The sequence below is a fragment of the Macaca mulatta genome, chromosome 7, assembly GCF_049350105.2.
Source record: "Macaca mulatta isolate MMU2019108-1 chromosome 7, T2T-MMU8v2.0, whole genome shotgun sequence".
Classification (NCBI taxonomy): Eukaryota; Metazoa; Chordata; class Mammalia; order Primates; family Cercopithecidae; genus Macaca; species Macaca mulatta.
In genome coordinates, this window is record NC_133412.1 from 53,188,163 (window position 1) to 53,754,974 (window position 566,812).

The following is a 566,812-nucleotide window of genomic DNA, read 5'->3' on the forward strand; positions in this document are numbered from 1 at the left end:
ACCTTGGCCTCCCAAAGTGCTGGGATTACAGGGGTGAGCCACCATGCCCAGACTCTGCGTCTATTTTTATGGAGCTCCCTTGGGTGGGAGGGGCTACAGACTCAAGGGAGACTGCAGGCCACCCCTTCCCCACTTCCTGGCTGGGTGGGCTTCCAGCTCAGGAGTCTGACTGGAAGGACGGGACCGTCCTGTCACAGAGGCAGGTCTGAGTAGTCCAGGCCCAGTTTTACCCTCCAGCAGGTCCCCTCCCATTCATTTGTCCAGCTAGCTTTGCCCAAAGCACAAGTGATGTCTATGTGGACTGTGTCCCCTGCCCCAAGGGGAGTCTGGCTCCAGTCCTGGCCTGGAACTCGGACACCTTAGTATCAGAGGCCACATCTGGCAGGGTGGACCAGCATGGTCTGCCCACAGCCAGGGCAGGTACCATGTTGGCAGCCCCAGACCTGACACCACTGCTCCCGTGTCCCCTCTCCACTTCCATCCTGCACACTACATACACTACATGCTGTCCCTGATGAATCCAAGCTGTCAGCTTCCGTCAGCTTGGCTGGGAAGTCACGCTGACTGTAAGAAGAATGGTGCAGCCTGAGTTGGGGGCTAAGTGGGAACGGGCCTGGTGTGGGGTGGGGGAGGTGGGGGTGAGGCCGGTGTCTGGCGCCTCTCTGCTTATCTTCCCTTCTCCCTTGCCGACAAAGGAAGCATCTTCTCCACGTCCCTCTGCCACGCCGGGGACATAAAATACTGCCCCAGGTCTGTCTTTCCTTGGACGTAGCCCACCTACCTTCCTGTGGGACTCGGGGCTTTGTTTTGTCCTGTGGCCCACATGAGAAGCAATTATCCCTGCTCTGCTCAGCTGAGAGAGGACAAACTGAGGCAGAGCAGGGGAACAACTCTGTCATAGTCTGCCTGTTAATGGCAGAGTCAAGACCATTGAGTGTCAGGTCCAGTGGACACTAAGTGTGGAGGCTGTATTAGCCTGTTTTGTGTTGCTCTAGAGGAATACCTGAGACTGGGTTATTTATTTATGTTTGTTTATTTATTTATTTTTGAGAGGAAGTCTAGCTCTATTGCCCAGGCTAGAGTGCAGTGGTATGATTTCAAGTCACTGCAACCTCTGCCTCCTGGGTTCAGGCTATTCTCCTACCTCAGCCTGCTGAGTAGCTGGAATTACAGGCATGTACCGCCATGCCTAGCTAATTTTTTGTATTTTTAGTAGAGGAAGGGTTTTGAAATAGAGTTTTGCTCTTGTGGCCCAGGCTAGAGTGCTATGGTATGATCTCAGCTCACTGCAACCTCTGCCTCCCAGTTCAAGCAATTTTCATGCCTCAACCTCCCAAGTAGCCGGGATTACAGGTATGCACCACCATGCCTGGCTAATTTTGTATTTTAAGTAGAGATGGGGTTTTACCAGGTTAACCAGCCTGGTCTTGAAATCCTAACCTCAAGTATTTCACCCGCCTTGGCCTCCCAAAGTGCTGGGATTGCAGGCGTGAGCCACTGTGCCTGGCCCTGAGACTGGGTAACTTATAAAAGAGGTTTATTTGCCTCACAGTTCTGCAGGCTGTACAAGCATCTGCTAGGCTTCAGGTGAAGCCTCAGGAAGCTTTTACTCCTGGTGGGAGGCAAAGAGGGAGCAGGCGTGTTGCATGGTGAGAGAGGAAGCAAGAGAGGGGAGGCATCAACCTCTTTAAGCAATCAGCTCTCCAGTGAACTAATAGAAAACTCACTCATTGAATCTGGGAGACGGAGGTTGCAGTGAGCCAAGATTGCGCCACTGCACTCCAGCCTGGGCAACAGAGTGAGACTCTGTCTCAAGGAAAAAAAAAAAAAAAAAAGAAAGAAAGAAAAAGAAAAAGAAAATTAGAAAACTCACTCATTACCATGGGGAGGGCACTACACCATTCACGAGGGATCCCCCACCACGACCCAAACACCTCACACTATAGGCCCCACCTCCAGCATTGGGGATCACATTTCAACACGAGACGTGGATGGGACAAGTATCCAAACTATGTCAGAGGCCTCACCCTCCCTCTCATCAGAGTCTTCTGTCCTCAGTTCAGGTGCATGCTGGCCTCCATGCCTGGCTTCCTAGGAAATCATCTTGCCCCTTGAGACCAGCCTGGGCAACACAGCGAGACCCTGTCTCTACAAAAAATAAAACTAGGCATAGTGGCATGCACCTGTAGTCCCAGCCACTCAGGAGGCTGAGGTGGGAAGATCACATGAACCCAGGAGGTCAAGGCTGCAGTGAGCTATGATTGCACCACTGCACTCCAGCCTGGGCAATGGAGCAAGACCCTGTCTCTAAAACAAGAAACAAAGTGCACCAGTGTGTGGATACCAGCTTCTCCTGGTGTGTGGACCTGACCTCACTCGGCCCCATCGGTGAGTGGGAGGCTACCTGCTGTCTTCCAGAACATTCCCACCACCACGCCTGTGTCCCTCCTGCATTCTCTGGCAGGTTTTGTGAGAGGGCCTGTCACCTACCTCTCTGGCTGCCCTAAGGCCCAACTCAAACCTTCCCTGTCCCTGAGAACCTTTTCCTGAAGAGTCTTCCCCCAGTCGCAGGCCCCCTCATTTCAGAGCTTTTGTTGGGGTGAGTACAAGGATCAACTCTCTGCTACCAGCCTGGGAGGAATTGTCCCTAGGGTTGGGTCTCTGGATGGCATATGAGGATCTACAGCAGGACCCAGATGCCTGTAACCTGAAGGGCAGGCCCTTGGCTGCCCCAGCTTCTCAGAGCCCCTCGTCTAGCCTGACTTTCCGGGACAGGCCCGATCCCTGCATCCTTTGATCTTGGTCCCTACTGGGATCTCTGGTTACTCTGGCTTACCTACTTTGACTCCAGAGGTAATGCTGACATCCCGCATGAGACAGAGTGACAGACTGAGACATAGGGTTACCTGGCTTAGTCACCGTGTCCAAGCAGAGCTCAGGTCCTGGCCTGGTTCAAGGTCTTCCCCAATGCCCTTCTAGCTCTGGTACCCTGCAGGGTCTACCTTGGAGCACCTGGAGCCCGAGAAGCTGCCCCTCACCTTTGTGATCCCAGGGACCCACTCCCTGATCATGATGAAGGAGGACCCAAACCCGCCGAGGTGCCTGAAGGAGCAGGGTCGGCCTCTGCCTCCCACGGCCTCTCTGATGGGGAGGATGTTATCCCAGCAGCGTGAGGTGGGAGCAGAATCGGGAGGATGGGGGTTTTCTCTGTGGGTAGCTCTGGGCTCCAGGGTGGAGCTCTTTTAACCTGGCCCTTCCCCTGTGACTCTCCTTGGCCCCAGGCAAAGAAAGCAGCTTGCCCGAGGTCACATGACAGGAAGGAACAGAGTGGAACTTGGGTTCTTTTTCACCCAGCTGCAGTTCCCCCTCTCCCCTGCCACTTCCCCCAGGTGATGGAGAACCTGGCATGCTGTGCCCCATAGAAGAGTCCCCTTTCCTTCTAGTGAGGGATGGTAACCAGCTTGGGGCAGGAGGGATGAGGGGGCAGGGGGCTCTCCCAGCCCTGCCTCACATTTGAAGGATAGTATCTGGGCGGCAGCATTGTTTAGGCTAGACCAGGCGGCCCCTAGGTTTATAGCCTGGCCTCGGGCAGGATGCTGCCATGCCACCTTCTCTTCTGCGCATCCTGACCTGGCACCCTACCTAGTTAAATGTCCTCAGGCCTCCTGCACCTTGGGCATTGCCCCCACTCCCTGCACAGGCACAGCTGTCCTTTTCCTGGACTAATCTTCAGAGATTCTTGTCCAGCCCACAGCTTTGCTGGACATCACAGGCTGGGCCAGGCCCCCTGCCCAGCACTAACATCTCTCTGTGAGTCTCAACCAGACTGAGCCGCAGCTTCAGGGTCAGGGTAGGCGCTGACTTAATTGATGTGACCCAGGACAAGGGGGTTTATTGATGGTGTCACATCTGCTTAAGCTCTTGACCTCTATGGTCTCTTTGGGGCACGATACCCCTCTGTCCCATGCTTAGGTGCCCACATGTGGCCACAGTGCCTTTCCTACCTCATCCCTACTGGAGGCTGGTGTCCAGGCACCTGTGGCTCCAGGCAGAAGGCTGAGTGCAGAGCCAGGCCGGGGCAGATGTTCTGCTGGGGCTGCAGGAGCTGACAGCCCTGACCACCCAGTCTGTGGCCATCCATTCCCCTTCACCGTGGCTGGCCCCTCATCCACCATCCTTCCAGGGGCCAGGCCTGGGCCCAAACTGACTTTTGCCTGCTCCTGGTCCTTCTCGTGTTCTTGGCTGAGCATGATGGTCTTGCCCATTTCCTTGATTATCCTCAATCAGAGGTTTATAGAGCCACTTGGGGACATCACATCTCCTGTCTACCAGGTCCTCACCAGAGACAGGACTGCCTTGGCCCGGGCCTGGGATAGTCAGGGGTCACACTCGCCTGTTGGGACCTAGCGTCAGTGGCTTCAATGTGGGCAATGGCCTGATGGGCGGCTGCCCCTTCTCTGCTTGGGGGAGGCAGGAGAGGAAGGTCAGGCAGGGGATCTGCTTCCTGCCCACCTGAGGCTGGTTGGAAGCAGGGCGCCCACCTGTACCTGTCTCACCTTGCTGCAGGTGCATCGGAGACTGAACCCCTCTCCTGATCTCCTGCAGGTGCAGATTCCAGGTTTCCAATGGGTGTTGGGGTGGGCTCCAGTGCTGTCCTGGCCCTAGGGAACCCTGGGCTCCATAAGGCCTTGGCCTAGCCAGATTGTTTTCCACACTGTCACCTCCCCAAACATGGGGCTGCATGCTCTGTGCCTTGGGTGGGACATTGGAAGAAGTTCCACCTTCCAGGTTTGGATCACAGTAAAGCCTCTGCCATGGGGATGTGCTGGCTGAGACAGATGGGGTTGAACCAACCCTGTCACTTTGGCCTTGGGCAAGTCACCTGTGCCTTGCTTCCCTTTCCCCAGCAGCCAGACGGGGATAATAGCACCTATTTCACCCGTACTCAAGTGCTCACTTGTTAGCGGGAATTGAGTCCCGGAGGAGGTGCAGGCAGAGCCATGGAGGCAACACTGCAGCTGGACCTGGGCCTGAGTTGCAGCTCCTGGCTGTGAGATGTGTCTCTTTCTCTGTTTATTCATCTGAAGGACAGGGCTGTGCTCTTCTGGGGTCACTGTGACAATGCAGCTGGCCTGTGTGAGTTGGTGGTGGCCTCCTGAGATGGTTTGAGGTGGACTGGAGGTGTGTCTTGAATGCCCCCTCACCCCTGTGGGGAAGACCCACTTAGGGAAGACTCATGTGTCTGTATGGAGGAAACCAGGTTCCCTGTCCCTCAGCTGTCATCTGTCCCTTCCCAGCCCCCTCTATTGTCCTGCAGACTCTGGCGGTGGCCATCCAGCCTGGTGGCCATCTGGCTGGTCCACGCTTCCAGGTGGACCCTCTCTTCTCATGTGGTGCAGGTCCCATTGCGTCACTTCCAGACAGGCCACGCTAGCCCCAGGGCCTCCCTTCCCTGCTACCCATTCCCCACCCCCAGGTGTGTGCCACCTCCCTAAAGCCCGCTGTGTTCACCAGCTGTGTTTGAACTCTGTCTCTGTGCAAGGCCTTATGCAAAGCCTGAAATAGCCTGGCTTGTAGAGGGCCAGGAGACCAAAGCTTTAAGACAGAGTGGTGGTCTCCCAGACCCCACTTAGCCTCAGCTCCAGGGCTGTGTCCATGCTGTTCCTGGCTCCAGTGATCCAGTTCTCTCCCAAGAGCCTGTAAGGGCTCCTGTGGTGATAGAGGTGGCTGGAAAGAACAGGCTGCCATAACCCTCCCTCCCTGAGAAGGCCCAAAGGGGAACGTTTTAGGCTTCAGGGCATCCCGGGGGGCATCTTCCAGGGACCCCTCCTACACCCTGCCGCGCCCTGGCTCTCTAGTCAGAAATTGCAGTTGCTTGGACAGCGGGGCTGACCCAGGACAAGTGCATCTATTAGGCTGGTCTTCGGGGTGCTGGGGTGGGGGCAGGGGTGCTTCAGGGATAGGAAGGAGAGGCCTGTGTGTTCCAGAAGTACAGAGGAACCTGGTGCTGGCCACAGTCAACCCTGATGTGATGATCTTTCTACCCGCCCTCTTTGATGTCTTGGTGCTGGCTGCTGTCTTTGGCCAGGTAAGCTCATGGTCTGGGCTCCTGGGGTCCCCTCACTGGGCCTGCCCACTCCTTGCAGGTGGGGGAGCCTTCCGGCCGGGACTATCCTTGGCTCCCCCTTCCAGGTCATAGGTTCAAAGACCATTCCTGGGTTCCACCACCATCAAGCCTCAACGGTGTCCTGATGGGCACAGGAGCTGCTGGGGCTTTCTAGGTTAAGGGCCTTGCCTATCCTGGTGTTCCCCTCTGCAGTAGGGCTGCAGGGGTCAGCCTCAGTCTCTGCCCTGCGAGCCTGCCTTACCTTGCCCTGGTGGCTCCACACCTGCCCTGGAAGACCCCCCACACCCACTGGCTCTGATCCACTGTAGAGCAGCCAGGGGCCCCGTTGCTCACACCCTCTGGCCTGAGGATGACTGGCTCTGTGGCTGGGTTTGGGGGGTCAGGGAGGAGGGCAGGCCTTGCCCTCAGCAGCCCCCATTCCCACTCTGACCCCTTTTCAGTTTCTCTCCTCTTGTGGGCTCTACCCTGGGGCCCTCCCAGCTCCTCACACCAGATGACCATCTAAATATCTAGAAATCAATTTTTTAAATACTAATTTTGGATTGCTTCCTGGCTTTTCTGTACCCCCAAAGGGCCTGCGTTTCTCTTAGGACTGACAGTCTCTCCAGCCCTATTGGGCCAGACCAGGCGGGCGTAAGGGTGCCCCTGCCCCAACCCTCTTTGGGGTGGGCTTCTGTCCTCTTCCTGCTGCCTCTGCAGCTGAATTCCTGCCCCAGGAAGATAAACTTAACCAAGCTCTGTGGGGATGAAGGTGCCCTGCAAAGCGCCACGGGAGGATTGCCGGGCTGCCGCGTTCTGCTGTCTGAGGTCCACCATGCTGGGTCACGCCCAGAACCGGCCTGAGTACCCCCACCTCCACGGGCTCTGTGATGTGTATGTACAGGATCACGCCTTGCCCTTTCCTCCTGGCTGACCCTTCCCTATCTCTCCGCCCCAACCCCGTGCCCTGTGTGTGAGTACCCAGCTCACTCTCGTTCCTTCCTCTCCAAAGCATGGTCCCTGGCAGCATGAGTGGCAGGAGGGTCAGCAGAGACTGCGGACCCCTCAGCTGTGCCTAAGACCTCAGCTGTACCTAAGACTAGGTGTGTGTGCTGGGGGAGGCTCTTGGCCACCATTTCCCCCCTCTGTAAATGAGACCGATACCTGTGGCATGGAGGGCGGGAGGCTAGTGTGAGTGCCAAGCACTTGGAGCAGGGCCCTTAGTGAGCATGGACGTGGGAGCAGGGGTGTTCCTCGACTTTATGCACCTTGGGGATGGGAGTGGGGCTCCCTGCGTGGGTTGACAAGGCATTGCTTTCCCCCACCCCACCTCTGTCCCAGCCCTGCAAGTCCAGTCCTTGGGGGTCTAGGAGGGAAGAAGCCCCTGGCTGTGAGGCCTCGGGCTGGACCCTGGCCCTCTCTGGCTCTGAGTTCCTGGGAAAGTCGGTGGTGTTGGAACTCCGGATTCATTCCTCAGCGTTGAGGCACTGTCTGTGGAAGCCGTGGGACAAGGTGAAGGCGGGGAGAGGAGAGGCTTGGAGTTTGGGTTTCAGCAGAGGGATCAGCAGCGTGAGGGGTCGCCTGTGTGTAGAGGAAAGGGAGTGAAGGCCAGGAGTGAGGAATGAGTCTGAGTGCACCCAGGATGGTGCTGCGTCTCCTCCTACATCCACCTGGCCCTGGTCGAGGGAGAAGAAAGGTCACAAGACAAAGGGGAAACTGAGTTGGGTCCACACATGTCCTTCCAGGACCTGGAGGTGCCACTGTCTGGCCATAATGCAGTGGGAAGTTGGAGAAGGAAGATTCCCTCCCCACACCTCCTGTTCTCTGTCCCAGGTCTCCTGGCCCCCTGTGCTCCTAAGTTCCGTCTCTGTCAGCCCCCAGCATCATTTCTAGGGTTGGTGGGAGGCAGCTGGGAACAGGCTAGGGGTAGGTGGAGCCTGCTTGGGGGAGTCTGCTTGACTGCCTGGGCCACTGCCCACGGTTGTGGGGAGCTTTTCTGGCACACTGACTGCACCACCCAGGGCTGCCAACGACAGCCCCCTGGGGAGTGTTTGCAGAAGGCCTTGGCAGTGGGGGGGGGGTGGACTCCACCAAGAACAAACACCTGGGGTGGGATCAGGGAGAACCGCCCTCCACTTACCTGTCTGGAGAGGATCCTCTGTACCACACTGCACATCTACGCTCCCCGGCTGAACACCCCAAGGGAGGCCCTCCACTTTAGCACCTTGACAAGAAGGGCAGTGTCACTGGGATCAGGCCCAGCCCCCGGCCCCAAACCCCACAGCCCCAGCTGCAGGCTGAGGAGATGCTGGGCTTGGGTGGGGAATCAGGGATATAAAGGGGCCTGCTCACCCCTCAGCTTGGCTTAAAGACTCAAGAGGTCAAAGGCTCAGCCTGCCCCTCAAGAATGAGCCTGGGCCCAGCCAGACACTCACCAGGACAAGGGCCAGTGTGACCAGCAGGAGACCCAGGATGAGGAGAGCCATGGCATAATCAGGGATGGAGGCATCCAGTGGGCTGGAGGCTTTGGGGCTAGGGGTGCCTGGAGCAGAGCAAGAAGGCCATGGCCAGGCGGGGCCCTGCTTCCCAGACTTCTGAGAAGGCAGAATCTGGGCCCAGAAGGTGCTGCGGGACCAGAGAGCTGGGGCTACGAGCACCTTGAAGGGCTCCGTGAGGAGGGGAGGCAGGCTTCAGATCCGGGCATGTGGAGGCAGGGAGCCCAAGGGAGGAGGCAGATGGACAGAGGGAGGGGGCCTGTAGGGGGAAGGAGGTACTAACCGAGGTCTGGGATGACCACCTCTACCAAGAGGCCCTCTGCCTCCCCCAGGATGTGCAGACCCTGGCGCACACAGTCCCACATGAGAGCCTGGGCTGGCGCTGCCCTGAAGAAGGTGGCACCCACTCTGGCGGTCAGTGGGTCTGGCCTGGTGGGAGGATCATCACAGACTTCAGGGGGCTGGGCAGCCTTGCGGGACTAGGGGCGGTCATCTCTTCCAGCCTCCTGCCCTCAACCCCAGAACCCAGGTCTGAGCCCTGCATCACCCAGGGCCACCCCAGACCCACCAGAATTCCTCCACCACCACTTGGTCAAAGTTCTGCAGAGGTCTGAGGACGAGGGTCAGCTGGGGGGTCAGGAGAGGACGAAGAGGGTCACAGCTCTACCAGAGCCTTGTCCAGTTATCCCCCATCTTCCTGAGGCCTCTTCCCCGACCCCCCCACTTTATCCCGCCACTTCACCCATCTTGTCAGCTGCCCCTGAAGTGCGCAGAACTCAGGGCTGGTTTTGTCCTCCAAGGCCTTGGTGTAGGGCTGGCCCAGGATCTGCAGCCAAACTTCATACAGCACCAGCTCCGCCTTCTCCCCTAGAGCGATGGGGATGGAGGCGGCATCAGCCTGCTCTCCCTCTCCTGGAAGCCCTGGGGTGGGGCGCGCACCCAAGCTCTAATGCTCCATCCAGGGGTCAGCTGCTGCTGGTCTAAAAACCAAATTTCTTGCTGCCTGTTTTTGTGTGGCCCACGAGCTAAGAATGGCTTTTACATGTTTAAATGGTTGAAAACATGGAAAGTAGAATCGTATCTTGTGACACATGAGAAGTACATGACATGCAAACTTCCACGTCCATAAAGAAAGGTTTCGGGGAACGTGGCCATGCTCATTTGTTGACATGTTGTCTAGGGCTGCTTTCTTGCTGCAGGGGAGGGTCTGAGTATGTGATGATGGAGACACAGTGGCCTGCAGAGCCTTAAAGAGTTTCCATCTGGCCCTTTACAGAAAACGCTTGCTACCCCTGCACTGATCCATCTAATGGAATACACTGCTCACTCCGAGAGTTGATCCTAGTAGGAAATGTTGCTGACAATCTAACAGATGCTGCTTTTATGTTTTATTTTGTCGCTGCTCTGGTGGGAGACATGTAAGCAAATTCACCCCCTGGGAGGAGGTCATGGTGGGGCTTGTGGCCATCAATGGTGAAGCCTCTTTAAGAGGATGCGTGGGGAGCTCTACCGTCTGCTGAGAGGGTTGTGATGGGCCCTCTGTGTTGAGGAATGAAGAGGGAACATGGTCTGTCTGCTGGGAACTGGCTTTCTGGGGAGCAGAAGAGATGGTGGTTCGGGCCTGTGGAGGCAGAGGCCCAAACCAATCTGGTCTCTGGGGCAGCCGGCAGGGAGAGTAGTTGTGTAGGAGTGGCTTTGAGGGCAGAGCCTGAAGGAGGGCACCCCTGACTGCACCCCCAGGAGGCTGCGGTGGTGGGGGTGGGGCAGCACTGTAGGAGGATCAGCACCTTCTGTGACTGAAGGGTCCTTGGAGAGCAGCTTCAGGCTGTCTGCACCTGGAGGGGACTGATTTGACCCAGCACTCTCCTAACTTGAGTGTGGAATACTCTCCCTGTTAGGATGGCTTGAGCTTGCAGAAGTCATCCTATCAGGAGGCCCCAAGAGGAGATATGGGTTTCTTGCAGCCCCAGCACTAGGGCAGAGCTGAGGGGTTTTGCCTCTGACTTGGTGGGACAGATCTTGTCATGCATGTGAGGACTCAGTGAGGTCCTGGGCAATCAGGGAGGTGATGGGACCCTCTTATCCCTCTGATCTTGACTGCTTCTCGCCTCTGTCCAGCTCCTTGCTAAAGCTCTATGCCCCATTCCTCTCTGTGGCCCCAACACATGAGCAAGTATTGTCTGAAAGAAGTTTTGCCCATTCTCTAGAAGAGAAACACCGAGGTTTAGAGAAGGGAAGAGCCCGCTGGCCCAGAGACACACAGGGATCGCAGCCCCGACTCACCATTGGCCACGATGCTGGATTTCTGGAGGATGGGATCTGTTATGTTTTGGGCCATGTGATTAGCCAGGCCTTGGAGGTGGGTAGGGATGGGGGTCTGGAACTTGTATTCGATATAAACGCCCACCCACTGTTCAGCATTGCTAGAGAAGCACAAGGGGAGAGTGCAGGGGTCACAAACTTTTTGCCAGCACGTTTCTAGAAGCAGGTAGAGTCCCCAGAAATGCACACCCTCTGGTGTGGGGCTCCCTACCTCCTAGGCAGAGCCAGCTTACATGGCCAAGCTACAGCTACCTGGGGCAAAGTCCTTTCCCAGGTAGCCCCAAACCTACACCCCCATATTTTGGTTCTGGGTCAGAGAGTTGCCTCCTTATGCCCCAGGGCAGCCCCCAAGAGAGCAGCAGGGCAAGCTGGATGGATGGGACGGGGACTCGACCCACCTGAAGAGGAGCAGGGGCCTCTCCTGGGGACTCGCCTTATAGAATCCTGACACCACCGGTGTGACCTGTGGGAAACCCTGGAGGTCAGGGCGAGCCTGGGAGCTGTCTCTCCTGAGACCCAGTGTGGGATGGGGACCAGGTGAGGCGGGAGGTAGGACCTGGGAGGGAGCCACCCTTAAACACAGCGTCCTGGGTAGGGGTGTCTGCTTACAGAGCCTGGCCATGTTCCCCTGCGGACAGAGTCTCCTCCTCCTTCAGAGAACCCTCTCCCCCAGGGCATGCTGCCCTCTACGCCCTCTTTCCCCCACAATGCTGGGTACTGCCTCCATGCTGGAAGGCCTGCTTTCAAGAGAGGCATAGTGAGTGTCCCAGACCCCAAAAGGGGTGGAAAAGGCCACCTCACCTGTTGAAGGATCTGCCTTTCCAGCAGGACAAAGGAGACAGAACCCGGTACGAGGAGCTGCGGCAGGAAGGGCCTCATGGCTGTGAAGCGGATGCTGATGGTCTCCTGGGCCAGGGTGATCAGGTCGGCCCCTGTAGAGCCATGGATGGGAGTTCCGGAGGCGCCAGGCCCCTCCTCACCCACTGCACCACCAGGTGCTTCGGGGTCAGGGCAGGAATTGGATCCCTCTAGGGAGTCCACCCAGTGCTCCCCCTGGGCAGGTGAAAAGGCACTGTGGTAGGGGTGGCTGGGGATGGGACTCACCATCAGAGATGAGGCTGTTCTCAGCCAATGACAGGTTCCCCAGCATCTGCCCTGAGGTCTTCACTTTGCGATACAAAGCCCAGAGGACATCACAGGGAGAGGGGCCTGGGGCACGGCCCCCAAATACAAGAGAGGCGTTCACCACTACAGAGCCAGGCCTGTGGGGGCAGAGCCACATCCTCAGCCAGGGCCAGTGGGGGGCATGAGGGGTCCTGTGTGCCCGGTGGGGGCCTGGCTGGTGCAAGAGTTGGCATCCCAAGGGAGGGAAGTCCTCAGGGGAAGCCATGGGCCACGCAGAGAAGAGCCTCCCTGTGTGACTCAAGGCAAGTCACCTTACCCCTGAGGGCCTCGGCTGCCTCCTCAGTAAAAGAGGGATAATGATCCCTTTCCCAGAGGATGGCTGTGAGGCCTGAATGACTCAGCCACCAGCACCCAAAGCAAACACTCAGTGAAACTCAGTTCCCTTGGACACCCCAACAAGCCGGCTGTCATGGGAATACCATGAATCCCGCCCAGGGAGCGCCCAGGGCAGGGTTACTCAACCAGGCTGCAGCTGGCTGTGAGGTCTCAGGATGATAATCTGGATCACACTGAGAAAAACATCTTTGGCTGTATCACAAGGTGCAGGGGCTCTGGAGAGAGGGAGGTGACAGGCCTGAGGAATCTCTGAAAGCCAGTGAGAAATGGACCAATTGCCCTGGCCTTAGTAGGGCACTGAAGGAGCTTTTGGGGAGAGACCAGGAGACAAATAAGAATCCAGTAAAACTTTTGTCCTTCCCCTGAGCACTTGCTTGCTGTGCATGTTGGGAGTGGGGAGAGAAAAACCTCTCTTCAGGCGCAGGGCAGGGAAGTCATAGAAAGTTTCCATTTGTTAAAAGGGAAAACAGTCTGAGCAGCTCAGGAGCATGGCCTGGAGAGAGAGTGAGCTTCCTGTCACTGGGAGCATTCGAGCCTTTAAATTACTTACAGGATTCAAAGCCCACACTGAGCTCACAACTCAAGTGGGGCTGCAGCGATTTGGACCTTCTCAGCCTTTGACTTGACATGGCAGGGCTGCTCTCTGCTGGCAAATGTGGTCTTGGGTCTCCCCCAGCATCCTCTTCCCCTAGAGGCTTAGAGTGGAGGGCCCTGCCCAAGGGATTTACATCCCTTTGCATGTCATTTACATGCCTGCTGCCCTTGCTGCCCCTGCCTTTCCCACTGCACTCAGACAACGCTTAGCATTCCTGCCCAAATCCTGCAGCTGGAATCAGGGATCAGGGCAGGTCAAAGGGCATCTGAGGTCACATAGCATAGCCAGTGGCAGAATCAGATGTGGGCCTCCTCCCTGCCTGTCCAGGGCTCTTCCTGCCCCTGCCCCCAGGTGCTCCTGAATTGGGGGTGGGACGGGCAGAGCTAGGCATCTGAGACAGCCCTTGTGGCTGAGAAGGGTCAGAGCAGCTGGTGGATGACAGGTGGGCCCTGAGAGCCATGTGCACTCACCTGAAGACCAGGACACCGATGCCCTGGAAGCTGGGGAAGGCCTCGTGGTAGAGGGGCTGGAGCTGAGGACAGGCAGAGGCATGGAAGGCTGGCACGTGCCACCCCAAACCTTCCCTCCTGCCCTAACCCACTCCCTATCTGACCCTACCACCTACCCTTGTCAACCCTCCATCATCTTGGCGTGGTCCCTGCAATGGTCCCTCACAGACCACCTGGGATTCCCAGGCCCCGCCCAAGCTGTTCCTCACACACTGGCCAGAGATAACCTGCCAGTCATCCTCTGCTGAAAGCCTCAAGGTCTGTCTGGGCGCCATGGCTCACGCCTGTAATCCCAACATTTTCGGAGGCTGAGGTGGGAGGATCGCTTGAGCCCAGGAGTTCAAGACCAGCCTGGGCAACATGGCAAAATCCCTTCTCTACCAAAAATACCAAAATTAGCCAGGCATGGTAGTGTGTGCCTGTAGTCCCAGCTACTCAGGAAGCCGAGGTGGGAGGATGGTTTGAGCCCAGGAGGCAGATGCTGCAGCAAACACCCAGCCTTCCTAGGTTTTTCCCTCTCTACTGTTTTCTTGAAAATCGCTTTCCAATGCAGTCATTCTCATCTCTGCATTGGACAGCTGCCATGTTGGCCTGCCATCCAGACCTCTCTGGCTTGGACGACTACCCTGCTCCTAACAGGCCTCCCCTCCTCCCTCTCCCACCCCTGTTTCAAATTATTCTCCTCACAGCCCCTCTCGCTGGCGTCCCTCTGCTTCTGCTGCCTCCGACCACCTCTTCACTTCAAGGTCATCACAGGTGCCGTTCTCTGCCTAGAAAGCCCCTCTGTGTTTCATCTGGCCACCTTCTTGTCCCAGTCAAAATTCCCAGTTCTCAGAAAGGTGTTGTCTGGGCAGCCACCTCTCCCCAGCAGCTCCCTCTCACTGCCTATCCTGTCTGCACTTCTCCTTTCCATAGCTTATCACAACTACGACGACATCTGGATGTGTTTGATCACTCCTTGTAGGGCTGTCCTCTCCTCCAGACTGCAGGCTCCCTGAGGGCAGGGGGCATGCTTGCTTTTGCTTACTGTGGTGTTCCCAGCACTTAGCACCATACCTGGTACAGTAGGTGCTCAGTTAGTGGTAGGAAGAAGTGAGTTAGTTGAATAAATGAAGGAATGAACCAATAAACTAATGGACAGAGACTCAGAGTTCCCCCTGGATGCCAGGCAAGAAATGGCACTTGCCGGCTAGGGCATCCATGGTTCCAGAACCAAGGCGGAGGCAGATTTGGTTTTGGCTGCAGGAACTCTGCCTCACTTTGCCTCACTGGCCACCTGCACACCGGAGGAGGGGCACTTACCTGGTGGTGGATGATCTTATGCAGCAGCTGGTGCTTCCAGGAGTCAGGGTTCAAGAGTGCAGCCGAGAAGGCTTCATTGGTGATTGTGAAAGTCACGGAGCGGGTCATGTGACTGGGTCCTGGGGTAGAGGAGACTGAGTCCTGAAATGAGAAGGTCTGGCTGCGATGAGGCAGGGCAGAAGACTGGATGGGATCAGTACCCCCAGGGACCCTTGAGGAACTGGGGCTGGGTGGGACAGAGGGAAGGCTGGAGGAACATCTGAGAGGGAGGGTGGCTGTGGGGGCTGAGCTGGCAGGGACCCCTGGCCCAGGCTGGACTGTCCCCTGTAGAGTGGCTGGTTCTGCAACCATCAGGGGTGGTGGGGTGGGTGGGAAGCTGGAGGTATCAGTGGGAGAATCTGTGCCTGTGCGGGGGAACACAGACACAGAAGGCTCTGCAGAGTTTCTGGCTCTGGTACTTACAGGGGAAACAGGGGCCAGGATTGGGGATAGTGATGCAGTTGGTGACTGAAATGGCCATTGTGGTGGGGAAAGTGACAGTAACAAAGATGGAACGGTGGGTAGTGGGGACAAGGACGGGGCCAACACAGGTGAGAGGCGTGGGGAGAAGGACAGTGGGGTCTGTGAAGGTGGTGCTGTTGAGGGTGATAGCAACGTCAAAGGAACACTGGGGCCACGGCCTCCCGGGTGACCCTGATTCCCCTATGAGGACTGGGAGGTCATAGCCAACCCTGACCCCCCTGGACCTACAAGGGTAAGAGGCTCTGTGACTGCCAACATGTTAACAATTGACGCACGCACAAGTGGGCTGGTGGGTTCTGAGGATACAGCCTTCCCCGTGGTCCCTGGAGCCAATATCAGCGATGGGGAGGCTTCTGGGCCAAAGCTGCTAGCCCCTGACACAGACGGCATCCAGGCATAGGGACTGAAGGTGTATCTGCTCGGGAGCCAGGACATCCGCGGTGGGGATCCTGATATGGGTGCAGGGGTGGTGGGGGCAGAGGATGTTCCAGTTGGCTGCTGGGTGGGTCTGGGGGTGTCAGATGTCCTCAGGGTTGCAGGGGCAGGAGTATGAATTGTCACAGACAATCCAGGGGCCCCACTGGACTTTTGCCCAGACCCGAGGTGCCTTGGGCCAGGAGAAGCTGCTGGTGGTAATGTGGCAGCAATCTCTGGAGATCCAGGAACCAACGTCTCCTCTGCAGGTTCAGCCACAGGTGCAGCCACAGAGGATGCTGGCTGGGCCTCAGGGGTTCTGTGGACTGTAGGCCAGGCCAGTGCTGATGGGGCTGGTCCAGGTGGGGCCCTGCCCAGGACCCCAGCAGTTCCTGAAGGGACACGCTGGTCCGAGGGGAAATCCAAAGACAAGGCGAGAGGAGCTTCCTGGTCCCCAGATACCTCAGGAGAGAGGGCTTCTACCCTTGTGCTGGGAGTCTCCCCTTTCCTCTCCGCTGAGAGAGAGGCTCCATCAATGACGGCTTGCAGGATGCTCAGTGACAGGAGTGTCTTCCTGCTGTTGCCTTGCAAAGCGGACATGCCAGGGGCTGAGGGAGGCCAGCCGGTGTCTTTGCGAGTAGAAGGAAGGCTCAGGGAGGAAGCTGAGACCATCCAGAGAGCTGCAAACAGGAGAGGACTGTTCTGCCTGCCACGCAGGGGGCTGGAGGTGGGACTGCCCACAGCCTGTTGGACACCGCACCCTCCCTGTTACCTCCCTCATTTGGGAAGAGGCCTGCGGAGATCCAAACCCTGGCCCAGCTCCAGCCCCAAACCGCTGAGCTACCCAAGGCAAACGCGCTGATCCTAACCCACCAGAGCTGAGGGAAGCAGGAGGGGACCCTGACACTCCTCAAGGACCCCTCCCTGTGCCTCCCACCTCAACACCACCCGTCACAGTGTCCTTCCCCAAGGGCCTCAAGAGCTCCCCAGGGCGATGCTGTCTCCAGGTTGGGGGCCCTGGACTGTTCTGTTTGAATGACCTGTGAGGTCCAGGCCAGCCTGAGGGTACCGGGAAGTGCTGCCCAATCCTCATCATAAGACAAGGCTGTTGCCTTGTCGCATCCTTAGAATACAGGAGCCTGACAGCTGGACCTAAAAGTATTTTGCGGGGAGGGTGGGGGGCATCTCTGAAAGCCTTGGGGGCTAATTCCACACTTACCTACAAGTGTACACTGAGATCCATGCGGGGTCTGCCCCGTGCCAGGCTCCCCAAAGCTGCTCACCCCGAGTGCCCCTGGGAGCCCCAAGCCTGGGGGCTGAGGAGTGGACCTTGGCTATGTCCTGGTATCCCCCAGGCTGTTCATGGCCAGACCCACATGAGGACAACGAAGGCCAACCCAGTGTGGAAACTGATTGAGAAGAAGGACCCCTGGCCCAGGCCCAGCCTGCCCCGCCCTACTCCCTTACCAGCCAGGAGAATCCCAGCAGCCAGAAGCCACTGCACGCCCATGCTGAAGTCTCTCTAGGTTTCTAAGGCTTCAGAAGCAGGTGGCAAACATGAAGACACCCTCTCGAATTTCCCTTCAAAAAAGGACTCATGTTGCCCAGCCTTTCCCACGTTTCCATCCCTGTGGCTGGGGGTGCAAGCCTGGCTGCCCTAACTCGCCAGGTGGCCTCCAGTAAAGCCCTTGACCTCTGGGGCTGCAGAGTCTTGAATGGGGGCAGCCTGTGCCTGCCCCACAGCCTGGGAGGTTATGGGCCTGAAAACACATTGAGGAGGAGTTCAGAGTCCTGTCCAGTCTTCAAATGGAGGTGGTGACCATGCTGGTGATGGGGGTATGAGTGTGGGTTTGGGTGTGATGTGGAGTGACTGTTGTGAGGACGGTGGCTGCAGGGATGCCGGAGGTGCTGATGGTGGTTATGGTGGGAGCTCTGTGTCCAGGTGGCATGGAGCTCACTGGGGAGGGGTTGGTCCATGTCCCATTCCCTGGCCATCTCCCATCCCAGTTTGGTCCTGCTCCCATTCCATCAGGCTGCATGGGGGTTTGGAGAGGGGAAGATCAGAAGAGAACAGTCCCCCTCCCACAGCGCTTTTCCCGTGTGGAATCCTGATCAGAGCCCTGGACTGGGCAGGGTGAGTGTGGAGGTGGGTGTGCCTGGGTAGAACCGTCCTTCCCAGGTCCCCTGCGCATTCTTCTCATGCCCCTGCCCTTCCGCAGCCTCCGACACAGGAGAGGGCCATGGCAGCCCTAAGAGGCTTAGAGAGCTGCCAAGGGACAGGCAAGGTGGGAGGCTGGCGCCCTGTGGGATGGCTCAGGTCTTAGACTTAGCCTCCCATCCCACCTGCTGGCGTCCTGGGGAGTTTCCAGAGCCTCTCCCACCAGGCTCCTGGCACCTGTGTGACCCTGCCATGATTTGTCCCGGGTCACCAGAGCCTCATCTGGTGGGAAGATAATGGCTGGAACCCTTCAGTAGGAAATCAGACCTGGAGAGGGCCTTGGCCAGACTCCCGTCCTCCCCACCCAGGTCCTTCTACCTGGATACCCCTTCCCCCATCTCCTGGGTCCTCATCTCTTGTCCCCTCCAGGTCAGGCTGGCTGGAGTCAAAGCTGGGGGACAGGGCTGTCTCCCCTCCCCGTTGGAGCTATTTTCCAAGGATGGGGGAAAGCAATCCTCCACAGCCCACCCTTTCACCCCCAGGCCTGTAACCTAGGCTGTACACACCTCCCAAAGCAGCCCTTCTTCCTCCCTCACCACAACTCATCTGCTTGGAAATTGCATCCTCCGCTGTTTCCTGGCTCCTCTGGGAGAAGTTGTTAAGAGGCCAGCCTGGCCAGGTCAGGGTGGGGACGGATGGCTTCCCAAGGACAGGGAGGGAGGCAACTTCTACCTTGAGTCCTAGTTTCATTGGCCCCTATTCTCCTCCAAGCCCTTCCATGGGCCACCCATCTAGTGGCCCGTGACCCCATCTCCAGGCCAGCCAACCCACTCTAGCACCCCCATTCTGCCTCCCTTCCCTGTGACCCCAGGATACCCAGGTCTCACCTGGTGGACCTGGTGCTGCTGAGAAGCCTTTGTCTGTGGAGGCGCTGGTGTCCCACAGAGGAGGGGTGAAAGCAGCATCAGCACCCTCTGCCCAACCTCTGCTGGACCTGGAAGGGCCACCCCCTTCCCTGGCACACTCAGCGCCTGGAAGATCTGGTCTCTAATGGCTCTGCCCACACCCTAGGACACTGGGTCCTCATCTCCTGTCCCCTCCAGATCAGGCTGGCTGGAGCCAAGGCTGGGGGGCAGGGCTCTGGCATTGCTGGGCCTCTGCTGGAGAGTCTGTCAGTGCTGAGGCCCGCCTGGCAACAATGGGGAAAAGAGCAGCTCCCTGGGACATGATGAGCGATAAGGGACAGAAACACACCTGAAGGCCATTCCTTGCCATCGGGCAGAGGGCTCAGGTTCCAGGAGTGGGGAGGTGAGGCAGGAAGCCAGGTGCATGCCCCCTCCCCACCAACACCCTCTCCTGACCAAGGACAATTTTGGAGAAAACTCAATCAAGAACTGGAGATCCGGCTCTCTGTGGACCAGGGTCAGGATTCAGTCTATGTCTAAGATCAGGGCTCAGAGAATGGCCAAGATCAGGGCTGAGTCTGTGACAAGTGTCAGGGCTCAGTGTGGGGTCAGGGGTAGGCAAGTCTGGAATTTGAATGTGTGCCAGGCTAGACCTGGGCTCTCTCTCACACTGTTCTTCCCCTGCCCTAGCCTCTCGTCAGAGGGCATCCGAAGACCTGAAATAACCCATCCTGATACCTGAAATAAATTGAATGGGAACTCTGGCCTCACATCGATAAATGTTGCAACAATAATACTTTGGAAACAGCCGCAGTGTCCAGGACAGGATAGGGGTTGGGCCCCGAAGGTTGGGTGATATTCCTCCTGTCATGAGCCAACTTCAGCACCCTGGGCCAGGACTTCCCTGGCCCTCCAGTCCACGGCAGCATTCCCCTCCTCCTCTGAACTCCAGAGCCTTGCCAGGCCTGCAGTCCAGCTGCAGTTACACCCTGCTGTACCGTGGTAGAGTCCTGCCCCTCTCCACACCCCTCAATGCACCTCCCTGCACAGCTGAGCACAGAGGGGACCCTTCTCCCACTGACCGTTCAGGGCCGTGGCTTCCCAGCTGCTCCATTCCACTTGGCTCCCTGGGGCAGGAGGAGGGGGCTGCACTGGGGGCTATCCTGTGTCCCTCCTTCAGGACTGGAGGAGGGGCTGTGTGGAACCCCAAAGGGTCCTGGAGAGTGGGGTGGCAGCAGGCAAGGTAGGGCCCCAAGGGGAGGAGCAGGATAGAGGCAGGTCACTCGGGGGCTAAGCCAGGAAGACATTTGCCTAGACAAACGGGCAGTGGGGCCAGCGGATGATGCACTTTGCTTGTGTACCTTCCAGGGCAGGCTTGCCCAGCTGCAGGAATAGGGGGCCAAGCTGGCCTGTTCTTTCCTGCATCCCAGCCCAAGCTCTGGTGGAGGTGGGGTGGCATGCCATCTTACTCTCCTGTGTGGCCCTTGGCAAGTGCCTGCCAGATCCAAATCTTAATCTTCCGTCTGTTACCTCAGAGAGAAGTGCTTTGAAGGCCTGGGGACCCGGGCCCATGGATCAGGACAGAACTTGGGGCTTATAGGAAGAACAAGGAGGAAAGGGTTGGGGAACCTGGGACCCTGCACATCGTCTGCAAATTCTGAATTCTCCAGGTGGCATTCAAGGCCTCGGTGCTTCAGCTGCAGCCTGCCTTGCTGACCTCAGTCCTGGGGCTGGGTGGACCAGGAAGTACTCACAGTCCCATCTCTCCCCCATCCCTCCAGTCACATGCCAGAGCCCTCCAGTTCCCTCCCTACCCCAGGGATCCAGCCAAGGCTCCCTGAGGGCCTGGAAGGGGCTTGGGTTTACAGCCCTGCTCACTGCCTCATCACTCAGATATCCAGAATGGATGTCACACACATCTTCCAAGCAGGTTGACAGGGTCGGAATTGTTCTGTGAACCGCTGTTGGGGGCAAGGATGAGTGGATGTCCCTGCTGAACTAGGCAGACTGCCTGCCTCCCTGCCCAGCCTTAGTCCCACTGGCTGCCTGTCCCTTCTCCCTGGGAATAATGATGTCCCAGCCAGGAAACCTGGCCCCAAAACCAAGACTTACCCTTTGTCTCCAAAGGCACTTCTTCCTGGTCAGGGTCCTGACACCAAATGTCACTCACTCCTCCTGGACTCTCAGGCCAGGCTGGTATCTGTCCTGCTAGAGCCTCTGCCTGGATCCTGTACTCACAGTGTTGAAAGATCATTTTTTTTAGAAAGGAAAATCTTGACTCTCACATAGATAAAAATTGAACATATGTAAAAGATAGTATTTAACTCATTATTAATGAGGGAACCTGAGACGTTATAATCGGTTCAAATGAGAAGTCAAAGAAGCATACATTTATATGGAGTCAAGGAATGTTGAAATAAATTTACAAATAGATGTAAAGCTGACTTTTTTACTTGGGGGAGGAAGTCAATTTAACCTCCACTGGACCATTTATTTGCATGATTATAGAGTTGAATTATTTTGCATTGCGATCTGTCATCTGCAAGGTACAGAGTTGTAAAACAGCTAGAAGGCAATGAAGGGCTAGAATAATTAGCCAGAAGGGTGTGCTCTAATCAAAACAATGCAGTTTTCCACTGGAGACATCCAATAGTGTTTTTTTCTTATTCCAAATTTTCTTACAGTGGTCTGTCTCTCTGAGCTGTGGGGCAGAGGAACAGGGACTTAGGAAGTATTGGAGATGTCAGGGAAGGCTTCCTGGTGGAAGAGAAGACAGGGGAGGAGAGGAGAGGGACTAGAAGAGATCACTAGTTGTCCCCAAGTAATCCTCTTGTTTATTAAAATAATTAATTGGGAGTCATGACTGAGGTGGCTACAGCACACTGAGTTCTTTTTTTTATTGTTAAAAAAAAATTGAGATAGGGTCTCACTCTGTCACCCAGTCTGGTCTTGAACTCAAGTGATCCTTCTGCCTCAGTCTTCCAAAGTGCTAGGATTACAGGTATGAGCCACCATGCCTGGCCATACCCTAGGTTCTTATGTAAGCAAACTGAAACTCCGCTCATCATGAACAGCCATATCCTTACAAAATCAGAGACTGCCAACTAACCCCTATCTAGGGACTTCACCAATCAGAAACCACCAACTAACCTCTAACTAGGGACTTCACCAATCAGAAAACACCAATTATCCTCTAGGGATTTTACCAATCAGAAACCACCAACTAATCTCTCACTAGGGACTTCACCAATCAGAAAACACCAATTATCCTCTAGGGATTTTACCAATCAGAAACCACCAACTAAGCTCTAACTAGGGACTTCACCAATCAGAAATCACCCACTAACCACTAACTAGGGACTTCACCAATCAGAAACCACCACTGACTTCTAAGGACATTAAGGCCACTGCTCCACTTTAACTAATCAAATGCTTTCTTTTCTTTCTTTCTTTTTTTTTTTTTTTTTTTTTTTTTTTTTTTTTTTTTGAGACGGAGTCTTGCTCTGTAGCCCAGGCTGGAGTGCAGTGGCCGGATCTTGGCTCACTGCAAACTTCGCCTCCTGGGTTTACACCATTCTCCTGCCTCAGCCTCCCAAGTAGCTGGGACTATAGGCGCCCGCCACCTCGCCCGGCTAGTTTTTTGTGTTTTTTAGTAGAGACGGGGTTTCACCGTGTTAGCCAGGATGGTCTCGATCTCCTGACCTCGTAATCTGCCCGTCTCGGCCTCCCAAAGTGCTGGGATTACAGGCTTGAGCCACCGCGCCCGGCCTCAAATGCTTTCTTTGCCTTGCTTCGGTGTGCACCTTATACAAGCTTTCCCCTTGGGCTCCAAACCACCCGCCGTCTGGCACTGCCTGATTCTTGAATCACTCTCTACTCAAACTCCTAAAATTTTAAGTGCTTAGGTTTATCTTTTTTCTTTTTTTGAAACGGAATTTCGCTCTTGTCTCCCAGGCTGGAGTGCAATGGCGTGACCTTGGCTCACTGAAACCTCCGCCTCCTGGGTTCAAGCGATTCTCGTGTCTCAGCCTCCCAAGTAGCTGAGATTACATGCATGTGCCACCACACCCAGCTAATTTTTATATTTTCAGTAGAGGCTGGATTTCGCCATGTTGGCCAGGCTGGTCTCGAACTCCTGACCTCAAAGTGATCTGCCTGCCTCGGCCTCCCACAGTGCTGGGACTATAGGCATGAGCCACTGCACCTGGCCAGGTTTATCTTTGAACACATCCTTAATTAGTAACAGTGCTCCTGGTTTTTAACTGGGCATATGGTGCTCCAGAATAAAGACTATATTCCCCAGCCTCCCTTGTAGGTGGGTGTGCCTGTGTGACGCGGTTCTGGCCAATAGGATAAAGTGTCATGAGGCTGTAAGTGCACTAGACATCCTTGTTAAGCCACCTTACCAATTGTGAACTGCCACCTTCAGAGTTGTTTTGGTGTGAGAGTGAAATAAACTTCTCTCTCATTCAAGCCACTATTATTTGGGGCTTTCTGTTCTTCCCTGTCCTCGCCTGATTTATACGTCCATGCAGGGCAGAAGTCATGCCTGGCGCACACCCGCGCCCCACCTTGGCAGCACCTAACTCAGCCAACGCAAGTTGGACTCACTCAGTGGAGAAGGAGGGCAGTCAGTGGGCAGGCATTCCCTTCCAGTCAGCCTACCCTTCCAAGCCTTCTTGGCCTTTCATGATTTTCCTTTCTTTACCCTTCTCCATGTCTGGAGTGAACACCCTTCACTCCAGACGAGGGGACCTGTTATTCCTCCCAGGCTCATTCCTGCCTCCATGCTTTTGCTTCTGACTCAAGGAGCAGGCAGTAGGAAGACTTAACCAAGGAAAAAAAATGAGAAAAGCTGAGCAATTTTTACCTTTAATAAAAACTGGCTACCAAAAAACCCCAAAATCTGTTCGAAGGCATCAAAGAGTTAACACAATAGTGAAGAATTTCTAGACTAAGACACAGGAAGAGACAGCCATCAGAGACATAACTCAGCACTTGGAGCTACTTTTCACATGCGGTTGTTCCCCACTTCTAAAAAGGCAGCTGAGAAGTTGGGCAGTACACTTTGAACAGCCTCTAGGTGCAACGGGGACAAAAGCTGGAGTCCAGAGACTGCCAATGCCTGGGACAGGGTATTGTGTGTAGCTGTCATAAGCCCACAGACCATTAGGTGGGGACAATGAAAGGCTATACCTTGAGAGTTAAGGTAGTCTGAAAGCAAACTGAACCTCACAGAGACTGCAGTCCAGCTTTGAGTCTCAATTCCCCCAATTTTTTATGTTTATATTATTATTATTATTTTTGATACAGAGTCTCATTCTGTTGCCCAGGCTGGAGTGTAGTGGCACAATCTCAGCTCACTGCAACCTCTACCTCCCAAGTTCAAGGGATTCTCCTGCCTCAGTCTCCCGAGTAGCTGGGACTACAGGCACCTGCCACCATGCCCAGCTAATTTTTTTGTATTTTTAGTAGAGACAGGGTTTCACCATATTGGCCAGGCTGGTCTTGAACTCCTGACCTCAGGTGATCAACCCGCCTCAGCCTCCCAAAGTCCTGAGATTATAGGTGTGAACCACTGCACCCGGCTTCAATCCCCAAAATTGAATTTAAAATTTTTGGATTGCTAGTGCATTCAGGTATGTGGAATGGGAGAACAGAATTGTCTCTGGAGGAAGACAACATTATCATAAGCCTCAAAACATTACAAACTGATTTTTAAAAAATATTTGGCACACAACTAAGGTAGGTAGACTCAGTAGGACACAACACAACATGAACCAAGAACTATCAGAAAGAAGCAACGATAGAAACACACTTGGAGATTCCGGATATCGGAATCAGACACAGGCTACAAAATAACTATACTTAATATGTTCAAGGAAGTAAAATATAAGATGCAAGAGTTTAGAAAACTACAAAAAAAAAAAAATAGCACCACAGGTACTTAAAAAGTAAATTCTAAATTGAAAAGTACAATAGCATTAACTTGGGGCACAGTGGCTCATGCCTATAATCCCAATACTTTGGGAGGCTGAGGCAGGAGTACTGCTTGAGGCCCAGGAATTTGAGACCAGCCTGGGCAACACAGCGAGACCCCATCTCTACAAAAGTCAAAGACTTAGGTGTGGTGGTGTGTGCCTATAAGTCTATCTACTCTAGAGGGTGAGGCTGGAGGATCACCTAAGCCCAGAAGTTTGAGGTTACATGGAGCTATGATCGCACCACTGCACTCCATCCTGGGTGGTAGAAGAAGACTGTCTCTTAGAAAAAGAAAGGAAGACAAAATACAATAACTAAAATTAATAATTCCATGCATGGTTTCCAGAGCCAATTAGACACAGTTGAGAGACAGTTAGTGAACTGGAAGATATTAAAAGTAATGGCTGGCCAGGCGCGGTGGCTCACGCCTGTAATCCCAGCACTTTGGGAGACAGAGGTGGGCAGATCACCTGAGGTCAGGAGTTCAAGACTAGCCTGGCCACCATGGTGAAACCCCATCTCTACTAAAAATACAAAAATTAGCCGGGAGTGGTGGCACATGCCTGTACTCACAGCTACTCAGGAGGCTGAGGCAGGAGAATCGCTTCAACCCGGGAAGTGGAGGTTGCAGTGAGCCGAGAGTGTGCCACCGCATGCCAGCCTGGGTGACAGAGTGAAACTCCATCTCAAAAAAATAAAATAAAAGTAACTCCATCTCAAAAAAATAAAATAAAAATAAAACTCCATCTCAAAACAAAACAAAACAAAACAAAAAATCGCAATTACTTTTGCACCAACCTAGTAATTCAGAAGAAAATATTCAGAATGAAACGTGAAGGGACAAAAAAGAAATAAAACACACAGACGAGAAAGTAAGTGATACAGAGGACACACTAGGGATCCTCTATAGGTATATTTTCATAGTTTAAAAAATATTCGGTCATTATTTTTAAAAATTAATGCCAAGATTACAGGGATAAGCCACCACACCTGACCCAAATATCTTTATTTCGTCTTTTTATCTGACAGATATTTTCGCTAAGAATGGAACTTGAGGCTGGCAGTTATTTTCTTTTGGTACATTGAAGATGTCATTCCATGGTCTTCTGGTTCCTGAGATTTCTGTTGAGAACCTGTCAGCCTAATTGTTGTTCCTTTGAAGGCAACTTGAATTTTTTCTCAGATACTTCTCGAGAGGGAGGTGGGGCAAAAAAGGGGTCATACACTCCCAGAGTGCTGGATTACAGGGTCTCACTTTGTCACCCAGGCTGGAGTGTAGTGGTGCGATCTTGACTCACTGCAGCCTGGATCTCCTGGGCTCAAGCAGTGCTTCCACCTTAGCCCTTCAAGTAGCTGGGACCACAGGTGCACATATTTGACTAGGCCAAATACCGTTAATCAGCATCCCAGAAGAAAAGGAAAGAGGGGCCAGGCACAGTGGCTCACACAATCCCAGCACTTTGGGAGGCCAAAGCGGGCAGATCGCCTGAGCCCAGGAGTTCAATACTAGCCTGGGCAACATGGTGTAACCCCGACTCTACAAAAAATACAAAAATTAGCCAGGTGTGGTGGTGCACGCCTGTGGTCCCAGCTACTAGAGAGGCTGCTTTGGGAGTATCACTTGGGGCTGGGAGCTCTAGGCTGCAGTGAGCACTCCAGCCTGGGCAACAGAGCAAGACCCTGTCTCAAAATAAACAAATAAATAAAATAAAGGAACGGAAAGAGATAATGAGGCAGAAGCAATATTTTTACAAAATAACGACAGAGTACTTTTTAAATTATGAAAAACAATAGTTCACAGATTTAAGAAGCCTCATGAACCCCAAGCAGGACAAATAAAAATAATAGTACACCTCGACACATTATGGTAAAATTGCAGAAAACAAAGGCAAAAACATTTTTTTTATCTTGAAAGTATCTGAACCAGGCATGGTGGCTCATGCCTGTAATGCCAGCACTTTGAGGTGGGTGGTTTGCTTGAGCTCAGGAGTTAGAGGCTGTCCTAGGCAACATGGTGAAACCCTGTCTCTACAAAAAATACAAAAAATTAGTCAGGTGTGGTGGTGTATGCCTGGAGTGCCAGCTACTCGAAGTACTGAGGTGGAAGGATTGCTTGAGCCCAGGAGGTCTGGGCTGCAGTGAGCTGAGATTGCACCACTGCACTTCAACCTGGGTGACAAAGTGAGACTCTGTAACCCAGCACTTTGGGAGTGCATGACCCCTTTTTTATGTCCTCTACCAAAAAAAAAGGATCTGAGAAAAAATTCAGATTGTCTTCAAAGGAGCAACAATTAAGCTGACAGTCAACAGAAACCTCAGGAACCAGAAGACCATGGAATGACACCTTCAATGTACCAAAAGAACATAACTGCCAGCCTCAAGTTCCATTTTTAGCGAAAATATCTGTCAGATAAGAAGACAAAATAAAGATATTTGTGCTAGGTGTGGTGGCTCATGCCTGTAATCCCAGCACTTTGGGAGGCTGAGGTGGGTGGATCACCCGAGGTCAGGAGTTAGAGACCAGACTGACCAGTATGGTGAAACCCCATCTCTACTAAAAATACAAAAATTAACCAACCATGGTGGCATGTGGCTATAATCCCAGCTACTCAGGAGGCTGAGGCAGGAGAATCGCTTGAACCTGGGAGGTGGAGGTTGCAGTGAGCTGAGATTATGCCACTGTACTCCAGCCTGGGTGACAGAGCGAGACTCTATCTCAAAAATAATAATAAAAATAAAATAAAATTTTTTTTTAAAAATTAAAAAGTAGCCCTAGAGAGTAGACTTTTAGGACAGGATTCTGGAACTCACTAATCAGATGGCAACAGGATCCATTGCTGGTGGTAAGTGGGGTAGTGATGTGCTGGTGTGCTGTAGCAATACTGTCACTAGGAAACTCACCTACTGTGGATTGGGATATGGTACAGGTGGAAGGGCAGGCATTGCTGATGCAGTAGCGCCAGAACAAAGTTCTCCAAATCTGGTTCCTGGATCATCACCAGCAGCACTGCTGGCATTTCATATCAACCTAGAAATGCAAATTCTCAAACACCACCTTAGACTTATTGAATCAGAGATTCTAGGAGTGAGGCCATCGATTTGTGTCTTAAGAAGCCCTCAACATGATTCTTATACATGCTAAAATTTGAAAACCACTGTGCTCGCACTTGGACAGTATGGGGGCAACTGTAATTATAAGGATTGTGGAATTGTTGACTTATTTGATTTCTTCAGACACCTTGAAGAAAGGAATGACAGGCTTAAACCTGTCAGCTCAGAGCATGTTATGGAAGCCAGAAACGCTCTTCTCCTGCCCAGAGCAGAACAGGCTGAAAATCAGACATGGAATTGAACTATAAGGATGGTGGAACTGCAAAAGGTCAAGTGTAATGGGCCACTTAGGCTAAATTCAGGGCCTCTGATAGAAAAGTACTGGGGCCAGGCATGGTAGCTTATACCTATAATCTCAACATTTTGAGGATGCCAAGGTGGAAGAATTGCTTGAGACCTGGAGTTGGAGACCAGCCTGGGCAACATAGGTAGATTTTGTCCACAAAATATTTAAAAATTAGCTGGGTGTGGTGGCACATGCCTGTGGTTCCAGCTACTCAGGAGGCTGAGGTGGGAGGATTGCTTGAGCCCAGGAGGTTGAGGCTGCAGTAAGCCATGATCACGCCACTGCACTGCAGCCTGGGTAACAGAGCGAGACCTCATATAAAAAAAAAAAAAAAAAAAAAAAAGCCAAAGAAGGGGCTGGGCACACTGGCTCACACCTGTAACCAAACACTTTGGGAGGCTGAGGTGGGTGGATCTCTTGAGTTCAGACGTTTGAGACCAGACTGGGCAACATGACAAGACCCCATCTCTACCAAAAGTACAAAAAATTAGCCAGGCATGGTGTTGTGCACCTGTGGTCCCAGCTATTCAAGAGGCTGACATGGGAGGATCACTTGAGCCTGGGAGGTGGAGGTTGCCGTCAGTTGAGAACATGCCACCGCACTCCAGCCTGGGTTGACAGAGTGAGATCCCATCTCTAAAGAAAAAAAGAAAAAAAGAAAAGAAAAGAAAAGGGATCCTGATATCTGATATGGAGAAACTTAAGTGGATATATCTGAGAACTTTGAACCTCCAGTTTTCACTGAATGCTCTGGGGTAGAAGAAAGAGGAGAGGAGACTGGAGAGGAGGGGAAGGGGAAGGGAGGAAGGGTAATGGGTTCCTGATATCTGGTATGGGGAAACTTAAGTGGATACATCTGAGAACTTTGAACCTCCAGTTTCCACTCAATGCTCTGGGCTAAAAGAAGTAGCCCCCTTTCCTTGCTAAGAGAAGGGCAGCTGCCTCTTGCCTGGAGACTAGGCAAAGAGCCTCCAGCAAGGCCTTACAGCAGGAAGAGATGTATCGTCATTGCTGCCCCACATTGACACCAGGCTATGGTCATTCCTCATCATGGCCCAAGGTCACAAGCACAACCTGCTCTGGGAGAACGATTTTTTTTGGCCAAAAATGTTGCAGGAGCTTCCAAGTACACACTTCTGCCAAGTACTGGCAGAATCTGGGAGAGGAGGTGGAGGAGTAGGCATAAGGGTGTTGAACCAGGGGGAGACTAAAGGCTGTATACATGATAATACACTGACCTGGGAGCACTCTCAGGATTTAATGGCTTGGCAAGGACACCTGGGGCTCCAACATACTGCTGGAGTGGCTCCTTGAAATGTGGATGGAACAATTGCTGCAGTGAATTAGGTAGAGATTATAAAACTATATTTGCAAAGCATCAGAGAGGCCAGAAAGTACAGGAAGGTAGGAATGTTGGAATGGTTCATTATATGCCAGCAGATTCAGAATCCACCACTTGACTATGTGCCCTTGGTGGCCTCACAAGAACTCCCCTCTCTAGGCTACCAAGGAAGGCACTAGTGAGAATGGCACCTGAATCTTTCCGAGACTCAGTGGCAATATCCTTTGTAGGCCAGGATCGACAAGAGGAGATGCTGCTACGAGACCAGGCTTCGTGGTGTCAGTGGGAATGGTGGAAGGCGAGAACAGCAGATGCCAGGTGGTGGCACTTCATTATCATCAACAAGGTGGATGTAATTAACTTAATTGGTAGGAAGGCTAGAGTGATAACCAGGATGCCTTGACCTCCAGGGATCTGTTGTGTTAGCTAAAAACTTATGGCATTCCTGCATACTGCTGCACTCCAGCCTGGGCAACAGAGTGAGACCCTGTCTCAAACACAAAACAAAACAAAAAAAGTGTTGCTATAATGGCACCAATTGTATATGAAGTTCCTGAAATTCTGAGTTCCACTAATATTGTGTGATTTAAAAAATTCTATACTTAAAAGCAACACACCAATAGAGGCAAGCAAACCATGTTTTGCACGAAACAATTGTCAATGGTGATGGTGTGTGGATCTCCCCTTTCAGAACCCTGAGAGTCTCAGTACCCGAAGGGCTTTCTGCAGACAAGATAACTGTCAGAATCACATGGAGAAGATCAGAGCCTGGAAGGAAACCTGAGAACTTTTTATTTCAACCTTCTTCATTTTGTATGGAGACAAGACTGAAATTCAGAGAGTTCTGGTTTCTCAACGCACACCACTAGTCAATAAACACACAGAGCCAGAAGCTAGATCGAGCTCAGTGTTCTTTTAAAGCTACTACTTTTACTAGCTTACTCTGCTAGTAAAGCTTACAACCTGACAATAACATAATATATACACACAAATACAGTTACTTCCAAAATAGATTTCGGAGGGGGAGCAGGCAGACCCTGCATTTTTACAATTTATAATTTAAGAATTGCAAAATCTGTCTCCAGTATTCATAACAGGATGTCATTAACCAATCCCCACAGTGGGTTGGACGTCTAGGTTGTTTCCAACTATTTGGTTTTATAATTATCCATTATAATGGTGAAAAATTGGAAACAACCTAAATGTCCAATAATACAGGCATTAATTCTCTAAAAAGTGAATATCAAATAGCCATAAAAAAGACATTAAAGATCCAGAAGTGTTGCTAATTGAGCAAAAATACGTTGAGGACCATTTCAGGTCAGATGCAGTGGCTCACACCTGTAATCCCAGCATTTTGGGAGGCTGAAGCGGGCAGATCAGTTGAGGCCAGGAGTTTGAGACCAGCCTGGCCAACATGGTGAAACCACATTGTAAGGTACATGGATGTGCTTTGGTCAAGGAATAAGCTGAGACAGATATCCAGGCCTGCATGACTCACCGGTTTGGTGTGCAAACGCACACCTCCACTTGTAATATAACCTGTTTGTGTAAGTTCATACTTGGCTTTATGCCACTATTGTCTGTAAAAGGTATAACTGCCCTATTGACGTTGTGCATAAGAGACATGGCTTTTGGGGGCTTGGCTGGTCTCGGCTCAACATAGCTTGACATGGTGGGCACACTGGCGCCCAGAGAAAGAGAGAGCGAACAAAAGCTGTCCATCTTGCAGATGGATGGGAGGGAGCCAGGACACAACTGGGCTTGCTCATGCTGGAAGAAAGAGTTAAGCTGCTAACCCTGAAGGTGAGGGAAAGCCGGCTGCACAGCTGTGCGTGGGGGCAGCTGGCTCAAGCCGCCAAGACAGGGTGAACGGTAAGCTGCTAATAAGAGGGCTAGTGTAAGGAAGCTGTTAAAGAGAGCTGCTGCTGAATAAAACTGTCTTTCACCTGATGTTCTTTCCCTTGAGTGTTCTTTCCGCTCACCCACCCACTTTCCTCAGACCTCAGCATGGACTAGACCTGGACCCCGGGATCTGACACACATCTCTACCAAAAATACAAAAATTAGCCGGTGTGGTGGCACATGCCTGTAATTCCAGCTACTAGGGTGGCTGGGGCATGATGATTGCTTGAACTCAGGAGGCAGAGGTTGCAGTGAGTCAAGATCTCAGTACTACACTCCAGCCTGGGCAACAAAGCGTGACCCTGTCTCAAAAAATAAAAAAGTTAAAGACTGTTTGTACAGTATTAACTTTTTCAAAATATTTACTCAAGCATAGAAAAGTCTAGAAATGTCATCAATGGTGATTTCAGGAAAGAATTATAAGGTGACTTTTTTGGTTATCTGCATTTTTTTCTTTTTCTTTCTTTCTTTCTTTTTTTTTTTTTTTTTTTTTTTGACATAGGGCCACCTCTGTCACCCAGGCTGGAGTGCAGTGATGTGATCAGAGCTAATTGCAATGTCCACCTCCAAGGCTTAAGCGATCCTCCCACCTCAGGCTCCTGAGTAGCTGGGACTACAGGCGCACACCACCACACCTGGATAATTTTTTTATTACTGTATTTTTTGCAAAGATGGGGTTTGTCATGTTGCCCAAGCTGGTCTCATGTGATCCACCCACCTCAGCCTCCCGTTGTGCTGGGATTACAAGTGTGAGCCGTGTGTGCTGGGCCTGTCTTCTTTTCTATAATGACCATGAGGCCGGGCGCGGTGGCTCAAGCCTGTAATCCCAGCACTTTGGGAGGCCGAGATGGGCGGATCACAAGGTCAGGAGATCGAGACCATCCTGGCTAACACGGTGAAACCCCGTCTCTACTAAAAAATACAAAAAACTAGCCGGGCGAGGTGGCGGGCGCCTGTAGTCCCAGCTACTCCGGAGGCTGAGGCAGGAGAATGGCGTGAACCCGGGAGGCGGAGCTTGCAGTGAGCTGAGATCCGGCCACTGCACTCCAGCCTGGGTGACAGAGCGAGACTCCGTCTCAAAAAAAAAAAAAAAAAAAAAAAAAAAAGAAAAATGTTCAGAGAAAAAGAATACAAAATTGTAAAAATCATATATAACTAGTTTTGTTTTGTTTTGTTTTGTTTTGTTAAAGGCAAGAAAGAAAGTAGATTGTCCAGGAAGATAGTTACTCCCACTTTATATTTCTTTGGTGAACTCATCAAAAGGTCCAGGAGTAGAATCACGGGTCAAAGTACCCCGGCTTTAACTTCTGGTTCAGAGAATCCTAACAACTTACATTGTCACCGGCAAGGTCGGTCTTTGACCACAGGATTAACTCTCAAAGCAATTCTCATCCGACATTAGCTGCTTAGTTTTCCACTGATATGTTGACTCCAGGAGGTTCCTTGAGTTCTGTGTGTTCAGCTGGCCTCCGGTGGCCCCATTATTATTTTCTGCCAGGTAAAGGTCAGCCACCTGCACACAGATCTCATCACTCATGATATGCTGCAACTGGAATCAAACAAAGGCAAGCTGTTAGTGAACACAGAAAAGATTTCTCCATTATACAGTCAACGTGCTTTTGACTGATCCAGTCACTCAGCTCAAAAGAGGTTTTGGTTTTTTTTGGCCAGCAATTTTTTTTTTTTTGAGACAGAGTCTTGCTCTGTCGCCCAGGCTGGGGTGCAGTGGCCGGATCTCAGCTCACTGCAAGCTCCGCCTCCCGGGTTTAGACCATTCTCCTGCCTCAGCCTCCCGAGTAGCTGGGACTACAGGCGCCCGCCACCTAGCCCGGCTAGTTTTTTGTATTTTTTAGTAGAGACGGGGTTTCACCGTGTTAGCCAGGATGGTCTCGATCTCCTGACCTCGTGATCCGCCCGTCTCGGCCTCCCAAAGTGCTGGGATTACAGGCTTGAGCCACCGCGCCTGGCCCTTGGCCGGCAATTTTACAAAATTAATCACACAAACCACTGTGTCATTTTCTTGGAGAAAAATCAAGCCAAGATTTTCAACCACATTGGTGATCCATTGTAAAACTTTCATACCTATTTAAAATAAAAACCATAGAGAACTCAGGTTAATGTACTATTTATTTAAAATTCTAAGGATATTTAAATAATTTTTCATGGGTCATACTTTTATTACATTTTAAAATCATTTAGAATTTGCTTTCACACATATTCTCCCTCATTTGATCCTCACAACTGCCCTGGGAAGCAGGTTGGAGACAGAGTAGGGGCCTGTTAGGAGACAGATTTACACAATGCATAAGAAAGCTCACTGTGAGCCGGGCGAGGAAGGGAGCCTTGGAGAATCATGAATGCAGTATCTATGTCTATATTCCCAGCCCAACTACAATGCCTGAAATTCATTAGGTATTTAAGAAATAGCTGCTGAATTATTGCCTAGGGGCACTCAGCTGAAGAAGCAGGATTGAGACTAACAGTCAAGCTTCCTGACTCCTAACCGAATACTTTTCCAAACACACCACCTATTTTTCTATATCTGATAGAAAGTATAGTGCTTAAGATGTACATAATGTGAACTCACTTTCAATACAGGCCAATCATGATTGACTATCAGTAGCTTTTGTGACAAACTTAGTAAACTAGAAATAGAAAACTGAACCTTTCAGAGTTCCCATTCTCATGTCACATGCTGTTTCTGTTTTGAAATAAAAATCCTTCCAAATGAAACTGTATCCATCAAAATGACAGAGAAGTGAAAAATAGATATAAGAATAAAACATTAATTTCAATATTGATTTGTCTATTTTGCTTTAAAATTATCATAACCACCAAGCCATTCTATTTTTAGGAAGATACATTCTTTTTGAAGTGTTAGAAACCATGATAACTATTCTTAAGTCCTAAATGACCAGCATGTGTATTAGTAGATAACTGGACACAGTGCAAGGTCAGAAGGGTGACTGAGTGTGGCAGAAAGGGCAGTATGTCCAGCAACTGCAGATGGCTAAATGACAATGGGTTCAGATAATGGATTCTGATACAACCATTCAAATAATGCTTATGAGTACTTGATAACATAGGGAAAAGCTTAAGATACAGTGTTTGAGAGAGAAAAGGAAAGGTGGAAAAAAAAATAGATGGAAAGCATGACTTCAATCATGCATACAGATGCTTCCACTTTATATATTTTTTTCTTTTTTTTTGAGACAGAGTCTCACTCTGTCGCCCAGGCTGGAGTGCAGTGGCATCATGATCTTGGCTCACTGCAGCCTCTACTTCCTGGGCTCAAGCAATGCTCCCACCCAGCCTCCTACGTATCTGGGACTACAGGTATGTGCCACCATGCCCAGCTAATTTTTTGTATGTTTAGTAGAGATGGAGTTTTTCCATGTTTCCCAGTCTGGTCTCAAACTCCTGAGCTCAAGTGATCCACCTGCCTCAGCCTCCTAAAGTGTTGGGATTACAGGCGTGAGCCACTGCCTCTACTTTATACTTTCTTGTTGAAGTAGACTGTATTACTGATGCCCTACTCACACCCTCTTTTTGGATATCTGGCCCCTCCTCGAGTCTCTGGAAAGGGCAGCACTACAAATCCAGGGACAACTAGGGAACTCCCACCCTCACTGCTAGGCAGATCAGATTCTCTCTCCTGCTCATTGGAAATGATACAGAGTGTGTTCAATAGATTTTTTGCAGAGGAGAATCTATATGGAAACGTCCAGTAACACTGGGACCAGGGGTACTGCCAGGGCAAGCCAAAGCCTCAGAGGCTGGAGGAGCCCGGAGCACATGCCGAATGCTTATCTGCAGAGCAAAGCACAAGCATGGAGCAGAAGTTCAGAGTGAAGGCATGCAGGAGGGAAAAATAACCTCTCAGCCCAATCCTTCCATGGTGTGGTCCTATTTTCAGTTCTGTATTTAGATGTCTGTGAGGTTGCCTATTGTACTCTGAATACAAATCCCTCTTAAGCCAGCATAGAATAGGTTAAGATAAATGTAATGACTTGACTTGGCTGGAGTGCAGTGGCATGACCATGGCTACTGTAGCCTCAACTTCCTGGGCTCAGGTGATCCTTCCTCTTCAGCCTCCTGAATAGCTGGGAGGGCCACTACACTGGGAGTACAGGCATGGGCCACCACGCCCGATGAATTTTCTGTATTTTTCTCACAAAAATATTTTTCAGAAGAAATCTTAGGTTTAATACATTGAAAATCCCTGATTGGTTTTTCTTCATCTTTTCTGTGAATGTGTAGGTGTTTCAGTCTCTTGTATTTCTTCTTTTACACAGGATATGGGCTGTTTGAAAACTATTTCATTATTTTCATCATCATCATTCATTTCAGCCACTTCAGATTTTCGCTCCAAAAATGTTAATGTACAAACTGGTGTGGGGCCCTGGGTATCCACAGTCTTCTCAGGAGTGTCAGCAATACCTAAAACCTTTTTCTTCTTCTTACATAAAACCTGGCCTTTGTACATGTCTGACAATTTGTTTTTGAAATACCTTCTGTTTTCTATAAAATCAAAGAGGAAAATCATACTCAATTCCTTTTTAAGCTAATTTCTTCCCGAGTAATCCTTGTTTCTTTTTAAATCGCTCCTCCATCCGTAGCTTTTGTGTAAGTGCCAATTCTGATTATAACGTTTCACTGATGGATATGATGGCTGTTTAAATGGAATATTCCAGTCTTGAAAGAGTTCTTTCTGTACTTTTTCAGATGGCATAAAATGACTCTCCAAGAGTCTTTCACCAAACAGGTAGTTGTTCATTGTTTCAACTTGGCAACATCCTCAGACTCAAACTCCACAAATGCATAGCCTTTGCTATTTCCAGTCCTTTTCTTTCTGGATAGTCTGAACCTTGAAACAGTGCCACACTGGGAGGACAGGAAAGGATCTGGGTTTCATTCAGTAGGTTAGGTAGGTGGCGCACATAGACTACTCCAGGAGAAAGTTGTTCTTGTTTGTTTGTTTGTTTGTTTTTGTTTTTGTTTTTGTTTTGAGACGGAGTTTCACTCTTGTTGCCCAGGCTGGAGTGCAGTGGCAAGATCTCAACTCACTGCATCCTCTGCCTCCTGGGTTCAAGCGATTCTCCTGCCTCAGCCTCCCGAATAGCTGAGATTACAGGCATGCGCCACCACACCAGGCTAACTTTTGTATTTTTAGTAGAGACGGGTTTCTCCATGTTGGTCAGGCTTGTCTTGAACTCTCAACCTCAGGTGATCTGCCTGCCTCAGCCTCCCAAAGTGCTGGGATTACAGACATGAGCCACCGTGACCGACCAGTTGTTCTTGTTTTTTTTTTTTTTTGTCAGGGTATGCGCTTGCAAACCTGTGCCACCTCCTTCTGAAACTCAGCATCTACCTGCAGGTTCGGTAACAGGATAGGCGCAGCCAGGCTGGAAAAGGCTGCCATGCCAAAAGTGGCCAACACCAACTCCATAAGGCACTCCCGGAAACACCCAGTTTTTTATATTTCTAATATAAGCAGGGTTTCGCTATATTGTCCACGCTGGTCTAGAGCTCCTGGACTCAAGCGATCTGCCTGCCCTGGTCTCCCAAAGTGCTGGGATTATAGGCGTGAGCCACCGCACCCAGGCTTGACTTTGAAATATATGTTGTACATCCAGTCAGCAGTGAACTCTGGGGGAACACCAAAGGTGAGGAGAATGAGAGAAGAGATACCTCCAATTAAAGGAGTTAAGAAAAGATGCTTGAACTTATGTTTTAAAAAGCCACTGCAGGTTGGGCACAGTGGCTAGTGCCTGTAGACACAGAACTTTGGGAGGCCAAAGTGGGTGAACCGCTTGAACCTAGAAGTTTAAGACCATCCTGGACAACATGGCAAAACTCCATCTGTACAAAAAATGCAATAAATTAGCCGGTCGCCGTGGTGCCTGTGGCCCCAGCTACTCCAGAGGCTGAGGTGGGAGGTCGAGGCTGCAGTGAGCTGAGATTCACCACTCCACTGTAGCCTGGGTGACAGAGTGATACCCTGTCTTTAAAAAAAAAAAAAAAATAGTCACTGTTTTGGGGTTTTCTGCATGAAATCTCTGTTGCCATTGGAAACAAAAAGGGTTGAGACAGTATGTATTACTGATTCAAAATCATAATCAGCTGCTTAGAGTAAATCATTGTATCTATTGTTTCAAAAACCAACCTCAGGATTGTTAAAAGTTAGTTTTGGCCGGGCGCGGTGGCTCAAGCCTGTAATCCCAGCACTTTGGGAGGCCGAGACGGGCGGATCACGAGGTCGGGAGATCGAGACCATCCTGGCTAACATGGTGAAACCCCGTCTCTACTAAAAAATACAAAAAACTAGCTGGGCGAGGTGGCGGGCGCCTGTAGTCCCAGCTACTGGGGAGGCTGAGGCAGGAGAATGGCGTAAACCCGGGAGGCGGAGCTTGCAGTGAGCTGAGATCCGGCCACTGCACTCCAGCCTGGGGGGCAGAGCGAGACTCCGTCTCAAAAAAAAAAAAAAGTTAGTTTTATTGGATTTTTCTTTAAGCTGGGCTGGTTCACTCAGGTCTGTCACTTCCAAGCCCATATTCTACTTAGTAACCCTATTTGGAAGGAAAACTGCAGCTAAGGTTATGATCCATCCTGAGATGAAAAGTTTCACACATATACACGACACATACCCCCACCACAGTATGATGACACAGCGACCCAACCTTGGGCAAATGGTACCACTGCCAGCAAATGCATTTTTTTCTTTATTCTAAATTTTTTTTCTTTATTTCTTTTAACGGCAGCAAATGCATTTAACATTTTATTGAGATTCTCAACAGCTGCCATTTGATTTGCATAGCAAATTGTTTACAAAGTAACTTTTTTCCATTTTTGATATTTTAATGAAAATTATGTTCTTCAGTTTTAAAGCCCCGTCCCTCTCCCAGAGAAAGATTAATAACTAACTACCAAGTAATGATCATTTAGGAAAAGAACAAAAGCAAAAACAACTTTTAAACACTTCTGGAACATGGGTAAGGGTCCAAAGTCAAGACCTTCTGGGCCCAGTGGAGGTGCTAGGCTGCCTCAGGACACCATCAGCACTTCCCCATCCACAACATCCTCAACAGCGGGGAGCCATGCGCGGACCCCGGGGGCTTCCTGTTCCACAAGCTCCCCTCTCTTTTTCCTCTCCACGCTTGCTGTTGGGCCTCCCCTCCAAATCTGCCTAACAAAGGCAGCAGGGTCTTTAATACTGTTCAGCTTTGTCAGTGGAGACAGGGTACTCTAGAAAACTGAGAGATTCCCTGGTCCAGTCTGGGGGAGGAAAAAATATGCAGTGTAGCATAGGTGGTTTCACTTGTCCACTTAGACACATGCTCATACTTATTCGATGGATGTATCAGATGCTTCAAAAGTCCTGATGTGTAGTAGAACAAAAGTTGCTTGTAAAAAAGAAGTTGCAAAATTATAAAAATCTCTGCAGCAGTTCAGGCTCCTGATGACAAAGCTGGTTCTGATAAGTAGTTATTTTGACATGCACAGCAGCTTTCCCTAGAAGTCTTGTGTTCCAAGGGGTTCGTTTAGATCACAGGAAATTGAAATCGAAGTTTAAAAGGCTCTCTGCTGACAAAATGTGGTATATCCATCAATGAACTTCTACTCAGTAATGAAAGAAACAAACTACTAAAACCTGTTATACGTCATGGACTAACCTCTAAAACATTAGCTAAGTAAAAAAAACCAGACAGGAGACCACATATTGTATAATTCCATTGCTTTGAAATGTCCAAAAAAGGCAAGTTGATAGAGACAGAAATGGTCTGATTTACCTCAAGAGGTAGGGATTCAAGCTCTCTGGAGTACATGTGATACAGACCTGAGAAAAAAGAAGGAAAAGAAAAGAAATTTAAACATAAGTAGATGAAATAATACTTCTCCCTGAATATAAAGAAAATCGCATTCTTTTTGTAATAATTCGGAAGACAAAATATGAAGAAAAGTCTTTAATTTTGCCACTCAAAACATTCTGGTTTGTTGCTTTTTATATTTCTTTATGGGTATAAACATTTTTAAAAGTAGAATCATAATATATAGTCTTTTGTCACTATGTTGTGGGCATATTTGTATGGCAGTAAATATATCCTCGGCATCATCTGTTTTAAAAGCTCAATGTATATATTAAGCTAATCATTGCCACCCCTGAAGTAAGTTGTCTTTTATATATATATATATTCTAATGGACTTGAGCAAGCATTTTTGGACTGAATTCATAGAAGTAGAATTTCTGGAGGAAAATAACATATAAAACAGTTTGAGGATTTTTAAGAAATTTTCAAATTATCCTGCAGAAAAATTGGTTCAGTTTATACTGCCACCAACAGGAGCAGAGCTCCAGTTTCCCCCTTCCATTTGCCCTCTTTGCTGGTATTTAAGCAGAAAATCTCATTGTTTTCATTACATTTCTTTGGTTTCTAGTGCTTTCAATTTTTCTTTTCTTTCTTTCTTTTTTTTTTTTTTTTTCTTTTTTAGATGGAGTCTTGCTCTATTGCCCAGGCTGGAGTGCAACAGTGTGATCTTGGCTCACTGCAACCTGCATCTCCTGAGTTCAAGCCATTCTCCTGCCTCAGCCTCCCAAGTAAATGAAATTACGGGTGCCCACCACCATGCCTGGCTAATTTTTATATTTTTTAGTAGAGACAGGGTTTCACCATATTGGTCAAGCCGGTCTTGAACTCCTGACCTCAGGTGATCCACCCGCCTCGGCCTCCTAGTGTTGGGATTACAGGCGTGAGCCACCGCACCAGCCTTGAATCTTTTTTATATGCTTATTGGCCATTTTTATTCCTGTGGAAAGTGCCTGTTTTCCATTGCCTATTTACTGGCCAACCTCCAAAGTCACAATTCACTTAATTTTTATCCTGTTGATTGAAAGCATTTTAACTTAGTGATTTTAATGTAAACAGGAGCAGGACAGACTGTAATTATCTAGATCTTGCTCTGTCACCCAGGCTGGAGTGCAGTGGCATGATCATAGCTACCACAGCCTGGTACCCCTGAGCTGAAGCAATTTCCCTACCTCAGCCTCCCAAGTAGCTAGGACTACAGGTGTGTGCCACCATGCCCAGCTAATTTTTAAAACTTTTTGTCGAGATGTAAATTCGTTATGCTGCCCAGGCTGGTCTTGAACTCCTGACTTAAAGTGATACTACCACCTTGGCTTGCCAAAGTGCCGGGATTACAGGCGTGAACTACTACTCCCGGCCAAGAGCTCATTTTGTTTGCTAGTGGTGTTCTTGGTATCTTTTCATATTTGAGGCATGGGTGCTAGTGCTGAAGTATTACATTCACCATCCGGGGTTTACAGGACCTTTGTTTTAATATTGAACAGATAGAAGTGTTTAGTTCCGCATTTTTGCAGGTATACAGAATGTGCTTACCAGGCCTCTGCTTTATACCCATTGAAAGCAAGAAGTAATACAGTAAAACTTTGCCTGGCTAGAGGCTGTGAAAGAATGGAGTATTCTGGTTTAATTCTATTAACTTGGAAGTATGAAGGTTAAAAGAATCCAAAACTTACATTTCCTGTTGAATGCAATTTGAAAATATAGCCAACGATTCCACTTTTCTTCTCTAGTAAGTTTGGACATTCTGATCTACTTGGTGTTTTATTATAGAACTGCTAGTGTGCCTGTGACTTACGTTGTGAAGATACGTTTTTAAAACTTGAGAGGTAAGAGGGTGTAAATCGTATTGTATGAGATCAGGCTGGATGAGAACTGACACTTGTAAATATACTTTTTAGACTGAATCTCTGAATGCCACTTTTTTCTTATTTAACTCATAAAAATAAAACACATTGGATGGAGGGTGGGAGTAGGAAAGAGATTTATGTCTTTTAGTTGTATGTCATTCTTTCATGTCAAGACAGAACATTTGGTATCCCTGGCTTTGGATCTACAGAAGGAAACACATTTTTCTACCTACTATATGCCAGAGGTTCTTGAACATCTGGAGGGATTACTGCAGCACAGATTGCTGAGCCCTACTCCAGAGTTTCTGATTCACCAGGTCCAGGGTGGGGCCTGAGAATTTGCACTTATAAAAAGTTCTCAGGTTCTGCTAGTGCTGCTAGTCCAGAGACTACATTACTGAGAGCCACTCTTGTCTACTAACTGTAAATTGTAGAACTTTAGGAAATAGCTTAGTTTGGTGTGGGAAAAGAAGCTCACAGGTTATGGAGCAAATCATGAAAGATTCAACCCTTGATCCCAGCCTAGTGTGGAATTCAGGTACAAGCAATACACAGTGACATAACACAGTTCTTGGTTTTCATGACTATAAGTCATAGCCAAGTATCAAGTGAGAAATTCAGTTTCATTTGCAAGGTTTAGAGAGGCCAGGTGATTCTAGAAAAAGAGGCCTTGTATTTGCTTTAAAATGGAAAAGAGCTTTGAGTGCTTATTAAATTGAAAATTTTGTGTTTTTCTTTATTTTATTTTATTTTTTTGGTGATGGAGTTTCGCTCTGTCACCCAGGCTGGAGTGCAGTGGTCTGATCTTGGTTCAGTGCAACCTCCGCCTCCCGGGTTCAAGTGATTCTCCTGCCTCAGCCTCCCGAGTAGCTGGGATTACAGGTACCCACCACCATACCTGGCTAGTTTTTGTATTTTTAGTAGAGATGGGGTTTTACCACTTTGGCCAGGCTGGTCTTGAACTCCTGACCTAAGGTGAGCCACAGCACCCAGCCCAAAAGCTTTGTGTTTTTAAAGATATTAGACATGTTTCTTGTTTTAAAAAAAATCTTAATAATGTAGGAGAATAAGAAAAATGTTTTTCCAAAAGAGAGAAATCATTGTGATTATTTTACCTTATTGGAATGTTGGATAATATAGCCTCCTTCATTAATCATCAAACATACTATGGATTTTCCATTTTTATAGGATTTGTGTCTCAGTTGAGGTAATACTGGTAATTATTGTACTCCATTTGAAGATGAAAAATGTAGGCCAAAATCATAGACCATGCATAGAAGCTGGATAATGAAGACAGCACTGAGGAACATGTGGACACACACACAGAGATACACATATGTACACAGAATAAACACATATATTTTTTGAAGTTTATTTTTAAAGTTTTAAAGCAAAAGCTGGCCCCTCTCCTCTCCTGGAATGGGCAGCCCATCCCATCTCCTGGATTAAGCAGGCCCCGCCCCTCTCCACAAGTGGGTGGGGACAGCAGTTGCAGAGGCAGTTTTCCTTGTGATGCCACAGGTTCCTCTGGACACACTGCTGCCTAGCCACACCTCCTTTCCCTTTCATCTTTCTCATTGACCAATGGGCTTGGAGCATTAAGGCCACGCCCCTATTCTGTGTTCTAGTGGGGCCCTGGTTACCCCTCCTCTGGCTCAGTCACACAGCTGCCTGGTAGATAACTGGAGGTGTTTGCTGATGTGGCCCCAACCCTGCCTCCCTCCCAACCCTGTGATGTTAGAAGAAACTTGTCAGAGCAAATTGGGAGCAGCCAAGAAAAAGGTAAAACGAACCAGGTCTTGGCCCCTCAACCCAGCCAGAGATCCCTTCCAATGACCAGACCTCTGCCAGAGTCCATACCACTCCTGAGGCACACTGGGCTGGGTCCCTCCACCCCGGCATCTCTGGGCTCCCCGCACCAAAGTCTCAGGAGTTAGCCCCACGCCTTCAGCAAGCAGCCCAGCTCCTGCCCTCTCCAGTCACTCCAGGGTGACTTTGGACGGGTGACTCCTGGGGCTCCCCACTCCATACTCGGCCCTCACGCCCTGCTGCCACAAGCCCGACCTCCCTGGGTTCTTTGGGCTCACCTCACCAAGAACCTGGGTCTTGCAGCCCCAACACCCGCCCATTGCCAGTCATCCCTGGGTGACTTTGGGCTGGTGATTCCTGGGGTTCCCTGCTGTAGACTCTGCTCTCCTCTCCTGCTGACCCAAGCCCAACCTCCCTCGGTTCCTTGGGCTGGCATCTCCAAGGAGCTGGGTCCCAGCCCTATGTCCCCCTCCCCCATCATTGATCAGCGACTCAGCCATTGCACTGATGTGGTTCCCCCTACCCTAGGAGGAGTGGAATGTAGTGATGTCACAGTCCCCCTAGGAACTGTCATTACTGCTGCAAGACCGGCCTTTGATCTTACGCTCTGGTTGCAGCACAAATTTCCAGCTAGAAGGGGAATGGGGACTACAGGACCTAGGAGCAACAGGTTTCAGGCTGCCTTACTCCCTTCATATAGACATTGACAATGTGAAAAGCCTACACTTCACCCATGAGCTCAAAACGTTGACAGTGTCTCTGGGCGGCAATGGGAGAACAGGTTTGGGTTGGTTTTCTCCCAGGCTTCTACTCTCCAGGGAGACTTTAACATTACTTTCTGAGTTCTCCACCTCATATTCTTTCTCCATGGTTCTGGGACCAGACTGCCCTTCAGTCAGTGATCTCTGAAGTGAGATTTGCTCATCTTCTGTGGAATAGATCTTGGGAAACTGAACTTGACAGCTTGAATCTTCCTCATATCATCTCAACCTGGGTACTTTGAGTGCCACAGGATAAATGTGGGAGATCTTTCTGAAGCATCAGTTTCCCTTGATTCTCTTGAGAGAGAAAAAACATTAATGTACTTAGGGATGACTGTCACATACGTTTCTAAGAGTATACCAGACTTCTCTCTGAAATGAGGCCTGGGTGTCCTCTTTCTGATAAATTCCCAGATTTAACAAAAAAGCTGCCTTCTGCCATGAGGACACATTGACATAAAATTTGAGAGGTACTGGTGTACTTCTTCACACTAACAGATGTGTGAGGATGTATGACTAAACCACACAGCGTACAGTTCCTGCCTACTTAATGTTTACTTTTCTACCTCTGCTTCTGGTTTTGGTCCCTGGAAGCTGCTGAATCGTGGCAAAATCCCAGAGCTTGGAGTCAGAAGACTGAATTTAAGTTCCATTATTGCCACCCCCCGACTTTTTTTTTAGCCATAATATCAATCCCTCTCAGTCACTAAGTTATTGTGACAACACCTTGTACAGTTGTTGGTGGCATTAAATCAGATGGTGTATAGGAGTATTTTGTAAAAACTGTAAAGGAGGATGTGGCTGTAGGGGCTGGTAGTCCTCATGAGTATGACTGCTCTTCTTTCCCACAGCTAAAAGAATATCAGCAGAGGAACAGCCCTGGTGTTCCGGCAGATGAAAAAGAAAAAAACTGGCCGTAGCCCTGAGACAACCACTTCTGGTGGTTGCCACTCACCTGGGGATGTGAGTCTTGGCTGGCCAGGCTCCTGGGTACAGGGGGTCCAAGGGGCAGTAGAGGGTAATTGTTAAGATTGCCGGGTACTGGTTAAGAATTTTGGGTTTGAATCCTCCCTCTCCATCTGCTAGGAATCTGATTTATGGCAAATTGCTTGAGCTCTTTGGGCCTCTCTTTTCACATCTGTAAAATAGGGGTAGTATTGTTTGACTTCCATTTGTGAAGTTTAAATGAGATTTCTTATTGTTTTTATGTTAATCTTTAGTACATGGCCTGCTGTAAACACCCAGGACACCCAGGAAATGGTCATTGCTGTTTGATTTTCCTCATCCCCAGTCTCAAGGGGAACCTGGGCCAGTGAGCACAGTCACTTGCCATCAGGCTGTCCCTTTAGGAGTCACCAAAGGGGGCTCCAGTGTGTGGCGAGGAAACCCCAGGCACTAGGAGTAAGAGAAGATCTAACTTGCCACCAGCTTGCTGGGTGACCACAGAAAAATCACTTCTTCCCCTGGGCCTCAGTTTCCTCCTCTGTAAGATGATACTGGATAAGATCAGTGTCTTTCAAACTTGCTTTTTAGCTGGAGCCCCCTTAGTTCAAGTGAACCCTTACTCAGAAGTCTGGTTTTATTAATGGAGGTGGAGGTCTGGAGCATTACCAGATTCATCGCCCACATCCTGGGACTGAGGAGAGGGGTCCAGTGAGTGTGTTAAGAGCTGCATTGGTCAGGTGACTCCACTCTGACTGCATCGCTCGCGGACTTTTCCATCTATTTGTTCCTGCCCCTGGCAAGGCAGCAGGTGGCCATTTGGAAGAATGGCACAGGCCATGGTTTTAGTCTCCTCTGCTCTTCCTCAGCATTTCGTTTTCCTGAACCCACATCTTCCTCCTACCCTGACTTTCTTGCTTCTCTCTAAGCCACTTCTGTCTTTCTCCCCCTGCCCTTGTTTTCCCCTTGTCACCTCCTATAGATTCAGGACATTCTGAAGGTGCTGGTGTCCAACCTTAACCATTCCAGTGGGGTAGCGCTCCCCCATTGCACAAGTGGAAGGTGAGGCAGTGCCAGGACCCCTCTCTGGCTTGCTCTCTCCAGCTGTGCATGCCCCTGAGGCTTCTCCGGTTTGGGGGATACTTTGCCTCTGGCTTATTTTATTTTGCTGCCATTAACCTTCAGCCTGTTTATGTCTTCTTCTTCACCTGTTTGATTGATTGGGTTTTTTCCTTCCCTGCATCTTTTATTATCTTGGAAATGGTGAGACATACCTTAAAGTTTAAAAGTAATTTGGGAATAATGTACAGAGCAGACATGTGGGATTTGGGGCTTTATTTTATTTTATTTGAGACAGGGTCTCACTCTGTCACCCAGACTAGAGTGCAGTGGTGTGATCTCGGCTCACTACAACCTCTCCCTCCCAGGTTCAAGCTATTATCTTGCCTCAGCCTCCTGAGTAGCTGGGATTACAGGCACCTGCCACCACACCCGGCTAATCTTTGAATTTTTAGTAGAGATGGGGTTTCACCATGTTGGCCAGGCTGGTCTTGAACTCCTGATCTCAAGTGATCCACCTGCCTCAGCCTCCCAAAGTGCTGGGATTACATGCATGAGCCACCATGCCCGGCCCTTTGCTGTTTTTATACTTTCTCTATATCCATAACTGTTTCCCTGTACGTTTTTTTTTCTTTTTTAATTTCTCATTTCTATTACCCCTGCATCATCTGCTACCCTGAAGGATCTGGAGGTAAGAGGCCCTGGGCCGAGGCGCAGTGACCCTGCAGGCCAGTCCTCCAACCTCCTCTCACAGCGGGAGCTGGGTGCCCCTCTACCAGCTGAGACAGCCCACACACACCCCAGCCCTAATGATTGTTCTCTCTACCTCTCCCCGCAATCCTCCTCCTACTCCTCCTCTGTGCATGTGCATCAGAGCCGGAACCAAGAACTAGCAGTAGCCCTGGACTCAAGCTCCGCAACCATCAATCAACTCTATGAAAACAGAATCATTGGTAAGAGTCCATTGGGGTCCCCTGATTCCATGCTGCCAATCCTGGGCTTTAGTTTCCCCTTGGGGCTCTGAAGAAAGGGGCGGAGGGCCTCTGGTGCCAAGGGCAAATGGGGAGCTGGAGCACCCAGTCCTCACCTGGGGGAACCCCAGAACAAGGAGCATGCAGCATGGCTCTTCTGTCGCTGCCCTCTTTGCCAACTCTCTCTTCTTCAGACACCCCTGCTCCAGTCCTTGCCACACACACCCTGGGGTTGTCACCTCTCAGGGAAGTACTAGTCTGACTGGTTGTCAAGGACCCCGTATTTCTGTCCTGACTCAGTCCCTAATTTGCTCCTTGAGTCTGGACAAGCCACCTCTCCTCCTTGGGCTCCTGTTTCTGGAGGAGGTAGAGCATCAAAGGTCTCTGTTAGTTCTGAGAGTCCGAGATTTCAAGGTCCCTAGAACGGAAACCTCAGGGCCAAGGGCTCCTGTCTGTCCTTTTCTGTCCTGTATCTCTGCTGTGAAGAACCGTACCTGGTTCATACATGCTCATTAAATGTTTGTCGAATGAACGCATCTTTCTAAATCACAAGCTGGCGGAAGGGTGGGCCTTTCTCAGACTCCGTCTCTAGAGGTTTGTGTTACTGTCCTTTTGAGAGAATCCAGATTCAGACTTTGAGTTCCGTGGCTGTGGGCAAAAACCAACAAAGACCCAAATCCTCTGTCTTTGGGAGCTTGAGGAGAGTTGACCAGTTCGTGTTGCCATTGGGTCTGAGAACTTTGCCTTTAAAATCCATTCCTGGCCCCTGCCTATTGCTTCCTCATCTGGGGAATAGAGTTGAGGGGGCCCCCCTCAGTCACCTGAATTTGACTGTCCCCACAGAAACAACAGAAGAAACAAGTGGAATATCAGCTGGAAGAAGTAACATGATTTCTTTGCACACAACATGACTGCTGGGTTTGGGGGGCACTCAGATGTAGAGGCGCCAGTCCCGTCTCACCCACTCCCAGCCTGGGGAAGAAGACTCACCCCTCAGATTCCACCCCATGCCTGCAGGGTCCCTGAAAACCTGGTCCCATGGGTGTGCCTGTCCTGGGGCATTGGTGGCATGCTGGGGGCATGTCTCTTGCTGTGCCATCTCTGCCTCCCCCGGGTAAGAGCTCTGTCTTCCTCTTCCTACAGGAAAAGAAAGCAAACAATGACATACACAAAGCACAGACGGAGCAGTTAGAGGTGAGTGGAGGGTGGGGAGTTTTCTCCTGTCCTCCGGAGAATGTTTCTTTCCGTCTCTTTCAGCACTTGCTTGGCTTTTCTCCCAAACGTTCAATTCCAGACAATCAACATCCTCACATTGGAAAAGGCAGACTTGAAGACCACCCTTTACCATACTAAACGTGCCGCCAGACACTTCGAAGGTGAGAACGTGGGCACCCCATCATCCTTCAACCTGGCACTTTGACAGGTCTTTAGGGGGAGTCCTTTGGGCCCCATCTCAACCTCTGCCATTACAGAAGAGTCCAAGATCTGGCCGGCCGCCTGCAATCCTCCTTACAGCGTATTCAAGAATTGGAGCGGGCTCTCTCTGCTGTTTCTGCACAGCAGTGGGAAGAGGACAGGGTGAGTCCAACCAGCTGCCCCGTCCCCTGGCAGCCTGGCTTCCCAGATGGAGGAGTGAGCCTAAAGGTCCCTTCTGCAGGATGCAGTGTCCTGCCCAGAAGGCAGCATGCTCATTTCTCACTGCTTTTGTGTATGGTTGTTAGAGGCAGCCTGGGGCTGAGTCAGCTGCTGTGGGTGAGTTGGGGGCACTGTGGGGAGTGAACACTGGATGCAAAACTCGGAGGCCAAGTGCCTGCCCTGCCCTTACCTGGCTGTAGCCTTGGCCAAGTCCTAGGTGGGGTATTGGGTACTTGTACTGTGAAGGTACAGAAGAGGACCTTTAGTATGTCACCATTTCTGTAGAGAGAGGAAAGATGTGTGTGTGTGTGTGTGTGTGTGTGTGTATGTACTATGATAATATACATGAAACATGTCTGCAAGGGTTCATAAAAACCTCAGGAGAGAGTAACAGGGCGGCTGGGAGACACTTCCCTTCTGTACCTTCTGAGTTTTGAACTATGTGAATGTATCCTCTTTCCAAAAAGCGAACAAAAGATTAATTTCCCACTTCCTACCTGTGCCCCTACCCACAACAAGAAAAATGGGCTTAGAGAATTGGGTATACCTGGATGTTCAAATCCCAGCTCTGTCTGAGTGATCTTAGACAAGCACTTAACCTCAAATACTGCATGTTTTTCATGTACACAATAGAGGTAATCCTAGTAACTGTCTCATATGATGGTTGTGAGGATTAAATAGGATTGTTAGCATGGTACCTGGTGAAGCACTCCGTTAAGGTTCAAACAGTGGTAGTAATAACACTAGCAATATTATCTGATCTCTCTGGGCCTCTGTTAGCCAGCTATAATTCAATCTCTTTCCCTGTCCCTTCCAAGTTTACTGAGTTCTTTTAAAAACCAGGCCACGGGCTTGGAAATGCCTTGATCTTTACTGACCGAGTTGTATATTGAGCCTAGCCCTAGCCCTTTTAAGGGGCACTGCCCGGGCTCGCCACATCAAAACTTCTCACTCTTCACCATCCAGTCCTCGAGCCGCAGTGAAGCCGTCCTCCAGCGGCAGTTCCGGCAGACCTTAAAGGAGCGGGCGCTGCTGAACGCACACGTGACACAGGTGAGGCTTTGCAGAGGGAGGGATGTGGAGGGAAGATGACCCCAGGGGACCAGGAGCAGGTGAGGACCAGTGACAGCCCTTCCTCACTTCTGTGGCCATTCTTGCAGGTGACAGAGTCACTTAAACAAGTCCAGCTAGAGAGAGACGAATATGCCCAACATATAAAAGGAGAGAGGGCCCGGTGGCAGGAGAGGATGCGGAAAATGTCGGTGGAGGTGAGACCTGACCCTTCAGCCCCCACCTTAGATGGGTCACTGGATCTTTCTGGGCATCTGTAAAACGGGAATGGTGTGACCTGGGAGCAGGACGGGCATCACAGGGCTGTGGGGTGGCTTAGAATGCCCCAGGCAGGTGGGTGGATGGAAGGGATTTGAGGCAGTGGAAAAGAGGTCTGTGCCAGGATTCAGCATGTCTTGTCATCTCCGTGAGCCTCAGGGTCCTCATCAGCAAAGAGGGAGGAGTGCCCGTTGTCAGACACCCACAGTGCTCTCTATCTGACATGGCTGGGAAATTGGCTTCCATCGGGTGTGAGGAATCATTAGCAGTGAGGCCAAGTTTGGGAAGCCTCAGAGGAGCTGTGCGTCAAGAGTAGGGTTGGTTTTTTTGAGAGGCGGGGGTTGGGGAATCCAGAGGCCCTCATTGTCTGCTTCCTTTCTCAGCTGAGCCCCCATCCCCAGTGCCCCCAGCAGGGCCCTCTGAAGTGGAGCAGCTACAAGATGAGGCCAAACACCTGAGGAAGGAGGTGGAGAGTTTGGTGGGAAAACTCCAATCCCAGGTGGAAAACAATCAGGCCTTGAGTCTCCTGAGCAAGGAGCAAAAGGAGAGGCTTCGGGAGCAGCAGGAGAGGCTGCAAAAGCAGGAGGAGAGGCTGCGAAAGGAGGAGGAGAAGCTGCGAAAGCAGGAGAAGAGGCTGTGGGATCAGGAGGAGAGGCTGTGGGAGAAGGAGGACAGGCTATGAAAGCAGGAGGAGAAGCTGCAAAAGCAGGAGAAGAGATGCACACTCTCCCAGAACCACAAGCTCGACAAACAGCTGGCCAAGCCACAGTGCGGCTTCAAGGAGCTGGTAGGTTGCCCCACCTGGGGAGCCTGCCCTCATCCCTAGCCCTCCAGGCCTTTGTTTCCCCACCTGTAAAATGGGGCAGAGTAACCCTCACATGACATGGTACTTCGAAAGGCACCTGTGAGCCAGAGCTCATCAGGCCCTGCTCTGATGGCTGTGGGGGAGAGGGGATGATTTTTCTAACCTGCTTCCACCCTTCCCGCTGACATGGGAGACAGACACCAAGTTCTGGGGTCTCCAGCTGCAGTGGATGGCCACTGATTGCTTCTCTCTGTCCAGAACATGAGAACAAGAGCACACTGCAGTTGGAGTAGCAAGTAAAGGAGCTGCAGGAGAAGCTGAGCAAGGTGAAGGAGATGGTAAGCTCTGCCCCATCCAAGAAGGGCTGGGAGACAGGTACCAGCCTCTGGGGAGGGGAGGTGCCAGGCCAAAGGCAGCTCCAACTGTGGGGCAAGTGACCTTAGCACGCTCCAGGGCAGCCCTATGTCTGTTTGTTGCCTCCTGCCCTCTGACTTTTAGAGGTGGGTAGCCCTGGGCTCCTCCCAGGTCTGGACATCATCATCCCAGCTAGAGGCATGGATTTCCCCAATCACAGGGGAAGAGACAGTGGTATAAGAGGCTTCTTATGCTGGGCATGGTGGCTCATCCCTGTAATCCCAGTACTTTGGGAGGCTGAGGCAGGAGAATCACTTGAAGTCAGGAGTTTGAGACCAGCCTGGCCAACATGGCAAAACCTCATCTCTACTAAAATTACAACGACAAAAAATTAGCCAGGGATGGTGGCACATGCCTGTAATCCCAGCTACTCAGGAGGCTGAGGCATGAGAATCACTTGAGCCCAGGAGGTGGAGGTTGCAGTGAGCTGAGATTGCACCACTGCACTCCAGCCTGGGCCACAGAGTGACGCTCTGTCTCAAAACAAAACAAAAAAGCCTCCTTAGATTAGAACTGGATTCTGGCCTCAGTCCCACTGGTCACCATTCAACTACTTTTCATCTCTAAGTCTCTGTTTCTTTAGCTTCAAAAGGAAGTTAGCATTTTTCTTATGGAGGTGCTGGGGATTAAATGAGAGAACACATGGAAAGCATTAGGCATGGAGCACACTTAGCAGATGGTGATTGGCTCCCTCCAGTCTGTGGTCTACAGTTTAAATGGTGGGAAGAAGACATGAGATTTGAGGCTGGGGAAGGAGGCATGGGGTTCTAGGCAAGGGAGGAAGTCTCTAAGGCCTGGAGCAAGAGGCCAGGGGCCTGGGCAGGTGACAGAGCCCCCACAGTGCCCTTGTTACCCTATTAATGGGCCCAGAATCTGGAAGCCAGCCACCACGTGCCCTCCTGCCTAGGGCCTTCCTGCAGCTGGAGCTGAAGAGCCAAGAGTCTCAGAGTCTGCACAGCAGCAGCGAGACTAGTACCTGGGTCACCCGCAGCAGTACGTGGCCCCCTATCAGCAGCTGACCTCTGAGAAGGAGGCGCTGCACAGGCAGTTACCACTACAGACCCAGCTCATGGACCTGCAGCAGCAGGAAACTCGGGGCAAAGCGGTGGCTGAGATGGCCTGCCAAAAGTTGCAGGAGACCCAGGGGAGTGAGTTGCTGAGGACGGGGCCCCCGAGGGGGACGACCTGGCAACCTCTGTGCCTTCTCACTCTGTTTCCCGTCCCATTAGGAGCACCTAGAAGCTGCCAGCCAGTGGAACCAACAGCTAGAGACCCAGTTGAGCCTCATGGCTCTCCCTGGACAAGGTACAGGAGACCACTCAGGGGAAGAGGAGAGAGCCCCAGGAGGAAGGGGGGACTGTCAGCAGCATAGGATCAAGGAGCTGGAAGAGACCTTTAGAACATCTGGTCATTTTGCCAACTGGGTGTCTGCACTAAGTTCGGCATCAATCGGGTGACCTCCTGGCAGCAGGGGGCCACCAGGTTGCCTAAGGATGAGTGAACTGGCCCAGATCAGAAAGGGAGCAGGTCAGAACTCCCGCACCAACCGGTAGTGTGACTGTGCCTGGGCAATATAGCAAGATCTCGGTTCTTAAAAGGAAAAATAAAGAACAGCAGCTCATTCCCCTCTGGGGAGGGGCTGGCTCAGGGTTACACAGTGAGGGTGGGGACAGAGGTGGGCCCACAGTGCCTCCCTTGTTGGGTTGTCTGAGGACCCCTCTGGCCACCTCCCCACAGGAGATGGAGGAGGACATCTGGACAGTGAGGAGGAGGGGGTGCCTCGGCCTATGCCGAGTGTCCCAGAGGACCTGGAGAGCCGGGAAGCCACGGTGAGTCTCACTTTCCCTGTGCCCACGTTGCCACCTTCCTCTGTGGTCCCTCCCAGGCCCCCTTATGCTCTTGGTTTCCCCGCCTTCTGATTTCTCTGGACCTTCACCCCTTCCGGGAGCCAGTGGTCAGACACCACTTCACCTGTGACCAACAGGTGCACTCTCTGAGGCCCCAAGGGAAGGGGCTGTGCTCCACCTCCCTGCCCCATTTGTTCTGTGTATGCCCCTACAAGAATACTCACCTCTTGCCTTCAAGTGGCATTTTCAACTCCGCTGGAGCCAGTTTCCAGGAGGAGCAGGCACGGCTATGTGGGCAGCGGAAGGTGTGAAGGCTGTGCTGCCTGCACCTGGCTCACCTGGTGGCCTCGGCCTGGAAGGAGCCAGAGGAGAGGCCCCAGCCTCAGGGACTGTGTTTGAGTTTGTGTGTGGGGAGAGCTACTGGGCCCTGAGGGAGGCCATGGAGAAGGTGAAGGTGAGTGAGTCCTGGCATGGGCCAAGAAAAGTGGAGGTGGGGCAGGACAGGTCACTCCCGAGATATGACCAGATTATTTTGGCTGCAGAGTGGCTTTATGGACCTGCGAAAGGAGAAGGTGGACAGGATGGAGCAGGTGGAGAACCTAAAGCTTGGATTCATCCAGCTCTCTGGAGCAACAGATGGCATGAGTGAGCGGGAGGCCACGGCATGGGCACAGGGAGCTGCAGGGCCATTGGAGGGGCCCCGGCGTCTGAGCCCTGTCCTCTTGCAGGAGAGTACATCACCATATATGGGAGCCAAGGGGCAGTGCCAAACACGCGGCACCAGGAGATGGAGGATATCATCAGGCTGGACCAGAACGAGGAGGAGATGAAGGTAGGGCATGCAACATCTTTGCGGGGGTGGGGGTCAGCATGGGCACTGGCGCTGGATCCAGAGTGGCATCTGAGGACCCCTCCATTCAGGTGAATCTACTGGAGCTGCAGAAGCTGCTGTTGACACTTGTGGGTGACCATGAGGGACATGACAAATTCCTCCCTGCTGCCCACAACCCTGCTGATGAGCCTGCTCCAGGGGCCCCAGCCCCCCAGGAGATTGGGGCTGCTGAGGAGCAGCCTGGTGAGTGGAGCCCTGAGGCGGGGTGGACAGGCAGGAGCAAGGGAGGCTCACACTGCACTCAGACCCCCACCTGCCTCTCTCCAAAGATTTTTATGAGGTGAGCGTGGTGGACAGCGTGGAGCCTGCACCAGGAGAGGCCAGGGAGGGTTCTCCCCGTGACAACCCCACCTCACAGAAGATCGTGCAGCTGCTTCCTGTAACGCAGGACACCCAGGAGCACCCAGGCTTGGCCAGCAAACCCTGCATGCCATTCTTTTACTGGGCAGCTGAGAACAGAGATAAACATCATCATCACCTAAGAGCTGGTCAAGAAATTGAAAAAACAGCAACCAAAAGTTATGGGGTTAATCTCCTACACAATTCATTTACTTCATTTGAATGTTAGAGCTCCTCATGTTTATTTATGTTTCTAATTTACAGTTTAAATTTATTTGTAGAAAGTTAAGGGAGAGTGGGTCTTTCCCTGATGTTCACTCTGGCATCCTTCAACATTTTTGTTTTTAATTTGATAATTGTAGGTCATTAGCTCGCATATCGAGTTTGCCTTTACATGGTGGGAGTTCAAACACACAAAGACCCACTATTTGCACAAAACTATTCTTGCTGGTTTGGAATAGGCTGCCATGCTTTTTAAATGTTATTGCAGCATGTATACTCATTACAGAATTCAGATAAAATTTGCTTATGTTCTGCTATTATGTTTGATCGATTCCTAATCACAGTGAGCTCTTCATTAGCTCAATACGTGGTTTGCCCTCAAGTGCACACTGTTTCTTACTTTGTAATATGCCACTGTGAGTACTGACATTTAGAGTTGTTTAAAGGCCGAGAACTGGAAACAGATTTTCCCCTATTTTCTGTGTATTGGGGATGGGAGTAATAACATTTTGGGGAGCTTTTTAAATCTCACAGAAGAGGAAAGTGGCCTGCTCTGGCAGGTGTGTGCAGGATAGAGTGTGATTCATTTGTTCTGGTGCCAGGAATGAGCGCGGTTCTATGGTAGTTCCCTTAGGATTTGTACGTGCTCTGGGCTCATGAAGATATCGCAGCATGAGCTGCAGCGGTTGGACTCTTTCTCAATGACCTAAAAGGGATTATTTCTGAGGAATGAAAGGCTCCCGCCATTGACTGTGGATGTGGAAAATCTTTTCTAGCTTAGAGCATTTATATCTACAATACATTTTAAAGTCAGAGTTCATGTTACCTGTTTTAATCACATGACTACATGTCCCAGTACACAAAAGGGCACTGCTTGGCATTCTTCTTAGTGTATTTAGTGACGATCATAAGAAACACTTTCAGAGTTTAAATGTCCCTGGAACAGGCATACAGGCTCTAGTCAAGAATGAATTCGAGTGAAGGAAAGCTGTGTGACACCTGGCATTCCTCTATGTTCACGGAGCTTCTTTGAGGCTAGAAGACTGATTTTACCATCTAGACCTCTCTGGCTAATACCTATTCTTCAGCCACATTGGTTAATCTGACATAGGAATTACTTCTTTTCCTTGAATGGAAAACACTTTAAAAATAATAACAACCATTTTAATAAAGTAATACATGTGAGAGTATTTGTTGAAACAAAAAGCAGTTTTAGTGGACAGTGTTATACTACATTTGAAAATCAAGAAGTTTATGCAACTTAAAATATTTACAAACTGCAATGCAATCCACTGTTTGTGAATGTCAAAGTATTATGAGTAAAAGTATCTACACAATCACAGAATTATATTTCCTCACAAAGTTCTTTATGAAGAGTGAAATATGTTTTTGTACCTCTTGGTTTCAGTTAGAGGCATATTTTGTGCCATATTTATGTGCCTATACAGGATGAATGAATTATTTCAGTCATACATTGCCTAAATTGTAACTTTATGATGCTTGGGAAAGAATCAACAGCTAAAACTTCATGAAGTTCTAATGTCTATGTTCGAAAATATGTCACATTATTAGGATGTAGGGAGAGATGTGTGTGCACTCCCTGGGATGGGCATTTCTAGTCACTAGATCATCTCCATTTTCAGCATTTGACATCCTCATGATACTTTTATAAATATGACATTAATAGGAGAGCAATAATATGATTTTACAGATGGAATAACAGATTTGCCTGCATTCACTGAAAGAGTGCAAATATTGGGTCCTTGTGACTTCAACTGACTCTTCCAAATTGTATGAATTTATCAATGTATTAGATAAACCCAGTTTCAGAATGATAAAGAAAAACTGTTAGACCAAATAATGTGGCTAATTAACAGTGGTACAATTTCTAGCCTATTTAAAATGGACTTAAGGTCCTGTTCTTGCCTTCTATTTTGTGAACTTGCCGCTTTTGCATTATTTGAGTTCACTTGAAAGACTGTTACTTTAAGTCCATTTTAAACCCTCGGGCTAGAAATCTTACCACTGTTAATTAGCCACCTTCTTTGGTCTAACAGTTTTTCTTTATCATTCTGAAACTGGGCTTACCTAATACATTGAAAAATTATTTCAAGGAATTTTCATAGTTCAAATCACTTCACTTTTGCCTTGATAAATATAAATGACTAGGAATGTCCTTCAGATCACGTTTAGCATCTGTAACCAATCTGACAATAATGTGCTCATCAGGTACCTATGGGTGAAATCACACACTGGCATGTTGAAGCTGGATGTCAGTCTGGAAAAGAAATGTACTGTATTAACCAAAATACCACTCTTTGTGTAGATATTTTGTCCTATGTTTCCGAAAAAGCTAGAAAGAATGGAAATCCTATGATAATAACTTAAGTCTTCAAAGTGCATACAGTCTCTTGCGATACCTCATTCAGCCAAGTATTTATTCTCTTTCTTATTCAGTATAAGACAGCTTTCAATTTGCTTAGAAGGCAACATTAGAAGGTTAGAGTTCATCAGAAATATAGAATTTTAAAATGTGAGTTCAACTGAATAAATATGAATTTCTGTAGGAACTAAGGAATCAAAATACATATTTAAAGATTGCAATATATGGTCATTATTTTTAGAGTATCTGATTAAACCTGATAGGTTTTCCAGAAATGAAAAAAATCAGCTCTAAAACCAAAGCAGATTTTTAGAAAAATGTGAAAATGTAACTCAGCCCTATCCATAATACTTTCTCTAAACCTTTATCTTACAGAGTCACTTTAAAATAATATAACTATTGAAAAATATAACTGCTATGTTAATGTTGTGAAATAAGTTAAAACATCTTAAAATATGAATACTGTAGTTTAAAACAAAGAAACTGGGGGAAGGAAAAGTAGAGAAAGAGATGTCAATTCCAGTCCACAGCTTTATTTGCCAAGTTTTCTTAAAATGACTTTTACCAATTTACGAATTCCTGTCAACAGAATGTATAATGGAAATACTGAAAGACTGTTGTCTAAAGTGCCATTATTGACTGCTACTGTGATGCTACTGTAATGTAATAAATTAGGAAATTGTTGCAAAATGCTGTTTTTGCCTTCAAATTTTGTGTGTCTTGTAAACTATGTTGTTAAAGGTATTGAGTGTGCAAATCCCTGGCACGCTTGGCATGAGATCATCGGATTTTATTTTTACAAAATTGTAACTATGCAAGTGTGTTTATTGAAAGGACACAAACTAAAAAGAAGTTACAGGAATTTTAAAAGTGGGATGAGAAAGTTATTGGGATGAAAAATGTAGAAAAGTTGTGGCAAAAGAAGTTGTGGAAAAAAAGTAGAAAAATGTTTTGTGAAACATGTTTTAAAAAGTTATGAAAAGGAAGTCATGGAATTTTTTTTAAAAAAGTCATGGGAGAAAAATAAAAGCAGGCCCCTGTCAGCATAACCCTGGAGAAGTGGGGCTGGAGTCTCCACCACCACCATGTATCAACCACCCCTTCCCAGTCACCCCTTTACCATTAGGGTAGCAAGACAAGACCCCGTCTAATGGAGGGAGACAAACAGACCCTTTGCCACCTTGACCAGGGCTGAGTCCTTAAATTTCTGGACGGTGATGTTTGTTATTTAAGAGCCAGAGGCTGGTGGAGCTGGTTTGTTTGGAGGAGGCCTGATGGCCTCTCTACTCTCACCAAAGCAACTTTTCCCTCAGGGGGCTCCCATCTTCTTATTCAGAGAGGCAGCTGAGGCGGGACAGTGGGGCTAAGGGTAGAGTAGGCGAGGGCACGGGCTGCTGGGGTGGCCCTCCTTCCCCAGTGTACATATACTATCTGTGTAACATTTTGTATATTCTGGGGGGTAGGACCACCCCCTGTATCATACGTAGCAAAGGCTGGAGCTGGCATATGAGGAGGAGATTCTAATTGTTATTTACAGCTGGAAAACTTATTTATTGATATCATAGGATGGAGGAAGGAGGTGGGGATGGGGTCCTGCCTTCCTTGGTGGTGCGACTCCTGTTTATTTTGCTTTTCATTTCGGAATAAATGGATTTAGCCATACTGCGCAGCCTGGTGGGTTCCCATTTCCCTCACTGGGTCTTGGAGTTTGTGCCACTGAACGAGGAGCCCCAGAGTGTCTGAGCATGTCCAGCTGGGCTGTTGGGGACTTCCAGGCCTGTTAACTGTATGCTGTCTGGTGACACCTGGTGAATTTCATGGGGCCTGCTATGGCGCCTAGCCCTGACAGCCAACAGGCTCAGAAGCCTAATCTAGCGGTGGCCAGGAAGACAGACACCAGCACCGAAGGCCACTGACTTCCATCCACCCCAGGCGTCTTCCGTTCCATCCCCTTGCCTCCCTCTCCTGTCTGCACCCGGTGGCCTATTCTGTCTGTCCCTCCAGAGTGCTGGCTGTCCCACAGGCTCCTCCAGGCTGAGTTCATGGCCCTGCCCCCTAGTGGCCAGAGCCTGCTTCACAGGATAAGAGCCAGCTAAGTTCCAGGGGCTTTCCAGGAAAAGTGTCCCTTGGAAAGGCCTTTTCACTACTCCCAATAGCACCCTAGAAATGGCTTGGCCTTTTCCCTCCCCTGAACTCCACAGAGAACACAGCCAGCAGAGGACACATTCCCCGCCACCCAGAAATGGGTTTGATTCTCAGCTGAGGGATGGCAGGACTGATAGAGACTGTCAGGCCACACGGCTGCCTGCACAGCACCCCCATGCACCCCCATGCTTGCTCATATATATATATATGAGTATTTATAGATATTAATAGAACACAGCAGGGCATACCACAGAGTATTTATAGATATTTATAGAACAGGGCAGGGCATACCACAGAGTATTTATGGATATTTATAGAACAGGGCAGGGCATACCACAGAGTATTTATAGCTATTTATAGAACAGGGCAGGGCATACCACAGAGTATTTATAGATATTTATAGAACAGGGCAGGGCATACCACAGAGTATTTATGGATATTTATAGAACAGGGCAGGGCATACCACAGAGTATTTATGGATATTTATAGAACAGGGCAGGGCATACCACAGAGTATTTATGGATATTTATAGAACAGGGCAGGGCATACCACAGAGTATTTGTAGATATTTACAGAACAGGGCAGGGCATACCACAGAGTATTTATGGATATTTATAGAACAGAGCAGGGCATACCACAGAGTATTTATAGATATTTATAGAACAGGGCAGGGCATACCACAGAGGGGCACAAGTTTTCAGGAACGGTCACACCTGGATGTGTCAGCTCAGCACTACAACAGACTAAGTCACAGATGAAGGGGGCTGGCTTTGGGGCTGGGGAGCCACTGTCAAGTCACAGGACACCCGCCCAGCAGGCCTGGAAAGGGAGGCCTCCGAGAAGAGGAGGATCTGTTTGGAGGTTAAAGTGTGGCTGGGGCTCTCAGGATGGGGTGGACTTGCCTGACCCAATCAGCTGGCAGTTGGAGAGAAGTAGAGCAAAAATAGGAGAGAGAAAAGCAAGCAGAGAGCTGGTGAGGCAAGCGCAGAGCACTGGCGCGCCACAGGAGCTGTGGGAGGGCCAGGGAGGGGAGGGCGCAGGTGTGGGTGTGGCAAAGGTTCCTGGAAAAGGGGCTGGAAGGGAAAGGGGAGGAAGATGGAGGGAGGAGCCAGAGCTTCACAGGTAGTGCCTGGGGCTGTGGCAGCCCTCCCCAGCCCACACACGCTGGCCTCACCTATGGCACACAGGCAGTGCGCCCACAGTTCAGACCAATGCTCAGCCCCCTTGGGCTTCCCCCTTCTCTGGTCACCCTGTCTTCCAACCCACTGGCCCAGGGGCACCTCTTGTTTGGGGAGCCCCACCCAACAGCCAACTGGCCTGATAAGGAACACTGCTTGAACCAAAATGGTGAAGCTATAAGGGATGGATGGCTGGAGTGAGTGCCAGAGGCCCCTCTGAGTGGTCAGAAAGACCAGGGTCCTCTGAAGGGAGCCTGGGGAAGGCAGGGAGGGCAGGTAGCTGGATGCCACTGGCCATAGACTTATAAGTCTAAGACGGGAGCCTCAACTGGTTGCGGGGCAGGGGGGCTGCGGGTTTCATAGGTGAGGCTGGGCCCTTCCTGCTGGGAAAAGCAGAAGAGGGAGAGTCTGTGGCAGGAGAGGCAGGTGGGCTCACTAGGCAGAGCTCAGCTGGGCCAACAGGCACTGTGGTCCCGTTGGCTGAATAGCACAGGTGACCCCTAGGAGCAACTGGCCAAGGTGCGTGAGCCTGCTGGCCAGTGGTAATGCTTCAGCGGGGGCCAGGGACCCTGCCTTCGGTCACACACTAGCAGCTATGATGGTACCTGGGAGGATGGGAAGGGGGCTGTGTGTCCCTTCCTGGCCTGTGAAGTGTGTTGTGGGATGACCATGTGTATGGGACTTTAAGATTTTATCCTAGATCATCACTGGATTGCCAACAGATAGAGGAGGTGGGACCCCGACTATCACCGCTGCTCTGCAGTGGATTCGGCTCTCGGCACTCCCAGGCTGGGAGCTGGATGCCCTGCCCTGGCAGCATGACTCAGACTGCATGACAGGTATGGCGTGCCCAGGATGACGTTCCTAGACCTCTGGCCTCCTCAGAGTCCAGCCCCACACAACGCCCTCCAAGCTCCCAGCCCCTACACCATAAACCATGAGCTCTATGCCCTCTCTGATGGCTCCAGAGAGCACCCATGTCTGCCAGCTTGGGCATGGAGCCTGTTCCGAGAGCACCCAGGCTCAGCCATGGAGGCCATGGGCAGTGGTGCTGAGTCCCATGGCTCACAGGGAAGGGAGGTGAGAGAGCCACAGCACGAGGACAGAAAGAGGAAAGAGCAAATCTGCAGCTCCAGAAAGGAGGGGCAGGGAGCCTGGATCTGAGGTCCCAGGTGTGCCCCCCTGTGGAGCTGGTGCAGTGGGGCGGGAACACCATTCATGTAGCAGGTGGCGAGGCATGTACCTACCACGGCTGATGCTCCTCAGGGGCCACTGATAGTGATTCTGAAAGACAGCATCAAATCAACATGGCAGCTCATATGCATGGGTGGGGCAGGCCTGGGGTTGGGGGACACACACATGCACTTGCCGGGGTGTGCACACACATGCTGTGAGGCCCCACTGTTGGCATGCACATGCTAACACACATGCTCACAACACGCATACGCCTCCTTCCCTGCCACCTCCCAGTGCCCAGCACCCTCACTGGCTGGCACGTGCAGCACAGATCTGGGGTGTGCAGCCACTCGGCACACTGAAGCACACACATGGGCAGAGTCACAACACAGAAGCTCACCCACACACAGAGGCATTTGCACCAGCTCCCTGCACACTCATGCTGGCATGCTCAGAGGACCATCCATGCTGCTCACGGAGACAGCGCTTGCTCGCTAATGTTCAGCTGCCATTTCTCTACCTAAGAGCCTTCCATGGCTCCCTACTGCCTACAGCATTGAGCCCCAACAAGTCATACTCTTCGGACTTTGAAGTTCTCCACCCTATGCCCCACCCTCCCCACAGAGCTCTTTCTCTTTCTGTCTCTGTTCCCTGCTTTGGCCAGTGGGTGTCCTCAGTGAGTCCCACACTAAACCTCTGCCCACACTGCAGCTCTTTACCCAGACACCCTCCAATTCCTCATCACATAAGCCTATCTCAGTCATGCCCTGGACTGCATTGAAGCCAGGCTGCCTTGAAGAAGCTCTCCCAGACTGCCCTTTTCCCCAAGGCAGGATCATGACTTGCCAAATGTTTCACATGTGTTAGCAAGACTAGAGTTGGAGCAGACATCAAACCTTACATCCCATATGTCACACCTCACCACAGACCTAGGTTCCAAATACCCTGAAGAGTCTGAACTCATGTTGGTAGTTAGCAAAGTGCTCCTATGGCCACATCTACAGTTAACACAGTATCCCTATGACCACTGTCTCCCTTGATCCCCACAGCCACCCTGGGAGAAAGGCAGAAAGAAATCATTTGATAGAAAGGACGCTGAGGCTCTGGGAGGGAAAGGGACTTGCCTGAAGTCCCAGGGTGAAGCAGCATCTCTAGACTCCCAGTCCAGTGCTCTTGCCCAATACCATGCTGCTTGCCTCTACCCATCTCCGTTGGTCATTACCACATCCTAGGGCAAGCCCCAATCCCTGCCTCATTTTGGTTTATGGGCGCTGGACCCACAGCCCCACTCTCCAGCCATTTGGAAACAAAAACAGATACTATTGTTCTTCCTTAGAGAACGTGGCCAGTGGAAACAGGGCACACTGGGAATCAGAGTGAATGTCCTTGAAAGAGGGCCATGGGTCAACAAGACCAAGCCAGAGGATGTAGAATGCTTTTCCTTAGAAATCTTTGGGAATGAAGTGGGCTTCAGACACTCCCATCCCTTCCCCAGCAGCCACCCCTACCACATTGGTTTAGACTGGGTAAGGTGGCGGGGGGGAGGTGGATAAAAAATCAGATTGCTCATGGCCCCCAGGCTCCTTCCCCAGCTGCTTCTGTCCTAGCCCAGGCTTGGTGCCATTCTCACATTCTCACACTCATGTGATGTGTCACACACATCACAAACCTTGATGGTCACACAGTCACAGCCTGGTCTCTGCTCCTGTGGTCCAGTGGCTGGACACCCCCTGGGATGGCTCAAAGGAGTCAGGACTTGGAAGTGGGAACATCAGGGTAGCTGAAGGAAATCCACACACCTAGCGTATCTCAGGGTTCAGACTCTCTGACCTGAGGTAGGCTCCCCAGGGGCTGGGAGAGGAGTTGGAGGGAATGGAGGATGGAGGACAGCGAGGAGGAGGAGGAATGCAATGTGTGGGGCGGCCACCAAGAGTGAAAATAGAGGGAAGTGCCATGTACATGCTGGAAAGAAGGGGGCAGGTGGGACGAGCCCCATAGCCCCCTCCCCAAAAACAACCACCTCCGGGAGTCAGCGCTCCCTGGGGGGCAGGCTCCACCAGCCCTCAGCCATACGTGGCTCCGGCATCCATGGTCCCAGTGCCTTGGAAGGAGAGGGCCGGTTCTGGCAGCCAGGTCCGATGCTCTGGAATCCACTCCCATGTCAGGGGAACATCTGACCCCTTCCCTGCCCAGTTCAGTGTTGTGGGACAGGGCTGCTGTCAAGACAATCCCCAGTCCTGCCCTCCTCCCTGAGTGGGCCAGATAGCCCATGTAGCCTCTTCCCCACTTGCCATTGTGGCACTGCCAGCCTGGTACCCTGGTGCCCATTCAGTCTAGTCCTTCGTATTGCTGGGGCACGGGGAAGCTCTGAGTAACGTGGGACTATAGAGTGCGCGAGGGTTGCTGATGGCCGGGTCCCGTGCCCTCCCCATTCCTGTGCATTCTTGACAAAGGCTCCCAGCAACCGAGGGTACACAGCAGCTGTAGACACCAGCCTGATGAATATCTCATTGTGGGGAGGGGGCCATAGCAGGAGTGGGGCTCCAGGGAAATACAGAACCTGGGACTGGGAGGTGTTGATGTGAGAGGCCCAAGAAACCTCTGCTTTGCATTTGCTGAATACCATCTGCGCCTCTCAGGAGGGAGAGTGCCAGGCTCAGGAGGTCCCTGCCCAAGCAAGGGAGCTTGGAAAGGGGGCTAGGGGTGGGCTGTGCCATTTTCAAGGGCTGGCGGGGGGACCAGCCAGCCAGACCCCTCTGGAGGTACTTGGGGCAGTACCGCCTGCCATGGCTCCTGAGTGACAGAGTCAGCTCTGCGCCCCACAAGACCGCTCCCTACTCAGAACTCACTGTGATCATGTGCTGGATCCAGATGCCCATGCAGCCTCCTGGCAGGGGCATCAGTTGCACCACCTGCCCAGGGAGGCCCACGGAAGAGTCTGCGCCACTCTGCCCTGCTATGGAACAACTCCTGTTCTGCCTTCGGGAAGAGGTGTTCTTTTAAGCGATGACTGGGCTGGCCCCCATGGCACAGTTATCACAGAGTCTGCTGCTACCCATGGCTGAGAGCTCTAGTTCTTCCTAGTGGTCTCTGAAGCCACCAGGACGGATGAACCGTGGCTTCACCCTCTTGGCTGACTCAGCTGCCTTTCATCAGCTCATCTGCCCCTAGGATCCACTGTCTCTGGCTGGCACCTGACCTGAGCCCCAGGCTCACACCTCTGCCCACAGGCCCAGCAGCTGCTTCACCTCCAACTCCAACCCTCTGGACCAAGCGTTGCCCCTTGCCAGCTACTGGGGTACCACTAGTGCCCCATCTCCAGACCCTTGGGTCTGGCTGTAGCTTTCTTCTGGAAGCCACACCCCAAGACCCCAGCCCTGCTCTAGGGCCCTGTATCCCCAACTTCCTGCATCCTTCTTTCTCCTTCTGGGAACATGAACTTGCTCTGCCAGCCTGGTGGCTCCTGGAGGGCAGGACACCAGGGCCTGGACCATGGCAGGACTGGGAGTGTCTGCTGCCAGCGATGCTGGAACCTGCACCCATGTCCACATGATGTCTGTGGCACAGCGGCCACCTGAGGCTGTGGGCATCTGAGTGGTGGCTGCAGAGTGAGGCCCTTACCTCTGCCTGAGTGAAGTTCACCATGTCCTCCCCTATGCTGTCCTGCTGGGCATGGAACAGCCGGCCCGGCTGGGGGCCCGGGACCACACCATAGAGCAGAAGCTAGGAGTTGGTGTCTGCGCTGGAGCTGGCTCTGAGGCTCTGGCTGCTGAGTGGCTGGACGGACCCTTCCAGATGCAAAAGGGGCCATCACCCTTTGAAATCCAGGCACAGGCCTGTCTCTCCAGAGAGGCAGCGTGACCCTGGCGTGCCACCCTCAGCTCTGCCCCAGCTCCTGGCACACCCCGGAATGCCCACAATCAGCACACCCGTCCAGCCAGACAGTCAGCGTCTGGCTGCCCTCCAGCGAGAGGAGCACTTGCTTCTGGGCCATCACTGGGAAGAAGTGTCTGGAGGAAGTGTGCTTGTCATCAGAGAAGCCGAAGTAGATGCCTCCATCCAGGGCTCCTGAAGACAGAGTCATTGGGTCCGGCTGGCCCGAGCTGGCTCCCCATCTCAGGGCACCCCTGCAGGCAGCAGGAACCCAGGGCCTGGCCATCAGCACCCACCTCTCTGTGAGAACAGCACGAGCCCACCGCCCAGCTGGGCCTGCATGAAGCTGCGCACCTCGGTGCCCGGCGCTGCCCACAGCACTACCCGCCCTTTGCTGGGCTGCTCAATGGTGTAAACCAGATGCTCAGGGGCCCAGAGTAACTGTCCATGCTCCTCAGGGCCTCCGCAGGGATGGGCACAGTGGCCCCCTCCCACATCTGGGGACACAGGCCTGTGAAGGTTCTGCCTTGCCCTGCTCACCCACCCCTTCCTCCCCAGCCCTAGGCTGCCACCAGGGTTCCAATCCTGCTGCGGCTCAGGCCCTCAGGTGGCATCGAGGCTGGCACTGCTCTGGCTCCCCTGCACAAAGGGCCCTCCCCACATTCACCTTCCCTGTCACCCCAGGGAAGGCCCCAAGGAAGGTCACCCTCCAGGCCCAGCTTCCTTGCTCTCCATCTGCCCTAGTCCTGCGTGTCCCTCAAGGCCAGCTTGTGTCCCCTACCCAGGAAGGCCCCAGTTCTTACCCTCACCAAGTTCTCACCCCCAGAAATCCCCAACGTGGACCAACAGTGCTCCTTAATCTGTCTCACTGGTGGGGCAGGGGTCTCCTTTCAGAGCCTCCGTGTGTGCCTGGCCAGGGCCGGGCACAGGTGGGAGTGGTGATTTTAGAAACGGGCCCTCCCTCCGGCTGAGGGAGGGGTGGGTGGCGCGGAGAGTGGGGGGCTGATGGTTGGCATGTTCTGCAGCACAGAATCAGCGCTGCGATGGGCCCAGGTGCTTCCAGAGCAGTTACGGGCCCTCCTCATGTTGGGCGAAGGGGACCCTTTTTCAGGCCTCCCACTTGCAAGCAGAGCAGGCGCCTGTTCCTGAGGTCCTGGTACCAGTCTTGGTGGGTCAATTACTTGTGGGCAGAGCTGCAGTGGGACTCACATGCCCGGGAAACAGAGCTTTCTGGCATTCTTGGGCTTCCTTCCCTGGCCCCAGGGAGCCCTCAGGCTGAGTCTTGGCAGAAGGGGCCATAATGTGGGGGACAGGGCCCCATTGCTGGGCTCCCAGACCAAACACGGGTGGATGGCACCACCTGAAGGCCATACTGACACACAGCTGTCCTGGCTTGTGGTTCCAGGGGCCTGTGGCCTCTGCACCATGAGGCCACCCTCTATGGGCACATCCTAGACTACCAAAGCCCCCCTCAGCGCCCCATGTCAGAGACAGCCCAAGTCAGCTCTCCTGTGGAACCTTCAGTGACTCTTGCTGACCCAGGAGGACGCACCCCAGAAGCCGGCATTCAAAGCCCTGCCATGTGGGCTTAGTGAAGCCATGCCCTTTCTGTTCTACCAGAACTACTTTCACAACCATAGAGAAGTTCCACCCCATGTCTGGGCCTCAACTTCCACCTCTGCCAAATGGGGGCCCTGCTCTGCTGTGGCACAAGGGGCAGGAGTTTGGGGAGCCAAGCCACGGCCTTCACTTGCTGGGGTGAAGGTGGGAAGCTTATTGGCTCCTGCCCTGACACCTGCCCTTATGGGCTTGTAAGTGATTCTGTCGGGAGTTCTGGTCCTGAGCCACAGGAGAAGGAACAGCAGAGCCACCTGTGGCTGCTCAGAAGTCTGCCTACCTTACTTGCAAGTGTCCATAACAAAACCTCCCACCTGTGTTCTATTTCAGCACAATCTCACAACTCTCCTTCCAACAACCCCGTGAGGCATGCGGCAGCGTCCCCATTTTGCAGAGGAGGAAACTGAGGCTCAGACAGGGGGAGCTCTGTGCTGGGAAGTAGGGGACGCTGGCCTCTTTCTCGAAGCAGACATGGGGGATGGTGCCAGGAATACTCTCACCTGCAGGCCTGTGTTTGTAGTGAGGACCGGGGGTTGGTCATTGACAGGCAGGACGGTGACAGTGAAGGCCACAGGATGGCTCTAGCGGTCCATCTCGGAGGTGTCAGTCATCAGGACAAAACTGTCTGTCAGTGTCTCGCTCCCGTCGTGCACGTAGCGGATCAGCTGCTCTTCCACCTACGGACAGGCCCAGGGCTAGTCAGGCCCCAGCAGCACCCTTCATGTCCTGCCTTTGGGTGCAGGAGGAGACTGACTCTTTTAGGGCTTCAGCTTCCATTGGTGGAAAATGGGGACCATAAGTTCTGGCTCCCAGAGGAGCTGTGAGGAAGAAAGGAGATACAGTATTTAAAGCACAGGGGCTTCTGAAATGTGACTCCCCATCTCCTCTCTGTGTATAACCCCCACACTGGGAGTACCCAGGGTTCCCTGGGTACTCTGTGTCCCAGAGCTGGGCTGCAGCCCCTGGGCCTCTCTCACAGCTGTACCTCTCTCCAGGAGAAGGCGCTGAGGGTCCTGGCTTGAGGTCCGTCCTCCTTCTGCAGGGCCCCATGCCAGGGTGGCTCCAGCACCTGCAGGCTGAGGCCTGGGAGACTGGGGAAGTAGGGCCCGGTGACACGGAGCAGTGGAGGGGCCAGGGTGAGGCTGCCACCCATGGGGACACTGAAGTTTTGCACCTCCAGTGGGATGGCAGCGGGCAGCACCTCCAGCTCCACGTGGACGCCCTTGAGGGGAGCACCCAGGCCTGAGGGCACATCCAGCGAGAAGGCATCGCTCCAGGCCTCAGGGCGGGATTGCAAGTACAGGACTCTGCCCGCGTCCACTGCCTCCTGGGAGAAGCTCTGCACGGGGTCCAGGCTGGGTGGCTCATCTGCCAAGATGCCACGAGACACCATCACCACACAGCTGGCACTCGGTGGACTCTTCACTGAGAATATGATGTCTGCCGGCGGCACTGCCTCCTGGGCTGCCTGGTTAACAGAGGTCATGAGGACTCACAGGGGGCCACAGAGGCAGTCTCTGAGGGGCCATTGTGGCCCTAAGCAGCCAGAACATGCTTGATCTTGCCCCACTTATTCCTCCAGATACCACTGCTCATTTAGACACACAAGCACACACATGGGTTCACACACACAGCAGCCAGGCATGCAGCTGGTCACATTTTTTGTTTTTTGACAGTCTCACTCTGTCACCCAGGCTGGAGTACAGTGGTGTGATCACAGTTCCCTGAAGCCTCAACCTCCCAGACTCGAGGGATCCTCCCACCTCAGCCTCCCAAGTAGCTGTGACCACAGGCACGTGCCATCATGCCCAGCTAATTTTAAATTATTTGTGTAGAGATGGGGTTTCACTGGTTTGCCCCGGCTGCTGGTCACATGTTAGTACCCACCCCACACACGGTTACAAGGGGTCAGTCACACAGCTTGAGATGCACTCCCTCGGGGAGGTGCCTAATCACATATCCCCAGACTCAGTGACACAGACACACAAGTTCATCATATGCTGACACAGTCACACATGTACATATGCGCGTGTACACACACACACACACACACACACACACACACACACACACACACAGGCCTACCTGCTCAGGATCTGTTCAGGTCTGTGGCTGGTTTCCAGGCAGTGCTTCCCCAGCCCCTGCTATTACCACCCAGGACCATCAGAGGGCGCTCTGCCCCACCCCTCCTGGAGGCACAGCTGCCTTTAGCCCAGGCCCTATGGAGCTCAAGCCCCAAAGGCCACATGGGCTCCCTCACCTGATGGGCCAGTCACAAGAGGCTAAACCACTCTCAAACTCACATTCTTTCTATGCCTTTGCCTGGAATGTTCCTTCTGCCTGGAATACCACTCCCCATTCTCTGCTCCTGATGGCCTGTGCTCTTCAGAGCCCGGCCCAAATGCTGCCTCCTCCTTCGAGGCCTTCCTAATGCAAGATTTGCTGGCTCACTGTCAGCCTCAAGCTCCAGACATGCAGACAAGAAGGGTCTCCGAAATGAGCAGTGTAGGAGAGTAAGGCCGAGAGTGGGCAAGGACTGGCCTGAGGTCACAGGACAAGTCAGCGAGCCTTCTGGAGGGCCCGTGGCTGCTCTGTGTAGCAAGGGTAGAAGCCCTTGACCGACCCTCCTAGTCCTGGTCTGGGCTCTGAGAAAATAGCGGGGAACATGTGGATCTGAAGAGCAGCCACCTGTCTCCACGGCCAGCAATCCCCAAAGTTCAGGACCCGTGATGCCCTCCCAGGAAACTGACTGCAATGCAGATTCTTGGGCTCCACTTCAGAGATTCAATAGGGCTTGGTGGGGCCCGGAAATCTGCATGCTCAGCCACGCCATGGACACGAGTGGACATGAACTCTGGAGGCACACACAACTCCCAGGAGGATGGGTGTACAGCAAGCTCCCCAGAAACTCTTGGGAGCACAACATATACGGGAGCACATCTGAGACCCGTGCACACATGCAACTGGGACCACCACAGCCACAGCCCAAGTCACATGTGTACCTGGCATGGAAGCTGGGCCGGAGGCCCTCTACCTGGCCCACACCCCCACTCACCACCTCCAGCTGGTCCCTTCTGATCTCAGCTGCCTCTCCCTGGAAGACATAGATCTTCTTGTGCTGGACCAGCTTCAGTGGGGCCAGTGGGCCCTCTAGGCAACGGTCACTTGTAGGGTGGCATCCGTGTGCACTGGCCCCACTTCCATTGAGAAGGTCAGGGTGCTGCGGGGGCTGAGGCTGCCATTGAGGTCTTAGAGAACAGCCCCATCCAACAGGTCCTCCTGGGAGAAGGCTGTGGCTGGCTGAGTGGCCCAGAGCAACTGCCCCCAGCGAGGGCTGGCTGTGACATGGTAGTGCACCTCATCCCCACTGCGGATATCAAGGTTGGTGTCCAGGTGGAGCTTGGCTGTGTCGATGGTGCCCTGGCCTTGAGGGACCACGAGGCCGGAGCCTTTGGCCACACAGAGGTAGGGCTCCAAGGCCTGCACCTCCAGCAGCGCAGTGGTCTGGTGTTGCCCATCGGACATCTGCAGCTGGATCCAGCCATGATCAGCCCAAGTGCATGAACAGGACTCACCTCTTCCTGAGGCCTCCTGGGTGATTTCCTCGCCACGTAATTCTATCTCAGTTATGGCCCGGGCTGCACTGAAGCCAGGCTGCCTTGAAGAAGCTCTCCCAGACTGCTCTTCATGACTTGCCAAATGTTTTGCATGTTAGCAAGACTGGAGTCGGAGCAGGGATCAAACCTTACATCCCATATGTCACACCTCACCACAGACCTGGGTGCCAAATACCCTGAAGAGTCTGAACTCACGTTGGTAGTTAGCAAAGTGCTCCTACAGCCGCATCTGCAATTAACACAGCATCTCTATGGCCACTGTCTCCCTTGATCCCCACAGCCACCCTGGGAGAAAGGCAGAAAGAAATCATTTGATAGAAAGGACGCTGAGGCTCTGGAAGGGAAAGGGACTTGCCTAAAGGCCCAGGGTGAAGCAGCATCTCTGGACTCCCAGTCCAGTGGTCTTGCCCAATACCATGCTGCTTGCCTCTACCCACCTACATTGGTCATAGGGCAAGCCCCAACCCCTGCCTCATTTTGGTTTATGGGCGCTTACCCTACAGTCATTTGGAGACAAAAACAGATGCTATTGTTCTTCCTTAGAGAACGTGGCCAGTGGAAACAGGGCACACTGGGAATTAGAGTGAATGTCCTTGAAAGAGGGCCATGGGTCAACAAGGCCAAGCCAAAAGATGCAGAACGCTTTTCCTCAGATATTTGGTAGTGAAGCAGGCTTCAGATACTCCTGTCCCTGCCGCTGCAGCCACCACTACCACATTGATTTAGACCAGGTCGGGTGGGGCGGGGGTGGGGGCGGAGGAAAACATCAGACTGCCCATGGCCCCCAGGCTCCTGTCCTAGCCCAGGCCTGGGTGCCATTCTTACACTTGTTGCAAGCTCCCCCCAACACATCACACACCTTGATGGTCGCACAGTCACAGCCTGGTCTCTGCTCCTGTGGGCCAGTGGCCGGACACCCCTTGGAATGGCTCAAAGGAGTCAGGACTTGCAAGTGGGGACATCAGGGTAGCTGAAGGAAATCCACACAACCAGAGCAGATCGGGGTTCAGACTCTTTCACCTGAGGTAGGCTCCCCAGGGGCTGGGAGAGGAGTTGGAGGGAATGGAGGATGGAGCACAGACAGAAGAAGAAAGGAGGAGGAATGCAACGTGTAGGGTGGCCACCAAGAGTGAATATGGAGGGAAGCGCCATGCAAGTGCTGGAAAGAAGCGGGCAGGTGAGAGGAGCCCCATAGCCCCCTCCCTAAAAACGACCACCTCCGGGACTCAGTACTCCTTTGGGGGCAGGCTCCGTCAGCCCTCGGCCACTCAGGGCTCCAGCACCCACGGTCGCAATGCCTGGGATGGAGACGGCCGGTTCTGCCACAAGGTCCGATGCACTAGAATCCAGCCCCATTTCCCTCCCGGCCATGCCCGTCCGGCGGCCTCTCCCACCGTATTCACCCCTTACTCACCTGGGGACCCCGGGCAGGGCGCGAGGGCACCTGCTGGGGGAGGGCGGAAGGGGTCAGGGGAAGCCCCCGGCCTGGAGGGTACAAGAGGCGCTTCCCCTAGGGCGGACCCAGCAGGCAGAGGCTGGGGGCACGGCGGGGGCTCCGCGCTGCGTCGTGGGGCTGGACTCGGGCGACCTGCGGGCGACAGGGAGCGAGGAAAGGAGAGAGGAATGATGAGTGGCCCCGCCCACCCTGAGGCCCCGCCCCAGCCCAGTGCCAGCCAGGCCCATGCATGCAAGATCCTCCCTGCCTGCCCGAGGCGGTCGCCGGAGCTTAAGCCCCGCCGCCAGCGGCACCAAAGTCCCAGCTCCACCCCGCCCGGCAGGCAGAGCTCCACGGCAAGCCCCGCCCTCTCTAAGCTCCGCCTCTTGCTTCAAGTGGTAGCCACTCTGGGGAAGGGGCGCGCCACTGCCTGGTCTGGTACTTCTCCTGTAGCCCGGGCTAGGGGGCTTTGGGGTCGTGGGAGCCGGCTGTGGTACCTGCGTCCGGCCGGGACGCTCTGCACCTGCAGCTAGGAGTCATCTACAAACCCCGTGGGCGTGCTGACGGTGGTCGTGTTAATGTCATCGATGATGCTGGGCGCCTCCCTCAGCACGTGGTGCATGCGCAGCATCTCTTTGCACCGCTGTGCCTGCTCTGAGGACTCCTCCATCAGCTGTTCTGGTTCCCACGGGAGTACAGGTTGGCCAGCAGCTCTGAGAAGATGAACTCGTTGGTCTGAGAGTGGGCAAAGAGGGAAGGAGGTTGGAACCTGATGCCTGTGCCGCCCTGGCCGCCCCGCCGGGCTCTGCTGGGACTGTTTGCTGGACTTGGAACCCCGAGTACAGCTTTTCAGACACTGCTTCTACACTGCTTACACTCCTTCGAAGGTCTGCCTCCCCACCGCCCTTTTCTCACTCAGATGAGGACACTGAGGTCCAGAGGAAAAGTCACCTGTCTAAGGTCACAGATCTGGGAGAGGACTCAGGATCTACCATGCCACCAGGACATCTGTCTACTCAGTTTTTAAAAATTTTTTTGGAGCTAGGATCTCCCTTTGTCGCCAGGCTGGAGTACAGTGGGCGAGATCACCGCTCACTGCAGCGTCAACCACCTGGGCTCAAAGTGATCCTCCAACGTCAGCCTGTCGAGTAGCTAGGACTACATGCACCTGCCATCACCAAGCCCAGCTAGTTTTTTAAATTTTTGTGTGGAGATGAGGTTTCATTATGTTGCCCAAGCTGGTCTTGAACTCCTGGGCTGAAGCAATCCTCCCACCTTGGCCTCCCAAAGTGCTGGGATTACAGGCATGAGCCACTGTAATCCCACATTGTATTTCTGTGGGACAACTCTGGTCTGGACCGTGCCTCCCTTTCTGAGGCTGGTCCCATAAGGCTGGTCGGCATCTCCCCCAGGCCAACATGGCCACCTGGGTCTCCAGTGCTACAGGAACCCCCTACTCCCATGAGGCGGCACATGCACGTCATGAGGTGGATGATGGTCTGGGCATGAGGTCCTGCATGTTTTTGTTGACAATGGCCATGTACGAGTCCACCAGGTTCTGAATGGTCTCCACTTGCTGCTCCAGCTGTGGCCCATGGAGTGCATGAAGCTGTCGGAGCCATTCCCCTCGGTCTTGCTGGCCTGTCATGAAGAACACAGGGCATCAGGGTACACAGGCCATGTAGCCAGGCTCCAGGCATCTCCTGCAAGGGTACCTGGAACATTGATGCAGAGAGAGAAGCAACTGGCCTAAACAGACACCCAGATCCCCACATGCTCTAAAGGGTTTCAGGTCTCTGCCCATCCCTTTATCTCTCAGGACCCCAGACTCCCCTGATTCAGCCTCATTTGTTTCTGACTATAGTACCCAGAGTTTGCCTCAATTTCCCAATCCAGAAATGAGAAAACAACATCTGCAGGTCCTTTGCTTAAAGACCTGGCCAGAGCTGGTGCCAGGCTGCAGACGCCTGGCAGGAAGCAAGAGAAGGTCACACTCACTTTCTTCTTGTCCTGGGAGGCCCACACACAAACATTGCCACCACTGCTGGCACCAGAGAGCACAGCCAAAGTAGACACACACAGCGGGGAAAAGGGGATAGGTTGAGTGAAGCTGGGACACTGCACCCCAACTCTAAGGCTCCTCTAGACAGTGCCACAGTGAAATAGGGGAGAAAAGAGAAAGCAGTCACAGGAAACCAGCATTATAGAAAGGGCATGCAGGAAATACCATCTGTGGCAGAGACGGAGACACAAAACTGCCACTGGAGAAGGATGGGAGGACCAGAAAACTTAACTCTGATCTCACCCCCAGAGTAGATAGTGGGGAGGATTCCTGGTTATTTCTGAGCCAAATAAGGGCTCAGAAACATGGCATGAGTTGGCATCACTGTGGATGGTGCCCCAGGGCCCACTAGTATCAGCAGCTTGCCCCTCCCCTCCTTGCCTTGCCGCTCACCCCAACACACTCAAGGTACATGCCAGCCCTCAGAAAGGAGGACTTCCAGCTCTTCACCTCCTCCTGTGTCTCACGGGCCAGCTGCTGATAGTCCTTGTAGATATTCCTGCAAGACAGGGCAGGCAGTGAGGGCAGATGGGCAAAGCCCCACTCTCACTGGGGGTTAGGGGCATGCCTGGACTTGGAGATCATCACACCTGAGGCAAGTCCTGGCTTGCTCATTTCCCAGCTGTGTGATTCTGGGCAAATCCCTTCCTTTCAGCCTCAGTTCCCTTATTGGGAAGATGGGTTAATAATAATTCCTGCCTTGTTATGGTTTGGCTGTGTCCCCATCCAAATCTCAACTTGAATTGTATCTCCCAGAATTCCCACATGTTGTGGAAGGGACCCAGGGAGAAGTAATTGAATCAGGGGGGCTGGTCTTTCCTGTGCTATTCTCATGATAGTGAATAAGTCTCATGAGATATGATGGGTTTATCAGGGGTTTCTCCTTTTGCTTCTCTCATTTTCTTCTGCTGCTGCCAATGTAAGAAGTTCCTTTCGCCTCTCCCCATGATTCTGAGGCCTCCCCAGCAATGTGGAACTATAAGTCCAATTAAACCTCTTTTTCTTCAAAGTCTCGGGTATACTTTTATCAGAAGTGTGAAAATGGACTAATACAGTAAATTGGTACCAGTAGAGCGGGGCATTACTGAAAAGATACCTGAAAATGTGAAAGTGGCTTTGGAACTAGGTAACAGGCAAAGGTTGGAACAATTTGGAGGGCTCGGAGGAAGACAGAAAAATGTGGGAAAGTTTGGAACTTCCTAGAGACTTGTTGAATGGCTTTGGCGCAAATGCTGATAGTGATACGGACAATAAAATCCAGGCTAAGGTGGTCTCAGATGGAGACAGGAAACTTGTTCGGAAGTGGAGCAAAGGTGACTCTTGTTATGTTTTAGTAAAGAGACTGGTGGCATTTTGCCCCTGCCCTAGAGATTTGTGGAACTTTGAACTTGAGAGAGAAGATATAGGGTATCTGGTCGAAGAAATTTCTAAGTAGCAAAGCATTCAAGAAGTGACTTGGGTACTATTAAAGGCACTCAGTTTTATAAGGGAAGTGAGCGTAAGTTTGGAAAACTTGCAGCCTGACTATGCGATAGAAAAGAAAAACCCATTTTCTGGGGAGAAATTCAAGCCAGCTGCAGAAATTTGTGTGCGTAGCAAGGAGCCTAATGCTAATCCCCAAGACCATGGGGAAAATGTCTCCAGGCCATGTCAGAGGCCTTCACAGCAGACCCTCCCATCACAGGCCTGGAGGCCCAAGAGGAAAAAGTGGTTTTGTGGGCCAGGGCCAGGGACCCTGTGCTGTGTGCAGCCTAGGGTCTCAGTGCCCTATGTCCCAGCCACTTAGCCGTGGCTGAAAGGGGCCAACATACAGCTCAGGCTGTGGCTTCAGAGGGTGGAAGCCCCAAGATTTGGCAACTTCCATGTAGTGTTGAGCCTGTGAGTGCACAGAAGTCTAGAATTAAGGTTTGGGAGCCTCCACCTAGATTTCAGAGGATGTATGGAAATGCCTGGATGCCCAGGCAGAAGTTTGCTGCCGGGGCCCTCATGGAGAACCTCTGCTAGGGCAGTGCAGGAGGGAAATGTGGGGTCAGAGCCCACCCCACAGAGTCCCTCCTGGGGCACTGCGTAGGGGAGCTGTGAGGAGGACAACTGTCCTCCAGACCCCAGAATGGTAGATCCACTGACAGCTTGCACCATGTGCCTGGAAAAGCTGCAGACACTCAATGCCAGCTCATGAAAGCAGCTGGGAGGAAGGCTGTACCCTGCAAAGCCACAGGGGTGGAGCTGCCCAAGACCATGGGAACCCAACTCTTGCGTCAGTGTGACCTGGATGCGAGACACGGAGTCAAAGGAGATCATTTTGGAGCTTAAAATTTGACTGTCCTGGCCGGGTGCAGTGGCTCAAGCCTGTAATCCCAGCACTTTGGGAGGCCGAGATGGGCAGATCACGAGGTCAGGAGATCGAGACCATCCTGGCTAACACTGTGAAACCCTGTCTCTACTAAAAAAAATACAAAAAAAAATTAGCTGGACATGGTGGCAGGCGCCTGTAGTCCCAGCTACTCAGGAGGCTGAGGCAGGAGAATGGCGTGAACCCAGGAGGCGGAGCTTGCAGTGGGCTGAGATCCAGCCACTGCACTCCAGCCTGGGTGACAGAGCCAGACTCCATCTCAAAAAAAAAAACAATTTGACTGTCCCACTGGATTTCAGACTTGCATGGGCCTTGTAACCTCTTTGTTTTGGTCAATTTCTCCCATTTGGAACAGCTGTATTTACCCAATACCTGTACCCTCATTGTATCTAGGAAGTAACTAGTTTGTTTTTTATTTTACAGGCTCGTAGGTGAAAGAGACTTCCTTTGTTTCAGATGGGACTTTGGACTGTGGACTTTTTGGGTTAATGCTGAAATGAGTTAAGATTTTGGGAGACTGTTGGGAAGGCATGATTGGTTTTGAAATATGAGGAAATGAGATTTGGAGGGGCCGGGGTGGAATGATATGGTTTGGCTGTGTCCCCACCCAAATCTCAACTTGAATTGTATCTCCCAGAATTCCATGTTATGGGAGGGACCCAGGAAGTGGTAACGAATCATGGAAGCTGGTCTTTCCCGTGCTATTATCATGATAGTCAATAAGTCTCATGAGATCTGATGAGTTTATAGGGGTTTCTGCTCTTGCTTCTCTCTCATTTTCTCCTGGCACCACCATGTAAGAAGCGCCTTTCACCTCCCGCCATGATTCTGAGGCCTCCCCAGCCATGTGGAGCTATAGGTTCCATTAAGCCTCTTTTTCTTCCCAGTCTCAGGTATGTTTTTATCAGCAGTGTGAAAACGGACTAATACATGCCTCTTTGGATCACTGTGAGGATTCATCAAAACATTATCCTAAAAAGAAAAAAAATAAGTTAAAAGTCTTTCTTAAATATGACAAGCTTATAAAAATTAACAGAAGCGTTATATTAGAATTTCTAAAGTCATTTCCATTGAAATCAAGAATAAGAAAAACATGCTGCTTTCCTCAGTGTTAGTCAACATTATTTAAAATGTTTAGCTAATTAAAGTGAAAAAAAGAAAACAATTGGTATGTATATCATACAAAAAAGGTAAAATTGAATATTTTCGCACATAATAGAGAACAGAGAAAATTTGATTTTAATAAGATAAATACTACTACCATTAAAATAATTTAATAAAATATCTTAAATCAAGATATACACAGTACATAAAAAATATTAGCCTTTCTCAATATGAGGAATAACTAGTCATGGATATAAATTTATTTTTAAAATAACACATAAAAGCATTATATATTACATAGGAATACATATAAAACCATTATCTATTATTTAGAAATGCAAAAATACATTTAAAAAATGTTTAAATGCCTGGGAATTATACACACTGGCTCCTAGACACTAGCCACATATTTAGAAAGGGGGAAGATGAAAGAATGTCATCACATTCTATAAATATGTCAAAATGTTAAAATCTAGTGAGTATGAGAGGAGGGTACATGTTGCCTGGAATATTTTGTATATTTCTCTGTATATTTGAAATATTTAATAATACAATTTTAAATTTGAAATAGCTTCTTTAAAATCATGATAAGGCTGGGCCTGGTGGCTCATGCCTGCAAATCCAGCACTTTGAGAGGCCGAGATGGGTGGGTAACTTTAGGTCAGAAGTTCGAGACCAGTTTGACCAATATGGTGAAACCTGTCTCTACTGAAACTACAAAAATTAGCCAGGCGTGGTGGCATGCACCTATAGTCCCAGCTTCTTGGGAGGCTGAGGCAGGAGAATTGCTTGAACCTGGGAGGCGGAGGTTGCAGTGAGTCAGATTGTACCACTGCACTGCAGGCTGGGTGACAGAGCAAGATTCCATCTCAAAGAAAAAAAAAATCGGCCGGGTGCGGTGGCTCACGCCTGTAATCTCAGCACTTTGGGAAGCCAAGGTGGGCGGATCACGAGGTCAGGAGATTGAGACCATCCTGGCTAACATGGTGAAACCCTGTCTCTACTAAAAATACAAAAAAATTAGCCAGGCATGGTGGCGGGCGCCTGTAATCCCAGCTACTCAGGAGGCTGAGGCAGGAGAATGGCCGTGAATCCGGGAGGCGTAGCTTGCAGTGAGCCAAGATCGCACTATTGCACTCCAGCCTGGGTGACAGAGCAAAACTCTGTCTCAAGAAAAAAAAAAAAAATCATGATTAAAAACAACAATAGGCCAGGTGCGGTGGCTCGCGCCTGTAATCCTAGCACTTTGGGAGGCCGAGGCGGGCGGATTGCCTGAGCTAAGGAGTTCGAAACCAGCCCGGGCAACATGGTGAAACACCCTCTTTACTAAAATACAGAAAAAAGAAAAAAGAAAAAGAAAATGAAAACAAAACAACAATAATAATGGCTAAGAATGTTTGTATATGAAGTCATTTTTAAAGACAGAAAACAAGATCTAAGCAAGTGGAGTGACATGCTAGTACTCCAGAAAGGATAGTGTTAATATTAATTTTTAGAAAAATTAATGTATGTGATGCAATCCCCATTAGAATCACATTGAATTACGTCTTGGTCCATTTTGGCCACTGTAACAAAATACTATAGATTGGATAGCTACTAAACAACATAAATTGACTTTTTCTAGTTTTGAAGGCTGGGACGTCCAAGATCAAGGCACAGGCAGGTCAGTATCTGGTGAGAGCCCATTTCATTGTTTATTTACGGTGCCTTCTTGTTATGCCCTCAGTGGGGGAAGGGACAAGCAAGCTCCCTTGGGCCTCTTTTATAAAGGGACTAATCCTGTTTATGGGAGCTCTGCCCTCACGACCTAGCGACCTCCCAAAAGCTCTACCTTTTAATACTGTCACCTTGGGGGATAGGATTTCAACATAGGAATTTGGGGAGGGCACGAACATTCAAACCATAGCAAGTCATTTTACAAAAGTACATGAAACGAACGTGAAGTTCAAATGAAAAAATAAATGAATAGGCAAGAAAACTATGAAAATAAAAAATAGAAACAGGGAGAATTGCCCTACCAAATTATTAACCTACATTATAAAGTCACTATAATCAAAACAACATTAAAAGATGAATAAAAATGTCTCTGTGGATCAGCAATTGATCCCAAAATCAATGTAAGTATATATAAGAACATAAAATATAGGCAGGGTACTATTTCAATTCAGTGGGAAAAGGTTAATTTTTTAAATATAAACTGGCCATCAATCTAGAAGAAAACAACTAAATCCACTGTCTCATGCCATTCACAAAAATAAGGTTCTGATGGTTTAGACATTTAAATACAAGGAATAAAGAATATGAACAAACAATGCGCAGCAGAGAAACGTGTTTTATAATATTATGAAAATACACTCAATGTCATTAGAACTCAGGAATAAGCAAACTGAATAATCTGTGGTTTTATCAATAACTTGGAATATGATGTAGTTTTTAAAAATATTGATCCAGAGTCTCACTTGCTGAGACAGAGAGATGAAAAAATCACATTGCTTAAGTGTGATTTTTTTTTTATCAATCATAAAACACACTGTACTTGGATATACCAATTTTTATAGGTCTGTACAAGTATAAGGAAAGATATGGACCAAGGGACATCGAGCTGTTACTATTGCTTGTTTATGGGGTGAGGATGGAAGGGACTGGAAGAAGGTTATTAATGTTATTCTTATATATATATGAATATATTTTACTTTTTAAAGTAAGAAGACTTGCTGATATAATTTAAAAATAATAATTTTAAATATTTAGGCATATTGAGAAAAGAAAACCAAGGAGGCTTTGCAGACACCCCCGCCGTCGGGAGCCCGGTACTGTCAGCCATGGCTAACCCCACTGTGTTTTTTGACATCGCCGACGACGGCGAGCCCTCGGGCCATGTCTCCTTCAAGCTGTTTGCAGACAAGTTTCCAAAGACAGCAGAACGCTTTCATGTTCTGAGCACTGGAAAGAAAGGATTTGGTTATAAGGGTTCCTGCTTTCACAGAATTATTCCAGGGTTTATGTGTCGGGTGGTGACTTCACATGCCATAATGGCACTGGTGGCAAGTCCATCTGCGGGGAGAAATTTGATGATATCTTCATCCTAAAGCATACAGGTCCTGGCATCTTGTCCATGGCAAATGCTGGATCCAACACAAACGGTTCCCAGTTTTTCATCTGCACTGCCAAGACTGAGTGGTTGGTTGGCAAGCATGTGGTCTTTGGCAAGGTGAAGGAAGGTATGAATATTGTGGAGGCCATGGAATGCTTTGGGTCCAGGAATGGCAAGACCAGGAAGAAGATCACCATTGCTGACTGTGGGACAACTCTAATAAGTTTGACTTAGGTTTTATCTTAACCACTAGACCATTCCTTCTGTAGCTCAGGAGAGCACCCTCCACCCCATTTGCTCACAGTATCCTAGAATCGTTGTGCTCTCACTGCAGTTGCCTTTGGGTTCCATGTTTTCCTTGTTCCCTTCCATGCTTAGCTGGATTGCGGAGTTGAGTTTATGATTATGAAATAAAAACTAAATAATCAAAAAAAAAAAAGAAAAAGAAAAAGAAAAAAAATGAATTGGCCTTAAGAGGTATAATGGCTATTATCCTAGTGTCATGGTAGAAGAAAGGAGAGGATGGAGAGAGATTAAATAAATTAGTTGTTTACTGAACTTTTTTTTTTTTTTTGAGACAGAGTCTTGCTCTGTCACCCAGGTTGGAGTGCGGTGGTGTGATCTCGGCTCACTGCAAACTCTACCTCCCGGGTTCAAGCCTTCTCCTGCCTCAGCCTCCTGACTAGCTGGGACTACAGGTGCCTGCCATCACAGCAAGCTCATTTTTTGTATTTTTAGTAGAGACAGGGTTTCACCATGTTGGTAAGGCTGGTCTTGAACTCCTGACCTCAGGTGATCCACCCATCTCAGCTCCCAAAGTGCTAGGATTACAGGCATGAGCCACTGTGCCCAGCCTGAAACTTGTTAAGCCCAGGCAGAGTTCCTGGGGCCCAGAGGGATACACGAAATATAAGGCACAGACCTTACTCTCTATTGGCATGAAGTCTGATCGTGGATGAAATTAAAATACTTGAAACCATTTACATATAATGACACAAGCCCCTCCAAAACTGTCCAGTTATTTGTGTTTTATATAACAGTAGTTTCCTTTTCAATAGGTGAAAACTTAAATTTTTTTAACATGTTATAGGGTTGGGGTTGAAAAATTGATATGTATGTTTTAGAATCAGGAGTTGTAGAAATAGGAAAACTTGATGAGACCTGAAGAAATAGATTAAAACCTGTTTGTTTGGGGATGTTTTGGAAAGTTCTTGAGCAGATGTGTTACATATGCACCCACTTTGTGGGACAGTGCCTTTGCTAAAGTATAAATGATTATATTTCTGTAAATGGACTTTTTCCCCAAATTTTAATAATTTAAGTGTTCTTGGCATGAAAATGTGGAGGAACATTAAATTTTGCTTTTAATTTTAGTAGCATAATCAGAACCAACTCTGCAGCTCACCCCATGTGAACTACTTTTCCATGCATGATCAGGGAGCTGCTCCTTCACAGTTACTGTGAGCTTTGCTTCCTGGGGAGAAGCTCAGAAGAGGGAGGTCAGATGAACCTCAACCCCCATCTCCTTGGTTAGTTTTGGAGTTGCAACTGGCACTCATTTCCTCTCTTCTCCACTATGTATTCTAATGCCCTTTACCCTTGGCTATGACCTCTGCAAGTTTTGGATGCTTACTTGGTGACGTGTTCCAGACCACATTACTGCAGGGGCTGAGTCGTGAGTAATCTCTGGCCAAAGTTGCTATACAAAGGGGTCCCTTCACAGTACAGGTGGGTATGGGAATACTGAGAGGCACCCAGGTAGGTCACCTGAGTTCCATATGTACACCATGCCTCTGCCCATTGTATAAAAATGTTCTTACCTTCGCTTGCTGATCAAGATAAATTACTCCTGCCAGGATGGTGACTTCTCTTCTCACTTGCTCATCTCTGGAGACAAAGAGCCCAAGGTGCCCTGGAAGGCTGCCTTAACCTTGTGTTCAATGGAACTCTGGATTTGCTCCCTGGCTAGAGTGCACCCACTTTGAAGACCGGGAGCTCTAACCTTACAGAGACCACAGTTGTGCAGCCAGGAAGTGAAATGTCCCCTTTGAGTCATTAGAAGGGATGAGAAGATGGTAGAAAGGAAGGCACTCCTGCTCCTGCCCCTTGGTTCCTGGGTCCATGCATTCTTCTCACTGGAGACACAGCTGCATGCGTGAGGACAGGCCTCCCCAGGTCTTTGATTCAGTGCATATGCTGCATCCTGGAGGATGACACCCGCTTTTACAGAATATTGTGTCTGGGCTGGCACTGAAGTTGGGCAGTAAGAAGGTTATTGCAGTGCTCTTTCAGGCTGGCTGCTTCTGGATGGTTGTGGTACAACAAGTTGGCCCTGTGGACATGGGCTTCCTTTAGTGTGAAGTGCGTCTCCTGTTGGATGTTATGTTGTGTGGGATTCCGTGCCTATGGATCAGATATTCCATAAGCTTCCAAATAGGGAGCTTAGCAGGCTAAGGCTGCATGGGCAAGAAATGCAGACTTTTACCAGTATAGCTATCTATTCCAATAAGAATTAATCACTGGCCCTTCAATGAGGAAAAGGAACCAATGTAGTCAACTTGTCACCAAGTGGCAATTTGGTCTCCTCAGGAGATAGCGCCATATAGGAGGGTCAGCGTTGGGATCTATTGCTGGAAGATTGGATGTTCAGAGGCAGCCATAGCTAGATCATGGGAGTTCATGCCGTTGGGCCCAGCTCTGCTTCTGTGGCAGCTTCATTCTGTGGCAGCTTAATTCTGGGGCAACTAATGACAAAGGCTGGATAACACTGGCTGCCCAGGTCATTTTTGCCTACTTGCTTATTTAGTGCCTCTTCCTTGGAGAATGCTTTCTGTAGAGTCATCACTTTCTTCGTGCTTCCAAGAACCACACAGACATGAATCTGCCTATCTCCTAAGAGACACGGTGTTAAATCCAGTGTCCTAAGACAGTGTCCCAAGACTATGAAGTCTTGCTCATCCAGTCTTATATTCTGGCCTCTTTGATGTAACACCCTCAACATGAAATCCCAGGAGTTCTTCCCTTGGCTTCTGCCAGTCCATGGTGGCTAATTTTTCTAGCTGTTTTGGGATGTGATCTTTTTCTTCCATGATCAGTCACAGCATGTCCTTGGAAGTGGTATGCTGGGGTTTAGCCCTGTTTATTCATCCGGCACCAGGAGAAGAGGTAGTATTCTGAGGGGACACTTGTTGTATTGAAGAAAAGAGGCCTCTGCAGTGTCCTCCTTCCTGGGCAAAGGTCTCAACTTGTTGTGGGGTGAGGCACTTCTGCAGCCTCTAAGGGCTTGGGAGTTTGCAGAGCCACAGTCTTCAGGGGTCCTTCACCCAGATGTCCTTATCCCATGTTTCAGGGTCCCAGCTTTTCTCAACTAGGGCCCTGACCTTAGTGTAGCAGACCTGCCTTGCCTGACCACTCATTGACTTTGTAGTTCTGCAACTCTATGAAATGTTGACTTTATACTGCAGTTATGCCCACTTTGCACTGTTGAACACAAGAATGCTGTGTAAGCTACCAAAAAGGACCTTTGTCTATCATACTTATTTTTTAAATCCAGGTTAAGGTAAAATCTACATATAGTAAAATTTAGATGTATACTTTGATCAGTTTTTGACAAATGTATATACTTGTGTAAGAACCACAACAACTGAGATAGAGAACATAAGCATCAGTCCCCAATATTCCTTCAGGACGCTCCTTTGTAATTAATCTTCTTCCCAACCCTGGTGCCTGGCAACCACTGATCTGATTTCTGTAGCTGTGACTTTTTAGAAGTATCATATAAATGGAATCACTCATGAGGTCTTTTGCACCTTGCTTTCCTCATTTTAACACATTTGAGATTCATTCACGTTGTTGCACGTATGAGTACTTCATTCCCTTTTGTTGTGAATAGTATTCCATTGTATAGATGCATCACAATTTGTTTACCCATTTCCTATTAGATGGGCATTTGGGTTGTTCCAGTTTTGGGTAATTATGAATAAAACTTCTAAAAACTTTCACATTCAAGTCTTAGTGTGAAGCTATGCTTTCATTTATCCTGGATAAATAGCCATGAGTGAGACTGTTGGGTTATATGATAAAGTGTGTGTTTCAGTTAATTTAAAAATACTCGCAGGCTGGGGGCAGTGGCTCAGGCCTGTAATCCCAGCACTTTGGGAGGCCAATGTGGGAGGATCACTTCATCCCTGGAGTTTGAGACCAACCTGGGCAACATAATGAGACCCCCATCTCTACCAAAAATGGAAAAAGTAGCCAGATGTGGTGGCACATGTCTGTAGTCCCAGCTACTTGGGAGGCTAAGGTGGAAGGATTGCTTGAGTTCAGAGGGTTGAGGCTGCAGTGAGCCCTGATCATGCTACTGCATTCCAACCTGGGCAACAGAGTGAGACTTTGTCGTTTGTCTGTTTGTTTGTTGACGGGGTCTCACTCTATTGCCCAGGCTGGAGTGCAGTGGCGCAATCTCGGCTCCCGGGGCAATCAGGGCAATCTCCACCTCCCAGGCTGAAGCAATTCTCCTGTCTCAGCCTCCCGCTGAGCCTTACTGCCTGGCTAATTTTTGTATTTTTAGTAGAGACAGTTTCGCCATGTTGGCCAGGCTGGTCTTGAACTCCTGACCTCAAACAATCCATCTGCCTCGGCCTCCCAAAGTGCCAGGATTACAGGTGTGAGCCCCGGTGCCTAGCCAGACCCTTGTCTTTATAAAAAAACAAAACAAAACAAAAAGAAAGAAAGAACGAAAGAAAGAGAGAGAGAGAGAGAAAGAAAGAAAGAGAAAGAAAGAAAGAAAGAAAGAAAGAAAGAAAGAAAGAAAGAAAGAAAGAAAGAAGGAAAAAGAAAGAAAGAAAGAAAGATGTAAGTTCAAAAAAAGTTAACGACGAAAAGGGAAGAGATGTGGCTATAAAATAATGGCAAGTGGGAGACTCATGGTGATGGTCCAGTTTGAGTATCTTGATTAAGGGAGTAGTTTTGCAAGGCTACACATGTAATAAAATTGCATAGAACTATACACACACACACACACACACACACATCACACAAATGAGCCTATACTGGTAAAATATGAATACATTCTATGGATTGTACCAATGTCAAATTGTTTTGTTTTGTTTTTGAGATGGAGTCTTGCTCTGTCACCCAGGCAGAGTACGGTGGTGCGATTTTAGTTCACTGCAACCTCTGCCTCCCGGGTTCAAGCAATTCTCCTGCCTCAGCCTCTTGAGTAGCTGGGATTACAGGTGTGCACCCCCAGGTCCCGCTAATTTTTATTTTCCTTTTTTTTTTTTTTTTTTTGACGGAGTCTTGCTCTGTCACCCAGGCTGGAGTGCAGTGGTGCAATCTTGGCTCATTACAACCTCCGCCTCCCAGGTTCAAGCAATTCTCCTGCCTCAGCCTCCCAAGTAGCTGAGACTACAGGTGCATGCCGCCATGTCCAGCTAATTTTTTGTATTTTAGTCGAGATGAGGTTTCACTGTGTTGCCCAGGCTGGTCTTGAACTATTGAGCTCAGGCGATCCACCCACCTTAGCCTCCCAAAGTGCTAGGATTACAGGCTTGAGCCACCGTGCCCAGCCCTTTTTTGTTTTCTTGAGGTAGAGTTTTGCTCTTGTTGCCCAGGCTGGAGTGCAATGATGCCAGCTAGGCTCACTGCAACCTCTGCTTCCCGGTTCAAGCACTTCTCCTGTCTCAGCCTCCCGAGTAGCTGGGATTACAGGCGCCCGCCACCATGCCGGCTAATTTTTGTATTTTTAGTAGAGACAGGGTTTCACCATATTGGCCAGGCTGGTCTTGAACTCCTAACCTCAGGTGATCCGCCTGCCTCAGCCTCACAAAGTGCTGGGATTACAGGTGTGAGCCACCACGCCTGGCCAATTGTCATTACTTTTCTAATTAAAAGTGGTACATCATTGTTGAACATATGATTAGCAACCACAAAAACCCACTGAATAAATATCAAAGTGAATGTCCTGCCTGTAGGGATTCAAACAACAAAACTTTTTCTTTTAATCAGTCTTGGAAGGATAAAGGGAATTTAAAATAAATAATATTTACACTTAAAACATGGAAAAATCATACATTATTTGCTAAGAGGTTTGGCAATAACTTGACTGTCGTTTGCCTTAAAGGTGCTTGCCAGCCTGCTCTCAGTGGGAAGACCAGGTTAGACCCTTGTGTAGGACAATCAGATTATTTCCTGGGTCTATCTCCTGATCATTAACAATGATTGTTGAATAAGGACTACTCCTTTCCCTCACGATCAGGAAACCCTGAAGATAAATCTGTTCTGCTCTGTTTTCAAGGCTTTGTGACCACCCAACAGCCTTCAAAGAGACTGTGGCAGCCTCAGCTGATGGCTCTTTGCTTCGTATCATAAAATCCCAAGAGAAAGGTGGTGTGTAAGCTTAATATTTGCTCATTTCCCTTAAGCAGTCATAATACTAATATTCATGGAGGCCTGCGAAGAGCCACTTGATGTAGAAGCCAGGTGACTATAAGAGATAGAGGAAATTTACCTGAATTGGTTCAAGATGTGTGTTGCTAGGAAACTATGTCCACAGGTGAATAATCATATTGATTCTAGGAAAATGGTGACATTAAGTAAGTGAACAGACAGGTGCAGCCACACAAACTCCATTTAGCTTTTTTATACTCCTTAGATGAAAGGCTTGCTCTTGTTTTGTATTAAAGTTGATCTTGAGGAAAGAGAAGAACAAGGAATGATTATTTGCTATGATCATCATAATATTATTACTTAGATATATTTACCAAGGCCTTTTGCAGACATTATTTCTAAATTTTAAAACAACTTTTCCCTTTTTACAAATGAGGAAATTGCAGCCCAGAGAGGTGACATATTTCCCCAAAGTCACACAGTAAAGGGCAGAGCTAGAATTTGTAAGTCAGGTCTGTCAGATTTCGGCCTGGGCTCTTGTCACCACAGCTGCCAAATGATCACATCTTTGTGGTCAGAGGAAAATATTAAACTAAAATAAATGGCTGAGCGTGATGGCTCACACCTGTAGTCCCAGAACTTTGAGAGGCTGAGTTGGGAGGATCCCTTGAAACCAGCAATTTGATACCAGCCTGAGCAACATAGTGACACCCTGTCTCTATAAATATTAAATTTAAACAAATAAGAAATGTATTTGTGGCGAACAGAAGGATGCTGAACATAGCCTTAGATGGATTTATGTTTGCAGTGAAAATATTTTCTGGTGTTTTCCTAATACATAATAGCGGAAAATACTTGGGGTCCCAATTAGATTGGCACCACACCTCCCATGTTTCACTGACACTAAGTAAGTGGACAGGTGCAGCCACACAAACTCCCTTTAGCCTTTTTATGCTCCTTAGATGAAAGGCTTGCTCTTGTTTTGTATTAAAGTCAATTTTGAGGAAAGAGAAGAACAAGGAATGATTATTTTGCTATGATCATCATAATATTATTACTTAGATATATTTACCAAGGCCTTTTGCCTTGGGGTCCCAATTAGATTGGCACCACACCTCCCAAGTTTCACTGACATGAAGTAAGTGAACAGACAGGTGTGGAGGGCAGGGCCATATCTCTGTTGTGTCCATGGTGCCCTACTGTAAAATGGGTATAACAAGGCTTCCAGGTTTGGAGCCAGCTGGCTGTCATTTGTTAACTATAATGACATTGGGGAAGTCACTTAGGACATCTGAGCTTCATTGATATCTATATGGGGATCATGGCACCCATGTTGCAGACATGTTTAAGGGGTCTGAATTTTATTGCACAATCCTGGGGGTAAGACTCATATTATTTTTCTAAATCAAATTTAACCTGACTTCAAACCCTATATGTCAGGGTGGGGCAATCTTTCCTTTGGGGAGTTGGGGCGCTGCTTTTGGGATGTATGGAAAACAGAGAACGATCTTTATTATTCAGTCCATCTGATTGCCACTGAGATGCTTGTTGTCTATGCCAATGTTTCTTAGAATTGTCTTAGAGTCTCCCTAAGGCAGGCAATTTCATCCCTCCTCTGAAGTTCAGATTCTACTGTCTCACAGCTGCTCCCAAGGCCATGGCTCTTGGTGGCCAGTCCTCTGGTGGCCAGAGTGGGCCAAGAGCTTCCACCACCCAAGGAAATTCCCTTTAAATCCCTCTTCCTCAGTTCAGGGCAACGTTTCCCAGTGTATAGTTGCCCTGTTATTGCTGCAACATAACATGGTTTCAGAGGTATGCTGAGGGAGAGACTTTTTTAAATTTCAAGAGTTATATATTTACTGTGTATTAACAATTTGAGCTAATATATTAAACTCATGATCTATAGCTTCCTTTTAAAATAACTTTAAAATGTCAGTCAATATAAAGTGAAAAATAATGATTTCATAATATTGCCATCAGTAATAGCAGATATTGCAAAAATCTTGAAGAGCTACAGGGATTTCTGAGGTCTGTTCAATAGAAATATCACATGAAATCAAAAATGCAACCACATATGGATATGTACTTTAAAATTTTCTAGGAGCCACATACAAAAGAAACAGGTGACATTAATTTTGATAATATGTTTTATTTAACTCGATATGTCCAAAATACTATAATTTAATATGTAACCAATATAAAAACTATTTGAGATATTTTACATTCTTTTTCCTTTAATGCAAAGTTTTTGTTTGTTTGTTTGTTTGTTTGTTTGTTTGTTTGTTTTAAAACATTTTTGCTCTTGTCACCCAGGCTGGAGTACAGTGGTGTGATCTCGGCTCACTGCAACCTCCGCCTCCCAGGTTCAAGCGATTCTCCTGCCTCAGCCTCCCGAGCAGCTGGGGTTACAGGCGCCTGCCACCACGCCCAGCTAATTTCTGTATTTTTAGTAGAGGTGGGGTTTTGCCATGTTGCCCAGGCTGGTCTTGAACTCCCGGCCTCATGATCCGCCCGCCTTGGCCTCCCAAAGTGCTGGGATTACAGGCGTGAGCCACCACGCCCAGCCAATGCGAAGTTTTTGAAACCTGGTATACATTTTATACTTACTGCACATCTCCTTTAGACTAACCGTGTCCCAGGCACTCAACAGTCACATATGTCTAGTGGCTACTGTACTGCAGGACGCAGGTTTAGGGAAGTGAGGACAGATTCTGCCACTTAAGCCTCCAAATCCCACAATGGCTGTTGCCAAACATTTTTTTGGCTCAGGTACCTCCAAAAGAGTTTTAGAAACCTATGTGTCCCCTCCCCACCCTCCTCTGTCTCACAGACACACATTGCTAGATTGATAACGACAAGTTCTGTAAGATTAAATAGTTGTTAAGGGTATAATTTGCAGTATCTTCTAAATATTGACTTTAGGCCGGGCATGGTGGCTCATGCCTGTAATCCAAGCACCACTCCAGCCTAGATGACAGAGTGAGACTCTGACTCAAAAAATGAAATAAATAAAAAATAAATATTGACTTTAAAACAAAATTCTAACAGCATTTTTAGAATAGTCAATGGAATGTAAATATCATAGCACTCTGTTCCCTACCATTGTCCAATTATACAAATCATTAAGGTCTTGCTTTTCTTCATTTTTCTTCTTATACTTGTATTTCTATTTCTCTTTCCTCTACCTAACTTTATCTAAAGTTCTCTTATTGTCTTAAATGAGCCTCTCCGCAAAAGGAATTTATATATAAATTTAAATTTAAGAATGACTTCCTGTGACCATAAAGCTGTGTTATTTAAACAGTACAATTATTTTGGAAACCCTTATCTAAACAACAGAACTGGTCTTGCCACCCGCTTCGTTCATGTAGCCATGGATGAATATTTCAGGTGGGAACAAAGATCAGACCCTACTTTTACCCTGGGGTGTAAACTAAGCCCAATGAAGGTAATCTTCAGAACTTGTTTAAAGATGTGTTTCTGCTCCTTAATAACTATTTTTGTTCTCAGTAGGTAAGGTTTTGGTTTAATCTTGACACATTAGAAGGAGTCAATCTGAGAAGCTTGGATGGGAGGGCAAGGACAGTTAAGAGTCTAGGATGAGTATGTTTCTGGGTATTCTCCCGTTTTGTGGAATCCTCTAATTACTAACATCCAAATAAATGCCCACTCAAATCAATAAAATCCTATACCTAAACTGATTGGAAAGCAGGAACAATGTAAAAAATATATATATATGTATAAACGAGGACTTCATTTTAAATGTCTTCTTCCATGAGTTGCAAGAAGCAGGGCCACTAATCAGGATTTGATGAGATCAACAGGGCTTTGTGTGCCCCAGCTTTTCAATGGGGAAATTACATAGTGGGAATGCAATTTTTATTTAAAATGGACACATAAAGACCTAAATGGTGGGTGGATCACAGACTAGAGAAAAAAAAGATTTCGGGGCACCTCCAATGGGACACAGGATCTAGGAGGAGGGCTACATAACAGTAAAGTTGAGCTTGTTCTCTGTGCCCTCAGATGTTAATCTTCACAGCTTCCAGTTACATCCCTCTCGGATGCGAATAACAATATTTCTCAAATTCCCATGTGGGCTGTTAATGACATGTTATAGAAGCACAAACTATTGGAAATTTTTTGTTTTGTTTTGTTTTTTTGAGACAGTCTTGCTTTGTCGCCCAGACTGGAGTGCAGTGGCGTGATCTCAGCACACTGCAACCTCCGCCTCCCAGGTTCAAACAATTCTCCTGTCTCAGCCTTCTGAGTAGCTGGAATTACATGCATGTGCCACCATGCCTGGCTAATTTTTGTATTTTTAGTAGAGATGGAGGTTTCACCATGTTGGTCAGGCTGGTCTTGAACTCCTGACCTCATGTGATCCACCTGTCTTGGCCTCCCAAAGTGCTGGAATTACAGGTGTGAGCCACCGCGCCTGGCCTGAAAGTTTTAAAATTGGATTTCATTCTTACTGATTTCTCAATTACACATATTTCAACAGGCTTTGGCATCTAGAGTTAATAACAACCGTTGCTCACCAAACACCTAGAGTCTGTTGGGCACAGTGCTAAGCCATTATATGTGTTATTTCAGCCAGGAGTTTGAATATCACACCTTGGAGAGAGTTTGGTGCTGAAAACTGGCTCCCACAACCTAAACGCACATGATACTGACTGAGTCTCAACTCAGTGGATTAAGTTTCAATGGGGAACATGCCCTCCCAGTGATGAGAAAAGGGTTGTCCATGAGCCATCCCTCCAACCTGGAGTAATAATCAGAAAGTAGCAGACTGAACATGGAGCCAGGAGAGAGAGGCAGCTGGTGCTGAAGGATCCTTCAACCAGACAGGAGGACAAGTCCCCAAACAGCCTTGGCTGACTCTCTCTTGCTTGCAATTCTTGGGCAGAATGTATGGAGAAGGCAACGTGCTGAGATGAGGAGGAAATGCCCAGAATACTCCAGGCTTCGTCTCTGTCATTCCTAGAAGAGCCTGCACTGCTTGGCTCAGCAACCCAAGTGGCCTCTGAGGTATAAAACCAGAGCAGAATGCTTTCAGGGTGCCTCAGCTGTGGTGCTATATTAGTCCAGTTTGTGTTGCTATAAAGGAATATCTGGGTAATTTATACAGAAAAGTGGTTCATTTGTTTTATGGTTTTGCAGGCTGTGCAAGAAGCATGGCACCTGCATCTTCTCAGCTTCTGGTGAGGTCCTCAGGAAGCTTCCACTCATAGAAGGCAAAAGGGGAGCCAGCATGTCACATGACATAAGAGGAGCAAGAGAGAAAGGAGAAGGCGCCAGGTTCTTTTAAACAACCAGATCTCATGTGAACTAACAGCGTGAGAACTCACTCATTACCATGGGGAGGACACGAAGCCATTCATGGGAGCTCTGCCCCCATGACCCTAACACCTCCCACTAGGCCCCACCTCCAACACTGGGGATCACATTTCAACATGAGATTTGGAGGGGACAAATATCCAAACTATATCAGGTGCAAAGTAGGGCACATACAGATAAGTCAGCATCTACTGTGGGCAGCCTCCCTGGGCCTTGGGGGCCAGCACATCATGGATCCTAGACTTCTGTTGGCCCTTGCTGCCTGTCTGGGAGTAGTAAGTTGCTTTGCCTGACATGCTGCCCAAGTGCCGTGTCTCACCAACACTGGCAGCTGGGTTTGGGCAAAACCTCCTGCTAGATCTAGAAAACTGCTAGATCTAGGAACCTTAGTAGTAGTAGACGTTGGTGAGTGTTTGGAGTTCTCCCCTGGGATTAATAAGTACACAGAATTCCCCTGCAGGGATTGATACCCATACACAGTATTCTGCTTAACAGAGACCCTGGTGGTGCTGATGAGCACCTACTCCCCACGCTCCACCACACCTTCAGGGAGTCCAGAATATCTATGTCCATCAGAAAGTCAGGCTCTTCTTCGGGACAATATTAGACTCTAAAAATTATTATTATTTTTTCAGACATAGGGTCTCACTCTGTCACCCAGGCTGGAGCGCAGTGGCACAATCATAGCTCACTACGGCCTCCAACTCCTGGACTCAAGTCATCCTGCCTCCTTAGCCCGCTGAGTAGCTGGTACTACGAGTGTGCACCACCAAGCTCAGCTAATTTTTTTTTTTTTAAGAGAAAGGGTCTCACTACGTTGCCCAGGCTGGTCTCAAACTCCTAGCCTCAAGTGATTCTCCCACCTCAGCCTCCTAAAGTGCTGGGATTCCAAGCATAACCTACTACGCCCAGCCCCCTATAAATTCTTAACTCACAGTCATCTCCATCCTAAATTTGATGAGTTTAGATCTTCTTCCTTGTGTCTCAATCATTCCATCAGATTTTTCAACATATTTTTGCTCTTTTCTAAACATGTAGACAGTGTTACGTCATGTACTGACAAATAAGGATTATCAACAGACACACGTAATGCCAACGATCCCACGGCTTTCCTGGGAAGATGAGTCTCCTGCCCCTTCCTTTGCAATGTCTTCCAGATTTCATCTCCACTGTACTTATAGAAATGATGTTCTCAGCCCTCCACTCATGTCCCCCGACCGATTCTGGCAGTGAGGCCTGCCCTGGGATTCCCACAAATCTGACAGAAATTTATGTGACCTCTTTGCTAGGTCTCACTGGTTATTAGTGAATATGTGGTGTGTTATCTTCTCTTAACTACCTTGTCTTTGGGGGCAAATGCAAAGCAATTCTGTACACCTCACCTCTCTCCATCCAAGCCAAGCCAAGCCAAGGGCCAGAGTCCTCGGGTGACTGTCCTGCCCTGTGATCAGGCACACTTTCTGGCTCTGCTACAAGGCAAACTTGACCTTCTTGTTTCTGCCAGCCTGCAAAAACATTAACGATCAACTATTGCTGAGACCAGCTCGGTCAGGGAGACCCTAACCCAGTGGTGCTAGAGGAATTAAAGACACACACACAGAAATGTGGAGGTGTGGAGTGGGAAATCAGAGGTCTCACAGCCTTCAGAGCTGAGAGCCTTGAACAGAGATTTACCCACGTATTTATTGACAGCAAGCCAGTGAAAAGCATTGTTTCTATAGATTAGAGATTAACTAAAAGTATTCCTTACAGGAAACAAGATGGGCCAAAATAAAGGGGTGGACTCTGGCTAGTTATCTGCAGCAGGAGCATGTCCTTAAGGCGCAGAATGCTCATGCTATTGTTTGTGGTTTAAGAATGACTTTAAGCAGTTTTCCACCCTGGGTGGGCCAGGTGTTCCTTGCCCTCATTCCCGTAAACCCACAACCTTCCAGCGTGGGCATCATGGCCATCACGAACATGTCACAGTGCTGCAGAGATTTTGTTTATGGCCAGTTTTGGGGCCAGTTCATGGCCAGATTTTGGGGGGTCTGTTCCCAACAAACTATCACAACCTTTATGCCACATTTATCAACCTTAAAGGGATGCCTGGACTTTGAAAGCTTTTTAGCATGGTTGGCTGCCCAAGAAGTCAAAGACCAGACCAGCCAATTGTGTCAAAGTTGACCTCGTTCTTTAGAGCCATAACTAATACTTGTTTGTTTGTTTGTTTATTTTGAGACAAAGTCTCGCTCTGTCACACAGGCTGGAGTGCAGTGGTGCAATCTCAGCTCACTGCTACCCCTGCCTCCGAGGTTTAAGCGATTTTCCTGCCTCAGCCTCCTGAGTAGCTGGGACTACAGTTGCATGCCACCATACCTGACTAATTGTTTTGTATTTTTTTTTTAGTAGAGGCAGGGTTTCGCCATATTGGCCATCCTGGTCTCGAACTCTTAACCTCAAGTGATCCACCCGCCTCAGCCTTTCAAAGTGCTGGGATCACAGGTGTGAGCCACTGTGCCCAGCCTACATTTTTATTTAATATGTTTTAAGTCACTGTGCTCAACTAAGCAGTAAGATTTGGAATGTGATCTACAGTTCTTACTTTGGGGCATCAAGGAAAACTTCCAGCTCAGTGAACAAACAGGCAGTTTAATGTGGTATAGAAGAGTGGCTTTCAAACTGGCTTCACGATAAGAAATTCATGTTAAATGATAACCCAGTGCATGCACGTGCACGCACACACACACACACACACACACACACACACACACTCCTACATCACTGAAACAGAATTATCTTCAAGCAGTGCTGCACTAGAGGAAAATGCACATGAAAGTGATTTCTTAGGAAATATTCCCAGGGAAAAGAGAGAAGTGAGAAAGTAGGAGTAGAAAGAGGCCACGTAAGGGTACAACATCAAGTCAAGTCCCAATTGGAAGGCAATTTTGATTCATTCCCACAGAGGGCTTGGGGGAACATCATAGATCACACCTCAAAGTCATCCCAGTGAGACGGCAAAAGAGCTGGAGTATATCTGTCCCCACCCTCATCAGTCATTGGTTAAGGGCTGTGCCGGGAGGGAAGGGACACAAATTCTCAGGCGCTTCTGGCTCTCTTGCACCTTCCAGCAGAATGCTGGCTTCTGTGAAAGAATGCACACTGGAATCCAGCTGGTCTACAAAGAGATGGCAGAGGGATCCCAGATGACATAGGTAGAGCAGGGGCAGCTTCTGCTACAAACACCCTATATTGCTTTTGTTTTCTGATATTTTTCACAGCAAAGCAAACTTTCTTGTTGCTCTGCTAACTTTGTTACCGCTCACCCATCTGCCTTCCATCTTCCAGCATTTTGTTGCTAGTTCTTGTCTGTTGTTGCCTCTTCTGTTCTCTTTATCCTTCCAGTTTTTATAAGATTGTTTTTTATTCCTTTTCAGTCATTTCAGAGAGGCTTCAGGATGGAGCTGTGATAAACACATGTGTTCAGTCCACGATGTTTAACAGGCACTGCCTCCTGATTTTTCCATATGAATTACTGAAGAGTAGGTAGCAGACTGTCTTGATGCCCTTCCCCATGTCCCCTGAACTGAGCTGACCTGACCTGCAGCTGCAGTGAACTTAGGAATCCTAAGCATGCTGACGGCTTGCCCACTCAAACACCTGCCTCATTCTGCTTCTCTGAGGATTTCTTCCAGTACAACAAAAGCTTGCCCAACCTTCACAAGGCATCCTAGAATTGCTGGGGACAGAACACCCCTCAACCCATGAAGGATGAGGATCAGTGGATTAATATCCAACCATCCCATACCTTGGTGGGACTATTATAAGGCATTCTGTGTGGTTCCTCAGAGGTCCCAAATGGGAAAGAGCCCAAATTGCCCACAGTAATAATCCATTCATCAATTCAGTTTTCTGTTTCACCTCTCTCACTTTCCACACTCACTCACTTGCTCTACCTGGGATCCTCTCCAAGATAGACTCTTGTATCCAAAGCTTTGTCACAAGGTTTGATTTTGGAGGAAGTCAAATTAAGGTAACGGGTACTGGAAGTGACTATAGAAAGTATATTCTCAATGGTATGGTGGCAACAAAAACCCCACTGGTGGTGGTGAGTAAGGTGGTGACAAACCCTGGCACTTCGAAGATTCCATACCTACACTTGACCCATGGTGTACTTGGATGAGGTAAAGGTGAAAGAGAAGCTTAGCTTATGCAGTAGTGCTCATCCTCCTGAAGGATGTGGGGTTGTGATAGTCACAGGAATTGAAGAGTTGTCTTGTTCTTGTTAACTGCCTTAGAAGAATTGGGAAAAAAGAAAGACAGGTTTATATCATCCAACTATCCATTCACAGCATAGCAGTGAAAGCCAGAAGGCCTCCTTGGAAGGATCTAAAGTGATCTCCATTTCCTTAGCCAGGTATGGTGGCTCACGCCTGTAATACCAGCACTTTGGGGGGCTGAGGCGGGTGGATCACTTGAGATGGGGAGTTCAAAACCAGCCTGGCCCACATGGTGAAACCCCGTCTCTACTAAAAATACAAAAATTAGCTGGGCATAGTGGTGCACGCCTGTACTCCCAGCTATTTAGGAGGCTGAGACAGGAGAATCTCTTGAACCCAGGTGGCAGAGGTTGCAGTGAGCCGAGATCATGCCACTGCACTGCAGCCTGGGTGACAGAGAGCCAGATTCCGTCTCAAAAAAAAAAAAAAAAAAAAACTCCATTTCCTGCAACTGGGGGCAGACTGTTCTAAAAAATGACACTCAGGGGTTCATTGCAAGAGTAACAGAACTACAAAGCTGACTGAAGGCACAGTCCAGGCAGTCCTCTGATGTAAAAGACAAAGCCCTAGAGGAAGGAAACGGTCCCTAGAACTACTGGGGTGCAGGCAGGCATCTGGGTAGACATGCTTGACAACCTTGAACCCCTAGATTCCCTGAACCCTCCAGGTTAGAAGTATCCTGCACCCCATTAGTTGAAGAGAACAGCTTCCCACTGCCTAGAGACTCTACACAGTCCTCCTCTGAAGCAGACACCTCCAAGATCGCTTCAAGGTCTGCTACTGCCTGCCCTCATTGCATCTATTCCAAAAACTAGGAACAAGTCTCAGCAGGCCCTGAGCAGGGCAGCACAGTTCTTGCTGTGAGACATGTGGCAGGTTGTATTTTCTAAAGAAGGCTGCAACAATATCTCTCATCCCAATTGCTTTGCTACGATGCAAACTTGTCATTCTCCTACGAAAAGATGAAATCTAATTTCTTTTTTCTTTCTTTTTTTTTGAGACAGAGCCTTGGAGCCTCGCTCTGTCACCCAGGCTGGAGTGCAATGGCACGATCTTGGCTCACTGCAACCTCTGCCTCCCAGACTCAAGCAATTCTCCTGCCTCAGCCTCCCAAGTAGCTGGGATTGCCGGTGGCTGCCACCACGCCTGGCTTTTTTTTTTTTTTTTTTGTATTTTTCGTAGAGACGGGGTTTTCACCATGTTGGTCAGGCTGGTTTTGAACTCCTGACCTCAAGTGACCCGCCTGCCTCGGCCTCTCAAAGTGTTGGGATTACAGGTGTGAGCCACCGTGCCCGGCTGAAATCTAATTTTAATCCCCTTGAATCTGAGCTGGACTTTACTTGCTTTGACCAGTAGTGTTCAGAAGGGATGCTGTGTGATTCTCACAGCTGAGTCATAAAAGGTGATGAAACTTCTATCTTATTCCTGGGGACAGTTGCCTCTGTGGCATTGAGCTACTGTGTAAGAAGACAACCTACCCTGAGGCCACCATGCTGAAAGAAAGCAAAGCCACATGAACACTGAGTAAGCTGGTTGCTTTAGCAAGATCCTTCATACTGATAGTGAATGTGTACTTCTATCTTTCTCTTGTGAATGCAAACTATTTTTGCAATAGTCTCACACTAAGTGCCAAAGACTTGTTTTCGTTGAATGCATTCTCTTTATCATTCACGACCTGGTCCTAGGAATTTGTTAAATGCTCCTCATTTCTGTTACAATATAGTCTGCAGTCACCTTGATCATCTTGACATTCTATAGAACATAATCCTGGCCCATTATATTAATGACAGAATAATAATTGGACTTAGTTTTCAGGAAGGAGCAAGTATTCTGGCTTGAAATACTTCATGCTGAAGGATGAGAGATAAACCCTACAAAGTTCTGGAAGCCTGCCACGTCAGGGAGTATTTTAGAGGCCCAAAGATCTAAAGGTATGTTGAGACGTCCTATCTGAAGGAATATTTTACATTTCCTACCACTAAGAGAGAGGCACAGCACTTGCTGAGCTGCTTTGAATTCTTGAGGCAAAAGCAAAAACAAAAAGACACAACAAAACCAAACCAAAACTACCCTTGAGAGTAACGCTCTGATCCATTGTATCAGAAGACTATTGGCTTTGAGGAGGTCAGAGGAAGCATCTGAATAGCCTTGTAAACACTTAAGGCATCAATTTAGAAATGACACCTCGCATGGCTGGGTCATTGTCCTTGAGGATGCAGTATGTTTGCTGAACCAATGATCACCATATGCAATCACTGTGCTGTTTCCCCAGCATCTCGAATACACAGGAACGCTAATTAAAGGGTGCAAGTAGGATGGACTTAAACACACTCCCTTTGAGCCACTAGTGGAAATTATGTTTTTAATTCTTATAACTTCAGGCTCTTCCTGATGAAAAGCCTTGGTCTCAGGGTGTGTGGACAGAGGGAGACAGTAAGCGTTTCACTGCATCAATACAGTGTCACCTGAGGACTTGGGCATCTCCATGCTGTCAGATCAGCAGGCAAAATGGGCATGATTACACTGGCAGGGGTGACTGACTTTGATTATCTTGAAGAGTTGGAGTTGCTGCTACACAATGGGCCCAAGGAGGAAGATGTCTAGAACTTGGGGGATTCACTTGGGGACCCCTTAGTGTTTCTATGCCTGATGATAATAGCAGAGAAGCAAGTGAAGCAACCATGGCCTGACAAGGGCAAGGTAATCAAGGCTCAACCACTCAGAGATAAAGGTGCAGTCATTCACTGAGCAAGCAACGATGACTAGTGGAAGTGCTAGCCAAGGATTCGGGAAATCTAGAAGAGGTGGTGGAGCAGAGGGATGATGAGTATAGATTATAGCCTTGGGACCAGCTGTAGCAGTGAAGATTGTGACTTGTTCCACATATTCTTCTATTTTCAATCATTTTTGGAGATTGCAGCCAGCTACAACCCTGAAATGTCAGTAACAGAGCAAACTCAGGGTGGGCATGAGAGGATCTGCTGAGAGCAAGGAGTGAACACAGTAGTCACTACTGACACCCTGCCCACGGCCCACCTGTTAGTTCCCCTGTAGCTTGCAAACATGTCCATACACACTGACATCTTCATACCACGAGTGCCGTAACTCTGCTTCTCTGCTGAGGCCCTTCTCAGCCCGTAGTGAGAGTAGCCTGGAAGTGCTGAGGGTATAGTGCCCCCAAGGTCAACCTTTAATCAATAAGGTTCAAGAGTTAGAAGATAAGCACTCCCAACTTCCCCATCCCTCAGTGAATTCCTCCTGAGGCATATTCTATATGGTTTCTCAGAGGCTCCCCAGTGGAAGTGAGCCCCAGTGGCTTAGGAAAATGGAACCTACTAATTAAGGTACCCCCTTTTAATTTTTCTCCTTTCTTCCTCTCCCTTTCCTCACTCCATCCCATGAAGTTCCTGAGATCACCAAATAAACTATCTGTAATCAAGTCTTTATCTTAGTCTGCGTTTTGGGGAACCCAAACAAAGATGTAAGTTTTCATCATAAGTTTGCCTGTCTACATTTATTTCTTATTTGCTACAAATATTAGTAATTTTCTTGACAAAAGTAATATGCTGTCAGTTGATAGGCCTAAATAATACATACTTGTGGTGATACCTGCAGTAAAAATGTGAAGAGCAATTTTTAAAAGTTATTTTCACTAGCTTATGAAAAATAAAGAAATTGAACTTTGAAAAAAATGCAGCAGTACATCCTAACATCATATAAAGAGGAATATTTTCATAACTGTAGAAATGGTTGGCAGGCTGTCAACTATCCAGGGATTATTTTGAAATTGCTGTCATTGGCCAACTACTATGACCAATGAAATCAACATTTTCACGATGCAGGCAAAATAAACATCAAAAGTCAAATTTAATAGGTGTACGTTTTCCTTTAAAAGTTGTTGAACTATCTAGGATACTCAGCCCTTTATTTTTCATTTTACAGCAGAGTTTTTACATATGCAAATACACATACACACATTTGCATTCAGACATACATGCACATATCTTTTTGTATTTTAAATATTTTCAAAGTGTAGCTCTATAGACTTATGCATTTTAACTTTGGTAATGGATGCAGTATTCCGTTTGGAATCCAGCTTTTGAAGAAATTCATGCTGAGGGCAAGTATATAGTAATTCTTTATCTCTTGCATATTAGGAAACCCTTCAGGAGGGATATTACTAAGACAAATTTAGAAAGACCTCCACATTCAGAGACAAAAATGTCAGTGGCATACTGAGAAAGCCAGTGAGTGGTCAAAAATCAGGAATAAACAAGCTTTGCTCATTTGAACCTATATAAATATTTGTTGAATACATCCTGTTTGTTTTCACTTTTGATGGGATATTAGTTTGTGAAACCAAATGATATCCAGATTCTTTCTTCCCATAGGCTTATGAATACCCAAATATGGCATATTTGCCTCCATATTACAGGCTTCGTTGAACATCAATTGTTTCTCTCTACCTTTCTCCATTTCAATCATGTGATTCTAGTGTGAACTTCTAATTATGGACCCCTGATCTCTCTGTTTCAGTCATAGGGCAGGAACGTTGTTAATTACCATGCATCAAGCACTGTCTTTCATAGAGGCTATGAAAGCTAAACCAATCAGAGGCCTTCCCCAGAATTCTGAAGTGGAGTTCCATAGGGAGGAAGAGCTTTCTATTCTAGTGATGATGTCTGGAAGCAGCCATGTACCTCCACCACATGGAGAAGGCTAGTATGAAAGAATGAAGTCGAATTGTACAGACACATGATACAAAGTGCCAAGTCCCCAGTTCTAGAGCTGGAGAATCCCACTGGCCAAATCTGTGCCCCCTGTCTTCTGGGGCTTGGTCCTTCTCTCCTCCCACTTTCTGGGAGTGCCTCTTGTATCTCTCCCTTCGTTCCTCTGTGGTGCTCAAAGTAAGCCAACGTGGGTTCCCACTGTTTACAAACAAGGGCTCTGATAAATGTGCTGCATTTACTTTTGTTATTTTATCAAATAGTTATAAACTCAACTGCTTAACCTGCTGCTTTTCCTTTTTGATATCTCAGTAATTGATTTCTAAGGAATAAACGGTATCTTGCTGGAATTGTTTTCACCTGTTGCTCTTTCACCCAGCCTCACCCAGCTCAGATATTGACTAAAGCTGTTCAACTCAGCTGACCTGGCTACGGAGTACAGAGGTAGGTGGGCACCATGGCTTGGGTGCAAAAGAGACCTTAGTGCCCCAAATTGTAATGTTTGGTTACCAATGCCTAAATGCTATCTATATTTTGGGACTGCATGATCAATTCCCAGGATACCCTCACCTTTTTACCCCAATGATAAAAACCAGAGATCTCAACAAAATAGCTCTTATCTACCATGCTGCAGACAGACTGACAATTCTTTTTTTCTTTCTTTTTTTTTTTTGGAGACACAGTCTCACTCTGTTGCCTAGGCTGGAGTGCAGTGGTGCGATCTCGGCTCACTGCAACCTCCACCTCCTGGGCTCAAGCGATTCTTCCACCTCAGGCTCGTGATTAGCTAGGATTACAGGCGCACACCACCGTGCCCATTTCATTTTTGCCTTTTGTATTGTTTGTAGAGATGGGGTTTCACTATGTTGCCCAGGCTGGTCTTTGGTTCCTGGGCTCAAGCAATCTGCTCACCTCAGCCTCCCAAAGTGCTGGGATTACAGGCATGAGCCACTGTGCCTAGCCAACAATTCTTACAACTATTTTTTTGTTACAATTCTGAAGACCTGCTTCAATGTTGGTTTTAGGGTTTGGTTTTGTTTTATATTTTGCTGAGTACTTGCTTTGTTTTTAATCATTTTAGAGCCATTTTGAGGATGCATAAACTTCAACTGTTCTTTAATTGTCAATTTCTCCAAATTAGGCTGGGCGCAGTGCCTCACGCCTATAATCCCAACTCTTTGGGAGGCCTAGGCGGGTGGATCACCTGAGGTCAGGAGTTCAAGACCAGTCTGACCAATATGGTGAAACCCCATTTCTACTAAAAATACAAAAATTAGCTGGCGTGGTGGCGTGTGCCTGTAGTCCCAGCTACTCGGGAGGCTGAAACAGGAGAATTGCTTTAATTTGGGAGACAAAGGTTGCAGTGAGCCGAGATCGTGCCACTGCACTCCAGCCTGGGTGACAGAGCCAGACTCCGTCCCATTAAAAAAAAAAAATTCCAAATTTTAGGTTTAAAAGAGGCAGTATCTGATTGGCCTCGCTTGGGTCATGTGGCCACCTTCGCTAGAAGATGTGCAGGGCACACCCAAAAATGTTATCCACTGGGGAGTGTAATTCTCTCTAAGGAAAGTCAAATGCTGTTGGTAAGAGGAATGGATGCTAAGCAGTAAAATAACCACAAATGCCCACTACAGGGAGCATATGAGTATTTTCACCAGAGCTAAGCAGAACATAATTGGATAGTAACTGCTTCCTAAAACACCACATTCACCTGCCATATACAAACAGTTGAGACTACTTCTCTTGAACTTCCCACTTTCATTTTTCACTTCATTTAGCCTAAGGCAGGATTCCTGGTTTCTTTTTCCCTCCCTTATTTATTACAACAAAAAAAGACCACATTTTCTTCTTTCTTTCTTTCTTTCTTTCTTTCTTTCTTTCTTTCTTTCTTTCTTTCTTTCTTTCTTTCTTTCTTTCTCTTTCTTTCTTTCTTTCTTTCTTTCTTTCTTTCTTTCTTTCTTTCTTTCTTTCTTTCTTTCTTTCTTTCTTTCTTTCTTTCTTTCTTTCTTTCTTTCTTTCTTTCTTTCTTTCTTTCTTTCTTTTCTTTCTTTCTTTCTTTTTGTTTTTTGAGACGGAGTCTTGTTCTGTCACCCAGGCTGGAGTGCAGTGGCACAATCTCAGGTCACTGCAACCTCTGCCTCCCAGGTTCAAGCAATTGTCCTGCCTCAGCCTCCCAAGTAGCTGGGATTACAGGCACCTGCCACCATGCCTGGCTAACTTTTTTGTATTTTTAGTAGAGACGGGGTTTCACCATGTTGGTCAGGTTGGTTTTGAACTCCTGACCTCGTGATCCACCCTCCTCGGCCTCCCAAAGTGCTGGGATTACAGATGTGAGTTACCATGCCTAACCAAAAACGGCCACATTTTCTAAAAATTTCAGAAGAAAATCTTCCTTTAAAATATTGATAGATTTATCTTGTCCAATGTGGAAAGCTATGCATTATATACTGTTAAGTAATAATAATCAAGCAGCAGAATAGTATGAAATCTCATTTTGGTAATTTAAAAAAAAATTTTTTTTTAATTTTTTAGAGACAGGGACTTGTTAATGTTGCCCAAGCTGGAGTGCAGTGGCTACTCACAGACATGACCATACCACACTACAGTCTCAAACTCCTGGCCTCAAGAAATCCTCCTGCCTCAGGCTCCCAAGTAGCTGGATTAAAGGTTTTGAAATACAAATAGAACTGAATATGTACCAAAAAGTCTTCCTAGGTATGCACCAAACACATAATGATGGTTTGGTAAGCAGAATAATGGCCCCTCAAATATGTCCACATCTTAATCTCTAGAATCTTATTTTTTTTTTTTTTTTTTTTTTGAGACAGAGTCTCGCTCTGTCCCCCAGGCAGTGCAGTGGCACGATCTGCACTCACTGCAAGCTCCGCCTCCCGGGTTCACGCCATTCTCCTACCTCAGCCTCCCATGTAGCTGGGACTACAGGCACCCGCCACCGCGCCCAGCTAATTTTTATATTTTTAGTAGAGATGGGGTTTCACCGTGTTAGCCAGGATGGTCTCAATCTCCTGACCTCGTGATCCACCCATCTTGGCCTCCCAAAGTGCTGGGATTACAGGCGTGAGCCACTGCGCCTGGCCAATCTCTAGAATCTTTAAATATGTTACCTTATATGACAAAAGGAACTTTGTGGATACGGTTAAATTAAGATCTTGGGATGGGAAGCTTAGCCTAGATTATTCAGGTGGGCCCAATGTAATGACAGGGGTCTTTAGAAGTGAAAGAGGGTGGCAGAAGAGTCATTTCAGAATGATATAGTAGGAGAAAGATTCTACCACCATTGCCAGGTTTGCAGATGGAAAGAAGCCACAAGCCAAGGAATGCAGGCAGCCTTAGAGGCTAGAAAAGGCAAGGAAATAGATTCTCCCTTAGAGTTCCAGAAAGGAACTCATCCCTGCCAGCATCTTGATTTTCTTCCAGCGAGATCCATTTCAGATTTCTGACCTCTAGGACTAGATAATCAATTTGTCTTGTGTATTGTTTTTTTAAGCCACTAAGTTTGTGATAATTTGTTACAGCACCAATGGAAAATGGATGCAAGTGGTTGCTCCTGAGAAGTGGGCTTTTTGGGGGCAGGGATGTAGGAGGAGAGATCAATGTATATTAATACTTCCAAGCTGGGCATTTTTGCAAGAATATATTATTTGTAAGTTAGACACTAGTATATATATTTTTGATTATACTATACAAATAAGTTAACAACATATTTTCAGAAGGGTTTACTGAATTTGCTGAAATTATCAGTTTCCCTAAAAGAGATTTGCTACTTAATGTTCATAGATATTTTTAAACAAATATAGATTTGTATTAAGAAATGTCTCAGGCCGGGTGCGGTGGCTCACGCCTGTAATCCCAGCACTTTGGGAGGCTGAGGCAGGTGGATCACGAGGTCAGGAGATCGAAACCATCCTGGTCAGCATGGTGAAACTCTGTCTCTACTAAAAATACAAAAAATTAGCTGGGCATGGTGGCACACGCCTGTAGTCCCAGGCACTCAGGAGGCTGAGGCAGAAGGATCACTTGAGCCCGGGAGATGGAGGTTGCAGTGAGCCGAGATCGCACCACTGCACTCCAGTCTGGCGACAGAGCGAGACTCCGTCTCAAAAAAAAAAGAAAAAGAAATGTCTCTAGCTGTGTGGACGTGTATATGTATCTGTATGCATGTGTCTGCACGTATACACACCGTATTTATTTATTTGACCAAGATGAATGCACGTGTTCATTTGTGATCATTAAGGGAGCATTTTGCTAGGGCAGCAAGCTCAAAACAAATCACCTGTTGCCTCTGACAGCTGAAAGCCAGATGATGCTGAGGATGGCTGGAGAGGTCAGCTGTGACTCTTTTGCTGAACTGTTGGACAAGAGTAGGCTTGAAGTTGATAACCTCTATTCCTCTCCTGGGCAGTGCTTCTCAAACTTCAAAGAGCATAGGAATCACCTGGAAATCTTGTCAAATGCAAATTCACTTCAGCTGGGCTGGGTGAGATTGCCAGTCCATACGTCTAACAAAGTCCCAGGTAAGCCGATGCTGCTGGCCCACTGACCACCCCCTGGGTAACAAAGCTCTATGGCAGTGGTCTTTACACTTTGCTGCATAATAGAACCACCGGGAGCACTTTCAAAAGTCCCTTGCCCATGCAATACCCCATACCAATTAAATCAGAAAATCAGAATCCTTGGGAGTGGACTCCAGGCCCCCAGGTAATTCTAATGTGCGGCTGAGTTTGAGAACCAGAGGTCAAGCACAGAGATTCTCAAACTGGAGTTTGAATCGGGATCACTTAGAGGGGTGCTGGGCATCACCCTCGAAGTTTCTGATTCAGGAGTTCTAGGGTGGAGTCCAGAGGTTCGTGATATTAGAGACAGAGGGAGAGGAAGACGGAGTTGGGTGCAAGAAAGAGAGAGAGGTGGTGGAATGAGCAAGAGAAGGAAAAAGGGAGAGGGGAGGAAAAAGGACAGGTTCCTAGAAGAAATAAGACAAATATTCACATAAACAGGAAACAAGATTAACTATGACACAAAGCCAAGAGAAAGAATCCAAATATTCTGGGGGAGAAGACTTCCAGCAGAGGTGATGAGAGGTGCTCCCAGGGGTGTGGAACTGATGACCAAGAAAAGGGACTGGGTTTAAGGAATGCTTTATGAAGAGGATCTCCAAGGGTTGGCACTCAAACAACAGCTGGGATGTTGTCACACAGAGATGGGACAAGGCTATTCCAAGCCAAAAGTTCAGGAGCAAGGGCCGGACATGGTGGCTCACACCTGTAATTCCAGCACTTTGGAAGGCCAAGGTGGGTGGATCACCTGAGGTCAGGAGTTCCAGACCAGCCTGGACAACATGTTCTCTACTAAAAATAGCCGGGCATGGTGGCATGTGCCTGTTGTCCCAGCTACTCATATTCAGGAGGCTGAGGCAGAAGAATTGCTTGAACCTGGGAGGTGGAGGTTGTAGTGAGCCAAGATAGAGTCATTGCACTCCAGCCTGGGGGATGCAGCAAGACACTGTCTCAAAAAAAAAAAAAAAAAAAAAAAAAAAAAATTCAGTAGCAAAAGGTGAATACTCGAAAACATAGGCTGTGTTCAAGAAACAGCAAGATCTGGTCTAGAATGGAGTGGGGATAGAGCATGGGGGGCCGGGGGCAGGAGCAGGCTGCAGGGGAGATCTGGGCCAGGTCCCATAGGGCCGCAGACTCCAAGCAGAACATGGAGGTCATGCTTAATTTAGTAGACAATGGGAAGCTCATGAAGGTTTTTAAGCAGGAGCACCCTATCACTCAGGAAGGCGTGAAAGAGCTACAATGAAGGGGCAGAGGCTGAGGCTGTTTGGTAGCAGCTGCAAGAATTCAGGTGAGAAACACCAAGTGCCTGGATTAGGGCTGGGTATGGAGGTAAAATGTCCTTAGGAAACATTCACAGATAGAGATAAGCTCTGCCACTTAAACTGTTAACATAGGTCTGATCTTCATTAGAATTAGAAGATACATGAATTGTGAGTGCCTAGAAGTTCCTGCTAGATGAACATTAAACAACTACAGTCTAACCAGTTCTGGAAACATCCCGAGCTGGGTGAATGTGTCCAAAGGTCCCAAGCTGGACAATTAGAATAGAGGTCAAGCAGCCTTATGTCGAGTACATGTTTAAGAAGGAATGAAGACAAATGCACAGACTCCTGTGAGCAATCATGAGGAAGGTCAGGGGCATTTGTTAAACAAAGACCAACAAAGACAATCTCAGAGGCAGAAGTCGGGGACAGACAAACCCATGCACCTGGGATGGTCCCCAGTGGGCCCCATCTTGGGTGCCCAGTGAAAGATGAAAGGCACAGAGGCCCTGCCGCAAGCCAGGTGGGAAGAGCTGTAATCACCTCTGATGCCTGCTGAGACCTGAAACTCTGCTCTTTGCCTCCCCAACCAAATAATAACCTGAGGCTTCTCCTCAGCCCTCCACCACTCTCTCCTCCACAGTATCTGACTGCAGATCCAAAGTTCATGACAAACTGGTCACCTCCACTAGGAAGGAAGCAAAGACAGCTGTAAAATAGGATGAAAGTTTGCTTATTTTAATAGGAAGAATAAAATTAAAAGTTTTTTTTTTCGGGGCCAAAGAAAATCAAGTACTTTGCTTCAAGAAAAACTGGGATCTCTATGCAGAAAGAGACAGGTCTGAGTTTGACTCCTGGCTCCATCACTTAACAGCCATATGAGCTTCCTGAACTTGCATTTCCTATCTGTGAAATGACAATGCCAGCCACTCACAGGCTTCTTAGTGAGACAGGCATGAAGGTGCCCAGGGCAGGGCTGGGTCACTGTGGGCCTTCGGCATCAGTCCCTTTTGCCAGAGGGCAGCTCTACTCATTCTCCCAGTCCCTGGCAGTTGTCACAGTCTCTGCCCTAAACCCCCTTCAGTTTCCTTCTCTTCTCTTCTCTCTTCTGAATCCTCCAGGCCAGATGCTCTGGAGTTAGCCACTGTCTTAATTCCATCTGCATCCCCTCCTTCCAACACCCAGTAGGAACTGTCACTTAAAATCATACATGTGACAGGCCGGGTGCAGTGGCTCACGCCTGTAATCCTAGCACTTTGAGAGGCCGAAGCAGGAGGATCATGAGGTCAGGAGACTGAGACCATCCTGGCCAACATGGTGAAACCCTATCTCTACTAAAAATACAAAAAATTAGCCGGGCGTGGTGGCACACGTCTGTAGTCCCAGCTACTTGGGAGGCTGAGATAGGGGAATCACTTGAACCCAGGAGGCAGAGGTTGCAGTGAGCTGAGATCATGCCACTGCAGTCCAGTCTGGCAACAGAGCAAGACTCTGTCTCAAAAAAAAAAATCATGCATGTGACAAAATGCTTAAAACATGGGCTATGTCTTCAGACACATGCATTCAAATCTTGGTTTTGCCTGGTACAAAGACAGCGATCTTAAGGGATCTCTGGTGATAATCCTGCTTATCTTCCAGGGTGGTGAAGATTACATGAGTTTTCCATATTAAATGCCAAGCATATTTCCTGGCTTGCAGAAAGAGCTTGGGAAATGCTAGCCATTGTGACTTTCAGTTCTTTCTCACATGTGTCCCATCTGGGGCTGACCACCATCACTGCACACCTTCCCAGCTTCCCGGCTGCTCTCCTGTCCCTACCTCTCACTACCCTAATCAAACCTACATCCTGTTGCCACACTCCGCTTCCTCCCATGCCCCTTGGGCCCTAGTTCAAGAACCGGCTGAGGCCAATGACATTCAGTCCAAACCCTCACCCACCCTTCCCCTAAACTCTACTTCCTACCACTTCCTAAAAACACACTTGCCACTCCAATCAGCCAGCTCTCCTGTCACCCAAAGGTATAAACTACCTTGGCTCTGCCCTTCCCAGCCTCTGCTCAGCACAGCTCCTCTCAGCTGCTTGCTCCTTGCCCTATGCCTTTCCAAATTCTACTCCCTTCTACAACCTCCTGCTTTGGTGTCACCTCCTCCAGGAAGCCTTCTCTGACCTGACCTCTCCACTCCACGCTACCTTCTCTGAACTTCTGTAGTTCTCATCAGCACAAAGACAGCTATATCCTATGAACCCTGAGACAACTCTACTGGCACAGGTTCATCTAAAGTAAATATTTGGTGATCAAGTGATTCCAGTTTAAAACAGAAAACCAGGAGGGAGACAGGGCAGTTAAACAGCAGGTCGGGATCCCAACACTTATTAGTAACATTGGAGACAAATAGAGTAACTATTGCAAAGAGCTCAAGTTTCCAATTACTATTTTAAGAGCCCAGGATGACTTCATACCACAGAAAGTCTCTAGTCATTAGCTGGGTTACTTGTCATTTATGTTGGTTTCATAAAAATAATCACTTTGAAAACATCAGATTGTTTTCTCTAATTCCAGGAACGATTTGGATGTTTCTTGCACAACCAAGTGAAGGTGACAGAGTGTGGTTTGCAGGGGTCTCCAGCTCCTCCCTGTGTAACTTCCATCAGCTTTCCAACCTCTCCAAATATAAGTAAAAACTGTGCTTACTATGCAAATGCAGCTCTAAGCCCCTCCTACACCACAGTTCTGGAGCTGACACTACACACAGTGAGGACACTAAAAGGCTGATGAGTACACTGACTGCCTACAGACAGAGCAAAGGGATGGCGCTGTCCCCCACTCTGTCTTGGACACCACCTTCTCCTCTGAAACAACACACTCCTCCACCTTGGAAGGGTGCTCCCATCCTCTCCCTATGAGGTTGTATATCTCACCACTGTCCCGAAGGGTCTGGGTCAAGTCTTCCACCAGGGCTGCTGCCTCCTCACTGTTTTCAGGCCAATGCTCTTGCAGCCAAGCCTGAATTTCCTTGGCAGCACAGTCAACATCTGCTCCTTGGTGTGTACCTCTGGCCTCAGCCAGTGATGACAGAGCTCTCAGAGGTGGCTGAGTACATCCTGCAGTCCCCTGGTTGCCTCTGCCTGGGGGCTGCCCTTGCCGGCACTCTGGGGAAAGGGCTCAGACTGAGGGCTATCCTCCTGCAGTACAGCTACCTGCACCCAGGAGTCATCCTCCAGGATCATTATGGTGACCTCCTCCTCTTGTCTTTCTTCCTCTTTGACAGAGCAGAAGCATCGCCATCTTGGGCAAGCCTATTCTAAATCCAATCAAAAACCTAAATCCAACGGGCATCAGCCTAATGGCTAAGGTCAGCATGACCATAAGCCACAAACTAACATCTCTCACCAGAAACATTCAAAACTCCTTCCCAACCAGAGACATGCTAGTCCTGAGACAACCCACCTCTTGCCGGAAAGATGTCAGCCCCAAGATAACCTCCCTTCTGCCCAGAGACGTTCCAAACCTGCCAAAACTTCTGCCCCACACAGAAACATTCCAAGCTTGTGATAAGCACCCTCACCCTAAAACCAATATATACTCTTAGTCTGGAAGAGAAAGGGCTCCTGACTGAAATTGGCCAGAAGCCCCTCTCAGGTTTTATCTAAAGTAAACCTGTCTTTAACTGTCTAGCCGTAGTTCATGTTTTTTTTTTTTTTTTTTTTAATCTTTCTTTAACTCTTACACTCTTGAGGCACCTGGACCAAGGGGCTCAGCGGAGTGGTCACTTTCGATATCTCTGTGGCCATCATCCAAGGTCCTGGGGCAATCACTTAGGCTTCAAGCCTTGAACCTCAGTCTTCTCCAGCCAGGCTCTGGGGTAAGACACCTCCCTCCTCAAATCGCAACAAGTAGTCCTGCTGAGAAACAAAAAAGAGAAACATAATCACTAAGTAGACTTTCCTAAAGCAATCTAACTCACAAGAGCCCAGGTCAGACCACCAGGTGGTCCTTACATATGCAAACCAACAGATGCTTCCTGTTGCTCTTAAAGGAAAAATGACTTATTCCTGAAAACATCTCTCTCTGTGGTAAGAGAAGTTAAGAAGTATTACAAGTGGCCAGGCGCAGTGGCTCACGCCTGTAATCCCAGCACTTTGTGGGGGCTGAGATGGGTAGATCATGAGGTCAGGAGTTCGATACCAGCCTGGCCAACATGGCCAAACCCTGTCTCTACTAAAAATACAAAAATTAGCCGGGTGTGGTGGCATGCGCCTATAGTCCCAGCTACTCAGGAGGCTAAGGCAAGAGAATCACTTGAACCTGGGAGGTGGAGGTTCCAGTGAGCCAAGACCACGCCACTGCACTCCAGCCTGGGCAACAGAGCAAGACTCAGTCTCAAAAAGAAAAAAAAAAAGTATCACAAGCACAAAAAATACAGCATTGTTCCTTCCAAAACACCAGAGAATGAGTATCAGAAATGCAAAGTCCCCAGAAAAACCCATGACTGAAATACTGAGGACTCTCCTAAGTCAGCTCTGACTTGCACTGTGTGACCTTGACCTAACATACAACTTAGTCACTCAATCTCAGTGACCACTGAATAAAGAGAGATAATAACACTCATCTTTTTATTCTTACGGGGGCATCTTAAGGATTAGCAGTGGATCAGATATCAAAGCACTTTGAGCTTCATTGGAAGAAAGGCAATATCTCGACTGCATTATTACCATACTTCATGAAGATTAAGACATGCTCATATATCTCCAATCCAGTCTTGGCCCCTCAGTAATTTATCTTAAAAATGTTAGATATAAATTCCAAATTTATCTTCAAAGAATCAATATGTCAGTATGTTCAATTCTTTGCCTTCTACTTTTAAACTTAACTTCCTTGCAAAGCAATCTTTTTTGCCTATTCCACCCTGACTCATTCAGATTACCTGCTACCTGCTCCACCCTGACTCATTCTCCACCCTGCATAACCATTTTTTTCCGGCCAAAGCACTCACCCTGTCACTCTCTTTAAATTAGCCAATTGGAATTAGTTTAGCCTGTGCGGTCTAACCCTAGCCAATAGGGGAACAACACAGCAGCAAGGGCCATGTGTGTCAGGGATAAGAACCCCTTCCCCTCCCTGGTCCAAGTGTGTGCTCACCATTGCTCCATCTGTAAGGGCGCACCCTTCTATAGAAGTAACTTGCCTTGCTGAAAATTCAAAAGAAAATTTTATATTAGAGTGCTATTTCTTTTGCGGCACCAAAACTTTATATATAACAACAACAAAAACCCATCTTTGCAAAAAGAAATTTATTTGCAAGGACACAAAACCACAACATCATTTCTAATTCCAAAAAATTGAGTCCTTAAGAATCCACCAGCAGGGGAATGGCTAATAAACTACAGCACATCCGTATAGTAGCACATATCAGAAACTGTGGTATAATAAAGGCTACCTTTGGGTGGTAATGACAGGGAAGGGGCTCAAAGGAGTCACCTGGGATGCTGGAAATTTTCGATATCTTGATTTGGCAATGGTTGCATAAGAGCAAACATGAAATTTAACATCTGTGCATTATACTATATGATTTTTTAATATTTTAAAAATTATGCTCACAAAGATTACTAATCACTAACGATTTAAGATAATCCTTCTGATATGAAAATAATGGATAAACGTCACTGGGCATGGTGGCTCACGCCTGTAATCTCAGTACTTTGGAAGGCTCAGGCGGGTGGATCACAAGGTCAGGAATTTGAGACCAGCCTGAACAACATGGTGAAACCCTGTCTCTACTAAAAATACACAAATTAGCTGGACGTGGTGGTGCACACCTCTAATCCCAGCTACTTAGAAGGCTGAGGTAGAAAAATTGCTTGAACTCAGAAGGCAGAGATTGAAGTGAACAGAGATTGCACACGGCACTCTAGCCTGGGAGACAGCCTGAGACTCTGTCTCAAAAAAAAAAAAAAATTAATTAATTAATTAAATAATGGATAAACACAAAACCAGCAAGGCAGAAAAACCACAGACACAGTAAGTCCCCAATTCCCTTTAAAAATGAACTCATACACAGGAAAAAAGAACCAGATGGCAGTTAGAAAATATCGAGAGCAGTGGAATTGCAAACGACTTAAAATAAATATTACGAAAGCAATACAAAATTATTTTTAGGCCAGGTACTGTGGTTCATGCCTGTAATACCAGCACTTTGGGAGGCTGAAGAGGAAGATGGCTTGAGGCCAGTGTTACAGGAAAGGGGTCCGGATCCAGATCCCAAGAGCGATTTCTTGAATATCACACAAGAAAGAATTCAGGACAAGTCCACAGTGCAAAGTGAAACCAAGTTTATTAGGAAGGCAAAGGAATAAAAGAATGGCTACTCCATAGGCAGAGCAGTCCTGAGGGCTGCCAGTTGTCCATTTTTATGTTATTTTTTGATGATACGCTAAACAAAGGGTGGATTATTCATGCCTCCCCTTTTCAGACCATATAAGGTAACTTCCTGACGTTGCCATGGCATTTGTAAACTGTCATGGCACTGGTAGGAATGTAGCAGTGAGGAGGACTAGAGGTCACTCTCGTCACCATTTTGGTTTTGGTGGATTTTGGCCGGCTTCTTTACTGCAACCTGTTTTACCAGCAAGGTCTTTATGACCCATATTTTGTGCTGACCTCCTATCTCATCCTGTGACTTAGAGTGCCTTAACCATCCGGGAATGCAGCCCAATAGGTTTCAGCCTCATTTTACCCAGCTCCTATTTAAGATGGAGTTGCTGTGGTTCACACCCCTTTGACATCAGGAGTTGAAGACCGGCCTGGGCAACAGCTTGAGACCCCGTCTCTACAAAAAGGAAAAAAAAAAAAAATTAAAAATTACTACATCATAAAGACTCAGATGACAATCCCCCTCAATAAAAAGGTGGGGGGAAAGTAGGAAGAAAAGCTTAAAAAGAAAGAAAGATAGAAAGAAAAAGCTATTGGGAAAACTGAAGCTCTCAACATGTATTTTACTCAAATGACTAGAAGAAAGAGTGGCATATGGTAAAAGAGAACCCTTCCTACTTGGGAGCCTGGGAAAACTGTGCCCGGTTAGCTAAGTTGCCGTCTGACTTGGGGCATCACACGTCCCTTCTGAACCTCAGTTTCCCCATCTGTAAAACGCGTAGGCTGCGCGGGATGTCGTCGAATGTCCCTTCCCGTCCAAAGTCTGCGCTTCCAGGTAGGAGAGGCAAGGAGAGCTCCACCAAGGAGAAGCGTCCGGGATGGTTCGCGGAGCGCAGCCGGGCGCCTAAATTGAGGCTGCCCGGGCCCGCGGGACACGAAGGGCGACCCAGATGCCCCAGCCCAAGCAGGGCTGCCGGCAGCTGGCTCCAGGCCCGCTATTCCCTTGCCTCGGTCTACTGCCCGGGGGCCGCGCGGCTCCAGACCTGCATCTCCAGGTCACCTCTCGGGATACCAGGTCCTGCGGTGGCGGCTGCTCCACGTGCAAAAGTGCCCCCGGCCTTTTTGATGATATGCTAAACAATCGACCCGGCCCCTTGCACTCTGGCTCAAGCCCGTGGAGCACGGAGAGTCCTGGGCGGGACAGGTCCGCCCACCGCCGCGCTCATTGGCTGCCGAGAACGGCCCTGGGAATTCTGCCTTTCTATTGGCGGAGACAGCACCCAAAGCCGGAGGGCGGGAAGGAGTCTGGGCCCAACGCATTGTGGGAGACGTAGTCCGCCCGGAGACGAACCGGACCAAGGTCCCCTGAGCAGGGTTGCAGTTGATAGCCTGGGCAGTGCCCGCAGGCCAGAGGCAGGAAAATCCGCAGACTGGCCGTCAGGACCCCAGTGTTGGCCAGAGCTGTGACCTGAGACAAACCGTTTCACTTCTCTAAGTCCTCTGTGTATTTGTCTATAAAAACTGAAAGGTGGATGGACGGATTTGAAGGTCGTTTTCAGCTACGAACCCGTGGCAAGGATTATTGTTAGGCGCCCCCGACCAGCGAGAGAGGACTCTGGGCAGGAAGGGAATCCATGCAGGAAAAATCCCTCATCGCCCAAGACTGGCGCCTGTTTCCCAGTTTGCAGCTGTACACTTGCACCCGGCCTTGGTACACCGCTTTGTTTTCGCACGTGGTATACCTGTGTTCGGAGAAAAGCTCTGCCCGCCTCCTCTGCCGTGGAACTCCTATTCTTTCAGCTCCTCCTTGGTGGAGCCTGCCCTGTCATCACCTCCCTAGGCAGAGACACTGCTCCAGCACACCTGTTGGACGTCTTTTAAATTTTATTTTAAAAAATTATATATATATATATATACACACGCACATAGAGAGAGAGAGGGAGAGAGCACGCGCGAGAGAGAGACAAGATCTCTCTATTTATATATATATCTATAGATAGATGGATGGATAGATAAATAGATAGATAAATAGATAGATTTACCTCTCTCCTTGAATTCCTTGCTTGAGCCCAGGGTCTCCTCGAACTCCTGGGCCCAAGCAATCCTCCCTCTTCAGGCTCCCAAAATGCTGGGATTACAGGTGTGAGCCACTGCACCCGACTGACTCTCCATTTTAGTACCGACCACCATGTTGCTTACCTGTCATTCTCAGCATGGGGGAATGGAGGGTGCCAGGGACTGGGAGGATGGCCTGTATCTTGGTGTTCCTAGGGCTGGCGCTGTTGAAGAAATGGTTGCCCGAACCCTGCTTGAAAACAGGTGAGAAACTGCCTAGAAACTCAAGTGGAAAATCTCAGAATGGAGAGAGGCACCCTTAATGGCCTGTGATGGAATAGTTGTATATTTTGCACAGAGCAATTACTGGAGGCACATGCAGTGAAATAACTGCCTTTTTTTTTTTTTTTTTTTTTTTTTGAGACAGTGTCTTGCTCTGTCTCCCAGGTTAGACTGCAGTGGCACAATCTCAGGTCACTGCAACCTCCACCTCCCGGGTTCAAGTGATTCCTCTGCCTCAACCTCCTGAGTAGATGGGATTACAGGCCTGCACCACCACGCCCAGCTAATTTAGTAGAGACAGGGTTGCACCATGTTGGCCAGGCTGGTTTCAAACTCCTGACCTCAAGTGATCTGCCCATCTTGGTCTCCCAAATTGCTGGGAGGCATGAGTCACCATGCCCAGTCCTTTTCCCATTTTAATTGGATTTATTTGTAAGAGCTCTTTGTATATTAAGAAAACTATCTCTTTGACACAATAGTTGCTACTATTTCTCAGTTTGCTTTTTGTTTTCTGTTATAGAAATTTGAAGTTTTTATGCAATCAATTTGTTAACCTTGTCTTTTTATAGCGTCTGAGTTTTGTGTTAGAAAATCCTCTATACCACTCCAAAGAAGTGAAATTCACCTGTTTTTCACTAACTAACCTCTTTAATCCAAATACAGAGATGCAAAGTGAGGTTTAGCTAGTGAATCTTATCCAGTACCCTGGTAGTATCTTTATCAGTCCAGACTGACCACATGCAAACAGCACCACCTCCATGCCAGCCTGAGAAGTCTGCACTAAGCCCCTGGATGCAGAACTCCAGGCCACAACCCCACCAGTGATATTTGGGGGATGACATTGTGTTAACAAAGATGAGTTTCCCCACATGTCCATCCTTACCAGGAATGGAAATTTACACAAAAGAGAAAAGATGCAGGGGAGGGTGGGGATGCACAGCTGGAACTTTCCAGCAGCCCAAGAGTTCATTTACCTCTCTGTTCCTAACCCATGTCGACCCTTGACCACAAGAACTGGCACTAGCTTGTCACTGAAGGGTCCTAGAGAAGCCGTCTCCTCTGTGTCTGATTCTGGGAGGTTAGTTCTTGCCAGTGTTAAGGACCTATCCTACATGAGACAGAGAGGAAGTCACACTTAAGATCAATATATGGCATAATGATCCCACTGAGAAGGGCCCTGGTAGCCGAGGCAGTACGCTAAGGCCAGCCTGCCACAGTGAGGCAAGCCTGGAAACAAAGCCAAGTTCAAGGTTGCTCCCCCAAGAGATTCCTTTCTCTGTTGGCCAAACCACAGGGGTGAGAGAGGCTCGGTTCCACCAGGAAGCATTCTTGGTTAAAAGCTGGAGAACTAATCTGGCTAACTTAAGTAAAAGAGACCTATTGAAAGACTGTCAGGGAACTGACAGAATAGAAGGAAGCTGATGGATCAGGCTTGAGAACAGTTAAGAACCGAGAAACAAAGAGGAAGGCCCCAAGAACCACAACAACAGTCTCTTAACAGAAACGGTTCAGCCTGCCCACCCCAAGACCTCTGGTGGTATTGCAGCCATCTGTGTTTCCCCGCCCTTCTCACCCAAATGTCCACATACAAGGAAAGAGCATTTGGTTGGCTGAGTCTAAGTCACATACACACTCCCTGGCTGCAGCAGGGCGAGAGAGGATCCGATCTGGATCCTAGCTTTTCTTACTAAGACCCCACACAAAGGCAGATTCTCCACTCTGGAGACTGAAGGTCTATTAGGCAGAAACAGTGTCACTACTTGTTTTTAGACTCTGAGCAGGAAGGGACTTCACCCCAAAGAATGCTACGCCTAAGGCATCTGGGGGCCCTTACCTCATCTAGAGTTGATGAAAAATGGTGTGTGTGGGGACCGGCAGAACTGCTTTTCCTAACAGTTCTTTCCATAACAGTTTTGATTGGAAGTTTAGTCCATTAACATTCAAGGTTATTATTGATCTGTAAGGACTTACTCTTGCCATTTTGCTATTTGTTTTCTGGTGGTTGTGGTCTTCTCTTTCTTCTTTCCTTCCTTCCTGTCTTTCTTCTTGTGAAGGTGATTTTCTCTGGTGGTATGATTTAATTTGTTGCTTTTTTGTGTGTGTATTAATTGAGTGTGTGTGTTTTTTTTTATTTGAGGTTCCCACAAGGCTTGCAATACTATCTTATCGCCCAGTGTTTTAAACTGATAACTTTACACTGCTTGCATAAAGGAACAAAGAAAGAAACAAGCAAAAAGAAAACTAACCAAAACTCTACACTTTAAATTTGTCCCTCTGCTTTTTAACTTTTTGTTGTTTCTCATTGTACTGTGTCTTGAAAAGTTGTTGTAGTTATTATTTTTGTTTGGTTCATCTTTTAGTTTTTGTTGTTGTTTTTTTGAGACAGAGCCTCACTCTGTCAGCTAGGCTGGAGTGCAGTAGTGCCATCTCGGTTCGCTGCAACCTCCACCTCCTGGGTTCAAGTGATTCTCCTGCCTCAGCCTCCCTGGTAGGTGAGACTACAGGCACATGACACAACGCCCAGCTAATTTTTTTTTTTTTTTTTTTTGTATTTTTAGTAGAGATAGGGTTTCACTGTATTAGCCAAGATGGTCTCAATCACCTGACCTCGTGATCTGCCCGCCTTGGCCTCCCAAAGTGCTGGGATTACTGGCGTGAGCCACTGTGCCCGGCCTCATCTTTTAGTCTTTCTACTTAAGATAAGAGTTGTTTGCACACCACAATTACAGTGTTATAATACTCCGTGTTTTTCCGTGTACTTACTATTACTAGTGAGTTTTGTACCTTCAGATAATGTCTTATTGCTCATTAATGTCCTTTTGTTTCTGATTGAAGACTTCCCTTTAGCATTTCTTGTAGGATTGGTCTGCTGTTGGTGAAATCCCTCAGCTTTTGTTTGTCTGGGAAAGTCTTTATTTCTCCTTCATGTTTGAAGGATATTTTCACTGTATATATTATTCTAGGGTATAAGGTTTTTTTTCCTTCAGCCCATCACATATATCATGGCACTCTCTCTTGGTCTGTAAGGTTTCCACTGAAAGTCTGCTGCCAGATGTATTGGAGCTCCATTGTATGTTATTTGTTCCTTTTCTCTTGCTGCTTTAGGATCCTTTCTTTATCCTTGACCTTTGGAAGTTTGAATATTAAATGCCTTCAGGTAGTTTTCTTTGGGTTAAATCTGCTTGGTGTCCTATAATGTTCTTGTACTTGAATATTTATTCTCTGTTATTATCCCTTTGAATAAACTTTCTACCTCTATTTCTCTACTTCCTCTTTAAGGCCAAGAACTCTTGGCTTTGCCCGTTGAGACTACTTCTAGATCTTGTGAGTGTGTTTCATTCTTTTAAATTTTTTTGTCTCCTCTAATTGTATATTTTCAAATAGTTTGTCTTCAAGCTCACTAATTTTTTCTTCTGCTTGATCAATTCCACTATTAAGAGACTCTGATGCATTATTTATTATGTCAATTGCATTTTTCATCTCCAGAATTTCTGCTTGATTCTTTTTAATTATTTCAATCTCATTGTTAAATTTATCTGATAGAATTCCAAATTCTTTTTCTGTATTATCTTTAATTTCTTTGAGTTTCCCTGTAACCACTGTTTTGAATTCTCTGTCTGGAAGGTCACATATCTCTGTTTTTCTATGATTGGTCCCTGGTGCTTTAATTAGTTTGTTTGGTGAGGTCATGTTTTCCTGGATGGTCTTGATGTTTGTGGATATTCAATGCCTGAGCATTGAAGAGTTAGGTATTTATTGTAGTCTTCTCAGTCTAGCAGTGCATTACCCTCCTGGCTTTGCTATGTGCCAATACACATGGAGTATTCCAAGGCAGAGAGGCTCTCTCAAGCCTCAGTGTTCAAGGTGTTTACTGGAACTTCATCACAGAGGCATGCTTGATTGTCCACGTGGATCTTCTCAGTTTTCAGTTTCCAGTCCTTCCAGGGGTGACCTAAAGTCTGGACTTTAAATCTCCTAGTAGGTATTCCTGGCCTGGCTAGACCCCACCCTAAATCTCATTATTAGACTATCCGTTATGACCCAAGAGCCCCAGGCAAAGATACTCCTGTCAGGCATTACACATTGAAGATTACCTCCCAGGAGTCTAGGACAAAGGACAGTCCTCTTTTTGGTCAAGGTTAATTTTTATTTGAAACTGTATAACATGCCATCACTCTGTTATCCTTTCTGTTTTATCTTCAAAATAACCCTAATTGGTGGGTAAGGATGTTTATTATTATAAACAAGATCTCAAGAGGGAAGACGCTTGGGCAAGGTTGCGCAGTCGATCCTGGACTCATGGTACAAGACTCTTTCCACTCTCTGAGAGCCCCGAGTCCTGAGAAGAAGATGGAAACAAGGTGTGTATATGCGTGTGTGTGTGCACATGTGTGTTTGTGTGTGTAAATGTATATTTAATGAGTATGTGTGGATATGTGTATGTCTCTGTGTGTTTGTGTTTATATGTGGATGTTTGTGTGTCTATAAGTATTGTTATATATGTGTGTATCTGTTCAGTGGTGCACATCTGGAATGCCAGCTACTCAGGAGGCAGATGAAGGAGGATCACTTGAGCCTAGGAGTTTGAGACAGAGAAAATTTCAATGATCTTCTTGCAGTTAGGAAAAGAAACCTGGGGCTGGACATAAAAAGACATAAAGCACCACATAAAGAGGCAGAGAAATGTCTAATGAAAAACAAGTGATCAAGAATTAAGTAGTTCATCTATAAAGAAATATAGCACTTGGCCGGGCGCGGTGGCTCAAGCCTATAATCCCAGCACTTTGGGAGGCCGAGACGGGTGGATCACAAGGTCAGGAGATCGAGACCATCCTGGCGAACACGGTGAAACCCCGTCTCTACTAAAAAGTACAAAAAAACTAGCCGGGCGAGGTGGTGGGCGCCTGTAGTCCCAGCTATTTGGGAGGCTGAGGCAGGAGAATGGCGTAGACCCGGGAGGCGGAGCTTGCAGTGAGCTGAGATCCGGCCACTGCACTCCAGCCTGGGTGACAGAGCGAGACTCTGTCTCAAAAAAAAAAAAAAAAAAAATATATATATATATATATATATATAGCACTTTTGCAGCAGAATAAAACTGCAAGATAATTTCCTCTAGAACCCTGATAATCTTTGTGAGAAACTGTCCATCGTATATGTTAATCGCCCAAACTTGCAGGACTCTGTGCAACAGAACTGGCTAGTAAAATCATTTTTCTTAAATTCATTATGCTACAAGTGGCATTCAACTCTTTCTCAACCAAGATTTCACAAACCTATCTCCAGCTTCCAGATGGTGAGGGAAAGTGTGATCAGATTTTATGATAAATTGTGCCTGTCTCTGAGCCCATCTCCTCCTATTGAAGAGAAGGAAAATGAGGCAAGCACATTGCAGCCCTGCTGACGAAAGTCACAAGATAAGCAAATAATTATTATTTAAAACCAGAGAGTACTATAATTTATTCACGAATGCCACACATTCTATATTAGATCTTTCAGTTCAATTTACTTGTATTCTTCGAAGCAAATTTATAAGATTCAAATTATTCAGAAAATACTCCCAAGCTAATAAAACACTTTAACCACAGGAAGTATCATGCCTCACAATATGGTGTGGTGGTGAAGGGTGCAGGCTTTAAAACCAGAAAACACAGGTTCAAGTCCTGGCTGTATCACCTTGGCAAGGTTACATGGTCTTGCTGTGCCTCAATATCTCCATCTAAAATGTAGGGATGACAATAATAGTGTCTATTTTACAGAGTTGTTTTGAGGAAAATAATATATATAAAGCACTTTGAACAGCAGTTATTGCTATATAAATGTTTGCTATAGTTATTCTAACATTTCAGATTATAAATATCTACCCTGTTACTCAGATAACAAGAGTCCCTAAGCTGATAACATGATGAAGAGCTTTTGGGTTTCTTAATTTCCATCAGTTTTGTGAGGGAAAAAATACTACATGAAGAAGAGCAACTAAGCAGGCATGAGAAGGAAGCTTGGCTTAAGATTGGGGGGCTTGGATTTATTAGGCTTTTGTCTTCTAAAAATTTCCTAAGCTCCATTGATAAGAAGATGTTCAATATCAGTCTAGCTAAAAAGGACAAATAGACCCCACAAGACACTGAGTTAGAACCAAAAGTAGAAGGGTAATAAATGAAATACGGAAAACTACACAACCAGAAAAATAAACAACTACCAGTACCCAAAACAAGGCTAAATCTCACAGGATTATGTTGAATGAAAGAAGCCAGCCACAAACGCACACATACTGAATGATACCATTTACATGAAGTTCAAGAACAGGCGAAACGAATCCATGGAATCATGTGAGATTTAGCCATGTTTTGGGTACCACCAAGATGGCACTTTGAACACTGTGTTCTAACATGGTGTAAAGGACAGAAAAACAAAAGAAGAAAACTGAGCTAGGTAGCTCCCTCAAGCCCTTTCATAAGGTCACTAATCCCACTCATGAGGGGGCTCCTCCCTCATGACTTAGTCATCTCCTAAAGACTCCACCTCTTAATGCTATCACACTGGGGTTTAAGTTCCAACATGAATTTTGGAGGAGACACAATCATTCCAACCATAGCAAATATACTTCACTAAAAAAGAAGAAAAGAAAAATCTTGTCTCTAAACATAGTATTTTAAGAGTTTATATATTTACAGCCCAGTTTTCCACTTGCATACATACATATTTGTGACCATGAGTGTCATTCTTCGCTGAGAAAAGTTTCAGTAAGTTAATTTTTTCTCACATTATCTATTAATATCTTACTCAGATAAAACCAAATTTCTAACCTCGATTTTAGGTTGAGATAGAAACCCATAGTCATTTGTTGCGATGTGAGAATGACAGAGACAGATATTAACTAACAGAATCCAACTATTAAAATAAATTTAAGGGCACAATTCTCTACTGACTTCCCCAGACAAATCATTACTTGGATAGCAATGAATCAACTAAAAATGGAAGTGAGAACAGTTAGAGTCCTTTTTGCAATGGATGGATGTTTATGAGACTATTAAGTGAAGAGGGTTCAGAAACAAGGGGGTAAATGGCATGCTGATTTGGGGTTGAATGGAGTAATGAGATGATCTTGGAAATACAAGAATCGTGCTTAATGGGACTTGTCTACTTGCAATTCAATAAACCAATATACGTAAATTCAAAGAGACAAAGGACATGAGCACTCAGAACAAAATTATAGGAATACAGCCAGTCACAGTGGCTCATGCCTGTAATCCCAGCACTTAGGGAGGCTGAGGCAGGCAAATCACCAGAGGTCAGGAGTTTCTGACCAGCCTGGCCAATGGGGTGAAACCCCATCTCTTCTAAAAATACAAAAATCAGCTGGGCATGGCGGTGGGTGCCTACAGTGCCAGCTACCTGGGAGGCTGAGGCATAAGAATCACTTGAACCGGAAGGTGGAGGTTGCAGTGACCCGATTGCCCCACTGCACTCCAGCGTGGGCGATGAGACTCCGTCTCAGAAAACAAACAAACGAACAAACAAACACAAATTTGCAGGGATAAATTTAGCAAAGAGGTGCCAAAGTTGAGATAAGGGTCACTGTTCCACGTCGACACCTTTAATTCTTGAGTCATGGGGATGGCAAGCCAAGAACAGAATCTTCTGACCAGAAGCTAAAACCAGCCTTTGGGGTGGATTCAGAGAGACTGTTCAGACTCAAGATGTGAAAGCAGATGTTGCCTGGTAGAAAATATCCCGAATGCAAGGGCATTTTCAAAGACAGTGGTGCTCGGGAAAAGAGAATGCTGTGTTTAAAAAGGAAAAAAATTTTTTTTTAAAGAATAGAAACAAGGAAGGAAAAGTGACAGACAGTAGGGTGACCATACGTTCTCAGACCATCCAGGCTCTGAGGAGGGCGAGACTAGGCCAAAGTTACCCAGCAACAAGGTACAGCTAAGGTTATGTCTGCTGTCCCGGTGCAATTATTATAGTGCCCCTTTCACTCTCCGAAGTGTCTGGATTTCGAGATAAAGCTTATGATCACCCTACCAAAGAGAAGAAATTAGCCAGAAGACCCATGTGTCCATTTTAAACGGTGTGGACTGGCCCACAGCCCGGTGCCGCTGCCCAGATGAGCGGCGTGCACCACCTCTGCCTCGCCCTACCCCGCCCTGCCCGGGGCTCCAGGAAGGCTGGAGCGGAACCCTCGGCTCCCGCGCTGCTCTGGTGCCACCTGCAGGTTACGTGTGGGAACTGCTTCTCCACACCCTGACCCTGGACAACCTTGGACTTGGCCAAAAGACATTCCCAGCAGGGGAAGCCCCGACTGGGGAGTTGGCTGGACCCTGAAGTCCACTTTACAGAATAAGATGGGCCCAGCTTAAACCAACAGAACCCAGCTCCTCCTCTTCCTACCCACTCCTGTCCTGTCTCATTTTGTAGACGGGAAACTGAAGCCTAATTCAGATTTTTCATTGGTAGGATTGTGAAGCATACAGTTGGAGCCTCCCAGGTGCCATTCCCCACATATCTTTCCCCTAATACGTTAGGATAGTGGGGAAGCAAGAGAGCTTAAGCTCACTAAGCTCCTAACGTGTACAGGCCAGTGTGGGCACTTTTCTCTCCAGCCTCGCACTTGATGGGAAATAGGTGATCACACAACTAGGAGACAGGATCAGAGTGGGCTCGCGATGTGCTCACCGTCTGTCAGCTGAAACTGGAACCCAGTGTGAATATGTCAGTCTAAATGCAGAGCTCTATGCATGTTCCTCTCTATTCCCTTGGTCACCAACACCAATTCCCAAGGCAGAACCCCAGGAGGGCTGGACGGAAGGGCCTGGAGGTAATAGAAAACAGCTCAAGAGTGGTGTACATGTCACTGGAATTTGGATTCCCCTGTGTTGGAGCCTGTGAATTGCTACCAGCAGTAAACTGAGGACATTGTAGGGTTCACCTTCTTTTAGGGATCACAGTTCTGCTTGACCTATCTCCAGTGTCTAAAAACTGTTGTTTTATATATTTTGTTCCATTTTTCTAGTTGTTCAAGGTGGGAGGCAAATCTGGTCCCTGTTATCAATCATGGCCACATGTAGAGGTTGCAGGATGTTGTTTATATCTGTATCTTTACTTTTTTATTTTTTTTTTTTGAGACAGGATCTCACTCTGTCACCCCAAGTGGTGCCATCTCACCTCACTGCCACCTCCACTTCATGGCCTCAAGTGATCCTCCCACCTCAGCCTCCCAAAGTGCTGGGATTACAGGTGTGAGCCACTGTGCCTGGCCTAAAACTGTATCTTTCTTATTATCAGTGAAGTTAAACAATTTTTCCTGTGTGTCAACAGCATTTGCGTTTCTTTTTCTTTGAACTTTCATATATGTTTTCAATTTTTCTTAGAATTGTTGGTCTTTGTCTTCTCTACTTTTGAAATAGAATGAATATGATATTAATTGTACTTAATGATGGAGTACCTGTATTGATGATAGTCTCCCAGCATGCACAACTACAAAGCTGGACAAAGTACATGAAGAAATTGTCTTCAAACATTGGGCAATAGGCAGTTCCAGGTACTATCCGAGAGACGGGAATCACATGAAGTTACTGTTACATTTTTCTGGTGGGGAGTTTCCAAACCCTCAATGACAGCACCAGGAAGCAGAGTCCAAGCCAAGAGAATCAGTCTTGTTTGGTGGAGGAAACAGAGACTGCCGCTCAGGGCTGCTAAAATGTGTGTGGCAGAGTATCAGAAAGGACAGAGTTGCAGAGAAGGAGCCCCAGAAATCTTATAGAGGTTGCTGCAGGTCCTTGGCCAAATCGCACACTATGAATGTGTGGACTGAGACTCTGCAAGGCCCAGCACAGAACAGCCAATGGGGAGCTGAAAGCTAAACAGTAATTTCAGTGGTCACAGACTGCTGGAGATACATCTGAATTCTGGCTCAGCCAGAGTCTCCAGTCTTGGAATCTCAGGTCTTGATGAATATCCCAGACATTCACAGGAGGGTCCAGAAGGCCATGCCTTGGGATTAAGGAGGATTCCCTAGGAATAAGGGCAAAACTGAAAAACAGCTCACCCTAACAAAACCTAAAATGGAGCCTTGACACACATGATCAAGTTAACCCATCAGTGATTTAATTCCCTGCCAAAATACAACAACACTAGAGTAGGATAACATAACCCACATCTTTACAATGAAGGTTGACAATGTCCAACAGCTCAAGAAATACTTACTAGATGTGTGAAAAAGTGAGAAAATACATCCTAAAATTAAGAGAAAACCAGTCAATTCAAACAGACCCACCATGCATGGCGGCTCATGCCTATAATCCCAGCACTTTGGGAAGCCAAGGCAGGAAGATCACTTGAGTTCAAGACTTCAAGACCAGCCTGGGCAAAATGGCAAAACCCCATCTCTACTAAAAATTCAAAAATGAGTTGTGTGTGGTGGTGTGCAGGGGTCCGTAACCCCCAGGCTGTAGATGGTACCAGTTAGGTACCTGTTAGGAACCAGGCTGCACAGCAGGACGTGAGTGGTGGGCGGTGAGTGTTACTGCCTGAGCTCTGCACCCTGTCAGATCAGCAGGCATTAGATTCTCATATGAGTGTGAACCCTAATGTGAACTGCACATGTGAGGGATCTAGGTGTCGCACTCTTTATGAGAATCTAATGTCTGATGATCTGAAGTGGAACAGTTTCATACCATAACCACTGCCCCGACTCCATCTCTGGAAAAATTGTCTTCTGTGAAACCAGTCAGGACTGCAGGTAGCACGTGCCTGTGGTCCCAGTTACTTGGAAGACTGAGGTGGAAGGATGGATTGAGCCTGGGAGGTGGAGGTTGCAGTGAGTTGAGATCATGCCACTGCACTCCAGCCTGGACAACAGAGTGAGACCTTATCTCAAAGAAACAAATAAACAAAAAGGGCCAGGCATGGTGGCTCACACCTGTAATCCCAGCACTTTGGGAGGCTGAGGCAGGCAGATCAGCTGAGGTCAGAAATTCAAGACCAGCCAGGTGAGGCAGAGGTTGTAGTGAGCTGAGATGGTGCCATTGCACTCCAGCCTGGGCTACAAGAGTGAAACTCCATCTCAAAAAAAAAAAGGAAAAAGAAAGGATGAAAGGAAGAAAGGAAGGAAGGAAGGAAGGAAGGAAGGAAGGAAGAAAGAAAGAAAAGAAAGAAAGAAAGAAAGAAAGAAAGAAAGAAAGAAAGAAAGAAAGAAAGAAAGAAAGGAAGGAAGGAAGGAAGGAAGGAAGGAAGGAAGGAAGGAAGGAAGGAAGGAAGGAAGGAAGGAAGGAAAGGAAGGAAGAGAGAGAGAGAGAGAGAAAAGACTTTCTCTCTTTCTCACACATTGGAATTATCAGGCCAGACGCGCTTTAAAGTAACTACGTACATACATTAAATAATTTAGGGAAATAGCAATACCTGTGAAGGATGGTGAAAAAAGAATTTAGAGAAATAAGTTTTAGTATAAGTATGTCCTAAATATGCATGGTACATACTTACTAAAAAAATAGTTTACTTTTTATCAGAAATCTAAATTTAACTGGGTGTCCTATATTTTACCTGGCATCTCTACCCCAAAGCCAAGCAGGAGAGAGTCCAGAGTCCTACCTTCCAGCAGGCGACCTAGCCTAGGACAGGGCCTGGCCAGGGGCAATTGTGCATTGGATGGGTTTGAGATGCCAGTCATTCATGTGTCAAAGGTTTGCCAGGCCAGCATACAATCAATATTATTTTTATTTAATATTTTTGTCTAAAGCAACTTCAAAAATTTTAACCTTTTATTTGGAAATATAGATTCAGAGGAAATTTCAAAGATGGTACAGAGAGGTTTCATGGACTCCTCACTCAGTTTCCTCCAAAGGTTCTATTTTATATTAGTGTAGAACAATATCTAACAATGTCACATGTCTAGGTCTATGCCATTTTATCACATATGTAGACTCCTTTAATCACTGCTACAATCAAGATACAGAACTGTTCCACCACCACAAAAATCCCCCTCCTGCTATTCCTCTGCACTCATTCCTGGCTCTTCCCCTCCACTATTCCTACTCCTGGCAACCACTAATCTGCTTTCTGTCTTTATAATCTTCTCACTTCAAGAACATTATAAAATGCAAAAATTAGCCAGGCATGGTGGCACCAGCTTGTAGTTCCAGCTACACAGGAGGCTGAGGCAGGAGAATTGCTTGAACCTGGGAGGTGGAGGCTACAGTGTCCTGCCACTGCAGTCCAGCCTGAGAGACAGGGCGAGACTCTCTCAATGAATGAATGAATGAAGGCCTGGCATGGTGGCTCACACCTATAATCCCAGTGCTTTGGGAGGCCGAGGCAAGTGGACAAAAATTAGCCAGGCATGATGGTGTGTGCCTGTACTCCCAGCTACTTGGGAGGCTGAGGCATGAGAATCACTTGAACCTGGGAGGCGGAGGCTGCAGTGAGTTGAGATCGTGCCACTGCCTTCCAGTCTGGGCCACAGAGTGAGATTTCGTCTCAAAAACAAACAAACAAACAAAAAAACAAAGGAAAAAAGAACATTATTGTAGATAATATAAATGGAATCACACAGAATGTGGCCTTTCGAGACTGGCTTTTTTTTTTCCTACTCAGCAAATGCCCTTTAAGATCCATCCAAGTTGTGCATGTTCCTTTTTATTGTTTTTTTCTGTTTGAGATGGATTCTCGCTCTGTCACCCAGGCTGGAATGCAGTGGCGCAATCTCAGCTCACTACAACCTCTGCCTCCTAGGTTCGAGAAATTCTCCTGCTTCAGCCTCCTGAGCAGCTGGGATTATAGGTACCCACCACCATACCAGGCCTTTTTTTTTTTTTTTTTTTTTTTTTGAGATGAAGTTTTGCTCTTGTTGCCCAGTACAATGGTGCAATCTCGGATCACTGCAACCTCTGCCTCCCAAGCTGAAGCAATTCTCCTGCTCCAGCCTCCTGAGCAGCTGGGATTACAGGTGTTTGACACCATGTCCAGCTTTTTTTTTTTTTTTTTTTTTTTTTTGCATTATTAGGAGAGATAGGGTTACACCTTGTTGGCCAGGCTGGTATTGAACTCCTGACCTCAGGCGATCTGCCTGCCTCGGCCTCCCAAAGTGCTGAGTTTACATGTGTAAGCCATCATAGTATTTCATAGAATGGATGTATCAGTTTGCTTAACCATTCACCTATTGGGGGGTATTTGTTTGTTCCCAGTTCGGGGCTATTACAAATAAATCTGCCATGAACAATCATGTGTGAGGTTTTGTGCAGACATCAGTTTTATTTTCTGGTACAAATGCCCAGAAACAATTCCTGGGTCATATATTAAGGTGTATGTTTAATTAAAGAAGCTGCAAAACTATTTTCTAGAGTGTCTGTACCATTTTGTATTCCCACCAGCGATGTATTGGAGTGAGTTTTGTCTGCATCCTCGCCAATATTTGATATTATCACTATGTTTGATTTGAGCTGTTTTAATAGATATGTAGTGATATCTTACTGTGGTTTTAATTTGCATTTCCCCAGTGTTTGGTGTTGAAGATCTATTCCTGTGCTTTAAGTCAACTCATTTTTAAAACCTAAATAAATGTATTTAAAAAGGAAACTTTTGCTTTGGGAGGCCAAGGCAGGCTAATTGCTTGAGTCCAGGAATTCAAGACCAGCCTCAGCACATGGTGAAACTCCATCTCTACTAAAAATAAAAATATCCGGCATGGTGGTGTGCACCTATGGTTTCAGCTACTCGGGAAGTGAGGCAGGAGGATTGCTTGAGCCTGGGAGGTCAAGGCTGCCATGAGCCATGATTGCTCCATTATACTCCAGCCTGGGTGACAGAGCAAAACCCTGCCTTAAATAAAAAATGAATAAAAGGAAATTTGTGATTAGTGGTTCTCAAAGTGTGGTCCCTGAGCCAGCAGCATCAGCATCACCATCACCTGAGAACTTGTTAGAAATGCAGATTCTCAGGTGCCACCACAGACCTCCTGAATCAGAACCTCTGAGGCGTGGGTTCAGTGATCTGTGGGTTAACAAGCCCTCCCGGTGAGAATCAGTCTCATTTACTACAAATAGAAGGTAATGGTAAAAATAAATGCATCTGCATATCACCTGAAATCCTCTTGTGGGCCCCAGGTTCACACACCACACTTCCGGGCAGGAACCCCACCCACAGAGGCTATGACAAGAATGCTCCTGCCCCTGGGGCTGTGCAGTGACAGCTCACACAGCTCCACGTGGCAGTTCTGAGTTTGGGAAGCGCTGATGCAGTCCTACTACAGCCCTTCCTGCCCTTCAGTGGACTGAGAAAATCCAGGCTCTGAGGAGGGTGAGACTTGCCCAAAGTCACCCAGCAACATGGTCAGTCTCCTTTCCCAGGGCCCTCACAATGCCTGGCCTGTTTAAAGCCTGACTCTATTCACTGCTGGGTGAAAACTCCAGCTCCAAAACAGAATATGGGGAAGGATACTATCTTGGGCAGCTTATGTTTATAGCTGCAGATACATGGGAAAAAAAGTCCAAAAATACTGTTGAAGCTGTTATTTAGGGAGAGATGGGGTTTGCTGGTTTTTTGTGTTTTTAATTTTTATATTTCATAATTTTTATCACAATTCATAGTACACAATCAAAATTTATTAAATGTTAAAAATCGACATGAAGCCTGATCCAGTCATGGCCTATCATTGGCAGAGTCAGGAAGCCTTCCAGATAGAGCAGCCCCGCACCTGTCCCAGGTCACACTCTGGGCACATACTAGGTCCTCTGGACACCCTCACCCCATGGCGGCCTCCACATCCATACTCACCAGCACCTCCTGTGGGCGAGGCCCTCCCCTGCATCCAGCCCTGGGCACCCCCTAGCCCAGAGGGCACCTCATGGTGTGAGAGTCCGCCTGTATGTCTCTAAACAGAGGAAACTCCTTGGGACATGTGTTCTGCTTGACCATCACCCCGGCCTGGTACAGAAAGGTGGACAGTGGGTATTTGGTGAATAAATGAATGAATGATTGGAATGAATCCCCAAAATGGTGATTTCCTGAGGCCCGTCTCCAGCTGGCCTAGGTGGAACCAGTTCCACTTTTCACAGCAAAGCCAGGTGTGAGGAGCGGGGCAGGTATGTGTGAGGGGCCAGGTTCTCGAAGGCTGCATGGACACGGGGCTTGTGGCGGGTCTGGGGGTGACAGTGCTGCTGTGGGAGCCTTGGGGAGGGCTCATCCCTGGAATCCCCCAGGGTATCCTGGTGGCCCCAGCTGCTGCGTGGTGTGAGAATTCCCGGCTGGTGGGGACACACAGGGACTTGTTTGGATTGGCCAACTGGTCCAGTCCAAGGAGCTGCGCCTCCAGCCCCTCAGGGAAAAACTCACTTTTGATGTGTGACAACAGCTGCAGGCAAGGGGAGGGAAAGGTATGCTGGGCCTCGGACTTAGAAGCCAGAAGCCAGTTCATGCCCCTGCCTTGGTCTACGTGGGAAAGGGATGGGACCTCAGCTAGCTCCAGGGTCCTGGGTTATAGTCAGAACCCTCCCTTATGCACTTAGTGACTTGGGCTGACCCAGCCCCTCCCTGAGCCTCATCGGTGAAACCAGGGCTGGGCCAGGGCTCTCAACACCTCCCAGCTCCAACCTCTGGCTTTGTCCCAGGAGGGCCGGAGATGAGAGAGGTGATCCAGGCTCACCTGTTTGCCTCAGCCTCCTTGTGGAGCCTCCCTCTTTCTGCCAGTGAGGTGGGTGGGGCCAGAAGGAAGGGCACTCACCTGTGGGTCTCTGACTTCTCTGCCCAGGTGTGCCTGGAGAGCCTGGTCTATACCCAGTGCTCTGCTACACCTATGGCCTGGCCACAACCTCCCTGCCTCCAGAACAGCCCTGGCCCAGGGAAGAAGCTGGTCTCTGCATCGAATGATAGGTAGAAAATGGAAGTGGGGATGACAGCTCTGGAAAGGAGCCAAGGACGAGGTGCCTTCCCAAGGATGTGGAGGGTTTTTCCAGAATGGAGCTTGACTGGTGCAGGCAAACATCAGGAGTTGGGAAGGGTGGTTCCCTCTGTGGGAGCCGGGGCAACTTGCCTGGGCCAAACGGTGGTAGGCTGTGGGTAGGGCAGGCAGAGCTGGGGTGCCTGGAGCCTGGGGTCCCTGTCCTTGCAGAGGACTGGAATACAAAACAAGTGTCCCCTGCCCTTTGGCTGGAGGTCATCCTCTACTTCCAAGCCCAGACGCACACCAGCTGCCACAAGCCCCTGAGGCTCTTCAGAGGACCAATGGGCAGCCACACCCACTCTTGGCCAACTTGCTGGGCCCACCTGCACCCTGGTCAGGGCCCATGACTGAGGGGACTCCCTGGGGACAATGGGGGCAGTCTCATGCTGCCCTCTTACAGGTGGATCAGTCCCTGGGATCTGGTGTTGGGCTGGAGTGGGCTGAGGCTGTTCTCTGCCAGGGTGCCTGGTGGACAGCAGGTAGAACAACTTCTCCTTGGCTTTCCTGAACTGCAGGACACAGCTGAACACTGCACATTACTCTGGATGCCTTCAGATCTTCAGGGGACCCTGGGAAGGAAGAGGGGCTGCCCCTGCAGGGGGCCAGGACCCTGGCCCATGCTTGCTGCCTGCAGCAGGCACCTCCTCTCCAGATTGATATCACCTGATTCCTGAAGTCCTGGGCTACTGACCAGAGAGAGCCCCACACCCTCACCAAGGCCTGTTCTTACATCAGAGCAGCTAGTACATGAGTTCGGAGCTGAAGGGCGTAGAGAGAGAACACAGGGCTCTGTAAGAGTTCTCGCCTCCCTGCTGCAGTGGGACCCATAGAAGGCCCCCCAAAGATCTGCAGCTGCTGTAAGTCACTGGGAGGAAACTGCGGCAGACATGTGTTTCCCCAGCCTGGTAGATGCAGAGGGGTGTCGGGGCCCCCGAGTGGGAGGCCCAAACATGGCCTTGGATGTGGCAGTGCAGGAATTCTAGCCAGCTCTGGGGCCCTGGGCAAGTCATTTAACCTCTCAGAACCCCACTCCTGGTCACCATGGGGCTCTTGTGTGGATGTAAAGGACCCTCAGGCCACTTATGTCCCATCAGTGGAAGCCTAGCGTGGGTGGAGACCCCCGAGACTGAACTCAGTGGTGGGATCCAGCCTGCCCAGCTCTCTTACATAGAGCCCAGAGCCAGCAGGGTGGGCTTCCTGGAGACGCAGGCACTCCTGTGGGCTGGGGAGCATGAGCAGGGGTCCCTTTGGGAAGGTGGAAGAGGCTGTGGTCAGTGGAGGCCATCATGAGGCAGAGCTTGGGCAGAAAAGGCATGATGATCTCTGAGACCCGACAGAGCCTGGACTGAGGACACTGTGGCCACCTCCTCCAGGTGCCGCTCAGGTGGTGGAAACTGAGCTAGGGCTGGGCCCCCTGGTCCTGAGTGAGGCCTTGCCAGTCTTGGAAGCTCTGCCAAAGGTGGCTTCAGGTAAGGGCGCATCTGAGGACTTTTTTTTTTTTTGAGACAGGATCTTGCTCTGTCATCTAGGCTGGAATGCAGTGGCATTATCATGGCTTACTGCTGCTTCAAACTCCTGTCAAGTGATCCTCCACCTCAGCCTCCCAAAGTGCGGGAATTATAGGCCTGAGCTATGGAGCCCGTTTTAAATCTTAATAAATATCTGCTCCTGGTCTGCTTCCCTGGCTGACACACATGCTGGCATCTTGCGCCCAGACAGACACGTTTCTGGACTTGGTTCCATTTGTTCTGATGGGCTCCTCTCTCAATGACTGCATGTTACAGTATGTGGCTATTCTTACACATTTCTGTAAAGACCTGAGCGTTAGTATATTAATGTCAAAGTTCTACTGGTTTTCGAGGCTGGGTGGAATGTTTGGGCTAATTACGTTGTGGGCATCTTGACAATATAGGCTTTCCCTCCGGGAACGGTGATTCTGGGACGCAGGTTTTGCACATTCTGGTTTATTGCTTGGCTCGCTGCCACAGAGGGATGGCACTGCTCCACACGCCATGCCCAAGAGATGTCCCACCTTATCTTTCTAAATCAAGCTGAACATTCTCAGCTGACAGCATATCATCGGTGCTGCGGGGACTCACTCCCCTCAACCTGAGATGAAGTGAGGCGGAGACTATGGAGCAGATCCGTGCTGAGTGCATTCGCCCTTCCTGACCCGCACTGCTGCTGGCTGGGGCTGTGTCTGAGCTGACAGAGGGCATTGATTTGGGGACCGGGCAGGGGGCAGTATGGGAGCAATGCCCCTCGCCTCCCTTAGCTCCTCCTGTCCCCCCAACACTTGGTCACCAAAGTCCCTGACTTCCAGGCCCCAATCACCACTAACAGGGTACTGCATGGGAAAAAAGTGTAGGCCCAGAACCTGGAGTTCAGGTCACTCCTCCTTCCAGTCAAAGTCTCTATCCCTCCCAAGTGATTCCAGCCTCATTCCTCCATGGGCCAAATATCCTAACCAAAGGCCTGGACAGGGGGTCTTTATCCGCGTGCCCAAAAACACATGCAGAAAGGCTCTGCATGCCCCCGTGGCCTGCCAGAGGTAAAAGCCTGGCCGTCAAAATGCACAATCCTGGTTCTTGCAGGAAGGTGAGGAGCGGAGGAAGAAAAAATCTGTCTCATTCTTTTAGCAGGTACCTAAACTTGGGAAAGCCACACCCAGTACATATCTTAATCCGGATACTTTTATAACTGATTACAGCGGGGTCACAAGCACAACTGTTTTCCAACATCTTTCAACTGGCCACATAACACAATGTAATTTATTTTTTTCTTTTTATTTTTTAAGGCCAGGGGGAGTAGCTCACACCTATAATCTCAACGCTTTCAGAGGCTGAGGCAAGAAGACTCCTTGAGGCCAGGAGTTCGAGACCAGCCTGGGCAACATAGCAAGACCCCATATGTAACAGAAAAATCCTGTCTCAAAAAATTTTTTTTGAGTACAGTGGCATGATCACAGCTCACTGTAGCCTCCAGCTCCCGGGCTCAAGCGATACTCCCACCTCAGCAGCTGGGACTCTCAGAGCACACCACCACATCTGGCTGATGTTTTAATTTTTGGTAGAGGTGCAGTCTCACTATGTTGCCCAGGCTGGTCTTGAACTCCTGGCCTCAAGAGAGCCTCCCAATGTGACCTCACAATGCCCTGCGGTTACAGGCATGAGCCACCATGCAGCTCCTGCAAAATCTAACTGTTCTTCACGTGCTTCTTTTGGACCTCCTAGCTAGACTGTCATTGGCAAATACTAGTTTATTATTTTCCCACATTTATGTTAATGGATTTCCCATGTTTTATTTGTCTAGACTAGGGTTTCTCAGCAGCAGCACTATTGACGTTTTGGGCTGGATAATTCTTTGTTTGGAGATGTTTGTGCCTCACAGGATGTTTATCAACATCCCCAGACTCCGCCTGCCACATGCCAGTAGCACTCCTCAGTGTGACAGCCAAAATGATTTCAGATATTGTCAAATATCCCCAGGGAGGCAAAATCACCTCCAGTTGACAACTGCTGACCTAAAAACCTCTGGAACAATGTTAGATCATGGTAATGATAGCACATACTGCTCCTGACCTTAATGGGAATACCTCTAGCATCAAAGTATAGTAGCACCTGTATACTACTGTCTGGGCTGTTATTAGTACACTGTATTAGTCCGTTCTCACGCTGCTATGAAGAAATACCCAAAACTGGGTAATTTATAATGAAAAGAGGTTTAAGTTGACTCAAGTTCTGCATGGCAGGGGAGGCCTCAGGACACTTACAATTGTGGCAGAAGACACCTCTTCACAGGGCAGCAGGAGAGAGGAGAACTGAGCAAAGGGGAAAGCCCGTTATAAAACCATCAGATCTTGTGAGAACTCACTCACTATCATGAGAACAGCATGGGAGAAACCGCCCCCGTGATTCAATTATCTCCACCTGGTCCCACCCTTGACCTGTGGGGATTATTGCAATTCAAGGTGAGATCTGGATGGGAACACAGAGTCAAATCACATCATATCCTTTATATTAGCATACTGTATCAAACTATAATTTTCTTTCTTCATTTTTTTTTCTTTGAGACAGAGCCTCGCTCCAGCTCTGGCTGCAGTGCAGTAGCATGATCTCAGCTCATGGTAACCTCTGCCTCCTGGGTTCAAGCAATTCTTGTGCCTCAGCCTCCCAAGTAGCTGGAACTACAGGTGTGTGCCACCACACCCAGCTAATTTTGATGGTTTTTTTTTTTTTTTTTTTTTTTTTTTTTTTTTTTTGAGTACACATGGGATTCAACATGTTGACCAGGCTGGTATCAAACTCCTGGCCTCAAGTGATTCTGCCACTTCGGCCTCCCAAAGTGCTGGGATTACAGGCGTGGGCCACTGCACCCAGCCTGAAGTATAATTTTCACAATATGAAAAGCTTGACTTTCACACAAATAATGAAGGAATATGTATAAGGTATTTTCTTTAATTTATAAGGGAGTCAGCAACATGGTGAAGCTAGTTCAAGGAGTGTTTTGAGAGTCAGTGTCTATAGTGCTCCAGGAAGGGCATTCTGAAATGCATTCTGAGATAGAGACAAGCCTGTTAATACCCTAAAGGGAGGCTGAGCATGGTGGCTCACACCTGTAATCCCAGCACTTTGGGAGGCCGAGGTGGGCAGATCACCTGAGGTCAGGAGTTTTAGACCAGCCTGGCCAACATGGTGAAACCCTGTCTCTACTAAAAATACAAAAATTAGCCAGATCGGTAGTGGGTGCCTGTAGTCCCAGCTACTCAAGAGGCTGAGGTAGTAGAATTGCTTGAACCTGGAAGGCAGAGGCTGCAGTGAGCCAAGATCATGCCACTGCATTGCACCCTGGGCGACAGAGCAAGATTCTGTCTCAAAAAAAAAAAAAAAAAAAATCATATTGGGAAATAAAACTGTCCTCTTTGGGAGTTATCTTTCCTACTGGACAGAAATCTGTAAGTTAACTTATATACATATTCTCCAGTATAGTCATAACATATTCTCTAGTATATTTCCCTACACTAGTGGTTTTCAAAGCATCGTCTCTAATTGGAAGCATCACCGTCACCTGGGAACATAGACATGCAATGCTCAGGCCCCACCTCAGTCCTACTGAGTTAGAAACTCTGGTGTGGGGCCCAGCAGCTGGTTTCACAAGCCCTGCAGGTGATGATGATACACTCTAATGTGTGAGAGCCAAGGCTCTAAATAGTCAAATAATCTTTAATTATAAAATAAGTATCTATGAAACAATGCTACAGTATGACATTAAAAGGGCACGGCACCCACCTTTAACTTTATTTCTGAATTTAAATATTTTGTCTGTCTGATGTTAAATTTGCTGTTTTGTTTTTCAAATACTCTTAAGACAGTTTTCATCTGTTCCTAATTTTCTCTTTTTAAATAAAAAATGGTTTTCCAAATCTATCCATTTTTCTCTTCTTTAAGCTATTGATAGGATGGAACTAAAGTTGAGCCATTATTCTGTGTTTTTTTTGATATGGAGTCTCACTCTGTCACCCACGCTGGAATATAATGGTGCGATCTTGGCTCACTGCAACCTCCACCTCCCAGGTTCAAGTGATTCTTGTGCCTCAGCCTCCCGAGTAGCTGGGATTTACAGGCACCCAGCACCAGCCCTGCCTTTTTTTTTTTTTTTTTTTTTTTTTTTTTTTTTTAATTAGAGAGAGATTTTGCCATGTTGGCCAGGCTGGTCTCCAATTCCTAACCTCAGGTAATCTGCCTGCCTCGGCATCCCAAAGTGCTGGGATTACAGGCATGAGCCACTGCGCCCAGCATTTTTTTTTTTTTTTTTTTTTTTTTTTTTTTTTTTTTTTTTTTCTGAGATGGTCTCCTTCTGTTGCTCAGGCTGGATGGAGTACAGTGGTGCCATCATGGCTCACTGCAGCCTCCACCTCCCAGGCTCAAGAGATACTCTGACCTCAGCCTCTTAGGTAGCTGTGATGACACGTGTGCACCAGCACAAGTGGCTAATTTTTTGTAGAGACTGGGGTCTCCCTATATTGCCCAACAGATCCAGAACTCCTGGGCTCAAGTGATCCACCAGCCTCGGCCTGCCAAAATGCTATGATTACAGGTCTTATGTTCTTAAAATTGTTCTTTGACATGGTATAGGATAGTCTAGTAACTTAACATACTGTTGTTTTCAACAGGCTAGTGCTTATGATTTGTAAAAGAACTCTTCAGAAATGAGCTCAATTTTACCATGAATTGGGATACTTTCCGTTTCTTTCTATTCTATAGAGCAGTTTACTTGTCATGAGCTCTGTCTTTCGAAAACCTGAAACCCTGCAACAATCAAATCAGCTGCACCTGGTGCATAGGATAGGCATGGAATTGAGGACAGAGCTCAAACTACGGTCAGTCCTCTGTATCCTCGGGTTCGGGATCCTTGCATTTTACCAACTGTGCATCAAAAATACTTGGAAAAAGGAAAACAATAAAAAACAAAAATTTATAAATACTTCATAACAGGTAATTACAAAGCATTTATGATTTATGTTGTATTAGGTATTATAGTAATCTAGAGATGATTTAAAATCTACAGAAGGATGTGTATAGGTTATATGCAAATACTATGCCATATTATATCAGGGACTTGAGCATGGGTGAATTTTGGTATCTCTGGGGTCTTGGAACCAATATCCTGAGGTTACTAAGGGATGACTCTATTCAATTTCTTCTCTGGTTATTAGTCTATTCTCTAATGTATTTTTGTTGTTGTTTTGTCTTTTTGTTTTTGCCTCTTCAAGTCAATGTCAGAAACTTAGTTGTTCTAGACTACCCATTAACTCAAAGCTACCAGTAAGCTGACTACCACTGCAATCTAAGCAACCGATTTTTTCCCCATCAGATTGGCAATAATTAAGCATCTATTCATGTTGAAGCTGTAAGGAGTTTTCCTGAGCATGTTAATTATGACAGCCCTTTTTGCTAGGCACCTAGATGATTCATCAAAATGAAATAAAATACCCATGCACTTGAAGAAGTTATCTGGTTATTTCCTTATCTGGGTGCAGGTTATGTGAGGTCTACAGTTGATGAAAACTTATTAAGCTTTTTATTTATAATAGGTACAATTTTCTGTATGTGCAGCATATTTCAATAGTTTTTAAAATGTCTTTTGCCACAGCCCGCAGCTGTGTATAATGCTATTTGCTTAACAGTGGAAAACATGGCAATGACCTGAATCTGAATCTCCCCGGCTCCCGGGATCCTGCCCCCTTAAGTTAAACAAATGAAATAACTCCCACTGTCAGTTAAACTGGCGGTGGGCGCTGGTTTTTTTCCAGGGAAGGATTCTGGGAGAGGAGGAGGAGAGGCCAGCTTTTCGCCTGGGCACCTCCAGGGGGCTGAGGTCCGCTCTCTACCTCACTGGACCAGCCCCCGCCCTCCCAGAGTCCGTTAGTCCAAGTCACCTGATCGTGGAATCAGCTGACCCCACGCGACTGGAAAAAGAAATTTCCGGGCCCTGGCTTCCTGGCGGGATGATGAGGCACCAGGGGTGAAGCAAGGCATGGGCTGCTGGAGCGGGAATGAGGGGGCGTCAGTGGCTCCGGACACGGGGCGTGGGGGTGGGGGAGGTTGTCTGCCCTGGCCTCTCGGCAAACACAGTGTGTGCGAGCCTGAGGGCTGCAGGTCTGGTAGAGAAAAGTCCACCGCCATCCCGCTCCCGACACGGGGGCGGGGGTGGGGGGCGGGTAAGACAGAGCAGGCCGGCCGGCTCAGAGTCCCCCTGCTTCCCTGGCGGGAGGAAGGGCCCCGGTCTCCCGGGACAGGAAGTGGGGCTTGTTTGGAGCTCGGAGTCCTTTCAGGTCTTCCCCAGCCCCAAGAGGACCTCCCAAGGACACCGTCTTCCCCAGCCCTCCTGTGGGACTTGGACACTTGCTTAGAATCAGCCTCACTCTTCCACAGTGTTAGGAAGCCCCTCCACTCTCTCCAGATCCCGAAAGTAGTAGTTTGGGGTTGAGACTTACCTGTCCATCAATCTAATCCATCCATCCATCCAGTCCATCCATCCATCCATCCATCCATCCATCCATCCGTCCAATCCATCCATCCGTGCATTCTAAGCACTAGTCCATACCATGAAGTGTGCTAGGCACTGGGAGGACTTGAGCTGCCAAGGGAAGGAGAAATCGGAGGCTTGAATTGGCAGTCATAGTTAAGGCTCCAGGGGCAGAGACCTAACCGCGCGGTGTGTGTAGTGCTAAGGGGGCTCCCTGAGGATGCCATCAACCTTAAAGGCCGATGGCAGGAGCTGGCTGGCTGAAGTAGAGTTTGTGTACCAGGGGTTGGGAGGCAAGGGTGGGAGGCATGTGTCTTCAGACAGGGAACAGCATGTGCAGAGACCAGGTTAGAGAAAGCATGGCTTCCCAGGAATGAATACATTTCCCATAGCTGGGAGAGGATCATCTGGAGGTTAGGGAAAGATGAGGTTGCATAAGTAAAGATCAAATCTTCCTGGCTCTTGGATCACCACAATCAAGATAATGAACATATCCACCCGCCCCAACAATTTCCTTGTGTGAGGGGCTACTTTAGGAAGTATGATCAAGAAGGGCCAGCCTGGCAGGGTGCAGTGGCTCAAGCCTGTAATCCCAGCACTTTGGGAGGCTGAGGTGTGTGGATGACCTGAGGTCAGGAGTTCAAAATCAGCATGGCCAATGTGGTGAAACCCTGTCTGTTCTAAAAATACAAAAAAGCCGGGTGAGATGGTGCATGCCTGTAGTCCCAGCTACTCGGGAGGCTGAGGCAGAATTGCTTGAACCCGGGAGACGGATGTTACAGTGAGTCAAGATTGTACCATTGCACTCCAGCCTGGGAAACAGAGCGAGACTCCGTCTTTAAAAAAAAAAAAAAAAGAGGGGGGCTGGTCTGATGAGGGGTCACTTGAGCCGAGAGTGGAATGAAATAAAGGATAGCAAGCCACACAGAGAATGCAGCAGGCATGGCGGCGGGAGCAAGGCTGGTGTCCCCGAGCAGCAGCAGGGAAGCCGGAGTGGCTGGAGTTGTGTGGCTATGGGGAAGAGGGGAGAGAGATCACCCATCTGTGTGGGGCCCAGGACTTTGTTTTATCCCCTGCTGTACCCCCAGCGCTTAGAGTGGGAGCTAGCACAGAGAAGGCGCTTGATTGATGTTTGCTGAGCAGACGAATGCCTGGAGTAGACCTCAGAGCAGGGTTTGGTGGCAGGGTGGGTCAGGGAGAGAGTTCACTCAACAGCCTGGTGATAGGGGAGAACAAGAGGCCAGAGGGTATCCATCTATGATGGGGACCAGGGGTCCCTGCTGGACAGAAGTGTGGGAGACACGGATCCTGGCCACACCTCAGCCTTCCCTCCAGCCTGATTACCTGCCTCCCTCCCTTGCAGAGGTTTCAGTTCTGTGGTGATCTGGACTGTCCCAAGTGGGTCCTGGCAGAGATTGGCACGCTGGCCAAGATGGTTGAGTGCACAGGGTCTAGTCTGGGTGGAGGAGGGGCGCTGGGCTGGGGATTGTGGGTGTAGAGGATGGTGAGGTTTCTCTAAGGTTAGGACCTCAGTGCTCTCAGCCTGTGCTACCATGCTTTGTGACCGTGATCAGCGGCTGGCCTGCTCTGAGCCAGTCCCCAGGAAGGAGGGGTGAGGTTTGCCAGCCTGGCTGATGTAAGGACTTCCCTTCCAGTCCTCTGTGAAGTTGCAGCTGCTCTGCAGCCAGGTACTAAAGGAGCTGCTGGGACGGGGGAATGATGTGAGCACAAGACCCAGCACCCCATTGTCCCATGACCTTATGACCCCCCGTGCCCTGAAGCTCTGCACTAGGCCCGGGGAGATGGGTGACCCAGCCTGTCAACCTCTCTGGGCACCTCCCATACTTTTTTCCAGCCTGTCTGTTCTTATTGCAGGATCCAGGCTGAGGGTGAGGGGCTGGTGAGCACGGGCCTGGCACCCTCTGAAGGTCTCCTTTCCCTATAGTATGAGAAGATCCTGAAGCTCACAGCTGATGTCAAGTTTGGTGAGTACCCTGCTGAGTCCATAGGCCCCAAGCTACCCTGGGACTTCAGCCTGGTGCCTGGCACAGAGGGGCCCTCTGTACCCACCCCTCCCTGCAGCATCCTTAACTTACCGTCCCTAGTGGAGGAGCATGAGGGAAAGAAAGACATTGACAGTCCCACCTTCCTGTCCTCTGCCAGCTCCTGGTGGAGCAGGAGCAGTGCCTGTGGCTTCAGGAGGCCTGGGAGCTTTGAGCTGAAGTTAATAGGGCAACTGGGAGGTGGCTGGGGCCACAGTGACAACCCTTGTCCCACTCACGGGTGCATCAGAGTCAGGCGATATGAAGGACACAGTGGCAGTGCTGAGTTTCATCCTCTCCAGTGCGGCCAAGCACAGTGTCGATGGCGAATCCTTGGCCAGTGAACTGCAGCAGCTGGGGCTGCCCAAAGGTATGGGCTGTGGGCAGCTGGGCAGCCTGGGGGCCGAGGGCTGCTGCCAAGGTCCTGTGACCCTGAGATGTACTCTGCCTTGTCTGGGCCAGGAACCCAAGCCCAGCCCCCACCTGCTACCTCCAGAGCTACTCCATTCTATCCCCAGAGCACGCGGCCAGCCTGTGCCACTGTTATGAGGAGAAGCAAAGCCCCTTGCAGAAGCACTTGTGGATCTACAGCCTACGCAGCAAGTATGAGGCCAGCCAGGGTCCAGGCTCCTTCTAGAAGGCACACACAGCACACAAAGTGCATGAGTGTCCAGGGAGATGACTAACCATGGTCACATACCAAGCAGCTGCCGAGCTGGGACCTGGCCCTGGCTCTCCTGACTCTGCGGGCTGTGTGATGTGTACCTACAGGATCACACCTTGCCCTTTCCTCCTGGCTGACCCTTCCCTAGTCCCCTGTGCCCCATGTGTGAGCACCCAGCTTTCTCTTATTCCTCCCTCTCCGAAGCGTGGTCCCTGGGAGCATGAGTGGCAGAAGGGGCAGCAGAGACTGTGGACCCCTCAGCTGCACCTAAGACCTCTGTGTGGTCTAGCTGTGTGTGCTGGGGGAGGCTTTTGGCCACCATTTCCCCCTCTGTAAATGAGACCGATACCTGTGGCATGGAGGGCGGGAGGCCGGTGTGAGTGCCAAACAGTGGGAGCAGTGCCCTGTGTGAACATGGATGTGGAAATGGGTGTTCCTTGACTTTATGCACCTTGGGAATGGGAGTGGGGCTCCCTGCGTGGGTTGATAAGGCATTACTTTCCCCCACTCCACCTCTTTTCCAGCCCCAAAGTCCAGTCCTTCGGGGTCCAAGAGGGAAGAAGCCCCTGGCTGTGTGACCTTGGGCTGGTGCCTGGCTCTCTCTGGCTCTGAGTTCCTGGGAACGTCAGCACCCAAGGCATGCCCTCAAGTTTAACACCTTGACAAGAAGGGTGGGGACACTGGGATCAGGCCTAACCCTCTGGCCCCAAACCCTGTGGCCCCAGCTGGAGGATGAGGAGATGCTGGGCTTGGATGGGGGAATCAGGGGGGTAAAGGGACCTGCTCGCCCCTCAGCTTGGCTCAAAGGCTCAAAGTGTCAAAGGTTAAGCCTGCCCCTCAGGAAGCAGCCCTGGCCCAGCCAGACACTCACCAGGACAAGGGAAACTCTGACGAGCAGGAGGCTCAGGATGAGGAGAGCCACGGCATAGCTGGAGATGAAGACGTCTAGTGGGCTGGAGGCTTTGGGGCCAGGAGTGCCTAGAGCAGAGCTAGAAGACTATGACCAGGTGGGGCCCTGCCTCCCAGACTTCTGAGAAGGCAGAATCTGGGCCCAGAAGGTGTTGTGGGACCAGAGATCTGGGGCTAGGAGCATCTTGGAGGGCTCCATGAGGAGGGGAGGCAGGCTTCAGATCAGGGCATGTGGAGTAGGCAGATGGACAGAGGGAGAGGGCCTGCAGAGGGAAGGAGGTACTGACTGAGGTCTGGGATGACAGGTGTGCAGACCCTGGTGCAAACAGTCCCAGGAAGCTTTTACTCCTGGGGGGAGGCGGAGAGGGAGCAGGCCTGTCGCATGGTGAGAGAGGAAGAAAGAGAGAGGAGGCATCAGGCTCTTTTAAACAACCAGCTCTCCTGTGAACTGATAAAAAACTCACTCATTGAATCACTTGAACCTGGGAGATGGAGGGTGCAGTGAGCTGAGATCGCACCACTGCACTCCAGCCTGGGCTGTGAGTGAACTCTGTCTCAAAAAAAAAAAAAAAAAAAAGAAAAGAAAAAAAAAAAGTAAAAGAAAAAACAAAAGAAGAAAACTCGCTCATTACCATGGGGAGGGCACTAAGCCTTTCAAGAGGGGTCCCCCACCATGACCCAAACACCTCACACTATAGGCCCCACCTCCAGCATTGGGGATCACATTTCAACATGAGATGTGGATGGGACAAGTATCCAAACTATGTCAGAGGCCTCCCCCTCCCTCTCATCAGAGTCTTCTGTCCTCAGTTCAGGTGCATGCTGGCCTTCATGCCTGGCTTCCTAGGAAATCATCTTGGCCCCAAGGGGTTGGGAAGGGCCACTAGGCTGAGGGCTGGAGCCCTACCTCTCCTAGTCCCAGCCTGGGTCTCCATCACTGGCTAGCCCACTCTGCTTGCTGCGTTCTCTCCACACCTGTTCCCTGCAGCCCAGAGGTCAGTCTGGGTGCAGGCCTGGGTAGAGGTCCAGAAGCAGACTCTGCACCCCCGGAGCTCATACCTCCTGTGCACCACGGCAGCCAAAATGCACCAGCATGGCCAGGAGTGCTGGCTTGTCCCTGTAATCACAGTGTTTTGGGAGGCTGAGGTGGAAAGCTCTTGAGACCAGCCTGGGCAACATAGCAAGGCCCTGTCTCTACAGAAAATAAAACTAGGCATGGTGGCATGCGCCTGTGGTCCCAGCTACTCAGGAGGCTGAGGTGGGAAGATCACATGAACCCAGGAGGTCAAAGCTGCAGTGAGCTATGATTGCACCACCACACTCCAACCTGGGCAACATAGCAAGACCCTGTCTCTAAAACAAGAAACAAAGTGCACCAGCGTGTGGATACCAGCTTCTCCTGGTGTGTGGACCTGACCGTACTTGGCCCCATTGGTGAGTAAGAGGCTGCCTGCTGTCTTCCAGAACATTCTCACCACTACACCTGTGTCCCTCCTGCATGCTCTGGCAGGCTTTGTGAGCAGGCCTGTCACCTACCTCTCTGGCTGCCCTAAGGCCCAGCTAAAACCATACCTGCCCCTGAGAACATTTTCCTGAAGAATCTTCCCCCTGCAGCAGGCCCCCTCATTTCAGAGCTTTTGGTGGGGTGAGTACAAGGATCGACTCTCTGCTACCAGCCTGGGAGGAATTGTCCCTAGGGTTGGGTCTCTGGATGGCATATGAGGGTCTAGACCAGGATCTAGATGCCTGTAACCTGAAGGGCTGGCCCTCAGTTGCCCCAGCTTCACAGAGCCCCTCATCCAGCCTGACCTTCCAGGACAGGACTGACCACTGCGTCCTTTGGTCTTGGTCCCTACTGGGAACTCTGGTTACCCTGGCTTATCTACTTTGACTCCAGAGGTAATGCTGACATCCCCCATGAGACACAATGACAGATTGCTTACCTGGCTCAGAGTCACCATGGCCAGGCAGAGCTCAGGTCCTGGCCCTGTTCAACCTCTGCCTGCTGGGTTCAAGTGATTCTCTTGTCTCAGCCTTCCGAGTAGCTGGGAGTACAGGTGCATGCCACCATGCCCAGCTAATTTTTTGTAGTTTTAGTAGAGATGGGGTTTCACCATGTTACCCAGGATGGTCTTGATCTCCTGACCTCGTGATCTGCCCACCTCAGCCTTTCAAAGTGGAGAGATTACAGGCCTGAGCCACTGCGCCCAGCCTCCCTAACACCCTTGTAGCTCTGGTGCCCTGCAGGGTCTACTTTGGAGCACCTGGAGCCCAAGAAGCTGCCCCTCACCTTTGTGATCCCAGGGACCCCCTCCCTGATCATGATGAAGGTGGACCCAAACCCGCTGGGGTGCCTGAAGGAGCAGGGTCAGCCTCTGCCTCCCACGGCCTCTCTGATGGTGAGTATGTTATCCCAGCAGCGAGAGCTGGGAGCAGAATCAGGAGGATGGGGGGTTTTCTCTGTAGGTAGCTCTGGGCTCCAGGGTGGAGCTCTTTTAACCTGGTCCCTCCCCTTGACTCTCCTTGGCCCCAGGCAATGAAAGCAGCTTGCTGGAGGTCACCTGTCAGGTAGGGACAGAGAGGGATCTGGGTTCTTTCTCACCCAGCCGCAGCTCCCCCTCCACCTGGCCCCTTCCCCCAGGTGATAGAGAACCTGGCATGCTGTGCCCCATAGAAGAGTCCCCTTTCCTTCTGGTGAGGGATGGAAACCAGCTTGGGGTGGGAGGGATGAGGGTTCTGGGGGCTCTCCCAGCCCTGCCTCACATTAGAAGGATGGCATCTGGGTGTCAGCATGGTTTAGGCTCGACAAGGTGGCCCCTAGGTTTATTGTCTGGCCTTGGGCAGAATGCTGCCATGCCACCTTCTCTTCTGCACATCCTGACCTGGCACCCTACTTAGTTAAATGTCCTCAGGCCTCCTGCACCTTGGGCATTGCCCCCACTCCCTGCCCAGACACAGCTGTCCTTTTCCTGGACTAATCTTCAGAGATTCTTGTCCAGCCCACAGCTTTGCTGGACATCACAGGCTGGGCCAGGCCCCCTGCCCAGCACTAACATCTCTCTGTGAGTCTCAACCAGACTGAGCTGCAGCTTCAGGGTCAGGGTAGGTGCTGACTTAATTGACATGACCCAGGACAAGGGGGTTTATTGATGGTGTCACATCTGCTTAAGCTCTTGGCCTCTATGGTTTCTTTGGGGGCAAGATACTCCTCTGTCCCATGCTTAGGCACCCACATGTGGCCATAAGTGCCTTTCCTACCACCATCCCTACTGCAGGCCACTGTCCAGGCACCTGTGGCTCCAGGCAGAAGGCTGAGTGCAGAGCCAGGCTTGGGTGGACATTCTGCAGGGGCTGCAGGAGCTGACAGCCCTGGCCACCCAGCCCATGGCCATCCATTCCCCTTCACCGTGGCTGGTCCCTCATCCACCGTCCTTCCAGGGGCTAGGCCTGGGCCCAAACTGACTTTTGCCTGCCCTGGTCCCCCTTGTGCCTGCCAGGGTCTTGACTAGGCATGATGTTCTTGTCCATTTCCTTGATTATCCTCAATCAGAGGTTTATAGAGCCATGTGGGGACATCACATCTCCTGTCTACCAGGCCCTCACCAGACAGAGGACTGCCTTGGCCCGGGCCTGGGATAGTCAGGGGTCACACTCGCCTGTTGGGACCTAGCTTCAGCGGCTTCAATCTGGGCAATGGCCTGATGGGCGGCTGCCCCTTCTCTGCTTGGGGAGGCAGGAGAGGAAGGTCAGGCAGGAGATCTGCGTCCTGCCCACCTGAGGCTGGTTGGAAGCAGGCGCCCACCTGTGCCTGTCTCACCTTGCTGCAGGTGCATTGGAGGATGAATCCCTCTCCTGATCTCCTGCAGGTGCAGATTCCAGGTTTACAGTAGGTGTTGGAGTGGGCTCCAGAGCTGTCCTGGCCCTAGGAAACCCTGGGCTCCATGAGTCCATGGCCTAGCCAGATTGTTTCCCACACTGTCACCTCCCCACACTTTCACCTCCCCAAACATGGGGCTGCATGCTGTGTGCCCTGGGTGGGACATTGGAAGGAGTTCCACCTTCCAGGTTTGGATCACAGTAAAGCCTCTGCCATGGGGATGTGCTCGCTGAGACAGATGGGGTTGAATCAGCCCTGTCACGTTGGCCTTGGGCAAGTCACCTGCGCCTTGCTTCCCTTTCCCCAGCTGCTGGACAGGGATAATAGCACCTATTTCACCCATACTCAGGTGCTCACTTGTTAGCAGGAACTGAGTCCCGGAGGAGGTGCAGGGGGAGCCATGGAGGCAGCACTGCAGCTGGACCTGGTCTGAGTCCCAGCTCCTGGCTGTGAGATGTGTCTCTCCCTCTGTTTATTCATCTGAAGGACAGGGCTGTGCTCTTCTGGGGTCACTGTGACAATGCAGCTGGCCTTTGTGAGTTGGTGGTGGCCTCCTGAGATGGTTTGAGGTGAGCTGGAGGTGTGTCTTGAATACTCCCTCACCCCCTTGAGGAAGACCCACTTCGGGAAGACTCATGTGTCTGTATGAAGGAAACCAGGTTCCCTGCCCTTGAGTTGTCCTCTATCCCTTCCCAGCCCCCTCTAGTGTCATGCAGGCTCTGGTGGTGGCCATCCAGCTTGGTGGCCATCTGGCTGGTCCACACTTCCAGGTGGACCCTCTCTCCTTACATGGTGCATGTCCCATTGTGCCACCTCCAGACAGACCACGCTAGCCCCAGGGCCTCCCTTAACTGGTACCCAGCCCCCACCACTAGGTATGTGCCCCCTCCCTAAAGCCCGCTGTGTTCACCAGCTGTGTTTGAACTCTGTCTCTGTGCAAGGCCTCATGCAAAGCCTGAAACAGCCTGGCTTGTAGAGGACCAGGAGACCAAAGCTTGAAGACAGAGTGATGGTCTCCCAGAGTCCACTTAGCCTCAGCCCCAGAGCTGCGTCCGTGCTGGTCCTGGCTCCAGTGATCCAGTTCTCTCCTGTGACGTCTGTAAGAGCTCCTGTGGTGATGGAGGTGGCTGGAGAGAACAGGCTGCCATAACCCTCCCTCCCTGAGAAGGCCCAATGGGGAATGTTTTAGGCATCAGGGCATCCTGGGGAGCATCTTCCAGGGACCCCTCCTACACCCTGCCCCGCCCTGGCTCTCTAGTCAGAAATTGCAGTTGCTTGGACAGCGGGGCTGACCCAGGACAAGTGCATCTATTAGGCTGGTCTTCGGGGTGCTGGGGTGGGGGCAGAGGCACTTCAGGGATAGGAAGGAGAGGCCTGTGTGTTCCAGAAGTACAGAGGAACCTGGTGCTGGCTGCAGTCAACCCCGATGTGATGACCTTTCTACCCGCCCTCTTTGATGTCTTGGTGCTGGCTGCTGTCTTTGGCCAGGTAAGTTCATGGTCTGGGCTTCTGGGGTCCCCTCACTGGGCCTGCCCACTGCCTACAGGCAGGGGAGCCTACGGGGCAGGACTGTCCTTGGCTTCCCCTTCCAGACCGTGGGTTCAAAGACCATTCCTGGGTTCCACCACCACCAAGCCTCAACGGTGTCCTGATGGGCACAGGAGCTGCTGGGGCTTTCTAGGTTAAGACTCTTGCCTATCCCGGTGTTACCCCCGTGCAGTAGGGGGGCTGGAGGGGTCAGCCTCAGTCTCTGCCCTGGGAGCCTGCCTTACCTTGCCCGGGCATCCCCAAACCTCCCCTGGAAGACCTCCCCCCCACACCCAGTGGCTCTGATCCACTGTAGAGCAGCCAGGGCCCCCGTTGCTCACACCCTCTGGCCTGAGGCTGACTGGCATTGTGGCTGGGTTTGGGGATCAGGGTTGGGGGTGGGCCTTGCCTTCAGCAGCCCCCATTCCCACTCTGACCCCTTTTCAATCTTCCTCCTCTTGTGGGCTCTATCCTTGGACCCTCCCAGCTCCTCACACCGGATGACTTTCTAAATATCCAGAAATCACTTTTTACAATACCAGGTTCGGGGCTAGGAGTGCCTAGAGCAGACCAAGAAGGCTATGGCCAGGCAGGGCTCTGCCTCCCAGACTTCTGAGAAGGCTGAATCTGGGCCCAGAAGTTGCTGTGGGACCAGAGAGCTGGGGCTAGAAGCATCTGGGTGGGCTCCGTGAGGAGGGGAGGCAGGTTTCAGATCAGGGCATGCAGAGGCAGTGAGCCCAAGGGAGGAGGCAGGTGGACAGATGGAGGGGGCCTGCAGAGGGAAGGAGGTACTGACTGAGGTCTGGGATGACCATCTCTACCAAGAGGCCCTCTGCCTCTTCCAGGATGTGCAGACCCTGGCGCACACAGTCCCACATGAGAGCCTGGGCTGGCACCGCCCTGAAGAAGGTGGCACCCACTCTTGTGGTCAGTGGATCCAGCCTGGTGGGAGGATCATCCCACTTCAGGGGGCTGGCAGCCTGAGGGGCCTAAGGGAGGTCACCTCTTCCAGCCTCCTGCCCTCAACCCCAGAACGCAGGTCGGAGCCCTGGGCCACCCAGGCCACCCTGGACCCACCAGAATTCCTCCACCACCTCTTGGTCAAAGTTTTGTAGAGGTCTGAGGACAAGGGTCAGCTGGGGGATCAGGAGAGGATGAAGAGGGTCACAGCACTAACAAAGTCTTGTCCAGTCATCCCTCATCTTCCCGAGGCCTCTTCCCCGACCCCCCTACTTCATTCCGCCACTTCACCCATCTCGTCAGATGCCCCTGAAGTGCCCAGAGGTCAGGGCTGGTTTTGACCTCCAAGGCCTTGGTGTAGTGCTGGCCCAGGATCTGCAGCCAAACTTCATACAGCACCAGCTCCGCCTTCTCCCCTAAAGAGATGGGGGTGGATGTGGCATCAGCCTGCTCTCCCTCTCCTAGAAGCCCTGGGGTGGGACACGCACCCAAGCTCTAATGCTCCATCCAGGGGTCAGCTGCTGCTGGTCTAAAAACGAGATTTCTTGCTACCTGTTTTTGTGTGACCCATGAGCTAAGAATGACTTTTACATGTTTAAATGGTTGAAAACATGGAAAGTAGAATCTTATCTTGTGACACATGAGAAGTACATGACATGCAAACTTCCACGTCCATAAAGAAAGGTTTCGGGGAACATGGCCATGCTCATTTGTTGACATGTTGTCTAGGGCTGCTTTCTTGCTGCAGGGGAGGGTTTGAGTATGTGATGATGGAGACACAGTGGCCTGCGGAGCCTTAAAGAGTTTCCATCTGGCCCTTTACAGAAAACGCTTGCTACCCCTGCACTGATCCATCTAATGGAATACACTGCTCACTCCGAGAGTTGATCCTAGTAGGAAATGTTGCTGACAATTTAACAGATGCTGCTTTTATGTTTTATTTTGTCGCTGCTCTGGTGGGAGACATGTAAGAAAATTCACCCCCTGGGAGGAGGTCATGGTGGGGCTTGTGGCCATCAATGGTGAAGCCTCTTTAAGAGGATGCGTGGGGAGCTCTACTCTCTGCTAAGGGGGTTGTGATGGGCCCTCTGTGTTGAGGAATGAAGAGGGAACATGGTCTGTCTGCTGGGAACTGGCTTTCTGGGGAGCAGAAGAGATGGTAGTTTGGGCCTGTGGAGGCAGAGGCCCAAACCAATCTGGTCTCTGGGGCGGCCAGCAGGGAGAGTAGTTGTGTAGGAGTGGGTGCGAGGGCAGAGCCCGAAGGAGGGCACCCTGACCACACTCCCAGGAGGCTGCGGTGGTGGGGGTGGGGCAGCACTGTAGGAGGACCAGCACCTTCTGTGACTGAGGGGTCCTTGGAGAGCAGCTCTGGGCTGTGCATACCTGGAGGGGACTGATTTCACCCAGCGCTCTCCCAACCTGGGTGTGGAACAGCTCGCCCGGTTAGGATGGCATGAGCTTGCAGAAGTCATCCTATCAGGAGGCCTCAAGAGGAGATATGTGTTTCTTGCAGCCCCTGCACTGGGGCAGAGCTGAGGGGTTTTGCCTCTGACTTCGTGGGACAGATCTTGTCATGCATGTGAGGACTCAGTGAGGTCCTGGGCAATCAAGGAGGTGACGGGACCCTCTCATCCCTCTGATCTTGACTGCTTCTCGCCTATGTCCAGCTCCTTGCTGAAACTCTATGCCCCATTCCTCTCTGTGGCCCCAACACATGAGCGAGTATTGTCTGAAGAAAATTCTGCCCATTCTCTAGAAGGGGAACACCGAGGTTTAGAGAGGGGAAGAGCCTGATGGCCCAGAGACACACAGGGATCACAGCCCTACTAAAAACACAGAAATTAGCCGGTATAGTGGCACAGGCCTGTAATTCCAGCTACTAGGGGGGCTGAGGCACAGTAATTACTTGAACCCAGGAGGCAGAGTTTGCATGAGCCATGATCTCACCACTGCACTCCAGCCTGTGCAACAGAGCGTGACCCTGTCTCAAAAAAAAAGTTAAAACCCATTTGTCCAGTATAAACTTTTTCAAAATATATACTCAAACATAGAAAAGTCTAGAAATGTCACCAATGGTAATTTCAGGAAAGAATTCTAAGGTGACTTGTTTTGGTTATCTGCATTTTTTTTTTTCTTTTATTTTTTGGACATAGGGTCTTGCTCTGTCACCCAGGCTGGAGTGCAGTGACCCGATCAGGGATCACTGCAGCCTTGACCTCACAGGCTTAAGCCATCCTCCCACCTCAGTCTCCTGAGTAGCTGGGATTACAGGCACATGCCACCACACCTGGCTAATTTTTGGATTCTTGTATTTTTTGCAGAGATGGGGTTTTGCCATGTTGCTCAAGCTGGTCTTAAGTGATTCACCCACGTCGGCCTCCCAGAGTGCTGGGATTACAAGTGTGAACCGTGTGTGCCAGGCCTATTTTCTATAATGACCATGACCATGGATTTCATGTGCCAATATTTTTCTAACTATAATATTTACAAAGCATACTATGAAAATATTCAGAGAAAAAGAAGAATACAAAATTGTAAAAATCATATATAACTAGTTTGGTTTTTTTTTTTTTTTTTAAAGGAAGGAAGAAACAAAGTAGATTGTCCAGGAAGATAGTTACTTCCACTTTGTATTTCTCTGGTGAACTCATTAGGAACTCTAAAAAGTTCCAGGAGTAGAATCACGGGGTCAGAGTATCCCAGCTTTAACTTCTGGTTCAGAGAATCCTAACAACTTACATTGTCACCAGCAAGTTCTTTGACTACCTGAGCAAATCTCACCTTAAATCAATTCTCACCTGACATTAGCTGCTCAGCTTTCCGCTGACACATTGATTCCAGGAGACTCCTTGAGTTCTGTGTGTTCAGCTGGCCTCCCGTGGCCCCATTATTATTTTGTGCCAGGTAAAGGTCAGATCTGCACACAGATCTCATCACTCAACGATATGCTGCAGCTGGAATCAAACAAAGGCAAGCTGTTAGTGAACACATAAAACATTTCTCCATTATACAGCAACTCAAAAAAGGTTTTGATTTCTTTTGCTAGCAATTTTAGAAAATTAATCATGCAAACCACTGTATCATTCTCTTGGAGAATAATCAAGCCAAAATTTTCAACTGTCTCAGTGGTCCATTGAAAAATTTTCATATCTATTTAAAATCAAAACCAGAGAGAATTCAGGTTAATGTACTTGTTGTTGTTGTTGTTGTTGTTTTTTGAGACAGAGTCTCACTGTGTCACCAGGCTGAAGTGCAGTGGCTTGATCTCAGCTCACCGCAACCTCTGAATCCTTGGTTCAAGCGATTCTCCTGCTTCAGCTTCCTGAGTAGCTGGAATTACAGGCACATGCCACCACCCCCAGCGAATAATTTGTATTTTTAGTAGAGACGGGGTTTCACCGTGCTTGCCAGGATGGTCTTGATCTCCTGACCTTGTGATCTGCCCGCCTCAGCCTCCCAAAGTGCTGGGATTACAGTTGTGAGCCACAGAGCCTGGCCTAATGTACTGTTTATTTAAAATTCTAAGGATCTTTAAATAATTTTCCATGGATCATATTTTTATTACATTTTAAAATCATTTACACTTTGTTTCACACATATTCTCCCTCATTTGATCCTCACAACTGCCCTGGGAAGCAGGTTGGAGACAGAGTAGGGGCCTGTTAGGAGACAGATTTACACAATGCATAAGAAAGCTCACTGTAAGCCAAGTGACAAAGGGAGCCTTGGAGAATCATGAATGCAGTATCTATGTCTATATTCCCAGCCCAACTACAAAGCCTGAAATTCATTAGGTTTTTAAGAGATAGCTGCTAAATTATTGCCTAGGGGTGCTCAGTTGAAGAAGCACAATTGGGACCAACAGTCAAGCTTCCTGACTCCTAGCCCAATACTTTTACAAACACGCCACCTATTTTTCTATATCCAATAGAAAGTATAGTGCTTAAGTTGTACATAATGTTAATTCACTTTCAATACAGGTCAATCATGATTAACTGTCAGTAGCTTTTTTGACAAACTTAGTGAACTAGAAAGTTGAACCTTTCAGTGTTCCCATTCTCATGTCACATGCTCTTTCTGTTTTGAAATAAAAATCCTTCCACATGAAACTTTCTCCATCAAAATTACAGAGAAGTGAAAATAGATACAAGAAGAAAGCAAAACATTAATTTCAACATCAATTTGTCTATTTTGCTTTAAAAGTATAACCACCAAGACATTTTTAGGAAGATACATTCTTTTTGAAGTGTTAGGAACCATAATAACTATTCTTAACTTTAAGTCCTAAATGACCAGTATGTGTATTAGACTTTACACTGGACACAGTGTAAAGTCAGAAGGGTGACTGAGTGGGGCAGAAAGGGCAGTATGTCCAGCAACTGCAGATGGATAAATGACAATGAGTCCAGATAATGGATTCCTATACAACCATTCAAATAATGCTCATGAGTACTTGATAACATAGGGACAAGCTTAAGATACAGTGTTTTAGAAAAAAAGGAAAGGTGAAAAAAATAGATGGAAAGCATGACTTCAATCTTGCATACAGATGATTCCACTTTATCCTTTTTGTTTGTTTGTTTCTCTGTTTGCTTTTGAGACAGGGTCTCACTCTGTCGACCAGGCTGGAGTACAGTGGCATCATGATCTTAGCTCACTGCGGCCTCTATTTCCTGGGCTCAAGCTATGCTTCCACCCTGGCCTCCTAAGTACCTGGGACTACAGGTATGTGCCACCATGCCCAGCTAACTTTTTGTATTATTAGTAGAGATGGGGTTTTGCCCTGTTGCCCCGTCTGGTCTCAAACTCCTGAGCTCAAGTGATCTGCCTGCTTCAGCCTCCTAAAGTGCTGGGATTATAGGTGTGAGCCACCACCTCTACTTTATACTTTCTAGTAGAAGTAGACTGTATTACTGATGCCCCATCCACACCCTCTTTTTGGATATGTGGCCCCTCCTCAAGTCTCTGGAAAGGGCAGCACTACAAATCCAGGGACAACTAAGGAACTCCCACCCTCACTGCTAGGCAGATCAGATTCTCTCTCCTGCTCATTGGAAATGACACAGAGAGTTTTCAATAGATTTTTTGCAGAGGAGCATCTGTATGGAAAGGTCCAGTAACACTGGGACCAGGGGTACTGCCAGGGCAAGCCAAAGCCTCAGAGGCTGGAGGAGCCTGGAGCACATGCCGAATGTTCATCTGCAGAGCAAAGCACAAGCATGGAGCAGAAGTCCAGAGTGAAGGCATGCAGGAGAGGAAAATCACCTCCCAGCCCATGCAGGCCTTCCATGGTGTGGTCCTATTTTGAGTTTTGTACTTAGATGTCTGTGAGGTTGCCTGTTGTATTCTTAATACAAATCCCACTTAAGCCAGCCTAGAATAGGTCAAGATAAATGTAATGACTTGACTTGGCTGGAGAACAGTGGCTTGGTCACGGCTCACTGTAGCCTCAACTTCCTGGGCTCAGGTGATCCACTTCTGCCTCCCGAGTAGCTGGGACTACAGGTGTCAGCCAACTTGCCCAGTTAATTTTTTGTATTTTTCTCATGAAAATATTTTTCAGAAGAAATCTATATACATTGAATATCACTGACTGCTTTTTCTTCGTCTTCTATGAATGTGTAGGTGTTTGAGTCTCTTATATTTCTTCTTTGACACAGGATATGGGCAGTTTGAAAACTATTTCATTATCTTCATCATTATCATTCATTTCAGCCACTTCAGATTTTTCATTTCTTTAAAAATGTTGATGTAGAAACCAATGTGGGGCCATAGATATCCACTGTCTTCTCAGGAGTGTCAGAAGTGCCTAAAACCTTTTTCTTCTTTTTACATAAAACCTGGGCTTTTATAGACATCTGACAATTCATTTTTGAAATACTTTCCATTTTCTGTAAAATCAAAGAAAGAAAATCATAATCAATTCCTTTTTAAGCTAGTTTCTTCCTGAGTAATCCTTCTTTGTTTTTAAATTGCTCCTCCTTCTGTAGCTTTTTTGTAAGTGCTGATTCTAATTATACATTTCACTGATGGATATGATGGCTGCTTAAATGGAATATTCCAGTCTTGAAAGAGTTCTTTCTGTACTTTTTCAGATGGCATAAAATGACTCTCCAAGAGTCTTTCACCAAACAGGTAATTGTTCATTGTTTTAGCAACTATCTTGGCAAAATCCTCAGACTTAAACTCCACAAATGCATAGCATTTGCTATTTCCTGGCTTTTTATTTCTGGATAGTCTGAACCTTGTAACAGTGCCTTGCAACTGGGAGAAATAGGAAAGGATCTGGGTTTCATTCAGTAGGTTAGGTAGGTGGCACACATAGACTACTCCAGAAAAAAGTCGTTCTAGTTTTTGTGTGTGGTTTTGTTTCTGAGATGGAGTTTCACTCTGTTGCCCAGGCTGGAGTGCGATGGCATGATCTCAACTCACCGCAACCTCTACCTTCTGGATTCAAGTGATTCTCCTGCCTTAGCCTCCTAGGTAGCTGAGATTACAGGCATGCACCACCACACCTGGCTAATTTTTGTATTTTTTGTAGAGACAGGGTTTCTCCCTGTTGGTCAGGCTGGTCTAGGACTCCTGGACCCAAGCAATCTGCCTGCCTTGGACTCCCAAAGTCCTGCAATTATAGGCATGAGTCACTGCACCCAGTCCAGCCTTTACTTTGAAATATATGTTGTACATCCAGTCAGCAGTGAACTCTGGGGGAACACCAAAGATGAGAAAAATGAGAGAAGAGATACCTCCAATTAAAGGAGTTAAGACCAGATGCTTGAACTTATGTTTTAAAAAGTCACTGCAGGTTGGACACTGGCTGATGCCTGTAGACAGAACACTTTGGGAGGCTGAAGTGGGTGAACCACTTGAGCCTAGAAGTTTGAGACCACCCTGGGCAACAAGGCAAAACCCCATCTGTACACAAAATGAAATAAATTAGCCGGACACGGTGGCGCCTGTGGTCCCAGCTACTTGGGAGGCTAAGGTGGGAGGTGGAGGCTGCAGTGAGCTGAGATCCACCACTCCACTGCAGCTTGTATGACAGAGTGACACCCTGTCTTTAAAAAAAAAATCAGTGTTTTGTGGTTTTCTGGGTGAAACCTCTGTTTCCATAAGAAAAAAAGGGGGTTTGGACAGTATGTATTACTAATTCAAAATCATAACCAGATGCTTAAAGTAAATCATTGTATCTATTGTTTCAAAAACCAACCTCAGGATTATTAAAAGTTAGTTTTATTGGATTTTTCTTTAAGCTGAGCTGGTTCACTCAGGTCTGTCACTTCCAAGCCCATGTTTTCCTACTGTTTAACCCTATTTGAAAGAAAAACTGCAGCTAAGACTATGATCCATCCTGAGATGAAAAGTTTCCACATATACACCACACATACCCCCCACCACAGTATGATGACACAGTGACCCAAACTTAGGCTAATGGTACCTCTGCCAGCAAATGCATTGTTTTCTTTATTCTAATTTTTTTTCTTTATTTCTTCTAACAGCAGCAAATGCATTTAACCTTTTATTGAGATTCTCAACAGCTACCATTTGGTTTGTAGAGCAAATTGCTTACAAAGTAACTTTTTTCCATTTTTGATATTTTAATGAAAATTATGTTCTTCAGTTTTAAAGCTCCGTCCCTCTCCCAAAGAAAGACAAATAACTAACTACCAAGTAATGATTTCTTATGAAAAGAACAAAAGCAAAAACAGCTTTTGGACACTTCTGGAACATGGGTAAGCTTCCAAAGTCAAGACCTTCTGGGCCCAGTGGAGGTGCTAGGCTGCCTCAGGACACCATCAGCACTTCCCCATCCACAACATCCTCAACAGCAGGGAGCCATGTACGGACCCCGGGGGGCTTCCTGTTCCACAAGCTCCCCTCTCTTTTTCCTCTCCACGCTTGCTGCTGGGCCTCCCCTCCAAATCTGCCTAACGAAGGCAGCAGGGTCTTTAATACGGTTCGGCTTTGTCAGTGTGGAAAGGGTACTCTAGAAAGCTGAGAGATTCCCTGGTCCAGTCTAGGGGAGGAAAAAATATGCAGTGTACCATAGATGGTTTCACTTGTCCACTCAGACACATGCTCATACTTATTCGATGGATGTATCAGATGCTTCAAAAGTCCTGATGTGTAGTAGTAGAACAAAACTTGCTTGTGAAAAAATAAGTTGCAAAATTATAAAAATGTCTGCAGCAGTTCAGGCTCCTGAGGACAAAGCTGGTTCTGCTAAGTAGTTATTTTGACATGCACAGCAGCTTTCCCTAGAAGTCCTGTGTTCTGGGGGTTTCATTTAGACCACAGGAAGTTGAAATCGAAGTTTAAAAGGTTCTCTGCTGACAAAATGTGCTATATCCGTTGGTGGACTTCTACTCAGTAATGAAAGGAACAAACTACCAAAACCTGTCATATGTCATGGACCAACCTCAAAAACATTAGCTAAGTAAAAAAAAAACAGACAGGAGAACGCATATTGTGTAATTCCATTGATTTGAAATGTCCAGAAAAGGCAAGTTGATGGAGACCGAAATGGTCTGATTTACCTCAAGAGGTAGGGATTCAAGCTCTCTAGAGTACATGTGATACATACATGAGAAAAAATAAGGAAAGAAATTTAAATGTAAATAAATGAAAATAATACTTCTCCCTGATTATAAAGAAAATCACGTTCTTTTTGTGATAATTTGGAAGACAAAATATGAAGAAAAGTCTTTAATGTTGCCACTCAAAACATTCTGGTTTGTTGTTTTTTTACATCTTTATGCATTTGAACATTTTAAAAAGTAGAATCATAATATATAGTCTTTTGTCACTATGTTTTGGGCATATTTCTATGGCAGTAAATATATCCTTGGCATCATCCTTTTTAAAAGCTTGATGTATATTAAGTTAATCATTGTCACCCCAGAAGTAAATTTTCTTATATATATATTTTAATGGATGCAAGCAAGCATTTTTGGGCGGAATTCATAGAAGTAGAATTTCTGGAGGAAAATAACATAAAACACTTTTAAGATTTTTCATAGAAATTTTCAAATTATCCTGCAGAAAAATTGGTTCAGAGTTTATACTCCCAAAGTGGCAGAGCTCCAGTGTCCCCTTCCATTTGTCCACTTTACTGGTATTTAAGGAGAAAATCTCATTGTTTTCATTGCATTTCTTTGGTTTCTAGTGCTTTGGAAGTTTTTTTTTTTTAGATGGAGTCTTGCTCTATCGCCCAGGCTGGAATGCAACAGTGCAATCTGGGCTCACTGCAACCTCTGTCTCCTGGGTTCAAGCCATTCTCCTGCCTCAGCTTCCCAAGCAGCTGGGATTACAGGTACCCGCCACCATACCTGGCTAATTTTGTATTTTTAAGTAGAGATGGGGTTTCATCATGTTGGTCAGGCCGGTCTCGAACTCCTGACCTCAGGTGTTCCACCCGCCTTGGCCTCCTAAAGTGCTGGGATTACAGACATGAGCCATGGCACCCAGCCTTGAATCTTTTTTATATGCTTATTGGTCATTTTTTTTCTCGTGGGAAGTGCCTGTTTCTCCATTGCCTATTTTCTGGCCAACCTCCAAAGTCACATTTCACTTAAATTTTATCCTGCTGATTGAAAGCATTTTAACATAAACAGGAGCAGGACAGACTGTAATTATGTAGATCTTGCTCTGTCACCCAGACTGGAGTGCAGTGGCATGATCATAGCTACCACAGCCTTGTACTGCTGAGCTGAAGCAATTTTCCTACCTCATCCTCCCAAGTAGCTAGGACTACAGGTGTGTGCCACGATGCCCAGCTAATTCTTAAAAATTTTTGTAGAGATGTGAATTCACTGTGCTGCCCAGGCTGGTCTTGAACACCTGACATAAAGTGATCCTCCCACCTTGGTTTGCCAACGTGCTGGGATTACAGGCGTGAACTACTGCTTCCTGCCAAGAGCTCATTTTGTTTGCTAGTGGAGTTCTTGGTATCTTTTTATGTTTGAGGCTTTGGTGCTAGTGCTGAAGTATTACACTCACCATCTGAGGTTTGCAGGACTTTTGTTTTTAATATTGAACAGATGGAACTGTGTATTTCTGTATCTTTGCAGGCATACAAAATGTGCCTACCACGATTCTGCTTTATATCCATTGAAAGCAAGAGTAATACAGTCAAACTTTGCCTGGCTTACAGGCTTTGAAAGAATGGAGTATTTTGATTTAATTCTATTAACTTGGAAGTGTGAAGGTGAAAAGAATCCAAAACTTACATTTCTGGTTGAATGCAATTTGAAAATACAGCCAATCGCCGGGCGCGGTGGCTCAAGCCTGTAATTCCAGCGCTTTGGGAGGCCGAGGCGGGCGGATCACGAGGTCAGGAGATCGAGACCATCCTGGCTGACACGGTGAAACCCCGTCTCTACTAAAAAATACAAAAAACTAGCCGGGCAAGGTGGCGGGCGCCTGTAGTCCCAGCTACTGGGGAGGCTGAGGCAGGAGAATTGCGTGAACCCGGGAGGCGGAGCCTGCAGTGAGCTGAGATCCGGCCACTGCACTCCAGCCTGGGCGGCAGAGCGAGACTCTGTCTCAAAAAGAAAAAAAAAAGAAAAAAAGAAAATACAGCCAATCATTCCCCTTTTCTTCTGTAGTAAGTTTGGACATTCCAACCTACTTGGTGTTTTATTGTAGAACTGCTAGTGTGCCTGAGACTTACATTGTGAAGATAAGTTTTTAAAACTTGAGAGGTAGGAGGGTGTAAATGGTACTGTATGAGATCAGGCTGGATGAGCACTGACACTTGTAAATATACTTTTTAGAGTGAATCTCTGATTGCCACTTGTTTTCTTATTAACTCATAAAAATAGAACACTTCGGATGGAGGGTGGGAGTAGGAAGGAAACATGTGTTTTAATTGCATGTCATGGTTTCGTATCAAGACAGAACATATAGTATGTCTGGCTTTGGACCTACAGAAGGAAACACATTTTTCTACCTGCTGTATGCCAGAGGTTCTTGAACACCTGGAGGGATTACTGCAGCACAGATTGCTGAGCCCTACTCCAGAGTTTCCGATTCACCAGGTCCAGGGTGGGGCCTGAGAATTTGCACTTATAAAAAGTTCTCAGGTTCTGCTGGTGCTGCTAGTCCAGAGACTACATTTTTGAGAACCCTCTTGTCTACTAACTGTAAATTGTAGAATTCTAGAAAAAAGCTTAGTTTGGTGTGGGAAAAGAAGCTCATAGGTTATGAAGCAAATCGTGAAAGATTCAACCCTTGATCTCAGCCTAGTGTGGAATACAGGTAACAAGCAATACACAGTGACATAACACATTTTTTGGTTTTCATGATTGTAAGTCATAGCCAAGTATCAAGTGAGAAATTCAGTTTCATTTGCAAGGCTTAGAGAGGTCAGGTGATTCTAGAAAAATAGACCTTGTATATACTTTAAACCAGAAAGAGCTTTGAGTGCTTATTAAGTGGAAAGCTTTGTGTTTTTATTTACTTTTGACTCTTTTACTTTATTTATTTTTTTTTTTTTTTTGAGATGGAGTCTCATTCTGTCACCCAGGCTGGAGTGCAGTGGTGTGAGCTTGGCTCACTGCAACTTCCACCTCCCGGGTTCAAGTTATTCTCCTGCCTCAGCCTCCTGAGTAGCTGGGATTACAGGTACCCACCACCACACCTGGCTAGCTTTTGTATTTTTAGTAGAGACGGGGTTTCACCATGTTGGCCAGGCTGGTCTTGAACTCCTGACCTAAGGTGATCCACCCGCCTAGGCCTCCCAAAATGTTGGGATTACAGGTGTGAGCCACCGCACCCAGCCCAAAAGCTTTGTGTTTTTAAAGATATTAGACATGTTTCTTGTTTTTTAAAAAAATCTTAATAATGTAGGAGAATAAAAGAAATGTTTTTCCAAAAAACACAAATCATTGTGATTATTTTACCTTATTGGAATGTTGGATAATATAGTCCACTTCATTAGTCATCAAACATGCTCTGGATTTTCCATTTTTATAGGATTTGTCTCAATTGAGGTAATACTGGTAATTCTTGTACTCCATGTGAAGGTGAAAAATGTAGGCCAAAATCATAGACCATGCATAGAAGCTGGATAATGAAGAGAGCTCTGGAGGAACATGTGGACACACACACACTGACACACATATATTTAGAGTATAAACACATATACTTTTTAAAGTTTATTTTGAACGTTTTAAAGCAAAAGCCAGCCCCCCCCTCCCGGAGAAGGCAGGCCCTGCCCCTCTCCCCAAGTGGGCGGGGACAGCAGTAGCATGGGCCACTTTCCTTGTGATATCACAGGTTCCTCTGGCCACACTGCTCCCTGGCCACGCCTCCTTTCCTTTTCATCTTTCTCATTGACCAATGGGCTTGGAGAATTAAGGCCACGCCCCCATTCTGCATTCTAGTGGGGCCCTGGTTACGCCTCCTCTGGCTCAGTCACACAGCCGCCTGGTAGGTGACTGGAGGTGTTTGCTGATGTGGCCCCAACCCTGCCTCCCTCCCCACCCCATGATGTTAGACGAGACTCAACGGAGTCAATTGGCAGCAGCCAAGAAAAAGGTAAGACACAACAGGTCATGGCCCCCCAACCTAGCCAGAGATCCCCTCCGATGACAAGACCACTGCCAGAGTACATAGCACTCCTGAGGCACACTGGGCTGGGCCCCCTAACGCTGGCACCTCTGGGCTCCCCCCACCAAAGTCTCATCAGTCAGTCCTGCCCAGCCTCTGCCCTTGCCAGTCGCCCCATGGTGACTTTTGGCAGGTGACTCCTGGGGCTCCCTGCTCCGTACTCGCCCCTCACATCCTGCTGCCCCAAGCCCAACCTCCCTGGGTTCTTTGGGTTCAGCTGTCCGAGGACCTGGGTCCCCCAGCCCCAGTCCCCCACCATCGCCAGTCATCCCCGGGTGATTTTGGGCTGCTGACTCTTGGGGTTTCCTGCTGCAGACTGTACTCTCCCCTCCTGCTGACCCAAGCCTGACCTCCCTGGGCTCTTTGGACTGGCATCTAAAAGGACCTGGGCACCAGCCCTACGTCCCACTCCCCCATCATGGATCAGCAACTCAGCCATTGCACTGATGTGGTTCCCCCCACCCCCAGGAGGAGTAGAATGTAGTGACATCACATTTCCCCTAGGAACTGTCATTACTGCTTCAAGACTGGCCTATGATCTTACAACCCAGTCCCCTAAGCATTCTCACCCCATTTCTGGTTCCTCTGGCCACAGCACACATTTCCAGCTGGGAGGGGAATGGGGACTATGGGACTTAGGAGCAACAGGTTTCAGGTTGCCTTACCCCCTTTGCATAGACATTGACTTTGTGAAAAGCCTACACTTCCCCTGTGAGCTCAAACGTTGACAGCATCTCTGGGTGGCAATGGGAGAATGGGTTTGGTTTGGTTTTCTCCTAGCCTTCTACTCTTCAGAGAGACTTTAACATGTTTTTCTGAGTTCTCCACCTCATATTCTAATTCTCCACAGTTCTGGGACCAGACTGCCCTTCAGTCAGTGGTCTCTGAAGTGAGATTTGCTTATCTTCTGTGGAAAACTGAACTTGACAGCTTGAATCTTCCTCATATCATCTCAACTTGGGGTACTTTGAGTGCCACAGGATAAATGTGGGAGATCTTTCTGAAGCATCAGTTTCCCTTGATTCTCTTGAGAGAGAAAAAATGCTAATGTACTTAGGGATGACAGTCACATACGTTTCTAAGAGTATACCAGACTTCTCTCTGAAATGAGACTTGGGTTGTCCTCTTTCTGATAAATTCCCTGATTTAACAAAAAAGCTGCCTTCTGCCATGAGGACACATGGATATAAAAGTTTGAGAGGTCCTGGTGCACTTCTTCACACTTACAGACGTGTGAGGATGTGTGACTCCAAACCACACAGTGTGCAGTTCCTGCCTACTTAATGTTTAGTTTTCTACCTCTGGCTCTGATTTTGGTCTCTGGCAGCTGCTGATTCATGGCAAAACCCCAGAGCTTGGACTCAGAAGACTGAATTTAAGTCCCATTATTGCCCACCCTCCCTTTTTTTTAGCCATAATATCCATCCCTCTCAATCAGTAAGTGATTGTGAAAACACCTTGTACAGTTGTTGGTGACATTAAGTCAGATGGTGTATAAGAGTATTTTGAAAAACTGTAAAGGGGACATGGCCGTAGGGGCTGGTAGTCCTCATGAGTATGACTGCTCTTCTTTCCCACAGCTAAAAGAATATCAGCAGAGGAACAGCCCTGGTGTTCCGGCAGGAGCGAAGACAAAAAAGAAGAAAACTGGCAGTAGCCCTGAGACAACCACTTCTGGTGGTTGCCACTCACCTGGGGATGTGAGTCTTGGCTGGCCAGTCTCCTGGGGACAGGGGGCCCAAGGGGGCAGTAGAGGGTAATTGTTAAGATTGCTGGGTACTGGTTAAGAATTTTGGGTTTGAATCCTGCCTCTCCATTGGCTAGGGATCTGATTTATAGCAAGTTGCTAGAGTTCTTTGGGCCTCTCTTTTCACATCTATAATATACGGGTAGTGTTGTTTGATTTTCATTTCTGAAGTTTAAATGATATTCCATATTGTTGTTGTTTTTATGTTAATCCCTAGTACATGTCCTGCTGTGAACACCCAGGATACCCAGGAAATGGTCATTGCTGTTTGATTTTCCTGATCCCCAGTCTCAAGGGAGAGCTGGGCCAATGAGTACAGCCACTTGCTATCAAGCTGTCCCTTTAGGAGTCACAGAAGGGGGCTCAGGGTGTGGTGAGGAGAGCCCCAGGCACTAGGAGTAAGAGAAGGTCTAACTTGCCACCAGCTTGCTGAGTGACCACAGAAAAATCACTTCTTCCCCTGAGCCTCAGTTTTCTCCATTGTAAGATGACACTGGATAAGATCGGTGTCTTTCAAACTTGTTTTTTAGCTGGAGCCCCCTTAGTTCAAGTGAACCCTTAGTCAGGAGTCTGGTTTTTTAATAGAGGTGGAGGTCTGGAGCATTACCAGATTCATCGCCCACATCCTGGGCCTGAGGAGAGGGGTCCAGTGAGCATATTAAGAGCTGCGTTGGTCAGGTGACTCCACCCTGTGACTGCATCGCTCAGGAACTTTTCCATCTATTTGTTCCTGCCCCTGGCAAGGCAGCAGGTGGCCATTTGGAAGAATGGCACAGGCCATGGTTTCAATCTCCTCTGCTCTTCCTCAGCGTTTTATTTTCCTGAAACCACATCTTCCTCGTACCCTGACTTTTTTGTTTCTCTCTAAGCCACTTCTGTCTTTTTCCCCTGCCCTTGTTTTCCCCTTGTCACCTCCTATAGATTCAGGACATTCTGAAGGTGATGGTGTCCAACCTTAACCATTCCAGTGGGGTAGCGCTCCCCCATTGCACAAGTGGAAGGTGAGGCAGTGCCAGGACCCCTCTCTGGCTTGCTCTCTCCAGCTGTGCATGCCCCTGAGGCTTCTCTGGTTTTGGGGATACTTTGCCTCTGCCTTGTTTTATGTTGCTGCCATTAACCTTCATCCTGTTTATGTCTGCTTCTTCACCTGCTTGATTGATTGGGTTTTATCCTTCCCCGCATCTTTTATCATCTTGGACATGGTGAGACCTTAAAGTTTAAAAGTAACTTGGGAATAACATACAGAGCAGGCATGTGCGATTTGGGGATTTTTTTTTTTTTTTTTTTTTTTTTTTTGAGACAGAGTCTCACTGTGTCACCCAGACTGGAGTGCAGTGGTGCGATCTCAGCTCACTATAACATCTGCCTCCCAGGTTCAAGTGATTCTCTTGCCTTAGCCTCCTTAGTAACCTGGATTACAGGCACCTGTCACCACGCCCAGCTAATCTTTGTATTTTTATTAGAGACGCGGTTTAACCATGTCGGCCATGCTGGTCTTGAACTCCTGACCTCCACTGATCCACCTGCCTCAGCCTCCCAAAGTGCTGGGACTACATTCGTGAGCCACTGGGCCCGGCCCCTTTGCTGTTTTTATACTTTCTCTATATCCATAACTGTTTCCCTGTACGTTTTTTTTTAATTTCTCTTTTTTATTACTCCTGCATCATCAGCTACCCTGAAGGATCTGGAGGTAAGAGGCCCTGAGCCAAGGTGCAGTGACCCTGCAGGCCAGCCCTCCAACCTCCTGTCACAGTGGGGGCTGTGTGCCCCTCTGCCAGCTGAGACAGTCCACACACACCCCAGCCCTAATGATTGTTCTCTCTACCTCTTCCCACAATCCTCCTCCAACTCCTCCTCTCTGCATGCGCCTCAGAGCCGGAACCAAGAACTGGAAGTAGCTCTGGACTCAAGCTCCACAACAATCAATCAACTCTATGAAAACATAGAATCACTGGTAAGAGTCCAGTGGGGTCCTGTGATTCCACACTGCCAATCCTGAGCTTTAGTTTCCCCTTGGGACTCTGAAGAAAGGGGCTGAGGGCCCCTGAGGCCAAGGGCAAATGGGGACCTGGAGCACCCAGGCCTCACCAGGAGGGACCCCAGAGCAAGGAGCATGCAGCATGGCTCTTCTGTCACTGCCCTCTTTGCCGACTCTCTCTTCTCCAGACACCCCTGCTCTGGTCCTTGCCACACATGCCCTGGGGTTGTCACCTCTCGGGGAAGCACTAGCCTGATGGTTTGTCAGGGGCCCTGTATTTCTGCTGTGACTCAGTCCCTAATTTGCTCTTTGAGTCTGGACAAGCCACCTCTCCTCCTTGCGCTGGTGTTTCCGAAGGAGGTAGAGCATCAAAGGTCTCGGTTAGCTCTGAGAGTCTGAGATTTAAAGGCTCCTACAATGGAAACCTGAGGGCCAAGGGCTCCTGTCTGTCCTTTTCCATTCTATATCTGCTGTGAAGAACTGTACCTGGCTCGTACGTGCTCAGTAAATGTTTGTTGAATGAACGCACCTTTCTCAATCACAAGCTGGCAGAAGGGTGGGCCTTTCTCAGACTCTGTCCCTAGAGGTTTATGTTACTGTCCTTTGGAGAGAATCCAGATTCAGACTTTGAGTTCCGTGACTGTGGGCAAAAACCAACAAAGACCCAAATCCTCTGTCTTTGGGAGCTGGAGGACAGTTGCCCGTTCATGTTGCCATTGGGTCTGAGAATGTTGTCTTTAAAATTCATTCCTGGCCCCTGCCTACCGCTTCCTGGGGGATAGAGTTGAGGGGGCCCCCCTCAGTCCCCTGAATTTGACTGTCCCCACAGAAACAACAGAAGAAACAAGTGGAACATCAGCTGGAAAAAGTAACGTGATTTCTTTGTTTGCTCACAACATGACTGCTGGGTTTGGGGGGCACTCAGATGTAGAGGCGCCAGTCTCATCTCACCCACTCCCAGCCTGGGGAAGAAGGCTCACCCCTCAGATTCCACCACATCCCCACAGGGTCCCTGATAATCTGATTCCATGGGTGGGACTGTGCTGGGGCATTGGTGGCATGTCGGGGGCATGTCTCTTGCTGTGCCATTTCTGCCTCCCCCGGGTAAGAGCTCTGTCTTCCTCTTCCTACAGGAAAAGAAAGCAAACAATGACATACACAAAGCACAGACGGAGCAGTTAGAGGTGAGTGGAGGGTGGGGAGTTTTCTCCTGTCCTCCGGAGAATGTTTCTTTCCGTCTCTTTCAGCACTTGCTTGGCTTTTCTCCCAAACGTTCAATTCCAGACAATCAACATCCTCACGCTGGAAAAGGCAGACTTGAAGACCACCCTTTACCATACTAAACGTGCCGCCAGACACTTCGAAGGTGGGAATCTGGGCACCCCGTCATCCTTCAACCTGGCACTTAGACAGGTCTTTAGGGGGAGTCCTTTGGGCCCCATCTCCACCTCTGTCATTACAGAAGAGTCCAAGGATCTGGCCGGCCGCCTGCAATACTCTTTACAGCGTATTCAAGAATTGGAGCGGGCTCTCTCTGCTGTGTGTACACAGCAGCGGGAAGAGGACAGGGTGAGTCCAACCAACTGCCCCATCCCCTGGCAGCCTGGCTTCCCAGATGGAGGAGAGAGTGTAAAGGTCCCTTCTGCAGGATGCAGTGTCCTGCCCAGAAGGCAGCATGCTCATTTCTAGCTGCTATTGTGTGTGGTTGTTAGAGATAGCCTGGGGCTGAGTCAGCTGCTGTGGGTGAGTTGAGGGGCACTGTGGGGAGTGAGCACTGCACACACAGCTTGAACACCAAGTGCCTGCCCTGCCCTTACCTGGCTGTGGCCTTGGCCAAATCCTAGGTGGGGTATTGGGTATTGTACTATGAAGGTACAGAAGAGGACCTTTAGTACGTCACCATTTCTGTAGAGAGAGGAAAGGTGTGTGTGTGTGTGTGTCTGTGTCTGTGTGTGTGTACATACTATGATAATATGCATGAAACATGTCTGCAAGGGTTCGCAAAAAACTCAGGAGCGAGTAACAGGGCGGCTGGGAGACACTTCTATGGTGTACCTTCTGAGTTTTGGACTGTGTGAATGTATCATCCTTTCAAAAAGTGAACAAAAGATTAATTTCCCCTTCCTTTCTATGCCCCCATGCCCAGCAAGGAAAATGGGCTTAGAGAATCGGATAGACCTGGGTGTTCAAATCCCAGCTCTGTCTCAGTGATCTTAGGCAAGCACTTAACCTCGAACACTCCATGTTTTTCATCTACGCAATAGAGGTAATCCTAGTAACTGTCTCATATGGTGGTTGTGAGGATTACATGGGATTGCTAGTATGGAACCTGGTGAAGCACTCCATAAAGGTTCAAACAGTGGTATTAATAACAGTAATAACAACAGCAATGTTATCTGATCTCTCTGGGCCTCTGTTAGCCAGCTGTAAGTTCGATCTCTTTCCCTGTCCCTTCCAACTTTACTGAGTTCTTTTAAAAACCAGGCCACGGGCTTGGAAATGCCTTGATCTTTACTGATCAAGTTGTACATTGAGCCTAGCCCTAGCCCTTTAAGGGGCACTGCCCGGGCTCCCCACATCAAAACTTCTCACTCTTCACCATCCAGTCCTCGAGCCGCAGTGAAGCCGTCCTCCAGCGGCAGTTACATCAGACCAGAAAGGAGCGGGCGCTGCTGAACGCACACGTGACACAGGTGAGGCTTTGCAGAGGGAGGGATGTGGAGGGAAGATGACCCCAGCTGACCAGGAGCAGGTGAGGACCAGTGACAGCCCTTCCTCACTTCTGTGGCCATTCTTGCAGGTGACAGAGTCACTTAAACAAGTCCAACTGGAGAGAGACGAATATGCCCAACATATAAAAGGAGAGAGGGCTCGGTGGCAGGAGAGGATGTGGAAAATGTCGATGGAGGTGAGACCTGACCCTTCAGCCCCCACCTTAGATAGGTCACTGGATCTTTCTGGGCATCTGTAAAATGGGAAGAGTACAGCTAGAGGTGGTCATGGATCTGGGCTTTGTGGAGGTGGGGGCCGAGAGGGAGATGGTAGCTTGTCCAGCCACCAGCCCCTCTCTCCAGGGCCCTTTCCCCCTGTGCTTTGGGCAGGCTCACGCATTGAAGGAGGAGAAGAAGCGTGACATACATCGGATACAGGAGCTGGAGAGGAGCTTGTCCGAACGCAAACACCAGATAGGTAAGATGGGGCTGGTGTGACCTGGGAGCAGGACTGGCATCAGAGGGCTGTGGGGTGGCTTAGGATGCCCCAGGGAGGTGGGTGAATGGAAGGGCTTTGAGGCAGAGGGAAAGAGGTCTGTGCCAGCAGCTGGCAAGTCTTGTCATCTGCATGAGCCTCAGGGTCCCCATCAGCTAAGAGCGAGGAGTGCCGTTGTCAGCCACCCACAGTGCTTTCTATCTGACATGGCCTGGAAATTGGCTACCATCGGGTGCAAGGAATCATTAGCAGTGAGGCCAAGTTTGGGAAGCCTGAGAGGAGCTGTGCATCAAAAGGAGGGCTTTTTCTTTGAGGGGGGGTGGTGGGTGGGGAATCCAGAGGCCCTTATTGTCTGCTTCATTTCTCAGCTGAGCCTCCATCCCCAGTGGACCCAGCAGGGCCCTCTGAGGTGGATCAGCTACAAGATGAGGCCAAACACCTGAGGAAGGAGGTGGAGAGTTTGGTGGGAAAACTCCAATCCCAGGTGGAAAACAATCAGGCCTTGAGTCTCCTGAGCAAAGAACAAAAGCAGCGGCTCCAGGAGCAGGAGGAGAGGCTCCAAGAGCAGCAGGAGAGGCTTCAAAAGCAGGAGGAGAGGCTCCAAGAGCAGGAAGAGAGGAGGTTGCGGGAGGAGGAGAGACTATGTGAGCAAAAGAAGAGGCTTCGGGAGAAGCAGAAGAGGCTGGGGGAGCAGGGTGAGAGGCTGCGAAAGCAGGAGGAGAGGCTGCGAAAGGAGGAGGAGAGGCTACAAAAGCAGGAAGAGAGGCTGTGGGAGAAGGAGGAGAGGCTGCGAAAACAGGAGAAGAGGCTGCGAATACAGGAGGAGAGGCTCGCGCTCTCCCAGAACCACAAGTTCAACAAGCAGCTGGCCGAGCCACAGTGCAGCTTTGAGGATCTGGTGGGTTGCCCCACCTGGGCAGCCTGCCCTCATCCCTAGCCCTCCAGGCCTTTGTTTCCCCACCTGTAAAATGGGGCAGTGTAGCCCTCACATGACATGGTACTTCTAAAGGCATCTGTGAGCCAGAGCTCATCAGGCCCTGCTCTGATGGCTGTAGGGGAGAGGGGATGATTTTTCTAACCTACCTCCACCCTTTCTGGTGACATGGGAGGCAGACACCAAGTTCTGGGGTCTCCAGCTGCAGTGGCTGACCACTGATTGCTTCTCTCTGTCCAGAACAACGAGAACAAAAGCACACTGCAGTTGGAGCAGCAAGTAAAGGAGCTGCAGGAGAAGCTGAGCAAGGTGAAGGAGATGGTAACCTCTGCCCCATCCAAGAAGGGCTGGGAGGCAGGCACCAGCTTCTGGTGAGGGGAGGTGCCAGGCCAAAGGAAGCTCCAGCTGGGGGGCAGGTGACCCCAGCACCTTCCAGGGCAGCTCCATGACTGTTTCTTGCTTCCTACCCTCTGACTTTTAGAGGTGGGTAGCCCTGGGCTCCTCCCAGGTCTGGACATCATCTTCCCAGCTAGAGGCATGGATTCCCCCAATCATAGGGGTGGAGACAGTGGTATAAGAGGGTCCTTATGCTGGGCACAGTGGCTCCTGCCTGTAATCCCAGCACTTTGGGATGCTGAGGCAGGAGAATCACTTGAAGTCAGGAGTTTGAGACCAGCCTGACTAACATGGCAAAACCTCATTTCTACTAAAATTATACCAACAACAAAAAATTAGCCCGGCATGGTGGCACATGCCTGTAATCCCAGCTACTCAGGAGACTGAGGCATGAGAATCTCTTGAGTCTGGGAGGTGGAGGTTGCAGTGAGCTGAGATTGCACCACTGCATTCCAGTATGGGCCACATGGTGACACTGTCTCTAAACAAAAGAAAAAAGCCTCCTTAGATTCAAACCGGATTCCGGCCTCGGTTCCACTGGTCACCATCAACTACTTTTCATCTCTAAGTCTCTGTTTCTTTAGCTTCAAAAGGAAGTTAGCATTTTTCTTATGGAGGTGCTGTGGATTAAATGAGAGAACACATGGAAAGCATTAGGCATGGAGCACACTTAGCAGATGGTGATTGGTTCCTTCTGCTTTTCCACCAGTCTGTGGTCTACAGTTTAAATGGTGGGAAGATGGACAGGAGATTTGAGGCTGGGGAAGGAGGCATGGGGTTCTAGGCAAGGGGGGAAGTCTCTTAGGCCTGGAGCAAGGGGCCAGGGCAGGTGACAGAGCCCCACCGTGCCCTCGTTACCCTATTAATGGGCCCAGAATCTGGAAGCCAACCACCACATGCCCTCATGCCCAGGGTCTTCCTGAAGATACAGCTGAAGAGCCAAGAGTCTCAGAGTCTGCAGCAGCAGCAGTGAGACTAGTACCGGGGTCACCTGCAGCAGTACATGGTCACCCATTAGCAGCTGACCTCTGAGAAGGAGGCGCCGCACAGGCATTTACTGCTGCAGACCGAGCTCGTGGACCAGCTGCAGCAGCAGGAAGCTCAGGGCAAAGCAGTGGCTGAGATGGCCTGCCAAAAGTTGCAGGAGACCCAGGAGAGGGAGTCGCTGAGGACAGGGCCCCGAGGGGGACGACCTGGCAACCTCTGTGCCTTCTCACTCTGTTTTCCATTCCCTTAGGAGTTCCTAGAAGCTGCCAGCCAGCAGAACCAACAGCTGGAGACCCAGCTGAGTCTCATGGCTCTCCCTGGACAAGGTACAGGAGACCACTCAGAGGAAGAGGAGAGGGCCCCAGGAGGAAGGGGGGACTGTTAGCAGCATAGGATTGAGGGGTTGGAAGAGACCTTTAGAACAGCTGGTTGTTAAGCCAACCGGGTGTCTGCACTAAGTTCGGCATCAATATGATGACCTCCCGGGAGCAGGGGGCCACCAGGTTGCCTAAGGATGAGTGAACTGGCCCAGATCAGAAAGGGAGCAGGTCAGAACTCCCACACCAACCGCTAGTGTGACTGTGCCTGGGCAATATAGAAGATCTTGGATCTTATAAGAAAACTAAAGAACAGCAGCTCGTTCCCCTCTGGGGAGGGGCTGGCTCAGGGTTACACAGTGAGGGTGGGGACAGAGGTGGGCCCACAGTACGTCCCTTGTTGGGTTTTCTGAGGACCCCTCTGGCCACCTCCCCACAGGAGATGGAGGAGGACATCTGGGCAGTGAGGAGGAGGGGGTGCCTCGGCCTAGGCCGAGTGTCCCAGAGGACCTGGAGAGCCAGGAGGCCACGGTGAGTCTGACTTTCCCTGCCCCCACTTTGCCACCTTCCTCCGTGGTCCCTCCCAGGCCCCCTTATGCTCTTGCTTTCCCCACCTTCTGATTTCTCTGGACCCTCACCCCTTCCGGGAGCCAGTGGTCAGACACCACTTCACCTGTGACCAACAGGTGCACTCTCTGAGGCCCCAAGGGAAGGGGCTGTGCTCCACCTCCCTGCCCCATTTGTTCTGTGTATGCCCCTACAAGAATACTCAGCTCTTGCCTTCAAGTGGCTTTTTTAACTCTGCTGGAGCCAGTGCCCAGGAGGAGCAGGCACGGCTATGTGGGCAGCGGAAGGTGTGAAGGCTGTGCTGCCTGTACCTGGCTCACCTGGTGGCCTCGGCCTGGAAGGAGCCAGAGGAGAGGCCCCAGCCCCAGGGACTGGGGGTGAGTTTGTGTGTGGGGAGAGCTACCGGGCCCTGAGGGAGGCCATGGAGAAGGTGAAGGTGAGTGAGTCCTGGCATGGGCCAAGAAAAGTGGGGGCAGGGCAGGACAGGTCACTCCCGTGATGTGACCTTATTATTTTGGCTCCAGAGCAGCTTTATGGACCTCCCAAGGGAGAAGGTGGACGGGAAGCAGCAGGTGGAGAAACTAGAGCTTGGATTCTTCCAGCTCTCTGGAGCGACAGATGGCATGAGTAAGCAGGAGGCCAGGGCACGGGCACGGGGAGCTGCAGGGCCTTCAGAGGGGCCCCAGTGTCTGAGCCGTGTCCTCTCACAGGAGAGCACATCACGGTATATGAGAGCCAGAGGGCAGGGCCAAACACGCGGCACCAGGAGGAGGAAGCCAGCAGGCTGGCCCAGAACGAGGAGGAGATGAAGGTAGAGGGTGTGCAACATCTCTGCGGGGGTGGGGTGAGGGTGGGCGCTGGCGCTGGCTCAGGCGTGGTAACTGAGCACCCCTCCCTTCAGGTGAAGCTGCTGGAGCTGCAAGATATGGTGTTGCCGGTTGTGGGCGACCACGAGGGGCATGACAAATTCCTCCCTGCTGCCCAGAACCCTGTTAATGAGCCCGCTCCAGGGGCCCCAGCCCCCCAGGAACTTGGGGCTGTGGAGGAGCAGAGTGGTGAGTAGAGCCCTCAGGTGGGGTGGGCAGGCCGGAGCAGGGGAGGCTCGCAGTGTACTCAGAGCCCCGCCTCCCTCTTTCTGAAGATTTTCAGGACAGCGTGGAGCCTGCACCGGGACAGGCCAGGGAGGGTTCTCCCCGTGACAACCCCACTGCACTGAAGATCCTGCAGCTGCTTCCTGTAACGCAGGACACCCAGGAGCACCCAGGCTTGGCCACCAAACCCTGCGTGCCATTCTTTTACCGGGCAGCCAAGAACAGAGAGATAAACATCATCATCATCTGAGAGCTGGTCAAGAAATTTAAAATCAACAACAAAAAGTTATGGGGTTAATCCCTTACACAATTCATCTACTTCTTGGAATGTTAGAACCCCTCATGTTTATTTATGTTTCTAATTTACAGTTTAAATTTATTTATAAAAAGTTAAGGGAGAGGGATCTTTCCCTGATATTCACTCTGGCATCCATTAGCATTGTTGTTTTTAATTGATAATTGTAGGTCATTAGCTCACATATCAAGTTTGCCCTTACATGGTGGGAGTTCAAACACACAAAGACCCACTATTTGCACAAAACTATTCTTACTGGTTTGGAATAGGCTGCCCTGCTTTTTAAATGTTATTGCAGCATGTATATTCATTACAGAATTCAGATAAAATTTGCTTATGTTCTGCTATTATGTTTGATCGATTCCTAATCACAGTGAGCTCTTCATTAGCTCAATACGTGGTTTGCCCTCAAGTGCGCACTGTTTCTTACTTTGTAATATGCCCCTGTGAATACTGACATTTAGAGTTGTTTAAAGGCCGAGAACTGGAAACAGATTTTCCCCTATTTTCTGTGTATTGGGGATGGGAGTGATAACATTTTGGGGAGCTTTTTAAATCTCACAGAAGAGGAAAGTGGCCTGCTCTGGCAGGTGTGTGCGGGATAGAGTGTGTTTCATTTGTTCTGGCGCCAGGAATGAGCGCGGTACTATGGTAGTTCCCTTAGGATTTGTACGTGCTCTGGGTTCATGAAGATATCGCAGCATGAGCTGCAGCGGTTGGACTCTTTCTCAATGACCTAAAAGGGATTATTTCTGAGGAATGAAAGGCTCCCGTCATTGACTGGATGTGGAAAATCTTTTCTAGCTTAGAGCTTTCACATCCACAATACATTTTAACGTCAGAGTTCATGTTACCTGTTTTAATCACATGACTACATGTCCCAGTACACAAAAGGGCACTGCTTGGCATTCGTCTTAGTGTATTTAGTGACGATCATAAGAAACCCTTTCAGAGTTTAAATGTCCCTGGAACAGGCATACAGGCTCTAGTCAAGAATGAATTCGACTGAAGGAAAGCTGTGTGACACCTGGCATTCCTCTATGTTCACGGAGCTTCTTTGAGGCTAGAAGATTGATTTTACCATCTAGACCTCTCTGGCTAATACCTATTCTTCAACCACATTGGTTAATCTGACATAGGAATTACTTCTTTTCCTTGAATGGAAAACACTTTAAAAATAATAACAACCATTTTAATAAAGTAATACATTTGAGAGTATTTGTTGAAACAAAAAGCAGTTTTAGTGGACAGTGTTATACTACATTTGAAAATCAAGAAGTTTATGCAACTTAAAATATTTACAAACTGCAATGCAGTCCACTGTTTGTGAATGTCAAAGTATTATGAGTAAAAGTATCTACACAATCACAGAATTATATTTCCTCACAAAGTTCTTTATGAAGACTGAAATATGTTTTTGTACCTCTTGGTTTCAGTTAGAGGCATATTTTGTGCTATATTTATGTGCCTATACAGGATGAATGAATTATTTCAGTCATACGTTGCCTAAATCATAACTTCATGATGCTTGAGAAAGAATCAACAGTTAAAACTTCATGAAGTTCTAATGTGTGTGTTCCAAAATACATCACAGTATTAGGATGTAGGGAGAGATGTATGTGCGCTCCCTGGGGTGTGCAATTCTAGTTACTAGACCATCTCCATTTTTAGCATTTGGCATCCTCATGATACTTTTATCAATATGACATTAATAGGAGAGCAATAATATGATTTTACAGATGAAATAACAGATTTGCCTGCATTCACTGAAAGAGTACAAATATTGGTGCTTCAACTGACTCTTCCAAATTGTATGAATTTATCAAAGTATTGGATAAACCCAGTTTCAGAATGATAAAGAAAAACTGTTAGACCAAATAGTGTGGCTAATTAACAGTGGTACAGTTTCTAAATACCACTCTTTGTGTAGGGATTTTGTCCTATGTTTCAGAAAAAGCTAAAAAGAATGGAAATCCTATGACAATAACTTAAGTGTTTCTTCAAAGCATGCAGTCTTTGCAATACCTCATTCAGCCAAGTATTTGTTCTCTTCCTCATTCGGTATAAGGCAGCTTTCAATTTGCTTAGAAGGCAACACTAGAAGGTTAGAGATCATCAGAAATATAAAATTTGAAAATGTGAGTTCAACTGAATAAATTTGAATTTCTGTTAGAAGAATCAAAATACCTATTTAAAGATTGCAATATATGGTCATTATTTTTAAAGTTTTTGATTAAACCTGATAGGTTTTCTAGAAATGAAAAAAAAAAATCAGTTCTAAAACCAAAGCTGATATTTAGAAAATGTGAAAAGGTACATCAGCCCTATCCATAATACAGTTTCTCTAAAACTGTATCTTACAGAGTCACTTTAAAATAATATAACTATTCAAAAATATAACTGCTATCTTAATGTTTTGAAATAAGTTAAAGCATGTTAAAATGCGAATACTGTAGTTTAATAGAAAGAACCTGGGGGAAGGAAAAGTAGAGAAAGAAATGCCAATTCCAATGCCAAGCTTTATTTGCCGAATTTTCTTAGAATGACTTTTACCAATTTATGAATTCCTGTCAACAGAATGTATAATGGAAGTACTGAAAGACTGTTGTCTAAAGTGCCATTATTGACTGCTACTATGATGCTACTGCAATGCAGTAAGTTAGGAAATTGTTGCAAAGTGCTGTTTTTGCCATAAAATTTTGTGTGTCTTGGAAACTATGGTGTTAAAGATATTGAGACTGTGCAAATGCTGGGCACGCTTGGCATGAGATCATCGGATTTTATTTTTACAAAATTGTAACTATGCAAGTGTGTTTATTAGAAAAACACAAACCAAAGTTACGGGATAAAAAAGTTGTGGATGAAAAAGTTATGGGATAAACAATGTTGTGGAAAAGTTGTGGCAAAAAAAAAGTGTTGTGGAAAAAAAGTAGAATAACACTTTATGACAAGTTTTTAAAAAAGTATTATGAAAAAGAAGTTATGGGATTAAAAAAAAGTCATAGGATAAAAATAAATAAAAGCAGGCCCCTGTCAGCATAAGCCTGGAGAAGTGGGGCTGGAGTCTTCACCCCCACCGTGTCCCTATCACCCCTTCCCAGTCACCCCTTTACCATTAAGGTAGCAAGACAAGATCCCTGTCTAATGGGGGGGCAGACAACCAGACCCTTTGCCACCTTGACCAGGGCTGAGTCCTTACATTCCTGGATGATGATGTTTGTTATTGAAGAGCCAGAGGCTGGTGGAGCTGGTTTGTTTGGAGGAGGCCTGATGGCCTCCCTACTCTCACCAAAGCAACTTTTCCCTCAGGGGAGCTCCCATCTTCTTATTCAGAGAGGCAGCTGAAGTGGGACAGTGGGGCTAAGTGTAGAACTGGTGAGGGCATGGGCTGCTGGGGTGACCCCCCTTCCCCAGTGTACATATAGTATCTGTGTAACATTTTGTATATTCCAGGGGTTAGGGCCACCCCCTGCATTGTACCTCATGGAGGTTGGAGCTGGCATATGGGGAGGAGGTTCTAGTCATTACTTATGGCTGGGAGACTTATTTATTGATAGCATAGGACAGAGGAAGGAGGTGGGGATGGGGTTGTGGCTCCCTGGTGATATGACTCCTGTTTATTTTGCTTTTCATTATGGAATAAATGGATTTAGCCTTACTGCTCAGCCTGGTGGGTTCCCGTTTCCCTCACTGGGTCCTGGAGTTTGTGCCACTGAACGAAGAGCCCAGAGTGTCTGAGCATGTCCAGCTCAGCTGTTGGGGACCTTCCAGGCCTGTTACCTGTATGCTGCCTGGTGACACCTGGTGGATTTCACAGGGGCTGCCATGGTGCCTATGGGGCACAGTGAGGCCCTGACAGCCAACAGGCTCAGAAGCCTGATCTACCGGTGGCCGGGAAGGGAGATACCAGCACTCAAGGGCACTGACTTCCATCCACCCCAGGCATCTTCCATTTTGTCCGCTTGCCTCCCTCTCCTGTCTGCGCCTCGTGACCAGTTCTATCTGTCCCTCAGAGTGCCCACTGCCCCACGGGCTCCCTCCAGGCTGAGTTCATGGCCCTGCTCTCTAGTGACCAGAGCAGGCTTCACAGGATAAGAGCCAGCTAAGCTCCAGGGGCTTTCCAGGAAAAGTGTCCCTCAGAAAGGGTGTGGCCTTTTCACCACTCCCAACAGCACCCTAGAAATGGCTTGGCCTTTTCCCTCCCTGAGCTCCACAGAGAACACAGCCAGCAGAGGACACATTCCCCGTCATCCAGAAATGGGTTTGATTCTCAGCTGAGGGACAACAGGACTGGTAGAGACTGTCAGTCCACACGGCTGCCTGCACAGCTCCCCCATGCTTGTTGGGGGCTCGGAGGGATGGCGGAGGCTGGCTGTCCACAGGCTGCGCATGACAGGGAGGCTCACTGGAGGTGGTGCAATTTGGAGGGGAATGTCAGGGGAGAGCTTTCTCTGGTTGGGCCACAAGATTCCACAAGGACAGCACGGTGACTGATTCCCAGCGCTAGAGGTGAGGCAGTTGGCCATGTGTAGGGTGTGTGTGTGTGTGTGTATGTGCATATATATATATGTATATGTATGCATGTAGTTATAGCTATTTATAGAACAGCGCAGGGCATACCACAGAGTATTTATAGATATTTATAGAACAGGGCAGGGCATACCACAGAGTATTTATAGATATTTATAGAACAGGGCAGGGCATACCACAGAGTATTTATGGATATTTATAGAACAGGGCAGGGTGTACCACAGAGTATTTATAGATATTTATAGAACAGCGCAGGGCATACCACAGAGTATTTGTAGATATTTATAGAACAGGGCAGGGCATACCACAGAGTATTTATAGATATTTATAGAACAGGGCAGGGCATACCACAGAGTATTTATGGATATTTATAGAACAGGGCAGGGCATACCACAGAGTATTTATAGATATTTATAGAACAGGGCGGGGCATACCACAGAGTATTTATGGATATTTATAGAACAGGGCGGGGCATACCACAGAGTATTTATGGATATTTATAGAACAGGGCGGGGCATACCACAGAGTATTTATGGATATTTATAGAACAGGGCGGGGCGTACCACAGAGTATTTATGGATATTTATAGAACAGGGCAGGGCGTACCACAGAGTATTTATAGATATTTATAGAACAGGGCGGGGCGTACCACAGAGTATTTATAGATATTTATAGAACAGGGCGGGGCGTACCACAGAGTATTTATGGATATTTATAGAACAGGGCGGGGCGTACCACAGAGTATTTATAGATATTTATAGAACAGGGTGGGGCGTACCACAGAGTATTTATAGATATTTATAGAACAGGGCGGGGCGTACCACAGAGTATTTATGGATATTTATAGAACAGGGCGGGGCGTACCACAGAGTATTTATAGATATTTATAGAACAGGGCAGGGCATACCACAGAGTATTTATGGATATTTATAGAACAGGGCAGGGCATACCACAGAGTATTTATGGATATTTATAGAACAGGGCAGGGCGTACCACAGAGTATTTATGGATATTTATAGAACAGGGCAGGGCATACCACAGAGTATTTATGGATATTTATAGAACAGGGCAGGGCATACCACAGAGGGGCACAAGTTTTCAGGAACGGTCACACCTGGATGTGTCAGCTCAGCACTACAACAGACTAAGTCACAGATGAAGGGGGCTGGCTTTGGGGCTGGGGAGCCACTGTCAAGTCACAGGACACCCACCCAGGCAGGCTTGGAAAGGGAGGCCTGAGAGAAGAGGAGGATCTGTTTAGAGGTCAAAGGGGGCCTGGGGCTCTCAGGACAGGATGGATTTGTCTGACCCAATCAGCTGGCAGTTGGAGAGAAAGCAGAGAGAAAATGGGAGAGAGAAAAGTGAGCAGAGGGCTGGTGAGGCAAGCGCAGAGCAGGGGTATGCTGCAACAGCTGTGGAAGAGCCGGGGAAGGGAGGGGGCAGGTGCAGGTGTGGCAAGGTCCCTGGAAAAGAGGGACTGGAAGGAAAAGGGAAGGAAGATGGAGGAGCCAGAGCTCCGCAGTTAGTGCCTGGGGACGGTGGCGGCCCTCCCCAGCCCACACACACTGGCCTCTCCCATGACACCCAGGCAGTGCACCCACAATTCAGACCAATGCTCAGCCCCCTCGGGCTTCCCTCTTCTCTGGTCACCCTCCCTTCCAACCCACTGGCCCAGGGCCACCTCTCGCCTTGGGGAGCCCCACTCAACAGTCAGCAGGCCTGACAGAGAAAGAACACTGCTTGACCCAGGATGGTGAACCTAAAAGGAATGAATGGCTGGAGTGAGCGCCACAGGCCCCTCTGGGTGGTCAGAAAGCCCAGAACCCTCTGAAAGGACCCTGGGGGAGGCAGGAAGGGCATATGCCACTGGCCATAGACTTATAAATCTAAGAGGGGAGCCTCAGCTATTTGTGGCGTCTGCAGGCCACATAGGTGAGGCTGGGCCCTTCCTGCTGGGAAAAGCAGAAGAGGGAGAGTCTGTAACAGGGGAGGTGGGTGGGCTCGCTAGGCGGAGCTCAGCTGAGCCAGCAGGCACTGTGGTCCCCTTGGCTGAATAGCACAGTTGATTCCTAGGAGCAACAGGCCAAAGTGCCTTAGCCCGCTGGCCAGCGGTAGTGCTTCAGCGGGGGCCAGGGACCCTGCCTTCAGTCACACGCTAGCAGCTATGATGGTACCTGGGAGGAAGGGACGGAGCCTGTGTGTTCCTGCCTGGCCTGTGAGGTGTGTTGTGGGATGACCACGTGTATGGGACTCTCAAGATTTTATTCTAGATTGCCACTGGATTGCAGACAGATAGAGGAGGTGGGACCCTGACTATCACCGCTGCTCTGCAGTGGATTCAGCTCTTGGCACTCCCAGGCTGGGAGCTGGATGCCCTGCCCTGGCAGCATGGCTCAGACTGCATGACAGGTACCAGGTACGGCATGCCAAGGATGGTGTTCCTAGGCCTCTGGCCACCTCACAGTTCAGCTTCACACACACCCCCCTCCAAGCTCCCAGCCCCTACACCATAAACCACGAGCTCTGTGCCCTCTCTGATGACTCCAGAAAGCACCCACATCTGCCAGCTTGAGAATGGAGCCTGTTCCAAGAGCCCACGGGCTCAGCCATGGAAGCCCGGGTGCTTTGGTGCTGTGGGGGCCAGGCCTGGTACCTGAGTCTGGCTGGGACGCTCTGCACCTGCAGCCAGGAGTCGTCCATGGGCCCCTGTGGGCATGTTGTTGGTGGTTGTGTTGATGTTGCTGATGATGCTGGGCACCTCCCTCAGCACGTGGTGCATGCACAGCATCTCGTTGCCCCGCTGTGCCTGCTCTGCCGACTCCTCCATCAACGTGTTCTTGTCTCCACATGAGTGCAGGTTTGCCAGCAGATCCGAGAAGATGAACTCCTTGATCTTAGAGTGGGCAAAGAGGGAAGGAGGTTGGGACCTGATGCCTGTGCCACCCTGGCCACCTGGCCAGGCCCTTCTGGGACTGTACACTGGACTTGGAGGCCCAAGTGTGGATTTTCATATGCAGCTTCTACACCACTTAGACTCAAAGACCCACTTCCCCACTGCCTTTTTTCACTCAGATGGGGACACTGAGGCCAAGAAGAAAAGTCACCTGTCCAAGTCACAGATCTGGGAGGGGAGTCAGGACCTATCATGCCACCAGGACACCTGTCTACTCAGTTTTTTATTTTTGGAGACAGGATCTCGCTCTGCTGCCAGGCTGGAGTACAGTGGATGAGACCACTGCTCACTGCAGCCTCAACCTCCTGGGCTCAAAGTGATCCTCCAATGTTAGCCTGTTGAGTACAGGCACATGCCACCACCAGGCTCGGCTATTTTTAAAATGTTTTTGTAGAGACCAGGTCTCACTATGTTGCCCAGGCTGGTCTCAAACTCTGGGGCTCAAGTGATCCTTCTGCCTTGGCCTCCCAAAGTGCTGGGATTACAGGCATGGGCCACTGTGCCCAGTCCCATGTTCTAGTTCTATGGGACAGCTCTGGTCTTGACTGTGCCCCTCTCCCTGGACCTGGTCCCATAGGGCTGGTTGGCATTTCTGCCAGGCCAACATGGCCACCTGCATCCCCAGTGCCTCAGGAGCCTCTGCCCCCATGACGCGGTGCATGCACATTGTTGATCATGAGGTGCATGGTGGTCTTGGGCATGAGACCAACCAGGAGGTCCCACATGGTCTTGTTGACAATGGCCACATAGGAGTCCACCAGGCTCTGTGTGGTCTCCATTTGCTGCTCCAGCTGTGGGTCCATGGAGTGCATGAAGCTGTTGGAGCCATTCTCCTCGGCCTTGCTGGCCTGCCATGGAGAACACAAGGGCATCAGGGTGGCCAGGCCATGCAGCCAGGCTCCAGGCATCCCCAGGATCGCAGCCCCTCCAAGGGTACCTGGAACACTGAGGCACAGGGAGAAGCAACCGGCCAGAACACACACCCAGCTCCCCACACACTCTAGAGGGTTTCACGTCTCTGCCTCTCAGGACCCCAGGCTCCCTTCTATTCAGCCTTGTCTTAGTTCTGACTCTAGTACCCAGAATTTGCTTCCATTTCCCAATCCAGAAATTAGAAAAGAACATGTGTGAGGGGCCAGGTTTTCTAAGGCTGGATGGACACAGGGCTTATGGCAGGTCTGGGGGTGACAGTGCTGCTGTGGGAGCCTCCAGGAGGGCTCATCCCTGGAATCCCCCCAGGTATCCTGGTGCCCCCAGCTGCTGCTTGGCATGAGAATTCCTGGCTGGTGGGGACACACAGGTACTTGTTTGGATTAGCCATCTGGTCCAGTCCAAGGAGCTGGACCTCCAGCCCCTCGGGGAAAAAACTCACTTTTGATGTGTGACAACAGCTGCAGGCAAGGGGAGGGAGAGGTGAGCTGAGCCTCGGCCTTAGAAGCCAGAAGCCAGTTCATGCCCGGGCCTTGGTCTACATGGGAAAGGGATGTGGCCTCGGCTAGCTCTAGGGTCCTGGGTTATGGTAAGGGCCCTCCCTTATGGACTCAGTGACTTGGGCTGACCCAGCCCCTCCCCGAGCCTCATCAGTGAAACCAGGACTGGGCCAGGGCTCTCAACACTTCCCAGATCCAACCTCTGGCTTTCTCCCAGGAGGGCAGGAGATCAGACAGAGGTGACCCAGGCTCCCCTGTTTACCTCAGCCTCCTTGTAGAGCCTCCCTCTTTCTGCCTGTGTGGTGGGTGGGGCTGGAAGGAGGGGCACTCACCTGTGGGTCTCTGACTTCTCTTCCCAGGTGTGCCTGGAGAGCCTGGTCTATACCCGGTGCTCTGCTACACCCCATGGCCTGACCACACTCTCCCTGCCTCCAGAGCAGCCCTGGCCCAGGGAAGAAGATGGTCTCTGTATGGAATGATAGGTAGAAAATGGAAGTGGGGACAACAGCTCTGGAAAGGAGTCTAGGAGGAGGTGCCTTCCCAAGGATGTGGAGAATTTTTCCAGAATGGAGCTTGACTGGTGCAGGCAAACATCAGGAGGTGGGGAGGATGGTTCCCTCTGTGGGAGCTGGGGTGACTTGCTTTGGCCAAATGGTGGTTGGCTGTGGGTAGGAGCAGGCAGAGCTGGGGTGCCCAGAGCCTGGGGTCCCTGTCCTTGCTGAGGACTGGAATACAAAATAAGTGTCCCCTGCCCTCTGGCTGGGGGACATCCTCTACTTCCAAGCCCAGACACACACCAGCTGCCACAAGCCCCTGAGGCTCTTCAGAGGACCAATGGGCAGCAACACCCATGCTGGGCCAGACTTCTGGGCCCACCTGCACCCTGGTCGGAGCCCATGACTGAGGGGACTCTCTGGGGACAATGGGGGCAGTCTCATGCTGCCCTCTTACAGGTGGATCAGTCCCTGGGATCTGGTGTTGGGCTGGGGTGGGCTGAGGCTGTTCTCTGCTGGGGTGCCTGGTGGACAGCAGGTGGAACAACTACTTGGCTTTCCTGGACCCCAGGACACAGCTGAACACTGCACTTTACCCTGGATGCCTTCGGATTCTCAGGGGACTCTGGGAAGGAAGAGGGGGATGCCCCAGCAGGAGGCCAGGGCCCTGGGCCAGGTTTGCTCCCCCTAGTCCCTCCAGCAGGCACCTCCTCTCCAGATCGACATCACCTGATTCCTGGAGGCCTGGGTTACTGACCAGAGCCCCAACTCCCTCACCACAGCCTGTTCTTACATCAGACCAGCTAGTATATGAGTTCAGAGCTGAAGCAGGTGGAGAGAGAACACAGGGCTCTGTAAGAGTTCTCGGCTCCCTGCTGCGGTGGGCCTTGTAGAAGACCCCTAGAAATCTGCAGCTGCTGTAAGTCACTGGGAGGAAGCTGCAGTAGACATGTGTTTCCCAGCCTGGTAGATGCAGAGGGGTGTACAGGTCCCTGAGTGGGAGGCCCAAACATGGCCTTGGATGTGGCAGTGCAGGAATTCTAGCCAGCTCTGGGGCCCTGGGCAAGTCATTTAACCTCTCAGAACCCCACTCCTGGTCACCATGGGGCTCTTGTGTGGATGTAATGAATGCCCCTGGCCTCGTATGTCCCAAGCTTCCCATCAGTGGAAGCTTGGCGTGGGTGGAGACCCCCGAGACTGAACTCAGTGGTGGCATCCAGCCTGCCCAGCTCTCCTACTTAGAACCCAGAGCCAGCAGGGTGGGCTTCCTGGAGACGCAGGTGCTCCTTTGGGCTGGGGAGCATGAGCAGGGGTCCCTTTGGGGAGGTGGAAGAGGCTGTGGTCAGTGGAGGCCATCATGATGCAAAGCTTGGGCAGAAAAGGCATGATGATCTCTGAGACCCGACAGAGCCTGGACTGATGACACTGTAGCCACCTCCTCCAGGTGCCGCTCAGGCGGTGGAAGCTGAGCTAGTGCTGGGCCCCCAGGTCCTGAGTGAGGCTGCGACAGTCTTGGAAGCTGTACCCAAGGTGGCTTCATGTAAGGGCGCATCTAAGCACTTTTTTTTTGAGATGGGGTCTTGCTCTATCTCCAGGCTGCAATTGGGTGGCATGATCAGAGGTCACTGTAGCCTCAAACTCCTGGGCTCAAGTGATCCTCCACCTCAGCCTCACAAAGTATTGTAATTATAGGCCTGAGTTACGGAGCCCGTTTTAAATCTTAATAAATATCTCCCCTGGTCTGCTTCCCTGGCTGACACGCATGCTGGCATCTTGCGCCTAGACAGACATGTTTCTGGAGTTGGTTCCATTTGTTCTGAGGGATTCCTCCCTCTCAATGACCACATGTTACAGTAGGTGGCTATTCTTACACATTTCTGTATAGAACTGAGGGTTAATGTATTAATGTCAAAGTTCTACTGGTTTTTGAGGCTGGGTTAATTTAGCTGTGGGCATCTTGACAATATAGGCTTTCCCTCCGGGAACAGTGATTCTGGGATGCAGGTTTTGCACATTCCGGTTTATTGCTTGGCTCACTGCCACAGAGGGATGGCACTGCTCCTCACGCCATGCCCAAGAGATGTCCCACCTTATCTTTCTAAATCAAGCTGAATGTTCTCAGCTGACAGCATATCATCAGTGTGCGGGGACTCACTCCCCACAACCTGAGATGAAGTGAGGCGGAGACTGGAGCAGATCTGTGCTGAGTGCATTCGTCCTTCCTGATCCACACTGATGCTGGCCGGTGCTGTGTCTGAGCTGACAGAGGGCACTGATTCAGGAACTGGGCGGGGGGCAGTGCTGGAGAAATGCCCCTTCATCTCCCTTAGCTCCTCCTGTCCAGTCAACACTTAGCCACCAAGGCCCCTGAATTCCAGGCCCCAGTCACCACTACCAGGGTGCTGCATGGGAACAAAGTGTAGGCCCAGAACCTGGAATTCAGGTCACTCCTCCTTCCAGTCAAAGCCTCTAGCCCTCCCAGGTGATTCCAGCCTCATTCCTCCATGGGCCAAATATCCCAAACAAAGGCCTGGACAGGGGGTCTTTATCCGAGTGCCCAGAAAACACACACGGAAAGGCTCTGTATGCCCCCTGTGGCCTGCCAGAGGTAAGAGCCTGCCCATCAAAATGCACAGTCCTGGTTCTTGCAGGGAGGTGAGGAGCAGAGGAAGAAAAGGTCCATCTCATTCTTTCAACAGGAGCCTAAACTTGAGAAAGCCAGATGCAGTACATTTCTTAATGATCCTGATACTTTTATAACTGGTTACAGCGGGGTCACATGCACAACTGTTTTCCAACATCTTTCAACAGGCCACATAACATCCTGTACCTTCTTTATTTTTTTATTTTTATTTTGTAAAGCCAGGGACAGTGGCTTATGCCTGTAATCTCAACACTTTCGGGGGCTGAGGCAGGAAGACTACTTGAGGCTGGGAGTTTGGGACCAGCCCAGGCAACATAGCAGGACCCAGTATACAACAGAGAAAGTCTCTGTCTCAAAAAATATCTTTTCCAAGTGCAGTACCATGATCACAGCTCATCGTAACCTCCAACTCCCAGGCTCAAGTGATACTCCCACCTCAGCAGCTGGGATTCTCAGAGCACACTGCCACATCTGGCTGATGTTTTAATTCAGTCTCACTATGCTGCCCAGGCTGGTCTTGAACTCCCGGCCTCAAGAGATCCTCCCAGTGTGACCTCACAATGCACTGGGGTTACAGGCATGAGCCACCATGCAGCCCCTGCAAAACGTAACTGTTCTTCAAGTGCTTCTTTTGGACCTCCTAGCTAGACTGCCATTGGCAAATACTAGTTTATTATTTTCCCACATTTATGTTAATGGATTTCCCATGTTTTATTTGTCTAGTCTAGGGTTTCTCAATAGCAGCACTATTGGTGTTTTGGGCTGGATAATTCTTTGTTATGGAGCTGTTTGAGCCTCGCAGGATGTTTATCAGCATCCCCAGCCTCTGCCTGCCACATGCCAGTAGCACTCCTCAGTGTGACAGCCAAAATGATTTCAGATATTGTCAAATATCCCCAGGGGGCAAAATCACCTCCAGTTGAGAACTGCTGACCTAAAAACCTCTGGAACAATGTTAGATCATGGTAATGATAGCACATACTGCTCCTGATCTTTTTTTTTTTTTTTTTTTTTTGAGACGGAGTCTCGCCTCTGTCACCCAGGCTGGAGTGCAGTGGCACGATCTTGGCTCACTGCAAGCTCTGCCTCCCAGGTTCACGCCATTCTCCTGCCTCAGCCTCCAAGTAGCTGGGACTACAGGCGTGCACCACGATGCCCGGCTAATTTTTTGTATTTTTTAGTAGAGATGGGGTTTCACCGTGTTAGCCAGGATGGTCTCAATCCCCTGACCTCGTGATCCGCCCGCCTCGGCCTCCCAAAGTGCTGGGATTACAGGCATAAGCCACCACACCCGGCCTGCTCCTGACCTTAATGGGAATACCTCTAGCATCAAAGTATAGTAGTACCTGTATACTACTGTCTGGGCTGTGATTAGTACACTGTATTAGTCTGTTGCGGGAAGTCAGGGACCCCGAACAAAGGGACCAGCTGAAGCTGCAGCAGAAGAACATAAATTGTGAAGATTTCATGGACATTTATTTGTTCCCCAAATTAATACTTTTATAATTTCTTACACCTGTCTTTACTGCACTCTCTGAACATAAATTGTGAAGATTTCATGGACACTTATCACTTCCCCAGTCAATACCCTTGTGATTTCCTATGCCTGTCTTTACTTTAATCTCTTAATCCTGTCATCTTCTTTGTAAGATGAGGATATATGTCACCTCAGGACTCTGCGATGATTGCATTAACTGCACAAATTGTTTGTAGAGCATGTGTGTTTGAACAATATGAAGTCTGGGCACCTTGAAAAAAGAACAGGATAACAGCAATCTTCAGGGAACAAGAGAGATAAGACTTCTGGTCACCAGTGAGCAAAGTGGAACAGAGCCATATTTCTCTTCTTTCAAAAGCAAATAGGAGAAATATCGCTGAATTCTTTTTCTCAGCAAGGAACACCCCTGAGAAAGAGAATGAGCCCTGAGGGTAGGTCTATAGACGGCCCCCTTAAGGCAACCGCCTTTTACGGTCAAAGCTTTTACGGTCAAAGCGAAAGGATGAAATAAGCCCATCTCCTGTAACACTCCCAGGCTTATTAGGACTGAGGAAATTCCCACCTAATAAATTTTGGTCAGACACGTTGTCTGCTCTCAAACCCTGTTTTCTGATAAGATGTTATCAATGACAATGTGTGCCTGAAACTTCATTAGCAATTTTAATTTCACCCCATCCTGTGGTTCTGCTATCTCATACTGCCTCCACTTGCTTTGTGGAGTATTACCTTGTGAAGTATGTGATCTCTGTGACCCACACCCTATTCATGCACTCCCTCCCCTTTTGAAAATCGCTAATAAAAGCTTGCTGGTTTTATGGCTCAGGGAACATCACAGAACCTGCCGACATGTGATGTCTCCCCTGGACACCCAGCTTTAAATTTCTCTCTCTTGTGCTCTTTCCCTTTATTTCTCAAACCAGCTGAGATGCCTAGGAAATAGAAAAGAACCCACGTTAACCATTGTGAGCGGGTTCTCCTGACATTAGTCCCTTCTCATGCTGCTATGAAGAAATACCCAAGACTGGGTAATTTATAAAGAAAAGAGGTTTAAGTTGACTCACAGTTCTGCATGGCTGGGGGGGGCCTCAGGAAACTCACAATTATGGCAGAAGACACCTCTCCACAGGGCAACAGGAGAGAGAAGGAGAGCCAAGCAAAGGGGAAAACCCGTAATTAAAACCATCAAATCTCGCGAGAATTCACTCACTATCACGAGAACAGCCCCCATGATTCAATTATCTCCACCTGGTCCCACCCTTGACACGTGAGGATTATTGCAATTCAAGGTGAGATTTGGATGGGGATGCAAAGCCAAGCCATATTATATCCTTTATATTAGCATACTGTATCAAAGTATAATTTTCTTTTTTTCTTTTTTTTCTGTGAGACAGAGTCTTGCTCTGGCTCTGGCTGGAGTGCAGTGGCATGATCTCAGCTAACTGCAACCTCTGTCTCCTGGGTTGAAGTAATTCTTGTGCCTCAGCCTCCCAAGTAGCTGGAATTTTAGGTGTGTGCCACCCCCAAGCTAATTTCGATTTTTTTTTAGTAGAGATGGGGTTTCGCCATGTTGGCCAGGCTGGTGTCAAACTTCTGGCCTCAAGTGATCTGGCCACTTTGGCCTCCTGAAGTGCTGAGATTACAGGCGTGAGCCACTGCACCCAGCCTGAAGTGTAATTTTCACAATGTGAAAAGCATGACTTTCATACAAATAATGAAGGAATATGTATAAGATATTTTCTTTAATTCGCAAGGGCGTCAGCAACATGGTGAAGCTAGTTCAAGGAACTTTTTGAGAGACAGTGTCTGTAGTGCTCCAGGAAGGGCATTCTGAAATGTATTCTGATATAGAGACAAAACTTGCTAATATCTTACAGTGAGGCTGGGCCTGGTGGCTCACGCCTGTAATCTCACCACTTTGGGACGTCAAGGCAGGCAGATCACCTGAGGTGAGGAGTTCAATACCAGCCTGGCCAGCATGTTGAAACCCTGTCTCTACTAAAAATACAAAAATTAGCCAGGTGCAGTGGCGGGCGCCTGTAGTCCCAGCTACTTGGGAGGCTGAGGCAGGAGAATCACCTGAACCCTGGAGGCGGAGATTGCAGTGAGCTGAGATCCTGCCACTGAACTCCAGCCTGGGCAACAGAACGAGATTCCGTCTCAAAAAAAAAAGGTGGGGGGGCCGGGTGCGGTGGCTCACGCCTGTAATCCCAGTACTTTGGGAGGCCGGGGCAGGCGGATCAACTGAGGTCAGGAGATCGAGACCATCCTAGCTAACACAGTGAAACTCCATCTCTACTAAAAATACAAAAAAATTAGCTGGGCGTGGTGGCGGGTGCCTGTAGTCCCAGCTGCTTAGGAGGCTGAAGCAGGACAATGGCGTGAACCCAGGAGGCGGGGGTTGCAGTGAGCCGAGATCGTGCCACTGCACTCCAGCCTGGGCTACAGAGCAAGACTCCATTAAAAAAAAAAAAAAATCATATTGGGAAATAAAACTGACATCTTTGGGCGTTTTCTTCTCTACTGGACAGAAACCTCTAAGTTAACATATACACATATCTCAAGAATATTCATAACATATTATCTAGTATATTTCTCTACATTAGTGGTTTTCAAAGCATGGTCTCAAGTTGGAAGCATGAGCGTCACCTGGGAACACAGACATGCAATGCTCAGGCCCCAACTCAGTCCTATTGAGTTAGAAACTGGTGTGGGGCCCAGCAGCTGGTTTCACAAACCCTGCAGGTGATTATGATGCACTCTAATGTGTGAGAACCACTGCTCTAAACAGTGAAATCATCTTTTTTTTTTTTTTTGAGACGGAGTCTCACCCTGTTGCCCAAGCTGACTGAAATGCAGTGGTGTAATATCAGCTCACTGCAAACTCTACTTCCTGGATTCAGGTGATTCTTGTGCCTCAGCCTCCCGACTGGCTGGAATTACAGGCACCCACCACCACACCCTATTTTTTTTTTCCAGTAGAGACGAGGTTTTGCCATGTTGGTCAGGCCACTGGTCTCAAACTCCTGACCTCAGGTGATCTGCCTGCCTTGGCCTCCCAAAGTGCTAGGATTACAGGCATGAGCCACTGTGCCCAGCCTTTTTTTTTTTTTTTTTTTTTTTTTTTTTTTTTTGAGATACTCTCATTCTGTCGCTCAGGCTGGATGGAGAATAGTGGCACCATCATGGTCCACTGCAGCCTCCACCTCCCAGGCTCAAGAGATCCTCTCACGTCAGTCTCTTAGGTAGCTGGGACGACACATGTGCACCAGCACAAGTGGGTAATTTTTTGTAGAGATTGGGGTCTCCCTATGTTGTGCAAGCTGGTCTAGAACTCCTGGGTTCAAGCGATCCACTGGCCTTGGCCTGCCAAAGTGCTATGGTTACAGGTCTTATGTTCTTAAAAAAATTTTTGACATGGTATAGGATAGTCTAGTAACTTAACGTACTGTTGTTTTCAACAGGCTAGTGGTTATGATTTGTAAAAGAACTCTTCGGGGCCGGGCGCGGTGGCTCAAGCCTGTAATCCCAGCACTTTGGGAGGCCGAGACGGGCGGATCACGAGGTCAGGAGATCGAGACCATCCTGGCTAATCTGGTGAAACACCCTCTCTACTAAAAAGAAATACGAAAAACTAGCAGGGCGAGGTGGCGGGCACCTGTAGTCCCAGCTACCCGGGAGGTGGAGTTTGCAGTGAGCTGAGATTCGGCCACTGCACTCCAGCCTGGGCGACACAGCCAGACTCCCTCTCAAAAAAAAAAAAAAAAAAAATGGCCGGGCGCGGTGGCTCAAGCCTGTAATCCCAGCAGTTTGGGAGGCCGAGACGGGCGGATCACAAGGTCAGGAGATCAAGACCATCCTGGTTAACATGGTGAAACCCCGTCTCTACTAAAAAATACAAAAAACTAGCCAGGCGAGGTGGCAGGCGTCTCTAGTCCCAGCTACTCGGGAGGCTGAGACGAGAATGGAGTAAACCCGGGAGGCGGAGCTTGCAGTGAGCTGAGATCCGGCCACTGCACTCCAGCCTGGGCGACAGAGCGAGACTCCGTCTCAAAAAAAAAAAAAAAAAAAAAAAAAAAAAAAGCTCTCTTCGGAAATGAGCTCAATTTTACCATGAATTGGGACACTTTCCATTTCTTTCTATTCTATAGAGCAGTTTACTTGTCATGAGCTCTGTCTTTTGAAAACTTGAAAGCCTGCAACAATAAAACCAGCTGCACCTGGTGCATGGGATAGGCATGGAATTGAGGAGCGAGCTCAAACTATGGTCAGCCCTCTGTATCCTCAGATTCTGGATCGTTGGATTTAACCAACTGTGCATCGAAAATATTTGGAAAAAAGTAAAACAATAAAAAAAAAAAACACAGGCTGGGTGCAGTGGCAGGTGCCTGTAGTCCCAGCTACTCCGGAGGCTGAGGCAGGAGAATGGCGTGAGCCCAGAAGGCAGAGCTGGCACTGCACTCCAGCCTGGGCGACAGAGCAAGACTCCGTCTCAAAAATAAAAATTTTTTAAACTTTATAACAGCTATTTACAAAGCATTTACGTTGTATTAGGTATTATAGTAATCTAGAGATGATTTAAAGTATACGGAAGGATGTGTATAGGTTATATGCAAATACTATGCCATATTATATCAGGGACTTGAGCATCTGTGAATTTTGGTATCTCTGGGGTCCTGGAACCAACATCCTGAGGTTACCAAGGGACGACTGTTTTCAATTTCTTCTTTGGTTATTGGTCTATTCTCTAATGTATTTTTGTTGTTCTATCTTTCTGTTTTTGCCTCTTCAAGTCAATGTCGGAAACTTAGTTGTTCTAGTCTACGCATTTGCTCAGTTACCCGTAAGCAGACTACCAATGCAATCTAAGCAACTTATTTTTCTTCCCCATCAGATTGGCAAAAATTAAGATAAGCATCTATTGATGTTGAAGCTGTAGGGCGGTTTCCTGAGCATATTAGTTATGACAGCCCTTTTTGCTAGGCACCTAGAAGATTCATCAAAATGAAATAAAATACCCATGCACTTGAAGAAGTTATCTGGTTATGTCCTTATCTGGGTGCTGGTTATGTGAGCTCCACAGTTGACGAAAACTTATTAAGCTTTATATTTATAATAGGTACAATTTTCTGTATATGTAGTACATTTCAATAGTTTTTAAAATGTCTTTTGCCAGAGCCCGCAGCTGTGTATAATACTATTTGCTTAACAGTGGAAAACATGGCAATGACCTGAATCTCCCTGGCTCCCGGGATCCTACCCCCTTAAGTTAAACAAATGAAATAACTTCCACTGTCTTTCCTAATGTCTTAATTCAGTCCTCAGTTAAACTGGCGGTTGGCGCCAGTTTTGTCCAGGGAAGGATTCTGGGAGACAGAAGAAGAGACGCCAGCAGTTCGCTGCGGGAACCTCCAGTGGGCTGCGGTCAGCTCCCAGTCTCACGCGAGCAAGCCCCGCCCTCCCAGAGGCGGTTAGTCCCAGTCACGTGATCATCGACTCAGCTGACCCTGCGGGACCGGAAAAAGGAATTCCCGGGCCCTAGCTTCCTGGCGCGATGGTGAGGCACCAGGGACTAAGGGAGGGTTAGGTTGCTGGAGCGGGAATGAGGGGGCGCCAAGTGGCTCCTGAAACGGGGGCGGGGGGGGGGGGGGGGTTGTCTGTACTGGCCTCTCGGCAAACACTGTGTGCGGGCGTGAGGGCTGTGGGTCTGGTAGAGAAAAGTCCACTGCCATCCCGCTCCGGAGCCGGAGGCGGGGGTGGGGGGCGGGTAAGACAGAGCAGGTGGGTCGGCTTAGAGTCCCTGTGCTTCCCGAGCGAAAGGAAGGGCCCCTGTCTCCCGGGGCAGGAACTAGGGCTTATCTCGAGCTGGGAGTCCTTTCAGGTCTTCCCCAGCTCCAAGAGGACCTCCCAAGGACACCCCCTTCCCCAGCCCTGCTGTGGGACTTAGACAAGAATGTGCTTAGACTCAGGCTCACTCTTGCACACTGTTAGGAAGCCCCTCCGCTCTTTCCAGAGCCAGAAAGTAGTAGTTCTGGGGTTGAGATCCATCCATCCCTCCCTCCCTCCCTCCCCCCACCCATCCATCTCCCCATCCATCCATCCATCCATCCATCCATCCGTTCTAAGTGCCTAGTCTATACCATGAAGTGTGCTAGGCACTGGGAGGACTTGAGCTGCTTGGGGAAGGGGAAATCGGAGGCTTGAACTGGCAGTCATAGTTAAGGCTCCGGGGGCAGAGACCTAACCACGCCTTGTGTGTAGTGCTAAGTGGGGCTCCCTGAGGGTGCCATCAACCTTAAAGGTGGATGGCAGGAGCTGGCTGGCTGAAGTACAGTTTGTGTACCAGGGGTTGGGAGGCAAGGGTGGGAGGCATGTGTCTTCAGACAGGGAACAGCATGTGCAGAGACCAGGTTAGAGAGAGCATGGCTTCCCAGGAATGAATGCATTTCCCATAGCTGGGAGAGTATCATCTGGAGGTTAGGGAAAGATGAGGTTGCATAAGTAAAGATCAAATCTTCCTGGCTCTTGGATCACCACAATCAAGATAATGAATATATCCACGCGCCCCCAAAATTTCCTTGTGTGAGGGGCTGTTTTAAGAAGTATAATAAAGAAGGGATGTCCTGGCCGGGCGCGGTGGCTCATGCCTGTAATCCTAGCACTTTGGGAGGGTAAAGAGGGTGGATCACCTGAGGTGAGGAGTTTGAGACCAGCATGGCCTGGGCAATGGAGGGAGACTCTGTCTTATTTTTTTATTTTTTATTTTTTTAAAAAAGAAGGGCTGATCTGATGAGGTGTCACAGGATAGCAAGCCACTGGCTCATGCCTGTAATCCCAACACTTTGGGAGGCTGAGACGGGTGGATCAACTGAGGTCGGGAGTTCAAAACCAGCCTGGCCAACATGGTGAAACCCTGTCTCTACTAAAAATACAAAATTAGCAGGGTGTGGTGGCACATGCCTGTAATCCCAGCTACTTGGGAGGCTGAGGCAGGAGAATCACTTGAACCTGGGAAGTGGAGATTGCACTATTGCATTCCAGCCTGGGCAACAAGAGTGAAACTCTGTCTCAAAAAAAAAAAAAAAAAAAAAAAGGGATACCAAGCCACACAGAGTGCAGCAGGCATGGAGGCAGGAGCAAGGCTGGTGTCCCTGAGCAGCAGCAGGGAAGCCGGAGTGGCTGGAGTTGTGTGGGTATGGGGAAGAGGGGAGAGAGGTTACTCATCTGTGTGAGGCAGAGGAATTTGTTTTATCCCCTGCAGTACCCCTAGCACTTAAGAGTGGGAGCTAGTACAGAGAAGGTGCTCGATTGATGTTTGCTGAGCAGACAGATGCCTGGAGTAGACCTCGGAGCAGGGTTTGGTGGCAGGGTGGGTCAGGAGAGAGTTCACTCAACAGCCTGGTGATAGGGGAGAACAAGAGGCCAGAGAGTATCCACCTATGATGGGGACCAGGGGTCCCTGCCGGGCAGCAGTGTGGGAGACACACGGATCCTGGCCACACCTCAGCCCTCCCTCCAGCCTGAGTACCTGCCTCCCTCCCTTGCAGAGGTTCCGGTTCTGTGGTGATCTGGACTGTCCCGACTGGGTCCTGGCTGAGATCAGCACGCTGGCCAAGATGGTTGAGTGCACGGGGTCTACTCTGGGTGGAGGAGGGGCGCTGGGCTGGGGATTGTGGGTGTAGAGGATGGTGAGGTTTCTGGGGTTAGGGCCTCAGTGCTCTCAGCCTGTGCTACCATGCTTTGTGACCGTGATCAGTGGCTGGCCTGCTCTGAGCCAGTCCCCAGGAAGGAGGGGTGAGGTTCGCCAGCCTGGCTGATTTAAGGACTTCCCTTCCAGTCCTCTGTGAAGTTGCGGCTTCTCTGCAGCCAGGTACTAAAGGAGCTGCTGGGGCAGGGAATTGATGTGAGTACAAGACCCAGCACCCCATTGTCCCATGACCTTATGACCCCCAGTGCCCTGAAGCTCTGCACTAGGCCCAGGGAGACGGGTGACCCAGCCTGTCAACCTCTCTGGGCACCTCCCATACTTCTTTCCAGCCTGTCTGTTCCTTATCACAGGACCCAGGCTGGGGGTGAGGGGCTGGTGAGCACGGGCCTGGCACCCCCTGAAGGTCTCCTTTCCCTATAGTATGAGAAGATCCTGAAGCTCACGGCTGACACCAAGTTTGGTGAGTACCCCGCTGAGTCCACAGGCCCCAGGCAACCCTGGGACCTCGGCCTGGTGCCTGGTATAGAGGGACCCCCCCACCCCTCCCTGCTGCATCCTTAACTTACCTTCCCTAGTGGAGGAGCATGAGGGAAAGAAAGACATTGACAGTCCCACCTTCCTGTTCTCTGCCAGCTCCTGGTGGAGCAGGAGCAGTGCCTGTGGCTCCAGGAGGCCTGGGAGCTTTGTGCTGAAGTTAATAGGGCAACAGGGAGGTGGCTGGGCCCACAGCGACACCCTCTGTCCCACCCACGGGTCCTTCAGAGTCAGGCGATGTGAAGGCCACAGTGGCAGTGCTGAGTTTCATCCTCTCCAGTGCGGCCAAGCACAGTGTCGATGGCGAATCTTTGTCCAGTGAACTGCAGCAGCTGGGGCTGCCCAAAGGTATGGGTTGTGGGTGAGCAGCTGGGCAGCCTGTGGGCCAAGGGCTGCTAGAGAGGGGGCCAGGCCCTGTGACCCTATGGTGTACCCTGCCCTGTCTGGGCCAGGAACCCAAGCCCAGCCCCCACCTGCTACCTCCAGAGCTACTCCATTCTACCCCTAGAGCACGCGGCCAGCCTGTGCCGCTGTTATGAGGAGAAGCAAAGCCCCTTGCAGAAGCACTTGCGGGTCTGCAGCCTACGAAGTAAGTATGAGGCCAGCCAGGGTCTGGGCTCATTCTAGAAGGTGCATGCAGCATGCAAAGTGCTAGTTCCAGGGAGATGACTTAACCATGGTCACATGGTTACTAGCAGCCATAGAGCTGGGACCTGGCCCTGGGTCTCCTGACTCCAGCCCAGAGTCCAGCCAAGACCTCTTGCCACTGAGGTCTGCTGTAGGTGATCCGAACTGATTATCGGGCACCTGCCCTGTTATAAGCCTGGGTCAGCAGGATGGGAGCTTCTTAGAGGCCACATAGCCTTGAAGGGTTGAGAGCTTAGCCAGGGTGTCAGCTGAGAGCCACTTGGCTTGCCTGCCTTTGGTCCTGAGAGCCACCCACCCTATCTCACAGTGAATAGGTTGGCAGGCGTGGGCTGGCGGGTGGACTACACCCTGAGCTCCAGCTTGCTGCGGTCCGTGGAAGAGCCCATGGTGCACCTGCGGCTGGAGGTGGCAGCTGCCCCAGGGACCCCAGCCCAGCCTGTTGCCATGTCCCTCTCAGCAGACAAGTTCCAGGTCCTCCTGACAGGTGAGGCTCAGCTTTCCTCGACGGGTGAGAGGCTCTCCCAGATCCTGCCTGACTGCCTCCCGGCTGCTCACCTCTTCCCTCTACAGAACTGAAGCAGGCCCAGACCCTAATGAGCTCCCTGGGCTGAGGAGAAGGGCATTCCAGGCCTGTGTGAAGCCGCCCTGCCTGTATGGAATCACTCCCTCTGAACTGCTCTTCAGGAGGCAGCCCTAGTTCTAGGATGCTGAGGTCCTGGCCTGGACTCTGGCCTCCCAGATCCCCAGCTGCCTCACTTCTCTCTTGAGAACTCGGCTCAGGGCTCCTGAGGACGTTTCCCAGCATTACCTTCCCTTCCCTCGAAAGGCAATTGTTGGCTGTTTTCATGAGCAGGAAAAATAAACAGAAGTATAAAGGAATGTGTGCAGGGGTTCTGTTTGGGTTCAGATCAAGGGTTTTGGTGAGAGAAACAAGTGACATACGGGCCTCCTTGGTCCATCGCTCATTTTCTTTTCTCAGTTGCTGATTGAAGGTGGTCACAGGTGAGGCCAACTGAGGACCAAAATGCATCTGCTTGTCTAATGAGAGGAAAATCAGGGTTCTGTCTCCCAGACCTGGGATGCTCTTGGCTCTGCTGTCTTTGCCCTCTGGCCATGTCCTCAGGCTAGCAGCAAGTTGGCCGCCCCAAAGCCAAATGCCCCTTGTACAGAAAGGAGATTGCCCTTGTTTCACTGCCATCTTTTATTTATTTATTTAGAGATGGAGTTTTGCTCTTCTTGCCCAGGTTTCACTGCCATCTTATTTATTTAGAGACGGAGTTTCACTCTTCTTGCCCAGGCTGGAGTACAGTGGTGCGATCTTGGCTCACCACAACCTCTGCCTCCTGGGTTCAAGCGATTCTTCTGCCTCAGCCTCCCAAGTAGCTGGCATTACAGGCATGTGCCACCATTCCCAGCTAATTTTGTATTTTTTTTTTTTTTTAGTAGAGACGAGGTTTCTCCATGTTGGTTGGGCTGGTCTCGACCTCAGGTGACCCACTTGCCTTGCCCTCCCAAAGTGCTGGGATTATAGGTGTAAGCCACTGCACCTAGCCACTGCCATCTTCTTTAGGAAGAGAGAAGCGACCATGCCTGAACCACTCATTGGCAAGGGGAACATTGCCAATGTTATGGACTGAATGTTCATGTTCCTCCAGAATTCATATGCTGAAGCCTTTGTCCACATGCACGCACCACCAGATAAGACCATGTGAGCATACAACAAGAAGGTGGCTGTCTACAAGGCCAGGAAGAGGGCTGTCAGCAGGAACGGAGTCTGCTGGCACCTTGATCTTGAACTTCCCAGCCTCCAGAACTGTGAGAAAGAAATCTCTGTGGTGTAAGCCACCGGTCTGTGGCATTGTTATAGCAGCTCGAGAAGACTAAGGCAGATGGGCTCCCAGGACCGGCCCAGACCAGCCAGGGCCCCTTGTAGAAAAGGCTGATGCCAAAGTTGGCACATGGAGGGTACAAGGAGGACCCGCCTGGAGTACCTTTCAGTATAAGGAACCTATCAAAGAATAATCGCTTGTTCCACTGGCCAGAGATGAGACAATTTGAACATCAAAAGAGATAAGTACTGACTCTACTCTGACTTCTGCTTCTGGAAAAATGAAGTAGGTGTTTTCCGTATTCCTCCCACTACGTACAGTTAACAACCCTGGATGTTACATATAAAACAAACTAAAAGACTGAGCGATGGAGAGAAGGCAGCCTATCCTGGCCGGGATCCTCAGGACCTGAGGCTCCACACAGCAGAGAAATTCCTGGAATCTGGACCCCACGGCCCAGTCAGGTTGACACATAAAACTGATCACCGATCTGTAGGACTACACAAAAGTGCTAACATTCATGATTAGCGTCTCAGAAGGTTAAGGAGGAAGAGAGTAGAATGGAAAAAGTATTCAAAGAAATAATAACTAAAGGCCAGGTGCAGTGGCTCATGCCTGTAATCCCAGCACTTTGAGAGGCTGAGGTGGGAGGATTGCTTTAGACCTTGTGCCTGGCCTGAGCAACATAGGGAAACTCAGTCTCTACAAAAAAATAAAAAATTAGGTGGGCGTGGTGGTGCATGCCTATAGTTTCAGCTACTCAGAAGGCTGAGGCGGGAGGATCAATCGCTTGAGCCCAGAAGTTTGAGACTGCAGTAAGCTGTATCATACCTCTGCACTCCAGCCTGGGTAACAGAGCTGAAACCGTGTCTCAAAAAAAAAAGTATATATAGACGTTGGAATACTATTCAGCCCTTAGAAAGCAGAAGGTTCTGTCATTTGTGACATGGATAAACCTAGACAACATGATGCTAAGTGAAATAAACCAGGCACAGAGACACATACCACATCACCTCACTTACGCCTGGAATTGAAAAGAAGTCTTGGGGCAGTGGCTCGTGCCTGTAATCCCAGCACTTTGGGAAGCCAAGGTGGGAGGATCGCTTAAGCCCAGGAGTTTGAGACCAGGCTAGGCAACATGGCAAACCTGTCTCTATAAAAAATAAACAAAATTAGCTGGGTGTGATGGTACATGCCTGTAGTACCAGCTACTTGGGAGGCTGAGGTGGGAGGATTGCTTAAGCCAGGGAGGCCAAGGCTACAGTGAACCATGATAGTGCACCTGCACTCCAGCTTGGGCAACAGAGTGAGACCCTGTCTCAAAAGAAAAAAAAAGCTAAATTCATAGAAGTCGACAGTAGAATGGTGGTTAGCAGAGGCTGGAGGAGAGAGGGGTGGGTTGTGGTCAAAAGGTACAACGTTCCAGTTAGGAGGAGGAAGTTCTGGTGGTTTATTGCACAGCGTAGTGACTAGTTAATAACCATGTATATTTCAAAATAGCTAAAAGAGGGTTTTAAATGTTCTCATCACAAATAAATGATATTTGAGGTAATAGATATACTAATTAGCCTGATTTGATCTTTTTTTGTTGTTTTTTCTTTTTTCTTGAGATGGAGTCTCACTCTGTTGCCCAGGCTGGAGAGAAGTGGAGTGATCTCGGCTCACTGCCGCCTCCACCTCCCGAGTTCAAGTGATTCTACTGCCTCACCCTCTGTAATAGCTGGGGCTACAGGCATGCACCATCACCCCTGGCTAATTTTTTGTATATTTTGTAGAGACAGGGTTTCACTATGTTGGCCAGGCTGTTTTTAAACTTCTGACCTCAGGTGATCCACCTGCCTCAGCCGCCCACAGTGCTGGGATTACAGGCATGAGCCACCGTGCCCAGCCAATTTGATCATTCCATAATGTATACATGTAACAAAACATCACACTGTACCCCATAAATGTATACAGTTATTATTTGTCAATTAAAAATAAAATTATAGGTAAGTCAAACTGGTATTCTAAAAAATGTTCAACTAGCCACAGTTGGGCAAGAAGAAACAAAAATGAAAACCGGAAATAAACAAAGTGATAAAAAAAAATCACAAGGAGACTAGCCTGAGCAACATGGAAAAACCCCATCTCTACAAAAAAAACCCAAAAATTAGTCAGGTGTGGTGGTATGCACCATTGTCCCAGCTACTCAGGACGCTGAGATTGGAGGATCACCTGAGCCCAGGAGTTCGAGGTTGCAGTGAACAATGATCACACCACTGCACTCCAGCCTTGAGTGACAGAGTGAGACTCTGTCTCAAAAAAATAAAAAATAAAAAAGAGCTTATCCTGTCTTTTTAGTCAGGATAACCAAATAGCCTTGGTCAATGAGGTAAAGCTATACTTGACAGATGGATTCTATCAAATATATTAAGAATGACAATTAGAAAATCACTTTCAGGCTGGACACGGTGGCTCACGCCTGTAGTCCCAACACTCTGGGAGGCCAAGGCGGGTGGATCGCTTGAGGTCAAGAGTTCGAGACCAGTCTTGGCAACGTGGTAAAACCCTGTCTCTACTAAAATATACAAAAAATTAGGCATGGTGGCTCCCGCCTGTAATCCTAGCTACTGGGAGGTCGAGGCTGCAGTGAGCCAAGATTGCGTCATTGTACTCCAGCCTGGGTGACAGAGTGAGACCTGTCTCAACAACAACAAAAACCTAAATATTTTATTTTCTTTTGAGACAGGATCTCAAAGCGAATTTTTGTATTTTTAGTAAAGACGGGGTTTCACCATGTTGGCCAGGCTGGTTTTGAACTCCTGGCCTCAAGTGATTCACCCCCCTTCGGCCTCCCATAGTGTTGGGATTACAGGCGTCAGCCACTGCGCCTGGCCAAAACCCCAAAACTTTATATTCATTGAATATCTACTACCCATTTCCTCCTTCCCGGCAGCTCCTGGCAACCACCATTCTACTTGCCGTTTCCATGTGTTTATTTAGATACCTCATAAAAGTGGAACCATGAGGTATTTGTCTTTCTGGGTGTTTTTCCTTGTTTGTTTGTTTTATGAGACGGAGTCTCGCTCTGGCGCTAGGCTGGAGTGCAGTGGCACGATCTCGGCTCACTGCAACCTCCGCCTCCCAGGTTCAAGCAATTCTCCTGCCTCAGCCTCCCAAGTGTCTGGGACTACAGGCGCCCACCACCACACCCGGATAAGCTGGACCTGACCTGGGTCCTGTTTGCTTCTCTATCTTCACCTCCCATCACTACCCGCAGCTACACTCCAGCTACACAGGACTTCTTTGAGCTCTTTCAGTGACCAATCTCTTTCTCGCCGCAGGGCTTTTTCACTTTTTCCTTCCGCCCAACATGTCGGGTTTCTTCCTTTTTGCGGGCTGGTGCCTTCTGATTTCAGAGACTCTCTCCAACACAACCATCTGAAATGGGTCTGCCTCCCCGCCTTTTTTGTTGTTGTTGTTGCTTGGCTGCACTTCTGACCGGGCCGGCAGTGATGATGTTTGTTTATGAGTTAGGTCTGACTGTTCGTTGGTGCTTAGGGTCCCCACCGAGTCCCTAGGGCATGCGCGTACCGCGCACCTGTGCACGCCCTGCGCGCACCTGCGAGCGACTCCGCTCTGGCTCGTCGCTGCTGTTTCCTCCTGGGGGTGCCGACCCTGTCCCAGGCTAGCTGGGTGACTTCCCCCAACCGCAGAGACAGCGGCGACCCGGGGCCTGAGACCTGCGCCCGCATCCCGCCGGCGCCAGGCAGTGGGAAGTCAGGTTCCTCCGCCACCTCCCAGCCAGGTAACTGCCCCGAAGCCTGCCCCACAGCCCGGAAGCCCCCCGTCCACCAGCTCGGGGACCCCACCCCGAGGACTCGCTACCGCCTCCCTGAAGGACTACACCTCCCAGCGGCTCCCAGCGCGCTCCTGGGCGCCGCCCGTCCTGGCCGTAACCCTTTAGTGGCTGCAGTGGCGAGGAGGGGAATGGAGTGCGGGTTCCCGGGGAGGGGGCGTGTAGGATCCGGGTGCGGGAGGTGCGCTATAGGGCTAAGAAGAGGATGGGCTTTGGGGGGCCCTGAGGAGGAGGGGAGTCAGGACTAACCGAGGACAGGGTTGCAGCGGGGGCATGGGGAGGGCGGGCCCTAGAGCGCCGCTCCTCCCCCAAACTAGGATTTGGAGCCTCACGTTCTCCCAGAAAACGAACCTGTGGGTGCCAGGCCAGGGGCGGCGCTCAGGTGCGGAGGGGGCAAGGTACGGGCGTCTGCCGTCGCTAAGTGCCCCCTTCCACTTGAGGCACACCTTCGCCTCCGATCCCAAACCGCCCGGGGACAGAGGCAAGTGGCAAAGCGGGGAGGGCGAAGGTGAGGAGTGGGTACCCCCACCCCAGGGACCAGGCGCTGCCGCGGGCCCTTTGCCTCCCCCCGGCCCGGGGCCGGAGCTCGGGGAGCCCTTCCTGCTGCCCCCCGTCCTCCTGCGGAGCCATGGGGTCGGCTCCAGCGCACGGCAGCAGACCCCTCGCCTCGTCCTAGCCCCTGCCCTGACCCGGGGGCGGCCGCGGGGGTGTCCGGCCCGTGAGGCAGGCCCGGGGGCTCGCTGCGGCCTAGCGGCCGATCCCGCTGCTCCCTTGCGCCAGGCCGAGCTGCGCTTTTTCCCTCGGTGGTGCGCGTCCTAAGTGGGTGGGGTGGGGGGCGCAGGGAGGGGCGGCCACGCTACTCTAAGACCCTTTCACATGGTGGGAAGGCCCGGAGAAAGAGACAGCGTGTGCAGAGGGGGTGCCCCCTCAGATGGGGGGTCGGGAAGTCTCCCTCAAGTGTCCAGGACAGAGGGACAGCAGGGGCCAAGGCGGAGATGAGATCAGTGAGTGAGGGGAGCCCGGAAGAAGTGAGGCTGCAGCCGCGGCCCCGCAAGGGTTCGGACTTTCCTCTAAACGGGGCGGAAGCCCATGGAAGGAAGCGGTTAGCAGCAAGGCAGAGTCCTACCCCCTCTGCAGCCCCAGCTCCCAGTGCCCTGGGCTTTCCAGGCACTTGTCCGGGTAGGGGATTCAGGGCAGTGGCCAGGCCCGCACTTTCCTGCCAGCCTCAGCTGGCCACATGCCCCTCTGACCCTCCGAGTTCTCCTCTAAAAATGGGGCTGACAGCCCCTACCTCACAAAGTCCACACCGGGCTCCACCTGCTACCTTCCTCCCCAACAGGACTCCGCCGCCCCCCCCAGGATGCCTGAGGGCCCTGAGCTGCACTTGGCCAGCCAGTTTGTGAACGAGGCCTGCGGGGCGCTGGTGTTCGGCGGCTGCGTGGAGAAGTCCTCTGTCAGCCGCAACCCCGAGGTGCCCTTTGAGAGCAGTGCTTACCGCATCTCAGCTTCAGCCCGCGGCAAGGAGCTGCGCCTGATACTGAGCCCTCTGCCTGGGGCCCATCCCCCACAGGAGCCCCTGGCCCTGGTCTTTCGCTTTGGCATGTCCGGCTCTTTTCAGCTGGTGCCCCGCGAGGAGCTGCCACGCCATGCCCACCTGCGCTTTTATACGGCCCCGCCTGGCCCCCAGCTCGCCCTGTGTTTCGTGGACGTCCGCCGGTTTGGCCACTGGGACCTTGGGGGCAAGTGGCAGCCAGGCCGCGGGCCCTGTGTCTTGCAGGAGTATGAGCAGTTCAGGTAGGGCCAGCACCAGGTGTGATGAACCTGTTAGTGCCTTCTTGGTCAACACTCTGTAACACTAACACTCTGTTAGTGCCTTCTTGGTCAACAAAGGGCAAGTCCCTGCTCCTTCTGGGCCTCAGTCCCCTCATCTGCAGATCAAGACAGTGTCCCTGTCCTGGGTCAGCTCCCTGAGCCAATGGACATGGAAACTCAAAACTAATTGGAGGCCGGGTGTTGTAGCTCACGTCTGTAATCCCAGCATTTTGGGAGGCCGAGGCAGGTAGATCACTTAAGGTCAGGTCGAGACCAGCCTGGCCAACATGGTGAAACCCTGTCTCTACTGAAAATACAAAAATTAGCCGGGCATGGTGGCACATGCCTGTAACCCCAGCTACAGGCTGAGGCAATAAAATCGCTTGAGCCGGGGAGGCAGGGTTGCAGTGAGCCGAGATAGCACCACTCCACTGCAACCTGGGCAACAGAGCATGACTGTGTCTCAAAAAATAATGATAATAATAACTGATGGGGGAGGAGAGAGGAGAGTCAAGAGGAGGATGGGTAGGCACTGCCCTGAGGACATGTGGCCAGTTAGTGTCAGAGAAGCCGGGGCTCCCACTCACAATCCCACACCACCTCTCAGGGCTCCCAGGAGGCTGAGAAAGTAGAGGGGCTTTAACATGGTAAGTGAGGCTGAGCGGAATTGTTTCAAGGGGATGGGGAGGGGACTACCTCATGACATGGCTTCTGTCTTGGGCTTTGTGGTCTCCCACATCCGGCCTGCCCACTACTCTGTGTCCTGTGGTCTCCTCTGTGCCGCTTCCCTGCCTGCAGGAGGGTATAACAGCCCCACCTGGGATGTGATGCAGGTCACCTCAGATGGTACAGTGTTGGCCACTTCCTTTCCTCTGAAGAAGAAACGTGTATGAGTCTCTGCTTCGTGCCAGGCCTTGTTCTAGGGGCTCGGGGTACAGCAGTGAACAAGATGAATGTGGCCCCTGCTCCCACAGAACTGATGTTCACATAGGGTAGGGGAATGAGAAATGGACCCATGCCTGAGGAAAACCCAACAGGTGAAGGAGGTAGAGGATGACTTGGCCGAGGGTGGGGGTGCATTAGCAATGGCCACTCTAGGGAGGTTTGAGCTGAGGCCTGACTGATGAGAAGGAGCCAGCCAGAGGAAGGCATTGGAACTGACAAGAGTCACAAATGCAGAGGCCTGGAGTGGGCTTGGCAAGTTCTCCCCTTCTGGGGGACCCTGGGTGTCCGTTGGCCCTTAGGGGACTTGGATGCCTGTGGGATGGGTCGGGGATGTCTCTGGTGCCTTAGAAGGCCATTGACTCCTGGCCTTCCCATGTGTGAACCCCAAGCACATCCCCAGGGAAACATCTGTCTTTGGTTCTGGATTCCTCCAACCTCAGCCTTCCTGGGGAGTCACACCACAAGTTAACTCTGCCAGCTGGCTCTGAAGTTTCTCTCAAACCGCGAGCATTTGGGCTGTTTTCTTAGTCCTCCAGCTGGGGCGTGTGGCGATTGGATTCCCACAGGGATCAGGGCACCTCCCAGGCTACCCTTGTACCTTCACCCCAGAACTCTGTCTTCTGGTCCACTCATCACACCCACTAGTCAGTCTTGCCACGACCCTTTTCCGCAAAGAAACAAGATGCGCATCCTCTTTACTGTGGGGAGGAGACACCCATGACCCTTGGAGGTGGGGTGGGGGCTGCTAGGGCCCTCACTGGTACCCCACATATCTGCTGCACAGAACCAGACAATATCCAGGATCTTGAGAAGAATGGACCCTAACAATGGCAAACCCACATATAGTCTCTAACCCACCACAAATGCTATACAGGGAGCTCCAGACTACAAACGCACTTGAGGTCCTGTGGCCACACTGTTCTCATGTCCTGAGGAGTCTGAGGTGATAAACTCACAACCTCATATACAACCTCATGTTGCTTTTTGAGACAAGGGTCTCACTTTGTTGCCTAGGCTGGAGTGCAGTGGTGCCATCACAGCTCATTGCAGCTCCAGGGCTGAGGTGATTCTCCTACCTCAACCGCCTGAGTAGCTGGAACCACACGAGCACACCACTAAGTCCCTGGCTACTTTTAAAATTTTTGGTAGAGACGGAGTCTTCCTTGTTGCCCGGGCTGGTCTCCTGGACTGAAGCAATCCTCCTGCTTCAGCTTCCCAGACTGCTGGGATTATAGGTGTGAGCCACCACACCAGCCTCACGTTACTTTAGATCAGTATTTTTCACCTTTCACAATGAATTTATTTTTAATTTTGTTTTTATTTTTTGAGATGGAGTCTCGCTCTGTGGCCCAGGCTGGAGTGCAGTGGCATGATCTCAGCTCACTGCAACCTCTACCTCCCTGGTTCCAGAGATTCTCCTGCTTCAGCCTCCCAAGTAACTGGGATTACAGGCACCCACCATCATGCCTAGCTAACTTTGTATTTTTAGTAGAGACAGGGTTTCACTATGTTGGCCAGGCTGGTCTCGACCTCCTGACCTCAAGTGATCTGCCTGCCACGGCCTCCCAAAGTGCTGAGATTACAGGCGTGATCCACCGTGCCCGGCCGTCCTATCACAATGAATTTAAATCCCATGATGTTCCCATTTAACAGACAGGAAAACTGGGGCAGGGAGAAGAGAAACGAACTCCCAGTTTCCTTCCCCTTGCACCCAGAAATAGGTTCTCTGAGCCCCTCTCCCCATCCCATGGAGAGTGGGAATGGGTCTTAGGCACCCGGAATGGGTCTTAGGCACCCAGACTGTGTCCCTCCAGGGAGAATGTGCTACGAAACCTAGCGGACAAGGCCTTTGACCGGCCCATCTGCGAGGCCCTCCTGGACCAGAGGTTCTTCAATGGCATTGGCAACTATCTGCGGGCAGAGATCCTGTACCGGTCAGCAAGCAGGCATGGGCATGGGGACTGGGGTGGGCCAGGTATGCCCACATTCCCCACTGCCTAGCATGGCTTCCCCTCCCCCCACTACAGGCTGAAGATCCCTCCCTTTGAGAAGGCCCGCTCGGTCCTGGAGGCCCTGCAGCAGCGCAGGCCGGTGAGCCCAGAGAGGGATGGAGCACTTGTGCTGGCACACTGGTGTCCATGTGGGCTGGCAAGGAGATGGGTGGGGTCAGGTGTCCCCAGCTTAGCTCAACAACGGGGGTGGGGAGGCGATGAACCACCCAAGGTCTGGCCAAGCTCACAGGGAAGGTCAGCTGCCTTTACATTGCTCCACTGACAGACAGGTCCTGCCCCTGCCCCTGCCCCTGCCCCTTCCTCAGAGCCTGAAGCTGACCCTCAGCCAGAAGATCAAGGCCAAGCTGCAGAATCCAGACCTCCTGGAGCTATGCCACTCAGTGCCCAAGGAAGTGGTCCAGTTGGGTGAGGCCAAAGATGGCGGTGACCTCTGCTTCAGCAAATGATTGTGTAACCCTGGGGCACTTGTCCCTCTCTGGGCCTGATTCACTCATTTGGAAGTTTGTAGCCCTAGTTATTCAATGGACTAGGCCTCCTGACTTGTCAATAGTGTTTCCAGGCCGGACGCAGTGGCTGCCTGTAATCCCAGCACTTTGGGAGGCCGAGTGGGGTGGGTCACCTGAGGTCAGGAGTTCGAGACTATCCTGGCCAACATGGTGAAATCCCATCTCTACTAAAAATGCAAATGATTAGCCAGGTATGGTGGTGAGCACCTGTAATCTCAGTTACTTGGGAGGATGAGGCAGGAAAATCGCTTAAACCTAGGAGGTGGAGGTTGCAGTGAGCCAAGATCACGCCATTGCACTCTAGCCTGGGCAACAAGAGCAAAACTCCATCTCAAACAAAACAAAACAAAACATAGTGTTTCCTCCAAGCTGCCCATGAGACAGGCAGGACAGGGATTCTTTCATATATTCACACACACACACACACACACGTGTATATGTATTACTTTTGGTAGAGATGGGATCTTGCCATGTTGCCTAGACTAGCCTCAAACTGGGCTCAAGTGATCCTCCCACCTCTGCCTCTAAGTAGCTAGGACTACAGGCTCACACCACGACACCAGGCTAATTGTTAAAATTTTTTTTTGTAGAGACAGGATCTCCCTATGTTGCCCAGGCTGGTATTGAACTCCTGGCCCCTAGGGCTCCTCCCACCTAAGCTTCCCAAAGTGTTGGGATTACAGGTGTGGGCCACTGCACAGGGCCAGGACAAGGATTCTTAATCCCACTCCAGGATGGGAAACCCATGGCCGAGTGGGAAGAAACCAGCTGAGGTCACATCACCAGAGGAGGGAGAGTGTGGCCCCTGACTCAGTCCATCAGCTTGTGTAGCTGAGGTCTGGGCCAGGTCTAACCAGGCTCTCCACTCCTCCCAACCTGAGCCTGCCCTCTGATCTCTGCCTGTTCCTCTGTCCCACAGGGGGCAAAGGCTACGGGTCAGAGAGCGGGGAGGAGGACTTTGCCGCCTTTCGAGCCTGGCTGCGCTGCTATGGCATGCCAGGCATGAGCTCCCTGCAGGACCGGCATGGCCGTACCATCTGGTTCCAGGTTGGGCCCTACTGTTCACACAGGCAAACAGAGACCCCAGGAAGCTGATGCGTGGAAACGTGGGCTCACAAGAATTGGGGTGGAGATACTCAGGGCCTGTCTAGACCCTCCAAGGATCACACTGTTCCTGAGGGTCACATCCCTCCCCTCCCTTGCGTCCCAGGGTCGCAGCTAGTGGAAGTAGCCCAAGGGCAGGGCAGCTTTGCTGATGTGGACTCTGACATGGGGGAGGTCTTAGAGGCTTCCTGGGGGAGAAGCTACATTGATCTGGATGGGTGTGTGTGAGTCCCACCTCTCCAAGGAATACTGCCCCTGTGCCAACCCAGGCTGATTCCTGAATTATCCCCATCCCATTTTAGGGGGATCCTGGACCCTTGGCACCCAAAGGTAAGCTACTCCTAATGTAATAGGCTAAGAGAGCAGAAAGGACTTCACACCTGCAAGGGCTACAGCACCCTTCTCCACTCTATCCCCCTGCAACCCTGGGAGTCACCCCTGGGCAGGATAGGACCCTCCAACTCCAACAGCAGTGTCCTGCAGGGCGCAAATCCCGCAAAAAGAAATCCAAGGCCACACAGCCGAGTCCTGAGGACAGAGTGGAGGTATCGCTGCCTGCTCCCACCTCCTCTTCCCCTGCACTCTCCAGCCCTGGCTGCCCCTCCTAGGCAGCTGCCTTACCCTAAGAGGGCGGGGGGAATAGTGGGCCCTAACCAACCTCTAAACTGCTCTCTGAGCCCCTCAGGGACCCGTGTCTCCTCCATCCAGGACCCTTCGCCTCCAAGCAAGGCCCTTTCCAGGACACGAAGGGCAAAGAGAGACCTTCCTGAGAGGACTGCAACTCAGCTGCCTGAGGGGCCCAGCCTCCAGCAGGACCCAGAAGTTCCCACAGTGCCCAAGAAGGGGAGGAGAAAGGGGCGACAGGCGGCTTCCGGTGGGCTTTCCTCATCACTCCCAGCAACGGGCTCTACAGGAGAGGATGGGATGGTGGCCTAGGAGCGCATGAACAAAGGTAGGGGAGAGGCTGCCACGGCAGCCCCTGGGAGTCTGAGCTCACCATCTTGCCTGTTCTTCCCCCAGGCCACCGCAGACCCCGGAAGGTCAAGGCTGACACCCCATCCTTGGACCCGGAGGGGACCTCAGCCTCTTAGCAGGAGGGTCTCCTTGCTGCACTCACCCTTTCTTGTCTTGCCCTGAATCTTGGGGTCTGAATTCTTGGGAGCAGGCAATATCTGAAGGTGCAAACAGGCCCTATGGCTGTTCCCTGCACAACTCTCATGTTTTTAATTGTACCCCACCTTCCACATCTTTAAAGCTCATGTGAAAAATGCTGCATTTTTAATAAACTGATAAATTTGAACTTCTTGGCACCTCTTGGTCTGACATGGCCAGGTAGGAAGGGCCTGCTGCCCAGTCCTGGGGACAGGAGGCCCAGCTCCTCACAAGGCAAAACTGAGCCCCCATACCAGTCCTCAAGTCTCTGGCTCTATCAGAGGACAGTTTGCCTCTGCAGGGACAGCCCCTCAGAGGTGGTACAAAGACCCTGGCCCCAGGCCGCCCAGGAGCCATAGCTCCTCCAGTTCAGATTCTCCAGGGTCCAGGGCTGTTCCCCCATCCTGGCAGGAGCCAGGCAAAACCCACCCTTCGGCCCCTCCCCAGCCCCAGGCCCAGGCCCTTTGCCTGCTGGCACAGAGGGGAGCTTCTCAACTCATGGTCTCTTCATTGGCTTTTGGTCACTCGAGGTCACCAATCTCTTGTGGGGGCTGCAACCCAGACCCTGCACACACAGGTACTTTAGGATCTTGCCCCTACCCACCAAATACCTGGGAAACCATCCCACCCCAGACCTCCCACCCCGACCCCAAGCCTGAGGATGGGCCCTAAGGGGAGCGAGCAGTGGCTACCAGCAGGGTTCCTGATCCAAGGATTTATTCCACAAGAAGAGACTGATCCCTGCTTTAGGCTGGGGAAACAGAAATTAGGAGTCCCCAGAACCTTCCACAAACAAAACCCCAGCCCCAGGGACTCAGTGTGGTGGAGGCTGAAGCACGAGCAACAGGGACAGCACTTGGAAGGGAGAAAAGGTGAGCTTCAGGCGGCTGTCCCGAAGGGGCAAGTGGCCAGCAGGGTCTGGTCGCTCCAAGAGGTCGCAGCTGGAGAACAGGAGGGGCCATGAGGGCTCTGCGAGGGCGAGACTCTACCCCCACTCCCATCCCGCACTGCCACTCACAGGATGGCCTCCTGAACCGGCAGCGACAAGTGCAGCCAGCAGTCCACGTGGCTGCCATGGGCTTCATACAGCCTCAGGACCAGCGAGCGGCGCTGGGGGCTGCTCTCCGCCTGCAGAGGGACAGGGCTGGTGAGCGGGGGCCAAGGGCGGGCCCAGTCCAGGACCCCGCCCCCAGCACATCCCACCCCTTGCCTGCTTGACAGTCTCCAGTACGACCGCGGGTGAAGACAGGGAAAAGGCACTCCAGGAGGTGGCGGGCGCTGGGCTGGGGGCTGGCAGAGCCAATAGGGGGAAGTTTAGGCTGTAAGCAGCTTGGATAACGCCAGCATCCTGGAAAGAGCCTGGGGAATGACCAGGAAACAATGCTGGTGGAGAGTGGGGGCTACCCTCCCATGTCCCTAGAAGGAACAGGGAGCCAGGCTGCTGGGGTTTGGGCTCACAGAAGGGCAGAGAGGTGTCTAGGGATGCAGGAAGGCCCCACCGTCCCCAGCACTCACCCTTGTGGGGCATCAGCGCATAGGTGAACTCGTGGCGCCCCATGTCAGCAGTAGCGTCCGGGGCTTTAGGCGCCCGCAAGCTGGGGTAAGGAGAGCAAGTAGGGGCCAGGCTGAAGCTGGTGGAGTTGTGGCCGGGAAGACCCATGTCCCCATGCCAGCTCCCAGGCCTGGTGGGTACCCCACTTACAGCGAGAGGCTGAGGACGCTGCCTTGCACTGATGCGCCATACTTGCAGTCGTTGAGCAGGGCCAGTCCAAAGCCGTGTTCTGACAGATCCATCCAGCGGTGGGCCCACACCTGGAGAGCAGATCCAAGACCCACTTGGTGGCCCTGTGCCCCTCTCTGTGCTTGTAGACTCCAGAGCTCCTGTCACTAGGCTGAGCACAAGCTCTAGAACCACACAACTGAACTCCAGCTCCCACTGCACGGGGCTCTGGGCATGCCACCCAACCTGCCTAAGCCTCAGTTTCCTATCTGTGAAATGGAATGAATAAATAATAGTACTTACCCCACCGAATGATCATGAGTATCAAATTAAATGCAAAACTTTTTTTGTTTTTTTCACACAGGATCTCAGTCTGTCACCCAGGCTGGAGTGCAGTGGCATGATCTGGGCTCACTGCAACCTCCGCCTCCCGGGTTCAAGTGATTCTCCTGCCTCAGCCTCCCAAGTAGCTGGGATAACAGGGCATGTACCACCACACCCGGTTAATTTTTTTTTTTGAGATGGAGTCTCACTCTGTCGCCAGGCTGCAGTGCAGTGGCATAATCTCAGCTCACTGCAACCTCCACCTAAAGGGTTCAAGCGATTCTCCTGCCTCAGCCTCCCAAGTAGCTGGGACTACAGGCGTGCGCCACCACACCCAGCTAATTTTTTTTTATTTTTAGTAGAGACAGGCCTTCACCATGTTGTCCAGGATGGTCTCGATCTCTTGACCTCGTGATCCGCCCGCCTCGGCCTTCCAAAGTGCTGAGATTACAGGCCTGAGCCACTGCGCCCAGCCAATTTTTGTATTTTTAGTAGAGACGGGGTTTCACCATGTTGGCCAGGCTGGTCTTGAACTCCTGAACTCAGGCAATCCACCTGCCTCGGCCTCCCAAAGTGCTGGGATTACAGGCATGAGCCACCGTGCCCGGCCAATGTAAAGCATTTAGTGCAATGCCTGGCACGCACCTTAGGAAGCAGCAAATGTTGATTATCCTCTTCCTCCCCAGCCCGTACCACACAAGCAGTCTCCCCAGCCAGGGAGGAATCCAAGGCCACTCGCACCCTGCCATGTCAGACCTCAAATCGAGCCCAGTCCCAAGAAGTATTGTAGTGGGTAGGTCGCTGCAGGTGCCCAAACTGGATCTCATAGGTAGCCTGGGAACTCCGCACGCGAGCAGGGAACTCCACCTTCAGGAACTTGTGGGCCTCATGCCAGTGTACCTGGGAGCAGGATGGAGGATGGAAGTCAGGGAAGGAAGAGACACACCCAGGCCTGGGGCTGGCCCCTCCTTACCAAGCACACTTGGGGAAAACAGCCACCCTGTCCCCCCCCACCACTACCTCGGTGTGGAAGCGGACATAGGGGCAGCCAACATCCAGCACGACCTCCTGGCTAAGTCGACTGTTGGGGCTAATCTGCAGCAAGAACCAGGCGCTGCCCCGCAGGCCACCCTCGGTGCCCACTGCCAGGGTCCCTGCCTGGCCCAGCACAGGCTTCCTATGGGACAGGGGTGGACATACTGAGCCAGAACAGCCTGTGTTCCTGCCACCTCCACCATCCCCACATGCTGCCCAGCCCATACCGTGTCTCCAGGTGGTAGTCCATGACGTCCCATGCATCCCAGTACAAGGGGACATCATCAAACAGCACAAACTGGTTCCCCACGGCACCCTCAGCAATGGCCTCCCTGGAAGGACATGGGATTGATGCTGTACAACCATCTGACCTTGCTCCCTCCAGCTGCTCTTGGTGGGGTAGGGTGGAGTGAGTAGACCCAGGGGACAGGCGACTACTGCCCAGCCTGCCCTGCTCCATGTGTGGGTTCCAGCCCACAGCCACTGGTGGGCTGCTGTGGGCAGTGTTGCGGCCAGGGGACAGAGGAAACGGGCTGGGGTCTCCTTGCCAGGCACTGGGAAAGGGCAGTAAGGAGTTGGCACCTGCCAGAGGCCACCAGGACCAAGGATGTCAGGCGGCCAGTCGGGTCCAGCTTCACTCGGATGATGCCATTGTCCAGAGTCACGGAGCCATCAGTCTTTGTGGGAGGAGGCCTTGAGGCTGAGTCTGTAGGGGCTTCCCACACCAAAAGTCCTCCCACCCCAACCCCAGCCCCGCCTCACTACTTGCTCCAGGCAGGGGAGCTCAATTGTCAGAAAGCATCCCAGCACAGCTCCTGCCCCCTAGGACATGCAGGACTCACCTCTTGCAGTACGAACACAGGCTGCTGGGGCAGCAGGGGCTGCAGTGAGGTGGGGGGAGGAACAGGAGCATAGCCCATGCTGGGCACCGTCACCAGGGCTGGGGGTGAGGCCTGGGCATCAGTGCAGCCTTCCTGACCTTTCAGGAAGCTTGCGTAGGTGGGGGTGGGGTGGTGGAAGATGAGCTACTACTCTCCAGTCAGGGGCACCCAGATCCCTAGGGGTATCCCAGGCCTGATCTGTCTGGCCTCCATCCTTCCTGCTGCAATAGCAACCCTTCCCCTCAGCTTGTACCTAGGCTGTGGGCCCCACCCGGCTTGGGCAGGGCCATCACTTCGGTCCGCTTCCAGGGCAGCGTGTTGACGATGAGGAGGCCCTCGGGACCTGGCTCCCCAGCACACAGGGCTGCGGCTGCGGTGCTGAGCAGTGTATTGCCATGGGAACGGATGTCTGAGGAGAGACTGGCTGGTCATAGGTGGGCAACAGGTCTGGAATGAGCCCATGGGTATCCCACAGGAGACAGTCCGGGCTCAGCCCTGGCATTGGAGAGAGCGGGAAGGACTATTGTGAGCCTAACCTTCGTAGTGGCACATGGCTTCCTCTGCAACTATCTGGATGCAGCTTCCAGTCACCACATCATGGAACTGGTTCAGAAGCAGGAGCCTGCAGGGGCCAAGGGCAGGGATGGGAAGACTGGGAGGGGCAGCCACAGAGGTATCTGCAGTGAGCAGTCAGGTGGGTGGCAGGGACAGAACCAGGCTGACCTCCAGAGGTGCTGCAGCTGGGCTGCTGGGTATAGGAACTGGGCACTGCGGGCCAGGGCCAGGCTACTGAGCAGCTCCACATCGTGCAGGATTCGCTCACATTCTCGGTTCCCCTTCTTGATCTGAGCCCGGGATGGGAAGATCAGTCTGGAGCCTGCTTAGGTGTCCCAGGACACCTTCCAAAGCCCTCCCTTGCTCAGAATCCCTGAGGACCCCCCAAGGGCCTCGTGGAGAAGGCCTCTGGAAGTGACCTGCCTTAAATGCCTTCCCTCTTCTCCCCGCAGCCCCAACCCCTTTCTTCAGGGACACTGCCTCCTTCAAGCCTTCTTGACCAACCCAGGTCTTGAACTTCTCTCCTCCAAACTTCTCTTCCCCTAGATCTGGCCTGGGCTCTCTCCCCTGCTGCCTTCTCTGACCCTCTGCAGATCAAGGGCACACCCTCCCTGCACGGCCCTGCAACCTGCCCCTGACCTGGGCATGGGTGGTGTATGTGCCATTGTGCAGCTCCAAGAAGAGCTCCCCAACCCATGTGCACAGCTGCCCCGAGTCACTCTCCAGTGCCGAGAAGAGCTGCCTTGGAGAAGATAGCTGCACCCTGAGGAGACCACAAGTCTGGGTCTCCCAGCCTTGGAGACCACATGGCTCACCCTTCTTCCACACCAGAGCAAAGGATCCAGCCCCTACAGAAAGGAGCCACTCCAGAAAGCTCCCCGTCCACACATTGCCAGCCCCGGACGCCCTAGGAGAGCCTCTCTCTCTGGTGGGCTGGAGCCCTTACCACCTTCAGCTTTTCCCCCACCCATCCCCAGGGTGGAAGTTTGGAGGAACCCGTGGTCTAGGATTGGGACAGGACAAGGTCCAGATGAGGGGTTGGGTCCAATGTCTGAGGGAAGGCAGGGCTCATGGCAAGGGCCCAGGTTGGGGCTAAAGGAGAGCCAAGGCCCGGCCTGACCTGGGCAGCCCATCCGTATTGCTCAGGCGCTTCAGGCGGTCCAGCATGGTCTGGGTGGGACCACCACCCCCATCCCCAAAGCCAAAGAGGAAGGCACTGTGGTTGGCCCGCCCCTTGTCCCGGTTGTTGGCCACAGTCTTCAGCACCTAGACAGGTGAGGGCAGGCCAGCATGGATCAGCCTGGGAGAAGCCAGCCCTCTCCAGCCTGCCCCTACCCCACCACCCTAGGTGACCCCTCACCTCCTCCACGCTGCCCTGCATCCCATAGGAGTCGCCAGGTGGGAAGTGGACCAGTACGCGGGAGCCATCCAGCCCCTCCCAGAAAAAAGTATGGTGCTACCAGCAGAGAAACAGAGGCAGGGCAGAGAGGCCAGAGTCAGGGCTGAGGCAGCGCCAGGCCTTCCAGACTTGGTCCTGCCCCTGCCTGCTATGTGACCCTGGCAGAAGCAGAGTGAGGGTTTGGTGGTCTGTCTAGGACCCCTCAATAAGGGGGAAGAGGCAAATGGGCCAGGTGGGACTTTGACCCACTCTGACCTTGACCCCCCTGGGTCCCTGCTTACTGGGAAGGAATTCACCAAATTCCAGCTCAATTTCTGGGTGAGAAAGCGCCTGATGCCACAGCCGTGCATGATCTGGGGAAGCTGTGCTGAGTAGCCAAAGGTGTCCGGCAGCCAGAACTGCTGGGAAAGAGGATCCTGGAGTGCAGGAACCAGAGCTCCAGGTGGACTCACCCCAGCCTCAGCCCCTCAGCACTCCAAGTCGAGCGCCAGCCCCACTTGCCCACAGCCTGATGCAGCAGCTCTCAGCCTACCTCGGAGCACATCTTCCCAAACTCCTGCAGAAAGAAGTTCTGGCCCTGCAAAAACTGCCTCACCATGGCCTCTCCACTGGGCAGGTTCCCATCCTGGCAGTGAAAGAAGTGGGAGGCAGCCCAGGTCAGTGCTAGATGGGGAGCAGGCAGGCACTCAGGCCAACCCACTCCCTGCAGGAGAAGCCAGGGCTGCTCCAACATGGGAGTTACAGCCGGAACTCAGTAAGGGCCCCTGTCCTTCAGGCCTGACTGTCCATCTGCCTGAAGGGGTGCCTAGGACTAGGCCATGCAACTTGTCAGAGTGCTGTAGGCTCTCCTCCCCCTTCAAGTTCCAGGCCCTGAGATCCCAGGCACTAATGAGCCAGCCCTGCCACACAGGGGATGAGTGGCCTGCGGAAAGTCACCAGCAAAGCCAGGAGGGCTGGGGCTACCTGAAGGAAGGCCGTTGTCATACGGTTCAAGGCTGAGGGGTGCTCAGTGCACTTACCATCTCCACCCAGGTGCCCCCCACAGGCACAAACTGCCCACGGCGCGCAAACTCCTGGAGGCGGGAGTGCAGGCCAGGGTAGCGGTTCTTCACCCACTCCAGCTGCTGCGCCTGTGGGCAGGTTGAGGGGAGCTGGGCCCAGAGTGATGAGGGCCCCACCCAGGACAGAGCATATGGGACTCAGTGGGTGGCTAAGGGTGAGGAGCAGCCCTGCCCCCAGGCCCAGGAAACCTTCAGGGCCTGTGGAGCTCCAGGGAGGGCCACGTGCTTCCCTTCCCCCTCACAGCTGTCCCTCTGACCTGGGAGCAGGCAAAGATGAACTCAGGGTTTCGCTCCATGAGCTGCAGGGCGGTCACCCAGCTCCGGGCACATTTCCTCATGGTCTCTTTGAAGGGCCAAAGCCAGGCTAAACAGGGAGTGGGGTGGAGGATGGAGGGAGCGGCAAGGCTGACCAGGCCCGCGCTGGGGTTCCAGAGGGTCACCTAGCCTCCCTCCCATCCCAGGCCCTTCACCCTGGAAAGCCCTGAGGTGTCTCTCCTGAGTGGTCACTTCACTTCACTCCAGCAAGGTGGGAGGGGGGGCTGGGGAAAGGAGGCGGCAGTGCTATAAGTCCAATTATACAGGTCAGGAAATGGAGGCTCCAGGTCCCGGAATAGCTTCAGTCCTCTTGGGGAATTAGACATCCCCTAGAGGATCCTCCGAGAGGCAGCAGGGACTACCCTGCCACTGCACACACTTGACGGATACCTGGGAACAGGGACATGGCTCCCAGGATGGAGCCGGCTGTCCTGCCAGAGGTGCTACAGCCTCTCCTGACCCCCAGGCCACAGTTCCTTCCTTACCAGTTTAGAACCTCTCACACCTTACCCTACATCTTGGCACAGCAGAGAAAGCCCTTGTTCTGTGATCCCAAAACTCCAGCTGCATCAGAATCAATACCTTCAGGAGCTTGTTAAAAACGTGGATTTCCCATAAAACTCAAGACACTGCAAACTTGAGGAAGCCTCTCTGGAATCCCCCAGCCCAGGTGGAGTAAGTACCTCTTCTGTGCTCTCCAGTGCCCCAGACTCCCCACCACTGTGACACCAACTCTGCCTGCTGAATCCTTCTCTATAATCCTACCCTCAATATCTAGCATGGGCCCCACGAGGCATCATATTTTGTTGAAAGAATAAATGAGGCTGGGCACAGTGGCTCATGTCTATAATCCCAGCACTTTGGGAGGCCAAGGCAGGCGGATCACCCAAGGTCAGAAGTTCGAGACCAGTCTGACCAATGTGGTGAAACCTCGTCTCTACTAAAAATACAAAAATTAGCCAGGCATTGTGGTGGGTGCCTGTAATCCCAGCTACTCAGGAGGCTGAGGCAGGAGAATCACTTGAACCCAGGAGGCAGAGGTTGCAGGGAGCCGAGATCACACCATTGCACTTCACCCTAGGTGACAAGACTAAGACTCCATCTCAAAAAAAAAAAAAAAAAAAAAAAGAATAAGTGAATCCAAAGCAAGCAGAGTCCACAGTCCAGCCCCCTGGTCCCATTTTACAGATGGGGAAAACTCAGGTCCAAGAGGGGCAGGAACTTGCTGAGCATCACACAGTGCTTCTAGGACACATCCAGGTCTTCAAGGGCACTCCTGCCTCCCCAGCCAGCCCAACTAGCTGCTGTCCTACCTGTATCAATGTGGCAGTGCCCTGTGGCATGAATGGTGTGTTGGCTTTCACCTCCACGTTGGCCAAAGAACCTGGAGGCCAGGGCCTGGGCCACTGGGAAGGTCTCGGGCTGGGCAGGGTCACAGACGTTCACCATCTGGTTGGCTGTGTACAGGGCCTGAAAGCTGCGCTGGTTGTCCTTCCCGAGGCCCTGCAGCAGGGTTCTGCCCCTTAATCCCCTTTTCAAGTATGGCTTCCAGACCTAGGCCCCACTGATCTCCTCAGCGCTCTCAGCAGAGCTCCCCTGACCTCCAACCCTTTTTCCCTGCTGGTCCCCCTGCTCAGCACCATCTCCCTCCTCCCCTTCACATAGGAAAATTCTCTCAACCCTCAAGCAGGTGGAAACCCTCTTCCTACTCTGGATTCCCAGAGTCCCATTTATCTGACCCAAAGAACAACCTTCTTGGAGCAGGGCTCTAGAGGGTAGCAGGGGGTACAGGGGGTGTCAAATACCTTGGCTATGCCCAGCAGCAGCTCCAGATCCACCAGGAGCATGTGGACATCTCGGTGGAACACAGCCAGCTCAGCCCGGCTCAGCTGGAACATCTTCTCAGGATCAGGGGCTGCAATGATGCTTCCCTTCCCGGCCCCCAGGAGCCCATTGCAGGCTACTTCCACATAGAGGGTGAGGCTACAAACATGGGGAGACAGCCTCAGGCTAAGGGACTGGCACAGCACTCTGGGGACTTGAGGAGGGGGCACCCAGGAGGCATCCAGCTGAGGCCAACCTGTCTGCTTTCAGGATCCACTACCCAGAGTATCCCACAGTGTGTCAAGAGCGCATGTGGGAGGGTTGGGGTACAAACACCAGATGGATCCTATGTCCTGCTGTCAGAGAGAATAAGTAGCAGTTTGGAATCCGGTAAATTACACTGCTGTTTAGTCTTATATTTCCAAAGTTGTCTTTGCAAAGCACTGCCTTGGTCTTGGAACCCTCTTTGCATATTAAAAGCATGTTCGGATCTCCCAGGCTTGAACTTTTAGACCCAAGATCTAAAACCAACATGGCTTACATGGGCGGGCCATTCATTGGAGAACAGGCGGGGCTGTGGTGATGCCATACTCAGGCTTCAGAGAACAAACACGACTTCCTTAGGGAGGCCTTGCTGACTCCACTTCCCCACTAAGTCTAGAGCAAATTCCTCAGTGGACTACCCAGGATTTTCTTCCAGAGCCTTCAGCTTTGTAATTATATGAGTAGACCTGTCTCCCTTTGTTGGCAAGGACTATTTTATTCACCACCATACTCCCAGTGTCTGGAAGCATCTGAAACTGTTCAATCAATATAAAATACAATAATAACGTCTAAGAAGTGTTTTTAATGGTGTCATAAAATGTCCAGGTTATAACATGGAATGTAAGAAGTCAGGATACAATCTCAACTAGTAAAAACCACACCAGGATGAGTCGGGCACAGTGGCTCATGCCTGTAATCCCAGCACTTTGGGAGGCTGAAGTGGGTGGATAGCCTGAGGTCAGGAGTTTGAGACCAGCCTGGCCAACAGAGTGAAACCCCATCTCTACTAAAAATACAAAAAATTAGCTGGGCATGGTGGTGGGCACCTGTAATCTCAGCTGCTAGGGAGGCTGAAGCAGAAGAATTGCTTGAACCTGGGAGGCGGCGGTCGCAGTGAGCTGAGATTGCGCCATTGCACTCCAGCCTGGGTAACAAAAGTGAAATTCCATCTCAAAAAAACAAAACAAAACAAAACCCAAAAAAACCAAAAAAAAAACTATGCTGGAAAGATACACCAAGAACATGAATACTGGGCTGGGCACGGTAGCTTGCACCTGTAATTTCAGCACTTTGGGAAGCTGAGAAGGGTGGATTACCTGAGGTCAAGAGTTTGAGACCAGCCTGGCCAACATGGTGAAACCCTTTCTCTACTAAAAATACAAAAAAATAGCTGGGCGTGGTGGCACACACCTGTAATCCTCTGCTACTCAGGAAGCTGAGGCACGAGAATCACTTGAACCTGGGAGGTAGAAGTTGCAGTGAGCTGAGATCGCGCCACTGCACTCCAGCCTTGGCGACAGAGGGAGACTTTGTCTCAAAAAAAAAAAAAAAAGAACATGAATGCTGAGATGTTAATAATGTTCATCTCTATTCTAGGGAGTGGAATAACAGTAGTTATTTCTTTCTTTGTGCTTTCCTGTATTTACCACAAGGCAAACATTATTATTTTTGAGACAAAGTCTCACTCTGTTGCCCAGGCTGTAGTGCAGTGGTGTGATCATGGCTCACTGCAGCCTCGGCCTCCTGGGCTCAGGTGATCCTCCCACCTCAGCCTCCCAGGTAGTGTGGGTCACTGCACCCAGCCCATTATTTTTATGGTTAGGAAAAAATCATGCTTTTAAAAGCAAACAATGAGATGTGAGGATGATTGTGCTGGAGCAGAGGGGTGCTTCTGAGATCACTCTGGGCCTCAGCTCCTCCTTGCTCACTGGTACTCCCTCCCTGACAGCACTGGTCAACCAGGGCACAGGGACTCACCTTCGGGGGTCTCTTTCCCCCAGCCTGTCAGTCAGGACATAGCTGGTCTTCTTACCCTCTTTGGTTAAACCCTAGTAGGGAGGGGAGTGAGAGAGACAAGGCTTGAGGCCTTTGGACAGTTCAGATAAAGTGTAAGCCATGGGGAGACAGGTCCCTCCATCTGGTCCCCAGCTCTGGGTCCTCTCTCCCAAGCAGGGCCAAGATTGGCAAATCAGGGACCCTTGGCAGTAGATGCCCCAATTCCCATGGCAGCCAGCACCATGAGCACCAAATAGCCCCTGTTTACCAGTGGCAAAGCCATGGTCTTATGGGAAGGGCCCTGGAAAGGGGTTAGGCGGCCTGAGTGTGGATTCTGGTGGCCTCTGCACCCCCAAATAAATACCTGAAAAGAAACTCCATGAAGTTAAGGGCAGGTTTGCCTCATTCTCTGCCACACCCTAGTGCTTAAGGGTATGGCCCAGAATGGACACCAGGGGATATTTGCTGAGTCAGTGAAGGGAGGGAGGGAAGGTCTCTGCCTTCTTGTAGCCAGGAAGAACAGTCTTAACCCCAGATTAAGAGTCAATCCAACTTGAAATGGAAGCTGTGTGAACCTGAGTGAGTGAACTAACCTCTACACATCTCAGTTTCTTAATCTGTAAATGGGTATAAAGACCTACTAGATAGGAGTATAAGGACTAAACCTGATAAGGGTGGAGCATGAACAAGACACTTAACAGTGGTTATAGCTGGGGAATGGGATGGGTGATAGGGAGAGATCCATTACTTTATCTAGAACTGTTTGAAATGTTTTCCTATAAGTTTGTATTACATGGAATAAAAACTAAGGACCAATTGCAGAGATGCCCAAGTGACAACTTCCTTAGTCCTGAAATCCTGATACCACCCTGTAGGCAGAGCAACTCAGCTGTAGCTTCTCTAGAGTCCACAGGAGAAGGGCTGCAGTCATTTCAGGGCTGAAATGTGGCCATACCTGGCCCTAGGGCAGGGTTCCTCACCTGGACAGGTTCCCCATCACGCCACACCAGACCTTCTCCATCACTTTCCCAGCAAAGGTGAACTTCCTGGCCTACCCATGCCTCTGGGATGGTCAGTTCCACCCGGAACCAGCAGGTCCACCATCTGCAAGAGAGCTGTTGTGATAGGCCCAAAGGTAGAAGCCCTATCCTGATATCCTTCCTTGGATAAAGTGTCGGCCGGGGCTTGAAACTCTCCAAGAATCTGCAGTGTCACAAGGTACTCAGCTTTGAGCCACAAGAAAGGAGCCACAAGGTGAGAAGCAAGATGAGGGAAAGAGGCAGAGGCGTCAAAGGTTCGTGATCCCTAGGGTGCCCTTCCTAAGGGATGTCCAGAGGCGGCTACGTGGGGATGAAAACCATCCCCTGAAGACTGAGGGACCAGGGAGCTGTTCCCAGCAGAGGGTGCTGCTCGATCCCACATAGTTGCCTAGGGCAGACGGCGGACAACGAAGGTGTGGCCGGGAGCTGGGTTGGGACTTCCCTTAGACCCGTAGCCCCGCCCACCCGCTGGGCGTTACCTACGTGGGTCCGAAGCTGCAGCCGACCTGTGCTGGGCGGAAGTCCCGCTGGACTGCCTCCTGGTAGGGAAGCCTATCTGGCGTCAGGAAGCTGGAGAGCGCAGCCACAGGGCAGCTGGCCCCAAAAAGCCTGCGTAGGACGGGCCAGTGGGCACATGCTGGAGGCCGCCCGGTTTCCGCCTGGGTGCCAGCTGGCCAGTGGGGCCGCACTTTCCCTGGATCCTCCGCCAAGAGGGCTGCCTGGCCGCGCTGCGGCAGTCCATTCCCTACCCCCTCCTCCCCGGCCTCTGCCCTGCCCGCGGCGAGCACTTCATCCTGCGGCCCGGGTGGCTGCAGCTTGGGTTTCTCCCCGGAAGGAAAGCCTGAAGCGCACGGATGCGGTCGGCCGGCTACCGAGACCAGGGCCACACCTGCCGCGGAGGTTACAGTCGGTAAAGTAGAGTGGCGACACGAACTTCTCCACCCGTTCCACTGTGGTGCGCCAGTGCTTCAGGGCCGGCGCAGCCGCCATCGCCGAGCTCTCGCTCCTCTTTCCGGAAGGCCCCTGGCGCTACAGTCCCGCTCCACAGCAGGAAACCAAAGGTTCCGGCGTCCAGAGGGCGCCTCCCAGTCCCGGGCAGCTTTTCTTGGCACACCGGCGGCACTCGGAAGCCCAGCTGCTGTCTGAACCTTGAGCCGAGTTGGAAGCTAGAAACTGTGTTTTTGAGGCTCCCCTATGTTGTCCGAGATAGTGGGCCGCAGGGCAAATCTCAAAATAAAATGGGAAATTTGACGATGAGAACTCCTGAAAGTCTCGGGACAGAGACTTAGGCCATTCAGCAAGAAGGGCACTAGCTTCAGCTGCTGCAGACCCAGCCTCAGAAGCAGCAACCGGCAGGGAGACCTCTGGCTCTAGCTGTCGCTGAACACAGAAAGTGGTGTTTGCTTAACGTGGAGAGCCAGACTACCCGGAATAGGTGTTTTCATACCGGACGGAGGTCAGGGTGTTAGTAGAGCTATATGCCCAAGTTACCACGACTTCCTCGATTACAGGCTTTACTGAACGTATATTGCTAACTCTTGCACATCACCAGAAACTCTGGAGTTTGAGGTGGCAGAACAGTCATGGCATTGACGATTCCAATGGAAAAATGTATTTCACCATACAGGACTGTAGAGTCCAGGGAAGTCATAATACCAGAAACAGAACTCCAGTTTCATTCTCACCCCTAGTACTCCACTGACAGCTTTGTTTTTTTCTCCTGGGGTTGCCAAGAGAGTGTCTATAAAATCATTAGGAACAAACAAACAAAAAAAAATACACAAGATTAGCCCTGATATTTTAATGGAAATACGGACCAAGTTTACAACATTTCAAATGCAAATCACACGGAAAGGTGACTAAGTACAGAATACCAAATGTGATTTAAAATAAAGATAACCTGCTGCTGCATATAATACAGGTTGGGTTTAGAGCTTGGAGCTCAGATGTCAGACAGCAGGAGGAATAAAAATGCTACTTGTGAAAACCCAGGCTATAGGTAAAACTGTCTCTGTTGGTTGCACTGGTGGGTTGGGACTTTCTCCTGAACTGGCCTTGAAATCCTATCCTGACCTGCAGGCAGGTGCTCAGGATGTAACACTGTGCAGGGGCAGCAACAGCCAGGGCTGACCCTGATCACACCCCACCAATTTCCCCTACGGTTCCAGGTCAACATGACCTTTCTTGAGGGAACACAGGGGAATAGGTGAATCATTTCTGAGAAAACCTCAGGATCTTTCCCCAAAATCAGTACATATGACCACTCCCAAGTCGACATTGCCCCAGTTTTGCCCTAAAATCTTATCCCACAAAGCTCTTTTTGGCACCCTACACTTTGGCTCACAGTCTCCTCTCCCCAGTACAAAAGCAGCCTAAAATCAGGCCGGGTCTGGTGGCTCACACCTGTAATCTCAGCACTTTGGGAGGCCGAGGTGGGAGGACAGCTTGAGGAGGGGAGTTTGAGACCAGCCTAGGCAGCATAGCAAGACCCTGTCTCTACAAAAAGTTAAAAAATTAGCTGGGTGTGGTGGCATGCAGCTACTCAGGAGGCTGAGGTGGGAGGACTGCTTGAGCCTGGGAGGTCAAGCCTGCAGTGAGCTATGATCGTGCCACTGCACTCCAGTGTGGGTCATAAAGTGAGACTTTGTCTTTAAACAATAATAAAAGCCTAAAATCAGGTCTACCATGTATTTTGAAAATCCAAGAGCCAAAAAATTTTTCTTTTTGGTGGTGGTGGTGGTGATTTTTAACTAAAAAGCAAACATAAAACACACAAAACATTGCTGCTTACGACTAAGACTTGCGGAATGGTTGCTGAAGAAAAATCCGCCAGAGTACTGGGAGGGGCTCAGTTGGTCTTTGTTCAGAAAGTCCAGGTTAACCACATAGAAAAATTCTAATCATTCATGTTTAAATGCTAGTTTAAATTTATGTAATTAAAAAAATAGGTATCCCATTTCAAATTCTCTCCCTCCCAACCCCATTTATAAGGTATACCACATGCCTTATACACACTTTTTTTCAAATACTGGTTTGGTATTTAAGTTGCTCACCCCCATCCATCACCAATGTGAATAAGAAAAAATATATAGAAATACAAACTACATAGCTTGACAACTTACCCAAATATAAAATATTTTCAGATAGTTGAACAAGGGGAAAAAACATGTACTAAAAGACTGAAGTATTCTAAGATTTTGGAATATTTTGATTTGGAACAAGTAACAAGTATTTAAAGCAAAATCCTGTTTCTACCCTGGATAAGGAACTGAAACCAAAATCCCTGCTTCACAGTATTTTCTGGTGAGGACAAGGGACGTGGGTTGAGAGTTTATTCCTTAAGTAAGAACCAAGCTTTATTTATTTACAAAAAAAAAAAAAAAAAAAAAAAAAAGTTGGGGGCAAAGGGGAAGACAAGTTTTACACAAAAGTACTACAATGGTAACTCCCTTTGGTAAAAAGTGTAATAAATGTCTTGTACATCTGTTCATAGGTACTAAATCTGAAGCCACATAGTACTATGGTACACAAGAAGCTAGAGCAATTATGCTAGCACATCAAAGCATATTTCTTTTAATAAAAAATTGACAGTATGTACATTATGTACAAAAAAACAAGTTAAAATCGTGTGTGTGTGCATGTGTGTGTCAGAGAGTAAAGCTGGTGGATGGCACTAGGGTAGACTAGTAAAGAGGCAGATACAAAACAGTTCCACGGGAGCTAAAAAGGACGACTGATTTGAACTCGTTGAGGTTGAGAACCAAAGGAAAGGGTAGGCAGCAAGGGATTCGTCAGGAATAAAATCCACAAGATGATCAATCCCAAAGCCAAACTGCAGGTCCCAGATAAAACCTAATGGGTGATCTTAGATGTGCTCAAGTGACCAGAAAAAAAAAAATCAAATCCAGTTTTTTTTTTTTTTTCCTTTTGTGGGGAGGGGAGAGGAGCAGTGACCATGATAGTTCCAATCCATCTGAGTATTAAGTCCTTCCCCAGTCTGTTTTGTAAATGCATCTCCATCCAGTCAAAAGTGTGAACAGCATCCGGTTCCCTCACTGAAAGTTAGGCCACAGGAGACTCCAGTCTTAGCTCTGCTGGTGTGTGCAAGCAAACTGCACGTCTTTGCTTGCAAGGACTTCCTTCCCCTCCAGGGCAGGCTATACCCAAAACCCTTTGGAAAAGTTCCAGCTTCAGCTTTGTAAGGTATTCATGTTCCTAACAGGTAGCCCACTTGGTGCCAGGCTGCACCAGCCACACACAGGTCAGGTGGCCATGTCCCAGAGAGGCCCAGTGAGGCTTGAAAGGCATCTTCCTTGTTTCTTCAGTGTGTGAATGCATAGGCCTACACACACACCCCCACACACACCCCAAGTTATCTGCTCTGGCTTTGCAGTTAAGGGGCTTTGAATACTGTGCCGTATTTGACACGATACTTGTTAATGCTCACAAAATGCAGGGTCTCTGTATCACAGGTGGTGGTACAGGGCACCAGGCCCTCCAGCCCCTCACCCATGAGCCACTTGCTGGTCTCTGCTGCCATTTCACGGGGCACATGCTCCTTGGTCCATTTATCTACCCAGGCCTGGAATCTCTGATGTAGACGCTTGCTTACACGCTCATGGGACTGCAAAACAGAAAAAAAATATTTTTTATTAAATGAAGCAGAACCAAAAAAGAGCCCTTCAAATACAAAGCCTAATCTTCTTCTAAAGGAGCAAAGGAGAGATTGGGCTCAAGTCTTAGATACTGTTTTTGTTTTTCTTTTTAAAAAAAAAAAAAAAAAAGCTTCTCTGTTTACAGAGAAGTTAAAGTAGTAAGAACATAGAACATGTGAGGGCATGAAAATCCATAACGCCTCCAAAGAAATGTGAACACAGGCTCTGGGCTGAAAAAGCTCAGTGTTCTCAATTTTAGCATGCATTAGTATAACCTAGGGAATGTGTTAAAAAGACACATTTCCGACGAGGCGCAGTGACTCACGCCTGTAATCCTAGTACTCTGGGAGGCCGAGGCAGGCAGTTCGCTTGAGCTCAGGAGTTTGAGACCAGCCTGGGCAACATGACAAAACCCCATCTCTACAAAAATACAAAACTTAATCGGGCATGGTGACACAATCCTGTAGTCCCAGCTACTCGGTAGGCTGAAGTGGGAGGACCGCTTGAGCTGGGAGGTGGAGGTTGCAGCGAGCTGAGATCGTACCACCGCTCCCCAGCCTTGATGGCAGAGCCAAACCCTGTCTCCAAAAACAAACATACAAAAAACCCAAAACCCCACATTTCCTTGGTTTTACCAATCTGCTCTAATGTATCCTGGGTAGGACCCAGTGAGCCACTGATCACTTCTATCAGCATGGAGATCGACTTCTAAGCCAGATAGTGCAAAGCAAAGGGCTTAAAACCCACTCTCCCTCCATTGTGTTACCCCACCCTGGCAAGCAGAGTCCAGGCTTGCCAGATCTTCTGCAGGGGGTTCTGTTCCCACCAACACACCCAGTAAAAATTTATTGGTGACCACATGCAAGGATACTAGAAGAGATACAAAAACAAAACTGCTGTTGCCCAGTGTCCCAAATAATGTGAATCAGAGACAGGCAGACACACACACATAGCAAAAAAAATTTGTCAGGCGTGGTGGTGCACACCTGTAATCCCAGCTACTCGAAAGGCTGAGGCAAGAGAATCTCTTGAACCCGGGAGACAGAGGATGCAGTGAGCTGAGATCATGCCACTGCGCTTCCCTCCACGCCATGAGAGAAGTACAGCAGACTCTTGAATAACACGGCTTTGAATGGCACAGGGCCACTGATAGGCAAGTTTTCTTCCACCTCTGCCAACCCCGAGACAGCAAAACCAACCCCTCCCCTTCCTCCTCCCTCTTCAGCCTACTCAACAAGATGAGAATGAGGACCCTTTATGATGAGCCACATCCACTTAATGAAGAGTAAATATATTTTCTCTTGCATATGACTTAACATTTTCTTTTCTCTAACTTCCTTTATTGTAAGAATATACAGTATAGGCTGGGCACAGTGGCTCACACCTGTAATCCCAGCACTTTAGGAGGCTGAAACAGATGGGTTGTTTGAACCCCTGAAGACCAGCCCTGGGCAATGTAAGGAGACCCCGTGTCTATTTCCATTAAAAAAAAAAAAAAAACAAGAAAAAAAGAATGCAGTATATATAATACATACAACATACAAAGTATGTCTATCAACTGTTTATCAGTAAGCCTTCCAGTCAACAGTAGACTATCAGTAGTTCCATTCCGGGGGAGTCAAAAATTATACATAGATTTGACTGTGCAGGGGCCAGTGCCCCAAACCCCGTGTCATTCGAGGGATAATCATACATTAAACTGTGTGCTCAACATCTCCCACTTGAAAGTTTTGTAGTCCTTTCAAACTTAAAACGCACTTCGTCTGTCTCCTAAACCTCATAACCCTTTTCTATTAACAGGTGAGCCCCTAAAATATCCACTTAAGCAAAACAAACCAAAAAACCCCAAAATGAATTAGGCACCATCCTTGATGTCCTCCTTTTGCTTACCCCCACATTTGATCCAATACCATCTCTTGTCAATTAAATATCTAAATTATATCTACATCCAGGCATGGTAGCTCATGCCTGTAGTCCCAGTACTTTGGGAGGCTGAGGTGGGTGGGTCACTTGAGGTCAGGGGTTCGAGACCAGCCTGGCCAACATGGTGAAACCCCATCTCTACTAAAAATACAAAAAATCAGCCAGGCGTGGTGGCGCGTGCCTGTAATCCCAGCTGCTCAGTAGGCTGAGACAGGAGAATCGCTTGAACCCAGGAGGCAGAGGTTGCAGTGAGCCGAGATTGGGTCACTGCACTCCAGCTTGGGCGACAAGAGTGAAACTCTGTCTCAAAAATAAATAAACACATAAAATCTACAATGTAATTCTTGCAATTCCACTGCCACCCTAGTAGTCTGGGTGGTCCCCAAATCTCATTTGGACAAGGGCACCCTTGAGTGGTCTCTGCTCTTCCAACTTTATACATACCCATCTCCACTCTCCTCATAGCACTCCAAGCTATCTTTGTCAAATGTCCCAATGCATCTCAAACAAACTCCAAACCATGGCCTATTAGACAAAGTAATGTGGCCTCTGCCTACCCTTCTAACTTCATGCAACCTTGAGCCACAACGGTGTCTGTAGTTTCTTGAATATGCCATGTTCTTTCCTCCCAGCCTTGTACTTGCTGTTTTGTCTAGAAAACACCCATCCTCTACTCTTCACCAGGCTAATTCCTTGTCATTATTCAGGCCTCAAGCATCACCTCCTTTGAGAAGCCTCCTCCAGTGAAAGCAAGTCCTGTATGCTAGTTACCCTTGATCACTGCACCTGATTTGTTTCCCTGGTAGTGCATATCATCACATTACTTCATCTGATCAACTTCATGGCTGTAGTCCCAGGGCCTGGCATAACACCCTGTACACAGCTGCAGCAGGAAGGTTTCACAATTGAGATAGAATGTAAAAACAGGTAGAATTCATACAAGCAAACGATCAGATACTACTTGAGATGTAAATACTGGGAGTAAATTCACTAAAAAGGCGCCACCAGGTATTTATGTGCTCTTACGGGCTGAAGTGTGTTCTCCCTAAAATTCTTATGTTGGCTGGGTGTGGTGGCTCGTGCCTGTAAAGCTAGCACTTTGGGAGGCTGTGTCAGGCAAGACTGTCTCAAACAAACAAAAAATCAAATATTGAAGTCCTGGCCCACAGTACTTCCAAATGTGACCTTATCTGGAGGCAGACATACACACAGGTAGAAACACCATATGAAGATAAAGGCAGGGATCTACAAGCCCAGGAATGCCAAAGATTGCCAGCAAAGAACCAGAAGCTAAGAGAGGCCTAGAACAGATTGTCCCTCACAGTCCTCAAAAGGAACCAACACTGCTGACACCTGACTTTGGACTTCTAGTCTCCAGAACTTTTGTCGTTTAAGCCACACTCTGTGGTACTCTGTCACAGCATCCTTAGCAAACCAACATACCTACTTCCTCAGCTAAGTCTCAGCTCCAAGAACAGGTTTGCATAAACAAAGAGAAACAATCAGAAGACTCTGGGCCTCCCCTGCTCCTAGCTAGGGTGGCAGATGTGTACAGAAATTAGTTACTGGTTCTCACCTGATGAGCCCGGAGCAGGGCAGTCCTCCGATACATATAGTCCTCTGATTTGATCACATACACCATCTTGTAGGAATTCAGCTTGAATCTACACTCCAGCTTATCCAGACTATCCACATTCTCCATGGTCTTCTTACTGTTTCCTTCCTTCCCTTCCTTTTCCTGCTGCTCTCGACCACGCTGACATTTCCGGATCCGCCGTAGATTCCTATGGCAGAAAAGCCCTGAAAGATGAGAGCTCATCCAGACACAGATTCCCGTGACTTCCCCCAAGTGAGTTTTCTTTATTATATGCTTACATAGTACTCATCCCAATTTGTTAAATACATACAAAAATGTTCCGTTGTTTCACTGCAAAAAAAATTTCAACTGCAAAGGTACACAGAATAAAAAGTAGAAATCTTCACCCATCCCCTACTTGCCTTAGCAGATGCAGCCAGTTAAGAGTTTTAATGAGAAACTTCTGGGCCTCCGTCTGTAAATTTACACATGTAATTACCAGCTATAATTCTGCTTTGGGATTTGTTTCTAAGACAAAATAGGATCATACTATATATTCTGTCCTCAACTTTTCACTTACTGTCATGAGTATTTTTTCATTTCATGACAGATTTGTCTTATTCTCTTTAACTGCTGCAGAAAAATGTACCCCAATTTACCATTCCTTAACAGTTTATTTCAACTGAGGTTCCTCATCTGAACCACATAACAAAAAATTATTTGAATGCCTATTTTTAAAAATTCCCCCAGATGATATAAACTAGTGCCACTCTACATAGACAAGAAAGAAGATAATTCACATGAATGGATGCCCTGAGGGGTGGGAGGCTTGCTAAATCTCCTCAACATCCAGTGAAGAAAGGTTATCAGCTAGACAATTATACTGTTTCTCATAACTTGCTATTAAAAACACTGCTTCAGGTTGGCCGTTGTGGCTCATGCCTATAATCCCAGCACGTTGGGAGGCAGGTGGATTGCTTGAGCTCAGGAGTTTGAGACTAGCCTGGGCGACATGGCAAAAACCCCTTCTCTACAAAAAATAAAAAAATTAGGCAGGTGTGGTGATGTGTGCCTAGAGTCTCAGCAACTTGAGAGGTTAAGGTGGGAAGATCGCTTGAGCCCAGAAGGTGGAGGCTGCAGTGAGCCAAGATCCCACCACTGTACTATAGCCTGGGAGACAGTCAGATACTGTCTCAAAAAAAAAAAAAAAAAAAAAAAACCCAAAATATTGCTCTAGTGAGTATCTTTGTATACATGTATTTCTGTAGACAGCAGTTCTTTGTCCAAAGGGTCCCAAGACCCTTTTAGGAGATCTGTGAGATCAAAACTATTTTCATAATAATACTAAAATATTATTTCCCTTTTTTGCTGTGTTGACATCTGCACTGGCACCATAAACGTAATGGTGAATAAAAATGGTGGTGGCGCCTTTTTATTTTTTTAAAAAATAAAAATTGTATTTGCAATATCGAACAAATTGTTACCAAATTCCAATATCAATCTATATACATCACTGAGCTTTTCATACAGTTGTCAAACTCTATTGGTTTATCTTGTACCATGAATGAATCCTTTTACTTCCACGATTTTGTAACCTCATGCAATTGCAATTCAAGTCTTTGAACTTCACACTGACTGCACAATGACATTAAGTGAAAAAAAGCCAGTTTCACTTAAGAAGGTTTCTGATGGGCCAGTCACAGTGGCTCACACTTATAATCCCAGCACTCTGGGAGGCTGAGGCAGGCAGACCACTTGAGGTCAGGAGTTTGAGACCAGTCTGGCCAATTGGGGGAAACCCCATCTCTAATAAAAGCACAAAAATTAGCCAGGCATGGTAGCGCGCACCTGTAATCCCAGCTACTTGAGAGGGTGACTCAGGAGAATCACTTGAACCTGGCTGGTGGAGGTTGCAGTAAGCCAATATCATGCCACCACACTCTAGCTTGGGCAACAGTGAGACTCTGCCTCAAAAAAAAACCAATGTTTCTGATGAAGGAGTAACATTTTTTATTAAATCCCAACCCCTCAGTTTACATATTTTTAACATGCTGTGTGATAAAATGGGAACTACATATAAAGCACTTTTGTGTGCTAACGTACAACGGTATTTTTTTTTTTGAGACGGAGTCTCGCTCTGTCGCCCAGGCTGGAGTGCAGTGGTCGGATCTCAGTTCACTGCAAGCTCCGCCTCCCGGGTTTACGCCATTCTCCTGCCTCAGCCTCCCGAGTAGCTGGAATTACAGGCGCCCGCCACCTCGCCCGGCTAGTGTTTTTTTATTTTTTAGTAGAGACGGGGTTTCACCGGGTTAGCCAGGATGGTCTCGATCTCCTGACCTTGTGATCCACCCGTCTCGGCCTCCCAAAGTGCTGGGATTACAGGCTTGAGCCACTGCGCCCGGCCAGTACAATGGTATTATTAAAGAAAAGTACTTAAGCAATTGCTTGAGTTGTAAGTGGATCACCATTTTTACCTGAAAGAACAACTGACTAAATATAGTCAATCTCAGCCAAGTATTTGGCAGATGTTTTCTCAAAAATGAACAAGGGAGCCTATCACTTCAAGGAAAATAATGTTGCCAATAATAAGATTAGAATTTTCAAGTAAAACTATGAATTGTGGTGAACTGGTATTAGCCACCCTGAGCTTGACAGCTTCCCAATACTTAAAGATGTGTTTGATGACCTAGTGATAGTGATATTAATCAATGTGATTTTTTTTGGAGACACTGTAAAATATATCAACATTTAGTAGGTCTGTACAACTTAGTGAGCTAATGTTTCCAAATAGCCAATTGCATAGTTACAAAATCATAGAGGAAAAAAAGATTCCTTCATGATACACATGAATGAATGTGAGAGCTCAGTGATGGATAAATTGATATTGGAATTTGGTAACACATGTGAGAGACACATGATGGATTTTGACAACTGTATGAAAAGCCCACTGATATATAAATTGATATTGCTACTAACCTTTAAGAAACTATTGGCTGGGCACGGTGGCTCACGCCTGTAATCCCAGCACTTTGGGAGGCCGAGACAGGCAGATCACGAGGTCAGGAGATTGAGACCATCCTGGCTAACATGGTGAAACCCCGTCTCTACTAAAAATACAAAAAATTAGCCAAGCATGGTGGCAGGTACCTGCAGTCCCAGCTACTCGGGAGGCTGAGGCAGGAGAATGGCGTGAACCTGGGAGGCGGAATTTGCAGTGAGCCAAGAAAGCGCCACTGCACTCCAGTCCGGGCGACAGAGCGAGACTCCATCTCAAATTAAAAAAAAAAAAAAAAAAAAAAAAGAAAGAAACTATCACTGGGGTCAGGTGCGGTGGCTCACACCTGTAATCACAGCACTTTGGGAGGCTGAGGTGGATCACCTGAGGTCAGGAGTTCAGGACCAGCCAAACCAACATGGAGAAACTCCATCTCTACTAAAAAAACAAAAACAGCTGGGCGTGGTGGCACATGCCTGTAATCCCAGCTACTTGGGAAGATGAGGCAGGAGAATTGCTTAAACCCGCAAGGCAGGGGTTGCAGTGAGCCAAGATCGCCACTGCACTCCAGCCTGGGCAACAAGAAAGAAACTCCGAAAACTAGCCAGGCGAGGTGGCGGGCGCCTGTAGTCCCAGCTACTCGGGAGGCTGAGGCAGGAGAATGGCATAAACCCGGGAGGCGGAGCTTGCATTGAGCTGAGATCCGGCCACTGCACTCCAGCCTGGGCGACAGAGCGAGACTCTGTCTCAAAAAAAAAAAAAGAATGAAACTCCGTCTCAAAAACAAAAACTATCACTTGTGGTTTTGTTGTCATATCAAAGAATATCCAGTTATCTGAAGGATCTGAAAATACTCCTTTTTCCAGCTATCTGAAGGATCTGAAAATACTCCTTTTTCCAGCTACACATTTGCGTGAGGCCAGATTTTCTTCACATATTTCAACCAAACAACATAATGCAACAGATTGAATGTAGAAGCAGACATGAGAATCCAGCTGTTCTTCTAGTAAGCCAGACATTAAACAAATTTATGAAATACAAGCAATGCCAGTCTACTCACTAATTTTTGTTTTGAATTAGCTTTTCATTAAAAAATATTATTAAAAAATATAATGGGATATATATATACACACACACACACATATATATATATATATATATTTTTTTTTTTTTTTTTGAGGCAGAGTCTCGCTTGGTTACCCAGGCTGGAGTGCTGTGGTACGATCTCCACTCACTGCAAACTCTGCCTTCCAAGTTCAAGCGATTCTCCTGCCTCAGTCTCCCGAGCAGCTGGGACTACAGGCGCCCGCCACCACACCCAGCTAATTTTTTGTATTTTTAGTAGAGACGGGTTTCACTGTGTTAGCCAGGATGGTCTCAATCTCCTGATCTCGTGATCCACCGCCTGGGCCTCCCAAAGTGCTGGAATTACAGGCGTGAGCCACAACGCCCGGCCCAATATTGTTATTTTTCAAATGAATTAAAGATTGAAAACATTTCTTTGTTTTTATTTCTAACTTGGTAAATATTACCAGTATAATCCATATAAACAAAAGCTTTTGGAGAACTCATGCTCTAAGAGTGTAAGGGGTCTCAAGGCCAGTAAGATGAGCCCCTTAGCTGTCAGACAAATCATTAAAAACTGAAATTCTGGAGGGAAGGTTCCATACACTTCAACTATCCTGCCACCAGAACGATTATATCAATTTCTTTTTTCTCACAGTACATAAATGTGCCTCCTTCCTCATATCCTGGTGAGAGACACATGATGACAGGTTTATTGTAGTATGTTATTAGCATGGAGCCTGTTTTGTTGAGAGGAACCTGACACAGAGCAACTGCTCAAATGTATTAAATGATTCCATGAATGGAGAACCTGGCAGGGCCCATTTTTCTGGTACCCCTTTGCCCATGTTCTCATTAGGACTCAATAAGTCTAATAACACTGGGATGATACTTTCTTGGAAACCTAAGACATAAGATTTCAATTCAAAACTTTTAGGAAGGAAGAAAGCCATTCTACCCATTTTATACTTCTTAAACTCTGTTATCATATACCTGGAGGATCAGTATCACAATCTGCCTATATACAGAGGGAACATTTTTAAAATTCTGTGCAGAAAAGAGTTAATGTAGCAGGCCTAAGACTGCTATTCTTTGAAAAGCCTGCTTATAAAAGTTGGCCCTTGGCTAGGGGCTGGGATCTTGGATTTTGGGCAATGTTCTATCATTCCTTAACTCATGTAAGTGTCACACTGTACCTAAAGTATCTGTACAAACTCTATAGCTTATGCTGAAAACCTGCTTTCTTTCTGAGAGTTTGGGATTTTGGTACATGCTAGACATATAGTGCTTAGATGACTAGATATCAATAAAAATCCTGGCATAGTCTCTAATGAGCTGCCCTGGTAAGACAGCATTTTACATGTGTTGTCACACTCATTGTTGGAAGAATTAAGAGTGTCCTGTGTGACTCCACTGGGAGAGGATTCTAGGAAGCTTGCACCTGGATTCCTCTAGCTTTGCCACAGGCACCTTTTCCCTTTGCTGATTTTGCTTTGCATCTTCTTGCTGCACTGTATCAGTTTGACTATATGCAGAGTCCTGTGAGTCCTCTTCCATCGAACCATGGAGACTCTGACACACATTGCCATCCAAAGTAGGGAGGTTATTGTTGATTCTCTGTAAGTCTCACCTCCCGGCTGCTTTGACACATGCTCCAGGTAAGCCCATGTTGTGACAGCCATATAAACCTTGAATTAGCATCCCCAGCAGACAGAACAAATGAATAAAATATATGAAAGCCAAGAACGTGAAAGTCATTTAATTCTCCATTCCTAAATCACACACAGTACGGACTGCTGACAAATGACATGGCTCACTCACCTGGGGAGAAATACTGGTTTCTGTGCTAGATGTTCACGAAGCTCGGGAGAGGTAGTATCTGAATTCATGTATCGCTCCACATAGTCTGACCAGCGCTAAGATGGCAAACACAAAATACAGGTAGAAGGAAATCACAAAAACAGCTCGTAACGCATTGGGTACTCTAGTAAATTCTATGACTACAATGCCCCAAATTCATAAATTTCAAGATCAAAAAAGTCCCTTTCTATAAAGACATGATTGTTAGTAGGTACTGGAACACAGATTAAAAATTCTGTTAGCCAGTAATACTGTTAAGTTTCTCTGAGGTGCGCTAAGGTTATCGGAAGTCATAAACAGGTAGAAGCTGGCTCACTGACAAGTTTCATTTCCCCACAGAGGCTTTTGTTAAAGAACAAAATTTACAGTGGCAAATGTGTGAAAGTTTCCTTCACATTACAATCTAGATTTCTGACATCACTTTAAAAAACAAAAAGATCTGCCAACAAGCCAACATTCCCACCAAACAGGTCATCCCACATGTCCCCCGCAACATCATACATATGGCCTGCATCTCCCGTGTACATTATCTGCCATAACTAATTATGATAATCACACCTGTCTATTCAGGGGTTGAAAACTCTGTGCTTTATCAGTCCAGTATAAAGTAAACATGACCCAAAGAATCCAGATGACACGAGAAAGACAGTACCTCATTTGTTGTTTTTTATACTTTAGTAAAAAACAGGAAAGCTGCCAACCATAAGACTTACTTAGAGGAGATAGCTTTACTAAGTGCAAGATGAGGTTAACATCTATAACCAGGCAGCCCTTCTCTTCAGCTAAAGACATGGCTGGATTGACTTGTACTTTAAGCATCCAGGTCCTGACCCTTAAACAGGCCTAAGGTGCCTTGGCCTTTTGGCAGACAGGGTCACTAGACAGACTCTCAAGACACGCCAGCTCTGCTTGGCACCTGGGGTGTGTGATGCACTTGCTCATACCTCTGCTTCCACAGGGTCATCCGAATTCTCCTCTTCTGTGTCCAGAAGCTCGATAGTCAGCTGGACCTGGCCTTGGCTCTGAATAAACATAAGCTGCAAATAAGAAACCTAAGCGTAAACAAAAGACCGTCTCTATAGCTATAATCTATCTTCTCAAGGAAATGAGAGATGCAGAGGCAATAAACTTAGTAAACTTTGCTCCAACTGAAGAGATGAGGAAGATACTGGATCTTGGGAGGCCAGTGATAAAGGCAAAAGTCTACACTTACTACAAGTAAAATGAAATATGTTAAAGAAAAAAGTACCATTTCATGTTTCAAACTTCTAGAATTCACTAACATAATAATCAATGCCAGTAAGAATGTTTTACAAAACAAATATTTTGTTAGAAAGAAATATGGCACATGTAGCCAGAACCAAAAAATGTCAATGCTCTGTCCATTGATAATCCCACTTCTAGGACATAATAGACAAGGTAACTATCAGAATCACACGGAGAAGATCAGAGCCTGGAAGGAAACCTGAGAATTTTTTATTTCAACTTTCTTCATTTTACAGAAACAAAACTGAAATTCAGAGAGTTCTGGTTTCTCAATGCACACCACTAGTCAATAAACACACAGATTCAGAAGCTAGATCTAGCTCAGTGTTCTTCCAAAGCTTTAAAAAATGATCTCTACTAGTAAAGCTTACAACCTGACAATAACATAACATATATACACAAATACAGTTACTTCCAAAATAGATTTTGGGGGATGGGGGGCAGACCCTGCATTTTTACAATTTATAATTTAAGAATTGCAAAATCTGTCTCCAGTATTCATAACAGGATGTCATTAACCAATCCCCACAGTGGGTTGGACGTCTAGGTTGTTTCCAACTATCTGCTTTTATAATTATCCATTATAATGGTGAAAAATTGGAAACAACCTAAATGTCCAATAATACAGGCATTAATTCTCTAAAAAGTGAATATCAAATAGCCATAAAAAAGACATTAAAGACCCAGAAGTGTTGCTAATTGATCAAAAATACATTAAAGACCATTTCAGGTCAGATGCAGTGGCTCACACCTGTAATCCCAGCACTTTAGGAGGCTGAAGCGGGCAGATCAGTTGAGGCCAGGAGTCTGAGACAAGCCTGGCCAACATGGCAAAACCACATCTCTACTAAAAGTACAAAAATTAGGCAGGGTGCAGTGGCTCATGCCTGTAATCCCAGCACTTTGGGAGGGCAAGGAGGGCAGATCACCTGAGGTCAGGAGTTCAAAACCAGCCTGACCAACATGGTGAAACCCTGTCTCTACTAAAAATACATACACACACACAAAAGCTGGCCATGGTGGCACGTGTCTGTAACCCCAGCTACTCAGGAAGCTGAGGCAGGAGAACTGCTTGAACCCAGGAGGCAGAGGTTGCAGTAAGCTGAGATAGTACCACTGCACTCCAAGCCTGGGCAACAAGAGTGAGCCTCCAACTCGGGGGGGGGGGGGGGGGGAAGACCATTTTGTCCAGTATAAACTCTTTCAAAATATATACTGAAGCATAGAGAAGTTAGAAGCATAGAGATGTCATCAATGATAATTTCAGGAAAGAATTCTAAGGTGACTTTTTTTGGTTATCTGTATTTTATTTTCCTTTTTATTTTTTGGGGACAGAAAATGCTTGCTCTGTCACCCAGGCTGGGGTGCAGTGACGTGATCAGGGCTTACTGTAGCCTCGACCGCCCAGGTTCAAGCAATCCTTCTACCTCATTCTCTCGAGTAGCTAAGAGTATAGGTGCACGCTACCACGCTGGACTAATTTTTGTATTCTCATATTTCTTGCAGAGATGCCGTTTTGCCATGTTGCCCAAGCTGGTCTCAACTGATCCGCCCACCTCAGCCTCCCAGTGTGCTGGGATTACAAGTGTGAACCATGTGTGCCGGGCCTATTTTTTTCTTTCTATAATGATCATGACCCATGGATTTCATGTACCAACATTTTTCTAACAATAATATTTACAAAGCATACTATGAAAAATGTTCAGAGAAAAAGAAGAATACAAAATTGTAAAAATCATATATAACTAGTTTTTTTTTTTTTTCTTTTTTTTAAAGGCAGGAAAGAAACAAAGTAGATTGTCCAGGAAGACAATCACTTCTACTTTGTATTTCTCTGGTGAACTCATTAAAAGTTCCAGGAGTAGAATCACAGGTCAACGTACCCTGGCTTTAACTTCTGGTTCAGAGAATCCTAACAACTTACATTGTCACCAGCAAGTTCTTTGACTACCTGAACAACTCTCACCTTAAAGCAATTCTCATCTGACATTAGCTGCTCAGCTTTCCGCTGATACGTTGACTCCAGGAGGCTCCTTGAGTTCTGTGTGTTCAGCTGGCCTCCAGTGGCCCCATTATTATTTTCTGCCAGGTAAAGGTCAGTCACCTGCACACAGATCTCATCACTCACGATATGCTGCAGCTGGAATCAAACAAAGGCAAGATGTTAGTGAACACAGAAAACATTTCTCCACTATACAGTCAACGTTCCTTTGACTGATCTAGTCACTCAACTCAAAAAAAGGGTTTTTTTTTGGGGGGGGGAGCTGGCAATTTTAGAAAATTAATCACACAAACCACTGTATCATTTTCTTGGAGAATAATCAAGCCAAGATTTTCAGCCATATCAGTGGTCCATGGTAAAACTTTCATATCTATTTAAAATAAAAACCATAGAGAACTCAGGATAATTGTACTATTTAAAATTCTAAGGATCTTTAAATAGTTTTCTATAGGTCATATTTTTATTGCATTTTAAAATCATTTACAATTTGCTTTCATACATATTTTCTCTCATTTGATCCTCACAACTGCCCTGGGAAGCAGGCTGGAGAGAGTTGGGGACAGTTAGGAGAAAAATTTACACAATGCATCAGAAAGGTGGCTCACGTCTATAATCCCAGCACTTTGGGAGGCTGAGGTGGGCCCATCACCTGAGGTCAGGAGTTCAAAACCAGCCTGGCTAACGTGGCGAAACCCCAGCTCTACTAATAAATACACAAATAGCCTGGTGTAGTGGCAGGTGCCTGTAATCCCAGCTACTCGGGAGGCTGGGGCAGGAGAATCGCTTGAACCTGATAGGTAGAGATTGCAGTGAGCCGAGACTGCACCACTGCAAAGCTCACCATGAGCTGGGGTGAGGAAGGGAGCCTTGGAGAATCATGAATGTAATATCTATGTTTTTATTCCCAGCCCAACTACAAAGCCTGAAACTCATTAAGTATTTAAGAAATAGCTGCTGAATTACTGCCTGGGGTGCTCAGCTGAAGAAGCAGGGTTGGAACTAAAAGTCAAGGTTCCTGACTCCTATAGCCCAATACTTTTCCAAACACACCACCTATTTTTCTATATCTGATAGAAAGTATAGGGCTTACATTGTACATAATGTTAACTCACTTTCCATACAGGCCAATCATGACTGACTATCCAGTACTTCTGTGACAATCTTAGGAAACTAATGACTAGAAAGTTGAACCTTTCAGAGTTCCCATTCTCATGTCATGCTATTTCTATTTTGAAATAAAAATTCTTCCAAATGAAACTTTATCACCAAAATGACAGAAGTGAAAAATAGATACAAGAAGAAAGCAAAACATTAATTTCAATATCGATTTGTCTATTTTACTTTAAGATTATCATAAACACCAAGCCATTCTATTTTTAGGAAGATACATTCTTTTTGAAGTGTTAGGAACCACGATAACTATTTATTCTTAACTTTAAGTCCTAAATGACCAGTATGTATATTAGTAGATAACTGGACACAGTGCAAGGTCAGACGGGTGACTGAGTGTGGCAGAAAGGGCAGTATCTCCAGCAACTACATACAGATGGATAAATAAATCACAATAAGTCCAGATAAAGGATTCTGATACAACCATTAAAATAATGCTGATGAGTACTTGATATCATGTGCAAAAGATTAAGATACAGTGTTTTAGAGAGAAAAAAGGTGGAAAAAATAGATGGAAAGCATGACTTCAATCATGCATACAGATGCTTCCACTTTATACTTTTTTTTTTTGTTTTCTGAGACAGAGTTTCACTCTGTCACCCAGGCTAGAGTGCAGTGGCATCGTGATCTCAGCTCAGTGCAGCCTCAACTTCCTGGGCTCAAGCAACCCTCCCACACCTCAGCCTCTTAAGTAGCTGGGACTACAGGCATGTGCCACCACGCCCAGCTAACTATTTTGTATTTTCAGAAGAGATGGGGTTTTGCCATGTTGTCCAGTCTGGTCTCAAACTCCTGAGCTCAAGTGATCCACCTGCCTCAGCCTCCCAAACTGCTGGGATTACAGGCGTGAGCCACCGCCTCTACTTTATACGTTCTTGTTGAAGTAGACGTATTACTGATTCTCCCCACCCCCACACCCTCTTTTTGGATATCTGGCCCCTCCTCGAGTCTTTGGAAAAGGCAGCACTACAATCCAGGGGCAACTATGGAACTCCTACCCCCACTGCTGAGCAGATCAGATTCTCTATCCTGATAACTGGAAATGACACAGAGTGTTCAATATATTTTTTGAGGAGGAGCATCTGTATGGAAAGGTCCAGTAACACTGGGACCAGGGGTACTGGGAGGGCAAGCCAAAGCCTTAGAGGCTGGAGGAGCCTGGAGCACGTGCTGAATGCCCATCTGCAGAGCAAAGCACAAGCATGGAGCAGAAGTCCACAGTGAAGGCCTGCAGGAGAGAAAAATAACCTCCCAGCCCAGTCCTTCCATGGTGTGGCCCTATTTTGAGTTCTGTACTTGAATGTCTGTGAGGTTGCCTATTGTATTCTTAACACAAATCCCTCTTAAGCCAGTCTACTATAGGTAAGATAAGTGTAATGGCTTGACTTGGCTGGAGTGCAGTGGCGCAATCACGGCTCACTGCAGCCCCAACTTCCTGGGTTCAGATGATCCTCCCACCTTAGCCTCCTGAGTATGCTGGGACTACAGGCATGTGCCACCACGCCCAGCTAATTTTTTTGTATTTTTAATACAAAACAAGGTTTCCCCATGTTGCCCAGGCTATTCTCCAACTCCTGGACTCAAGATACATGCCTGCCTTGGACTCCCAAAGTGCTGGTATTAGAGGTGTGAGCCTTGACTTTGAAATATATGTTGTACACCACGACCAGCCTTGACTTTGAAATATATGTTGTACATCCAGTCAACAGCGAAATCTGAGGGAACACCAAATACGAGGAGAATGAGAGAAGAGATACCTCCAATTAAAGGAGTTGGGAAGCTTGAAAATGTTTTAAAAAGTCACTGTAGGCTGGGCACAGTGGCTCATGCCTGTAATTACAACACTTTGGGAGCCCGAAGTAGGTGAACCGCTTGAGCCCATAAGTTTGAAACCAGCCTGGACAACATGGCGAAACTCCATCTCTACAAAAAATACAATAAATTAGCCAGCGTGGTGACCCCTTTGGTCCCAGCTACTTGGGAGGCTGAGGTGGGAGGTCGAGGCTACAGTGAGCTGAGATCACACCACTGCACTCCAGTCTGGGCAAGAGAGTGAGACCCTGGGTTGAAGAAAAAAAGTCACTGTTTTGGGGTTTTCTGGATGAAACCTCTGTTTCCACTGGAAAAAAAAAAAAAAGCAGGGGTGGACTGGGTGGTGATAGTATTTATTACTGATTCAAAATCATAACCAGATACTTAGAATAAATAACTATATCTCTTGTTTCAAAAATCAACCTCAGAATTATTAAAAGTTAGTTTTATTGGATTTTTTTTTAAAGCTGTGCTGGTGGTATGAAAGACTTTGTTCCTAGCTGAAGGAGCAGCAAGCCTGTAATCAGCAACATAAGCACAGGGTAACTGGAGTCTGTATTTTATATGAATTTCAGGGAAGTTAAGGAAGATTAGTCTGAAAAAGTATGACTATGGGTGACTATGTATCCATCTAATGATTTCTGCCAGTTACCATCCAGACCTCTTAAGGGAAGGCCTAATAACTTCTTCAACTTATTGGAAACAACTATTTGACAACTTTCCCCCAGATGTTAAGGTTCATTTATGTGAAGGGCTCTTCCTAAATCATGCATAGACACTGTGGGAGGAGTGCAAAGGCATGCACCCTTCCAAAACCAAGGCAAAAGCAGGGGTACTTTGCAAAAGATTCAATATTTTAGCCCAAGAGAACATTAAGCAACAAGCTCTTTCCTTCTATAGTGGCAGTGTGGACTCTAGAATTAGAAATTGCTTTTTGCAAGTTTTCGCTTAAGTATTTCACTGCCTTTCTGCTGAGCTGTTCTATGGAAGAGGGCTGTAGGTAGCCACGGTGCCCAGGTGGAACAGCATGATCCTAAAGCCCTACTTACACAAGGAATCGCAGCGGCCCATGGCCACGTGGTTAACCAGCCAGCCCAGAAAATCTGCAGATGCAAGCAAAAGCACACCACATTGACCTGCACCCTGCATCTGGACCCATCTGGCCCATGGTAAGGTGTCCCACAGTGAGGTATCACACCAAAGTACAAGCTGGCAGGGGCTTCAGCTCAGAAGAGTTAAGGGTGACCAGCATCCACAAGAGGGTAGAATAAGTCCACCACGTCCCTGTGGGCCAATGTTCAGCACCTGAAGGAGTAAGACTCCAAGCTCAACCTCTTCCCCAGGAAGCTCTTAGCCCCCAAGAAGGGAAACAGTTCTGAAAAACTCAAATCAGCCACCCAGCTGACAGGACCAATAATTCCCATACAGAATGTCTATAAGAAGGAGAAAGTCAGACTCATCACTAAGAACTTTAAGGTATTTGCCAGTCTTCACATGGCCCACATCAATTTTCAGCTCTTCAGCATATGGGTAAAAAGGGCCAAGGGAGCCACAGAACAGGATGCTGAAAAGGAAAAATGAAGCCCTACTGGGGACTTGCAATATATCAGCAGTAAAGCTGGGTCTCCAAAAAAAGGAAAAAGCAGTTAACCAACAATCTCTCTGGGAGTTCAGAACTCAAGTCCAAGAAGTAGAAATGTGACTATCTGTTACAAGCTATTTTTCATATCATTGTTGTAAAGAACAACATGTTTACAAGTTCCCAGGGTGCCACAGGAAGAACACACAAAACCAACCACAAACCTGACTTACAGGGAACCACAGATAAGTGAGGTGGGTAGAGTATTGTAAAAGATGTATGTGAACCCTCTTATAAAAATAATTTCAAATATTGAATAATGCAAGTACGTAAGAGTTACCAACACCTTGACCAGGCGCAGTGGCTCGTGTCTATAATGCCAGTGCTTTAAGAGGCCAAGACAGGAGGATCACTTGAGACCAGAAGTTCAAGACCAGCCTGGGCAAACTAGTGACACCGTGTCTCTATTTAAAAAAAAAACAAAAAACAAAACAAAACAAAAAAACAAAAAACTTACCAACACCTATGGAAGAGGCAAGGTTCCACACTGTGTGCTTGCCCATGGCAGACAAGGTAAGAGATAGACAAGTTGGGCAGGAAGCTGGGGTCAGGACCACTGCCCTCTACAGGTGGCCCGCAAGAAAAGATATGGGGTAGGTAGGCTCATACACTGCAACTTTGTTAACATGAGAAATCAGGCATCACATTAACCTTCCCTCCTCTCTTCAGAACCTTATGTTCATAAACACTGTTATATGAAAAAGTTGCCTTTCCTTTTCCTTGTCTTTTGTTTGCCTGGTCCATCTCTAGGTAAGGATTTCTTCCCTCACTCACCCTAGCCTCCTCCATGCCCTCACCTGTCTGACAATGCTCTGGATCAGTTTGTCCATGGTAAAGGCAATGTAGGCATGAATGGTGAACATCTCTCTCAGTGAATCTTCATACTGTGATGAGTCTATGTTGCCATCCAGCAGGCTCCGCACCATGTCCAGGAAAGCTGGGTAATAATCTTCTACATCAACATCCACTGTGGGAGAGATGGGATAGGTGAGGCCTTACCTTGCTAAGAAAAGACTAGGGATAGAGTACAGGGCAAATCCCACAGCTGGCCTAAATGGCATTTGAAAGTATGAACGCCAGGTATTCAAAATGTACTCACTCATTCCAATGTAAACAGAGATGAATTCTGACAGGTGACTACAATCACCAGCACTATCTATCAGAGAGTGACTCTGCAACTTTAACAGCGGCTTCTAATATTCTGACTGACCATGCTAGAAAGATAGTTCTTTATGGTACTGCTGGGCCATTTTAGCAGAGGAAAATATCCTAGGGAAGCCAGTCCTTCAAAGAGCTGTTGGCTCCCCTGCTGAGAGAGGAACCTGCTCTCCCAGACTGCACAAGAGCATTCCTCACATGGGTCACTTGCTCATAAAGCTATTTCAATGAAGCATAAAGTACAGATGAGAAAAGGCAGACACAGCCATACTCCAGCACTGGGAAACCTCTTGGGAACAGAAAAACAGGAGTGCAAATTAAATCCTTTATGAATAATGAAGTAATCTGCATTTGTCAAAGTCCTTTTGTTTAAACATGGATTTGCAACATTGTATTTCACAAATTGCATTAAATCATCTGTACTTACTGCACATGAATCATTTCAACCACTAGCTAGAATAAATCTCATCAGTTGTTAGAGACATTTGGCAACTAGTAGAGGGCACAAGGAATGTTAAAGAGTTTTGCCTTTAGTTTACTAAAGACTCGTTTATATAAAGTTCGAAAACAGACAAATCTAATCTCTAGTGTTAGAAATCAAAAAAGTAGAAAAAGGATTGGTTATCAGAGTACTGGTTATGTTTCGTTTCTTGAATATAGGTACGTCTAGTCTGTAAAAATTCACTGAGCTTCACAATTCTGATTTGTATACTTTTCTATATATATATGCTGAACCTTGTGTGTGTGTGTGTGTGTGTGTATATATATATATATATATTTTTTTTGGTAGAGATGGGGTCTCACTTATTAACCAGGCTGTTCTCAAACTCCTGGCCTGAAGTGATCCTCCCGCATCGGCCTCCCAAAGTGCTGGGATTACAGGTGTGAGCCACTGCACCCGGCCTATACATTGCATTTCAACAAACAGTTGACTAAAACGAAAAGAGTTACAAAACCAACTATTTGTCACTGACTAATTGGTTACTTGCTAGTCGTGTTTGTGCTGGGGAAAAAAATGCTAGGAGCAAAACCGAGTTGTCTCCATTTATCTGAAGTCTGATGAATTCATTAAAAACAGGCAGAACAGGACAATTACTGTTTAAAAGAGGCAACTGGCTTGAGTTTCATCACAGAGTATCACATTGTTTAGGTCCATAGAATAGGTATGGGCTTTAGACTCCAAAATATACCACTGCTATGAAAACTGCTTTTATGCCAGAATGAAGTCTTGAGTCCAAACAAGCTATGGTAAATGTGAGGGTTGGCATTATCAGACAAGACAACATTACGTAAAGCCTCAAACCAGGTTAAGTCCATGGCCAAGCCAGGAATAAGCCATTTTATTTCTAATTTCTACCCAAGTAGATTGAATCACCACAATGAGGTCTAAAATTTATCTTTTTCAAGCTAGGACTAGTCCAGATAAAAGCTTTCAGAACTTCCAGTGTCATTAGCTCCTCAACAGATAGAAGGCTAAGGCCATATCTGGGCTTCCTACATTAGCAACACTTTAAAAAAAAAAAAAAAAAAGATACACTCCTCAGATTGACTATTTCCTTAAGAGCCCAGAAGAAATCCTTCATGAAAAAGCTTTTGGCTCATAGCTCAAGTACTTAATTTATGAAGTGAACTGGAAGCAGGCAGTACAAAATTACATAAAGCACATGACAGCGTCCTGAACCCTCACTTACTTTCCTTTTCCTGGGTTCTACATCTTGATCCCTGTCCTGCCTGTTCTCCATGTCTCACATCACCTCTTCAGTTCCAGTCTCCTTCGCATAAATTATTTCTACATATTAGGAATGAGCCATAAACCCTACTGGTTAAATGGAAGTCCTGCCCAAAAATATGAGAAAATTCTGTTTTAAGCACTAGGAATTTATGTTCTGTCATGGATTGAAATTGACTGTGACAGTTTAGTCTCTATCTGTACTTTGAAACAGCTGGCAGTAACCCAGAAATCTGCCATTTGACAAATTAACAGCGATACCCCTTTCCCTGGTATGTCCACAACACCAACCACTGACCAAGTGTCCATGATCTAAGCCCTGCATAGGATACTTTGCACAAAGCAACAGCACAAGGCAACTAGCATCTCCATTTTTCAGATAAACAGGTTCAGAGAGTTTAACCAACTACACAGACTCTAAGGCCTGTGCTCTATTAATAAAAGAAGCAGTCCCAAGTCTAGGTAGCTCTAAGGTCCTCAACCTCACACATCCTCTGTAAATCAAAGGTCTCAGCACTCACTAGGTTCTTTGAGACGTAGCTGAATGGCAGGGCTGTCACTCTTGTCTCGCTTTATGCCCAGCACTTCCCGTTCCCATTCTCTCTCTCGGTTTTCTTCTTCAATTTGTCGTTCGGCTTGGGAACAAATCCGTAGCAGCCTCAGGCAGAGAATCTGGTGCAGTCGCATAAAAATATACCAGTTGTTATTGACATAGAAGAGGTTGTATACTTCATCCATTCCTCTTAATTTTTGAGCTGCTGTGTTACTAAACAGTAACTTGGACTTAGGGGGACTGCTCCCAACACCATTGTGCTTCTTAACTGCCCCTGTGGCTTCATCTACATCCATCTCTTCTTCTTCCTCTTCCTCCACATCTGAGAGATCACCTCTTTGGGCAAAGAGCAAATCTGGAATAAAATGATGCATGATTTGTTTTATCTTATACTTGTCCTCCTTCTGAATGCCTGTCTGCCTCTTCACATGGTGGATAATCAGAGCAGCAGCATCTTCCAGTATTTGTTTGTCTTCATACGCAAGTGAGAGGTGTGGGCCAACAGGTACACCAGCATTCTCCTCCGTAGCCTGCTCTTGCCTCTGATGGGACAGAGACACAAAAATATTCTGTGAGGTGTCTACAGCGACAACATGCCTACGAGACCACACCAGCCATACATCCCATTATCAACTACAGTGTCTATGTTTTTCTAATAAAAAACTTAGGACCTGGGGTTGGGAGCGGTGGCTTACACCTATAATCCCAGCACTTTGGTAGGCCGAGGAGGGCGATCACTTGAGGTCAGGAGTTTGAGATTAGCCTGGCCAACATGGTGAAACCCCATCTCTACTAAAAATAACAAAATTAGCTGAACATGGTGGTGGGTGCCTGTAATCCCAGCCTTCGGGATGCTAAGGCAGGAGAATCACTTGAACTCATGAGGCAAAAGTTGCAGTGAGCCGAGATCGTACTGCTGCACTCCAGCCTGGGCAACAGAGTGAGACTCTGTCTCCAAACAAAAAACAAAAACAAAACTTAGGGCCAAACCGTAACAATAATTTTGTCCCTCTTCCAGAAACAAATAGGTAATGACGGAGATGTGGTTTGATGTCAAAATACAGGTACCTTCTATACATCAATGACTTACAGGGCGAGTGGGACAGAACTGGAGCCATCTTTCTTTTTCTTTTTTTTTTTTTTGACAGGGTCTCGCTCTGTCACTTAGGCTGGAGTGCAGTGGAACAATCCTGGTTCACTATAACCTCCATCTCTCGGGTTCAAGCCATTCTCATGCTTCAGCCTCCTGCGTAGCTGGGATTACAGAAGTGTGCCACCATGCCAGGCTAATTTTTGTATTTTTGTTAGAGATGAGGTTTCACCATGTCCCCAGGCTGGTTTCGAACTCCTGGCCTCAAGTGATCTGCCCACCTCAGCCTCCCAAAGTGATGGGATTATAGGCGGAAGCCACTGTGCCCCGTGGGACTATCTTTCAAAATTCTGGACTAGTATTTATATAGAGGATATGATATGAGGTCTGTAATTTACTTCTGGGGTGGGGGTACGGAGGGTGACAAAGTAACATCAGCAAAATATGGAGGATTAAGTTTATTTATTTTATTGATTTTGAGACAGAGTCTTGCTCTGTCACCCAGACTACAGTGCAGTGGCATGCTCTCAGCTCACTGCATCCTCTGCCTCCCGGGTTCAAGACATTCTCCCACCTCAGTCTACCAAGTAGCTGGGACTACAGGTGCAACCACCATGCCCGGCTAATTTTTGTATTTTTAGTAGAGACGGGGTTTCATCATGTTGGCAGGGCTGGTCTCTTAACTCCTGACCTCAGGTGATCCGCCCGCCACGGCCTCCCAAAGTGCTGTGATTACAGGTGTGAGCCACTGTCCCCGGCCTGATTGAGTTCACCTAAGAGCTCATTTTACTATTTTTAAAATTCAGGATCACCCCACTCCAGGAATTCCCAATTGCACTGCATTTATGTTTCTATCCATCTGCTAAAACTGAGCCCATGGAAACCAGAATTGATTGCTTATTCATCTCTGATCCTAGCTCCTAGTACTATTTATAGTTCTAGTAGGCATGCTGAATAAGCAAGGATTACAAAGAGTTTGGTGGTCAATGACAAGTTTTGAAGCTATAGTAAGGAGAGATGGGACTATATGAATACAAGGTATTGTTTGAGGGAAACAGGCAGTGGGAGAAGTGGAAAATGGAGGCAGGAGGTATAAGTTGAAACCAGGATAGTAAACTAGGGAACTAGTCAAACAGCTTAGGTATAAAGGTAAAGTTTAGATTTAAAATAGTAGAATGAGGAATAGAAAAGGCTATGACAGCTATAAAGCAGGAATCAACAGGTCTTAGAGAGTCTCACCTGCATTTAACAAAGGTAATTTCCAGAAATCAAAGCTGTGCTAAACATAGACTAGAGTCCTCTCACAGATGTAGAAAACCCCAGCTCACCTCATCATAGATACTCTCAATCTCATTGAGTAAGCTCTTAGACCTCAGGACCTTTGTGTCATTCTGTTTAAAGTTGATCCCCTGGTGGTCCAGAGACTTCAAGTAGTATTTCTCATTTTGTTCTCGCCATACTTTGTTAAAGCCTCGCTGAGCTTCTCGCCATTCTTCCTCTTTCATCTTCAACCTAGTGAAGTGGGAAGGGATGGAAACAACATATGGGAATTCAGAGGGTTTAGAAGAAAGAAATTTGCCAGGTTTACTTTCTTTCAAGAAAAGTCAAAGCTATATTAGGTCTGTCAAAATTATTGGCAACTTGGGATGTTATCAAACCAGTCTTGAACTCTGTTTCATGAGGAAATTACTTATCTAAGACTTATTTTGGGGAAATGAGTTATCTCAAAGTCAAATAATTTACCTAGAATGGTTACTTATCAAACAGCATTCCAGGGAATACCTTTGAGATGTAAGTATTCCTTGCAAAAAGAGTTCTTGTTTCTCTGCTGTAGGACTTTGTAAAATGTTCACAATGCTAATAGAAACACAGAAGTCCAAGAGCAGAGAACTTGCACAGTTATGTTCCTCTGGATACAGTCTGGAAAGTTCTGATCAGAACTGATTCTAATAAACCAGAAGAGAACAGGCTAAGACAAAAAAACAGCACTAAAACTGAAGAATAACCTATATTTCAAAAGCCAGAAGTTAAATACTACAGGCAAGAAGAAGAAACCATCAATCTGTGCCAGCTCTTGAGGGGAAGATGAGGGAGGACAAATAAAATCTGGGTATTTGTGAACTGTGCAGCAACTAAGAATTAGTTTTTACCAGATGATACTGAGAGAACCAAGCTCCTAACAAAGGATTTACAGTGTGGTCAATAATGACATGGGGCTGGGCATGGTGTGGCTGGTGCCTGTAATGCTAGCACTTTGAGGAGGCCAAGGCAGGAGGACTGCTTGAGCCCAGGAGTTAGAGGCCAGCCTGGGAAACATAGCAAGACCTTATCTCTATTAAAAAAAAATAAAATAAAAATTAGCTGGGTGTGGTGGTGTACTCCTGTAGTCCCAGCTATTCAGGAGGCTGAGGTGGGAGGATCACCTGAGCCTGGGAAGTTGCGGCTGCAGTAAGCTGTGTTCTTACTACTGCACTCCAGCCTGGGTGAAAGAGAGAGATCTTGTCTCAAACAAACAAACAAACAAAAAAACCACAAAGATGTTAACAACAGTTAGTCCTGAGCGTGGCAGGAACATGGGTGGTAATTATCTTCTTTTCTGTATTTTAAAATACTCCCCCAGGGTTGGGGAGAAAGAGAGGTCTCATGGGACAACCAGGTTGAAAATGAGAGACTTATTTAATGGGACACTGAACCAGTAATGAAGTACACACTAAAGCACTAAGGGCACATTTGCTCAGGTACCTTTTAAGGACAATCGGAACAGCAATGGAGGGATTCTTTCTCAGACCATCAATGATGTCAGCTGCTTTATCAGCATATATCCTCTGGAGTGCTTTTCTATGGATGACTTCTGATGTGCCCCCAAGGGTGTTGTCCAAGCGAAATTTGGCTTGTTCCTCAGCAGACAAGCGGGAAAGCTTCTTCTGTATTGCTTCCAGAACCCGGATTGTTGCCAGATTGGTCTCTAAAACTACATCAAGCTGAAGAGGAAGACAAAGAAGGGTATGCTCAGGACCCAAATCAGAATAGAATAGAGTAGTGATTAGAAAAATAAGGTAGGGAGTCAAACTCCTTGGATTTGAATCCTGGTTCTGCCCTACTAGCTACATAAGACTGTTTCTTTATCAGCAAAATAGGGATAACAGCACCTATTACTCTCACAAGCCTATTTCTGGATTAAATTATACAATCCACATAAAGTATTCAGCACAATACCTGGCACATAAGAACCACAGGATGAAGCTGGATAAACGGTAGTTATCACCACCACCACCTGCACCGTGTGCTTTGCTTAAGACTACTGATCTTAGACCGGAGGAACCTAACAAGAGATGACTTTACTGATACTTTTCCCTGAACTTTCCTGAATTGCTAAGATCCGTTATGAACAAACAATAACAATCAAAACAATACCAAAAGACGGCTCTGTCTTGAGAGTTTTTTTTTTAACTTGAAATATTTAAATATATTCAAATACTAAAATACTCAATAGCCTTGTTCCACATCCAGTAATAATAAGAGCAGTGACTATCATACCCTAAGGAGTTCACTGTTGTATCTGCGGGTAATGATTTAAATTCTTATTGGACTCCTAAATGAACAGTCTACAACCAAATGTTTGCAGAAGTGTTCCCTAAATTTTCTTGTTTTGGAAATGTGGTCATCATTTTGTCAATACTTCTGGCCCCTCTTGCTCTCCAATTACCGACAAAAAATGGACTAACTTCCTGACTCCCTTATGATTGGATAGGGTCATGTAACTAGTTCTGACAAATGAGTTGTTATGAGTTGAGAAGAAGTAATGTTTATCACTTCTAGGCTGGAGCATTTAAAGGTGTGAGATCCTTCTGAGATCTCTTTTCCTCCTAGTGACTAGCAACAATCATAATGGTGGCAATCCCTTGGCCTGAATCCCCAAGTGATTCTGATATGCCAAATCCCCTGCTAAACATCAATGTACATGTAGAATGATTAGAAATTAAACCCATTGGCTTTACAAGTCACTCAGATGTGGGAGCTGTCTGTACTGAAGCATTACTAACCTATCTTAATTGGTAAACATGTTCCTTCAAACTCGCTCATCCCACCAAATCTTAAACACATGCTTACCCCACTTCTTTCATCTTTGCCCTTGTAGTCATAAATGGGAAATGAAGTTGCCTCTCATTTGGAAGCATACCAGTTGAGAGGGGATAGGAACATTCTGTCAAAAACAGATGCCAAGCTCTGCTAACTCATCAGCTAACCTTACTAAACATAAGTAACAAAGAAATGCTTGGTTTTTTTTTTTTGAGACAGATCTCGCTCTGTAGCCCAGGCTGGAGTGCAGTGGCGCAATCTTGGCTCACTGCAAGCTCCGCCTCCCGGGTTCACGCCATTCTCCTGCCTCAGCCTCCTGAGTAGCTGGGACTATAGGCACCCGCCACCGCGCCCGGCTAATTTTTTGTATTTTTAGTAGAGACGGGGTTTCACCGTGGTCTCAATCTCCTGACCTCGTGATCCGCCCGCCTCGGCCTCCCAAAGTGCTGGGATTACAAGCGTGAGCCACCGCGCCCGGCTGAAATGTCTTCTTTAGCTTGATAGCACTCCCTATGGAAGTTAACATCTGTCATGATTTAGTTTTCTGCAAACAGGTGCACTACTTATAAATGCTGGGGCAAAGATGGCCTACCACCTGCCAGTGGCCAGGCAGCATGTGGCTCTTAATTAAAAACACACCAGAAACAGCTGAAGCAAGTGTGAGGATGGAAAGCTGGCAAAGAGCTAAAAGAGTACTTAAAAAAAAAAAAAAAAAAAAAAAAACAAGATACCTATCCATACAAATAAGCACAGCCAGTCAATTTAATGTAATAGATACACTAAATAGGATACATGTCATTTTACCTCTTTAGACAAACCAGACTTCCCTTTTTTAAAATGATAATGTAAACCAGACATATAAACACATTGGGGATTTTGAGCCCACTTTCAGTAGTCCCCCTCCTGATACAGGTGGTATGGGGCCCTCTACCACCTCATTTATTCACTCCACTCTTTCCTTCCTAACTACTTCAAAATAAAGTTCCTGGGACAGGCGCAGTGGCTCACGCTTGTAATCCCAGCACTTTGGGAGGCCAAGGCAGGTGGGTCACTTGAGGTTAGGCGTTCAAGACTAGCCTGGCCAACATGGTGAAACCCGTCTCCACTAACAATACAAAAAAAATTAGCCGGGTGTAGTGGCATGCACCTGTAGTTCCAGCTACTTGGGAGGCTGAGGCAGGATAATGGCTTAAACTCGTGAGGCAGAGGTTGCAGTGAGCCGAGATCACACCACTGCACTCCAGCCCGGGTGACAGAGCAATACTCTGTCTTTAAAAAAAAAAAAAAAAAAAAAAGGCCCTAATTTAACCTTCTTTCAAAAGGAGCCAATCAGGCCAGGTATGGTGGCTCATGTCTGTAATCCCAGCACTTTGGGAGGCCAGGGTGGGATGATCACTTGGGCCCAAGAGTTTGAGACCAGCCTGGGTAATGTAGTAAACACTGTCTCTATAAAAAAACAAAAAATTAGCCGCAGGGGGTGGGAGGCAAGGGGAGGGAGAGCATTAGGACAAATACATAATGCATGTGGGGCTTAAAACCTAGATGACGAGTTGATAGGCACAGCAACCCCCATGGCACATGTATATTTATGTAATAAACCTGTACGTTCTGCACATGTATCCCAGAATTTAAAGTTAAAAAAAAAAAAAAAAAAATTAGCCAGGCATGGTAGCACATGCCTGTAGTCCCAGTGACTTGGTGGTGGGCAGGGGTGGGGGTCTGAGTGGGAGGGTCATACTTGAGCCTGGAAGGTTGAGGCTGCAATGAACTGTGATTGTGCCACTGCACTGCAGCTTGGGCAACAGAATGAGACCCTGTCTCAAAAAAAACAAAACAAAACAAAACAAAGCAATCAATACCAGAAACATGAAAGAAAAATTCCAGTTCTCATAACAGAGCTGGTTTACTAACCATGGCAAGATACTTGCTAAGGGTAATGATACATACAGATCTTAAATAATTTAAAAACAGTTTCAAGAAAGTACTATAAACCTTAGGATGCTGATTTTCTTCACCATGTAAAACACAATAATCTTAAAATGCCATGCAAAATCAAAAGAACTATTATTCAGTCATCAATGGACCATTTCAGTTAAAAGGGCTAGCTAAAGTGGCCTAGATAAGTCACATTTGCCATAAAACATGTACTAATATATTTGACCAATGCACAAAGCATGGAAAGTACCACAACAAGCATTTACCACAGAAGAATGTGAGCCTCTGGCTCTTCCATCTTAATACCCCTCAGAGATAGGTATTAAGATAGTCTTTCACTGAGCATCTCCCATATCCCCCAACTTCAAATGCCAAAGAAGCTTGTACCTCAAAGCGCTCATCTTCACAACGATAAATATGTTCTTCATATTGAGTCTTCTTGGAACTCACAAAGGTGGAGTCCTCAGACCACGAAGGGAAGGAAACCCAGGTATCATTTAAAACCTTTGGGTAGAAGAAGAGAGACTGAAACAAAAGCCTAAAACAGCTTTCTGGTGATTAAGCATTCTCAATAAAAAGACAAAACTCTAGCGGAGAAATAGGCAACTAACATTACTTCACAAATTTCACCTTTAGCAAGTTTACAAAAAGGTATTAGTAAGAAAAGCGTTCTGAATATAAGTGGAAATATAATTCCAGTGCTTTGGGAGGATGAAGCGGAAGATCACTTGAGCGCAGGAGTGACCCCATCTTTACAAAACTAAAAACTTCTATTTTTACATTTTTAGCTGGGTGTGAAGGCATGTGTAAGTCCCAGGTACTTGGGAGGATCATTTGAGCCCAGTAGGTTGAGGCGCTTTGAGCACTCCAGCCTGGGTGACAAAACAAAATCCTGTCTCAAAAACAAACAAAAAAGTAGAAAACATTTTTTTAAAAAAAAGGACTAAAAGCATTCTTAATTTCATCATTCATATAAATTCTCAATCCTTGGTACCACCACTCCCTTCTGGAAAAAGCTGAGGACCCAGGGCTGATCCTTGTTAGGGAAGGAAGGCCTTACCTCTTTACAGAGAGGAGTCCTTCCTGTACACTTGGGCTGCTGGTAACTCTTTGGTAAGGCTCGATAGCTGGAGCCCAATCGTTTACAAGAAGCATAATCTATCTCCATAGCAATGCCCTCTGTGGCTCGTTCCTTTGGATAAGTTTCCAGATGTACAGACTCCTTATAGCCCAGAAAGTTTTTAAACCAATTAAACAACTCAGGGAATTTCCTGAAGAATCAAACCAAAAAGTGACAAGCAATTAGGGGCATGATGCAGTTATCCTGAGGTATGACTACTACCACCTGGTTTTGGATCAGAAATCTGCTACCAGGGACAAATTATTTCCTGCCTAAGACGAATTGCTTCTGAGCATTTGGTTTCCCCTTTTTCTAATAAAATACTCTCAGATCAGTTAAAGTGGTGATAAAAGAGTTGTACCGAAACCAGGCAAAATAACAAACCATTCTTTTGATCAAGAATATTGCTTTAGGCCGGGTGCAGTGGCTCACGTCTATAATCCCAGCACTTTGGGAGGCCGAGGCGGGCGGATCACGAGGTCAGGAGATCAAGATCATCCTGGCTAACATGGTGAAACCCCGTCTCTAATAAAAATACAAAAAATTAGCCAGGTGTGGTGGCGGTCGCCTGTAGTCCCAGCTACTCGGGAGGCGGAGGTAGGAGAATGGTGTGAACCTGAGAGGCGGAGCTTGCAGTGAGCCGAGACTGCGCCACTGCTCTCCAACCTGGGTGACAGAGCGAGACTCCATCTCAAAAAAAAAAAAAAGAAAAAGAATATTGCTTTAATGTTCACATAATTCTTAGGCTGTCAAATATAGTAAAGATTCCAGGCTCGGCGTGGTGGCTCACGCCTGTAATCCCAGCACTTTGGGAGGCCGAGGCAGGTGGATTACCTGAGGTCAGGAGTTCTAGACTAGCCTGGCCAACATGGTAAAACCCCCATCTCTACTAAAAAAAGTACAAAAATTAGCCGGGTGTGTGGTGACAGTAGGTCGAAGTAGGAGAATCACTTGAACCCAGGAGGCAGAGGTTGCAGTGAGCCAAGATTGCGCCATCACACTCTAGCCTGGGGAGCAAGAGTGAGACTTCGTCTCAAAGAAAAAAAAAAGAAATAATAATAATAATAATGACGATAATAATTTTTTTAAAAATTCCAGAACTCTGGGAGAGATTTTTCTTGATAAACATCCAGCACTGGTCAAAAGATCAGGAAACCACTAGTCTTGGCCATTAGTCAATAAATACTTAATGCCCTCACTATTTTCTCATCTCTAGAATTGGACTAGAAGACTTCTTAGGACTCTTTTGGCACTAACATTTGAGTCAACTGACCTATCTCAAGTAAATTAACTTTGCCTATCACATACTCTCACAAATCAAATATTACCTGGCCTCCATATCATGAATCAGGGCTGAGCCCCTCACTTCACTTACCCCAGGAAAGGAGAAACTAGTTGCACAAGCTCAGCACGAGAGATCACCTCCTGGTTAAAAATAACAAGACAGCGTAGGAAATTTTCATAGGCTTCTGCACTCCGAAGAGCCTTTCGGACCTTATGGAGACAACAGGAAGAAAAACAGTTTTTGTTTTTCTTAAAGTGGGGAATTGAAAAGGGCCTTGCTCTGTCACCTAGGATGGAGTGCAGTGGTGTAATCTCAGCTCACTGCAGCCTCCCACCCTCAACCTCCCAAAGAACTGGGACTACAGGTGTGAGCCACCATGCCTGGCTAATTTCTAAATTTTTTGTAGAGATGAGGTCATATATGGCCCAGGCTGTCCTGTCATTAGTTTTTAAAAATTGGGGAAATCTGTGGCTGCGCGTGGTGGCTCATGCCTATAATCCCAGCACTTTGGGAGGCCAAGGTGGGTGGATCACTGGAGGCCAGGACTTCGAGAATAGACTGGACAACATGCTGAAACCCTGTCTCTACTAAAAATACAAAAATTAGCCAGGCATGATGGCACATGCCTCTAATTCCAGGTACTCGGGTGGCTGAGTGAAACATGAGAATCACTTGAACCCGGGAGGCAGAGGTTGCAGTGAGCTGGGATAATGCCACTGTACTCCAGCGTGGGTGACAGAGCAAGACGCTGTCTCATAAGTAAAAAAATAAAATAAAAATGGGAAATTTGAACTGATATTTTATGATGCTAAGTAATCAATGTTAGTTTTTTTAGATGTGACGATGATTATGTTTGCAAAAAGGAGGTTTTTTTTGGTTTTGTTTTGTTTTTTAAACGCAGTCCAGCTCTGTTGCTCAGGCTGAAGTGCAGTGGTGCGATCTCAGCTCATTGCAACCTCTGCCTCCTGGGTTCAACCAATTCTCCTGCCTCAGCCTCCTAAGTAGCTGGGATTGATTACAGGCATGTGCTGCTACACCCAGCTAATTTCTGTATTTTTAGTAGAGACGAGGTTTCACCATATTGGCCAGGGTAGTCTCAAACTCCTGACCGTAAGTGATCCACCCGTCTTCACCTCCCAAAGTGCTGGGATTATAGGCATGAGCCATCGTACCTGGCCACAAAAAGGAGTCATTTTTAAAAGAAACTTACTAAAATATGTATGGATGAAATAATATATCTGCAATTTGTCTCCAAATAAACTGGGATGGGTGGGAATATATATGAAACAAACACACCGGCTAGGATTGGGAACTGCAAAAGCTGGATGGTAGGTACGTGAGGAATCATTTTACTATTCTCTTTACGCATGTTCAAAATTTTCCAGCTGGGCACGGTGGCTCACGCCTATAATCCCAGCACTTTGGGAGGCTGAGGAGGGTGGATCACCTGAGGTCAGGAGTTTGAGACCAGCCTGGCCAACATAATGAAACGCCATTCTACTAAAAAAAAAAAAAAAAAAATTAGCTCGGCGTGGTGGCGGGCGCCTATAGTCCCAGCAACTCGGGAGGCCGAGGCAGGAGAATCGCTTGAACCCAGGAGGCAGAGGTTGCAGTGAGCCGAGATCGCGCCACTGTACTCCAGCCCAGGCAATAAGAGTGAAACTCCGTCTTAAAAAAAAAAAAGAAAAAAAAAATTACCGTAGTAACAATTTAAAAAATGAGATCTCGGAGTATACCTTCTCATATGCTTGATTCTCCAGACCATATCAGAATTACCCCGGCTTTTGTTGCCTCTTTTTTTTTTTTTTCAGACGGAGTTTCACTATTGTTGCCCGGGCTGGTGTGCAATGGTGTGATCTCAGCTCACTGCAACCTCCGCCTCCCAGGTTCAAGCAATTCTCCTGCCTCAGCCTCCCGAGTAGCTGGGATTATAGGCGTCTGCCACAATGCCCAGCTAATTTTTTTTTTTGTATTTTTAGTAGAGAGGCAGTTTCACCATGTTGGCCTTAAACTCCTGACCTCAGGTGATCCACCCACCTCGGCCTCCCGAAATGCTGGGATTACAGGCGTGAGCCACTGTGCCCAGCCTGTTGCCTCTCTTAACACATGTTTATAGCAAGAATCTTTGCCAAGATTGTTTTAAACTCTGGTAATCTGGAATAATGCTCTCTTAAGATACTTCTGTCCTCTGATCTGGTCTTTTTTCTTCCTCTATTTACAGTATTGAGCATCTTAATACCAAAAACCCAAAAATGATCAATGGCATAGACAAAGCAAAACTAGCCTAGCCAGATTACCAATCTGGGGCTTCAGTTCCAAAGTAAATATTTAGCACTGTGGTCCTTTGGTGAAGACCACAGACTGCCACCAAACCAAGTGGCTTACCAGCAACCCCTGCTCCAGACTTCCGTATGCTTTTCGTTAACTATTCATCAGTAGACACTATATGGAATCTAGACTTTTAAAGCTAAAGATAAAAGAGCACTGTACCTGTTATACTGTATACCCTATTTACCTTTACTTTTTATTAGCTTTTAAACATACACAAAAGTAGACAGAAATATAACAAACCTATGTACTCAACCCTAACCTCAATGATCTATAGTATATTTTGTTTCATCTATACTCATTTCTCCTACCACTGCATTTTAAACCAAATTCCAGACATTTCATCTAGATATAGTATATATGTTTAAGAAAAAGTACTAAGAAAATGCTATTAAAGGACAGGGCGCAGTGACTCACACCTGTAAAACTAACACTTTGGGAAGCCAAGGCAGGCAGATCACCTAAGGTCAGGAGTTCCAGACAGCCTGGCCAACAGAGTGAAACCCTGTCTCTACTAAACATACAAAAATTAGCTGGGTGTGGTGGTGGGCACCTATAATCCCAGCTACTCGGAAGGCTGAGGAAGGAGGATTGCATGAACCCGGGGGGTGGAGGTTGTGGTGAGTCAAGATGGCGCCATTGTACTCCAGCCTCAGCAATGGAGTGAGACTGTCTCAAAAAAAACCATTACTCTTAGAAATTAACTTATTTTCAGAAGATTCCTTAAGGCAAGGCATGGTGGCTCACGCCTGTAATCTCAACACTTTGGGAGGCCAATGCTGAGGCTAAAGGAGGAGGACTGCCTGAGCCCAGGAGTCTGAGACCAGCCAGGGCAAAACAGTGAGACCCCCCCTCTCCAAAAAAATTTTAAACATTAGCTGAGTGTGGTGGTGTGTACCTGTAAGTCCCAGCTACTCAGGAGGGTAAGAAGGATCACTTGAGCCCAGGAGTTCCAGGCTGTAGTAAGCTATGAAAGCACCACTGAGTTCCAGCCTGGGTGACAGAGCGAGACCATCTCTTAAATAAAAAAGGCCAGGTGTAGTGGCTCACACCTGTAATCCCAGCACTTTGGGAGGTGAAGGTGGGCGGATCACCTGAGGTCAGGAGTTCAAGACCACCCTGGCCAACACAGTGAAACCCCATCTCTACCAAAAATATAAACATTAGCCAGGCGTTGTGGCAGGCGCCTGTAATGCTAGCTACTTGGGAGGCTGAAGCAGGAGAATCGCTTGAACCCATGAGGTGAAGGTTGCAGTGAGCTAAGATCACACCACTTTACTCCAGCCTGGGCAATAACAGCGAGACTCCGTCTATAAAAAAAAAACCAAAAATGTAAAAAAGATTCCTTAATAGCATCTAATATTGAGTCTGTACTAAGTTCAATTGTCTAATTAATATCTTAAAAATTGGCTATTGGCCAGGTGTGGTGGCTCACACCTGTAATCCCAGCACTTTGGGAGGCTGAGGTAGGTGGATCACTTGAGGTCAGGAGTTCAAGACTAGTCTGGCCAACGTGGTGAAACCCTGTCTCTACTAAAAACACAAAAATCAGCTGGGCACAGTGGCAGGCGCCTGTAGTCCCAGCTGTTTGTGAGGCTGACGCTGGAGAATCGCTTGAGCCGGGGAGGCGGTAAGCCAAGATCGCACCATTGCACTCCAAGCTGGGCAACAGAGCAAGCTCTGTCTCAAAAATAAAAATAAAAATAAACTGACGTTTAAATGCAGAATCCAAAGTCTGCATGTCACATTTGGCTTATATATTTCTTAATTCTTAATTTACAACAGCTCCCCTTCCCCACCCTTTTCTTGACATTCATTGGTTGTGATCTAGACTTCTACACTTGTCTAAAAGCACCAACCGCCCAAGCAGAGTTTGGTAATGGTTCACATCAGAGCTAAGAACTCAACACTCTTGCAGGATTCTCCTGCAAAAAGCTCACACAGGCACGGCAGACAGAAAGAGATCAGGAGATACCAATCAAGGAGATGTTAAATCATCTGCCCTTCTGCAAAACCCAAGAGGCACAAAATACAGTCAATCACCACAGATCAATCCAGGTTGATTTCTACCAGTGAGAAGTCCAACAGTTCCTTGAAGTCCAACAGTTCCTTGAAGTCCATCAAGTTGACTCCAAGGAACAAATCACACTTAAGTTTATGTGGCCAAACTAAGGCACCACACATCATTTATGCCAATAATTTCAACTCTGGTTGCTCATTAGAATCACCTGGGTAGCTTTGAACACATGCAAGTAAATCACAATTCCCCTGAATGCTATATATATGCATACTACAAATAACTATTACAGCAATAAGATTACAAGTCATCTTAAATCCTCAAAAATTGGTACAGGCACTGGTACTACTTGCCACACAGACCCGGATATCTACAACAGTGAGCCCCAAACATCTTTCAAGAGAAACATAATACATTTTCTAAAAATCTGTCTTCTGCCCCAAACTGCTTCATAAAACCAAAGCAAACAATGCTACCATTTTTCTAGCTATGCTAATAGTACTAGCAGACTCAAAGGACTCACAACTGGGAAACTATGTTAAAAAACAGAAAGCCCTAATTAGTTTGACACCTTTAAAACAAAACCTTTGGGGGGATAAGATGATTTTCTTTTGGCATTAACAGGCACTATCAAATCTAACTCATCCATTACTCACCTTATCGAAAAATAACGATTCTGTTCCACCACCATGTTTGCTGGCATCTGCCATAGAAGAATCCTTTAGATTGAGCAGTTTGGGTTTCTTCTGCAAAAGAAAGATACAAACATGTGAGATTCAAAGAGTGGTTTTCTCTGAATTTTATTTTTGTCTGTTCAATGGTTTCAACACTGAAACCACTGCTGATTAATAATTTGAAACAAATGAGAGAACTCTAACCAACTCACTCCATACCCTCTAAGATTTCTACTCATAAATGGTTTCAACACTGAAACCACTGCTGATTAATAATTTGAAACAAATGGGAGAACTCTAACCCACTCACTCCATACCCTCTAAGATTTGTACTCATATTTTCTATTTCAGTTTGCCTGTTAAGTTTCTTTCTCCAACAGAGGTTCAAAGATCATTCTACCCCGAAATGTTTTCTCCAAAAATCATCATGACATTACTGTGACAAACTTTTAGATCAGCCTTACTTTTTCTAGGGGCCCAAAGTAACTTCATTTAGACTCTAATGCCACTGTTTTGTTCTCCTACCAGTTGAGGGAGAAGAGGCTGTTTGTAAAAAGAGCTGGTGCACGTGGCCTGAAATTGACAGAAATCAATCTTTAACCCTGAATAATATTTCAATTAAAAATTTACTTAAAAAGCATAATTTGCTGGGCATGGGGGCTCACGCCTGTAATCCCAGCGCTTTGGGAGGTCAAGGTGGGCAGATCATGAGGTCAAGAGATTGAGACCATCCTGGCCAACATGGTGAAACCCCGTTTCTACTAAAAATACAAAAAAATCAGCTGGGCGTGGTGGTGTGCGCCTGTGGCTGAGACTACTCAGGAGGCTGAGACAGGAGAATCGCTTGAACCCGGGAGGCTCCATCTCAAAAAAAAAAAAGCATAATTTTTCTAATAGAAGAAATAAATATCTTGCCAGAAATATCCCCTCAGACTAATTTAATATTGTTCTTTTAAAGGGAACCAACAGGCCATGATATAATCCTGTCAAGCAAGAAGTTACTTTTGAAATCCACCACTTACTCTCTACGAAGAAATGCACAAACTTGGTGAGAAGTAGCACATTTACCTTGGCTATCTCAGAGTATACTTTCTTAAGAGCCGCAGCCTCTGCTTACACTGCCTATGCAGAAAGTAGGTGGAGAATTGTAAGCCCCCACTATATTCTTTCCACCTGTAGGTAATCAAGAGTGGGAGGACGTAAATCCAAGCATGGAGTGTATCTACTGAGCTGATTCTTGCTACCCATGTAACTAATTCTCTTTACTGAAGTGAAGAAATAGAAACCATTATTATGTTCAACTTGATTTCAAAAGAAACCATGACAAACACTAATGAAAAAGGATACTTCAAAAGTGTCAGTAACACCTAGTATGTGAGACCTTGTAGTCAGTCACTTACTATTTATCAGTCACCTCTTACTATTAGAGGATAGAAACACCTCTTACTATTAGAAACTTTTGTCATTATTTAATTCTGCAGACACATCTATCTCTTCCATATTACATATTGCTTTGAAATTCACTGAAGAATTCAACATTCAATACATATAACTAGCCCTCTCCCTATCATAGCTGTGTTACATCAAAGAAGGGAGCAAGCTGTGCTTTCTGCAGACGGACCGTCAGTGTTAAATGTAATAAAAAACATCATGTAATGGATTACTAATAGGAGTTTAAGACTTCCCTATGCTACAGCCCAAAGGTCCTGCCTTGGAGATTAGATGATACAGATAAGATCTGGTAACCCAACAAAGAACTCTGAGCAGGACAGGGTTCTAGACCAAAGAGACCTCAAAAAGCACACGCACTCTACTCACAAGAGGACCTCAGAGATCATTTATTTCTGAAATAATTCTCAAACTCAAGAATGTTCTTTCTTAACACAAGGCAGATTTAAAGCATCAAATAAGAAGGGGCCAGGCACGGTGGCTCATGCCTGTAATTCCAGCACTTTGGGAGGCCAAGGCGGGTGGAACTCCTGACCTCAGGAGTTCAAGACCAGCCTGGCCAACATGGCGAAACTTCATCTCTACTAAAAATGCAAAAATTAGCTGGGTGTGGTGGCACACGCCTGTAGTCCCAGTTACTCAGGAGGCTGAGGCAGGAGAACGGCTTGAACCCAGGAGGCAGAGGTTGCAGTGAGCCGAGATCATGCCACTGCACTCCAGTCTGGGTGACAGAGCGAGACTGTCTCAAAAAAAAAAGAAGTAAAAAAAATTTTAAGTATTGGAAATTCTTAGTAGCAACCAAAACATTAAAGAAATGGCAGCTCATTGCAAAGAAGATAATAAAGAATTCAAAAAAGTACAGTAATCCAAGCAATCAATGTTATTCTAATACTCTTTTGTAAAGCCAGATAAACTTTGCACTGAGTTTCTGTGACACATACTAACTTGCTCCAAATATCAAGGACCCAACTGTTAACGCACTTAAGAACACGTGACCACCCCTAGCGTACCTCTCCCTTAGAATTGCTTGTGAGTGTCAAAATGAGCAGCTGCTGCCCATTCTCACCTTAACTGGAGGCGTGGTTCCTGTAGGGTGTCTGCGGATCTGGCAGCCATTCTGGCTGGGCCTCTGCGGCTTGTTGTTCAGTTGGGGCTTCTTGACAGTGCCTCCATGATCATTTCTCACAGAATCAACCTTCTCAGCAGTTGTTTTGCTTAAAAGCTGATTAAGACACATGAAAGAGATTAATGCTCTTATCAAAGTAAACAAATATCATCTAGGAAAAGTCCCCTTCTGAGCACAGTTTTCCAACTTCTCTAAGATAATAATAATAAATAGTGTAATTCTTACAAAAAAAAAAACATACCACGGAGCTGTTGGCATCTGGTAGGAATTGTCCAAACTCTGACAACAAATCCTCCTGGTTTTTAAAGAGACGAGCAACCTGGGCATACACCTCCTGCTCTGTCAACGCTGGAGTGTAGTTTCCTCCAGCTTCCTTGGCATTTCTCTGCTCTTTCTGAGGAATTGCAAATGAAGAGATCACATTAAAGGGCTACTGTTTTGAGTCGCTCATCTTTGCACACTTTCTGGAATCACTGTTATCTATTCAGGCTGCATGTAAGAAGAAAGTCTATGTTCTCAGCACCCGTTCTGACCACAAACGAAAATTTCAAGTTGAGAAAAAAGTGCAAGATGGTGGATGACAATTCCTTTCAAAACTAGGGTAGTAAATTTTTTTGAGATGGAGTTTCACTCTTGCTGCTCAGGCTGGAGTGCACTCATCTCGGCCTCCCAAAGTGCTGGGATTACAGGTGTGAGACACCATGCCCGGCCTAGGGCAATAAATATTAATGCCCAGGGGACCACTACCAACTGATAAAACCTTAGAAATTTCTCCTCCTCCTACTGTAGATTAACTAGACTAAATAAGTCACCATCTAACTGTCCCAGATAAAACAGAGTTTCATTTCATGGGACAGTGACTAAAAATCCTGACTGAGGCCAGGCGCAGTGGCTCACACCTATAATCCCAGCACTTTGGGAGGCCATGGCGGGCAGATCACCTGAGGTCAGGAGTTTGAGACCAGCCTGGCCAATATATTGAAACCCCATCTCTACTAAAAATACAACAAATCACTTGAACCCAGGAGGTGGAGGCTGCAGTGAGCCGACATTGCACCACTGCACTCCAGCCTAGGCAAAAAGAGCAAAACTCTGTCTTAAAAAAAAATCCTAAATGAATGTTGCAGGGCAATCAAGTCAGGCAAATAAAACTGGCTTTATAGCATGGGTGTGGTGGCTCACACCTGCAATCCCAGCACTTTAGGAGGCCGAGGCAGGCGGATCACAAGGTCGGGAGTTCGAGACCAGCCTAGCCAACATAGTGAAATCCCATCTCTACTAACAATACAAAAAATTAGCTAGGCATGGTGGCAGGTGCCTGTAATCCCAGTTACTAGGCAGGCTAAGGCAGGAGAATCACTTGAACCTGGAGGCGGAGGTTGCAGTGAGCCGAGATCGCACCACTGCACTCCAGCCTGGGTGACAGTGCAAGACTCCCTCTCAAAAAACAAACAAACAAAAACACTGGCTTTATAAACACGCATGGTAGTTTCTAACTGGCTAATTTCCAGTATGAATTAATGGACACAATAATGGTTACTTAAGTTGTTCTTTGACTAGATGGCCTGATTAAGACAAGCTGAATGGATACTCTTCTTACCTGATATGTGTGCAAAATCTCCAGGAATGCTTTGTAGATGTCTGGTTGGCCCTGGAATCTGTTCTTGATCTTATTAACATAGTTGATGGCATGATTAAATTCCACAGGTTGATTGTTCTGCAAGGATGGGGCCGTTCCCAATGAGATTGTCACTGGTGTGTGAGGCTGGACCGGCGGAGAACGTGGGGATGCATACGGTGGAAGTGGGGGAGTCTGCTGACTGGCAGGAGTATGTGCTTGTAGTTGAGAGGGCTAAAAAGAAAAAAAGTCTTTATTCTCCTCAGATGCATAGATGAGTTGATAGAAGGAAAGTTCAAACTGAAGAGAAACAAAGTGTCAACGTATATCCTTTATTTACTCACTCAGGCCAGGCCATTTTAGTCCTACACAAATCATACTGGGCAACAGTGGGAGTTGTAGAGAGTTTCAAACATGCTGATACAAATATCTCAGTCTCACATTTTCTAAATAAAATCTTAAAACTGGAGCCATCTCCAATTACAGTGAAGAATTTTTCATATGCAATGTTTTAGCTTAGTAGCTCAACAAGTACACATAGAAAAAATCTCATTCTACACAGCCTTTTGATGTCAACAAAAAGACACCTCAATTGTTGCAGCAGCTCCACATAGTCTTCTATGCCAACTCTGTCCTATAGAACTGAGATGATGGAAATGTCCTTTATTTGCACTGTCTTATATATACAGCCACTAGCCACATGTGGTTACTGAGCACTTGAAAGCTAGTGCAAATGAAAAACTGATTTTAATTTAAATTTGAATAGTGCTATGTGGCTAGTGGCTACTGTGTCAGACAGTGTGGTTCTAGACCAAGAACACCCCATCTTCATCATCATCACCATCACTGTTCATTAGATCTTCTACTTAGCTTGATATAATCTGGTAAGTGAAATAACTTTCATAAAATAACCATGTGGGCAGTAGCACAATTTGACCATAAGAGGATGGTTTCTGTTTGTGCTATCAACTACTACTACACAAAGTCACCACCTGTTGGGATGTTCATGGTTTTATAAGCAGAAACTGTAAAGAGAAAGACCTTGAAAATTGTTGCTGTGTTGATTTAAATAGATATCTAAGTGGTGTGTAAATGTGAACCATGTTATAGTGAAGTGACTACTGCATTTTTCTCTGATGAAATCTTTGTAACCTTGTGTCTCAGTATCTAAGTCTTATATAAAGGGGAAATGTCAAAGGAAGGTACTTTCTAGGGATGCATTCACATTGATGCAATATTTTCCAAGTGCTCACCTTGCTGACTTTGGCAGGTGGGGGCTGAGGAGCTGGCTGGGCAGGAGCTGGGGCTGACTGGGTTGAAGGCTGGGAAGGATGTTGGGGTGGTGGTTGAGGCTGGGGCTGGATGCCATGGGTGGGAATCTGATGAACCTGGCCAGGAGTTGTCACATTCACCATGTCATTGGTCTGCACCTCAATTTTGTAGCCAGGGGGCAAGAAGGTGTTGAATCCCATTATCAGATCGGGGTGGCCTTTGAATAGCTGGGACACACGACTAATCACTCCTGGGGTGTCGATGCTAATAAAAAAACAAAAAGAAAAGTGATGAACTGTAAGCTTGACAAATACCCTGGTCATAAAAAATTTCATGTTTCTTTTTTCCTTTGAGATGGAGTCTCACTCTGTCACCCAGACTGGAGTGTAGTGGTGCGATCTTGGGATCCTGGCTCACTGCAACCTCCGCCTCCCAAGTTCAAGTGGTTCTCCTGCCTCAGCCTCCCAAGTAGCTGAGATTACAGGCATGCGCCACCACACTCGGCTGATTTTTGTATTTTTAGTAGAGATGGGGCTTCACCATGTTGGCCAGGCTGGTCTCGAACTCATGACCTCAGGTGATCCGCCCACCTCAGCCTCCCAAAGTGCTGGGATTACAGGCATGAGCCACCTCACTCAGCCAAAATTTCACTTTCTACTAGGTTTTCTCTAAACAGGAAAACAGATAATCTACGCATTTTAAAATTAACACACAAAGAACTCTGAGACTCAAAGATACTCGGCCACAATTTTTTTTTTTTTTTTTGAAACAGAGTCTCATTCTGTTGCCCAGACTGGAATGCAGTAGTGTAATCTTGGCACACTACGGCCTCCGCCTCCCAGGTTCAAGCAATTCTCCTGCCTCAGCCTCCCATGTAGCTGGGATTACAGGCACCCACTACCATGCCCGGCTAATTTTTGTAGTGGTCAAAATTCTGAACAGAATATATGTTCATGGTAATAATCCTACCAAGCAGATACTCAGACAATACATAGAAAGCGACATATCCCAAACAAGATCCACTCTTTGATATATCAGTATATATCATTTCAGCACAAATCTACATTGTTCAGATGAGTTACAACAGTGAACCATGAGTACAACAGTTTACAACAGTGAACCATGCCAGAATATAAGGGTATCTAAATCAATTCAGAAACCAAGTAGCCTAAATCACTACCAGTGCTACTTCCCTGATTGAGATAAAGCACTGAAAAACTTTAGTTAACAAAAATTTACCAATAAGGATAAAACAGTCTAGTGGCCATAATTTCCATCAATAAAGGAATGCATAAAATAAAGGCATGATTTTGAAAATTCAGCCGCAGAAAGGAGCGTCCTTTATCTTCCAGTAAATAAACTATCTTCTCCTTTCCAAAATCAATATGCCAGATACAAAGCTTGAGTACAATCACACATCTTTTACCTCTGAGATTTAAATTCCTTCATGATGTCAAGGAAATCATTGTAGACCTGAGGCTGACTACCAAATTGCAGCTTCACCTGGTCAAGATAAGACAGCGCATCCTCCACCTGAGGCAGGGATAAATATCAAGGTTATAAAAAGAAAGTAAACTCACAATTACAAAAAAAAAAATTATTTATGCCTAAGTATGCTTAACACAGTAAATAAAATAAAAATATATTAAATATATACTTAAAAGTTAGTATAGATGTCAGTAATAAACTCAAGCTTAAAATAATAATCAACTCATAAAATCTGTAGCCTTGCCTTGGATAATTTTGAACAGAATGATCAGTAAAGAATAATTACAATGATATGTCATTTATTCATTAATTCATTTCACAAGTATCTACTAAACTGCAACATGCCAGGCCCAATGTGAGTACCAAGGATTCAATGACAAATAATTTGTAGCCCCTCGTCTACAGACGTTTGTTTGTATGTAGTCAGGAATCATAACACAGCGGGTAACCCAGTAACACTCAATGCCTGGAGATGACATGGGAAGGACACGTCTTCCCCACCAAAAAAAGTGAGGCTTCCCTAGGAGGTAATATATAAACTGAGACCTAAAGATGAGTATAAGCTAGCAAAAGTAAAGACCAGTGAAAAAAATCAAAGGCAGCAGCATGGGCAAAATCCTAGACAGGATACAATATGGGATATTTAGAAATCTGAAAAGTTTAGTTTGGCTGGAGGATCTGTAGTGAAGAGGAGCACTGGAAGGAAAAGTAACAAGATGAGACAGAAAAAAAAGCAGGATCTAGATTCTGAAAGGACTTGTAAATCTTGTGAAAAAGCAATTTAGATTTTTATCATCTGCATTTTCGTGTACGCAATTCGACTGCAGTGTTGAGAAAAAATTGGCACAAGAGCAGAAAAGACTGAAAGGAGGTAGGAAGACCAGTTATGCTACAAGAATAACTGAACAACTCATGTGAAAACAGTGGCTTGAATTATAGTACTGGCCCAGAACAAGAGAGACAACTGCATAGATAAAACAGCTTGTTGGGTAGCAGAAGTGACAGGATTGGGTAACTGACTGAATAGGGGAGCTAAGGGAGAGCCAGCATTCAAAAGTGATCCACCACAGAGCACTGTGAGGAAGAAGAGGCCAGAGTGACTATCGGACCGATCAAAGCTCACATGCCACTGCATCCTGCACCCAGCACTTACATCCTTCCGCATCACCACCACACCCAAGAGAAAGCCTGAAGGGGATGCCAAAGGAGATACAGCCAAGGTGAACAACGACCCAGAGAAGATCTGCAACGTTGTCTGTTAAACCTGCTCCTCCAAAGCCAGAGCCCAACACTAAAAAGGCCCTTGCAGGCCGGGCGCGGTGGCTCACACCTGTAATCCCAGCACTTTGGGAGGCAGAGGCGGGAGGCTCATCTGAGGTCAGGAGTTCAAGACCAGCCTGACCAACATGGAGAAACCCATCTCTACTAAAAATACAAAAATTAGCCAGGCATGGTGGTGCATATCTGTAATGCCAACTACTTGGGAGGCTGAGGCAAGGGAATCACTTGAACCCAGGAGGTGGAGGTTGTGGTGAGTCGAGATCATGCCATTGCACATCAGCCTGGGCAAGAGCGAAATTCGGTCTCAAAAAAAAAAAAAAAAAAAAAAAGTTCCCTGCAAAGGAGAGCGAGGAGGTACCCAAAGGGAAAAAGGAAAATGCTGACACTGTCAGGGAAGGGATTAACCTTGCAGAAAATGGAGATGCCAAAACAGACCAGGCACAGAAAGCTGAAGGTACTGGAGATGCCAAGTGAAATGTGTGCATTTTTGGTAACTGTGTACTTCTAGTAACCATAAAATTTGAACTATAAAGTTATGAAGTTTGTAAATTTCGAAATACCATTGTTTAAATCAAGATTTTAAAAAATGCAGAATTTTGTTTTGCTTTTTCTAAAGCTGTGTTGTTAGCACACAGAACACTTCATTGTTGTTTTGGAGGGAAGGATCACAGGTCAGTAGAATGTCTTTGAAGCTGGACTGATGTGGGGAAAACACCTTTCCCTTCTAGTTTTGAGAGACTTCCTCTTGGCTTATAGGAGAAGAAATTCCCTGACTTTATTTATGTATTTATGTAGAGATGGAGTTTTGCTATTGTTGCCCAGGCTGGAGTGCAGTGGTGCAATCTCGGATCACTGTAACCTCTGCCTCCCAGGTTCAAGTGATTCTCTTGCCTCGGCCTCCTGAGTAGCTGCGGTTACAGGTGCCCTCCACCATGCCTGGCTAATTTTTGTATTTTTAGTACAGACGGGATTTCACCACATTGGCCAGGCTGGTCTCGAACTCCTGACCACAAGTGATCCGCCAGTCTCGGCCTCCCAAAGTCCTGGGATTACAGGCATGAGCCACCATACCCAGCCTAGATTCCCTGACTTTTGACACACAGGGCCACCTTGGCCCAAACACCTTGTGCGATGGAAAAATAAATTCATTTTTACATCCTGTTCTCCCTTCCCACCTTCACAGACTTAACTCCCTTATACCCAGACACCTGTTGGGACCTAACCGCCAGTAATTGGTTACCAGTGTGTGTCAGGCAGTCAAACTTTCCAGTGATGCCACTGAAATGGCAGCCCTCAAAAGAGCAGTGGTTCCTTTTTTAGACTGTGGATCTTCAGATAAGTACTGCCATTTTCATTTCACTTCCTGAAAGTCAGGGTCGACTTGTGAAAAGTTGTTAAACAACACGCTAAATGTGAAATGTCAACCTTCACTCTAAACTTGCCCTGTTCAGAGCATCACATGAAGAATTCACTGGGTTTTATAGTGGCTTTTCGTGTTTTTTTCGGTAGTTCATTGTTAAGGATTGTCCATGTCCTGCCTGAAATACCATGACTGTTTATGGAAAGTATCTTTAAAGCCAGATACAGTTTGGCCTGGGGAGAAAAAAAAGTGACCTATCACAAAGAAGAACAGGTTGGAAAGGTTAAGCTATGAGTCTGATTTAGGACAGAGACACCCAAAAGAAATCCCCACTAGGTGTTTCCTATTTACTCTGAGATGAGTAAGTTTTTTTGGTGGTTTAATTGAAGCCTAAATATTTAAAATTATACAAAATATCAGGTTTAAGAAATTTCAGGAATAAACATTTGATGTGATTTAAGCCAGTCTTTTTCTTTTTTTTTGAGATGGGAGTCTCGCTTTGTCTCCCAAGCTGGAGTGTAATGGTGCAATCTCGGATCACTGCAACTTCTGCCTCCTAGGTTCAAGTGATTCTCCTGTCTCAGCCTCCTGAGTAGCTGGGATTCCAGGCTCATGTCACCACATCCAACTAATTTTTTTTGTATTTTTAGTAGAGATGGGATTTCACCATGTTGGCCAGGCTGGTCTTGAACTCCTGACCTCAACTGATCCACCCACCTCAGCCTCCCAATGTGCTAGAATTACACGAGTGAGCCACCACACCTGGCTAGGCATAGATAGTCTTTTGATTTGTTGCAAAATGGAACACTTACGTTCAAATCAATCAGTAATTGGTGCTATGGTCTGAATGTATCCCACAAAATTCTTACATGGAAACTTAATCACCAATATGATGATATTAAGAAGTGAGGCCTTCAGAAAGTGATTGTGGAGCCCTCATGAATGGGATTAGGGACCTTATAAAAGGGCTGGAGTGAACCAGTGTTGGTCCCTTTGGCCCTTCTCCCTTCCACAGTGTTAGGACACAGCTTTCAGGCACCATCTTGGAAACAGAGTTCAGGCCCTCACCAGACACCAAACCGGCACCTTGATTTTATTTTATTATTTTATTTCATTATTTATTTTATTTTTTGAGATGAAGTCTTGCTCTTGTCACCCAGGTTGGAGTGCAAAGGCGCGATCTCAGCTCAATGCAACCTCTGCCTCCCGGGTTCAACCGATTGTCCTGCCTCAGCCTCCTGAGTAGCTGGAATTACAGGCGCCTGCCACCACACCTGGCTAATTTTCGTATTTTTAGTAGAGACAGCGTTTCACCATGTTGGCCAGGCTGGTCTCAATCTCCTGACCTCGTGATCCGCCCACCTTGGCCTCCCAAAGTGCTGGGATTCCAACAGGCGTGAGCCACCACGTCCGGCCTATTTATTTATTTTGAGACATGGTCTCACTCTGTCACCCAGGCTGGAGTGCAGTGGTATAATCTCAGCTCACTGCAACCTCCGCCTCCTGGGTTCAAGCGCTTCTCGTGCCTCAGCCTCCAGGAGTAGCTGGGATTACAGGTATCTGCCACCATGCCCGCCTTATTTTTTTGTATTTTCAGTAGAGACAGGGTTTTACCATGTTGGCCAGGTTGGTCTTGAACTCCTGACCTCAAATGATCTGCCCACTTCAGCCTCCCAAAGTGCTGGGATTATAGGGGTGAGCCACCGTGCCCGGCCAACACCTTGATTTTAGATTTCCCAGCCCTCAGAACTTCTCCAGAACTGTGAGAAATAAAATTCTATTATTTAGAAATAGATTATCTAGTCTCAGGTATTTTGTTATAGCAGCACTAATGGATTGAGACAAATAGCTTTTTTTTTTTTCTTTTTGAGACGGAGTCTTGCTCTGTTGCCCAGGCTGGAGTGCAGTGGCACTTTCTCGGCTCACTGCAAACTTCATACCACTCTCCTGCCTCAGGCTCCCAAGTAGCTGGGATTACAGGCGCCTGCCACCATGCCCGGCTAACTTTTTTTGTATTTTCAGTAGAGATGGGTTTCACTGTGGTAGCCAGGATGATCTCAATCTCCTGACCTCGTGATCCACCTGCCTTGGCCTCTTAAAGTGCTAGGATTACAGGCATGAGCCACCACGCCTGACCCCAAGACAAATGGCTCTTTAAGAGTTCTTCAGAGTTCCATTATGGCCATGGGTTAATCAGTGTTTCAGTGTTGCTAGAAATCAGATTGTATACTTGGTCAATACCCACTTGTTTGATGGTTAGTTTTTCTATACAAATATTATGACAATTTCTGTTGAAATTCAATGGACTATTTTAATTCATATTCTGAACTTTCCATACTAAAATATTTCATTAATGACCAAGTTAAGTGAACACAAAATGCAGTAAGTTTGCAAAAGGAACCAAGACTTTGGAAGATATTTAAGAAAAGGATGTATCAATACACAACAAAAGAAGAGTTATCAGTAAGATATGGTATGGTATAAGGTAACTACTGCAGAGAAGGAAAAATGTACAGAAACCCAAAAGAAAGCAATTATGTGTGACAGGTGTATGTCTAAAACAGAAAGGTACTGAAAGTCGCAACAAACCGCTGTTTAAAAACTAGTTCTAGGCCGGGTGTGGTGGCTCACACCTGTAATCCTAGCACTCTGGGAGGCCAAGGAGGGTGGATGCCTTGAGGCCAGGAGTTTGAGAGCAACCTGGCTAACATGTCAAGACCCGTCTCTAGTAAAAAAAAAAAAAAACAAATATTAGGTGTGGTGGTGCACGCCTGTAATCCCAGCTATTTGGGAGACTGAGACATGAGAATCACTTGAACCCAGGCGGGGGAGGGTACAGTGAGTTGAGATGGCGCCACTGCACTACAGCCTGGGCAACAGAGTAAGACTGTCTCAAGAAAAAAAAGGTAAAATAGAAGTTATAGAATAACCCTATGCTTTAAAAACCCTGCATGACACTCACATAATAAATAAGACACCTACAAGTAAGAATAGTGAGGAAATTATCTCATCACCCAAAGCATAGTCCAACTCTTATATAAACTTTCTTTAAATGCATGTATACAGTTCTAGGAAGCACAACTTAAAAAAAAAATTGGATGTAGTTATTTAGAAGCTACAGATTTAAGGAAGCACTTGGGGAGACCCTTAGACTCTGCTGATAAAGTTTCATAGCTCACTTGAACAGGGATTTACTATTAAGGCCCTGAATCTCCTGAAGTCCACAATCTTGTTGGAGAGAAAAACACAAGCAACTATAAAGAGAACCTGCTAAACATGTACCAAATATCACTGCTGCTGACATTCAATAACTAAATAACACCAAACATGCCTCAAATCGCTCAAATCCCTTCTTGTCACCACCAATCTACCAAAGACAAAAAAAAAAATAGACAACGTTGAGGCTTGAAATAATGTGTAAGCATTCTCACTGAACGTTTTTCTTTTTTTTTTTTTTTTTTTGAGATGGAGTTTCGCTCTTGTCGCCCAGACTCGAGTATAGTGGTATGATCTTGGCTCACTGCAACCTCTGCCTCCTGGCTTCAATCAATCCTCCTGCCTCAACCTCCTGAGTAGCTGGGATTACAGGCATGCGCATGTAATCCCATGCCTGGCTCATTTTGTATTTTTAGTAGAGGCGTGGTTTCACCACATTGGTCAGGCTGGTCTTGAACTCCTGACCTCAGGTGATTCACCCACCTCGGCCTCCCAAAGTGCTGGGATTACAGGTGTAAGGCACCATGCCCGGCCTACAATATTGTGGAATATAAATGACTTATTGAAGTTGATTCAAATGCTTGTAATGCATTTTAAGACCGATCCAAAAATGACAGGCAATGTGGGAATACTGGGTTAAATTACATGGAGGTACAAGAAGCATTTTACCTCTCCTCATTAGAAAGGAAATTCAACAAGTTATTTTATGTAGGAATATAGTCAAGAGCTTGTGACTAAAAGAACACAGCAAGAAATCCTAACTCTATCCATGACTCACTCTATAACCCCAAATCCAAAACCCTTCCTTGTTTCCTTGCCAGTTTCCGTAAAGCAAACAAAACATAATCCATATACTTATACCAAAGAGTCCTGTGAGGAAGATGGGTAAAAACTGGTGTTGTGCTTTGATAGGGCTGATTGAAAAAGGCTATAGAAATAAATATGTTTTTGTTAGTTTAATAAGCAAGTTTATAAGCTATTTTGCAACATTAAAGCATATCTACTGTCATAGAGTGTTAATACAGAATTAAATCACATGCAACCAAGTTTTAAAAAAAATATTCTCAGGACTTAGTAAAGTGCTAAGCCCACAGCAATAATACATTTTGGTACACAGTCATCACTCTACAAGAGACCGAAAATGTTTTAAAGAAAACACCAATATTCCTTATACACATTTTCCCAAAGACAGAATTCAGAGTGAAGCTTCAGGCCTAAAAAATCTGCACTCTCTTTAAAAGGCTATGCATTAGTCAATATTATGTAAGCCAACAGAGAGAGTAAATTTTACAAAATTACTCTAAATCACTTAGCTTTGCTGTACTTTATAACATTTATGTAGCATTTAATATTCTTAGGCCAATATTAAACAAGTTCCCAAGAATCCACACCAATGAGGGCAGGGATCATGAAGAACTAAAGTAAGTACCAGGGAAAACAGAAGAAAGAACCATTTGCTGCTTATGGATGTGTCCTTAGAGGGTTTATTTCTCATTCCTGCCTGCAAGCAACATAAGTAGGCTGCCATAACCAAATGAAGAGTTAACATCTCTTCAGAGTTCCATCATTTATTATTTCCTGAACTTAATTTTATATACATGTAAAATCAGAAAAATTGAAACCTGAACACTTGCTGCAACAATCACATATTTTGAAAAGTAATATTCAAGTGGTCAGAGATACAAGGTTAGCTGGCAACACAAGCTTCACTTCTCCAGGGATGCCCTATGAATTTCAAAGCACTAAAAACCTACCACACATACTCAGCGGAAAATATGAAAACACTGATAATTCATTCACAGTTATAGTTTTCCCTAAACTTTATCAAGATTCCCCCCAAAAAGGAGCATGTGTTTACTAAGGATGGACTTGATGATGTGAGTCAATTCAGCTATTCATAAACAGGAATAAAAAGATAAAGGTAATAAGAACATTACAGGCATGAGCTGGGCATAGTGGCTCACACTTGTACTCCCAACACTTTCGAAGGCCAAGGTGGGAGAATCACTTGAGGCCAGTAGTTTGAGACTAGCCTGGGCAACACAGTGAGATCCCCATCTCTGAAACTAAAAATTAAAAAAAAAAAAATTTAAAAGAATTTAAAAAGATTCAACTGTAAGACATATTACCGGGCCAATTTACTGTACAAACCTGTAGCCAATCATGTATGTGCTCAATAGAGAGTTCAAAAGGAAGCAGTCAAAAAATGAATTTTAAGGTTTATTTTGTATGAAAATGGCCCCACAATCCTGGTAACATTTGAGTGACATGCATTTCATACAGTCCAAAAACATCTGAGTATATTCTTCTCTGGATCAGGCACTGGTGCCAAGATAGGAAACAGAAGCAAATTTTACAAAACAAAAACAGTAAAACTTGTGATTCGACAGCTAGTATCTCAGGTTAGAAGTTGTACCACCACAACCGACAAGCTGCAGCCAGTATTTCCTGCTAAAGATAAACTTTTTGACCCAAGAAAAAGAGCTGAATACCACCTTCAGCCTTTGAAATTGCTGCTGTCCTTGCACTGGTGCAACTGGTGGGGCTGGATGAGCGTGACTCTGGACCACCTGGCCTCCATGGGGTTGCACAGCTGTTGGGTGATGATGGCTGCTATGAACTGCTGCTATGGCGGGCCCATGACTGCCGGAGCTCTGTGGCATGGCTGAAACCTGGGGTGAACAGAATACAGACAGGAAACTTCAAGGCTTGTATATTCTTCCCCAAATGTGTCTAAATAACTAATACAAATGTACAAAGATAATTAATTGGAAACCCAAATTTCTGCTGGGCATGATGGCTCACACCTATCTCACCTACATGGGAAGATCGCCTGAACTCAGGAGTTCAAGGCTACAGTGAGCTATGATCATGCCACTGCACTCCAGCTTGGGCCACAGAGTGAGACCACGTCTCTAAAAAGAGAAAAGAAAGCCTGGGCAACATAGTGAGACACCATCTCCACAAATGAAAACTTGGCCAGGCGTGGTGACATGCACCTGTGGTCTCACCTACTCTAGAGGCTAAAGGAGGATTGCTTGAGTCCAGGAGTTCAAGGCCGCAGTGAGCTGTGATCACACCACTGCTCTCTAGCCCAGGTGACAGAATGAGACCCTATCTCTAAAACAAACAAACAAACAAACAAACAAACAAACAACAACAAAGAAAAGAAAAAGAAGGAAACCCAAATTTTCCACAAAAGGAACTGGTTAAATACATTACAGCCCACCCAAGTTATAACCAAATTATTTGTAGCTATTAAAAATTATATAGTTTAGCTGGGAACAGTGGCTCACACCTGTAACCAGCACTTTGGGAGGCCCAGACAGAAGGTTCACTCGAGTCAGGAGCTCGAGACCAGCCTGGCAAACGTGGCAAGACCCCGTCTACTAAAAATACCAAAAAAATTAGCTGGATATGGTAACACGCATCTGTAATCTCAGCTACTGGGAGGCTGAGGCATGGAAATCACTTGAACCTGGGAGGTGGAGGTTGCAGTCAGCTGAGATCACGCCACTGCATTCCAGCCTAGAAAACAGAGCAAGACTCTGTCTCCAAAAAGAAGAAAAAAAAAATTATATAGTTTATCTCAAACTGTCTGTGGTAAAGGATGAATGTTTTTCTTAAAGTTCCAATCCATCAGGGACCACAACTTTTATAAAAATCCAGTAAAAATAAATTACTATGAAAGTGAAAATAAAAAATACACAAACCCCCCAGGCGTGGTGGTTCACGCCTGTAATCCCAGCACTTTGGGAGGCCGAGGCGGGTGGATCACCTGGGGTTGGGAGTTCTTGAAACCACCCTGACCAACATGGAGAAACCCTGTCTCTACTGAAAATACAAAATTAGATGGGCGTGGTGGCGCATGCCTGTAATCCCAGCTACTCAGGAGGCTGAGGCAGAAGAATTGCTTGAACCAGGGAGGTGGAGGTTGCAGTGAGCCGATATCACGCCATCACACTTCAGCCTGGGCAACAAGAGTGAAACTCCATCTCAAAAAACAAAACAACAACAAAAACAAAAAAAACATAAACTCGTAATTTTTTTGTCTTGCCTTTTTATTGAGACAGGGTCCCGTTCTCTCACCCAGCCTGGAGTGCAGTGGTACAATCATGGCTCACTGTAGCCTTGACCTCCCCAGGCTCAGATGATCCTCCCATCCTAGCTTCCCGAGTAGCTGGGACTACAGGCATGTACCACTATGCCTGGTTAACTGTCGTACTTTTTGTAGAAACAGGGTTTCACCATGCTGCCCAGGCTGGTCTCGAACTCTTGGGTATGGAGTCCACCTGCCTTGGCCTCCCAAAGTGCTGGGGTTATAGACATAAGCCACTGTGCCCTGACTGTAACTTTCATTACTGGATTTTACAAATAAAAAATGATCATGTCCAATTGCTAGAATAGTTTCTAAACACTCTCAATTTCTATACTTATGCCATTACGAACTCGTAACAAAGGATACAGATTAGCCATTTGTAAGCCACACTTTCAACAGTGATAGAGATATATTTGAATATGAAAAAAAAGTTCATAATCCACAAGTTGAATGTATTCATGTACTGTATATAGAATTAAACTTTTAAATAGTTCTTTTTTTTTTTTTTTTTTTTGAGACGGAGTCTCGTTCTGTGGCCCAGGCTGGAGTGCAGTGGCCAGATCTCAGCTCACTGCAAGCTCCGCCTCCCAGGTTTACGCCATTCTCCTGCCTCAGCCTCCCGAGCAGCTGGGACTACAGGCGCCCGCCACCTCGCCCGGCTAGTTTTTTGTATTTTTTTAGTAGAGACGGGGTTTCACCGTGTTAGCCAGGATGGTCTCGATCTCCTGACCTCGTGATCCGCCCGACTCGGCCTCCCAAAGTGCTGGGATTACAGGCTTGAGCTACCGCGCCCGGCCTTTTAAATATTTTTTTAACGCACATTACACTGGGTGACAGAGGAAGACCCTGTCTCAAAAAAATAATAAAAGCACATTACAAAGCGGTATGATAAAAAGATTTTAAACCTTAGACAACTAATATATAGCAAAATGTTAGCATTTAATCTTGTGGTTACAGAATTAAAGATGACTCTTACTTTGTTCTTTTTGTTTTTTTGTTTTTGAGACAGTCTAGCTCTGTCGCCCAGGCTGGAGTACAGTAGCACAATCTCGGCTCACTGCAACCTCTGTCTCCCAGGTTCAAGTGATTCTCCTGCCTTAGCCTCCTGAGTAGCTGGGATTACAGGTGCCTGCCACCACACCCGGCTAATTTTTGTATTTTTAGTAGAGACAGGGTTTCACCATGTTGGTCAGACTGGTGTCGAACTCCTGACCTCAAATGATCTACCTGTCTTGGGCTCCCAAAGTGCTGGGCTTACAGGTATGAGCTACCGCGCCCAACCTACTTTGCTTATTTTGCTTATCTTGATTTGCTATGAGCATTATATCTAATGTAAAATAAATTTTTTACCCAAATTGTTGATGGTTGGCCTCAAACAAATGTCTTTTCTATTCTTTTATCTCAATCTTTCTCTTGTCCTCTTATAAGTTTGAGGAAATAAAAGCCAAAACCACTTTCCTTCTATATCTATTGCAAGAAGTGCTATAAAACATTTTCAGAACTTTTTTCCTTTTTCAGAACTGTTGATCACCACAGAAGACAACAATCTGTCCAAATGCCTGAATGCCCCGTCCCCAAAATAAGGAGACTAAATAACATGAAACTTTCTTTCTCTCAACAATGTTAAGTTTTATACCACAATTTAAAGAGAGAATAAAACTTTTTTCAAATCCTCACATTTATAAAAATTATCCTGGAGGTAGATGAAGAAATGAGAGAGAGGGAGAAACCAAGTGACTATGCATAAATCCACAGAAATGATACAAGGCATATTAAGAGTAAAAAGAAACTATTTAGACAATTCTAAAAGCTCTAATGTACCTCAAAGATGGGCTATTATTCTGAGCTTCTATATTCCAGTATGCATGTTTTTTACAGGGTTTACAAGCTTTTACTAGACTGACTTATACAAGCACATTCTAGTTTCCATTCAGAAGAAATGTAACTATCCCATATGTAGAAAACAGTCATTAACCTGTTTAGATCATGAAAGTAATCACCCAAGGTAAACAAGCAACTTTCTTTTCTTCCAAGTCCTAAAAGATGCCATCTGTTGGCAGTCTTCTGACTGCTGCCCCAGCCCCACAGGAAGGGATCAGACTGCTTCAAGGGGACTCCTGAGGAAGAGTGATGCCTCAGGAATCACCATTTCCTACTTCAGCTGCATTTCCTCTTCTTTGTATTTTTATACTAAATTCCTAGAAATGGAAATGCCAGGTCAAAAACTAACACTCTGACACAAACTGCCAAATTGTTTTTAAAAAACATTACCTCAGTTTATGGGTACCCCAGTACCCATATATTTTTAAGGTCACTAACAAATGAGGTTGAAGGCCTCTCCAGACCAGTTATATGTTAAAGTAGAAAGATATCCACTATATATTAAATGAAAAGAGCAAACAGCAGACCAGTATGTAAGGTATGATCCAAATTGTACAAAAAGAAAAATGGAAAGGCCAGGCAAGGTGGCTCATGCCTGTAATCCCAGCACTTATTGGGAGGCCGAGGCGGGCAGATCACTTGAGTACAGGAGTTCAAGACCAGCCTGGGCAACATGGCAAAACCCCGTCCCTACAGAAAAAATACAAAAATTAGCCAGGTGTGATGGCATGCATTTGTAGTCCCAACTACTTGGGAGACTGAGGTGCGAGGATTGCTTGAGCCCAGGAGATGAAGGGTGCAGTGAGCTGAGATCATGCCATAGCATTCCAGCCTGGGTGAGAGTGTGACTCTCTCTCAAAGAAAAAAAAAAAAAAAGGTAAATTTAGATAGCTAGATAGATTGATATACATATGCTTGTATATGCATACAAAACTGGATACCCAAGAAATTCACCAGTGGGAGAAAATCTGACGCATGACAGAAAAAAGTCATTTTGTATCTTTTTTAAAAAAAAATCAAAGTGTGGCAGGGCACAGAGGCTCACGCCTATAACCCCAGCACTTGGGGAGGCCAAGGCGGACAGATCACTTGAAACCAGAAGTTTAAGACCAGCCTGGCCAACATGGCAAAACCCTGTCTCTACTAAAAATACAAAAATTAGCCAGGCATGGTGGTGTGCACCTGTAATCCCAGCTACTCAAGAGGTTGGGGCACGAGAATCACTTGAACCTCAGAGCCAGAGGTTGCAGTGAGCCAAGATCATGCCACTGCACTCCAGCTGGGGCGACAGAGCGAGACACCATCTCAAAAAAATAAAATAAGGTCGGGTACAGTGGCTCACACCTATAATCCCAGCACTTTGGAAGGCAGACACAGGCGGATCACCGGAGGTCGAGACCAGCCTGGCCAGCATAGCGAAACCCCATCTCTACTAAAAATACAAAAATTAGCTGGGTGTGGTGGTGCACGCCTGTAATCCCAGCTGCTCGGGAGGCTGAGGCAAGAGAATTGCTTCAACCTAGGAGGCAGAGGCTGCAGAGAGCCAAGACTGCACCATTGCACTCCAGCCTGGGCAACAGAGAGAGATTCTGTCTCAAAAAAAATAAAATAAATAAAATAGACTAGGCGTGGTGGCTCATGCCTGTAATCCCGGTACTTTGTAAGGCCAAGAGGAGCGGATCACCTGAGGTCAGGAGTTCAAGACCAGTCTGGCCCACATGGGGAAACCCCATCTCTAGTAAAAAATACAAAAAATTAGCCAGGCATGGCAGCAGGTGCATGTAATCCCAGCTACTCGGGAGGCTGAGGCAGGAGAATTGCTTGAGCCCAGGAGGCAGAGGCTGCAGTGGGCCGAGATCACACCACCGCACTCCAGCCTGGGCAATAAGAGCAAAACTCTGTCTCAAAAAAAAAAAAAAAAAAAAAAAAGAAAAAGAAAAAAAGAAAAGAAAAAATAAAAAAAAAACTGAAGTGATATATTACTTTCACAATAAAAAAGGGCAAAAACCAAATTTCTTCACTTCTACAAAACAGAGTAACAGATGATCAGTGTTGGTCAGGACATAGAACAACAGGAATATACAATGCTTGGGGGAACTTGCTAAAGATGCATATACCCTGTGACACAGCAATCCCTTTCATAGGTACTTGACAAACTCCTGTATGTCCTCAAACCTGCTGACTGGTTTGCAACAGGGTAAGGAGTTTGCACCACAATGTAAATCAGCTATGGCAGACCCTTGAATAACACGAGTTTTGTTTTGTTTTTAAGGAGACAGGGTCTTGCACTGTTGTCCAGTCTGAAGTACAGTTGCTTGATCACAGCTCACTGCAGCCTTGACTTCCTGGGCTTGAGCAATCCTCTCACCTCAGTCTCCCAGGTAGCTAGGACTACAGACGCACATCACTATGCCTGGCTAATTTTTTATTTAATTTTTAAAATTAATTAATTAATTCTTTCTTTTTGAGACAAGTTCACACTCTGTCACTCATGCTGGGTGCGGTAGCATATTCACTGGAGCCTCAACCTCCCAGGCTCAAATGATCCTCCCACCTCAGCATCCCAAGCAGCTGGGAACACAAGTGTGCACCATTACGCCCTGCTAATCTTTGTTTATTTTTAGGAGAGATGGGGCTTGCTATCTTGCCCAAGCTGATCTCTAACTCCTTGGCTCAGGCCATCCTCATGCTTCCAACTTCCCCAAGTGTTGGGATTATGGGTGCAAGCCACTGCACTCAGCAACAACACAAGTCCACTTACACGTGGATTTTCTCCCATCTCTGCCACCCCTGAGATGGCCAGACTAACCCTTCATCTTCTTTCTCCCTCCTCCTCAGCCTACTCAATGTGAAGACAAGGATGAAGACCTTTATGATGATCCACTTCCACTTAATAAACAGTAGATATATTTTCTCTTCCTTACGATTTTCTTAGTATTTTCTTTCTTCTAGATTATTTTAAGAATACAGTATATGACAAATATACGAAATACATGTTAATCAACCATTTATGTTATCGGTAAAGCTTCTGAACAACAACAGGCTATTTGTATTTAAGTTTTGGGGAGTCAAAAATTATACATGGGCCGGACACAGTGGCTCAGACTTGTAATCCCAGCTCTTTGGGAGGCTGAGGCGGGAGGATAGCTTGTGGTACGCACCTAGTCCTAGCTACTAGGGAGGCTGGGGCACAGGAGGACTGCTTGAGCCCCGGAGTTCGAGGCTGCAGTGAGTCATGATCACACCACTGCACTCCAGCAGGAGCCACAGAGCAAGACCCTATTTCCAAAAAAAAAAAAAAAGAAGAAAAGAAAAGAAAAAAGTTATACATGTATTTTTGACTGCATGGGGGAGGGGGGCGGTCAGTGCCTCAACTCCCACACTGTCCAAGAGTCAGTCATATTTCACTATAATGATGTTTAATTCAGCTGTCTTTTTAAAAAATAAATAGCAAAACTGTCTTAATAAGTGCGTTGATTTAAATTCTGGCACAAGCTTCTTATTTTGTCATGAATTGCCAATGAGTGCACTAAGAGAATATCAGAATGTTCACAGCAGCACCTTTGTAAAAGCAAAAACCTGGAAACAGCCCAATAGTCCAACGGTAGAATTGACAAATAAATTAAGTATATGCATATAATTTACACTAGAGTGAAAATGGTGGAATTACAGTGATCTATAAAAATGTGAGTTTTTTTAAAAAGTGAGTCAAAGAAAATGTTTCCATTTATATAAAAGTTCAGCAATATCAAAACTAAACAATTATGTTAGTTTTTTTTTAAGTAAATAAAGTCAAGGGAATGATAAATACAAAGTTTAGATTAGTGGCTACCTCTGAAGGCAGGGAAAAGAAGGGAGCAGAGTGGGATATGCAGAGAACTTCAAAGGTCATGACAACATTCTTTTTTTTTATAAATTTGTATGGTGAGTACACAATTTTTTTTTTAACCTTACACATTCTCAACAATTTTTAAATATCTACCAGTATTAAAAAAATGTTTTATAACTGCCTAAAATCACTATTCCTCCTCCCTCATTCTAGTCCCTTGGTTCGCTCCAGCTTACCTGGTAGCTGGGTGTTACAGAGTACTGAATTCCCGTGGCTGACTGCATGGTCTCAGACACTGCTTCATACACAGGAGGGGCAGGGGCAAGCACCCGGTGCTGGTGAGGAAAAGCCTCTGTGCTGCCAGGGATCCGACGCTGCTGGGCTGCATACACCGGTGACTCCTGGTCATCCAAACGCCGCTTCATTCTGCGCTCATGCTCAGGGATGCACTACAAAACCTGCAGAAACCAAAAGCAATAGCATGCAAGTCAATTCTCACTCCAGTATGATGTACGTAACTTAGGACCAGTCACCCAAGTTTAGTAAAAGCCTGACTCCCAGAACTGATCATCTGTTTCATCTTAGTGATGTTTAAGTGTATGTGGGCATACCGCCCAACCACAGTGAACAAGTTATAAATGAAAAACACATTTAAATAACATAGTTTTAATTAATTTGGTACTGTGAAGTTGAAAAATAGGCTCCAATTTAAAAATACAAACACAACCTTTTATCCCATTATTCTCTAGTTTTCTCCTCCAGTGCTATTACTCCTAATATTAATTACATATCCACACGCTGCAAAAATATTCAAGCACTTCTTAAATCCTCTCAAAACCTACTACTATAATTGTGGTGTAATTTAAAATTTGTTTCAACAATTAAAATGGTATCATGGAAAGAACACTGTGCCAGGAATGGGAAGACAAAGATTCTAGACTTGCCAATTTAAAATGCTATGTAATTTCAACAAGTTCCCCGTTCTATATGAATTTGTTTCTCCAACTATAAAATAAGAAAGTTGGAACAGATCATGCCTAAGTTTTCTTCTGGTTCTAACAGTTATAAGAAGAGATTCTCTTAGCTTAATAATACCTCTGTGGGAGACAATTTCCTTCCTGCAGGACACAAAAAGTCTATGAACATTTGGCCCAGGAATCTACTTGGGTCTTTGGAGTCTTTCCACATCAGTATCACTAACACAATAACACACCATCAGTGAGAAAGAATGCATCAGCCATCCAAAGAAAAAAGGCCCCACCACTTTTCCAGTCCCCAAAAAATATCTTAAATAAGACACCACTGCTATGGAAAGAAGATAAAAATTACAGTAATAGTGGGAGATTTGGCAAACCACTCCCCTCATCTAAAGTAAAGTATGTTAAAAAAAATAATAATAATCTTTACCTAATTCTTAAGTCTACCCAAGATCTTTTCTTTATCCTCTGGGAGCACACAAACCCTGAAGGGAAAGTAGTCTTTACAAGGACTCTCCATGGCTGTTTCACCTTTTCTTTGTCCTCATGATAGTCCTCAATCTGGCCGCCACTCTAATCCTTAGATATGAAATCCTGTCTCAGGTTTTTCTCACATTTCACACACCTAAGTGGGAACCTGACACAGCAGCACAACTGATTAATTTGCAAGCTGGCCACTTTTATCTTTCTGTAAACTCGAGCCACAAATACACTCTCTGTGGCCTATATAACTTCAGACTAAGTCTCTCAGCTTTGTGTGTGATAATATGTGGAACTCAGTTAAATGGAGTTGAGAACGTTTCTTTTTTTTTTTTTTTTTTTTTTTTTGAGACGGAGTTTTGCTCTCTCGCCCAAGCTGGAGTGCAGTGGCACGACCTCGGCTCACTGCAAGCTCCGCCTCCTGGGTTCACACCATTCTCCTGCCTCAGCCTCCCCGAGTAGCTGGGACTACAGGCGCCCACCACCGCGCCCGGCTCATTTTTTGTATTTTCAGTAGAGATGGGGTTTCACCGTGGTCTCGATCTCCTGACCTTGTGATCCGCCCGCCTCGGCCTCCCAAAGTGCTGGGATTACAGGCGTGAGCCACCGCGCCCGGCGAACGTTTCTGACAGTTGCTGATAAGTAATTTAAAATGTCTTAGCTAGTTATGCTTTCCTAGGTTTTTCTAGTACGAAGCAGCATGTTTAGCTTAGTATTCCAAAAGCTTTTAGACATATTAAGAGGTTGAGAATATAGATTTATGCATGCTATTTGATATTTGAAGAGCCACTAATCAACTACGAACACTAAACCTCAACGTGCTTTGGGATGAGGAACTGAGTCTAATTATAGGTAGAGTAAAATGTCTTTTTGGCTATTTCTTATATATGTTCATGACTTTCAGTGGTTTGGTCTTGGGTTCTGTTGGTTGAAAACTGATGCTTAACTCATCGGAGACTAACCTCTGTAACCAAAAATGAAGTCAATACTTTATAGGCTGGATGCAGTGGCTCACACCTGTAATCCTAGAACTTTGGGAAGCTGAGGCAGGCAGATCACCTAAGGTCAGGAGTTCAGGACCAGCCTGGCCAACACAGTGAAATGGTGTCTCTAGTAAAAATACAAAAATTAGCCAGGCGTGATGGCGCACATCTGTAATCCCTGCTACTTGGGAGGCTAAGGCACGAGAATCGCTTGAATCCAGGAGTCAGAGGCTGCAGTGAGTGGAGGTCCCGCCGCTGCACTCCAGCCTGGGCAACAGACTGCAAATCTGTCTCAAAACAAAACAAAAACAAAAAACAATTATAGAAATGTTATGATAGGGCAGCACTGGGTTTAAAAAAAAACTTTATAGGCTGGTCACAGTGGCTCACACCTGTAATCCCAGCACTTCGGGAGGCCGTGGTGGATGGATCACCTGAGGTCAGGAGTTTGAGACCAGCCAGGCCAACATGGTGAAACCCTGTTTCTACTAAAATTACAAAATTAGCCGGGCATGATGGCATGTGCCTGTAATCCTGGCTACTCAGGAGGCTGAGGCAGAAGAATCGCTTGAACCTGGGAGGAGGAGGTTGCAGTGAGCGAGATTGCACCACTACACTACAGGCTGGGCGACAGAGAGACTCTGTCTCAAAAAACAACAACAAAAACTTTATAAATAATAAGCCAAAATCAGATGTGAAGAGCACAGCACGACTATAGAAAAAACACCAGAGTACCTTTTAAGAACTGGATTCTATCGGATGGGAGAATGTTTGAGGGCAAAAAATAAAAACAAACAAAAAAGAACTGGATTCTACTCCAAACTCTTATCTACCATGAAGCTTTCTAATTTTGGTCCTATTTTCAAACAGGGGCAAAAGGAGGGGATCAGCCTACATTAGTGATTTCCAAATGCTGGTTTATGAACCATAAAGAAAAAGAAGAAGTGAGCTTTTCATAGATTAAGTATCACAGTACTATGGTCTATTCTGATATCATATCCTATCTTTTGGCTGTTAAAATATCGTTTGTTTTATAAAGCGACTGGGATTTCATATGGTACTTAACTTTATCCACCTCCAGAGTTTGCTTTCCATACCACCTCTACAACACTGCAGAACTTTCTCTGAACCATACTTTATTTCTTTAACAATTACCACTCACAGTTCTATTCCTAACTCTCTCTCTCAAATACATTGCTTCCACTCTAATCATACCCCTTGTTTCAGGGCCTGATCATCCTTCACAACAACCTTATAAGCAAGGTGTTCTCTAATTTATGAATGAGGAAATTGAAACACAAAGATTAAGTAAACCGCCCAAGGTTGCACAGCTAGTAAGAGGCAAAGCTGAGATATAAATCCAGGAAATCTGTCTCCAGAGCCTGGTTCTTAACTACTTCACTACCTTACCTCTCACAGAAGAGATGAAATGAAGGAAGAGTCAGTCCCTTTACTTATTTAAGGCACACATGCAGGGAGCAAGTTCAGCTGTTTTTAACCTTTCACATACTTAGCTAACTCATCCTTCTTCAGCCTAAACCTAATAAAGCAGAAATGCTTCAGCAGCATTCATTCATTAAAAGCAAATGCTTAGTGAGTAGATATGAAGTCCGTAGATGATTTCAGCCCTTGCCCTCTAAAAGTATAAAAACTAGTTGGGGAAACCATACATAGTCTCACTAGTAATAAAAAATGTGTAAAGTAGGCCGGGCGCGGTGGCTCATGCCTGTAATCCCAGCACTTTGGGAGGCCGAGGGGGGCAGATCACTTGAGGTCAGGAGTTCAAGACCATCCTGGCCAACATGGTGAAACCCTCCCTCTACTAAAAATACAAAAATTAGCCGGGTGTGGTGGTGGGCGCCTGTAATCCCAGCTACTCAGAGGCTGAGACATGAGAATCACTTGAACCTGGGAGGCGGAGGTTGCAGTGAGCTGAGATGACGCCATTGCACTCCAGCCTGGGCAACAGAGCAGAACTAAGTCTCAAAATAAATAAATAAATAAAAAAGGCTGGGCACCATGGCTCACACCTGCAATCCCAGCACTTTGGTTGGCCGAGGTGAACGGATCATCTGAGGTCGGGAGTTCGAGACCAGCCTGATCAACATGGAGAAACTCTGTCTCTACTAAAAATATAAAATTAGCCGGGTGTGGTGGTGCATGCCTGTCATCCCAGCTACTCCAGAGGCTGAGGCAGGAGAATTGCTTGAACCTGGAAGGCAGAGGTTGCAGTGAGCCGAGATCACGCCACTGCACTCCATCCTGGGCAACAAGAGCAAAACTCCGCCTCGGGGGAAAAAAAAAAGTAATCTACTCCAAAGCAATTTAAAAAAAAATGATGCAGTGTGGGTAAGGATACAGGGAAACACTGATGGAGGAGGCTTTAATTGGTACAGCCTATTTAGTTGGCAACTTGTAGGTATTTATTAAAATTTTAAATGTGCATACCCATTCCATGTATTATGGAAAACTATGTAAGAATCAGATCAAAGTTTCTCCACAAATATAAATAATGAACGCTAAAACATACTAGATTTTGGAATACTAAAACTAGCAATTCCACTTTCAGGTCTCTATCCTACACATCTGCCAAGTATATTTATTGCAGCAAAGTATGAAAATCTAAATGTATATCAATAGCTAAATAAACGTGATCATGCATATTATGCAAAACTGTGTAGGAATCAGAAAGATCAGGGTTTATCCACAAGTACAAAGAATGAACTCTAAGACATACTAAGTGAAAACAGCAGGCTAGGTCGGATACGGGGGCTTACACCTATAATTCCAGCACTTTGGAAGGCCAAGGCGGGTGGATCACCTGAGGTCGGGAGTTCGAGACCAACCTGACCTACATGGAGAAACCCTGTCTGTACTAAAAACACACAAACATTAGCCGGGCGTGGTGGTGCATGCCTGTAATCCCAGCTACTGGGGAGGCTGAGGCAGGAGAATCGCTGAACCCAGGAGGTAGAGGTTGAGGTGAGCCAAGACGGTGCCGTTGCACATTCCAGCCTGGGTAACAAGAGTGAAACTACATTTCCAAAAAAAGAAAAAAAAAAAAAGAAAACAGTAAGCTGTGGAATACATATAGCATGATCTCATGTATGTATACACACACAAAACGTACTAAAGATTTGTACATTTTATTATATGCAACATTTGCATCGAAAGAAAAATGTGGCTGGGCACAGTGACTCATGCCTGTAATCTCAACACTTTGGGAAGCTGAGGCTCAAGGATGGCTTGAGCCCAGGAGCTCGAGACCAGTCTGGGCAACAATGGGATGACCCTGTCTCTACAAAATAAAAAAAAATTTTAGACGGAAATGGTGGTGTACAATTATGGTACTAGCTACTCCACGGACTGAGGTGGAAGGATCGCTTGACCTCAGAAGTTGAGTTTGCAAGGTTGTAGTGAGCAGTGATCATGTCACTGCATTCCAGCCTGGGCAACAGAGTGAGACACCGAGACCCCGTCTCAAAAAAAAAAAAAGAAAAAAAAAGAAAAAGAAAAAACGTGCTAGCGAGGCACAGTGGCTCACAAAGTGCCTGTAATCCCAGTACTTTGGGAGGCCGAAGCAGGTGAATCTCTTGAGCACAGGAGTTCAAGACCAGCCTGGACAACATAGCGAGACTGTCTCTATAAAAAATACAAAATTAGCCATGCATGGTGGCATGCACCTGTAGTCCCAGCTATTTAGGGGGCTGAGATGGGAGGATCATGTGAGCCCAGGAGACGGAGGTTGAGGTAAGCTGAAATCTTGCTACCGCACTCCAGCCTGGGCAAAAAAGAAAAATGCTATAAACAATATTAAACTCTAGATAATGATAAACATGCTCAAGTACTAAGATGAAGAATACTAATGTCTGCAATTTATTTTGAAATACATCAAAAAATTAGATTCATTGACGGAGGGCTGGATAGGTGGACACGCATATGTTAAACCAAGTAGTAGAAAAATGATAATGGTAAAATCTAGGTAGTGTGTATATGGGTGTTCATTATATTTACTAAAATTCTATCAACTTTGTTGTATATTTGGAAATTTTCTTGATAAAGTCTTGGAAAAAAAAAATCCACAGATTCTGAGGGTTAGGGAAAAAAAAAAAAAAAACAGGAAGAAAAGCCAACAATACAAACCAGCTCCTGAGTGGAAAAAATAAGTACTATAAATTGGGAAAGGGGTACAGACAGGTACACTTCGGAAGACTCTATAAAGGTAAATAATCAGCTACATCTTGAAAATTAGAGACGAATTAGAACACAGGGGTATAGAGCATGAAATTAAAATATTATAGTAAGTTTAGACATATAGGCAATAGTTATTTACAATCTTTGCCAAGTCATTCATCCCACAAGTAATTAGCAAGTGTGTATATCATACCTGGCGCTGTGTGGAGGGTTAGAAGTCCAGCACTGAGTCAGAGATTTCCTCCCTGACAACAGCCAAGTCTTCCATATATGACTGCTATCAGCTGACATCCTCCTCGCAAGAATCCTGTCAGATAGGCAGTCCCAGAACCCTCCTTTTTTTTTTTTTTTTTTTTTTGCAATAGTATACCATTATGTCCATCAGGCTGGAGTGCAGCAGTGCAATCATGGCTCACTGCATCCCCAATCTCCTGGGCTCAAGTAATCCTCCCACCTCAGCCTCCCGAGTAGCTGGGACATAGGCAGCGCCACCATATCTGGCTAACTTTTGTATTTTGTACAGACAGGGTCTCGCTATGCTGCCCAGGGTGGTCTCGAACTCCTGGCCTCAAACAATTCTCCTGCCTTGGCCTCCCAAAATGCTGGGAGTATAGGCATGAGCCACTGCGACCAGTCAGAACCCTCTTCTTTTGAGGGAAACTGATACTCAAATAACTTGTTCAAGGTCATATACCTAGCTAAAGGAGCAAGAGGTTGAATTCTTCCTCCTTGGAATATATGACCAATCTAAAGTAGAAACACTGGACAGATCATAAAACCATGCTTGCAGAGGGGTACAGTATAATTCTAGAATATAAAATATTTGAAAACCAAACGATGGAACCACAAAGTCAGTCACAAAAGTATTGTCAAGTCCTGCTTTAGCCAACATGGTTGGTCTCCAACTGTTTCAAATTTGGAGTTTACAGTACTATCGGAAGTCTAGTCTATGAAAACATAAAAAGAAAAAAAAAAAAAGCACTTTGACGTACAGAAACTATGGAGAGAAGACTAAATAATGGCAGCAGAACATTTAAAAGTCACCTGGCGGGCACAGTGGCTTGTGCCTGTAATCCTAGCACTTTGGGTGACTGAAGAGGATCATTTGAGGCCAGCAGGTGGAGGTTACATTAACCAAGATTGTACCACTGCACTCCAGCCTGAGTGACAGAGGAAGATCCCGAACACACACACACAAAAAAACAACTACAGGTCCTAAAAGTCACCTGGCCATGTGTTATAATAAAAGGTGGGGGCTGGGCATGGTGGCTTACACCTGTAATCCTAGCACTTTGGGAGGCTGAGGCGGGCAGATCACTTGAGGTCAGAAGTTCTAAACCAGTCTGGCCAACATGGTGAAACCCTGTCTTTACTAAAATACGAAAAACAAATTAGTCGGGTGTGGTTGTGGGTGCCTGTAACCTCACCTATTCAGGAGGCTGAGACACAAGAATCACTTGAACCCAGGGTGTGGAGGTTGCAGTGAGCCGAGATCGCTCACTGCATTCTAGCCTGGTCAACAGACCAAGACTCCATCTCAAAAACAAACAAACAAACAAAAAACGGGTGGAATGCTGGGTGTAGTGGCTCACATATGTAACCCTAGCACTTTGGGAGGCCGTGGTGGGAGGATTGCTTGAGTCCAGGAGTTTGAGATGAGCCTGGGCAACAAAGTGAGACACCATATCTACAAAAAAATTTAAAAATTAGCTGGGCATGGTAGTGAGAGCCTGTAGTCCTTGCTGCTTAGGAAGCTGAGGTGGGAGGATCACTTGAGCCTGGGAGGTCGAGGCTATAGGTAGCTGTGATTATGCCACTGTACTCCAGCATGGGTGATGGAATAAGACCCTGTCTCAAAAAAACAAAAGTCTATCCCAGTCAGTTTGTTTAAATGCATACTCTTAGAACAAAAAATAAAATAAATAAATAAATAAATGCATACTCCTTATTTTTTATAAATGCATACCCTTGATATAATGGAAAGTTTCTCTTCAAAAGCAAACTTCTATCAAAGTTATTAAGTCAATGTAACTTCAACCCAGTGCAAATTTGAGTAGTCTAATTCAAAATTTGTCCAAAAGTCCACCTCTGGTTTAAAATCTGCTAAGAAAGAATCTATTACAGAATGAAAGGCACTCTATTTAGATTTCCTATAGTGATTAGAATTATTACTTCACAAAATTAACAACCAGCTCTTCTCAAAAGACACCGTTAGATCTAATATCCAAGCCTCCTTTGAACTCAGTTTTTACATTTTTCTAATGCAGCGGTCCTCAACTAGGGGAGATTCTGCCTCCCCAGGGCACATGTAGTAATGATGGAAGACATTTTTGGTTGTCACAACTCAGGAGGATGGAGTGCTACTGACATCTCACAGGTATTGTAAAAGGATGTTGTCAAACATCCTACAATGCACATGACAGTCTCCTCACAACAAATTATTTGGCCCCAAATGTCAACAGTGTGCCAAAGTTGAGAAACCTAAATCTAATCACAACCCCAACTGTCGTGTGTGTGTGTGTGTGTGTGTGTGTGTGTGTGTGTGTATATATATTATTTTTTAGATAGAGTCTTGCTCTGTTGCCCAGGCTGGAGTGCAGTGGCGCAATCTTGGCTCACTGTAAGCTCCACCTCCCAGGTTCACACCATTCTGCGGCCTCAGCCTCCTGAGTAGCTGGGACTACAGGTGCCTGCCACCACGCCCGGCTAACTGTTTTTTGTGTTTTTTTTTTTTAGTAGAGAGGGGGTTTTACCGTGTTAGCCAGGATGGTCTCAATCTCCTGACCTCGTGATCCGCCCGCCTCACCCTCCCAAAGTGCTGGGATTACAGGCGTGAGCCACTGCTCCCGGCCTTGTCATGTATCTTTTGTGAGCTTTGGTGGGATTATCTTAGGCTGTGGCTTGACAAATTATACAAAGGTAGTCCAGGACAGTCATCTTGGTTATGGAACGACATCAATGCTTTTTTTTTTTAAGACGGAGTTTCACTCTTGTTGCCCAGACTGGAGTGCAATGGTGTGGTCTTGGCTCACTGGGACCTCTGCCTCCTAGGTTTACGTGATTCTCCTGCCTCAGCCTCCCAAGTAGCTGCAATTACAGGCACCTGCCACCACACCCGGCTAATCTTTGTATTTTTAGTAGATATGGGGTTTCACCATGTTGGCCAGGCTAGTCTGGAGCTCCTGACCTCAGGTGATCCACCCGCCTCAGCCTCCCAAAGTGCTGGGATTACAGGCGTGAGCCACTGCACCCGACCATCAATGCTTCTTTTACGGCATATGATACACCTTTAACCTGCATTATACCATTACACATTGGCCAGACACTCTGGCCTAGAGTTTTTTAGAACTCTTTTTTTACGCCTGGTCCCCTTTCATCCCTTTCTTGGTTTACTGTCAAGTTTGATCTGTAAAACTCTTCTGACTCAAAATTTTACAGCTGTTCTGATACCATAATGCTCATTGAGTCTATAAAAATAAAAATAAAAAATAAGGCCAGGTGTGGTGGCTCACACCTGTAATTCCAGCACTTTGGGAGGCTGAGGCGGGCGGATCACCTGAGGTCAGGAGTTCGAGACCAGCCTGGTCAACAGGGTGAAACCCCATCTCTACTAAAAATACAAAAATTAGCCAGGCGTGGTAGCGGGCGCCTGTAATCCCAGCTACTTTGGAGGCTGAGGCAGGAGAATCACTTGAACCTGGGAGGCAGAGGTTGCAGTGAGCCAAGGTCACGACATTGCACTCCAGCCTGGGCAACAGAGCAAGACTCCCTCTCAAAAATAAAAATAAAAAATAAAAATATTATTATTACTTACTATTTTAATAAGAATGTAAGTAGCAATTTCCTTTTTTTTTTTTTTTTTTGAGATAGAGTCTCACTCTGTCACCCAGGCTGGAGCGCAGTGGTGCAATCTCAATTCACTGCAACCTCTGCCTCCCAGGTTCAAGCAATTCCCGTGCCTCAGCCTCCCAAGTAGCTGAAATTACAGGTGCGTGCCACCACACTTGGTTAATTTTTGTATTTTTAGTAGAGATAGGGTTTTGCCATGTTGGCCAGGCTGGTCTCAAACTCCTGACCTCAAGTGATCTGCCCGCTTCAGCCTCCCAAAGTGCTGGGATTACAGGCGTGAGCCATCGTGCCCAGCCTTAAGTAGCAAATCTAAATTTTTATTCCGTACTTTCCTGGGCACTGGGGAATATAAATATCCAAAATGTGCAACATCCTTTAAAATGCAACCAACTACTCATCAAATGTCATGCAAGAACCTGGAACATAGCCATTCTATACATTTTTTCTTTCTTTTAAGAAACAGGGGGTCGGGCTCAGGCCTATAATCCCAGCACTTTGGAAGGCTGAGGCGGGCGAATCACAATGTCAGGAGATTGAGACCATCCTGGCTAACACGGTGAAACCCTGTCTCTACTAAAAATACAAAAAATTAGCCAGGCATGGTGGCAGGCGCCTGTAGTCCCAGCTACTCGGGAGGCTGAGGCAGGAGAATGGCGTGAACCTGGGAGGCAGAGCTTGCAGTGAGCTGAGATCGCACCACTGCACTCCAGCCTGGGTGACAGAGCAAAGACTCTGTCTCACAAAAAAAAAAAAAAAGAAAAAAGAAAAAGAAACAGGGTCAGCCGGGCACAGTGGCTCACGCCTGTAATCCCAGTACTTTGGGAGGCCAACTCGGGTGGATCACGTGAGGTGAGGAGCTCAAGACAGCCTAGCCAACATGATGAAACCCCATCTTTACTAAAAAAACAAAAAAATTGGCCGGGCGCGGTGGCTCAAGCCTGTAATCCCAGCACTTTGGGAGGCCGAGGCGGGCGGATCACAAGGTCAGGAGATCGAGACCACAGTGAAACCCCGTCTCTACTAAAAATACAAAAAATTAGCCGGGCGCGGTGGCGGGCGCCTGTAGTCCCAGCTACTCAGGAGGCTGAGGCAGGAGAATGGCGGGAACCCGGGAGGCGGAGCTTGCAGTGAGCCGAAATGGCGCCACTGCACTCCAGCCTGGGCAACAGCGTGAGACTCCGTCTCAAAAAAAAAAAAAAAAAAAAAAATTAGCCGGGCATGGTGACGTGTGCCTATAATCCCAGCTACTCAGGAAGCTGAGGCAGTAGAATTGCTTGAACTTGGAAGGTGGAGGTTGACCGAGATCTTGCCACTACACTGCAGCGTGAGCAACAGAGCCAGACTCCGTCTCAAAAACAAAAAACAAACAAACAAAAAACAGTGTCTTGCTCCACTGCCAGGCTGGAGTACAGTGGCATGATCATAGCTCATTACAGACTGCTGGGCTCAAACAATCCTCCCACCTCAGCTTCCTGAGTAGCTGGGACTACAGAGTGGCTAATTAAAAAAAATTTTTTTTTAGAGACAGTCTCCCTACATTGCACAGGCCGGTCTTGAACTCTTGGCCACAAGCGATCCTCCTGCCTCAGCCTCCCGAGTAGCTGGTACACACCACTACACTTGGCTTCCACTCTGTAAACAGGTACACACCACTACGCTTGGCTTCCATTTTGCAAATTTTGATTCCAGGTTTCAGGTACAGCTCTAGTAAGGTTCTAGCTTATCACCTCTGGGTCTTTTTTTCCCTTTCTGCCCATGCATCATCAAGTGAAATACTTTGAAAACTCACTTCATAATTTTGTCAGAGAGAACAGTCATCTTCTTTGCTCCATAATCGTAAGCATTCTCATTTTTAGACTAATAAATGACAATCAGAATGAACAATCCAGGCTGGGCGCAGTGGCTCATACCTCTAATCCCAGCACTCTTAGAGGCTAAGGTGGGTGGATCACGAGGTCAGGAGACAGAGACCATCCTGGCTAAAATAGTGAAACCCCATCTCTACCAAAAATACAAAAAATTAGCCAGGCACGGTGGCATGCACCTGTAGTCCCGGCTACTCGGGAGGCTGAGGCAGGAGAATCACTTGAACCTGGGAGGCAGAGGTTGCAAGTAAGCCAAGATTGAGCCACTGCACTCCAGCCTGGGCAAAAACAGTGAGACTCTGTCTCAAAAAAAAAAAAAAAATCCAATTTTTTTTTTTCATTTTTACATACTTTTTCATTCTAACCATCTACATACATATACATAACTTTGGCACATGTCCATTTACAAACTGCATCAACTAAGTTTTTGGTGTACAAATATCCTGAAAGATGAAAGAATACTATCATACATCTTTTTGGCAAAGTGCAGTGGTTTTTTTTTTTTTTTTTCATTTCTTAAAAATAGAATCTCACTGTGTTGCCCAGGCTGGTCTCAAACTTCTGGGCTCAAGTGATCCTCCTACCTCAGCCTCCCAAGAAGTTGGGATTGCAGGCATATGCCACTGCACCCAGCCCAGTTCTGATTCTTATAAAAAGAAAATCACATTCTAGCTGGGTGCCTGTAGTTCTAGTTATCTGGGGGTAATGAAGCAGGAGAACAGCTTGAGCTTATGAATTTAAATCCAGCCTGGGCAACATAGTGAGACAGATCCCCTCTTTAAAAAAATAAAAAATTAAAATTAAAAAAACCACCATCGGGCATGGTGGCTCACAACTGTAATCCCAGCACTTTGGGAGGCTAAGGCAAGTAGATCCTGAGGTTGGGAGTTTGAGATCAGCCTGACCAACATGGAGAAACCCCATCTTCTACTAAAAATACCAAAAATTAGCCAGGCATGGTGGTGCATGCCTGTAATCCCAGCCACTCGGGAGGCTAAGGCAGGAGAATCCCTTGAACCCAGGAGGCAGAAGTTGCAGTGAGCCGAGATTGTGCTATGGCACTCCGGCCTGGGCAACAAGAGCAAAACTCCGTCTCAAAAAAAAAAAAAATAATAATCATATTCTAAACTCATCTAGGGTACAGTCACATATGTATATGGGTGGAAACAGGATCCTGCTATGTTGCCCCGCCTGGTTTTGAAGTACTGGGCTCAAGTGATCCTCCTGTCCCAGCCTCCCAAGATGCTGGGAATATAGGTGCATGCCACCATGCCTGGCTGAAGACTCGTATTTTACAACTTGGTTTATATAACTTTACCATCATCCTAACAGTATAGAGTACTACTGTCACACAGCATTCATCTACAAGTTCCTCCGAAATGTCTTCTATGGTCAGTTTTCTTCTCTTTGCCATTATAGGAGGAAAATGAAAAACTATGGATTTTTAAATATGTCCAATGAAACCTTAAAAGTTGAAAAATAGTATAAAAATTACCATGTACTCCTTCCCCTAGATTCTCCAAATGTTAACACCTTACATAATGCTTAAGATGGTATCTCCCAACTTCTTTTATACTTTCTTGAAAGATGCTGTAGGCTGGGCATGATGGCTCATACCTGGAATTCCAGCACTTTGGGAGGCTAAGGTGGGTGGACTGTTTGAGCCCAGGGGTTCAAGACCAGCCTGAACAACATGGCAAAACCTTCTCTCTACAAAAAAAATACAAAAATTAGCCAGGTGTGGTGGCACATGCCTGTAGTCGCAGTTACTTGGGGGGCTGAGGTGAGAAGATTGCTTGAGTCTGGGAGAAGGTTGCAGTGAACTGAGACTGCGTCACCGCACTCCAGCCTGGGTGACAGAGTGAGACCGTGTATCCAAAGAGAAAAAAAAAGTTGCTTTAAGTTTTAGGAAAAGCAATAAGAAAATTTAAGGGCTGTGGTGCACACCTATAGTCCCAGCTACCTAGGATGCTTAGGTGGGAAGATCACTTGAGCCCAGAAGCTTGAGGCTGCAGTGAGCTATGATCGTACCACTGCACTCGGCCTGGGCAACAAAGCGAGGCCCCATCTCTAAAAACGGACGTGTAAAACTAATGATTTATTTCATTACTGCATATCCTTTTAAGCAATTCTGTAATTCTCCCTTTGTCATATTATTTTAGTCCTTTTTAGCATATTTGGGAATTGATGAGTAATGATGAAATAATTCCTAGGATGATGAAATACCAAAATATTTCAATATATAGGAAAAATAAGATCAGTAAAACTCCATAACGTTGTTTAGATGTACAAGTGGTAATAGCTAAAGTGAGTTTATTACTTTGGAAAAAAAATAATTTTCAGGCTGGGCGTGGTGACTCATGCCTGTAATCCGAGCACTTTGGGAGGTCAGGAGTTCAAGGCCAGCCTGGCCAATATGGTGAAACCCCATTTCTACTAAAATTACAAAAATTAGCCAGGTGTGGTGGTACACACCTGTAATCCCAACTATTTGGGAGGCTGAGGCCGGAGAATCGCTTAAACCCAGGAGGCGGAGGTTGCAGTTACCCGAAATTGTGCCACTGCACTCCAGCCTGGGGACAGAGCAAGACTCCATCTAAAAAAAATATTAAAAATAAAAATAAATTTTCTCTTTGCTGTTTTGAAGACCTCCAATAAATAAAAGTCACGAAATATACATCTTTACAAGTAGTCAGTACTGCTTTTTTTAAAAAAAACTCAAAACTATGAGTCCAGACCACGTGGGGTGGCTCAGGCCTGTAATTCCAGCACTTTGGGAGGCCGAGGTGGGCAGACTGCTTGAGCCCAGGAGTTTGAGACCAACCTGGGCAATACAGAGTTCAATGACACTGATGTTACATAGACATTTCTTACTACCATAGGTAGAAAGTGAACAGGAAATTATTTAGTTCAATTCAAAATGTATTAATAATTGTTATCAACGTTAATTTTCTGATTTGATCATTGTATTGTGGTTTTAAAAGATACACTTGGGGAATCTAGGTGAAGATTATAGGGCCCTTATTTGTATTATTTTTGCAACTCTCTTTGAAGTCTGAACTTATTTCCAAACAAAAAGTTTTTTAAAAAATTAAGCATTAGGCCAGGCATGGTGGCTAACACCTGTAATCCCAGCACTTTGGGTGTCTGAGGCAGGTGGACTGCTTGAGTCCCGGAAGACCAGCCTGGGCAACATGGTGAGACCCTGTCTCTGTTTAATACAAGAAATTTAATCTTTCAAAATATCTATAAGGCCAGGTGCAGTGGCTCATGCCTGGAATCCCAGCACTTTGGGAGGCCAAGGCGGGTGGATCGCCTGAAGTCAGGAGTTCAAGACAAGGCTGCCCAATGTGGTAAAACCCTGTCTCTACTAAAAATACAGAAAATTAGCCAGGCATGGTGGTGGGCACCTGTGATCCCAGCTACTCAGGAGGCTGAGACAGGAGAACTGCTTGAACTTGGGAAGGGGAGATTGCAGTGAGCCGATATCGTGCCACCATACTCCAGCCTGGGCGACAGAGCGAGACACTGTCTCAAAAAAAATTTAAAAAATGAGCCAGGTGTCGTGGTGGGTGCCTGTAATCCCAGCTATTCGGGAGGCTAAGGCAGAAGAATCACATGAACCTGGGAGGTGGAGGTTGCAGTGATCCAAGATTGCACCACTTCACTCCAGCCTAGGCGAAAAGAGCGAAACTACATCTCAAAAAAAAAGAAAAAAGAAAAAAAAATTTATAAAAGACAGAAAAAGTAAATAAAACAAAAATTTAAGTATTAATAGTAGGGGAGGGTCAGGCTCATAATCCTAGCAGAGGGAAGATTACAGAGAGACACTGTAGGTGGGAGGACTGCTTGAGGCCAGGAGTTCAAGTCCAGCCTGAACAAAATGATGAGAACTTGCTGCTCTCAAAAAAAAAAATTAAAAAAATAAAAATAAAATAAAAAATAACAAAGCATTATAAGCAGGGTATGGTGGCACATCCATATAGTCTGATGTTTTGGGGAGGCTTAGGTGCGTAGATCACTTGAGCCCAGGAGTTTAAGTCCAACCTGAACTAACATAACAAGACCTTGTCTCTAAAAGGAAAAAAAAAAATTTTTTTTTTTTTAATTAAAAAGGAGGCCAGAGGCCGGGCATAGTGAGTCATACCTACAATACCAGCACTTGGGGAGACTAAGACGGGCAGATTACTTGAGCCCAGAATTTCGAGACCAGCTCGGGCAACATGGGCAAACTCGTCTCTTTAAAAATTACAAAAATTAGCTGGGCAAGCTAATGTTAGCATGCCCCTATAGTCCCAGCTACTTGGAAGGCTGAGGTCAGAGGCTCACCTGAGCCCAGGAGGTCGAGGATGAAGTCAGCCATGATTGTGCCACTGCACTTAAGCCTGGGGGGCTGAGCACCATGGCTCACGCTGATAATCCCAGCACTCTGGCACTTTGGGAGGCCAAGGCGGGCGGAGCCCTTGAGATCAGGAGCTACTAAAAGTACAAAAATTAGGCCGGGCACAGTGGCTCACGCCTGTAACCCAACACTTCGGGAAGCCGAGGTGGGTGGATCACTTGAGGTGAGGAGTTCGAGTCCAACCTGGTCAACATGGTGAAACCCTGTCTCTACTAAAAATACAAAATTTAGTTGGGTGGGGTGGTACAGGCCTGTAATCCCAGCTACTCAGGAGGCTGAAGCAGGAGAATCACTTGAACCCGGGAGGCAGAGGTTGCGGTGAGCTGAGATTATGCCAAGCCGAGATTATACCACTGCACTCCAGGCTGGGGGACAGGGCAAAACTCCGTCTCAAAAAAAAAAAAAAAAAATAGCCAAGCATAGTGGCACATGCCTGTAATCCCAGCTGCTCAGGAGGCTGAGGCAGAAGAATCACTTGAAGCTGGGTGTGTTTATGTGTGTGTGTGCAATGAGCTGAGATAGTACCACTGCACTCTAACCTGGGCAACACAGTGAGACCTTGTCTCAAAAAAAAGAAAGAGAGAGAGAGAGAGCGAGAGAGTGAGAGAGAGAGAGGGAAAGCAAAAGAAAAGCAAAAGAAAAAGAGCATTACAAAGAATAAAACTTAAGATGGCTCTTGAAAGGACAGGTGGATGTGTCACTCACATCTCACACTGCTTTTATCACATTAGCTCTTCTGCTCCCACACAAACACACAAACATGGGCACATAACATCTTTAACCATCTATGTACCCTCTACTATGCTCAACATACTGCTTTGTCTGTCTGTGGTGGAAACCAAATCATTCATTCGTGTATACATCCTCTAATATTTACTGAGCACATACTATGCACCAGGTGTTTTAGGAGTTGGAAATACAACGGTAAACAAAAATTCCTTCCCTCAAGAAGCTTACACTTTAGTGAAAGATGACACAACAGACAAAATATAATATTTAGAATATTAGGCAGTGACAGGTATCAAGAACAAAAGGCAAGGAAGAGTTTTTGAAATTGTAGATAAGAATGGCCAGAGAATACCTACTGAGAAGGTAACTTGTGAGTAAAGGAAGTGAGGGAGCTAGTCATGCAGAAATTAGTGGAGAAAGCCTTCTAGGCAGAGGGGACAGCAAACCCAAAGACCCTCATGTCTTTGTGAGGGCTCACATGTGCTTGACATTTTCCAAAACAGCATGAAGGCTGGGTAGCTGAAGAAAAACGAAAGAAGGACTAGTCAGAAATGTAGTCAGAGAGGTACTAGGATGAGGGTGGCAGGCAGAGGGTACATCAGATTTGTTCTTACAGGTGTTTTTTTCCTTTTTTTTCTTTTTCGAGACAGGGTCTCATTTTGTCATCAAGGCTGGGGTACAGTGGCACAGTCATGGTTCACTGCAGCCTAAAACTCCTGAGCTCAATCCTCCTGCCTCAGCCTCCCAAGTAACTGGGACTACAGGCACATACCAGCATGCCTGGCTAATTTTTAATTTTTTTTATAGAAACAGGGTCTTGTTACAATGCCCAAGCTGGTCTCAAATTCCTGGCCTCAAATGATCCTCCCACTTCAGCTCCCAAAATGCCGGAATTACAGACATATCTTTTCTTTTTTTTTTCTTTTGAGATGGAGTCTCGTTCTGTCGCCCAGGCTGGAGTGCAATGACGTGATCTCGGCTCAGTGCAAGCTCCACCTCCCGGGTTCACGCCATTCTCCTGCCTCAACCTGCTGAGTAGCTGGGACTACAGGCATGTATGCCACCATGCCCCGATAACTTTTTTGTATTTTTTTAGTAGAGACCGTGTTAGCCAGGATGGTCTCGCTCTCCTGACCTCTTGATCCGCCCACCTGGGCCTCCCAAAGTGCTGGGTTTACAGGCATGAACCACCAGGCCCTGGCCCATTACAGACATATCTTAATAAGGACTCAGGTTTAATACTCAGACTGAAATGGAAAGCCACTGGATGGTTTTAAGCAGAGAAGTGACAAGGTATGACAGGTTTCAAAAGAATCACTTGGGTTGCTATGTTGAGAAGAGATTTAAGAGTTGCAGTAACAAAACAAGGAGAATAGAATCCAAGCTAGAGATGCACAGGCGCTGACTAGGGCAATGGAGATGCAGATCCCAAGTGGTCTAATTCTGGATAGTATTTTGAATATAGAGCAAATAAAATTTACTGATGGACCACATATTAAAAAGACAGAGAAGAGTCAACAATGTCTCTTAGTTATCCAAGAGGAGACATCAAGTGGAGACCTTGAGCGGGCCACTAGACCTATTAGTCTACGGTAGAGGGAGAGATCCCCGTTAGAGAGTCATCAGCATTGTTTGGATTTTAGAAAGGCAATATGGTACATATACTGTATCATCTCTCTCTCCCAGCTAGGGCTGGGGTAGATCCCCGTAATCAAGCAGTAGCATTTCTGCATCATGCGGGACAGCCCAGGTCAGGTTGTGCCCCAAAATTAGTTGTGGAACTAGACTTACCAAAAAACAAAAATTCTTGCATTTCAGAACTGCAAATAAAGGATGTGGACCTGCATATCCTCCAATAGACCATATATCAGCAAGCCTAGCCCTGGAGGACACCAAGAAGACTCATGAAGGGTCTACTGTCATGCTGAAAAATATGGGTAACATACAAGCACACAAGACAAAAAGGGGGTAAGGAAAACAAAAGCAAAAGGGGCAAATAAGAAATACATCAGTTAGAAATTGCCAGCAATGACCAGGCACAGTGGCTCACATCTGCAATCCTAGCACTCTGAGAGGCTGAGGCAGGAGGATCTCTTGAGCCCAAGAGTTCGAGACCAGCCTGGGCAACATAGGAGGACTTCATCTCTATAAAAATATTTTTAAAATTAGCCAGGTGTGTGGTGGCACACACCTGTAATCCCAGCTACTTGGGAGGCTAAGGTAGGAGGGTCACTTAAGTCCAGAAGGTCAACACTGCAGTGAGTTGTGATCATGCCACTGCACTCCAGCCTGATGACAGAGTGAGACTTCGTCTCAAAAAAAAAAAAAAAAAGACATTATGCGAAGAAAAGACATTATGCGGCTGGGTGCAGTAGATCATGCCTGTAATCCCAGTACTTTGGGAGGCCGAGGTGGGCGGATCATGAGGTCAGGAGTTCGAGACCAGCCTGACCAACATGGTAAAACCCTTCTCTACTAAAAATACAAAAATTAGCCGGGAGTGGTGGTGCCCCAGCTTCTTCTTCGTGGAGGCCGAGGCCGGAGAATCGCTTGAACTCGGGCGGCGGAAGTTGCAGTGAGCTGAGATTGCACCACTGCACTCCAGCACTCCAGCCCAGGTGACAGAGCAAGACTCCGTCTCAAAAAAAAAAAAAAAAGTCTAGTGCCTAACACAGTATCTGTGACACAGTAAGTGCTCAATAAATATCATCTTTTATTATTCAAGGGGCAAGGAAGGTGTATTTTGAAAAAGCATATACCACGTATTTTTTTTTTAAAGGCCTACAGAAAGTAAAGCCTAACAAACTCTTGGCTGGTGGAATTGCCCAGAAAAGTGAGAAAGCCTTGAAAAGCACTATGCTGAACTACTGAATGCCATGGACATAACCTTTTAATTCCAATTAAAATTCCTGGGTACTAACATCTGCCATGCACAGCTCTCCAGTGTCTTGTCTGCTTACACTGAAGATGTAAAAAGAATTATACTTTGCCAGGAATCTTGTCAAATTACTACACACCTCCTTCCTTAAAAAAGAAAAAAAGTCTTTCTCTGTATGTAAATTATTAAAACCCTCTTAATTACGAAGTGCCAATCTTTCTAAGCTATTTATCTCTGAGCAACATTATAGTATATAAAATAATTATCTGGAGATTATGAAGCATTTATGAAACCGCTCCTAATACAGCAAAACCAAGTTCTTACTTGAATCCTTAAAGACTCTTCTGTGTTCCCCAGTATACAGCACTGCAAATCATGGGAACTACTATATGTAGACCAAATTTTCCTCAGTGGTCAATAGTTCTCCACTATCTGTTTATGGCATCAGGAAAAAAACACCTGGATTTTTTGTCTCCCCATCAATTCTATTACAGCCATCATTAGCTAAACTAAAATGCTGTTGCTTTTGCAACTTCCTTGGCAGACAAGATAGAACCTACCCTTTTCACATAAACACAGCACAGGGCACCACTCAGGCCCTACTAACCAAAGCACAAATCTAGAATTTCACTTCAGATAATTAACTAATTATCTAACAATATCTAATGTCAGATAATTAGACATTTAAACCAATGTCTAAATTCAGGCTCATTTAGACATTACTGCATAAATAAACATTGGTTCCATGTTTATTTTTCTCATGAAAAATGTGAAAAATATTGAAATAATTTCTCTCAATAGGAAAAGATAATGTATCAAGTGAAAGCAAAAACCTCATCTAATGTGGTTCTGCTATAGGTTAGATTTGAAATGTCCTAAGGCAACTCTCCAATGCAGGCTGGAGAGCAACGCTACAGAAGTCACATACAGAAGGCTACCCTGATCCACAACTTCACCCTACTCTGAAATATAAAGGGCAAGAACACTGTACTATGTATACTATAAATAGAAAGTGGTCTAGATGATCGAACATAATTACATAAAACCAGAAAGAAAAGACTTCTCACCTATAGTTACCTCAATAGCAAATTCTTTGGGAAACCAAATTTTTTCTGTTTGTTGAGACGGAATTTCGCTCCTGTCGCCCAGGCTACAGTGCAACGGCCCGATCTCGGCTCACTGCAACCTCGCCTCCCGGGTTCAAGTGATTTCTCCTGCCTCAGCCTCCCCAGTAGCTGGGATTACAGACTCTTGCCACCATGCCCAGCTAATTTTTGTATTTTTAGTAGAAATGGGGTTTCGCCATGTAAGCCTGGCTGGTCTCGAACTCCTGACCTCAAGCGATCGGCCCGCCTCAGCCTTCCAAAGTGCTGGGATTACAGACATGAGCCACCGCACCCGGCCAGGAAACTAAGTTTATATAGTAGAACCATCTGCACAATGAAAGCATTCAAAACTACAAGCGTCAGAGATATCAGAATATTTTATTCAAAGTCTGAATTTTTCTTAAAAAAAAAAAAAACCTATTTTATAAACAGACCAGTTTTGAGATTAAAATGTAAATCCCAACTTTCCTGTTATAAATCTCAGCCTTGTAAAGAGGAGGAGCTTCCACTGCCTTTTCAAGGCTAACTTGGTTAAAGTCCTAACGCACCGAAACAGACGCCAAGTCTACTACCCACCACCCATTGGCTCAAAGGAAGCCCCGCCCCATACAGCCACGGTAACTGAACATCGAGGGAACCCCAGAAAGGTTTTCTCTCCGCCACATTTCTAGTCTCTGATGACTCCCTGCCCCTCCCCGACCATCACCACCGCGGAAACAGGGTTCCAGCACCAGCCACACACGCTCCTACAAGAGGACCTTAGGCACTTCGCCCCAATAGATACAACCAGGAGGGTGGTGGGGGTGACCATGCTCCCACTCTCTCAGCTGCACGGTGCCAGACACGCTGCATGGAGCAAACAGAGAAAGCAGCTCCGGCATAGGGCCCTTGTGCCCCAGGCAGAAGGCATGACCGAGCCACAAGAGTAAGTCCTGACACCTCCGCAGCTCTCAGTCGGCGGGAGCCCCTCCCTCCCCACGGAGACATAAGGCGGGGCAGACCTAGGCGGCGAGACTCCCAGCCAGACCCGACAGCGGGCTTTCCCTAGCACCGCCTCATTGCCAAGGAGGCGGAAACCCAGGGCCGGGGTGGGAGGCGGGGGACGGCCAAGGGGAGTGGCATCACGGATCAGTACGGCCCCTCCGGCCAACCGGATCCCGAGAAGGCGGAGAAACTCAGACTTCACGCCCCCTCCCTGCCGCGCCCTGAATCTACACGCGGGAGACCCCCCTACCCGTCCCCGACCCCAGCAGGCAAGAGCGCGGCCGCCAGCCCGAGGCCCCGCCCACCCCAGGAGGAGGAGAGGGGGTGGTCGGCCGCAAACAGCACTCAGCGAGAAGCCGGCCCCGCCCCTTTCTCCACAATCGCACGCGCGCGCCGGCCCCGCCTCTGAGCGGCGGCGCGAGAGCCCGCCCCCCTCCGCGCGCACCGGGACTACGCTCTCCTCCCCCTCCCGCGAGGAGAGCTACCCTGCTCCGCCCCCCACCCCCCTCACACAGCCACACACCTCCCGCCCGTCTGCTCTACGGGAAGCCGAGGAGGTCAGCCCCCCCTAAAAATACACACCCTCGAGTCCGGCGTTACCCGCCACTAGGCTCCCGCCCGGCCCCCGGCCCAGCGTGCTCTCACCGCAAAGCTGCTTCGGCCGCTCGTCACTGCGTGTCCCTCTCGGCGTGAGCCGCGAGCTCAGCAGGGAGGCCCTGAGAACGGCGCGGGGCACAGGCCCGCCGAAGCGGACTGCCAGCTACCTCTCCGCTAACCAAGCGGTCACAGGCCCCGGTGCCCAGACTGGGAAGGAGGGAGGGAGGGAGGGAGGGAAACTCCGAGGGGGGAAGGGGAGGGGGGAAGATGGAGAAACCGTCTCCGCCGCCTCTACCGCCGCGGCCGCTTCTCTGTTACCCGGGAAATCCCGCCCACTCCCCCGACCCCGCCCCGCAGGGGGAAGACTCAGCTTCGTTCCAACACAGGACGCAATACCCGCCCGTCAAAGACTGAGCCAATCACCGAGCCCTGCCTTATGACTTCCCGCCCCTTCCCCCTCGACTGGGAGGGGAGAGGGAGCCGCTCACCTTCTCCACGCCCCTATTGGCGGGGAGCGTCCCTAACTCAACCCCGCCTATTGGAGACAGACTGCTGAAGCCCACCCCCGAGCCACAACGCTATTGGAGGAAGCGGGGAAGCTCTTCCTGTCTCATTGGAGGACACCACATAACCCGCCCCGCAGCGTCTCAGCCACAGGCCTAACAAGTTGGCTCCCGCCTCCGCCGGTCATCGCATTGGAAGGCTACCCCTGGCTCTCCCACCGCCCCAGTAAGGTAAGTAACCGATGTGGGGTAAAATGTCTGTAAGTGAAACAGGCTCCGCCTACTGCACTGCCGGGCCAGGCCCCGCCCCAAGAGTTGGATTGGCTATCTTGGCACTGGTAGGACCCTCCATTGGCCAGGGCGCCCGTCTAGGAAGGAACTTAATTCCGCTCTGCGCGAGGAGGCTGAACCTTAGCAGTCCTTTTGTGGAATGTTTACACTAGAGACTGAAGCTCGGAGTTCCAGGGCCCGAGACAGGAGGGGGAGCGGAGCTCATCAGCGGAGACTCCACATCCTAGGATTTGAAGGAAAGGCAGTCCACCCCGGCGGACTCTCTTACAAAAAAAATGAGAATGCGAACTCATCCTCCCTATCCAGTTATCTTTGCAGTTTACATTCTACACACTGCGTCCTTGTAAACACAAATATCCGGAGCAGCTGGCAACTCCTTTCAGTCAAGTACAGTACAGAACTAAGGTCTGGAGACCTAGGCAGAGAAATAACCCATAACCCCAAGGGTTGCCAGCGCACTCCCTAGAGCTGAATGTGCCTAAGAGGGCGGAGATAACCAAAAGAGAGGCGGGCCCTAACAGCCACCGCCCTGGCAAGCCTCCGGAAGGCGGAGCGTGAGGCACAAGGTACTCACGATCTCCCGGGTGGATCTGTAGGCATCCTCAGAACTGAGAAAGAAGAGAAAAGGACCAAAACAGGCCACAGCATAAATTAACCTTTGGAACATGCCACACTCAGAGAAGGGATAAAACTTCCGTAGTTGGGGACATAACGGCTGTTCACCTTCTCCTTAGCCAGGAGTGTTAATAGTCCCTGTGCCCTCTCTGTGTAGGTAACAGTGCCTCGAACGCACAGTGAGACAAAATGCTTTCAATTCCTAGTTTGCTTTTATTTATTCACCAAATAGGGCGTGGGCCTGACGCTGACCTTACTTTGGGGGGCGCTCTCTCGGCGCCAGGAGGGGACGGGATTACGTTGTTACCGCTCTCCCGAAGAAGTAGAATCCTCCTCCCGGAGAGCTAAGATCCCAAGGGACAGGCCCAGGGAACCCACTCCTAGGTCTAACTCTGTCCTCCCTCTGCAATCCAGCGGAAACGGCCAGGAACGAGCTCTGGCAGCAGGTGGGCCTCACTCCAACGATGGCTTCGAGCCGCGAAACCACAGCAGCGAATTGCGAACTCCAAGGGTAGCCGACAGGTGGAAGCAGCCTCGCCAGTAGCCAAACCCTGCCCCAGGACAGAGGTCTAAAAGTAAGTCAGACCAACAAAGCGACCCCCGGGCCAAGCTGCTCCCAGGTTAGGAGGAAGCGGCACTCCAGCAGAACTGACCCAAGGCTACTTTTAACTTTGCTCCGCCTTCCACCACTAGACTGAGTAGCACAGGGCATTCCCACCATGGTATCAAGAACTACTCAGAACCCAAGCCAGCATTAGGCTGCCCACGACTTCCCGTGAACACAGGGTACCACCTGCGCTGGATCTCGCCTAAGGGCCCGAGGCCAGGGTACTAGGTTGTCAGAGTCTCGGATACAGCCAACTAAGGACAGCTGCTACCATGCCTAGGGAAGAACAAACACTTCCAGCGTCTGCAGAGTTCTCGAGCTTAAGCTTAGGGAAGTCAAAGGGCGCGGAAATAGCCAAGCGACAGGGTTAGAACTTGAGTACTTGGCCCCGGCCTCGAAGGGCAGATCTCAAACCCTGCAGAACCTACGAAGCTTCGCTCCCGAAATCCACTCCGCACTGTAATCCCCTGGCTTCACCCCGAAGGCTACCAGGTCTCCAGCCTCGGTGGAACCTTTGTGTGGCTTCTCGGCTCTCCCCGCCCCCCTCGCCAAGGGCGCCGAGCCTAGGACTTCCGGGCGGGAGGGCAGTTCGAAGGAGCTAGGCGGGCCTCACACATGTGCGGAGCGCGCTCAAGAGCGAAGGAGGGAGGCGGGGAACAAGGCTGGACTTCCCCCTCCGAGCTCTCTCCGCCGGAGGAGGCCGGGCTACCCGTCCCACCAATCCGAGGCGGGGGCGGGACCTTGCGCCTCGCGTCAGCCGCAAGAACCATCCCTCCTCCCTCCGCGGAAAAAAAATCCTAGCAACTTAAACTCCAGCCCGGCCTCCCGATAGGCGGAGCTCGGGAGAATGTCATCCAATCCACATCCGAGAAGGGGAAAAAAAGGGAGTCTCGTCCAGCCAGTGGAAGACAAGAGAAGGCGGGGCCTCCGGGCGAGCCCGAGGTGGGTGGGAGAGAGGAAACGGGCCCGCCCCTCAGCTCCCCTCCAGGCGGGTTGCACAAGCCACCAGCGGAGTAGATAGTAAACAGTCTGGGCCGAGGAGTGCAGGCAGGGGCCGCTCGGCGCTCGGTGGACTGGGCCCCTGCGCCTCCTCTCCCGGCGTCGCCCCGCCCGGCCGGGACGGTTCCCGCCGGCGCCCCGCCTACCCGCCCGCCATCCCGGCTGACAGGCGCGCCCCCCGCGCCCCTCCCCGCCCGCTGATGCATTTCCTTTTCCCGATTCCGAGCGTGGAGACTGTTTTCCCAGTTTCCGACCTTCACTGCCCCTTTCAGGCCACCCCCTCGTGGGCGCGCACACGCCCGCGCCCTCGCCCCCGCCCCATCCGCGCCGAGCGGTCCGCAGCGGCATCTCGCAGGAAGGGGGAGCCCGGCGGCGGCACGGCCGGGGGAGGGGAAGAGAGCAGCAGTCGCCGCCGCCGCCTTGGGGTGGGCGGGGAAGCAGGCAGCTCCATGTTTGCAAGGGGATCAGCCGGGACCGCGGGGCGAAGCCGCCGAGTTTCTGGGGGTTTTCCGTACCACCGGTGCGAGCTCGTTGCCGGCTCGTGGCCTGCCGGGTGCCGGCACCAAATGCTGACTCGACCGCCAAGGCCAGGGAGTTTGGAAACCCGGCAGCTCGCGGGGCTAGCGGCGAGGCGCAGGGGATCTTTCCGGTGGCCTCTCCCGCCCCCGGCCGCCCCTCCCGCAAGTCCAGTGTTGCCCCCGCCCCCAGAGTCCATAACAACCGCGGGCCCACAGTGCCCGCGCCTCTCCGGAGCGCGCCCACCGCCCCCTCCAAGTTTGCAGGCAGAAACAAAACCCTCGAGGCGGCTGCCGCCCTTGTCCAGCGTGGGTAGCCAGGAAAGCCGCGGGCCCCGGCTCGCTTGCTAACTCCAGCTCTCGAGCAACTCCGGGCTCCGCGAGCTTAGTGGGCCCCGCCGACCATGCTCGAGCCACCGCCCCCTGCCGAGCCCGCACGCCGCAGCTCTGGCCCGGTTCTAGTCGGTGTGCGGAATCTCCCTTTTCTTTCTAATATTTTTCTTTTTTAAAAAACGGCACAACAGGAACTGGGGGTCTCCTGCCCGCCCCTTCTCCAGTCCGCCGCCAAAACCTACCGAAACGGACTGCTCGGTGAGATAAACTAGGCAACACGGCCGGCGCAGGGACGACCCCAGGCCGGGCCCACCCCCTCCCCACGGCTCCGGCCCGGCTGGGAAACACACACACTGGCGAGCGGGCGGCGCCAAGAGCTCTCCTTCCTGGCCTGTCCCTCGCCTACCTCGGCCGCGGAACTCCGAGCCTCCCCTCAGCTCGGTCCCAGGGCCCACGGGGCCCACACCACGTCGGGCCGGCCAGACCGAGCGGCCGGCGGACTAACCCCCCAAACGCCTGAGATTGGGGGGACCAAATTAAAAGCAGCTGTTTAACATACCTTCCGAGCCAGGCGAGGAGTCCTGAATGGGGGGAACGCCCCCCACGGGCTATTGGCTCCCCGGCGCTCACGTCAGTCACCCTGGGCCCGCCTCCGCCCTTCGCCCCGCCTCTTCCCCTTCATTGAACGCCCCCTCCTTCCAAAAAATATAAATAAATTAATTGAACTAAACGCGAGTGGGAGACGCATCCGTGGTAGAGGCCCTTATAGCTCCCTTTCCGCCGACTCAAGTTTCTTGAGGTCCTCGGACTGGAGGGAGGCCTTCTGGGACTCGGAGATCCGCTGGGTGGACGCGGAGGAGGAGCCAGCGTGGCTACCGGGCCCCAACTTCCTTCACACACACAACCCATTTGGAACTAGGTAGGAGAGGAGGGTAGGAGCACCCTGGCCACTGGCTGAAGTGGGCAGACCCCTCTGGCTGTGTGACCTAACCGTGTTCGGTCCCCTCTGTTAGGCGCCTAAAAATGAGTGATGCAAACGGGAAGCTCTGCGTCCGCGGGCAACAGGCACTTGTCTGAGCACCTACTGTGGGTCAGGCAGACATTCATACCGTACCTGCTGCTGGGTGCAAATACAGACTGGATGACATGCTTACTCTACTCCTCCAAGGGCTCCAGATTCAGCCGAGGAGATTCTACGTTAAGAACTAAGTCAAGGCAGGAATGTGTATGAAAATAGGAGTTTGTATGTAAATAGGAGCTCAGAGAAGAGAGATTCCTTCTCGCTGAAGGAAAATTGGGAAAGGTTTCATGGAGGAGGTGGCATTCAAGTTGGGTCTTAAAGATTTCATCCAGCAGAAGTGGAGGGGCAGGTCATTTTCAGCAAAGGACACAAAGGGGTAAATGCAAAAAAGGACCTTCATATGTTGCTGTAGTAATTTTAAAAAGTGGGGGTGGGGAGATGGAACAAACAGTTTAAGACTTTTAATTGGGTAAAATTCTTGGATGTGCACAGCAGAATGTGCAGGCAGCACGGTCACAAGGCCCACAGGCCCAGAACTATAGTGTAAGATGTTTGGCACCCTGGCAGAAAGATGGGTTCTGACGATGCACTGAGAGAGAAGTATCTATAGGCAGCAAGGGGAGGCCCAGAGGCTGTTGTATTACTGTATTTGGAGACTACAGAAGTGTCTCTTGTGGAAGGAATAGCCGAGGGAAGAGAAGGCTTCTTTTCTCTATCAAAGCCACCCAATCCCAAAGTTTTCCCCACCTTCAGCAGCCCTCAAGTCAAAGCTTTGACTCAGATCCTTCCTTGCATCGTTTGCTTTATTTATCATAACTTTCAACCAAAAGGAGTTTCTAGGGACAGAAGCTACCCCACATGTCTGTATTGCAGAGAGCTGAGCCTAGAGCCAGGGCACACAATGTGGGGGAAAAAAAAAAAAAAAAAACCTGTTTGTTGAGGCATTGAGGAAAGGAAGTTAATGTGGCTAAGGTGGGGTGTGCAGAATGTGAAGGACCTTGGCGTCCATTGGGCAGAATGAGGGCCTGCTGCCGGTTAGGAAATTATTGGGAAATCTATCCCAATACTTCAGGAGACACATAAACAGGATTGACCAGAACAGTGACAGTGGGTGAGAAGAAATTTTTTTTTTTTTTTTTTTGAGATGAAGTCTTCCTCTGTCACCCAGGCTGGAGTGCAATGGTGTGGTCTCAGCTCACTGCAACCTCTGCCTGCCAAGTTCAAGTGGTTCTCCTGCCTCAGCCTCCAGAGTAGCTGGGACTACAGGCTACAGGCGTGTACCACCACACCTGGCTAATTTTTGTATTTTTAGTAGAGACGGGGTTTCACTATGTTGGCCAGGTTGGTCTCCAACTCCTGACCTTGTGATCCACTCGGCCTCCCAAAGTGCTGGGATTACAGGCGTGAGCCACTGCGCCCAGCCCATGAGAAGAATATTGAAGGAGAGCCTGTATTTGAGAAAGACTCAAGGGGAGTGGGTGAATGATTCAGTGTGGGTAGTAGAGGGAAAGAAGTAGCCTGTGGCCTGCTGTGTGAAGAGTTGATAGAGCTTGAGGCTACTAGTTAGGTAATCTGGGTTCTACACTTAGCATGGTGACTGGTGTTATAGTCTTAGGCAAGTCTCTTCCTCCCTCTGAGCCTCAGTTTCCTTGTGAAATAGGGGTGGGAATTGGAATAGAAAGACTCTAAAGACCTTACATAGGATCCAAGTGGGGGAAGCTTGCCACTGAGGAGACAGGGTAGGTGGGAAGAACCGATTTTGGAAGGGCAGTGGGTCACCCCAAGTGGAGTCTGGAGACTGGAATGTGGGCAGTAGCTCAGTCGATTGAATTATTGGGCAAAAAGTATGGAGAAGGAAAGGCCAGGAGATAAGGACTATGTGTTCAGCAGGAGGCCCACCCTGGCAGAGCCATGGAGGTCAAGGTTCATCCTCCCTAGGGTGAGGACCCAGTTTTTCTTCAGAACAGACATCCCAGCTGGGCAACATAGCAAGACCCTGTCTCTACAAAATATTTAACAATTAGCTGTGCGTGGGCTGGGTGCTGTGGCTCATGCCTGTAGTCCCAGGAGTTTGGGACGCCAATCACCTGAGGTCAGGATCACCTGAAGGCAGATGACCTGAGGCCAGGAGTTCGAGACCAGCCTGGCCAACATGAAGAAACCCCGTCTCTACTAAAAATTTTAAAAAATTAGCCAGGTGTGGTGGTAGGCGCCTGTAATCCCAGCTACTCAGGAGGCTGAGGCAGGAGAATCACTTAAACTGAATGAGCCGAGATCGCGCCACTGCACTCCAGCCTTGGCGATAAAAGCGAAACTCCATCTCAAAAAAAAAAAATTAGCTGTGCGTGGTGGCACATGCCTACAGTCCCAGCTACTTAGGAGGCTGAGGCAGGAGAATCACTTGAACCCGGGAGGTGGAAGTTGCAGTAAGCCGAGATCACACCTGCACTCCAGCTTGGGTGACAAGAGCAAAACCCTGTCTCAAAAAAAAAAAAAAAAAAAAAAAATTAGCTGTCCATGGTGGCAGTATGCCTACAGTCCCAGCTACTTGGGAGGCTGAGGCAGGAGAATTGTTTGAACCTGGGAGGCGGAGGTTGCAGTGAGCCTAATCATGCCACTTCACTCCAGCCTGGGCGAAAGAACGAAACTCTTTGAGAGTTGTTTTTGAGACAGAGTCTCAAAAAGAACCCAGCCGGGTGCAGTGCCTCACACCTGTAATCCTAGCACTTTGGGAGGCCCAGGTGGTTGGATCACCTGAGGTCAGAAGTCCAAGACCAGTCTGGCCAACATGGCGAAACCCCATCTCTACTAAAAATAGAAAAATTAGCTGGGCATGGTGGTGGGCGCCTATAATCCCAGCTACTCAGGAGGCTGAGGCAGGAGAATCACTTGAACCCAGGAGGCAGAAGTTGCAATGAGCCGAGATTGCGCCACCTCCCTCCAGCCTGGGCGGGGAAGAGTGAAACTCCATCTCAAAAAAAAGAAAAAAAGGCTGGGCGCGGTGGCTCAAGCCTGTAATCCCAGCACTTTGGGAGGCAGAGACGGGTGGATCACGAGGTCAGGAGATCGAGACCATCCTGGCTAACACAGTGAAACCCCGTCTCTACTAAAAAATACAAAAAAACTAGCTGGGCGAGGTGGTGGGCGCCTGTAGTCCCAGCTACTCGGGAGGCTGAGGCAGGAGAATGGCCTGAACCCGGGAGGCGGAGTTTGCAGTGAGCTGAGATCCGGCCACTGCACTCCAGTGAGGGGGACAGAGTGAGACTCCGTCTCAAAAAAAAAGAAAAAAAAAAAGAAAAAAAAGGCCGGGCACGGTGGCTCAAGCCTGTAATCCCAGCACTTTGGGAGGCAGAGACGGGTGGATCACGAGGTCAGGAGATCGAGACCATCCTGGCTAACACGGTGAAACCCCGTCTCTACTAAAAAACACAAAAAAACTAGCCAGGCGAGGTGGCGGGCGCCTGTAGTCCCAGCTACTCGGGAGGCCAAGGCAGGAGAATGGCCTGAACCCGGGAGGCGGAGCTTGCAGTGAGCCGACATCTGGCCACTGCACTCCAGCCTGGGCGACAGAGTGAGACTCCATCTCAAAAAAAAAAAAAAAAAAAAAGACAAAAAAAAAGAAAAAAAAGAACCAATCCCCTGATGTCTGGATCCCCATCTCAAATTCATTCCTGCTCTATTTCTTAATTTCTTAATGGCTCTGGCTGAAGGCATAACAGATACTGTGTCAAAGTGAGATGAGGCAGATTGGTGGTGGAGCAGAAAGAACTAGTCTGGAAGTTGAGTCCCCTGGTTCCCACTTAGTCCCTTCTTATCTGTGGATCAGCTTCCTCTCCTATATTAAGAGGATAACATAGCAATCCTTGCCCTGTTATGAAGATCAAATGTGATGATAAAGTGTGCTTTATCACCTGGTAAGGTTCTGAGCTGCTGTGGAAGCCAAAGACCCAGCATTTGACAGTGATACTAGGTAGCACATGTGCTATGGATGCAGTTACTCATGGAGGATTTACAACTGGAACAGTTACCGCCACTCAGAGAACCAGGCTTTGCTGACACTGTCCATGGTCCTATGTGTGCCACACTGGTGGGGACCTCCTTCTGAACACTTGGCAGACTGAGTTTCTTGAGGACAGACACTTTGATTCACCTCTGAGCCCCCAGAGCTCACTGTAGTCAGGTACATGGGGCCCTTTGGAGGGTCCAGTGATGGTTTCTGACTCAGTATGTTGACACCTGGACAGCAGAGCAAGTCCCACATTCTTTGGAAAAGAGAATCCTTGATTTGGTGACATTGTCCCTCCAGCTGCCAGCTGCACTGAGGGGTTGCATCCATGCTACTCCCCCCACTACCCTATCAGTGAAGACAAAACTAAGTGGACTTTGTGAACCAACTGGTATAGGTAAAAATAATAATGATAATAACAAAATAAAATTAAGTGGACTTGGGTAAGGGCCCTCCTAGCAGAAATCACATTGGTAGGTCAGGTTCTGTTTCCTGGAGGCCCCTTTTATGTGAAAAGTCTCATAGACCAGCCTGGGGAACACAGTGAGACTGTCTCTACAAAAACTAAAAACAAATTTAGTTGGGCATGGTGGCATGTCCCTGTGGTCCCAGCTACTCAAGAGGCTGAGGCAGGAAGTTCACCTGAGTCTGGGAGGTTAAGACTGCTGTTAGCTGTAATCACACCACTGCACTTGAGCCTGGGAGACAGAGCGAGACCCTGTCTCAAACAACAACAACAAATTCTTGTAGAGTTTGTGAGTTAGGGATTATTATCCTTAGTTATAGATGAGCAAACTGAGGCCAGCAGCAGTAGAGTGACTTGCTCAAGTCAAATAGCTAAGGGAAGTCTAGGTCCAAAGCCTGAGCTTTACCTACACTCCCACATGCTGTCTTTGTGCACTCCAGCTGGTGACCCAGGTTGGGGCCTGGAGAAGAACAGCCTGACTCCCCTGTTGTTCCACACTCCTCACCTCTCTAACTTAAAGATCAGTTTATCCTCAGACAATTCTAAATGATTTCTGGCCTTTTCCAGAAAATTATCCAGAAAAGCAACATTTGTCTGATGCACATACATACATACACAAAAGACCTAAACTCACAACACATAAACTCAAATCTGTCACACCTCCTGACACCCTCAATCTCACAGGCGTCTCACATACACCCTCTCTCATTCACAAAAAGGACTCATTCAAAGTTCTTTAGGGCACTTATGGTAGGTGGTGATTAAGAGACATTTAGGGCCTGCATTCCAGTGACTCTGCCAAGGATATCAGTGCCAGCACCCTGTCGACACAATCTCTGAGGGCTAATTCTCTCAGTAATATACAGGTAAGGAGGATATGAGGCTGGCTCCCACAACCCAAAGCATCTTCTAGGTTCAAGGCAAGATGATTTTGGCAAATCATTTATCTTTTCAGTTTCTTTATCTGTAATCTAAGAATCAGAATACCTACTTCAGTGGGAAGATGTGAGATTTAAAATTAAGTGTGCCTGCCAGGCGTGGTGGTTCACACTTATAACCCCAACACTTTGGTTAAGGAGGTCAGGAGATCAAGACTATCCTGGCTAACACTGTGAAACCCCCGTCTCTACTAAAACTACAAAAAATTAGCCGGGCATGGTGGCACACACCTGTAATCCCAGCTACTTGGGAGGCTGAGGCAGGAGAATTACTTGAGCCGGGGAGCCTGAGGTTGCAGTGAGCCGAGATGGCACCACTGCATTCCAGCCTGGGTGACAGAGCAAGACTCTGTCTTAAAAAAAAAAATTAAGTACCCCTAGCATTCAGTCAAGAGTTCTTCTACCTTTTTTCCCCTCCTTTATCTCATCCCTACTTCCCTCTTCTCCTGGCCATTCAAATGCAAAGCCCATTTGAGCAATGAGCCCTGCCAGCAGGCCTAGAGGGCCAAATAATCCCATGATGTGAAGAAACTCCATTTTTCTTGCAACCAGGTTTAGATGGTATATATTCCATAATTTCTGATTTCTGGGTGGCCTTGGAGGCTCGGAATTTTTGAAGGAGTTTTATGACTGCTACTCACTGCCTTGAAATGTTTCACTGGCTGAGCAGTAGTTTACCCTTCTGGGACACTCAGCATGTTCCTCAGTTTACCTGGCTTTATGTTTTCAAAGTGTTTACTTCTCTTTACCAGTTGTTTGGTGGCCTTTTTTTTTTTTTTTTTTTGAGACAGAGTTTTGCTCTTGGTGCCCAGGCTGGAGTGCGATGGCGCGATCTCGGCTCACCGCAACCTCCGTCTCCCGGGTTCAAGTGATTCTTCTGCCTCAGTCTCCCGAGTAGCTGGGATTATAGGCATGCACCACCATACCTGACTAATTTTGTATTTTTAGTAGAGATGGGGTTTCTCTGTGTTGGTCAGGCTGGTCTCAAACTCGGGGAACCTCGGGGGTTCTGCCTGCCTTGGCCTCCCAAGGTGCTGGGATTACAGGCGTGAGCCACCGCACCTGGCCTGGCTTTTTTTTTTTTTTTTAAAGCAACAAGTTCCTTTGTTACTGCTTTTTAAAAATAGAATAGCTTGCCATATGATAATTTTTTATTTTTATTTATTTTTTTAGAGACGCAGTTTTGCCATGTTGCTCAGGTCGGTCTGAAACTCCCGGCCTCAAGTGATCCTCCCACTTCAGTCTCCCAAATCGCTGGGATTACAGGCCTGAGCCACTGCACCCAGCCAGCAAGGTCCTTTGTTCAAAGAAAATCTTATTCAGAAGCCTAATGTATAAGAGATCAAGGTGGGCCTTGTTTTGGTTTAAGTGAGGACAGTCTGAGCACTGCAGTCAATTCCTTCACATCTCTCTCATGCAGCCTCCCTGACAGCCACATAGTCCCTTCGAAGACTTCTAATGAACCCACATTTCAGATCTTGTTCATTCGTCCCAGCCACTACCTACCTCTCAGCAGCCTGTGACAGAGCAGCCTGGCTTTGTGCTCAGTTACCTCTGCCTGTTCATTAGTATCCTTCAGCAGCTTTTCTTCCTCCACCCATTACCTAAATGTTGGTGACATCCAAACATATCTCCTCTCTTGCCTTCCTCATTCTCACTTCAAGGCTCATTGCTTCTGTCTAACTAAGTCCTAAATTGACATCTCCAGACCAGTATCTGCCCTGAACATCAGACTCCAGACTTCCACTGGATACTGGCCGGAGAAAATTTTTTTTATTAAAAATTCATTAAAAGTCAAGAAAGAGCCCCCAGATAAAATGGCCGACTTACTCAGGTGCACATCTGGCCAGTCTTGAGGCTTTAAGACAAACAGCAGCATTAGAGAAGGAGCCAGATTATAATGTGCAGGGAGGGGAGACGGACGTGAGCCTGGAACATATTCCCCTCAATTGCTGAAAGCACTATAGTATCTCCATCCAACACCCCCAGCCAGGATTCTAGTGGAGTTAGCTATGTCCACCATGGCCTTAGCCTGAAAAATATGGGTATTTAAGACTTCAGCAGGCCACATTTAGCTCAAAACAGGAGGATTTTATGACAACCAAGGTGAAGAAGGGAGATTTAAACATTGTACCAAGTTTCAAAGTTCTAGATTTTTTTTCCCCCAAGAAAACATCTCCAAGTAAAAGTGCTAGATTTCTATTTGTGGAGAAGACCCCAGTCTTCTCTGTAGCCAATTATAAGCAGTACAGTCCAAAACACTTGATATTCACAAGTGTCATATAAACGGAACTACAGGGCAGATACCTCCTAACAGAAAAAGATGGTTCCCAGGCTGATGGGCACTTCCACTCCTGCCCTTGGTAGGCTCACAGTGGTTTGTGGGTAGTAACCAAGGCCAGAGAGAAATCTAAGGACTCGGTTGGCAGCTCTGGGACCCTTGGTCAGTTCATGCTTTGCCTCTGAGTCACCCTGTAGACCCCACATTAAGAAACAGGGAAACTTTAAAGGCCTATAGGCTGGTCTTGGAGATGACAGGGACCTGACCTGCTTTTCCTCCAATTAGAAGGCCAAGGGGGAAAAGAACTGAGGGAAGCTAGGGGAGTAGCAGCAGCTTGAAAGAAGAGACTCTGAAAACACACTAAAACTGGGGAGGCTGTTTTACAGGGTATGGTGGCCCATGCCTGTAATCCTCTCATTTTGGGAGGCTGAGGCAGGAGGATCGCTTGAGGCTGGGAGTTTGAGACCAGCTTGGGCAACAGTGAGATCCTGTCTCTAGAGAGAGAGAGAGAAAAAAAAAAGCAGATTTCTTGCTTGAGCCCAGATGTTGAGACTGCAGTGAGCCATGATCATGCCACTACACTCTAACCTAGGCAACAGAGCGAGACTCTGTCTCTGGAAAAAAAAAAAAAAAAAAAAGTGGGGCGTGCCAGTGGGAGCTGACTCAACCCAAGTAAGGGCCTAATAGCTCCTCTATGGGTGTTTGCACTGTCCAACAAAGCACTGGACCCTTACAGTCAGAGGACCCATGGTAGGATCATCTGGTGTAGCCCCTTTTTTTACAGAGGGAACCTAGGACTTGGGTTGGGTTGAGTGGTAAGACCTCAAAACCACCAAAGAGCTGGGTCACTCTAGAGAAGCCTTTCTACTTGGCCAGTGCCTCTTGGCCCAATTCCCTCTAGGTCTCTGATTTATAAAAGTTTTTGTATGTGTGTCTGTCTGTCCCAATAGACAAGAAGCATCCCTTTCAGGGAAGGAACCAAATTTCCCTAGGGCTGTGATGCTAAATAGTCCATTCTCCCAAGAACAAGTCCTACTCTGTCATTTACCTGCATACTGTCACATGAAGACTGACAAGGGTGGGCCTCCTAGGCTGAGGATGCTGGCGCACCCTTCACCTCAGAAGTCCCATCCTAGCCAACAAGGATGGGCAAGATGAAGGGAGCAATGGGAAAAAGGACATGGGGATTCTCTCATGTTTGAAAAATTATATAGCATAGGAATGTTAGAGAAAGGTGAAAAAAACAGCAATCAAATCAGAAGCAGAAGCCTGCTTTAGCTCACAGTGTTTTCTTCTTTCCTGAACATTGTCTTTCTTTTTTATTTATTTACTTTTTTTGAGACGGAGTTTCACTCTTGTTGCCCAGGCTAGAGTGCAATGGCACGATCTCAGCTCACTGCAACCTCTGCCTCTCAGATTCAAACGATTCTCCTGTTTCAGCCTCCCGAGTAGCTGGGATTACAGGCACAAGCCACCGTACCCAGGTAATTTTTGTATTTTTAGTAGAGACGGGGTTTCATCATATTGGTCAGGCTGGTCTCGAACTCCTGACCTCAGGTGATCTGCCCACCTCGGCCTCCCAAACTACTGGGATTACAGGCGTGAGCCACCGCACCCAGACCCTGAACATTTTCTCTTGCTTTGTTCAGTAAGTCTCCTATATGAGAATCCCGACTTGCCAAACAGATTCTGGGTTGCGTCTCTGCCTTCCCTTTCCCTCCTCCTTTAACACCTAACACAGGTAGGATCAAACTGGTAAAAGCTACAAACAATGGCAGTGGGAGGAGTTCCTCGAGTTTTATTGAAAATTTAGGAGACATCAATTCGTTAACTCTCTACAGAGTCAGAAACATGAACTAAATCTGTGGTTCCCAAACCTGGATCATCCTGTCACTCACTAACAACCTACTGGATGGACCCAGGAATCAGCATTTTATGGAGCTCAAGTGATAGATAACCTCACCAATCTTCAGATATGCAATGAGGAATTCAAGCATAACTTTATATTCACAGGGCAGTTGGGTTACAGCCTCTTCAAATAAATGACAATTTAAAGTTACCTCCTCCAGGCCTTTTATCATTAATCCCATTTCTTACACGTTCCACTAAACCCCTAACCTCTCTGGTTTCTCAAATTTCCAAGAATCTCTGTTCACTTCTTATGTTTGTGCACTCCCAAGAGAATGGAGGCTTATCTGGAGAAGGAACTAGATTAATCTTCTGCTCTACACTTGAGCTCCTGATTATAGTAAGAAACTCAATAAAAATTTATTGGCAGATCAGAAGATGGATCCTTAGAGGAAGTCTAGTGTAAGAGTTGAAAGAAGGTACTTTGGAGTCAGATGGTCTGGATCCTGGCTGTAGCAAATTAACATTCCTGTCTCTCAATTTTTTTCTTCTGTCAATACCTACCTCAAAAGGTTGTGGAGGGTGAATGAAATGATACCTAGAAATTACTCTAAACAGTGCCTGGAATAGAGTAAGCATCCAGTAAATTGCTTGCTATGACTATTATTAAGAACACCTCAATATTTCCCAGCCACAATTGCCCCAACTGGGCAAGCCATCACCAGCCAACAGGTGTGATATGGGGAGTGGTCTTCCATGGACAAAGCTTCTGGTTCCATTCTTTCTACGAGAGAAATGCAAATGACTCAAAATCTTCTCACAAACACCATGTATCCATAGATAGGGAGTTTCCTGGGGAGAATGACAACCCTTTTGGTACTCTGCAGACATGAGGACCCTACATCAGGAGGTCCTAGCTAGGAAAGTCAGTCAGACATGAGGACCCCACATCAGGAGGTCCTAGCTAGGAGAGTCAGTCACCAACCCTGTCGCGCTTCGAGTCTACTACATGAAGCATGGGCACAAGAACAACAACCTGGAACTTAAGAACTATTTATACTCTGAAAGGACAGCTAAACAAACCTCTGTTCTCCAAAGACAAGATCTCCATCTTCCATGCAGTGAGGAGACCACAGGCTTTGTAAGCAGACCAACTTGAGCTCGTTTTAGAGCAAATCACTGTAACCCTCTGGACCTCACTTTCCTCATCTATATAGAAATGAGAAAGGGGTGCACAGGAGAAGGGAGAGAAGATAATAATATCTCACTGAATTGTTGTGAGGTTTGAATGAAGCAATGAGGAAAAAAGCACCTAGCATAGCACTTAGCACATCTCAAGCACTGAACTGGTGCTGGTCCCTCTGTCCAGATATAGGGCCATGGCTTACAGACAAGGTGAACTCATAGTGTCAGAACTCTAAGTCTCAGATACTGAAGCCTTGGGTCCCTCCCTGCCTCCCTCATCCCTCCCAGACCAGCTCCTGGACCCCCTCCCTCATGTCCCAGGCTGCTAAATTGATGAAGCTAAAAGGGTTTTGATCATGTCGGTATATTTATATGTAAATACAAAACTGTATCACTGTAAGATATTGAATATGAACATTACAATTATTTTCTGAATCTGCCTCAGTCCATTGATATTAAATACAAAAATGAAATGATTGTAAAAAATAAGAATATACACATTCAAAGAGCTTATTACAATATAAAATTATTGAGGTCTCATCAGCTGCCAACCTCATCTTCTGTGACAGGGGAAGGTTTAGGAGTTCCTGGGATTTTCTTGGGAATGTGGAGTGCTAAGGACTCTTGATTTATCCCTAGCACATAAGGATGAGTGGGCTGGGAGCAGGCAGGGACAGGCTGGGTGGGTAGGGGACAAACAGTGATTGCAGGGGACCACCTCACTCAGCCAGAGGGTAAAGCTTTTTATTGACACAGAACCCACCCAGTTTGAGGGTCTAGCAGGCTAGCAGGCAGGAAGAGATGGGCATCTCAGTAGACGGCCAAGCTTCATAAAGGAACCATCCAGCAAAAGAAAAAGGGCCCCAGCCCATCCTCCCAGGGAGGCATTTTCTTAGTAGTTTTTTCTCTCTCATACCTGGGCTACGCCTCCTTCCTTCTAAGACTTCGTACCGATTGCATGTGGCTCTGGCTGCTCAGTGAGTTCATCTCTACCCTCCGCCTCCCATCCATGGGATAGTGAAAGCAAAGAGAGAGTACGGAATCACAGTGGAGGTCTGTTCCCCAAATTGGCCAAGTAAACGCAGAAAAATCATCAGATAAGGGAAATCCATGCTGAGCTAACCCAGTGTCACCACAAACTAATACATTCGTGGCTCCAATAGGAGGGAGGTAAGTCATTACTTAAGGAAGGGGCCCCGTGGCAGGAACATGGAGAAGTGTGTGTGTCCTCTTCCACCACTCTGTAGCCTGACAACAGGAGACATGATCACCAACCCAAGCTAGTCCAGGATAAATAGCAGGGTCCAAGAAGCAAGGAGTCCTGAACTGCAACACAGAGCCCCAGGAACTTCTACAAAGGAATATCTGTGTGTATATGTATTTATAGAATACGATCATATTATCACATACAATATATATTATATACACACGTACATATGGACCCATACACATAAGTACACACACGCACACACACAGAATGACAGGACTCGAATACACGCCCTACTTATAAACGTGCTTGGCACTCAGGACGATCTCTAGAATATGTAACTTGGTCAAGCTCTCTGGGGAGAAAGGCAAATGCTCATCAAACCTCCCCATAAAATCCTAGCAAAGGGAAGGAGTGGGAGACAGGAGACCTCCAGAAAGAGAATGGTGGGAGAAAGGAGGAGGGAGGTTCCTTCCCCACTTACCTCGGGGACCCTGGCAAAAATCAATAGCCACAATTTGGTTTTAATAAGGCACAGTTCGATAGCAGGTGCTAGGAATTAAGAACACATTGCTGCTGGCCCTTTCTAGTGGCAATTTCACCACATTTATCTAGCCAAAGGGAAAGGCTGCCTTGTGTGCACACGTGTGCCGGGAGACAGAAGAAAGAAGTTGATCCATGGCTTCAGCGTAACTGATGGCAACCTATAGGCTCAGCGGTGTCCAGGGTAGTTTAAGGAAGGCTGGCCAGCAGGTAGGAGGTTCGTGGGAGAGTTACTGACCCTCCACAGCCAGCAGGTTTTGGCCAGAGGATACCATGCCCTCCTTCTCTGCGAACTCCAGGATGGCCTTGTAGCAAAAATAGTACTGCTCAGGGGTCTGGATGCTGAAGGCCCTCTGGGTCCTCATGCGTGACACCGTCTGGAACACATTAAGGGTGCCAAGCTCCTCCAGCTGTGCCAGGCAGATGTCCAGTGAGCAGAAGGTACCTGAAGAAGGAAGGAAGTGATCACATCTGGTTTACCTCTCCTCTCCTCCTCCCTCTACCAAATAACCCAGGGAGAACTGAATGAATGAATTCAAAGGCAAAGCACCTCTTGGCAGAAGGCCAGGTGGCCTTAGGCCTGAAAGGACTCGAGGAGGAGGTCACAGGGAGTGTTGGAGGCCAGAGAAATGAGAAGGCCTCTTACCTCTCAGGACATACACTGGGGTAACAGGAAGTGGAAACGGGAAGGTGACATAAGGGAACTTCCTGCTTCAATCCCAGACAGACAGACTGACAGCACTCCCACACCTAATTTCCAGAGTCCACAAGTTTTTCAGAGGCCTAACACAAACCTATTCCCAACTTTCTCCCAAAGGACCTTTGAACTAGAAAGGCCAACATTTTCTACCATGTACATGCCCTTAAGACAAAAGCTGCTAACTGGCTCCAGAATGGAGAACACAGCACAGGGTGGGGAGTCCCTCCAGGGAGGGCTATATGGGAAGGAAGCAGCAGACCAGCTGAGCTCCCTGGGATACCTGCAGCGACAGTGCTAACAAGTGACAGGATCAGCGTTATGATGGGGTATATAAAACATCAACCCCTAGAGGACTTGGCTTGTGAAATATATATTCTGGCCATCACTTGGTCCACCAAAAGGACATTAGAAGAGGGATTTTTCACAGCAATTCACCACCAAGGGAGCAAGTGAGTTCCTTCTCCAATCACAGATGTGGGCTAAGAGCTTTGTTTTTCCTCCTCCACCCCTACTGCCTCTGCAGACACCAAGAGCTGCATTAGGTGCATTACCTGTCCTGCCAATGCCTGCACTGCAATGGACCACAATGGGTGGCTCAGAGCACTGCACTTTGGAGCGTGCTCCCATGTTGCTCACAGCCAGGCTCTGCTGGTTTCTGACCACTCTCAAGAAGTCAATGAGGGAAGCTGCTGAGGAAGGGACACCATAGTCTGGCCAGCTCAAGAACTGGAAGTGGGTCACCTGGCGTTTCTGCCGTTCCTTAGATGAGAAAAGAAGTAAACGTTAACGAGGTTATTTCTGCCTGCCCCTAGCTACCACTGGCTTTTCCAGATTCTCAACACCCTGGTTATCCCTACCACCAAGGCTTCTATCCACCACTGTCAACTTTTCCCGTAACTGCTTCTTTACTATAAACCCAAAGGAAGGGTTGGTTAATTGTTTGGAAAAGGCAGAATTCCTATACTGTAAGATCCAGAATTTTTTTTTGAGACAGGATCTCACTCTGTCGCCCAGGCTGGAGTACGGTGGCATGATCAAACTTACTGCTGCCTTGACCTCACAGGCGTGTGCCACCATGATCAGCTAATTTTTTCTATGTTTTGTAGAGACGAGATCTCACTGTGTTGCCTAGATTGTCTTGAACTCCTGGGCTCAAGTGATCCTTCCACCTCTGCCTCCCAGAGTGCTGGGATTATAGACGTAAGCCATTGCATCCAGCCCCAGACTTCTTTCTTTATTTTACTTTTTTTTGAGACAGTCTCTCACTGTCGCCCAGGCTGGAGTGCAGTGGTGAGGTCTCTGCTCACTTCAACCTCCGCATTGTGAGTTCAAGCGATTCTGCCTCCCAGCTAATTTTTTCTATTTTTTAGTAGAGACAGGGTTTCACTACGTTGGCCAGGCTGGTCTTGAACTCCTGACTTTGTGATCCGCCCGCCTCAGCCTCCCAAAGTGCTGGGATTACAGGCTTGAGCCACCGCGCCCGGCCTTACCCAGCCCCAGATTTCTATAAGCTTTACTCCTATTTAATGTTCCTATTGTGCTGCAGTAATATGGCTATATTGGCTGTGAGTTAAATATCCTCATCCTGTCCCTAGAAAAACAGAAGCAACTCATAACCTCCCTGGTATCCTATCTATTCCCTCTGGAGATTTTCATTACAGTAAGTATTCTCCCCCTGTTTCAATAAGGTCAGAAAAAAGAAACCTGGATTTACCTCTGTGTTGTGAATTTCTAGTGTTGTTTTCTTATAATGATTCATGTTCTCCACGCCTAGATTGGTCACTGTGAGGAAGCCAAATCGGATCCGAGAGTCTTTTTCTAAAGGCCAGTACTGGCCACACTTTCTCCTGCCGCCTTCTTCAAAGCTGAAGACACACAGAGCAAGGTAAGCCTTCCATCCTTCCTCTCCACAGCAGTAACCGGGCTTCCACAAAGACCTGATATACCCCCAGGCAGCAATATCATCTCTTGCATTGCTTCTAACTTACACCATTTATTCTCAGCAGAAAGGAAAGGAAACCTCTTCATTCTAAACAAATGTACTCACAGCCAAAGTTTCTGCATGTACTCATATAGCATACAGTTACTGAGCACTTACTACAGCATTTAGTCTTTTTCCTAATATGCAATAGTACTTCTCATATATGTGGGATAAATACCGGGTGAACAGAGAAAAAAACAGTATAGTAGCTGGGGGTAGTAGTGCATGCCTGTAACCCCAGCTACTTGAGAGGCTTAGGAAGGAGAATCACCTAAGACCAGGAGTTTGAGACCAGCCTGGGCAACATGGTGAGACTCCATCTCAAAAAAAAAAAGAAAAAGAAAAAGAAAAAAAAAAACAGTAGAGAAAATATGATAGGTCAGAGAGAACTCTCTGGCCTATACCTCAGCCACTGCTTATTGTATTCCCCAATAAGAGATGTTGGATAATAGAGAATTGATAAACACACATCTCCTGGAATGTTAGCAGGAGGTTTGTGTAAAGGCCTAAAGTCCCAGCCCAGGTAACATGGAAACCCTGTCTCTACTAAAAATACAAAAACTAGCCAGGCATGGTGGTGGGTACCTGTAGTCCCAGCTACTTAGGAGGCTGAGGCAGGAGGATTGCTTGAATCCAGGAGGTTGAGACTGCAGTGAGCTGAGATGGTACCACTGCACTCCAGCCTAGATGACAAAGCGAGACTCTGTCTCAAAAAAAAAAAAAAAAAAAAAAAGCTTAGGCTGGGCGCAGTGACTCGTGCCTGTAATCCCAGCACTTTAGGAGACTGAGGTGGCGGATCGCCTGAGGTCAGGAGTTCAAGACCAGCCTGGCCAACATGGTGAAACCCCATCTCTACTAAAAATACAAAAATTAGCCAGGCATGGAGGTGGGCACCTGTAATCCCAGCTACTTGGGAATTCTTCTGCTGAGGCAGAAGAATCGCTCGAACCTGGGAGGCAGAGGTTGCAGTGAGCTGAGGTCGCACCACTGAACTCCAGCCTGCGCAACAGAGTGAGACTCTGTCTCAAAAAAAAAAAAAAGCCTAAATCTACCTTGCCACCCTCCAGTGCCCCCAAGGTATTCCAAGGTAGAACTTCTCCCACTACCTCCTCTCCAAATAAGAGGTGGTTATAACAGTGCTAAGGAAGGAAATTGAACATTCATTTTTTTCCTTCCTCATCTGAAATAGGTTATTCCTGAAATTTGCCAGATTTGTAGACCAAACTTTCAAAAATATTCCTTTCATTAAAACCTTCCTGGCCGGGCGCAGTGGTTCACACTTACAATCCCAGCACTTTGGGAGGCTGAGGTGACAGATCATGAGGTCAGGAGCTCAAGACCAGCCTGACCAACATGGTAAAACCCCATCTCTACTAAAAATACAAAAATTAGCCGGGCATGGTGGCACATGCCTATAATCTCAGCTACTCAGGAGAATCACTTGAACCCGGGAGGCGGAGGTTGCGGTGAGCTGAGATAGAGCCATTGTACTACCGCCTGGGTGACAGAGCGAGACACCATCTCCAAAAAAAAAAAAAAAATTAGCTGGGCGTGGTGGCACATCCTAGCTACTCAGGAGGCTGAGGCAGGAGAATTGCTTGAACCTGGGAGACGGAGGTTACAGTGAGCCAAGATCACGCCACTGCACTCCAGCCTGGCGGCAGAGTGAGACTCCATCTCAAAAGAAAAAAAAAAAAGTAGCAACAAATGGAGAGCAAAGGGGATCTGGTAATTCGGTAGTCAGGAAGAGAGCACCCCTCTGGAAATAGGGAACACATTAAAGAATTGTCCCATGTTTCCCAGAACTTCCTTTAGTGGATAAGGCCAGGACCTCAAAATAGGGTATAACTGGCACAGGGTTGCCAGAGCCAGGGATTAAAGCTTTAACAAGTTAGATCTATTCATCTCCACGATATCCGGGTTGTGGATTAGCTAAGAGATATCTCAAAATCTTTGCCATGGCTTTCCTAATCCTCAAAAAAATTTTTTTTAAAAATTGAGACATAGTCTCGCTCTGTAGCCCAGGCTGGAGTACAATGGCGTGATGTCAGCTCACTGCAACCTCTGCCTCTTGGGTTCAAGTGATTCTCCTGCCTCAGCCTCCCGAGTAGCTGGGATTACAGGCAAACACCACCATGCCTGGCTAATTTTTTGTACTTTTAATAGAGATGGGGTTTCACCAGGCTGGCCAGGCTGGTCTGGAACTCCTGACCTCATGATCCGCCTGCCTCGGCCTCCCTAAGTGCTGGGATTACAAGCGTGAGCCACTGCACCAGGCTGGCCCACATTATTTCTAAAAGCTAAACTTCCCTCTTCAATCACCTATGCTTAGGGGACAGAGTAGAGGTGGAGACCAGTGGAAAAAAGGGATTAACTCACCGGGTGGTCATGACAATCACCAAGACTTTTTGCTCCCATACCATGAGCCAGAAATCACGATAGGTATTCTCCAAAGGACCTGTAATAAAAATAGAATACAAGAAACATGACTCTGGGAAACACTTTTTTTCCTTTGTAGGCTCTTCTGTTTTACTCCCCAATGGTAACTCCAAACCATAGATGTTAGCTCCTTGCTCATCTTTCCACATCCCTGCTATTCAGTGTGGTCCGTGGACAAATCACACCAGCATCGTATGGGAGAGTGTAAGAAACATGAATCTGCATGTTAACAAGATCCCCAGGTGAGTCATAGGTAGGTTTGGGAAGCACTGCTACATACCCTCTCAGAGCCTTAATCATCAGAACTTCAGCCATCACATCAGGCCGACAGTGTCAACTGTGTATGAGTCTCTAGCTGTTTTCATCTCACCTAAGCTTCAGTTTTATAATCACAGATTGCTTACTAAACCATTAACCTTCTGTTTCCCATCATCTCAGATCCATTATGTCTGCAACTAAGTCTCCTCCTTCAAAATTAGCTTTATCTTGGCCAGGTGCAGTGGCTCATGCCTATAATTCCAGCCCTCTGGGAGGCCAAGGCAGGCAGGTTGCCTGAGCTCAGCAGTTTGAGATCAGCCTGGCAACATGGTAAAACCCCGTCTCTATGAAAAATACAAAAATTAGCCGAGTGTGCTGGCACATGCCTGTAGTACCAGGTACTTGGGAGGCTGAAGCACAAGAATTGCTTGACCCCAGGAGGTTGAGGTTGCAGTGAGCCAAGATCGCACCACTGCACTCCAGCCTGGGCAGTAGAATGAGACTCCGTCTCAAAAAAAAGAAAAATTAGTTTTATCTTGCAACTTTCTTATCTCTGTTAACAATACTAGCATTCTTAAATCATTCAGTCTTAAAAAGTTGAAGTCAACACTGACTTACCCATTTCCTTCATCTCTCACAAGCAGTCACCAAATCCTAGAGATTTTTTACCTTTGAAATGTTTTTGCTTTTTATTCTTTTGCCCCCCATTTTCTCCCCATCCTGCTCTTCCTGCTCAATTTCACTGACACAAAGACCACATCATCTTCTGTCTAAGTTACTGTAACACCCTCTTAGTCTATTTTTCTGAATAGGCCTTTTTCCGTTCCAGTCTACTCTGGGAAACCCCACCAGTTTAATCTTTCTTAAAAGTTTCTTCATCAGAACATAGACACACCATGCTCACCTTGGCCTCTATTCTTTTGCTCAAGCTGTCTCCATTACCTCCAATGCTATTCATTTTCTACCCATTTTCAAGTGCCGCCTCTTCCTTGAAGCTTTCTCTGACCTCCTCATTCCTTGTGAAGCTTCTTCTCTTTTGCTTTTGATGGCATAGCTGGCTAACCATTTAATTTATATACTCTTCCATCCATTATTTTACTTTGTGGGAATTAATGATATCTCAGTAAACATTATCCTAAGGACAAGGGATTACAGGCATGAGCCACTGCGCCTGGCCAAATTCTCCTTTTTTAGTTAGAACCTGCATAGGGCTGAGCACTCAGCAATAACTTTGAAGATACTTGTGGACTACCAACTCCACTTTGATCAAGACAGTAACCGGCCGGGCGCAGGGCTCACACCTATAATCCCAACACTTTGGGAGGCCAAGGCGGGCAGATCACTTGAGGTCAGGAGTCCGAGACCAGCCTGGCCAACATGGTAAAACCCAATCTCTACAAAAAATACAAAAATTAGCTGGGCATGATGGCGGGTGCCTGTAATCCCAGCTACTTGGGAGCCTGAGTTAGGAGAATTGCTTAAACCCGTGAGGTGGAGGTTGCATTGAGCCTAGATCGCACTGTTGAACTCCAACCTGGGTGACAGGAAGACTCCATCTCAAGAAAAAAAAAAGTAACAACTCAAGATAATTCCTCATACTTTCCGGGTGTTTCTTCCCTCTCTGCTTTCAGGAAAGCAGGGCAGTACTAATGGTTAATTTTGGCCTAGAAGTCTGCTGGTTCTACTACCATTATTGCTAAGTCTTTTAGCAAGCACTAACATGATACTGGAATGCCCTCTCTGCAGAATTGGATGATGTCAAAAGCATGTGAGGTCTAAGAAATACGCTAAATATCCAATAAGAGAGGATTAATTAAATTATGGCATGTCAACTGTAATCCCAGCCCTTTGGAAGGATGAGGTAGGCAGATCACTTGAGCCCAGGAGTTTGAGACCAACCTGGGCAACATTGTGAAACCCTGTCCCTACAAAAAATACAAAAATTAGCCAGGTGTAGTAGCACATGCCTGTAGTCCCGGCTACTCAGGAGACTGAGGTGAGAGGATCACCTGTGCCTGGAGAGACCGAGGCTACACTGAGTCATGATCGTGAACCATGATCATACCACTCTGTCACCCAGCCTAAGTGACAGAGTGAGACCTTGTCTCAAAAATAAATAAATAAATAATAGCATACCCATAATTTATACAGTCTATAAAGCTGATGTTGTAAGAGCTATATTTTTTGCTATGGAAAGGTATTCACAGATACCATTAAATGAAATAAGAGATGTGTATAGAAAGAGCATATTTGGTTAAATTAAAAGTTTAGTTTTTTTTTTTTTTGAGACCGAGTATCACTCTGTCACCCAGGCTGGAGTTCAGTGGCGTGATCTCAGCTCACTGCAACCTCTGCCTCCCGGGTTCAAGTGATTCTCCTCCCTCAGTCTCCCAAGCAGCTGGGACTATAGGTGCCCACCACCACACCCGGCCAATTTTAGTAGGGACTGGGTTTCACCGTGTTAGCCAGGCTGGTCTCAAACTCCTGACCTTGAACTCCTGACCTCAGGTGATCCACCTGCCTCGGCCTCCCAAAGTGCGGGAATTACAGGCTTAAGCCACCGTGCCTGGCCTTTTTTTTTTTTTTTTTTTTTTTTAAGACAGAGTCTCGGCCGGGCGCGGTGGCTCAAGCCTGTAATCCCAGCACTTTGGGAGGCCGAGACGGGCGGATCACGAGGTCAGGAGATCGAGACCATCCTGGCTAACACAATGAAACCCCGTCTCCACTAAAAATACAAAAAAAAAATTAGCCGGGCGTGGTGGCGGTGCCTGTAGTCCCAGCTACTGGGGAGGCTGAGGCAGGAGAATGGCGGGAACCCGGGAGGCGGAGCTTGCAGTGAGCCGAGATCACGCCACTGCACTCCAGCCTGGGCGACAGAGCGAGACTCCGCCTCAAAAAAAAAAAAAAAAAAAAAAGAGTCTCACTCTGTTGCCCAGGCTGGAGTGCAGTGGCACAATTTCGGCTCACTGCAACCTCCACCTCCTGGGTTCCAGCGATTCTCGTGCCTCAGCCTCCCAAGTAGCTGGGATTACAGGCGCACACCACCATGCCTGGCTAACTTTTGTATTTTTAGTAGAGACAAGGTTTCACCATGTTGGCCAGGCTGGTCTCAAACTCTTGACCTCAGGTGATTCACCCACCTCGGCCTCCCAAAGTGCTGGGATTACAGGCTTCAGCTGCTGTGCCCAGCCTGGTTAAATATTTTGTATGCCTATATCTGCATGTATGCATAGATAAAGGTCTAGGAGGAGACGCTGTAAAATGTTAACATTATCTCTGGGTCCTAGGGTTATAAGGGATTATTTTTATTTTCTAAATGTTCCACAATGGACATGCATTACCCTAGTATACACATCAAGAAGACAGTAAGGACACCTTTTCCACATCTCTGACCCTCAGCCTCATCCACATCCTACTCTCCTGCACCACAGCAACTCTCATATACTTCATTTTCCACATTCAGACAACTAGCAGAATTGGAGTACTGAGCAGTCAGAGCACATGGTAACTCAGTTACCAGACTCAGACTGGGCAAACTTCTCACAGGCTCAAGAGAGATACTTAGAAGGGAAAGTTGTACTTCCCAGCTTAGACCCTTTAACAGTAGACTTCTCTCAAGAAATAAAGTCAGCAGTTTATACTGACATAGGTGAAACAATCCACTGACTTGGCTTGTAAAAACTTCTGAATCAAGCAAACATGGGTTCAAACCCTGGTTCTGTCACTTACTAGCTGCATGGTCCAAGGTCATGTCAACTTTTGGGTTTCAGTTTGCTCATCTATAAATTAATAAACTTCCCTTGCAGAGTCTCTATAATAATTAGATAGCATTTATGCATCTGATATATAATAGGTCTTCTCATTAGATTACATCATTAGTAGAAATATAGGCCAGGCACAGTGGCTGATGCCTGTAATCCCAGCACTTTGGGAAGCTGAGGTAGGCAGATCACTTCAGGCCGGGAGTTCAAGACCAGCCTAGGCAACATGGCGAAACCCTGGTTCCACCAAAAATACAAAAATTAGCTGGGCATGGTGGCAGGTGCCTGTAATCCCAGCTACTTGGGAGGCTGAGGCAGGAGAATCATTTGAGCCCTGGAAGTGGAAGGTGAAGTGAGCCGAGATCACATCATTGCACTGCAGCCTGGGCGACAGAGCAAAACTCCATCTCAAAAAATTAATTAATTAAAAATAAAGAAGTTGCAGACATTATGATATTTTATTCCCAAATACTTGAGCATTTACTAGGAAAACAAGGACATCTTCCTATACAAGAATACCATTATCACCTTAAGCATCCATTAAACATGGATATAATGTTGGCTAACACAAAGTCTCCAATTGTCTCAATAGTTTGTCTTCAATAGTTTTTTTCTCCCAATTGAGGATCTAATCACAGATCCTCTTATTTTTTTTCTTTTTGAGACGGAGTTTCGCTCTTGTTGCCCAGGCTGGAGTGCAATGGCGCAATCTTGGCTCACTGCAACTTCCGCCTCCTGGGTTCAAGCGATTCTTCTGCCTCGGCGTCCCAAGTAGCTGGGATTACAGGCATGTGCCACCACGCCCGGCTAATTTTGTATTTTTAGTAGAAATGGGGTTTCTCCATGTTGGTCAGGCTGGTCTCGAACTACCGACCTCAGGTGATCCACCTGCCCTGGCCTCCCAAAGTGCTGGAATTAAAGGTGTGAGTCATTGCGCCCAGCCTTTTTATTTATTTATTTATTTTTGAGGCAGGATCTCGCTGTGTCAGCCAGGCTGGAGTACAGTGGCACAATCTCGGCTCACAGCAACCTCTGCTTCGTGGGCTCAAGTGATACTCCTACCTCAGCCTCCCAAAGTACTGGAGTTACAGGTGTGAGCCACTGTGTCCGGCCATGGTTCTCTTTAGTCTCCCTTTAATCTAGAACAGTTCTCTGCCTTTTTGTTTTTTATGGCATTAACTTTGGAGAGTCTGAGCCAGTTTTCTTATAGTATGTCACACAATCTGGAGTGTTTCCCATAACTAGATTCAGATTTTAAAACTCGCAATACACAATGCAGGTGATATTTATTTCTCAATGTATCATATCAGGAAGTATACATAATGTCCCTTTGTCCTTTACTGGTGATACTAAGTTTGATCACTTGATTAAGGAGGTATCCACCATATCTTGCTCTGCAGTGGTCAAAGGGCCTTATGCCCATTGATGGTTTGTTGTCTTTTTGTGTTATGATTTCCTCCTACCATCTTTGAAAGTGACATGATATTCTTGAGATGGAGAGGCCAGGTCAGAAAGAGTACTAGGATCATAGGAACAGTTATAGAAACTCCATCTGAAATCCTCCTAGAGGCCGGGCATGGTGGCTTATGCCTATAATCCCAACACTTTCGGAGGCCGAGGCGGGCAGATCACGAGGTCAGGAATTCGAGACCAGCCTGTCCAACATGGTGAAACCCAGTCTCTACTAAAAATACAACAATTAGCTGGGCGTGGTAGCACACACCTGTAGTCCCAGCTACTCAGGAGGCTGAGGCAGGAGAATCACTTGAACCCGGGAGGTGGAGGTTGCAGTGAGCTGAGGTGGTGCCACTGCACTCTAGCCTGGGTGAAAGAGCAAGACTCCGTCTCAAAAGAGAGAGAAAAAAAATGAGAAATCCTCCTAGAGTTCAGTTTTCACTGTCAGACTTACTAGCACATACTATCTATGTCAGAACATTTATTGGAGTGCTCTGTGATGGTATAGGAACCAGCCTAGGCCTATTAGGACAGCAATACTCATTCCTAGATTGGACTCAATCTCTGGGGTGTCCGCTATTCTTGGCCTCTTACTAGAGAGGAAGAGCATGAAAAGCTCACTGGCTGATGAATTCTGATACCCTACACCCTTGCCAATATTAAGAAATAGCCCAAAACTTGCAGGCCGTAGTGTTATGTGTTTAAATCTCCAGTTTATCTCCATGCGGTGAGTTTCCAGGCACACCTGGTACAGAAACCCCAGACTTCTTATCTGCTTTTCTCAACCACCACCAATCTTTATAAAAGGCCAGGATCTAGTGGCCAAAACCTCCACTCAAGTTACCATTCGTTTAAAAATTATGCTACCATTTGGCACAAGGAATCATAAGTAGATGGCACAAAATCAACATGGGAGGGACGGACCAGCTTACCTTGTGTGCCAATGTAAGCATTCTTCTGCTTGTAGCCATCCATGAAGCTGGCATTGATGTAATCTGTCTAATGATAAAAAAGGAGACATCACTATAGCTACACAGAATATACCATTTGGGTCATAAAATGATGTACTCAGTAAGTAAAACCCAAGGTGTGAATATTCTCTTCTTGTTGAGCAGAAAATGAGCAGTGAAATGGTCAGCTCAAACCCTCAGTTCAATAAATGGTGCTGGGACAAGTAGATATCTACATGCAGAGAAATCAAGCTGACTCCTTCCTCACACCATACACAAAAACTGCAAAATGGATCAAAGACCAAATGTAAGGGATTAAAACTATTAAAACTCTCAGAATAAAATGTAAGGTAAGAGTAAATCTTTGTGACCTTGGTTTAGGCAAAGTCTTCACAGATATGACAGATATGACACCAAAGGCATAAGTGACAATAGAAAAGAGATAAACTATATTAAAATAAAAACTTATGCCAGGCATGGTGGCTCACGCCTGTAATCCCAGCAGTTTGGGAGGCCGAGGAGGATGGATCACGAGGTCAGGAGATCGAGACCATCCTGGCTAACACAGTGAAACCCCATCTCTACTAAAAATACAAAAAAAAAAAAAAAAAAAAAAGCTGGGCATGGTGGCAGGCACCTGTAGTCCCAGCTACTCAGGAGGCTGAGGCAGGAGAATGGCATGAACCCAGGAGGCAGAGCTTGCAGTGAGCCAAGATGGTGCCACTGCACTCCAGCCTGGGTGACAGAGCAAGACTCCGTCTCAAAAAAAAAAAAAAAAAAAATCTTTCATCATTAGCCATCAGGGAAATGCAAATCCATACCACGATACTAATCACCCGCTAGGATGACTACAGATATCAATTATAGATAATATTGCTGGCAAGGATGTGGAAAAACTGAAACCCTCATACAGATGTATACCGTGCTTATACATTGCTAGTGATAATGTAAAATGCTGCAGTTACTTTAGAAAACAGCCTGGTTGTTCCTCAAAAGGTTAAAAAGTTACCATATGACCCAGCAATTCCACTTCTTAGCAAAATAATAACATACATCCATACAAAACCTTATACATAAATATCCATAGCAGCATTATTCATAATAGCCAAAAATGGAAACAACTCAAATGTCCTTCAACTGATAAATGAATAAAGGTGGTATATCCATACAATGGAATATTATTTGGCAGTAAAAAGGAGTGATGTGATAATACATGCTATGACATGGATGGACCTAGAAAACATTACGCTAAGTAATAGAAGCCAGACACAAGAAGTTACATAGTCTAGGATTCTCTTTGTATGAGATCCCTAGAACAGGCAAATCTATGGAGATAGGAAATAAATTAGGGTGGGTTAGAGGGAAATAGGTAGTAACTGCCAACGGTGTGAGGTTTCTTTGGGAAATGAAAAACATGTTCTAAAGTTGATTGTGGTGATGGTTGCACAACTCTGTGAATATATTAACAGCCATTGACTTATATACTTTATTTTTATTATTATTATTTTTTTGAGATGGAGTCTCACTCTGTCGCCCAGGCTGTAGTGCAGTGGCGCAATCTCGGCTCATTGCAAGCTCCGCCTCCCGGGTTTATGCCATTCTCCTGCCTCAGCCACTCGAGTAGCTGAGACTACAGGTGCCCACTACCATGCCTAGCTAATTTTTTGTATTTTTAGTAGAGACGGGGTTTCACCGTGGTCTTGATCTCCTGACCTCGTGATCTGCCTGCCTCGGCCTCCCAAAGTGCTGGGATTACAGGCGTGAGCCACTGCGCCTGGCGACTTACATACTTTAAATAGGTAAATTGTATGGTATGTGAACTGTTGGAGGCCGAAAGAATGAGGGTCATGATCAACTCAGTATACCACTGGAGGCTATATGAGCAAAAAGCAAACTTCTCATGAAAGCAGGATGTTAGCAAACTGACAAACTGCGTCTGCCACCAAGAAGGAATGCCGAGGGCAGTCACGACCAAGGCACAAGTGTTGCTTGTGATTAGGCACATCTGAAGCCTGTCAACAATAATATGAACCTGTGATCAATTAAGCAGCTGACCAATAGTTACCTCCTCCTCCCTGCTCTTGCTACCCAATAAATACAAAGGGCTGTAGAAGCTCAGGGCTGCCTTTGCTCAGTAGAAGTAGGGAGATGTCTTCTTCTTCCCCATGTTACCCTTCCTTTAGAGTAGTTATTTTTGTCTTAAGTTTTCATTTCTATGTTTGTTCCCCTTCATTCAGTCTCCTAATGACAGTCTCAAGTATTAACAGTAGTAACTGCCCCAGTGACATCTCAAGTAGTAACAGTGGCAGTATGCCAGAGTGAACTATAACTCAACAGAAACTGTTATCTACAAGAAAAGGGTCCATCAGGACTTGCAACACTGTAGCACAGGACCAAATGAGCAAGGCAAGCAAGTAGGAATATCTGGTCCGTCCTGCCATACACAAAAGGCAAAATGTGAATGGAGAAGAAATAAAGCTACACCTCATACTTAGGACCATTAACAGGGCAGGCCATACACCTGAACTCCATTACTACCTGAATTAATGCAAAGCAACTTCCAGTCAAATTCAAAGGCATCTCAATGAATAGCTCCGGACTCCCTCTCTTCCAGGGTATTCTCCCACCTTTTAATGTCCTCAGTCTTAATTACTTCAACATCATTTTTTATTAATACCTACTCAAAAGATCCTTTGATCCAGGCTGATAAAAGAGAAACATCGATCAGCTGCAGTTTCATGTTATAGTATAACTAGTTGAGAGTTGAATGGATGGAGGCAGTGGAATGGATAAGGGAAGGTGTGAAGGGTTACAGAGGACAAAAGAAAAGTTTCAATAGCAAACTAGGGAAAACTCATAACCCACTGCACTACAGAGAGGTCAGACTGACTTTCCTCAACCTATCACTCTTTCTCCTGTGGGTCCTATCACTGGGAGGGCAGTCTGAACTGTCAGTATTCCATAGCTAACCTCCTAAGATATCTCTACCTCATGGTCAAACCCGTGTTATTTGGATTTGTGTTCCTTAGCCAGTCAGTCTACCAGTTTATCACTCTACTACTTATTTAGTCAAGACTTTCCTCCTTAGAAACTATTTCTTTGACTAAATAGTGGAGTGATAAACTCACAGTTTTCCCTCCCATAGCAGCTAGTATTGGCCTCATACGATTACTGTCCTACCCTAACTCAGACAACTTCACTGAGCTAACAGACCACTTGCAGCAGACTCAGCATGCTAAAAGCCTCACTCACTTCCAAACAGGCTTCTCAATCCAGGGTGCAGTTAGCCTAAGCCTATCCTCTACTCAACCTGGCACATACAAATGGTATAACCTCTTGAGGACCAAGGGAGAAGGTATGGAAAAGTACAAAAGATTTACCTGGTATATGCCAGTCAACATTAGTAAGAACATAAGGAGGAACTAACTTCATGCTTCGAAAAGAATTGTCACTTCTTTACATTATTGCTTTATAACTAAGAACTATCAGCTTTAGCATTGGTCTCTGAGACTGCTGATTTTTAATTCCCAGGGAATTAAAATTTTTAATTTCAGCAACTTTGGAAGAATCATTGGATATTAAAACTGAAGGCTGGGCACAGTGGCTCACGCCTGTAATCCCAACACTTTGGGAGGCCGAGATGGGCGGATCATGAGGTCAGAAGATCGGGACCATACTGGCTAACACAGTGAAACCCCGTCTCTACTAAAAATACAAAACAAAACAAAACAAAAAAATTAGCCGGGCGTGGTGGTGGGCGCCTGTAGTTCCAGCTACTCAGGAGGCTGAGGCAGGAGGATGGTGTGAACCCAGGAGGCGGAGCTTGCAGTGAGCTGAGATCGCGCCACTGCACTCCAGCCAGGGCGACAGAGTGAGACTCCGTCTCAAAACTGAAAATGACCCAGAGACAAAGTATATACTTGGGGGCAAATTGAAATAGCAGGAAGAACAAACCCGGCACACTATGTTATGGGCCATTGCTATAGACTGAACATTTGTGTCCCCCATAACTTTAAATGTTTACATCCCAACCCCAAACCCTCAATGTAATGGTATTAGGAGATGGGGCCTTGAGACAGGTGATTGAGTGATGAGGACCATGAGGACAGAGCTCTCACAAATGGGATTAGTACCCTTGTAAAACAGAAGAGTTCTGAAGTGCTCCCTCACCCCTTTCCCTTCTGCCATGTGAGGATGCAATGAGTAGACGGTGGTCTATGAACCAAGAAAGGGGCCCTCACCAGACCCCAAATCTGCCAGCACATTGATCTAGGACTTCCCAGACTCTACAATAGTGCGAAATAAATTTCTGTTGTTTATAAGCCATCCTGCCTGTGGTATTTTTCTTGCAGCAGCCCAAACAGACTAAGGTAGCCGTGTTCAACAGAAACTGGGACTAACAGCTTTAAAATTCCAGAAGCAAATCAAGTGAACAAGTCACTAAAAAGCCTGAATCCTCCAATTAACAAGGTATTGTATACTTGAAAATTGCGGACAGCAGATTTTAAGTGTTTTCACCACAAAACAAGGTAAATATATGAAGTAATGCATATGTTAACTAGCTTGACTTAGCCTCTCTGCAATGCACAATATTTTAAAATATTATACTGTATACCATAAATATATAAAATTTTATCAATTAAAATTTAAAAACAACTAAATATCAGGAAACAATGGAAAAATAGCCCCATAGGTGGAAATTTCATGACAGTGTTAAGTCCCCAAAGCTAAGTAAATAATTTTTTTTTTTTGCTTTCCTAACCCCCCAAAGTGAATAATGTCAAAAAAACACTAAAATCAAAATAAAACAAACAAAAGCCTAAATACTCCATTTGCTATAAAAATAAAGCCTCCACTAATGTTTCAGTAAGGAGAGGGACTACAAATCAGACAATGATCTTCATATTAACCACAGGATGACTAGAAGAGTCTCCCGGTACACTAAGATTCACTGATTCACAAATATGTCCTGAGTGTCTAATACGTATCAGGCACTGTTCTAGGTACTGGAGACAGGGAAATCAACAAAATGGATAAATACAGATATCTCTGACTCCAAAGCCCCAACTCAACCGCTGTACTCTACTCCTTCAGGGCATATATGATGATGATCTCAGCAGTACTTATGAATTTACCCTCCAGCCAGCCAGTCTCTTAGCTCAAATGCTCCTGCAGGAAAATCTTCTCCAAGGGTCCTGGATAAGGCTGTGAATTCAGTTTATGTGCTTGAAACAACAGGGACAAGAGAGTTGGAAACCATGATCCTGGGGTCCCAACCCACATATCATATATGCCCAAATACAAGGCAGTAATTTTTCCAAAAATTATTCCCCAGAAAGAGAAGGTATATAACAAGTCCTTACAGTGTGTATCATGTTAAAGAGGTACTATTTAAATTACTTTACTTTGCTGGCGCAGTGGCTCATGCCTGTAATCCCAGTACTTTGGGAAGTCAAGGCAGGCAGATCACCTCAGGTCAGGCGTTCGAGACCAAATGATGAAACCCGTATCTACTAAAAATACAAAAATTAGCTGGGTGTGGTGGCATGCACCTGTAATCCCAGCTACTCAGGAGGTTGAGACAGGAGAATCGCTTGAACCCGGGAGGTGGAGGTTGCAGTGAGCTGAGATCACGCTATTGCACTCCAGCCTGGGCAACAAGGGCGAAACTCTGTCTCAAAAAAAATAAATAAATAAAAATAAAATAACTTTACTTTGAACAACACCTCAGTCAATGCTGCTTTTTTTTTTTTTTATGAGATCACCTAACAAAATTGGTTTTTTTAGAGACATCACCTAATAAAATTGGTATATCAGAAGGGAAAAAAAGGAAGATAATAATTTAGTCATTCATCTCAAAATTCTAAGGTTGGATGTTGCTATAAACAAGTTATATTAAAAAGGAATTTATGGCCAGGCACACTGGCTCATGCCTGTAATCCCAGCACTTTGGGAGGCCAAGGTGAGAGGATTGCTTGAGCCCAGGAGGAACCTGGGCAACAGAGTGAGACCCTAGCTCTACAAAAATTTAAAAAAAAAAATCAGGCATGTGTAATGGCATGTGCCTGTAGTCTCAGCTACTTAGGAGGCAGAGGTGGGAGGATCGCTTGAGCCCGGAAGTTCAAGGGTGCAGTGAGCTATGATCAAGTCACTGCACTCCAGTCTGGGTAACAGAGTAAGACCCTGTCTCTCTATTTTTTTTTTAAGGATTTTACAAAGGAATAAGTGAATGAATCACATTTAGGGGATGCATAAGACGCAGGATGAATTAAAAAACCAACTTGTCCTAATGTTACCCTAACAGATTTTCCTGTTTTAGGATAAAATTTCAGTCACAATGCCACACACTTAAAAATAAATAAAGACACTGTACTCTGGAAAACCTTGTTAGACTGACTCAAAAAGTGGCCTGTAATTCCAGCACTTAGGGAGGCTGATGCAAGAGGATTGTTTGAGCACAAGAGTTCAAGACCAGACTGGGCAACATAGTGAGAACTTGTCTCTACAAAAATATTTTAAAATTAGCCAGGTATGTGGCACATGCCTGTGGTCTCAGCTACTTGGGAGGCTGAGGTACAAGAATCACTTGAGCCCAGGAGGTCAAGGTTGCAGTGAGCTGTGATCACTGTACTCTAGCCTGGGCAATAAAGCAAGACTCTGTCTTGAGGGAGAAAAAAAAGTGGCTCAAATGTGACAAAGACACTAAAGACACCTTTAACTTTAGTTAAAGGTGTATGTAAAGTGTTTGAATAAAATGTTTGTTAAATATGTCGTAATAGATTACATATGAGGTTTTTAACATGTAGATATAATCAAATATATTAAATAAATAGTCATTTGACCATTTCATCTCTATCCCTAGACATTTATGTATATATAAGTTGTCCACAGTTTCCTCAGATACAGATGGAGAAATCAGAGGTCACTTAAAATCAAGGTTGCTTTGTATTGATGCATATATACTCACCAAAGGAATTGGACTATATGACCATGACTTTACAACTAAGGAGTTAGGCCGGGCGCGGTGGCTCAAGCTTGTAATCCCAGCACTTTGGGAGGCCGAGACGGGCGGATCACAAGGTCAGGAGATCGAGACCATCCTGGCTAACCCGGTGAAACCCCGTCTCTACTAAAAAATACAAAAAACTAGCCGGGCGAGGTGGCGGGCGCCTGTAGTCCCAGCTACTCGGGAGGCTGAGGCAGGAGAATGGCGTGAACCCGGGAGGCGGAGCATGCAGTGAGCTGAGATCCGGCCACTGCACTCCAGCCTGGGCGGCAGAGCGAGACTCTGTCTCAAAAAAAAACAACAACAACAACAAAAAAAAAACAACTAAGGAGTAAAGGATAAATAATTTAACACCTATGAAGCACCTACAATATATCAGACCTTGCACTATCAGCATTCATATAAAGAATTTCATTTAATTTCCACTCAATACTGTGAGATGGGCATTCAAGGACTTGCCTATGGTCACAGACTAGTATGTAGCAAAATATAAACTCAAACCTAATCTCTCTGGCCTCGGAGTCTACTTTCATTCTACTAAAGTATTAGTAAGCTTAACTCTGGAAGAAGCTCAATTTCCCCCAGTGCACGTAAAAAGATTACATTTATCTGTCTACCTGAGTATGGCCACTTCGCTTTGTTAGCTTCACTCTAGTTTGGTCCAGGCAGGGTACATCCCCATAACGGTTTTTCTCTAGGTTTCCCGGAGACCTGAAGGAAATGAAACAAACAAGCAAGAATAAAGAAAAAGTAGGGACAGTATGTATGTACAAAGTCTGACTATGCAAAAGGGGTGTCAATTACTCTTAGGGGTGGAGACATGGAAGCTTTTCAATCTCTAGCCCATACAGTTCCATATCATTTAACATTTTTTGTGGTAAGTACATACTACTTCTAAAAGTAAACATATCTCCATTCAAAAGACAGAGGGAAACCAGGCATGGTGGCTCACACCTGTAGTCCCAGCACTTTGGGAGGCAAGAGGATTGCTTGAGGCCAGGAGTTTGTGACCCCTCTGGGAAATGTAATGAGAGCTTACCTCTCTCTCTTTTTTTTCTTTTTGTTTTTGAGGCGGAGTCTCGCTCTGTTGCCCAGGCTGGAGTGCAGTGGTGCAATCTTGGCTCACTGCAAGCTCCACCTCCCGGGTTCACACCATTCTCCTGCCTCAGCCTCCGGAGTAGCTGGGACTACAGGCGCCCGCCACCACACCTGGTTAATTTTTTGTATTTTTAGTGGAGACGGGGTTTCACCATGTTAGCCAGGATGGTCTCAATCTCCTTACCTCGTGATCCACCCGTCTCGGCCTCCCAAAGTGTTGGGATTACAGGCATGAGCCACCGCACCTGGACTAATGAGAACTTATCTCTAGAGAGAAGTCAAAAAATTAGCCAGGCATCATGGCACACACCTGTACTCTTAGCTATTCAGGAGTCTAAGGTGGAAGGACTGCTTCAGCCCAGGAAGTCAAGGCTGCAGTGAGCTATGACGGTGCCACTGCACACCAACCTGGGTGACGGAGAGACACCTTGACTTAAGAAAAAAAAAAGAGAGAGAAGCTGGGCATGGTGGCTTATGCCTGTAATCCCAGCACTTTGGGACGCCAAGGCGGGTGGATCACCTGAGGTCAGGAGTTCAAGACCAGACTGGCCAAGATGATGAAACCCCGCCTCTACTACAAATACAAAAATTAGCCAACTGTGATGGCACACACCTGTAATCCCAGCTATTCAGGAGGCTGAGGCAGGAAAATCACTTGAACCTGGGAGGTGGAGGATGCAGTGAGCCAAAATCGCACCACTGCACTCCAGTCTGGGTGACAAAGCAAGGCTCTATCTCAAAAAATAAAAATAAATAAATTAATTAAATTTTAAAAGAGAGAGAAAGAGTGGGGATGGGAGTCCCCACTCTTTCTCTCTTTCTGCCAAACGGCCAAGGCAGAAATTGGTACTAAGAAGTGGGGTGCTGCTGTAACAAATAACTAAAAATGTGGAAGCAGCTTTGGAACTGGTTAATGGACAGAGCTGATAGAATTTGGAAGTACATGCAGAAAAAGCCTATGTTGCCATAAACAGGCATAAAAGTCTATTCTAGTAAGGGATCAGAGAAAGGAGAGCTGTAGAGAAAGCCTCAGTCTTCTTAGAGATTACCTAAATGATACTGATCAGAAAACTGGTAGAAATATGGGTGGTAAATCCATTTTGATAAGGTCTCAGACAGAGATGAGGAGCACATTAGTAAAAAAGAGAGAGGGAGAGAAGGGGAGAGTAATGGGGCATACCACCAAAAAAACTCTAGCTGCAGATAAAAATTTCTACTACTTATTTGTCAAAAGATTTTCAAACCAAATCTCCTAAATTCCAATTTCATTTTCTTTTTGAGACATCTCAAAGGTTTCCAGGGTCACCCAGGCTGGAGTCCACTGGCACAATCACAGCTCACTGCAGCCTTAATCTCTCTGGGCTCAAGTGATCCTGAGCCCAGGAGTAGCTAGGACTACAGATGAACACCACCACGCCCAGCTAATTTTTAAATTTTTTGTAGAGAAAGGGTTTTGCCACATTGCCCAGGCTGGTCTCACACTCCTGGACTCAAGCAATCCTCCCGCCTCAGCCTCCCAAAGTGCTGGGATTATAGGTGTGAGTCACCAAGCCTGACCTTAAATGCCAGTCTAACACATATTGACTCCACTCCATTCACCCAGTAGCTTCACTAAAATGATGATAAAGGAATATTCACTACAAACCCAAAAAGTGACAGTGGAGACATCAGCACACAAAGAGTGTTCAACCCATTTTGAGAGAGAAAAATCAGGAGGATTTTGGCTGACATGGCCAAACATAGAAGCTAGGACCAAGGGAGGTACCTATAGAGAGACAAGATGGCACACCCTCAGAACTCCCTTACCATGGAAAGCAAGGTGAGGAACAGAGCTAAAAATGGGAATAAAATGAAAATCTGAATGTTATATAGTGAAAATCCCTGACCCATTTTCACTGTCCTGTCCTACACTCATATTCAAGCTCAGATCCCATCAGTGGATCCAAAGGATGGGAGAACTCTTCTCTGGATAAAGTAAACAGCATCAGGTTAAAGAATTCTGTCATTTGGAGTATACCCAACAACAAGCTAGTTGTCTGATCATTATAATCTGAAGCTCATCCATGCAAAACGAGCTTCCATGCAGCTTGTTTTTGTTTTTGTTCATCACTATCTGCTTTCGTAACCATGCAGCTTTTAAGGACCATAAATGTGAACTAAAAGCCAAGGATGTCAGTGTAATTAAGGAAAGCCCCTAACACAAATACTTTAATATACAATTCAAATAACACAATTCAGGCTGGTCATGGTGGCTGATGCCTGTAATCCTAACTCTTTGGGAGGGCCAAGGTGGAGGATCACTTGAGCTCAGGAGTTCAAAGACCAGCCTGGGCAACAGAGCAAGACCTTGTCTCTACTGAAAATTTTAAAAATCAGCTGGGCATGGTGGTACATACCCGTAGTCCCTGCTATTTAGGAAGCTGAGGTAGGAGGATCACCTAAGCTTGGGGGACAGAAGCTGTAGTGAGCTATGATTGCATCACTGCACTCCAGCCTGGGTGACAAAGTGAGACCCTGTCTCAAAATCAAACAAAAAACAAACAAATGGAAAAACTCATAATTCAAACACATGGGGGCTACAGAAGTTTTAAAAAAGAGTCAGTAAGAGAAAACCTCTAAAAGGCTATCATTAATATCCTCAAAGAGAAAAGAGATGATACAATTATACATAAAATAAGAAGAGTACAATGAAAAAGGAACAGAGAAGAAAAGCTCTTGGAAATTAAAAATAATATCAAAAATAAGAATTTTAATAGATGAGATAAAAGAGAAAGTTGAGGAAATTTCCAGAATACAAAACAAAATGAAAAAAGTGATGAAAATATGAGAAAAACTGGCCAGGCACAGTGGCTCATGCCTGTTATCCCAGCACTTTGGGAGGATGGGGCGGGCGGATTACTTGAGGTCAGGAGTTCAAGACCAGCCTGGCCAACATGTTGAAACTTGTCTCTACTAAAAATATAAAAATTAGCAGGGCGTGGTGGTGTGCGCTTTGTAGTCCCAGCTACTCAGGAGGCTGAGGCATGAGAATCGCTTTAACGTGGGAAGTGGAGGTTGCAGTGAGCTGAAATTGCACCACTGTACTCCAGCCTAGGCGTCAGAGCGAGACTGTCTCATTTAATTAAAAAAAAAAAAAAAGAAAAAAATGAAGAAAGTTAAGAGAATCATTCTGAGACACAAGTCAGTAAACTATGCCCTGGCCACTTGTTTTTGTAAATGAAGTTTTACTGAAACATAGTCAAGCCCATTTATTTCTGTACTCACTAAGTATATATTGACAGTGTTGAGTCAGTAAACTATGCCCTGGTTACTTGTTTTTGTAAATAAAGTTTTATTGGAACACAGTCAAGCTCATTTATTTCTGTACTCACTAAGTATATTTTGGCAGTGTTGAGTACTTGTAACAAAGACTGTAAGCCCCACAATACTGAAATATTTACTATCTTGTCTTTTAAGGAAAAGTTTGTCAATTCTTACTCTAGAAGATCCAACCAGACTGATAGGAATATATATATATTTACATATATATATAGAGAGAACTAACATAATGCAAGGAAAGAAATCATTTAAAAAACAATGTAACAAGAAAAACCCTGTAACTAAATAACAAGCCTTCAGATTAAAAGAATCTATCAAGTAACCATTGTAATAAATTTTAAAAGAGGACCTACACTAAGGCACATCATTGTTAATTTTTTGGGGGGTGGGGTGGGGACAGTCTCGCTCTGTCCCCCAGGCTGGAGTGCAGTGGCGCAATCTCAGCTCACGGCAACCTCCGCCTCCCAGGTTCAAGGGATTCTGCCTTAGCCTCCGGAGTAGCTGGGATTACAGGAGACTCCCCACACCTGGCTGATTTTTATATTTTTAGTAGAGACAGGGTTTCGCCATGTTGGCCAGGCTGGTCTTGAACTCCTGACCTCGGGTGGTCTGCCCTCCTCGGCCTCCCAAAGTGCTGGGGTTACAGGCGTGAGCCACCATGCCCAGCCTCTCTCAATCCTTTTAAATGATCTATTGTTTTTCTTTTTTCTTCCCTGAGCATTTTAAAGATAATTTCTTTTTCTGTTTAAGAAATTTAGACTGGGTGAAGTGGCTCACTCCTGCAATCCGAGCACTTTGAGAGGCCAAGAAGGGCAGATCTCCTGAAGTCAGGAGTTTGAGACCAGCCTGGCCAACATGGTGAAACTCCGTTTCTACCAAAAATACAAAAATTAGGTGGGCATGATGGCACACGCCTGTAGTCCCAGCAACTCAGGAGGCTGAGGTAGGAGAATCACTTGAACCCAGAAGGTGGAGGTTGCAGTGAGCCGAGATTGTGCCACTGCACTCCAGCCTGGGCGACAGAGTGAGACTCCATCACAAACAAACAAACAAATAAATAGATTGAGAAAGAATAAGATCAGACAATTCACAGACAGCATAACTAGTAATTGGAAAGGCATTGCCTTAAAAATTCTGAGATAAAGTTATTTCCAACCTAGAGTTTTATACTCTAGCAAAACAGAATAAAAGTAAAGAAAGAAGATGGTCTACAATTAGGAAACAAGATCCAACAAAGGAAAGAGGGAAAATTACAAGATAAAAAGTGAGGAACAAGCCTACAGAATAACCAACCACAGTTTAGACTAGAACGAAAGAAAAAGTTCTGAAAGTGAGGTCTCAGGAAAAAAAAAAGACACAATTGACTATCTGATACATTCAATCACTTGGAAACTAATGATGACACTGTAAAATAATTCTGATTGTGCATATAGAAAAATAATGAAGGGCCAAGCACAGTGGCTCACACCTATAATCCCATCTCTTTGGGAGGCCAAGGTGGGCAGATCGCTTGAGGTCAGGAGTTCGAAACCAGCCTGGCCAAAATGGTGAAACCATGTCTCTAATAAAAATACCAAAAAAAATTAGCTGGGCGAGGTGGCAGGTGCCTATAATCCCAGCTACTCAGGAGGCTGAGATACAAGAATCGCTTGAACCCAGGGTGTGGAGGTTGCGGTGAGTCGAGATCGTGCCACTGCACTCCAGCCTGGGTAACATCAAAAAACCAAAAAACAAAAAGAAAAAAAGAGAAAGAATGAGGAACGTACACAGAAAACTAAAGGAAATGAAAAAATTTGGTAATTAACTCCAGAAGAAACAAAAAATTGAATTCATAAGATTATTAGGCCAGGTGTAGTGGCTCATTCCTGTAATCCCAGTACTTTGGGAGGCTGAAGCAGGTGGATGGCCTGAGCTCAGGAGTTTGGGACCAGCCTGGGCAACATGGCCAAACCCCATCTCTACCAGAAATGCAAAAAATTAGCCAGACGTGGTGAAGCATGCCTGTGGTCCCAGCTACTCTGGAGGCTGAAGTGAGAGAATTGCTTGAGTCTGGGAAGCGGAGGTTGCAGTGAGCCGAGATAGAGCACTCCAACCTGGGTGACAGAGTGAGAGCCTGTCTAAAAAAAAAAAAAAAAAAAAAACAAAAAAGGCTGGACACAGTAGTTCACACCTGTAATCCCAGCACTTTGGGAGGCCGAGGCAGGTGAATCACTTGAGGCCAGGAGTTTGAGACCAGCCTGGCCAACATGGTGAAATCCCACCTCTACTTAAAAAAAAAAAAAAAAAAAAAAAATTGTTAATATATTTGATCATTTCATAGTAGCCCATGTAGCTCTCCAGTAAAAATAATTTATATAGTCACAATAATGTACAATGATGATTCAATTTAAGAATGTTACATGTAATTATTATATATCGGAAGAGTAGTCAAAAGGAAAGTGGAGACATAGTATAAGAGCTAAATGAGCACCTACAATAAAAGTCACTAAAAGTACTATTAAGTTTTTTTTTGTTTTTTTGAGACAGAGTCTTGCTCTGTATTCCAAGCTGGAGTCCACTGGCACAATTTTGGCTCACTGCAGCCTCAACGTCCCAGGCTCAAGTGAGCTTCCCACCTCAGCCTCCCAAGTACCTGGGATTACAAACACACGCCACCACACCCAGCTTATTTTTGTAATTTTTGTAGAGACAGGGTTTCACCATGTTGCTCAGGCTGGTCTTGAAATCCTGAGCTCAAATGATCTACCCACTTCAGCCTCCCAAATTGCTGGGATTATAGGCATGAGCCACTGTGCCTGGCATATTATAAGCATTTTAATTTAGAATTAGGAATGAAATACCAGGGGCAACAGCTACAAGAGTTGAATACATGATTATAGGTAATGGAACTGAGGGTAAAATGAGAGTTTGCTATTTATTTTGTCATTGCTTGTCTTCTCTTTTTTTTTTTTTTTTTTTTTTTGATATGGAGTTTTACTCTGTCGCCCAGGCTGCAGTGCAGTGGCATGATCTCAGCTCACTGCAAGCTCCACCTCCCGGGTTCACGCCATTCTCCTGCCTTAGCCTCCGGAGTAGCTGGGACTACAGGTGCCCGCCACCAGACCGACTACATTTTTTTTTTGTATTTTTAGTAGAGATGGGGTTTCACCATGTTAGCCAGGATGGTCTCGAACTCCTGACCTCATGATCTGCCTGCCTCGGCCTCCCAAAGTGCTGGGATTACAGGTGTGAGCCACCGCGCCCGGCCATTGCTTGTCTTCTTTTGGTTTTGAAAAAAAATTATTTGCACATATTAACTGAAAGCAAAGAAATTACAAAGGTCACACATATAAAATAATACTCTATATTGTTCATAACTGCTTATGTATATATAACAGTATAAACAAAATAAACTATGAAGAAACACCATATTCATACTAGTAGCTGCTTATGATGACTGGGGAGAACTAAGAATGAGGATTAGAAGGAATTTCAACTTTATAATAAATTCTTTCTTTTATATAATAACAAAAAAGATAGCTGGGCACAGTGGCTCATGCCTAAAATCCTAGTGCTTTGGGAGGCTGAGGTTGGAGAATCACTTGAGCCCAGGAGTTTGAGACCAGCCTAGGCCAACAGAGCAAGACTCCATCTCTACAAAAACTTCAAAAAAATTAGCAAGATGTGGTACCCCACACCTCTAGTTCCAGCTACTAGGAAGGCTAAGGCAAGAAAATCACTTGAGCCCAGGAGGTTGAGGCTGCCGTAAGCTATGACAGTGCCACCGCACCTGCACTCCAACCCCCAGAGCAAGAACACATGTCTCTCTTAAAAAAAAGGGGGGGGGGCGGCTGGGCACGGTGGCTCAAGCCTGTAATCCCAGCACTTTGGTAGGCCAAGGCAGGTGGATCATGAGGTCAGGAGATTGAGACCATCCTAGTTAACATGGTGAAACCCCGTCTCTACCAAAAAAAAAAAAAATTAGCCAGGCGTGGTGGCGGGCACCTGTAGTCCCAGCTACTCGGGAGGCTGAGGCAGGAGGATGGCATGAACCCAGGAGGTGGAGCTTGCAGTGAGCCGAGATCATGCCACTGCACTCCAGCCTGAGCGACAGAGTGAGACTCCGCCTCAAAAAAAAAAAAGGCCGGCCAAAGCGGGTGGATCACCTGAGGTAAGGAGCTCAAGACCACCCTGACCAACATGGCAAAACCCCGTCTCTATGAAAAATACAAAAAATTAGCTGGGCTTGGTAGTGGGCACCTGTAATCCCAACTACTTGGGAGGCTAAGGCAGAAGAATCGCTTGAACCCAGGAGGCAGAGGTTGCAGTGAGCTGAGGTCACGCCATCGCACTCCAGCCTGGGCAACAAGAGCAAAACTCTGTCTCAAAAAAAAAAAAAAAAGAGATGAAGTAAATATAACAAAATATTAACAAGAGTCAGTATTGATTCTGTAGTAGGAACATAGTTGTCTATAGTGTCATACTGTGTACTTTTCTGTATCTTAAAAAATTTCAGCCCGGCGCAGTGGCTCACGCCTGTAATCCCAGCACTTTGGGAGGCCGAGGCTGGCAGATCACCTGCAGTCAGGAGTTGGAGACCAGCCTAGTCAGTATGGTGAAACCCCATCTTTACTAAAAATACAAAAAAAATTAGCTGGGCATGGTAGCGGGCACCTGTAATCCCGGCTACTTGGGAGACTGAGGCGGGAGAATCACTTGAACCCATGAGGCAGAGGTTGCAGTGAGCTGAGATCGTGCCACTGAACTCCAGCCTGGGTGACAGAGTGAGACCACATCTCAAAGAAAAAAAATATATATTTCCCCCTTCCCATACAAATATGCCTAATGAATAAAACCAATCCTAAAAGATTACATACAGTATGTATCTAATTTTTTTACATTTTATATAATGTTATTTGATATAACAACAATTTGGAAAGGACAAAATTATAGAAATGGAGAATAGTGGTTGCAGGGGTTAGGAATGGGGAGGTGGTGGGAAGGAGGTATATGTTTATTAAAGGGCAACGAGGCTGGGTGCAGTGGCTCACTGCAAAGCCTGTGATCCCAGCACTTTGGGAGGCCGAGGTGGGTGAATCAGCTGAGGTCAGGAGTTTGAGACAAGCCTGGCCAACATAGTGAAACCCCAACTGTACTAAAAATACAAAAGTTCGCCAAGCATGGTGGTGCATGCCTGTAATCCCAGCTACTCAGGAGGCTGAGGCAGGATAATCACTTCAACCTGGGAAGCAGAGGTTGCAGGGAGCCAAGATTGTGCCACAGCACTCCAGCTTGGGTGACAGAGCAAGACTCCATCTTAAAAAAGTAAATAAAGATAAAAATATTGAAGGGCAACGAGGGGAGGCTTGTGGTGATAGAACTCTTTGTATATTGACTATGGTGACAGATACACAAACCTACATGTGTGACAAAACTGCATAGAACTAAACACACACAAACAAAGTAAAACTGGGGAAGTCTAAATGAGATTGGTGGATTGTATCAATATTAACATTCTGGCTGTGATATTACACTATAGTTCTGGAAGATGTTATCATGGGATAACTGCAGAAAGGGTACATGTGATATGTCTCTATTATTTCTTACAACTGCAGGTGAATCTACAATTATAAGAAAAAGTAAAAAGAGAAAAGGGAAAGAAAGTCTCTTGGTCCAGGGGAATCCTGGGCAAGAGTGAATATACACTGATAGCCACTTCATAATCCAGAATTCCAAGGGAAACAGTTTGTTCTGTGTAAGTAGCTCTACTGGGAATTGGTGTCAGAGGCCTGGAGCTGATGAGGATTCTAGGTTCTAAATTATCAAGTGGGGAATCAATCATTCAATAGGCAAGACTAGTAAGTCCTCTCATTGGATGAGGGATCTGTTCTCTGATTGTCAAATGGTAGCTGGTTTGGATGATGCCAACAAGACGATCTAAACCCACTTTTTTTTTTTTTTTTTTTTGAGACAGTCTTGCTCTGTCGCCCAGGCTGGAGTGCAGTGGCATGATCTCAGCTCACAGCAACCTCCATCTTCTGGGCTCAAGCAATTCTCCTGCCTCAGCCTCCCGAGTAGCTGGGGCTACAGGTGCATGCCACCATGCCAAGCTAATTTTTGTATTTTTAGTAGAGATGGGATTTCACCATGTTGGCCAAGATGGTCTCAATCTCTTGACCTTGTGACCCACAGCCTTGGCCTCCCAAAGTGCTAGGATTACAGGCATAAGCCACCATGCCCAGCCAAACCCACTTTTTTAATGGAGGAGGGGAGACTCCATAGTAGAAGTGACATCTCAAGGGCCTCACAGCAGTTGGTAGCTGCAGAAGCACCAAGAGCAAGGTGAAGAATCCCCAGGAAAAGTGTGCATACTCTTAGATCAGCCTAGCATTCCTCCCTGCTCCAACGTACTTCCTTGATTTAAGACTGCAAGGGAGGTTGGGCACGGTGGCTTATGCCTGTAATCCCGGCATTTGCGGGGCCGAGGTGGGCAGATCACTTGTCAGGAGTTGGAGATCAGCCTGGCCAACGTGGCAAAACCCCATCTCTACTAAAAATACACAAATTAGGCCAGGCACGGTGGCTCACGCCTGTAATCCCAACACTTTGGGAAGCCAAGGAGGGTGAATCACCCGACGTCAGGAGTTTGAGACCTGCCTGGCCAACACGGTGAAACCCCATCTCTACTAAAAATACAAAATTAGCTGGGCGTGGTGTCACATGCCTGTAATCCCAGATACTCAGGAGGCTCAGGCAGGAGAATTGCTTGAATATGGGAGATGGAGGTTGCAGTGGGCCGATATCGTGCCACTGCACTCTAGCCTGGCCAACAGAGTGAGACTCTGTCTCTAAATAAGTAAATTAATTAATTAATAAACACACACACACACACATATATATACACACACACACACAAATTAGCTGGGTGTGGTGGCACACATCTGTAATTCCATCTACTTGGGAGACTAAGGCACAGAATGGCTTGAACCCACGAGGCGGAGGTTGCAGTGAGTTGAGATCACACCATTGCACTCCAGCCTGGGCGATGGAGTGAGACTCTGTCTCAAAAACAAAAAAGACTTTAACGGAATAACGGTTCTGTTTGCAAAAGAGATTGGATGTAAACAGGGAGTCTGGTAGCTGGGCATAGGTAGCACCTATAATTCCAGCACTTTGGAAGGCTGAGGCAGGAGGATCACTTGAGTCCAGGGGTTCAAGACCAGCCTGGGTAAGATAGGGAGACTCTACAAACAATTTTAAAAAATTAGCCAGGCATGGTGGTGCATGTCTGTGGTCTCAGCTACTCAAGAGGCTGAGGCAGGAGAATCAACTGAGCATCAAGTGATGGAGGCTGCAGTGAGCCATGATCATGCCACTATGCTCCAGCCTAGGGGACAGAACAAGACTCTGTCTCTAAAAATAATAATAATAAAATAATAAATACAATAAATAAAATGAAATAAAAATTAAATAAAAATAGGGGTCTGGAGCTGGTAGGGAAGAAACAGAGCTGTATGGGAGAAAAGAATACTTTCCCTTGTTGATATGGGATCTGTGTCCCCTATGTCTCCTCTTATTTTCTTCTGCATTCTTGCTCTGATTGACTTCCTTCCCAAGTGCCTCTTCTCTCTGACTTTCCCTGTCTCATTATTTTCCCTCTTTGCTTTGCTAAAAGACTCTGTCCCTGCATCTTATTCAGAGCACACTGACTACACTGGGCAGGAGTTACAAGAGAGAAGAGGTACTCACAGAATCCTAGATTTCTAAAACATTTAAGCTACAAAGGTAGGTGAATATCAGAGTCCAGCAGTCACATATTACACAGAGGAAAACCGAAGTGCTGAGAAGGGAAACAACTTGTGTCGCTCACAGAGGGAATTTTTGGTTAAGTTGGAATATGAGGCTGGGACCCACTAGGACAGCTTCCCTAATTTTCTTTCCTTTTTTTTTCTTTTTATTTTTTTTCCTTAGACAAAGTCTTACTCTGTCACTCAGGCTGGAGTTCAGTAGCGTGATCATAACTCACTGCGGTCTTGACCTCCCCGGCTCAAGTCATCCTCCAGCGCAGCTGGGACAACAGGAGTGTGCCACCATGCCTGGCTAATTTTTTTGTTTTTTATTTTTGTAGAGGTGGGGTCTTGCTATGCTGCTCAGGTTGGTCTCAAACTCCTGGGCACAAATGATCCTCCTTTACTCCCAAAGTGCTGGGTATAGGCCTGAGACACTGCACCCAGCCCTAGTTTCTGCAGTTTTCAAAAGACACAGCTCACTAGTTGGAGAGAAAGAGATTTCTGGGGCAGCCAATTAAAACATGGTAAGAGAAATGACAGTAATATGTTAGATAAATAATCTGACTGGGTGCACTGGCTCACGCCTGTAATCCCAACCCTTTGGGAGGTTGAGGCAGGAGGATCACTTGAGCCTCGGAGTTTAGGACCAGCCTGGGCAACATGCTGAAATCCCATCTCTTCAAAAAATAAAATAGTAGCTGGACATAGTGGCACATACCTATAGTCCCAGCTACTCAGGAGGCTGAGGTAGGAGGATCACTTGAACCTAGGAATTTGAGGAAAATAAAATAGAAGAAAAGGAGAAGAGAAGAGAAAAAAGAAAAAAGGCCGGGTGTGGTAGCTCATGCCTCCCAGCACTTTGGGAGGCCGTGGCGGGCAGATCACCTGAGGTCAGGAGTTCGAGACCAACCTGGCCAACACCGTGAAACCCTATCTCTGCTAAAAATACAAAAATTAACCAGGTGTTGTGGTGCGTGCCTATAATCCCAGCTACTTGGGAGGGTGAGGCAGGGAGAATTGCTTGAACCTGGGAAGTGGAGGTTGCAGTGAGCCGAGATCATGCCATTGCACTCCAGCCTAGGTGACAGAATGAGACTCCATCTCAAAAAGAAAAAAAAAAGGAAAGAGGGAGGGAGGAAGGAAGGGAGGATCTATGTTCTATGGCCAACAGTACTTATCAAGTAGTTATGAGCCAGAGTTATAAACTAGCTAGATGGTTTTGTGGTAAGATTTGAGTAGAATGAAAATCTCAAGGGGTTAAAGTCCTATGAGGCAACTGTACTCTCTTACTAACTGTGGATTATTTTAAGTGTACTACACCCCTCCTCAAGATGTAATGTTATACCATAAATGTTATGGGGAGAAACTGCCTAAATGAACAAACCAGCGCTCACACTGAGAACTGGAATAGAGAGTAGCCTATTTTGAACCTACTTTAAAAAAAACACTTGCATTTCAGAAAAATATCCAAAAATATGTCCAACAGGTTTATCCTGTTGGTACCAAAGACCTTCAGAAATTTCAGAGCATAGGATGTTGGCAAGAGCACCAAAGCAGAAAGTACCTCTTTCTGCATGTGAGAAACCATCATTTATGTGGGAGTGATGTTGGCTAACACAAGGAAGGGTCTCTGTTAAGCAAGTGAAGGGTGGAAGGAGCTGTTGCCAGAGCCTGCCAGAAGCATCCTGGTAACCAGCTGCTGGCCCACACCTTTCCTACTTACATGGAACAGTGGAAAGTGCCAACAGGGTTCTCACGACGAATGTCTTCATATTCCTCATAGATTCCTTGCTTTTGCCTGGCGTTAACATAGTCCACCAACTCTTGGATGGTCATAGCATGGGGACCTGGAACATGTACTGAGTCCCAGTCTAAGGCAGGAGGGAGGGAGAACAGGATGATCTCATCGAAGGGATCTGGATGGCCGTTCACCTGTGGTAGGAACTGGAAATTCCAAGTGGCGAGATCAATTTTGACGTACCCACCCAGGTTTTCTGGAAGACACTCCCTGGGCAGATGCTGCGTGACCTCAGATGTCTTTAGTATCTGAATCTAGAAAGTTAGAAAGAACCATGTAAGTATGTGGGGAGAGGGAAAGGCATATAGAGAGTGATAAAGAATAAATGTGTTGGGCCGGGCGCGGTGGCTCAAGCCTGTAATCCCAGCACTTTGGGAGGCCGAGACGGGCGGATCACGAGGTCAGGAGATCGAGACCATCCTGGCTAACACGGTGAAACCCCGTCTCTACTTTAAAAATACAAAAAACTAGCCGGGCGAGGTGGCGGGCGCCTGTAGTCCCAGCTACTCGGGAGGCTGAGGCAGGAGAATGGCGTGAACCCGGGAGGCGGAGCTTGCAGTGAGCTGAGATCCGGCCACTGCACTCCAGCCTGGGCGGCAGAGCAAGACTCCGTCTCAAAAAAAAAAAAAAAAAAAAGAATAAATGTGTTTATATCAGGTTTGGGGGATGGGATGAGATTTTCTTGAAATACAAGGTATACTGTAAAAGTAGTAGACTACATTTCATCTGCCTGAGATTTAAGTCCTATGAATTTGCCAGATAAAAGTGTGAACTCCCAGAATGTATATAAAATTCACTCCTGGAATTAGGGACACTGTTATACATCTTCTGAAAGGATGATATAGTGAACGAAAGCTTTATATTATTAACAAGGCTTCCCAGCATCGCTGCATGCTGGTGACTCTTTTTTTGGCCACTAAGAATGCATAGGTAGTAGTTATTTTTGTCAACCCCATACTCAGACAACCAATTCTAAGACCTGTTAGCTTGTGTTTTACTCAGCTTGGTATAACTGTTCACAAAGATAGGATTCTATGAAAGCAACACACCCAGAGGCAGGGTAGCCCAGGAATAATGTTAGATAACACTTTTGTTTTGAGACAGGGTCTCACTTTTTCACCTAGCCTGGAGTATAGTGGCGCGATCAAGGCTCACTGCAGCCTCAACCTCCTGGGCTCAAGTGATCCTCCCACCTCAGCCCCTCAAGTAACTGGGACTGCAGATGCACACCACCACGCCCAGACAATTTTTTTGTAGTAATCATAAGACTTAATGCTGCTCTTTGCTTGGACATAGCCATGCTGGAGCAAATTAGCTTAACTGGTTCTCCTTAGGATCTCTGTGGAATGGGGATGCTCTTCCTCCTAAAAGCTCATCTCTTTTGCTGTTGCCTCTTCTTGGAATGCCTTCTTTTCCTCCTCTGCCTCTTCATGGACCAGCACAGCTCACCTCTTCTGTGAAGTCTTTCCTGACTGCTTGAGGCAATATGCCCCTCTGCATTCCTGCAGAGCCAAAGTTCTCATACGTGTATCTCTGTGTTCCCTATCAAGACCATAAGCTCCTTGAGGGTGGACTATCTCACTTAATTTTTAATTATCAGGAACCAGTGCTTCATCTACAAAAACTACTTAATATATTTTGAGTTTATACATGTATGCATAATTCCTATCATTCAAGTGCAAGAACTTGCCTATGGAATCCTCTCAAAGAGTTATCTTAGAAAAGATCTCTCCAGCTGGCATGGTGGCTCACACCTGTAATCCCAGCACTTTGGGAGGCTGAGGCAGGTGGATCACCTGAGGTCAGGAGTTCGAGACCAGCCTGTCCAACATGGTGAAACACCATCTCTACTAAAAAAAAATACAAGAATTATCTGGACGTGGTGGTGGGAGCCTATAATCCCAGCAACTTGGGAGGCTGAGGCAGGAGAATCACTTGAACCTGGGGGTTGGAGGTTGCAGTGAGCCAAGATCATGCCATTGCACTCTAGCCTGAGCGACAAGAGCAAACCTCCATCTCAAAAAAGAAAGAAAAGATCTCTCATGGCCGGGCATGGTGCTCACGCCTATAATCCCAGCACTTTGGGAGGCCGAGGCGGGTGGATCACAAAGTCAGGAGATCAAGACTCTATCTTGGCTAACACAGTGAAACCCCATCTCTACTAAAAACACAAAAAATTAGCTGGGCGTGACAGCATGCGCCTATAGTCCCAGCTACTAGAGAGGCTGAGGCAGGAGAATCGCTTGAACCTGGGAGGCAGAGCTTGCAGTGAGCTGAGATCGCACCACTGTACTCCAGCCTGGGAGACAGAGCAAGACTCCATCTCAAAACAAACAAACAAACAAAACAACAACAACAACAAAAAACCACGGTGGCTCACGCCTGTAATCCCAGCATTTTGGGAGGCCAAGGCGGGCGGATCATGAGGTCAGGAGTTCGAGACCAGCCTGGCCAATATGGTGAAACCCCATCTCTACTAAAAATACAAAAATTGGCTGGGCGTGGTGGTGTGTGCCTGTACTCTCAGCTACTCGGGAGGCTGAGGCAGAAGAATCGCTTGAACTCAAGAGGCGGGGCTGCAGTGAGCCGAGATCATGCCACTGCACTCCAGCCTGGGCGACAGAGTGAGACTCCGTCTCAAAAAAAAAAAAAAAAAAAAAAGAAAGAAAGAAAAAAAAGAAAAGATCTCTCCTACTTTGTGTCATTAGGTGTTTAAGTAGCTAACACAGAAACAAATGTCTTCATTTTCATATGTCCTATCTTTTAATGGCTGCAATCAGTAACTGAGACCATAAAACTTTTAATCATGGGACACTCAGGAGATTATAACAGAATTAAAGTTTTTGGTTTTATTGTGGTGACAGGGTCTCACTATACTGCCCAGGCTGGTCTTGAACTCCTGGCCTCAAGCGATCTTCCCGCCTTGGCCTCAGACTCCCAAAGTGTTAGGATTATAGGCATGAGCCACTACACTCGGCCCAGAATTAAGGTAATTTTGAACGCTTTTGAAATTGGGAAGCAACAAGATGTTCTGAGAAAACAAATGCCAGGAATAAATGTAGAAAGAGACATAATGAAAAACTTTCCTCCACAACCCTGGTGGCCAAAGGGATTAAATGATGTTTCCAGTTGAACAAATTCAAATGCCAGTTCAACGAATACAATTATATTACAAGCTGTTAAATATTAAAGGCCTATGCAGCTCTAGGATAAATTTTGGAAGTAGCAGCTATCTCTAAGTTACCTCCAGGACACAATCCTTCAGTACTATCTTATGCAAGGTGCTATAGGAAGTGAGAACCAGATAAACTGTGTCTAGTTTCAAACTTCAAGAAGCTTGTAGTACAGTAAGAGAGGCAGTCTGTATTGAACTGACTAATGAATCAGGTAGAGAATATGAGTGAATGCACTAACAGAAGCAGAACAGGCTCTAGGAGACACGCCAAGAGGATTTTTTGAAGGTAGAAAATTAGTTGGCAGGAATTCAGTGGTAGAGATGAGAATGTATCTATTCCCCTCCAAATAAAAAAGGGCAAGCTTGCCTTACCCTCTCCCGGACTTTGTCCTTCAGGAGGAGGCTGATGATGGAATAGGGCACTCGGAACCATATGGGTGCCCCCACAATCAGTACTTTCTTCAAACGAGCTGGAAATGCTCCCTGTGGAGAAAACACATAAGTGTAATGGAACCTGTGACTCTTCAAGCCCAAGTTTAGGTTTTCTGCTCTTCTCCCCATTCTTACCCAGCAGGGGGAGTCTATAGCCTAATTCAGGTTTGACCTCAGCAGCTACAGGAAAAGTGGTTAAACAAACTAAAGAAATTAGAAGCTGATTTACCTTTAAAAATAACAATGTTAAGTTCTTGTCTACCATAAGCTTTATGAATCAGAAACTATTCTGACTTCTCAACAGATATCCTACACATACCACACATCAACATACATATATGCCTCCTAAAAAAGTTCTGTTACTAAAATGAAGGAAAAATGATATTATGAATAAACTGAACATTAAACATTTCTCGACCAGGCGCGGTGGCTCATGCCTATAATCCCAGCACTATGGGAGGCTGAGGTGAGTGGATCACTGGAGGTCAGGAGTTCAAGACCAGCCTCGCCAACATGGTAAAACCTGTCAGTACTAAAAATACAAAACTAGCCAGGTGTGGTGGCAGACACCTATAATCCCAACTACTCAGAAGGCCAAGGCAGGAGAATCACTTGAACCCAGGAAGCAGAGGCTGCAGTGAGTTGAGATCACGCCATTGCACTTTACCCTGGGCAACAAGAGCGAAACTCTGTCTCAAAAAAAACAATATGGCTGGGCGTGGTGGCTCACGCCTGTAATCCCAGCACTTCTGGAAGCCGAGGCGGGCAGATCACTTGAAGTCAGGAGTTTGAAACCAGCCCGGCCAACATGGTGCAACCCCATCTCTACTAAAAATACAAAGATTAGCCAGGCATGGTGGCATGCGCCTATAATCCCTGCTACTTGGGAGGCTGAGGCAGGAGAATCGCTTGAACCTAGGAGGTGGAGGTTGCAGTAAGCCAAGATCGCGCCACTGCACTCCAGCCTGGGCAACAAGAGCAAAACTCCATCTCAAAATAATAATAATAATAATAATAATAAATAAATAAAAATTTAAAAATTTAAAAAATTTCTCTTTCATAACTTTTCATTCAGTCTGATGTATGCATAATCATTTTTTAATCTATTCGTTCATCTATGTATTTACCAATCAATAAATATAATCTAATGTGCACTATGGCAAACGAGATCTAAAAAAAGGAGATACCCTCATCCACACATGATATGAAGATGAAAAAATCATTCATTCCTACTCCACAGTGCTTAGTTTTTTTGTTTGGTTGGTTGTCCGGTTTTTGTTTTGTTTTGTTTTTGAGACAGGGTCTTGCTCTGTTGCCTAGGCTGGAGTGCAGTGGTACAATCACTGCTCACTGCGTCCTGTACTTCCCAGGCTCAAATGATCCTCCCACCTCAGGCTCCCAAGTAACTGGGACTGAGCCACTACACTTGGCTAATTTTTGTATTTTTAGTAGAGACAGAATTTCACCATGTTGGCTGGCTGGTTTTGAACTCCTGACCTCAAGTGATCTGCCTATCTTGGCCTTGGCCTCCCAGAGTTCTGGGATTATAGGCATCGATCCACTGCTCCTGGCATGAAGTTCTTAATTTTTTTTTTTTTTTTTTTTTTGAGATGAAGTCTCGCTCTGTCACCCAGGCTGGAGTGCAGTGGCCAGATCTCAGCTCACTGCAAGCTCTGCCTCCCGGGTTTACGCCATTCTCCTGCCTCAGCCTTCCGAGTAGCTGGGACTATAGGTGCCCCGCCACCTTGCCAGGCTAGTTTTTTGTATTTTTTAGTAGAGACAGGGTTTCACCATGTTAGCCAGGATGGTCTCGATCTCCTGACCTTGTGATCCGCCCGACTCGGCCTCCCAAAGTGCTGGGATTACAGGCTTGAGCCACCGTGCCTGGCCAAGTTCTTAATTTTAATATGGTTAAATGTTTTCTTTTCTGGTTAGTGTATTTTGTGTCTTAAATCCTTTTCTATTTTAATGTCAGAAAAAGTACTATTTTTTTTTTTTACTGGTCTACCACTGATTCCACCATGTGTATTAATTTTTCTAAGTTGGTTTTTTATTGTAAAATATACACAACAAAATTGACCTTTTAAAACATATTAAGTGTACAATTATTGGCATTAAGTATGTTCACAATGCAGCCATCACCACTATTCATTTTCAGAACTATTTCATCATCACAAACAAAAACCCTGTACCCATTAAACAACATATCCCTATTCCCTTCTCCCCCTAATCCCTAGTAACCTTGGTTCTACTTTCTGTCTCTATGAATTTGCATATTTTTGGTCCTCATATTATTGGAATCGTACTATAGTTGTCCTTTTTTGTCTTGTTTATCCTACTTAGCATAATGTTTTCAAGGTTAATCCATATTGTAGCATGTCTCAGAATTACATTGCTTTCTAAGGCTGAATATTTCCTCATAAATATACCAATTTTTCTTATCTATTAATCCGTTGATGGACATTTGAGTTGTTTCCACTTGTGCACATTGGTTGTTTCCACTTGTCCATTTGAGGAGCTATTTTCTTTTAAAAATTTAAACTTTTGTTTTTGTCCTTTTGTTTTTTTTGAGATAAGATCTCACTCTGTTGCCCAGGCTGGAGTACGGTGGCACCATCATGGCTCACCATAGCCTTGACCTCCCAGGTTCAAAGTGATCCTCCTACCTCAGCCTCACAAGTAGAATGTGCCACCATGCCTAATTTTTGTATTTTTGTAGAATAAAAATACAAGTGGTTTCATCGTGTTGCCCAGGCTGGCTTCAAACTACTGGGCTCAAGCAATCTGCCTGCCTTGGCCTCCCAGTGTTGGGATTCCAGGTGTGAGGCTCCACACCTGGCCTGTTTTTGCTATTTAAGACTTTAATCTATCTGAAGTTGATTTTTGAACATAGTATGAGATGTAGGAATCTGACATTTTTTTCTATATGGGTAGCTGTTTTGTTTTCCACCTTTACATATTAAAAAGTCCCTCCTTTCCCCAACTTAGACTTTCTATTTGTCAGTTTTAACAAAGTCACAATATCCGGGGGAATAAATATGACACAGGTAATTTAATTAACCATGTAACCATCATTCTGATTATTCAGTTTGTTATGACACAGGTAATTTAATTAACCATGTAACCATCATTCTGATTATTCAGTTTGTTTTCAGGCCTAAATAATCCTGATATGCTCATTTTATCTTTTCCTTTTCATTCTTTTTTGAAACTCAATTCATTTTTTTTTTTTTTTTTTTTTTTTAGTCTCACATGGTCACCCAAGCTGGAGTGCAGTGGCACGATATCTGCTCAAGGGTTCAACCAATTCTCCTGCCTCAGCTTCCCGAGTAGCTGGGATTACAGGCGTGCACCATCACGCCTGGCTAACTTTTTTGTATTTTTAGCAGAGATGATCTTTGACCATGTTGGCCAGGCTGGTCTTGAACTCCTGGCCTCAAGTGATCCGCCCATCTCGGCCTTTCAAAGTGCTAGGATTACAGGCATAAGTCACTGTACCCAGCCTCCTTTTAAATTATTTTAAGAAGCTGTTTCTAAGACTGGGATTATTTGGCTAAAGATTATGAATATTCTTTTTTTTTTTTTTTCTTTTTTTTAAAGACAGGGTGTTATCAACTGGGCTGGAATGCAATCATATGATCATAGCTCACTGAAGCCTCATATCCTGGGCTCAAGTGATCCTCCTGCCTCAGCCTCCTGGGTAGCTGGGACAATAAGCACATACCACCACATGCAGCTAAATTTTGTAGAGTCAGGGTCTTGCTCTGTGGCCTAGACTGGTCCTGAACCCCTTGCCTTAGGCAATTCTCCCACCTCAAACTCCCAAAGGGCTGAGATTATAGATTTAAGTCACTGGAGTCAGCTTAAGATATTATTTTTAATTATCTAAAATAAATATGCAGTAAATACTCTTTTTATAAATCTTTGTTTTCCTGATTGTTTCCTTAGCATATAATCTCAGAAATACAACTGATCAAAGGGTATGTGCATTTTTTTTTTTTTTTTTTTTGAGACGGAGTCTCGCTCTGTCGCCCAGGCTGGAGTGCAGTGGCGCGATCTCAGCTCACTGCAAGCTCCGCCTCCCGGGTTCACGCCATTCTCCTGCCTCAGCCTCCCGAGTAGCTGGGACTACAGGCGCTGCCACCACGCCCGGCTAGTTTTTTTTTTTGTATTTTTAGTAGAGAAGGGGTTTCACCGTGTTAGCCAGGATGGTCTCGATCTCCTGACCTCGTGATCCGCCCACCTCGGCCTCCCAAAGTGCTGGGATTACAGGCGTGAGCCACCGCGCCCGGCCGGTATGTGCATTTTTAAGGATTTATAATGCCAGATGCCTTCCAAAACGTGTTAACAACTTACTGAACTGACAGTATATGAGGGTGCTATAGAGTCATTTATTTATTTGAAAAACAAACAAATTTTTATTGTCTAGAAATATATATTTTAAAAATCCCCCAGAAAAGATGCTATTCTCTCATTTTCCCATCCTCTTCCTCTTTCCACACCTCTGAGACAAAGGACATTATTATAGTTTAGTAAAACTTCATCCAGATGTCCAGACAATACCCCAACTATGTATTCTTCTGTATTTGCAAGCTACATGTTCATATAGATACATCTATAGATCTGGTTCATCTACAGATACCAGTTAGCCTTTGTAATCCATTCCCCACTTAAGTTTCACCATCACTGGCTTTTCTGTTAATCCCTTGAGGAAAGGTTTGGGATTCAGGGGTAAATCCTTTATAACCACAGGAGAACGCTGCAGGCTATTCTCCACTGACCAAGCTGCCACCCATCTCTCGTGACTGCAGCAGGTACCCCCAGACAGTCATGTAAATGGACTAGGCCCAGGTCTGTAGTTCTTTGCTCTGAAAAAACAGATGTAATAGCTTCTATTTTCTATTTATCATTTTGTGGAAATAACAGGTGTTTCCCTAGAATGGTTTTTGATTTGGTGTTAAAAGGACCTTGGACATTTAGGCCCTGAAATAAATTGTTGCATCTTTGAAGGAAAAGATGAAAGTAGTTTATCACACTTCAGTGAAGAGGCCTTTGGAGAAGTTTGTTCTAGATGCTGTATATTCGCCGTAGAGGAGTGCTGGGGATTCCCCAAATCAGTAGAACTAAAGGAAAACTGAAGAGAACAGAGTGACCTGTCAGACTGAGAATCAGTCTTTTGAGGCTGGGCATGGTGGCTCACACCTGTAATCCCAGCACTTTGAGAGGCCAAGGTGGGCAGATCACTTGAGGTCAGGAGTTCGAGACCAACCTGGCCAACATGGTGAAACCCCATCACTACTAAAAATTAGCTGAGTGTGGTGGTAGGCACCTGTAATGCCAGCTACTTAGGATGCTGAAGCAGGAGAATCACTTGAACCCAGGAGGCAGAGGTTGCAGTGAGCCGAGATCACGCCATTGCACTCCAGCCTGGGGGACAGAGAGACACCCCGTCTCAGAACAAACAAACAACAAAAAAGAATCAGTCTTTTGAAAGTGGCAAAAAGGGCTGGGCACGGTGGCTCACGTCTATAATCCTAGCACTTTGGGAGGTCAAGGCTGGTGGATCACTTGAGGTAAGGAGATCGAGTCTAGCCTGGCCAACATGGCAAAATCCTGTCTCCACTAAAAATACAAAAATTAGCTGGGTGTGGTGACAGGTACCTGTAATCTCAACTACTTGGGAGGCTGAGGCAGGAAAATCGCTTGAACCTGGGAGGAGGAGGTTGCAGTGAGCCGAGATAGCACCACTGCACTCTGTTATGGGAAAAGGAGCGAAACTCTCTCTCAAAAAAAAAAAAAAAAAAGAAAAAAAAGTGGCAAAAAGAGTAGGCTAGAAGATACTACCTACAATTCCTCTTTTTTTTTTTTCTTTTCTTTTGGATTTCTTGGGAACGATTTCTTCCTAGTTAGACCACCAGTGTTGCATGGTAACCCCATCCATGAAAAGGGCTGGAATATTGAAAAACTGCATGAAACTAAGTTCTGTGGGTCGGGCACAGTGGTTCACGCGTGTAATCCCAGCACTTTGGGAAGCCAAGGTGGCTGGATTGCTTGAGCTCAAGACCTTGAGACCAGCCTAGGCACTATGGTAAAACTCCATCTCTACAAAAGATACAAAAATTAGTTGGGTGTGGTGGCGCATGCCTGTAATTCTAGCTACTCAGGAGGTTGAGGCATGAGAACTGCTTGAACCCAGGAGGTAGAGGTTGCAGGAGCCAAGATCGTGCCACTGCACTCAGCTTTGGCAACAGAGCAAGACTTGGGTCTCAAAAAAAAAAAAAAAAAAAAAAAAAAAAGAACTCTGTTAGTCAAAGAACTTCATAAAAAGTGAAAAAACAAGCTATAAATTAAGAGACAGTTTACTGTGCGCACACATTATATGTGTGTATATATATGTATCTTTATGGATTAGAATCAATAATATATTAAAAACTATTAATTCCTAAATGGAGAAATCATAAATAGACATTTCACAGAAGAAGAAAAAATATACAGCTAACAAATATATGAAGAGATAGTTAATTTCACTAATAAAAGAAACGCAAGCTATACCACAAGATACCATTTCATATCCATTTGATTGAGAAAAAAATTAAGAAATCTGACATTAGTAAGTGCCGAAGAGGATGCAGACCAACGAAAATCATTACACATGGCAAGGGGGTACGACCACTTTGAAACACAGTTTGACATTGTCTTATAAAGTTAAATCTTCACAGACTTTAGGACCCAACAATCCACTCCTAGGTGTATACCCTAGAGCATGCATTCTCAATGGGGGAGATATCACCTCACCAAAGGGGTAAAATTAGTAGGAGAACAGGGTGAGGTGAGCCAGAAAAAAAAAAAGAAATCGGGCCGGGTGCGGTGGCTCACGCCTGTAATCCCAGCACTTTGGGAAGCCGAGGCAGGCAGATCACGAGGTCAGGAAATTGAGACCATCCTGGCTAACACGGTGAAACCCTGTCTACTAAAAATACAAAAAAATTAACTGGGCGTGGGGGTGTGCACCTGTAGTCCCAGCTACTTGGGAGGCTGAGGCAGGAGAGTGGCGTGAACCTGGGAGGCGGGGCTTGCAGTGAGCCGAGATCATGCCACTGCACTCCAGCCTGGGCGACAGTGCGAGACTCCATCTCGGGGGGGAAAAAAAAAGAAATCTTACTCTTTTTATGTATACAGAGTACATAAAGAGGCCAGGCACAGAGGCCATACCTATAATCCCAGCACTTTGGGAGGCCAAGGAGGTGGTACTGCTTGAGCCCAGGAATTCAAGACCACCCTGGGCAACATAGCGAGACTCTGCCTCTATTAAAAAATAAGGAGAATCACTCAAACCTGGGAAGCGGAGGTTGCAGTGAGCCGAGATGGCGCCACTGCACTCCTGTCTGGCGACAGAGTGAGACTTCGTCTCCAAAAAAAAAAAAAAAAAAAATGCACAGGAACATTCTGAGTCATAAAAGTGGAATGGGCTGGGTGCCCTGACTCACTCCTGTAATCCCAGCACTTTGGGAGGCTGAGGCACACTTATGTGTATAAGGTGTATATGAAACATACATAAATTTAGGCTGGGCGTGGTGGCTCACGCCTATAATCCCAGCACTTTGGGAGGCCGAGGTGGTGGTCAGGAGTTTGAGACCAGCCTGGCCAACGTGGAGAAACTCCATCTCTACCAAAAGTACAAAAATTGGCCAGGCGTGGTGGCGGGCGCCTATAATCCCAGCTACTCAGGAGGCTGAGGCAGGAGAATCACTTGAACCAGGAGGTGGAGGTTGGCAGTGAGCCGACATTGCACTACCACACTCCAGCCTGGGCGACAAGAGCAAAAAAAATAAATAAATAAAATATAAATAAATTTTAAAGAGTACATAGAGATATGCAGTATATCTATGGTATTTAAATTTCATTAGAAGAGGAATTATTAGGGGAAAAAAATACTGAAAAAGGTTCCTTAGTGAGGCAACAATGAAAAAAGGTTGAGAAACACTCCCCTAGAGACCCTCTTACACATATGCACCAGAAAACATGTTTAAGAATGTTCGTAACAGCACCATTCATAACACAGGTTGGGTATTCCTTATCCAAAATACTTCGGACTAGAAGTGTTTCAGATTTTGAATTTTTTTCAGATTTTAGAATATCTGCATATACATAATGAGATATCGTAGGGATGGGACCCAAGTCTAAGCAGGAAATTTATGTATGTTTCTTTTTTTTTTTTTTTTTTTGAGACGGAGTCTCGCTCTGTCTCCCAGGCTGGAGTGCAGTGGCACGATGTTGGCTCACTGCAACCTCCACCTCCCCAGTTCACGCTATTCCCCTGCCTCAGCCTCCCGAGTAGCTGGGACTACAGGCACGCCCACCACCATACCCAGCTAATTTTTTTTTTAGAGATGGGGTTTCACCGTGTTAGCCAGGATGGTTTCGATCTCCTGACCTCATGATCCACTCGCCTTGGCCTCCCAAAGTGCTGGGATTATAAGCGTGATCCACGCTCAGCCTAAATTTATGTATGTTTCATATACACCTTATACACATAAGTGTGCCTTAGCCTCCCAAAGTGCTGGGATTACAGAAGTGAGTCAGGGCACCCGGCCCATTCCACTTTTATGACTCAGAATGTTCCTGTGCATTTTTTTTTTTGGAGACGAAGTCTCACTCTGTTGCCAGACTCACTCTGTCGCAAGATCGCAGTGGCGCGATCTCCGCTCACTGCAACCTCCACTTCCCAGGTTTGAGTGATTCTCCTGCCTTAGTCTCCCAAGTAGCTGGCACTACAGGCACACGCCACCATGCCCAGCTAATGTTTGTGTTTTTAGTAGAGACAGAGTTTCACCATGTTGGCCAAGATGGCCTTGATCTCTTTTTTTTTTTTTTTTTTTTTTTTTTTGAGACGGAGTCTTGCTCTGTCGCCCAGGCTGGAGTGCAGTCGCTGGATCTCAGCTCACTGCAAGCTCCGCCTCCCGGGTTCACGCCATTCTCCTGCCTCAGCCTCCCGAGTAGCTGGGACTGCAGGCGCCCACCACCACGCCCGGCTAATTTTTTGTATTTTTTAGTAGAGACGGGGTTTCACCGTGTTAGCCAGGATGGTCTCGATCTCCTGACCTCGTGATCCGCCCGTCTCGGCCTCCCAAAGTGCTGGGATTACAGGCTTGAGCCACCGCGCCCGGCCGGCCTTGATCTCTTGACCTCATGATCCACCCACCTCGGCCTCCCAAAGTGCTGGGATTACAGGCATGAGCCACCATGCCCAGCCGTTCCTGTGCATTTTTTACCTTAATTTCTCCCACTTCACTTTTAAGGTCATTTCTTGTTCTATGGAAGCAGAGAGTAGTCATCATTTACAGATGGCCTTTACATTGAACATAATTTCTGAAGTTTGCATCTTTCCTAAATCTTTTCCCAAAGAATTAAAAAAAAAAAAAAAAAAAATCCCAAGCATTGAAGGAAAGTTGAGAGGGCCTTCCATAGCCTTACCTTCAGCAGGTTTAGGACTTTCTTGCCAAGATCCAGCTCAAAGTTGGCATAATTGGAACCACACATGTCATAGATAAACACGAGTCCATTCCTCTGAGTTTCAAAGCTGTAAATCAATCATTGAACAAAAACATTTGTAAGTAAGAAAATGGATGAGGCAGGTTGAAAGCCTAATGCCAAAACAAAACCCGACAGTATGAAACATCTAGGATCAAAACAACTGCCTGACTGCACATTGGTCTTACAAAAAGATCTCTTATCTTTTGTATCTGCTATGTTTATTAAGGCAGATTTATCCAGATTTACCAAATGCCAAACTCGTAGGTTGAGAATGATCTACAACAACTAAGTTATCAAAATCTGAACTGTTTTCTCCCACCCCTCTGAATCTACCTACCCAAATCCTGTAACATATTCCGTACTCAACCCCAAAGTCTCCTCTTCCATGAAAGTCTCGCTGGTAACTGTAATCAAATATGCTACCGATCATTTTTTCCTTTAAAGCCCCATAAATCTTTCTGTGGATTTTTCTTGTGGCCTTAATATACTCTGTGTAGCCATCTAATTCTATCCTAAAGGACAAGAACTTGTTGTTCAACTCATTACACCCAATAGTCCCTAGCACAGCCCTTAAAAATAAATGGTCACTGAATTGTAATTCAGTAGACTGGAAGCCCATCTCTAAGAAAATGTTTCAGACCTATGGAAAACTGTGTAGAACAAGAATGCCTCTAAGCTCATTGATAGTAAATCTGTCTCTTACGACCCAATAGAGGAAGACAACAAACCCATAAATGGCCTTTGGAAAGCATTCCTAAAAAGTAGATTAAGGCGGCATGGTGGCTCATGCCTGTAGCCTCAGTACTTTGGAAGGCTAAGGAGGGCGGATAGCTTGAGCCCAGGAATTTGCGACCAGGCTGGGCAACATGACAATACCTCATCATGTAGTGACCTGTGCCTATAGTCCCAGCTACCCAGGAGGCTGAGGTGGGAGGGTCGCTTGAGTGAGGAGGTCGAGGCTGCAGTGAGATCATGCCACTGCACTCCAGCATGGGAGACAGAGTGAGATCTTATCTTAAGAAAAAGTAAGGCTGGGCGCAGTGGCTCATGCCTCTAATCCTAGCACTTTGGGAAGCCAAGGCAGCCGGATCGCTTGAACCCAGGAGTTTAAGACCAGCCTGGGCAACATGGCAAGACCATGACTCTATTTAAAAAAAAAAAAAAAAAAAAAGGGAAAGGAAGGAAAAAAAAAAGTAGATTAACAGGTATTAATAGTAAGCCATGGCCGGGTATGGTGGCTCACACCTGTAATCCCCACACTTTGGGAGGCAGAAGCGGGTGGATCACCTGAGGTCAGGAGTTCGAGACCAGACTGACCAATATGGTGAAGCCCCATTTCCACAAAAAATACAAAATTAGCCGGGTATGGTGGCACATGCCTGTAATCCCAACTACTCAGGAGGCTGAGGCAGGAGAATTGCCTGAGCCCAAGAGGCAGAGGTTGCAGTGAGTCGAGACTGTACCACTGCACTCCAGCCAGAGCAACAGAGTGAGACTCCATCTCAGGGGAAAAAAAAAAAAAAGTAAGCCTATTCCCAGACCAAAATTAGGAACATTTGAAGATATAGAAAGTATTCCTCAGTCCAATTTCCCAGATTTATAAAGATTTCTCAAAGATGTACTCTTCCACCAAGCCAGATTCGTACGTATTATATGTGATTTGCAGACCCAAATGGTCATTAGGAATAAATTATTTGATTGGACTACTCACAGATGACAGCAACAGTTTTCACATCTATTTAGAATTGAGAAAATGTTTGGCACAAAATACATTCCTGAAATCTCAAAGTTATTGTTTTTTGTTTTGAGACAGAGTTTCACTCTTGTCACCCAGGCTGGAGTACAATGGCACGATCCCGGCTCACTGCAACCTCCGCCGACCGGGTTCAAGCAATTCTTCTGCCTCAGCCTCCCGAGTAGCTGGGACTACAGGCATGCACCACCACACTTGGCTAATGTATTTTTAGTAGAGACAGGGTTTCGCCATGTTGGCCAGGCTGGTCTTGAACTCCTGACCTTAGGTGATCCACCCACATCGGCCTCCGATGTTGGGATTACAGGCGTGAGCCACCATGCCCAGTCTCAAAGTTATTTTGTATCTTACTATTTTTGCACCAGCACCTCCTGGGAACCTCCATATCTTCATCCCTTTAACAAATTCCAAGGCAGAAGCACCCGCCCATGAGCTAACATTTCAAAAATGTCTAATTCTGAGGTACATGAAAGTTTCTCCAGCAGACTTGGTTTCAACTGGCACCTAATGTGTTACATTAGTGTTAAATCTTTACTCCTTTTTCTTATTTATTTACTTATTTTTAAATTTTTAGTAGAGATGGGGTTTCATTATGTTGCCCAGGCTGGTCCCAAGCTCCTGACCTCAAGTGATCCACCCCCCTCAGCCTCCCAAAGTGCTGGGATTACAGGTATGAGTCACTGCGCCCTACCCTTGACTCCTTTTTCACAACCCAAGAGAGACTATGATCCACGAAGATCCAAGATGCTGTTAAAATGTGTGGCACAGGACAGGTGCAGTGACTCACACCTGTAATCTCAGCACTTTGGGAGACTGAGATGTGAAGACTGCTTGAGGTCAGGAGTTTGAAACCAGCCTGATCAACAGAGTGAAACTCCATCTCTACAAAACAATTTTTAAATTGAACAAGTTTAGTAGTACGTGCCTGTGGTCCCAGCTCCTTGGGAGACAAAGGCAGGAGGATCATTTGAGCCTAGGAGTTGAGGCTACTGTGAGTTATGATGATGCAACTGCACTTCAGCCTGAGCAACAGAGTGAGACCCTGTCTCTTAAATAAAAAGAACGAAACAAAGAAAATGTGTGGCACAATTATTGAATAGGCTATCCAGATCTAGATACTTTCTATTTCTCCATGAGCTCCTAAAGGGTCAAATTCAACTTATGGGCTCTCTGCTCATGACTCCAGCTTGTGGCAGGGGACTAAAACAAAAACAAGTCAGTAAGGGGGCAAAGAGAATTTAAGAAAAAGAAGCTTGGATGCATAATGAATGATCCAGGTTCTATATTCCTAGATCAAAGTGCTCATCCTGTGAAGGCACATAAAACATGAATGCAGTAAGATTTTTACACTTTAGGGTATAGAATAGACAGATAGAATAGACAGATGTGTATATATTACACACATATATATATATACACACACACACTTTTTTTTTATTTGAGACAGAGTTTTGTTCTTGTTGCCCAGGCTGAAGTGCAATAGCGCGATCTCTGCTCACTGCAACCTCCGCCCAAGTTCAAGCGATTCTCCTGTCTCAGCCTCCTGAGTAGTTGGGATTACAGGCACCCATCACCACGCCCGGCTAATTTTTTGTATTTTTAGTAGACATGGGATTTCACCATATTGGCCAGGCTGGTCTCGAACTCCTGACTTCAGGAGATCCAACCCCTTGGCCTCCCAAAGTGCTGGGACTACAGGCATGAGCCACCAGAATATATATATATATTTTAAGACAACATTTTGCTCTGTCGCCCATGCTGTAGTGCACTGGCACAATCATGGCTTATTGCAGCCTCAACCTCCCAGGGCTCAGGTGATCCTCCCAGTTCAGCCTTCTGTGAGTGTCTGGGACTACAGGCAAACTTCACCATGCCCAGCTGGCTAATTTTTAAACTTTTTGTAGAGACGAGGTCTTGCTATGTTGCCCAGGCTAGTCTCGAACTTCTGGACTCAAGCGATCCTCTCACCTGGCCTCCCAAAGCATTGGGATTACAGGCATGAGCCACTGCTCCCAGTTTAAGATTTACAATGGGCCGGGCGCGATGGCTCACGCCTATAATCTCAGCACTTTGGGAGGCCAAGTTGGGTGGATCACGAGGTCAGGAGATCGAGACCATCCTGACTAACATGGTGAAACCCTGTCTCTACTAAAAATACAAAAAAATTAGCTGGGCATGGTGGCCAGCGCTGTAGTCCCAGCTACTCAGGAGGCTGAGGCAGGAGAATGGCATGAATCTGGGAAGCGGAGCTTGCAGTGAGCCAAGAAAGCGCCACTGCACTCTAGCCTGGGGGACAGAGTGAGACTCTGACTCAAAAAAAAAAAAAATTTACAATGACAGCTGACTGATTCCCTACTGAGTTTGATTCCTGAGCTACATGTTACAGAAAACACCAAGAAGTTTAAAACACAGTCCCTGACATTTGTTTTTAAAACACTGAGAAGCCAGATGCAGTGGTTTATGCTTGTAATCTCAGCATTTTGGGAGGCCAGGATGGGAGGATCACTTAAGGCCAGGAGTTCAAGGCTGCAGTGAGCTACAATCATGCTACTGCACTCCAGCCTGGGTGACAAAGCAAGACCTAGTCTCAAAAAAAAAAAAAAAAAAAAAAGGAAAGAAAGAAACTGAGGATAGGAGATCCATGAGAGGCTACCAATGAAACAAGATGGTTACAGATCACTTTGAAGAAGATGGATGATGGATATGTGGATGTTCATGATACCATTCTCTCTCTACATACAGAGATTCAGATATTTTCCATTATATATGTTAAAAAGAAAGTTCCCTGCCCTCAAGAAATGGGTGGTTTCATCATGTTTCCCAGGGCTGGTCTCAAACTCCTGGGCTCAGACAATCTGCCAGTCTCAGCCTCCCAAAGTGCTAGGATTACAGGCATGAATCAATGCACTTGGCCTCAATATAGCACTTCTAAGCCGGAGGACCAGCCAAAGATGCCAAGAGCAGTAAGAAACTGTAAATTGCAAGCACCAGGGAAAAAGAAATAGCAGAACAACAGCGTGAGAGGATAGAAATAACTCTGCCCAAGAGTGAAGAAACCAGGATCTTAGAACCAGCTGGACTAACATGTGATGACTGTAAAAAACTTCTTGGGGCTTGAGTTTAATTGTCAATTGAATTGTAACAATACCATTTACCTTAGCAGGGAGAGAGTGATGACCTGAGCTCGTTCTTTATGCTTATGCACCTGTTTTTATTAAGGATGGTTTTTGCTTAACTTGATACTTTTGGACTTCTCCCTAAATGTTTTTTGTTGTTGTTGTTTGTTTTGTGTGGGCTTTTTTGTGGTTTTTTTTTTTGAGACAGGTCTCGCTCTGTCACCCAGGCTGGAATGCAGTGGCGTGATCATGGCTCACTACAGCCTCACCCTTCTGGGCTCAAGTGATCCTCCCACCTCAGCAACCTCTCCCACCTCCCCCAAGAAGCTGGGACTAAAGGCACACACTACCACACCCAGCTAATTTTTTGTATTTTTATCAGAGACAGGGTTTCACCATGTTGTCCAGGCTGGTCTCAATTCCTGGCCTCAAGTAGGATCCGCCTGCCTCGGCCTCCCAAAGTGCTAGGATTATAGGCGTGAGCCACTGCGCCTGGCCAAAAGTTAAATTTAAAAAAAATTTTTCATAATCTGCATTTCTTTTTTGTATGTTTTATATTGGCTATATTAATGTGGTAATTAATGTTTATTATTTATAAATATAGATTTGTGAATTTTTACTTGTTCTTCACTACTAGAAATGTGCAAAAAGTTTGGAGTTTTGTATTTTTTAAATTTGCCTGCCCATAGAGACAGGAAGGTCCAGAAAGTAATGACCTTCCCATTATATTCCCCACAGGGCTAATACCTTGTGTAGCATGTAAAATACTAATTTGGGGCCAGGCATGGTGGCTCACGCCTGTAATCCCAGCACTTTGTGAAGCTGAGGTGGTTGGATTACCTGAGGTCAGGAGTTCGAGACCAGCCTGGCCAATGTGGTGAAACCTAAAAATACAAAAATTAGCTGGGCATGGTGGCAGGCACCTGTAAGCCCAGCTACTTGGGAGGCTGAGGCAGGAAAATTGCATGAACCCGGGAAGTGGAGGTTGCAGGGAGCTGAGATCACACCACTGCTCACTGCTCTTCAGCCTGGGTAACAAGAGCAAAACTCTGTCTCAAAAACAAAACAAAACAAAACAAAAAAACCTCATTTGGGAATACAGCTTATTGTTAAAACACCATTCTGGAAAGAAGGATTGCTCACCTGGCTTCCCATTTATGGATATCTCAATCCTGACTTCATTGTCAGTTGAGTTTAAATCTATGTGATCAGTCTTATTACTCAGAAGACTTTATTAACTTGAGGTTTTATAAAGAGAACATAAAAAGATTGAGACTGATTAAATCTATGTTATGGAATTTTATAAGACTCAGTATAAAATGGATATGAAATCCCAAATACTATAGAAGACAGTTCTGTTTTTCATGCTTAGACCCTCCTTACTAAGGAATACTAAGAGAAGGTAAAGCCCTAAGTAAGATGTGGTTACAAAACATGTCCATTTCTCCTTGGTGTTGACTCTGAGCCTTTGTCCCTTGCTTCTACTGCCCCACAAACATCTGGTGTGGATATGGTTGATGGCTTCCTCCTTGGAGGCCCTTCTGCTTTTAGAGAGCTCTCTATCTCTGTTAATTCCAATTGCTCTAAGTTCAGACTTCCCCAGGATTTCCTTAAGTTTCTTTAACTTGAGCACTCTCTTTTCTTTTTTTTTTTTTTTTTTTTTTTTTGAGACGGAGTCTCGCTCTGTCGCCCAGGCTGGAGTGCAGTGGCCGGATCTCAGCTCACTGCAAGCTCCGCCTCCCGGGTTCACGCCATTCTCCTGCCTCAGCCTCCCGAGTAGCTGGGACTACAGGCGCCTGCCACCGCGCCCGGCTAATTTTTTGTATTTTTAGTAGAGACAGGGTTTCACTATGGTCTCGATCTCCTGACCTCGTGATCCGCCCACCTCAGCCTCCCAAAGTGCTGGGATTACAGGCGTGAGCCACCGTGCCCGGCGCACTCTCTTTTCTTAATTACACATTGCTTAAAGGAACTTCCTTGCTCCTTTAAGAACCTGGGTTCTGAGTTATTTTATCTGTGTATCTTCTGCTGGGCTGCCCTGTCTCCCAGAAGACTTCTAGATGGAACTGTAGCACTGGTTGATAGAAAAGTATATGCTGTTTACCAATCCATTTTTTTTTCTTTTTTTTTTTGAGACGAAATCTCGCTCTGTCACCCAGGCTGGAGTGCAGTGGCATGATCTCGGCTCACTGCAAGCCCCGCCTCCCAGGTTCATGTCATTCTCCTGCCTCAAGCAATCCGCCCACTTCAGCCTCCCAAAGTGCTGGGATTACAGGTGTGAGCCACTGCACCCAGCCCTCCCCTGAATGTTGAGTCTCAAAATCCTCTGAACTAAATGGCATTATTCCTGTTATGCAGACAAAGAAACTGAGGCCCTAGAGGGTTCTGATATGAGCAAAAAGAACCAGCACAGGTCACCTACCCTTCATTCTCTTCCAATAAGTAGTTTTCCATACACTGAAGATTGCCGATAATTGACTTTCTCAGCTTCTGTTTTCCTGACATAGAGCCAAGGTGGTAAAGAGAACACCCACCGGCCAGGCGCGGTGGCTCAAGCCTATAATCCCAGCACTTTGGGAGACCGAGGCAGGCAGATCACGAGGTCAGGAGATCGAGACTACGTTGAAACCCCATCTCTACTAAAAATAAAAAAAATTAGCCAGGCGCGGTGGCAGGTGCCTGTAGTCCCAGCTACTCGGGAGACTGAGGCAGGAGAATGGCGTGAACCTGGGAGGCAGAGCTTGCAGTGAGCTGAGATCACACCACTGCACTCCAGCCTGGGTGACAGAGCAAGACTCCGTCTCAAAATAAAAATAAAAATAAAAATAAAATAAAATAAAAAAAAGAACACCCACCATCTTGATAATGCCTGCAAACATGCCGCATCCTGAAGGACAGGGACTGTTTTCTATTCATAGCATTGCCCAGGGCACATCCTAGGAGAATGGTGAAGGCACTGCTGAATTTAATCAAGTAAAAAACTGTCACTTTCCTACCTGCATGTAGAATACCTAAAAAATAGTCTCAGTGCTTACCTATCCACAGCTCTGTCTAGCAAGTAAAACAGAGCCTGAAGTACCACATGTTGGACTGACTTGTGGGGATGATGCAACCTGGCAGTAAAGAGGGCAATGGAGGCTCCTGTTGGGTCCCGAACATTCTAAAGCAAATAAAACAAGAAACATTTTAAAAAATCAAATAGAAAATCACAGCAATTACTAAGACATACACTGGATAAGGGTTTGATACATGTAGAAAACAGATGCTAAGAATAATTCCCTGACTTCACCAATTGCTCCCCAAAGGGAAGAATGTTAATATCATCCCTTGCCTGATTCTCTCAGGACTCCCTGGACCATATTTCTGTGACAAGAAAAAAAAAAACACACATTCTCTTTGCTCTTCAACTGCAGACAGATCAAAGGATGGCTCTGCACTGGCTTCCTAGCTAACTTCCCTGGCAGAATGGCAAAAGAAACAAGCAGCAGCAGAGAACCAGGGAACAGGATCATGATTTCCACCCTCTGCCTTAAAAGTGCCATTGTATGTTTACTTGAAAGGCTGAGGTCTCAACTAAGTGGAGAGCTTGCGTTAAGTATGGAAGCATGGGTGTCTGACACATTGCATACCTATCCCAAAGACCATGATTAACCTTAATGGACCAACTGAAGAAACTTTTCTAAGTCTACTGTACAACTGATTTTCCATAATTTAATTATTCAATTATCATTCATAACTGTAATTACTAGAAACTATTAGTAATTCAGTTGTTACTAAAATAATTTTATACCAAACTGCATGGCTGTTTCACATCTGCTCCTAACTGTGGAGACTCTCTAGATTCAGGATAAGGTATATAGGAACAAAGTCCAAACAGGACACCAGTTAAAAAAGGAAGTAATAAGGCCCTACGAGATAGGGTCCCTAAACACTCACTAAGATGGTGAATTTTCCACTGAGGATCTCAGAACGAAGAGGTTCCTCATGAGGTTTCAGCTTCACAATGCCTTCCTTCCTTCGCGTTTCCTAAAAAGGAAGCATTCCAAAATGTATTAATATGAAAATACTGTATATTCAGGACAGTGCCATGTAACCACCAAATCTCAGAGATAAGGTGGTTATCAGTGAGTGAATGAATTATAAATTTCATAACTAAATAAATTTCGTAACTAACTCTACTTCATTTAGTTGAACTAGAATTCAACTAAATGGGCCGGGTGCGGTGGTTCACGCCTGTAATCCCACCACTTTGGGAGGCTGAGGCAGGCAGGTCACCTGAGGTCAGGAGTTCCAGACCAGCCTGGCCAACATGGTGAAACCTTGTCTCGGCTATTAGCCTGGCATGGTGGTGCGTGCCCATAATCCCAGCTACTCAGGAGGCTGAGGCAGGAGAATCGCTTGAACCCAGAAGGTGGAGGTTGCAGTGAGCCAAGATAGCACCACTGCAACTCCAGTCTGGGCAACAGAATGAGACTCTGTCTCAAAAAAAAAAAAACAAAAAACAAAAAGAATTCAGCTAAATGAATAATGAAGTCAACTAAATGGATTATGAATTTCTTTGTAACCTGCCTCCAAGCCAGCCAAGCATTTTCAGAATTCCTGTCCAACTCTACTTTATCAGCCCCTCAGGTAGGGTATTTTTCTCTGACTCAGTAAGAATCCTAATCCTAACCCTGAAGAGTAACCAGTATGTTACATTCAGGTGCAGGATCAAGGTTCTTAAACATGCAGCAGCACTGACATGGTACCAGGACACTAAAATATGGACCTCAAAAATGTCTGGACGCATACATCCTCACACATTTTCTAGGTTTAGGCCTCTCCTATGTTTAAATAGGAGTCTTCTCTCCACCTGATATTGTCTCCAACAGCAGCTACGACGACTTCATTTTCCTCACTCTGATGACCAGATTCTTTTTTTTTTTTTTTCAATCAAGACCGAGTCTCACACTGTCACCGAGGCTGGAGTGCAGTGGCATGGTCTTGGCTCACCGCAACCTCTGCATCCAAGATACTCTCTTGCCTCAGCCTCCTGAGTAGCTGGGATTACAGGCACATGCCACCATGCCTGGCTAATTTTTGTACAGACGGGGTTTTGCCATGTTGCCCAGGCTGGTCTCGAACTCCGGGGCTGAAGTGATCTACCTGCCTCGGCCTCCCAAAGTGCTGGAATTACAGGTGTGAGCTACCGCACCCTGCCTCTTCAGTCCTCCTCTTAAATGACAAGGTTGACCACTTACATTTCCTTTCTCCAGAGACATTCTCTACCTTTACATATCGATAACAAAAAAAAAATATTATCTTGGTTTGTCCTATTTCATCAACTGCTTGTTTTTTTTTTTGTTTTTTTTTTTTTGAGGCGGAGTCTTCACTCTGTCGCCCAGGCTGGAGTGCAGTGGCACCATCTCGGCTCACTGCAAGCTCCGCCTCCCGGGTTCGCGCCATTCTCCTGCCTCAGCCTCCCGAGTAGCTGGGACTACAGGTGCCCGCCACCACGCCCGGCTAATCTTTTTTTTTGTATTTTAGTAGAGACGGGGTTTCACCGTGTTAGCCAGGATGGTCTCGATCTCCTGACCTCGTGATCCGCCCATCTCGGCCTCCCAAAGTGCAGGGATTACAGGCGTGAGCCACCGCGCCCGGCCCAACTGCTTGTTTTTAAACCTCTTAGGCTGGGGACGGTGACTCACGCCTGTAATCCCAGTACTTTGGGAGGCTGAGGTGGGCAGATCACTTGAGCTCCCTCCCTCCCTCCCTCCCTCCCTCCCTCCCTTCCTTCACAGAGTCTCACTCTGTTGCCCAGGTTGGAATGCAATAGTGTGATCTCGGCTCACTGCAACCTCCACTTCTTTGGTTCAAGTGATTCTCCTTCCTCAGCCTCCTGAGTAGCTGGAAATGTGGGTGCCACTACACCCAGCTAATTTTTGTAGTTTTAGTAGAGATACGGTTTTGCCATTTTGGTCAGGTTGGTCTCAAACTCCTGACCTCAAGTGATCCACCTGCCTTGGCCTCCCAAAGTGCTGGGATTAAAGGCATGAGCCACTGCACCCAGCCCTAGTCTCTCTTTCTAAATAGTAATCTCTGCCCCTGGAACACAGTAAGTATAAAATAAGTATCTGTTGAGTAAATGAATAAATATTGAATGAGTTGGTCCACAACATAGATGTAACCGAACTTCAGTTAAGCTAATCCTAGTGCTTGTTATCCCAGTTTTTTTTTTAGGGAGATTTTGTATTTCTTTAGAAGGATTCTGACCCCAAAGTAACATGCTGTATAGTGTTTTATCAAAGACACTACAAACTGAGAAAGCAAACAGAAGCACAAAACCAAAGTGTGTGCCCCCTCAAAAAACAAAAATCAAAACAAAGTAAAATCCAGATGCCGCTACATTTGCATAAAGATGCTTTAAGATAATGGACCTAGCTAAATGCAGTTGCTCTTCTTTTCCAGGGTTAAAACTTCCCTTCCTAAAAATAAAAAAAATAAAAAAATAAAATAAAAAACAACTTCCCTTCCTAAACTGCCCACTAAGCTCAGCATTCATCTGAATGGCAAGTTTCTAAAAGCCCTAGACATCCTAAAAACCAACAGATGTTCATGTGGCCAGAGTCCAGTGAAAAGAGCTAGGATTAAAATTCTAGGAAGGGTGAACCCCTGTCCTGCCACCAGGATGCTGTCAGGCTACTTCCTCCATCTCAATCATTAGATGTGGCATCCTGGTGTACAATCAAAACTTAGATACAAAAGTAGTGACTTCCAGCAGCTGCCTTGCCCAGCTTCAGCTCTCACAAAGGCTCCTAGATATGGATTCATTTTTTATGGGAGTGGGGAGGAACACTTAGAGAACCGATGTGTGTGTCGAGCATGATAGGGACAACAGCAACACTAAGCCCAACTGCCACAGGTCTAGTCCACCCCTGAGCAACATACTCTGTAGGAGTGGAACAATTCTATGGCACGGAGCACATCAAACTTCCTTGCCATGAGGAACTTGACAGCCACATTCCAAGACAGCGGGGAAACATTGTACTGAACTGTCCACTTGTTAATCTCTTCGAGAAACTGCTTGGTAGCCTGTTTGACAAAGAAAGAAAGAATAATTAGTAAGAAGAGAATATATTTATGGAGTCAAAAAACAAACAAGTAAAAACTATCATCCCTTCCCCAAGCAAGTCTGAACCAGTTTGCTACAGGGAGCAGAGAAAGACAAACAAAAAGGTAGAAACAGGTCTGAAACTGAAATAGTTAAAATTTGTATAATTCAGTGAAGCCAGAAGCCAGATCTAGGTTCAGAGAACAGGACTTAGCACAGGTATGCATGAAAAAATGAGGGGGGAGAAGAGCTATCCTGAATGAAATGCAAATTACTGGTCCCAAAGCAAAAAAAAAAAAAAAAAAGCTGGGAGGCCACATTTTGGGAGGTGGAAGCAGGAGGATCACTTGAGGTCAGGAGTTCAAGACCAGCCTGACCAACATGGTGAAACTCCATCTCTACTAAAAACACAAAACTAGCCAGACGTGGTGGTGCATGCCTGTAGTCTCAGCTACTTGGGAGGCTGAGGTAGGAGAACTGCTTAAACCCAAGAGGCAGAGGTTGCAGTGAGCTGAGATCACGCCATTGTACTCCAGCCTGGGCAACAAGAGCAAAACTGTCTCAAAAAAAAAAAAAGAAAAAAAAAAAGAAAAGTGGCCAGGCCTTCCAAAGGATTATTCCCTAATACACAGTGTAGTATAGCAGTCTCAGCTGCTGCTTTGGTCCCACAAGCCAATTGGACACAGCAAAAGAATCAGAAAATGGTTTTGGCTTTGGAATTTGAAACCAATAAAACTATTAAGAAGAATTTAACAAATCAAAAGAGCAGCTATTCTTTGTGCTGACTGACCCCACCGCACCTTTTCATGCTTTACATGGCAACCCCAAAACTGGATACTAGTATCCACAGTCAGTAATAGCCCCTCTGGATAGTGGTTTTGGAAAGGGGAGGAAATTTTTCATTTTTACTGTCTGAGCCAGGCTGGCAAGATGCCTGCTTCCAGAACTGTTTCTGTCTCTCAACTAATTCATGTTCATTTATGTACTCTCACCCTATTTCTCCTTACATTATAACCAATTTCCTTTTTAGACAAACTACTTTTCTCTTTCTTCATTTTAGAATGATTTAAATTGGGATTTTTATTTTTTTCTTTTTTTGAGACAGGGTCTCACTCTGTGACCCAGGCTGGAATGTAGTGGCACAATCTTGGCTCACTGCAGCTTCAACCTCCTGGGCTCAAACAATCCTCCTGCCTCAGCCTCTCGAGTAGCTGGGACTATAGCCATTGCATGTGTCACCATACCCAGTAATTTCTTTGTTATTTTTAGTAGAGACAAGGTCTCACTACATAGCCCAGGATTGGTCTCAAACTCTGGGGCTCAAGAGATCCTCTCACTATCCCTCTCAAAGTGCTGGGATTACAGACATGAGCTGCTGCCCTCAGCATTTTTTTTTTTTTTTTTTTTTTTTGAGACAATGTCTCACTCTGTCACCCAGCAGACTGGAGTGCAGTGGCACAATCACTGCTCATTGCAGCCTTAAACTCCTGGGCTCAAGGGATCCTCCCGTCTCCGCCTTCTGAGTAGCTGTGACTACAGGTGCATACCACCACACCTGGGTAATTTTTTTGACTTTTTTGTAGAGACGAGGACTCCCTCTGTTGGCCAGGCTGGTCTTGAACTCCAGTGCTCAAGTGATCATTCCATCTTGCGTTCCCAAAGTGCTGGGATTGCAGCTGTGAGCTAAATTAGGATATTTTTTTTCCCTTTTTTTTAGACAGTCTTGCTCTGTCGCCCAGGCTGGAGTGCAGTGGCGCGATCTTGGCTCACTGCAACATCTGCCTCCTGGGTTCAAGTGATTCTTCTGCCTCAGCCTCCCAAGTATCTGGGACTACAGGTGCACACCACCACGCCCAGCTAATTTTTGTATTTTCAGTAGAGACAAGGTTTCACCATATTGGCCAGGCTGGTCTCCAACTCCTCACCTCATGATCCGTCCACCTCAGCCTCCCAAAGTGCTGGGATTACAGGTGTGAGCCACCATGCCCAGTCAGGAATAATTTTTTTGTAGGCATTCTACACTACTAAAAGCTTCATGCACAGCTATTCTGTCCCTTCCATCCAGAAACTTTTCTCAGCTGTTTGTCTACAATATGATGAATCTGATGAGAATTCTGAATTTTAACCATACTTCTATTCCCAATCAACCCACAGTTATGAGTTATTTATTCATATTTAATAAGCACCTGTTATTTGTGTTTTTTTGTTTGTTTTTTTTTTTGTTTGTTTTTTGAGATAGAGTGTCACTCTATCTCCCAGGCTGTATGTAGTGCAGTTGCCCGAGCTCAGCTCACCACAACCTCTGCCTCCCAGGTTCGAGCAATTCTCCTGCCTCAGCCTTCCGAGTACTACGCCCAGCTAATTTTTTGTATTTTTAGTAAATATGGGGTTTCACCATATTAGCCAGGCTGTTCGCAAACTCCTGACCTTGTGATCCGCCCTCCATGGCCTCCCAAAGTGCTAGGATTACAGGTGTGAGCCACCATGCCTGGCCATAAGCACCTGTTATTTGTTAAGCTAATACTTGCACTGAGAGGTATAAGGAATACAAAAATGAGGTTTGCTTCAAAAGGTATAAAACTAGCTTACCATGTGACCATGGACAAGGTAATTCTGTCTTTGCTAATTTTTCAATTGAAAAATAAAGGGAGGGCTGGGCATGGTGGCTCACAACTATAATCCCAGCACTTTGGGATGCCAAGGTGGGTGTATCATTTGAGGTCAGGAATTCAAGACCAGCCTGGCCAACATGGTGAAACCCTGTCTCTACTCAAAATACAAAAATCAGCCAGGTATGGTGGCGCATGTCTGTAATCCCAGCTACTCGGGAGGATAAGGTAGGAAAATTGCTTGAACCCAGGATGTGGAGGTTACAGTAGCCAAGATCGTGCCATTGCACTCCAGCCTGGGTGACAGAGCGAGACTCTGTTTCAAAGAAAAAAAATGGTTGGGTGCGGTGGCTCATGCCTGTAATCCCAGCACTTTGGGAGGCTGAGGAGGGTGGATCACGAGGTCAGGAATTCGAGATCAGCCCGGCCAATATGGTGAAACCCTGTCTCTACTAAAAATACAAAACTTAGCTGGGCGTGGTGGCATGCGCCTGTACTCCCAGCTACTCAGGAGGCTGAGGCAGAAGAATCGCTTGAACTCAGGAGGCGGGGTTGTAGTGAGCCAAGATCGTGCCATTGCACTTCAGCCTGGGCGACAGAGCGAGACTCCACCTCAAAAAAAGAAAAAGAAAGGGAGGGCTGGGTGCGGTGGCTCACACCTGTAATCCTAGCACTTTGGGAGGCCAAGGCAGGAAGATCACTTGCGGCCAATTCTAGCCTGGCCAACACAGTGAGACCCTGTCTCTAGAAAAAAAAAATTATATATATATATATATATATATATATATATAGAAAAGAAAAATAAAGAGAAAAAGCATAATAGCAATGACCTACTTCGGAGTCTTGGCAACAAGTCCTACCTTGCAAATACAATCCAAATTGCTACACACTGGTTAAACAACTGGCAAACTAAAATCCCAGGAGAGTCAGCAATACCTCATAACAGAGCATCTGATTCATCCTCCAATTTCTAGGAAAGGACAAAAGTACTTGGGGAAAGTCTAAACGGCCTGAGGCTGCACCTGAGCTTTACAGCCTTACAATTAAGGCAACATAGCTTACACCATTGGAGAAGGAAAGCACCAGCAAAACCAATCAGGCAAAGTGCATGAAAAGAGCCAAGAAATAAAGGCCATGAAGAAAAGTTTTCAGAAGATCATTTTGGCCTGGAACCAGCTGAAGCCACGCCAGAGAAAATAGTTTGACTTGCCTCTGTGGAGTGAGTGGCCAGCATCAGAATGAGGAAAGATGGAAGGAAAAAGAAGTGAGCACAGAAAGATCCCAGAAATAAAACTCTAGCCAGTCAGTAAATTCCCCAGGAGACTTGGTACCTGTTTGTTTGTTTTTTTGAGATGGAGTCTCACTCTATTGCCCAGGCTGGAGTGCAGTGGCGCAATCTTGGCTCACTGCAAGCTCCGCCTCACCGGTTCATGCCATTCTCCTGCCTCACGAACTCCTGACCTCGTGATCCGCCCACCTCAGCCTCCCAAAGTGCTGGGATTACAGGTGTGAACCACCGCGCCCAGCTGAGACATGGTAACTGATTTTTAATTAACCTATTATATTTTAAATCCAGTTCTCTAGTGGGCCTCTCTGATGTTGCTTATAGAATAAAACACCAGAATAATAGAACATATTTTTCCTGCTACTTAGCTGGGTATACAATTTCTAATGAGAAATAATCAACAGATAAATCAATGTATAAGTAGAATCAGAAAATCTAAATGACCAAGAGGTGATATGAACTCATCACATATCCATCTGTTAAGATAACTTTTCATTTTTTGGCCGGGCACAGTGGCTCACACCTGTAATCCTAGCACTTTGGGAGGCCAAGGCGAGCGGATCACGAGGTCAGGAGTTCGAGGCCAGCCTGGCCAACATAGTGAAACCCTGTCTCTACTAAAAATACAAAAAATTAACAGGGTGTGGTGGCAGGTGCCTGTAATCCCAGCTACTTGGGAGGCTGAGGCAGGAGAATAGCTTGAACCTAGGAGGCGGAGGTTGCAGTGATCCAAGATTGTGCCACTGCACTCCAGCCCAGGAGACAGTATGAGACTGTCTCAAAAAAAAAAAAGATCTTTTCATTTTTCATAAATAAACCATGTCCTAATAAGAGAAAGGCACACAGGTTTCACACACTTCCTTCAAAGTACATCTTGCCTTCCTTTTTATTAAGCTCAGTTACTCCAAGTTTCTTAGTGTTCTGTAGCTCCCAAGAGCTGTTGCCTTGAGCTGACCTCTGTCCCCCTGCTGGTCAGGATGTTATTCTTGGCTTTAAGCACAGGAACAGTTCCTCCTGGTTTGGTCTGAGCAGGCCTTGCATGTAGAGAGTCCAGTGTACTGTAAACAGTGATGTGATATTTACAGATACAAATACACACGCATAGCACCTGCTCTGTTCAGCCTCAGATTACCCTCCTGCATACCCATCCCTCTGGTGGAAGAGATGAACCTCTAAAAGGAGTCAGAAAGAAGGGTCTCATCTTCAACAACCTTCCTTTAGACAGTTAATCAGATTTCTCCCTCTGTTTACACATGGGTTTAACATAACCACTGAGTACAAACTAATTTGTAGCCCTATTGGTTACCAGAAAAACAAGTCCCAGCAACTTTAATGAGCAACACACTCTTCAGAAGGGATAACTGAAATTCTCGAAATTAAAATTCAGTGTATTTCCTAGTGAAAGAAAGAATGGGTCAAAAGATGAGTCACAGCTTAGAAAATATTTTAAGTCCAGGACAGTGGTTTGAATCTATCTACGCTTATGAAACACAAGTTGTTAACACCTGGCAGCTAAGGAAGAGCTGGAGTTCAAACAGCTCTGGTCTTCCTTTGGGATAAGATCTGAATCGATAATATGGAGAAACTAACATTACCACTTACAACTCTCCTTAACCAGTTTTTCAGGTAAGAGTGAGATTTGTTTTGTTTTGCTTGAGATAGGGTGTTGCTCTATCACCAAGGATGGAGTGGAGCGATCATGGCTTACTGCAGCCTCAACCTCCTGGGCTCAATTGATCCTCCTGCCTCAGTCTCCTGAGTAGCTGAGACTACACGCACACGTCATCATGCCTGACTAATTTTTTCATTTTTTAGTAGAGACGGGGTTTCGCCATGTAGCCCAGGCCGATCTCAAATTCTTGGGCTCAAGCAATCCGCCTTCCTCAGCCTCCCAAAGTGCTAGAATTACAGGCATGAGCCACCATGCCTGCCTGGCCTCAAGGGTAAGATTTGTTCCTGCATAGTCAAAAAGCATACTATAGTTACCTACTCCCATAATCATGTTTAAATAAATAAAAACAAGTTTCTTGACTATAGCCATGAAGATAAAGATACTGGAGAACCTGCTATAAAACAGCTGAGAAAGCTGTCAATTAGGCAGGGTACACACTGGACACAATTCACTAGTGTTCAAATAATGGTATCAGAGAGAATAAAACCAACAACATAGTCTCCATGTTACATCAAACTCTCAAGAGCAGCTATAATTTTGAGATGAGCTTTGGGTAAGGAACTAGTCACTCAAGAGGTCAAGAATAATGTGCTGGCACTCTCAGTTCCACAGGTAGTACCTTAAATCCTATAACCCAAGACAACCTAGGAGAGTGAAGAGCCAGACCAATAAGAAACCTGCTCCTGAAATAAAATTAAAAAAAAAAACTTTTGTCTCCTGAAATGTCAGTCAGCTAACCACAAAGGAGAAAGTTTAGTGTGGTTTTGGAGATTATAAAGTACCAATCCATCTTCTTATTCACTACTGTGTGTTATTTGGGCAAGTCATTTAACCTCTCTGAGCCTCAATTTCCTCACTTTGAATGAGAAACGGATGGAAGAGCACCCACTGCCATACCTAGCACTTGGTTGTCTCTGATTGGATGAATGTTCATTCTCTTTTTTCTTTACTCTGGTCATTTCACACTAAAACTTCTTTCAACAGAGATAGAGTTTCTTAGAATCATATGACCTCTGTTGCTTCCCTTTAGCCTCTATCAATGCAATCTCTCTAATCCATTTTATAAAAAACCATACTTTTTTTTTTTTTTTTTTTTTGAGACGGAGTCTCGCTCTGTCGCCCAGGCTGGAGTGCAGTGGCCAGATCTCAGCTCACTGCAAGCTCCGCCTCCCGGGTTCCCGCCATTCTCCTGCCTCAGCCTCCCGAGTAGCTGGGACCACAGGCGCCGCCACCTCGCCCGGCTAATTTTTTGTGTTTTTAGTAGAGACGGGGTTTCGCCGTGTTAGCCAGGATGGTCTCGATCTCCTGACCTTGTGATCCGCCCGTCTCGGCCTCCCAAAGTGCTGGGATTACAGGCTTGAGCCACCGCGCCCGGCAAAACCATACATTTAAACTAGAAATACGTGTTCAGGCCAGGAGTGGTGGCTCACATCTATAATCCCAGCACTTTGGAAGGCCAAGGTGGGAGGACTGCTTGAGCCCAGGAGTTAGAGACCAGCCTGGGCAACATGGTGAGACCCATCTCTACAAAAAATTTAAAAATTAGCCATGCATGGTGGCACATGCCTGTGGTCCCAGCTACTCGGGGAGCTGAGGTGGGAGGATTGCTTAAGCCTAGGAGGCCGAGGCTGTAGAGCGCCAAGATCATACCACTGTACTCCAGCTTGGGTGACTGAGACTCTATCTCAAAAAAGAAAAAAAAAAAAAAAAAAGGCCAGGTGCAGTGGTTCCCACCTATAATCCCCAGCACCTTGGGAGACCAAGGTAGGTGAATCACCTGAGGTCAGAAGTTTGAGACCAGCCTGGCCAACAGGGTGAAATCTCATCTCTACTAAAAATACAAAAATTAACCAGGCATGCTGGCTTGCTCCTGTAATCCCAGCTACTCAGGAGGCTGATGCAGGAGAATTGCTTGAACCCAGGAGGCGGAGGTTGCAGTAAGCCAAGATCACGCCATTGTACTCCAGCCTGGGTGACAAGAAAAAAAGAAAAACAAAAGAAATAAGCATTCAACTGAAAACACTTTTTTAAAGGACCAATTCTTCCTCATTCAGGGCTCTGTGGCTATAAAGAAAAAGCTGAGGCCAGAAGTATTTAGACTTCAGTTCCCATCTTTTTGTCCCTACTTTCAGACTACTCTGGCAGCTCCAGAGATTAACACTGCCATCCTAGGCACAAGCTCCTTTTAACAGCGCAAACTAACTATGGAAAGGTCTCAATACAATAAAGAAGCAGGTGTTGATACAGGTGTTGTGCAGAACAAATACCATGAAAAAATGCAGTCAGTCATCCTGCAATGAAAACCGAAATAAGGAAAGTGATTCAATGTAAGACGCAATGTCTGGCTTTCTTTTTTTTTTGTTTTTGAGACGGAATCTTGCTCTGTCGCCCAAGCTGGAGAGCAGTGGCACAATCTCGGTTCACTACAAGCTCCGCCTCCCGGGTTCACACCATTCTCCTGCCTCAGCTTCCCAAGTAGCTGGGACTTCAGGTGCCTGCCACCATGCCCAGCTAATTTTTTTTTGTATTTTTAGTAGAGACGGGGTTTCACCATGTTAGCCAGGATGGTCTCAATCTCCTGACCTTGTGATCCACCCGCATCAGACTTCCAAGGTGCTGAGATTACAGGCATGAGCCACCACACCCGGCCGCAATGTCTGGCTTTTACCAAATTTGAAGATACTTCTGTATTTCAACAAATATGCCATTTCTCCATTATTTCAGTGACGGATGCATTAATGAACTCCTTCCTCTCATGCCTCTCTCCTTCATTGTGAATTACTGCCTTTTTATATATATTGATACCTTCAGTCCACATTAATCTGCTGGGAGACAGACTCTGAGCAAAGACACTGGTTTGCTATAAGGCAGCAAGAGGTTTGATGAATTTCCAAACTAAAACTACAATTTTTCCATAAGCACTTTGTTAATGTACCAAAAAAGGAAACAAATCCAGTCCCTTTAATATTTACTGGTTTATCTCAAATATTTTCCACTTATCAGGAAAACATTGCCTTTTCTTAAAATGTGATTTTAAAAGAGATAATGCTTTCTTAAATAGGCTCTTACTGCATTTGGGAAAAGTTTTAAGTATATTTTCTAATTTTATCGTATTATAAAACAATGTAATAACAAAAATTTGCAAAAAAAGTGAAAGGCCAGTCATAATCCCATCACCCTACACAAGTGTTTTCATGTTTTTTAATGATTTAAAAATTGAATTCAGGTCGGGTGTGGTGGCTCACGCCTGTAATCCCAGCACTTTGGGAGGCCAAGGCGGGCGGATCACGAGGTCAGGAGATCGAGACCATTCTGGCTAGCATGGTGAAACCCTGTCTCTACTAAAAAATATAAAAAATTAGCTGGGCATGGTGGCGGGCGCCTGTAGTCCCAGCTGCTCAGGAGGCTGAGGTGAGAGAATGGCGTGAACTCGGGAGGCAGAGCTTGCAGTGAGCCAAGATCGCACCACTGCACTCCAGCCTGGGCGACAGAGTGAGGCTCTGTCTCAAAAAAAAAAAAAAAAAAATTGAATTCAATGGAAACATACTAATAAATACACAATTTTATAAGTATATATCACCACAAGCACCATACACTTTTAAAGAAAAACTTAGGGAAGGGGAGAAGAAAGGATTAGTCAAACATTCACAACAAGTATTTGCTGAGGGCCCATTCTGTGCTAATCAGTACAGTAGTTGTTGAGAAGACACAACATAGATCGCTCCTAGGCCTTTGGCTAAGATCAAGTGAGAAGACACACACAGAGACATACAGACCCTATTCCAAACAGTTTACAGTCATTTAACTATGGAGACAGATGTATAAATAAGTCTTCACCATATAATGTAATAAGTTCTAGGAAGGCTCTATGAACAGAATGCTATGGGATTCAAACCTTCTCTACGGATATAAAAAAATTTTTTTAGGAGTGCCTTGAAGGATGAGTAGGAATTTGTCAGGCAGAGAAAAGTATTCTAGTCAGAGAAAACAAAATGTTTCAAATCAGGGTCATAAAAGAACAGGGCTTATTGGGGATATCACATAGCTAGTGTGTCCAATGTGTATGAGGGAGAACAGTGGGAGATGTGTGAACAGGGGGACTGAACCAGACTGGGAAGGCGCTTGTATGCTACACGTCAAATTCCAGACATGGTCCTATAAACATAAAAGATTCAATAGAGATCTTTAAGCAAAGGGATGAGATGATGAGTTTGGTTCCCCTCTCCCACCTCAAAAAATAACTATAAGCAGTGGGGAAGTCAGACTGAAAGGAAAAAAAATCTAGCAACAGGGAGGTAAGTTCCCTGAAGACAGGGATCATATCTATTTTATTCACCTAGTTCCTAGTACTGTGCCTGCCACAAAGCACTTACTTAATAAATACCTACGATAAATGAATTAATTAATTACTGAAGTCTCAAGAATATTAACATTTAGAGGGCAGACAGAAGATGAAGAACAAAGGAACTTTTAAATTTTCCTTTTAGAAATACTAGTGATTGCAGGCTGGGCGTGGTGGCTCACACCTGTAATCCCAGAACTTTGGGAGGCCAAGGCAGGCGGATCACCTGAGGTCAGAAGTTCGAGACCAGCCTGACCAACAATGTAAAACCCCATCTCTACTAAAAATACAAAAATTAGCCAGGCGTGGTGGTGGACGCCTGTAATCCTAACTACTCAGGAGGCTGAGGCAGGAGAACCCGGGAGGCAGAGGTTGCAGTGAGCCAAGATCGCGCCATTGCACTCCAGCCTGGGCGACACAGTGAGACTCTGTCTCAAAAAAAAAAAAAAACAAACAAAACAAAAAACTAGTGATTGCTGAAAATCAAAGAAATGGAGATTTAAACACAAACAAGAGGAATTGTCAAATATCTTCCTTAAAAAAAAATAGGCCAGGCTCGGTGGCTCACGCCTGTAATCCCAGCACTTTGGGAGGCCAAGGTGGGCAGGCCATGAGGTTAAGAGATCGAGACCATCCTGGCCAACATGGTGAAACTCAGCCTTTACTAAAAATACAAAAAACTTAGCTGGGCGTGGTGATGCGCACCTGTAGTCCCAGCTACTCCAGAGGCTGAGGCAAGAGGATCACTTGAACCCGGAAGGCGGAAGTTGCAGTGAGACGAGATGGTGCCACTGCACTCTAGCTGGGTGACAGAGCGAGACTCTGTCTCAAAAAAAAAAAAAACTTGCCAGGCACAGTGGCTCATCATGCCTGTAATCACAGCACTTTGGGAGGCCGAGGTGGGCAGATCACGAGGTCAGGAGATTGAGACCATCCTGGCTAACACGGTGAAACCCTATCTCTACTAAAAATACAAAAAATAAGCCGTGCGTAGTGGTGGGTGCTTGTAGTCCCAGCTACTCAGGAGGCTGAGGCAGAAGAATGGCGTGAACCCAGGAGGAGCTGAGATCGCGCCACTGCACTCAGCCTGGGCGACAGAGCAAGACCCCGTCTCAAAAAAAAAAAAAAAAAAAAAAAAGGCTAGGTGCGGTGGTTCACACCTGTAATCCCAGCACTTTGGGAGGCCAAGGAAGGCAGATCACCTGAGGTCAGAAGTTTGAGACCAGCCTGACCAACACTGCAAAACCCCGTCTCTACTAAAAATACAAAAATTAGCCAAGCGTGGTGGTGGGCACCTGTAATCCCAGCTACTCAGGAGGCTGAGGCAGGAGAATCGCTTGAACCCGAGAGGCAAAGGTTGCAGTGAGCTGAGATCGTGTCACTGCACTTCAGCCTGGGAAAAAGAGCGAGACTTTGTCTCAAAAAACAAAAACAAAACAAAACAAAACCAAAAAACTTCACAGTAAAGATAGCTCTCACATTATAGGCTTCTCCAAGGAATGTAAAGACTTGGTTTAACATCAGGAGATCTATCAAAGCAATTTTTATGTTAACAGGAAAAGAAAAAAAGTATATAACCTTCTCAACAGATGCTGAAAATGCACTGCATAAAATCCATCACACATAAGCCCCATTATTTTTTTGTATTAAAGATGGGAAGGCCAGCAGGTCTGCTATTACCACCATTATGCAACATTGCACTGAAGGTCATGCCTAACACAGCCAAAAGATGCGTAACAACCTGATGCATAAAGACAGGAATTTTAGGCCAGGTGCGCTGGCTCCAATCTATAATCCCAGCACTCTGGGAGGCCACGGTGGTCGGACTGCTTGAGCCAGGAGTTCAAGACCAGCCTAAACAACATGACAAAACCCGTCTCTACAAAAAAATACAAAAATTTGCCCAGCATGATGGCACACGCCTATAGTCCCACAAGTGGGAGGATCACTTAAGCCCGGGAGGCAGAGGCTGCAGTGAGCTGAGACTGCACCACTGCATGGCACCCCAGCCTGGGTGACACAGCCAGACTCTGTCTCAAAAAAAAAAACAAAAAAAACAAAAGGAATGTTAAGGAAGAGAATAAAATTCAGAAACCATACGGTGTATATCTAAGTATATAGTATATGAAACAAATAATATGACAATTAGTAAGCAAAAAGTATTATAGGAATTTATATATGCATATAGGTATTTGTAGGATACACAAAAAACTGGTAATAATGGTCACCTCTGGGGAGAAAAAATGAACTGAGGCTGGGTGCAATGCTTCACACCTGTAACCCCAACACTTTGGGAGGCTAAGGCAGGAGGATCACTTCAAAGTCCAGGAGTTCCAGACCAGCCTAGGCAACAAAGCAACACCCTGTCTCTATAAAAAAATTTAAAAATAAAAAAAGAAAGAAAAGAAAAGAAAAGAGAAAGGAAGGAAGGAAGGAAGGAAGGAAGGAAGGAAGGAAGGAAGGAAGGGAGGGAGGGAGGGAGGGAGGGAGGGAGGGAGGGAGGGAGGACGGACGGACTGGGAAACAGCATGGGAAGATAAACTATAAGCAACCCTTAAAATTTGTTTTTTTGGCTGGGCGCGGTGGCTCACGCCTGTACTCTCAGGGGTTTCACCATGTTGGCCAGGATGGTCTTGATCTCTTGATATCATAATCCGCCTGCCTTGGATTATAGGCGTGAGCCACCGTGCCTGGCCAGTGATTTATCTTTAGTAAACAAATTACCATTTACTATCTTCTCTCTGAAGGAAGCTGGTATTTAGAAGATTTTTTTTTTTTTTTTTGAGATGGAGTCTGGCACTGCCGCCCAGGCTGGAGTGCAATGGTGCAATCTTGGCTCACTGCAACCTCCGCCTCCCAAGTTCAAGTGATTCTCCTGCCTCAGCCTCCCGAGTAGCTGGGATTACAAGCGTATCTGGCTACTTTTTGTATGTGTTTTTAGTAGAGACGGGGTTTCACTACTTTGACCAGACTGGTCTCAAACTCCTGACCTCGTGATTTGCCCGCCTTGGCCTCCCAAAGTGCTGCAATTACAGGCGTGAGCCACCGCACCCGGCCTAGTACAGAATATTTAATTGGAGGGCCACGAAGACAGAAATGTTCACCTATTTGAATATGTGAACTTTTTTTTGTTTTTTGAGACGGAATCTCCCTCTGTCACCCAGGCTGGAGTGCAGTGGTGCGATCTCAGCTCACTGCAACCTTGGCCTCCCAGGTTCAAGTGATTCTTCTGCCCCAGACTCCCGAGTAGCTGGGATTACAGGTGCACACCACCACACTAGGCTTACTTTTGTATTTTTAGTGGAGACGGGGTTTCACCATGTTGGCCGGGCTGGTCTCGAACTCCTGGCCTCAAGTAATCCGCCTCAAGCAACTCCCCTGGCCTCCCAAAGTGCTGCAATTATAGGCGTGAGCCACCACTCCTGGCCTGAATGTGTGAACTTCTAAATTATATGTCACGTTTTATTTATTAGCAAGTGTGGAATATAGAATTTCTTATGGCTAAGACCTGTAAAGGTATCATTAAAAAATTTAAAGACGGCCGGGCGCGGTGGCTCAAGCCTGTAATCCCAGCACTTTGGGAGGCCGAGACGGGCGGATCACGAGGTCAGGAGTTCGAGACCATCCTGGCTAACACGGTGAAACCCCGTCTCTACTAAAAAATACAAAAAACCAGCCGGGCGAGGTGGTGGGCGCCTGTAGTCCCGGCTACTCGGGAGGCTGAGGCAGGAGAATGGCGTAAAAACCCGGGAGGCGGAGCTTGCAGTGAGCTGAGATCCGGCCACTGCACTCCACCCTGGGCGACATAGCGAGACTCCGTCTCAAAAAAAAAAAAAAAAATTTAAAGACATAGAATACCCCACAGTTTATCTACCTTTTTGAAGGAAAGCATCAGAAATAAAAAAACAAAAGTGGGCCGGGCGCGGTGGCTCAAGCCTGTAATCCCAGCACTTTGGGAGGCCGAGGCGGGCGGATCACAAGGTCAGGAGATCGAGACCACAGTGAAACCCCGTCTCTACTAAAAATACAAAAAATTAGCCGGGCGCGGTGGCGGGCGCCTGTAGTCCCAGCTACTCAGGAGGCTGAGGCAGGAGAATGGCGGGAACCCGGGAGGCGGAGCTTGCAGTGAGCCGAGATGGCGCCACTGCACTCCAGCCTGGGCAACAGCGTGAGACTCCGTCTCAAAAAAAAAAAAAAAAAAAAAAGTGAAACTGACTTTTAGAAAAGTTTAGTCCATAGAGATACAGCAAATAAATAGGCACAATAAAAGAAAGGGGAGTAGAGTCAACTAAGTTTGAGTGCACTGTAAATAGTTTTTAAAAAAATAAGGTGTGACGGGCACATTGGTTTACGCCTGTAATCCCAGCACTTTGGGAAGCCAAGGCAGGTGGATCTCAAGAGTTCGAGACCAGCCTGGCCAACATGGCAAAACTCTGTCTCTACTAAAAATACAAAAATTAGCTGCACGTGGTGGCACATGCCTGTAATCCCACACTCAGGAGGCTGAAGCAGGAGAATCACTTGAACCCAGGAGGTGGAGGTTGCAGTGAGCTGAGATCGCACCAGCCTGGGTGACAGAGCACGACTCTGTCAAAAAAAAGAAAGAGAGAGAGAGAGAGGAAGGAGGGAGGGAGGGAGGGAGAGAGAGAGGGAGGGAGGAAGGAAGGAAAGAAAGAAGGGAGGGAGGGAGGGAGGGAGGAAAGAAGAAAAGGAAGGAAGGAAGGAAGGAAGAAAGGAAGGAAGGAAGGAAGGAAGGAAGGAAGGAAGGAAGGAAGGAAAAGAAAATGTGAAGCAGGTCTCATTGGAAGCACTACTTCTGCTGCCTTCCTGTTTGTACTTTTCAGCTGCTGAGAATGATCCAGACGGCTGCTGGGTGAGGTGATTCACGTAATCCCAGCACTTTGGGAGGCTGAGGTGGGAGGATTCCTTGAGACCAACATGGGTAACATAGTGAGATCCTGTCTCTATTTAAAACAAAAAAAGGATGATCCAGGTGGGATGGGATGACTCACGCCGGTAGTCCTAGCACTTTGGGAAGCTGAGGTAGAAGGATCTCTTGAGCTCAGGAGTTTTTTTTTTTTTTTTTTTTTTTTTGAGACGGAGTCTCACGCTGTTGCCCAGGCTGGAGTGCAGTGGCGCGATCTCGGCTCACTGCAAGCTCCGCCTCCCGGGTTCCCGCCATTCTCCTGCCTCAGCCTCCTGAGTAGCTGGGACTACAGGCGCCCGCCACCGCGCCCGGCTAATTTTTTGTATTTTTAGTAGAGACGGGGTTTCACTGTGGTCTCGATCTCCTGACCTTGTGATCCGCCCGCCTCGGCCTCCCAAAGTGCTGGGATTACAGGCTTGAGCCACCTCGCCCGGCCGAGCTCAGGAGTTTGAGACCAGCCTGGGCAACATAGGGAAACCTCATCTCTAAAAAAAATAAATAAAAATTAGCCAGGCATGGTGATGCACACCTGTAGTCCCAGGTACTCGGGAGGCTGAGGTAGGAGGATCACTTGAGCCTAGGAGGTCCAGGCTGCAGTGAGCCGTGATCATTGCACTTCAGCCTGGGTAACAATGAAACCCTGTCTCAAAAAATAAAATAAAATAAAATAAAATAAAATAAAATAAAGAGACAGGATCTTGCTCTTGCCCAGGCTTGAGTGCAGTGGCATGATCATAGCTCAGTGTAACCTTGAAGTCCTGGGCTCAAAGGATTCTCCTGCCTCAGCCTCCCTAGTAGCTGGAACTACAGGTGTGTGCCACCACGTCTGGCTACTTTTTAAATTTTTGTAGAGATAGGGTCTCACCAGCCAAGACTGGTGTCGCAATCCTGGCCTCCAGTGATCTTCCCCCATCAGCCTCCTGAAGTGCTGGGATTACAGGCATGATCCACCACACCTGGCCTCATTTTATTTATTTATTTGTTTGTTTTGTTTTATTTTATTTTTCTGAGACAGAGTCTCGCTCTGTTGCCCAGGCTGGAGTGCAGTGGTGCAATCTTGGTTCACTGCAAGCTCCACCTCCCGGGTTCACGCCATTGTTCTGCCTCAGCCTCCCGAGTACCAAGTAGCTGGGACTACAGGCGCCTGCCACCACGTCCAGCTAGTTTTTTGTATTTTTATAGAGATGGGGTTTCACTGTGTTAGCCAGGATGGTCTCGATCTCCTGACCTTGTGATCTGCCTGCCTCAGCCTCCCAAAGTGCTGGGATTATAGGCGTGTGCCACCGCGCCCAGCCTCATTTTATTATTATTATTTTTATTATTTTTGTTTTTTGAGAGAGAATCTCGCTCTGTTGCCCAGGCTGGAGTGCGGTGGTGTGATCTCGGCTCACTGCAAGCTCTACTTTCTAGGTTCACGCCATTCTCCTGCCTCAGCCTCCTGAGTAGCTGGAACTACAGGCACACGCCACCACACCCAGTTAATTTTTTGTATTTTTAGTAGAGACGGGGTTTCACCGTGTTAGCCAGGATGGTCTTGATCTCCTGACCTTGTGATCCGCCCACCTCGGCCTCCCAAAGTGCTGGGATTACAGGCGTGAGCCACCATGCCTGGCCTTTATTATTATTATTTTTTGTTTTTGAGACGGAGTCTTGCTCTGTCACACCCAGGTTGGAGTGCAGTGGTGCAATCTCGGCTCACTGCAACCTCCACCTCCCAGGTTCAAGCAGTTCTCCTGCCTCAGCCTCCCAAGATTGAGAATCGCTTGAACCTAGGAGGCTGAGGTTGCAGTGAGTCGAGATGGTGCCACTGCAGTCCAGCCTGGTGACAGAGCAAGACGCCATCTCAAAAATAAAATAAAATAAAATATAAATCATTAATAGGACTACTCCCAGCAATCTAGATAAATGTACATACTGGGAACTCAGAACAAACTGCTTAAAACTACATCTGGCACAGAATCTTTCACAGTGAGTTTACAAACATTTTCTTACTTTAAAAGATAACCCATACTATCAGGTCTCTTTATTCTGATATCCACGTGTTGCAAGATAGGAAGTCTTTCTTGTTCACCCATTAAGGGACTATGTGAACTTCAAACTCAAAGCCCTACACATCTCATCAGAAAGAGTAAGGCCAAATAACTATGAAGAAAGGCCTAATACCCATCTGCCTGATGAAACCAAACGGGATGGTTCTGAAACCATGGGACTCTTCCATCTACCACATCAAGCATTATGCAAGAACCCAAGAAGAAAAAAAGCTAACTGCTATTAAAGGATTAATATCACACTGGGAACAGAACAACAGGAAACCAGGGTTGACCACGTAAAGCTTCCCATCTGAGTCCAAAGCTTCAGGCAACACTGAGGGGCCACAGTTAACTTGAGCTGTTAAACATGAAAAGCTCCTCAGTGTTAATGACTTCCTACCAGCAGAAGTGAAGGGCTAAGGTTTATTAGCACTCCATCAGCCAAACGTCACAGCCCAGATCAGGAATAGTTTGTCTCCAATACCTGATGAGCAGAAAATGTTCTATTCCTTTTCAAATGCTATTTCTGTCTCCCTTGGCTCATGGTTCCTTTGCATACATAAGACAGCATTAGTCACATATTACAGTAAAGAAAGCAATTCAATGCCTTCATTTTTTTAGAGCAAGATTTTGCCCCTCCCAGTTCACATAGACCAAAGAGCAAGGTCCTGCAAGAAATCACAACGGTAGCAACCATGTGTGAAGCATTTAAGATATACCAAAGGAGTCATACTATATCATACTCAACACTGACAAGCTAGGTATTATTAACCGCATAAAGAAATCAAAGTCTCACAGAGCCAAAGCAAACTGTCCATGGTTACTCAACCAATAAATGGTAGAGCTGAGGTTTTGAGCACTGAATCCAAGTCTTTTCAAATCCTTATAGTCTTTCCACTCCACTAAATGGGCATGAGAAATACAAGACATATCATTCATCTTATTAGGTAATATATATGTCATTTGTTGATCTACGCACAAAATTACTCTTGAAGAAACTCATATAGCATCATCAACTGTCTCAGAGGAGAACTACGTAGCTGGGAGACATGGTGAGAAGATTAATATTTTCCATATTCCTTTCTGTATCTTTTTAAGTTCAAATCATATGACTATATTATCCACTCAAAAAATAAAAATAAAACACATTAGTTTTATATAGCCTTTAAGTAAAATATACATAACAGGAATTTCTGAACATAGTATTTTTGCAGGCCGGGCACGGTGGCTCAAGCCTGTAATCCCAGCACTTTGGGAGGCCGAGAAGGGCGGATCACGAGGTCAGGAGATCGAGACCATCCTGGCTAACACGGTGAGACCCCGTCTCTACTAAAAAATACAAAAAACTAGCCGGGTGTGGTGGCGGCGCCTGTAGTCCCAGCTACTCGGGAGGCTGAGGCAGGAGAATGGCGGGAACCCGGGAGGCGGAGCTTACAGTGAGCTGAGATCTGGCCACTGCACTCTAACCTGGGCGACAGAGCGAGACCCCGTCTCAAAAAAAAAAAAAAAAAATTTAAAAAAAATAATATTTTTGAAACTATGCCACCAAACAATAATAAATTTGTTGCTAATCTTCATTTCAGGGCCAAAAATTGAGTTAGGGAGCTCTACATAGGGGTAAAGGATGACAGCTGTTTTATGAACTGCTAGCCCTAGATGGGGATGCTTCAATGCACTGCAGGAGTGTGCCACACTGACTCTCCTGTTGGAGACATTTGCCAATAGCATATTTACTAAAAACAAGCTGGCATCTCTCCTCTCAGGTTTAAAAAACACTTCCCAGGCCAAAGTTATCAGAGGATGAAGAATTCCCAGAGACAACAGAGGAAATAATTAAACAAGGAAACAAGGAAGTAAACAATTCTAAATTGTCATAGGAGAAAATTCATGTTAGGAGGTTGAAAGGCAGAAGAATATAACACAGAAGAGCACAGAAAAAAACGAAATCTGCCAAGTAAACAAGAAGCTCCTGGCCAGGCGTGGGGGCTCACACCCATAATCCCAACACCTTAGGAGGCCAAGGCAGAAAGATCCTTTGAGCCCAGGAGTTTGAAACCAGCCTGGACAACATAGGGATATCCAATCTCCACAAAACATGAAAATAAATTAGCCAGAAGTGGCAGCGTACAGCTGTGGTCCTAGCAGGATGCTGAAGGGGGAGGATCACTTGAGCCTGGGAGTTCAAGGCTACGTAGAGTGAGCCATGATGATGCCACTGCATTCCAGCCTGGGTAACAGAGCAGAACCTGTCTCAAAAAGCAAAACAACAACAAACACACACACACACACAAATAAGAAGCTCCTCATCCACCAACAAGAGCAGTCATCTAGGTTCCCAAAGGGAGGTAACAGGGGTAGCTGGTCACACTCTCCACAAGAACCTGAAGACAGCTTGCCAACTGCCACTCATTCCAGCTAATGAGGGGGTGACCCACACAACCAGAAGAAACCTATAAAGTCTTTCTGGGGGAAAAAATCTTTAAAGAGCTTGGTAAACATAGAGGGTGGGGGGGCCTTTGGTAACATTTTTTTTTTTTCTCTTCCTCCAACTGATAGCTGACACTTTAGGAAAGAAAGGAGGAATGTAAATGGCTGTGAGTAAATTGAAGTTGGCTTTCCAGATCATGCTAAAACTTTCTTCCCCTTCCTCTACTCCCAAACCTGGCTTATTCCTATTTATTCTTCAGGTCAGACTAAATCCCACTTCATCCTATAGATTTCTACTGCTTTCCAACTAGCACTGACCAGACAGTATTATAAAGCTTATGTTATTGTCTATCTGCTCCCACTGAACTGTAAGCTTGGGAAGATGCAGGGGCCAAGGGTTCTATGCCACAACTGCATACTCAAGACCAAGCACAGTGACGTCATTCTGATAAATAAATGTGTCAATGGTGATGGGCTCTTGGCCTGCTAAAAGAGTGCTGTTCAGAGAGTAGGAAGAACATATTTGAATACTTGCCAATCTGATTATGAAAACTTAAAATTTAAAATACATGAGAGGGCCGAACATGGTGGTTCACACTTGTAATCCCAACACTTTGGGAGGCTGAGGTGGGTAGAATGCTTGACCCCAGGAGTTCAAGACCAACCTGGGCAACAAAGTGAGACCCCTATCTCTACAAAAGATTTAAAATAAAATAAAATTAAAATTAAATAAAACGGCCGGGCACGGTGGCTCAAGCCTGTAATCCCAGCACTTTGGGAGGCCGAGAAGGGCGGATCACGAGGTCAGGAGATCGAGACCATCCTGGCTAACACGGTGAAACCCCATCTCTACTAAAAAAAAATACAAAAAACTAGCCGGGTGAGGTGGCGGGCGCCTGTAGTCCTAGCTACTCGGGAGGCTGAGGCAGGAGAATGGCGTAAACCTGGGAGGCGGAGCTTGCAGTGAGCTGAGATCCGGCCACTGCAGGGCGACAGAGGGAGACTCCGTCTCAAAAAAAAATTAAACAAAACAAAATAAAATAAGAGGAGAGCAAAAAGTTCCTAAATAAAACTGGGAAAGAACATCAGGAAAATAACATGAGAAGAAAAGCAATGGAAGAGGTGACTATTAAATTACAGAAGAAACTATCTGGAAATTAGATATCTTAATTCCCTGACAATATCTTAACGTCAGACATCTATAATAGGATATACAAAATAAAATAAAGTAAATTTATGGCCAGGAGCAGTGGCTCACACCTGTAATCCCAGCACTTTGGGAGGCCGAGGCAGGTGGAATCACTTGAGGTCAGGCATTCGACATCATGACAACAGCCCGGCCAACACTGCGAAACCCCATCTCTACTAAAAATACAAAAATTAGCTGGATGTGGTGGTACACGCCTGTAGTCCTAGCTACTTGGGCGGCTGAGGAACAAGAATAGCATGAGCCAAGGATGGGAGGATGCAGTGAGCCAAGATCACACCACTGCACTCCAGCCTGGGTGACAGAGCAAGATTCTGTCTGAAAAAATAAACAGATAAACTAAATTTATTGACTTTGTAAAGTAAGACAAGGTCTCTACCCATAAAAATTTGAGTTTGGCAGAACTGTGAACACAATACACCAATGAATGGGCAAATGTAATTCAAATCTTTATTATTTTTATTTATTTATTTTTGTCTTTTAAGTCCAAAGTATTCAAATCTTAAGAGGGGAAGGGGAATGACAGCACATCCCAAAATGATATTCCCTGGAGAAATCCACAAACCACACTAGAAAATTTCTGAATGAAATAAGAGAGTAATGGACATGACACAGCTATTGAGAGACCCCTTCAAACTGCTCAATAACAGAAAATATGAATTGTTTTCTTGACTCAGATCCCAAAATTGTCAGGGTGATAATGGTGTATAAAAATAGGGAACTTTGGCAAGGCGCAGTGGCTCACACCTGTAATCCCAGCATTTTGGGAGGCCGAGGCGGGTGGATCACGAGGTCAGGAAATCAAGACCAGCCTGGCTAACACAGTGAAACCCCGTCTCTACTAAAAACACAAAAAATTAGCCGGGCGTGGTGGCACATGCCTGTACTCCCAGCTACTCAGGAGGCTGAGGCAGGAGAATTGCTTGAAACTGGGAGAAGGAAGTTGCGGTGAGCCGAGATCGTGCCACTGCACTCCAGCCTGGGCCACAGAGCGAGACTCTGTCTCAAAAAAAAAAAAAGAGAGAAATAGGGAACTTCATGAACCTTGACATTTGCTGGATATCACATTTAACTTAAAAAGGGTGGGTGGGTACAGAAAGCCTGAGAAATTATTGTGGATAGTTTCATCCTAAAATGATAAGAGAACTACTACACTGGACATTATCCAGACTAAGGAGAAATACTAGGTGAAAAATTGACAGGGTTTCAAGAAGAAAGTAACCACGTAATCCTTACAAGTGTGATAGCCAACAACTAAGTGTTGTCAGGAGGCAGTTAAGAATGCAAGTTCTAGCCAGAGCACCAGTCATTCTACATTAAAGACCCAGTTCTGCCACAGCAGAACTCTGACTCAGGCAAGTCAAAAACCACCTGTGCCAGACTAGGCACGGTAGCTCACGCCTGTAATCCCAGCACTTTGGGAGGCCTGGGTGGGTGGATCACCTGAGGTCAGGAGTTAGAAACCAGCTGGCCAAATGGTGAAACCCCGTCTCTACTAAAAATACAAAAAAATTACCGGATGTGGTGGCGTGCACTTGTAATCCTAGCTACTAGGGAGGCTGAGGCAGGAGAATCGCTTGAACCCGGGAGGCAGAGGTTGCAGTGAGCCAAGATCGCGCCACTGCACTCCAGCCTGGGTGACAGAGTGAGACTCCATCTCAAAACAAAACAAAACAAAACAACCCTCTGTGCCATACATTTTCTCATCCAAAAAAGGAAACCTGCCTATGCCGTCTCATATGATCAAATAACTGACTATCCTTGAAGGCATTGTGTAAAACTTACTACAATGCATAAAGTAACACCAGACCTTAACAATAGCTAATATTTACTGGATATAGGGTTGTTTTTTTCTTTTTTTTTTTTTTTTTGAGACAAAGCCTCACTCTGTCACCCAGTTTGGAGTGCAGTGACTCGATCTCGGCTCACTGCAACCTCGACCTCCTGGGTTCAAGCAATTCTCCTGCCTCAGCCTCCTGAGTAGCTAGGATTACAGGCATGCACCACCACACCCAGCTAATTTTTGTATTTGTAGTAGAGACGGGGTTTCACCATGTTAGCCAGGCTATTGTCGAACTCCTGATCTGCCTGCTTTGGCCTCCCAAAGTGCTGGGATTACAGGCGTGAGCCACCATGCCTGGCCCCTACTGGGTATAGAGTTCTAATCACAAGTCAGAGATTAAGATTTAGATGGATTATCTAATTCTCTCAATAGCCCTTAAAGATTGACACTATTATTATCCCTATTTTACAGATGAGAAAACAGATTTCCAACTGTTAGGTAACTTGTCCAAAGTCCCAGAACAAGAAAAGTGGTAGAGCCTGAATCAAAACACAGGTTTTCTGACTTTAGAGAGCCCACATTGTAACCACTATATTACAGTGCTTTCAAAATGCAGATTTGACTAAACTAAAATATCATAATATAAACTTTTTTTTTTTTTTTTTGAGATAGAATCCCACTCTTGTCACCCAGGTCGGAGTGCAGTGGCATGATCTCGGTTCACTGCAACCTCCACCTCCCAGGTTCAAGCTATTCTCCTGCCTCAGCCTCCCAAAGTGCTGGGATTAACAGGTGTGAGCCACTGCACCCACTCAGATGCTGGTGTTTTGTAAAGAAATCCTTAAAAGTGAGATAATATGAATTATGCAATTTATAAATTATTCCAATTTCATTTTTTTTTCTTTGAGACAAGGTCTCACTCTGTAACTCAGGCTGGATTACAGTGGTGAGGACATGGCTCACAGAAGTCTTGACCTCCCACATGCAACTGATCCTCCTGCCTCAGCCTCCTGAGTAGCTGGGACTACAGGGGTGGACCACCACACCTGGCAAATTTCTGTATTTTTTGTAGAGACAAGGTTTCACCATGTTCCCCAGGCTGGTCTCTAACTCCTAGGCTCAAGTGATCTGTCTACCTTGGCCTCCCAAAATGCTGTGATTACAGGTGTGAGCCACCGCACCTGGCTGCTAATTTCAATTTTTTTTTTTCTTTTTTGAGACGGAGTCTTGCTCTGTCTCCCAGGCTGGAGTACAGTGTTGCGATCTCCGCTCACTGCAAGCTCCGCCTCCCGGGTTCATGCCATTCTCCTGCCTCAGCCTCCCAAGTAGCTGGGACTACAGGTACCCGCCACCATGCCCGGCTAATATTTTTTGTATTTTCAGTAGAAACAGGGTGTCACCGTGTTAGCCAGGATGGTCTCCATCTCCTGACCTCGTGATCTGCCCGCCTCAGCCTCCCAAAGTGCTGGGATTACAAGGTCTAATTTCAAATTTAAAAAGGGAACAATCTGAAGAGACTAGCGCAATCAAAAAGCATTCTCAAGTATAGATGTTAAAAGGCCACTCACAAACATGTACAAAAAATAGAGGGCATAGTAAAAAAAAAAAAAAAAAAAAAAAAAAAAAAAGAGTGGTGGCTCTAACCTAAAAGAAGAGTAACAGCCCATAATGAGGCAAGGCTTGTTAATAAAGCTAAGGATAACAAGAAGAGTTTCGTGAGAACTGTCTAGATCTTGGAAGGCTGGGGCAGGATTGCTTGAGACCAGGGGTTCAAAACCAGCCTAGGCAACATGGCAAGCCCTCGTCTCTATTAAAATTAAAAAATTAGACGGGTGTGGTAATACATGCCCAGCTACTCGGGAGGCTGAGGTGGGAGGATTGCTTAAGGGAAGTTAAGGCTGCAGTGAGCCGTGATTGCATCATTGTACTCTCACTTGGGTGACAGAGTAAGACCCTGTCTATCCCCATCCCCCACCCAAAAAAAAACTGTCTTGATCAATTCCTTTTTCCATTTCTCTGTCAAGTACAATGTTCAGTTTGAAGTGGGAAAAAACAAGCCCTGTAGAAAGAGACAAGTGAATTTCAAAACAGCAGAGACCCTAACAATCTGAAAATCCTGAGAACTCCAAGGAAGCCTGATAAAACCCTGTTGTAGATCTTTGGGGTTTTTTTTGTTTTTTTTTTTGTTTTGAGACAGAGTCTTGCTTCTTTGCCCAGGCTGGAGTACAATGGCGTGATCTTGGCTCACTGCCACCTCCACCTCCCGGGTTCAAGCGATTCTCCTGCCTCAGCCTCCTGAGTAGCTGGGATAACAGGCGCCTGCCACCACATCCGGCTGATTTTTGTACTTTTAGTAGAGATGGGGTTTCACCATGTTGGCCAGGCTAGTCTCGAACTCCTGACCTCAGGTGATCTGCCTGCCTTTGCCTCCTAAAGTGCTGGGATTACAGGCGTAAGCCACCATGCCCGGCCAGTGGGGTCAATTTTAAAGGACATAAAAAATAAAAAGATTGGCCGGGTATGGTGGCTCACGCCTGTAATCCCAGCACTTTGGGAGGCCGAGGTGGGCAGATCATTTGAGGTCAGGAGTTCCAGACCAGCCTGTCCAACATGGTGAAACTCCATCTCTACTAAAAATACAAAATTAGCTGGGCGTAGTGGCGCATGCCTGTAATCCCAGCTACTAGGGAGGCAGAGGCAGAAGAATCGCTTGCACCCGGGAGGAGAAGGTTGCAGTGAGCCAAGATCGCACCATTGCACTCCAGCCTGGGCAACAAGAGCAAAACTCCATCTTGGAAAATAAATACATAAATTAATAAATAATAAAAATAAAAAGTTTTTTTCTTTTTTGTTGAGTAGGGTCTCACTATGTTGGCTGCTCTTGAACTAGACGCAAGTGATCTTCCTGTTTTGGCCACCCAAAGTGTTGGGATTACAGGCATGAGCCACTGTGCCCAGCCAAAAATTAAAAGATTTTAAAGGAAAGGCCTAGAAGGAGAAAGACAAACAAACCAATGCTTACTGAGTGCTTATAGTGTGCTGGGCCATGAGGGAAGTACTTTACATCCATGTTTTATTCAACCTTTCCAACAGGCCCATTTGTAGATATTAAGACTTTTAAAACAAATTTTTTTCAGACACGAAATCTCACTATTGCCCAGGCTGACCACGAATTCCTAGGATCAAGGGATCCTCCTGCCTCAGGCTCCAGTGTAGCTGGGAGTACAGGCATGCACCAACCACCCTGCCAAGGACTGTTAAGACATTTTAAATATGAGGAAATGAAGGCCCAGAGAAGTTAATGACTTTACCAAGTCACATTGCTTCCCATGATACAACCAAGACTGCAAAACCAAGTCTAACTCTAAAACCCATGCTCTTTCTTTTTCTTTTTGAAACGGAGTCTCACTCTGTCACCCAGACTGGAGTGCAGTGGCACAATCTCGGCTCACCGCAACCTCTGCGTCCCAGGTGGGTTCAAGTGATTTTCCTGCCTCTGCCTCCCGAGTAGCTGGGACTACAGGCATGTGCCACCAAGCCCAGCTAATTTTTTCTATTTTTAGTAAAGAGGAAGTTTCACTATGTTGGACAGGCTGGTCACCCCATGCATGCTCTTTCCATTAATTTACTCTGCATCTGTCTCAATTGATGGCAAGGAGCACATTACAGAGGCATAGCATCCGAAACAAGGAGGCTTACCAGACCTCATCTGTAATATAGACGGTCCCCAATTTATGATGGTCTGACTTACAATTTTTTTGACTTTAGCCAGGCGTGGTGGCTCATGCTTGTAATCTCAGAACTTTGGGAGGCCAAGGTGGGCAGATCACTTGAGGTCAGGAGTTCAAGACCAGCCTGAACAACATGGTGAAACCTCGTCTCTATTAAAAATACAGCTGGGCGTGGTGGTGCATTCCTGTAGTCCCAGCTACTTGGGAGGCTGAGGCAGAAGAATTGCTGGAATCTGCCTGGGAGGTGGAGGTTATGGTGAGCCAAGATTTCACCACTGCACTCCAGCCTGGGTGACAGAGTGAGACTCCATCTCAAAAAAAAAAAAAAAGAAAAGAAAAAAAAAAAAATTTGTTTTGATTTTACAATGGTACAAAAGTGATAAGCATTGCCGGGCACAGTGGCTCACGTCTGTAATTCCAGCGCTTTGGGAGGCCGAGGTGGGGGTGGATCACCTGAGGTCGGGAGTTTGAGACCAGCCTGACCAACATGGAGAAACCCCATCTCTAATAAAAAAAAAAAAAAAAAAAAAGTACAAAATTAACCGGGCATGGTGGCGCAAGCCCGTATTCCCAGCTACTCGGGAGTCCAAGGCAGGAGAATCACTTGAACCCAGGAGGCGGAGGTTGCGGTGAGCCAAAATTGTGCCATTGTACTCTAGCCTGGGCAACAAGAAGGAAACTCCATCTCAAAAACAAAAAAACAAAAAAAAACAAAACAAAAAAAACAGTGATAAGCATTCAGTAGAAACTGTACTTTGAACACCCATACAACCATTTTGTTTTTCACTTTCATTATTCAATAAATTACATGAGATACTCAACACTTTATTATAAAATTAGCTTTGTGTTAAATGATCTTGCTTAATTCTAGGCTAATGTACGTGCTCTGAGCATGTTTATGGCTCAGATATGAGCTGAACATCATAGGATAAGCTATGCTCAGTAGGTTAGATGTAGTAAATGCATTTTCGACTTACGATATTTTCAACTTATGATGGGTTTATTGGGACATAACCCCACAGTAAGTCAAAAAGCACCTAGGCTGTCTTCAGTTCTGAGTGTTGAACTTTAAAAGAGTCACTGCCAAACTAGATATGGTCCCATAAAAGATTTAGATAAGGGCACTGGGTCATGCTGACCAGACAGAAGGAGGGCCTTTAGCTAAGAGAACAAATATATGGTAAAAATAGAACACAAATCCAAAAGATCAAAACTGGATGGAGCAATAGGCTAGAATGGTACTCAAAAGCAACAGGCTTTAGAGTCAGACAGCCAAGGGTTTGTATTCCAGATTCTATCACTCACTGTTTAGAATCCAGGCAAGTTACTTAACTTCTTTGAACCTTAATTTCAACATCTATAAAACGGGGATAATACTACACAAAATTGCAAGAAGGGAGACAGGGTAATATTTGTAAAATTCTTGGGACATAAGACTCAACAAATGGTAGTACACATTAAATCTAACAAAATGAAATTTAAGGATAAGTACAAGTAAATCAATTTTAGAAGCACCAGATGAAACTTAACAGCACATAAGAAAAGAATTAGGGATCTTAGTTGACTTGAATCTGTGAGTCAATGGCTTGCTAAGACTGTCAAAAATTATTGTGAATTTGGAGCCCATTACAGAAGCACAGTGTCTAAAACAAGGAGTCCTATCGGACTTCATTCATGATACTGTCTTTAGTCCTGAGTGCTAAACTTTAAGAGGGTCACCGGCAAATTAGAATCAATCCAGGACAGATGAGAACAGTTAGTAGCTCTGAAAACACAGTAACTTGCCTCTTCTTCCTGGCTCTATATTCCCTCCACTCCATCCAAAGCTACCTGACTACTGCATCCATCTCTATGCCCCAGTAACACTTTCATGCTCACATATCCCCCGCTACAACATATTCACGTCCCTCAGATTCAATTTTGCCCCAGTCCCAAAGCCCCAAATGGATCTGAAAGAGTAATTTGTTCACTTCTAGTCCAAAAATCTAGGATGTGGCATGTCAGACTTGCTGCTAATCTGGCCCTGACCTGCAGATTAGACTTGCTGCTAATCTGCACCAAATCCAATGGCCCCTGCATTCTTCCTGAGGCTGAGACCCAACCCTGTAGCCTGGGTAACTCAATCAATCCTAGTCTGAGTCACATACTCAAGAAACTAGGACTCTTCCTGAATGTCTCCTTGACCCACAGCTCCATTACTCCCTTAAAGGGATGCAGCTGGTCAGGAGTATACACTTAGGCAATGTCAGTCATTTCAGCCATTTCAAACCTGCTAGACCAGTACTTTATTTTTTTATTTTTTATTTTTTTAATTTTTTTAAGACAGAATCTTGCTCTGTCGCCCAGGCTGGAGTATTGCAGTGGCACAATCATGGGTCACTGCAGCCTCAACCTTCCAGGCTCAAATGATCCTCCCACCTCAGCCTCCCAAGTAGCTGGGACTACAGGAGTATGCCACCATGCCCCGTTAATAAAAAAAAAATTTTTTTTTTTTTTTGAGACGGAATTTCGCTCTTGTTGCCCAGGCTGGAGTGCAATGGTGCAATCTTGGCTCACCACAACCTCCGCCTCCTGGGTCCAAGCGATTCTTCTGCCTCAGCCTCCCAAGTAGCTGGCATTACAGGCATGTGCCACCACTCCCAACTAATTTTGCATTTTTTGTAGAGACAGGGTTTCTCCATGTTGGTCAGGCTGGTCTCAAACTCCCAACCTCAGGTGATCGCCCGCCTCAGCCTTCCAAAGTGCTGGAGTTACAGGTGTGAGCCACCACATCTGGCCTTTAAAATTTTTTTGTAGAGACAGGGTCTCCCCGTGTTGCCCAGGCTGGTCTCGAACTCCTGGACTCAAGTGATCTTCCTGCCTCAGCCTCCTAAAGTGCTGGGATTACATATGTGAGCCACCATGCCCAGCCTAGATCAATACTTTGAAATCCACAAAGGCCCTCAGATAAACTCAGGAACAAACCTATATATGCTCACAGAATGATACAAGTTGATCAGCTTATTGTACCTAAGAAACTATTTGCAAACCTACAAAAAATGAAGTCTTAAATAGCAGCCTATAATCTGGATGTCCTCACTGCAGTGAGGCATCAGCTCCCCAGCAGAACCCAGATAGTAAAATCTAGTAACTCCCATGTCTAGACTCTCAGGGCAACTGACACTGGAGTAATATGAGCTTCCCTATGGAACGGTCTTGTCAAAATTGGCAGGTTTTCCTGGCTGAATCAGAACAGCCTGTGTCTTGTTTCATTCAATACTCCCTTGGAAGCCAAGCATCTCTCTAGGGAATGCCATCTGCAGTGGATATCAGGTGTCTCAATGCCCTCTTTGCAACCATGCAAATATCCTGGTTCCATTTCTATATCTCAAGAGACTCTGCTCTTTCTTCAGATGAGAAAAATCATGATAAATGCTAGTCTTTGAGAAGTCTGCCTTGCTGTTCCTCTTCCAGGGAACAGTTCAGTTCTAGTCCAGAACCAAATGATTCCTGGAGCTTTCATCCAGTTCACACTGCTTCTATACCTAGTTCCAGAGCCAATTTGTAAATTCAAGACTTCCCTTCCTGAACTGTACCTGAATGTCTAAATTCACTTCTAGATGTTTCCTTGATCAACAACAGCACCCTAGATATTCTCTGGATCACTCGTTGTCAGACTTTGAGTATGCATTTAGAGACGTTAAAATACATATTACTGGATCCCACCTCTGGAGTTTCTGATTCAGTAGGTCTAGGGCAGGACTTGAAAATGTGCATTTTTATGTTTTTATTTACTTTTCATTTTATTATTATTTTTTTTGAGACAGTCTCTCGCTCTGTCGCCCAGGCTGGAGTGCAGTGGTGTGATCTCAGTTCACTGCAACCTCCACTTCCCAGGTTCAAGCAATTCTTGTGCTTCAGTCTCCTGAGTAGCTGGGAATACAGGCGTCCGCCACCATGCCCAGCTAATTTTTGTATTTTTTGTAGAGACGGGGTTTCGCCATATTGGCCAGGCTGGTCTCGAACTCCTGGCCTCAAGTGATCCACACACCTCAGCCTCCCAAAGTACTGGGATTACAGTTATAAGCCACTATGCCTGGCTGAAAATTTGCATTTTTAACAAGCTCCCAAGGGATGCTGATGTTGGTGGTCAGGGAAACACACTTTAAGAACCACTGCTCTAGCCAGGTGCAGTAGCTCATACCTACAATCCTAGCACTCTGGGAGTCTGAGGCAGGACGATCCCTTGAGCCCAGGAAATGGAGGTCGCAGTGAGCTATGACTGCACCACTTCATTCCAGCCTGGATGACAAACAAAGCAAGACCCCCGTCTCAAAAAAACTAAAAATAAAAAAAGAGAGCCACTACTCTAGATCAACTTTTTTTTTTTTTTTTTTTGAGACAGAGTCTCGCTCTGTTGCCCAGGTGGGAGTGCAATGGCACAATCTCGGCTCACTGCAACCTCCGCCTCCCAGGTTCAAGCAATTCTCTGCCTCAGCCTTCTGAGTAGCTGGGATTACAGGTATGTGCCACCACACCTGGCTAGTTTTTGTAATTTTTTGTAGAGACAGGGTTTTGCCATATTGCCCAGGCTGGTCTCAAACTTCTGAACTCAAGTGATCCACCTGCTTCAGCCTCCCAAAGTGCTGGGATTCAGGTGTGAGTCACCACACCTGGCCTCACTTTCGTTATTGTGGTAAAATATACCTAACAATATTTATCATTTTTACTATTCCTAAATATGCAATTCAGTTGCATTAAATAAATTCACATTGCTGTGTAACTAGCACCTCTCTACAACCCAAAACTGTTTTATCATACCCAGCAAAAACTCTGTACCCATTAAACAACTCCCCCTTCCCAACTTTCCACAGCCTCTGTTATTCTACTTCCTGTCCCTATGAATGTACCTATTGTAGGTACCTCATACAAGTGGAATCATACAACCGTTGTCTTCCTGTGTCTGGCTTATTTTATGAAGCAGAATGTTTCCAAGGTCCATCATGGTATAACATATATCAAGACTGCCTTCCTTTTAAGGCAGAGTAATATTCCATTATATGTATATACACCATCTTGTTTATTCGTCTGTTGATGGACACTTGGGTTGTTCCACCTTTGGCTATTGAGAACAGTGCTGCTGGATCAGACACGGTGGCTAATGCCTGTAATCCCAGCACTTTGGGAGGTCAAAGTGGGCAAATCACCTGAGGTCAGGAGTTCAAGACCAACCTGGTCAACATGGTGAAACCCTGTCTCTACTAAAAATACAAAAATTAGCCGAGTGTGGCAGCGCATGCCTGTAGTCCCAGGTACTTCGGAGGCTGAGGCAGGAGAATCCCTTGAACCTGGGAGGCGGAAGTTGTAGAGAGCTAAGATCACGCCATTGCACTCCAGCCTGGGCGACAGAATGGGACTGTCTCAAAAAAAAAAAAAGGATAGTGCTGCTATGACATGGGTGTACAAGTATCTCCTTGAGGCTCTGTTTCAATTCTTTTAAATATATACTTAGGCGTGAAATTTCTGGGTAATCTGGTAGTTCTATGTTTAATCTTTAGAAAAACTGCTAAAGTGTTTTCCACAGTGGCTGTACCATTTTACATTCCTAACAGCAACGCCAACACTTGTTTCCCATTTTGTTGTTTCACTTCTAACCATCCTAGTAGGTAGCGCTTAGCCATTATTATTATCGCAAGTTTTGATGTGCGCTTTTACCAATACTTGTAGCACTGTAAAGACAGCATGACAACAATGAGAGGTTCTGACTAGTTTGCAGCTTCAAATGGTTCCAGCAGCTCCATTCAAAAGACAAGTTTTCACAATTGCTTCTAATTTTCTTGAAAAATCACCTCCAAGGCTAGCATTTACCTAGCTTCATGTTGACTAAGAAAGAAAATGGGCTGGGCATGGTGGCTCACACCTGTAATCCCAGCACTTTGGGAGGCCAAGGTGAGTGGATCACCAGAGGTCAGGAGTTCAAGATCAGCCTGGCCAACATGCCAAAACCTCACCTGTACTAAAAATACAAAAATTGGCCAGGCGCAGTGGCTCACACCTGTAATCCCAGCACTTTGGCAGGCCGACACAGGCAGATCACTAGGTCAAGAAATCAAGACCATCCTGGTCAACATGGTAAAATGCTGTCTCTACTAAAAATACAAAAATTAGCTGGGTGTGGTGGTTTGCATCTGTAGTGCCAGCTACTTGGGAGCCTGAGGCAGAACTGCTTGAACCCAGGAGGCGGAGACTGCAGTGAGCCAAGATCACGCCACTGTACTCCAGCCTGGCAACAGAGTGAGCTTCTGTCTCAAAAAAAAAAAAAAAGAAATACAAAAATTAGCTGGACATGGTGGCACGCGCCTGTAATCCCAGCTACTCAGGAGGCTGAGGCACAAGAATTGCTTGAACCTAGGAGGCGGAGGTTGCAGTGAGCCAAGGCCACACCACTGCCCTCCAGCCTGGGCGACAAGAGTGAGACTCTGTCTAAAAGAAAGAAAGAAAGAAAAAGAAAGAAAGAAAGAAGGAAAGAAAGAAAGAAAAAGAAAGAAAGAGAAAGAAAAAGAAAGAAAGAAAGAAAGAAAGAAAGAAAGAAAGAAAGAAAGAAAGAAAGAAAGAAAGAAAGAAAGAAAGAAAGAAAGAAAGAAAGAAAGAAAAGAAAATATTTGGGGTGGCTGAAGAAAAAAAAAAAAACGAATATTTTTTTCTTTTTAAAAAATTTCTCACAGGGTGTGATGGCTCACACTTGTAATCCTGGCACTTTGGGAGGCCAAGGTGAGTGGATCACTTGAGGTCAGGAGTTCAAGACCAGCCTCGCCAACATGATGAAACCCCATCTCTACTAAAAATACAGAAATTAGTTGGGCGTGGTGGCATGCACCTGTAATCCCGGCTACTGGGGAGGCTGAGGCAGGAGAACTGCTTGAATCTGGGAGGCGGAGGTTGTAGTGAGCTGAGATAGTGCCACTGCACTCCAGCCTGGGCAGCAGAGTGAGACTGCATCTCAAAAAAAAAAAATTCTTTTCTCTGATAACTTAATTCCATAATAATGTTGTTTTACCCATAAACAAAATGGCACACTGGCATTCAGTTTCTGGAAATGTCTAATGGTTTCTCTAGAGCATTTAGAAATTAATCTAGAAAGGTTATTTTTGAAAACAAAAGTATGTGGAAAATCCTGTATATTTAATCTTGCTAGCTACATCACTTCTAAGTCCCTAACCTAGCCAGAAATACCATTTTTTCTTCATTTTTGGGATTTTCAAGGCATGGAACAGCTAGAGCCTCCTTAGTGAGGCAAATGGCCATCCCCAAATAAAAATGTTTTATTGTCCTCATGTATTACGTTTAAGTGTTCAGGCCTTTCTCTCAGTAACTCTTTTCCTTCATGATTCCAAGAAAAAATCAGGAAAATATAGAAAGTACAAAAGAGCAGTAAAAATAACTTCCTGGCAAGGTGCAGAGGCTCACACTTGTAATCCTAGCACTCTGGGAGGCCAAGGGAAGAGGATTGCTTGAGCCCAGGAGCACGAGACCAGCCCAGGCAACACAGTGAGACCCCCATCTCTATTTTTTGTTTTTTTTTAATTACTTTAAGGTCGGGCGTGGTGGCTCACACCTGTAATCCCAGCACTTTCGGAGGCCAAGGCAGGCGGATCACAAGGTCAAGAGTTCAAGACCAGCCTGACCAACATGGTGAAACCCCGTCTCTACTAAAAATACAAAAATTAGCCAGGCATGGTGGCTCATGCCTGTAATCCCAGCTACTAAGGAGGCTGAGACAGGAGAATCACTTGAACTCAGGAGTCTGAGGCTGCAGTGAGCCGAGATTATACCACTGCACTCTAGCCTGGGTGATGGAGTGAGACTCCATCTCGGAAAAAAAAAAAAAAAAAGTACTTTAAAAAGCCAGGCACAGCGGCCCACGCCTGTAATCTCAGCACTTTGGAGGCCGAGGCAAGTGGATCACTTGAGGTCAGGAGTTCGAGACCAGTCTGACCAAAAAGGTGAAACCCCATCTATATTAAAAATACAAAATTAGCCAGGCATGGTGGCGCATGCCTGTAATCCCATCTACATGGGAGGCTGAGGCAGGAGAATGGCTTAAACCCAGGAGGCAGAGGTTGTAGTAAGCTGAGATCACACCACTGCACTCTAGCCTGGGCAACAAGAACAAAACTCCAACTCAAAAAAAAAAAAAATTACTTAAAAAAAATTCCATTGTTTGGAAAATTTTCGTCCTCAACTTTCTTACTCTTGACAGAAGTTGAAAAAAAATCTAGCTTAAAAAAAGAAAGGGAAAAAAATATGGGCAAAATGAAAGTATCATGGAAAAACAATTTCAAAAGCTGTTGTCTTGTCCCAGATATTGATATGAAATATACTTTCCCATTATATTCACTGTGGTACTTGAGAGATTAAACTGTACATATGTAAGACTATGGCTCCAGCTGGAGTGCAGTGGCATGACCATAGTTCATTGCAGCCTTAAACTCCTGGGCTCAAGTGATCTTCCCACGTCAGCCTCCCAAGTAGCTGGAACAACAGCATGTGCCACCATGCCCGGCTACTTTGTTTTTTATTACTTTTTTTTGAGACAGAGTTTCGCTCTTGTTGTCCAGGCTGGAGTGCAATGACATCATCTTAGCTCACCACAACCTCTGCCTCCTGGGTTCAAGAGATTCTCCTGCCTCAGTCTCCTGAGTAGCCAGGATTACAGGCATGTGCCACCATGCCGGGCTAATTTTGTATTTTTAGTAAAGATGGGGTTTCTCCATGTTGGTCAGGATGGTCTCGAACTCCCAACCTCAGGTAATCCTCCTGCCTCAGCAGCCCAAAGTGCTGGAATTACAGGTGTGAGCCACTGCACCCAGCTAATTTATTATTACTTGTGTAGACATGGAGTCTTGCTATGTTGCCTAGGTTAGTCTCGAACTCCTGGCCTCAAATGATCCTCCCACCTTGGCTTCCCACACTACTGGGATTATAGGCGTGAGCCACTGTGCCTGGCCAAGATGGATTTTCATAAAGGCAAAGAGCAGACCTTCTATTCTGAGAGGTACAGCCAGAGGTTTATATGAACTCCCCAACTTCATTAACCTCATTAAATCATATAATTTCTGTCATACGTAAATGTACATTAAACAGCGTCACCTCAGAACAATAAATAACTGGGAACAATGTAGCCACACCTCTACAGGGAAACTCGTGAATGGCTGAAACCAGGAATTTTGAACCCACAAATGTCCAGGGTGAGCTATTTCTGGGGTGTGTGTGTCATACATAAACATACACGGTTAAAGGCAGATGAAGTGCACTGGAGACAGCAGTTAACCAGAAGAGTGAGTCTCAGTTCTTCTACTGAAAGCCTCAGAATATCATCCCTATATCTTAAAGACAATCATCCTAAGCAAAACAATACCTGCTTCGTAGGCTATGTGAGGAACAAACAATTTCAAAAAAGTTTCACTCATTCTTCAGCAAACCTAGTTTAGTTTAGTTTTGGTTTTTTTTTGTTTTTCTTTCCAACTTTTATTTTAGGTTCAGGGTATACATATGCAGGTTTATTACATAGGTAAATTGTGTGTCACAAGGTTTGGTGTACAGATTATTTTGTTACCCAGGTAATAAGCATAGTACCCAATAGGCAGTTTTTTGATCCTCACCCTTCTCCCACTCTCCACACTCAAGTAGGCCCAGGTGTCTGTTGTTCCCTTCTTTGTGTCCATGTGTACTTAACGTGTAGATCCCACTTGTGATAATGTGTGGCTTTTTTTTTTCTTTTTTCTTTTTGAGATGGAGTCTCACTCTGTCGCCCAGGCTAGAGTGCAGTGGCACGATCTCAGCTCACTGCAACCTCTGCCTCCCAGGTTCAAGCAATTCTCCTGCCTCAGCCTCCCAAGTAGCTGGGATTACAGGCACCTGACACCGTGCCCAGCTACTTTTGGTATTTTTAGTAGAGAAAGGGTTTTGCCATCTTAGCCAGGTTAGTCTTGAACTCCTGACCTCAAGGGATCCACCTGCCTTGGCCTCCCAAAGTGCTGGGATTACAGGCGTGAGCCCGCGCGCCTAGCTGGCATTTGGTTTTCTGTTCTTGCATTAGTTTGCTTAGAATAATGGTCGTCAGCTCCATCCTTGCTGTGAAAGATACGATCTTTTTTATGGCTCTGTAGTATTCCATGGTATATATGTACCACATTTTCTTTATGCAGTCCACTGCTGATGGGCACTGAGGTTGATTCCATGTCTCAGCAAACATATTTTGAACCCTCCAATATATACTAAGAATTCAGAAGTTCGAGTCCCTGTCCTCATTGCATGTAGCAAGTCCTCCTCCTTGACAGGTACTCTATAGTTTAATAATTGCCTTCAAAGAACTAGAAGGCAATTCCTCAAGGATAGAGAGTTCCAACCTTGCTATACAAGGACCTGGCACATACCAACAGATAATAAATGATTGTTGAATGAACAAACTATATTTCTGCTTATGATCTAAAAAATATCCTCAGTTGACATTAACATGAAAAATATAAAATAACACTGTGTGGTGATTATCAGGGAAACAAAGACACTTCATAGCAACACTCAGAAACATTTGGAGGTATACATGTACTGAAACATCACAATATGTACAATTATTATGTACAATTATTATGTCTTTTTTAAAATAGAGATAGGGCTTACTTTGTCACCCAGGCTGGAATGCAGTGGCGAAATCATAGCTTTGTAAACTTTGTAACCTCAAATTCCTGGGCTCAATCGACCCTCCTGCCTCAGCCTCCCAAAGTGTTGGAATTACAGGCTTAAGCAACCACACCTGGCCAAAAACAACAATAACTTGAAAAGGAAAAATAAAAATGACACCACATTATCATGCCATGGCAAGGCTCAACAGTGTTCTGTCATATAAAATCCATCTTGAGTGCAGTGGCTTATGCCTGTAATTCTAACACTTTGGGAGGGCAAGGTGGGAGGATCCCTTGAGGTGAGGAATTTGAGACCAGCCTAGGCAACATAAGACCCTCTCTCTATTAAAAATAAATACATAAAAATAAATTCTGGCTGGGCACGGTGGCTCACGACTGTCATTCCAGCCCTTTCGGAGGCTGAGGCAGGCAGATCACAAGGTCAGGAGTTTGAGACCAGCCAGACCAACATGGTAAAACCCCGTCTCTACTAAAAATACAAAAATTAGCTGGCATGGTAGCATGCGCCTGTAATCCGAGCTACTCAGGAGGCTAAGGCAGGAGAACTGCTTGAACCCGGGAGGCAGAGGTTGCAGGGAGCCGAGATTGTACCACTGCATTCTGGCCTGGGCGACACAGCAAGACTCCATCTCAAAAAATATATATAATCATCATCATCATCATCATTTTTTAAAAAGCTGAATAAAATCCCTCCATCTCTGAAAACCCCTGCAAAGGGTGTGGAAATGGCTCATTTTACCCTCTATGATGGTTATGCTATAGAACAATTGGTTTTAGACTAGAACTTTTCAGTATGAGAAGTCAATTGCTGCGATCAGTATTTGGTGACACATAGTTTCATAAGTACTAAATGTGTTGAGCAAAGACCTATCTTTAACTTTAAAGTGAAAACTTCAAACTGTTCCTAACTACAAAATTTTTCAGAGATAAACCATGGTTTCTCAACTGTGGTGCTACTGACATTTTGATCAGATAATTCTTTGCTGTAGGGAGCTGTCTTATGCATTAGAGGATGTTTAGCAGCATTCCTGACCTCTACCCACTAGATGCCAGTACCACCTCCCACAGTCATGACAACTAAAGAAGTTTCTAATATTGACAAATGTTCTAGAGGGAGGATCATCCTGATAGGGAACCAGAGATAAACAATGGAATGATAATTTTTTTCATAAAGACTGTTTAAATAAGATATGGAAGATAATACAAACTGTCATTCTTAGCACTCATTTGCGAGTCATTTTTAGATCATCAGATGACCTTTTAATATTTTATGTGAAAAGCAGCAGCAGAAGCAGACCACCACCACCAGTGCACCTAAAGGTAATGTGTAACCTAGAAAGAAGAAATAAACCAATGAACCAATGGATGATGCAAAAAGTCTTAACAGTAAAAAATGAGCTAAGGTAGCCTCAGTACTCTGCTATGTCTATTACTCATGCATGGTAACTGTTAGAATTCTTAGGCTATCTTGAAATCTTTTATTTCAATGCTACAAAGTCAGACTCCATTTTTCTTCCTATTCTTATCTAAAAACAAAAACAAAAAGTTTCCTGTATCACAGAGAGCAAGAATACTTACCACTATTTATTGAGCATTTTGTAAATACAAGGGATTTTACTTAATTAAGCAGATCTCCAAAAAACTTAAGGAAATAAGACAAAATAGATTCAGAAACGTTAAATAAAACACCAAGAGCCACAAAGGAAGCTGAGGGATTCCTGAGGTCTACCAAAGGGTCATCACCATCACATCCCAAAAGGCCTAGGTTTTACTTATAAATCTTTTGGTTTATAAAAAGGCCAGATTTGCAATAATATTAAAAATTGAGATCTTAGCATTTAATAGTATAATCTTAAACGTGTAAAGAACACATAGTACTTTTCAGAAAATGTTATCATTTTTCATTATAAAAGAAACATATGGGGCTGGGCGCAGTGGCTCACACCTATAATCCTAGCACTTTGGGAGGCTAAGGCAGGCAGATGACCTGAGGTCAGGAGTTCGAGACCAGCTTGGCCAACATGGCAAAACCCCATCTCTACTAAAAATTAAAAAACTAGCTGGTCATGGTGGCGGGCGCCTGTAGTCCCAGCCGCTTGTGAGGCTGAGGCAGGATAATCACTCGAACCCGGGTGGTGGAGGTTGCAGTGAGCTGAGATCACATCACTGCACTCCAGCCTGGGCGACAGAGTGAGACTGTTTCCAAAAAAAGAAAAGAAAAGAAATATATGGGCTGGGCATAGTGGTTCATGCCTATAATCTCAGCATTTTGGGAGGCTGAGGCAGAAGGATAGCTTCAGCTCAGGAATTTCAGATCAGCCTGGGCAACATAGTGAGGTCCTATCTGTATTTATGAGAAAAAAAAAAAATTAGCTGGACGTGATGACATGGGCCTGTGGTCCCAGCTACTCAGGAGGCTGAAGTAGGAGAATCACTTGAGCCGGGGAGGTCAAGGCTGCAGTGAGCCATAACTGTGCCACCACATTCCAGCCTCGCAATAGAAACATATGATCATTGTAGATAATCTAAGTAGCCCATTTTTTTTTCTTTCTTTTTTTTCAGATGGAATCTCACTCTGTTGCCCAGGCTGGAGTGCAATGGCATGATCTTGGCTCACTGCAACCTCTGTCTCCCATGTTCAAGTGATGCTCCTGCCTCAACCTCTGGAGCAGCTGCAATTACAGGCGTACACCACCACGCCTGGCTAATTTTTTGTATTTTTAGTAGAGACGGGTTTTCGCCATGTTGGCTAGGCTAGTCTTGAACTCCTGACCTCAGGTGATCTGACTGCCTTGGCCTCCCAAAGTGCTGGGATTACAGGCGTGAGCCACCGCGCCCAGCCTTAAATAGCCCATTTTTTAAAACACTGGTTGTAATAATGATGTATATAATGAATTATATCATCATATTATCATACTGACATGTATCTCTAATAATGATTCACATCAAAACAAATGCAAAGGTAAAGATTAGCTAGGTGTTCAAGCAATGAACAAGTAACTAATGGATGAACATCCCAGACATTTCAGTCCTAAAGTCACAGATGACCTTCTTTAGAACCTGCCCAGAATTTACTGTAGAAATAAATTCTGGCTTCAGAATAATTCAATATACCTACCTGTGCTACCTACACTGAAAAAAAAGACAAGTACTGTGCATGTATGTTGTGGATGGGTTTAGTATTTCAGAGGAAACTGGTACATACTACAGAAACTGCCTTTCCCAGAGAAAAAATGAAATGCTTATCTCAGAAGCAGAAATTAAAGAAAAAAATCATCTCTAATCTACTCTTTTGGTCTTATCATTTTATAGTTTGGACCTAAGAGATCACCAATCCTTAATAAATAAGGTTTCCCATGAATTCTGGAGCTTCTCTGCCTCCTGTCCGCACCCTCCATGTCCATGCTTAACAACCTAATGCCAGCCAGGTGCAGTAGCTCACGCCTATAATCCCAGCACTTTGGGAGGCCAAGGCTGGAGGATCACTTGAGCCCAGGAGTTTAAGACCAGCCTAGGCAACAGAGCGAGATCCTGTCTACAAAACAAAAAATAAAAAAATCTAAGTGGGCATGGTGGTGTGGTGGTGCACACTTTTAGTCCCAGCTTCTCGGGAGGCTGAGGTAGCAGGATTCCTTGGGTCAGGGAGGTCAAGGCTTCAGCAAGTTATGATCATGCCACTGCACTCCAGTCTGAGTGACCGAGTGAGACCATGTCTCCAAAAAAAAAAAACAACAACAACCTAATGCTGGACAGACACAGTGGCTCATGTCTGTAATCCCAGCACTTTGGGAGGCCGAGGCTGGAGGATTGCTTGAACCCAAGAGTTTGGGACCAGCCTGGGCAACAAAGCAACACCCCTATCTCTATTTAAAAAAAAAAAAAAGTGCCAGGCATGGTGGCACATGATTGTAGTTCCAGCCACTAGGGAAGCTGAGGAAGGAGGATCACTTGGGCCCAGAAGTTTCAGGCTGCAGTGAGCTAGGATCAAGCCACTACACTTCAGCCTGGGCAACAGAGCGAGACCCTGTCTCTTAAAATTTAAAAAAATTTTAAAAAGTGAACCAAACGCTTAAGAAACTAACTCGGTTAGGTTCCTAAGGGGCCTTTTCAAAATCAGATATAAAAGTGCTGATGCCAGGCCCTCCAGCACTGAGAAGTGTAGGCTAAACTACTTTTCTAGGAACATCTTGCCTTACTCCAAAAGAACAGGAATAGAAAACAGTGGTTATTTTAGTGGTCAGGAAGAGCAACCAAGATCTCATATGGAGGTGTGCTTAGGGGGAAAATGTTAAAATAATTGATTAGGAAAAAGAAAGTACCAGAATTGTCTGATATACCAAGGCAGGATGGTAGACAGAAGCAGTGAAATGGCTGATATTACACTAGAGGTTGTATCTGAACAAATAATCAGGGTTAGGTTCTATGACTTCTAATCTTAGCACTGCAATGGACCAGCCACACTGCCGTAAAATGGGGCTTAATATTTAGAAAATAAAGTTTAAGTATTCCAAAATTACTATGTTTTTTCCAAGATAATAAAGGCATAAAAGTCAGAAAATGAAACTCAAATATACCCGCAATGAGTCTTAACTTTTACCTCTTTAAAACAGTTTAGCTCCTGGCCAGGCAGGGTGGCTCATGCCTGTAATCCCAGCACTCTGGGAGGCTGAGGCAGGCTGATCGCCTGAGGTCAGGAGTTCCAAGAGCAGCCTGGCCAATAAGGTGAAACCCCATCTCTACAAATAATACAAAAATTAGCCGAGTGTGATGGCGGGTGCCTGTAATCCCAGCTACTTGGGAGGCTAAGGCTGGAAAATCCCTTGAACTCAGGAGGCTGAGGTTGCAGTGAGCAGAGATCGTGACAAGAGTGAAACTCCACCTCAAAACAAAACAAAACAAAACAAAACAGTTCAGCTCCTTTCTAAAGGAGGGTCTTTTCAAGTCATTCATAAGTACTAGGTTGGGTTCCTTTGAGAAAACCTCCAGGCCCCTTAATATTCACAAAATAAAAGTCCAAGACTCTTGATGTGCTCAGAAAGTTTTTCCTTTTTTTTTTTTTGAGATGGAGTCTCACTTTGTCACCAGGCTGGAGTGCAGTGGCGCAATCTCAGCTCACGACAACCTCTGCCTCCCGGTTCAAGCAATTCTCCTGCCTCAGCCTCCCAAGTAGCTGGGACTATAGGTGTGCACCACCACTCCCAGCTAATTTTTGTATTTTTACTAGAGACAGGATTTCACCATGTTGGCCAGGATGGTCTTGCTCTCTTGACCTTGTGATCCACCCACCTCGGCCTCCCAAAGTGCTGGGATTATAGGCATGAGCCACCACACCTGACCAGAAATTAATAGTGAAATTCTCACATCCAAATGAGATTTTACCTAATTGCTATATACAATATCATAAACTATCGGCAGTAATGAAAATAATAAGAGTTCTTCACCTTTCCTTCCTTCTTTCTCTCTGTAGAAGGCCTCAATTTAACATCATGAATCATTTGGTCCTTGACATAATGGTAACTTCCGGGGAGACAGATGACATTTAGCACAGGACATGTAAGACTGTGGGAAAAGGGAAGTTCTTGGCCACAAGAAATGGGACAAAACCCTTGCCCTTGGGAAAAATGCCAAAAATCTCTTAAGTACACGGTAAAGCAGTTAAATTTTTAGCTTTAAAAGATTCCATTATAAAAATACAAACCAGACTGGGCACAGTGGCTCATGCCTATAATCAAAACACTTTGGGAGGTTGAGGCGGGAGGACTGCTTGAGCTTAGGAGTTCATGACCAGCCTGGGCAACATGGTAAAATCCCCCTCCACAAAAAATATAAAAAATTAGTTGGGTGTGGTAGCATGCCTGTAGTCCCAGGAACCCGGGAGGCTGAGGTGGAAGGATCACCTGAGCCTGAGAGGCTGGGAGGTCGAGGCTGCAGTGAGCTATGATCATGCCACTGCATTCCAGCCTGGGTGACAGAGTAAGACCCTATCTTGCCCCCCCCCCCAAAAAAAAAAGCAAAAACCACATCATGCAATTAGAATAATTAGAATAGGCTTTTGAAAACTACATTATAAAAATGGAAGATAATAATTTTCTGGATTCATAAGAACCTGTACTAGGTGATGGTCCCCAGGGTGGATATGAATATTTTTTCCCCTCGTAATTGGCTTAAACTAACATGGTTCTTTTTTGTTTGTTTGTTTGTTTTGTTTGTTTTGTTTTTTTTTTTTTTTTTTGAGACGGAGTCTCGCTCTGCCGCCCAGGCTGGAGTGCGTGGCCGGATCTCAGCTCACTGCAAGCTCCGCCTCCCGGGTTCACGCCATTCTCCTGCCTCAGCCTCCGGAGTAGCTGGGACTACAGGCGCCCGCCACCGCGCCCGGCTAGTTTTTTGTATTTTTTAGTAGAGACGGGGTTTCACCGTGTTAGCCAGGATGGTCTCGATCTTCTGACCTCGTGATCCGCCCGTCTCGGCCTCCCAAAGTGCTGGGATTACAGGCTTGAGCCACCGCGCCCGGCCTAAACTAACATGGTTCTAAAATTTTTTGCTATTCAAAAATGATGAGGATGAGCATGGTGGCTCATGCCTGTAATCCCAGCACTATGGGAGACCAAAGCAGGCGGATCACCTGAGGTCAGGAGTTTGAGGCCAGCCTGACCATCATGGTGAAACCCCGTCTCTACTAAAAATACAAAAATTAGCTGGGTGTGGTGGCAGGCACCTGTAATTCCAGCTACTAGGGAGGCTGAGGCAGGAGAATTGCTTGAACCCAGGAGGCAGAGGTCGCAGTGAGCCGAGATTGTGCCACCACACTCTAGTTTGGGCGACAGAACAAGACTGTCTCAAAAAGAAAAAAACAAAAAACAATGATGAATATCATAATAATGGCTAACTTTACTGACTACTTATTATATAACCATTGGGCTAAGTGCTCTACATGCATCTCCTTACTAATCCTTACAACACTGTAAGGTCTAAATAACATAAACTTTAAGAATTTTCGAAAAAAGAAAAGACATAAAATTAAAATAAAAAAAACAAAAAAATAATTTTCAGGCTGGGCATGGTGGCTAATGCCTGTACTCTCAGCATTTTGGGAGGCCAAGGTGGGTAGATTGCATGAGCCCTGGAGTTCAAGACCAGCCTGGGCAACATAGTGACACCTTATCTCTATTATTTAAAAAATAAAGTAAAATAAATTGGCGATGGCTCACGCTTGTAATCCCAGCACTTTGGGAGGCAGAGGCGGGTGGATCACAAGGTCAGAATATAGAGACCATCCTGGCCAACATGGTGAAACCCCGTCTCTACTAAAATACAAAAATTAGCCGGGCATGGTGGTGCACACCTGTAATCCCAGCTGCTCGGGAAACTGAGGTGGGAGAATCGCTTGAACACAGGAGGTGGAGGTTGTGCCACTGTGCTACAGCCTGGTGATAGAGCAAAACTCCATCTCAAAAAAATAAATAAATAATAAAAATATTAATAGAAGCATAAGTACTTTAGAAAACTACTCTATTTTCCTATCAATCACCACTGGGATATCCCTGCAAAACCAAAAGACCCTAAACAGCTATAATTACACAGAATTTTAATCTAGTAAGAGTTCTAGTTAAGAGTCTTGGCAGGGCGAGATGGCTCACACCTGTAATCCCAGCACTTTGGGCTGCTGAGGCAGGTGGATTGCCTAAGGTCAAGAGTTCAAGACCAGCATGGGCAACACGGTGAAATACCGCCTCTACTAAAAATACATAAATTAGGCTGGGTGCGGTGGCTCAAGCCTGTAATCCCAGCACTTTGGGAGGCCGAGACGGGCGGATCACAAGGTCAGGAGATCGAGACCATCCTGGCTAACACGGCGAAACCCCGTCTCTACTAAAAACACACACACAAAAAAAATTAGCCGGGCGAGGTGGCGGCGCCTGTGGTCCCAGCTACTCGGGAGGCTGAGGCAGGAGAATGGCGGGAACCCGGGAGGCGGAGCTTGCAGTGAGCTGAGATCTGGCCACTGCACTCCAGCCTGGGCAACAGAGCGAGACTCCGTCTCAAAAAAAAAAAAAAAAAAACATAAATTAGCCAGGCATGGTGGCAGGCACCTATAATCCCAGCTACTCGGGAGGCTGAGGCACGAGAATCACTTGAACCCAGGAGGCAGAGGTTGCAGTGAGCTGAGATCGCATTACTGCACTCCAGCCTGGGTAACAAAGCAAGACTCCGTCTCAAAACACAATAACATAATGACAATAAAGATTAATACTTATATATAGAAATTGTCCTTCACACTGCCAAACTGCCAGCCCATTAAGAAAGGCTTTTACGGCCAGGCATGGTGGCTCATGCCTATAATCCAAGCACCATGGGAAAGGCAGGCGGATCACTTGAGGTCAGGAGTTGGAGACCAGGCTAGCCAACATGGTGAAACCCCATGTCTACTAAAAAGAAAATACAAAAATTAGTCGGGTATGATGGTGCATGCCTGTAGTCCCAGCTACTTGGGAGGCTAAGGCAAGAGAATTGCTTGAACCAGGAAGATGAAGGTTGCAGTGAGCCGAGACTGTGCTCCAGTCTGGGTGACAGAGAGAGACTCTGTCTCAAAAAAAAAAAAAAAAGAAAAGAAGAAGAAAAGCTTTTACAAGCCTTCTTGTGCAAAAGAACAACAAGATATAAAGAAAACAAAATTTTACTATAGTTGTGACCACACCTTGAAATGGAGAGTTGACAACTCTGTTTTAAGGAACAAACTCTTTTCCTATAGTAATTTCATCATAATTTCTTGCACAGAGTATACAATATGTTTCTGCTGGCAATATACAGTTGAGTAAAGGCTTTCTAAATCTTTTCCTCTGTACTTTCCAAACTATATTTTAAGAAACATTAACAAAACCAAACACATATATCAATACCAAAACCCACAAAATTAGCTATTTTATACCCACTTAGGCATCTAAGTAAACTGGCTAACGGCTTTATGGGAAGTAATGTACTGTAAAAGAGGAAACACTGGCAATGAAGGCAGAAAACCTAGACTGGGTGGAAATCATGGCTACATAACTTGCTAACTCTCTGACCTTGGGCAATTTCCTTCTCTCAGTCTGAGTTTTCTTATTTGCAAAGTGAGAGTAGTAATTCCAATCTTGGGAGGGAGGATTAATTGCATGTGAAATGCCCACCACAGAGCCTGACTCCAAGCAGGAGTTTAGAAAAGATATTGCTATGATTGTTATTCATACAAGTTCCTTAAAAGCAAGAACATCATATTTGTCCTTGTAGCCCAACTGTAGGCTTTATAATTATTGAGGAGCTGAAAAAACAAGAAACACCAAAGTTACAAATGAGGATTTGTATCCGTTCAACACACGCCTAGACAGAAAATGAAACTAAGAAGTAATCATGACTTTCAAAAACTGTATCAACGCATACATAAGAGTATAAATCAAAGTATATACTGCCATTTGATGGGGAAAAATATCAAAATATGCAATGTGCTTATTTTTAAGCCACTCTGAAAGAAGATGATGCTGCCTGTAAACAAATCAGGAGTACAACTATTCTTCATTTATTCTGCAAGTATTTCCGTAAGTGCCAGTCATTATGTTGGTCATTATGCTAGGCAATGTGCATATGATGGGGAGCAAAAGCGAAAATAGTCCCAACCCTCATAGAGCTTGCTTGCAGTCATGTAATCACACAAATAAGTGTTAACTTGTGATAAGTGATGTGAAGGATGGGTAAATGGTGCTCTGAGAACCTATTAGGTTAGAATCTAATCTAACTGAAATCAAGGAAGGCCTTCCAAGGAGGTGAAACCTGAGAGCTGAAGGATAAAGAGGAGGTTAACAAAGGGAGGTGTTTCCAGATGGAGTAAAGTAGCTACTGCAAATACCCTGTAAGCAGAAGGAAACATGGCAAGAACGCAGGACTATAAGGGCAGTGTGCATGGAGCAGAGACAAGTATGAGAATTAGCTAGGGTCTAGGCTGCACAAGGGCCTATATCGCCTACATTCAAAAGTTGTACTTTGATCTCAAGAGCAATGACAAGGCCTGTAATCCTAAGGCTTTGGGAGGCTGAGGCAGGAGGACGGCTTGAACCCAAGAGGTCGAGGTCATAATTACACCACTGGACTCCAGCCTGGGTGACAAAGTGAGATCCTGTCTCCACAAAAAAAAAAAAAAAAAAAAAAAAAAAAGAGCAACCAGAAGCCACTAAAGAATTTTATGAATGCTTCTTTGTGGGGCAGGCAGGCTGAGGGGAAGATGAAATCAGATTTTCAATAGGACTCTGGCTTCTGGCTTCTGGAATACGGATGGATCAGGTGGGAAACAAAAGTCCTGTCAGGATACAATAGTAGCTCGGAATAGGGTGATGGCAGTGATGGTGGAAGAAAGCCAATGAATTCAAGATATATTCAGGAAAATCTAACACTGTATTGTACACAAGGGCAGAGAGATAGCAGTGTCCAAGACACTGGGTTTCTGATTCATATGACTGTACAGAAGGAGAAGGAGATACCACTCAGGAGGTATTCTGCTTCCGAAATGTCTTTAAGGAGCCAGGCGCAGTGGCTCACTCCTGTAATCCCAGCACTTTGGGAGGCTGAGGTGGGTGAATTGCCTGAGGTCAGGAGTTCGAGACCAGCCTGGCCAACGTAGTGAAACCCCATCATTACTAAAAATACAAAAAATTAGCTGGGTGCGGTGGCGGGCACCTGTAATCCCAGCTACTAGGGAGGCTGACGCAGGAGAATTGCTTGAACCCAGGAGGCAGAGGTTGCAGGGAACCAACATGGCGCCATTGCATTCCAACCTGGCAACAAGAGCAAAACTCTGTCTCAAAAAAAAAAAAAAAAGAAAGAAAGAAAAGAAATATCTTTAAGGCTGTTCACACAGGCCAAAAAGGGCCTAAGTGCACTACACTTTTGCATGAAAATGTGTAAACCCAGTTTGATCCCCTACTTTAAATAAGGGTCTAAAAGATTTTTTGCTATTTACAAAAATCAAACTGACTCTAAAAAATACAAGGATTTTCCCACACTGAAGAAATTTCAAAGATTCTGCCACAAGCTTCTAAATCAACTTCTAGTGAATGTTAAATTGGTTTGAGCAATAGGGCAGCATTATGGAGTGAATGTGTCATTTCCCATGAGGACCACTTTGATAAGGCTAACACTTATTTACTGCCAATTAATTTAAATATTTTAAATAAATCTTAATAGTTAAGAGTACTCTTGGCCAGACGCAGTGGCTCACACCTGTAATCCCAGCACTTTGGGAGGCCGAGGCGGGCGGATCACAAGGTCAGGAGATGGAGACCATCCTGGTTAACACCGTGAAACCCCGTCTCTACTAAAAAATACAAAAGATTAGCCGGGCATGGTGGCGAGCGCCTGCAGTCCCAGCTACTCGGGAGGCTGAGGCAGGAGAATGGCATGAACCCGGGAGGTGGAGGTTGCAGTGAGTCAAGATCGTGCCACTGCACTCCAACCTGGGCAACAGAGCAAGACTCTGTCCAAAAAAAAAAAAAAAAAAAAAGTATCCTTGGCCGGGCACAATGGCTCAGGCCTGTAATCCCAACACTTTGGGAGGCAGAGGCGGGCAGATCACGAGGTCAGGAGATCAAGACCATCCTCCAACATGGTGAAACCCCGTCACTAGTAAAAATACAAACATTAGCTGGGCGTGGTGGGCACCTGTAATCCCAGATACTCCCGAGGCTGAGGCAGGAGAATCGTTTGAACCCGGGAGGTGGAGGTTGCAGTGAGCCGAGATCACGCCATTGCACTCCAGTCTGGGCAACAAAACCCAAACTCCGGCTGGGCGCGGTGGCTCACAACTATAATCCCAGCACTTTTGGAGGACAAGGTGGGCAGATCACGAGGTCAGGAGTTTGAGACCAGCCTGGCCAACATGGTGAAACCCCATGTCTACTAAAAATACAAAAATTAGCTGGGCATGGTGGCAGGCGCCTATAATCCCAGCTGCTCAGGAGGCTGAGGCAGGAGAATCATTTGAACCCTGGAGGCGGAGGTTGCAGTGAGCCAAGATCAGGCCACTGCACTCCAGCCTGGATGACAGGGCGAGACTCCGTCTCAAAAAAAAAAAAAAAAAAAACGAAACTCCAACTCTAGAAAAAAGAGAGTACTCTTATGTGACATTAAACTAGAATATGATAACATCAGGCATTACCATAATTAGAACTATACTGCTTTTTTGTTTTAATATTTTGAAATGCTTGTAAAAAATAACATTTTGTAGGAAAAAAAGAGATAAGATTTTAAAAACACACAGACACATAATCTCTTGCCTTTAATAAATATTTTGCCATTTCCATCCTAGTCCTTGTTAATGCCCATCACATTCAATTCAGGGTAAAAAATAAGGTTTTTACTAGTTAAACACATTTGTATATGTGTATGCACTATATACAAAGTAAAGCCAATATATGTCAATACTATCAATACTTTAATATTTACTTTTCCTGGTTTTAGTTTTCAAATTTGCAACGGATGCTATTTGCATAGAATACTGATGCCTTTAAGTCTTAAAAACAGAAATCTGCCTGACCCAAGAAAAAGGATGAAAGAAAGAGATTTGTCCCTTTAAAATCAGCCAACACGTCCTATGTTAGTACTGAAGTACTTTCCAATTCTGGCAGGATGGGCTCCATGGCCACCTGCTTGCACTAGGGCCTGACTAGCATTTTATTAACATCCAACTGCAATTACCAGGACATTCATTACCACTGCTTGTACAAAGCAGAATTCTCTTTAAATTTTTTTCCCATACTGATTTCATCACCAGGTGTCAAAAGGCAAAACCGTGGCCTGAGGCCAAATAGAAAAATGTCATCTCTACAAATGAGGAGAAAAGACAAGGACTTTAAAAAATCAGGTCAACAAGCCCATTAGCCAATAATAGTTTGTAAAACTAGACTGTCTTCACACTAGAGGCTGTGCTAGCAAATGTGGTCCTTGGAAACAACGGCTGTAGAGCTTGAAATGGGTTGCCAGCATGGTTTGCCTTTTTCGTTTTTCATGTTTATTTTTATTTTTTTATTTATAACATGGAATCAGACTATGACTATAATGGAGCATAGCTATGGCGGGGTATAGGCACTGCCAAGGAAGAGACAGCGAAAAGCCCGTAGGGTTCCCAATCTAAGCTAGCAGACCTTCCCATCTTCCTCAGGAGTGGTCCCTGTCTCTGCAGCTGGAATGTGCGGGAGGGAAAGTTACAAGGGCCCCCAAAATGAGACAGCAAAACACTTCCTTCTGAGAACTAAAGGTCATAGGCTTTTAAGGAACAATAGAGCTCAATGTAAGCTTCAGAAAGATGATGACAGTCAGATGAGACGGGGGTAGGGAAGCAGGGGTGAGGAGATGCTCCCCGTCTGGGATAGCTGAATAGGAGAGTCAAGGCCAGGAACTTTAGAAGCACGAGAAGGGCTGGATCTTCCAGAACCTGCCCCAGTGGGCCTGAGAAACCTAAGAGGCTCCTCTGAAAATCTAGGGCATCTATGCATCCAATACTCTCAGCCCTCTCCTCGGGAAGGGAGATAATCCCCACAGGAAGCACCCCCCAAACTGGGGCTTTTCCTACCCTTCAAAAGCCACAAACCCTCACGGAAAACATTTACAAGGGAGTGGAAAGGCCGGGGGCAAGCAGCGGTTCTGCAAACCTCAGGAAGGAGGCCCCTGGATCCAAAGAACTTTGCCCCTGGAATGGGGGGTGGGGTGGGGAGGGCACCGTCTGAGGCCCGTAAGCCTCGGGGAAAGAAGCTGCAGGAACTGGAGCAGGGTCCCGTGGGTGCACTGACGAGGGGGTGGCGGCCTGGGGCGCGGTCGCCGGTGAGGGAGGCCCGCGGGCCGGGCACGGGGGCGCTGCGGGCCCGTGGCTGCAAAGAGCCGGGGCTTGGGAGGCAGAGGCCGGCGTAGGCCTCGGGGGCCCGGACACACCCACCGTGGCGGCCTCGGGCCCGCTTACCTGCTCCTCCTCCGGGGTCAGCTCCGGCGCCATGTCGGGCCGGGGCGCGGTCGCGGGCTCCATCCCCCAGCCACCGCCGCCGGGCGGACAGAACTCGCTCGCGAGCGCGGGAGCCCGGCACGCTCGGCCTCCGCTTCCGCGTCCCCGCGCCTCAGCAGCCCCGGGCAGGCTCGAGCATGGTGGGGCCGGCCAGGGCCCGGCGCCCGCAGCAGCCGCAAACGCCGCTTCTGCTTCTTTAAGAAAAATCTCTCCGAACTGCCCCTCTCTTCCGGGAGGAAATCCTTTTTTATATTATTCGCTCCTTTCCTCACACTCCCCCTTATCTCCTGGGGAAGAAAAAGTGCAGGCGAAGAGCTAACAGCCGCTCGGGATTTAAAAGGAAATCGGAAATCAGGAACTTTTAGAGCCGGGAGCGAAGGGTCGGCGGAAATTTCACGAAGGCCGCCGGCCCCCTCGGCGCCCCGCTTCCTCGGCCGCACTCCCGCTTCTCCACAGCGCCACAGCACTCGGGGCCGCCCAGCCGGGCCGTCCTCGCGGACGCTGGCCCTGCGACCTGCGCGGCTGCCTCAGCCAGGCTCCTTGCGGGCGGCCGCAGCGAGAGGGAGGGAGCGAAGAGGGAGCGAGGGAAACGCGCCCCCCTCCTGGCTCACGGCCAACGCTGCGGCCGCCCCGCGGCCGCCCGAGCCCCCCGCGGCTCCATTGAGAAACTGAGCGTCTCATTCACAAGCTGGTGGCGAGGAGGGCCCAGCGGAGCGAGGACGCCGTCCGGGAGGGGGAGACAGAGAGGAGCCCGGGCGGGGGAGGGGACCCGGGCGGGGAGGGGACCCTAGCAGGACGGAAGGCGACTCGACTGCGGGAGGGAGGAAAAGGAAGAAAAGAGTGTATTTCGTGAGGCTCAGATCTTCGGAGGAGGAGGAGAATACATTCGTTTGCAAATTATCTGCTGACTGGCACCTCTCCTGGGGTTAACTTGCCGCTGCCACCTACGCGTGAGAAACCCACAATCCTCATCTATTTGTCGCTTGCAGCCTGAAAGACCCTGGAAAGGTTGCCTGCCAGGCCAGGAAGCTTAGGTGGAAGGAATCGCACCTGCCTCCCTCTCTCTCCCTCCTTACTGGCTGTATCCTGTAATTCTTCTCCAGTGTAGTTAATGTTAATCCCCCACAGAAACATCAGACTCCGAACCTCATTCAGGAATGACGCGGCCTTTGCAGACCTTTGATTTTCACTAGGGCAAGTGCAGCAAAGGATTCAGGATTAGGTGTACACTCTTGGAATCATTTGGGGAGGAATGGGGCATAGAGAAGGCAAGGCTGGGTCTAGTATGTTGTTGCATTATTCCAAGCCAAAGATAAATATTCCAAAGGGACTCAGAGAACTCCACAACTAGTTCCAAGGCTGAAGCCCTGGAGCCAGTCCTGTGAGAGACCCAAAGGAGGGGCCTTCACACAACAGGAGGGTGCTGTGAGTTGTGATGCTCCCACGATTTTTTTTTCTTTTTTTTTTTTTTTTTTTTTGAGACTGAGTCTCACTGTGTCGCCCAGGCTAGAGTGCAGTGACGCCAACCCGGCTCACTACAACCTCCGCCTCCCGGGTTCAAGCGATTCTCCTGCCTCAGCCTCCTGGGCAGCTGGGATTACAGGTGCGCACCACCACGCCCGTCTAATTTTTGTATTTTTAGTAGAGACAGGGTTTCACCATGTTGGTCAGGCTGGTCTCGAACTCCTGACCTCGTGATCCGCCCGCCTCGGTCTCCCAAAGTGCCAGCATTACAGGCAGGCGTGAGCCACCGCGCGCCCGGCTTTTTTTTTTTTTTTTTTTTTTTTTTTTTTTTTTTTTTTTTTTTTGAGACGGAGTCTCGCTCTACCGCCCAGGCTGGAGTGCAGTGGCCGGATCTCAGCTCACTGCAAGCTCCGCCTCCCGGGTTCACGCCATTCTCCTGCCTTGTGATCTGCCGGCCTCGGCCTCCCAAGGTTTCTTTTTTTGTTTTGTTTTGAACAGAGTCTCACTTTGTTGCCCAGGCTGGAGTGCAGTGGCGTGATCACAGCTCACTGCAGCCTCAAAGTCCTGGGCTCAAGCAATCCTCCTGCCTCAGCCTCCTGAGTAGGTAGGACTACAGGTGCACACCACTGCACCTGGCTAGTTTTTTTTTTTAATTTTTTGTAGAGATGGGGGTCTTGCTATGTTGCCCAGGCTGGTCTCAAACTCCTGGTGAACCGCCTTTGCAAAATTATAACTGAGGATTTTATGACAGTGAAAGAAATCAGACCTGACTCTATCTTGCTTCTAACCCTTAAGCTGTCCTTGTTCATTCCTGGGCATAGGCCGAACTAACTTGGGGAAGGAACTCAGTTCATGGTTTGACTCTGAAACAAAATTGATAACAGCCCTTCCCGAAAAGACCTCCTTCTTCCCTGGGGTCCAGTCTGCCTTTGCAAGATGAACAAATTAAGCTACAAAGATTAGAAATTACAATTTAGGGGTCATGCAGCCTTGGGCTCCAAGAGTCTAAACCTCCCCAGATTGCTCCTGGGGATAACATCACTATTGTAAAACCTGAGATCAGTGCTTGAGATATTTTGCAGACCCTGCACCGGATGGATCAGCTGATACCACACAGACCAGTAATCTGGCCCAAAGAGGTCTGCCATCTCAACCAGGAACAGAAGACAGCAAGAAAAACTCATTTCAACTCCCTATGATTCCATCCCAAGCCTGACCAATCAGCACTCCCCACTTCCAAATTATCTTTAAAAACTCTGATCCCTTAATGCTCCAGGGAGACTGATTTTAGTAATAAAACAACTACAGGCCAGGCACGGTGACTCACGCCTGTAATCCCAGCACTTTGGGAGGCTGAGGCAGGCGGATCATGAGGTCAAGAGATCGAGACCATCCTGGCCAACATGGTGAAACCCCGTCTCTAGTGAAAATACAAAAATTAGCTGGGCGTGGTGGCACACACCTGTAGTCCCAGCTACTTGGGAGTCTGAGGCAGGAGAAGCGCTGGAACCCAGGAGGTGGAGATTGCAGTGAGCCAATATCACACCACTGCAGTCCAGCCTGGCGAAACAGCGAGACGCCATCTCAAAAATAATAATAAAACTCCACTCTCCTGCACAGCTGGCTCTGCGTGAATTACTCTTTTGCCATTGCAATTCCCCTGTCTTGATGTATTTGCTGTGTAGGCAGCAGGCAAGGTGATCCTATTGGGCAGTTACACTGGGCTCAGGTGATCTTCCTGTCTCAGCCTCCCAAAGTGCTGGGATTACAGGTTCGAGCCACTGTGCCCAGCCTTCTAGGGTTTTTGCTTTTGTTTTTGTTTGAGATGGAGTTTCACTCTTGTTGCCCAGGCTGGAGTGCAGTGGCACGATCTCGGCTCACTGCAACCTCCACCTCCCAGACTCAAGCGATTTTCCTGCCTCAGCCTCCCTAGTAGCTGGGATTACAGGCACCTGCCACCACGCCCAGCTAATTTTTTGTATTTTTAGTAGAGATGGGGTTTCACTATGTTGGCCAGGCTGGTCTCAAACTCCTGACCTCAGGCAATCCACCCACCTCAGCCTCCCAAAGTGCTGGGATTACAGGCATGAGCCACTACGCCCGGCTCCTCCTAGGATTTTAAAAGCAATCCCTGACCTCAACTAATTTCTGCATTAATGCAATAGGAACTTCAGGCTGCCCTTGGCGAGAATCAGAGAAGATATCCTTGGTGTTTGAATCTTTATCTCAGCTAGGATATTTTCTACTTTGCATCAATACGGCTGACTGGAGGTTGACTTCATCACTACTTTAGTTTCAGTATTGCAACCAGTCTGGAACTTTTTTTTTTTTTTTTTTTTTTTTTTTGAGCAGGAGTCTTCCTCTGTCTCCCAGGCTGGAGTACAGTGGCGCAATCTCGGCTCACTGTGACCTCTGCCTCCTGGGTTCAAGCAATTCTCCTGCCTCAGCCTCCCAAGTAGCTGAGATTACAGGTGCTTGCCACCACATCCTGCTAATTTTTGTATTTTTAGTAGAGACAGGGTTTCACCATGTTAGCCAGGATGGTCTTGAACTTCTGACCTCAGGCAATCTGCCCTCAGCTTCCCAAAGTGCTGGGATTACAGGCGTGAACCACTGCATCCAGCCTATTTTCTTTTTATTGAAGTGTAATATACAGAAAAAGTGCAAATATAAGTGTACCACTTGATGAATTTATTTTATTTTATTTTATTTTATTTATTTTATTTTTTTTGAGACAGAGTCTCGCTCTGTCACCCAGGCTGGAGTGTGGTGGCCGGATCTCAGCTCACTGCAAGCTCCGCCTCCCGGGTTCACGCCATTCTCCTGCCTCAGCCTCCTGAGTAGCTGGGACTATAGGCGCCCACCACCTCGCCCGGCTAGTTTTTTGTATTTTTTAGTAGAGACGGGGTTTCACCGTGTTAGCCAGGATGGTCTCGATCTCCTGACCTCGTGATCCGCCCGTCTCGGCCTCCCAAAGTGCTGGGATTACAGGCGTGAGCCACCGCGCCCGGCCGAATTTATTTTATTTTTTGAGACAGGGTCTCACTCTATTGCCCAGGATAGAGTGCGACAGCACAATCCTGGCTCACTACAACCTCCACTTCCTGGCTTAAGCGATCCTCCAGCCTCAGCCTCCCAAATAGCTGGGACTACAGGTGCACACCACCAGGCCCGGCTCATTTTTGTATTTTTTGTATAGACAGGGTTTCACCACGTTGCCCAGGCTGGTCTCAAACTCCTGAGCTCAAAGCAATCCACTCACCTCAGCCTCCCAAAGTGCTAGGATAACAGGCACGAGCCACTGCACCCAGCCAGATGAATTTTCATAAACTCATGTGTCTGTGCCCAATGCACAGATCAAGAAATAGAATATTCTCAACTTGCCAAAGCCTTGCCTTTTGCCCACCCCCCACTCCCCACCCCCTAGTCAGTTACCACTCTGCTGAAGGGTAACCACTATCTTGCCCCCACTTTTTTTTTTTTTTTTAAAGAGACAGGGTCTCTCGCTCTGTCGCCCAGGCTGGAGTGCAATGGCGCGATCTGGGCTCACTGCAACCTCTGACTCCGGGTTCAAGCGAATCTCCTGCCTCAGCCTTCAGAGTAGCTGGGATTACAGGTATGCACTACCATGCCCATCTAATTTTTGTATTTTTTTTTAGTAGAGATGGGGTTTCACCATGTTGGCCAGGCTGGTCTCGAAGTAGTACAAGTCATTGATTGGAGACAGGAGAGGATGGAGTCTCTCAACTCACTATTTACACTTCACATTTGTTTTGCCCACTGATCCTCAGGACACCAGGGGTCAGTGATTTATCCAAAGTCACACAACTAACTAATTAGTATTGAGCTAGAACTTGAACCCAGGCATTCTAACTCCTGATCTAGGGACTGGGTGAGGAGGATAATTAATAAAGATATTTAACTGAGTGGGCTGAGAGAGAACTCAGCAGTGTTTTCAGAGGCACAGCTGTGTGTGTGGGCGTGTGGGTGTGTAAGGGAAGAGAATCAGTTTTAACAGGACAATGTTTGGAAATTTCTGAGCACAAACGTGAATAACAAAACAAAGTACAAGGCAGCTGGCTGGCCGGCCACTTTGTTCCGAGAGGTAAATCCAGGAGACCCAGAGTAGAAAGGCAGCTACCTGGCTTGCCTCTAACTGCAGGCTTGAACCAATGAACTCCAATATGGTACTGTCATCCTGACCAATCAAATCTTAAAGGCTGGGCTGGGCACTGGGGCTCACACTTGTAATCCCAGCACTTGGGAGGCCCAGATGGGTGGATCACTTGAGGTCAGGAGTTGGAGACCACCATGAACAATCAACATGGTGAAACCCCATGTCTGCTAAAAATACAAAAAATTAGCCAGACGGGATGTTGCATGCCTGTAATCCCAGCTACTCGGGAGGCTGAGGCAGGAGAATTGCTTGAACCTGGGAGGCGGAGGTTGCAATGAGCCAAAATCACGCCATGGCACTCCAGCCTGCGCAACAAGAGTGAAACTCTGTCACAAGAAAAAAAAAAAAAAAAAAAAATCTTAGAAGACTGCAGAATGGCTTGTAATATCAAAAGACTGAAAACATTATGAGGCTGGGCGCAGTGGCTCACACCTGTAATCCTAGCACTTTGGGAGGCTGAGGCAGGCGGATCACGCAGTAGAACAAGACCATCCTTGCCAACATGATGAAACCCTGTCTCTACTAAAAATACAAAAATTAGCTGGGCGTGGTGGTGCTCGCCTGTAGTCCCAGCTACTCAGGAGACTGAGGCAGGAGAATCGCCTGAACCCGGGAGGCAGAGGTTACAGTGAGCCGAGATCGCCTTACTGCACGCCAGCCTGGCAGCAGAGCGAAACTCCGTCCCAAACAAACAAACAAACAAACATTATGGCCCATCAATAGAAAACTTAGTAAATAAATTACAGTACACACCTACACTGAAATAACAGGCTGACATTGTGTCCTTACATTTATCCCACAAACTGTTCTAAATGACTTTCATTCATTTACTCTCACCATATTAGTATAAGAAAGGTGAAACTATGATCCTTATTTTACAAAAGGCATATATAGTAGATCCATATGTACTGACATAGCCTCCTTTTTTTTTTTTTTTTCCCCTGAGACGGAGTCTTGCTGTGTCACCCAGGCTGGAGTGCCGTGGTGCAGTCTCAGCTCACTGCAACTTCCGCCTCCTGGGTTCAAGCAATTCTCTGCCTCAGGCTCCCGAGTAGTTGGGATTACAGGCATGCAACATCCTGTCCAGCTAATTTGTTGTATTTTTAGCAAAGACAGGGTTTCACCATGTTGATCAGGGTGGTCTCGAACTCCTGACCTCAAGTGATCCACCCACCTGGGCCTCCCAAAGTGCTAGGATTACAGGTGTGAGCCAACGTGACTGGCTGCATTTTTTTTGGTTTGAGATGGAGTCTCGCTCTGTTACCCAGGTTGGAGTGCAGTGGCACGATCTCAGATCACTGCAACTTCCACTTCCTGGGCTCAGGTGATTCTTGTGCCTCAGCCTCCCAAATAGCTGGGATTACAGGGGTGAACCACCACGCCTGGCCCCTCCTTGCTTTTAAATTTAATTTTATTTATTTTTTTTGAGGCAGAGTGTCACTCTGTAACCTCAGCTGGAGTGCAATGGCACAATCTCAGCTCACAGCAACCTCTGTCCCCCAGTTTCAAGTAATTCTCCTGCCTCAGCCTCTCAAGTAGCTGGTATTACAGGTGTGCACCACCACATCTGGCTTTTTTTAAAATTATTATTATACTTTAAGTTCTAGGGTAAATGTGCATAATGTGCAGGTTTGTTACATATGCATACATGTGGCATGTTGGTGTGCTGCACCCATGAACTTGTCATTTACATTAGGTATTCCTCTTAATGCTATCCCTCCTCTCCTCCCACCCCATGACAGGCCCTGGTGTGTGATGTTCCCTGCCCTGTTTCTAAGTGTTCTCATTGTTCAATTCCCACCTATGACTGAGAACATGCAGTGTTTGGTTTTCTGTCCTTGCGACAGTCTGCTCAGAATGATGGTTTCCAGCTTCATCTATGTCCCTAAAAAGGACATGAACTCATCCTTTTTCTTTTTTTTTTTTTTTTTTTTTGAGACGGAGTCTCGCTCTGTCGCCCAGGCTGGAGTGCAGTGGCGCGATCTCGGCTCACTGCAAGCTCCACCTCCTGGGTTCACGCCATTCTCCCGCCTCAGCCTCCGAGTAGCTGGGACTACAGGCGCCCGCCACCACGCCCGGCTAGTTTTTTGTATTTTTAGTAGAGACGGGGTTTCACCATGTTAGCCAGGATGGTCTCAATCTCCTGACCTCGTGATCCACCCGCCTCGGCCTCCCAAAGTGCTGGGATTACAGGCTTGAGCCACCGCGCCCGGCAACTCATCCCTTTTTCATGGCTGCATAGTATTCCATGGTGTACATGTGCTACATTTTCTTTTTTTTTTTGAGACGGAGTCCCGCTCTGTCACCCAGGCTGGAGTGCGGTGGCCGGATCTCAGCTCACTGCAAGCTCCGCCTCCCGGGTTCACGCCATTCTCCTGCCTCAGCCTCCCGAGTAGCTGGGACTACAGGCGCCCGCCACCTCGCCCGGCTAGTTTTTTGTATTTTTTAGTAGAGACGGGGTTTCACCGTGTTAGCCAGGATGGTCTCGATCTCCTGACCTCGTGATCCGCCCGTCTCGGCCTCCCAAAGTGCTGGGATTACAGGCGTGAGCCACCGTGCCCGGCCTACATTTTCTTAATCCAACCTATCACCAATGGACATTTGGGTTGCTTCCAAGTCTTTGCTATTGTGAATAGTGCCGCAATAAACATACGTGTGCATGTGTCTTTATAGTAGCATGATTCATAATCCTTTGGGTATATACCCAATAATGGGATCGCTGGGTTAAATGGTATTTCTAGTTCTAGATCCTTGAGGAATTGCCACACTGTCTTCCACAATGGTTGAACTAGTTCAAAGTCCCACCAACAGTGTGAAAGAGTTCCTATTTCTCCACATCCTCTCCAGCACCTGTTGTTTCCTGACTTTTTAATGATCACCATTCTAACTGGTGTGAGATGATATCTCATTGTGGTTTTGGTTTGCATTTCTCTGATGACCAGTGATGATGAGCATTTTTTCGTGTGTCCGTTGGCTGCATAAATGTCTTCTTTTGAGAAGTGTCTGTTGATATCCTTCACCCACTTTTTGATGGGGTTGATTTTTTCTTGTAAATTTGTTTAAGTTCTTTGTAGATTTTGGATATTAGCCCTTTGTCAGATGGGTAGATTGCAAAAATTTCTCCCATTCTGTAAGTTTCTCGTTCACTCTGACGGTAGTTTCTTTTGCTGTGCAGAAGCTCTTTAGTTAAATTAAATCCCAATTGTCTATTCTGGCTTTTGTTGCCATTGCTTTTGGTGTTTTAGTCATGAAGTCCTTGCCCATGCCTATGTCCTGAATGGTATTGCCTAGGTTTTCTTCGAGGGTTTTTATGGTTTTAGGTCTAACATTTAAGTCTTTAATCCATTTTGAATTAATTTTTGTATAAGGTGTAAGGAAGGGACGCAGTTTCAGCTTTCCACATATATATCCAGCTAATTTTTGTATTTTTAGTAGAGACAGGCTTTTGCCATGTTGACCAGGCTGGTCTCGAACTCCTAACCTCAGGTGATAAAGTGCTGGGATTACAGGCGTGAGCCACCACACCCAGCCTAAAATAGACATTTTGTTTTGTTTTGTTTTTCTGAGACGATCTCGGCTCACTGCAACCTCCGCCTCCTGGGTTCAAGTGATTCTCGTGCCTCAGCCTCCCGAGTAGCTGGGATTACAGGCGCCCACCACCATGCCCGGCTAATTTTTGTATTTTTAGTAGAGACAGGGTTTCACCATGTTGCCCAGGCTGGTCTTGAACACCTGACCTCAGATGATCCCCCACTTCAGCCTCTCCAAGTGCTGGGATTACATGTGTGAGCCACCACACCCAGCCCAGAATAGACATTTTATAAAAGAAGACATTTAAATCTCAAACAGGCACATGAAAAGATGCTTAACTTCACTGATCATCAAAGAAATGCAAACTGAAACTACAATGAGGCCAGGCATGGTGGCTCATGCCTTTAATCCCAGCACTTTGGGAGGCTGAGGCGGGTGGATCACTTGAGGTCAGGAGTTCAAGACCAGCCTGGCCAACATGGTGAAACCTCATCTCTACTAAAAATACAAATATTAGCCAGGCACAGTGGCGCACACCTGTAATTCCAGCTACTCAGGAGGTTGAAGTAGGAGAACTGCTTGAACCCGGGAGGCGAATTGTGCCACTGCACTCCAGCCTGGGCAACAGAGTGAGACCCCATCTCAAAATAAATAAATAAATAAAACTACAATGAGATACCATCTCATCCTGGTGAAAATGGTTTTTATCCAAAAGACAGGCGATAACAAATGCTGGGAAGGATGTGGAGAATAGGGAACCCTCGTACACTTTTGGTGGGAATATAAATTAGTACAACCACCATGGAGAACAATTTGGAGTTTCCTAAAAAAAAAACCTAAAAATATAGCCAGGTGAGGTGACTCATGCCTAGAGGCTGAGGCAGGAAGATCACTTGAGTCCAAGAGTCCAGGAGTTTGAGTCCAGCCCGGGCAACACGGTGAGACCTCATCTCTACAAAATATAAAAAAAATTAGCTAGGAGTAGTGGTGCACACCTGTAGTCCCAGATACTTGGGAGGCTGAGGTGTGAGGATCACTTGAGCCTGGGAGATAAAGGCTGCAGTGAACTGTGATTACACCACTGCGCTCCAGCCTGGGCAAGAGAGTCAGACCTTGTTGAAAAGGGAGGAGAGGAGAGGGGAGGGGAAGGGAGGGAAGGTGTAGTGGAAGAGAGGTGTGAGGGGAGGGGAAGGTAGGGGAGGGGAGGCGAGGGGAGGGGAAGGGAGGGGAGGGGAGGGGAGGGAGAAGGGGAAGGAAGGGGAGGGGAAGAGAGGGGAGTAGAAGGGGAGGGGAGGGAGACAGGAGGAAAGAAAAAAGCTGAAAATAAAGCTACCAATCCCCCTCCTAGGTATATACCCCAAAGAAAGAAAATCAGTATACTGAAGAGATATCTGCACTCCCATGTTTATTGCCGCACTATTCACAATAGCTAAAATTTGGAAGCAACCTAAGTGTTCATCAACATATAAATGGATAAAGAAAATGTGGCACAGATACACAATGGAGTACTATTAAGTATAAAAAAGAATGAGGCTGGATACGGTGTCTCACACCTGTAGTTTCAGCACTTTGGAAGGCTGAGGGGGCAGATCACTTGAGGCCAGGGGATGAAGACCAGCCTGGCCAACATGATGAATCCCTGTCTCTAAAAAAAATATTAAAAATACAAAAATTAGTTGGATGTGGTGGCACACACCTGTAATCCCAGCTACTCGGGAGGCTGAGGCATGAGAATCGCTTGAACCTGGGAGGCGGAGGTTGCAGTGAGCCAAGATTGTCCCACTGCACTCCAGACTGGGTGACAGAGTGAGACTCTGTCTCAAAAAAAAAAGAAAAGAAAAGAAAAAAAAAAAAAAGAAAGAGATCCCGTCACTTGCAACAACATGGATGGAACTGGAGGTCATTACGTTAAGTGAAATAAGCCAGGCACAGAAAGACAAACTTCCCATGTTCTCACTTATTTTGTAGGAGCTAAAAATTAAAATAATTGAACTCATGGAGATAGAGAGTAGAAGGATGGTAACCAGAGGATGGGAAGGGTAGTGGGGGGTGGGGGAGAAGTGGGGATGGTTAATGGGTACAGAAAAATAGCAAGAATGAATAAAAGCCAGGTGCAGTGGCTCATGCCTATAATCCCAGCACTTTGGGAGGACAAGGCAAGTGGATGGCTTGAGCTCAGGAATTTGAGACCAGCCTAGGCAACATGGCAAGACTCTGTCTCTACTAAAAATACAAAAAAGATTACTTGAGCCTGGGACACAAAGGTTGCAGTGAGCTGAGATCACGCCACTGCACTCCAGCCTGGGTGACAGAGTGAGACCCTGTCTCAAATTGTTAAAAAATTAAAAAACTAAAAAAAAAAAGAATGAGTAAGGTGTATTTGCTAGCACAATAGGGTGACTATACAGTACAAAACAATTTAATCGTACATTTCAAAATAATTAAGAATATAATTGGATTGTTTGTAACACAAAGGATAAATGCCTGGGATGGATACCCCATTTACCTTGATGTGATTATTACGCATTGCATGCCTGTATAAAAATATCTCATGTGACCCATAAATATATACGTCTACTATTTGATGTACCCACAAAAAAGAAAAAGAGAAAGAAAAAAAAATAGCATAAGTTTCAGGTCTGTCTAGAAAGCTTATCCTCCCCTCCCCGCACCTTCTTCACCAAACATATCTGACTCATCCTTAAGGTCACAGCTCAAAAGTCACTTCCCCAGCAATATCTTCCTTGATTACTCCCTAAACTGAACTGCACTTTCTAAGACTCATAGCACCCTTTTATTAGTCAGAGAGCTGATCACAATTTGTAATTATGCACTTGTTTCTACATTCATTGGCCTAGTGTTTGTGTGCCCTACTAGACTGTATGCTTTAGGACAGCAGGACCACATCTGTCCTGTTGGCCCCTGAACTCCCAGCGCCTAGAAACTAGTACATATTAGGCAAGCCCTTGATAAATGTGTGTGGAATGACTGAATCAAGGAAGATGGCCACCTCATCTATGAGACCTATCTTACCATTTTCCCCTTTGTTTTGTAAGCTCCTCTCAAACATTGCTCCAAAATCTCTACTGCCTATAAAAGAGACTTGCGTTGTGCTATAATGATGATCTGAGGCTAGGTGCAGTGGCTCACGCCTGTAATCCCAGCACTTTGGGAGGTTGAGGAGGGCAGATCACTAGGTCAGGAGTTCAAGACCAGCCTGACCAACGTGGTGAAACCCCATCTCTGCTAAAAACACAAAAATTAGCTGGGCACAGTGGTGCAAACCTGTAATCCCAGCTACTCAGGAGGCTGACGCAGGAGAATCGCTTGAACCTGGGAGGTGGAGGTTGCAGTGAGCCGAGATTGCGCCATTGCAATCTAGCCTGGGCTACAGAACAAGACACCATCTCAAAAAAAGGAAAAAAAAAAAGATGATTTGGCTATAAAAGATTCACCCCACCCTGCCAAAAGAAATAAAGGTGGGCACAGTGGTGTACATCTGTAGCCCCAGACACTCGGGAGGCCGAGATGGGAGGATTGCTTGAGCCCAGGTGTTCAAGACCAGCCTGGGCAATGTAGTGAGATCCCATCTCTAAAAATATATATATCTATATAGAGTGCAGTGGTACAATTACAGCTAATTGCAGCTCTAACTCCTGGTCACAGGAGATCCTCCTATCTCAGCCTCCCAAGCAGCTAGGATTACAGGCACATATCACCATGCTCAACTAATTTTTAAATTTTTTGTAGAGACAAGGTCCTGCTCTGCTGGCCAGGCTGGTCTGGAACTCCTGGCCTCAAGAGATCCTCCTGCCTTGGCCTCCCAAAGCACTGGGATTACAGGTGTGAACCACCATGCCCAGTCTCATTTCTTTATTAGAAAGGACAGCTAGGGTGATTGCCTTTCCCTCCTCCAATGTACAAAGTGAGTTTTTAGGCTATCCTTTTAATCACATACACAGAACTAAATATAGTTCTTGTTCCTAGAAGTCTGCAGCATATCCAAGCACCTGTCAGCAGCCTGCCACACACCTCCATTCCGTCTTCTCAGCAAGGTCACCCCTCTGTGCAGCAGCAGAGAGGAGGGGCTCTCCTCCAGAGTGCATTCTTGTTCCACCTTAGTATTCTTCATTCACTCAACTAAAAGTTATTGATGTAACAAGTGCCAGGCATAATGCCAGGCACTTGGGACCTAAAGATGAGGAAGACCAGGTTCCTGACCTCATGGAACTTGCTAGGTAATAGAAGGAGTGTGTAGTAAAGAACTTAACCTTGGGAAGAGAGTTCTGGCCTTTGCCCTTGGCTCCTGGGAGGCAACCTCTAAGCCCTTGGAATGTCTTGCCTGATAAAAGTATCTTTGTTTACCAGGAGGCAGACCTTAGGCCACACCGGATGGTCTAACAATGTGATTTAGGCAGAAGTCTTTGGGGCGTACCAGATAGTTTAGCAATGTGATGAGGGAGGAGGGGAGACTTTGGATCACACTTTATCAGCTAGACTTCTGGAGGGGCTGGAGACTGAGGTCAGTCACGTAGGCAGACAACCAGGTCCACATGAATGAGCCCCAGTAAAAATTTTGGACATCATTCCAGCCGGGCGCGGTGGCTTATGCCTGTAATCCCAGCACTTTGGGAGGCCAAGGTGGGCAGATCACCTGAGGTCAGGAGTTCGAGACCAGTCTGGCCAACATGGGGGACACCCTGTCTCCACTTAAAATACAAAAATTAGCTGGACGTGGTGGCAGATGCCTGTAATCCCAGCTACTTGGGAGGCTGAGGCAGGAGAATTGCTTGAACCCAGGAGGCAGTGGTTACAGTGAGCCAAGATTGTGCCACTGCACTCCAGCCTGGGCAACACAGCGAGACTCCATCTCAAAACAACAATAACAAAAAACAAAACAAAACAAAAAACTTTGGATGTAAAAGCTCAGGTGAGATTCCCTGATTGGCAAAACTCTGAATATTGTTATGTATACTGGGAAAATTAACTCTGTCCATGATTCCACTGGGAGCTCTGCATTTGGAACTTTCCTGCTTTCTGCTCCATGCATCTCTTCCCTTGGCTGACTTTACTGTTTCCTTTCACTGTGATAAACTGTGACTGTGACTATAACAGCTTTCTTCTTTTTTTTTTTTTTAGGTGGAGTCTTGCTCTGTCACCCAGGCTGGAGTGCAGTGGCACCATCTTGGCTCACTGCAAGCTCTGCCTCCCGGGTTCACACCATTCTCCTGCCTCAGCCTCCCAAGTAGCTAGGACTACAGGCGCTTGCCACCATGCCCAGCTAATTTTTTTTTTTTTTTTTTGAGGCGGAGTCTCGCTCTGTCTCCCAGGCTGGAGTGCAGTGGCGCGATCTCGGCTTACTGCAAGCTCCACCTCCCGGGTTCACACCATTCTCCTGCCTCAGCCTCCCGAGTAGCTGGGACTACAGGCGCCTGCCACCTCGCTCGGCTAATTTTTTGTATTTTTAGTAGAGACGGGGTTTCACCGTGTTAGCCAGGATGGTCTCGATCTCCTGACCTCGTGATCCGCCCGCCTCGGCCTCCAAAGTGTTGGGATTACAGGCGTGAGCCACTGCGCTCGACTACTATAACAGCTTTCAATGAGGTCTGTGAGTCCTTCTGGTGAATTATATAACCAGAAGGTAGTCTTAGGGGCCCCCAAACTTGCAGCTGCTATCAGAAGGATAGTCTGTGGACTATTCCCTGAGTTTGGGAAATATATATGTAAATACATAAGTGTGATAAAATATTATAATCACTGTGAGAGCTGGCTGTATGGATGGGGAGGGCACAAAGAATGGCTACTCTACCTGCAGAGGGAAATGTTCAAACAAGTGTCTTTTGAATGGAGTCCTTCAAAGATGAGTAGGTATCTCCACCAGGTGAATGAAGTCAGAATGAGAGGGGATGGTGTAGGGGAAAAGTATGAAACAGAAGCGTTTATACACAGAACTGTAAAGCAGCATCACTGAAAAGTAGGCAGCAAAGGAGGCAAGGTAATTTATGAGGCTGGAGACATATACTAAGGTCAAGTCATGAATGAATTTGCATGGCAGGATGAGAAGCTTCACATGTATCTTGCAGGCAATGGTACATCCTTGAAGTAACATGATGAAACTTACATTTTTAGAAAGGATCGCTCTGCTATGGCAGGGATGGATTCAAAGGGGAAAAGACTAGTGGCAGGGAAGCTAGGTAGGAGGATCTGGCAGTACCCTATGAGAGAGATGATGAAGGACTGAATTAAGGTTATAGAGGAAATGAGAGAAGTGGGAATTAAAGGACATGGTGACTCACTAGCTGTGAAATATAAGAAATGGAATCATCATTCCATTTCTTTGTGCCCTCCCCATCCATATAGCCAGCTCTCACAGTGATTATATTTTATCACACTTATGTATTTACATATATATTTCCCAAACTCAGGGAATAATCCACAGACTACCCTTACTTCTGATAGCAGCTGCAAGTTTGGGGGCCCCTAAGACTACCTTCTGGTTATATAATTCATCAGAAGGACTCACAGACCTCACTGAAATCATTCTGATGATTCCTAGATTCCTAATATGGGTGACTAAGTGCCACTAACAGGGACAAGGATCCCAGGAAAAGCACGGTTGAGGGGGATTGAGGAGGAAAGGTATAGAGTTCAGTTTGGGACATGCTGAGTATTAAGGTGACTGGAGATGAATGGCAAGTAGAGAGATACAGGTCTGGAGGTATCAGCATATAGATGGCAGCTGAAGTCAGATAAGAAAAAGTTGGGGAAATGTCCTTTAGATTTGGAAAAGAGGAGACCACTAGTCCTTTGATGAGAGGACTTGAAGTGACAGGAAGAGAAGCCAAATTTCAGTAGGTTTAGATGTGAATGAGAAATGACCAAGTGGAGAAACAGCAAATGTAGATAAATTACTGCCAAACACAAGTGGATTAGGGTGACACAAACTCTTCCAATGCAGCCACTGGAACTCAGCATGACTTTTTCTGAGTTAACATTAAGACTGTAGGCCAGGCGTGGTGGCTCACACCTGTAATCCCAGCACTTTGGGAGACTGAGGTGGGAGGACCACGAGGTCAGGAGATCAACAGCATCTTGGTTAACACGGTGAAACCCCATCTCTACTAAAAATACAAAAAATTAGCTGAATGTGGTGGCACGCGCCTGTAGTCTCAGCTACTCAGGAGACTAAGGCGGGAGAATCATTTGAACCCAGGAGACAGAGGTTGCAGTGAGCTGAGATCACGCCATTGCACTCCAACCTGGATGACAGAGTGAGTGAGACTCAGTCTCAAAAGAAAAAAAAAAAAAAAAAAAAAAAAAAGGCCAGGCGCGGTGGCTCAAGCCTGTAATCCCAGCACTTTGGGAGGCTGAGACGGGCGGATCACGAGGTCAGGAGATCGAGACCATCCTGGCTAACACGGTGAAACCCATCTCTACTTAAAAAACATACAAGCCGGGCGCGGTGGCTCAAGCCTGTAATCCCAGCACTTTGGGAGGCCGAGACGGGCGGATCACGAGGTCAGGAGTTCGAGACCATCCTGGCTAACACGGTGAAACCCCGTCTCTACTAAAAAATACAAAAAACTAGCCGGGCGAGGTGGCGGGCGCCTGTAGTCCCGGCTACTCGGGAGGCTGAGGCAGGAGAATGGCGTAAAAACCCGGGAGGCAGAGCTTGCAGTGAGCTGAGATCCGGCCACTGCACTCCAGCCTGGGCGACACAGCGAGACTCCGTCTCAAAAAAAAAAAAAAAAAAAAAAACATACAAAAATCTAGCCAGGCAAGGTGGTGGGCGCCTGTAGTCCCAGCTACTCGGGAGGCTGAGGCAGGAGAATGATGTAAACCCGGGAGGCAGAGCTTGCAGTGAGCTGAGATCCGGCCACTGCACTCCAGCCTGGGCGATAGAGCGAGACTCCATCTCAAAAAAAAAAAAAAGATTGTAAATACATAGGTGTGGTAAAATATTATAATGACTGTAAGAGCTGGCAGTTTTTGTAACAACAAAAAAAGACAGAGAGAGAGTGAGAGAAATACGACCAGGGGACACACTGCTATTCAATGATCAATAGATAATACTGGCTCCTCAGTTAAAAATGTAAGGGGCACTCTGAGATAGGTCCTTCAAGCTACCATTCAAAAATATCAAGTTGTGCTTGTTGATAATTTTGGCTGATATATCCTTTGATTCAATAAGGCTACTTATTCTGGATCTACTGGTTGAAAACTCTGGTCTTTTCTAGGTGCATGGGTTCCAGCAGTACTTGAGATAAAATAGCGATCTCAAATAGTGGTTCTTTGCTAACTCATGCCAAGCTGGCCCTCCTGCCAAGGCAAGCAAGGTAGGCCATGGCAATAGTATCAGTTAGAGACCGGGTGTCATGGCTCACGACTGTAATCCCAGCACTCTGGAAAGCCAAGATGGGTGGATCACTTGAGCCCAGGAGTTCAAGACCAGTCCGGGCAACATGGCAAAACCCCGTCTCTACAAAAAATACAAAAATAGTCAGGCATGCTGGCTGTAGTCCCAGCTACTTGGGAGCTGAAGTGGGAGGAGAATGTGATTGGCCCGTCTTGAGTTATGAACCTGACACTTGACTAAGGGAAGGCAGTTTTCCCAGACTATAGCATCACTCAAATATATTGCATGGGAAGATGACTCCACAATAAAAAGAAACTGGGGGCTGGGCGCAGTGGCTCACGCCTGTAGTCCCAACACTTTGGGAGGCCAAGGCAGGTGGATCACCTGAGGCCAGGAGTTCGAGACCAGCCTGACCAACATGGAGAAACCCCGTCTCTACTAAAAATACAAAATTAGCCGGGTGTGGTGGCACATGCCTATAATCCCAGCTACTCAGGAGGCTGAGGCACTTGAACCCAGGAGGCAGAGGTTGTGGTGAGCCAAGACTGCACCATTGCACTCCATGCCTGGAAAACAAGAGTGAAGCTCTGTCTCAAAAAAGAAAAAGAAAAAGAAACAAACAAACAACAACAACAAAAAAGAAACTGGGTGCTGTTTAGAGGGTTGGCTAGAAAACTAATATGCAGTCATAGCAACCTATAACACAACCATCTTTTTTTTTTCCTTTTTTTGAGACAGGGGCTCACTCTGTTGCTCACGTTGGAGTACAGTGGTGCAATAATAGCTCACTGCAGCCTTGACCTCCCAGTGATCCTCCTGCTTCAGCCTCTCAAGTAGCTGGGATTACAGGCGTTAGCCACCATGCCTGGCGAATTTTCGTATTTTTTTTAGAGACAAGGTTTTGCCATGTTGCCCAAGCTGGTCTCAAACTCCTGAGTTCAAGTGATCTGCCCACCTTAGCCTCTCAAAGTGCTGGGATTACAGGCATGAGCCACCATGCCTAGCCAACACAACCATCTTTAAAACAGGTGGCAAAAGGTGGTTTGATAATCCCTAAAGAAATATGACCAGGTGGAGGCCAGGCACGGTGGCTCATGCCTGTAATCCCAGCACTTTGGGAGGCCAAAGTGGGCAGATCACGAGGTCAGGAGTTCAAGACCAGCCTGACCAACATGAAGAAACCCTGTCTCTACTCAAAATACAAAAATTAGCCAGGTGTGGTGGCACATGCCTATAATCCCAGCTACTCAGGAGGCTGAGGCAGGAGAATTGCTTGAACCCGGGAGGCAGAGGTTCCTGTGAGCTGAGATCATGCCACTGCACTCCAGCCTGGGCGACAGAGTGAGACTCCATCTCAAAAAAAAAAAAAAAGAAAAAGAAATATGACCAGGTGGAGCCTAGGCAACATGGCAAAAGCCCATCTCTACAGAAACTACAAAAAGAAAAAAAAAGAAATCAGCCTGGCATGGTGGTGTGTACCTGTAGTCCCAGCTACTCGGGAAGCTGAGGTAGGAGGATCATTTGAACCCAGAATGTCAAGGCTGCAGTGAGCTGTGTTCACACCACTGTACTCCAGCCAGGGTGTTACAGCAAGATCCTATCTCAAAAACAAACAACAACAACAACAACAAAAAAAAACAGGTGGCCAGGTGTGGTGGCTCATACCTGAAATGCCAGTGCTTTGGAAGGGCAAAGGAGGAGGATCACTCAGCCCAGGAGTTCAAGACCAGCCTGGGCAACATAGTGAGACTCCAGCTCTACATTAACAACAAAAAAGACACACAGAGAATGAGAGAAATATGACCAGGGGACACACTGCTATTCAATGATCAATAGATAATACTGGCTCCTCAGTTAAAAATGTAAGGGGCACTCTGAGATAGGTCCTTCAAGCTACCATTCAAAAATATCAAGATGTGGGTTGGGTGCAGTAGCTCATGCCTGTAATCTCAGCGCTTTGGGAGGCTGAGGCGGGTGAATAATGAGGTCAGGAATTTGAGACCAGCCTGGTCAACATGGTGAAACCCCACCTCTACTAAAAATACAAAAAATTAGCCAGGCATGGTGGCGCATACAAGTAGTCCCAGCTACTCAGGAGGGTGAGGCAGGAGAATCGTTTGAATCAGGGAGGAGGAGGTTGCAGTGAGCAGAGATTGTGCCACTGCACTCCAGCCTGGGCAACAGAGCAAGACTCCGTCTCAAAAAAGAAAAAAAAAAAAATCCAGTTGTGCTTGTTGATAATTTTGGCTGATATATCCTTTGATTCATGCCGCTGTCTCCAGAGTGCGCCCTTTGGGGAAGTAGTCCTTCCAGACCTGATTATTTCTGAACACAGCGTGGCCAAGTCACTATTGACACTAGCATGAACAGCTCCTGAACTGATACAGTTGGCTGCTGACAGCACAGACTAGAGTGCTCAGAAAATTATCAAACAGAGACTAAATGTCTAGGCACCTACAACATGTTCCTTGGCAAGAGGAACACAATGTTCCTATTGCAAAATTGACCTAAATTCAGGAAAGAGCTTATTGATGCAGGCAAATGCTTGAATCTGCAGCCAGCAGGATCATCAATGGATGAGGGTGGGAGGCGGGAATCTTCCTTCTCCAATTTTACAAGGTCAGCTTGAGCAGCTCTCTAAGAGCCGACACTGAGACTAGTTCCACTGGATGTACTGAAGTTGTGTAATCAGGCTCCAAATTACTACTACCTCTGCCCGAATCTGTTCCCAGAACTAATCAATCCAAAGGGACCACTGCATGTCAGACAAGAGCTGACCTGGACCCCTGTGAAAATTTGTCCACAGGACACTAGTGCTGCTGGAGGGAATGGTGAAGTACTTGCATCCACGACAGAGTCCTAGAAAGATGGGAAGCAATGTGGGAGCCGACTGAAGACACAGGAAGTGGGATCCATTTCCTGAACACAAGGCAGAAACTAATTAGTTAGTTTCCAACACAATCTTCCATTCTCACAGCTGCCAAAGAGCTCTAGTTTACAAATCTCAAGGGACCTTGTCTACTCAAAGTTTTTTCTTAGCTCCCTTCATCCATGACACAAAATCTAAAGCCCCCTATATCTCTCCAGCATCTTCTCCCAAACTGTCCTGGTAGGCTTCTTTTCTCATGGGAGTGTGAGCTCCTCAAGGGCAGGGACTAAGTCCTGTCCACCTCCATAACCCCTCCACTAGGCAGGGGCCTAGGACAAGGCTTATCTCCTGGTAGGCACAAATGTTTGCAGAAGGAGTGAATGAACTCCATTTGCATTTTATCTCTGGCAATGTCTAAACCAAAGAAAATCACACTTGTCTTCTCAGAAGAGGGAACATATTCAAATACCCAGAATTGCAGTTCCTGGTAAAACCTTTCAGCAGCAGCAACTGGAAACTCAGCAGAATCTTTGAGTCTAAAAAGAGTGAAATGGGCCAAGACTTGAACGGCCATGGTTGAAGTACCCCAGAGGACTAGGGTGGGAAGGGGAGATTCATGGCTATCTAAAGCTTAAGAACCACAAACCAGTTCTTTCTTACAAATCACATATATATATTTACATTGTGGATCTGGGATACACTTATCACAGTAGGAGCTGCTCAAATCAATCTGAATGCTACCCAATCTGGGAACTTCCCCATAACTGTTTGAGCCAGCATTTCAGATTATAGATAAGCTGTTTCCAGCCAGACTGGCTTTGGAAAGTTCACTCTAAAGAATAAAGTCACCTGTTGTCACTGTCCTCCTGCCCAGGATTCCTTTTGGGGCCGGGTACCATCCTGTGGCTCGTTAAGGAGGCGTCCCTCTTTAATTCTCCATGAGGCTTCCAGGGTGGTCTGGGCTATGGGGAGAACTCTTCAACTTGGGAGTAGAAAGGTGCTCCAACTCATAGTGCCCATTTTCAGAGGCCGTGTGTGTGAGTTTCTCCTTCATGCCTTCCTTCTGGCTCTTTTTGTGCTCCATAATCTGCTGGAGCTGGTGCCCAGCATAGTCTGGCTTGGTGGTCAGCGGCCCAGCTGGCACAGCTACACCAAGGACATCTGATACCATGTAGGGACGCAGCCAGCCCACCAAGGGAGTGCTTCCGGGGCTGTAGTGGGTCTGCTTGTGGTAGAAGAGAAGTCCATCTACCTATAAGATGGGGGGAAATTCAGGATCAAAATGACTTCTGGGGCCACATGTTTCTAGGAGAGCCTATACACACAAGGGCAGCTCTTGTGGTCCAACTCCTTTTTCTGGGTCACTGAAAGAGGAAAGAGTCCCAGCTTCTCACATATGCAGTTTCTCTAAATAAAGAAATGGCCTAGAAAACTAAATTTGAGAAAATAAAAACATTGGCTGGGCGTGGTGGCTCATGCTTGTAATCCCAGCACTCTGGAGGCTGAGGCAGGCAGATTGCTTGAGCTCAGGAGTTTGAGACCAGCCTAGGCAACATGGTAAGACCTCATTTCTACTAAAAATACAAAAAAATAGCCAGGCATGGTGGCACATGCCTGTAATCCCAGCTACTCAGGTGGCTGAGGCACCTGAACCCAGTAGGCAGAGAATGCAGTGAGCTGAGACCGCACCACTGCACTCCAGCCTGGTGACAGAGTGAGATGCTGTCTCAAAAAAAGAAAAAGAAAAGAAAAGAAAAACATAAATAGCACTTTTCTGTTTACAGAGTGCTTTCCTGCCCACTATTTCCCTATCTTACCCATGACGGTGTCTGAGAGAAGGGGCTGCTCATACTCAGGGAGTTCTGAGGACCTCCTTAAAACACACAGTGAGTAGGAAGCAGGAATTCAACTTGAACTCTGGTTTTCTGTCCCTAGATTCCACGGACTTTCCACCACTTAGGGGTCTGTTTTACGGTGGATGAGCTCTGTGCATGGAATGAAAAGCAGAGGAACTGGACAGGCCCCTCTGAGGCAGCAGACTGCTGTGTACAGGGGAAACAGCCTGTCCAGATGCCCTGCTTCCCTGGCTACCACTGGCTGCCTAAACCTCCCCCTAAACTGTTTGTGAGCCATATTCTGGGAAACAGTTTTTCTCAACGGGAAGACCTCCTCCACATTTTATTTTCTATGATTTAGTGACTCATCTCTAAAAAGCATTTATTGTCACTGGGGCATAAGGGTTATAAATAAAGATGGTATTCTTACCACCTTCTTAATTGACTGAAAGAAATGCTGGCAACTCAGCCTTTGCCATTTCCTCATTTGGGAAGCTGTGATCCTTACACAAAATTAAATCCAGTTCAAGCAAATGCTTGCAGTGACTAGGCAGTTTTTTTTGTTTGTTTTTTTAATCTTTTTTGAGACGGAGTTTCACTCTTGTTGCCCAGGCTGGAGTGGAGTGCAGTGGTGCAATCTCAGCTCAGTACAACCTCCACCTCCCAGGTTCAAGAGATTCTCCTCCCTCAAACTCCCAAGTAGCTGGGACTACAGGCATGTGCCACCACGCCTGGGTAATTTTTGTATTGTTAGTAGAGATGGGGTTTCACCATGTTGGCGAGGCTGGTCTTGAACTCCTGACCTCAGGTGATCCACCTGCTTCAGCCTCCCAAAGTGCTGGGATTACAGGTGTGAGCCACTGTGCCTGGCTAAGGCAGAATTTTTTTTTTTTTTTTTTTTTTTTGAGACGGAGTCTCGCTCTGTCACCCAGGCTGGAGTGCAGTGGCCGGATCTCAGCTCACTGCAAGCTCCGCCTCCCGGGTTTACGCCATTCTCCTGCCTCAGCCTCCGGAGCAGCTGGGACTACAGGCGCCCGCCACCTCGCCCGGCTAAGTTTTTGTATTTTTAGTAGAGACGGGGTTTCACTGTGTTAGCCAGGATGGTCTCGATCTCCTGACCTCGTGATCCGCCCGTCTCGGCCTCCCAAAGTGCTGGGATTACAGGCTTGAGCCACCACGCCCGGCCTAAGGCAGAATTTTTAAGGGAATGATGGGCAAAGGAAAATGTGCTTGTTGAGCCTAGAGAAGGTAACTGCAGGTTCTGAGGCCGACAAGACTGTCGAGGACTTGGGAGCCTCTGGGGCTGTGAGACTTTTTATTTTTGAGACAGAGTCTTGCGCTGTTGCCCAGGCTGGAGTGCAGTGGCTCAATCTTGGCTCACTGCAACCTCTGCCTCCCAGGTTCAAGCGATTCTCCTGCCTCAGCCTCCCGAGTAGCTGGGACTACAGGCATGTGCCAAAATGCCCAGTTAATTTTTGTATTTTTAGCAGAAATGGGGTTTTGCCATGTTGGCCAGGCTGGTCGTGAACTCCTGACCTCAAGTGATCCACCAGCCTCAGCCTTCCCAAGTGCTGGGATTATAGGCGTGAGCCACCGTGCCCGGCTGCTGTGAGACTTTCAGTGCTAAAACAGGGCGAGTCGTCAGCAAACTGGAATGAGGTAGTCACCTGACTCATGCGCCTGCTCAGCAAGTGCTCCCGTCCCCAGGGGCCATCTTCTTTGGTGATGAAAGGATTAGGGGGTTTGGACATTTGTTGGGGTCATTCAGTCACAGAAGCCCTTTCACTTTATAAGCAGCCACGACAGTCAAACCAGGGACCTGGGTCTCAGCTTGCAGTAGGAAGAGGCACACAAGAAGGATCTAGGCATGGGAGTCTTGCTCCTATCTGGGCCTCAGTGTCTCCATCTGTAAGATGAGGGAGTTGGACGAGCTGTCCACTGGCCCTTCCAGGGCCAGCATTCTGACTTATCCAGCAGGGGTGGAGCTCAGGCTCTGAAGGGCAGCAAGTACATCCTTTCTCCAGAATCAGCTTTCAGTCCCTTTCTGATGCTTTGACACAGCACAATCAAGGAATATTTTAAGACTTTGTGTAACCAAGTCTCTCTGCAGCCTATTATCATGTCAAGGCAATAAAGACAATGGTTTCGTTACCTCAAAAGGGAAATCCATAGACAGCACATCACACAGGCTTTCGGGAGTGCAAGGGAAATTCTTTAGCCCCACAAATTTAAACTGAAATAGAAATTAGAACAAGGAATTAGTACATGTTATAAATGATATTGGCCCAAGCAACTGAAAATCTCTGTCAGGCCGGGCATAGTGGCTCACACCTGTAATCCCAGCACTTTGGGAGGCAGACGCAGGCGGATCACCTGAGGTCAAGAGCTCAAGACCAGCCTGGCCAACATGGTGAAACCCCATCTCTACTAAAAATACAAAAATTAGCCAGGCATAGTGGCATGTGCCTGTAGTCCCAGCTACTTGGGAGGCTGAGGCAGGAAAATAGCTTGAACCCGGGAGGGGGAGGTTGTGGTGAGCTGTGATCGTGCCACTGCACTCCGGACTGGGTGACAGAGCAAGACTCCATCTCAAAAAAAGCAAAAAGAAAAGAAAATCTCTGTCAAAGAAGAAAAATCTGTAGTCCCAGCTACTTGGGAGGCTGCTGAGGTAAGAGGATCGCTTGAGCCTGAGGTCAAGGCTGCAGTAAGCTGAGATCGCGCCACTGCACTCCAGCCTGAGTGACAGAGCCAGACCCTGTCTCAAAAACCAAACCAAACCAAATTAAACCAAGCCAAAACAAAAAAACAAAGAAGAAGAGTTTTCAGTCTCATCCTTCTCTACCAATTCCCCTGTACTTACTCTCTTAACTACTAGGTCGTGGTTCCCAATCTTCCCCTTTTGTTTTAGAGATGAGATCTCACTCTGTCACCCACGCTGGAGAGCATTGGCACAATCACAGCTCACCGCATCCTCAAATTCCTGGGCTCAAGGATTCTCCCACCTCAGTTTCCTAGTATGTTGCGATTATAGGCATGAGCCACTGTACCCAGCCCCAACCTTCTTTAATCCACAAGAATCATCTGGGGAGTTTTTAAAAATTACTGATACTCGGGAGGCTGAGGCAGGAAAATGACGTGAACCTGGGAGGCGGAGCTTGCAGTGAGCCGAGATGGCGCCACTGTACTCCAACCTGAGCGACAGAGACTCCGTGTCTTAAAAAAAAAAAAAAAAAAAAAAAAAATTACTGATGCTGGCCAGGTGTGGTGGCTCACACCTCTAATCCCAGCACTTTGGGAAGCCAAGGAGGGCAGACCACGAGGTCAGGAGTTCGAGACCAGCCTGACCAATATGGTGAAACCCCATCTCTACCAAAAATATAAAAATTAGCCAGGCATGGTGGCGCATACAAGTAGTCCCAGCTACTTGGGAGGCTGAGGCAAAAGAATCACTTGAACCTGGGAGGTGGAGGTTGCAGTGAGCTGAGACTGCACCACTGCACTCCAACCTGAGCAACAGAGCAAGACTCTGTCTCAAAAAAAAAAAAAAAAAATTACTGATGCCCAGGCCCTACCCTGCGATTCTGACTGAACTGGTCTGGGGTGGGATCCAGGTTTTTGTTTTTTTGTTTTTTTTGAGACAGGGTTGCACTCTTTTACCCAGGCTGGAGTGCAGTGGCACAATCACAGCTCACTACAGCTTCAACCTCTTGGGCTCAAGTGATCCTCCCACCTCAACCTCTCAAATAGCTGGGACTCTATAGGTGCATGCCACCATGCCTAATCTGTTTTTGTATTTTTTTGTAGAGATGGGGTTCTGCTGTGTTGCCCAGGCTGGTCTCAAACTCCTGGGCTCAAGCAATCCACCTACCTCAGCCTCCCAAAGTGCTGGGATTATAGGCACATGTCACCATGCCTGGCTAATTTTTTTTGTTTGTATTTCTTTTGTAGAGACGGGGTTTTACCATGTTGCCCAGGCTGGTCTGGAACTACCGAGCTCAGGCACTCCACCTGCCTTGGCCACCCAAAGTGCTGGAATTACAGATGTGAGCCACTGTGCCTGGCCCAGGTATTTTTTTAAAAGCTCTCCAGTGGGCCAGGCGTGGTGGATCACGCCTATAATCCCAGCACTTTGGGAGGCCGAGGCAGGCGGATCACGAGGTCAGAATGAGACCATCCTGGCTAACACAGTGAAACCCCATCCCTACTGAAAATACAAAAAATTAGCTGGGCGTGTTGGCGGGTGCCTGTAGTCCCAGTTACTCAGGAGGCTGAGGCAGGAGAATGGTGTGAACCCGGGAGGCAGAGCTTGCAGTGAGCTGAGATTGCGCCACTGCGCTCCAGCCTGGGCAACGGCGCGAGACTCCGTCTCAAAAAAAAAAAAGCTCTCCAGTTGATTTTAACATACAGTCAGGACTGAGAACCACTGTATTATACTAGGTTGAGAGGTTGTGTGTTAATTCTCTTGGCCCCATGACAGCTACCACTAATAAAGGGCCAGTGAAATCCTTTTCACACCTGCAAGGGTTTTTAGACTGAAGCAGCATAACAAAGTGATTAGAACGACAAACTCTAAAGTCAGATTCCTTGGGTTTGAATCCCAGTCTGCCAATCATGTAACCTCCATATACTTCCATCTTGTAAAATGGGACAATAACAGCACATATCTACTTCATAGCGTCGCTGTGTGGATTCAATGAGATAATATACATAGAGCACTTAAACCAGTGCCTTAGAGAAAGCAGCCTTCCCCTTCCTCAATGCATGTTCCTCCAGGACCTAGATGATAATAACATCACTGAAAGTACTGATCATATTTATTCTCCTATAACTGGTTGTCTAATTCCCTTTAACATTTTTTTTTTTTTTCCTGAGATGGAGTCTCGCTCTGTTGCCCAGGCTGGAGTACAGTGGCACAATCTTGGCTCACTGCAACCTCCGCCTCCTGGGTTCAAGTGGTTCTCCTGCCTCAGCCTCCCAAGTAGCTGGGATTATAGGCATGCACCACTACACCTGGCTAACTGTTTTTGTATTTAGTAGAGACAGGGTTTTGTCATGTTGGTCAGACTGGTCTCGAATTCCTGACCTCAAATGACCCACCTGCCTCGGCCTCCCAAAGTGCTGGGATTACAGGCGTGAGCCACCACATCCAGCCCTTGTCTTTAACATTTTTTGTAAGCAATCCAAGCAAATACCAATCTGCAGGGCTAATAAAATGCCCTGAAAGTAGTTGTCACATATTTAAATCACTGAGTAGATAGCAAGATGCCTGGGCTATCACACTGGACTGTAAGACTTTGAGGAAGGCAGTCCCCTCTCTGAGCCTATGTTCTCATCTATAAAATGAAGGCGCTGAATAGAGGAAGGCAGTCTCTGCTCAGACACAAGAGCAGTGGTTCTTGAAGTATGGGTGCCAAACCAGCTGTAGTAGTACCACCAGAGAACTTGTTAGAAATGCATATTCTCAGATCCCACCCTAGACCTACTGAATCAGAAACCCTGGGAGTGAGGACTAGGAATCTATGTTTTACCAGGCCTCCAGGTGCTGCTGATGCATGCTCAAGTTTGAGAACCAATGAACTAGAATTCTATTTTTTTTTTTTTTGAGATGGAGTTTCGCTCTGTCACTCAGGCTGGAGTGCAATGGTATGATCTCAGCTCACTGCAACCTCCACCTCCCAGGTTCAAGCGATTCTCCTGCCTCAGCTTCCTGAGTAGCTGGGATTACAGGAGCATGCTACCACGCCCAGCTAATTTTTGTATTTTTAATAGAGACAGGGTTTTGCCATGTTGGCCAGGCAGATCTTGAACTCCTGACCGCAAGTGATCTGCCCACCTCAGCCTCCCGAAGTGCTGGGATTACAATCGTGAGCCACTGCACCTGGCCTATTTTTATTTTTTTTTTGAGACGGAGTCTTGACCGCCCAGGTTGGAGTGCAGTGACGCGATCTCAACTCACTGCAACTTCTACCTCCCAGGTTCACGTGATTCTCCTGCCTCAGCCTCCCGAGTAACTGGTATAACAGGCATGCGCCACCATGCCCGGCTAATTTTTTATATTTTTAGTAGCGATGGGGTTTCACCATGTTGGCCAGGCTGGTCTCAAACTCCTCACCTCAAGTGATCCACCTACCTTGGCCTCCTCATCCGCCTGCCTCAGCCTCCCAAAGTGCTAGGATTACCGGCATAAGCCACTGCACCCAGCCATCAATCATTATTTATTGAGTGCCTACCATGAGTATTATGTTAGGAGGACTTGTATATAATAATTCGGTTCTTGTAACAACCCTGTAAATCAGATGTTATTATCCTATTTTACAGATGGAAAAATCTAAGGGTAAGTGAGATTATTAACTTAACCTAGTAATAATTATTTTTAGTCTTTTTTTAGTTATTATTACTTCAATAGGTTTTTGGGGAAGAGGTAGTGTTTGGTTACATGAATAAGCTCTTTAGTGGTGATTTCTGATATTTGGTGCACTCACCACCCAAGCAGTATACACTGTGCCCAATTATCTCTCACCTCCCTTCCCCTTCTCCAGAGTTCCCAAAGTTGATTGTATCATTCTTAAGGCTTTACATCCTCATAGCTTAGCTCCCAATTATGAGTGAGAACATAGGATGTTAAATTAGTAATAAAAGCCAAAAATGGAATTCAGATCTACATGATTGATACTCTTCCCTTTATACCATGCTGCCTCAAAAAAGATCATTTTATACATAATGATTGTATTTAGATAACAGACCAATCCACACTACTCCCCATAAGGAACTCTGTGATCCTAACACCAGGTCTTACAGGATTGAGCTTGGTTTTCTCTCCCAGTCCTTCTTCTTCTGGTAACTTTGAATGCATCCAGTAGAATCGGAAATCAGTCTGCCACAGAGAAGGGAAACAGAAAGATTAAATACTTTCCGTTTCAAACTCTAATATAAACAAAAACACCCTATTCTATTTTTCTTTTTTTTTTGAGATGGAGTCTTGCTCTGTAGCCCAGGCTGGAGTACAATGGCACGGTCTCGGCTCACTGCAACCTCCGCCTCCTGAGTTCAATCGATTCTCCTGCCTCCCGAGTAGCTGGGACTACAGGCGCCCAACACCACACCAGGCTAATTTTTTTTATTTTTGGTAGAGACGGGGTTTCACCATGTTGGCCAGGATGGTCTCGATTTCCTGACCTTGTGATCTCCCCACCTCGAGCCTCCCAAAGTGCTGGGATTACAGGCGTGAGCCACTGTACCTGCCGGGCCTCTTCATTCTTTTAAATTATTTTGCTTTTGGAAATTTAAAAAGGCACATAGAGTCCTTTGTTTAAATTATAAAAATATATTTGGTTTTAGTTACCAAATTTGTAGGTTGTGAATACATGTAATAAAATATCCTTCAGCAGAATTAAAGCAAAATATGTTCTAGATTGAATTTATGTTCTGAGTTGTAGGCTAGGTTCTGCATTTGGGCAAGATACTTAAGACCCGTGCTTCTTAACATCTCAGCTTCCGTATCTATATGTCAAGGACAGGCCAGGTGCAGTGGTTCATGCCCAGCACTTCGGTAGGCCAAGGCAGGTGGATCACTTGAGGTCAGGAGTTCAAGGCAGCCTGGCCAACATGGTGAAACGCTGTCTCTACTAAAAATAGAAAAATTAGCTGGGTGTGGTGGCAAGCGCCTGCAATCCCAGCTACTCAGGAGGCTGAGGCAGGAGAATTGCTTGAACCCAGGAAGCAGAAGTTGCAGTAAGCCAGATCGCACCACTGCACTCCAACCTGGGTGACAGAGTGAGACTCCGCCTCAAAGAAAAAAAAAGGATAATAATAGTACTTACCTTACAATAAGGAGGTGTTGTAAGGGATTTAATGAGCTAATGCACAAAGCGCTTAGCAATGCACATCTTGATTGTTATTGTTTGAATGAGATGCACTTTAGAATTCTGACTACCAACACCTAGCGTGTTTCGGAAACCTAGTGTGCAGGAATGGCTTAGAAAGAAGCAGACTATGGCAACAGGCTGCATGAAGATCACTGGAGGGCTGTTCACACATCGGCCTCGGGCCCATGGCTTCTGGTTCAGCAGGTCTGAGAATGTGCATTTCTACAACGTTCTGATATGCCTGGTCTGGAGACTACACATTGAGAACCACTATAATAAACTAATTGACAGGGAGCAAAAGGAAGTACAAAAACCCCCAAACCCACTATTATACAACTGGGACAATGATGGGGAGAGTGTTGTTAACAGGGATGGAGGCCTGTGGGGTTCACTCAGCCTCACCTGATGACTGCTGCTGTTACCTATTAAGAATCAGCAATAGTAAAATGTTGGGGGTATGGTGAAACTAAAGGGGAGAATATTGGGGCCTCTCTTCACTTAAAAAGTCTCCTCCTAGAGCTAACCTTTGAGATTTGAGGTTCTGGGTCATACCAAGGAGGCCCTGCCATTTTCAGGGTCAGGATGTGGTTGGTGAAGGAGTGGAGGTTGCAGGAGTCTAGTAGATGGTGACTTACATTCAATTCCACCTTCTCTTCCTGGGGCTGCCTGCACAAAGTGGCACCCCCACCCCCTTGCCCCACAATCTTCACTGCCAGAAATCCTCCCATACTCTGGAGAGAGATAAGGGGGTGGGTGCAGCTGCTACCAAGTCCCAGCCTACACCCCTGCCGTTTCTCTCTTTCCTCCTCTCAAGAACTGCATGTTTCTCTTAGTTCCTCCTATTTCTCTTTTAAAACTAAGCTAATTTAAACACACTCAAAGATGCAGGGAGCATTAGATAATGTTCTTGATATACCACATCCTGTACACACCAAGAAGTTGGTCACGTACCAAACCCACATGCTGAGCTGTTTTCCCGGGAGGAGAGGAGAAGACAGGAAGAGCCATGAGGGGAGGATCCATCCCTACCTGGCAATCATAAAAAGGGTGTCCCCGCCAGCACATCACATCCAGAACGTAGTAGGTCTGGTTTACCTCACTGTAAATGCAATCTAGAATGGTGTAGTCTGGGGACACAAAGCAGAAAGTTAGCACAGAGTTCTTCTTCCAACCAGGTTCCTTCCACCACAACCTAGGGAGCCCCATCCTAGAGGCTCCAGTCCAACAATCCTCAGTGCTTGCAGCAGTCACTGGCACTAAGGACTAAGGATTCACTGGGGAGAGAACCCTGCCTGGCTACCAGCTACAGCTTCATGGTGACTTGGGGTAAGACAGCACAAGACGGATCAAGGCAAACCTTAAGCAAAGTGAGAATTCTGAAGTTTTAGATAAACTGGCACATTTACTCACCTCAGAGAGGTTTAAAAGCAAGTCATCTTCCATTTTAGTTTACAACTGCTTTTTGAGTTTCTATCATAGGCACTGTGTTATGTGGGGAATATTAACTATAAATATTCCCTGCCTTTAAGGAAATTACCATTTGGTTAAGGGGATAAGATGATCACGGAAGAAAGAACTAAGAGTTAAATTACAGAGCTCATACTAACAGCAACAGGAGTTCCAGAAAGAGAAGTCTGGAGCAGCAGGAAATGCTTCAAGGGAGAGACGCAATACAAATAAGAGTCTTCTGGGACCAGGAGGGTTTAAACAACACGGCAGAGAGGTGAAGAGAGGGCATTTCAGACCCATGTACTGATGTGGCATGAGCAAAGGCCCAGAGGCAGAATGAACTGGGCACATGAGGGGAGGCAAGTCAGCTGAACAGAAGGTGGGTATAACGAGTAGGGAAGACATGGGATGGGGGGACAAAGCCTGCATGTGAAAGGCACTAAACACCAGTAAAGAAGTCAGATCTAGGCCGGGTGCAGTGGCTCACACCTGTAGTCCCAGCACTTTGGGAGGCAGAGGCAGGCAGATGGCTCTGAGCCCAGGAGTTCCAGACCAGCCTGGGCAACATGGCAAAACCCCATCTCTACCAAAAGTACAAAAAATTAGCCGGGCGTGGTGGCGCACTCCTGTACTCCCAGTTACTCAGGAAGTTGAGGTGGGAGGATCACTTGAGCCTGAGAGGTAACGGCTGCAGTGAGCTGTGATCATGCCCCTGAACCCGAGCCTGGGCCACAGAGTGAGACCATGTAAAAAAATAAAAAAGAGAAGTCTGGGCTCAGTACAGAGGACATGAGGAACTTCCAAAGGAGCCTGAGCAGGTAGAGAAGAAAGCAAGCCTAGATCTGTCAATTCCTGCCTGAATAACCATGGGTAAGTTATTTCTCCTCCATGACCTTAGTCCACTTAGCTAGGCCCAGTGGGGAGGAAGAAGCTAAGGTTACAACAATGAGAAAGGAGAAAAGGGAGTTTGGCAGGGAAGCGCCAGCATCAGTTGACTGTACCATTATAAAGCTTGGTATTCTCCAAGGGACATTTCCCCCCAAATCTGCATCTGTTGTCTCGTAATAGAAGTCCAAAGACATGCTGACCTTAATTCAGGAATTTATGGACCATCAGGCCTCATGGGACTGCATTTATTCTGTACCTGAGGAGGCTTGACCTTGAAGGGGAGGTGCTTGGTCCAGGGACCAGGATGGTGTCTACATGCAGTTTCAAAGATAAGCTTTCAGGCCAGGTGCAGTGGCTCACACCTGTAATCCCAGGATTTTGGGAGGCCAAGGTGGGCAGATCACTTTGAGGCCAGGAGTTCAAGACCAGCCTGGCCAAAATGGTGAAACCCAGTCTCTACTAAAAGTACAAAAATTAGCCGGGTGCAGTGGCGAACGCCTATAATCCCAGCTACTCAGGAGGCTGAGGCAGGAGAATCACTTGAACCTGGGAGGCAGAAGTTACAGTGAGCCAACATTGTGCCACTGCACTCCAGCTTGGGCGACAAAGTGAGACTCTGTCTCAAAAAACAAAAAAAAACAAAGATAAATTATCAAAGTGGGTCTTTAAAGCACATTACACTGTCTTTTACTGATTAATAAGTAGACACTCTATGTAGGTACCTTTTGCTGTTGAGTTTCGCCTATTGCCTCCTGGCAGAAGGGAAGAAAACCTGTTGACACAGTAGCCACTCTTGGTGTAGGCACTGGTAGAACCCTGCGTGGAGAGAAAGTTACCATTCTCATTAGACCTCAAGGTCTCCTCGCCCTCTTGCTTCCTCATTCTGCAGGAATGTTACTGGACCAAAGATGACTCTCAACAAATCCTTCCTGCAGGACAGTGTTTCAAGCTCCACTCCAGGCACAGCTGTTGTGGTGGATGAGGAAAATGGACCAACAAACAATCCCTCCCACTACAGACTAGGCCTACTGGCATGGGGGCAGACAGTTACTCACCCTGGAGGCCACAATAAGAGCTCTTTTTCCAACAGGGCACACGACCACAATCCATTCCCGCCCCAAATCTGAAGGAACGTCAATTAACCACTCAGAAAGCATCAACTGGAAATGCAAAAAATAGTGTTAAAGATCAGCAAAGGTGTGCTACTTGAATGTCTACAATGTCAAGGCATTCATATCCTGTGTGTATATTAAAAACCCGAGTGAAAGAATGAGGGCAGAGAGTTGGACATGGTGGCTCACACCTGTAATCCCAACACTTTGGGAGGCTGCAGCAGGTGGATCACCTGAGGTCAGGAGTTCGAGACCAGCTTGGCCAACATAGTGAAATCCCGTCTCTACTAAAAAATACAAAAACTTAGCTGGGTGTGGTGGCAGGCACCTGTAATCCCAGCTACTAGGAAGGCTGAGGCAGGAGAATTGCTTGAACCCAGGAGGCAGAGGTTGCAGTGAGCAAAAATAGCACCATTGCACTCCAGCCAGGGCAACAAGAGCGAAACTCCGTCTCAAAAAAAAAAAAGAATGAGGGCAGAAAAGGCTGACAGTGGCACCTCCATCCCATGTGCTCTAGGGAGTTGGTTGTGTCTCCTGCACAGCTGACAGGATGATGGGGGCCACTGACTGTGAATTTCGGCTTCTCTCCTCCATCTCCACCTGCACCCACACCATGCTTACTGCCTCACCTCCCGGGTCAGGGTGATGAATGCTCTTCCTTTCCTTACTTTGTCCATCTCCTCCTATCATCATTACTATTATGTTCCATGGTCACATCTCAGAGATGAATAAGATCCCTGACCTTGAGATGCTCTTCGACTAGACCAGCATTTCCCAAACTGATGCCCCAAATACGGTACTAAAGGATGTTAGGAAATCTGCCTTAAAAAACCAAACAACACCAAACCAAACCAACAAAAACAGTGATGTGGTGAAATTAATTTGGGAAGACAAACTCTTCCACTCAGTCTCTTCCATCTGTAAAGACTTTGTCCCACGGGCCGGGCGCGGTGGCTCACACCTGTAGTCCCAGCACTTTGGGAGGCCAAGGTGGGCGAATCATGAGGTCAAGAGATCGAGACCATTCTGGCCAACATGGTGAAACCCCGTCTCTACCAAAAATACAAAAATTAGCTGGGCGTGTTGGCGGGCACCTGTAATCCTAGCTACTCAGGTAGCTGAGGCAGAATAGTTTGAACCCAGGAGGCGGAGGTTGCAGTGAGCCAAGTTCATGCCACTGCACTCCAGCCTGGCAACAGCGCGAGACTTCATCCCAAAAAGAAAAAAAAAAGACTTTGTCCCATCAATTAATCCCTCCCATTGAATCTTTCATTTCTCCTTCCCTTTAGACACTCACTCCCAGTCTTAAAAAAAAAAAACTTTTTGTGGCCGGGCACAGTGGCTCACGCCTATAATCCCAGAACTTTGAGAGGCCAAGGAGGGCAGATCACGAGGCCAAGAGATCAAGACCATCCTGGCCAACAGGGTGAAACCCCGTCTCTACTGAAAATACAAAAATTAGCTGGGCGTGGTGACGTGCACCTGTAGTCCCAGCTACTCAGGAGGTTGAGGCAAGAGAATCACTTGAAGCTGGGAGATGGAGGTTGCAGTGAGCCGAGATCGCACCACTGCACTACAGCCTGGCAACAGAGCGAGACTCTGTCTCAAAAAAAAACTTTTTGTCCCTCAGCATTTCTGCTGAGCTACTCCACTTTCTCCTAGTTTAAAACTACCTAATACTTCTTGATGCTGCCTTCCTGCTCACTCTGACAGTCACAGTCCAGATTTGCTACCCACAGTCCTACTGAAGGCCCTCAGTGACCTCTTCCCATACCTCTTCCTTTTGTTTTTTTTTTTTTTTTGAATTGGCGTCTCACTCTGTCGCCCTAAGCTGGAGTGCTGTGGCACAATCTCACTTCACTGCAACCTCCACCTCCCGGGTTCAAGCGATCCTCCCATCTCAGCCTCCCTAGTAGCCGGGACTACAGGCACACGCTGTAGACTCCGTCTCAAAAAAAAATGAGCCCGGCTCATTTTTGTATTTTTAGTAGAGACAGGGTTTTACCATTTTGGCCAGGCTGGTCTCGAACTCCTGACCTCAGGTGATCCACCCACCTCGGCCTCCCAAAGTGCTGGGATTACAGGTATGAGCCACCAAGCCTGGCCTCCCATACTTCTTCCTTATCCTTCCCACTCTACTCCTTGCCCTATATAATGCTACCAGCCACATCTTTCTTCTTGACACACGTTCTCTTGGCCCCATGACATAGCACTACTCTGTTTTTCCCTCTAAACATTCCTCCACACACTCCCCTAAAATATGTAATCTTCAGGGGGCTGTTTTAGGTCCCCCTTTTCTCTTAGATGCTGTCCCCATTAGGGGTGGATCTCATCTATTTCTATAGCTTCACTTGTTACTTCTAAGAGGATGCCTCCTAATGCTCTTTCATCTCCAGACTTCTTTCCTCCACACCCACCTATATTGCCAGATGTCTGTTTGGTATCTCTTTCTCTGTTTGTCTCCTCTGCACCTAAAACTCAGTATATCCAAAATGGAATTAACTACCTTCTGTTGCCTAAGTACTTCCACCCCTGAAACACCTACCCTTCCCTTCTGTATCTCATAACCTTGTTAATGGCATCACCACTCTGTTACTGAATCTTAGATTTTAAGCATAATCTAGACAAATTAGACTACATCAAAATTTAAAAATTCTGTGCTGCCAACAATATCACCAAGAAGACAAAAAGACAACCCACAGAATGAAAGAAAATATGTGCAAATCATGTATCTGATAAGGAACTTGTATCTAGAATATATTAAAAACTCTTATAGTTCAATAATAAAAAAGATAAATACTCAATTAAAAAATGAGGCAGGCAGATCACGAGGTCAGGAGATCAAGACCATCCTGGCTAACATGGCGAAACCCCATCTCTACTGAAAATACAAAAACAAATTAGCCAGGCGTGGTGGCGGGTGCCTGTAGTCCCAGCTGCTTGGGAGGCTGAGGCAGGAGAATGGCGTGAACCCAGGAGGCGGAGCTTGCAGTGAGCCGAGATCGCGCCACTGCATCCAGCCTGGGCGACACAGCGAGACTCCGTCTAAAAAGAAGAAGAAAAAAAAAAAAGGGCAAAGGGCAAAGGATTTGAATAGACATTTCTCCAAAGAAGATATACAAATAACCAACACGCACAAGAAAACATGTTTAACATCAGGCCAGCGCAGTGGCTCACGCCTGTAATCCCAGCACTTTGGAAGGTTGAGGTGGGCAGATCACAAGGTTGGGAGTTCAAGACCAGCCTGGACAATATGGTGAAACCCCATTTCTACTAAAAATACAAAACTTAGCCGGATGTGGTGGCAGGGGACTGTAGTCCCAGCTACTTGGGAGGCTGACACAGGAGAATTACTTGAACCCAGGAGGCAGAGGTTGCAGTGAGCTGAGATCGTGCCATGGCACTTCAGCCTGGGCGAGAGAGCGAGACTCCATCTCAAAAAAAAAAAAAAAAAAAAATATGTTTAACATCATTAGTCACTAGGGAAATACAAATCAAAACCACAAGACACCACTTCACACCCACTAAGATGGCTATACTTTAAAGGATGGACAATAACAAGTGTTGGCAAAGCTGTGGAGAAATTGGAATACTTACATGTTGCTGGTGGGAATGTAAAGTAGTGGAGTCACTTTGGAGAACAGTCTAGCACTTCCTCAAAAGGTTAAACAGAGTTATCATATATAGACCCAGGAATTCCACTTCCAGATATATACACAAGAGAAATGAAAACATATGCTCACACAAAAACTTGTAGTACATGAATGTTAATAAGGGCATTATTTGGCCAAGTGCAGTAGCTCACACCTGTAATCCCAGCACTTTGGGAGGCCAAGGTGGGTGGATCAGCTCAGGTCACAAGTTTGAGACCAGCCTGGTCAACATGGTGAAACCCGCGTCTCTACTAAAAGTATAAAAAGTAGCTGGGTGTGATGGCGCACACACTGTAATCCCAGCTACTAGGGAGGCTGAGGCAAGAGGATCACTTGAACTCAGGACATGGAGGCTGCAGTGAGCCAAGAACATGCCACTGTACTCCAGCCTGGATGACAGAGTGAGACTCTACCTCAAAAAAATAAATAAATAAAATAAATTTAAAAATCAAATAAAAATGGCATTATTCATAACAGCCAAAAAGTGGGAGCATCTCAAATAGCCATAAACTGAAGAATGAATAAACGAAATGTAGTCTATCCATACAGTGGAATATTATTTGGTAATAAAAAGGAGTGAAGTACTGATACATGGTACAACATGATGAACCTTGGAAACCTCATGCTAAGTAAAAGAAGCCAGTAACAGAAGTCCACATATTATATGATTCCCTTTCTATGAAATGTCCAGAATAGGCACAGAAAGTAGATTAGTGATTAGGGGCTACAGGGAAGAATGGAGAGTGACACTAATTAGTATGGGGGTTTCTTTTGGGGATAAGGAAAATGTTCTAGAATTAAATAGTGGTGATGGTTGCACAGTCTTGTGACTACACTAGGGCACTGAGTCAGGTTTATTATAGTGATCTGCTGTTTCATGGCCTGAACTTCACCCTGGCTGGTCTGGGGTGGCTGGGCAGGCTCACTTTATTCAAAAACATTAAACTACACAATAAAAATAGGCAAATTGTATGGTATATGAATTATATCTCAATATAACTGTTTAAAAAATAGTCGTAGCAGCTAATACTTGTGGGGCAGTTATGGGCTCTGGACTAGGTATTTAAGGTACATTAGCATTATTTCATTTAATCCTCCTACCAATCCTGTGTGATAAGTACTATTACTATCCCCTATTTTACAGATAAGAAACCAAAGACTTAGAGTGGTTAAAATATCTTGCTTAAGGTCAACACAGAGCCTAGCTTTGAGATCAGATCTATGTGACCTCAAAGCTTACATCCTTGACCACTTCTTATACTGCCTCTCATATCCAGTCCACTGCTAAGTTCTTCTATTCTATCTGGCAACATTTATTTTTTATTTATTTTATTTATTTTTTATAGAGATGGGATCTTCATATGCTGCCCAGGCTGGTCTCAAACTCCTGGCCTCAAGCAATCCTCCTGCCTTGGCCTCCCAAAGTGCTGGGATTACAAGTGTGAGATACTATACCTGGCCTCCCTGCATATTTACATATATATATATATATATACACACACACATATATATATATATATATATATATATATATATATATATATATATATGTTTGTTTGTTTTGAGATGGACTATAGTTTTGTCACCCAGGCTGGAGTACAATGGCATGATCTCGGCTCACTGCAGCCTCCACTTCCCAGGTTCAAGTGATTTTCTGCCTCAGCCTCCCGAGTAGCTGGGATTACAGGCACCCACCACACTTGGCTAATTTTTGTATTTTTAATAGATGGGGTTTCACCACGTTGGCCGGGCTGGCCTCGAATTCCTGGTCTTAGCCTCCCAAAGTGCTGGGATTACAGGTGTGAGCCACTGTGCCCGGCCCCTACACATATTTTTGAGGCCTGTTACATCTCCTCTTCTGCCATACTCCTTCCCCTAACTCTATGCCACTCCACCCTAACTGGACTGCAAACTGCTCCTGGGCACACCATATACTCCTTTCCCGCTTCTGGGCCTCGTGCTCAGCCTGTTTGTTCCCACTGCCTGGAATGCCCTAAAATGCACTGCACTTCTATATATTAATGTCCTACTTACCCTTCAAGGCTGCCTCTTCCTCCATGAACCCTTCTCTGATTTCACGCCCCCTCCTTCCTCCCTGGTTGGAATCTCACTTTTTTTTTTTTTTTAGATGGAGTCTTGCTGTGTCACCCAGGCTGGAGTGCAGTGGCGTGATCTCAGCTCACTGCACGCTCCGCCTCCCAGGTTCAAGCGATTTTCTGCCTCAGCTTCCCAAGTAGCTGGGACTACAGGCGCCTGCCACCACGCCCGGTTAACTTTTTTTTGTATTTTTAGTAGAGACAGGGTTTCACTGTGTTACTTTTTGATAGCACAAAACATCTTCTACACCTATTCTAGGAGTACAGGGGCTATTTCTGCTCCACATCTATCTTCCCATGTCATAGCATAGTTTAACACAGAGCAGGTCTTTCAATAACGCTTACTGAACAAAACTGAATTGTACTTTGTCACAGAGGATGTTATCTATACTGTATTTGGGGTAAAGAAACGGGCTGTGGGAGTGCATGCAAGAACCATATTCCATTGTTTTTTATTTAGAGATGGGGTCTCGCCGGGAGCAGTGGCTCACGCCTGTAATCCCAGCACTTTGGGAGGCTGAGGTGGGGTGGATCACCTGAGGTCAGGAGTTCGAGACCCACCTGGCCAACATGGTGAAACCCTGTCTCTAGGCCGGGCGCGGTGGCTCAAGCCTGTAATCCCAGCACTTTGGGAGGCCGAGGCGGGTGGATCACGAGGTCAGGAGATCGAGACCATCCTGGCTAACATGGTGAAACCCCGTCTCTACTAAAAATACAAAAAACTAGCCGGGCGTGGTGGCGGGCACCTGTAGTCCCAGCTACTTGGAGGCTGAGGCAGGAGAATGGCATAAACCCGGGAGGCGGAGCTTGCAGTGAGCCAAGATCGCGCCACTGCACTCCAGCCTGGGTGACACAGCGAGACTCCGTCTCAAAAAAAAAAAAAAAAAGAAACCCTGTCTCTACTAAAAATACAGAAAAGTAGCCGGGAGTGGTGGCAGGCGTCTGTAATCCCAGCTACTCAGGAGGCTGAGGCAGGAGAACTGCTTGAACCCAGGAGGCAGAGGCTGCAGTGAGCCAAGATTGCACCACTGCACTCCAGCCTGGGCAACAAGAGTGAAACTCCATCTCGAAAAAAAAAAAAAAAAAGAGATGGGGATCTCACTATGTTAGCCAGGTTGGTCTTGAACTCCTGGCTTCAAGTAATCCTCCCACCTTGGCCCCCCAAAGTGTTGAGATTACAGGTATGAGCCACCACACTCAGGCCCAGGCAGGGGAGAATTCTGAGATGACAAGATACTTGGGTTCTAGACGCAAGTATATAATAGCAGGGTAGACCTCTCTCCCAACTTGGACCCATACCCTGCTTCCTGAAATACCTGAGCTGCCTGGAACACAAGAACAGTCTCTCCCCATGCTTCTTTCCCTATGGTACCACAGCCATGTTGGTTTCCTCTCCGGATCTAAAAGGGCACTGAGTCAGGTTTATTATAGTGATCTGCTGTTTCATGGCCTGAACCTCACCTTGGCCAACTGGCTGGTCTGGGGTGGCTGGGCAGGCTCGCTTTATTCAAGAGCAGCTATACTTCCCACCTGCCACCGCCTGAGTGTGAAATTTCAAAACTGGCCTCATAGCACACTGCCTGGGAAAGATTCTACCACCCAGAGAAGTGGAAGGAGTCAGTGGTAGTCTGGGCAGGCCCCATCCAGAACAGTTGTGCAGTGACAACTAAAAAAAATGACAAGGACAAGGAGTCTGTTACTATATCAATAGCTCAGGGACTTTCTGCAGTGGGCTGGCAGCCTTTGGTAACAGCATAGACTAATAGTTCCCAAACCCCACCACCCACAGACTCTATCAGTGATTCCTAGTCAGTCCATAGCACAGTAAGCCATCTCTTCTTATCATCCCATACGCTCTATGTACATTGGCATGTTCTTTGCAGTTCCTATTCCTTTTCCCTGCCTCATTCTCCTCTCTTTATGACAGCATTTATTTCAGTGGGCTTTGACTGCATAGTAAAGGGAGTGAGATTAGTTGGGTCTAATCTTCTCTGGACCACTTACTTGATTAGCATAGCGTTTTGGTAACTTCTTGACAGTGTCAATGTCCATTTCTTCATCATCTTTCTTATCTTCTTCCTCACTCTCCATCCCTGTCCAGTCATCTTCAGCCAGTCTTCTGGCATGGTTCACATAATCCAGCCGCTTGCTGGAAGGAAAAAAAAGGCATAAGGACAGATCTTTTTTTTTTTTTTTTTTTTTTTTAGACAGGGTCTCACTCTGTTGCCCAGGCTGGAATGGTGCAATCTCAGCTCACTGCAGCCTCGACCTCCTGGGCTCAAGTGATCTTCCCACCTCAGCTTCCGGAGTAGGTGGGACTACAGGCACATACCACCACCCCTGGCTAATTTTTGTATTTTTTGTAGAGATGGGGTTTCACCATGTTGCCCAGGCTGGTCGCAAACTCCTGGCTTCAAGTGATCTGCCTACCTCAGCCTCCCAAAGTGCTGGGATTATTAGGCACAAGCCACCACGTCTGGCCAGGGCAGGTCTTTATGTCTTCTAGGAAGATGCCCTATAATGCGACACATTTAATTCGAAAGCTCCAAATTTGGGAGCAGCTTAGGGATTCTGGTGGAAGTAAGAAATGATGGAATCTCCTTTGCAAGGCTAAACCAGTGACTGCCCCCTCAAAATCCTAAATAGGGAAACCCCCTCTGAATACACTCAGTCTTCCTCAGAGTTTCCTAAGAATGCAAAATAAAATATCTAAAGAAATTTCCAAGGTTCACTAGCTGGAAAGGCTAATTTCACCCCTACCCCATCCCACCCCAGATGAGAGGTGACACCTTCCTGCCTAGCAGACAGCTCATCCAAAGACCCCAGGGATGGAAGAGAAGAGCCACTGAGATGTAGTGAGAAGTCTAAAGCAAGGACAGCTTCTGGAGATTTCTGCTTTATACATCTTTTTTGTTTTTAAAGAGAACTTTTTCTTTTGTAGGGACTGTAGGTGTATGTATGTGCCCAGCTTATACAGCTTTCTCAGAAGCCTGGTCTTTCTCCAGTTCCTGTCTAACTTTCAAAAAAGGCCACTTAGTTTACAATTTAATATATTTTATTTATTTGTTTCCCTTTATCATTATCTTGTTTTAAAACAACACATGCTAGAAAGTTTGGGAAACTGAATAGAAAAAAAAAGAACTTTTTGGAACCTAATTGTTTCAAAGTGATTTGGAAATACCACATAACCTCCCACACTTGATTTCTTCAATGCTAAGGCAAGAATTCCACCACTGAGGCAGTGAAACCAACACAGCTGGTTTCTCTTAAACACATACATGTTCATGCTCACTACAAAAAGGCACACACCAGAGAGAACATATGAAAGCACAATGGACAATGGTCTTTTATCTCGAGAATAAAAGAGCTGGTATATTTGTACATGTGTGAAAGAAAGTCTGCCTGTGGTTATTTCCTGAGCATTGTCTGTCATCACAAAAGAAGAAAACTGCCCAGACGCCTATCAGGAAGGACTGGCTAGATGGCATTATGAAGTATCCATTCCATGGAATACCTGGCACCATGAAAAAGGAATGATGTGGTACTTTATGAACTGATATAGAATTTCTCCCCCAAAACACCACTAAATAAATGTGCAGAACAGTATATAGTATACTGCTACTTGTGTTTAAAAAAAAAAAAAAAAGGCCAGGCGCAGTGGCTCCTGCCTGTAATCCCAGCCCTTTGGGAGGGTGAATTGGTCAGACCATTGAGCTTACGAGTTCAAAATTGGCTTAGGCAACATAGTGAAATTCTGTCTCTACCAAAAATACAAAAATTAGCTGGGTGTGGTGGCCTGTGCCAGTGGTCCCAGCTACTTGGGGGGCTGAGGTTGCAGTAAGCCAAGATCATGCCACAGTACTCAGCCTGGGTGACAGAGTTTAAAAGAAAAAAAAAAAAAAAAGGCCAGGCACGGTGGCTCAAGCCTGTAATCCCAGCACTTTGGGAGGCCGAGACGGGCGGATCACGAGGTCAGGAGATCGAGACCATCCTGGCTAACATGGTGAAACCCCATCTCTACTAAAAAATACAAAAAAACTAGCCGGGTGAGGTGGTGGGCGCCTGTAGTCCCAGCTACTTGGGAGGCTGAGGCAGGAGAATGGCGTAAACCCGGGAGGCGGAGCTTGCGTGAGTCGAGATCCGGCCACTGCACTCCAGCCTGGGTGACAGAGCGAGACTCCGTCTCAAAAAAAAAAAAAAAAAGCTTTTATACATATATTACCACACACACTTGCTCATATATACATAGAATATCTTCAGAAGGGCCGGTCGTAGTGGCTCACATCTGAAATCCCAGCACTTTGGGAGGTCAAGGTGGGAGGATCAGTTGAGCCTAGGAGTTCAAGATCAGCCTGAGCAACAGAGGGAGACCCTATACCTACAAAATATTAAAAAATTAGCCAGGTGCTATGGAGTGTGCCTGTAGTCCCACCTACTTCAGAGGCTGAGGTGGGAGGATCACTTGAGCCTGGGAGGTTGAGGCTGCAGTGAGCCAGGATCTGCACACTCCAGCCTGAACAACGGAGTGACACCCTGTCTAATATATATATATATTTGGAAGGATACACAAGAAACTAATAATACAGGAGAGGAACTGGATAGCTATGGGACAGAAATGGGAAGAAGACTTCACCATATACTCTTCAATTCATTTATTTTATTTTTTTGAGAGAGAGTCTAGCTCTGTTGCCCAGGCTGGAGTGCAGTGGCGCGATCTTGGCTCACTATAACCTCCAGCTTCCGGGTTCAAGTGATTCTCCTGTCTCAGCCTCCTAAGTAGCTGGGACTATAGGCGTGCACCACCATGTCGGGCTAATTTTTGTATTTTTAGTAGAGACAGTTTTTTGCCATGTTGGTCAGGCTGGTCTCAAACTCCTGACCTCAGGTGATCCACCCGCCTCGGCCACCCAAAGTGCTGGGATTACAGGCGTGAGCCACTGTACCTGGCCTCTTCTGTATATTTTAAATTTTCAATCATATAAATGTATTACCTATTCAAAGATAACTACATTTTTAAAAATGGGGAGAGGAATGATCTGGAAATGTATTCTGCAAAGCCACCCAGAGCCACAGGGAACCAACCATCTCTGCCAAACACAACCAGTGATGCAACACTGGGCAAAATGCAGACTGTATGGAAACTATGCAGCTGTTAGTAGTTTCTTCTGATCCCTAATTCCTTAATTTATGACCCAGAAGAGGCCCATGCTGCACTGAGAATATAAGAATCGGCCCCACCTTCAGAGCAGCTCAGCCTTAAACACTCTTATCCTGCCCTATTTCCCTGTTTGCCCATCTTGGCACTTAGAATTAAGTGTATGGAAGACATTTCCTCAGATTCCCTTAGAAATTATTTGTCTTGAACTCCCAAGAGTGCCACAGAAACATATGGGCTGACGGCAGATGGGAAGACCACACCAATACCAGCATTCAGAGTACAGAAGCCAAACACAAGCATCCCAGGAAATGTGGGGAGTGAAAGTCTGGGCGTGGCTTTCACAAGTTCCTAAACCACAGAGCTCAGTACAGCTGCCAGGAAAAAAAAGAAAAACTTAACCAAATAATTGAGCTTTCGGTTTAAAAGTTTGGTCTCTCCCTACTTCCTCATCTCCTAAGCTCTGGGTATAAAAGAAACCTATTGGCCGGGCGCGGTGGCTCACGCCTGTAATCCCAGCACTTTGGGAGGCCGAGAAGGGCGGATCACGAGGTCAGGAGATGGACACCATCCTGGCTAAACCCCGTCTCTACTAAAAAATACAAAAAATTAGCCGGGCGTGGTGGTGGGCGCCTGTAGTGCCAGCTACTCGGGAGGCTGAGGCAGGAGAATGGCGTGAACCCGGAGGCAGAGCTTGTTGCCGTGAGCGGAGATCGCGCCACTGCACTCCAGCCTGGGCGACAGAGCGAGACTCTGTCTCAAAAAAAAAAGAAAGAAACCTAACTCTGCCAGGATTTACCCCTCCGAATCCCAATCTGTGGGCAAGAAGATCAGCCAGCCAACAAAAAGTCTACTTTGAAGGGGGACTCTGTAGAGACAAGCCTAGAGCCTTCGGAATGGTTCACAGCTCCTAGCCCAGAGAAAGAAGCCAAGGAGTTAAAGCTTCCTTACGATTTCTGCAGTTCCAGTAACCGCCGGCGGCGCTCACTCTGCTCCAAGGAACTGTACTTGGACTTGTACTGGGATAGGCGGGGGTGTGGGGCAGCTGTGCTGTTCAGATCTTGAGACACAGAAAAGCTACTAGCCAGGGCTTGACTCAACTCTTCCATCTTCCCTACAAGAAAAACGTAAGAAAATGGTTCATTCATTTCATATCATCTCCTGTATACAGGCAGTTATGCAGTTATGACATAATGATGTCCACATTCCTGAAAAAACATTAACTTAATGCAAAATCACAATTGTTTCCATGAGAAAAAAGGAACTTAAAGGGTAAATTAGTCATATATTAGCAATAACATTATTTTCCTACAGATATTTCCTTTTTTTCTTTTTTTTGAGACAGTGTCCTCTCTATCACCCAGGCTGGAGTGTAGTGGCGCAAGCATAGCTCACTGTTGCCTCAATCTACTGGGTGAAGCGATCCTCCTACCTCAGCTTCCCCAGTAACTGGGACCACAGGTGTACACCACCACACCCAGCCAATTTTATAATTTATCGGTAGAGACAGGATCTCCCTATGTTGCCTAGGCTAGTCTTGAACTCTTGGGCTCAAGCAATCTTCCCTCTTCAGCCTCTCAAAGTGCTGGGATTATAGGTTTGAGTCACTGCGCCCCGCCTTTTCTGAGCAGTTCCTCTATAGTTTCCTGAATAGCCACCACTCATTAACCAATGTAACTCTCTATGCAGTTTATTCAACTGTTTAATTGAATTAATTTCAATTAATTCACTTAATTACTTTATTCAATTGTAAATTGAATTAATTTATTTAATTCTCAACTAAGTGTCAACTCATATTATGAAAATTTAGTTCCAGAGGAAACACTGGTTCTAGGGTCCCTGGAGGAGACAAGAGGAGTCAAAAACCCCAAACTTCCTGGGCGCAGTGGCTCACGCCTATAATCCCAGCACTACTGGAGGCTGAGGTGGGTGGATCATGAGGTCAGGAATTTGAAACCAGCCTGACCAACATGGTGAAACCCCATCTCTACTAAAAATACAAAAATTGGCTGGGCACGGTGGCTCAAGCCTGTAATCCCAGCACTTTGGGAGGCCGAGGCGGGCAGATCACGAGGTCAGAAGATCGAGACCATCCTGGCTAACACGGTGAAACCCCGTCTCTACTAAAAAAATACAAAAAACTAGCCGGGCGAGGTGGCGGGCGCCTGTAGTCCCAGCTACTCAGGAGGCTGAGGCAGGAGAATGGCATAAACCCAGGAGGTGGAGCTTGCAGTGAGCTGAGATCCGGCCACTGCGCTCCAGCCCGGGCGACAGAGCGAGACTCCGTCTCAAACAAACAAACAAACAAAAAAAACCAAAAATACAAAAATTAGCTGGACGTGGTGGCAGGCACCTGTAATCCCAGCTACTCGGGAGGCTGAGGTAGGAGATTCGCTTGAACCTGGGAGGCGGAGGTTTCAGTGAGCCGAGATCGTGCTACTGTACTCCACCGTGGGCGACAGAGCAAGACTTCAAAAGAAAAAAGAAACTCTAGCCAGGCATGGTGGCTCATGCCTGTAATTCCAGCACTTTGGGAGGCCAAGACAGGAGAATCACTTGAGGCCAGGAGTTCAAGACCAACCTGGACAATGTAGTGAGGCTATGTCTCTACTTTTTAAATAAAAAAGTAAAAAATTATTTTAAATTATATTTTATTTTTAAAAAATCTGGCTGTTACTTCCTCATAGTCTAGTTTTGTTTTGTTTTTAGGTGGGCAGAAAGAAGGTTTCAGGGTTACTTATGTGGGACTCACTTGGAAAAGAGCTAGGATGTGGAGGGCTGCTTAACAAGTAACACCAATGCGCCAGTAGTGTGAAGAACTTACATAAAGTACATTAGGGAAACAAGACAAGTAGATGTCATTTTGAAAACAGACTTCCCACTTCAGGTGGACCCTAAAGAATGGGAGTGGGGAGAAAGGTGAATTCACACTTTATTCACACTCCTGTGAGCCTTAGACTATAAGAAAACAGGAACATTTGGGAGAAATCTGACTCGCACTGCTGGGCTGGCCCAACCCTCTGGTTCTAGTGTAAACCAGAGGGCACCTCCAGTGCTTAACCTCCATCCCAGGCCAGGTCCAGTGCTCTCAGCACCAAAATCAACAGGTTCATTCCAGAGCCTCTACAGTGAAAAATACAACTCCATAGCCCTCTACTTGGCCAGTGAGTTACTTTCCATTGCCCAAGTGAAGTCAGATCTTTTTCTTCATTTGAAACATTAGATTTTGTTTAATTAATTAATTTTTTTGAGATGGAGTCTCGCTCTGTCGCCCAGGCTGAAGTGCAGTGGTACGATCTCGGCTCACTGCAAGCTCTGCCTCCCGGGTTCATGCCATTCTCCTGCCTCAGCCTCCCGAGTAGCTGGCACTACAGGCGCCTGCCACCACACAAGGCTAATTTTTTGTATTTTTAGTAGAGACAAGGTTTCACCGTGTTAGCCACGATGGTCTCGATCTTCTGATCTCGTGGTCCGTCCGCCTTGGCCTCCCAAAGTGCTGGGATTACAGGCGTGAGCCACTGTGCCTGGTCGATTTTGTTTAATTTAAAAGGAACTTAAAAATTGTGGTTTGCCAGGTGCAGTTGTGCTTGCCTTTAGTCCCAGCTACTCTGGAGGCTGAGGCAGGAGGTACGCTTGAGCCCAGGAGTTTGAAGCCAACCTGAGCAATATAGCAAGACCCTGTCTGTAAAATGAAAAAAAAAAAAACTGTGGCTAAATTCACGTATCATGAAATTCGTCATCTTAACCATTTTTAGGTGTACAGTTCTGTAAACTTAAGTATGTTCAACACTGCTGTGCAGAACTCTCCAGAACTCTTTTTATCTTGAATAACTGAAACTCTATAACCTTTAAACATAAAAGAAATTTTTTTTTTTTTTTTGAGACAGAGTTTCGCTCTTGTTACCCAGGCTGGAGTGCGACCCCACCATTTCAGCTAACTGCAAGTCCCGCCTCCTGGGTTCACGCCATTCTCCTGCCTCAGCCTCCCTGGTAGCTGGGATTACAGGCGTGCGCTGCCACGGCTGGCTAATTTTGTACTTTTTTTTTTTTTCCCAGTAGAGATGGGGTTTCTCCATGTTGGTCAGGCTGGTCTCGAACTCCTGACCTCAGGTGATCCGCCTGCCTAGGCCTCCGAAAGTGCTGGGATTACAGGCGTGAGACGCCGCGCCCCGCCATAAAAGGAACTTTTTAGTAGATAAGATTAGCCTATTATCAGTGTGAATTTAAGATGTGTCTTTTTTTTTTTTTTTGAGACGCAGTCTTGGCTCTGTCGCCCAGGCTGGAGTGCAGCGGTGCGATCTCGGTTCACTGCAAGCTCCGCCTCCCGGGTTCACGCCATTCTCCTGCCTCAACCTCCTGAGTAGCTGGGACTACAAGCGCCCGCCACCACGCCCGGTTACTTTTGTTTTTGTATTTTTAGTAGAGGCGGGGTTTCACCGTGTTAGCAAGGATGCTCTCGATCTCCTGACCTCGTGATCCCGCCCGCCTCGGCCTCCAACAGTGCTGGGATTACAGGCGTGAACCACCACGCCCGGCATTTTTTTTTTTTTTTTTTTTTTGAGATAGGGTCTCGCTCTGTTTCCCAGGCTGGACGGCAGTGGTGTGATCTCGCCTCACTGCAGCCTCCACCTCCTGGGTTCAAGTGATTCTCCTGCCTCAGCCTCCTGAGTAGCTGGGATTACAGGCGTGCACCACCATGCCCGGCTAATTTTTGTATTTTTAGTAGAGAAGGGGTTTCATCATGTTGGCCAGGCTGGTCTGAAACTCCTGACCTCAAGTGATCCGCCTGCTTCAGCCTCCCAAAGTGCTCGAATTACAAGCATGAGCCACTGCACCCGGCCTGAGGCATGTCTTAATATCTTTGCAGTGCAACCAGGGATTGCCATTCCTGAGTGACTGAGGCCTCATGATGAGTGCTTGGGATTCATATGGTATGTTATTCAAATCATCCATAATGGTATATATGCTATTGTCTCTACTTTTCTGTACTTTTGTGTAAGTTTGAAATCTTTCATAATAAAAAAATTTTTAAAGTCATTATGTCTTCAGTTCATTACCAAAGTAATGACCAAATCCAAAGCACCTTTACTAGGCCTATCATGCACTATCTTGGTGTGGGCTCCCGCTCTGCCAAGAACCACACAACCTTTGAAGCTGATGTCCTGGATACTGGGGCGGTTCCTTTACCTTCCTTCAAGGCTGTTCTTGGCGAGCTCCTGCTGTTTCAACCCATTCCTTGGATGGTGCTGCCTCCAAGTGTTCGGACCTTAGCCCAAGGTGGTTTTATTCTCCACCATTATCCCCCGCCTCCAACTCCCAAAAGTACGACCCCACCAGGCCCCGCCCACGCTCCACCCTCCCTCCCTGTCTAGCCCCTTCCCCCATCCGTTCCCCCTCCTTCGCGTCTTCCCATCCGGCGCCCCCGCCTCGCGTTCCCTGGGTCCACATCCTGCCAGCCTCCGCGTTTCCCTACCCCTGCTACCGGGCTCCAACCCCGGGGACCCTATCTGCTCCATTCGGCCGTGCGCGCCGCCACCGCCCCGCACCGCCTTTTTCTAGGCATGGGGTCATCTAGGCCATGCGTGATTCACCCCTGCCCCACAAAAGTCCCTGAAGGGTCCTGGCCGGACAGTACGGAATAGAAGAACGGAAACTCTCCCAAAAGGAGTCCCCGGCCTGGCTCTACCCCTCCAGATGACGCCCCGGGGGGCCAGAGTGCGGGGCCGGCCACAGGGAGTCACAGCCCGGCACCGAGAGGCAACTCGGCAGCTGGCGGGGCCCGGGCTCGAACCCAGGGACTCACCCAAACCGAGGTGACCGTCGCACGCGCCGCTGCCGCCACCGGGACCGACCAATCACCTGCCCTGGGAGAGCTGGGCCCGCCCCCCCTAGCGGCTGCCGCACCGCTGGGCCCACAGGCCTCGAGCCCTGAGTTTCCGGCTCCTCCCTACTTTGCGAACGCTGGGAGTTCCGTTGCCTGCAGGCCGTTACTTCCGCCTTCAACGGCTGGCGCATTTCCCAACGGCTAGGGTGGGGGCCCTCCTGCATTTGCTTTGCACTGTCCGGGACCCTTCCTGCAAGATGACTTGACCAGGCCGAGGCCTCCCTCCTGAGCACAAGCTCTCGGGGCTCCTTTCGCCAATGGGAGGAGGCTGATCTTGTGGCCCGGCATTCAAGGCCCTGGGTCCTGCCGCCTCCCGCAGATGCTCCCGGGTCTTAGGGCTGCACCTGGAGTCCCCTTCCCCCTCCTGCGCCCGTCCTTTTAAACGGACAGTGCCAATTGCGTGGATTACTCCTCCTAACCCCTCACACCCAAGTTTCAGACACAGACCTTCGCTCCCCCACTTGCCCTTACAAAAGCAGAAACATACCCCGATTATTGCCTGTTTGCTGCTATTGCCAGCTTCTTTCTCACTCGGCTGCAGGCTGAGTAATGGCAGGGACCTGGCTTGATTCCTACTTAAGTAGCCAGAGTCCAGCATAAGGGATGGTGCTCAGTAGACCCTGGGTGAAGGAATGATTGAATTGGTGCAAGAGATTAGGGGAAGCGGCAGAGATTTAGGAGATTCAGTCCTACCAGGGTGTAGCCTCTGCAAGTCGGGACGGCTGAGATTACAATTTTAAAACAATATTTATTGAATGCTTACATTCATCCACACCCTGCTTCACACCCATCATCTCATTTAATTTTTTTTTCCTTTTTTTTCTTTTTTAAGCCAGTAGATATTAACTCTCAATCATGACACGAAGAAGTAGACACACTGAAGCTCAGAGAGGTTAAGTAATTTGGCCAAAGTAACAAAACTTTCAAGGAAAATGTTTGAATTTGCTGAATGTTTGATGTATAGAGAAGTTGACTACTAACGTATGACAGAAGCAAAGTATCCACCTTTGGCACATTTTTTAGTCCAGGGAATGCTAAGATGTGGACTTGTGTATTTCATGCACATTACACCATACATTCAGACTAAAAATAACAGGAAATTAGGCTGATGAAAGGCTACTACTAGACTGGTAAAAAGGGTGCTGGGGCCCTTGAAGGCCAATTTTTTTGGACCTGAGATTTTATTTAGGTGGCTCTTTCAGTGGCCAGGCTGAGCAAATCTGTCCACTAGGGTATTTATTTGGTGCATCCACGAATAAAAGCTCATGTCTGCCTGATTTATGAGACTGACAAAAAAAGAGAAGCCCAGAGCCTGACTTCACTAGGGAATTTTGACACACAGGATATTAGGTATTTTGTATCCAAACAACCATCCCTTACAACCACGGAGGTCACATCTAATGGTCAGGACTGCACAGAAGAGAACAAAGACCCTAAACGTTGGAGGAAAATAGACTAAGACTGAGAAAGAAGTTCCCAAATTCATGCATGGAGGTCCAGGAGAAAGGTTCTAGTTCCTCACTTAGCTGAATAACTTCCCGTATCACTGAAAAAACAAAACAAAACCAGGCCAGGCACAGTGGCTCACGCCTGTAATCCCAGCACTTTGAGAGGCCAAGGTGGAAGTAGCCCATGAGTTTGAGACCAGCCTGGGCAACATGACAAAATCCAGTCTCTACAAAAAAAAATTAGCTAGGTGTAGTGGTGTGAGTCATGATCCCAGCTACTTGGAAGGCTGAGGTGGGAGGATCACTTGAGCCCCAGAAGTCAAGGCTGCAGTGAGCTGTGATTCTGCCACTACACTCAGCCTGGAGACCCTGTCTCAAAACAAACAAAAACCAAAGCACCTGGCCCAGGGGTTCATTTAGAGCCAGTGGATGTTTCAGAAGGGGCTACCTCTGGAATCTCAGCTTCAGAATGTTGGCCACATACACACACTGTGCTTAACGGCTTTAAATCAATTAATTTAAGAAAAAAAAGCCTGACTACATGTATTTAAAAGGGCAACATTGGCCAGGTGTGGTGGCATATGCCTGTAATACCAGCACTTTGGGAGGCCAAGGCGGGCAAATCACCTGAGGTTAGGAGTTCGAGACCAGCCTGACCAACATGGAGAAACCCCGTCTCTACTAAAAATATAAAATTAGCCGGGCATGCTGGTGCATGCCTGTACTCAGCTACTCAGGAGGCTGAGGCAAGAGAATCGCTTGAACCCAGGAGGCAGAGGTTGTGGTGAGCCAAGATGGTGCCATTGCACTCCAGCCTGGGCAACAAGAGTGAAACTCGTCTCAAAAAAAAAAAAGTAATTGCAGTTTTTGCCATTAAAATTAATGGCACCAACCTAATATAATCTTGCTAGATAGATGTGGATGTCTGCAGAAAGCTGTAAGTCTGGAGACTTTATAAAAATCAGAGATTAGCAAGTGTCGAAGTGATAAGGAGTCACACTAATAGAATTTTTCTTTGATGTAATCAGAAAAATTCAAAGAGGACAGAAGAGAGAAGAACCACTTTCTCACTCTATTATTCAATGACATTAAAGTGGAATCTGTGTATCCCTTAAAATCTTCTAGTTGCCCATGGGCAGGAGAATCCTTACCTAGAGAAGAGGAGGTTGAGAGCAGGAAGGTGTCCAGCCCAGAGAGGAAGTGGAGGGCGGTAAGATCACAGAGGCAGCTGGGACACAGGGGCAGGTAAGGGCCTGCAGGCCACAGTGGGGAGTTTGGATTTTACCTCCATTGCTGAAGAGGTTTTTTTTGGGGGGGGCTGCAGAGGGGCTTTATTTTTGTTTTTGAGACAGATCTTCCTCTGTCGCCCAGGCTGGACTGCAGTGGCATGATTTCTGCTCACTCCAACCTCCATCTCCCGGGTTCAAGCAATTCTGCCTCATCCTCCTGAGCAGCTGGGATTACAGGCATGCACCACCATGCCTGGCTAATTTTCATATTTTTAGTAGACATGGGATTTCACCATGTTGGCCAGGTTGGTCTCGAATTCCTGACCTCAGGTGATCCGCCCCCCTTGGCCTCCCAAAGTGCTGGGATTACAGGCATGAGCCACCATGCCTGTCCGCAGATGAGGGTTTTTAAATAGTTATGAGATAGCAGATTCCGGCTTTAGTGAGCTCTCACTGGCTGCTTGGTAGAGAACTGAATGTAGGCAACTAAGTGTGGAGGCCTGGAAGTCAGTGAGCAGACCTGGCATGAAAGTATGTTGGGGGATGTGATAGGAAGTAGCTGGATTAAGATATAATCTAGAAATAAAACCTGGACATTTTGTTACTCTTTTTATTGAGATGGAGTCTTACTCTGTTGCTCAGGCTAGAGTGCAATGGTGTGATCATAGCGCACTGCAGCCTCAATCACATGGGCTCAAGTGATCCACCTCAGTCTCTCAAGTAGCTGGAACTACAGCTGCATGCCACCACACCCAGCTAATTTATTTATTTATTTATTTATTTATTTGAGACGGAGTTTCACTCTTGTTGCCCAGGCTGGAGTGCAATGGCGCAATCTCAGCTCATTGCAACCTCCACCTCCTGGGTTCAAGCAGTTCTCCTGCCTCAGCCTCCTGAGTAGCTGAGATTACAGGCATAAACCACCATTACTGGCTAATTTTGTATTTTTTAATAGAGATGGGATTTCTCCACATTGGTCAGGCTGGTCTCAAACTCCTGACCTCAGGTGATCTGCCCACCTTGGCCTCCCAAAGTGCTGGGATTACAGGCTGGAGCCACCAGGCCCAGTCTAATTTATTTTTTTAGAGACGAGGTTTAGCTATGTTGCCCAGGCTGGTTTTGAACTCCTGGGCTCAAGAGATCTTCCTGCCTTGGCTTCTCAAAGTGTTGGGATTACAGGTGTAAGCCCCATGCCTGGCCAGTTTATTACTCAAAAAATAGGGGAAATTAGCAAGAATTATACATGCGTCCTAGTCTAGTCCCCAGCCAAGACTTTCCCCTTGAGGTTTATTAGATCTGAGAGAAAATAGGAAAGGGAACAACTTCCTCCCTAACTCGATGTTGTTAAAGGCCAAGGCCATGCACTGTCTAAGTCATCCTGAGGACCAGTGCTTCTCATTGGCCGCTTGGAGACAACTTGTAGGACAGTAAAGTCAGTTATGGGCCGGGCGCAGTGGCTCACACCTGTAATCCCAGCACTTTGGGAGGCCGAGGCGGGCGGATCATGAGGTCAGGAGATGGAGACCATCCTGGCTAACATGGTGAAACACCGTCTCTACTAAAAAATACAAAAAATTAGCTGGGTGTGGTGGCAGGCGCCTGTAGTCCCAACTACTCAGGAGGCTGAGGCAGGAGAATGGCGTGAACCTGGGAGGTGGAGCCTGCAGTGAGCTGAGATTGCACCACTGCACTACAGCCTGGGCGACAGAGCGAGACTCCGTCTCAAAAAAAAAAAGTCAGGGCCGGGCGCGGTGGCTCACGCCTGTAATCCCAGCACTTTGGGAGGCCGAGGCGGGCGGATCACAAGGTCAGGAGATCGAGACCACGGTGAAACCCCGTCTCTACTAAAAATACAAAAAATTAGCCGGGCGCGGTTGTGGGCGCCTGTAGTCCCAGCTACTCGGGAGGCTGAGGCAGGAGAATGGCGTGAACCCGGGAGGCGGAGCTTGCAGTGAGCCGAGATCGCGCCACTGCACTCCAGCCTGGGCGACAGAGCGAGACTCCGTCTCAAAAAAAAAAAAAAAAAAAAAAAGTCAGTTATGGCTGGTCGCGGTGGCTCACACCTGTAATTCCAGCACTTTTGGAGGCTAAGGCAGGTGGATCACGAAGTCAGCAGTTTGAGACCAGCCTGGCCAATATGGTGAAACCCCGTCTCTACTAAAAATAGAAAAATTAGCCAGGCATGGTGGCAGGCGCCTGTAATCCCTGCTACTCGGGAGGCTGGCGCAGAAGAATCACTTGACCCAGGAGGCAGAGTTTGCAGTGAGCCAAGATTGTGCCACTGCACTCCAGCCTGGGCAACAGAATGAGACTCCATCTCAAAAAAAAAAAAAGAAGCCAATTATGCTAGGAGGAAGAAGCAGACGTGAAAGGGTGGCAAAGTCAGGCAACAAAGGGAGTCACAGGAGCCAGGCTGCAGAAACTATAGCCACACGGGACCCTAAAGCTCAAGGGAGCCAAACCTCTTCCCTACTCCCACCGCACCCCACCCCACCCCCATTCCAAGGTCCCTGAGCCAGTCCTGGGTGAGAGGAATCATGAAAGTGGTTAAGGGTTAAGGTCTTGGGCCCTGGAGCTAGATGGCCTAGATCCAAATCCAGACTCAGTTACCTGCTGGCACGGTTGCCTGGGTTTGTTATTTCACCCTCTGTGCTCAGTTACCCTCTCTGTAAAATGTGGTTAACAACAGCACCTAGCTCATAAGGTTGTTACAGCGTTCATTGAGCTCATCTAGGTGAGGTGATTAGACTAGTACCTGGCACAGAGTAAGTCTTTAAAAATGCTGTTTTGTTAGTCTTTAACTTGTTATAAAATAACCTCTCCATGACTGATTTACTTATATCTACAATAAATAAATTGACGCCTACTTAGGTGAGCCCAAGAGAATCTCTTCCCTGCAGACAAAAGTGCTTGCCCAGACTTGAGGGGAAATAGTTTGCCCGGGTTAGGTACAGGCAGAGGGTGAGGATTTTAATCCAGACTTTCAGCCCTTATGGACTCCAAAATCCCTGATTTTTTTTTTTTTTTTTTTAGACGGAGTTTTGGTCTTGCTGCCAAGGCTGGAGTGCAGTGGCACGATCTCAGCTCACTGCAACCTCTGCCTCCAGGGTTCAAGTGATTCTCTTGCCTCAGCCTCCTGAGTAGCTGGGATTACAGGCGCACGTGCTACCATGCCTGGCTAATTTTTTGTATTTTTAGTAGAGATGGGGTTTCATCATGTTGGCCAGGCTAGTCTCAAACTCCTGACCTCACGTGATCCATCGCCTTGGCCTCCCAAAGTGCTAGGATTACAGGCGTGAGCCACTGCGCCTTTTTTTTTTTTTTTTTTTTTTTTTTTGAGACAGGGTCTCACTCTGTCACCCAGGCTGGAGTGCAGCAATGTGATCTTGGCTCACTGTAACCTCCACCTCCCAGGCTCAAGCAGTCCCCCGATACCAGCCTTCCAAGTAGCTGGGACTACAGGTGCTTGCCCCCACACCCAGCTGATTTTATTTTATTTTATTTTATTTTATTTATTTTATTTTTTTTGAGACGGAGTCTCGCTGTGTCTCCCAGGCTGGAGTGCAGTGGCGTGATCTCGGCTCACTGCAAGCTCCGCCTCCCGGGTTCACGCCATTCTCCCGCCTCAGCCTCCCAAGTAGCTGAGACTACAGGCGCCCGCCACCACGCCCGGCTAGTTTTTTGTATTTTTAGTAGAGACGGGGTTTCACCATGTTAGCCAGGATAGTCTCGATCTCCTGACCTCGTGATCCACCCGCCTCAGCCTCCCAAAGTGCTGGGATTACAGGCTTGAGCCACCGCGCCCGGCCTTATTTTATTTTTTTAGAGACGGACTCTTGCTCTGTTGCCCAGGCTGGAGTGCAGTGGCGTGATCTCAGCTCACTGCAACCTCCGCCTCCTGGGTTCTAGCAATTCTCCTGCCTCAGGCTCCCGAGTAGGTGGGATTACAGGTGCACACTGCCACGCCTGGCCAATTTTTTGTATTTTAGTAGAGACAGGGTTTCACTGTGTTGCCCAGGCTGGTCTCAAACTCCTGAGCTCAGGCAATCCACCAGCCTCAGCCTCCCAAAGCGCTAGGATTACAGCACTTAGAGCGTTTACAGCACTTTCAGCCACTGCGCCTGGCCTGATTTTAGTATTTTTAGTAGGGATGGGGTTTCGCCATGTTGCCTAGGCTGGTCTTGAACTCTTGACTCAAGCAATCCACCCACCTTGGCTTCCCAAAGTGTTGGGATTATAGGCATAAACCTGGCCAAAATCCCTGATTTTTATCCCATGGACCCATGGAATGTTACCTGCCCTGTAATTTTTTTTTTTTTTTTTTTGGGAGACAGGGTCTTCCTGTGTTCCCCAGGCTAGAGTGCAGTGTTGAGATCACAGCTCGCAGCAGCTTCTACCTCTTAGGCTCAAGTGATCCTCCCACCTCAGCCTCCCTGAGTAGCTGGGACCATAGGTGCATGCCACCAAGCCCAGTTACTTTTTTTTTTTTTTTTTCCCCCTGTAAAGACAAAGTCTTGCTATGTTGCCTAGGCTGGTCTCAAACTCCTGGGCTCAATACTCCCACCTCAGCTTCCCAAAGTGCTGGGATTACAGGCGTAAACCACTGCACCTGGCCCCTGCCTTATATTTTAAGGGGTCTACTTTCACTCCTGATTTTCAGCTCATTTGCTGAATGAGTGAGTGATTTGGTTCATCTCTGCTGAGACTTTGCCCTTCCATGCAGGGAAGCAGCCTGGCCCCAGGTAGGGGGAAAATGTCCTTTACAAACTGCCCAGGGGCTTCAAAGTTGGGACCCATTCTTGGATTTTTTTTGGGTTTTCTTTGAGATGAAGTTTTGCCCAGGCTGGAGTGCAATGGCCTGATCTCGACTCAGTGCAACCTCCACCTCCTGGGTTCGAACGATTCTCCTGTCTCAGCCTCCTGAGTAGCTGGGATTATAGGGGCCCGCCACTATACCAGGCTAATTTTTTGTATGTTTAGTAGAGATTTCTTTGTATGTTTAGTAGAGGTTTCTCCATGTTAGCCAGGCTGGTCCGGAACTCCTGACCTCAGGTGATCCACCCGCCTCGGCCTCCCAAAGTGCTGGGAATATAGGCGTTAGCCACTGCACCCAGCCTTTCTTGGATGTTAAAACCAAGGTTTGTCTTAAAGATTGCACAGCTTTCCTGAGCCAGGGCTGGGGATTGTTGGGGCAGCAAAGCACCTCTAAATTTTTCTCTACTTTGCAAGTGTTGACAGCACTCTTTTATATCCTTTTCTCTAAATCAGAAACAGAGCAGAAACTAGAGCCATCTCATCCTGCCTCTTCCTATCATAGAAGGGAGATGGAGGGAGGCCTAGAGAGAGAAGCAGCTTATGCCCCTAGTCCCACAGCAAGTCAGAGGCAGGCAAGACCCCTTTTCCCTGAAGCCCCTGCAGCCTCTCTGCCCCTCTGGTGCTGGAATAGGATGCAGCATCTGTGTGATGTTTGCTCTGTGCCAAGCACTGGGCTAGGAACAAGCCCTGTGCTTTTCAAAGTGTGGTCCCCTGACTAGCAGCACCAAAATCACCTGGGAACTTGTTAGAAATGCAAATTCTCAGGTCCACCCCAGACCTCCTGAATCAGAAACATGAAGGGGGCCGGGCGCGGTGGCTCATGCCTGTAGTCCCAGCACTTTGGGAGGCCAGAGGTGGGCGGATCACGAGGTCAGGAGATCGAGACCATCCTGGCTAACATGGTGAAACCCTGTCTCTATTAAAAATACAAAAAATTAGCCTTGTGTGGCGGCGGGCGCCTGTAGTCCCATCTACTCGGAAGGCTGAGGCAGGAGAATGACCTGAACCCGGGAGGCGGAGCTTGCAGTGAGCTGAGATCCAGCCACTGCACTCCAGCCTGGGCGACAGAGCAAGACTCCGTCTCAGAAAAAAAAAAAAAGAAAGAAAGAAAGAAACATGAAGGGAGTGGAGACAGCATTTGTTTTCACAATCTTTCCCAAGGTTCAAATGTGGCATGCTCAAGTTTGAGAACCACTGCTCTAAGCCATAGTAGGCTCACTCCCGGTGTAACTGAGTGGCTAAAATTGTAGAACCCGGAGCCAGAGGGAATTAGGTGCAACCTGCCTCCATCACTAACTCTGTGACTCAGGTAAGCTATTATCTTTGAGCTTTAGTTTTGTCAGCGATAAAATGGCCACAATAATAGTGCCCATAAGGTTGTTGTGAGGACTACATGAGACAGCACAAAGCCTAGGGCGTAGTAAGCACTGTCGGGGTAGCCATTATTAGCTAGCTGAGTGATTATTTATTTATTTTTTTATTTTTTTGAGACAGTCTTGCTCTGTTGTCCAGGCTGGAGTGCAGTTGCACGATCTCGGCTCACTGCAACCTCTGCCTCCCGGGTTCAAGCAATTTTCCTGCCTCAGCCTCCCAAAGTGCTGGGATTACAGGCGTGAGCCGCCATGCCTAGCAGATTTTTTTTCTTAAGTCTAAAGCTTTTATTCTTGTTTTATTTATTTATTTATTTAGAGACGGAATCTCACTCTGTTGCCCAGGCTGGAGTGCAGTGGCATGATCTCGGCTCACTGCAACCTCTGCCTCCCAGGTTCAAGCTATTCTTCTGCCTCAGCCTCCCAAGTAGCTGGGTTTACAGACATGTGCCATCACATCTGACTCATTTTTATATTTTTGCTAGAGACGGGGTTTCACCATGTTGGACAGGCTGGTCTTAAACTCCTAGCTTCAAGTGATCTGCCTGCCTCGGCCTCCCAGAGTGCTGGGATTGCAGGCATGAGCCACCGCACCTGGCCTGAATTTTGAGGTTTTTATCTGCTTGGGTCATGGGTGCAGGATCCAATTACTCCAAGGGGGCTGATCTATCTGCCATGCCTTGTGGGTCTGGAGGGCCACAGAGGTCCTGCCTTGTACAGTCACTTTCTTTTCCTCCATGAGATCCACAATCTTGGGAGTCCTGAGGATGTTCCTCCAAATGGGCAGACTATGCCCAGCCACCAGAGCTGGAGAGCAGGATTCTCTCTCCTTCCACTTCTAAAGGGACAGCACTGAAATAAACATGGCCTCTGGAGTCACGTGAGACTGGACTTGAAACCTAGCCTTGGACAAGTTCTTATTCCAATTGTTTCCCAAACTGAAGTTACAGATACCACCAACTACCTTGCAGAGTTGTTGGTAAGAGTGAATGGCAGCCTAGCATTAGCAGGGCCTAGATGAGAGTTCGTTCCCTTCCTAACTTGAATATCACCTTTTCCTTAAAGCCTTCCCAGTACAATGTTTGCTCCCTCCTCACACCTTTATACAGCATCCTGTGGAGACCGATCACATTGTCTAGTGCTGCTGCTTTTCTCTGCTGGTTTGTAAATTCAAGTTCAGAGACTCTTTCTGAACTCTGACACACACCAAGGGCTGGGTGTGCTGATACTGACACAGTCCCAGTCCATTGCTTACTGGCTACATAATCTTTGGTAATTTGACCCAGCTCTGCCTCAGTTCCCTCATCTGAAAAGTTGAGAATTGGATTTTCCACTTTATAGGATTGTTGGGAGGTTGAAATGGGCCAATACAGGTGGTGCACTTAAAAATGGGGCTGACATATAGCAGAAGTACTTGGTATGACATCATCCCATGATGTAGTAAGTCCCCTTCTCTACATCATTTCTTCACCAAATGCTGCCTCACCTAGGGAAGCGAACAAGGAACCCCTAAAAGCCAATCCACTGATCTCAGCATCCTATTTATTCTCCTTTTAGAGGACCTGGCCAAGCACGGTGGCTCACACCTGTAATCTCAGCACTTTGGGAGGCTGAGGCAGGAGGATTGCTTCAACTTAGGAGTTTGAGATCAGCCTGGGTAACATACCAAAACCCTGTGTCTACAAAGATTAAAAACTAGCCAAGTGTGGTGGCACATGCTTATAATCCCAGATACTGGGGACGCTGAGGTGGGAGGACGGCTTGAGCCCAGGAGATGGAGGCTGCAGTGAGCTGTGCCAGCTCCACTGCACTCCAGTCCGGGCCTTGTGTGAAAAAAAAAAAAAAAAAGAAAGAAAAGAAAAAATAATAAAGAAATCTTGAGTAAAACTTGGTAGTCTCCCTTCTAATTCTCTATCACTGCTGTCATCTAAATTTTCAGGAACCTCCCAGGCCACTTCTAACCGCTAGATGGCCAAGCTACAGGGTGATTATTTCCTTAGGCAAGCAAACATCCCAGCCCTCTAATACGGTATTTCCTGGGGCTGGAATATCAACAGGAAGTTATGTGAGGAAGAGGTCTGCCAAAACACTCATTCCAAGGAAGGGACTGGTAAAGTGACAAATTTGCCCAATCCTGTACAACATCCTGCATCCTCCACATCTGGCCCCTGTTGCACATCTCATCCATAGGCAGGTCGCTCGCTGCTGACCCTATTCTTCTCTGGGCTCCTAGGACCTATAAATATGACTCTATATAAGAAAACCAGAGTCTGGGCACAGTTTGCTCATGCCTGTAATCCCAGCACTTTGGGAGGCCGAGGCGGGCGAATCACGAGGTCAGGAGTTCCAGACCAGCCTGGCCAACATGGTGAAACCCTGACTGTACTAAAAATACAAAAATTAGCCGGGCGCGATGGCGGGTGCCTATAATCCTAGCTACTCGGGAGGCTGAGGCAGGAAAATTGCTTGAACCCGGAAGGCGAAAGTTGCAGCGAGCCGAGATCGCTCAACTGCACTCCAGCCTGGGTGACAGAGCGAGACTCCATCTCTAGAGAAAATAAAGGAAAACCAGACAGATTAAAAAGTTGCACTTACAAAGCAGTTGCGGCATTTATTGGCATTTAAACAAGGGAGGAGATCCTGAACACTAGTCTCGCTCAGTTTATAAAAACTTAAGGCCAAACTCTCCATCATCTGTACACAGCTTAACCACGGCCAGGAGCAAGAATTGGAGTTAAACGAATTGAACCAGTCCAACTACAAGACTAGATAAAGGGAAACAGGGCGTAGGGATTTGCGGTTTTTCCTTTTAGATTACCAAGTTTCCAACACAAGAAGCCAACAATACCCCAGTGCAGCACCAACTTACTTCCCACTGCTTTCCAAGGCAGAGTCAATTAATAATCAGTAGTCCAAGTTCTAAGAACATTTCCTGGAAAACAAGGACGCATCTCCCGTGGCTCTATGCAAGGCCTGCCACTGATGAATCAAGTTCTTAAGAACCTACGACCATCTGACACCCTTGGGGAAAGCACCCTCATAGAATCTCCAGAATCAGGCCTCAGTTTTCCCATCTGTAAAAGACAGCCATGGAAAGTGGGAGATCCGCTAGGCTTCCAGATCGAAGTCATCGCGCTCCTCATTGTACTCCAGCACGTGCCGCTTGATCTTGGACGAGTCCACCCAAGTGACAAAGTCCTCCATGCTGCGCGTGACAAGGAAGGCGGGGTCGGTAACCACATCAGGGCCCACGCGTACGTGCCCTTGCTCCACAAAGGCTACGGCAGCCTGAAGGTGCTGCGCCATGCGCAGCTTGAGGAGCACGGTGGGAAGGCGGCGGCGGCAAAAGGACGAGGCCGTGACGAAGTCGCAGAGTTCTAGCGAACCGCGCGTGGGCACCAGGCCGAGAGCATACAGCTTGTCCAGCAGCGCGGCCGAAGCGCGCACGCGGAACTGGTCGCGTTCGGGCAGGTCGCGCAGGCGCCGCGCCAGTTCACGGACCGCACGGCTCAGCTGGTTGTAGCGCGTGTAGTCCTCACGCCGCTGCAGCCGGTAACGCCGCAGTACGCGCAGCTCGTGCAGGTTGTGGTCGGTGACCTCCCAGTTCAGGAAGTCCACCTGCTTCAGCAGTTTCTGCTCGTGGAACTTAAGCTTCCGCACCATGATGGCGGCAGCCGCAGCACCAGGACCCGAAGCAGATAGTGCGTTTCAGTACCCGCGCGATTTCCGCCGCGGCGCACCAAGACCTGGACGGTCTGGGACCCTGGGCCAATGAAAGAAAGGCTTAAAGTCACGCCCTCATTTTCCATTGGCCAGGGTGGGACCACGCCCCTGCACTGGGATCTCGCGTTTCTTTTCTGCGCGTTTGCATAGGGAGGGGGTAGAAGCCCTGCGCTGGGGGGCGGGTCCCTAGGCGGCTACGCGGGGTTTTTAGTAGCCAAGACTGTATCCCTTTGTGCGGCAATCATTTCCTCCTAGACTTCTGTCCTTTGGGGACTTTCAGAGTCTCCCCCGCAAGAGCTGAAGAGGCCATTTCTGGGGAAGAAGGGTGACTGCGGCTTGTTGATTGGGTTTACTGTGCTAACTTCCACTGGGCTCTTGCCATGCCGTGGGGGAGCTTGCCGGAGCCGGCTGTCCTGGGACTGACCTGGTAGTCCCCGCCTCCCGCCAGCGTCAGGTCCTTCACCTGGCAAGCAGAGCGATCTCTCATTGTCACGTTGGGCTGGGTAGCACCGAACCCATGAAATCCCGATTGCCTGGCCGCTTCCTAGGCGCACATTATAATCGGGATCTATAAGGGAGCCGCCTGGACATCTGTATTATTAACTAAGGTGTCAGATGATTCATAAAACCCAGCAAGTTTGAGAAACTTGGACTATAAGTACAAGTCCAAACCCTTTAGTCTGTGCTCAAATGAATTATCCTGACATAAATTTCTGGCCACCAAGTATTGAGTTAACAAATGTAATGCTGTTTCGGCTAGTTGCAGCTGTAAGTTACATCTGGTGTAGCGCTGCAGACCTAACCCCTTTTTGCCCAGGCATTTAACTTCTCACTGATCATTTTTGTTTTGTATGCTTTTCATTGTCTTTTACAATACAATATTTCTGGGTGGGGCGCGGTGGCACACGCCTGTAATCCCAGCACTTTGGGAGGCTGAGGTGGGAGGATCATTTGAGGCCAGGAGTTCAAGACCAACCTAGGCAAAAAAAGAAAAGAAAAGAAAAGATAAAAGCGAGATCCTGCCTCTGTAAAAATTCTTAAAGAATTAGCCAGGCATGGTGGTGTGTGCCTGTATTCCTGACTACCTGGAAGGCTGAGGTGGGAAGATCACTTGAGCCCAGGACTTGGACGCTGCAGCGAGCTACAATGGTGCCACTGCACCCCAGCTTGCACAACAGAGCCAGACCCTGTCTCAAAAAATATATATATTAAAAAAAAATTCGATATCTGGAAAATAATAAACATAATATGTAAATTATAAAGTATAATAAATACTCATGAATTTAGCCAGTTTAAGAAAACATCACCAGGTTAGGCATGGGGCTCATGCCTGTAATCCCAACACTGGGAGGCCAAGGTGGGAGGATCACTGGAACCCAGGAGTTCAAGACCAGCCTGGGCAACATAGTAATACTCAGTCCCTGTGGACAAAAAAAAAAAAAAAAAATTAGCGAGGCATGGTGGCAGCACCCATAGTCCCAGCTACTGGTGGGGGTTTTGGGGTAAGAAGGGGGAGGATCCCTTGAAGCCAGAAGTTCAAAGATGCAGTGAGCCATGATCACACCACTGCACTCCAGCTTGGGCAACAGAACAAGATCCTGTCTCTAAAACAGAAAACTAATACAGATCATTTGCTTTTTAAAATCTAATGGTTTTTTTTTTTTTTTTTTTGGAGACGGAGTCTTGCTCTGTCACCCAGGCTGGAGTGCAGTGGCATGATCTTGGCTCACTGCAACCTCCGCCTCCTGGGTTCAAGCTGTTCTGTCTCAGCCTCCTGAGTAGCTGGGACTACAGGCACCCGCCACCACGCCTGGCTAATTTTTTGTATTTTTATTAGAGATGGGGTTTCACTGTGTTAGCCAGGATGGTCTCCATCTCCTGACCTTGTGATCCACCTACCTCGGCCTCCCAAAGTGCTGGGATTACAGGCATGAGACACTGCACCTGGCCCCAGAGTAGGTCTTACTGAGAAGGTGATATTTTATAGGGTGTAAGCCATGTGTGGATATCTAGAGGGAGAACATTTCAGGAAGAGGAAACAGTGGAAATGCCTTAAGGCAGGAATGTGCCTGGCATGTCAGAAGAATAAGAAAGCTATTTTGGCTGGAGCAGAGTGGGCAAGGAGGAGAGGAAGAGATTAAAGAGCTTGTAGTCCCTTGAAAAGACTTTGGCTTTTATGTTGAGAGGCAGATACTTTGGGGTTTTGAGCAAAGGATTGACACTTATGTTTTTTGTTTGTTTTTGTTTTTGAGATAGGGTCTCACCCTGTTGCCCAGGTTGGAGTGCAGTGGTACAACCAGGGCTCACTGCAGCCTCAACCTTCCAGCCTCAAGCGATCCTCTTGAGTAGCTGGGACTACAGGCACATGCCACCATGCCCGACTATTTTTTATTTTTTATTTTATTATTATTATTTGAAACAGAGTCTTGCCCAGGCTGGAGTATAATGGCGTGATGTCGGCTCACTGCAACCTCCGCCTCCCAGGTTCAAGCGATTCTCCCTGCCTCAGTCTCTCAAGTAGCTGGGATTACAGGCACCTGCCACCACGCCTGGCTAATTTTTGTATTTTTGGTAGAGATGGGGTTTCGCCATGTTGGCCAGGCTGGTCTCGAACTCCTGACCTCAGGTGATCTGCCCACCTCGGCCTCCCAAAGTGCTGGGATTATAGATGTGAGCCACTGTACCCGGCCGCTAATTTTTAAATTTTTTGTAGAGATGGGGTCTCACTATGTTGTCATGGCTGGTCTTGAACTCCTGGGCTCAAGCGATCCTGCTACCTCAGCCTCCCAAAGTGCTGGGATTACAAGCATAAGCCACCACACCTGGTTCAGAAATTCAATTTTGGACATTTTGGGTTGGTGGCATCCATTAGACTTCTGAGGGGAGATGTCAAGGAGAAATAGATATATGAGTTAGGAGTTTTTTTTAAAAAGGGCTGGAGATTTTAAAAATTGGGCATTACTAGAATGAGTGGTATTTGAAGTCATTCGGCTGGATGAGATCATCAAAGGAGTGCCTGTGGATACAAAAGACAAGAGGACAACTCTACTGTGGTTACTCTAATGTTAAGAATTATAGGAGGCTTGCTGGGCACCGTGGCTCACGCCTGTAATCCCAGCACTTTGGGAGGTTGAGGTGGGCGGATCACGAGGTCAGGAGATCGAGACCAGCCTGGTTAACATGGCAAAACCCCGTCTCTACTAAAAGTACAAAAAATTAGCCGGGCATGGTGGCAGGCACCTATAATCCCAGCTACTCGGGAGGCTGAGGCAGGAGAATGGCATGAACCCGGGCGGCAGAGCTTGCAGTGAGCCGAGATCACACCACTGTACTCCAGCTTGGGCGACAGAGCAAGACTCTGTCTCAAAAAAGAAAAAAAAGCCGGGCGCGGTGGCTCAAGCCTGTAATCCCAGCACTTTGGGAGGCCGAGACGGGTGGATCACGAGGTCAGGAGATCGAGACCATCCTGGCTAACACGGTGAAACCCCCGTCTCTACCAAAAAATACAAAAAACTAGCCGGGCGAGGTGGCGGGTGCCTGTAGTCCCAGCTACTCGGGAGGCTGAGGCAGGAGAATGGCATAAACCCGGGAGGCGGAGCTTGCAGTGAGCTGAGATCCGGCCACTGCACTCCAGCCTGGGCGACAGAGCGAGACTCCGTCTCAAAAAAAAAAAAAAAAAAGAATTATTGGAGAGAAGAGGATGAACCAGTGAGGTAGAAGGAATATCAGGAGAGTATGTTCTCTCCAATGCAAATGAAGAAAGTGTATCCAGGAGGAAGGAGTGATCAACCAGGTCAAATGCTACCAAAAGGTGGCCGGGCGCGGTGGCTCAAGCCTGTAATCCCAGCACTTTGGGAGGCCGAGACGGGCGGATCACGAGGTCAGGAGATCGAGACCATCCTGGCGAACAAGGTGAAACCCCGTCTCTACTAAAAAAATACAAAAAAAACTAGCCGGGCGAGGTGGCGGGCGCCTGTAGTCCCAGCTACACAGGAGGCTGAGGCAGGAGAATGGCGTAAACCCGGGAGGCGGAGCTTGCAGTGAGCTGAGATCCGGCCACTGCGCTCCAGCCCCGGCGACAGAGCGAGACTCCGTCTCAAAAAAAAACAAAAAAACAAAAAAACAAATGCTACCAAAAGGTTAAATAAGAGAAGGACTGAGAATAATACCATTAGGGTCCAGCAACACCAAGGATATTGATGACCTTGACAAGAATAGTTCAGTGGAGTGTGGGAGTAAAAGATTGGCTAGAGGGATTTAAAGAGAGAACAGGAGAAAAGAAATTGGACGCACTTAGGAGAGAGAGTTATTTCAAGGAATTTTGCTGCAAAGGTGAGCAGAGGAATGGGGCAATAGCTGGTGGGGAAAGTGGAGTAAAAAAAAAATTTGAGATGGAGTCTTGTTCTGTCGCTAGGCTGCAGTGCAGTGGCGGGTGCAATCTCGGCTCACTGCAACCTTGGCCTCCCGGGTTCAAGCGATTCTCCTGCCTCAGCCTCCTGAGTAGCTGGGACTACAGGCACACGCCACCACGCCCAGCTAATTTTTGTATTTTTAGTAGAGACGGGGTTTCACCATGTTGCCCAGGATGGTCTCAAACTCCTGAGCTCAAGTGATCCACCTGCCTTGGCCTCCCAAAGTGTTGGGATTACAGGTGTGAGCCACTGCACCCGGCCCTGATGCTATTGTTAAACTCAGTTTAGAGAAAGGCTATGTGGACAGAAGATAGATCACAGGGAAGAGGGGTCCTAAAAGCATGTGGGGAAAACGTATATTCAGTCTTAGAGATGCTAGGAGGAACTGTGTCTTTAGAATCAAGGCTGCCCCATGACAGGAAACAAGGTTTTAAGGTTACTTGACTAAGAGACTCGTCATACCTTTTCCCCTCTTGGAGGTTCCGGACTCACTGAGCTAACTTTCTGGTAACTGGGCTTCCAAAGGGGTAGCCCAAACTGCCTTGATCTATTGATGCAGAAATTCAGTTCTGCTTGACAGTTTTATTTCGCTGTGCAAATTAATACCTAGCCTTCTGGGGTTTGTACACAGGCCTTTATTCTGGTCAAATGCCAGACCTGCAAAGCTAGTCGGATGCACTCACTCAACCAGTGAAACTGGGTTTTGGGGCCAGAGGTCTGGGAACCATGTCCCTCAAAACAGCCAAAGGTATCCATCTTTAGCAGAACTACCTTGTACCAGTTAATCTGCAATAAGTGACTAGAGAGAGAATGAAGGGAAGATCTAGCTGGACAGGGTAGACAAGACTCCAGGGTACAGCCAGGAAAGGGGATCCTCCTGAAGCCTTTGCCTCATCTTAGGCACCTCTTCCTTCAGGAAGGTTTCCTTGATCCTTGCTCCACCCAGGCTGGAGTAGGTATCCTCATGTGCACTTTTCATGGCACTGACTAGTCACACTGGGCAGGGAGCATTTGTCTACTTGTCACAACACATCTGAGCTTTTGGAAAATAAGGATAATGTCTTAATTGTCTTTGTAGCTCAGGGGCCTGGTGCAGAGTAGATACTCAGTTAATGTTTCTTGAGTGCATGACTTGGCTGAATGAATGACTGAGAATGGATTGATTAAAGACAAGAGAGGATGGACTGTAAGCCCCCCAGGATAGGAACCCCGACTGACTTGTGGTGTACTCCCCAGTGCCCAGCACAGTGCCTAGCAGATTCAGTGCCCAAAGTGTTCCCGATATGCTGACCGAGGATCAGATCCCACTTGCCTCAAGACTCTCTACCTGACCACCTCTCTCCTTGCTGCCCCTGGCTAGTACAGAACATCCAGTCCCGCTGCCGCACTAAGCAACACGGAACCGGGTGGCACCTAGACTTGTTCCCTGTCGCTGCAGATGTAGGGTAGTGTCTTTCCCTCCTTCCAAGCTAGTCGCCCAGGGCAGGGTCGCCCTATCTGGCTAGGGTGCTGCACCCTCAGCTGTCGGTATCTTAGGTCAGACGCCCGGAACGCGCAGGCCGTTTCTACCCCTCCGGAAAACAATCTCCGAGCTGCGCCACGACCCCGTCCCTGCGGAGCAGGAGTGGGGAATGGGAAGGTGGGAAGGCGAGCCCGCGACTCTGCTCCCCAACCCCAGCTGGCACGGCTTTTCACGCACCTCTCCCCGCCCGGCCCGATTTCCCCATCCTGGCTCTGGCGCGGTGCTCCTTGCAGCCCCACGCTTTGCAAACTTTGGGAGTTTTACTCCATTTGCGTCACGGAAAAGGCAGGAGGATGACGGAGTCCAGGAAGCGAGGCAGCAGTGGCTGGCAAGCTCCACCGCCGGGCGCTCCAACCACGGGGGCGTGAGGTGTCTCCCGGCGAGGGCAGACAGACGGAGGGAGAGCAGAGGAGGTGGCGGTCCCAGAGACCAGCCCCGGAGGCTCTCGGGCTCCCTCGTTCCCGGGTCGTTTCCTCCCTCTTGCCCGGGACTGAGCGAGGGCACTGGCCAGATGGGAAGCCGCGCGGAGGAGTAGGCGGGGGCTCGGCTGCAGCGCCCCGGGCCCGCGGGAGGGCGGAGCTGGCCGTCCCTGCCCCGCCGGGACGCACGGAAGTGCAGCGGAGTTTGCCCGATTCTCCAGCCTGCTTCCCCCTCCCTCCTCCCTCTCCCCACCCCTCACCTCCCCTTTGGCGATCCCCTCCTTCCTCGGGACGCCACCTCCCGGAATCGCGTTTTTGTTTTGGAGCTGCCTTCTCGCTGGCGGCGCGGAGGGTCTGCGAGCGCAGGGGAAGGCAGGCTGGGGGCGCAGCCCGCCCCCCACTGGCCGGGCCCCGCAGGGCGGAGCGGAGGACGGACGGACAGACGGCCAGCCGCGCCATCTGCTCGCCGGAGCTCACTCTCCAAACTCCAAACTGTTGAGTGTGTGCGTGCACGCGAGGGTGGGGGTCGGGGGTCGTAAGTCCCGGGTGAGGAACTGGTTTCTGCTGGGGTTACCTTTGGACGGGGTTCCTGGGATTCAGAGCAGGGTCAGCGTCAGTCTCAGAAACTGCTGAGGAATTAGGCAAACAAAAGAGACCACTCAGCGACTGGCCAGAAGTCGCCCGACCGCCTCGTCGCGCCCCCTCCTTCCTCCGGGGTTGGGACTGGCCACTTCTGGGGCGGGGAGAGGGCGCCCGAGCCGGCGGGGGCTCCGGCTGCGCAGCCGGGGTCGAAGAGTTGGCGGCCTGTTGTGTAAGCCTCAGTCCTTGTTTTCCCGGCCTGGCTCGTTGTGAAGCCGGACACATCCACCCTTGGACTCGATTCAGGAGGCTGCTGCTTTTCTCCTTGCCCCTCTTGGATTTTCCGGATATTTGAAAACCCAGTGGCCCAGGAGCAAGAGGAGGAGGAAGGAGGAAGGGGCAGATCTGCAGAGGAATGTGAGAGCCTCCCAAAGCGAGAGTGGCCAAAAGAATCTGGGAGCCAGAGGGACAGCCGAGCCCTGCCTGGGTTTCTGGAATGGTGGTTTCCGAGTGAGTCTCTTCTATTTTAGAACGTTGTTCCAGTGGAAAGTGTCGAATTTTTCCCCTCCAGGGCAGATTTCTCCAGGTCACTTGACTTTTCTTCTGGGAGTAGGAGTTAGGAGAGACTCCCCTCTAATCCCCCAGGGGCTGCTAAGGGAGGAGGCTATGGACATGAGCCCTCCCTGCTCACAAGCATATGCCCGGAGACCTGATAGGGCAGTTTCTGGGCCGTGGACATTGCTTTGAAGAGCAGGAGATTGGACAGCATCTGTGGGTGCTGAGACCCCACCTTAGGACCTGAGAGATTGAACTGTGTAAGCGCCATTCAGCTGCGAGTGCATTCTTGGACTTCCTTGTGAGCATCCCGGGTCTGGACAGGACCCTCTCCTTCCCATCTGTCTGTACCACCCAGCCCAACCATGGCACTGAAAGGCCGAGCCCTCTATGACTTTCACAGTGAGAACAAGGAGGAAATCAGCATCCAGCAGGATGAGGACCTGGTCATCTTCAGCGAGATCTCACTGGATGGCTGGCTGCAGGGCCAGAACAGCCGTGGGGAGACAGGGCTCTTTCCTGCCTCTTACGTGGAGATCGTCCGTTCTGGCATCAGCACCAACCATGCTGACTACTCCAGCAGCCCTGCAGGCTCTCCGGGGGCCCACGTGAGCTTGTACAATAGCCCCAGTGTGGCCAACCCAGCTAGGAGTGGTGGGGGCAGTGGCTTCCTCTCAAACCAGGGTAGCTTCGAGGAGGATGATGATGATGATTGGGATGACTGGGACGATGGATGCACAGTGGTGGAGGAGCCACGGGCTGGTGGGCTGGGCACCAATGGGCACCCTCCCCTCAACCTCTCCTACCCTGGTGCCTACCCCAGCCAGCACATGGCCTTCCGGCCCAAGCCACCACTGGAGCGGCAGGACAGCCTGGCATCTGCCAAGCGAGGCAGTGTGGTGGGCCGTAACCTCAACCGTTTCTCATGCTTTGTGCGTTCTGGAGTGGAGGCCTTCATCCTAGGTGATGTGCCCATGATGGCCAAGATCGCTGAGACATACTCCATTGAAATGGGCCCTCGTGGCCCCCAGTGGAAGGCCAACCCCCACCCATTTGCCTGCTCTGTGGAGGACCCCACAAAACAGACCAAGTTCAAGGGCATCAAAAGCTACATCTCCTACAAGCTCACACCCACCCATGCTGCCTCACCTGTCTACCGGCGCTACAAACACTTTGACTGGCTCTATAACCGCCTGCTACACAAGTTCACTGTCATCTCAGTGCCCCACCTGCCTGAGAAGCAGGCCACAGGCCGCTTCGAGGAGGACTTCATTGAAAAGCGGAAGCGGAGACTCATCCTCTGGATGGACCACATGACCAGCCACCCTGTGCTCTCCCAGTACGAAGGCTTCCAGCATTTCCTTAGCTGCCTAGATGACAAGCAGTGGAAGATGGGCAAACGCCGGGCGGAGAAGGATGAGATGGTGGGTGCCAGCTTCCTGCTCACCTTCCAGATCCCCACCGAGCACCAGGACCTGCAGGACGTGGAAGATCGCGTGGACACTTTCAAGGCCTTCAGTAAGAAGATGGACGACAGTGTCCTGCAGCTCAGCACCGTGGCGTCAGAGCTGGTGCGTAAACACGTGGGGGGCTTCCGCAAGGAATTCCAGAAGCTGGGCAGTGCCTTCCAGGCCATCAGTCATTCCTTCCAGATGGACCCCCCTTTTTGCTCTGAGGCCCTCAACAGTGCCATTTCTCACACGGGCCGTACCTATGAAGCCATCGGGGAGATGTTTGCTGAGCAGCCCAAGAATGACCTCTTCCAGATGCTGGACACACTGTCTCTCTACCAGGGCCTGCTCTCTAACTTCCCTGACATCATCCACCTACAGAAAGGTAAGACCCAGTGCAGGCAGGAAACCCATCCTGAGTCTGACTCTCTGCTGGGCCCTGGGGAGATGGGGATGGCCTGGATAGAATGGAGCAACTTATCTTTATTTCTCTGTCTCAATCATTCATTTAACAAATGTGTTGGACTGGGCATGGTGGCTCATGCTTGTAATCTCAGCACTTTGGGAGGTTGAAGTAGGAAGATCAATCACTTGGACCCAGGAGGTTGAGACTACAGTGAGCCCGATTGTGCCACTTCACTCCAGCCTGGGTGACAGAGTGAGACCCTGTCTCTAAAACAAACAAACAAACAAACAAACATGTTGAGTATCAACTCTGTATCTGTGCAAATGTGCTTCTAGGTACAGGAATATTGTTGTGCACAGGCCTGGTCTCTGTCCTCATGGAGCTTGATATTTACCTTCTTGTCAATTCATTCATTTTCTCTGGATCTCATTTACCCATCATGCATGGTGTCATGCTGGGTTCTGAGAACACACAGATGACCGGGCCCCAGGCCTTGCCCTGGAGGAGCCGGTAGGCCCTTGGGAGACAGAGACCCAACCCAGATAACAAGAGCTCAGAGTGGGGGCCTGTCTTCTGCCCCTTGCAAGTTCACCTCCCCACCTTTGCAGCTTTGCAAGTTACTCTCACCACTGTGTATTCTCTCTATGAGCGTCTTGTCTGTGTGCAGGAAGATCCCTGTCCCCATTTTGCGGATGAAGGAGTTAGTGTCCACAGAAGAGTGGTTGCACAGCCTGTGGCCCGGCTGGGACTGTCCTTTCCTCCTGCTACCTCCCCAAGGACACGTCCATGTTGGCCGCTTCCCAAGCCTAGCCGTGTTTTCAGTTGTCATGACCCCCTCCGTGGGGGAGGGACAGGATGGGCCTCTGCCTGTTACTGCTGGGGCTGTCAAGGAACTGCCGGGGAAATGACTCATCCTGGGTCACACAGGGGCACCCTGGCTGGACCAGGCTGCGGAATCAGGGGTCCAGGGCACTGCCCACATGGCCTATCCAACTCCTGCTTCCCAAGCCTGGCTTCTCTTCTTGCCTGAGGAGACAGCCAGTGACTGCCCCAGCAGGTACCTGAGTCCTGGGGACAGCTAGGAGGGCAGATGTCAGGAGAGAGGTGTGATCCTCCCTGGGGCTGCTGGGTAACTCGTATGCAGGGCGTGGAGCTGGCTCCCTGGCCCTTGGGCCCTGAGGTCAGGCCTGGCTTGGTGGGGAGTTTGACTCTGGGTGGGGCCAGGAGGCAGACCTCTGGACTGAGCCTGGGGAACAGGAAACATGTCACCCACCACCACCAGGGAGGACCTGGGGTAAGCTGGCCTTACTTTCCTTTACCAAGAGGTTGACTTCTATAACTTCTCTAGCTCCCAGCCTCCTTTCTCCCCTCACTATATCCTCTTCCTCTTCCTGTTTTTTTTTCTTTTTTCTCATCTCTACCTTTCTTCTTCCTCCTCTGAACTCCACGAAACACAAACCTGAGTGCTAGTCTTGGCTCTGCCCCTAGATTGCTGTGCATCCCTGGGGAGTGCCTTTGTCTCTCTGGGTCTTAGTTTCCTGGTCTGTAAAACAAGGGAAGGTCAGGTCTTCGAGGGAGTGGGTGGGAAGGGACTCTTGGGGAGGGTCTGGTTCAGAAGCAGAATGACACCTTAGCTCTGACTCTGAGCTCTGGGGCAGGAATAGGGCAGGGGAGATGGCCAGGCCTGCTGGGGGCCCACTGGGGCAGGTGTCTCCCTGAGCAGAAGTGGGAAGGCTGGTTCAACCAGCTCCTTAGATGGCTTGTTCCTGCGCAGGCAGCAGGAGGGGGAGCGCAATGATTAAACAGATGCTCCCATGTAGTGGCTGGGGACCCCCACCCAGAACAGAGGTGAGGGCATTAGGGCAGCCCCACACCCAGGAAGGACACCAGGGCCTCCCAGGCTGAGGGGGAAGCCGGATTGGCCTTTCTGACCCTGGGCAGAGAGACCGAACTGAGAGAGGCCATTTCTGAGTTTCGACTTGAGGTGTTTCTAAGAGTCAGGGGCCACTGTCCTCTGTGCTGATGCATTTGACCTGAAGCAGAGGCCAGCCCACCTCCTTCCCTTCCCGGGATGAACCCTACCAATGGGCTAAGCCCCCTCTGGCTTACTCTAAGTTCTGGGCTCCGCACTGCTCCTCCCAGGCCTGTGGTGTGGGGCAAGTTAGGGAGCGGGTACTGAGACAGAACTGGACAGGCTTTGGGGACCACAGCCCAATGGGGGTGATAAGGAGGGGGTCCTATGCTGGCCCTAGGGGTGGAGCCCTTCTCACAGAAAGGAGAAGAACAGTTGGGTCCTGGGCCCCAAGGATTCTGTTCAGCTTGTCTGGACATCTGAATGGGTGGTGAGTGTGTGGGAGGAAGGACAGTGGAGGCCTAGGTGGGAGTCAGGAGACCAGGATTTGGACAAACTTTGCATCTGACATGACTTTGGGAGAGATTTCTCCCCTCAGTCTCTAGGTGAACAAAATGGGACCTGAGGGTCTTCATTTCCTTAGGAGGGCTCCATGTCATGTGAAACTTACATTAAACAAATTTGTATGCTTTTCAAAAATAAAAATAAAATGAAATAAAATGGGACATAAACCCTGGCTGGAGCTGAAAGGAGCCTGGTCTTCCCACGGGCCTAGTCCCTGTAGCCCAATCCAGGGGTCTCCTAAGAGAAGGGTAACCATAGGCAGTTTGGGGCATAAAAGGGGGCCCTAGCAATAGTGATCCCAGGACAACAAGGGGAAAGTGTCCAGGACTGTCCGGGGCAAGCCGGGACCTATGGCCCCCCAACTTAAGAGCCAGCAAGAGCAGGGCTGGTCCTAAGGCTCATGACAGGTCAGGAGGGCAATGTGGTCACCTCCGTTTTACAGACGAGGTGCAGCAATGCAGATGAGCCTCAGAGCAGGAGCTGGCGCCCAATGTGTCTGACTCCGCAGCCCAGGATTTCTACTGTGTTTCTACTGTGCCCTCCAGACAGGGGAGGGGATCCCCAGGGATGGAGAGCTGAGCCAGAAGGGGAAAGAGGAGGGAGGAAGGCTTGGGTGCTCCTTCACTGGTCCCATGGGCTAGAGATAGGCCCAGGACCACAGAGCATCCATAGAGGGGCCACAGGGACAGCGTGGTCAAAGCAAAGTGGCCATTGTAGGGACAAGTTCTTGCTTTGGGGACAGATGGGTTCAGCCTCTGGGTTCTAAGCCATTATCTAGCCCTCCCTCTACCTCACCCCCCTAGGCGTAAACAAAGAGAATAATACTCTGCTGTGAGCTACCACCTGAAGGTACTTGCTGTGAGCTCATGCATAGAAAAGCAGTTTGCACTGGGCTCCGTGGCTCATGCCTGTAATCTCAGCACTCTGGGAGGCCAAAGTGGGCGGATCACAGGAGTTCGAGACCAGCCTGGCTAACATAGTGAAACCCTGTCTCTACTAAAAATATAAAAAAATAGCCAGGCATGGTGGCGGGCACCTGTAATCCCAGCTACTTGGGAGGCTGAGGCAGGAGAATCACTTGAACCTGGGAAGCGGAGGTTGCAGTGAGCCGAGATCAAGCCACTGAACTCTAGCATGGGCAACAGAACAAGACTCCATCTCAAAAAAAAAAAAAAAAAAAAAGAAAAAGAAAGAAAAGAAAAGTAGTTTTCAAGCTATAGCATGTAGCATCTGAAGCTCCTATTCTATCTCAGATACGATCCTTTCTACTATGTACATATTAGTTCAGTTAAGCCTCAACTATACTATAGGGCGGGTACTATTATTATCCCATTTTACAGATGTGGAAACTCTAAAGCACTATACCGTATGAGAGGTTGTCAACAACATCACATCTAGGGCAACCTGTCCCACTGGGCAGTGGGGAGACCTGGAGCCCAGGCAAGAGCAGTGGCATGCTGGAGAGGACACAGCTAGGACTAAGACTCAGACCTCCTGCTCCCTCCTGCCCCCAACCTGGGGTGGATGTTAGCTATCTCCAAGAGGTAGCGGCAAGATGGATTGAGGTGGGAGCTTAGGGAATATCCCTGGGACTCTGCAGCTGGTGGGCTCCAGCCCTCCTTTCTGCATTTCTGGGACCCAGCCTGTAAGAGGAGTGCTGAGGCAGGAGGTCCTCCTGGGTCCTCAGCTCTCAGGTTAAGTCTTAAGTAGAATGTAGGGGGGATGCTGGACAGGCCGGAGCCATGACTCCCAGCCTGTGGGGTGGGGTGCATTAGCATTAGCTGGTCCTGGCCCCAGAGCTGAGTCACAGGGTGGAGGGGTAACGGAGAGTAGGGTGGGGCCTCTGTTTCCCCCCGACCTCTGTGGCCTTTGCTCCCCATCCCTGGCCTCCTGCCTGTCTTTGATACCTAACCATTGCAATGGGTTCATTCTTACTCTTTGGGCTCCTCATTAGCAAAAGAGACCTTTCCTTCCTTCAAGGCCATGGGCAGGAAAAGTCTACAGATGCACTTCCACTGTGCCAACTTTCTCAGGCAGGTGGAATCCAGGCTAGTTCAGTATCTCCCGTTTAGCTGGGTTCCTTCTGTGGAAGTTTAACTCCAGTTTCTTCACCCTGCTGTTTTCTACCTTTCTTGTTACGGTTCTTCCTACTCCTTGGGACCTTCTTGAATCCCTGTGTCCAATGTCTGGGGGCCCCACACACATGCCCGAAGGACCTAGCATGTACTCCCTGCAACAGAAGTGGTGTCCAACCCCCAGCTGTGGAGGACCAGGCAGGACAGAGGCTGGGAGTTCTGGGCAAGTTCCTGTCCCTCAGGGCCTTGGCCTCCTCTGTACAGTAGTAGGGTGGAGGTGGAATTGAGGGTCGGACACCTGACCTTTTGGGCCTTTCCAGCTCTGATGTCTCTTTCTGGGTCCTATCCTGGGCCTTGGGGTGATCCCCCTTCTGCTGCCCAGGGCTGGGCTGTTGAGATGGTGCAGGAGGTGGTCCAGGGAAGGTGGCAGAAGGACTGAGTGGGCTGGGAGCTGGGGACTGCAGATTTCTTTTGGGTGCTGTGTGAGCAGCCCTGGAGACTCTCTGAACTTGAGTCTGTTTGCCTGAAATGCTACTATTAGCCGATTAGCCATGCACTTGTCAACTAACATGGATGCTGTCCCTTCTAAAGGCATCCAGAATTATTCCCAGCATGTAGAGCCCTGGGCCTGATATACAGTAAGTGCTCAATGAATGCATTTAGAAAGCACTGGACAATTTCAGTCAGGGAGTGAAGAGAATACCATCTAGACGGCCCTCAAGAGCCCTCCTTAAAGGAGAAGTGGGAAAGCATGGATATTGAGCATGCTGTCTGTGTGCAGTGGGTGCGTTTGAAGTGCTCAGGGGTGTGCTGTTCGCTGTGCCAACCCTTCCCACCTCCTAATCTTCTTTGCATGGTGGATTCCCTGTAGCCCTCGGTGACTGAGTGCCAGGCACAGGCAAACTTCCTTCTCTTCCCAGCAACTGTCCCTACTGGCTTAAAGGCAGAATTAGTCAAGTCCCTTTTAATTCAGAACTGAAATTCATTCACCAACTGCTTGTTCATTCATTCAGATTCTTCTAAATTGGGTCCTCTGCTCAGGTTCGTCTCCACCCCCCATCTGTTACCTGGTTATTACACAACCTCCTCTAGTTCCCTGGGGGCTGGGATGAGGAGGGAACAGGGCGTGCATGTCTGGGAGATACACCAGGTGGCCTTTGAAGAGTTGCTTTAGAATCATAAGTGTGATGGGGGTGGGAGTGGGGAGCCAGGGCACAGGTGACATGGGGGAGGCATTCTGTCAGGGGAACTGGGAGAGGCTCCAGTGTAGAAGTGGCACCTGATCGGGACCATGAATTATGAATAGGAATCCAGGGGGCAGAGGTAGGAAAGAGCCAGGTGAGTTTGATGAACATGGGGGTCACTGCGGAATGCATGCAGGGGCCAACTCCAGAGGTGAGGGTGCCCCAGGCCAGGCAGATTGGTGTGGACCTTGATCTGTTGCTGGTGGAGAGTCAGGAAAGGTGCCCAGCGTGGAAGACCTCTTCAGATGCTGCAGAGAACCTGTCAGAGGCTGGGGCAGAGGGCAGGGAGCCGTGGGGGGACTGTTGTGGCAGTCCAGTGATGGACAGGGTTGAATCAGTTCAGCAGGCCTATATCAGGATCTGCTGTGGGCCAGGCCTTGTTCTGGGTACCAGGGACACACAGAGGTTGAGGACAGGCTGTATCCTCATTGAACTCATAGTCCATCAAGCAAGGCTGTGACTGGTCACGTGTGGGCTACTGGTGGCACTGCAAATTTGGAGGGAAGATGATGTGCTTGGTTTAGGAGGTACTGAGGGTGAGGACCTGGGGAATGTCCTGGCAGAGACACCCAGGTGGCTGGAATGTGGGCCTGGGGCTCGGGAGTGAGGTCCGAGTTGAACTGATGAGGGTGCTGTCTGCCCTCAAGGGTATAGGGAGCACATGGAGATCAGAGCCCTAACACGCTGTCCTCTGCTCTGCCTATGCCAGGCGCCTTCGCCAAAGTGAAGGAGAGCCAACGCATGAGTGACGAGGGCCGCATGGCGCAGGACGAGGCAGATGGCATTCGCAGGCGCTGCCGCGTGGTGGGTTTCGCCCTGCAGGCCGAGATGAACCACTTCCACCAGCGCCGTGAGCTCGACTTCAAGCACATGATGCAGAACTACCTGCGCCAGCAGATCCTCTTCTACCAGCGGGTGGGCCAGCAGCTGGAGAAGACCCTGCGCATGTATGACAACCTCTGACCGCGTGTGCCTAGGCCCCCTCCTTCCCCCGGGCCTGGTCACTGCAGTGTACCCCACTTTCCCAACCTCCCTATACCAGCAGTGGCTGGGGGAGGGGTCAGCAGTTGGGGAGAGAAGCGGCCTGTCCTGCCTCCTGGGAGAAGGAGCTTTCAAGGAGTCATGAGTACCCCTGGGAAATTCCCCACTCCTTAGAAGTGGGGCACAGCAGGGGTGAGAATGGAGCCAAGAGCCCTCGAGGCCAAGGCCTGGGCTGCCGGTTAGTCAGTGAAGGTCAGGCCAGGGTCTCAGCCTCCCCTAGAGCCTATTTTGCTTGCTCACCTGGCCACTGCTGCCTTATCCATTCAGCAGACACCGAGGCCTGCTGCACCCCTGGGTCGGACACTGGGCACCCAGGGCTGTAACTTGCCTGCTCTTCAGGAGTCCTCAGTGAAGGTCGGGGTTAGACATAGACAAAGTCAATGCAGTGTGACTGATGGTTAAGTGAGGGATTTCTGGAAGCTCATAGAAGGGGCCACAGCATTCCACTGGTCAGGGAAGACTCCATGGAGTAGGCAACATTCGGACAGTGTTTTAAAGGATGACAAGGGCCTGCCAGACAGTACATGGGGAGAAGGACTTTCAGGGGAGAGGAACAGCATGGGCAAAGTTATGGAGACATGCAAACATCTCCCTCTTCTCTCCCTTACTTTCCAAGCAAGTTAGGTGCGCTTTCCTTGGGGATTCTGGCCTGTGTGGTAGGAAGGGATCTCCCTTGCTCCCATGTTGCTGACTGTCCTTGCATCACCCTGTCCCCTGCAGGAGGGGGCTACAGGCCATCTCCCTCCTGTAGGCCTCTGACTACCCTCCACTTTTGGGCCCCCAGCTTCTCTCAGGTAGGAGACCATTGCAGCATCCTTCCCTCCTCGGGTTCAAGGTGCTGAGGTATAAGCCCTGGGCCCCAGATCCCTGGTGACACCTTCCTGGAGAAGACTCTCGAAAGCGACTGTATATTTGAGTTCACCAGCAATAACTCCCCACACTCGAAGCAGGTCCAAACCCAGGATCCCAGGGTCCTTGGGCTCCTTGGCACTGTCTTCCCCAGATCCCTCCTGTTGTACAATGGGAAACCTAAGAGGAAAAAGACAGGGGCCTGCCTGCCTGCCCACCCGCTCTCTGCCTGCCTTGCTGGAATGCAGGCCCCCGCTCTGGGTGGGGTTGTGCTGTCTCTGACCTATGTTTACATCCCCAAGGAGTTACTGCCTCCTCCCCACCCAGGTCAGGGTGTGGTCCAGCAGCTTGTTGTGGGGTGCTGACCTGTGTCACCACTGCCCTCCTTGCCCCCAGGGGGGTCATGGTCTCCTCCTGGATACTGCTGCTTGAATCTTTTTTCTTGATAAACCTTTTACAATTAAGATAACACAAGCATGACTTTTTCTGTTTGGATCCCAGAAAGGTGGAGGGCGGAAGAAGGATAGAGGCCTAATTGCTCCTGGGAGCCATTGGATGAGATTCTGAGGTCCTGGTGGGCACAAATTTACCACAGGACCTCAAAAGTTGGGGGGAGGGCTGTGCTGGTGGAAGGTGCCAGCAGGCAGGAGGAGCTAGAGGTGGCTGTGGACCCCCGGGTGGATCCATCCCTCTCTAGAACGCACTGTTGTCTCTAAAATGGGTGGAGTGCTGCCCAGGGGACTGGCTGTATTGCCTTGTGATCTGGGGCTGAGGGTTGTATGAGGAAGGGACAGGATGCTGTGCCCCAGGACAATTTAATAGATGGTGGCTCCTCTCCCCAAGCAGCCATGCCCTGGCCTTGCCCTTGAAAAGCCCTAGTCCACAGGAGAGAAGTGGGGGACTCAGAAGCTGTGTCTCTTCCCCAAGCTGTCCTGGGTATCCAACAGAGCAGAGGCTCCCACACTGGAAACTGAAGAGGATGCTGGCTGTGCCCTTGGGGGTGCCCTGGTCAGGATGAGCAGATCTTGCTCTTGGATCTATTCATCCACAGAGGAGAGGAGGGTACTGGTTGAGACTTGGCTCTCCTTTGGAGGCAATGGGGACTTGGTGGAGAGAGGGCTTCCGGGGTCAAGGCCGTCAGGGAAGGTTGGCTAGGCCAGGGACCAGGGAGCTCGTGCAGGAAGATGGGGAAGGTCCAGCAGGTGCGGTGGGGGAAGGGGCGGGCAGAACTCCCTGTTCAGGGCATAGAGTCCTCAGAGGAACTTCTGGAATGAGTCCCCCTGGCCCTTGGTCAACATTAGGTCAGATTTGGGACTTTCTGAGGAATTTTCCCCTCTCCACCCTGCCCCATTTTCTAACCCATCCGAGGAACTTCCCGCCCTTAACCTCTTCTCAGCTCTGCCCTCCATGTAGCCGTCTGCAGAGGGGCTCAGCAGTGACTGCTGGGCCAGGCCGGGGCAGGGCTGGTGGGAATGCTCCTCCTAACCCATGGTGCCTGGAAAGTCCCCTGCTCATGCTTCCTGCTCTGGGAACAGTGTTGTCCTCTGTGTGCCTTCCTTGTGGGGGGACCACCTCCCAGGCCTCCCATCCTCAGGGTGAAACTGTCAGTCTGATACTTTTCTCAGGAGGGACTTGGATGTAGGAGAAGCATCAGGAAGTGGGGTCTTGGGATAATGCCAGGCCTGCTCCTGGTATCCTGAGGTCTCTGGGCTGGGGCAGGTGTGTGTGTGGTGAGGAGGGAGACTGTCCTGGCCCTCCTCTCTCTTTTCTTTCTGCCTCTATGGGGGTGGGGGTATTGGGAGAACTTGGGGCTGTTCTGGGGGAGCTAAGCCCCTTTCTTAGAGATTGGGGGACCAGTGTCGGGGGCATCCTGGTGATGGCAGATGCCTGCCTCGTCACATGCCAGGCAGATGTTCCCGACTCAGCTGGACCCAGCTGCTCGTTTCCTCCCTCGCTTTGCTCTGAGGAGGCAGAAAACAAGGCCTCTCTTTCTGCCCTGAGCAGCTACCAGCGCCCAGGGTAGGGGATCCCCTGGTCACCAGTCTTGGCCCGGTACAGGAAAAGGAATCCGCTTTGTGGCCACAAGTGGGGGCTGGGGATGGAGGCAGACCTCGGATCCTGCATCTCGTCACCCGCTGGACACAGGAGGGCTATGAAGCACTGGGCCATGACTGCGCCACTGGCTGGAGCAGAGCCAGGCCTGGGAGAGGCAGGTGGCCCCATCGGCCCCTGCTCTGCACCATCCCCCCCCAGATGACAAAGCCATATGTCTTCCACGTGTCTACACACTCACAGACTCACGCACGTAATCGCTCAGTCTCACAACAAGCACATGCAGTCACATACCTGCCCACAGGCACATAGGCCACACAAGCATGCCTGTGTACTCACACAGTCATATTGCCACACGCTGTTACACATTCACGGCCATATCCACACATGCCTTGCCATCCATTCAAAGCACCAGTGGCTACTTTGTCACACACAGCCACACCACAGTCCCATGCACATGGTCGTAGCCTCACACAGTGACACACACTCAGGCACACACTGCCACAAAGCCATGCTTGCACAGAGCAAAGATGTCACAAGCATCTCTGTGCCTGGACTGCACCTGCACGACCTCCCAGGGCCCCCACCTCGTCAGAGATTCAGGAAAGCTTTGCATGGAGACACCATCCCTGGAGGGGGTGTCTCCAAGCGGGAGTACAGTCAGTCACAAGCACCACGTGCAGGCACACAGGCAGAGAGGTCTAGGGATGCAATTGGGATGACTAGATACCACCAAGTTCAGCTCTTTATTGCACAGATGGGCACCTGAGGCCCAGGGAGCAGTGGTGGCTGGCCTTATCACCCAGCAGGGCAGGGGATACTCTGGGTCCAGTGCCTGGCTCTGGGCAGACTCTGTGGCCTGGCCCTGCCCTCCCCTGGGCCAATCCTCTGGGCCAGGCTGCCTCGGAAGGCCCCTGGCTGAACTGATCCAGCAGAGCTCAAGGCAGCTCCCATCTCAATCTAGAGCCAAGCTGCAGTGGCCATGGGAGCTGGAGCCAGGATGCGGTGGGCAGGGCCTGGGCGGGAGGAACATTCCTGCACCATCTCCTCCCGAAGCATGTGAGGACCCGGCCCGCCCTGCCTGCCTGCCCGCTGACTCAGGCCTCCAGGAGCCAAACCTGCTCAGCTCCCCCACCCACCCCAACCTGCTTCTCCACTAGTTCGGCTCTGGTTCCTCTCTCCATTGGCTGGGGCAAGAGGAGACAGTGAGCCCTGGCAGGAAGACCATGGGGAAAAATCAAACCTCACCACCCCCAGACATAGCTCAGAAGGGCTGATTGTGAAACCCAGCTCTCTTCAACATAGTTGAACACAAACTGTTTTTTTTCTTTTGGTTTTGTTTTGTTAGTCAAACCCCAGTGCAACGCAGTCTGTTTAAGAAGTAGTGCTCACATAGCTGTGGCCTGGGTCTGTTCAGCAGCCCTGGTAGGCAACATTTATTCCTTTTCACAGCGAAGAGAAGACTTGGCCAGAGGGAAGATGGGACCTGCCTGGATTCACACAGGGAATCTCTGGCGGAGCTGAACTCGAATCCAACTCCCTGCCATCACTCCTTAGAGTCACACTGATGAACTCATTTGGGCCAAAAGAAGGGGAGGCAGGTTTCTCCTCTAGATCAGTGAAAGAATAGGAGGCTGGTGAACCCAACAGCTGAAATGTGAAGGGTGAGAGGGTACGGTGAGTCCCACCAGCCCTGAGGGATGAAGGGTCTGAAGATGGTGCTGCGCGGTGACAGCTGCAGTGACTCAGGAGCTCTGTTTACAAAGGAACATGAGTGAGGAACATAACTTCATTTTTAAAATATCTGACCTGAATTTCTCTTTTCCTCCCCCATTCCCCACATGGTAGAAGTGTAATCTCAAATCAATTTGGGGACCCCTTTTTTCCCCAGGGATGCGTAGAACTTTTAGGGATGGCACATTTGAAGACCTTAGGGAGCCCCTAGCACTTTGCATTTTAAAGGCTGAATCCTACACTCTATCATACATATTAATATTTACCTGCATTCCACATTAAAGGGTTCAGTTTATGACTTGACAGTGTCTTGTCTTGTAGATACTTAATTAAACTGTATTAATTTTGATTTTGCCCCTTTCTGTTGGTGCTCTGCTCTCTTCCCTCCTCCCCACCCTGCCCACCCAGTGGCACACATTGTTATGGTTGCTTCTTGCAGAACTCCTGGACCTGGATGCTGCCGTTGGGCCTGCGGTGCTCGCCATGGTCCTGGTAAGCATTGGGTCCTCTGATCATCTTGCCCTGCCTCCTGCCTTTCCCCTGCATGCTCCCTTGATGCCCATCCTGAGGCTCTGTGTGTCTGGCTCCTTCTCTGCTTTTGGGCACTCAGGGCTCCCTCCATTGCCCTGTACTAAGGGGCTGACAGAGGTCCTTTCTGGGGCCTGTGGTGATCATTCCACAGCTTCCACTTCGCGGTCAAGCACAGGGAGCTCTAGGGTGCTGCTTAGACACCCCATGCCACCCTGTTTCTTCTGGGGTCTGGCTGCCTTCTTGGGGTTCTACCTAGAAAGGGGATATGAGTCCCACTGCTTCAGAATCTCCCAGCCTCTGGGGATTCTACCATCTCCCAGTGCAGGCAGCACCGTGATGGGCACTGGATGGTCGTTATTTTACAACCACCCCATGTGCAAGAGATTATTACCATCATTTTACACACCAGGAAATGGGGTCCAGCGAGGGAGGTGCTGGAGTACTCAAGGCTGGTGTGAAACAGTACCCAGGCCTGGGCCACCTGTGCTGAGAGGCAGATGGCCAGTGCCAGGGCTGGGTGTTGGAGGCTGGCTGAAGCCTGGAGGCACCTGGAGCCGCTTCTAGGCTGACCTGCACCCCCTTGTTGCCATTTGGCAGGAGTGCTCTGGGGTTGGAGCAAGGGAGTATGAGGCTCCTCCATATAGCCCTGCTGCCCCCAGATAGCAGCAGCCCCCACCCCGACCCCGCTCCTTTCCCTTCACCACCCAGAGACAGGACCGCAGAGTGGCTGAGCCAAGTGCAGATCCTGCCCAGTGCAGCCTTGCTGTAGGGATGTTTCTTAACTGCTTCATGCTTGTTTCTCCACTGAGAGGGGAGTTCCAGATGGCTGTTAGGAGGGTGACGTGAGCAGAACACATCATCTGGGCAGTGCCTGCACAGCCAGCGCCACTGAGGAGCAGCTGGGGTCATCAGCCTGAGTAGAACTGGAGCAGCTCTGGAGAGAGACAGTGCTATGAATATTGGTACCCCCACTTCATAGGTTGGAAAACTGACTGGGCAAGCCCTTTAAAGCTACACAGTGGGTAGATGGCAGAGCTGGGCCTGGAACTAACCATCCCCAGACCTTGAACCTTGCCCCGTGTTGCCACACTGCCTCCATGGGGAGCAGATTCCTTGGGGTCCCTGGCTGTCATGGTACTTGTCATCCAGGGCAGGAGGGGTCCACTGGGCCACTGATAGTTACATGTACAGGATAGCACAGCCCAAGGTTAAGAGACCCAGTCTCATACCCAATGCCTCCCATAAACAGATTCACTGGGTGACCTCAGGTGAGGTCATCACTCAGTCTCAGTTTCCTCCAACATCACTCAAGTGATGGTTATCACGATTACACATGGCCACGAGTTCACGATTGTCAACACTGTCACTGCCTCAGGCCGGCTGCATCTCAAAGCCACACAGGTCAGCCTGGTTGTGTGGGCCTGATCGCACAAGAGCTACCATTTTTTCAGTCCTACTCTGTGCTGGTACCATGACTGTTTGGAAGGTAGGAACTCCTATTGTCAACATTTTCCAGCAGACGGTGGCTCAGGGGCATTGAGTCACTGCGAGATTGCGCGGCTGCCCCATGGCAGGCCTGGGCTGAGGTCTGCCTGCACTTGGAGCCGTGCCCTTCCCACTGCACCAGGCTGCCTTTTGAAGGCTGCGGGGCTAGGCAGGGCGGGGGCCACCATCCTGCTGCAGTGTGAACACAAGTATGCTGGGAATTGAAGGGAATGGGGAGGGAGAGGGGCAGGTGGCCGTGGAGGGGCAGGTGGTGGGTATTGGGTGGAGGTGGCTGTGTTCCTTCAAGTCAGTGAATGAAAGGGCAGAGGGCTTGGCCCACAGAGAGTGCTGAGCAAATATTTGTAGAGAGAGAATTTTCTGGAAGGCCTGAGGCTGGGGCATGGGGTCAGGCTCTGGCTGTGGAGGAGGGGGCTACACAGGTGAGGCCATGGGCAGTGAGCTGGGGGAAGAAGCAGGACTCTGGTCTCTGAGAATAACTCAGTCAGGAGCCTCCTTACTCCAGCAGACAATATGGGGGCAGTGAGAGCTGGCAGGAAAATGTCGAGACTCCGTGGGGGCTTGTGAGTGCTGAGCCAAAAAGGGCTCTGGCCCTGGGGCTGGGCTGGGGCGTCAGGTGGGGCAGGCAGAGGTAGGGTGATGGAGTCTTTGCCTGCGTCTGGTACCCGGAGTGTGTGGGCCCACCTGTATGGTTGCGGGTACCTGTCAGTGTGTGCACCTGTACCTGCGTATATGTCCCTGTGGTGGTGCTTGGTACCTATAGTCATTCAGCCACATGAGCTTTTCCCTGTGTTTCTCAGCCTGGAAAAGGCAATTCCTTTCACCCTGAACCTCAGGCCCACCTTGGACTCATGCCTGGCTCCTCTCTTTCTCTCGCTCCACATCCCATCCACGAGTACAATCTTGTTAGCCCCTCAAAAGAGACCCCAAATCTGATGCTCTCACCACCTGGGTCCAAACCACTAGGCTTGCTTGCACTATTGCAGCAGCCTCCAAGCTGCCCTTCTGCTGCCTCTCCTGCTCCCTAATGGTCTAACAGGGGCCAGAGTGATCTTTTACAAAAACACGTGAATGTATGTATACATATGTACACATATACACATACACACACGTGCACATACACATATCTATAAATATGTTTTTTTTTTTTTAGAGACAGGGTCTTGCTATATTGTCCAGTCTGGTCTCAAACTCCTGGCCTCAAGTGATTCTCCTGCCTCAGGCTCCTGCACAGCTGTGATTATAAGCATGAGCCACTGTGTCCAGCTCAGAGTAAACTTTTAAAACCATATTATTATTATTATTATTAAAGATGATGTCTTGCTCTGTTGCCCAGGCTGGAGTGCAATGGTATGATCTCAGCTCACTGCAACCTCCGCCTCCTGGGTTCAAGCGATTCTTCTGCCTCAGCCTCCCTAGTAGCTGGGATTACAGGCATTCGCCACCTCGCCTAATTTTTTTTTTTTTTTTGTATTTTTAGTAGAGATGGGGTTTCACCATGTTGGCCAGACTAGTTTTGAACTCCTGACCTCAAGTGATTCACCCACCTCGGCCTCCCAAAGTGCTGGGATTACAGGCATGAGCCACTGTGCCTAGCCTTAAAACCATATTCTAAATCAAATCATGTCTCTGCTTTCAACCTCAGGGCTTCCTCCATACTTAGGAAAGTTTCCAAACTCCTAGCATAACCCACAAGGCTCCTTTCTGGTCTTGTCTCAGACCCCTCTGCCCTTCAGTCATGGAACTCCAGATCACTGGTCTGCTGGTTTCCTCTTCCACGTTTGCTCAGACCTCAGGGCCTTTGCATTTGCCGTCTCCTCTGTCTGGAATGTTCTTCCTCCCAGATAAACATGTGGTTCTCACCTCAATTAATTCAGGTCTCTGCATAAATGTCACCTCCTTGGAGAAGCCTTCCCTGACCCTGAAATCTAAAGAAACTTCCTCATCCCTCTGTTTCCTTACCCTGCCTTATTTTTTCTTCATTTTACTTATTACCAGCTGCCAATTATAAATGTGTATGTATTTAACTCTTATTTATTTATTTTTGTCGCTGCAACCTCTGCCTCCTGGGCTCAAGCGATTATCCTGCCTCAGTCTCCCAAGCAAATACAGGCCTGCCATGGTGGCTCACACCCACCACTTTGGGAGGCCGAAGTGGGCGGATCACCCGAGGTCAGGAGTTTGAGACCAGCCTAGCCAATGGGGCGAAACCCCATCTCTACTAAAAATACAAAAATTATCTGAGCGTGGTGGTGCATACCTGTCATTCCAGCTACTCAAGAGGCTGAGGCAGGAGAATCGCTTGAGCCTGGGAGGCGGAGGTTGCAGTGAGCCAAAATTGCACCACTTCACTCCAGCCTAGGCAACAGAGTGGGACTCTGTCTCAAAAAAAAAAAAAAAGTTTCAAACATACACAAAAGTAGAGAAACAAATATAACAGAACCCCACATGCCCACCTCTTGGCTCCAACAATTCTCAACACTGGGTCCCTATTTTACTCCCCCGTACCCTTTGCCTTCCAGCGGACTCCAACATCACACAGTCTCATACTTCAGTGCAAAGGTTATATTTTAAATGTAGCTGTTTCTGGTCTCCCACGGTAGAAAGTAGCTTTCTGGGGAGTTGGTGTCTGTCTGTCTTGCTCACTGCTGTATCCCCAGCTCCGGGCACAGCGCCTGGCTCTCAGTAGGTGACTGAGGAGCTCTGCATGGCTGTGTCTGCAGGTCTCTGGGGAGGGCATGTGTGTAGGTGCTGGTTTGCACATGTCCACCACCATGTCAGCGAGTGTCTGCGCATGCCTTTGTGTGCGGCTGCATGTGGCAGTCCTGTGAATACGTGTGCATGTGTGTGTGTATGTTGCCACAGCAGCTGATGGCTAAATGCGTGCCTACTCCCTGATGTCATTTCCCACACCCCTGGGGACCCAATGACTCATTCTGGGAAGTGTTTCCCTCTTTCTCAGCAAGGGATGGGGTGTGAAGGGGTGGAAGAGGGGTGTGCACCGGTCTCTGCTCAGCCTTCTGGAGGACCCAGAGAGCCCCGTCTTGTCCTTCCTTACTAGCAGAGCGCTGTGCTGTCCCCACCAGTACAGCAGGCAGCCTCCTTCCTCCCTGGCATTGAAACCCAGCCAGATGGGCCAGCATTAGCTGGATGGGGTGGGGGGGGGTGTATGAGGCGTGGTAGTGGCCCATCCTGGCCAGCTCCGAAGGCTTCTAGGGTGACTGCTGGGTAATTGGGCAACTGAGGCCACTTAAGCTGGGGACAACTCGGGGTAGACGTCTGGTCCAGTGCCCCAGCAGTGCCGCCACTCCCCCGCAACAAGTTCTGCATCTTAAAGGGCTGGCCCTGGAAAGTGGGCAGTGGTGGAAGACCGTGCTCTCAGCCCAGCACCAGGTTCATTCCAGGGGCTCCTCGCTGTCGGGCCAAGAGCTCTACAGTGGCTTCTCAGCCTGCTCTCCAGCGCCCCTTCTGCCCCCAGAGGCCAGGGTCCACGTCCTCTGGCTCTGCATCGTCCTTCTCACCTCCCACCCTGCCTTAGGCTCAGCTCTCCCCCTTTTTCAGGGCCCAGCCCAGACAACCCCTGTGTTCCAGGAGGGGCCTGCCCCTTCCACCTGGGCAGTTGGGTTCTTTGGGGCTCCTCCCTCTTGGATCCCTGCAGCCAAGACCTCCCCACCACGTAGGCCAGATGGTCCCCACCCACTCCACCCCCAACCTCAGGGAGAGCCTTCCGAATCAGTGAGGTGGGTGTGCAGGAAGGAAGGGCAGAGTGGCACTGCCAGCTGCTCCCACCCAGAACTGGATCCCTTGCTGCACACCTCATTTTACTCCCTGCCACAGCCCAGTGAAGAATGTCCCTGTGTCTCTCTTTGCCAGATGGGGAACACATGCATTCGGCCATCCACAGAAGGACTGAGCATTTGTTCAGCATCTACTATGTGTCAGGCACTGAGATAGCCGCCATAAATTATGATAATAACAATAACGTCAGCTTCTACCATTTATCAAGCACCTACAACATGCCAGACCCATATGCTGGGCCATTCAATAGGAGGAACCATCATAACAGCACCAATAATAAGAATGGTCGGCCTGGCGTGGTGGCTCACGCCTGTAATCCCAGCACTTTCGGAAGCTGAGGCGGGCAGATCACTTGAGGTCAGGAGTTCAAGACCAGCCTGGCCAACATGATGAAACTCTGTCTCTACTAAAAATACAAAAATTAGCCGGGCATGGTGGTGTGCACCTGTAGTCCCAGCTACTCGGTAGGGTGAGGCACGAGAATCGCTTGAACCTGGGAAGCAGAGGTTGCAGTGAGCTGAGATCGCGTCACTGCGCTCCAGCCTGGGTGGCAGAGTAAGACTCCATATTTAAAAAAAAAAAACAAAAAAACAAAAACAAAAGCAAGGCATGGTGGCTCACGCCTGTGATCCCAGCCCTTTGGGAGGCCGAGGTGGGCGGATCATGCAGTCAGGAGATCGAGACCATCCTGGTTAACACAGTGAAACCCCATCTCTACTAAAAAATAGAAAAAAAAAAAATTAGCCACGCGTGGTGGCGGGCGCCTATAGTCTCAGCTACTTGGGAGGCTGAGGCAGGAGAATGGCATGAACCCGGGAGGTGGAGCTTGCAGTGAGCCGAGATCGTGCCACTGCACTCCTGCCTGGGTGACAGAGTGAGACTCTGTCTCAAAAAAACAAAAACAAAACAACAACAACAAAAAAAAAAAAGAACAAAAAAAAAGATCAACATTTACTGAGCATTTACTGTGTGTGAGGGGCTGTTCTAAGAGCTTTGCCTTAACATTGACCCTTTGGAGAGCAACCTTGGTTCTGATATACTGTTTTGGTAGATCTGCACTCAGGGAGAGGGCAGAAGCTGGGCTGGGGCCCTCTGGCCAGACACAGCATGAATGCTGGAAGGGACAGGAGGAGGGCTTCTAGGCAGAAAGCAGGCACTGAGCTCCCAGGCCTGGCTCAATACTGTCTCCAACCAGTGATCCCTTCTTGAGTTAGAACAGGTGGGTGGACTTGTACAAGCTCACCAAGTGGACAGTCACTGCCTCTGCCCTCCCTCCTTCAGTTCATGGGTTCTCTCCCCAGACTCTGAGCTTCTCAGGGCAGATTAGGGAGCAGAGGTCCTGGGGCCTAGAACCTTGGTGGGGTACCTGGGCCTTGCTTCAGTCACTTGTCCAGGTGCAGCACTCACAAGGCAACCTTTCAGCAGGGCTGACTCAGAAGGGGCCTTTCTAGCCTGAGTCACTGACTTCCAGGAGTGCTCAGGCTCTGCCAGCCTCACCCACCTGCCTGCCTGCCTAGCAGCCCTTTAGGTCACCCCAGCCCAGGCGCCACCTTCCCCAACAAGACTCAACAAGGCTCCCCTGCCGCACTCTGGTTCTTGAAGGTCTCTGCCCTGGCCAGCATGTCTGGCATCCCTGGCCCACTGCCTGGCCCCAATGTCTCTCCAGGTGCTGGGCATCCCACTGCTGAGAGACATATCTGTGGCATCTGAAAGGTTTCAAGCCTCTAGGAGGCCTAGCTCTGCCAGCAAATTGCTTTGTGACTGTGGGTGAGTCACACCTCTTCTCTGGGCCCCTGATTGAATGCAGGGTCATGTGGGTGGGGGAGAGGTGAGGGCATCTGTGGCTCTGCTCTGCTCCTTGTCCCCGAAGGTTGGGATCAGGTGAGCCATGTGAGTGGTTAGCCCAGCTGGCACAGCGCCCCACGAGCCTGGATGTTCTGAGGAGGGCTGTTGGGCAGGGGGAGGCTGAGTGTAAGGGGGTTTGGGGTCACCTCCTCCTCCTGCCCCACTTAACTTTGCTTCTATCTGTGGTGAACTCCCACGTGTGATTTGGTGAACGCGTTCTGCCCATAGGGTTCTGAGATAGACCCAATAGGCAGAACACATTCAGGCAGATAGACCTCAGGTGTCTGGGTGGGAGGGAGCCTGGGGTGAGTCTGAAGGAAGTGTGCAGTGAGCTCTGAAGTGTCTGGGAGGGAAAGATTAAACCCACCCCACAGAAACTCAGGGCCTGGGGCCAGGTCAGCCTGGGCCCTAGCAGAGATCTGGGGCCAGAGCAGCCATCGAGAGCCCAGCCAGCAACCCTGGGGGTGAGGGGAGCAGGGGAGCCAGGGTGGGAACCCAGGAGAGATCTGGGTAGGAGGGGGGGTCAGAGGCCTCTTGGCTTGAGGGCATGTCTAAGGGAAGGGCATGTGCTACTGTTCTGGTAGTAGATGTTTGCTGGACATCTACTCTGTACCTAGCATGGGCACAGTGGTGGCTGGGCCAGGCTACACACGGCCTTAGTGGAGTGTGTAGAATTGAACGATGCATACTGCAGGGTATGGGAGTCTGGGGCCTTCACCTGGGCTGTGGCTCAATAACCCAGGAGAGGAGTAGAGTTGGTGGGGTCCCAAAAGCACTCCCAGCACCAGGATAGCCCACAGGCTGGGGGCCATAGACCAGCATTCCTTCTGTGGGCAGGAGAGACAGTGTGGCACCTCTGTGGGACAGAAAGCTCTGGGTGTCCCCTGCCCTCCTTCCGACCAGGCCTGGCTGGCAGCCTGACAAGTGGCTTCTTTCTCCCCTCCTGCTGGCTGCCCTGCTCCTCCACGGGGGGCCCTGTGCATTACACAGGCACTGACCTGTGACGTTGGCCAGACATTTCCCTTCATCTCTTCCCCTGACAGGTGAGACCAGATGGGCAGGGAGGGGACAGGAAGGGAAGGAGCAGCCAGATTGCAGAAGGTGGGGTGGTGGGGCTACTGCCCTCTTCCCAGGGTTCCGTCTTTGGGAGGTAAGGATGGGAGTGGGCTGTTTCCTGCAGAGCCTCCCCATTGGATCAGATCTGGCTGCTGGTTCCTCTGCTTCCCTCTCTTGTCCTCACTGGAGTTCCCTGGGGAAGGAACCCATGTCAGAACCCATCCCTCCAAACCTGCAGCGGATGGGGACTTCGCAAGAGTGAGAGCTGAAGTGGAATAGAAAGCCCTGGGACAGGGCTCGAGGTCTGACCCTTCTTCCAGCTCAGCCACTAGCTCACTGTGTGATCTTGGTCTGGGCCCTGCGTCTCCCATTTCAGTATCCCCTAATTAAAGGGTGAGGGGAGGACTTCAGTCAGGACTTACACTGTGTCATGTGTCTTCTACTCACCAAGGACCTTGTTAAAACAGTCTGATTCAGCTACTCTGGGGTAGGGCCTGAAAGTCTTCATTTCCAACAAGCTCCCAGGTAATGCCCGTGCTGCCAGTTCATGGACTCCACTTTGAGCAGCAAAGATTTAGGCAACTCATCGAATTTGAGTCTGCAAGACACAGAGACTGTGTCTCTTGGGCCCTTTGCAACCTCACGAGGCATCAGAAAGAAGCCTTGGGATTAGCTCCAGGCTCTGGACTAACTGCAGACCTCAGGTTGGCAGGCAGGGGAACTCCCCTAGTCCCCTGCTGAGGCTGTGTTTGGATAGAAAAGTCCCTTCTTGGCCACTGGGCGATTTAATCCAGGGCTGTTTCTGTCTCTAGGGGCTCACAGGACATCTGGAACGTGAAGGAACACAACACAACCCACCAATTATCTCGGTGGTCACAGAGGGCCCTCCAAGGAGCTGACAGAGGGCTCTCCAAGGAGCTGACGCCCTTTGTGAGGCTAGCAGCCATCAGTTAAATACTATAATTCATTACGCTGAGAATAGAAATGTAACCAGGATGTAGCTGAACATGCCCAGCTTTAGCTGCCGTTTGGCTGGGCCTTCCATGGAAAGACCAGCCTTCTCTAAGGAGAGGAGGAAGCAGACAGAGGCAGCGAGCGCTCCCACTCTGGGCTTCCCCTCCCTGACCTGCTCACACCACTGGGTGAAGGCACATGTCAGGGTTAGGTAGTTATTCACTGGCATGCCTGCGGCTCTTCAGGAAGGGCTGATTGGATTCCTATCTGCATCTTCCACTGCATTTTTGGCACAACATGCCCTTGCTGTTGCCTGACCAATCTTAGCGGTAACTCCACAGGGATGGCATTACCTATGAGAGGCCCTACGGTCAGAGTGGAGCTTTGTAGAGGAGCCCAGCGGGTCTGGTTCTCTATCTTGGTTCCACCTACTTACCAGAGCTTCCCGACATGTTACGGCCAGGAATGGGAGATCCAACCAGAGATGTCTGGAGTTCTGCCCAGGAAGAACCTCCACCTCTTTGAGATCTGGAATCCTCAGGGCCTGGAGGAAGAGGCCAGCAGCCCTGGCAGTTCTCATTGGTCAGGGGAGTTCAGTATGGGGTGGCGGAAGCACTTCTCTAGCTTCCTATTGGGGGATGAGTGTGCCAGCTCAGTGGGCTCCGTGGCTGCCAGATCAACCCGCTTAAAGGGCTGGCTTCTAGGATGCAGAGAAGGGCTCAGAGGGAGCCCTTCTCTAGCGCCTGAGAGGTGGTAGGCAGGGTTTCTAAACTGGGGTCCTGGAGATCTGGGCCCCTCTGGCAACTCCTACCCTGTCCCCTTCCCCCACCCGTGGGCTCACTTTGCAATTCTGCTGATGTCAACTTGGGTGGCTTAATGGGCAGAAAATCCTGACTCCTTTGCTCAACTAGGCTAGCTGGGACTGCAGGGGGCCCCAGGTGAGAAGCATATACTTCTGAAATTTGTGTGTGCCCATGCGTATGCGTGTTTTTCTTAAGTAGGTAGGTATTTATCTCTGTGTTGTGTGTCTGAAGGTCATGCATGAGCCTGTGTTCACATACACAATGGTGTGCACAAATGCACATATTATGCATTTGTGTGTGTTTGCGTGGAGAGGGTCAGGAGCTCCCAAACATTCCTGAACACTTGTACACGGGTTGGGTGTTATCTCCAGCACCTGGGAGGAACTGGCTCCTTAAAGGAGGGGGATGGTGAGTTACTTTGTAAAGTAGAGACAAGCCCCTTAAGCCCTGGGGCAAGGGATTTACATAAACCAAGGCCCCACGTTTAGTTTGGGTTCTCAGCTCTGGTAAGCCAGTGAAAGACCCTCTCCCAGGTCCTAGCAGAGCTGCTGGCACAGTGCCCTGGGTGCTAGCCCACTGTCCCGCACGGGCTCAGAGGAGCTGGAACTGTGTCAGCTGGTGCCAGCTCCCTGGGGGCAGGGCAGGCCGGGCCAGGCTTTGTGAACAGAGTGTGTTCTCAGTCCTCTGGGGGAAATCGGAGACCAGGCCAGATCCTGCCTGATGGGTCTGTCACCCTCTTCTCAGCTTACACTTCCAGTGAAACTGGTCGCCCTGGGTAGAGAGTTGCTCCAGATATCAGGGCCCTGGGGCTCCAGCCCGAGCTCCCGGGAGGGGAGGCAGATCATGGGATGTGGTGTGGAGATACCCTTGGTCAGGCCCCTGTCTGAGGCTGGCCTGGGGTGCCGGAGAGACCAGGCTTGTAGAAGGAACTGAATGAGCTCACACCGAGGCCTGAGCACAGTGAGCTCGGTGCAGAGGGATCTCTGGGGCTCTGGTCACCCTCCCTGGGGAGTCCTGCTTTTCAGTGTGGCAAGAAGCGCCTTGCTATGTAATGGCCCTCTTCCCCTCCCTGACTCTTAGTCTCCCCTGGGTCCTCTGGGGGCCCTAACAGCAGGATGTACCTGGTCTCCTGCCTGAAGCCTCTGAGAGGAGGACCTAGGAGGCTGGACACTGAGATGTGAGAGATGTCACAGGAGGGGCGGTCCGGGGCAGGATGGGGAGGAGCCTTCTCTCTTGCTCTCATTCCTGGTTCAAATGTTTCAGATGTTGGGGCGCAGGGAAGAGGTGACTCTGGTCCCCAGATGCAGGTCAGCTGCCAGAGGCTGGCCAGGGCTGTCCAACCACTGACCTGGCTGTGCTCAGAGGCCTCTCACGTTTCTCTTCCTCTCTTCAGTCTACTCTCAGGGCCAGGCATATCCCCTGGGACCCAGAATTTGTCTCCATTGCCCCCAACCCTGCGACACCCTCAAGAGAGGTCTAGAGGGTGGTGACTCAGCAACTCAGAGAGGGCCTTCTGGAGATGCCGCGGCCTCAGAATCCCTCTGTAACCCAATGCTGGCCTCTCAGGCCATGCGCAGGGATGCCTGGCTTTTCTGAATCCTTGCTGCTTCCTCTGGCTTGGAGAAGCAGCACCTTTGGTCCTCCTGTTGGGAGGGTGGAGACCAGCAGAAGCCTGCCTTGTAAAAGTTTCTAGGAGGCACCTATGGTGGTTCTCCTCCCCCTCCCCCTTGGTACCACGTCCCAGCCTTGGGATCCCCAAGTCCCCCCACTCCCTTCATTTTGCTGCTGCAACCCCTTCAGAGGTGGCTGGGGAGGAACAGGGGTGTGGAGGTCAAAACTCAGGCTAATAAATCTAGGGTGGGGAGCATTTATTTTAATTTTTGTCTTGAAGCTCTTTGTAGAGGACCTAGCCTTTCCCTACTAACCTGAAGGGGTTTGGTCCCATCACCCAAAGACTGGCCCACCTGCCCACACACGTGGGGGCACAGGAGGTCTGGGAGGCCCCAGAAGGTGGAAGTTCAGAGGTCTACCTGGCCCTCTCTATCCCACTGGCTGAGGCCAGGCCAGAGGGCCGACTCCAGGGGCCCTTTGTATGCAAGCCGACGCAGACAAAAAGGCCCAGTGCACAGTTAAGACACAAACACCACACAGCTGTCCAGAACCTCCAAAGCACTGTTTATCCAGGCTCCATGGAGCCAAGTGCCCCCAGCTGCCTGCCCCCTTGTCCTCAGGGGGGCACTGGCACTGCAGTGGCCTCGGCCTGAGACCCTCCATGAGCCCCAGCCTAGCCTGCTCCAAAGCCGCTGACACATGCATGCTTAGCCCTTGCCCCATCAAGGTGGGGCCCTGGGAATGAACTGGCTGCAGACCCTCCTCCATCCCACACCCCCAGGGGCTCCATCAGTCCTTGCTAGCTCAGCACCATGTTAAATAGCTTCCTCGCAATCTCCCTTAAATAAACCCATCCCCAGAGCAACCTACCCACCCTGCACCCTGATTATATTATTCTATTGGCTTATGCCTTCTAGAGTGGAGGCGCTCTCTCCTCCTGCCCTCTACTCCAAGGAATACCATCTCTGTGAAAAACCAGGGAGGAAAGTTTTTCTCTCAACTCTGGGGCAGAGACAAAGGGTGGCCTGGGTTGGAGTGGAAAAGCCAGGAATACCCTCCTCTGTCCTTTCCCTCCCCAGGGTACTTTCTTCTCCTTGCCCTCTTAGCAGCCTGGGTCAGACGTGACTTACCCAAGATCACAGTCCCAGGACCCAGAATCATGACCCATGTGAGAGGTTACCCTGGTTTTGACAGCCTAAACCAGCTCCAGGGCAGGACTGAACTTAAGCCTGCCTCCACCGTGGCCCCTGCAGTTCTTCAGGCTCGGAGTGAGCCGAGGGAGGTTCCAGCTCTTGATTCACTCTGTCCAGGACCCCTGGGACTATCTCCCAGGACCCTCCACCCCTGGTGTCTCCAGGTCTCTCTTGCTCTGGGGATACTCAGACAGCACCCGGGCATGGAAGCAATGGGGCCCAGGACATAGGCAAGCCTGTCCCTGGCCCGATCAGCATCTGGGCCCAGGCCAGGCCTCACACCCAGTACTGGCCATTCTTAAGGGCAGGGTTGGGTGTCCGGCAGAACTGCAGCAGCTCTGGGTCAGGCTGGCCTCCCGGAGGGGGCCCCTGGCCAGGCACAGCTGTGAGCGGGATGGCCTGGCCTGGCTCCACCTTGCGAAAGGTCTCGGTGTCACCAGCCAGACCATTGCGGGGCTTGGCAGTCAGGACCTGGACGTCATGCTTGCCCGTCTTATTGCGTTTTCGGAGGTAGAAGAGCAGGGGCAAGATGAGCGCCAGGAGCAGAAGGACCAGGCACACGGGGATGATGACACTGAACATGTTGGCCTCAAGGAAGCCCAGGAAGCCTCCCTTGGCCACAGCAGGCACAGGGCTAGATGCCATGGGGCCTGGCTCGCCTGTGGGGGTGCTGCTCTCTGGCTTCCCTGCTTCCGTCCGGGTGGCCTCGGGGACACTGAGCAGGGCCACGCTGTAGGGCCGGGCAGCATTGTAAGGCTCAGTGGCAAAGTCCAGGGAGGCCACAGCAGGTGGGACGCCCTGTGCCCACAGCTCCAGAGTGAGACTGTCGCCTGTGGGGCTGGGGGCCCTTCCCTCTGGCCTGCCCACCTCCAGCCCCAGCCTCCCATCCTCAAGGTCCTGCTGAGTGAACTGCTCCACCAGCTGGCTGCCCCCAGGCTCCGTCCTGGCTCGGGGCACACGGACCACGCGGCCATGCCGGGGTCCCTCCAGGAGGCGGAAGTGGGGCACACTGCCTGTGCGGTTGGCCAGCTCGCCAGCATCTAGGATGGTTGGGTCCAGGCGCAGGGTAGCACCCTGGGGCCATGGCCCACCTGCCCACACGTGCAGCAGAGCCCTCACAGTGATGTTCACTACGGCTGATGCGTTGACACCCCTAGCCAGTGCCAGGACTCTGAAGTGGTCATGAGAGGAGGAGAAGTTGGTGAAGGCAAAGACCACCTCGCCCTGGTCTATCTGGAGTTGGCTGAAGGCCGAGGCGGGCCGCCCACCCACCAGGAGATGCCCGTACTTCGGTCCCTGGATGAGGCGGTATGCTGCCTCTGGCTCCTCCCTATCTGAAACCACCCGGAGCTGCTGCTGGCTCAGTGAGGAGCGCCCCAAAGCTTGGGGCACCTCCAGGGGTGCCTGCAGCTGCACCTCGATGGCGGATGGTAGGATGTCCACGGCCAGGGACATGGGCAGCGGTGGGCTGGCCCCATCAGACATGCTCAGCTGGAAGACGCCTGCCACGCTGCTCCCGTTGGCCACGAAGGCCAGCCGCCCCGAATCCACATCGGCTTGCGTGAAGTGGGTCACGGGCCCCGGGCCACCACCCACCAGGCTGAGGAAGCCGTTGTGGGGTGCCCGCTGGACCTCATACTCAATCTCCCCAGGAGCTGAGTCTGGGTCCACGACGCTCAGCTGGGCCCGGGAGATGGGGGCGCGAGAGCCTCGGGTGATCCGGAGTGGGACAGAGGCCTGTGGCTGAGGGGGCCGCTCATTTACATCCCGCACCGTGATGGCAAAAGCCTCTGAGGTTTGGGGTCCAGCCACGGTGGCCCCTGCTGGCCCCTGGAGGTGGGCACGAAAGTGGAAGCCATCCTGTTGGGTACCCCCACCGCCGTGGGCATACACTAGCTGCCCTGCAGCCAGCTGGGACTGCAGGAAGTGGGGCTGCCCAGCGTGGAGGGGCTCCTCAGACACCAATAGCTGGCCCCGGCTGGGGAACTGCGTGACCTGGAAGAGCACATCATGCTCTACACGCTGGGATGATGGAACGCTGGCCAAGAGGTTGGAGGCATCCAGGGCAGCCATGGTGATCTTGGCCCGCTGGCCCTCGGGGACCCAGAGACCTGGGGGTGGGACACAGGCTATGAGGGTCCAGCCCACTGAGGGAAGAGCCATGGACCCTCAGCTGGAGGTGCCCCAGGGCAAGGATATGCCTCCCCCACACCCTCAAGCCAGGTCCTCCAGGGTGGGGCTCAGGGTTCCCAGGAGGACAAGGACTGTGTCCCCGCTCTGATGCCAAAGCTTCCCCACTCACCTTCCCTGTGACTTCCCAGGTTCTGGGGGCTGAGACAGGAGCTGCTGACCCTGGCCTTGTGTCCCTTCCTCCTGGGCCCTTCCCATTGTCCCTCCCCACAATCTTGCCAGTTCACCATGCTGTTCACCTTTGTTCTTCCAGAGGTGGCTGGGGCGCTGGGGACAGGCAGCCTCAAAAGACACAGCCACAGCAAGGGTGGCAGCCACGTCCCGGGCAGGTGGTGAGGACAGCTGGAGCTCTAGGGTATCATGGGCCTCCCAGAAGGGCTCGGTGGGCATCTCATGCTCATACAGAATATTCCCAGCATAGACCTAGGGGAGACACCATCGTGGGGTGAGAGGCAGGTCCAGTCCGGCTTGTCCAGACACTGAGCACTTCTGTCTCCTCAGGCTCCATTCTGGGCTCTCCTGGCTGTGCCCAGGTCTGTGCGTGTGACCCACTCTCTCCCTCACTAACTCAGTGGGTCACATCAGGCAATGCAGTGCAGAGCTGGGCTCTGGAGCCGGAGTCTGGGCTCAAACCCCAGCTCTGCCACCCTGGGGAAATCGCCTAATTTCTCTGACCTCTGGGGAATGCAATGATCTGTCTGTGCTGCTCTCTAAAGCGAGTACTTCTTCTTGTGCACAGGATCTTATCCCCTCTTGCCTTCTGAAGACACCACTTCTACTGTCTTCTGGCTTTCTCCTATGATGCCAGTTTCCCCCCAGATGCATCATTCCCTTCATTATGCAATTATGCTATTCTTTTGTCTCACTTACATTAAAGCTATTTAATTATTATTATTACCATTATTGAGACACCGCAGTGGCGTGATCATGGCTCACTGCAGCCTCGACCTCCAGGGCTCAAGCAATCCTCCCACCTCAGTTTCCCAAGTAGCAGGGACTGCAGGCAGGTGCCACCATGCCCGGCTAATTTCTGTTATTGTTTGTTGAGACAGGGTCTCACTGTGTTGCCCAGGCTGGTCTTGAACTCCTGGGCTCAAGTGATCCACTTGCCTCAGCCTCCCAAAGTGCTGGGATTACACGCAGGAGGCACTGCACCTGGCCAGAGAAAACTATTCTTGACTTCACATTTTCCATCAACAACACCCCTGCCCCTTTGCTTCTCTTTGCAGCAAAACTTCAAAAAGCATAGTTCACACTCTCCCCCAGGCATTCTTGGGTCTCTCTACCCAGGATTTTGCTCCCCCATCACCATATCTCCTTTTGCCAAGGGCACCAGGGGCCTCCGTGTTGTTGGATCCAGCAGTCAGCTCTCAGCCTCCTCTTATCTGCTCAGTGGCACTGACGCCACCAAGCAGCCCTTCCTCCAAGAGAGCCACGGACTCCGGGATACTTCAGTCTGGGGTTCCTCCTGCCTCACAGATTCTCCTGGCTGTTCCTCCTCTTCTCCCCAACATCTTATGGCCAGGTCTCCAGGTTCTTTTCTGTCTACAGGCACTCTCCATGGGTCCTTGTTCAGTTTCCTGGCCTTAAATGCCAGGTGTGCTGAAGACCCCCTTATTTGTAGCTCCAGCCCAGCCTGCTCTCCCCTGAACCCCAGACTCATGTTTGCAGCCGCCCCTGCGGATATCTAGTGGACATCTCAAACTCAACCTGCCCCAGCTGCACTCCCGATCGGCCCCACCTGCTACAGTCATCCCGCTTCAGAGACCATAGCTCCGTTTTCAAGGGCTCAGACCAAACCCTTGGAACCACCCTTGCATCCTCTCTTTCCCTCAAACCACCTCATCTCTCACCTGGGTTATTGTAACAGCTTCCTGTGTCCCAACTGCAGTCCCCCACCCATTACATTTTGTTCTTAACACAGCAGCCAGAGGGAGCCTTTTGAAAGGGAAGATTATGGGGCTCTTTGGCTCACATAGTGCGGTGTCTCCCCATCTGTCCACTAAGGCCTGGCTGTGACCACATCACCCCGTGACCTCAACTCCCCTCACCTCCAGTCCAGCCACACCTGCTGTTCTATGGGGCTGCCTGCAGTTCAACACCAAAGAATATTCTTCACTCCAGGAAGAAAAGAGGTTTCCTCCCACTAAAATCAAAATGTGTTCTTTTGGCCTATCTTTTGTTCCCCACCACTTTTTTTTTTGAGACAGAGTCTTGCTCTGCTGCCAGGTTGGAGTGTAGTGGCGTGATCTCGGCTCACTGCAACCTCCACCTCCCGGGTTCAAGCAATTCCCCCGCCTCAGCCTCCTGAGTAGCTGGGACTATAGGTGCGCGCCACCATGCCCAGCTTATTTTTTGTATTTTAGTAGAAATGGGGTTTCGCCTGTTAGCCAGGATGGTCTCGATCTCCTGACCTTGTGATCCACCCGCCTTGGCCTCCCAAAGTGCTGGAATTACAGCCATAAGCCACTGTGCCCAGCCTTATTTTCCCCTTTTAGGAAACACTGGGAACTATTTTTCTTCTCAGAGAAAAACAGGACTTGCACAATAGTAACATGGAAACTTAACAGGGTCTTAACCTGTGAAGACTCTAGGAGCAGAACCTGGAGTAAGGGGAAGCAGGGGCCAGAGTAAGGGCAGCAGGGCCCGGGCTAAGCAGGGCCAGCCTAAGGGGAGGCAGGGCCCAGTCTGAGGTGGGGGCAGGGCCCGGTCTGCGGTGGGGCAGGGCCTGGTCTAAGGGAAGCAGAGCCTGGGCTAAAGGGCAGCTGAGCCCAGTCTGAAGAAGAGCCGAGCTATCTACATAGGGGCTAGCACCTGTTCTAAAGGAAGCGGCTGCTCCTCTGCTTTCACTGTAAGAGGGAACACAGGCCTTTTAAGAAAATGGGAATCAAGTTTTTTGTTTAATTTCCCAAAGGTTATATGTTGACAATTAACTTCAAAGTATTAGCTGCTGTGTGCAGGCCAAATAAACACATCTGTGGGCCAAATCTGGCCCAGGACTAAAGAGCTGCCAGTGGCAACTTCTGGTCCAGGCTGAATGGTAGGCAGGAAGGAAATGGAGCCCCCAGGAGTGGGAGTGGGAGCTGATGCCTGGATACAGGAGCTCTGTGGGTGGGAGTGAGACAAAACACAGGGTCCTGAGCTCTGGGGAGCAAGCAGTGTCCTCCGGTGAAGGAAATCCTGGACTCTCAGGCAGAAGTTTTGCCTCTTACTCGCCATGTGCTCTAAATAAAGTTACCCTGCCCTCCAAGAGCCTCCGTTTCCTTATCTGAAAAATGGGGACACCTGACCCCTTCCCTGCCCAGTTCAGTGTTGTGGGACAGGGCTGCTGTCAAGACAATCCCCAGTCCTGCCCTCCTCCCCGAGCGGGCCAGGTAGCCCACATAGCCTCTTCCCCGCTTTCCTGGGTGGCACTGCCAGCCTGGCCCCCGGTGCCAATTCAATCTAGTCCTTCATATTGCTGGGGCATGGGGAAGCTCTGAGTAACGTGGGACTATAGAGTGCGAGAGGGTTGCTGATGGCCAGGTCCCGTGCCCTTCCCATTCCTGGGCATTCTTGACAAAGGCTCCCAGCAACCGAGGGTACACAGCAGCTGTAGACACCAGCCTGATGAATATCTCATTGTGGGGAGGGGGCCATAGCAGGAGTGGGGCTCCAGGGAAATACAGAACCTGGCCTGGGAGGTGTTGATGTGAGAAGCCCAAGAAACTATTCCACCTGTCAAAGCCACCTCCTTCCAGATGCCCAAAGGCTCCCCATCTGAGCCACTTGCTGGGCGGGAACCTTGGCTTTGCACTTGCTGAATACCATCTGCGCCTCTCAGGAGGGAGAGTGCCAGGCTCAGGAGGTCCCTGCCCAAGCAAGGGAGCTTGGAAAGGGGGCTGGGGTGTGCTCTGCCATTTTTGAGGGCTGGCGGGGGGACCCCTCTGGAGGTACTTGGGGCAGTACCGCGTGCCGTGGCTCCTGAATGACAGAGTCGGCTTTGCGCCCCACAAGACCACTCCCTACTCAGAACTCACTGTGATCATGTGCTGGGTCCAGATGCCCCTGCAGCCTCCTGGCGGGAGCACCACATGTGCCGCTTGCCTGGGATGGCCCTTGGAAGAGTCTGCCCCGTTCTGCCCTGCTATGGAACAACCCCGTTCTGCCTTCGGGAAGAGGTGTTCATTTAAGCGATGACTGGACTGGCCCCCATGGCACATTATCACAGAGTCTGCTGCTACCCACGGCTGAGAGCTCTAGTTCTTCCTAGTGGTCTCTGAAGCTACCAGGATGGATGAACGGTGGCTTCACCCTCTTGGCCGACTCAGCTGCCTTTCATCAGCTCATCTGCCCCTAGGATCCACTCTGCCTCTGGCTGGCACCTGACCTGAGCCCCAGGCTCACACCTCTGCCCACAGGCCCAGCGGCTACTTCACCTCCAACTCTATCCCCCACCAAGCACTGCCCCTCGCCAGCTACTGGGGTGCCACTAGTGCCCCCACATGGTGCTCCCTCTCCAGACCCTCGGGTCTGGCTGTAGCTTCCTTCTGGAAGCTATACCCCAAGACCCCAGCCCTACTCTGGGGCCCTGTATCCTCAACTTTCTGTATCCTTCTCCCTCCTTATGGAACATGAACTTGCCCTGCCAGCCTGGCAGCTCCTGGAGGGCAGGACACCAGGGCCTGGACCATGGCAAGACCGGGAACGTCTGCTGCCAGTGATGCTGGAGCTGGCACCCATGTCCACGTGATGTCCATGGCACCGCATCCACCTGAGGCTGGTGGTGTCTGAGTGGTGGCTGCAAAGTGGGGCCCTTACCTCTGCCTGAGTGAAGTTCACCAGGGCCTCCCCTGTGCTGTCCTGCTGGGCATGGAACAGCCGGCCTAGCTGGGGGCCCCGCACCACACGGTAGAGCAGGAGCTGGGGGTCGGTGCCTGCGCTGGAGCTGGCTCTGAGGGTCTGACTGCTGAGTGGCTGCACGGACCCTGCCAGAGGCAAAAGGGGCTATCAGACTTTGACTGGGAGCCAGGCCCAGGCCTGTGTCTGCAGAGAGGCAGTGTGACCCCGGCGTGCCACCCTCAGCTCTGCCCCAGCTCCTGGCACCCAGGAATGCCCACGATCAGCACACCCACCTGGGCAGACAGTCAGTGTCCGGCTGCCCTCCAGCGAGAGGAGCACTTGCTTCTGGGCCGTCACTCGGAAGAAGTGTCCAGAGGAAGTGTGCTCACCATCGGAGAGGCCGAAGCGGAAGCCTCCATCCAGGGTTCCTGGGGACAGGGGCATTGGGTCCAGCTGGCCCGAGCTGGCTCCCCATCTCAGGGCAACCCCGTGGGCAGCAGGAACCTGAGGCCCGGCCCTCAGCACCCACCTCTGTGTGAGAACAGCACGAGTCCGCCATCCAGCTGGGCCTGCGTGAAGCTGCGCACCTCGGTGCCCGGCGCCGCCCGCAGCACTACCCGTCCGTTGCTGGGCTGCTCGATGGTGTAGACCAGATCCTCGGACCCAGAGTCGCCGTCCGTGCTCCTCAGAACCTCCGCAGGGATGGGCGCAGTGGCCCCCTCCCACATCTGGGGACACAGGCCTGTGAAGGTTCTGCCTTGCCCTGCTCACCCACCCCTTCCTCCCTGGCTCTGGGCTGCCACCAGGGTTCCAATTCTGCTGTGTCTCAGGCCCTCAGGTGGCATCGAGGCTGGCACCGCTCTGGCTCCCCTGCACAAAGGGCCCTCCCCACGTTCACCTTCCCTGTCACCCCAGGGAAGGCCCCAGGGAAGGTCACCCTCCAGGCCCAGCCTCCTTGCTCTTCATCTGCCCTAGTCCTGCATGTCCCTCAAGGCCAGCTTGTGTCCCCTACCCAGGAAGGCCCCTGTTCTTACCCTCACCAAGTTCTCACCTCCAGAAACCCCCAACGCTGACCAACAGTGCTCCTTAATCTGTCTCACTGGTGGGGCAGGGGTCTCCTTTCAGAGCCTCCGTGCCTTGGCCAGGGCCGGGCACAGGTGGGAATGGTGATTTTAGAAACGGGCCCTCCCTCCGGCTGAGGGAGGGGTGGGTGGCGCGGAGAGTGGGGGGCTGATGGTTGGCATGTTCTGCAGCACAGAATCAGCGCTGCGATGGGCCCAGGTGCTTCCAGAGCAGTTACGGGCCCTCGTCATGTTGGGTGAAGGGGACCCTTTTTCAGGTCTCCCACTTGCAAGCAGAGCAGGCGCCTGTTCCTGAGGTCCTGGTACCAGTCTTGCTGGGTCAATTACTTGCAGGCAGAGCTGCAGTGGGACTCACATGCCCGGGAAACAGAGCCTTCTGGCATTCCTGGGCTCCCTGCCCCGGCCCCAAGGAGCCCTCAGGCCCAGCCCTGGCAGGAGGGACCATAATGTTGCAGGGCCGGACCCTAGCACTGGGCTTCTGGAGCAAACACAGGTAGATGGCACCACCTGGTGGCCACGTTGCCACACAGCCGTCCCAGCCTGTGGTTCCAGAGCACTGTGTCCCACTCTTCTGTGGCCTCTGCACCACCACGCTGCCCGCTATGGGCACATCCTAGACCACCAAGGCCTCCCCCGCAACCCCTGCCCCAGGTGCCCCATGTCAGAGACAGCCCAAGTCAGTCCTCTTGTGGAACCTTCAGTGGCTCCTGCTGACCCAGGAGGACGCACCCCAGAAGCCGGCATTCAAAGCCCTGCCATGTGGGCTTAGTAAAGCTATGCCCTTTCTGTTCTACCAGAACTACTTTTGCAACCATGGAGAAGTTCCATCCCATGTCTGGGCCTCAACTTCCACCTGCAGAGTGGGGCCCTTACCTCTGCCTGAATGAAGTTCTCCAGGGCCTCCCCTGCACTGTCCTGCTGGGTGTGGAACAGCCTTGTGCAGGAGTTTGGGGACCCAAGCTCTAGCCTTCACTTGCTGGGTGAAGGTGGGAAACAAGAGCTTCCGCCCTGATGCCTGCCCTTAAGGGTTTGTAAGTGATTCTATCGGGAGTTCTGGTCCTGAGCCACAGGAGAAGGAACAGCAGAGCCACCCATGGCCGCTCAGAAGTCTGCCTACCTTACTTGCAAGCGTCCAATAACAAAACCTCCCACCTGTGTTCCGTTTCAGCACAATCTCACAACTCTCCTTCCAACAACCCCGTGAGGCATGCGGCAGCGTCCCCATTTTGCAGAGGAGGAAACTGAGGCTCAGACAGGGGGAGCTCTGTGCTGGGAAGTAGGGGACGCTGGCCTCTTTCTCGAAGCAGACATGGGGGATGGTGCCAGGAATACTGTCACCTGCAGGCCTGTGTTTGTAGTGAGGACGGGGGGTTGGTCATTGACAGGCAGGACGGTGACAGTGAAGGCCACAGGATGGCTCTGGCGGTCCATCTCGGAGGCGTTAGCCATCAGGACAAAACTGTCTGTCAGTGTCTCGCTCCCGTCGTGCACGTAGCGGATCAGCTGCTCTTCCACCTACGGGCAGGCCCAGGGCTAGTCAGGCCCCAGCAGCACCCTTCATGTCCTGCCTTTGGGTGCAGGAGGAGGCTGACTCTTTTAGGGCTTCATTTTCCATTGGTGGAAAATGGGGACCATAAGTTCTGGCTCCAAGGAGTTGTGAGGAAGAAAAGAGATATGGTATTTAAAGCACAGGTGCTTCTGAAATGCGACTCCCCATCTCCTCTCTGTGTATAACCCCCACACTGGGAGTACCTGGGGCTCCCACCATTCTGCCCCCAGAGCTGGGCTGCAGCCCCTGGGCCTCTCTCACAGCCATACCTCTCTCCAGGAGAAGGCGCTGAGGGTCCTGGCTTGAGGTTCGTCCTCTTTCTGTAGGGCCCCATGCCGGGGTGGCTCCAGCACCTGCAGACCGAGGCCCGGGAGAGTGGGGAAGTAGGGCCCGGTGACACGGAGCAGTGGAGGGGCCAGGGTGAGGCTGCCACCCTCAGGGACGCTGAAGTTTTGCGCATCCAGTGGGATGGCAGCGGGCAGCACCTCCAGCTCCATGCGGACACCCTCGAGGGGAGCACCCAGGCCCGAGGCCACATCCAGTGAGAAGGCATCGCTCCAGGCCTCAGGGCGGGAGTGCAGGTACAGGACTCTGCCCGTGTCCACTGCCTCCTGGGAGAAGCTCTGCACGGGGTCCAGGCTGGGTGGCTCATCTGCCAAGACGCCACGAGACACCATCACCAGGTAGCCAGCACTCGGTGGCTTCTTCACTGAGAATACGATGTCTGCCGGCGGCACTCCCTCCTGGGCTGCCTGGTTAACAGAGGTCATGAGGACTCACGGGGCCACAGAGGGGGTCTCACAGGGGTCCACTGTGGCCCTAAGCAGCCAGAACAGGCTTGATCTTGCCTCACTTATTCCTCCAGATACCACTGCTCCTCATTTAGACAGACAAACACACATGTGGGTTCACACACACAGCAGCTAGACATGCAGCTGGTCACATTTTTTGTTTTTTGACAGTCTCACTCTGTCACCCAGGCTGGATGGAGTGCAGTGGTACAATCACGGCTCTCTGCAGCCTCAACCTCCCAGGCTCAAGGGATCCTCCCACCTCAGCCTCCCAAGTAGCTGTGACCACAGGCACGTGCCACCATGCCCGGCTAATTTTTAAATTTTTTGTGTAGAGATGGAGTTTCACTGGTTTGCCCCGGCTGCTGTTCACATGTTAATACCCACCCCACACACGGTTACAGGGGGTCAGTCACACAGCTTGAGATGCACTCCCCCGGGGAGGTGCATAATCACATATCCCCAGACTCAGTGACACAGACACACGAGTTCATCATATGCTGACACAGTCACACATGTACATATGCACGTGTGCACACACACACACACACAGGCCCCCCTGCTCAGGATCTGTTCAGGCCTGTGGCTGGTTTGCAGGCAGCGTCCTCCCCAACCCCTGCTATTACCACCCAGGACCATCAGAGGGCGCCTCACCCCACCCTTCCTGGAGGCACAGCCGCCTTCAGCGCAGGCCCTACAGAGCTCAGGCCCCAAAGGCCACATGGGCTCCCTCACCTGACCGGCCAGCCATGAGAGGCTAAACCACGCCCAAACTCACATTCCCGTTCTATGCCTTTGCCCGAATGTTCCTTCTGCCTGGAATACCACTCCCCATTCTCTGCTCCTGATGGCCTGTGCTCTTAGAGCCCGGCCCAAACGCTGCCTCCTTCCTCGAGGCCTTCCTGACGCCAGATCTGCTGGTTTGCCATGGGCCCCAAGCTCCAGACATGCAGACCAGAAGGGTCTCCGAAATGATCAGTGTAGCGGGGGACACGGGGGTCTGAGGAGCAGCCGCCTGTCTCTACGGTCAGCAATCCCCAAAGCTCAGGGCCCGTGATGCCCTCCCAGGGAACTCACTGCAATGCAGAATCTCAGGCTCCACTTCAGAGATTCTGTAGGGCTGGGTGGGGCCCAGGAATCTGCATGCTCAGCCACACCATGGACACGAGAGGACACGACCTCTGGAGGCACACACAACTTCCAGGAGGATGGGTGTACAGCAAGCTCCCCAGAAATTTAGAAACACAGCATATACAGAAACACATCCGAGGCACGTGCACACATGTAGCCTGGGGCCACCACAGTCACAGCCCAAGTCACATGTGTACTTGTGACACTCTGGCATGGAGGCTGGGCGGGAGGCCCTCTACCTGGCCCACACCCCTGCTCATCACCTCCAGCTCCTCACCTCCAGCTGGTCCCTTCTGATCTCAGCTGCCTCTCCCTGGAAGACGTAGATCTTCTTGTGCCGGACCAGCTTCAGTGGGGCCAGCGGGCCCTCTAGGGCAACGGTCACTTGTAGGGTGGCATCTGTGTGCACTGGCCCCGCTTCCACAGAGAAGGCCAGGGTGTCGCGGGGGCTGAGGCTGCCATTGTGGCTATAAAGAACGGCCCCATCCAGCAGGTCCTGCTGGGAGAAGGCTGTGGCTGGCTGACCAGCCCGGAGTACCTGTCCCCACCGAGGGCCGGCTGTGACGTGGTAGTGGACCTCATCCCCACTGCGGATGTCAAGGTTGGTGTCCAGGTGGAACACAGCTGTGTCGATGGTGCCCTGGCCTCCTTGAGGGACCACAAGTCTGGAGCCGTTGGCCACACGGAGGTAGGGCTCCGAGGCCTGCACCTCCAGCAGCGCAGTGGCCTGGTGTTGCCCATCGGACACCTGCAGCTGGATCCAGCCACGGTCGGCCCCTGAGTGCACAAACAGGACCCGCCTCTTTCTGAGGTCCTCCTGGGTGAAGCGGTAGATGGGCCGCGTGGGCTCATCCACGGCCACAATACTGCCAAAGAGGAGGTCCTTGCGGGTCAGCACCAGCTGGGCATCAGCAAAGCCCGAGTCAGCATCGCTGAAGGCCACGTCGTCTGTAGTCAGCAGCCGCCGCCCACCCCGGGCCACATGGAAGACGCGGCTGATGGTCTGCACAGGGGCGTGGTCATTCACGGGTTGGATGGCCACCCGGAAGACTCCCCGTACCTCCTCCCAGGCCATGTCACCACTGCTCTCACCCTGGCGGGTAGCAACAAATGGGATATCATCTTCTGTGGTCTCGGAGTCATCATGCTGGTAGACCAGCCGGCCACGCAACAGGTCTTCATTGGTGAAGGATGTCACCATAGTGGTCTTGTCCTGTGTCCCACGCCAAGCCAACCTCCCATGGCGGGGCCGCTCCATGACCTCATAGAGGTAGCTGGCACTATTGAGACTCTTGACAAAGAGGTGGTCAGCAGAGAGGACACCCTCACCACCCTCGGGCACCATGAGGAGGACATTGGTGAGGACGGGTGCGTCTGGGTCACCACCAATGTGGATGGGGAAGGTATAGAGCGGGGAGAAATATGGCGGAGCTGTGACACGGAAACGGAAGGTGTCCTCGACTGCCTCCGAGGCACGTGCCGTGGCCCCATAGGTCACCCGGCCAGCCTGTATGTCATCCTGGGTGAAGCCCTGACCGTCTGACAGCCTCGTGCCCTGTAGTTGAAGGTTGCCTTTCCTGGGAGCCTGAACCACCTCATAGTGGAAGGCTGGGGGGCTTGGGCCTGCCTCCTCCAGGCTGGCCTCCAGGTGGGCTGTGGTGAGGGTCTCCTGCTGGGTGTTCTGAGTGTGCAGTGGCTCCAGCCGCAGCATCCACACGGTGGCTCTCTGGATGGTCACTGGGAAGGACAGATTGCTCAGGATCTCCTGGCCCACCTGCACCTCCAGGGCTAGGTTCTCCACGGTGTCCTCGGTGCGGTGCTGTGGGTCGGTGCTCAGGTACCTCACGCGGCCCTGCTCCACATCCCGCTGATGGAACGCCTGTGTAGCCCACCACTCAGCACCCTCCACCCCACCTGCCCCCTGCTTCTGTAGCTCCCCGAACTGCAGGGCTCTGGTGACGCGGAACAGCACGCTCACATCCTGCCCCACGGCATTGGTCTCCACCGACAGGTTGGCGGGCAAGATGGGCATGGCAGAGCCTTGGGCCAGGCGCAGCCCTGTGCTGCGGTGGATCTGTATGGCCGGCCGGACGGCCACCACCTTCAGCGTGGCCGGGGGGCTGGCCTGTAGTCCATCACTGACCCGGAATGTCAAGTCCTGTGCAGGGCCACCGTGGTGGACATAGACTAGGCTGCCGGCCTCCAACTCCCGGCAGGAGAACTCGGTTGCCGGCTCCCCAGGCTGGTCTCGGCGCTGCACGGGGAGGCCAGAGGGGGTGCCAAGGAACTGGAAGGTGAGGCCCTCACAGGCAGAGTCTGGGTCATAGGCCTGGAAAACCTCGGGCCCCAGTGGCTTCTGTGTGTGTTCCAGAATCACCATGAGGCTGCCATGTGGGAAGATGATGCGGGGAGGGTCATTGACAGGGTTGACCTGGATGGGCAGGAGGTAAGTTTGGCCCCTCCGCAGGCATGAGGGCATAGGCACCCGAGCCGTCACTGACACTTCCAGCACCAGCTGGTCGGAGGTGTCCTCAGAGCCATCGTGGATGAAGCGGGCCTTGCGGTTCACCACGTCCAGGAGGGTGAACATTTTTCGCGCCTGGGCTCCTGGGATGTCCAGCTCGAGCTCGCCATGGCGTGCCCCTTGGGTCACACTGAACAGCACCTGGGATTTGCGCAGTTCAGCCTCCATCAGGTCCAGCGTGGGCTGCAAGTGCCGCCACTCAAGCCAGGCTGTGCCCCCCTCGGCCACCACCAGTGGGCTGATAGTCAGCAGCTGGGTGAAGTTGGCAAAGACAGGAGGTAGACCTGGCTCAGGCACGCATGGCTCAGGCAGCTCCATGGCAGGCCAAGCCTCGGGGGCCAGGGTGGAGAAAGCTTCATAATGGCCATAGGCATCGTCCTCATACTCCTCCTCCTCCAGCCTGCAGCCAGCCACCATGTTGCGTGTCAGCAAGGCTTCCCGCAGCCCCCGCCTCTGGCCATTGACACTGAGGTCTTCCATGCAGCCCAGCAGGGAGGCATTGGTGGCCTCTGGTGTCAGGCCCAGGCGGTGTTCCTGGAGGTGACGAGAGGCCTCTGCATCCAGCCCCCCGAGAAGGAGACTGCCCCGTGGCTCCAGGTAGCTGAGGGCTCCTCGGTTCGAAGTACGCGTGGGGTACTGGTCCACGGAGACTTCCAGCTGGTGAGCATTGATATGGACACTGACCTCATGGGGCTGCCCGTCGGCCACAGGCACACTGTTGTGGAGCAATACGGTACCCTGGCCCTTCTCCACCACGGCCCGCAGGTGGCCCTCAAATATGTCCACATAGATAAAGTCCCCACGCCGGCCCCCTGCCTGGAAGGCCAAGGGTGCCTGCCGGCTCTGTGTGGTGAGTGTAAACTCTAGGGTTCCTTCATCCTGAGTGCCCCAGGCAGGGAAGGCAGCCAGAGAGTGGGGCCCAGAGAAGCCCAGGGCCACATCATCACCAGCAGAAAACTCTTCAGCACAGCCCTCATGCACGTCAGGGGTCAGAGGCCGGAGGAGACTGCGGCCATTGAGGGTGGCTGCATGGAGGCAACCCCTCAGGGGTCGGCTGGTTCCCCTCAGGTAGGGCAGGCCAAGGCTCCCAGTGCCCCCAACAAAGAGCCCATAGGGAACCTCGAGGGGGGCTCCTGGGACTGCAGAGGAAGCGTTCAGAAACCCATCGACTGACAATGTGGCCCAGCCCTCTACGACAGTCAGCACTGTAGTGTGGGGAACGGAGTCACTCAGCAGCGTCTCTGCTGGGGTCTGCAGCCTCAGCTCCTCCTGGCCTAGAACAAGTCTGACCTGAAGAGAGATGGGGAATGGAAGATGGGGGACAGCACTTTGAATCCATCATTTCCCTTATAAAAGCATAGAGCCAGGCGTGGTTGCAGTGGTGGCGTGGTGGCTCACGCCTATAATCCTAGCACTTTGGGAGGCCAAGGTGGGCAAATCACCTGAGGTTGGGAGTTCAAGACCAGCCTGGCCAACATGGAGAAACCTTGTCGCTACTAAAAATACAAAATTAGCCAGGCATGGTGGCGCATGCCTGTAATCCTAGCTACTTTGGAGGCTGTGGCAGGAGAATTGCTTGAACTCGGGAGGCAGAGGGCAGTGAACTGAGATCATGCCATTGCACTCCAGCCTGGGCAGCAAGAGTGAAACTCTGTCTCAAAAAAACAAAAACAAAAACAAACAAAAAAAAGCGTAGTGGGTTCCCCACACTTGGGGCCCCAGAGTGGAAAACCTAGGACAAGGACCTCTAGTGCCACTCCTCTTGCCATCCTGCCATCTCTTTACTCATCCTCCAAACACTCACCAAAAAGAACCCTGGGCCAGGCCTGGATGGGCTCTGGGGACCCTGATGTGAATCAGGTGTGGTCCTCGCCCACAAGGAACTGACATACAGCAAGATGCTGTCTTAGAAATCCAACCTGTATTTAAAAATGTTTCCCCTCTTTCCTTGAGTGAGAGGTGCCAGAAACATTGTCTTGGAATCTGGATTTCAACTCTGGAATAATGGGTAACTGGGAATCCCTTGATCAGTCCCCCTCAACAGGGCAAAGTTTCTTGGGGTCATTGAAGGCAGCCAGGCTCACTGTTCAGAGACAGGCTAATTTTTAAATTGAAATTTAAATACTATATGTTCTGAGAAAAAGCTCCCTGACCTGGGGTGGAAGGAGATCTTGGGGAGAGATGGATATAGTTCTGTCTCCATGACACTGACAGCAGAAATGGCTCTGGTACAGTGCTCCCAGATGGTAGAATGGGAGGTGGCAGAGTATGGGAACTGCAGAATCAGGGCACTAAGAACTATAATTTTGGAGTCCTGGTATGGAGCATCTCTGTAGGGGTGTGGCATCATTGTACTTGCAGAACTGGACAGTCATCAGCACCAGCCTGCACCACATCAGCGTTTAACAGTGACACCCTGTGGCAATGAGAAGCAATGAAAGCAGCAAACTGATCAAGCCCTCGTCCTCTCCCCACGGGGTGTGGAAGGAGATGGCTGCCCCCAATTTTTTTTTTCTTTTCTTTTTTTTTTTGAGATGGAGTTTGGTTCTTGTTGCCCAGGCTGAAGTGCAATGGTGCAGTCTCAGCTCACTGCAACCTCCTCCTCCTGGGTTCAAGTGATTCTCCTGCCTCAACCTCCCAAGTAGCTGGGATTACAGGCATGTGCCACCATGCCTGGCTAATTTTTTTGTATTTTTATTTTTTATTTTTATTTATTATTATTATTTTTTTGAGACGGAGTCTCGCTCTGTCCCCAGGCTGGAGTGCAGTGGCGCGATCTCGGCTCACTACAAGCTCCACCTCCCGGGTTCCCACCATTCTCCTGCCTCAGCCTCCCGAGTAGCTGGGACTATAGGCGCCACCACCACGCCCGGCTAATTTTTTGTATTTTTAGTAGAGATGGGGTTTCACTGTGTTAGCCAGGATGGTCCCGATCTCCTGATCTCATGATCCGCCTGCCTTGGCCTCCCAAAGTGCTGGGATTACAGGCATGAGCCAGTACGCCCAGCCTTTTTTGTATTTTTAGTAGAGACAGGGTTTCACCATGTTGGCCAGGCTGGTCTTGAACTCCTGACCTCAGGTGATCCACCCGCCTTGACCTCCCAAAGTGCTGGGATGACAGGTGTGAGCCACCGTGCCCAGCCTTTTTTTTCTTTTAAAAATAGAGATGGGGCCGGGTGCAGTGGCTCACGCCTGTGACCCCAGCATTTTGGGAGGCCGAGACGGGTGGATCACGAGGTCAGGAGATCAAGACCATCCTGGCTAACACGGTGAAACCCCATCTCTACAAAAAAAATTAGCCAGGCGCGGTGGCGGGTTCCTGTAGTTCCAGCTACACAGGAGGCTGAGGCAGGAGAATGGCGTGAACCTGGGGGGTGGAGCTTGCAGTGAGTGGAGATCACGCCACTGCACTACAGCCTGGGCGACAGAGCGAGACTCTGTCTCAAAAAAAAAAAAAAAAATAGAGATGGGGGGTCTCACTGTGTGGCTCAGGCCAGCCTTGAACTCCCAGGCTCAAGTGATCTTCCCACCTTGGCCTCCCGAAGTGGTGGGATTATAGGCATGAGCCACTGCACCCAGCCTGGCACAAATTTGGAATAAGACCCTGGGTTCTTAACTCTTCATGGTTTGGGAAAAGACTCAAGAAAGAGCCACAAGACTCCTCACTAACAAAGCTTGTGGTGTCTTGAAGGATGAAATGGAAAAATGAGGAAGCTGAGGCAGTACTGGTGCTGTTACTGTCGTGGACAGACAGTGGTGCTGCAGAGAAATTGGTGTAGTGCCACAGGGAAGCACAGGGGTCGTGGGGACCCAGGAGGGGGCCTCGCCCAGGAGGAGGGGATGTCCACACTGAGACTTTAAGGAGAGGCTGGAGTTAGGCATGTGCAGGGAATGGGTGAGGCACGCACCTGGCAGAAGGAGTGTGGTGACCAAAGGCCTGGCATCAAGCGACTGTAAGATGGCCGGGAACTGAAAGCAGTTCAGTGCGGTCAGAGCACAAAGGGCCAGCAAGGGCTTGTGGTGGGAAACATGGTTGGAGGGAGCCAGTGGGCAGAGCCAATTCATGAAGGATTTGCCATTTCTAGGCTGCTGCTGCCCATCCCACAGTGGAGAACTTGAGACCCTAAGATAAAAGTGACTTACACAAGGTCACACAGCCAGCTGGGGTTCACTCAAAGCTAGAGAAGGAATCCCACCCTGAATCCCGCCCGGATCCCAGGGGGACGTCGCTGACCTGCAGGCGTCCAGAGTAGAGCTGCAGCAGGAGGTGGTCAGCTGGGCCTGCTGCCAGGAGAAGGAGGGCTTCGGGCTGGGACGTGGAGAACTGCAGCTGTAGGTCTATGTCGGTCAGAGCTGTGGCCACAGGCACCTCCAGGTGGTTCTCACCGAAGAAGGAAGCTGTGTGAGAGAGGGAGCTGTGGTCCAGGCTCAGATGCTTGCCTGGAGGAGGTGAGGTGCCACAAAGAGGTACCGGTGGGTTGAAGAAAGGGGTCCATGCTGGCGCACCCTCATGGTTCTGCTATATGGTGCTGTCTGTGAGTACTGCCTGGATCCCAGCATCTTCTTGGTCCTGGCACCAGAAGGCACAGCCTCACCTTGTGTCCAGCCAGACCTTGACTTTGCAGGAGGTCAGACCCAGAAATTCCCAGCAACTCAGGTCTCCTCCTTAGAGGTTCCTGGAGCCAGAGGCCTTTGCCAGCTCTGACTCACTTCCCCTGGGCCCCAGAGGAGTCTTCCTCCCGGGTCTGGGTCCCCTACCCCCCCAAAGGGAAACATCACTGGCCTGATCACCTGGCTTGCTGGTCACAGCCCCGAGGAACGGAGTTTCTGGAGAATCACCCCCAGTCCAGACTGATCCCTGCTCAGATTCCTTCTCCTAAGTGCCCTTGTGCTTGGGCTCCTGTGCAGTGCCCACCGTGCCATGCCCCGCCTCCATGGGTTGGCTGGGGCCACGGCTGGGATCTGGCAGTGGTGTCAGCATGGCCCACCTATCCCTGCTTCTCTCTCAGGCCATTCTTCCACCTGCCATTGAGGGTGGGGGCGGGAGCTTATTAGCCTGAGTCTGAGAAGGAGCAAAGGCTCTGAGGCCAGATGGAGACCATGTGCAGGGTCAAACCAAAGTGGGCCCACACTTCCTCCATTACCCTGCTATTGCTTCCTGCTGGAGAGCTATTCACAGTCCCCGATGAGCAGTCAGATCCGGCCCCATTGTTTCCACCATGGCCAAGGAACCAGGGATGAGAACAGCTGAGCTCCCAACTTCCCCAGGCCACCACGCAGGCTGAGGCTGAAGACAGGGGCTGGAAGGGGCTGAGGATGTGCTGGGCAGACCAAAGAGGGCCTCGCCAGGCAGAAGGCCATGCCTGGGCTTGCCTGGGGTTAGTGGCTCCTATACAGGGCCCATTCTGTCCCACACCGGGACTCCTCCTCTTTTGAATTGCTGCTTCCTCCAGACAGTTTCCCCAAATTAGCCTCCCTGACTTCCAACCTGCCGCCACAATTTCTGGTCTATGCCTTTTGTGGTGATAAGAGCCAAATATAACTTTGACTTTGCCTGCAGATGTCCAGGGCTGGGGGACAGACAAACACGGGTTAAAAACGGTGATTCATCCCTGTTGGGTTTCCCTCAAACCCCGAGAGCAAGCACAGGCTGACGGCCTTGATAGGGATGATCCGGCACCGGCCCCACATGTGCTGGTCCCTGGCCAGCCTGAGCCAGCTGCCATCCGCCTGAGAAAGCAGCTTCAGCCATTGGAAGAGTTGGAGACTTGTACGCCCTAAGGGCAGCCTGTAAGAACCCCTTGGGCTGAATTAAATCCCCTCTAGTTATCTCCTCCTGCCAGTACTGCTGGCAACACCAGCACCTTGTCTGGGAAGCTAAGGGAATCAAGTGACCCCTGCAGACCATCTGCATAGAGATGGCCCAGCAGGCTCAGCAGAGCTTGGTGCCAGCAAAGGGCAGACCAGGGAACTGCAGGTGGCGGCCACCTACCGGGGTGCCTTATTTACAAAGACATTGATTCCTAAAAGCAAAAGACAGCACACTAAAGTGAGGGAGGCCATAGCACAAGGGGTGGGGGCACACGGCCCTGCAGGATGGAGCGGCTCACAGCAGCTGCCAGGAGCCGACTATTGAATTTTCAGGAATTTTGAGAGCCAGGTGATACTGCCCATAGTGAGAATATTTATACCAGGAAAAGAGGCAAGCACTGTAAATAAGGGTTCCCCCTCCCCAAGAAAGCCCATTGCTAAACATTTACCTACCCAGCACATGTCCCTGCCACTACCCACCCTTGCACTAAAGGCATATGTAGACCAGCCAAGGCTTGGTCAATGTCAGGGCTCTGGGCCAGACAGGAACTGAATTAGATGGTTGGCCCTAACCACTGAACCACCTGCCTGCAGCCCCCTCCCAGCAGAAGACAGTAGAGCCTGTTTGGCTAGAGTGGGAGGGTGGCAGGAAGCAGAGGTACTTTCCAGAGCGCTGGGGTCTGAATGGGTCCATTGAGGGGCTGGGCCCTGCTGCTTCCTGTGGGGCTGAGTGGGAGGGGCTCACACAGGCTGTCTTGTGCTGCTGGAGCGCATAGCCAGGCAGCCCCCCATCCCAACAGAGGCCTCTGAGGCCTTGCTGGCCAGGGCTTTGGAAACTCTGACAGTGCCACTCCCTCCACCTCCTGGTTTCCTTTTTCTGCCCCTCTTACACTCTCTGAGGGGCTTCAGTTGCAAGAACCCAGAATCCCTGTCTTGGAGGTGGTTGGCGGGGACAGTTGAAGAGGGGCTTTGAATGGAGAGGGTGTGCAGGATAAAGATGTAATAAGCTAGGAGTCAATCCAGAGGACTTCCTGGAGGAGGTGACAGTGGTGTACAGTCACAGAGAGGGAGGAAGCAGCAGTCTCTGAGGACAGCAGCAAGGCCAAGTGAGAGACTGGCAGGGGTACACAGGTCCCCCTTGGGGGGGTTGAGGAGGGTTTCTGCTCTCTCACCCCCAGAGACGCTGATTAACTTGAAGCAAGAAAAGCAGAGGGGAAAGTAGAATGGGTCAAGCCAGGCTCAGCTGCCTGCCTGGGGGGAGGGGGGAATGGAGGAGGTTGTGGGGAGACATCGGCACAGGCTGGATCGGACCTGCCCTTGACTCTCCTGGGTCAAGAGGACCCACGATTCATCAAAACACCCGTCCAGACCTACAGCAGCTCCATGGGCTGCCCTCTGAGACAGGAGAAGGGGCCCACTTCAGGCCTCAGTGTCACCATTCTGTAAAATGGGCACATCCCTCCCACCTCTTCCCCCTCCTGACTGTAGGGATTAGTCCTGGGGGTCCCTCCCTGGTCTAGGAGTTTGCTGTCCATATGGATGTGGAGAAGGTTAATAGCATGGGGTGTCTGGAGGTGCCAAGCCTTGGGCATGAGAGGAGCAGGATGCCCCACAGGTCTGGGGGCCCGTGGGAGGGGCAGGAAGAGTGCTGCGTGTATGGGCTTCTCTCTGGAAGGTGCGTCGGTGAGCGTCCAGGGCTGTATATTAATAGATGTGTATTTGTGTGTGCCCGCAAGCATGTGGGTGGCTGCTGGGGGTGTGCTTTGGGTTTGAGTAAGGCTGTGTGTTTGTGTGTGTGTGTGCGTGTGTGGGCCGGGAGCTGCCAGGACAGAGCAATGATTGTGCCTGGGCCTGTCCTGCCCTTCGCTGCCCGCCTGCCATTACTTGGCTGGGCCTGGCTCCATGAAAGGGGCTGTGTGTTCTTGGAGGGTTCCTGCCCCTCCTGCTCGGCGCCCATAGAGAGGTTTGCTAAAGGTGGGTATGTCCTCAGGCTTCCCACCCTTCCTCCTCATGAACAGGGCACTGCTGTCTGGGCCTGAGGGTGGGGTGGCTCCATCCTTCCTGAGACCTAGGCCTGGGGGCACAGAAAAAGCCTGTGTCCTTCCCTCCCAAGTCCCTTCTCAGGGGCTAGGGGAAACCTCGGTCAAGGTCCCCAGCAAGCCTCCTCTGGCAGGGCAAGGGCTGCGCTGGCATCTCCGGGCTCCCTGGAGGCACTGCTAGGAGGAGTGTGGATGGGCCCCTGAAGCTTCCATCCTGACGCCCAGCCCTCTGTCTGACACCAGGCTCCGGGGACAAGGGGTCACCGTGAGGGGAGCATCTCTGCCCATCAGGCCCGCTTCCCCCTGCCAGGGCCCCACCTTCCCCAGCCAGCCCAGGGCCAGGTCTCAGGCACAGATGCCTCTTCCAGGCTGAGGGTTGCTGTGGGCTCTGTTCCTTCTGAGTCCTCAGAAGGCTGCCTCTATCCCTGTATCTGCTCCATCTCTCCTTCGACTCTGGCCATCCCTGCTGCCAGGCTCTGCCTCTGCTCCCCCTGGTCTCCCCCTAGCTCTTTGGCTCCCTCTTCCCTCTGCCCCATCCTGGCTGTCTCTGGGCACATCACCCTTTGCCCTAGGACAGTCTGGAGGGCCTGGCCCGGGGCCTCCTGCCTCCCCAGCCCGGGGCCCCACCCTTCATGGGTGCTGAGTCCCACAGCGTCAGCGTTCTCTGTAGCTCAAGCCTGCGGCAGGGCACTCAGCTTCCACCTTCCAGACAGACACACTGAGGCTCCAGAGAAGCGATTTGACAAAGAGAAGCAGAAAGAGATCCAGCAGGCCCAGCATCACCCGTGTGAGCCCCACCCACCCAGGCACCCCCACTACACCCCACTCTCTGGCAGTGGATCCCTGTGTGCCCCACTCCTACCACATTCCCGGTTGCCTGGGGGCAGCCCCACAGCCAGGCTGCGTCATGGGAGCAGTAGCATTCCTGGGTGTCTGCTGCTGCCTGACTTTATAAGGGAGAAAGTCTGGGAGCCTGAAGCTGCTGGGCAGGATGGCTGGTGGGGAAGTGCCTGGGCCCGTAGTTGAGGGTGAGGGCAGGAGACCTGGACATCTGTATGTGGGGGAAGGACACCCAGTGCCACAGAAACAGAGCAGGAGGTGAGAGGTGGAATGCGTAAGGGAGACCCATTCATTCATTCACTCAATCACAAATACAGCAATGCAGTGATGGGAATCAAAGAAGACAGCTAACATGGGAGAAAGTTATTAAAACTGAGAAGGAGAAATCAAGATGCCCTCCTCCATAAAGACTGAATTCACATACAGACCAAGGCCCGAGGAAGGGGATGGAGGAGGAAAACTCGAGGGAGACAGAGAAGGCGGGATGTTGGCAGCAAGCCTGTTGCTATGCACAGGAGTGAGGAGGGGACGCCCAGCCAGCCTGCTGGGGAGGGAGGGCCCTGCTCCAAGATGAAGCTGGACTTCTCCACCATAGCCCCTCGGAGTTTTGCACCACGGGTAGAGATCCTGGCTCCGGGTCTAGGCAGGCAGGGGTGAGGGAGTCTGAGGGGGCTGTGGGCTGGGGTGCTCTGGGAGGGCCAAGGCCAGGATGAAGGGCTGTCTGTCTCCCTTCATGGGTGTGTGTGTGGTGGGGCGGGGGTGGGGTCGTGGCTCACCTGGGGGCTGAATGCTGGCTGTGTGAGAGCATGGACAGGCCAGGTGCGCTTCCCCAGCAGCAGAGCCTTCCTGAGGTCACCTGGCCCTCTAGACCTCAGGTCAGTTCCCCTCCCCTTGCACCTCCAAGGGACTCCCCGATTTTTCTTCCACCAGCAATCTACTTTCGAGCCAGCAGGCGGGGCGTGGGCGAGTGTGTGTGCAGGAGTGTGGGTCAGTGTCACGTGTAAACATGTGTGTGGCAGCAAGGCAAGCGAGGAGGGGGGGTGCTGAGTCCACGGTCTGGCCCCACTGTGGGCCCTGGATACTGAGCCATAACTGGAGGCTCCCTCCCCAGCACATTGGTCTCCCTGGGCTCCTCAGGCAAGGGAGAAGCTGTCTGATGTGCCTACTCAGGTGCCAGCCCCTCTCAAACCTCCTCTCGGCAGACCCCCCAGGCTCAGCCACACACACTGAACTGTCGCCTTCCCCCAACCTGTTACTCTGAGGGTTACAAGGGGGTAGGTTACAGGGGAGACTTAAGGTCAGTCTAAGGGGACCACATAACCTCCCCAGTGATGACATTGGGGTCACCAGGGCTCAGGCTAGATGGCTCATCGCTGGCCAGGGTGGGCTGCCTGGGAGACACTCACACACCTGCAGACCCCACAGGGCTCACTGCCCATTAGCCACTCTTCCTGGCTGCTTCCAGACTGGGATTCCACCACCCAGGGCCATTCTCATGGCCCACGGACTGCCTGCTCCTCTCCTGTCCCATGAGCTACCGAAATGTGGACAACAGTAGGTTAGTTCCAAATCCCATGGAGCTTACAACAGCAGCCGTCCTCTCAGGAGACACTGCTTTATCCCAGTGGAGCACTGGGGTGCCAGGCACCTGCTCGGGTGACTGCCTCCATGTCTAAATGCTGCAGAGACCTCTGTTGGGGTCAGGGCAGCACCAAGAACTCTTGAGCCAAGAGACACACACTCAGGTCAGCTGACCTTCTGTTTAGTGGCCTTTCCGGTCCCCTGCAAGGCCAAGGAAGCCAGGGAGGAAAACAGTTTCCTCAGCTATTGGCTGGGCCCTGACCCTGGTCACTGGCCTCAGCTGCAGTCCTCTAACCAAGCGCTCTGAGTCACCCACCTGGAGGGGCATGTACTGGGGTCACCCACCTGGAGGGGCATGTACTGGGGAACATTTCCAGTTAAGGGAACCCGTCTGGAAGAAGAGTGGAAGCAGGGGCAGTTGGGGTGGGAGAAGCTGAGCTTGGTCCACAGAGGCTGATAGGGGCTGAACGCTGGGCTCCCGGCCTCATGTCCCAACCCTGGGGCCTAGTGGAGCACAGAGGAAGCAGGAGGGGAAATGAGAGGTTTTGAGGGAAGCAGCAGCCCAGAGTCCACCCAGGCTGGAGGGCTGGGCCGGGGGAGGAGGAAGCGGGGCCTCAATGGTGTCTTTGTGCAGGCCCTGCTGCTCCCCAGGCCTCAGGCAAGGAGGGTGGGGTGGCTGCGGTGGGGAGTGGTTCCAAGAGGCTTTTCCCTGCCTTATAATTTTCCCCCTTGTACAGGGAGATGGGTGGGTTTCCAGGCCCCTTCCGTAACCTCCTTTCTCCCCACTTTCCTGGCCCTAGCGGATCTGGGACCCTCACCTCAGTGGACCCAGGCTGGGGTAAGGTTTCTGGCAGGGAAGAGAAGAGTGAAGGACCCTCACTTGGCACTGGGGCTGCCCAGCACCCCCCTCCCAGGCCCAGCAGGCTCCTGGGAGGCATCTCCCATTTTACAGGTGAGGAAACTGAGGCTCAGAGAGCGCAGTCCTCTGCGCTAGCCTGTGGAGCAGCGGCAGGGCTGGGACTTAAGCTCCTGTGGGTGTGGCTTCAGAGCTGGGGGCTGTGGGTGTCGGCAGGGCACATGCACCGTGTGTGCACCCAGAGAGGCGTGGTGGGTTTACTTGCTGCCTGTGAATCGGAAGTGGAGCATCTGCCGAGGGCCCCAGTGGGAGGAGGGTGTGAGAGCTGGACCCCAGCCTGGGGAAGACACACTCTTTCCCTTCTTGTCCCCTGGGGCTCTTCTGTCAGGGCCGGGTGGAGGGGGCAGCGAGGAGGAGAGGGAAGCATCTGCTCTCCTTGGAAGGTTTGGCAGCCCCGCCTCTCTGGCTCTGGGGCTGGCTGCATGGGGACGGCCCTTCTGCAGGGGCTGGCGGGGGATGACTCAGTCTAGAAGTCAGTGATAAGTGCCAGCCCTGCCCACTGGGGACTTGGAGGTCCGGGAGGAGGGTGGAGAGACAGGGGGTCTGGGTAGGAGCTGCCCCCAGGAGGCTGAGGGCCAGGCTCTCTCCTGGGCCGCCTCCAGGACCAGGCAGCCCATGGCTCATCTCTGAGTCTCCCCTTGGCTCTGGCAGCAGAAACCGCCAAAGACAGGGCTGTTGGGGCGGCGTCTCGGGGCTTCCCCAGCCTGGCGGGCTGGGTCTGGAGATAGTGAGTGTGAGTTGGGGTGGGGGAAGAACAGAGGAAATGGTGACTGTGGGTCTGGATGGCTGCCTGGACCTGAAATCTGGTGGCACAACTTGTGCACAGTAGCTTGTGTGCCTCCTCCTCAGTTCCCCTGTCTGAATACAGGGCAGATGCCTAGGTCAGGACTCACACCCCCAGCCCACACACAGGGCTCAGAGCCATGTGCTTCCATGCTTTCCCTGGCCTCAGTGTCCCCATCTGTAAAAGGGGACCTGGATAGAGGGACCCAGATCTGGCCTCTGACCAGCCCAGCAGACTGGCAAGAGGTGTGGCCACTACTGTGGGTACAGTAAAGCCACCTCTGGCCTAAATGGCCACAGGTCCGGCCAGACTGGAAACTCTCGAGGACAGGACCAGGGCCCACATCCCCTGCCCAGGGCGTGTGTACAGCCAGGAGGCCCACGGACCGGTGATGAGGGAGGTGACATCAGTATCTAAGGGAACGAAAGGATCAAATGAGGTAGCATTTGGCCTGCATGAGGGGTTTTCTATCAGGCAGAGCTGTCCCACCACAGCAGGCCCGGGCACTGGTCGTGCTCCATTGGGAGGGCATTGCCGGGAAGGTGCACCAGGAAACCTCAGTGTCCTTGCTAGTGGACCTCTGAGCTAACCAGGCCCATCAGAGATCCCGAGACTGAGACCTCTCTTCCTGGGCAGGCCTGGCTCCTCCTGGAATAGGTTCCCACCTAGCACCACCACCTGTCAACTGCCTGGAAGCCTGCAGCCTGTGGGCCCCCCGGAGCTGTGCCCACCACGGCCACACTCCCTCTGGCCCTCCTTTTCCCTCCCGGCCTCAGGCCCAGCCTCTTTGCTGATGCACCATGTCTCTCTCCCTGGCACCAACTCTCCAGGACTCCCGGCCCACTGCCAGTGTCCCTCAGATGTCCACGCCACGAACACCCATAGGAACCCCCAAGCCCAACCCCACCCAAAGCAAGGAGGACTCAGTGTCCTCTCCCCTACAGCCTGCTCCCCAGCCCCGTGAAGGCCCAACTGTCCACCCGTTGCTGAGTAGACATCTGAGGGTTGCGCTGGACTCTCCTCCTCCTCCCTCCCCGTGGCCACTGCTAACTAATACTCAGGTTCCATCCTTCCTGCTCCCAAACTCTCCTTCAAATTCATCTCCCTCTCTTGCTCCCGGTCCATCCATAAGGCAACTGGCCACGGTCCTTGGTCCGGTTTAATGAATCTCCTGCCTCCCTTTGCTAATAGCAGCCCCAGTTAACCCAAACTGAAAGCCGCTCCCTCAGCCTCCCTTGCCTGGAAGCCTTTGGTGGCTCCCCCTGCTCCAGGGTCAGGACCCCACCCCCGAGTGGCACTGAAGGCCAGGGTGCCCTAGACTCTGCCTGCCAGAGTCTCCTGCTGTCTTCCACGGACACGCCACGCCTCTGCCTCACTAGATCCTACACTGCTTTTGCACAAGCCTAGCAGGGCCCGCCTGCTGCCTTCGCTCAGGATGGGCCTGCTGCCCGGCCAGCTCTTCTCTCCTGTCCGCCTGTGAACTGTCCTCATGCTCTTTCAGGAAAAAAGCCCAAAGCACCTTCTTTGTCCTTGGGGTGCAAACACACTCGCTGTGGCCCAGGGGCTGTGCTGTTGTCACCTCTCTCCATTTACACTGTGAGCCTTGGGGACAAGACTAACCTTGCTTGGGGACAGGAGGTGGGAGGAAAGGAGGGAGAGGCTGCCTCTGGGAGCTTGCCTCAGCCCTCCCCACCTTGTCTTACCTCCAGGCTCCTTTCCAGGCCTCCTCTGCCCTCCAGGGCCCCAGGGCTGAGGCAGAGGACTGGACACAATGGCCTGGAAGGGCTCGAGGGACTGTCACAGCCAGAGACTGCTTTTCTGGGCCTGTGGTGACAGTCTGGTGCTTGTTTTTAAAGAAAATAGAATCTGAGCCCCTATTTATAGCCGGAGGCCACAGCCACAGACAGGAGACGATGGGGTTTGAGGCTTACGGCCCCTGCTCTGGCTTGGCTGGGAGGTGGGGCCATTCCCAGGCCCCCCTGCCCGCCTTTCTCAACTCCCAAGGAAGTGCCTGTGGGATCCTGACACTCCCTGGGACAGGATGTAGCCGGGGAGGACCTGGTGAGGGGGCGGAACATTTCTCAGGATTGGTCCCTGGGGCCCGGAGTCCCTTGTGGGAATGGGAGGAGGTGAGGGTCTGTTATGTCTACTGAGAAGGCAGAGAGGGCCCTGGGGAGGGGTGGGGTGCTGGCAGCAGGGAGCACTCTGACCGCCACGAACCGAACCGGGTAAAGGAGAAGGGAAGGAGAACAGAGCAGGATTGGAAAGATGGGCAGACAGAGAGACAGGGTGGGAAAGACAGACGGAAAGAGATGGAGGAACCAGAGCCAGGGGTGGGAAGGGACAGAGAGATGGAGAGAGCAGGATGGGGGGGCGGACAGAGAGACAGGGGAAAGCTCTGCAGCCCGGTTGACCCTTAGCAGGGGCAGACAGAAGCCGTGAGTGGAGACTGAAGTGTGGTTTCCGTCCCATAGAAAGTCTTCATGGTGCTCCATGCAGCGTGGTCAGAGTCTGGGTAGAGCCGGTGAGGAGGGAGGGAGCAGGCGCCTCTGTGGCCTTCACCCCAGAAGGCCAGGCCTCGCCCACCCCCAGCCCCCAGGGCCCAGGGCCTGGAGACCCTCTATTCCTGGCAGTCCTGCAGGGGAGGCCCAGGCCTGTTGGAGGCAACACAATGCGGTGGGGCAGAGCCCAGATTGACCTTGTCACCAAGATCCCCAAGGACTGTCTTGGGCACGGCCAGGACCTCAGGCCAGGATCTCGAGGGACAGGTCTGGTCTCTGGCTTGTTATGGGATGAGTTCCCTAGGCCTGGAGGGCTCACAAGCTAAGGCTATGGCCTGGACTCACTCCTACTGCCAGCCTCTACTCAGACCCCTCCCTTGGCTGCGCTTGTAGGGGGCTGCGGGGTAACTGTAGCCTGGGGCATGTGTCATGGAGCCACAAGCAGTGACTCAGACAGTTAAAAAAGGAGCAGCTCTGAGTGGTGACTCAATTGGCTCTGGAGGGGCTGGGTGGGTCTGGCTGGTACAGGATGGGGTGGTCTGGGTTTATTTTTGGCAGGGCGGGGCTGGGGCCAGGGGTGGAAGATGGGAACCGGGGGTGGAGAGGAGCCGCTGCTCTCATCCCGGGGAGAGCCCCGGGGCTCCATGCCAACTTAGGAAAGCGGCTTTCCAGTGCCAGGGAGCCCTGGCAGGCTGGCTGCTTCTCAGCCCCACTCCAGGCCTAGCCTGCCTTGCTGCTTGGCCCAGGACAAGCAGCTGGCTCTCTAGATAGAGGCAGAGCCCCCTGTCCTGTTCCCAAGAGGCTTAAGCGCAGAATTTAGAGCTGACCCAGGAGACTGAAGATTCCACTCAGAGGCCCAAATAGGGCCAGGGGTCTCCCCAAGGTCACACAGCGGGGCCAGGAAGCCCAAGGGCTGTGGCACCATCACCCAGCTGGCTGAGGTCTCTACAATATCTCCCCAACTCCAGGGCTGTCCACGGTTGGAGGGGCAGCCCCTGTCTGAGTACCCACCCCTGGAGGGGCTCAGCCAGGCTCCAGATGGGTGGCCAGAAGCACATGGGCCCCAGATGCCCAGAGATGGAACCTCGGCCAGGAGCAGCCACCTGGATTCCGTTAGCACATGTGGGTGGGGGGCCTGGCCAGGCCCTGCCCAGGGGTCTGTGGAGAAGAGTCACCACTATGGGGGTGAAGGCACTGGGAGCCTGCACAATAGGATCTCAGCCTGGGAGCTGAGGCGTGGGCCAGCTCCTGTCCGGGGTCCCTCCAGTGTCCCTGCCCTGAGCTGCACACCCCGCTCTGCAGTCACCTCAGTCACCTCCCCACACCTTCCCCTACGCTGAGCTCACACATACACCCATACCCCTGAGGGGTCTTAGCAGCCCAGAGCGGAGAGGGCTGTCCCCTCCCCTCAGTCTGGATTTCTGCTCCTCGTGATGCAGCCACCACTGCTTATATCATGAGTGCTGGTAAGAGCACCATGGTGACTCTGGCAGGTGAGCTGTCTCGCGTCCCTGGGCCCTGGCCTCCAGCCCCTGCCTCCAGAGAGGGACTTGCAAGGGGCTGGTAGAGAACAGAGAAAAGAAAGGCTTCTGGAGTCCCCCATCCCATAAAAGGTCCTGGTGCCTGCTCATTCTCTTCTCCCCACCCACCTGCTCTGGGGACCGGGGGTTCCTGCTGTGCCCCGGCCCAGTGAGCTCCATCCTAGGGGCTGCTAGGCTCGGGAGAAACAGGCCCTGGGGAGGGGCTGTCCCCAGTTCTTCTAGCACTGGGAGAGGGGTGTGGGCCTCAGCCCAGTTAGCCAGACAGATGCAGACCCCCAGCCCCTCCCACCTTCTGAAGGGTCCTGGGCTGGCAGGCAGCCGCTGGCTGATCCCCCCTCAAGAGCCCACCTCTCCTTTTCCACGTCACCTGGTCCCACACAGACTCACAGGGCCACCTCCTCCAAGCCTTTGCCTCGGAACCTTCCTTAAAGATTCCTAAGCAGAAGCCCCACGTGGCCGGGCCGCTCCACCCTGGGAAGAAGATGCTAATAGCAGAGTGACTGCAGCCTCAGGAGCAGACGCCACTGAGCATTGATTCCAGGCACAGTGTCTTGCTTAATTCTCACAACACATAAGAGGTTGAAATTATTTATCCCCATTTTATAGAGGAGAAAACTGAGGCTCAGAAAGACAGAGTTACTTGCTCAAGGTCACGCATGGGGTGTTAGGGCTGGAATTCAATCTGAGCCCTCTAACGCCGTGTTTTACCACCCGTGCCTGGCCTCCTGCTTCCCTGTATGGGTGCCCACAGCTCAGCACTCAGAGGAGGGAGAGGTGGGGCCTGGGTCAGGGCTGAGGGGCAGGGGAGGAGCTCCCTCTCAGCTGCCCGCAGACTCCCAAAAAGGGAGATTTGCTCCTTCCTTGGCCAGGGTGGGAAGTAAGAGTGTGTGTGTGTATGTGTCTGTGTGCATGTCTGTGTATGTCTGTGTGTGTGTGTGTGCGTGTGTGTGTGCGTATGAGTGTCTGTGTGTCTATGTGTGTATGTGCGTGTCTGTGTCTGTGTGTGTGTGTATGCGTATGTGTGTGTCTGTGTCTATGTATGTCTGTGTGTGTCTGTGTGTGTCTATGTCTCTGTGTGTCTATGTGCATATGTGTCTGTATCTCTATGTGTGTGTGTCTGTGTGTGTATGTGTCTGTGTCTCTATGTATCTGTGTGTGTCTGTGTGTGTGCGTTTGTCCGTGTCTATGTCTCTATGTGTATGTGTCTGTGTGTGTCTCTGTGTGTGTGTGTCTGTGTGTGTATATGTCTGTGTGTGTGTATGTGTGTGTATGTCTGTGTGTGTGTATGTGTGTGTATGTGTCTGTCTCTATGTGTGTGTGTATGTGTGTGTGTGTCTGTGTGTGTGTGTATGTGTCTGTCTCTATGTGTATGTGTGTGTCTGTGTGTCTGTGTGTGTATGTGTGTGTGTATGTCTGTGTGTGTGTATGTCTGTGTGTGTGTATGTGTCTGTGTGTGTGTATGTGTGTGTGTCTGTGTGTGTGTATGTGTCTGTCTCTGTGTGTGTATGTCTGTGTGTGTTTGTGTGTGTATGTCTGTGTGTGTGTATGTGTGTGTATGTGTGTGTGTATGTGTATGTGTGTGTGTATGTGTGTATGTCTGTGTGTGTGTATGTGTCTGTCTCTATGTGTATGTGTGTGTATGTCTGTGTGTGTCTGTGTGTGTATGTCTGTGTGTGTCTGTGTGTGTGTATGTGTGTGTGTATGTGTGTGTATATCTGTGTGTGTGTGTGTGTGTATGTGTGTGTGTGTGTATGTGTTTGTCTCTATGTGCATGTGTGTGTGTGTCTGTCTCTGTGTGTATATGTGTGTGTATGTCTGTGTGTGTGTATGTCTGTGTGTGTGTATGTCTGTGTGTGTGTATGTGTGTGTCTGTGTGTGTGTATGTCTGTGTGTGTGTGTATGTGTGTGTGTGTGTATGTGTGTGTGTGTGTATGTCTGTGTGTATGTGTCTGTCTCTATGTGTGTGTGTGTGTATGTGTCTGTCTCTATGTGTATGTGTGTGTGTGTATGTGTCTGTCTCTATGTGTATGTGTGTGTGTGTATGTCTGTGTGTGTGTATGTGTGTGTGTATGTGTCTGTGTGTGTGTATGTCTCTGTGTGTGTGTATGTGTGTGTGTGTATGTCTGTGTGTGTGTATGTGTGTGTATGTCTGTGTGTGTGTGTATGTGTCTGTGTGTATGTCTGTGTGTGTGTGTGTATGTGTCTGTCTCTATGTGTATGTGTGTGTGTGCGTGTCTGTGTGTGTATGTCTCTCTATGTGTATGTGTGTGTCTATGTGTCTGTGTGTGTGTATGTATGTGTGTATGTGTGTGTGTCTGTGTGTGTGTATGTGTCTGTCTCTATGTGTATATGTGTGTGTGTCTGTCTCTATGTGTGTGTGTGTCTATGTGTGTGTGTGTGTGTGTGTATGTGTGTGCATGTGTGTGTGTCTGTGTGTGTGTGTATGTGTCTGTCTCTATGTGTATGTGTGTGTCTATGTGTATGTGTGTGTGTGTGTGTCTGTGTGTGTGTATGTGTCTGTCTCTATGTGTATGTGTGTGTGTGTATGTGTGTGTCTATGTGTATGTGTGTGTGTGTCTGTGTGTGTGTGTGTATGTGTCTGTCTCTATGTGTATGTGTGTGTGTCTGTGTGTGTGTGTCTGTGTGTGTGTGTGTCTGTCTCTATGTGCATGTGTGTGTGTCTGTGTGTGTTGCTAGGCCTCAGGCCTGCCTGGGTGGCCTCCAGCTGCAGGAGAGCTGGTCTGGCCCCAGCCGCTGTGCACAGGGAAGGGGCAGGGAGAAGCGGGTGTCGTGGGAATCAGTGTCCTGGTCCTACTGGTATTTATAGCTGCCCCTTCCTGAAATGTGGGTGGGGGAAGGGGCTGCTCTTAGGTGGGAACGGAAGTTGGTCTCCTCTCCCCAGCCCCCTCTATCTCCCCAGAGAGTGGACTGGCCCAGGCCAGAGGGCCGGCCCTGGCGGTGGGACGAGGCACTGTGTCCTGAGTTGGCGGTTTTCCCTGGGGCTGCTGGCTCAGGGGTGGGACACTCCTTGCCTGCTGAGCAACACTGTGTGTGTGTGTTTGAGTGTGTGTGTGTGAGTGTCTGTGTGTGTGTGTGTGTGTGAGTGTATGAGTGTGAGCGTTGTGTGAGTGTGACAGTGTGTATATGTGTGTGAGTGTGTGTGTGTAAGCGTGTGTGTGTACGCACACACATAAGAACTTTTTTTTTTAGATGAACCCTCACTCACTCTGTCGCCCAGGCTGGAGTGCAGTGACGCGATCTTAGCTCACTATAACATCTGCCTCCCAGGTTCAAGTGATTCTCATGCCTCAGTCTCCCGAGTAGCTGGGATTACAGGCATCGCCAGCACACCCAGCTAATTTTTGTATTTTTAGTAGAGACACTGGGTGTCAGGCTGAAGAAGGTCATGGACCGGGGACAGAGGCCAGGTGAGGGTGGGGGGAGAAAGGCCTATAACCCCACAGAGATGGAGGGCAGGGCCCCAGGAGAGGCACAGTCCAGGTCATGGGTCTCAGAGCAATCTGTGGTTAGAACAGGCTCCTGGGGGTGGCGATGCTGGAGCTGAGCCTTGGAGGATGAGGAAAGGGAAGGCTGGTTGCATGGAGCAGCTTGAGCAGAAGTGGAAGGGTGCCAGGCGTTACAGGTTATTATCTGATGGCCTAGTTCTACCTGATCAGCCAGTCTGTGGGACACAGGATCACCTTGACCAGGGAGGATGATATATTTGGGGAGAGAAAGACATAGTGTAGCACAGTTGAGCATCCCTAATCTGAAAATTCAAAATCCAAATGCCCTTAAATTTTTGAGTGCCAATAGGATGCCACCAGTGGAAAATCCCACACATAAGAACTTTTTTTTTAGATGAACCCTCACTCACTCTGTCGCCCAGGCTGGAGTGCAGTGACGTGATCTTAGCTCACTGCAACATCTGCCTCCCAGGTTCAAGTGATTCTCACGCCTCCGTCTCCCGAGTAGCTGGGATTACAGGCGCTGCCAGCACACCCAGCTAATTTTTGTATTTTTAGTAGAGACAGGGTTTCACCATGTTGGCCAGGCTGGTCTCGAACTCCTGAGCTCAGGTGACCCACCCACCTCAGCCTCCCAAAGTGTTGGGATTATAGGCGTGAGCCACCACACCTGGCCTCCACACATAAGAACTTAACATAAATTTCTCTCAGGCAAAAAATTCTTTAAAAAAATCTATAACGTTACCTTCAGCCTATGTGTACAAGGTGTATATGAAACACAAATCAGTTTCATGTTTAGACTTGGGTCCCATCTTCAAAATATCTCATTATATATAACAAATATTCCAAAAGCCAAAAAATTCCTAAATCTGAAACACTTCAGGTCCCCAACGTTTCAGATAAGGGACACTCAGCCAGTGTGGCATGAGGGCCAGCAAGCAGGGGCAGGAGCAGGAAGCTAGGGCAGGAAAGGCCACACAGCCCCAGGCCTGCTGTGAGGAAGCTGGGACCATCTTCTGCTCCCGGCTTCCAGTCTCCCAGACTTGGGGAAGGACATCTTCCAAGAGCCCTTACTACCAATCTTCATGGAACCCAAGAATTCATGCGGCTCTGCATGAATTGGGGTGGGGCAAGCATCCCATAATCCCAAGCTCAGCCGCCTCCAGGCTGGCTCAGCTGGAAAGCCCTGGGGTGCGTTGGAGCACAGCTGGAAAATCCCTGGTTGGCTCAGTGATCTCTACACCCCTCTGGGGACCAGGCTGTGAGCCCTACGACGGGGGAGACCCCTGAGCGAAGCAGGTGGGATGTGTGCTCCCGGGGAGCTGCTGGTCCTGAGGGTGAAGCTACCGCCCAAACCAGGGAGAAAGAGTAGGGAGCTCACCCCCTAATCTGCTGAGGACTCGCTGTGTGACTCTGAACAAGGAGGCTCCTCTCTCCGAGCCTGGGTTTCCCCAGGATCCATTGGGGGCTGGTCTGGGGTCAGGGGTTTCTGCAGTAAGTTCCGGAAAGGGAGAAAGCCTCACTGACACGCCTCAACCTTAGGCCACGGGAGAGCCACACTGAAGTGTTGAAGCAGGAGCGATGGCTGGAGGCCTGGATAACGCACGCCAAGGCTGGCAGAGCCCGCGGGCTCCTCCACAGGCTGGGAGCGGCATGGGCGTGGGGAGGAGCTGAGCGAGAGGCAGGAATGCTCAACAGGACAGGCACTGTTCCTGACGGGGCCCACCCCTGCCACCAGGCCACCTTGATGGCAGCCCTACAGCTATGACCCTACAGAGAGACAAACGTGGCTTCATTGGCAACCCCAGCTTTTGGTGGGGGTTTATTTGAAGGGGATTTGCTTAGGCTGTGAGAAAGTGGGGAGGGTTTGGAGAGGGAGAAAATGCTGGCTGGTGGGGGATGGGGAGACAGGAACAAACATTTGGAGTCCTCAGGGAGCTGCCTGTCCCTGCAGACCTCTCTCTTTCCCCTAATGGGGCCTAAGCCCACTGGTGGGTGGCTGTCCACCTGGCCTGATGTGGGGAAGCTCACTGCTATTGGGGTGAGTGAGAACACCACGGCCTGTGTGCCCAGAGAGAGACCTGAGGCAGTCCCTGCTTTTCTCTGAGCCTCAGTTTCCTCATCTGTAAAATGGAAATGTTGGACAGATATGGTGGCTCACACCTGTAATCCCAGCACTTTGGGAGGCCCAGGTGGGAGGCTTGCTTGAGCCCAGGAGTTCGAGACCAGCCTGGGCAACATAGTGAGAACGAGACCTTATCTCTACAAAAGATAATTACCCTGGTGTGGTGGCACATGCCTGAGGTCCCAGCTACTCAGGAGGCTGAGGTGGGGAGATCGCCTGAGCCTGGGAGGTTGAGGCTGCAGTGACTTTCCTGACCTGCAGGGCTGCTGTGGGGCTGCAGGACTAACAACATGGTTAGTGCGCAGTATGGGGTGTCCCTGGAGGTAAGAACGCAGCGATAAGACAGCTCTATCCTCTCCCGTTTGGAGTTACGGACCCTCCAGAGAAGCGGAGAGAGCTAGGAACCCTTGCCCCACGGAGGAGCCAAGCACAAAATTATTCATACAAATTCAGTTCCTTCAAAAACTCCTCATACAAACTCAGTAGGAATGGTAATAAAGTAAATTTGAAACCTGCCCTAAGCCTGCAGCTGGAGGAAGAGTCTTAGCTCTCTCTACAAGGCTCTATTGAATTGACATACGCTGGGGCGGAGGGCATGTTGGAGGCAAGAGGAGAGCTGGATGGGGCGGGAGTCAGGGGGAAAGGCAGTGAAGGAGCAGAGGGACCAGGGAGGGATCAGGCTCCAGTCCCAGACCCAGAGGCCTCTTGTTCATTTGTTCCTGGCCTTGAATAGAAGACACAGCTCAGGGTGGCACGCCGTCCCCATCCTGTGCTCACTTCCTTCCCCGCAAGCGCCACTGACCCAGGTCTTTAAGGTAGGGGACTCGGAGACAGAGGCAGTAGCCTCTGTCCCAGGATCCTGGTCCTGGCCACCTTGTCCAGGTCTGTGAGAGTGGCCGTGTGCACGTGTGTGTGCCCACATCTGTGTGCGCCAGTAAGTGTGGACATCAGGGCTATTTCCAACTCCCCCTCCCCTGCCCGCCTCTCCTGGGCAGCACGCCCAGTTCCCAGACATAGCCTATACACTTCCTCCACGAGCTCCACACGCACCCCACTCCCCTCCTGCCATCATCGACAGCCACCTGGCTCACCTGGCGTGGCCCACCCCGGTCCCCCCAGGCGGGCAGCACTAAAAGGCCCTTCTTGTCCTGCCTGGGCGGGCAGGCGTAGGGAGGGAGGCTCCGTTACACTTGGCTCTAGAACAGTTTTTCTCGAGTCCGGGTGGGCTGGGCCAAGGGCGCTGGCCACTGGGCCCCGGCCTGCTCCAGAGGCCTGGGGCAGCACACAAGGTGTACACAAGGCTCAGTGCCTGTCCCGAGCACCATTGGTCCCCTCAAGCCATCATCAGAGGCAGCAGGATCTACCCTGCTTCAGTTTCTTGTACCTGGTGTCCCTGCGGCCCTGCATGCTAAGATACCCCCGTCAATTCTGAGTTCCCACCCAG

The 566,812-nt window shown here is 48.2% G+C and overlaps 15 protein-coding genes, 4 long non-coding RNA genes, 1 other non-coding gene and 7 pseudogenes across 95 annotated transcripts in view; 10 read left to right on the forward strand and 17 right to left on the reverse strand.

Annotated features, from left to right (window-relative positions):
* Positions 1-9,187: 9,187 nt before the first annotated feature.
* LOC100426927 (taste receptor cell protein 1) lies at positions 9,188-12,365 on the reverse strand. Its single transcript, XM_028851167.2, has 5 exons — positions 12,028-12,365; positions 11,725-11,855; positions 11,322-11,386; positions 10,885-11,024; positions 9,188-9,468 (listed from the first exon to the last, which is right to left on the reverse strand). Exons 1-5 carry the CDS (start codon positions 12,311-12,313, stop codon positions 9,284-9,286), a joined length of 807 nt encoding a protein of 268 aa, XP_028707000.2. The 5' UTR covers positions 12,314-12,365; the 3' UTR covers positions 9,188-9,283.
* Positions 12,366-12,565: 200 nt separating this feature from the next.
* On the reverse strand, positions 12,566-16,460 carry LOC144329995 (uncharacterized). The gene is made up of 4 exons (XM_077939973.1): positions 15,652-16,460; positions 14,851-14,991; positions 12,995-13,155; positions 12,566-12,659 (listed from the first exon to the last, which is right to left on the reverse strand). Exons 1-3 carry the CDS (start codon positions 16,456-16,458, stop codon positions 13,141-13,143), a joined length of 963 nt encoding a protein of 320 aa, XP_077796099.1. The 5' UTR covers positions 16,459-16,460; the 3' UTR covers positions 12,566-12,659; positions 12,995-13,140.
* A 19,219-nt stretch (positions 16,461-35,679) lies between these two features.
* On the reverse strand, positions 35,680-36,897 carry LOC711385 (MKI67 FHA domain-interacting nucleolar phosphoprotein-like; annotated as a pseudogene).
* Positions 36,898-42,885: 5,988 nt separating this feature from the next.
* On the forward strand, positions 42,886-57,285 carry LOC100427673 (golgin subfamily A member 6A-like; annotated as a pseudogene). The gene is made up of 16 exons (XR_013395795.1): positions 42,886-42,969; positions 44,609-44,720; positions 46,633-46,711; positions 47,573-47,611; positions 47,873-47,923; positions 48,024-48,117; positions 48,213-48,307; positions 49,331-49,417; positions 49,525-49,705; positions 50,077-50,484; positions 50,757-50,824; positions 52,142-52,217; positions 52,650-52,741; positions 53,302-53,404; positions 53,488-53,591; positions 53,681-57,285. The product of XR_013395795.1 is annotated as a golgin subfamily A member 6A-like (transcript).
* A 9,709-nt stretch (positions 57,286-66,994) lies between these two features.
* On the reverse strand, positions 66,995-71,845 carry LOC106992364 (chondroitin sulfate proteoglycan 4-like). The gene is made up of 2 exons (XM_077938645.1): positions 67,570-71,845; positions 66,995-67,261 (listed from the first exon to the last, which is right to left on the reverse strand). The coding sequence occupies exons 1-2, from the start codon at positions 68,068-68,070 to the stop codon at positions 67,166-67,168; spliced, it is 597 nt and encodes a 198-aa protein (XP_077794771.1). The 5' UTR covers positions 68,071-71,845; the 3' UTR covers positions 66,995-67,165.
* LOC114679662 (dynamin-1-like) lies at positions 70,728-79,979 on the reverse strand (annotated as a pseudogene).
* Positions 79,980-107,355: 27,376 nt separating this feature from the next.
* LOC100427493 (zinc finger and SCAN domain-containing protein 2-like) lies at positions 107,356-114,388 on the reverse strand (annotated as a pseudogene). The gene is made up of 6 exons (XR_013395801.1): positions 114,219-114,388; positions 113,464-113,632; positions 111,946-111,995; positions 110,534-110,708; positions 109,725-110,065; positions 107,356-107,513 (listed from the first exon to the last, which is right to left on the reverse strand). The product of XR_013395801.1 is annotated as a zinc finger and SCAN domain-containing protein 2-like (transcript).
* A 26,455-nt stretch (positions 114,389-140,843) lies between these two features.
* On the forward strand, positions 140,844-142,933 carry LOC106999239 (COMM domain-containing protein 4-like). The gene is made up of 6 exons (XM_077939977.1): positions 140,844-140,909; positions 141,130-141,195; positions 141,420-141,459; positions 141,767-141,886; positions 142,035-142,119; positions 142,705-142,933. The coding sequence occupies exons 1-6, from the start codon at positions 140,907-140,909 to the stop codon at positions 142,790-142,792; spliced, it is 402 nt and encodes a 133-aa protein (XP_077796103.1). The 5' UTR covers positions 140,844-140,906; the 3' UTR covers positions 142,793-142,933.
* Positions 142,934-145,048: 2,115 nt separating this feature from the next.
* LOC106999241 (uncharacterized) lies at positions 145,049-150,168 on the forward strand. Its single transcript, XM_077938804.1, has 8 exons — positions 145,049-145,067; positions 145,321-145,488; positions 145,623-145,657; positions 146,917-146,955; positions 147,334-147,535; positions 147,908-148,065; positions 148,354-148,454; positions 149,339-150,168. Exons 1-5 carry the CDS (start codon positions 145,049-145,051, stop codon positions 147,397-147,399), a joined length of 327 nt encoding a protein of 108 aa, XP_077794930.1. The 3' UTR covers positions 147,400-147,535; positions 147,908-148,065; positions 148,354-148,454; positions 149,339-150,168.
* A 4,686-nt stretch (positions 150,169-154,854) lies between these two features.
* Positions 154,855-159,123, reverse strand: LOC100429398 (MKI67 FHA domain-interacting nucleolar phosphoprotein-like; annotated as a pseudogene).
* Positions 159,124-161,765: 2,642 nt separating this feature from the next.
* LOC715898 (golgin subfamily A member 6C) lies at positions 161,766-173,931 on the forward strand. 3 transcript variants are annotated; one of them, XM_077939904.1, is made up of 19 exons: positions 161,766-161,993; positions 163,646-163,765; positions 165,686-165,766; positions 166,620-166,658; positions 166,924-166,974; positions 167,075-167,156; positions 167,253-167,359; positions 168,397-168,483; positions 168,591-168,698; positions 168,892-168,979; positions 169,366-169,552; positions 169,595-169,895; positions 170,172-170,240; positions 171,565-171,640; positions 172,071-172,162; positions 172,723-172,825; positions 172,909-173,009; positions 173,100-173,253; positions 173,307-173,931. In XM_077939904.1, the coding sequence occupies exons 1-19, from the start codon at positions 161,910-161,912 to the stop codon at positions 173,537-173,539; spliced, it is 2,163 nt and encodes a 720-aa protein (XP_077796030.1). In that variant the 5' UTR covers positions 161,766-161,909; the 3' UTR covers positions 173,540-173,931. The 3 variants fall into 3 exon arrangements, with proteins under 3 accessions (XP_077796030.1, XP_077796031.1, XP_028706984.2); XM_077939905.1 differs by having other exon boundaries at positions 161,767-161,993; positions 173,340-173,931; XM_028851151.2 differs by having other exon boundaries at positions 161,767-161,993; positions 169,366-169,895; positions 173,340-173,931.
* Positions 167,366-168,321, reverse strand: LOC144329695 (uncharacterized; annotated as a pseudogene).
* A 6,087-nt stretch (positions 173,932-180,018) lies between the features above and the next one.
* On the reverse strand, positions 180,019-182,049 carry LOC713657 (putative GED domain-containing protein DNM1P34). The gene is made up of 3 exons (XM_028851972.2): positions 181,733-182,049; positions 180,768-181,007; positions 180,019-180,063 (listed from the first exon to the last, which is right to left on the reverse strand). Exons 1-3 carry the CDS (start codon positions 181,973-181,975, stop codon positions 180,019-180,021), a joined length of 528 nt encoding a protein of 175 aa, XP_028707805.2. The 5' UTR covers positions 181,976-182,049.
* A 10,608-nt stretch (positions 182,050-192,657) lies between these two features.
* COMMD4 (COMM domain containing 4) lies at positions 192,658-196,899 on the forward strand. Of its 5 annotated transcripts, none has more exons than XM_028851168.2 (8): positions 192,658-192,712; positions 194,678-194,749; positions 194,968-195,033; positions 195,259-195,298; positions 195,601-195,720; positions 195,881-195,961; positions 196,328-196,504; positions 196,591-196,899. In XM_028851168.2, the coding sequence occupies exons 2-8, from the start codon at positions 194,747-194,749 to the stop codon at positions 196,629-196,631; spliced, it is 528 nt and encodes a 175-aa protein (XP_028707001.1). In that variant the 5' UTR covers positions 192,658-192,712; positions 194,678-194,746; the 3' UTR covers positions 196,632-196,899. The 5 variants fall into 5 exon arrangements, with proteins under 5 accessions (XP_028707001.1, XP_014998231.1, XP_077796101.1 ...); XM_015142745.3 differs by having other exon boundaries at positions 192,658-192,687; XM_077939975.1 differs by lacking the exon at positions 194,678-194,749 and having other exon boundaries at positions 192,658-192,840.
* Positions 196,900-201,203: 4,304 nt separating this feature from the next.
* On the forward strand, positions 201,204-209,366 carry NEIL1 (nei like DNA glycosylase 1). Of its 9 annotated transcripts, XM_077939948.1 has the most exons (11): positions 201,204-201,636; positions 203,027-203,158; positions 203,465-203,481; positions 206,259-206,378; positions 206,472-206,535; positions 206,762-206,861; positions 207,882-208,009; positions 208,369-208,396; positions 208,550-208,611; positions 208,775-208,940; positions 209,087-209,366. In XM_077939948.1, exons 2-11 carry the CDS (start codon positions 203,048-203,050, stop codon positions 209,155-209,157), a joined length of 867 nt encoding a protein of 288 aa, XP_077796074.1. In that variant the 5' UTR covers positions 201,204-201,636; positions 203,027-203,047; the 3' UTR covers positions 209,158-209,366. The 9 variants fall into 9 exon arrangements, with proteins under 9 accessions (XP_077796074.1, XP_014998239.3, XP_077796072.1 ...); XM_015142753.3 differs by having other exon boundaries at positions 203,027-203,481; XM_015142751.3 differs by lacking the exon at positions 201,204-201,636 and adding an exon at positions 201,998-202,195 and having other exon boundaries at positions 203,027-203,481.
* On the reverse strand, positions 207,754-207,828 carry MIR631 (microRNA mir-631). The gene has a single exon (NR_032656.1). It is a non-coding gene; the product is annotated as a microRNA mir-631 (primary transcript).
* A 552-nt stretch (positions 209,367-209,918) lies between the features above and the next one.
* Positions 209,919-222,426, reverse strand: MAN2C1 (mannosidase alpha class 2C member 1). Of its 37 annotated transcripts, none has more exons than XR_013395777.1 (27): positions 222,302-222,426; positions 221,896-222,021; positions 221,353-221,476; positions 220,641-220,736; positions 220,355-220,425; positions 218,314-218,491; positions 217,822-218,011; positions 216,451-216,557; positions 216,152-216,262; positions 215,665-215,757; positions 215,414-215,530; positions 215,094-215,189; positions 214,854-214,999; positions 214,373-214,496; positions 213,902-214,023; positions 213,715-213,800; positions 213,432-213,587; positions 213,140-213,237; positions 212,880-212,974; positions 212,525-212,629; positions 212,283-212,439; positions 212,019-212,162; positions 210,921-211,030; positions 210,734-210,813; positions 210,422-210,577; positions 210,237-210,346; positions 209,919-210,159 (listed from the first exon to the last, which is right to left on the reverse strand). XR_013395777.1 is itself a non-coding variant. In XM_077939893.1 (26 exons), the coding sequence occupies exons 1-26, from the start codon at positions 222,400-222,402 to the stop codon at positions 210,033-210,035; spliced, it is 3,054 nt and encodes a 1,017-aa protein (XP_077796019.1). In that variant the 5' UTR covers positions 222,403-222,426; the 3' UTR covers positions 209,919-210,032. The 37 variants fall into 37 exon arrangements, 18 of the variants coding, with proteins under 18 accessions (XP_077796019.1, XP_014998236.1, XP_077796011.1 ...); XR_013395776.1 differs by having other exon boundaries at positions 215,414-215,533; XR_013395789.1 differs by having other exon boundaries at positions 221,353-221,487.
* A 2,316-nt stretch (positions 222,427-224,742) lies between these two features.
* SIN3A (SIN3 transcription regulator family member A) lies at positions 224,743-311,457 on the reverse strand. Of its 9 annotated transcripts, XM_077938037.1 has the most exons (22): positions 307,056-307,323; positions 290,087-290,184; positions 284,200-284,421; positions 276,650-276,826; positions 268,236-268,342; positions 266,791-267,073; positions 265,520-265,771; positions 264,161-264,313; positions 263,860-264,015; positions 261,327-261,416; positions 256,416-256,534; positions 254,981-255,191; positions 254,308-254,424; positions 250,648-250,886; positions 249,234-249,417; positions 246,784-247,357; positions 244,173-244,342; positions 238,719-238,892; positions 236,431-236,523; positions 235,448-235,542; positions 229,567-229,774; positions 224,743-226,036 (listed from the first exon to the last, which is right to left on the reverse strand). In XM_077938037.1, exons 3-22 carry the CDS (start codon positions 284,386-284,388, stop codon positions 225,806-225,808), a joined length of 3,822 nt encoding a protein of 1,273 aa, XP_077794163.1. In that variant the 5' UTR covers positions 284,389-284,421; positions 290,087-290,184; positions 307,056-307,323; the 3' UTR covers positions 224,743-225,805.
* LOC144330006 (uncharacterized) lies at positions 238,502-253,218 on the forward strand. The gene is made up of 2 exons (XR_013395813.1): positions 238,502-239,390; positions 253,162-253,218. It is a non-coding gene; the product is annotated as an uncharacterized LOC144330006 (long non-coding RNA).
* A 1,222-nt stretch (positions 311,458-312,679) lies between the features above and the next one.
* Positions 312,680-315,194, reverse strand: LOC144329999 (uncharacterized). Its single transcript, XR_013395806.1, has 3 exons — positions 314,919-315,194; positions 314,367-314,438; positions 312,680-313,180 (listed from the first exon to the last, which is right to left on the reverse strand). It is a non-coding gene; the product is annotated as an uncharacterized LOC144329999 (long non-coding RNA).
* On the forward strand, positions 314,509-320,077 carry LOC144330003 (uncharacterized). The gene is made up of 3 exons (XR_013395810.1): positions 314,509-314,587; positions 318,592-319,013; positions 319,605-320,077. It is a non-coding gene; the product is annotated as an uncharacterized LOC144330003 (long non-coding RNA).
* Positions 320,078-322,963: 2,886 nt separating this feature from the next.
* PTPN9 (protein tyrosine phosphatase non-receptor type 9) lies at positions 322,964-433,428 on the reverse strand. Of its 3 annotated transcripts, none has more exons than XM_015142756.3 (13): positions 432,669-433,428; positions 381,836-381,979; positions 378,845-378,934; positions 377,944-378,068; positions 369,980-370,085; positions 360,446-360,556; positions 356,824-357,152; positions 343,533-343,626; positions 335,892-335,958; positions 329,426-329,504; positions 326,780-326,930; positions 325,617-325,824; positions 322,964-324,810 (listed from the first exon to the last, which is right to left on the reverse strand). In XM_015142756.3, the coding sequence occupies exons 1-13, from the start codon at positions 432,729-432,731 to the stop codon at positions 324,596-324,598; spliced, it is 1,782 nt and encodes a 593-aa protein (XP_014998242.1). In that variant the 5' UTR covers positions 432,732-433,428; the 3' UTR covers positions 322,964-324,595. The 3 variants fall into 3 exon arrangements, with proteins under 3 accessions (XP_014998242.1, XP_077796034.1, XP_077796033.1); XM_077939908.1 differs by having other exon boundaries at positions 322,964-324,836; positions 325,593-325,824; XM_077939907.1 differs by having other exon boundaries at positions 322,964-324,836; positions 325,578-325,824.
* Positions 340,648-381,236, forward strand: LOC144330002 (uncharacterized). The gene is made up of 2 exons (XR_013395809.1): positions 340,648-341,326; positions 381,004-381,236. It is a non-coding gene; the product is annotated as an uncharacterized LOC144330002 (long non-coding RNA).
* On the reverse strand, positions 364,881-365,330 carry LOC106999238 (small nuclear ribonucleoprotein F pseudogene; annotated as a pseudogene).
* Positions 433,429-451,649: 18,221 nt separating the features above from the next.
* Positions 451,650-528,337, reverse strand: IMP3 (IMP U3 small nucleolar ribonucleoprotein 3). Of its 13 annotated transcripts, none has more exons than XR_013395161.1 (11): positions 528,298-528,333; positions 482,345-482,423; positions 478,109-478,271; positions 474,007-474,151; positions 466,197-466,301; positions 465,864-465,957; positions 463,834-463,931; positions 461,736-461,813; positions 457,092-457,172; positions 453,954-454,356; positions 452,153-453,154 (listed from the first exon to the last, which is right to left on the reverse strand). XR_013395161.1 is itself a non-coding variant. In XM_077938048.1 (10 exons), exons 3-10 carry the CDS (start codon positions 478,264-478,266, stop codon positions 454,033-454,035), a joined length of 1,083 nt encoding a protein of 360 aa, XP_077794174.1. In that variant the 5' UTR covers positions 478,267-478,271; positions 482,345-482,423; positions 528,298-528,337; the 3' UTR covers positions 453,757-454,032. The 13 variants fall into 13 exon arrangements, 8 of the variants coding, with proteins under 8 accessions (XP_077794174.1, XP_028706993.1, XP_077794176.1 ...); XR_013395159.1 differs by lacking the exon at positions 528,298-528,333 and adding an exon at positions 482,961-483,018; XR_013395158.1 differs by lacking the exons at positions 482,345-482,423; positions 528,298-528,333 and adding an exon at positions 482,961-483,018 and having other exon boundaries at positions 451,650-453,154.
* SNX33 (sorting nexin 33) lies at positions 503,062-513,061 on the forward strand. Of its 2 annotated transcripts, XM_077938052.1 has the most exons (3): positions 503,062-504,684; positions 504,907-504,949; positions 511,415-513,061. In XM_077938052.1, exons 1-3 carry the CDS (start codon positions 503,479-503,481, stop codon positions 511,666-511,668), a joined length of 1,503 nt encoding a protein of 500 aa, XP_077794178.1. In that variant the 5' UTR covers positions 503,062-503,478; the 3' UTR covers positions 511,669-513,061.
* Positions 528,338-529,023: 686 nt separating the features above from the next.
* CSPG4 (chondroitin sulfate proteoglycan 4) overlaps positions 529,024-566,812 on the reverse strand; it is a 40,500-nt gene continuing 2,711 nt past the window's right edge. Inside the window, exons 2-10 of the mRNA XM_028851149.2 lie at positions 547,998-548,161; positions 541,517-545,053; positions 539,587-540,069; positions 539,107-539,283; positions 537,216-537,414; positions 536,980-537,114; positions 536,666-536,832; positions 532,105-532,288; positions 529,024-531,786 (exon numbers count right to left, since the gene is read on the reverse strand). Of these exons, the coding sequence (XP_028706982.2) occupies positions 529,952-531,786; positions 532,105-532,288; positions 536,666-536,832; positions 536,980-537,114; positions 537,216-537,414; positions 539,107-539,283; positions 539,587-540,069; positions 541,517-545,053; positions 547,998-548,161 (6,881 nt within the window). The 3' untranslated portion in view covers positions 529,024-529,951. The remainder of the gene's footprint in view (positions 531,787-532,104; positions 532,289-536,665; positions 536,833-536,979; positions 537,115-537,215; positions 537,415-539,106; positions 539,284-539,586; positions 540,070-541,516; positions 545,054-547,997; positions 548,162-566,812) is intronic.

Bases quoted from the DNA above. Each gene is read 5' to 3' on its own strand.
- LOC100426927 (XM_028851167.2), bottom strand. From the start codon at position 12,313: ATGGCTTCCCCTGAGGACTTCCCTCCCTTGGGATGCCAACTCTTGCAC. The intron at 11,387-11,724 runs GTGAGGTGGCCT...GGTTTCCCACAG, and splicing joins AAAGGCAGATCCTTCAACAG to GTCACACCGGTGGTGTCAGG. The intron at 9,469-10,884 runs GTGAGTCGGGGC...CCATCGCTCTAG, and splicing joins ATCCAGCATCGTGGCCAATG to GGGAGAAGGCGGAGCTGGTG.
- LOC144329995 (XM_077939973.1), bottom strand. From the start codon at position 16,458: ATGGTCTCAGCTTCCTCCCTGAGCCTTCCTTCTACTCGCAAAGACACC. The intron at 14,992-15,651 runs GTGCGTGCGTCA...TTCTCATTTCAG, and splicing joins CAGAACCCACCAGCCCACTT to GACTCAGTCTCCTCTACCCC.
- LOC106992364 (XM_077938645.1), bottom strand. From the start codon at position 68,070: ATGACCTCTGTTAACCAGGCAGCCCAGGAGGCAGTGCCGCCGGCAGAC. The intron at 67,262-67,569 runs GTACAGCTGTGA...GCCTGTCCGTAG, and splicing joins GCGCCTTCTCCTGGAGAGAG to GTGGAAGAGCAGCTGATCCG.
- LOC106999239 (XM_077939977.1), top strand. The intron at 141,196-141,419 runs GTGAGCACAAGA...CTTTCCCTATAG, and splicing joins TGCTGGGACGGGGGAATGAT to TATGAGAAGATCCTGAAGCT. The intron at 142,120-142,704 runs GTATGAGGCCAG...CCTCTTTTCCAG, and splicing joins ATCTACAGCCTACGCAGCAA to CCCCAAAGTCCAGTCCTTCG.
- LOC106999241 (XM_077938804.1), top strand. The intron at 145,489-145,622 runs GTGAGTATGTTA...CCTTGGCCCCAG, and splicing joins CTCCCACGGCCTCTCTGATG to GCAATGAAAGCAGCTTGCTG. The intron at 145,658-146,916 runs GTAGGGACAGAG...ACCTTGCTGCAG, and splicing joins TGCTGGAGGTCACCTGTCAG to GTGCATTGGAGGATGAATCC.
- LOC715898 (XM_028851151.2), top strand. From the start codon at position 161,910: ATGTGGCCCCAACCCTGCCTCCCTCCCCACCCCATGATGTTAGACGAG. The intron at 170,241-171,564 runs GTGAAGGAGATG...CCATTCCCTTAG, and splicing joins TGCAGGAGAAGCTGAGCAAG to GAGTTCCTAGAAGCTGCCAG. The intron at 173,010-173,099 runs GTAGAGGGTGTG...CCCTCCCTTCAG, and splicing joins AGAACGAGGAGGAGATGAAG to GTGAAGCTGCTGGAGCTGCA.
- LOC713657 (XM_028851972.2), bottom strand. From the start codon at position 181,975: ATGCCTGGAGCCTGGCTGCATGGCCTGGCCACCCTGATGCCCTTGTGT. The intron at 181,008-181,732 runs GTGCATGCACCG...GCCCACTCTAAG, and splicing joins TGCACCTCATGATCAACAAT to ATCAAGGAGTTCATCTTCTC. The intron at 180,064-180,767 runs GTACCAGGCCTG...TTTTCCCAGCAG, and splicing joins AGCGTCCCAGCCAGACTCAG to GAAGGGCCCAGCCTCACCTA.
- COMMD4 (XM_077939975.1), top strand. From the start codon at position 192,733: ATGAGGGGGCGCCAAGTGGCTCCTGAAACGGGGGCGGGGGGGGGGGGG. The intron at 195,962-196,327 runs GTAAGTATGAGG...CCTATCTCACAG, and splicing joins GCGGGTCTGCAGCCTACGAA to TGAATAGGTTGGCAGGCGTG. The intron at 196,505-196,590 runs GTGAGGCTCAGC...TTCCCTCTACAG, and splicing joins GTTCCAGGTCCTCCTGACAG to AACTGAAGCAGGCCCAGACC.
- NEIL1 (XM_015142753.3), top strand. From the start codon at position 203,048: ATGCCTGAGGGCCCTGAGCTGCACTTGGCCAGCCAGTTTGTGAACGAG. The intron at 208,397-208,549 runs GTAAGCTACTCC...AGTGTCCTGCAG, and splicing joins TGGACCCTTGGCACCCAAAG to GGCGCAAATCCCGCAAAAAG. The intron at 208,612-208,774 runs GTATCGCTGCCT...TCCTCCATCCAG, and splicing joins GTCCTGAGGACAGAGTGGAG to GACCCTTCGCCTCCAAGCAA.
- MAN2C1 (XM_077939884.1), bottom strand. From the start codon at position 222,402: ATGGCGGCTGCGCCGGCCCTGAAGCACTGGCGCACCACAGTGGAACGG. The intron at 215,190-215,413 runs GTAAGCAGGGAC...CTCTGCTGGTAG, and splicing joins ATTTGGTGAATTCCTTCCCA to CACCATACTTTTTTCTGGGA. The intron at 210,347-210,428 runs GCAAGGGGTGGG...GTCCCTCTGCAG, and splicing joins TACTGGAGACTGTCAAGCAG to GCGGAGAGCAGCCCCCAGCG.
- SIN3A (XM_028850317.2), bottom strand. From the start codon at position 284,388: ATGAAGCGGCGTTTGGATGACCAGGAGTCACCGGTGTATGCAGCCCAG. The intron at 235,543-236,430 runs GTATGAGCAAGT...TTGCCATCTTAG, and splicing joins ATGACCCTGTGGAAGCAGAG to CGCTGGTCAGACTATGTGGA. The intron at 226,037-229,566 runs GTGAGAACCAGT...TCTGTTTTGCAG, and splicing joins CCCTGCTCCGGGCTCATCAG to TCCCATGAGCGTGTAAGCAA.
- PTPN9 (XM_015142756.3), bottom strand. From the start codon at position 432,731: ATGGAGCCCGCGACCGCGCCCCGGCCCGACATGGCGCCGGAGCTGACC. The intron at 381,980-432,668 runs GTAAGCGGGCCC...TTTGTCAAACAG, and splicing joins TGACCCCGGAGGAGGAGCAG to GCTACCAAGCAGTTTCTCGA. The intron at 335,959-343,532 runs GTAGACAGATAA...TTTTATCATTAG, and splicing joins AGCGAAGTGGCCATACTCAG to ACAGATTACATCAATGCCAG.
- IMP3 (XM_077938048.1), bottom strand. From the start codon at position 478,266: ATGGAAGAGTTGAGTCAAGCCCTGGCTAGTAGCTTTTCTGTGTCTCAA. The intron at 466,302-474,006 runs GTAAGTGGTCCA...TTGCATTTCCAG, and splicing joins CAAAACGCTATGCTAATCAA to TTGATGCTTTCTGAGTGGTT. The intron at 457,173-461,735 runs GTAAGACCTGGT...TTTCTATTTCAG, and splicing joins AGAAAACCAAGCTCAATCCT to TTTAAATTTGTGGGGCTAAA.
- SNX33 (XM_077938052.1), top strand. From the start codon at position 503,479: ATGGCACTGAAAGGCCGAGCCCTCTATGACTTTCACAGTGAGAACAAG. The intron at 504,685-504,906 runs GTGCGTAAACAC...TCTCTCTACCAG, and splicing joins GCACCGTGGCGTCAGAGCTG to GGCCTGCTCTCTAACTTCCC. The intron at 504,950-511,414 runs GTAAGACCCAGT...TGCCTATGCCAG, and splicing joins CATCATCCACCTACAGAAAG to GCGCCTTCGCCAAAGTGAAG.